This window comes from Pinus tabuliformis, chromosome 2_2 (assembly GCF_031772625.1).
Source record: "Pinus tabuliformis cultivar Carrire ecotype Pingquan chromosome 2_2, CPIR1, whole genome shotgun sequence".
Classification (NCBI taxonomy): domain Eukaryota; kingdom Viridiplantae; phylum Streptophyta; class Pinopsida; order Pinales; family Pinaceae; genus Pinus; species Pinus tabuliformis.
Window position 1 is genome coordinate 1212443182 of NC_142300.1, and position 493768 is coordinate 1212936949.

Sequence of the window (493768 nt, forward strand, 5' to 3'; positions counted from 1 at the left end):
GTTGTTTAGTATATTATTCTTTTGAATTTCTAGAACAGTAACCCATTTTTACACAAAGGTCTTTATTTCAGTTTCTTCTAGGAACTAATTCAATCTTACTTACGTGTTTATTACTTCTTTAAAAGATTATACCGACTATGCAGTTTTAGCAATAGACCTTCCTAAATGTTGACTATTTTTCTATTTATGGTTGTTATTTGTTTATGAAATTTCCTCAGTTAAGCTATTAGCATAATGCTCATGTACTTATAATGAAAGAAGTTAGGCCTTTACCAAGCTAACACATTTAATACCTTCGATCATAATATATGTCTCGCATACACTAGTACATTTAACCTCTTCAAGCAGAATACATGTCTTTTATTCAATAGAACGTTTAACTTTCAGGAAGAAGTGATTCTTATATGAATTTTGTAACAATTACTGTCGGTTGCTTAGTCCCGATTTGACTATAATTTGCCAATTTTTCTCCCAACCATGAGACTAGCTACTACATCCTGAGTCTCCCCTCGATTTGTTCCTCACATGCAGGATATTTTCTTTAAGACTATCAATCTTAACATGCCACAGCTATCTGGTCCTAACCAGACTTAGCTTCATGAACCTGTCTAATATATCAGCACGATATTCTCGTTCTCAGTTCATCCTTTATTATCTTGATCTCAGGTACGCATACCCTCTTGAATTCTTCCTTGAGAATAAATCTTCAAGGAAGTATTTAGGGATAGGTAACCGCCTACCTTAACTACCTGACATGTGAGAAATACATGATTGTCATCATTACAACATTCATTTCGTGTATAGCTTAATCAAAATAAATAAATGTATAACTTATAATATTATCCAGTTTGTCTAACTACAGTAATTAAATATTTACAATTACTCTCTTGACCTCTTCTTTGAGAATAAATCTTTAAGGAAGTAGTTAGGGATAGGTAACCGCCTACCCTAACTACCTGACATGTGAGAAATACATGATTGTCATCATTACGACATTCACTTCGTGTATATCTTAATCAAAATAAATAAATGTATAACTTATAATATTATTCAGTTTGTTTAACTGCAGTAATTAAATATTTACAATTACTCTCTTGATCTATTGAGAATAAATCTTCAACGAAGTAGTTAGGGATAGATAACCGCCGCATAGATAACCGCCTACCCTAACTACCTGAAATGTGAGAAATACATGATTGTCATCATTACGACATTCACTTCATGTATAGCATAATCAAACTAAATAAATGTATAACTTATAATATTATTGAGTTTGTTTAACTGCAATAATTAAATATTTACAACTACTCTCTTGACCTCTTCGTTGAGAATAAGTCTTCAAGGAAGTAGTTAGGGATAGGTAACCACCTACCCTAACTACCTAACATGTGAGAAATATTTACAATTACTCTCTTGATATCTTCCTTGATAATAAATCTTCAAGGAAGTAGTTAGGGATAGGTAACCGCCTACCCTAACTAACTGACATGTGAGAAATACATGATTGTCATCATTAGGAAATTGACTTCGTGTACAGCTTAATCAAAATAAATAAATGTATAACTTATAATATTATTCAGTTTGTTTAACTACAATAATTTAATATTTATAATTACTCTCTTGACCTCTTCCTTGATAATAAATCTTTAAGGAAGTAGTTAAAGATAGGTAACCGCCTACCCTAACTACTTGACATGTGCGAAATACATGATTGTCATCATTACGACATTCACTTTGTGTATAGCTTAATCAAAATAAATAAATGTATAACTTATAATATTAGTCACTTTGTTTAACTCCAGTAATTAAATATTTGCAATTACTCTCTTGACCTCTTCCTTGAGAATAAATCTCTAAGGAAGTAGTTAGGGATACATAAGGGCCTACCCTAACTCCCTGACATGTGAGAAATGCATGATTGTCATCATTACGACATTCACTTCATGTATAGCTTAATCAAAATAAATAAATTTATAACTTATAATATTATTCAGTTTGTTTAACTACACTAATTAAATATTTACAATTACTCTCTTGACCTCTTCCTTGAGAATAAATCTTCAAGGAAGTAGTTAGGGATAGGTAACAATCTATCCTAACTACTTGACATGTGAGAAATACATCAAAATAAATAAATGTATAACTTATAATATTATTCAGTTCGTTTAACTGTAGTAATTAAATATTTACAATTACTCTCTTGACCTCTTCCTTGATAATAAATCTTCAAGAAAGTAGTTAGGGATATTAGGACATTCACATAGCTTAATCGAAATAAATAAATGTATAACTTGACATGTGAGAAATACATGATTGTCATCATTAGGGCATTCACATAGCTTAATCAAAATAAACAAATGTATAACTTATAATATTTTTCAGTTTGTTTAACTGCAGTAATTAAATATTTACAATTACTCTTTTGACCTCTTGCTTGAGAATAAATCTTCAAGGAAGTAGTTAGGGATAGGTAACCGCCTACCCTAACTACATGACATGTGAGAAGTACATGATTGTCATCATTAAGACATTCACTTGTGTATAGCTTAATCAAAATAAATAAATGTATAACTTATGATATTATTCAGTTTGTTTAAAAAATGTAACTAAATATTTACAATTACTCTCTTGACCTCTTCCTTGAGAATAACTCTCCAAGGAAGTAGTTAGGATAGGTAATCACGTACCCTAAGTATCTAACATGTGAGAAGTACATGATTGTCATCATTAGGGCATTCACTTCGTGTATATTTTAATCAAAATAAATAAATGTATCTTAGTGTTAGGGTCCCACCCTAACCCCCTTATTTATGTCATGGGATCACGTCATAGTCAAGAGTCAATAAAGCCCATATTAATATTTGTAAGTGGTTAACCCGCAATTAATGACGGGACCACAGTTAGTTGCAAATGGGCGGTAGTATTAGATAGATGGTAAATGGGCGGTAGTATTAGATAGATGGTATTAATAAAACCCACGATATTGGCCCGTGGTATTGCATGTATGAGTCATATATAAAGGATAGAGACTCCCTGCGAGGAGCATTGTGTCTTGTTTTGTAATCGAGCTCTGCTCTATTGGAGGTTGCCCCCTCGAAGAGGCCTGTGAACATTTCTCTCTGAATAATAAAATCATTGCTATTCTGTGTTCTGGGTATATTTTCTTCACATATTCTGTGTTCTCGGTATCTTTTCTTCGCAAATTCTATGTTTGGGTATTGCTTTGCATGTTAAGAGCATAACACTTAGCATATTATTCAATTTGTTTAAATGCGTAATTAAATATTTAAAATTACTCTCTTGACTTCTTCCTTGAGAATAAGTCTTCAAGGAAGTAGTTAGGGATAGGTAACCACCTACCCTAATTACTTGACATGTGAGAAATACATGATTTTCATCATTACCACTTTGTGTATAGCTTAATCAAAATAAATAAATGTATAACTTATAATAATGTATAGCTTAATCAAAATAAATAAATATATAACTTATAATATTATTCAGTTTGTTTAAGTGCACTAATTAAATATTTACAATTACTTTTTTGACCTCTTCCTTGAGAATAATTATTTAAATTAATACATTTTAAAGATTTAAATTATATATTTAATAACATTAATTAAATCAAATATTTAATAATATTAGTACTAAATAATTGAGAGAATTTCTTAAAATTGATACATGGTATGATATCAAATTGAGTTATCCTAAATTCAAATCTATGTTGTGATTGCTGCAATGGGGAGGAAAACATATAGTAGCCCCCAAAAATTTATAGCAATTACATATGAGACTAGTTGTTGAGTTGTGGGTTACCAAAAAAAATATATCAAATTGAATTATAAAAATAAAATTTAAAATTATAATATCTCAAAAAAATAATATATGCAAATTTTATAAATATTTTTTAATATAATTTTAAAATAATATATTGTTTTAATTTTGTTTTAATTCATACATTGTATTAATATCAAATTGAATTGAATGATAAAATTTGATATTATAACATGATTTTCCTTTATATTTTTAAAATAATGTGTTATTTTAATTTTTTTTAAATAAGGTTTTTAATAGAAAGTATCATTATATTTAGTAATTTTTATTTTTATTTTTGTAATCTTGGTAGAACTACATCTTTATCATGTCCAACTTCTCATTATGATCTTTTCTTTTCTTTTTTCTTTTTTGTAATCTTGGTAGAACTACATCTTCATCATATCCAACTTCTCACCCTGATCGAGTGGATAGCACAAGATTTAAACCCAAGACTTTGGTTTGAGTGAGACTTCATTTTCACGGCCATTACCAATTGAACTACTCCAAACAGAAATATTTATTATAAAACAAATAAAACAAATAAAATAAAATGAAATATTTATAAATTATAATAAAAGTTACATATAATTTAATACAATATTATAAAAGATAATAATTCTTGGTTGAATTAATTTTTTTTTTTTTTTATTTGAGATGAAGACCGGATGAAAAACATTCACGTTCGAATATACACACGAGGGTTTTCGTGATACTCAGCACGAGGGTTTTCGATAACAGCTTCAAAGTAGTGTAGCAGTTACTTTTGGTGGCTCGGGACTACCTAATGGTAGCGCGGCAGGGGAGGGGAGAGATCCCCTCCTTCAGTAATATTACAGCTGGAACGTCTGGAACCAATAGTGGATCTGGGGTAGCGATGGAGCGGCCTCACGGTATTCCAGTTATGGGATCTCAATGGCAGGCTAGGCTGGTGAACAAGTGCCTCCCCAGAGCTCAGAAAAAACCCAGGTATGTCATCCCAAATAACACGTTAGAAGATTATCGGTGTTATATGAGGGATCACGCATTAATCTGTAAATTTATCGGTTACTGGCCCTCTGAAAGGGACTTAACGAGATGGATCCATCAGAAGTGGAATCCAATGGGACACATTGATCTGAAATTGGGAGCTAAGGGATTTTTTACTGTCATCTTCACAAACTTACAGGATAAAGAACGGGTCTTTGAAAATGGCCCCTACTTTCTGAACAATGCAGGTTTGTTCATACGATACTGGGAGGATCGCTATAACCCTAATGAGGAAAAAATCATGGCAGCCCCGCTGTGGGTGCGGCTATTTGGGCTCCCTGATGAATTCTGGAACCCTGGAATTCTGGAAGGAATTGGAAATTCTATAGGCACTTTTGTGAAGGTTGCGGAATCTACGAAACGGGGCAAATATAATTCTTATGCCCGAATTTGTGTATATATGAACATTTCGGCCCCCCTTCCAGAGTCTATTGAGCTTGAATATCAGGATGAAGTCTGGCAACAGCCCATTGATTACGAGCATATACCATTTCGTTGTAGGCGTTGTCATGTGTACGGTCATCTTGTAAGAGATTGTCCACAAGTAAATGCGGATACATTTGAACCGGAATTGAAGAAGGTTAGTCAAACACGTGAAGGTGAGGAAGGGGTCAAACAAGAATTCTAGGAGGTTCAGAGGAAACAGAAACAAACCCCGGGGGTTCCCGCCAAGAATACTAAGGTTGCGAATTCACCAATTGAGAGTATGAATCGCTTCAATATCCTCCACGAATCTAAGGAGCAGACCGCTGAGGAACCCCAGGACAACCAGGATACGGAAGTTCATGCATCCAACCCAATACAACCAGAACACTCGGTTAATGTGGCTGCTCTGATGGAAATTATAAAGGATGGTAAGAGGAAAAGCAGGAGTCCAAGCCGCGAACCAGACGGGGAGGTAGAAGTAAGAAATGACGTTGCTCTAGATAACTTGAAAAAAGGAAAAGAGGTTGTAAAGGAAGTCGGAACCGAGGAAGAACAAATATTGAAGAAATTACTTGCTGACTGGAAAAAACTCGATGAACGGTTTATCCCAGAACAAGAGAAGCAATTATACAAGGAGACTTTTCAGCGCTATAAAGAGAAGAGGATAGCTGCTGTCGATAATCCGGATTTACCGAATCTAGAAGGAGAAAGTCCAGGTAAGAGTGGTAGGAAAAAAGGTAGAAGAACTTTGAATGAATCAATTCAAGCCGTTGGAGAGACTCTTGTTAATTCAGGATGGGTGATACCTCTATCAGAGGTTTTTTTACCAACCTCCAAAAGTTATAAATGATTGTTCTTAGCTGGAATATAAGGGGGTTAAATAGTCGTGGGAAACAGAGATATTTGAAGGAACGAATCCAGACAGGTAAGCCGAGTATTATGGTACTACAGGAAACGAAAATGGAAAGTCAGACATTGATAGACATTATTCGGAAATTGAAAATAGGTTATGAGGTTATGGCCTTAGATGCTACTGCAACCGCTGGAGGCCTGGCTATTTTGTGGAACCCTGAGCAGGTAATTTTTGAACATTGGTATACTATGCCTAGGATACTCTCTGGTTTGTTTCGAATGGTAGGGATGAGGGAACGGATTTTGTTCACTGGAGTGTATGGGCCTAATATTTGTAGGGATCGCAAATATTTCCCGAGGAACCTCCACATGATGAGAAGTTTCAGTCCCCACTCCCCGTGGATAATAGGTGGGGATTTTAATATGATAAGGACTTTAGATGAAAAGAGAGGGGGGCTACGGAGAGAGGACGGGTCAATGGAGGAATTTAATGATATGATCAGAGATCTACGGTTAGTCGATATCCCCACAATTAATGGGACATATACCTGGAATAATCGACGGGGGGGTCAGAACCAAATTGCATCCAGATTGGATCGATTTTTGCTATCAGAACAAATTCTCAACAGTGATGTCTTTATTGAAGCGCAGATTCTACCTACCTTGGGGTCCGATCACTGGCCCATCCGGTTAGAGATCGATATGAAACAGGTCAAAGGGAGAAGACCTTTCCGTTTTGAATCTTTTTGGTTGCGGGATCCAAAGTTTATCACAAATTTGGAAGAATGGTGGAAACGAAGTAACATTATTGGCAGAGGTAAGATGCATACCATTCAGCTGAAGCTCAAGGCAATCAAACAGTAAATTAAGGACTGGAATCGTAAAGAATTTGGTAACATTTTTGAGGCAAAGCATAAACTAGAAGGTGAAATGGAGAACATCCAACAGAGGATAATCTTGGAGGGTCGAGATGAAGAAAAGAGTCGGGAGGAAGGTCGAATTCTCAGTTTGCAAGAGGAACGCAGAAAACAAGAGGAGATTTTGTGGAAACAGAAATCAAGAATCCGCTGGTTACGGGAAGGGGAGCGCAATACTAAATTTTTTCACCAAGCCACGATCCAACATCGGCAGAGGAATCGGATTTTTTCACTAAAGAATGAGGAAGGAGAACGAGTGTTAGAGCAGAAAGATATTGAAAACCTCTTACTTGATTATTTTAAAGGAATTTTAACGGAGGATCAACAGGACCGAAGGCAGGCTATTCATCAAATCTGTCGGGAGAGACCGAGATTAGTCACCCAGGATCAAAATAAGGCACTCATGCGGATAGTAACTATGGAAGAATTAGAAGAAGTGGTTATGAATATGAGTAAGAATAAGGCCCCAGGTCCGGATGGGTATACGGCGGAATTTTTTCAGGCTAGCTGGCACTTTATAGGAAACGAAGTATTGGAGGCGGTGGAAGAATCACGAATGAGACAGTCTATATGGCCAGGTATTAATTCAACCTTCTTGACTCTCATTCCTAAAAGTAACCCCTCAGATGAACCTAAGGGATTCAGACCCATTGCGTTATGTAATGTCATTTACAAGATTATCTCTACTGTGATTGTCAAACGACTGAAGCATATTTTACCAAATTTAATATCGCCGGAGCAAACTGGTTTTGTGGAAGGACGCCAAATACTAGACGGTATAGTGGTTTCGCAGGAGGTGATACATTCTTTAAAGGTGCGGAAAAAGCAGGGAATGCTTATGAAGCTGGATTTATCTAAGGCTTATGACCGATTAAATTGGAGGTATCTTCAAGACGTTTTGGGCGCTTTTGGGTTTGACAACAGATGGATACATTGGATTACCAGTATGATTTCTACTCCTCATTTCTCAATATTGGTCAATGGTATCCCATCAGCCTCCTTTAATGTAACCAGGGGTATTCGGCAGGGGGATCCGATCTCCCCTTTTTTATTCATATTAGCTATGGAAGGGTTTAGCCGTCTGATCAAGAGGGAGGTACGCGAACATAGAATCAAGGGTCTCAGATTGTGGGGACCTAATTTAGTTATCACACACCAACAATTTGTTGACGACTTGATGCTATTCGGAGAAGCGTCGCTCAGAGAGGTTAGAAATTTCAAATCTGTTTTAGCAGTTTTTATGATGGCTTCAGGTATGACGATTAATAATGACAAGTCTTGCACCTTTATTTTTAATACTCCTGCAATTGTCAAAGCGCATTTAACTAGAGTATTAGGTTTCAGAATGGGTGAATTACCAACTAAATATCTGGGTGTCCAACTGGATATCTACTCCCACCGTCTAAAAAAGTGGCAGAATTTGTTGGAAAGGGTTAGAAAACGCCTGGCTAATTGGTCATTTCGAACATTGAATTTGGCTAGTCGCATTGTTCTTTTAAAATCTGTTTTATTGTCTATTCCCATATATTCCTTATCTATTATGGCAGCGCCCAAAGGCGTTTTATCTAAAATGCGGGAAATATTTGGAAAATTTTTGTGGAGTGGTACGCAACAGCAACGGAAATGGGTCCTTGTTTCATGGATGAAGGTTATCCAAAGCAAAGCGGAGGGTGGGTTAGGAATTCGCGATCCTGAAATTATTAACCAGGTCTTCGGAGCAAAGTTGTGGTGGAGATGGGTACAGGGGGGTACTGATCTATGGAAAAGAATTTGGAATTTAAAATATAATATGCCAGGCACAGTTGAAGATCGCTTACGTTTAGTAGAAACTCCCCGAGGGTCACAAATATGGAACTTTGCAAGCAACAATAAAGATATCGTCGGGGATTTAGCTTTCTGGGAAATCTGTGAGGGTGGTACAGCAAATTTTTGGAATGAAGGGTGGCAGCAGCAGCATAAGTTAAATAAAGACCATACTCTTCAGGATGTTCAAGTGCTAGGATAGAGGGCAGGTATGACACATATCAAAGATTACTGGCGTCAAGGAGATGTACATGGTATTTGGCAAATATGGAAGCCGCCTAGGGAATGGGCAAATGGTATCAGTATGGAGACAGAACATCGGTATACCCGGGAAATGGATTCACGTAAAATTAAGATTAGAGGTGGTAAAGACATTCTAAGGTGGGGTAAAGCAACGAAAGGCATGTTCACTGTCAAAGAAGCATATCACTGGCAGTCGAGGGGGGTAAGGGCTGGCGATCAATTGGAATGGAACAAGATCTGGGAGGCTAAATGGTGGCCTAAAATAACGTTTTTTGTGTGGCTGGTTTGTAATGGTCGGATCTTAACATGGGAAAACATTCAAAAACGTGGTATGCATGGACCATCCCGATGTTATTTGTGCTTTCACGAGGAAGAAAATCTGGAGCATCTACTAAATCGATGCCTCTATGCTCAGAGTATATGGGAGGAAATCAGAGTATTATTTGGTCACACAAATAGGGATCCAACTAGTCTCAGGGTTACTTTATTTCATTGGGGTAAAGGGAATTTTCAGAGTAAAGTTGTTCGGCGATTGTGGACTCTGGTGATTGGCTTTGCAATATGGGAAGTCTAGAAGGAGCGCAATCGGCGAATTTTTAGAGGACAAGCTTCTCCACAAGTAACAGTTTGGGAAACAATCTGTAGATCAATAAAGGAGACAGTTTTATCTGAAGCATGGGATGAGAACGATTGGAAAGTGCCCCAGGAGGAGCAACGAATCCTCGTAAGGCTGTCTCTAGATTACACAATGATTTTCCCTAACCCGGATCGGGGAAATAGATATCAGCTACACAGTCCAAATCACTTCAGATTGCCAGGGGATAGGAGAATCAAACTGACATTTGATGGGCGTCAAAGGGTAATCCGGGAAACGCTGGATGGGGTGGCCTATTTAGAGATAATTCAGGGCGAACATGGTGGGTGTATGCGGAATGGGGTGGAGATATGACCAACAATGAAGCAGAACTATGGGGCCTCTATAACGGACTTCGAATTGTAGTTCGAAATGGCTACCGAAATCTTGAGGTGGAAGGGGATTCCAAAATTACAGTTGACATGCTATGCAAATTGCGGAATGGCAAACGGTGGGACCAAGTGGCGACGAGCTGGCGAACAGCTGCGATCATACAAGACATCGCAGAATTGCTCAATCGGATTGAGTATATGATGGTTACTCACGTCCTACGAAATGGTAATCAAGCTGCAGATTTCTTAGCCAATTGGAGTAGCGAGGCGTCGGGAAGAATAATGGATGCGAGCTGGGATGCATATCATGAGGATCCACGATGGAGCGCACTACGCAATATATTACAAACGGATTATGATGCGGCCATGGCACTACAAGAAAATCATTAATTGTTTCCCTATTCAGAAAGGGAGGCATCCTGACATGGTAGTTAATGATCGACAGGGGTTTATGCACCGCGTGGATAGCGATAAACATAGGGGCGGCGATCGTGATCACCAAACGAGCGGGATGATTTTCCCAATGCAGGCTTTGGGTACGTTGTCGAGGACACCAGCGCGATGTGATGAGCATATTGGGTACGATTCACATCATCGTAAAATTAATGGGGCAAGTGTTAAGGCAGGCGTCAGACGAGTTTTCGCTATCAAGTTGGAAGGGTGGTGGATGAGGGTCTTCAGACGCTCTGTCTGTAAATGCGAAGTGTATCGTCTGAAACTTACAGCAAATCCCTGTATCAAGAGAGAGCGCGAGTGTAGTATGCAGCCCATGACAGTGCCGAGTATGGATGGGCGAAGGGTGCAGGAAGACGGTCGTTGGACACGGAGTAAGGGTAAGCCTGAAGAACAGCCAGGAAAAGGCTTGTCTGAGGACGCAAAGGGCAAAGGTGTTTCAGCGGAGTTCTTACCTCGCGTCTATTTGGATATCACATCTGATGAGGATTTTGACATACATGAGTATTTGGTGGACGAGGATCAGCGACGGGTGACAGGAGGGAAGATTGGGAAGCGGATACGTCGGGGTGAAGACCTCGAGGAGCCAGAAGACCAGAGGGAGGTGAAGGAAGACTCCGAGGAGGCTAGGGGTGGCCGACGTGGAAGAGGAAGGCCACCGAAAGTTCGGGGGACTCAACGGGGCCGGGGAACGAGCAGTGAAGAAGGTGGTAGAGGGAGTAGGCAACCTCAGCGCAGGGTTAGAGGCAGGGCCAAGCGGGACATGAACAGGAAACTCAGTGAAGCAGAGGAAGCTTATAATCATGGAACTAGCCCACATATGCGGACAGTTATTGATCATTTGGAAGAGGAAGCTATGCAGGCAGCTTCAAACCCAGAGATGGAGGACTGGGTGAATTACATACCCGATCCTGGACACACTAGAGGAAGGTTGTCTTTATACAAACAATCTCTGCATGCTTACTGGGGCATGAAACGACTCCTGGCTAAGGCCATGGAGCAAATTGCAGTTGAAATGGTGGAATTAGTCCATGGATTCCCTACTTTTAAAAGGGAATTAAGGAATATACAGATGACTCTGAATGTCCAGAACCACAAGCTGGACAAAATTCTACAGTTGTTCAAGGAAAATGGTTTCGAGATCAAGGCAGAAGGTGGACCACAGCTGGATATCCCAACTCACTAAGGAATGGACAATGTTGTCAACAGGTTTTCGGAAACTTTTTTAGTTTGTCAATTTTTGTAATCCTCAATGGAAATGTTTCAAACAAGATACAGTTTGCTTGTGAAACTTATAGTATAAAATTTTGTATGGGTAGATAGTTTGGATATGTATTTCTTGTGGATGGCGGTTAAAAACTATCGAAGGTTCCCGGTTTCCCTTAAGGGCGGGCAATGACCTGTCTCTTTTTGTATATAGCTTGTTTGTATGTTTTACTATGTTGAAGTAATAGAATTTCTACCCCAGTTTACAGAAAAAAAAAAAATTCTTGGTTGAATTAATAAATAAAAAAATTCAGATGTATTTTTTCTTATATAAATATTAAATAATTAAAAAAAAGTTGGCTTTTAAAATCTTCTACACTCACATAAAATTTTATACATCTCCAAAAAAAATTTGACTTTATCAATAAACTTAAATAATTACTTTTAAAATGAAATGTTAATTAAAAAAAAAATCTGATTTTGCATTTTCCGATGGGATGGTACAATTAATTTCATTGTTAATTTGTGCACTTTTTAAAGAGATTTGATTGAGATGATATTATCAAAAGGGTTCAAACCAAACACCTTGTTTCTTTTATGGCTTTTATTTGCATTTGTATATATATTTAATATTTTTGGCTTCTAAAGTCATTTTCTGGTTCAAATTTTCAAAAAAAAATTGAAACAACAATTGGTTGTACATTCATATTTGATCATATTTAGCACATCTTTCTTTAGCATTTTTAGAATATTGTTTTTAAATACAGAGTGTTCTTGGTTGTCATATATCATAATATTTAAAGCATGCATAATATATTTAGACTATTGGTGTATACTTTAAAATATGCTTATATTTTTTGTTATTTTACTTAGCAAGTGATGAAATTTATAAAGCATTATTATTGCTTAACTATATTTAAAAGTGCGTTTTCTAATTATAAATATTTGTAAATTTGTATAACATATATATATTAATAGGAATTAGACAATAAATTTAAGCAACCAAGCTCAATTTTCATTATCTCACTTATCCCTATGAAATTCGAAGCGTGGTTAGCAAAACATTGTAACTTAGTTAGATTTTAAAATTTATTCTTCTCAATTAAAGTAAATTTAGTTACCTTAATTTTATTAAATTATTATAATAATAACTAACATACCTTCACTTAATACTATAACACACAAAATAAAAATAGATAATCAACTTAATGCAATATAACTTTCTCATAAAATCCTAACTTTCTCATAAAATCCTTATAAATCAATTGAAAGTTTTATTCAATTACCATTAATTTAGTCCTACAGAATATTGATTAAAGCTTCGAAATTACTTGGAATTCAAGATATAGTCCACATAAGTTCACACTGTTTTCATGGTTTTGCAGCTGCCACTCCATTGGTTCGTGATTACATAAGTTGTGTACAATTTTTTCGTAGCTGCTATTATAACATTGTGGGGTGGGGAATTTGTTTCTCGAGCATTCACTACAGGAGGTTAGAGTACTCAATGAGATTTGAACTACGATCTTCCAATTTTCGTCTAAATAAACTTATAGTAAACTACACATCACTATACAAGCAATTTACTATCCTACTAAACTGTAAATTTTGCATTTGGAGGGTAGTAAAGCTTGGTTTGAAAGCAAAGCAAAAGGCAATTAAGTCATGTGCAGAGACTTTGAAAATAAATTAGAAAATGGATTGATGAGTAAAATCATTTAAAATAATTTATTTATTTTAATTAAAATGAATGTGATGAAGATAAAAAAGATTTTATCGTTGAGTCGGACCCACCATAATAAGTCATCGAGTCGCCCTGAAATCCGATAGTCAGACTTCAAATATGCAAGTACACACACCCAAAAAGTACATTTGCAAAACGTCGGTCATGAGTCATGACTCACGAGGCATTTTGTTTCTCCAATAGCGTTAGAATGAGTATATTTGACTGCCAATTTTCTGATGGCTATGTAGGTAACAATATATGTAGTTATTGGGTTATTAGTGGGCCGGACAGTATATATTAGTGGTTTGATTCTATAATTTTGATTTTATAATTTTAATGGGTAATTTTTGTTTTATTAAAGTGGTTTAGGGTTTTTCTAGGGTGTTTATATATAATAAAAAAATTATATATAATAAAAAACTAATTTAAATAAGATAAATTAAAATTTCACTTCAAAATTTTCGTCAAAAACACTTAAAAAATTAAAAAATAAGTGGCATATATAACCCTATTCATTAATGACCTAATAATTACATATATATTGTTAGCCATTTTCTACCATACAACATTAATTATTATCTTTTAAGTTAATATTTTTTTATTAAAATTTTATGTAAGTTGATTTCAAAAACTCATTATTTTACTACAATTGTTTTGAAAATACAACTTTTGTTTAATGTTTTTAAATACACTCACAATTTTTTCACACTTAGTGTTTTCTAAAGCAATAACCCCTTCACCATTTGATCCAAAATTTTATAGATTATTTAATTCTAATTATTCAACCTATTTTTAACTTTATTTTTTCTTTTTAAATATAATATTATAACTTTAAAAATGGTAAATTTTAAAAACAAAATAATATTAACTTTTATATAAATAAATTTAAAAGTGATTTATATAATTATTTATGATCATTACTCTAGTCAAATCAAAATACATTTTATAAAAAATATATTGTGATTCATGTAATTGTCTCTCTCCTTAAACATGCTGGTAGCAATCCAAATATTTATTGTTTGTACCATTTAAACCTATTCTATTTTCTAATTATGAAGGCTGTAATTTTTCACCAATAATTAGTTTGAGGATTTGTAAGAGATTTTTTGGCGAAAATCACATGGAATACCATTTGTGGAGGTGTTTCGAACAAACTAGTGTGATTCATGGTGAGGACAAGTTGAAGAAACAGATCTAGCTTAGCATGTTAAATAGTCTGAGCAGAGCCTCCAACAGTCCTGACGATGAACCACACTAGTTGGTTCGCGTAGACAAATGGTATTTCATGTGATTTTTGTCGAAAAATCTCTCATAAACTTGATATGGATCACAAAAGCCTGAACTCTATAGTTTGATTTTTATTAAATTGTAAATTATCATTTTGATAAATTAATTCGTTCGAAGTTTTAAACTATATATTTGATCATGTTAATATTAATCTAGAACTCATTAAACTTATTTTTAATATAGAGTTAGATTAAGAAAATGAAATATAATATTTACTATTACTAACAACTTCCAATTGAAGTAACTCATTAAACTTATTTTTAATATGGAACTAGATTAAGGAAATGAAATATAAGGTAATTACATTTCTAAATATAACAATAGATGAATATTTTATAAAGACCTAGTCTAATTTATAGACAAAATGACATTTTTCATAACAATTTTTTTCTGGTTAATTTTAATCAAAATCTAATAAAGATTTTTAAAAATTTGAGTTTGAATTATTTAATCTGTATAATTTCAGTGCCCCAAGGGTTTTCAAGGTTGCTAAATCTATTTGCTCATTCAAAAATATATTTTAAATGACAATTTTTTTTTAAAGGTTTTTGAATCCATTTATGTATTCAAAAATATATTTTAAATAGAAAAAAATCTTGAAATTGTATTGCTGTATTTTGGTGAATTCTAGTGAATTTATTTTTTTATATATAAGTTAGACTACCCCATTTATGAATTAATCATTTTATAATTTACAATTTTAAAATTCAAAATATTATATCATTTTAGTTTTATAGAACAAAATGAGATTTTTCAAAAAAAATAGTATTATAATTATGATTAGATATTTAATATATTAAAAAAGAAAAATAATATAAATAATATATTTTTAATTATTTCAAATTTAAATAAAAATCATTTATATATATTTTATGTTAATTTAATTTTAGGGATTTGAACTCTGAATCTCATAATTTACATAATACTTCATAACACAATGATTGTCAATTAAATTACTTAACAAACTATAAATTATATATAATTTAAAAATATTACATAAAAATAATTAATTATTAATTAAATATTTAAAAAAAATAATTATTTTAAATCGTCTTTTAAAATATAATTAAAAAGTGATGATTTAAAAATATAATTAAAAAGTTATTTCATATTTGATATATTTTTTGAAATTCAACTAAGTTAAGTAACTCATTCATTTATAACCATTTCATATTCACATAATACTTTGTCACTTTCCAAAACCATTACCTTTATAAAAATAAAAATATTTAAAAAAATCACTATATTAAAATATCCTATGAAATATTTGGCACCTTCCCAATTTATTATCTTTATCATATTTAACAAAACTTATATAAGTATAATAACTAAATCTTTCACACCCATCTTCCCAATTTATTATCTTTATCATATTTAACAAAACTTATATAAGTATAATAACTAAATCTTTCACACCCACCTTCCCAATTTATTATCTTTATCATATTTAACAAAACTTATATAAGTATAATAACTAAATCTTTCACACTTACCTTCCCAATTTATTATCTTTATCATATTTAACAAAACTTATATAAGTATAATAACTAAATCATTCACACCCACCTTCCCAATTTATTATCTTTATCATATTTAACAAAACTTATATAAGTATAATAACTAAATCTTTCACACCCACCTTCCCAATTTATTATCTTTATCATATTTAACAAAACTTACATAAGTATAATAACTAAATCTTTCACACCCACCTTCTCAATTTATTATCTTTATCATATTTAACAAAACTTACATAAGTATAATAACTAAATCTTTCACACAGACCTTCCCAATTTATTATCTTTATCATATTTAACAAAACTTACATAAGTATAATAACTAAATCTTTCACACCCACCTTCCCAATTTATTATCTTTATCATCCTTCCCAATTTATTATCTTTATCATATTTAACAAAATTTATATAAGTATAATAACTAAATCTTTCACACCCACCTTCCCAATTTCTCTGCATCTCTATTTCACATGGAATTTATATATTAAAATTCTGGGATGTAGCAATCTGATCCTCTCCTCTGCATGTCGCCACGGCAACCTGGTCTTCATTGTGGCAGCGCTTTGTATATAAACTCGCACTCACCATCATATTCAACACAAGTACGAGAAGAAGAAGATGAATCCAATAATCCGTGTAGCGATGGGCCACAAATTACTTGCCCTACTTCTATTTCTCCTTGCTTTTCCATCATGCCTCCAGGCGTTGTGCCCCCCTCCTCCCTCAGTCGAATGCAAAAGCAATGGAGGAGGATGCCAGATCTTTAATTATCAAGGCATTTGGGAGGATCGCAGCATTTGCAGAGCTGCAGAGGCTGTCTCACCCAAGACAGAAGCCGAGATTCTGCATGCTGTTGCCCGGGCTGTCAAAAAGAAGCAGAAGATCAAAGTGGTTAGCACTCTGGCTCATAGCCTCTCAAAGCTAGTGTGTGTTGGAGACCATGGATTGATTATCTCAACCGAAAACTATGCATCCGTCATTGGGGTGAACAAGGGTGCCATGACCATTACAGTCCAAGGCGGCGCCATGATGAGAGACGTTATGGAGGAAGCAGCGAAGGAAGGCCTGGCTCTTCCCGCCATGATTTACTGGAACGGAGTCTCTGCGGCGGGCGTTGTTTCTACGGGAGCCCACGGCAGCGGTCTGGTGGGCAGAGGGAGCGGTGTTTATGAATATGTGGTGGGTATGAGATTGGTGGTGCCTGCATCTCCATCAGAGGGGTACAGCAAAGTCCTGAGCTTGAGTACCGAAACAGATGAAGATGAGCTCAACGCTGCGAGATTATCTCTGGGAACGCTGGGAGTGATCTCGCAAGTCACCTTCGCTCTGCAACCCATGTTCAAGCGTTCTTTAAGTAGGCCGAATCTAAGCGATGATAAGGAGCTTCAAAACGAAGCGGCCCATTTCCTGAGGGCTCATGATTTCGCAGATTTATTCTGGTTTCCCTTTCATCAAAAGGCGCTGTTTAGACCATTCGATCGAGTTTCTGTTGAAGTTCCCGGTGACGGCCTCAACGTTGCAATTGGCCATTTTCCATCTAGCGTAGCCAGCCTTGAATTTTCTGATCATCTGAGTAAGTATTTACAGGTTTCCCACTCGTTTGTTTTATAGTTTTATTTATTTTTGTACTATGCTTGGATTCTTGAAAGCGATCTCTATCTTCAATTCTTTCAAACCAATTTAGTTGGAGAATCTTTGAAATTAAACCTCGCTCAAATTAACTAAATTTACATCTGGTTGAGTTTGTTTAAGAATAATTAATTAACTAATTTACATCTCACGTGTTTATTTAAGAATAACGATGCGGATAAACATGTTTATTTTATTTTATTATAGGTTTTTTAAGATTTTAATTTAGTTATTAGTAATTAATTAATATTATTAAAAAAATTATAATTTTAATTTAGTTATCAATAATTATTAATTTACTTTTAATTAATTTATCTCATTTTAATTAATTAAATTATATGTTATATCACCATGTTATATTGGGTAATGTGATATTGACATTCAATTTATATTAGTTTTCTAACCATAAGAATTGCATACTCGCAGATGGCCTAATCCAATCTACAGAAGATTCTGCCCGATTGTGCTCTTCCATGGGAGAAGAAATTAAGCAACTGACGTTTAACGGCAGCGGGTTTTGGAACGACGAAATTAAAGGCTTCACAGGGTACCCGGTCATCGGATTCAATCACCGCATGCAGTCTTTCGGAGGATGCCAGGGCACCTACAACAACCACAATCAGACTGGTTGCACTCCCAACAAGATTTTAGATAAAAATCAGACCGTTTGTTCGTGGGACCGCCGGGTTCCGACTGCCTTCGGTTTCGACGTGGAACTGGGAGTGCCCATTTCACGCCTCCCAGAAACAATTAATGATATAAAGAAGCTCAGAGATCTGAATCCTCCAAGTATGTGTGAAATCTATGTAGTTTTTCGGTCTATTAAGAAATCTGATGCATATTTGGGACCAGCAGAGGACTTGGTGACACTGGAATTGTTGTATTATCGTCCGAGAGAAGCCAAGACGCCCAAATGGAACGAAGATGTGTACGAAGAGATTGAGCAGATGGTGATCGAGAAGCATGGCGGGAGCCTGCACTGGGGTAAGAATGGCGGTTACTTGTTCGGAGGGTTAGCGAAGCGGGCAGTGAATTTGGAGAAGTTTTTGCAAGTAAAGAATAGATATGATCCGGAAGGAGTGTTTTCTAATGAGTGGACAGATGGGCTGTTCGGGATTGGAGGGCAGGGAGTGGAGCAGTTGAGAGATGGGTGCGCATTAGATAAGATGTGCAAGTGCAGAGAGGATAAACACTGTGCTCCTGAGAAAGGGTATTTCTGCAGGGCAGGAAGAATTTGGAAAAACGCTCGGGTGTGCAGGCAACTGAATTGATAGTACTGCAAATGTGGTAAAATTACATATGTATTTAGGTTGGTGGTGAAATAAATAAAGATGAGTATCATTTGTGATGTGATACTTATTGTTGTACTGGGAAAGAAATATAGTCGACGTCAAAACGTGAGGAGTTGGCGCTGTTTCTAATATAAGTGTGTTTTAAATATGAGTTTTTTTCTTTCTATGTAACATTGGATGTCCATGGAATTGCATTTTTAGCCAACAGGAGATTGTGAGTATGTTGTCGAATTGCTGCAGGCATTATGATGGCGCGGTAGGCTGTGAAGTGGTATGGAATTCCCCACGTATAACTTAACTTGAGATCAAAACCATGATGAAATTAAAATAAATTTAAAGAATATTGTAACAAGATTGAAATATGATTTGAATGAAGAATTTTATTTACTTAATTTTTCAATAAAAATTATTTATTTTTTTGTCATAGTTATTATAATAATCGATTGTAATTTAATATATTTATTATTGACATTAATAATTCTAATGCTTGACAAGCGATCAGGAGATGCGATCTGAATCGCTCCTGATCACTAACCAGAAACCCTGCTTCCCTCGGCCTCCAGCCTTCAATCCGCGGCACCCTGGCTGAGGTTTCTTCAATGAATACGCTCCCAGGAGGGGCGGGATCCTCCCCCCCTCCATACTTTGGGTCATCCTCTGATAACTCTAGGAAAAAACAAAAAGATCCTCTGCACATACCAGAAAGCCTTCCAGAAACAGATCAAGGACCAGATCCGGCCACTAATGAAGAAGAAACTGCTGCTACATGTGATGATACGGGCAAAGACAATGGAGGGAATCAAAAAGCTCCTACGTCACAACCAAAGGCGACTTCAGCCACATGCATACCAAAAACTGCCAAAAGAATCAAAGTCGACCTCCCCAGCCAGCGAATCAACGGCGAAATCCAATTTATGAGGGACCATGCACTCATCGGCAAGTTCCTCAGATTCTGGCCAACTGAAAAGGCCTTGCATGGCTGGATCGCTTCAAAATGGAAGCCTAAGGGACAAGTTACTCTGCAGCTTGGCCCCAAAGGCTTCTTCACGGCAATCTTCAACTGCCTGGAGGACAAATCACGCATATTTGAAGGAGGCCCGTACTTCTTCAATTCTTCTGGATTGTACTTAAGAGAATGGAAAGAAAGATTCAACCCAGACAAGGAAGACTTCAGCTGGGCTCCCGTCTGGATTCGAATGTATTCCCTCCCTGCAGAATATTGGAAGGAGGAGACTCTAAGGGATATAGGCAACAGCCTGGGGACCTTCATCAAAGCTTCTGAGGAAACTAAAACTCGCAGATACACTTCTTACGCCCGGATCTGTGTCCAAATGCATCTTACCAAAGCTCTAGCAGACTCGGTAAGTCTTTTCCACGACGACTTTGAATGGATACAAACATTAGATTATGAGCACATTCCTTTTCGCTGTAGAAAGTGCCATGAGCATGGCCATCTCTTCAGGGACTGTCCCCTCAATCTCCAATCCAAACCCCCTGTAAATGATCTCAGCAAAGACTCAGAAGGTTTCACCAAAGTCCCTAATCGCCGCCGCCATGCAAAGAAATCCACTACAGCCCCTGACAGCTCCAAAAAGCTTGATTCCCCGAACAGATTTACGATTCTCACCCCCCACGATCCTTCAGAGAATCCTCCAGCTTCACCCCCGGCTAACCCTGCGCCTCCTTCTCCCTCCCGGATTTCCAAACTTTCTCTGCCATCATCTGACTCCGATCCTTCAAGCCTTCCCAACCCCCTCTCTCATGAGAAATCGGCACCAGAGATTGCCGCACAATCTTCTTCAATGGAACTGGATGCGGCTCTAGCCCTTAGCACTCATGACAATACTCTCAGGGAAGATCAAAACATGCCTTCAAAAATGGATGAAGATCCAGAGAGTATCAACTTGGAAGGTTTAGATATACTCAAGCTGGAAACGGCTTGTAAACAGAAAGAGTACAACACAATTCCTCCATGGGAAATCGAAAGGCTGGAAGGAGTTCTCAGCAAAGCTCAACACAATAAATGCTTAGGAATACAAGCAGGAAGCCCATGGGATGGAAAGAAGATCTTAAAAGAAACAAAAAAAAGAGGGCGCAAAACGGACCTGCAGAGGACTATCATCTTAGGAGAATTACTAATGGAATCTAGGAGATTCCCTAAGTTGACAAAGTTCTACAAATCTCAGCCCCATTGTTCCTCATGAAGCTTATTTCCTGGAATGTAAGAGGGCTGAACAGTGCTTCCAAACACAGAATGTTAAAAAATGTGATACAACAAGAAAAGCCCACTATAGTTTTTCTTCAAGAAACAAAAAGCAACAGTACCATCATAGAAAAGGTTCTGAGAAAGATCTGGTCAGGCTGCAGCTCAGTCACAGTGGATGCCTCAGGCGCCTCGGGAGGACTGGCGATCATTTGGAATCCACAACTACTCACTCTCCAAGACTTCCACGCATCTCATTTCTTCATCCAAGCCACCTTCCATCTCATAGGAACAAATATTCACGGTCATCTCTCAAATGTTTACTTTCTGCAACATTTAAATCAGAAACTGGCACTTCTGGACACTCTTACAGCTCTTAATTCAAACAGACAATTTCCGCTATGGATTGGAGGTGGCGATTTCAACATCATCAGAGTTCTGGAGGAAAAAAGTGGCGGTAGATCGAAATTGGAAGGGGACAGTATTGGCTTCCGTAATTACATTCAAAACAACCATCTTATGGACATTCATACTTCAAATGGAGTCTACACTTGGACCAATAAACGAAGCGGATCCCAGCACATTGCTTCAAGGCTGGATCGCTTTCTCATTTCGGATAATGCTATACACCTTGGAGGGGATTTTCACGCCTCTATCATGCCTCAAGGAGGATCCGATCACTGGCCCATTATGTTACAATGGACGCGCCCAGGCACAAAAAGCAACAGACCCTTTCGATTTGAGGCGTTTTGGTTCACCAATCCCAACTTCAAAACAGTGGTTAAGGAGGCCTGGAAAACCTTCAAACCCTCTGAAGGAGCCAAAATGTTCCAGTTCCAACAGAAATTAAAAAACCTCAAACAGGTTCTCAAAAACTGGAATCGTACCCAGTTCGGCAATATATTTGAGCAACAAAAAAAGCTGGAGCAGCAAATGTGCTCTTTACAACAGAAGATTATCATGGAGGGGCGAACAGAAGACAGGGCGCACCAGGAGCAGATCCTCTGGACTGAAATTGAGACACGCAGACAGCAAGAAGAAACCTTGTGGCGGCAGAAGTCTCGCATTCGATGGCTTAAGGAGGGGGAGAAAAACACGAAGTTTTTCCACAGATCCACAATCCAAAGAAGGATGCATAACAATATCGCATTCATCAATAATAAGCAAGGGGAAAAATTAGAAAAGCATGAAGAAATGGAAAAGGAATTCCAAGCATACTTTCAGGAAATCCTAAGGGAATGACCAGAAAGCAGAGATCAAGCCATTCAAAAAATTACACAGCTCATCCCTAAAATAATTACGGAGGACCACAACAAACAGTTGCTTCAACCCATCTCAATGAAAGAAGTGGAAGAAGCCATGGTTCAAATCAAGGATGGTAAGGCACCCGGTCCTGATGGGTTCACTGCTAACTTTTTTCATGAATTTTGGGAGCTTGTTAGCACAGAGGTTTGGGAATTAGTGGAGGAATCACGATCAATGCACTGGATTCTTCCTTCGCTAAACTCTACTTTTTTAGCGCTAATTCCCAAAGGGGATGAATCAAATACGCCCGACAAATACAGGCCTATTGCACTGTGTAACGTCATCTACAAACTTATATCCAAAGTTTTGGCCAATAGGCTTAAACCTCTCCTCCCACTTCTCATCTCGCCAGAGCAGACAGGTTATGTAGAAGGGAGACAAATAATGGACGGCATAATTCTCTCAAATGAAGTGATACACTCTCTGAAGCTTCTAAAAAAGCCAGGTATGATTCTGAAGCTTGATCTTTCAAAAGCATTTGATAAACTTAGCTAGAATTATATACATCAGATGTTATTGGCGTTCGGCTTTAATGCAACTTGGACAAGGTGGATCATGAATCTCATCTCTTCACCCAGTTTTTCAATCCTGCTCAATGGTTCTCCCTCTAAGCCCTTCTGTCCTTCCCGTGGAATCCGTCAGGGGGACCCCCTCTCCCCTTTTCTCTTTGTTTTAATGGCCGAAGGCCTCAGTCGTTTGCTTCACTCAGCTATCTCCTCTCATTCCCTGAAAGGCATTTCACTTCATGGTCTTCACCCATTATCTCACCAACAGTTTGTAGATGACACCATGCTCTTCGGCCATCCTTCTTCTCAAGAAGCCTCTGCCTTCAAAGTTCTGCTCTCTCTCTTTTCTGAAGCCTCTGGCACCTCAATCAACGCTGCCAAATCCCAGCTTTTCTTCTTTCATACTCCAGCCCCTACTCAAAGAAATATAGCAAGAATTTTGGGATATTCCATTGCAACGCTTCCCTCGAAATACTTGGGAGCTCCTCTCTTGGACTCAGCCATTAAACACGCCTCTTGGAGAACCCTCATAGACAAGCTGGAATCTAGGCTCTCCTCCTGGACTTTTCACTCGCTTAATATGGCTAGCAGACTTATCCTAATCAAATCCGTTCTCCAGGCAATGCCCCTTTATCTCTTTTCCATTTTAGCTGCTCCTAAATGGGTTCTCAAAAGCATCCGCAATCTGCAGAGAAACTTTCTGTGGGGCTCCTCTGGTCTCAACAGGAAATGGGCACTGGTCAATTGGAATGAGGTCTGTCAACCAAAAGCAGTCGGTGGGTTAGGACTGCGGGATCCCCTCCATAGCAACAACACAATGGGAGCCCGAATATGGTGGAATTGGCTCTCCAAACCACATACACCTTGGGCTCGTCTTTGGCAAGCAAAATATGTGCCAGGAAGTCAATGGAAGGACCTCATCAGAATTTGCCCCACAACTCCAGGCTCCCTGATCTGGAACGCTGCCAAGCTCCACAGCGCCTTCATACAAGAACACAGTTTCTGGGAAGTTCATTCGGGCACCTCAGCTAGATTTTGGGAGGATTCATGGCAACAACTCCCAAAACTAGCGTCTCTCTTTCACAAGCCAATGTGGTAGGCATATATGCATCATGCTGATCTTATCCACGTTCATCAATTCTGGCAACAACAAACATCTCATGACTTTCAGTGCTGGAAATCAGCAAGCACTTGGCAGGCCAACTGGCAAGGGGAATCCTACACAGAGATAGAGCAGGAGCTAAATCAAAGGAAAATCAAGCACTCTGATCAACAGGACAAGCTTCGCTGGGGTCACACGCCTAAAGGTATGTTTACCACTAAGGAAGCACACCATTTACGCTATTCACCCACGCAGGCAAACAAAGATAAGCTTTGGGACCAGGTTTGGCAACCATGAATATGGCCTAAGGTCTCCACATTCTTATGGCTTCTAGGCAAATAGCGAATTCTCACATGGGACAAGCTGTAAAAGAGAGGATTCATAGGACCTTCAATGTTGGAATTATGATACAAGTGATGTCCTTGATGGCAACTCACTCAGAGCTTGATACAGGTGATGGCAACTTAATCAGAGGACAGATCTTAGTACAACAGGTCAAGAAAGAGATATACGCAGGTTCATTGTGACAAATCAGCGTATACACACGGGTTGGATGTGCCAAAGACGTGTATGCGTATACACGCACTTTCACGCAAGGAAAAGCGCGTACAGGTGGGAAAACTTATGTCTTGGTCCGTGGTAGTTAGTCCTCGGTATTTGAACCTATGGTTTTGGACCATGGTATCTCGACAATTGTGTTGAACCCAAGTATTGGGCCCTTGGTATTGTTTATTATGGTTTTGGACCATGGTATTGAAAGAAGCCTAACCTATATAAGGAGAAGATCATTAGGCAAAGGTGTGGAAGGAATGGATGTCTAACGAAGTGGGAAGATCTAGTATTGTTGGTTATCTGTTTGTGATGCTTGGCTATGGTTGGATATGACAACGAAGGTATAAGTAATTATCTTTAGATCTGTACGCGGGTTGTCTCTAGTGAAAGCGCGTATACACGCGGTTTTGATATAGTCAAGTAGCGTATGCATTATGAGATTTGGTGTTTCAGGTTGCTGTTGATTCTAGTGATTGTTGCAGAGTTCTGGGCTCTGGTTTGTGTTCTGAGTTTTTGATGACAGGGTTTCAGTGATTCAGTATTGGGTGATTTAGAGATTTATGATGCAAGAATAAGTTGATGATTGTATTGCAGCAATGATTGTTTTGTACTCATGGATCCAGTCTGAAAATTTATGAAACGTGGTCCCTGAAGAAAAGAAGGTTGTAGCCTTCTGTAGGTCAGCACCTACGTACTAGTATATTAGCTAGTACAAGAGTCGAGGGGGTTGTAGCTCCCTTCCAGAAGTAGCTGGAAAACGAGAGAGGGTTGTAGCCCTCTGCAGGTTGAAGCCTGCGTGCTGGTAAAGGACTGCACCAGTACATTGTAAAAGAAGTTTCTTATTAAAGGAAGAAAGAGACGAATTGCAGCAGGTGGTTTTCACCCACATTGGGTTTCCACCTTATATCTTGGTGTTCATGTGTGCTTCTTATGTGTGATGATCTGTTCTGTTTTACTACACCTGATTACTGTTATTATGGTTAATAATGTTCTGATGAATTTACTGAAGATAAGCTAACTGAATCAGAAGATTACTGCATGTACGCTAGTTGCATTTAACACAGTCGCGTATATACGCTGACATACTGAATTGAAGCTGTGTATATGAATCTGAGTATGAAATTGAAAAAGTATCTGATTTGATAATACTGATTCACCCCCCCCCCCCCCTCAGTATTATTTCCAACAATTGGTATCGAAGCAGGTCCTTCAGAGGTAGCTTGATTGCTTGAAGGAAAAGATCCATCAGAATGACTAATCCAGAAAGAGAGGCACACATCAGGCCACCAATCTTTGACGGGAACAATTTTACCCACTGGAAGATAAGAACCACTGCATATCTACAATCACTTGGAGAAGAAGTTTGGGGAATCGTAGAAGGAGGATACAAATTCCCATCAGCAACTCCGACAGATGCAGCAGAGAGAAAGCAATATGAGCTCAATGCCAAAGCTGTTACTGTCTTATTGGGAAGTTTTACACAATCAGAATTTATGAAGGTTATGCATTTCAAATCAGCTAAGGAAATATGGGACAAAATCATTCTGAGCTACGAAGGAGATGATCAGGTAAAAAGAGCAAAGCTTCAAACTCTCAGAATCCGGTATGAAAATCTTAAGATGCATAGTAATGAAAGCATAGCTAATTATTTCCTACGTATGGATGAAATTGTAAATTGTATGAGGGATCTGGGTGAAGAATTTAAGGAAGTTGTCTTAGTTGAAAGGTTTTGAGATCTCTGTCTGCTAAATTTGATTCCAAAGTGTCTACCATAGAAGAAAAGGAGAATCTGCAGAAAATCACCATGTCACAGCTTCACGGAATCTTAACTGCTTTTGAAATGCGAAAAGAGGGACCATCAGAAGCTGCATTCGAAGCGTCAGGATACATGTCAGAGGAAGAAGATGAGGTAAATTTTGTCAAGAATCTTGAACGGGGAATTGGACGATTCAAAGGTAAGCTACCTTTCAAATGTTTTTCATGTGGTAGAGTTGGTCACTATGCTGCTAGATGCCCTCATAACAAAGGAAAGATGTCTGAAGAAGGTAATAGAAGCTATTATACCCATGTTAAAAGTAATGACTCATTCAATGGTAGTGAAGACATTAGAAGTCTCATGGTATATGAAAAGAAGAATGCAGAAACTGAGGAAGTTACCAAATTAAACGAACAATTGGAGACAGTAACCAGGGTAAGGGAGAAATTGCAGGATATAGTAAATGATCAGAGCATAACAATTCAGAGACTTGAATCAGAGATCCTCTCTCTAAAAGAAGATCTTGGAAAATCAAGAGAGCAGAACAGAGAAGCTCTTAAAGATCAAGAACATGAAGTGATCAAATTAAAGCAACAAGTGGAAGAAGGAAGAAAAGCTGAAGAAGACCTACGGAATCAGTATCTGGAAAAGGAAGAACAACATCAGGTTGAGGTAAATATCTTAAAAGGTAAATTAGAAGAAAAGGATAAATTGTTGCGATTTCAAGATAGTACTAAGATTTTGGATGACATTCTTGGTAGTCAAAGATTCCCTATTATCAAAACTGGTCTTGGTTTTTATGAATTCGTTGAAGGTGAATCTAGCTCACAAGGTGAGGCAAGAAACTCTAATGAGAAATCTGAAATGCTCAACAAGGAACAACCAAGGAAAGAAATTCCTCAAGGAAAATCATTTACTCCTAACTATGGAAGTGATAGACAATTATTTCCTCCACTGAATAATGTTGAATGTTATGTATGTCATAATCTTGGACATGTTGCAGCCAGATGCAAAAGTAGAATGGTTCAAGACCATCACAAAAGATCATCGCATCCCAGGTATTTCAGAGGATATTGCTTTGCCTACAATGCATATGGACACAAAGCAATTGATTGCAATAGAAGGAACATGAAATATGTAAGATGTTATACATGCCACAAACTTGGACATAAAGCAAGGGAATGCAGGAGCAAATTTCAAAATTCAAAACAAGAGGACCATACATCATCACAGACAGAAAGGTGTGACATAACTCAGTTAGCTGACATAACAGACACAGGGGAATCTGAAAGTGAAGAAATTCAGTATTCCATCTTGCATACACTGATATAATGAAGATAAGTCGCGTATATACGCGAGTTACAGGCTGTAGAGTCGCGTATATGGAGATAAGAAGAAAGGGCAGCAGAACAGACTCAGGAAATGGTTCGGTCATGGTTGGCTCAGGCTCAGGGGGAGCATATACTTCAAATAATGCATTGTTGGCATTATGGTTAGAAGTTGTTGTTAAAGCTAAATGATACAATTTGCTGTTTGATCAAAGGAATGGTATTGCAGGTTTGGATGCTGATGCTTATGGTGCAGATCATATGATGAATGATAGTCATGGTCTTCAATGAATTGTTGGTCTTAGAACTTGCATCTGCTCAGGGGGAGCATGGATGGATTGATACAACTTGGCATGTACAAAGGGGAGCTCAATCAGAAACTTCAACATGTACTCAGGGGGAGTATGGACAGCAAAAGGTATACCAAGGAAGAGAATATCTTGGTCCGCCCTTTGCCCTTGATGTCAAAGGGGGAGAGTGACTTGGTGTGGTGGTTGCCATCAAGTCCAAAGGGGGAGATTGTTGGCATTATGATACAAGTGTTGTCCTTGATGGCAACTCACTCAGAGGTTGATAAAGGTGATGGCAACTTAATCAGAGGACAGATCTTAGTACAACAGGTCAAGAAAGAGATATACGCAGGTTCATTGTGACAAATCAACGTATACACGCGGGTTGGACGAGCCGAAGACGCGTATGTGTATACATGCACTTTCACGCAAGGAAAAGCGCGTACAGGTGGGAAAACTTATGTCTTGGTCCGTGGTAGTTAGTCCTCGGTATTTGAACCTATGGTTTTGGACCATGGTATCTCGACAAGTGTGTTGAACCCAAGTATTGGGCCCTTGGTATTGTTTATTATGGTTTTGGACCATGGTATTGAAAGAAGCCCAACCTATATAAGGAGAAGATCAATAGGCAAAGGTGTGGAAGGAATGGATGTCTGATGAAGTGGGAAGATCTAGTATTGCTGGTTATCTGTTTGTGATGCTTGGCTATGGTTGGATATGACAGTGAAGGTATAAGTAATTATCTTTAGATCTGTACGCGGGTTGTCTCTGGTGAAAGCGCATATACACGCGGTTTTGATATAGTCAAGTAGCGTATGCATTATGAGATTTGGTGTTTCAAGTTGCTGTTGATTCTAGTGATTGTTGCATAGTTCTGGGCTCTGGTTTGTGTTCTGAGTTTTTGATGACAGGGTTTCAGTGATTCAGTATTGGGTGATTTAGAGATTTATGATGCAAGAATAAGTTGATGATTGTATTGCAGCAATGATTGTTTTGTACACATGGATCCAGTCTGAAAATTTATGAAACGTAGTCCCTGAAGAAAAGAAGGTTGTAGCCTTCTGTAGGTCAGCACCTACGTACTAGTATATTAGCTAGTACAAGAGCTGAGGGGGTTGTAGCTCCCTTCCAGAAGTAGCTGGAAAATGAGAGAGGGTTGTAGCCCTCTGCAGGTTGAAGCCTGCGTGCTGGTAAAGGACTGCACCAGTACATTGTAAAAGAAGTTTCTTATTAAAGGAAGAAAGAGACGAATTGCAGCAGGTGGTTTTCACCCACATTGGGTTTCCACCTTATATCTTGGTGTTCATGTGTGCTTCTTATGTGTGATGATCTGTTCTGTTTTACTGCACCTGATTACTGTTATTATGGTTAATAATGTTCTGATGAATTTACTGAAGATAAGCTAACTGAATCAGAAGATTACTGCATGTACGCTAGTTGCATTTAACACAGTCGCGTATATACGCTGATATACTGAATTGAAGCCATGTATATGAATCTGAGTATGAAATTGAAAAAGTATCTGATTTGATAATACTGATTCACCCCCCCCCTCTCAGTATTATTTCCAACATTCAAGATGTCCTAACTGCAACCTCAACGTAGAAATCACTTTGCATTTAATGGATACCTGTCCTCTTGCCACTCAACTTTGGGAGAAAATTGATCACTGCAACAGAAGATCTGGCAAACGACAAGGAGATATTGCAGATACCATCAAAAACTAGCCAAAGCAACCCTTCCAAAGCTCTCTGTTAAATTCGTTGTGGAACCTTATCCCAGGCTTCTTTTACTGGATATTATGGAAAGAGAGAAACAACAGAGTCTTCAACAACACCAGCAATCCCATCGACTCTCTATGGCTTCTCCTCAAGCAAAATCTCTGAGAGAATTTGGAAAAAAGACAATGGCAACCAACGGACCTGCCTGAACTCCCTCAGGAACGCCTCATCTTAAAGGCCTGGAACATGGAATTCACCTCTCTAGTCCAAATCAACTCCAGTTCCCCTTCCAGCTCTGCCTCTCCACTAAATTGGTCCCCCCTGCTCCCAATTCGTTCAAATTAAATTTTGATGGTGCAGCTAAAGGAAACCCCGGGCCAGCTGGCTACGGAGGTGTCTTCAGAGATGAAATGGGCACAATCAGACATATCTACCATGGAAATATTGGCAACGATACCAACAATGCAGCGGAATTGGAAGGAATTTGGAAAGGAATCTGCATAGCAGAGCAAGAAAACTTGTATCCTCTTGAGGTTGAAGGAGACTCCCTCATAATAATAGCAGTGGTCATCAGAATACAAGCAGGTTCCCCAGCATCTAAAATAGCCACAAGTTGGAGATTACTCAGTAGATTGGAGCAAATGGAGGAAAGGCTGTGGACACCTCGGAGCATCACATTCAGGCACATAAGGCGCACAGCCAACAAAGTGGCAGACAGAATGGCCAATCAGGGGGTCAACCAGCAGATTCTCTACTTCTCAGGCCCTCTCAGTGATTCAAATGATGAACAACTAAAAAATGAATGCACCGCTCTGGCGCAACAGGACTATTCACTCCAGGCAGAGAGGGGTTGATCAGAGAGCCAGCACGATAAGGATGGTGATGGTAGGCAAGGGGCCACCCACAGGTGCCATTGGTAACTGCCGCTGTCCAGCTCCTTTCATAATGACTCGAAAATGGCCTCGCAAGCCAATGAGGTCGGTCCTCTCGTGTTTATTCGTGTCTACGCTTTGGTTGGTAAATGCCCATAGCTGGAAAAGCAAATGTCGGTCTTGGAACTATGCATGGAACAGTTCTTCTTTATTGTATGGTCAATGTAAGCGTCAGTCTCATTTACTGTATGGCCGATGCAAGCGCAGGTTTGGGTCAGTTTTCAGCTGAACCACAAACAAGCAAGTCCTATTGCCAATTTGTCAACAGCGTTTTGCAAGAATGCCATGTTAATGGCTAGAACTTTCAAGGCTCCGGCCCTGCTGTACATTCTATTTGTATTAATATAAAAGTAGTCTAATTGAGAAAAAAATATATATATTTATTATTGAAAACATTATTATAATAATCAATTGTAAATTGTAATTTAATTAACTTATTATTGAAAATTTATATATTTTTTTTCTCTGCAAAGACTAAAATCTATTAACTTAAAGGAAAAATATTTTTACAAGTAATCGAGGCCTCAGAGAAGAATTCATGAGGGCTCTCTACACAGCAGGTTTGCCCCAGAATGGAAGGATTCTGGGCATATATGCTACAAAAAACTACATGACAAAAATACATCTCAGAGAAAGACCAGTAGATCAGAAGACTGTGCATGAGTACAAGAGAGCTAATATCCATAGCGAGTCTGACTGTAGAAACGTTGCCACTGCCCTGGAAATGACCAAAAGCGTCAAGATGATGGAAATGAATCATGACTATATTCAAAGAAACTTGGATGCGTTCATCTGCTTGATAGCAAAAAACAAAAAATGAGACAAAACAGACCCAGGTGGCCTTAAGCTTCCATATCCCCGCCAGGAGTCTTCTCTTCTGCTGGACACGCGCTACCCAAACACAGATCGTCATTGCCGGCCTTATCATCCTCTGGGATTAACATGGGGTGATTAGTGGCATTCAAAATTCCTTCCCCGGCAGCAGGGAGAATATCTACATGAGGCAGAATGATTCTTGGACTGTCAATTTGACCTGGTTGATCAACCAAATCTTTCTCCTGGCTTCCCACCGTGAAATGTTGCTCGTTACTCTGAGAGGGCTCTGGAGCTATGCAAGCCAGAGGATGGATCTGGTTTTCTTCTTCCGAGAGGATGATGGTGATATGGGCAGAAATCAAAGGCCTGTTGAGATTGCTTTGGAATTTAAAATGGGCGGTTTGGAAAGCACTATTCGGGATTGGCCTACGAGCAGGACTGGGAGAATGCACATTCGCCTGAGAGGGAGGGAGATTAACGGGAGATTGTTCAGGGTTCTCAGAACTGCTAGCTGTAGGGCGAGAGCCATTACCATGACGCCCTCTGGGTCGATTCCTGCCACTTTGGCGGACCATATTGAGGAGCGTAGGGAGGGCCACAGAATCAACAAAACAAGCAAAGAAGGCAATTGAAAGTCGGAAGGATTGAGCCAGAGAACAAGAAATACAAACTGAGAGGGTCTGAGAAGGAGGTGAGAACCGCTTACCACTGAAACAAGCTTGAGTCCTGCAGCATGGACTCTTAATTTTGAAACTCCACCTCCAGGAAGACCATGAACGGGAGCAGAGCTCGCCTCTGTAAACAGAGATCTTCTTACCACCCAAAACCTTCGTAAGCCAGAACTCAGAGCTAGAGGACTGAATACTAACCATGAGAGGGATGAGCCGGGATGCCATGAATATAACATTCCTTGCCATGCTTCGAACAGAGCACACCATAAATGCCCAGATATTGCCATATCCATCGTAATGCCGTCGTTCAGTTTTACGTGAGGTAAGGTTCTGGGGAGCCCCGCTGCTCTGCAGCTGGCGGTACCCGCATTTAACAATTGGCCTGTATATCATTTAAAACACCTGTGTCACCCGCATCCGGGGATTCAACTTCCTCCTGATGCTTGTCCTTCTGCACGAGATTGTCGAGCTCCAGGAGCTGAGAATCAGAGGCTAGGTCAAAAATTGGTCCAACATGTATATGCAGCCCGCATTCGACTCCTATATTAGCAAGTAAGTCCGCGACTTTATTCCCTTCCCTGCGAATGTGCTTCAAAGTGACCGCTCTATGGTTGGAGAGCCAGTGTTCGATAGAGTGAAGCCTGTTAGCCATTCTCCAACTGTTACAAACTTTGCATGAGGGGGATCCCTGAAGGATTCTTGAAACCATTTTGATAATAATTTGGGAATCACCCTCTATTATGAGTGGAAAAAGCCTTTGCCATGTGCAATAATTAACCCTTGCCAGAGACCCTCCAGTTCTGCTGAGTTATTGGTGTCCCACCCTCTTGAGCCTAGGAAGGTTAAGAGAGGAGCTCCTTTATGATCTCTGAAAATCCCTCCAAAACCGGAGTTCCCTGGGTTCCCTTTTGAAGCTCCGTCAAAATTTAGCTTGTACATATGCATGGGGGGAGGTTGCCATTTCTCAGGAGAGTGGCTTCTTGGTGACTTTGTTCCTTTGAGTAGCTGATCGTGCCTCCATTTGAAATTCCAATTAGCCCATATAGATTGTTCTTGGGGAGTAGATGGGAAATCCTCCTGGTACCAAGTCTTGAGAGAAATGGTTTCTTCAATATTTTGACAGATTATTTTCCATATGTCTTCCAGCAATCTAGAGTGGTCCTTGAATATTCTATTGTTTCTTTCCTTCCAAATGGCCCACATGATGAAGCCTTGAATGAGATTCCAAAGGAGATTTAAGATTTTACTTTGATAAGGATTATGGGCCCAGTTGCAGATAGTAGCAGTAATGTCTCCATTGGTTCTTCCTTCCTTTTGACAGCAGAAATTGACCTTTTCCCAGAGCTTTTGTGCCAGCAGACAGGAGTGCATGAGATGCTTTGTGGTTTCCTCCTTTTGTTTACAGATTGGACAAATAGAAGGTCCATGAAAGTTTCTTTTTCTTAGGTTGTCCCATGTGGGAATCTTGTTGTGACATAGGAGCCAAAGAAAGGTAGAGATTTTCGGCCATATTGAGGGGTCCCATATTTTGCTCCAGATTGGATCTATCAGCATGTGTTCTTTGATCATGATGTTGTAGGCCTCTCTTGTAGAAAAAGAGCCTCTTTCTTCATATCCCCACCTTAGAATATCCTTTTCCTCAGAGTATTGAATTCTTCTTTTCATTAATTATGTTTCTAGGGTTTGTTGAGCTTGCGCCGGTCCATGTTTTAAGATCTGAAATGCTTTAAGCCATTCCCTGTGTTCATGGTTCGATGAGTTTCTCCAGAAGTTTTCCACCGTATCATGAGATTGCATATTCTGCTCCATATGAGGATTAGGAGGGATTTGGTCCTTTAGTTTAGGCAACTGCTGCCAAGAATCTTCCCAGAACCTTGCAGTGCTGCCATTCTTCACCTCCCAGAAGCTGTGCTGTTGAATGAGAGTCTTATGCTGCTTGGCAGAGTTCCACATAATTGATCCCAGGCTGACCTCTGATAATCTTATTAGTTCCTCCGTTGGACAATTTCTAGCATATTTAGCTGTCCAAAGGGAGGCCCAAGGTGTGAAAGGCTCAATTAGCCATTTCCACCAAATTCGAGCTCCCATAACCTTATTACTATGAGAGGGGTCCCTCAAACCAATTCCTCCCCCTTTCTTTGGTAAACACGCAGTCTCCCATTTGACCAGAGCCCACTTTCGCTTATGGCCACTACTACCCCAAAGAAACGATCTTTGAAGAGAGATGAGTTCTTTGAGAACCCATTTGGGTGTAGCCAAGATGGAGAAGAGGTATAACGACATGGCTTGAAGAACTGCTTTTATGAGGACAAGCCGGCTGGCCATATTGAGAGATCTGTGATTCCAAGAGGATAACCGCGCTTCAAGGTTCTCTAGAAGGATTTTCCATGAAGAATGCTTAAGGGTCGAGGCTATCAAGGGAGCACCAAGATAAGTGGAAGGGAGTTTAGCAGAGGAGAAGCCCATAATATGGATAATAGCCGACTGAGTAAGAGAGGGGGTATGAAAAAAGAAAATTTGCGATTTCGATTTATTGATGGAGGCGCCAGAGGCATTTGAGAAGTCCGTTAAAAGAGTTTTGAGTTGACGTGCTTCTTGGACAGAAGGATGCCCATAAAGCATGTTATCATCAACAAACTACTGGTGGGTGAAAGCAGGGGAATTATGAAAGGAAAGGCCTCTGAGAAGCTGGGATTGCTGAGCAGACTTGATACTACGGCCTAAACCTTCGGCCATAATAACAAAGAGAAAAGGGGAGAGGGGGTCTCCTTGCCGAATTCCTCGAGAAGGATGAAAGGTAGAAGAGGGAATACCATTGATTAGAATAGAGAAGAAAGAGGAGGATATAAGGCTCATGACCCATCTAATCCAGGGGGCGGCAAAACTAAAAGCAGTTAAAACTTTTTCAATATACATCCAACTTAGGCTGTCAAAAGCTTTTAAGAGATCTAATTTGAGCAACATACCTGGCTTCTTAGAAGTCTTCAAAGAGTGAATTATTTCATGTGTCAAGATGATGCCGTCAGTGATCTGCCTTCCTTCCACATATCCGGATTGCTCGGGCGAGATAATGAGAGGGAGCAACAGTTTGAGTCGGGATGCTATGATTTTAGACACAATCTTGTAGATTATGTTGCATAGTGCTATAGGTCGATATTTGTCAGGTGTGCTTGGCAGATCCACCTTGGGAATCAAAGCTATGAATGTAGCATTCATCCCCGGAAACATCCATCTTAGAGATCGTGACTCCTCAACCACTTGCCAGATTTCCGTCTTGATCAGTTCCCAGAAGCTGTGGAAGAAATTGGAGGTAAATCCATCCGGGCCAGGAGCCTTACCAGCTTTCAGTTGTCGCACTGCAAGTTCCACCTCTTGTAGGTCAACGGGCTTGAGAAGCAGTTGGTTGTGTTCATCAGAGATAAGTTTAGGAATGTTCCTGGTAATTTTCTCTATAGCCTGTGATCTGTCCCCATTTGGCTCTCGGTGCATTTGCTTGAAGTAATTTAATAGAGCGCCTTCAATTTCTTCGTGCGTTTCCACCCTGATGCCCTGCTCATTTTGAATATGTGTTATATTGTTGTGCATTTTGCGCTGGATGGTGGTGTTATGAAAGAATTTTGTGTTTTTCTCTCCATCTCTAAGCCATCTGACTCTTGATTTTTGCCTCCACAACGTTTCTTCCTGCCTAGCCCTTTCTGCAAGTTGCAAATCAAGAGTTTTTTCCTGTTCTGACAGGTCCTCTGAACGTCCCTCAATAATAATCCTTTGCTGCAGTTTCTTCATTTCTAATTCGATGGCGCTTTTACCCTGGAAGATGTTGTCAAAGGATGTGTGATTCCAGTGCTTGATCTTACCTTTTAGATGCTTAAGCTTTTGCTGGAATTGGAACATTTTTGAGCCTGGAGGAGGGATAAAATTGTTCCATTCAGAGTTGATTAGTTTTTGGAAGTCTGGATGGGACATCCAAAAAGCCTCAAAACGAAAAGGCCTGCGAATCTGATTTCCTGGACGTGACCATTGAAGGGAAATGGGCCAGTGATCAGAGCCTGAGAGCGGCATTATGGAGGCTGTGAAATCTCCACCGATGTGGATAGCATTGTCCGATAGCAGAAACCGATCTAGCCTAGAGGCGATCTGCTGGTTCCCTGCTCTTCTATTATTCCAAGTAAACATTCCATTATTGAAAGGGAGGTCTATGAGCCAATTAGCCTGAATGAAATCCTTTAGAGGGAATCCTTCCTGACTACCTCTGCATCGTCCTCCTCTTTTTTCTTCCATTCTTGTGATCATGTTGAAATCTCCACTAGAGATCCATAAGGGGTGTGGTCTATTGTGATTAAGTTCAGAGAGGGAGTTAAGGATCCCAGCTTTGAGAGAGGCTTCCTGTGGAAAATATACATTAGTAAGGAGCCCGTGTATATTTGTCCCAATAATGTGAAAAAATGCTTGAAGGAAGTTCCTATGTGCATGAATATTGTTGAGATTGATATCTCTTGAGTCCCAAAGAATCGCCAGCCCTCCAGATGCCCCATCAGCATCCACAACAACATTAAGACTCCCTGGCCAAATTTTTGCAGCAAATCTGTCTAAAGCATTAGAGTTGCATTTGGTTTCTTGCAAGAACAAAACTTGAGGATTTTCTTGCTTTATCATTTTTTTAAGAATTGGTATCTTCCTTGGGCCATTGAGCCCTCTTATATTCCATGAGATTAACTTCATTGGGAAGGATTATTTTCAGATCTGTAGTACTTGGTTAGCTTGGAATAGCTGCCAGATTCCACTAATATATGTCCTATCCCGATTGTTCTCTATAAATCAGTTTTCCTTCCTCGCTTTTTGATGTCTTTGGCTATGAATCTTCCATCCCAGGGTCCTCCAGTTTGTATACCCAAAGATTTTTGCCATTGCGCCCTTGATAGAACTTCTTCCAGGTTCTCAAGTTGTCCCATTGGAATGTCATCAAAATTATTTGTTGTGCAAGCCTTTTCTAGACCTGGAATGTCTAGTTCCCCTATATCTATTGCTTCTGTTTCTTCCTCCATGAACTGTGGATAGTACGATTCTTCATTGAATTCCTCTTCTGGATTGGCATGTGGTTGAGGGATCTCCATCTGCATTGCTTGGGTTGTCCACAATGGTTCCTTCTGCTTGTCGGAGGTAGAAGCTCCCTTGATTTGAGAATCTGCATGAGGCTCAATGGGAACTACCTGTTTTAACTGGTTGTCTTTCATAACTTCTGGATCTGGAAGGGAGGGTGAATCCATGCTTGGATCTGTATGGTTAGCTAGAATTCCAAAGCTATTGCTTATTGAAGGCCCTAAGGGATTGGATTGCGGCATCTTGGGCTTTGAGGCTTGCTTCTTGTGAGATTTTCGCCGGTTTTCTACTTTGGTAAAGCCGTCTGCTTCAGAGGCATCCGATCCAGAGGAAGGAGAGGGTTTTTTTGTTAACGGACAGTCTCTAAATAAATGTCCCAAGGCATGACATCTGCGACATCTAAAAGGTACATGTTCATAATCAATCAGCTGAACCCATTCAATATCATCATGAAAGACACTTACCGCATCTGGGAGAGCCTGGTTGAGATTCATGTAGACACAGATACGAGCAAATGAGGTGTATCTATAGGTTTTTGTTTCCTCTGCAACCTTTACAAATTCGCCTAGAGCATTTCCGAGCGCTTGTAATGAGTCTTCCTCCCAATATTCCACAGGCAGCGAATAAAAGCGGATCCAGACTGGAGCCCAGCTGAGATCCTCCTTGTCCGGGTTGAAGCGCTCTACCCATCCTCTGAGAAATAGTCCAGCAGCATTGAAGAAATACGGGCCTCCATCCAGAACCCTGTTTCTGTCCTCCAGACAGTTGAATATAGCAGTGAAGAACCCTTTTGGTCCTAGCTGCAAAGTTATATGTCCCTTGGGATGCCATTTCGCATTTATCCTGCTCCTTAGCGCTTTCTCAGTTGGCCATAGTCCAATGAACTTCCCTATCAGAGCATGATCCTTCATGTACTGTATTTTCGCATTGATTCGGTGGCCTGGAAGTTCTACTTTTGGACGCTCAGATGCAACTGGTTTGCATGTTGTTGAGCGAACTTCTGGTGGTGTGATATCTTGCTTTGTTCGTTGAGAGTTCAGTTCTACATTGTTCTCTTTCTGGTTTACTGTTCCATTTCCTTCCGCATGCTGATGCTGCCCATTGTCGTTATGTGGGGGAGGCGCATTGCCCTCCCCCCGAGGGGGCTCCATTGAATAGAGTACCTTTTGGCTAGGGGTTGAAAGTTCCTGAGCCTGTCAAAAGTTGCAGGAAATCTTCTATCTAGCACAGTCTGCCGTTATAGCAAGAGTTCAAACCCTAGAACACACCGCGCAGAGCCATCCTGAAGTCCTCCTTGGTGATTGGGTGTTAACCCTGTTCGTGTGCCTCTTCATTGAAAATTAATATCAATATAAATTATATTTGATATTTATTATATAAGACGTGTTTTATAGTTTAATATGAAAAATTAATCTCTTAGAATTATGTTAAAAAATATAAAAATAGAATTATGTTAAAAATATATAATAATATTTAAAATTGCAAATTAATTTTTAATTTATATAAATTAAAATCTATATTAACATATATTTTTAATTTATATGAAAATAAATTTGATGAATTACTTGAAAAAAGAGAAAAAACAAGAATAGACTTTCCAACTATTTATACAGGCTTCACGTGGATATGTATTCCAAATTGTGATTTGGTATGTAGTTCAATATAGAAACTAGCATGTCTGTACATTGATCATAAAACAAATAATTAGCAAAATTTGCATGCTTGTACATTAATCATAAAACAAAGAATTAACAAAATTTGCGGGAATTTTTGTTTAACCTTGAATTGCATGTTATCGCTTAAAACTCCTGAGAAAAGGGATTAACCTTAGTTATGACACCCATCAAAGTTTGATGATTTGGAATCAATCTATGTGACTGTAACGAACCTCTGATATAGTTCTATGCACGTTTTCTTGATTAGCCTCCATGAAATGATTCATGAACTTCTTCTAGAATAGCCTCCATGAAATTAGCCATGAACTTCTACTGGAATAGGCTCCCTGAAATGAGCCATGGAGCGGCTATCAACGGCCTGGGCCCGAGGCTGAGAGGTCAAACACTGTTGCACCTTGAGATGGATTTGAGGGTTTTTTTCACGAGTCCTTTCGTCAAATACAAGTTGTTAGGTTGTCGGAGTTGCATATATAACGTGCTTTACCAGAGATCACGACAACTATTATTAAGATTGTTACATACTATTGTTATTGTTACATATTATGGGGGAGTTTGGACTATTAGAAAAGTTCACAGAGGTAATCCCAGTAGGGTTTTTTTAATGGGAGTGCTTACAAAGAAATGTGGATGTATATATTGTGATAGAATTTTGTAAGTTTTATCACTTTTGGTGGGAAGGAGAAAGTGGTACAAATAATCTGGCAGAAATCATAACATTATGGGGGACACTACTGTATGCAAAATGGTTGGGTATTGAGTACAGAAAGATATTAGGGGATTATGGGGGACACTACTGTATGCAAAATGGTTGGGTATTGAGTACAGAAAGATATTCGGGGATTTAATTGATGGCTACAGGGATTCACTCAATTCAATCCTATTAATCTTTTTGCATGGATGAGGCGTATCCAAAATCTAAAGCAGAACTTTCGACAGATTACATATAAGCATGTGTAAGGGGAACATAATGGGATTGCAGACATGCTATCAAAAAAGAGCATTGTAGCAGAAACAGGTTTGATTTACTTTCATGCTTTCCAGCAGGGGCACTAATAAATGAAAGTACTATTGTAATCTTGTAATGAGGACAGAGTCGCATTAGAGATATAAATCTGCTAATAAATTTATAAAGTAAAATCTTAGAAGATAATAGGGATATGATAGGTTAGAAGGATTTTGCACTAAGTTTTTATTAATATAAAGTGTTAATTAAATGACCAGTTTTTTTTTGTGAAAGATGTATATCTGAAACAATTGTAATCACTTTTTTTTTTTCAATGAAAGATGATGTTTTTTCCGACTTTAAAAAAGCAAAAGCTAGATCCCCATCTAATTTACATTTATTTTAGGTTTGCTCCAGGCAGTACACTGTAGACTTCAGTCCTCGCTCTTCAATTTGAATCTCAAGAGTTCCATATTTGTTTCTTAAAGTAAAATCTTGTTTCATTTTTCTCTGCGAATATAATCCTGTACAATAATATTAAAATCATATCTATACAACAGACAAGGGGAAAAAAATATGTGTTGTAAAGTCATAAACAGATTTGAACATGAGAGCATAGAAAACAGAAATACAAAGATATGCTCAGACCAATATTGCTTTATCGCTCACCTTTATTGGTTAAACAATGAGAATCAATAAAAGACCAAGGTAAAAAGATCTGCACATAAAAATATAACGTTGTTCTTTAATATCTATATCGGTTAACTCAGAACTACTTAAACACGTTGATACACAACTCTCCATATATGTTTCATCTATATTGACCCACACTGGAATCATTGTTTAATGCAACAAACTCGATAGCATGCCCCACGTATATAAACATCACTATTTTTTTCATCTATGCTACTCAATGACAGTTGCATAATGATCGAAATGATCGTTTAATGTATTGGTATTTTTTTAAATGTGGATTGCAGATTTTGGACATTCAACAAGTATGGAGCATTATCATTGCAGATTCCGACATCTGTATTTCTTATTTGGTTGCTCTAATGGATAATGGACTTGCTCATAGCACAAATATGAAGTTTCATCAAATGAGTTTGACCACAAATATTCTAACAGCTCATGCACCATACTTATATGGATTGCAGATTCCATCATGGGTCTTCGGTCTTCTTTATTTGGATGGAGATTAGATATAATCAAGATGAGTGATATCGTAATGCACCATACTCATGTGGATTGCAAATCCCATTATCCATTCCCTTTATTTGGATGTCCCGATCTACAATGAAGATAAATAAAGCACAAATCTACATTAAACAATTGCCTATACACCTATCTTTTTGTGGATCGCAAATTCCATCATGCATCATCATCCTTAAGTGGATTGCAGATTCTATCCTAAACCATCTTTATAATTTGAATGCCCTCATCTAGAGTTAACACAACCTTAGGATTCAAGATATAGTCAATATAAGTTCAGACTGTTTGAATGGTTTTGCAACTGCCACTCCATTGGTTCGTGACCATAAATTAGTTTCCCACTTGAACATTTCGGTAACATTATATCAAACGATCCACAGATAATTTCAAATAAAATAATGATTGAATAACTGTGAGAAAATTTCAGCCATGTAAAATAATTACATCTGGATAACATCACAATAAACGACGAACAATAATAAATATTATGTGCACTGAATCTCAGAAAAATTTAGAGATATCAAGTAATTTAAAAGATAACAAAAGCAAAGAGGCCAACGAGACGATCTTAGTGAACCTGTGGATTTTGAATTTTGGATGGTATGAAAGCATGGCTTCGAAACAAAGCAAAAGGCAATTAAGTCACGTGCACAGACTTTTTAAGTAAATTAGATAATGGATTGATAAGTTGTTCTTGTGAAATTTAAAAATACTTTTCAATGATTTCTTTTCTCTGAACTAAAACCAATGTGATCAAGATCAAGGAGATTTTCTGGTTGTGTGGACCCCATTATAAGAAGTCATGCATTCTGGTTTCAAATAATAATCCTAACCACTGCAATAAACTGCAATAAACAGCTTGATAGCAGCGATATTTGTCTTTGTTTGAAGATGGAAGGACTAAAGCTAAGCGGGAACCATTCTGAAAAGCAGCAAGGAATTTAAAGTAGTCAATGTACTTTGGTAAATAGATATGGGCAAGCATTTATTCAGCAAATATTGCCCACACTCCAAAACACCTGGGCGATTCTGATCACACTCAACAACAACATCATATTAATTTCGCTCTGTCATGAATTAACATCATATTAATTTCGCTCTGTCATGAATTAAATGTAAAATTGTATGTTGAGTTATATATGAATGTAAAAGTCATTGTGTAATAGGTTAGAGAGTAAGAGGTTAGCGAAAAAGAGAGCCCAAGTCTCTGGGGAGAAAATGGTGGAACAAATTTTGTGGGCGGGTGAAAACAACAATTACAGTATTTCACTGTGTGTTATTTCGCGTGACATTTTAGTTTTTACTTGGTGAATGAGCCACAGCCTCATGTGAATGTATTTTCATGTTTTAGAATTTAATACTAAATTTTTATTGTGTTGCTCCAAACCTACTTTGTTATTTTTGTCATGAATGAATATTATTCATTAAGTCTCTGAAATAACTCGCGGTGGTGGAAGGTAGTTGTCTTTGTGGTGCCCAAAGCTATTTGCCCGAAATTAGCTCCGTCGTAGGTGAAGGTAGCTACACGAAAATAGCTTCGTGCCAGAAAGTAGCTTGGCCAATCTCATAGCTCTCTAGCTCTCTACCCGTCCACAATGGGTTAAATATTGTTAGTGTAAAAACAAGTGGTTTTTACTAAGAGTAAGAATAGTTGCCAGAAAGTAGCTTGGCCAATGTCATAGCTCTCTAGCTCTCTGCCCGTCCACAGCGGGTTAAATATTGTTAGTGTAAAAACAAGTGTTTTTACTAAGAGTAAGAATTGTTTTGAGAGCATATTGTTTTTAGCATATTTACTAGCAGGTATAAAGTTTTTTTTACGCTCGCAAATGGCAAAATCAAGCACAAGCTTGTCTAATCCTCAAATACCTCAGTTTAATGGCAAAAATTATGATTATTGGGCTATTACAATGAAGGCCTTGTTTTTTTCTCAAGAAATTTGGGATTTGGTGGAGAATGGTTTTGAAGAACCAACAGATGCACCAGCATACAATGCCTTATCTCAACAAGAAAAAGATTTGTTAAGGGACAACATGAAGAAGGATTCAAAAGCCATGTTTTATATTTTCCAAGCAGTTCATGAAAGTATTTTCCCAAGGGTTGCAGCAGCAACGAAGTTCAAGCAAGCAAGGGACACAACCTACCAAGGCATGGAAAAAGTCAAGACAGCAAAGCTGCAAATGTTGAGGAGAAATTTTGAAACACTTTGTATGAAAGAGTCTAAGAATATAGACTCATTTTCTACACATGTAAGTGGGTTGATTACTCAAATCAGGTCTCATAGTGAGACACTTGAGGAAAGAAGAATAGTTGAGAAAGTTTTGAGAAGTTTGCCAGCAAGGTTTGAGGCCATTGTTGTGGCCATAGAAGAGACAAAGGATCTCTCACAGTTCCCAGTGGATGAGCTTAATGCATCACTGATTTCTCATGAACATAGACTAAATAGAGCAACAAACTCCTCATTGGAGCATGCCTTCAAGACACAAGTATCTTTTGGTCAAGGTCGAGGCAGAGGAAGATCAAATGCTAGAGGAAGAGGAAGAAGCCCACACAAAGCTGGAAGAAGCAGCCCTTCAAGCTCAAATGGAAGAGGCAGCAATCAAAATCCAAGTCAAGGCCCAAGCCAAAATCAAGCACAAGGTCAGAGGTACGATAAATCTCAAGTTCAATGTCATTATTGTAAGAAGTATGGTCATTATGCAAATGAATGTAGAAAGAAGCAATATGACATTAGTAACAAACCAAGTTTAAATTTCACAAGAGAAAATCAGAACCATGATAGCATGTTTTTAGTTTGTAATGTAGCACAAGAAAAACAGAGTGATATATGGTATCTAGATTCAGGGTGTAGCAACCACATGTCAGGAAACATAGAAATGTTTTCTAATCTAGATGAAAGTGTGAAATCTAAAGTGACATTAGGGACTGATAGCAAATCTCTGTCATGGGAAAAGGAAGAGTTAATATTCTAACAAAGAAGGGGGAGAAGAAATACATCTCAGATGTTTACTTTGTCCCTGGTTTGAAACATAATCTCATGAGCATTGGAAAGCTCATGCAGAAAGGCTACAATGTCTTCTTCAAAAATGATGTGTGCATAATTTTGGATAGCCCTCCAAGCAGACCACTGATTGCAAAGGTTCAGATAACAAACAATAGAATGTTTCCCCTAAAAGTAATATCAGATTTGCAGAAAGAAGGTGCACAAACAAAACTATCTATGAACTCACAAGAAGATGGAAGAAAAGAGGCAACTGTCACACAAGTAAACATTCAAGCAGAGGTAAAAGATGAAAACTGGTTATGGCACTTGAGATTTGGAAATCTCAACTTTGGAGGTTTGAATTTGCTGCATAGGAAAGACATGGTGAAGGGTTTACCACTCATAGAAAAACCAAACAGCATATGTGAAGGATGTCTCTTGGGAAAACAACATAGAGAGACATTTCCAGCAGGAAAGTCAGTGAGGGCAAAGGCACCTTTGGAGATTGTCCACTCAGATTTATGTGGACCAATGCAGACACCATCAATTGCTGGCAGTCACTATGTATTGACCATCATAGATGACTACACAAGGAAGACATAGGTCTTTCTCCTAAAACAGAAAAGTGAAGTGTTTGAGCGCTTTTGCCAATACAAGGCTCTTGTTGAAAAGCAAAGTGGACACTACATCAAAGTTCTTAGGACTGACAGAGGTGGAGAATATATCTCAAATGACTTCCTTCGATTTTGCAGGGAGCATAGAATTCACAAGCAATTTACAACAAGAAATACACCGTAGCAAAATGGTGTGGCGAAAAGGAAGAATAGGACCATTATGGAGATGGAAAGGAGTATGTTGAAGGCAAAGCATTTTCCAAATGACTATTGGGCTGAAGATGTCGCTTGTACAACATATATCTTGAATAGATGTCCAACCAAAAGCATCCAGAACATTGTTCCTGAAGAGACATGGAGTGGAAGAAAACAAAATGTCACTCACATGAAATCTTTTGGATGTGTGGCGTATGCACATGTCCTGGATGAGTTAAGGAAGAAGTTGGACACCAAGGGGAAGAAATGTATATTTTTTGGATACAATGATGAATCCAAGGCATACAAGCTCTACAATCCATCAACCAAGAAGGTCATAATCAGCAAAGATGTGCAGTTCATAGAAGAGGAAGCATGGGATGGAAGTTTAGAGAATACAGTCAATGTCAAAGCATGTATACCACATGAGGACAAAGATGAATTAACAACAGCAAGTAATTCCTCAACAGTGACTCCCTCTACACCTATTTAAGCGCAACAAAGCAGGCAACAAGCAACACCATCAACAAATAATAGGATAGTTTCGCGCAGCCAAGCAAGTGCTTCTCCAAGCACACCGTGAAGCGCAACACCAAGTGACATGTCACGCCCACCTTCAACAAGCACAAGAAGGCCAAAATTCAAAAATTTAAATGAAATTTATGAGCAAGATGAAGTTGATAGTAGCGCAGGTCTGGATTCCTTATTTGCGTTATTTTGTAATGTAGATGACCCAATATACTTTGAAGATGCAGTCAAAGAAGAAAAATGGGTTGCTACAATGGAGGAAGAAATAGAAGTAATAGAAAGGAATGACACATGGGAGTTAGTGAGCCTTCTGAAATGAAAACATGTTATTGGAGTGAAGTGGGTCTATAAGACCAAAAGCAACATTGAGGGAAATATTGAAAGGCACAAAGCAAGGCTAGTTTTCAAAGGATACAAGCAGTAGCATGGAAGAGATTACGCGGAGACGTTTGCGCCAGTCATGTAGATGGAGACAGTGCACGCAGTTGTGGCGATTGTCGCGCAGCACAAATGGAGAATGTATCAAATGGATGTAAAATCAACAATCTTGAATGGAGTGCTGAAAGAGGAAGTGTATGTCGCGCAACCGCCTAGTTATGAGATTGAAGGTCAAGAAGGCAAAGTATATCGGTTGAGGAAATCTCTTTATGAGTTGAAGCAAGCACCACGCGCATGGTACATCAGGATAGATGCTTACTTGTTTGACAATGGTTTCGAAAAATGTGATGGTGAGCCTACTCTCTACATCAAAGAGAGCGAAGGTAAGATTCTCATTGTGGTCTTATATGTAGAAGATTTGATTTTTTCAGGCAGTGATGATTTCCTCATCACTGATTTCAAACAAGTCATGAAGAGTGAATTTGAAATGACTGACTTGGGATTGTTAAGATATTTTTGGGCATAGAAGTGAAGCAAATAGAAAATGGCATTTTTATCTCTCAAGCAAAGTATGTGGCAGAAATTTTGGAGAGGTTTAAACTGCAGAACAACATGTCCGCACCAACTCCAATTGTCATAGGGTTGAAGTTGAGCAAATAAGATTGCAGCAGCAATGTCAATCCAACATTATACAAAAGCATGATAGGCAGCTTGATGTATTTGACCACCACTAGGCCAGATATAATGTATGCAGTAAGTTTGGTGTCAAGGTTCATGGAGACACCCAAGGAGACACATTGGCAAGCAGTGAAAAGGATTCTGAGGTATGTCAATTGGAAAAAACAGTATGGCATTTTGTACATAGCAACAAGTGATTTTAGGTTGGTTGGTTACACTGACAGTGATTGGGGAGGCAGTGTCGATGACAGAAAGAGCACGTCAGGATATGTTTTTCATTTGGGTTCCGGAGCCATTTCATGGACCTCCAAGAAGCAGCCAATAGTGTCACTGTCAACAACAGAAGCTAAATATGTCGCAGCAATAGCAGCAGCGTGTCAGGCAGTTTGGATGAGAAGGATGTTGAAAGATCTTCGTCATGACCAAGAGGGCATGACAACTATTTTTTGCGACAACATCTCAGTGATTGCATTATCAAAGAATTCTGTCTTCCACAAGAGGACCAAGCATATTGATGCTAAATATCATTTTATTAGAGAGTTGATTAATAATGATGAAATCATGTTGCAGCACTGCAGGTCACAAGAACAATTTGTTGACATCTTCACAAAGCCATTGGCATGTGAAAGTTTTATTTATCTCAGAAACTGTTTGGGAATTGTAAATGGCAGCAATTGTGATTAAGGGGGAGTGTTGGAAATAATAATCCCAACCACCGCAATAAACAGGCTGACAACATCGATACTTGTCAGACATATTTTTGTAGGTTGCGTCTCTATTTGAAGATGGAAGGACTAAAGCCAAGCAGGAACCATTCTGAAACACAGCAAGGAATTCAAAGCAGTCAATGTACTTTGGTAAATAGATATGGGCAAGCATTTATTCAACAAAAATTTCCCACTCTCCAGAAACACCTGAGCGATTCTAATCACACTCAACAACAACATCATATTAATTTCGCTCTAATAGGTTAGAGAGTAAGAGGTTAGAGAAAAAGAGAGCCCAAGTCTCTGGGGAGAAAATGGTGGAGCAAATTTTGGTGGGTGCGTGAAAACAACAATTACAATATTTTACTGTGTGTTATTCCGCGTGAAATTTTAGTTTTTACTTGGTGAATGAGCCGCAACCTCATGTGAATGTATTTTCATGTTTTAGAATTTAATACTAAGTTTTTATTGTGTTTCTCAAAACTTACTTTGTTATTTTTGTCGTGAGTGAATATTATTCATTAAGTCTCTGAAATAGCTTGCGGTGCGTGAAGATAGCTGCGCGAAATCAGCTCCGTGATGGGCAAAGGTAGCTGCATAAAAATAGCTTTGCGGTGCGTGAAGCTAGCTGCTCAAAAGTAGCTTCTTGAAAGTCAACTCTCTACCCCTCCGCAAAAATTAAATTTCCCAATTATTTCTAACACACTCGCCCTAAAAAGTAGATAGTCAAACGATCAAATATGCAAATACAAGCACGCAAAGTACATTTGCAAAATGTCGATCATGACTCACGAGGCCTTTGGCTTCCCAAATACCATTAAACAGAATTCAATGAGAGTCATCACAATGGGTAAGTTAATTTTCTAATGATTATCTTTGGCTACTGATTTACTAGGGGCTCATGATTTTGCAAATTTAATATGGTTTCCCTTTCATCAAAAGGTGTTGTTTAGACCATTTGATCGAGTTTCTATTGATGTTATAAGGGGTTTTATAGTTTAATATAATGATAAAATCTCTTAAAATTATATAATAATAAAAATAAAATTACTTATATTAAAAATGTTGACACTTAATCATTAGTATTGGGTGAATATATATAAATAATGTAAATAGTAAATAATGGAGAATAGGAATATGAATAGACACTGGGAGGTGAAGCTCAAGAGTCTTTCCCTGATTGTATATATCCATGAGCAATCTTAATGCAAAGACATAATTCTTTTTGAGGAGTTACCTCCTGGCTTGACATGGTATCAGAGCACAGGTCTCAGCCTCTATTTTTGGTTCTCTTCCTACCCTTGTGAATCCCTCTCTACCTTTGTCCTTCCTATATTCTACAGACTGACACCTATGTTCTCCCATTCAAATCTCTCTGCTCCCTTCTCCACTGTCGATTTTTAATAACAGCCAATTTTAAATGCCCCTCCATACAGCACTCCCCTCTCTCAGCTTTCTGCGCCACTGTGTTATTCTCGTAGCATAAGGAGAAGATTCATCTATGCCCTTACATGGTGTGGTTGGTACAGTGAATATGGTGCGTTGAAGCCAGAGCAGTGAGCTGGTGCGTCTGTCGAGAACATTGTGACCGTGAACTTGACATTGTTGTGACTGTGTTGTCAGGGTATGTATTGGTGATGGCATGAATGGTATGTACGTCATTGGTATCAAAGAACCATACATTGAATAATGTGACTGTGTTAATTTATTTTTTTAACACTGTGATTGTGAATACTGTGACTCTGTTCGATGAAACTGACATTGTGTTGACTGTCATATGGTTAACGCCATACCATTTATACTCTACTTGTCCCAGGTTGGTCATATTACTTGCAACAATATATACTAACCAATGTTCTCCATACACCGTTTCTTTGTCCCAGTTCCCATCATGGCCCCGTCATGCAATATTGTGTTGCGACATCGAACTAATAATCTCACGCTCATACATAGTTAACGTTGCCATCATTGCATACACAGTGAACGCTCTCATATGGTTAATATTGCCTCCTCCCATACCGCTTGGCACCATTGTGAGGTTTTTAACTACGCTTTCAATATATATAACTCCCATACCACGTTCCCATACTGCTTACTCCCATACCATTGTATATTACTGTGTTGAATAATATGGGTAATGTTACCCATTAACACAGGTCTGACAGTCATAACTTTGCCTTTTCATTTCATATAACTTCGATGGCCTCCATGTATAGCGTTGCCTCATTTATGATTTGTTGTGATTTAAAACGAATCATATGTTACTACCTCCTCTTCCATACTACCTTCCCCATATACGCCCTCCCCCAAATATACCTCTGTTTTAATATATCAAAGTGCATTTTTTTACAAATATTATCACCAGAAGTACAATTTCTTACAATATATTGGCAACAGGGTACATTTTTTTACACAGTACACACATTTAAAATTCATTCATTGATATCTATTTTTGGAGTAATTCTCTCAAGAAAAGAGAACTATGCTGAATGGTCGCAGAAGATAAAACACACTCTCATTTTCAATGAGTTTTGGAAAGGATTTTGTGTTGGAGAAGGAGATAATGAACTTGCAAAGCCCACCTCAGATAAGAAGATCACCATTTGGGAAAACAAGAACAGCAAGGCCTATGACCTGATTGCAATATCTATAAATTAAGAGGTGAGTCACCATATTTCACCATTTTCAAATCCTTTTGAAGCCTTACAGAGGTTGAAGGAACTCTATGGCTCACACTCTGAACTTGAAGTTGTCCAATTGATGATTAAATTGTTTAGCCTTGAATTGAAAAATGATGATTTTCTTGATTTAGCATCTGAAGTAAGATCTATTATGCATGATATCAAAACCACTGATGTTCAACTAGATATTCCTCTCATATTTTTTGTCAAGGCACTATATCCCACATATTCAAATTATCTTGAGTCATTGCAAGTAAGTGGAAACCTCAAGGAGATTACCTTTGACTCGCCTGTGAAGAAGTTTGCTGAGAGAGAATGATTTTGGGAAGAAGAAAACTCCTCAGTATTCTAAATAAGTTATGTGTCTTGCACATAGAGAGAATAATCATGCTCAAGATTCTTCTAGAAGAAGAGGTGGTTGAAGAGGAAGAGGAAGAAGAAATTTTAGAGGCAGGGGGGCAAACACTCTCAAGGAGAAAAGTTTGATCTTCATTGCATATGTTGCAATAGCGATGGACATGATGCAACTACATGTAATTTTCCTTGGGACAGAATTGAACAAGAAAGAAATCAAGCCAAAGGTAAAACCAATGACAAAGAGAAAGGTAAAGCACCTAAATCCGCTCACTATGTTGTGGCAAATTGTAATATTGGAGTAACTGAAGACTTGTTTAATGCTTCAGTTGCTTCTTGGAAAAATGATTGGTTGCTTGATTTAGGAGAAACTTTCCACATGACCTTTACAAGAGATTTGTTTAAAGAATTTACTCACAATGTTGATGGAGAAGTATACTTTGCAGACAAATCAAAACTCAAGCCATCAAGGCTTGGCACAATTAGGCTGAAACTGCCTAGTCTTCCAGACTTTCTTCTACATGATGTTTTATATCTCCCAGTGCTGAGGAGAAACTTGTTGCCCCTGGTCCACATCCGCCAGCAAGGACACTCCATTCATACGTTTGATGGCGAGGTTGAGGTCAGAAAAGCATCAGATCACTCACTTGTCGTGACAGGGATAGAAGAAGAAAGACTTTTGAAGTTGCAAGGTACCTATGTTCGTGCACAAAACTTCTCATACAGTTCTCATTATGATAAAGATACATTTCCATCAAGTCTTTTATAGCATGTAAGATTTGGACACTTGAACTATGACAACCTTTGCTTGTTGAAGAAAAATGGTGTTACTGGTTTGCCTACAATTCCTAGGAAACTTAAGAAATGTGATGCTTGTATTTTAGGAAAGCATAGAAAACAGTATTTTCATTATTCACATTCCAGAGCACATAGAAAACTTGAACTCATTCATTCAGATTTATGTGGTACAATGCATGTTCCTTCTACAAATGGAAATGAGGACATTTATTGATGACTACACCAATGTGTTGGGTTTATTTATTGAAGAACAAATCTGATGTTTTTCAAACATTTAAGAAATTTCATACATGGATTGAAAATGATGCAAAAACTCATATTGGCTCTATTCGAACTGATAATGGAAAAGAATACACTTCAAATGAATTTGAAAACTATCTTCACCAACATGGGATCAAACATCAAACTATTGTGCCTTATAATCCCCAATAGAATGGAGTAGTTAAAGAATGATCACGACAATCTTAAATATGGTACGTTCCATGATGTTTTTCAAGAATGTAAAATTGATGTTTTGGGTTGATGCAGTTATATGTGCTATGTATGTAAAGAATATATGTCCATATAATTCTATTAGAAACATGACTCCTTATGAAATGTGGTATGGCCACATTCCTTCAGTAAAGCATCTCAAGGTCTTTGGTTCCACCTTTTATGCCTTGATACCAAAGGAACAAACAAACAAACTTGGTGCAAGGAGTTGTAAGTGTATCTTCTTGGGGTATTCAAATACCTCCAAAGCATATTGTCTCTATGATGAAGTTAATAAGAAGTTTTTTGTATCTAGAGATGTAATCTTTCTTGAATCTTCCAAAGTTGACAATGTTGTTGAGCGTCATCTTGATCGTTTGGATAGATTCAGACATGAAAAATCGTTTCAAGAATTTGATAATCATATTCCACGTATTGAAGGGGGAATTCATATACTGGATCAATATGTGGAATGTTCTTCTGAAGCACTCTCTCCCCCACATGAAGCTCCAACCACTGATGATACTTTGAGTGTTGTGATTGACAGAATTGGGAGACTCAATCTTGATTCAGTCCCAACTCAGTCAACTGAGCATCCTGGGCCATCTCAAAAAGGTCCTCCAAAGTGGCTAACAAAGACAGTTGAAATTGTTCATCCTTATGAGGTTAGAAAGATATGAACAAGAAATTCAACCAGGCAAAATGGAGGTGATGTAGATGATTTTGATTCACCTGTTGATATGGATGTTTCTTATGATTGTGAACTGAATTTGTCTACAAATTTTCAACCAACTTCCTTCAAATAATTCACTTCTCATGATGAATGGAAAGAAGCGATGCAAAAGGAGTATGATGCCTTGATAAAGAATGGCGCTTGGAAGTTGGTTGATCCTCCATTAGGAACCAAACCAATTAGCTGCAAGTGGGTCTAGAAGAACAAGTATAAATTTGTTGGCTCACTTGACAAGCACAAAGCCATGCGTGTGGCAAAAGGTTTTGAACAGAAGGAAGGGGTTGATTATGAGGAGACTTTTTCTCCCACAAAAATATGGGTTACCATTTGGAAACTCTTTTCCTTGGCAACTCTTAATGGTTGGAAAGTCCATCAAATGGATGTAAAAACTACTTTCTTGAATGGAGATTTGAAAGAGAATGTTTTTATGTCCTAGCTAGAAGGATTTGTTATGAAGGACCAAGAACAAAAATAATGCAAGCTTGTGAAATCCTTTTATGGCCTCAAGCAAGAATCGCAAGCCTATTATGAAAAGTTAACTGAGCATCTTCTGAAACTCAACTTAAAACATTATGATCTTGATGATGCAACTTTGTTTGTCGAAAAATAGTTATATATCTTGTGGTGTATGTAGATAATCTTTTGATGAAAGGGAACAATGAGAGCTACATTGTATCCATAAAGGAGGAATTGAGGAAAGGTTTTGAAATGACTAACTTGGGCTATGTTCATTACTATCTTGGTATTGAAGTAACTCAACATCTGAAGTTTATGTTTCTCTCTCAAAAGAAGTATATTGGAGATATGTTGAATAGGTTTGGCATGGATGACTGCAATCCTATAACTACTCCAATGGAACAAAACTTGAAGCTCTCATCCATTGAAGGAAAAGAATTTTAGGATGCAGCAAATTATAGACAACTTGTAGGAAGACTCAACTACTTGACTATTACCAGACCAAATATTTCATTTTTTGTTGGAATCCTCTCCATGTTTATGCAAAAGCCTTGTGAGGGACATTGGTCTGCGACAAAAAGAGTTCTAAAGTACCTGAAGGGAACTCAAGACTTTGGACTCAAGTATACACAGGTGGGTGACTTCATCTTGATTAGATACTCTGATTCAAACTTCAATGGAGACAAAGAAACTTGGGTATCTACTTCAAGTTATGATATGAGTCTTGGATCAAGGTTTGTCTCCTGTATATCACGCAAACAATCAGTTCCAGTGCATGCCACAATAGAGGAAGAATATGTGGTAGAAAACGAGGCAACAAAGGAAATTGTGTGGCTCAGGAAAATTCTGGAAGATTTGCAGGGGAAACAAGTGCATTCAAATCCATTCATGATTGACAACACCTCCACAATAAACTTGGGCAAGAACTCAAAGTTCCATGATTGAACAAAGCACATCAATAAAAAAATCATTTGATTCAACATCATGTTGAGGTCAAGACAATCCATCTATGCCAATGAGTAGATTGCAGACATATTCACCAAAGTGCTTTGAAGAGAAAAGTTCGAAAGGTTCATAACGATGCTTAGACTCACCAACATCCCTTCGGATTAAGGGGGGGAATGTTGAAACCTAATCATTGGGATTGGGTTAATATATGTAAATAATGGAGAATAGGAATATGAAGAGACACTGAGACGTGAAGCCCAAGAGTCTCCCTGCTTGTATATATCCATGAGCAATCTTAATGCAAAGACATAATTTGTTTTGAGGAGTTACCTCCTAGCATGACAAAAAAAATTAAAATACATTTTTTTTTTTTAATTTAAATAAGTGTATTCCTTGGTCAGGTGTGATACAATGTAGAATCTTTCTCAGGATTTGAAAAATGATTGATACGACCCTTGGCAAGGCTAAAAGGTAGCCACCTCCTAGGCATCGTGTGTGCGAACGGGGTAGTGGGATGGAAGACAATGGTGGAATATTATTAAATGTTGAAATGAAGAGTTGCAACGCTCATAAATTACAATTGGAACAGGAAGCTCTCCTCATGTCTGAATTTTTCCTTTCCTGGTGTTGGGTTCTAAGGAAAAGTGGCAAACATTTGGGCCTCTCATTCATGCTAGTTCGATCGGGTTGGCGAAGCTACATTCAAACTAGGTCCAAGCCCTCTTGTTGTTGGCGTTCGTAGCCATGTATGTTTTCTTATCTTTTCCCTTTCCTCCGGGACTATGGCATGTTCGAAAAACTTTCCTTCGGGACTATGGCATGTTCGAAAAACTCTCCATTGCAATGACAATGACAAGATCTATAATTGGAATGTTGGAGGTAATGGAAATGGGTGTCTAGAAAGATGGATATTTTATGTAGTGTTATTCTCTATTGTGTGTGATGTTTCTATGTTGGTGTCAGTTTTCTTTGGCATTTTATTGTCTAGAATGGGCATGTATTTTCCATTATGGGTTAATTATTACATAGTGAAGGACTATATAGATGACAATAAAGGATATTCCCATGTTTTATTCATCCTGAGCATAGCAATGAAAGTACGCATTTTGTATTTGATTTACTATGTATATGAGGTGGCTCGTAAAGGTTTTTTGGCTCGAGAAGCCAGTTTATGATATATACTATCGGAATTGTCAACAACTACTTTGTATCTCTTTGTATTTCAACATTCTTGAGCACGAGGTGCTAGACAATGGTATAGAATGGTGGTGGAGGCCACTCTGGTCGATTTTCCACCTTTCTATTGCTTTTGCCTAACTTAATTCATTTACTTCTCCTCTTTAATGTTTCTACATCAAGTCCTTATAAGTTGTGTTTACATTGTGGGCGTGTGTTCAAATACTAGTATTGGTTCTCGGTCTACCCTATCTGTTGGAATGTCTATAGTTTGTGTAATTTGAAGGTAAACAAGATGGTTGCCCTTCCCCTGGTACTAGCTCGACTGGTAATGGGGGACTTAACAGATGTCATAAGAATGGAAATCACAGTAACAGGGGTTTCCCATCAGTTCGGCCACTGAAGAAAAGTAGGCGCAGGTCAGATGCTCAGATTATAGAAGAAGTGGTTTAGGCTTACAATATTGGAACTCTAGCTCAGGTGAAACAATTGATATCGTCATGGGAAGTTGATCTCAATCAACGAGCAGAATCTGAAGTGCAGGTGGAGGATTGGTGAGTTCTTTCTTCAGATCTTGGTCGTACTCATGGGCACACCATACCATCAAACAAACAATGCACCTCTATTGGCTTATGAAGAGTCTCGTGGCTAAAGCCATCATGTCATTGTCGGTTGACTCTAGAAAAACCAAACTAGACCTTCAGGAAATCTAGAAGGAATCGTAGCTTATTTAATTCCAAATCTAGCAGCATAATGTGTTGGTCAATAAAATTGCTCATTTTCACTTAATGTTATCCATTTCACCTTATCCATTCCATAGCTTTTTTGAGGTCGATTCATTTCTCAAAAAATCGTAGGTATATCCATTTGGCATGTCTTTTTGAAATATTGATCAATGAAATGTAGTCCTAGGGGAATGTTGCTTATACGACTTGTTGGCAAAAGTTCCTTTCCAGAATCAAGATAATGACAACCAATAGGATACGACTCAACGTAATTACTATTAGTGAGATGGTGGTGTTATTCCAGGACGGGGGTTGGAACGATGTTCAACTGATGAGGATCTGATAGATTGACATGATTACTATCTTTTTGCATTATGTTTATGTTCAAATGATTATTGTATATTTGTGAGCATATAGAGCTACCATAATTCTTGAGTTTGTTGAATACTAATTATGTAATGATACAATGTATAAGTAAGGGTTAACTGAGCATAAATGCAAGGGGTATCTGAGAGGTGTAATAGCAGACTTCTATTGTATTTTCTTCTTGATTAATGTAAAGTCCGATTTCTTGAACTTCATGTGATCTTCACTCTTTGCCATAGCCCTGATCAGAGAGTCAGGCCCACTCTCCTGATCATGTGTTGTTGGATTAATTGTGTGCATATATTTATGTTGGTTGTATTGTTATGATTGTTTTTCTATTGTTGTTAATGACTTATTGGATTTTCGAGTTGTTGTGAAATTAGACTATTGTTACTACAATTTGTTGTTTCTATAATTAGTTTGTTGTTACTCCATTTATTATGCTTGTTGGACCTTGTACTTTTTGAATGCTTAGTGTTGGGCAGGGAACCTATGGCCTGAATAGATTTTGCACGGTAGCCTTGAAGCAATTAACGAACCCCAAGTTGACAATAAATGTCAAGAAGGGTGAAATTCATAATTCATACCTGAACACCAAAATTTTGGCATCGTTGTTAGGGAGGCTATCCAAGACACAAAAGTACAACCAGTATTGACTATAGGAACACTCTCTCGTCCTGATTAGGTAATTCTTACCTCTTTCAGGACCCGAGCTTTAGATTTTGTGATTGTTTTATTTTTATTTTGTTTTCTTGATTTTAGGAACACTCTCTCTCCCTAGTTAGGTTAAGTCCGTACTAAACCTCTTCCAAGGCCTGAGTTTAAACAGTTGGATTTCTTATTTTTCTGTTAATTATAGGGGCCACCCTCTCGTCCTAGTCAGGTAATTTTTTTTTACCCTGTTCCAGGACCCAAGCCTTAGATTTGTTTGGATGTTTTTCCTTTTCTTTTAGATTGTATGAATAGAGAAACGAACAAAAAGGGCATAGGAAGACCCCCAAAAAGAGATCGAGGAAGGAAATATCTAGGTAGAATTACCTATATCCAAGAAATCATTTCAAGGGTTGAGTCAGGAGCATCATCATGAGTTGTTGTTAGGGTTATATCTCATACGAGATCTGGAGGCCATCCAGTTTCACAACCAGAGCCTCCCCCAATAACAGAGGAAGAACTCAGGGAAGAAGAAGTAGGAAGTAGAGGATTCGAGGAATTGAGCATTGCAAGTTCAGAAGAGGAAGGAGACTCAAGGAAACTAAATCCACCATTTGATCAAGGGAGTGTTGTCAAAAAAACTCAACCTTGCATTGTAGAACAACCAGAATTTGTTGAGATCCCAAGTGAATATTGGAAGATATTCATGGCTCACACAAATTCTACAATCGAATTCCCAATTGGAGATATTAGAGGTGATGCACCCATGAAACCTATTCCTTTAACAACATTACCTAATTTCCATGGTCTCTCTTCCAAAGATCCAAACACATTCCTCTTTGAATTCGATGTTGTCTGTCGAGGATATGATTATATTTCTGATGCTCAAAAATTGAAGATATTCCCTGCTACCTTAAAAGGAACAACTTTGCGATGGTTTATGGGTTTAGGGGGAAAATCTATTACAACATGGGATGACATGAAGCAAATTTTCCTTGAAAAATACTAAGACTACTGCAAGTCTCAAGACATTAAAGAGGAAATCTTCAAGATTACGTAGAAAGAGGATGAGAATATGGAGGAATTTGTTGAACTCTTTAAATACAACTTGTAAAGATCAGGCCATAGTAATTTGGATAAGGATATTTTAAAGATAATATTTCTTCGAGCACTAAGGGAAGAATCCCTGGGACTTCTTAATGTGGTAGGAAAAGGGGATATCTCAAAGGAATAATTCGACACCATCTATGAGTTGTGTATCAAATGTTCACGTGGAGATGCAAGGCACAAGCAAAGAATACGAGATCTCAAGACATCCAGTAGCGGGGTTATGAAAGCATAAATTGGGAAATTATTGGATAATTTGAGGACTCATAACCTAAGCACATTGTCCTCATAGTTGGATGTTCTGCAGGAAAAAAAAAAACAGATGGAAGCTGAGAACGTGATGGTTATCTTATGCCCTCAATGTAGGAAGAATCACTCACTGAAGGAATGTCCCCTCAACACCATCGAAACCTATGCAATATGTGAGAAAATCCATTCTATCAGCGTGTACCCATCTCTTCCTAGGCTTAAGGTAGTCTTTCAAGAAGCAAATGAGGAAGTAGATCAACTTTACTTTATGGGATCAAAGAATCCATGTCAATCACAATCATAGAATATGAATTAATGTATGACTCAAAATCCTTCTCAATATTTTAATAATTTGAATTTTGGGTCTCAATATATACCATTCCAACCTTCGTGGTCGTATTATTATCAATATCAAATTCCATGGTCTTCATGGTCCCCCCAACCTAGTCCAGTTCCTTCTTGGTCCTAGAGCTGGCATGGACCCCATCTTCTTACAAATCAATTTCCCTAGCCTATGCCACCACAACATCTACATCTTCCCTCTAACGCCTCCACCAGTAACCCTCCTCTTCGTCCGCAACTACTTTTTCAACCCAACCCGAATTCGAATAATATGGGAGCCCAACAAGTTGAGACATTCAACCTTCCTGCATATAATATTTCCACTTTGAAATGCAATGAATTGAATCTTTGATCCAAACAGGTGGTAAATACTAAGGCTTCATCGATAATTGTTGAACACACTGATGATGAAGCCTCGGAACCAGAAGCTAAAAACCCCTCTAGGGAAACTAGGGGTGATGCAATACAGAATACCGTGGAAAAATAGACCCCCTCCAAAACAATTCACTCGAGGGTGTCAAACAGACCCACCTTATCCTGAGAGGTTGTCCTTGAGAAAACAAATTCCTCAATCTGAATTTGACTTTTTGGGGGAATTACAGAACTTATTTGTCAAGATTCCATTACTTCAAGATATGAAGTATGTACCAATCTATGCTAAAACGATTAAGGAATTCTTTTCCAAAAATCCCGGAAGAAAATTGAAAGATCCAACCACTATTCATGTTATGGGAAAATTGTCAGACATAATGTTGGGAAAAACTACACCCATTAAGTATGGTGACCCAGGAAATATGATTCTTACAATGCACATTAATGGGTTTGATATCCCAAATTTGTTGGTAGATCTTGTAGTTGTAATTAAAGTTATAACATCAGCAATTGTACTTACCTTGGGCCTACTCGACCTTAAAAATACCCCTACAGTTCTAGAACTTGTAGACCGATCCACTGTAAAACTAGTAGGGAAGTTGGAATAAGTAACTATCTCCGTATACTCTTGGCAATACCCTATCGATATTTTGGTGCTACACACTCAATATCCAGTCGAGGGGCATCCCTTGATTCTAGGTAGGCCTTGGCTAACTACCATAGATGCTTATATTGGGTGTCGATCGGGAAACATGGTAACAACCAATGGAGAAATCACAAAGAACCTTGTTCCTTACCCGCTTGTAGAGCAAAGTTCGTCGGTCAAACCAGGATTTACCTTAGCACAAAATTCTTCACCCAAAGATGAGCTTGAGCCTGAAAATGAAGATGTTAGACCAATTCTCACCATTGGTGAAGCTCTTAGTTTTAAGGATGAAATGGAAGATGATACCATTAGTACATTTATTAGTAGTCCCAATTATGTTTTTGGTTCGACCTAGTAACTATTAGAGTCTGTTATGAACTGCACTACTTAGGAAACTATTGAACCATAAATAGAAATTGAAAATAATCCTATCACAACACCCCATAACAGTATTCTTGTAGAAATCGATCGAGGGAAAACGCTGAACATTAATCCTAATCTTTCGCCCTCTCAAACTGAACAATTATTAAAAATTATTCGGGATGAGAAGGAAGCCTTTTCTTGGGAGTATATGGATATGAAGGGAATTGTTGTTAATCTATGTACCCATCATATATATATAAGAGAGGAATGTTGACCTGTTCGACAACCACAAAGAAGGATGAACCCTGCTTTGAAAAACATTGTCAAAGAAGAATTGTAGAAGTTATTGGATGTCAGGTTTATTTATCCAATCTTGAACAGTCAATGGGTATACCCATTAGTCATTGTTCCAAAGAAAAATGGCAAGTGGAGGATCAAAGGATCTGTGTTGATTATAGGGAATTGAATAAAGCAATCGAGAAACATCACTTTCCCTTACCTTTTATTGTTCAGGCCCTCGACACACTAGCAAGGAAAAAGTTTGTTTCCTTTTTGGATGGATTTAGTTGATATAACCAGATCCAGATAGCTCCTTAAGATCGGGATAATACTAATTTTACTTGCTCTTGGGGAACTTTTGCGTACATAATCCTTCTGTTTGGCTTCTGTAATGCACTTGCTACCTTCCAACGGGCGATATTGGGAATATTTTCGGATCTAGTTAATGACAATGTTGAAATTTATATGGATGATTTTACTCCATATGGTGATTCTTTCGAAGAAGGTATGAAAATTTTAGAAAAAGTACTAAAACTATGTAAATAGACTCATGTCTCTCTTAGTACAGTAAAATGTCATATGATGATGGAAGAAGGGATAGTTCCGGGCCATTTACTTTCAGTGCAGGAATATAGGTTGATCCTGCTAAGGTCGAGGTAATTTTAAATTTTCCTACACCAAAGACACCAATGGCGGTACGTAGATTTATTGGTTATGTTGGGTATTATCGACGCTTTATAGAAAAATTTCTAAAATAACATTTCCACTTTTCCAATTATTGCATAAAGATGCAAAATTTGTGTGGACTAATGCATGTGAAGTAGCTTTTTCAGAAATCAATAAACTAGTTTGTGAAGCTCCAATATTGTGTGGCCCTGGCTAGAAACTTTCGTTCCATATCTCCATGGATGCTTCTCATGCAACAGTAGGAGAAGTTTTGGGGCAACAGGGGGATAAGAAACTGTATGTGATTTACTATGTCATCCAGAATTTAACTCCTACTGAACTCAATTATAAGGTAACTAAAAATAAAATTTGGTTGTTATTTATGTTATTAACAAATTTCAGTATTATATTACAGGGTACCCCACCTTCTTACACACATACCATTCAGCCATTAGGTATCTGATGAACAAACCTATAACTCCTGGTCGAATTACGAGATGGTTGTTATTGATACAAGACTTTGATATTACTATTGTAGATAAACTAGGAAAAGATAATTTGGTAGCATATTTCCTATCTAGGTTGAATATTAATGATGAAGATACACCTATAGAGGATAGTTCTCCTGATGAGCATGTTTTTATAATCTCTACTCGCACCCCTTAGTATGCAGATATTGCTAACTATCTTGTTATAGGTAAGGTGCCTCATCATTTTCCATACAAGGAACAATGAATAATTATCTAGCAAAGTTCCCTCTATACATGGATAGAAGGATATCTCTTCTATACCGGACCAGATCACCAAATCTGGCACTGTGTAAGGGAGGATGAGATCTATGATATTCTGAAGGCTACCCATGACGGCCCTTGTGGAGGGCATTTTGTAGATAAGAGAACTGGTCATAAGGTGTTGCAGATGGGATACTATTGGCCCTCTATTTTTCGTGATGCTAGAAAATGTGTCTAGGGATGTGACAGCTGCCAATGGATGGGTCAACTTGGTCGATCAAATGAAATGCCACTTCAGCCACAAGTATTCCTTGATCCCTTTGAAAAATAGGCTATCGATTTTTTCAGGTCGTTTAATCCTCCTTCTCATTAGAAAGTCCATATCCTCGTCTGCACATATTACATGACAAAATGGGTGGAAGCGAAAGTCATCGCAAAATCCATTGAACACGTTGTCTCAAAATTTTTATTTAAAGAAATTTTTTCTTAGTATGGGGCTCCTAGAGAAATAGTTTCAGATGGAAGGGCATAGTTTACATCACATTCAATAGCAGTGCTTATAGAAAAATATGGAATCAAGGATAGGGTGTGATCCGAGTTGACTCAACTCCTAGATTTAACCAAGATCTTTTTCTTTCGTGATGTGATGTGATTAGAATTGCATTTAAAAGAGCATAAAGTAACATTTATGCATGTTGTAAAGAAGAGGGAACATGACAAGAATCAACAACATAAAACACAAGATGTTGATAATGGAGTTCGTCCAGGAGGGACTATGTCTCCAGGCCCCGGTGTCAAGATGGTGTAGGTCGTTGCATTAAGTGTTGGAAAGAGTGATGATGTACATGCATGTGTTTTCTCTATCATGCAAGGAATATGCCCTTACAGGAGTGGTTCGACAATATGTTCCACTACAGAAACTCTCATTTACAAAAGGACTCCTATCAACATGACATAATTTTACGTATCATAATAATGAGCGTCTTGCCAACATGGCATCAAAGGGATCTCCATTCAAACATACATGGCGAGACATGAGTATCCCGTCAACATGGCGACAAAGGGATCTCAATCAAAACATGACAACAAGTACATCTCACATCAAGAACAAAACAAGATCCCACATCAAACATCAAACAAGGATCTATACAGCACAATGCATCTCAAGCAAAGAGACAAAGAAGTACATGATCACACTACATATACCTCACATCAAGGAGTTATCTAAAGAAGAGGATGATAAACTATTGGATTTGGTTGTACCATTAATCTCGTGGCGTTGAATATCATGGAAATGACTACTCACACATTGAATGCTGACACCTGCACTCCACTTTGAAAAGTGGTCGAAAAATAGAATGATCAAATGGAAAATATGATTACACCATCAGATTCGTGGCGTCGAATAGTGTAAAATTGACTGTCAAATTTCTGAATTCTGACAAAGTGAAAATATGGGGCAATAAGAATCTTTTAGATTCCCCATAGATTCCTTAAATATTCCCTCCTCCAGGTCATCTGAAGATCTTCTACTCAGATCAAAATTCTGTCTACGCCATTAGGTTTTTGTCACTGAGAGGTGTAGGATTGACATAAAGTTTGTCCAATTTGGACACTGGAAAATTTTTTCCCTCCTGAAAATTGGGCTCAATCATGGTTCTTCCTGCCTCTGCTCCACGCTCATGGTTCCATCTACAATTAATTAAAATATTGTCTCGAAAAGCATGTCAAGGTTTTGCCTCCTCTGTCTTGAAATCTGTGTCATGCTCTCCTACCCGAACGCACTGTGTAAATGAGTTTAAATATTATTTCGCCATGCAGTATTCAAAGCACCGAGCTCATGGCACAATTGTGGTAGAGTCAGCTTATCCAGGTGATGGTTTGTGTTCGAATCCCTCCACCTCCCAATATTAGTCCATGGTTGGTAAAATGCTGTAATATTTTGAGCGCTTATTTTTTTTTTTGGTATGTTGTTGATTAAATATTGGCGGTTTTTGGTTTGCTGTTTGTTTTGGCATGGTGCCACATGGGGCCCCTGGTGGGGGCCGGCTTATGTGGGCCAGGCAGGTTCAATCCCCACCGGCTCCACATTAAACGTGATGGAATATTAGCATGAGTGTATATAGTAAAGTGCTTGGTTGGTTGGGGTGTGGGTCGAGTCCACCGAAGGTGGCCCGCCCACCCCATACATAATATATAATATAGTTGGAGAGTTGGTTGGGGGCCATTGGCCATATTTAATTTAAAAATTTGTTTTATAATATATGCAATCAATGGGGAAGGCGGGGGTGGCGAGGGTGGTGGCCCACCACCCCTATTCATATATTTGTTTTCAATTTTTTTATAATATAGAGCTATTTTTCGATTTTGTCTAATATAAGGGTTATTAGACAAGTTAAAGAGGCAACAACTTCACCCGCTCTCGGGAGCTAGGTTCCCACGCCTGTTGATGGTGAATTTGTAGGACTCTTAAACCCGACCCACTGCCCAACTTTGACCAAAACTTTGACTGACTCTTTCTCCCTCATGCAAGCTCGGATTTGAGTGTCGTTCACACCATTGGAATCAGGGCGACAAGCACTTTGATCTGGTGTTGGTTTGGGAATGTTTTGACCACTTTGAATTTTGACCCTTTTTGAGTCCTCTGGGACTTCTGATTGTGTCTGGAGCCACCTAGATCAATCCTCCACACTGAGGATATTTTGGTCCTCCAAAAGCATGAAAAATAATCTGCAACTTCTCTGTAACTTGTCTGCACTTACAAGTGTCTGATAAGTCATCCTTCCTTCTCCTTCACCTTTGTCCTTCGGAGCCATAAGCGATAAGCCAACACCTGCAACCTCTACAAACCTATAGTACATTTCTGCAAATTACATGCTTGACTTACACGACCAACTAATGACACAAGCATCCCATACTTGCCACGAATTTATAACACATACTTGGTGGTCAAGTTTACATCAAAATGGAAACAATACCCTAGCTATGAAAACAAGGCCAACATATCATTGTTGCTTCAACAAGTGATGGAAAACACATCATCATTGCAACACATGATTTACAAAAATAAGGCCAAACATTATTGTTGCTTTGACAAGTGATGGAAACAGAACATCACTTTCACAGTTTAAAATGCAACACAAAGTAAGACCAAACATCATTGTTGCTTAACAAGTGATGGAAAACACATCATCACTTTTACATTTTAAAATGCAACAAATGATTTACAAAAGTAAAACCATGACAAGCTAACATATCTAGAAACCATCTTTTACTTAGCGATGTGAATGGGTCACCCACCTGTGGTGGTTTTTCTTGTCGAATGACTTTTCCAACTGGTTCACGCATGGATGCTTTGTCCTTGCGACGCTGCTCTGGATGGAGCCTCCAACACGTGGCTCTTTGATGGCCACTTCTGTTGCAATGATTGCAATACGTCTTCCTCCTCCATATTTTCTTAACATGTTTCTTTACCTGTTGTTGAGAGGGTCTTTCACGCCGCCTCCTTTTGTGTGCTGCTATTCTTTTCCAACACTCAACAAACGTATGGTTATGTAATCCAAAAAAGGTACATGTTTTTCGATGCCTTGATTTATGTCCATCATTAACAACACAATTATAATTGAAATGAACATTTGAATATTGAGACTAGTTATACCTTTCCTTGCTGCCTCTGGTGTCATTATGGCGATGAGAGTTGGCCTCAACTCATTCCCTGCAATGGGCATTGTCATGGGATGATGGTGATGTGTTCCCATCATTCTCTTTCCTCATGATTTTGATGATGTCTCGGAAGAATTTGACACCTTCAAGAATTCTCCTTCGGTGTATCCCAAGCCTGCAAATCGAGGTCTCTGCACAACCTCCAATGGTTGAGTTATGCCTTGGTTATTAACGCCAATTTCTTCTTCCTCCTTGTACCTCATCCTGGTATGGAGCCTCATGTTTGTCCTTGTAATTGGTATCTCCACATATCCAATATAAATCATACTATGTGAAGAAGAAACTGAAGGGAAATCAACATCTTTTACCTCCACTATCGAGTTGGAAAGAACCAATGAGGGCTTCTCATCATCTATTGTTGGTGGTTTGCTGGCTGTCATGGCACATTCCCCAACCTCTTTTTTGACATACCCAAGTCCTACTTAACGGGGTAATTCCTCTACTTTGATGGGGTTGACAATGCCTTAGCCATTAATGCCCAAGCCTTTTCCTTCATACCCTATTCTCTTCAACAATTTGGATCCAATTCTTGTGGTATGATTTTCAAAAATAGTGAAATCGTCATCAGGAAACATACATGAAGCAGCTTCTCCAAGGCCTCATCCTTAGCTTGCAGTTGTCATAGCAAACTATATTTCTCCTCTTTCTCTTCTTGTAGAAGCATCTTCAATTGAGCGTCATCTACTTGAAGACTCTGGTTGTTGTGCTTCAGTTCTTCCAGGGCCTCTTCTGTGGCTCGCAACTGAAGCTTCACTCACTGCTTTTCCTTTGTCTCTTTTTGTAGAGCTTCATACATTATTTCCACCTTTTGGGAAATTTTGAGCATGATCTCATACATCGCTTTGTCATCCTCCATCATTGCATTTTCCACTGTTTATGCTAGCAATTCACATCCACACAAAGACTGCTCTGATACCAAACTTGATCCGAGTTGACTCAAGTCCCAGATTTAACCAAGATGTTTTGCTTTCGTGATGTGATTAGAATTGCATTTAAAAGAGCATAGAGGAACATAAATGCATGATGTAAAGAAGACTGAACATGACAATAATCAGCAACATAAAACACAAGATGTTGATAACGGAGTTCGTCGAGGAGGGACTACGTCTCCAGGCCCCGGTGTCAAGATGGTGTAGGCCTCTGCATTAAGTGCTAGAAAGAGTGGTGATGTACATGCATGTGTTTTCTCTATCATGGAAGGAATATTCCCTCACGCAGGAGTGGCTCCATGAGATGTTCCGCTACAGGAACTCTCATTTACAAAAGGACTCCTATCAGCATGACATAATTTTACATATGATAATAATTAGCATCCCGCCAACATGGCATCAAAAGGATCTCCATTCAAACATACATGGAAAGACATGAGTATCCCGTCAACATGGCGACAAAGGGATCTCAATCAAAACATGACAGCAAGTACATCTCACATCAAGAACAACACAAGATCCCACATCAAACATCAAACAGGGATATATACAGCACAATGCATCTCAAGCAAAGAGACAAAGAAGTACATGATCACACTGCATATACCTCACATCAAGGAGTTATCTGAAGAAGAGGATAATAAACTATTGGATCTCACTGTACCATCAATCTTGTAGCGTCGAATATCATGGAAATGACTGCTTGCACATTGAATATTGACACCTACACTCCACTTTGAAAAGTGGCCGAAAAATAGAATGATCAAATGGAAAATCTGATTACGCTATCAGATTGTAGGAATTTATACAGTAAGTTCCTCAGATAGAACACCAGAGGACACCTATCACAAAAAAATAAAAAATCAATACACCATTATTCTTGACGTGGTTAAAACCCTCAAATAAGGAAACAGTCCACAGCCTGAGCCAATGCGGCCACTTCAGGAAATTTATTAATAAAAGAAAGAAAATTTACATAAGCTTCTCTCATGAATGGTCACCCTACAAATGACCATCCATGCTCTTTAAGTAGAGATCATGGACCAATCACGTGTTATGCCACGGATCAAGTGTTGGTAATACCGAGGAGAGAATGAACCGTCAGATCACTTCATGTCTAGAACATATCATGACCATCAGATTGTAAGTTACAAATGTACATAGTAAAGAAACACACTTTAGCTAACTCTACACTAGACCAAGTTATACTTAACTATTTCCTATGTGTCAGAATATCCTAACATCCCCCCTTAAGAACAACTTGGGATAGGATTGAAGAATGTACAAATATGACACAATAGGAGAAGGAAGGAGGCATTAGAGCCTATCCCCCCTTAGTGACAACTTCCTGAACTCCAACCATAAATCGAAGTTTAGTAAACTTCACCTCTATGAGAGCCTTTGTAAAGATGTCTGCAACTTGATCATTGGATGAACAATATTGCACGTCAAGAACATGGTCATGGATGAGTTTTATGATGAAGTGCATGTGTAGTTCAATGTGTTTGCTACGCTGATGTTGGACTGGATCTTTTCATAGTTGAATGGAACTTTGATTATCACACCAAAGTGTAGTCAGATGTTACTTCTGAAAACCAAACTTTGATAGGATCTGACGAAGCCACAAGGCTTCCTTAGTAGCTTCTACGGCGCCACGATACTCTGCTTCTGCTAAAGAAAGAGAAATGGCACTTTTTTTCTTGCAAGCCCATGTAATAGGTCCAAAGCCAAGAGTGAAGACATAACCTGCAGTAGACTTCCAATCATCAGGGTTACCAGCCCAATCAGAATCAGTGAAACCAATCAATATAGCAGATGCTTTTGCACTGTAATGAATCCAAAACTAGACTATACCTCAAACATAATGAAGTATTCTTTTAGCTTATTTCGAATGACTTTCATGTGGGTTTTGCATAAACCGAGAAATAAGGCCAACAACAAAGGAAAGGTCAGGATGGGTATGGGTCAGCTACAAAATTTTTCCTACAAGCTGATGGTATAAGGTAGCATCAACTTCAAGGAATTAAAAGTGACTGAAAGTTTGGCTCCAGAATGAAAGGGAGAAGGGGCTAGCTTACAGTCTTCCACATGAAAGTGGTGTAGAATATCAAGGCATACTTGGACTGGGAAAGTTTTTAAGGTTGGACTTCACATGTTTTATAAGGTTGGGATTACTACCAGTAAGGATAAGATCATCAACATAAATAACAAGAATGATAAGAGACTTACCAACTTTCTTTGTGTAGATAGTATTGTCAAAATGACACCTAGAAAAGCTAGTCTCTAAAAGAAAGCTATCCATTTTGGCATACCAAGCCCGAGGGACTTGCTTGAGACCATAAAGGGATTTCTTAAGCCAGCATATAAGGCTGGAGTCTGTGTGTATAAAGCCAATAGGTTGTTCCATATAGATTTCTTCATGCAAGTCCCCATGTAAGAAGGCAGATTTAACATCCATCTGATGGACTTCCCATTTGAAAGAGGCAAAAATGGAAAGAACAAGGCGAATAGAGTTCATTTTGGAAACAGGGGATAAGGTTTTAGTATAGTCAATGCCTTCAACTTGTGAAAAACCCTTAGCAACAAGTCGAGCTTTATTTTTATCAACTTTTCCATCTGGTCCATACTTGGTTCTTTAAAACCATTTGCATCTAACAAGTTTTCGTCCCTTAGGAGAGGAACAAGATCCCATGTATCATTTGCCAATAATGAATGATATTCTTCATTCATAGTTGTGTCCCAATCTGGATGGCCTGAAGCTTTTGCAAAGGTGTCAGGATCATAATTTGCTAAAGCTTGAGCCAGTAAAGAAGAGGCTCTATCGAACTGAGAACGTGTACGTCGCTGATATGTAGGATCACCTATAAGAGCACCTGCTGCATCCCTAGTAGCACAAACCCATTTTCTAAGCTGAGGAGCTGAAGGAGGATCCTAAGAAGGTGGGGGAGGATTGTCATCCTCGCTGTCATCATCTGAAGAAGAAATATTTTCAAAAGTAGAAGGGATAGAGAGACGTGGCACATCCACCGAACTAGGCTCGTAGGGTGATATATTTTCAGCAAACTTTACATCTCTTCTAATGACAATAGTTTTGGAGTTAAGTGGAATAAGTCTATATCCTTTGACATCTTCATAATATCCAACAAAAATACATTTTTCACTCTTAGGTTCTAAAGCTTTATGTTTTTCATCTTGGATATGGGCCCATGCTTCACTTCCAAAAACACAAAAGTGACTTACATCTTGTTTAATTGAGCTCCAAGCTTCTTCTGGAGTGATATTCTTTAAAACCTTATTAGGAGTGTAGTTTACTATGTAATTTGCATAGTTAATTGCTTCTGCCCAAAAATTAAGACTAATTCCTTTAGATTGAAGCATACAATTAGCCATTTATTTTAAGGTGTGATTCTTCCTTTCAGCCATACCATTTTGTTGTGGAGTATATGGAACAATATGTTGCATTTGAATTCCATTCTCAGTGCAAAAGTTGATGAATTTGTTGATAACATATTCTCTGCCATTATCAGATCTTAGCTTAAGAATTTGACGTCCAAATTGTTTTTCAACAAAGGCCTTAAAGGCCAATTGTTTTTCTCACTTGGTGCCCGTGAGAAAGAAGACCGGCGATATTCGCTTGTGTATAGACTTCAGAAATCTGAACAAGGTGTCACTAAAGGACAATTATCCACTGCCCAAAATGGATCATATATTGCAGCGGGTAGTTGGGGCATCGAGGATGTCGTTACTTGATGGTTATTCTGGGTATAATCAGATTTTGGTACATGAAGATGACCACGACAAGACTGCATTCACTACTCCATGGGGAACATTTCATTATGCCAAGATGCCATTTGGATTGAAAAATGCAGGTGCAACCTTTCAGCGGGCGATGGACATGGCCTTTGCTAATGAGAAAGATGTCTTTTTGGTCGTTTATCTTGATGATTTAACTGTGTTTTCTAAATCTGATGAAGAGCATTTGTTTCATTTGACTAAGGTGTTTGAAAAGTGCAGAAAGTATGGTATCTCGTTGAATCCGAAGAAGAGCCTTTTCGCTATGAGCGAAGGCAAGCTGCTGGGCCATATTATTTCTAAAGATGGCATTCGTATAGATCCTGCACGGGTGGAAGCAATTCAGCAATTAGAGCAGCCCCGAAGCAAGAAGGAGATTCAGTCTTTCAATGGCAAATTGAATTTTCTGCGTCGCTTTATTCCCAATCTTGCCGAACATCTTAGAGAAATAACCAACATGCTCAAAAAGGACAGCCAGCTTAAATGGACTGAAGAGGCGGTAAAGTCTTTCAATTTGGTAAAGTTAATTTTATCTTCAGCCCCAACTCTAATCAGCCCGGATTATACACAAGATTTTATTTTATTTTCATTTGCTTCGGAGCATACATTGGCAGCTGTGCTGATGCAAAAGAGAGATGGTGTTGAGAAGCCCATAGCTTTTTTCAGCCGTATTATAAGGGATGGAGCGCTGAAGTACAATATCATTGAAAAACAAGCATTGGCGCTGGTAAAAGCTTTGAAATATTTCCATGTGTACATATTAAATTCTCATATTTTAGCTTATGTTCCTAATGTGGCTGTTAAAGATGTTTTGGTACAAGCGGAACCGGAAGGAAAGAGGGGTAAGTGGATCGCTGCACTATTAGAGTATGATGTGGAAATTAAGCCTACTAAGTTGATCAAGGGTCAAGGTCTTGCTAAGTTGATGGCTGAAACAAATCTCCATGTCCTTGACATCAATTTGATTGCTGCCTTATCCGATGAAGATGAAGAAAATTCAGCTTTACAGGTATCCGATATCTTTGTTTCCTCTCCTTGGTATGCTGATATTGTATATGTGCTTCAAAATTTATCTTCACCCCCTGGGATGCCTCGAAACAAAGCTAGGACATTGAAATTAAAAGCTGCCAAATTTTGCATCATCAAATCTGCACTTTATTGGAAAGACCCCGGTGGTATATTGCTGAATTGTTTAGTCGAGGAAGAAGCTAAGAGAGTTGTTGAGGATTTTCACAAAGGTGACTGTGGGGGCCACTCGTTTTGGAAGACCACGGCTAATAAAATCCTAAGAGCAGGTTTCTATTGGCCTTCATTGTTTTCTGATGTCTATAAAGCAGTTAAGAGTTGTCATGAATGTCAAATTTTTCAAGGAAAGCAGAAATTACAGCCGTTACCACTCAAGCCCATTGAAATCAGTGCACCATTTCAGCAATGGGGCTTGGATTTTATTGGCGAAATCCAACCAGCATCTTCTGGGCAGCATCAATGGATATTGACCGCCACTGATTACTTCACGAAGTGGATTGAAGCCATTCCCACCCGGCAGGCCACGGACTCGGTAATTATTTCTTTCCTTGAGAATAACATATTGTCACGTTTCAGCTGTCCACATAAGTTGATTACAGATAATGCAGCAGCATTTAAATCAAAGAAGATGGTTGATTTTTGCTACAAATATAACATCAGTTTGGGGCATTCGACCGCCTACCATCCGCAAGGACATGGGCTGGTCGAATCTTCGAATAAATCTCTAGTCAACATCATAAAGAAATTGCTGGAAATCAATAAAAAGAGCTGGCACAAAAAGTTAGTAAATGCATTATGGGCTGATCGGGTAAGTCAAAAGAAGTCAATTGGTATGTCACCCTTTGAACTGGTTTACGGGACAGATGCAATGTTTCCTACTTCTCTTAGTATTCCGGTAGCAAAGTTGCTTCAAGAAGCTGATGATGAGGAGGATCCTATGTAACGGCGGATTAGTCAAATCATTCATTTACAGCAGACACGAGAGGAAGTTCTTCAAAATTCCCTTAAGTTGCAAGAGCGCATAAAGAAAATCTATGACAAAAAAGCCAAACCGGATGATTTTCAGATTCATGATGTTGTCTTGAGATGGGATGCCCGAAATGAAGATAAAGGGAAACATGGAAAATTCGACAACTTGTGGAAAGGTCCCTACAAAATTGCAGCATACCGTGGTCCAAATGCCTTTCTTCTCAAAGAAATGAATGGTGATGAATGTCTCGGTGGGTCGGTGAATGGCCGGCTGCTCAAAAGGTATCATGCTTGAGCAATTTCTGCTCTAATCACTCTCATTGTAATTACCATTTTACTTTTATTCTGCAGCAAGTGTGAACTGATCTTCCATCTTTAGTCTGGGGCTCGCGGTGAAGGCTATAATTCTGAAGATGGAGATTAGTTGGTGTGAGTTTTTCAACTTGTTTTAATCAGTCCATTTTCTGCACAAAGTGAGTCGGTTTGTGTCAAAGTTAGTTCAAATTTCAGTCAATTGTCAAAGTCAATAAAGTTGTCCAAATTTGGGTCACATGTGTAAATAATGACTCCATTGCCCAATGATGATAAAGCACTGGTCTGCTCTCCCAGAGGTCTAAGGTTCTTGGTACCTCCAAGGAGCTACCATCCCCATTGGAGCAAATGTTAGAGTCAGTCTAGTAGCCCTCCATCAGCGATCAAAGCTCTTTGCATTTGCATAAATAGGTGTCTCATCAGTGTCATTCTTTGCATTCCGTTAGGCATGCCATAACCATGATGGAGGAGCTGGTGTCTTTGTCCCCCTCTTGGCACTGCTGGATCAAGTTGTTTCAGTCATTGAACTGTTCAAGGTTACTTGTCTTTGTCTTTAGGTCAAAATTTTTAGGTCTAGGGTTGAGGTCAAATTTGTCTTCAAGGTCATGTCTCTGAAGGTCAATAAGTGCCCAGCAAGCCAGAGGGATGATTTTCAAAGTGTTTCTTCGAAAAATTTCATCTTGTACAATTAATTTTTACCTTGGATTTAAAAACCCCGTTTTTAAAGCCAAGGTCATTTCTCAAAATTTGCTAAGGTCATTTCTCAAAATTTTGTAAAAATTGTAAAAATTCAAAATGATTCAAAGGACAGCATGTAACCCTGGCTCCCTTGTCAAGATCCCTCGGATGCTATCCCTGCAAAAATTATCAAAGAAAAGCATCAAATCAATCAATTTCAGGACAAAAGGAAACCAAAAAAGTCAAGTTTATAAAGTGTCATGGAAAAACATTATAAAGTGGGTTATGACATGAAATTAATTCAAACAAGGCTATAAAAGCCCTAATCTCCCTCCATCAAGCCTCATTGTGCATTCAAGTGATAGAGCAATTGTTTCCAAGAGAGTTTGAGCGAATTGTGTGAGTTGGGAAGGCGCACGACCCGTTGAACCAGGCGCGTGACCCGTTGGAGGCGCGCGACCCGTCAGGCGCCCTGTGCCAGTGTTAAGTTATAACGCGCGCGACCCGTTGAAGGCGCGCGACCCATCAGCACTCTCTCTGCCAAAACCGCCAGCAAACTTGCCAAGGAACCACAAATTGCCAAATTTTGCAAGGTAGGCCCTCCATCATAAAAAATTATTGCTTGCTACAGTTCAAGAAGGTCATGATTGTATTTGTAAAAGTCTCCATTAGCAAGTGAAAGTCTCCATTGTGCTTTTGGTTTGAAGTTGTCAAATTGCTAGGGTTTTATATGCTGTTTTGAGGTATCCCATTGTTCTCATTTTTTTTCCATCTCCCATTTCATATTCCTTATCATTCTATGTAAATTTCCCTTCCAAATATGTGAAGAGCCCTAAACCCTACCCCTCTTCCCAAGAAATCAAAAAATTACACCCTAACCCTACCTCTCATAATATCCTTGTAAATCAAATTGTATAATGATGTATATGCAATAATTCTTCCCCTAAACTCCCTGTTTTATTATTATTCCCGTTTTCCCTTTAAAGTATCCCTCCCCTAACATTTCCCTCGTGCTCCTTGTCCCCTTGAAACAGCATTCTAATAAGCAATTTACAAAGCAGAAACAACAGTATATTTCAGTCACTTTGCTCCTAAAACAATGTCAGAAACCGAAACCAATTATGAGCAAAGTGATGACCATGCGTCAGCTTCAGAGTTTGAGGTACAGAGGAGGCCTCACAAGGGTGGAAAGGGCGGTCATCATAGGAGAGAGGAGCCCACCTCTTTGACCGATTTGCAGGCTTGTCCAATGGCAGTATCATGCTTCTGTTATATGTCTTGCTATGAGTTTTGCGAGAGGATCTCTCGGATTCAGCATCACAGGGAGTTGGCTCGCTTATTTGTTTTGCATTTGCATGATGGACATGTGAACCTTGCCGGGGTGGATTTTACATTGACACCCGAGATGATTGCTCAAGCCATAGGGATACCTAATGTCGGAGAGGTGTGGAATAAGCGCAAGATGTTGGACAGTGTTCAGTATGAGCCTTTCATTAGACCTGCATTCATGAGACACTTGACGGGTGTATTTCCCTTCAGATTTTTGAGGAGTGAGTATGCCCCCATGATGATGCTTATCATGCTCTATTTCACCTGTGAGGGCAGATTTTCACAGGTATATTTGTACCATATTCGCTTGTTGATGCATTTCACACGGGTACGGATGATGAACATCCATGTTTTCTTGTGCCGGAACATTGAGAGGATGGTGCCCTTGATGCAGAGGAAGAGCCCAGCACAGCAGTATAGGAGCCTCTATCATTATGGTTTGATTCAGCTTGTGGTCATACATCAGTTGGCTCAACAGGGCATCCCATGGGAGGAGTTTATCTCTCGTGAGCTTTTCACAGCACCACCACCACCACATCCTAAGGTTGTTCACGAGGAGGGAGGACCATCACAGCAGCATGACATCCCCGTGACTAGATATGTCAGCTCTTCTCCATTGGTCACTTATCAGAGAGGCCAAAGGGCCTTATTTGCAGCAGCTCGGTGAGTATTATCTCCACATCAGGTGGAAGGGGTCTCGCCTTCTTCATCAACTCAGCGAGTGCTATCTCCACATCAGGTGGAAGGGGCCTCGCCTTCTTCAACAGCACAGGCAGCACAGAGGGGCAAGCAGCCCATGATCAAGGAGGGAATGACCGGTGATCCCGACATTGATATCATTGATCTTGATACCCGCTCTCCTACCACGGAGCTTCATGAGGTCATTCAGCAAAAGGAGGCTGAGAACCGCTTGTTGCAGCAGAATTTAGAGATGGCACAGTGGACGATCACCTATTTAGAGCAGTGCAACAAGCAGTTGGAGGATGAGCAAACTCTTGATGAGTTGTGGAGGATTCGTAGTGACCGCAACTTGAATCGAAGAAGACCCGGTGATTTAGTACCCGTTGAGCGAGAGTCTATGCTTATCCGGCTCAATGCTCATTTGGAGAGGCTGTTGGCCAAGGCTAACCAAGATAAGAAATTGCTTAGAAACATGAAGAATCATTATTGGGCACGGATGCACGTGTGCAAGGCGAAGATGAAAGTGCTCCAAAGGCGGTTGGCCAAAGCACAAAAACGAAGAAAAAGGTCCGACCCCCTCCACATCTTGGCTGAGGCTTCCTTGAATGAGCATGGCACTAAATAGCTCAGCCCCAACACAAATTCCAAGAAATTTTGAGTATTTTGGGTCATTTTTGGTTTTTTCAGGCAAAAAACAGGTTTTGTCCCCTCAACGGGTCTCACCCCCCGCGCGACCCTTTCATTTGGCTACTCCGTTCCAGGAAAACTCAACATTTATAGATTTTTCATGAAAATTTACACATGCTCACCCATTGACAAGAGATTTTATGAAGTTTTGGGCCTCCAGAAAGTCAAAAAACAAGCAAAAAATGACTTTCTGCCACATTTTTGACACACAGAAAGCAGTCTTGGGAGATTGCAATTTTGGAGGGGTAAATGACCACCAAATTCAGAAATTCCACTTGGGTTGGAAAGTAGACATCCAGACCTTTCCAACAAGCCTACTCTTGCCCCATTTTGACACCTGGAAGTGCCCAAAAAGTTCTCTCAAAGGCGCACGACCCGTTCAGGAATGGCGCGCGACCCATCAGGCAAATTGCTCAGGATTTCAGCCTACAGCTCAGCAAAACGCAGTTTTGACTATGTTTGACTTTTTGGAGTTGATTTTTATCCTCCTTGTTGTAAATGATGTAATTTTATGACACTTTTACACTTATGTATCTCTTCTAGAAGATTCATTCATGAGATAGGTGAAAATTAAATGAATGAACTGGTTTCCTAGCTTATAGAGGCAAGTTGTTTTGACTGCCTAGTTTTCAGTGCTTAGTTTAGAATTGGTTGAAACAGCTCCTAGGATAGTGAGCTCGACCCCTAGAGGCAGGGAAAGATGTTAGATGATCTATATTATGTACTCTCTTGCTCATTTTCATGGTTGGACTCTTGAGGGAGAAGCTCTTATTGTATTACTCACTGTATCTCTGCAATTTTTGGCAAAGGAAGACCAAGGTTTTGCAGTCCTTTTTGGGATTCTTGTGGTCACATGTATTGATGGTGTGTTTCTCTTTGTACTTGTACGTGTGTTATGTGAATCATTTCCTTACTTCTCCTTCTACAAGTTAGGCAAATGAAGTGTTAAAGTAGAATTCATGACTCTCATGCTCTGCTTTTAAGTTTGCTTAATATCAATGTTTTCCACTGTTTAAGGGGAATTCAAGGTTATTGCTTGCTCTCCTTAACTCCTCACCAGTCATTCTCATCCATCCATCTCTATCAAAGGCATCAATACTGTCTCCTACCTCGCCCCAAAGAACCCCCTGCAAAAACTGTGTCCAATCCCCGCACCTGAAATTGTCATTCCCCAATTTTCCACAAAAAACATTAAAAATCCCAAATTAAACCGCTTGATCAGTTTACTAGCCTAAAATCAGTGTTTCCCTATTGGTCATCTCGCCCGTTGAAGATCCCTACCGAGAGAGACCGGAGAGAGCCCTCTCCTGCCCCGTAGGGCTAGCCACGAGGCTAAGTGGTTTGATGTTGCCTTGGAGTTTACCTTTTTCAGCCTGAGGTGAAATTTCAAGTGCTAACACACCGAACTAGGCTCGTAGGGCGATATATTTTCAGCAAACTTTGCATCTCTTCTAATGAAAATAGTTTTGGAGTTAAGTGGAATAAGTCTATATCCTTTGACATCTTCAGAATATCCAACAAAAATACATTTTTCACTCTTAGGTTCTAAAGCTTTATGTTTTTCATCTGGAATATGGGCCCATGCTTCACTTCCAAAAACACAAAAGTGACTTACATCTTGTTTAATTGAGCTCCAAGCTTCTTCTGGAGTGATATTCTTTAAAACCTTATTAGGAGTGTAGTTTACTATGTAATTTGCATAGTTAATTGCTTCTGCCCAAAAATTAAGACTAATTCCTTTAGATTGAAGCATACAATTAGCCATTTATTTTAAGGTGTGATTCTTCCTTTCAGCTACACCATTTTGTTGTGGAGTATATGGAACAATATGTTGCATTTGAATTCCATTCTCAGTGCAAAAGTTGATGAATTTGTTGATAACATATTCTCCGCCATTATCAGATCTTAGCTTAAGAATTTGACGTCCAAATTGTTTTTCAACAAAGGCCTTAAAGGCCAAGAACATGTTAAATACTTCACTCTTGAGTTTTAAGAAGTATACCCAAGTGCGTCTAGAGAAATCATCAATGAAAGTTAAGAAATACTTGTAGCCATAGAATGAAACAACTAGAAGTGGACCACATAAATCACTATGCACAAGCTGTAAAGGGACCAAGGCGTGCCAAGCGTCACATTTTTCAAAACTATCCCGATGATGTTTTCGAGGTACACATCCGGAAAAAACACCATCTTTGCAAGATACCATAGGAAGACCTGTCACCATATTTTATTTACATAGATTTTGAAGGGAGCGATAGTTTAAGTGACCAAATCGCTCATGCCAAAGTTTGCTCACTTCATCATTATGAGCAACAAATACCGAGGGATGAGTTGATGACCCAAAGTTGTTAAACGTATACAACCTTGTAGAATCATCAACAATGTCAGTAGCTAAAATCTGTTTAGTATCTCTTAGGTCCTTAATTACAACATCGTGAGGTGAAATGATGCAGGAGCATCCAACTAGGGGTGAACAAGAGGAAGTGTTTGTCTCACGGGTTGACAGGTTTACAGGTCACTGTACCTGAGTCTTATAAATTTTCTTAGTTACTAGCATTTAGAAGGGGATAGCAAGTTCTGTTTTATTTTATTATGATGTTTAAAAAAAAAAAATTTATGTTTTTAAATTAATTCTAGAATTTAAACAAACGGAAATTAACAGTTACTCATGGTAACTACATGTAACTGTTGACAGTATTTAAAAACTGTTCAACAAATCAAACAAGAGGAAGAAAATGAAACATTGTAAGTGTTGATTTTCATCACAGCAGAAGAAGAATAGAAACATACAACAGATTTTTGAAATCATCTGAGTCCATTTGCAGCAAGATTATATTTCCTTTCTATTTTTAAAATGAATTGACTGTATTTCTAAACAGTGACAAGAACTGGCAAATTAATCTTTTTTTAACAGGCATCTAGAATATCAGAGTCAGCGAAACAGAGATCTAGTGGAAGCATTATACCAGACACACAGAAGAAACGATTTTCGAAGAACCAATGATTATTCACAACAATTACCTACAATTCCTAAAGAACATCAAGCACGTGATAAAGAAAACTAACAGAGGGTTTCACAACAACCACAATCAAATTTACAATGAGAAGAAAACATCTATGACCAGGTACCATATAAATTAACACACATGACTTTTCCTTGCAAATATTGCTTGAAGAAAATCTATAGAAATATTTAAATTCATTTACAATCCAAAGTTAGGACAAGTTCATATTACAAAATCAACAAAGGAACCTGGGTTTGAAACCCTGAGGACGAAATAAATTTTCACAATCCCAAGTTAAAACCAAAAGACCTGTCTACCTATTACAATGACAGAAGTGTTGACATAAGCGACCGACAGAGAGGCCGAAGCCTGTAACCAAGACCCAGAACTATCAACAGATGCCAAACACAAGTTTCATGGAAAGACCCTACCCAGTCTAGCAAGTCGCAAGAGGAGCCGAAACCCATAGCTGTAGCGCCTGACATCCACCTGCAACCATAGTTCATAACAGTTAATAACGGGAAGAATAAAAACTCTAACTGAAGAATAGGAACAGAGCAGGAATTTTTAACCCACACTTACCAGAGGAGGAGCCGAAATCATAGGAGGAGAGGTCTCGACAGGCCACGAACCAACAAGGAATCCCTGCTCACAAGGAGCACAACTTGTTAGCTCTGATAGAAGATGAGAAGGGGGAACTGAATCAAAGAGGGAAAGCTTACCTGTGTCTAGCCAATGAGTAGAGGTCAAACACTGGGTCACCTTGTGGCCACAACCTGGAAACACAGCGACCAGTGGACAAACTAAACAGTGAAGTTATTGAACCAAAAACTAAAAACAACAATGATACAAATACACTCGAGAGGAAGCAACCATTAACCGCGCCCATAGAGCCTTCAGAACAGAGGAGGTCACTTGCAGAACACCGAGAAACGAGCACAAAAACCCTCAAATAGACCAGCGGACAGAAAGCCATAGACAACACCATTACACCAACAGAGCCCAACCAACAGAGCAGAGTCGTGGCCGAGGAATAGAAACAGAATGCTACAAATAAAAAACCCTTACGAAGTCACAGGTGGAAACCGGAGCAAGGAGTCTCTCCACGCAACCGAGTGAAGGTCGATAATAACAAAGTAAGTGAAGTGTTAGGGTTCCAAAGCATAACATAAGGTGAGAGGATAGAATCCAAGGTAGAGACAGATGTCTCCCTCACAGCCAAAACTCGTACCGAACAATTAAATACAACATAATATCAAACAACCATCGAATATCCCCAAAAATCATTCCATTAATAATTCATTTAATCAAACCTTACATCCAGACAAAAGGACAAGGGTTGGACCCATAAATTTTGGTATCAGAGCAAGTTCAATTAACTGATTTTCTTATAAAATGGAAGCTGGAAGAAGAGATCGTGGCAGAGCTTTTCAAAGAGTAGTAGATGAGGGATTGATGGAAGAGATTAGGACCCTGAATGCCCGTTTGGCGGCAGTAGAAGCAAGAAGGAGAAGGGATTTGGAAGTAGGAGATGACATTGAGGAAGAGGCTGTAGTTACAACAGATGGATCAGATGAAGAAGGCCCTGAGATCAAATTGTTAAGGTTAGTCTTGTTGGCTAGCAATAAGCCAAAGCCTGAAATTCCAAATTATGATGCTAGTTTGTCCACAGAAGTGCTGTTGGACTGGATTAGTGAGCTGGACAAGTATTTTGAATGTGAGGAGGTCAGCGAAGATAGGAGACTTAAATTCGCTGCTACTACGCTGAAAGGACACGTGGCCTTATGGTGGGATAGTGTCCAGGAAGAGAGGAGAAGATTGAATAAGTTACCAATTAAAAAGTGGACCAGAATGGTCGCCAAGATGAAGGACAGTTTTTTGCACAAAGATTACCAGATTGCTCTGCATCGACAGGTACAAAATTTGAAGTAGAGAGAAATGGAGATGAAAGAATATACTGAAGAATTCTATCGAGTGAATTTGAGAGCTGGTTATACTAAAGACACCCTAGAAAATATAGCAAGGTTTGTGAATGGCCTAAGGCTGGAGATATTGGGCGAGATAAGTATTCTTTCTCTGAAAACCATAGAGGAAGCATACCAGAGTGCCTTAATGGCAGAAGAAAATATCACAAGAAAGCAAAATGCCAGGAGAGGACAAGGAACTGGCAGAGGGAAAGGACAATCCTTTGGTAGAGGAAGAACTGCCAACAACAGTGAAGAGGGCAGTAGTTCAAAGACCTCAGGGACAGCAGAAAAGGAAGGCAGCACTAGGGGAGGAAGGCCATACCAGAGAGGAAGGGGAAATGGCAGAGGTAGAGGAGATGCCTATTAGTGCTACAAGTGCCACAAGTGGGGGCATAGATCCTTTGAGTGTCCTGAAGGAGAACAGGCTGGTCAAAGAGGAGCATATTTTGCTCAGACAGAAGAAGCAGAGGCACCGCCTCAGGAGGTATAAAATGTATCGGAGACAGGAGAGGCCTTAGTCTTGAACAAGGTACTACTGAATATGACGAAAGAAACAGCTGAACAAACCCAAAGAAAGGCATTATTTTGGACTGTGTGCAAGTCGCATGGCAAATGCTGCAAACAGCGAAAGCACTGATAATCTGGTTGCAACAGAGATGGTGGAGAAAATGGGTCTAAAATGACTGAACCATCCAACCCCCTATAAGGTGTCGTGGTTACAGAAGGGTCACCAAATGCTAGTTGATGAGAAGTGTGAGGTGGAATTCCATATTGGAAAATATAGGGACAAAGTTATTTGTGACGTCATGCCCATGGACGTGTGTCATATTCTGCTAGGTAAACCGTGGTAGTATGACCAGAAAGTTGTTCGTGATGGGAAAACAAACTGTTACAAGTTTTTTAAGGATGGGATTAAGCATACGCTAGTGCCCATCAAGGAGGAGGAAACAACAGAGACTAGTGGAACAAAATTATTACTGGTGGGTGGAAAAAAAATTTTGAAACAGATTGAAGATGACGAGGTGAAATATGTTGTTGTAAGGAGACCAAGAACAGTGTTGTTGCACACTGAAATTTCTTATTTACCTGAAGAAATCCAGGAAATGTTGCAGGAATTCAGCGACATTGTGGTGGACGATCTACTAGATAAATTGCCACCAAAGCGGAGTATCAGTCATTCAGCGACATTGTGGTGGACGATCTACCAGATAAATTGCCACCAAAGCGGAGTATCAGTCATCACATAGATTTCATCCCTAGAGCTAGTTTACCGAACAAAGCTGCTTACCGAATGAGCCCCAAAGACAATGAGGAGATTAGAAAACAGGTACAAGAGTTGCTGGATAAGGGACTGATTCGAGAAAGCTTAAGCCCATGTGCAGTTCCGACAGTTCTTGCTCCCAAGAAAGGAGGCGAGTGGTGGATGTGCATAGATTCACGAGCAATAAACAAAATTATGATCAGGTACAGGTTTCCATTGCCATGAATGGATGATATGATGGACTGTTTGAGCGGGGCAGCATATTTTTCGAAGATAGATTTGAAGAGTGGATACCACCAGATTAGAATCCGGGAAGGGGATGAATGGAAAACAGCTTTCAAAACTAATGAAGGGTTGTATGAATGGTTGGTGATGCCATTTGGGTTGAGTAACGCCCCTAGTACTTTTATGCACCTGATGAACGAGATGTTGAAGGAGTTCATTGGGAAATTTGTGATTGTGTATCTTGATGATATACTGATTTTCAGCAAGACCAAGGAGGAACATTTTTGACATGTTCGATATGTTCTAGAGAAGTTGCAGCAAAACAAGTTGCTGATAAATCTGAAAAAAAATGTACTTTTTTTCAAAAAGAGTTTGTCTATTTGGGTTTCGTGATTGCAGAAAATGAGCTAAAAATGGACCCAAAAAAAGTTGCAGCTATACTTAGCTGGCCATCCCCTAAGAGTCTATTCGAAGTTCAAAGTTTTCATGGGTTGGCAAGTTTCTATCGCAAGTTTATAAAGGATTTTAGTGGAATCTGTGCACCTATGTTGGATACAATCAAGAAGGCAAGTCAACCTTTTCAATGGACTAAAGTTGCAGAAAAGAGCTTCCAGATATTGAAGAAGGAGATCACTAAGAGGCCAATTTTGAGGCTAACTGACTTCAACAAACTTTTTCAATTTCGTTATGATGCTAGTGGTATAGCCATTGGGGCCGTACTCAGTCAGGAAGAAAAACCAGTAGTTGCTTCAGTGAAAAAATGAATGAAAGTAGACATAAATACTTGTCTTATGACAAGGAGTTCTATGCTGTCGTCCAAGCATTGAAGCATTGGAGACACTATTTGATAGGTAATGAGTTTGTTTTGTTTTCTGATAATTCTGCATTGTTGTATGTTATGCAACAGCATAAGCTGAACCATAAGCATGCAAAGTGGGTTGAGTACTTGTAGAGTTTCACGTTTGTGTTGAAGCATATTAGCGGATAGGCCAACAAGGTAGCAGATGCGTTGAGCAGGAGAGTTTTGCTCTTGCAGGAGAGCACAATACAAGTACTGGGTTTTGAACACCTGAAAGACTTGTATCAAATAGATGCAGATTTTAAGGAGGCTTATGAAGCCTGCCAAAACCCTTTGTTGAGAAATAATAGTCTGTGGCTGGACTATAACTTACAGGAGAAGCTGCTGTTTAAGGGAGGACAACTATGTATCCCCAACTGTTCAATGAGGGAGAACATCATTCGGGAGAAGCATAGTGGAGTTCTAGCCGGACATTTCAGCATTGACAAGACCTTCAATCAGCTTAGTCACTTTTATTATTGGCCGAATATGTGAAGGGATGTGCAGCGATTTGTAACCAAGTGTAAAGTGTGTTAGTTGGCGAAAGGACACAGTCAGAATACGGGGCTCTACACACCACTGCCTATTCCAAGTAGACCATGGGACTCAGTCAGCTTGGACTTTGTCTTGGGTCTGCCAAGAACACAGTGAGGTTATGATTCCGTTATGGTGGTAGTGGACCGGTTCTCAAAAATGGCACATTTCATTCCTTGTAGGAAAACCAGTGATGCCACTCACATAGCACACTTGTTTTTCACGGAGATTGTCAGGCTGCACAGCTTACCTAAGTCCATTGTCTCTGATAGGGATGTGAAATTCACAGGACATTTCTGGCACACCTTGTGGAAGAAGTTGGACACACAGTTGAACTTCAACTCCGCTTATCACCCACAGACTGATGGGCAAACGGAGGTGGTGAACAGAAGTTTAGGAAACCTGCTGCAGAGTCTAGTGGGAGAAAATTCACAAATGTGGGATCGTGTACTTGCTCAAGTGGAATTTTCCTACAACAATTCACCAAATCGAAGCACAAGAAGTAGTCCCTTTCAAATCTTGTATGGAATGCATACCCGAGGAGTGCATGAGCTGCGGGATTTGGGACAACTGGAGAAAAGAAGTGCTGGCGGGGAAGACTTTGCAAGAGCAATTAACAACCTACATGAGTAGGTGAAGATGAAGTTACAGGACAGCAGTCAAAGGTACAAACAGAAATTTGACTTGAAATGATGTGAGGTACAATTTAATGTAGGGGATCAGGTCCAAGTGCATCTGTGCAAGGAAAGATTTCCTAAGGGCGAATACAATAAGCTGAAATTAAAAAAAATGGACCTTGTAAAATTTTGAGTAAGTTTTCTGCCAATGCCTATGAACTGCAATTGCCTCCAGGTATAGGAATATCACCCATTTTTAATGTGGTAGATTTATTCCCATACACTACCAATCTGGAAGAGGACAGTTCGGCACAGCCAAAGCGGGACACCCAGGAAAAGAGTAGTTCATGGATGAGACAAATGCCTTCATCTCAGCCACTCGAAATCGAAGGAATCCTAAAAACACAAGTGGCCAGGCAGACTCAGAAGAAGGAGTACCCATAGTACCTCGTCAAGTGGAATAACCTCCCTATTGAGGACAGTTCATGGCTTGATGCAGGAGAGATACAACATGCAGGGTATTCTATCGAGGAGCTCATGGACCGGAGCCATGAATTTTTTGTTACCCCAGGAGCCTGATGCAGGAGCATCCAACTAGGGGTGAACAAGAGGAAGTGTTTGTCTCACAGGCTGACAGGTTTATAAGTCACTGTACCTGAGTCTTTTAAATTTTCTTAGTTACTAGAATTTAGGAGGGGATAGCAATTTATGTTTTATTTTATTATGATGTTTTTAAATTAATTCTAGAATTTAGACAAACGGAAATTAACAGTTACTCATGGTAACTACATGTAACTATTGACAGTTTTTAAAAACTGTTCAACAAATCATACAAAAGGAAGAAAATGAAACATTGTAAGGGTTGATTTTCATCACAGCAGAAGAAGAATAGAAACATACAAGAGATTTTCGAAATCATCTGAGTCCATTTGCAGCAAGATTATATTTCCTTTCTGTTTTTAAAATGAATTGAGTGTATTTCTAAACAGTGACAAGAACTTGCCGATTAATCTTTTTTTAATAGGCATCTAGAATATTATAGTCAGTGAAACAGAGATCTGGTGGAAGCATTATACCAGACACATGGAAGAAACGACTATCGAAGAACTAACGATTATTCACAACAACTACCTACAGTTCCTGAAGAACATCGAGCACGTGATAAAGAAAACTAACAGAGGGTTTCACAACAACCACAATCAAATTTCCAGCGAGAAGAAAACATCTATGACCAGGTACCATATAAATTAACACACATTACTTTTCCTTGCAAATATTGTTTGAAGCAAATCTACAGAAATATTTAAATTCATTTACAGTCCAAAGTTAGGACAAGTTCATATTACAAAATCAACAGATGAACCTGGGTTCGAAACCCTGAGGATGAAATAAATTTTCACAATCCCAAGTTAAAACCAAATGACCTGTCTACCTATTACAATGACAGAAGTGTTGACATAAGTGACGGACGAAGAGGTCGAAGCTTGTAACCAAGACCCAGAACTATCAATAGATGCCAAACACAAGTTTCATGGAAAGACCCTACCCGGTCTAGCAAGTTGCAAGAGGAGCCGAACCCATAACTGTAACGCTCGACATCCACCTGCAAGCACAATTCATAACATTTAATAACGGGAAGAATAAAAAATCTAACTGAAGAATAGGAACAAAGCAAGGGTTTGTAACCCACACTTACCAGAGGAGGAGTCAAAATCGCAGGAGGAGAGGTCTCGACAGGCCACAAACCAACAAGGAATCCCTGCTCACAAGGAGCACAACTTGTTAGCACCGACAGAAGATGAAAAGGGGGAACTGAATCAAAGAGGGAAAGCTTACCTGTGTCTAGCTGATGAGCAGAGGTCGAACACTGGGTCACCTTGTGGCCACGACCTGGAAACACAGCGACCAGTGGACAAATTAAACAGTGAATCCATTGAACCAAAAACTAAAAACAAAAATGATACAAATACACTCGAGAGGAAGCAACCATTAACCATGCCCATAGAGCCTTCAAAACATAGGAGGTCACTTGCAGAACACCGAGAAACGAGCTCAGAAACCCTCAAATAGACCAGCGGACAGAAAGCCACAGACAACGCCATTACACCAACAGAGCCCAGCCAACAGAGCAGAGCCGTGGCCGAGGAATACAAATAGAGTGCCACAAAAAAACCCTTACGAAGTCATAGGTGGAAACCAGAGCAAGGAGTCTCTCAGTGCAACCGAGTGAAGGTCGAAAATGACAGAGTAAGTGGAGTGTTAGGGTTCCAAAGCGCAGCATAAGGCAGGAGGACAGAATCTGAGGTAGAGACAGGTGTCTCCCTCACAGCCAAAACTCGTACCGAACAATTAAATACAACATAATATCAAACAACCATCGGATATCCCCAAAAATCATTCCATTAATAATTCATTTAATCAAACCTTACATCCGGACAAAAGGATGAGGGTTGGACCCATCATGAAAATTCAACGGTTTTACCTTCACCTGAATGAGTTATCTGATATACAGATATAAGGTTGCAGGAAAAGGTTGGAACACATAATACATCATTAAATTGACCATTTTCTAGATGAACAAGTCCAGTCCCTACAACACTAAGAGATCTATCATCATCAACATATATATTTTTGGTGTTACAATCATTTAAAGAAGAAAACATGGCTTTGTTTTTTGCCACGTGATAAGAATCTCCATAATCAATGAGCCACTCATGAGAATGAGAAGAAGAAGACACATTTAGTGCATAACCAGACCGAGATGCTTGACAACCACATGCAGAAAGTGTCATTCCTGAAGATGAAGATGAAGTTGAAGAGTGCTCCAAATGGATTTTATGCTTCTTCATTGTTGCTTCCAAGCCTTCCATCTTCTTAAAGCATTTGGATTCTAAGTGGCCATCTTAATTACAAAAGTGGCAATTTCTATCAGTTTTCTTCCCTTTGTTTTTGTTTGCCTTATCATTTTGTTGAAGTGATTTTTCATTTTGAGACTGAAATTTCTTAGGACCCTTGTTTTGTTTAGGACCATTCTTTTTAGGATATTGATTCTTAGGATTCTTTGAATTTTGTTGTTGTTGGGCGGCTAAGGATTTCTTAGAAGAGTTTTCAAGATTAAGAAGACCAAGATGTAAGAGTTTTTCTTGTTCTCTTATTAAAGAATCACAAAAGACGTCAAAAGAGGGGGATTTGTAGTCTTGTCCTTGAGAAATAAAGGCTTCTCTGATAGAATGGAAGGTGGAAACAAACACAGAGTAGGCTGGTCCCAACTTAGTAAGAATGGAATAGATAAGGCTACCATCTTCTTTCTTAACCTTAAAACCTTCCAAAAGAAGTCTAAGGGTCTTGAACTTGGACAAAAAATCTTCAATGGAAGAAAAATTATTAGGGTCCAACGTAAGCAACTCATTTTTGAGTTGATGGGCTCTAATTTCATTTTTAATTCCAAAAACTTTAGTAAGTTGTTTCATTACTTCATTAGGGGTATCAAGTTCTGCGATATGGAATCTAAGGTCTGGGGAAATAGGCATTCCTATCAACCCACATGCTTGATCTTGCCTATTTTTCCATTTGGTTGCCTTATCTTCATCTTCAGGTTTAGTTTCTTGGCCTGAGGCTATTCTGTAAAGACCTTTACTTATAAGTAAATCCACAATGTAGGACCACTATTGGAAGTAGTTGGTGTTGTCAAGAATAAATTGGCATGGACTTTCCACTTTAACAGAAACTAAAGCTTTAGATGCTGAAACTAATTGTTTCGATGGAAAGATCTCGAAAAAAAAGGCTGATTAAAAAAAAAGCTCTGAAAACGGCTTCTGGATAAAGAAGTTATATTTTTGTAAGAAAAGTTGTTGAAGATGCCGACGAAGTGCGTGAATGTGCGGAAGTGAATGATAATGTTATATTTAAAAAAAAAATCCCCTCCCCCCCCTCTTTCCAAACTTAATCTAATTAGCTCACCTAAAAAAAAAAATTATATGACCCACTTTTTTAAATAAGTGAAAGTCACTTTTACAATGGTACTTTATGAGCTACTCACTAAATTGTAACTTAAATAAAAGATAAAGAGACTTTAGAATTACAAGTGACTCACTTTTTATAATGGGTGAGAACACTTTTACATAAAATAACTTTAAAACATAAGTTACATGTGCTTTTTGAAAAAGTAATTCAACAAAAAAAAACACTGGAACCCAAGACCTCTATTCTCATAAAGTAACTTTGGACCAAGTGAGCTAGTTTAAAAGGTTAGTAATTTTTCGAAAAGAGGAAATTTATTTATTTTTTTTATTTTTTTCCAATCACTGAAGCTTTGGGGTGCGTGCTTACTTGAAAAAACTCTTTTTTCCTACAAAACAAAAAACCACACAACCCAACACGGACATGAAAAATAACCAAACCTTATGGCTTGAAGTTAGCTTTCGGCGGAAACTAAATATGTTCCTCAATGTTTCTGATTTTATAAGATCACACTAAGACGCGACGGAAAAGAGCATATGGATGAGAAAAATCTTTTCTTTCTGTTTCTGATTTCCCAAATCACACAGCGTCGCAGGGAAAAGAGCATACACATAAATGAAAGGTATAGATCTGGTAATAAAAAATAGAGAGCTAAATAAATTGAAATAAACAGAGAGATGAACAACTAAAACTACAAATAAAGACTATATACCTCTGGATCTTAAAAATGATGTAGCTAGGTCTACCGGAAACCTTTTCGCATGAAAAGAAAGGGGTTCCTCACTGGAACATATGCTCCTAACACAATAGAGCAATCATCTCGGCTCAAAAACAGTCCAAAACAGTAGATCTAGGAAACAACAGTCAGATGCAGTTGTACCGGCTTCGGATTTGGATCACCAATGGATGCGGCCCTCAAATAGCTCTGATACCATGTAAGGATTTATAGGGTAAGTTCCTCAGATAGAACACCAAAGGACACCGCTCACAAACAGAACACAGATCAATACACCAATATTCTTGACGTGGTTAAAACTCTCAAAGAGGGAAACAGTCCACGGCTTGAGCCAACGTGGCCACTTCAAGAAATTTATTAATAAAAGAAAGAAAATTTACATAAGATTCTCTCATGAACGGTCACCCTACAAATGACCCTTCGTGCTCTTTAAATAGAGATCATGGACCAATCAGGTGTTAAGCCACAGATCAAGTGTCAGTGATACCGAGGAGAGAATGAACTGTCGAATCACTTCATGTCTAAAACATATCGTGAGCATCGGATTGTAAGTTACAAATGTACATAGTAAAGAAACACCCTTTACCTAACTCTACACTAGACCAAGTTATACTTAACTATTTCCTATGTGTCAAAATATCTTAACACAGATTTGTGGCGTCGAATAGTGTAAAATCGACTGTTAAATTTCTGAATTATGACAAAGTGAAAATCTGGGGCTAAAGGAATCTTTTAGATTCCCCCTAGATTCCTTAAATATTCCCTCCTCCGAGTCATCTAAATATCTGCTGCTCATATCAAAATTATGTCTGCGCCATCAAGTTTGTGTCGCTGAGAGGTGTAGGATCGACATAAAGTTTGTCCAATTTGGACACTAGAAAAATTTCGCCCTCCTAAAAATTGGGCTCAATCATGGTTCTGCCTGACTCTACTCCACGCTCATGGTTCCACCTACAATTAATTAAAAAATTGTCTCGAAAAGCGTGTCAAAGTTCTTCCTCTATCTCGAAATTTGTGTTGCACTCTCCTACCCGGATGCACTGTGTAAATGAGTTTAAATATTATTTCGTTGGCAAAGTATTCAAAGCACCAGGATCATGGTGCAATGGTGGCGGAGTCAGCTTATCCGGGCGATGGTTGGGGTTCGAATCCCCCCACCTCCAATAATAGTCCATGGTTGGTAAAATGTTGTAACTGAATTTTTTTATTTTTTTTATGGTATGTTGTTGATTAAATATCAGCAGTGTTTGGTTTGTGGTTTGTTTTGGCATGGTGCCACATGGGGCCACCTGGTGGGGGTCAGCCCACGTGGGCTGAGGGGGTTCAATCCCCATCGGCTCCACATTAAACGCGATATCATATTAACATGAGTGTATATAGTAAAGTGGTTGGGTGGTTGGGGTGCGGGCCGGGTCCACTGAAGGTGGCCCGCCCACCCCATACATAATATACAATATAGTTGGAGTGTTGGTTTGGGGCCGACGGTGTTCATGGCCCTTTGGCCATATTTAATTTAAAAATTTGTTTTATAATATATGCAATCAACGGGGAAGGCGGGGGTGGCAGGGGTGGTGGCCCGCCACCCCTATTCATATTTTTTTTTCGACTTTTTTATAATATAGAGCTATTTTTCGATTTTGTCTAATATAAGGGTTATTAGACAAATTAAAGAGGCAACAAATTCGCCCACTCTCAGGAGCTAGGTTCCCATGTCGGTTGATGGTGAATTTGTAGGACACTTAAACCTGGCCCACTACCCAACTTTGACCAAAACTTTGACTAGTTATTTCTCCCTCATACGAGCTCAGATTTGAGTGTCGTTTGTACCATTGGAATCAGGGCGACAAGCACTTCGATCTGGTGTTGGTTTGGAAACATTCTAACCACTTTTAATTTTGACCCTTTTTGAGTCCTCTGAGACTTCTGCTTGTGTCTGGAGCCAGCTGGATCAGGGTGACATCTCCATATCATCCTCAGGCGAATGGTCAAGTCGAGAGCACAAATAAGGTACTGCAAAACATTCTCACAAAGACCGTAGCTAACCATTATCGAAATTCGGCTGAAAAACTTCTTGAAGTAATTTTGGCATATAGAACTACATGGTGGAATACAACAAGGTTTTCACCATATGAGCTTGTGTACGGAACGTCCCCTTTGTTTCCAATGGAATTCAAAATTAAGACGCTCAGGACAGCTTTTGAAGTAAGTTTGGATCTTACTTCAGCCCAAAAACAATGACTGGAACAACTCAATGAGTTAGATGAAATTCATTTGATAGTTGTACAGAATACCGCTACAATTCAGCAGCAGCGAACCAAGTGGCATGACAAATTCATTAATAAAAGGTGTTTCAAAAAGGTGATTGGGAATTACTCTATGATTCCCAATTCAAGGACTTCAAAGGAAAGATCTTATGTAGATGGATGGGCCCATATGAGGTTGACACAGTGTTTGACAATGGGACTGTTAAACTTACAACAATAGATGAGGCACATACCCCTTTATTTGTAAACGGACATCGCCTCAGATTATACCACCGCCCAACCTCTAGGGACTCCTTTATTAAGCATATTTCTAATGACTTTGGTTTTGAAATCATTTGTCCATAAAATACTTCCTCTACACCTAATATTCAATAAAGAAAAAAACAAAAAAAAAATTATGAAAAAAATAAAATAATAATAAATAAATAAATATATATATATAGATAGATAGATAGATAGATAAAAAAATAAAAATAAAAATAAAATAAAAAATAAAAAATAATTTTTTTTAATAAAGTTAACATTTTGTTGCTACTCCATTAGCAGCACTCCTTTCGCTTTCTTGCAGGTGTTGTTACTCCACCGATGTGGATACTCCACTGGTGTTTTTACTTCGCTGAAGTTGGTACTCCATTGGTGTTGTTACTTCCCTGATGTTGATACTCCATTAGCGTTGTTAGTTCACCGATGTTGACTCCACTGGTGTTGTTACTACAGTGATGTTGGCTCCACTAGTGTTGTTACTCCGCTAGTGTTGATACTCCGCTAAGGTAAGTCGCCAGGTACATCCCCAAATGACTCCATGGATTTGATTGATATTTCATTTATGACATGATCATCCATGACCGAAGACGGTGATACCTTAGTTGGTGGGAGATATCTTATTTAATAATAATGATGTCATCTCATCATTATTATTAAACCTCGCTTTAACCACTCATTATTATCATTATCTGTTCATATCTTCATTGTACCCTTCACATATCCATGCGCATTAGAAATTGTATCACGTACAAATATGCATGCTGGCATTAAAATAGGATATTTTCCACGGTGTTGGAATAATTACCATAATCATATTGTATTTACCATCGATTTCACCATAACCTTTGCCTGAATTTATAGTCATCCCTATTACTGTAAACTTTATCGGCTAACAACCCCCTTACCTACTTATTGCTACTCTGAGTGTTGCCACAGAACAACTAACAGAATGGGTGGCCAAGCCATTAGGCATGAACCAGAAAACACAGCGTAGGTTTGGCATCAACCGGAGGTATGGAATATTTTCCAGGATGCAATATGGCACATTTACTTTGAAAGGTTACAGGGGTTCGATGAAGGTGTGATAATTGAGTTTGCGCTAAATTTGGAAGGGAATCGCTCTAGGGTCTAGGGGCTGGAAATTCAGGTAACAAAAGAATTCATTTCGACTGTCAGTGAATTGCCACAAGGGGGGCAGAAGTGGTACCCATAAAACACCCATGCTAGAATTTCCAGAATTATTCATACACACAGGGGAGAATATGGTACAAAAAGGGAAAGGTTATGACCGGAGATAGCTGCCACAACCTTAGGTAGAGGTTACATACTTTATAATGCGATACATTACCTGTGAAGGTCATCTCTCTACCCTCTTTAAGTGTCATTTTAAGCTTTTAGCATATCTCCTATTTTTCCAAGTGCATCCCTTAGATATTTTGTTTTTCCTTTGGAACAATCTTCAATTAATGGCCCGATCTACGCGTTGATCATGCCAAGCATTGGAAGTCCTTACAAATCATGGATTCATTAGATTATTAGTGATAAATGCCATGTTACAAACCCCTGTGACTTAGCAGCAGCTGGTTGAGCTAGCATAAGAGGAAGTCGCAGCCATGATGCTAGTAAGGGTCGAAAAAGAATTGTTGGAGGAGGAAGTGATGGAAAAAGTACTGGAAGGAGTAGAGAAAGAGGGGTACGAAGAGATGACAAACCAGCAAGATGATGCAGGGGATAGAGGTGGACCTAAGGAAACTGAAGCAGAAGAAGTTAATAGAATGGAAATTGAGGATGTTACCCCTCGTTCTCCACTCCTGGCCTCCTTGTTAAGAGGGCTAACGAAATTCCGCTCTCCTACCCGCCCAGCGAAAGAAAATATATTTCCTCTAAAATTGAGGTTTGTCGGAGTAATTACAAAAGAAAGATCCACCCTTGACACTGCTCCACAAGAACTAGTGTCAATCGCTGAACATATGGAGGAAGAAACCACCCTCGACACTGATCCACAAGAACCAGTGTCGATTTTTGAGCAAATAGAAGGGGAAACTGTTGTTGACACTACTCCACAAGAACCAATGTCAACCGCTAAACAGATGGAGGAAGAGGCCACTCTCGACACTGCTCCACACAAACCAGTGTCGATTTTTTAGAACATAGAAGGGGAAATTGTTGTTGACATTGCTCCACAAGAACCAATGTCAACTGCTGAACGGATAGAAGAAAGAATCATTGTTGACACTATTCCAGAAGAATCAGTGTCAATTATCGAGCAAGTTGAAGAATAGATTATGACTTCAGAACAACTACAAGAAGGAGATATTGATGGTACTACTCCCTAGGAATTAGTATATGATCTTGAGAAATTAGAGAGAAATTTGATGGTACCAGAATCTACAGAAGGGGGTGTCGAAACCACCCCACGAGTACCAGTATTTGAACGAGTAGAGGAAGTGGTAGCAAAGTAGGAACTGGTCGGTGAATTTTCTAATGCTACTCCACCAAACACAATGCTGGTCGCGAGACAAATGGAGGAGGTTAATGTAAAATAAGAATTTTTCGAGGAGCTTGCGAAAAGGAAAGACCCCATCCAGAGCCAGTATCAATTATTGTTCAGAGAAAACATTTAGTTAAAAATGGAAATTGCTAAATTAAGAAAACAGGTAATACAGTCGCGGAAACGGGAAATAAAGTGAAAAAGTAATGCTAGTCAATCTATCGAATCCCCAAGAATCGACATAACAACTTTGGTGGCATTATAAACAAAGCATAAGGAGACGACCTCAACATCTATGCAAACTGAGACACTTCTCCATGTGGTAGAGGCTCGAGAGTTCCTATTGACAGTAGAGATTCAAAAATGGATGGCCACTGCTTCCAGTTTTTAGCATGGATCAATTCCCATAGAAGCTTACCAGAAAAGAGTAAAGTAAATCTGGGAGCAAACAGAAAGAGTGGTGGATGATCATATCACCCAGGCGAATAAGGCCAAGAAGCAACAGGAAAAACTATAGAAGAAGATTGAAGAGTTGTAGGGATGGGTATAGTTATTGAAGGCAAACAAGGATGATATGTTCACCCTGACACAGCAGATAATGGCATGTAGGCCCCCTACTAACTGTTATGCCCTTTTCCTCCATAAGAAATATCTATTTTTATGTCTGGAAAGTACCCACCAGGAGATAAGCCATGATATATAAGACTCCATGCAATTCCTAAGGATTTTGAGAACTCACAATCAAATAAATAAACATTTGTTCTATGAGTTATATATGCATAATTACATGATGGAAACTTACCAGTAGTTCAATCCAGTACCGTATGTGGGAGAAATTCAATTAAGAGCCTTCACGTCCTTCATGATTAATCAAGTTAAGTGGAAGAAGTCCTTCGACACATTCGAGGAAAACCAAGAAAATCACCCACTTATGATCAGAATGGAACACTTCCAGTCTGTGGATATTTATAATAGACATAAAGGGTTCCTTCAACTAGAAGGATGAAAAGGCCAGATGTTGAGGACACGACAGTGGTGTGTTAACATGTGTATGAGGCAAATCTGCACCTGTCAGGAAAATCCAAGGACGCTTGTCAAAAGCGTTGGATTCTCTCATCATTCGCAGTATGGGCACAAGAACCTTTTGGGGCCCCCAATTTTTCCAAAGCACTAAAAATAATTCCACATTATATCGCTTGTATATGACACTGTGGGGTTCGTTGGATAGGGTTGAGGTTCCAATTTCGCATTATTTGGCTACCTTCTGAGCAGTATGGACCGGCTTATGAGGCGAATGAAGACTAGTGGAGGGTATCATTTGCTTGGATGGATTTAAACCTCTCGGGATAGAAATGGCCAAACAGTATGATCTTAAATAGCTCCACGTGAGCCACATTGGATCTAACCCTGATCTTCGTAGGAAACGTTTTGCATGAGGACATGCAACCAATCCAATTGGGGGGAGATGTTGGTGGATAAAATTGCTCATTTTCACTTACTTTTATCCATTTTGTTATCACTTAGAAGTCTTCCCTAGAAGTTATAAAAGGAAGGAATAATCCAAGGTAACCACAAACCTAATCTTTTAGACTCAGGGTCTAGCCAACCTAAGTCCAGAGAGGGCTCTCTCTTTATAATTTAACTTTGTTTTGGGTGGGATTTTAGGCTAGTTCTTAGTGCTCATGATGTTTTGGTTTTGATTGGGTGGTGGGCTCAAGGGAACAAATGGGCAAAGCAAGTATTCAAACCATTGGGCTAAGGAGTCAATCAAAGAGTGGCTTAACTGTAGCAGACCAATTACTAAAGGAGGAGTTCACAGGGCAGGCTAACATAGCAAAAAGCAAATTTGCATGTTAAGATGGATGAGGTAGTCCTAACCAGGGTAAAAGGGAAATGAAAAATCCTTAAACCGGGATCAAGATGAAGAACAGAAGGAGATCAGTAGCAAAGGGCAGCTAAGAATCCTTTACTATGGACCAAAGGGGGGAAACTACGGAAGTAAGGGAGAAATTAAGAATTCCCAGACCAAGATAGTTTAGTAGAAAACAGTGAGAAAATAAACAGTCAAGACAGAGAGCATTAAAGCTAATTCTGAAATATCATTCTTTGTTTACTATTCAGATTTCATAGAGAAAACATGTGAATATTTATAAAATGATAAGAAAAAAGTAATGAACATGTAGAGATAATACTTATTTGGTTTCCACTGTGCACAAGAATCCTGTGAAATGTCTTTAGCTTTATTTCATGGCCTAGCAAGCCAGTCTAGTCTTGATTACAATAGCTCCTTAGCTTGATATGACATGTCTACATAAATGTCTATTAATCCACCCTAATTACTTCAAAATGTGAAGTATTTATACAAAAAATGTTACAAAATATCTCATAACAATATGAGAATTATTATAGGAAATCAAAAATATCTTCAAGCATGAAGATAGAGACAGATGGAAAACTGTCTTCTTGTTATCCCTTTTATTATGATTGTGCTGGTTGTTGTAATTCAAATTTGGCTCTTTCAATTGCTTGATATTTGTGTGCTGGAATCACTATACGTCTTCAACCTACTAATACTCTTTACCTACTACACTTTGACCCTGTTTTACCTGGCTACCATATAGATTTACTGCAGTAACTTTATAGTAAATCTATTAATTTCATCCACCATTCATCTTCAGGTAATTTCATCTTTAGCATCTTTCTATATGTCTCATCAGCTTCAGTGTACTTGGAAAAAATTGGCTTGTTGATAAACAGGTGCTTTACCTCATGCTCTAGGAAAAATAGATTTTCCAAATTATCGTACAATACCTTTCTTGTGGGCAGAGATTTTACCCCTGTAGTACTAGCTTGGTTGCAGGCCAACTTGTTTAGTCTTTCAACGTAGTCATCTTGGGTCATAAGCTTGTCATGGATGACCATAGGACTGGGGAGGCCTTTTTCCCTCAAAATACCAAACTTTGTCATGAATATGTCAATATCGGCTTGTATGCTTTGGCATTTCTTCTCAAGATTGAGCATAAGGTTCCTTTTGGTAAGAATCTTCTTGATTTCTATGATGGTCCCTGTCCTATCTTCTATGCCCAGTTCATCCAGCTGATACTTGTTCTTTCTGTTCAAGAGTGTTATCAATTGGTTGGCCTCTTTAGGCTTGTCTCTCAGTTCTTCTCTTGTCTTATGAATTTCTTCGGTGGCCACTTTCACCAGTTCAATCTGCTAAAAAATTACTTGGATTGATGGCCAAACATCATTGACAGAGTCAATGATGTTGGCCCAGAGCATTTCCTTTATATCTCCTAGTGGTTGTTGCAATATCAAGTCCTTTTCAAGGATTTTTATCCTTTCACCCATTCTTTGAATTTTTTGAGCTTCTTCTTTCTATTGTATTTGTGCAAGTTTGCAATCAATTTCCAAACTTGACACTTTTTCTCTAAGCTTTTTAAGCTCAGTAGCTTGGATGGTCATTTCCTCCATGGATTTTACTAATTTAGCTATTTTCTCTGTGGATGTACCTGCGCTTGTAGATGTACCTGTGACTGGCATAGCTGTAGCTGGTGGAACTGTTGGTGCTAAGGAAGCAACCAGTGTAGAGGGCACTGCTGTAGAGACTGTAGGAATGACAGTCTGTGGAGTGGTGGCCAATTCACTCTGTTTAGACTTAATCAATATGTCTAGCTCTTTCTTTGTTTCCTTTAGTTGATCATTCAGCTTAAGGACTAATTCCATAAGCTCCTCTTCTTTCCGAGTTTCTAATACTTCAGCTGTTTGTGGATGATGCAGAGGAGGGATTTTGAGCTGCTTTTTCAAGGCAGCTATGTCATCGTTTTTCTTTTTTATTGGCTTTTCATAAGCCTTTGCATCCTTGGGATCATGCCCCAACTCTATGATTAATTCCTCTAGGGACTTTATCCTGGTATCTTTGGCCTATGAAGAGGCCTTCTCTAGTTGGAATTGCGCTAATTTGAGCTGCTTTTTCAAGGCAGCTATGTCATCATTTTTCTTTTTTATTAGCTTTTCATCAGCCTTTACATCCTTGGGATCATGCCCCAACTCTATGATTAAGTCCTCTAGGGACTTTATCCTGGTATCTTTGGCCTCTGAAGAGGCCTTCTCTAGTTGGAATTGCACTGATATATTATTCAGCGAATTTTGTAGTTGATGTGCTGCAATAGCCTTGCTGGTCAATGTGGAATAGACCATTTCCCCAGTCTGTTTGTGCAACTCTATTTGGTCGAGAGGATGTATATCCTTCACCAGTACCTCAAAATCTGTCTTCAAGTAATCTGCTATAGACCTGGGCTGCTGTGTGGTAAGCTTCATGAAAGTCATTTGCATCTTACCTTCTTTTGCACCAAAGGTTGACATTAGCCTTATTTGATTAGTGGGAGCCATTTTGAGGTATTGTGTATAGCTCTGAGCCTTCAATCTTTCATTTCTGGCCTTTATTTCTTTGTATTTCTCTCTAATGTCCTGGTTTTGGCCAGCTGGAGCCTTGAATGAGGATACTTCCATGCTCTGTTGTCTCTCGAACATTTGAGCCTGTGTAGTGGAAGGTTCTTGTGTACCTCCAGAGGGAGTGGTCTTCCTGCTCTCTGCTCTTTCTATACCTATGGTTCCAGTTGTTTCCTCTGTGAACTCTTGTTTTGAAAAAGGATTTAACCTTTGCCTCTTGACATAATTCTGTGCAACAGGTCTGCTAGAAGGAGTGGCCTCCTTTCTATCTCTTTTGGGATTCTTCTCCTCATTTAGAGGAGTCTGTACAATAAGAGGATTACTCATGATGTGTTCTGGCTGAGCCAGCTCTTCTGATATGTCTAGTTGCTCTGATTCTTCTTGCTTTTGAGGTCCTTCTTCTGCTAGTTTCTCACTGTGTTCTTATGTTTCCCTTTGGGATTGGGATTCTCCTAGCACCTGTACAAAGGAATCTTCATCAAGTCTTCTTTCTATATCAATCAACACATTATTGATAGCAACTTCTATGCTATCTCTATCTACTAGAGTGTTCTCCAGCCATTCTAGTTGATTTGCATATTGTTCTATCTCAGGAATTCTATGGTGGATATAGGGAGATAATTTGTTCTTTTGTTTTCTATTGTAGATGAAATCAAAAGGGTCATATCTCCATATGAAGCTTTGTTTCAGTTTGAGCTTTTGAAGAATTTCTTCTGCTTCCCTTCCAGCTTCCCCACTGTTTCATATAAAGGGGCCAAGCTGGTCTTTTATTCTAAGTTGAGCTTTCTTCTTGGCCTTCACAAAATGTACCTCATCTGAATTAATCATTTTCCATAGCACTCCAGAGAAAACAATCTCATGGGGAGGTATCTTGGTAGTTTGTAGGGTGCTAACTCACAACCATATATTCTGATTTCAGTGTGATTTTGGTATAAGTACCAATCTCCCACTATGTATTGTTTAGAAAAATATAGGACCCTCCTGATATCTGCACTGATTCTTGGGGGAGGACTTCCTAACAACATAGTTGCCACTGGGTGCACAAAAAGATCTATGAAATCTGTACAAGTATATGGAGAGTCATATTGGTGGATTAATGAAGTCTAGAAGACCACTGATCTAGGGTTGCCTCTGGTATCAAGCTTTTGAAGTGGAAATGAGAATTTATCAGCTTGATAGTATAGGAAAAGATGATATAAAACCGATGAATATTTGAATACTCTTTCATTGTCCATTCTCATGAATTGGTCATGCATCTTATCTGCAATGAACTTAGCATAATCAAACATGATGGTAGGGGGTTGTCCAGGAGTGTAAATGGACATGAAGGCTATAATAATTTCATCAACAAACTCACTTGTAGTCTAGCCTAACACACTAGATATCATTGCTATGATGTCTCAGCCAAGTTCAAAGAATATGGTCCACATGTATGGAGGAGGTTCCTTTGGAATGTATTGCTCTTCCCTGATGAAGGTCTGGAATAACTGAGCAAGCTTGATGGAGGTGATTGTAGGGAATCTTTTAAGTAGGTCTCCAATAGAAAGGGGGGTCACGTTTTGGCCTGGTTGCAACTACAGTATTTCATTGATGGATTCAGCAGTGATGGTAAATAATACAGTATGGTCAGGAGTCATCACTGCTCTTTGGCTGGGACTGTAGTTCATATGGCAATAGTGGACAATTTCAAGGAAGATATGAACTCTAGGGAATTGGTACTTGGGAAAACTTGATTCCCAAAGACCTATTTTGTCTGCATGGTTTAAGTACTGGTCTCTATACCTGTAGTATAACTTTAGTGGGGATTCTTGGATAGAGGTGTCTTTGATTTGAAAGTCTTTGTCTGCCAAAGGGAGATGGTCTAAGTCCCTGTGGGGAGTAGAAATTGGTAGGACATTCAGTGCAACTGGAGCAGCCATCGTTGTTTCTTGTGGATTCAAGGACGGGGGCGAAAGGTTTTTTGTCAAATTGGGGGAAAATTGGTTCAATTCAGAGTAGTTGAGGATTGTTGGGAAATTTTTATACTTAATTACTTAATAACTTTAAAGCAATTGAATAACAGGTTTGGGAATTAACAGGGTTTCTCAGTGATTTTTGGTAAATTCCTGGTTTTGGCTCTGAACAGGTTGATGGGTGACTGTGCACGGTTTGCAGGAGGCGTACATGACTAAAGAGTGGTCTGGAAGTTCAACAGCTACATCAGGTTGGCAGTTGGACGTGGGTTGACGGTTGCACGTACTTTGGTGCTTGCATGGAGGTTTGAGCGGTCTTTTTCACGATAAAACTAAAAACAATGAGTTTTTTTAGTTTTATTTGCAAAGTCAACTATTTTGGTGGGTACACGTGGAAAGGTACGTTTGGCATTAAGCGAGGGATGAGACGTTTTGTCATCTTGCAGGAGGCAGTAAGTGGGTTTGGATCGCACTTCTTTTGGGCTGGAGTGGTTTCGGGGGGAGGCCGCCCAATGCCATTCATCGGTCGCCACGTAGCATCGGGGTCCAAATTGAAACCACCCATATCGAGTGGGTAAAGTTCGACCTTCGGAGGCCGCCCGATATGATCATCAACCGTCGGATCAAATGGGGCCTGATCGTATGGTGATCGAGGTGGGGTTTTGACATGAGTTTTAATGGAGGGGCCCGACGGAGGTTTAAGAGTGGCAGGATTAAGTTAATGAATGGATTATGGCAGATTAAGGGCGTTGGGGGTGATTTCATTGGTGGAGGTCAATTATTAATTAACCGTAGATTAGTTAATTAATTCGTTTTATCGGCAGAGGGTTTTGGTTATTAATTAATCGTTGATCGACTAATTAACCCATTAATCATTCATGATATTAATAAAGTTTATGTTTCAAACTTTAGGGGAGGGATATTAATATTAATGGGTTTTATAAATACATAGGGGAAAAGGGTTATTTTCTCGGGAGTTAATATGTAAATAAAGTTAAAAGTTAATATGAATGAAGGCGGAAAATGTTTTAGCGCTAAGTATAAAATGAGTTCTTTGCAATTTGTTTTTGCTTTTCACATAGAAAACATAAAAACTTAGGCTAAGTATGAATTTGTGGGTTTTTGTGAAAATGGGTTTTTATGGGGGTAATGGCTTTTCTAAGGTTTTATCCTTAGAGAAAGGGGTTTATTAGGGAAAGTGAGTTTATTTGGGAATATGAGTGAATTTGAAGGGGGTGAATGCTTATGAGGGGACTTTTAGTACTTAGGACCTATAAGTTATTGGGTCGAGGGTCCGGTCCCTCCAGAAGTCAAAGAAATTCTCTGAGCCCCTTTAAATTAAGATTTTAGGTACTTTAAGACTTTCCTTGGAAATTAGTTAATTGGAAAATGTAATGAATGAAGGAGGTTAATCAATTGACTTAGTGTACTTTGGTAGATGCTCAATTTTCATCCATACTTAGAACTTTGATGATGAAGGTGAATAATATGATCTTATCTAATCAATCATCATAATTATGCAACCATTCTTCTACTTACCCATCTACTCATCCTACCATTTTAACTTCTCTTTATTAGGGTGCACTTAAGCTGGCAAACCCTTTATCAAAACTTTTTCTTTTCTTTTACACAAGTAATCTATCTAAGTCTAACCTTATTACATCCAAGGTCTCAGATCAAACATTTGAGATCCTTTTATTTACTATACCTATCTACTTATCTACCAAGATTAAACAGTTTGGTCAGATTCTATTCTCTATCTCTAAGCATGAAATTCAAAACATGGAATAACCAAGATTAAACTGTTTGATTACGATGGATTGTGGCATGAATAACAAGTTGCACACAATCTTTTATTCTGCATCAAAAGTAAATAGTAGTGGCATTTTGACTTGCACACTTTCATGGTCTTTTTTCTTTCTTGGGGTTCATTTTTTCATCTTTTTTGACCTTTTTTATTCTTTTTATCCTTTGATTTTTCTTTTAGGACATACCCTCTTTACATTTTTTAATTTCTTTTTTTTGAATATGGAGAACATTTGCATAAAGCAAAGGTATGTACATATTACAGATTTGACCTCAGCGATTCAAAAATTATGACTCCTATTGGTATAGGAACATAACAGTGGCTCCACTTGGGGATGGCATTTCCTAGTGAAATGTCAAGAATTAGTAGATCAATGGCCTTATGAATTACTGTGATTTTACTCTGCAACTTTTCCCTTTTACTTTGCTGCATTATTGATATTTATGGTAGTGAAACTTTTGAAGCTTAGGGCCTTCTCTTCGGGCTTCAACTCCAAAATTACCATCCAATCCACACTAAACTTTTGAAGAATAAAATATATACAAGTAATTAGTGAAATCAGTGAATGGGATCTATATAGTGCTTAATCATTCGACCATTAACTGGTCCTCCTTCTACTTCTACACCATCCAATTCTTTAAGAAAAAATGCATTATTACCCTTGAAAGCATAAATGATGTAAGGGCCCTTCCATAGGAAGTCAAACTTCCCATGTTTACCTTTATCCTCCCTTCTTGAGTCCCATTTAAAAACTTTATCTCTTAGGTAGAAATCTTCTGCCTTAGTCCTTTTTTCAAAAGCTTTCTTGATTCTCTCCTGCACAACTTGGGATCTGATATACACTTCTTCCCTAGTCTGTTGTAAGTGAATTGTCTAGTTGATCCTCCTTTGAATATCATTTGGCTCAACCTATGCTTCTTGGAGCAACTTCATCACTGGTGTTCCCAAGGAAGATGGGAAAATAGCCTCCATTCCATAGACTGGCTGATAAGGACTGGTACCAATGGATTTCTTTGTGGTCAGTCTATCTGCCCACAAGGCATTTACTAGCTTCTTGTTCCAGGTTTTCTTGTTATCTTCCAATAGTTTTTTGATGATATTCACTAAGCTCTTGTTGGAAGACTCTACTAGTCCATTTCCTTGGGGATAGTAGGTTGTGGAGTGACCCAGGGTTATATGATATTTGTTGCAGAAATCAATCATCCTCTTTGATTTGAAATTTTTTGCATTGTTTGTGATGATTTTGGTTGGGCAACCAAATATGGACAGAATGTTGGCCTCAAGGAAACCTATTATGACAGTATCAGTAGCTTGTCTTGAGGGTATGGCTTCTATCCACTTTGCAAAATAATCAGTGGCAGTCAAGATCCATCTATGTTGGGCAAAGGAAGGGGGATGAATTTCACTAATGAAGTCAAGACCCCACTATTGAAATGGTGCTTCGGTGGATATTGGTTTCAAAGGTAATGGTAATAGTTTTCTTTTTCCTTCAAAAATCTGACATTTGTGACATGAGGTTACAAATTTCTTTACATCAGAAAATAGAGTGGGCCAGTAAAAACCAGCTCTTAAGATCTTGTCAACTGTGGTTTTCCAATAAAGATGTCCCCCACAGTCACCTGCATGAAACTCTTGTAATATTTTGTGAGATTCTTCCTTTAACAAACAATTAAGGAGGATGCCTTCATGAATTTTCCAAAATAAAGCATTGTCAATTATGCAAAACTTCAAAGATTTCATTTTTAAGAACCTACTTTTAGTCCTGGATAACTCAGGAGGAGCTTGAAGATTTTGTAGAACGTATATAATGTCAACATACCATGGTGAGTCGCCCACGGGGCTTTGGATTGACGGTGAATGGGTGCGCTGTTAAGGCACTCCTTGCAATAGGTCACCGGTTCAATTCCCCGTGGGTACTTAGTTTAGTCTTAACATAGAAAAAAAAAAAAACATACCATGGTGAGTCAGTAAAGGCCTGACTGATCTGTGGAGTCTCCATCTCCTCTTCGTTATCCAATTCTGCAATGAAATTTATGTCTAGGGCCTAACAGTTCGATTCAGCCATGAGCTTGGCTAAACCTTGGCCTTTGATCAATTTTGTAGGTTTAATTTCTAGTTCATATTCTAATATGGTAGCTATCCACTTCCCTCTCTTTCCATCTGGTCCATATTTTGTTAGGATGTCTTTGACTACAACATTGGGAACATAAGCTACTATATGAAAATACAGGATATAAATTCTGAAATCTTTAATGGCTTTTACTAGAGAAAAATCTTGCTTTTCCATTATATTATACTTTAAAGGTGCATCTCTCAGGGCTTTGCTAAAGAAGGCTATTGGTTGTTCAAAACCCTGATCATTTTTCTGCAGTATGACTGCAGCAATGGTATGTTCTGAGGCGAAAGGAAATATGATGAAATCCCTATCAAACATTGGACTGATGAGAACTGGTGTTTGTGTTAAGGCTAGCTTTATATCTTCAAAAGACCTTTTAGCCTCAAGTGTCCATTTAATAGTTGAATCTTTCTTTAACATGTTGTTTTGTAATCTAATTAGTTCGGCTAAGTAAGAGATAAATCTTCTCAAAAAGTTTATTTTACCTACAAAGGCTTGTAGTTCTCTGATGTTCCTGGGATGTGGTATCTATAAAATGGCTTCAATTCTTATTGGGTCGATCCGGATACCATATTTGGAGATTATGTGGCCTAGTAATTTTCCCTCTTTCCAACCCAAACAACGATATTTTAGGATCCAGGGAAATTCCATACTTCCTACACTTGTTGAAAACTTGCCTAAGGTGATCCAGGTGTTGTTGATCTGATTTAGAGAATACTATGATATCATCTAGGTATATTACCAGGAAGTCATGGATTTCCTTGGCAAAGGTTATGTCCATTGCTCTTTGAAAGGTGGCCCCTGCATTTTTTAACCCAAAAGGCATCGACACATACATGAAAGTGCCCCACGGAGTAGTGAATGCAGTTTTTGCCTGATCGTCTAGGTGGACTAAAATCTGGTTATAACCAGAAAACCCATCTAGCAGTGAGATTATAGTTGAACCTACTACCCTCTGGGTAATTATCCTTGAGTGAAAATTTATTTAGATTCCTAAGGTCAACACACAATCTAATTTTGCCAGTTTTCTTTCTTGTACGTACCAAATTAGAAACCCAATTTGAGAATCTAATTGGTGCAATGATCTTGGCTTCGGACATTGTTTTGATATCATTTTCAATAGAAGGCAATAGAATGGGGTTAATCCTTCTAAGCTTTTGTCTAAAAGGCTTCTAGTTTTCTTTTAAGGGAATGGTGTGTTGTATTATGCTGGTATCATAGGACTTAAGGTCCTCATAATTCCAAGCAAAAACATCTTGGAATTCCTTTAACAGTTCTATGTATTTCACTTTTTCATTGGGAGGTAAAGACTTTGAAAGTTTTATCATTTGGGATCTTCTTTAAAGCCTATGTTACACTCCGCTATGTTCGATTTTAAGGGTTCCATTTTCAGCTTTTTAGGGAAATCGTTTGAATCAAACAAGTCCTCCAAAGGAGTTAATCCTTTGGGCAAAAAATTGTCTTTAAGATTGATGACTTCAGATTCTTCGTCGATTGCCTCATCAATTTCAATTTGTTTTAGGTTTTGAATATCTGATTTTGTAAACTTTGTGGGATGGAATCTATCTATGCTTTCATCTTCTACTTTGTTAATTCCTACTTTATCAGTGTAATCAAAAGCTAGTGTTATGTCTGTATATATGTTGCTATTTACAAATTCATCATCTAAAGTTAGAAAATTTTTAATTTGTTGATCATTATCGAATACTTTTCAGTTCTTTAAGTTGTCACGAATAGCAGGTTTGTGCCTAACCTTAGTAGTGTATTGATGGTTAGGCTGAAATGACAACTTGCAAGTACTAGCAAACATAGCTAAACTATGAGCTTGCATATCGTGTTTTCTTGGAATAACAACAAGCTTGGTTTCTGAAAAAGTATTTAGTATTTCTACAACTATTCCTCTGTAAAATCCTAACCTAGGATCCCTAGCCATATAAACAGCATTGATTTGTTTTATTACCAACTCGGAATCTCCCATAATAGAGACTCTTATGGCTCCTAACCTTTTGACCAATTTGAGACCTAAAAGAAGTGCTTCGTACTCGACCATGTTGTTTGTACATTTAAAGTTCAATCTGTAGGCATGACCCTCTGAATGATCATTTTCTAAGTTGTAAATCCATACTCCTGCTCCTGCACCTAGTTTGTTTATTGACCCATCGAATTCAAGATGCCATAGAATTTCATGTTCATAATTCTTACTGTCTGGGGGAACAAAATCTTCTTTGACTAAGGTATCTAGGTCATCTTTATTATCTGAATTCTCTTGAATTTGGACACTTTGATTTTCTTTTACTACTGTAATTTCTTCTGTTTCTGCAATAATTTTATTTGAAGTGTCTTCTTGGTTTGATTCAACATTGTAAAGAATGAAAGAATCAATATCAGAATGCATTGAATATATAGGAAAGTTTTGAGGTCTCTCCTGGGTACTCACTACATACTTCATCAGAGTCTCTCTATACAACTTCTTAGGATGTCCAAAGACTAATATGGTAGCATACGACATGTCAAGTTGTAGAGATCCCTGGAGTTTGGCACCCCACGATCTAGACAGCAGCATGCCATATTTAGGTGGTATATCGGCAACAACTATGTCCATAAGAATGGTCTTGGCAGGGTATTGCACTAGGGAAACACAGATATTTTATAAGTCCTAGGCACTTAACTTGGCTTGAATCAAATGAAAACAGGTCCTTGTAAGGCCTAGTGATATCCAAGTTTAGCTTCTCCATAACAAATTTAGGCATAAGATTGTGTGAAGCCCCAGAGTCTAGCATGGAATTATGTAGGATTTTATCATGGATGTTAAGGCTAATGTAGAAGGGTGGTATCCCTCCTTCCACTGGTTTTCCATTAACATCAGAATCGAAAATTAACTCAGGTTGATCATCAAATAAGTTAACAGAGTCTTCATTTTCAACGAAGTTTAAAGATTTGCTTATTTGAGATCTGTAAGTTTCATGTTTAACCAATTCTGTTAAAGGAACTGAGATTTTAAGTTTGGCCACCTCCGCCCCCAAATTGAAAGGCAAAGGGGATTTGTCTATTTGAACATTTGAAACCTTAACAACAGGGTTAGGAGTAGTTTGTTCTTCTTTTTCAGTGTTTGGAGTCTTTTTAATTGGATTTTCTAATATAATTTCTGGAGACTATTCCACTGTTTCCTTGAGGGGAACTGAAGTGGAAGGTTGCTCATTAGAAGGTTGGTCATTGGTTACATCTTCAATGGTGGGACTGGGAGGGTTCTGATTTGATCTAGAAAGGATTTGTAGAGTTTTTGTGATTTGAGCTCCTTTAACTTTCTTAGGCTGATTAGGTATTGCTTTCTTGTTTTGGTTTGGAACATCAGTGTTCTTTTTGCTCCTCAAATTGTATTGTTTATGCACTTCGAAGATAGCAGAATCATACCCTTGCTTGTAGTCGAAAGATTCTCCAGTTTGGGTCTGTAACTGCTGAAGCATGTATAATTCCTGGTCATCTTGAGTCAGAAAGACAGTTTCCTCATCATCTAACCCCATTAAGTTAATTTGGATGTCTTTCTCAAGGTCTTCTTGATGGGAAGTTTCAGCATAGTTCTCTTGGAAAGGAGGTCTAATGTTCTGATCAGGCCCATTTTTACCAGTATTTTGGTTCTGGTTCTTCCTAAAGTTTGGATTCCTCACTGGAGGTGCCTGTTGGTTATCCCAATGAGGTTTCCTTTCAATGACTTCTATCCTATCCATCAATTTTTCCATTCCTTTAGCTAAAGCATCCATTTTTTCATCAAAAGGTGAAGTTTCATCTTTCAAGGGTGCTCTTCTTTCGTTTCTAACCCTAGCTCTCTTGGATAGCAGATTGGCTTCTACACTTACTGCTACACTTTGCATATCTTCTAGGGTTGGGGGATTCCTTTCTCTAAGTTGAAGTGCCATGTCAGTATCAAACCCGTATGGAAACTTTATCAGGGCTAAGCCAGGTGGAGGCCTAAGGTCAAGTGGTATTGCGTTATATACATTGTTAAATCTAGTACAGTAGTCCTAAATGGTTTCATTTGGTCCCCTCTTAAGGTTTTCATATTCAGAAAGAATTTGAAGAGGGTTATTTTTCTTCTCCCACCTATTTAAAACTTGCTGGTAAAAAACTTCTAAACTATCTATACTATTATTAGGCAAAGATCTAAACCATGTTCTCACTTCTCCAGCTAGAGTTTAGGCAAAAATTCTCATTTGGACATCTCCTATGTCAATTTCATGAAATTCAAAATAATCTGTCATTTTTCTTGTGTGCTTCTGTGCTATGTAAGATCCAGTGCCATCAAATAGGACAATTTTACTCTGGTAGTCTGGTGGCAAGACACCTTGAGGAGCAAGCATCACAAGAGGGGCATATCTGAGTGCCATAGCTCTGAGTTGGGCAGGATTGAGAACAGGAGTTGGGGTAACAGGGGGATTTGGGATAACAGGGGGATTTGGGGTAACAGGGGTAATGGGTGTTTTATGGGTAGTGATAGGTTGATGGGGAAGTGAAGGTATAAATGGAGATGAGGAACGAACTTCAGAAATGTGAGGAAATGATGGTGAACCAAAAGACATTGAAGTTGTTTTAGAAAGTTCAAGGATCCTATCAGTGGTAAGGGATGACTGAGGGGAATTCAGAAGGTACTGATCAATTGACAAGTTTTCCCTTTGAACTTCAAGTTCTGTTATAAATTCTGGATCTAGAACTATGTCCTCAAGTGCACTCTCAGACTTGGTTCTAAATAGGGAAAGGTCAAAATACTCGTCAAAAAGGAGGTGTTCTAAAAACAACCACTCATTAGGGCAGGAATTGGATCTGAATAAAGGTCTTGAACTTACTGAACTTTCGTTTCTTCTAGCTATTCTCGAAATAAGGTTGGGATTGTCAAATACAGGGGGAGGATTTGGATCAGGGTTGGCCCTTGTATAGTGAGTTCTCCTTGAAGCCATATTTTAAGCTTTTTCTAATTATTTTCTTTTTATGAATTTTTTAAATAACTTCTAATAAACCCTTTAAGAGGCTTGAAAATAAAAAATTGAATTTCTCAAAGGTTTATTAAGACTAAGGGTTTGAATCCCTAGTATGGTCGCCACTATGTTATCACTCAGGAGTCTTCCCTAGAAGTTATAAAAAGAAGGAATAATCTGAGGTAACCACAAACCTAATCTTTTAGACTCAGTTTCTAGCCAACCTAAGTCCAGAGAGGGCTCTCTCCTTATAATTTAACTTTGTTTTGGGTGGGATTTCAAGCTAGTTCTTAGTGCTCATGATGTTTTGGTTTTGATTGGGTGGTGGACTTAAGGGAAAAAATGGGCAGAGCAAGTATTCAAACCATTCGGCTATGGATTCAATCAAAGAGTGGCTTAACTAGATTAGAACAATTACTAAAGGAGGAGTTCATAGGGCAGGCTAGCACAACAAAAATAAAATCTACAGGTTCAGATGGATGAAGTAGTCCTAACCAGGGTAAAAGGGAAATGAAGAATCCTTAAACTGGGATCAAGATGAAGAACAGAAGGAGAGCAGTAGCAAAGGGAAACTAAGAATCCTTTACTATGGACAAAAGGGGGGAAACTACGAAAGTAAGGGAGCAATTAAGAATTCCTAGACCAAGATAGTTTAGTAGGAAACAGTGAGAAAGTAAACAGTCAAGACAGAGAGCATTAAAGCTAATTCTAAAATATCATTCCTTGTTTACTATTCAGATTTTATAGAGAAAACATGTGAATATTTATAACATGATGAGAAAACAGTAATAAACATGTAGAGATAATACTTATTTGGTTTCCACTGTGCACAAGAATCCTGTGAAATGTCTTTAGCTTTATTTCATGACCCAGCAAGCCAGTCCAGTCTTGATTACAATAGCTCCTTAGCTTGATATGAAATGTCTACAGAAATGTCTATTAATCCACCCTAATTACTTCAAAATGTGAAGTATTTATACAAAAAATGTTACAAAATATCTCATAACAATATGAGAATTATTCTAGGAAATCAAAAATATCTTCAAGCATGAAGATAGAGACAGATGGAAAACTGCCTTCTTGCTATCCCTTTTATTGTGATTGTGTTGGTTGTTGTAATTCGAATTTGGCTCTTTCAGTTGCTTGATATCTGTGTGTTGGAATCACTTTATGTCTTCAACCTACTGATATTCTTTACCTGCTACACTTTGACCCTGTTTCACCTGTTTTACCTGGATGCCATATAGATTTACTGCAATAACTTTATAGTAAATCTATTAATTTCATCCACCATTCATCTTCAGGTAATTTCATCTTTAGCATCTTTCTGTATGTCTCATCAGCTTCGGCGTACTTGGAAAAATTTGGCTTGTTGACAAACAGGTGCTTTACCTCATGCTCTATGAAAAAAAGGTTTTCCAAATTATCATACAGTATCTTTCCCGTGTGCAGAGATTTTATCCCTGAAGTACTAGCTTGGTTGCAGAACAACTTGTTTAGTATTTCAATGTAGTCATCTTGGGTCATAAGCTTGTCATGGATGACCATAGGACTCAGCAGGCCTTTTTCCCTCAAAATACCAAACTTTGTCATGAATCTGTCAATATCGGCTTGTATGCTTTGGCATTTCTTCTCAAGATTTAGCATAAGGTTCCTTTTGTTAAGAATCTTCTTGATTCCTATGATGGTCCCTGTCCTATCTTCTATGCCCAGTTCATCCAGCTGATACTTGTTCTCGCTGTTCAAGAGTGTTATCAATTGGTTGGCCTCTTCAGGCTTGTCTCTCAATTCTTCTCTTATCTTATAAATTGCTTCGGTGGCCACTTTCACCAGTTCAGTCTACCAAAAAATTACTTGGATTAATGGCCAAACATCATTGACAGAGTCAATGATGTTGGCCCAGAGCATTTCCTTTATATCTCCCAATGGTTGTTGCAATGTCAAGTCCTTTTCAAGGATTTTTATCCTTCCACCCATTCTTTGACTTTTTTGAGCTTCTTCTTTCTATTGTATTTGTGCAAGTTTGCAATCAGTTTCTAAACTTGACACTTTTTCTCCAAGCTTTTTAAGCTTAGTAGCCTGGATGGTCATTTCCTCCATGGCTTTTACTAATTCAGTTGTTTTCTATGTGGATGTACCTGCGCTTGTAGATGTAGCTATGATTGGCATAGTTGTAGCTAGTGGAACTGTTGGTGCTAAGGAAGCAACCAATGTAGAGGGCACTACTGTAGAGACTGTAGGAATGATAGTCTGTGGAGTGGTGGCCAATTCACTATGTTTAGACTGAATCAATCTGTCTAGCTCTTTCTCTGTTTTCTTTAGTTGATCATTCAGCTTAAGGACTAAGTCCATAAGCTCCTCTTCCTTCCAAGTTTCTAATACTTCAGTTGTTTGTGGATGATGCAGAGGAGGGATTTTGAGCTTCTTTTTCAAGGCAACTATGTCATCATTTTTCTTTTTGATTAGCTTTTCTTCAACATTTACATCCATGGGATCATGCCCCAACTCTATGATTAAATCCTCTAGGGACTTTATCCTGGTATCTTTGGCCTGTGAAGAGGCCTTCTCTAGTTGGAATTACGCTGATATATTATTCATCGAATTTTGTAGTTGATGTGTTGCAATGGCATTGCTAGTCAATGTGGAATAGACCATTTCCCCGATCCGCTTGTGCAACTCTATTTGGTCGATACGATGTATATCCTTCACCAGTACCTCAAAATCTGTCTTCAAGTAATCTACTATAGATCTGGGCTGTTGTGTGGTAGGCTTCATGAAAGTCATTTGCCTCCTACCTTCTTTTACATCAAAGGCTGACATTAGCCTTGTTTGATTAGTGGGAGCCATTTTGAGGTATTGTGCATAGCTTTGAGCCTTCAATCTTTCATTTTGGCCTTTATTTCTTTGTATATCTCTCTAATGTCTTGGTTCTGGCCAGTTGGAACCCTGAATGAGGATACTTCCATGCTCTGTTGTCTCTCCATCATTTGAGCCTGTGTAATGGAAGGTTCTTGTGTACCTCCAAAGGGAGTGGTCTGCCTGCTCTCTGCTTTTTCTGTACCTGTGGTTCTAGTTGTTTCCTCTGTGAACTCTTGTTCAGAAAAAGGATTTAACCTTTTCCTCTTGACATAAGTCTGTGCAACAGGTCTGCTAGAAGGAGTGGCCTCCTCTCTATCTCTTTTGCGATTCTTCTCCTCATTTAGAGGAGTCTGTACAATAGGAGGATTACTCATGATGTGTTCTAGCTGAGCCAACTCTTCTGATATGTCTGGTTTCTCTGATTCTTCTTTCTCTTGAGTTCCTTCTTTTACTAGTTGCTCACTGTGTTCCTGTGTTTCCCTTTGGGATTGGGATTCTCCTAGCACCTGTACAAAGGAATCTTCATCAAGTCTTCTTTCTAGATCAATCAACACATTATTGACAACAACTTTTGTGCTATCTCTGTCTACTTGAGTGTTCTCCACCCATTCTAGTTGATTTGCATATTGTTCTATCTTAGGAATTTTGTGGTGGATATAGGGAGATAATTTTTTCTTTTGTCTTCTATTGCAGATGAAATCAAAAGGGTCATATCTCCATATGAATATTTGTTTCAGTTTGAGCTTTTGAAGAATTTCTTCTGCTTCCCTTCCAGCTTTCCCATTGTTGCATATAAGGGGGCCAAGCTGGTCTTTTATTCTGAGTTGAGCTTTATTCTTGGCCTTCACAAAATGTACGTCATTTGAATTAATCATTTGCCTGTAGTACTCCAGAGCAAACACTCTCATGGGGAGGTATATTGGTAGTTTGTAGGGTGCTAACTCACAACCATATATTCTAATTTCAGTGTGATTTTGGTATAAGTACCAATCTCCCACTCTGTATTGTTTAGACAATTGTAGGACCCTCCTAATATCTGCACTAATTCTGGGGGGAGGAATTCCTAACAACATAGTTGCCACTGGGTGCACAAAAAGATCTATGAAATCTGTACAAGTATATGGAGAGTCATATTGGTGGATTAATGAAGTATAGAAGACTACTGATCTAGGGTTGCCTCTGGTATCAAGCTTTTGAAGTGGAAATGAGAATTTATCAGCTTGATAGTATAAGAAAAGATGATATAAAACTGATGAATATTTGAATACTCTTTCATTGTCCATTCTCATGAATTGATCATGCATCTTATCTGCAATGAACTTAGCATAATCAAACATGATGGTAGGGGGTTGTCCAGGAGTGTAAATGGACATGAAGGCTATAATAATTTCATCAACAAACTCACTTGTAGTCTGGCCTAACACACTAGATATCATTGCTATGATGTCTCAGCCAAGTTCAAAGAATATGGTCCACATGTATGGAGGAGGTTCCTTTGGAATGTATTGCTCTTCCCTGATGAAGGTCTGGAATAACTGAGCAAGCTTGATGGAGGTGATTGTAGGGAATCTTTTAAGTAGGTCTCCAACAGAAAGGGGGGTCACGTTTTGGCCTGGTTGCAACTGCAGTATTTCATTGATGGATTCAGCAGTGGTGGTAAATAATATAGTATGGTCAGGAGTCATCACTGCTCTTTGGCTGGGACTGTAGTTCATATGGTAATAGTGGACAATGTAAGGGAAGATATGAACTCTAAGGAATTGGTACTTGGGCAAATCTGATTCCCAAAGACCTATTTTGTCTGCATGGTTTAAGTACTGGTCTCTTTACCTGCAGTATAAATTCAGTGGGGATTCTTGGAAAGAGGTGTCTTTGATTTGAAAGTCTTTGTCTACCAAAGGGAGATGGTCTAAGTCCCAGTGTGGAGTAGAAATTGGTAGGACATTCAATGCAACTAGAACAACCATCCTTGGTTCTTGTGGATTCAAGGACGGGGGCAAAAGGTTTTCTGTTAAATTGGGGGAAAATTGTTTCAATTTAGAGTAGTTGAGGATTGCTGGGCAATTTTTCTACTTAATTACTTAATTACTTTAAATCAATTGAGTAACAGGTTTGGGAATTAATAGGGTTTCTCAATGATTTTGGGTAAATACCTGGTTTTGGATCTAAATAGGTTGATGGGCGACTATGCACGGTTTGTAGGAGGCGTACGTGACTGAAGAGTGGTCTGGAAGTTTAACAACTTCAGCAGGTTGGCAGTTGGACATGGGTTGACGGTTGCACGTACTCTGGTGCTTACATGGAGGTCTGAGCGGTCTTTTTCACGATAAAACTAAAAATAATGAGTTTTTTTAGTTTTATTTGCAAAGTCAATTGTTTTGGCGGGTACACGGGGAAAGGTACGTTTGGCATTAAGCGAGGGATGAGACGTTTTGTCATCTTGCGGGAGGCGGTAAGCGGGTTTGGATCGCACCGCTTTTGGGCTGGAGTGGTTTCGGGGGGAGGCTACCTGATGCCTAATGCCATTCATCGGGCACCACGTAGCATCGGGGTCGAAATTGAAACCACCCATATCGGGTGGGTAAATTTCGACCTTCGTAGGCCGCCCGATATGATCATCAACCGTCAGATCAAATTGGGCCTGATCGTACGGTGATCGGGGCGGGGTTTTGACATGAGGTTTAATGGAGGGGATCGACGGAGGTTTAAGAGTGGCGGGATTAAGTTAATGAATGGATTATGGTGGATTAAGGACGTCAAGGGTGATTTCATTGGCGGAGGTCGATTATTAATTAACCGCAGATCGGTTAATTAATTTGTTTTATCAGCAGAGTATTTTGGTTATTAATTAATCAATGATTGACTAATTAACCCATTAATCATTCATGATATTAATAAATTTTATGTTTCAAACTTTAGGGATAGGATATTAATATTAATGGGTTTTATAAATGCATAGCGGAAAAGGGTTATTTTCTTGGGAGTTAATATGTAAATAAAGTTAAAAGTTAATACGAATGAAAGCGGAAAATGTTTTAGTGCTAAGTATAAAATGAGTTCTTTGCAATTTGTTTTTGCTTTTCACATAGAAAACATAAAAACTTAGGCTACGTATGAATTTGTGGGTTTTTGTGAAAAGGGGTTTTTATGGGAGTAATGGCTTTTTTAAGTTTTTATCCTTAAAGAAAGGGGTTTATTAGGGAAAGTGAGTTTATTTGGAAATATGAGTGAATTTGAAGGGGGTGAATGCTTATGAGGGGACTTTTAATACTTAGGACCTATAAGTTATTGGGTCGAGGGTCCAGTCCCTCCAAAAGTTAGAGAAATGCTCTGAGTCCATTTAACTTAAGATTTTAGGTACTTTAAGACTTTCTTTGGAAATTAGTTAAGTGGAAACTGTAATGAAATGAAGGAGGTTAATCAATTGACTTAGTGTACTTTGGTAGATGCTCAATTTTCATCCATACTTAGAAATTTGATGATGAAGGTGAATAATATGATCTTATCTAATCAATCATCATAATTCTACAACCATTCTTCTACTTACCCATCTAATCATCCTACCATTTTTGCTTCTTTTTATTAGGGTGCACTTAAGCTGGCAAACCCTTTATCAAAACTTTTTCTTTTCTTTTACACAAGTAATCTATCTAAGTCTAACCTTATTACATCCAAGGGATCAGATTAAATAGTTGAGCTCCTTTTATTTACTCTACCTATCTACTTATCTGCTAATATTAAACAGTTTGGTTAGATTTTTATTCTCTATATTTAAGCATGAAATTCAAAACATGGAATAACCAAGATTAAATTGTTTGATTACCATGGATTGTGGCATGAATAACAAGTTGCACACAATATTTTATTCTGCATCAAAAGTAAATAGTAGAGGTGTTGGCATTATGATTCAAGTGTTGTCCTTGATGGAAACTCACTCAGTGGATGGTACAGGTGCTCAGAGGTTGGTACAGGTGATGGCAACTTAATCAGAAGACAGATCTCAGTACAGCATGCCAAGGAAGCTCATACACGCCGTTTCGTTAAGCCCAAGTCGCGTGTACACGCTAGTTCGATTCAGAAAAAGCGCGTGTATGTGGAAAGGTTCCTTTGGTTCATGGTGGTTAGTCCTTGGAAGTTGTGCCTATGATTTCGGACCATTATGTCTCGACGGGCGTGTCGATCCCTAGTTTTAAAGTTGATGGTATTGTGTTACTATGGTTTTGACTCTTGGTATTGAGAAAGGCCTAAGGCTATATAAGGAGAAGAAGATCATTAGGCAAATATCATCTTTCGACAAGGCTTGAACATCTAAGAGAGAAAGAGATCTGATATGCAGGTTCTGAGTTGCTTGATCTAAGTCAAGGAGAGATCACATCGGTTGATGGAAGACTAGATCTAAGGATAGATCGGGATCTAATGGTTTGAAATGCACTATCATGATATGGTTGATTATGCGTATTTCTAGATCTGCATATTGTCGCAATGTTACGTTCTGGGTCTAACTAATATCTGGTACAGCTGCAAATTGAGAAAGTTTATTTTTAGATCTGTACGCAGGTTGGCTTCGGTAAAAGAGCGTGTACACGCGGGTTCTGCTCATTAAAGTAGCGTATATATTTTGAAGCTTGATTTTGGGTTTACAGTGGGGTCTGACTGTTATTGCAGAGTTCTGTAGTCTGCTCTGTGTTCTGGTAACTGGTGATTGACAGGGTTCAGTGGTTCAGTGATTCAAAGTTTGGTTGTCTTATGCTTCAATGATCTGTTGTGGAAATTGAATGAATTGTGGTCTTCAGATTGTAATGTTGTGCTTCAGGAATATCCAAGTCTGAAAATGTATGAAAAGTGATACCTGGAAGAAGGAAGATTGTAGGTCAGCACCTACGTACTAGTATCTTGGCTAGTACAAGAGCAAAGGGGGTTGGAGCTCCCTTCCAAGGAAGTTTGGAGAACGAGAGAAGGTTGAAGCCTTCTGCAGGTTGTAGCCTGCGTACTGGTATAAGGCTGCACCAGTACAAAAGATTGTAAACTGAAGTTTCATATTAAAGAAAGATAGAGACAACTTGCAGCAGGTGGTTTTCACCCACATTGGGTTTCCACCTTATATCTTGGTGTTCATGTGTGTGGCTTTTTTATCTGTTCTGTTATACTGCACATGTTTACTGTTAATATGATGAATAATGTCCTGATGCACTTAATTGAAGAATAAGCTAACTAAATTGTGAGTTTTCTGCTTATACGCTGTTTTACTTCGTCACAGTAGCGTGTACACGCTGGTTCACTTAACTGAAGTAGCGTATATGTTTCTAGGCATAGAAAAAGTTTGATTACTCTGATAATACTGATTCACCCCCCCTCTCAGTATTATTTCCAACAATTGGTATCAGAGCAGGTCCTTCAGAGAAGCTTGATCGCTTGAAGGAAGATCATTCATTATGAGAAATTACGAGAAAGAAGCATCAATCAGGCCACCGGTTTTTGATGGAACAAATTTCAATTATTGGAAGGTAAGAGTTACTGCATATCTTCAATCTCTTGGTACAGAAGTTTGGGACATTGTAGAAACAGGCTATGCTTTTCCTTCAGCTACTCCTACAGATCCAGCTGAGAAAAAGGCATATGAAACAAATGCAAAAGCAGTCAGTACTCTATTAGGAAGTATATCTCAAACAGAATTCATGAAGGTCATGCACTTCAAATCAGCAAAAGAAATATGGGACAAAATGATCACTAGCTATGAAGGAGATGAACAGGTAAAGCAAGCTAAACTTCAAACACTCAGGATTCAATATGAGACTCTCAAGATGTATAATGATGAAAGTGTGGCTAATTATTTTCTTCGGGTAGATGAGATTGTTAATTGTATGAAAAATTTGGGTGAAGAAATAAGAGAAACTATAGTAGTTCAAAAGATTCTAAGATCTTTATCCCCCAAGTTTGAATCTAAAGTATCTGCAATAGAAGAAAAAGAAAATCTCCGTGTTCTCACTATGTCTCAGCTACATGGAATTCTAACCGCTTATGAAATGAGAAAGGGAGGTCCATCTGACAGAAGGGAAGCTGCTTTTAAGGCATCAGGAAAAGAAGATTACTATGAAGCAAGCCATGTTCCAGAAGAAGAGGAAGAAGAATCAAATTTTGTCAGAAATCTTCAAAGGGGTTCTGGAAGGTTCAGAGGTAAGCTACCTTTCAAATGCTTTGCTTGTGGGAAAGTAGGTCATTATGCTGCAAAATGTCCTTATAAGGATAAAGGAAAAGAACCTGCTAGATGGAACAAGAAACAAAGTGCAAATAAGAAAAGCTACTACACCCATGAAGATAGTGATGGCTTATCAAACAGTGATGAAGATGAACAAGGTAATAAATATAAGCTGTTAATGGCATTTGAAGATGATGATTATGAGGATGCTATAGATGTGGATAATCTCTATAATGAAATCACTAGACTCAAGAGAGGCATAGAAGAAAAGAATGTGATCATTGATACTTTGCAATTTCAGATTGATGAAAAGGAAAAACATCTTGAAAAACTAGAAGGTGAAATTGTTGGTCTCAGAAAAGAAATTGAGAAAACAAAAGCTATTAATCTTAAATTTGTCAAAGGATCTGAAACTTTGGATGAGATTATCAGTGTGCAGCGGTCTCCTCTAAACAAGACAGGTTTGGGCTATAATGGAGAAACCTCTCAAGCATCCACCTCAAAAAGTTATCTTGATGCAGCAAGAGGAAATGAGCGGAAGAACAATGAAGATAATCAGGTAAAGCAGGGACGAATCACAAACAGAAACTATCAGGGACAATCCTCCTTAAGGATGAACAAAAGCTACAACCAACCACAGGTAAAATCTTCTCAGTTTGGCTCAAGAATAGATGAAAATAGAAATTACAATCAGTTGGCTGGTAGATTCAATAACCGCAAAAGCTTCTTCAATGGACAATGCTTTTCTTGCCACAACTTTGGTCACAGAGTAGCTCAATGTGTTGCATATAAAACAATCATGACTAGGGAAGCTCAAAAACAAAGAAGTATGACAGGGATTACAAAAAGGACCTATAACAACTTTTCGGTGCTTGAAAATGAAGTTGAATGTTCTATTTGCAATAATTTTGGTCATAAAGACTCTGAATGCAGGAGCAGGTTTCAGGAGAAAAAGGAACAAGCCACAAGCACCAAAACATGGAGAATAAAGGAACCTCAAACAGAAAGATGTGGGATAGCATTTTATGCAGAAGGACAGGAAAATCTATGGTACATTGACAGTGGATGTTCGAAACATATGACAGGTGATAAAGAAAAACTTGAATCTTATTCTACTTTAGAAAAGGGAAAGAAAGTTTCTTTTGGAAATGATACTCCTGCAACTATAAAAGGAAAAGGTATTGCTCCTTTGAAAGAAAAGGTCAAGGCTGGAAATGTTTTGTATGTTGATGGATTGAAGCATAATCTTCTAAGTGTCAGCCAGATGTGTGATCAAAAAACAGAGGTTATTTTCAGATCGAATGGATGTCTTGTTCGTGATCTTGATACAGGTAAAACAGTTCTCAAAGGCAAAAGAACTCCAAATAATCTGTACATATTTGAAGAAGGACAACAACAATGCTATCTTAGCAAGGATGAAGAGCACTGGTTATGGCATCGAAGGTTGGGACATCTAAGCTTCTCACAAATAAGGAAAGCATGCAAATATCAGGCAGTTCGCGATCTTCCAGATATCAAAATTCCAGACAACACCATATGCAAATCTTGTCAGTTTGGAAAGCAAACCAGAACTAACTTTCCAGAGAAGGAAGGATCAGCTAGCTTACCTCTTGAGCTAGTCCATACAGATGTATGTGGTCCATTTAGGAAAAGGACACCTCGAGGAGAAGAATATCTGATATTATTCATTGATGATTTCTCAAGGTTTGTTTGGTTAGGGCTTATGAAGCACAAAGATGAAGCATTCGAAAAATTCAAATCCTTCAAAGCATTGGCTGAAAATGAATCAGGACACAAAATCAAGTGCCTCAGATCTGACAGAGGTGGGGAGTTCACATCAAATGAATTTTTCGATTTCTGCGATGAACATGGGATAAGAAGAGAATTCTCTACAGCTAGAACTCCTCAGCAAAATGGGGTTGTGGAAAGAATGAACAGAACTATCCAACAAATGGCTCGCGCTATGCTCGATGAATCAGGTACTCCTGCAACCTTCTGGGGTGAAGCTGCACATGCTGCTGTTATCATTCTTAACAAAACAAATGTCCGAGTAAACAGCACTCAAACACCTCATGAGCTTTGGAGTGGTAAAACTCCTTCCGTGAAGCATTTCAAAATCTTTGGGAGCAAATGTTATATTAAGAATACTGATGAGCAACTTGGCAAACTTGAACCTAGAGCAGATGAGGGCATTCTTCTTGGTTATTCTCCACATAGCAAAGCATACAAGTGCTACAATAAAAGACTTGGCAGAATTATTGACAGTATTGATATAGTGGTTGATGAGAAGGGATATATTCCTAGGCAAGTTCATCATGAAGAAGATGAAGGTTACTCTCAAAGGCGAAATGATGAAGAAGAAGAACCTCAAGAAGAAGAAGAATCTCAAGAAGAACCAGAGGAGCAGACAAGAATAGAAGAGAAGACTCCATCCAGATATGTCCAAAAGAATCATCCAGAATCTCAGATTGTGGGGCAGAAAGAAGCAGGAGTACAAACAAGAAGGACACTTGCAGAAGCTTCAAGCTACTTGGCTCTACTCTCCTCCATTGAACCACAAAATGTGAAAGAAGCATGCAAAGATGAATGTTGGGTCAAAGCAATGAATGAAGAACTTGAGCAAATCGAAAGGAACAACACTTGGGAATTAGTTCCTAGACCAAAAGATAAGAATGTAATAGGAACAAAATGGGTCTTCAAGAATAAGTTAAATGAAAATGGAGAAGTAATTAGAAACAAGGCCAGACTTGTTTGTAAAGGGTATGCACAACAAGAAGGAATAGATTTTGAAGAAACCTTTGCTCCTGTGGCAAGACTAGAGGCCATCCGAATGTTCCTTGCTCTCTCAAGCTTTCAAAACTTCAAGGTATTTCAAATGGACGTGAAATCAGCCTTCCTGAATGGAGACTTAGAAGAAGAAGTATATATTGAGCAGCCAGATGGGTTCATTCTTGGGAATGATCCAAACCTTGTATGCAGATTGAAAAAGGCTCTCTATGGACTCAAACAAGCTCCAAGGGCTTGGTACTATCGGTTGGACAAATATCTTCACCAACAAGGCTTTTCAAAAGGATCAGCAGATAGCAATCTCTATATAAAAGTTGAAAATAACAAATTGCTAATTCTTGTTGTTTATGTAGATGATATTATTTTTGGCAGCAATGAAGAGACTATGAGTCAAAACTTTGCCTTGGTTATGCAGAAAGAATTCGAAATGTCACTTCTTGGAGAATTGACATATTTTCTTGGATTGCAAATCCAACAAAATGAAGGAGGTATATTCTTGTCTCAAACCAAATACCTCAAGCAGATCTTGAAGAAGTATGGCATGGAAGAGTCAAAACCAGTATGTACACCCATGGTTACAGGATGCAGCCTCAATGCAAATGATGAATCAGCAGCAGTTCACCAACCCACTTATAGATCCATGATTGGGAGTTTGCTTTATTTGGCAGGTACTCGACCAGATATTACACATGCAGTAGGAATGGTTGGAAGATTTCAAGCCAACCCAAAGGAAACTCATCTTCAGGCAGTCAAAAGAATCTTCAAATATCTTCAAGGGACCCAAAACTATGGCTTATGGTATCCTAGAAATACAGATCTCACTCTTCATGCTTACACAGATGCAGATTGGGCTGGAAGTGTGGATGATAGGAAAAGCACAAGTGGAGGTGCTTTCTTCATGGGTTCCAGATTAGTATCTTGGTTCAGCAAGAAACAAAGTTCGATTGCCTTATCTACAGCTGAAGCAGAATATGTGGCTGCAGCATCTTGTTGCACACAACTTCTTTGGATGATGCAGACCTTGCAGGACTTTCAAATCACTTGCACTCCACCTGTCTCTATCTTATGTGATAATACAAGTGCAATCAGCATTTCAAAGAATCCAGTCATGCACTCAAAGACCAAGCACATACCAATCAAGTACCATTTTCTTCGGGAACAAGTGCTTGAGCAGAAGGTCAAGTTGGAGTATGTTCCTTCTAAGGAGCAAGTTGCTGATATTCTCACAAAACCACTGCCCAGGGAAACTTTTGAATATCTCAGACAAAAGCTGGGAGTAGTTGATGCTTCATCCTGTTGTTGAAATTTGTTTGTTTTACAGAAAAGTTGGTATACGCAGGTTACGGAAGGGGTATGCGCGTATACACGCGGATTCATGATGGGTAAGTCGCGTGTATTCTGGACGCTTGTTGCAGAAAGAATATCCGCGTACATACGCTGTTTTATACAGGATAAAACGCGTATATGAAGTTCTGAACAGCAAGGGAAAACTCTGAAGTTCTGAACAGCAATGGGAATGTCAGAATTATTCAGGCACAGTTTCAGGGAGTGCAACAGGCACAGGTTCAGGGGGAGCAGCTCAAAAGTCTCATAAAGCATTGTTGGCATTCAGATGTTTTGGTTGTTGGTTTCAGGAGAAGGAACTCAGAAAGAAATTCTAGTTGCTGATCTAACAAGATGTTTATCAGATGCTACTGGTGTCTTTCCTAAGTCTTGGTCTAGATCTGTTGTCTCTATGTCATGTATCTCTCTTGTCTCTTTTATGGTGTCAAGGTCATGTAACGGCCTTTGTTGGTTTCCCCACTATGCCTGGGATGAATGCTGTAATATAAAGTGGTTGTTTCTGATATGTTATGGTTGTATGTATTGAGTCCTTGATGATAGAAAGGTCCCTTATGGTGTATAAGTCTTGGTTCTTGTTGAAGATCATCTTTTGCAGATCTGGCCTACTGTCAGGGGGAGCACGAGTCAGCACAGCCAAGCAGAGGTATCAGCATGTCCTCAGGGGGAGCATAGCCCTTTGCCCTTGATGTCAAAGGGGGAGAGTGACTTGGTGTGGTGGTTGCCATCAAGTCCAAAGGGGGAGATTGTTGGCATTATGATTCAAGTGTTGTCCTTGATGGCAACTCACTCAGTGGATGGTACAGGTGCTCAGAGGTTGGTACAGGTGATGGCAACTTAATCAAAAGACAGATCTCAGTACAGCATGCCAAGGAAGCTCATACACGCCGTTTCGTTAAGCCCAAGTCGCGTGTACACGCTAGTTCGATTCAGAAAAAGCGCGTGTATGTGGAAAGGTTCCTTTGGTTCATGGTGGTTAGTCCTTGGAAGTTGTGCCTATGATTTCGGACCATTATGTCTCGACGGGCGTGTCGATCCCTAGTTTTAAAGTTGATGGTATTGTGTTACTATGGTTTTGACTCTTGGTATTGAGAAAGGCCTAAGGCTATATAAGGAGAAGAAGATCATTAGGCAAATATCATCTTTCGACAAGGCTTGAACATCTAAGAGAGAAAGAGATCTGATATGCAGGTTCTGAGTTGCTTGATCTAAGTCAAGGAGAGATCACATCGGTTGATGGAAGACTAGATCTAAGGATAGATCGGGATCTAATGGTTTGAAATGCACTATCATGATATGGTTGATTATGCGTATTTCTAGATCTGCATATTGTCGCAATGTTACGTTCTGGGTCTAACTAATATCTGGTACAGCTGCAAATTGAGAAAGTTTATTTTTAGATCTGTACGCAGGTTGGCTTCGGTAAAAGAGCGTGTACACGCGGGTTCTGCTCATTAAAGTAGCGTATATATTTTGAAGCTTGATTTTGGGTTTACAGTGGGGTCTGACTGTTATTGCAGAGTTCTGTAGTCTGCTCTGTGTTCTGGTAACTGGTGATTGACAGGGTTCAGTGGTTCAGTGATTCAAAGTTTGGTTGTCTTATGCTTCAATGATCTGTTGTGGAAATTGAATGAATTGTGGTCTTCAGATTGTAATGTTGTGCTTCAGGAATATCCAAGTCTGAAAATGTATGAAAAGTGATACCTGGAAGAAGGAAGATTGTAGGTCAGCACCTACGTACTAGTATCTTGGCTAGTACAAGAGCAAAGGGGGTTGGAGCTCCCTTCCAAGGAAGTTTGGAGAACGAGAGAAGGTTGAAGCCTTCTGCAGGTTGTAGCCTGCGTACTGGTATAAGGCTGCACCAGTACAAAAGATTGTAAACTGAAGTTTCATATTAAAGAAAGATAGAGACAACTTGCAGCAGGTGGTTTTCACCCACATTGGGTTTCCACCTTATATCTTGGTGTTCATGTGTGTGGCTTTTTTATCTGTTCTGTTATACTGCACATGTTTACTGTTAATATGATGAATAATGTCCTGATGCACTTAATTGAAGAATAAGCTAACTAAATTGTGAGTTTTCTGCTTATACGCTGTTTTACTTCGTCACAGTAGCGTGTACACGCTGGTTCACTTAACTGAAGTAGCGTATATGTTTCTGGGCATAGAAAAAGTTTGATTACTCTGATAATACTGATTCACCCCCCCTCTCAGTATTATTTCCAACAAGAGGCATTTTGACTTGCACACTTTCATGGTCTTTTTTCTTTCTTGGGGTTCATTTTTTCATATTTTTTTACCTTTTTTATTCTTTTTGTCCTTTGATTTTTCTTTCAGGACATACCCTCTTTAAATTTTTTAATTTTTTTGGTTTTTTGAATATGGAAAACATTAGCAGAAAGCAAAGGTATGTACATATTACATATTTGACCTCAACCATTAAAAAATTATGACTCCTATTGGTATAGGAACATAACACATTTCACCTTATCCATTCCATAGCTTTTGTGAGGTCAATTCATGTCTCAAAACAACGAAGGTATATCCATTTGGCATGTCTTTTTGAAATATTGATCAATGAAACGTAGTCCTAGGGTAACGTTGCTTATACGACTTGCTGACTAAAGTTCCTTTGTAGAATCAAGATAATTACGACCAGCAGGATACGAATCAACGTAATGACTTTTAGTGAGTTGGCAGTGCTATTCCAGGATAGGGGCTGTAATGATGTTCAACCGACGAGGAGCTGATAGATTGACATGATTATTATCTTTTGCATTATGTTTTTGTTCAAACGATTACTCTATATTTGTGAGCAATGTGGTTGCCATAATTCCTGAGTTTTTGTTGGGCCTTGAAATTGTCGCACTTCCATTACATTTTCAGTTATATTTTCATATTGTCATCTTCACTCCACCTCTATTTCATTACATTTACCTCCATTTCATTATATTTACCTTACCATTATCATTATTGAGTGACATTTATGTTTTTCCAAACTTTATTAATTATTAACATTTTTAAGTGAATTTATGGTTAAAAATTAGAAAATAATGTGCATATGCTTATACCTAACAAGTGGGATGAGATTGTTGACATGTGTAGGTCAAAAGGAAGCTTCTAAAAAACTCTTATGTGGCCTCCCAAAACCAAATTCGAATTTGAGTCGAGAAGATCTTATGATCATGAGGATATGTGTCTCATTTCCTATTTGTATTGAAACTCTAAGAAGACATGTGTCTTATCATTTCCTATTTTGATTGTAACTCTAGAGATATGGGGAGAGATTCATGGACTCTCATTAATGAAATAGCTTTTCATCTTTTTGTATAAATAGGGGAAGTTTTCTCCTACCATTTTCATGTGTAAAATTGGAGTTATGCTCAAGCTTTGAATACAGAATTAGATGTGGCACATTACTCATGAATGTTCTTTCATTTTGACTTTGTTTTGCTTACATATGGAGCATCTCGATTCACGATCTCTCACACTTTTAGATCAGCTACCTTAAATGTGTGAGATTTAATTGCTTTTATAAATTAAAGTTCATTTACTTTCTTAGTATTAGTTTTAGAATGACTATGTAATCTTTGCTTTTCCAAAAACATTTCAATAGGAAAGATTTATGTATTTTCCAATTGGATTAAGTTTGAGGCAAGAGCTCATAGTTATTTAGTTTCCTTTCATGTTCTGTTATTTACTTTCTTAGATCAAACTGTGAATTCATTGTATAATGGAATAAAATATCAGGACAAGAAGGTGACTTCAAATTGGGTGATTGAATGTTCAACCTATGCAATCATTGAGCTTTACTTTTTCGTGCTTTTATATCTGCTTTTAAAATCCTCATGTAATTGCATTAACTGATATTCCTAAAGATCATTCTAAGAAATTGATTTAATCATATTTCAAGATTTAATGGTTGAATATTTAATACATGCAATTACTGAATTATTTTCTGCACACTTTACTTGCTTTTCTAGGACATTAGAAGTTAAAGTATAAATAGTTGCTTACACATCATCCCAAGAAGGTAACACTTTGTAATTGAATGCTAGAGTAACTAAGTATACATTAGTTGTTTTTTATTTCACAGGTTAGTTGAATTTCATTTTCATTATTTGATTTCATAAATTAGATGAATTGGTTTTCTTTATTTTGTAGTTAGATTGATCTAAACTGAAAGACAATTTCTAGCACATACAGTGCACACATGCTTCACAAGTTTATAAAACCCCTGGGTTGACAAATTAAATGACAGGCAATCACTTTGCCCTAACATTTTGGCACCGCTGCCGGGGAAGTGTGCATAGGAACTAGCTTTCAGTTTAGAGTGTATTTTATTTGTTTTTGTTTTTACTAACCATTTATGGACAAAGGGTCTAAAATTCAACCTAAAGACTACATTGAGGAATGGTATCAAGAAGAGGTTACACCACAATATTCATCAATTCCTCAAGAGATCTTTGCGGAAAATCGAAAGGTCAAGTCGATTTCGCATATCCTTACAAACAATCAGGTACATTTTTCAAGTTGGGATATGAGCATTTCAAAAATTCTAATCCGTAAATGGCTTCATTGGAAGCATGAATATACTTTAAAAAAATAAAATTAAAATAGTTTTTAGATAGATAGGAAAAATAAAAATAAATTTTTATAGTTTTTAGGATAAATTTGATGTTTTATGGTGCAGTAAGAACCACCCATCTACTAACCCTTGGTAGGAAAAATTTGCAATAAAAAAAATGGTTGAGAACAAGGAGCGCAAGTGAAGATCACGAACGATAATTTAAGGTATGAGATCAAGCCTTTTTCATTTTATTTTTGCAAAATTTACAGAGGAATCAATTGATAAAATCTTGACTATGCTAAGAAAATAAATCTCTCAAGTATGCTCTCCTTCTGCACTTCGTGTGATCTAGAGGATAAAAAAAAAAAAAAATTGTTTTGTTATTATATCATAAAAATTATTTAGCTACTGCAAGACTTGCAAATCCATGTGCAAAAATCCTAACATCTGTGATGCAAGAGTTTTCTGCGGGATTACAAAAATGATGTGGTTAGATTTCTTCAAAGCGTTGTCCCATATTTTATCTCATTCCAAATTTTGAGTCCCCCAAAATTTTCTATAGGATGATTGATATAGTTAGATCTTCCCTTTTCCTTTGTTGGAAGACATCCACGCAGTCAGAAGCCCAATCTTCAAAACCTGCAAATAAAAAATCACCGGAACATTTCTAGAAAATGCAGCAACATAAACACATGATTTTAAAATGAAAATTCTGAGCAAACCGAGGCAAATTGGAAAAAACTGAGACATGGGTTTTCTCTAGAACGGGGGCAATTAGGTAACTCATGGATGATTTTCTAGATTTTTCAAACGTTTAGGACAAATCCGAAATTGATTTTTGTAGAAAATGTAATTGCCAGAAAGCGTAAACTATCTTGACACCTGATTTTAAAACTAATTTTCTTAGCAAACCGGGGTGAATCTAAAAAAATGGGACATGGGTTTTTTCTGGAACGGGATGAATTTAAAAACCCAAAAACTGTTTCCTCATATTTCTAACCGTTCGGGAGAAAATCGCGGTTCTTCGGGACCCTGTTTGGTGACTGCGTGAGGAAAACAGATTATTTTTTATGCACGAGGTTTTGCTGGCAATAACACATTTAATTCACTAAGACTTATAATCAAACAATGACTCTTGCTCCTCCTCAAAATTTCAATAGATTTACCCTCCTTACATCCTTGAACACTTGGAAGAAATTGCTAACTTAATGTTGCACCCATGTGTATACTCGTTTCGTCATGTGCTAGTGTAGTCAAGGAGTGATTCTGTTTTGAATGTTATGAAGCATGAATACACAATCAGTGAATTCATATTTGTGGCTGATACATTAATATGACTTGTTCCAGACATGCAGATAGCAACTGATGTGCTATGTGGATTTCCAAGCAAAACAAAGGAAGATAATTTTGAGACCATTATTAATCTGATCAAAGAATACAAGTTTTTGCATGTTCACATTTCACAGTTTTATCCAAGGCCAGGAATGCCAGCTGCTAGAATGAGAAAGGTCCCTACTTCTGAAGTAATGAAACGAACAACAATAATTTTCAAAAATTGAATGAAAAAAATCATTTTATTTGTGAAATAGATATATATATATATATATATATATATATATATATATATAGATAGAAATTTATGATGATTAATACATATGCAATCAATTTATTGAAGCAATTTATAAAGCGAAAAATACTTGCAAAATTTGATTGAAATAATTTTTTTTTACAAGTACTTTTTCATATTTTTTTCGCTTCAAATATTTTTGACAGCATGTTATTTTTGCAACACAAATAACAATTCAATAATGGCTTTTAAAACAATTGGAAAATTATTTAGATGATTTATGAATATTTGGCATTAATATTGTTGTTGTGTATTTTTTTATGAAGTTTTAAATTGCAGAGTACAACAAATCTTTGTGATGACAATTGTTTTATTGAGTACAGTGCATAAATTCATCTGACAACAAGGAGTTAATTTAATTTTCATGGTTATTTCTTAAAAATGGATTGTTATCGATATCATGAATTGGACTAAATATAACACTTTTGATTTTCCTTAGTCTGTTTTATTTGACATTTTGTGTAAAAATCAGAAAGAAACTGATCATTTCTTTTTTAACATACTTACGTTCTTTATGTCAAGTTTTTTTGTAGGTTTGGGAAGATCAAATGATCATTGAATAAAATTAATTGTGTGCACAATTGGTCTTTAAAGGACTGATTCCATGTGAAGCATAAGAACAAGTCCATCTCCATATCCATCAAAACCATTACCTTTACTCCCTTTTGAATTATAAATCCAACCAAGCAATTCAAAACAAGCCACAATCATTTTTCCCAACAAAAGTCAGTTGTTCATTTTCCTTTATTCACATACACTTTCTTCTTGACCCACAAATAAAAGCAAGAAGCTCACTTACATGCTTATTTCCCATTGTCATTATTATTTTCCATTGTCATATTCCATTTTCATTTTTCCTTTCCTATCTTTTTTCATTTCGCAAATAGACCCTTTCAATACAAATTATTGAGTCCATAGTCTTTTGAGTCTAAAATCCTTTCAAAAACACCTTGAGGCTTGCATGCCTTAATGACAAGTCCTCATGCCAATGAACAATGGGAATACATCAATGTCCCTTGTTCATCGGATTTTCTAGATACTCAACAACAACAAAATTATTCGTACTTAGCAAGATGTGTTTGGCATCTTGACTCTCATTGTCATCAATGATGAGAGTTATCGTGTTGACTAGTGGCATCCATTAATGGCCACTAAGTCAACAATTTCCTGCAATTCGACATCAGAACATTTATTCACATAGCAGGGATTGTGCCAATGAGTTTTGAAGACATGAAGACTATCATTTTCAGCATTTTGGAGCAAATGTAGAAGATATGCAACTACAGAACTAGATGGCAGTTGCGGAATCAAATGACAGCTGAAAAATCAAATAACAGTTGTGGAATCAGATGGCAGCAGCAGAATCAACACTATTCCACAACAGATTTGGCAAGTTTCAATAAAAGAAATAAAAAGTCATCTCGACTCTTTTCTCCATGAATTTTCCAGCCACTTGAAGAAGATTATGATCAGAATTTTGCAGCCACAACACATACAGCTCATCCATTTTCAAAAGGTAATTTAAGGCACGTCATTTTCTAACTTTTTACCATAGAATTCCTTGAAAAGCTAGAATGAAAATTTTTGAAAAAAAAAACATTTCTCTTTCTCATCTCATAAAATTGTCAATATAATCAGTTGGGGGGGATACATTCATATTCATATCACATTCAAAAGCCTACATAATTTCAAAAGATATTAACTATTACATTATTTTTATGAGCATACAAAGGCGTTTCAAAATTTTTGAAAAGATAATTGGATACAAACACAATCATGGTTGTCACATAAGAACCAACTATAATCCAATAAAGATATATTTTGCAACAATAATCAAATTATCATTATGCAAAGTTCAAAGATCAAAAATGAATGCAACAACAAGATATGGTTGTAACATAAGAACCAACCATGTTGCAATTCAGCTAAAAGATTTTGCAGAAGTATGAAGTTATTAAATGATATCATGCAAAGTTAAGCCAAAGCTCAAGGATAAAAAAGAATTAATGTAAAAGATTGCATGAAGACATGCAATAGCTTCAGTTGGGGGGTATGTTGGGCCTTGAAATTGTCGTTCACTTCCATTACATTTTCACTTATATTTCCATATTGTCATCTTCACTCCACCTCTATTTCATTACATTTACCTCCATTTCATTACATTTACCTTACCATTATCATTATTGGGTCACATTTATGTTTTTCCAAACTTTATTAATTCTTAACATTTTTAAGTGAATTTATGGTTAAAAAATAGAAAATAATGTGCATATGCTTATACATAACAAGTGGGATGAGATTGTTGACATGTGTAAGTCAAAAGTAAGCTTCTAAAAAACCCTTATGTGGCCTCCCAAAACCAAATTCGAATTTAAGTGGAGAAAATCATGGGATCATGGGGATATGTGTCTCATTTCCTATTTGTATTGAAACTCTAAGAAGACATGTGTCTTATCATTTCCTATTTTGATTGTAACTCTAGAGATATGGGGAGAGATTCATGGACTCTCATTAATGAGATAGCTTCTCATCTTTTTGTATAAATATAGGAAGTTTTCTCCTATCATTTTCATGTGTAAAATTGGAGTTATGCTCAAGCTTTGAATACAAAATTAGATTGTGGCACCTTACTCATGAATGTTCCTTCATTTTGACTTGGTTTTGCTTACATATGGAGCATCTCGATTTACCATCTCTCACACTTTTAGATCAGCTACCTAAAATGTGTGAGATTTAATTGCTTTTATATATTAAAGTTCATTTGCTTTCTTAGTATTATTTTTAGAATGACTCTGTAATATTTGTTTTCTAAAAACATTTCAATAGGATAGATTTATGTATTTTCCAATTGGATTAAGTTTGAGGCAAGAGCTCATAGTTATTTAATTTCCTTTCAAGTTCTATTATTTACTTTCTTAGATAAAACTATCAATTCATTGTATAATTGAATAAAATATCAGGTCAATAAGGTGACTTCAAATTGGGTCATTGAATGTTCAACCTATGCAATCATTGAGCTTTACTTTTTCGTGTTTTTATATTTGCTTTTAAGATCCTCATTTAATTGAATTGACTAATATTCCTAAAGATCATTCTAAGAAATTGATTTAATCATATTTCAAGGTTGAATGGTTGAATATTTAATACATGCAATTACTGAGTTATTTTCTGCACACTTTACTTGTTTTTCTAGGACATTAGAAGTTAAAGTATAAATAGCTGCTTACACATCATCTCAAGAAGGTAACACTTCATAATTGAATGCTAGAGTAACTAAGTATACATTAGTTGTTTTTTATTTCACAGGTTAGTTGAATTTCATTTTCATTATTTGATTTCATCGATTAGATGAATTGGTTTTCTTTATTTTCTAGTTAGATTGTTCTAAACTGAAAGACAATTTCTAGCACATACAGTGCATACATGCTTCACAAGTTTACGAAACCCTCGGGTTGACAAATTAAATGACAGGCAATCACTTTGCCCCAACAGTTTCTTGAATACTATTTATGTAATGATACAATGTTTAAGTAAGGGTTAACAGAGCAGAAATGTAGGGGGGATCTAAGAGGTGTAACAATAGACTTCTATTGTATTTTCTTCTTTATTAATGCAAAGTTTGATTTCCTGAACTTTGTGTGATCTTCGCTCTCTGCCACAGCCCTGATTGAAGAGTCAGATCCACTCTCCTGAATAGGTGTTATTGGATTAATTGTGTGCATGGATTTATGTTGGTTGTATTGTTATGATTGCTTTTTCTATTGTTGTTAATGATTTATTGAATTTTTGAGTTTTTGTGAATTTAGACTGTTGTTACTGCAATTTTTTGTTACTGTATTTAGTTTGTTGTTACTCCATTTATTATGCTTGTTGGTCCATGTACTTTGTGAATGCTCTATGTTGGGTAGGGAACATGTGGCCTGCATAAATTTTGCACAATAGTCTTAAAACAATTAACAAACCTCAAGTTGACAATAAATGTGAAGAAGGGTGAAATTCATAATTCATATTTGAACTCCAATAGAATGTTCACCTTGGCCGTATCGAAAAGCACATTCCATGCCTCCCCTAGTCAGAATTACCCGAATCTAGTGCTAAGGACCCTGCCCCTGTGGAGTCCTCTGATGATGATTAGTTTTTAGTTCTGTTATGGCTGTTTTTTTGTTGAACTTTTTGATGTATATGTCAAATAGTATCATATATTACAACTATGTAGATGAACACTGGTTTTTAGACATTCAGGGCTATAAGGCCTTGTTTGACAGATTATAGTTATTGAGATTTTGGATGGCTTATAATAAGTTTCGGTGGCCAACAAACCTAGTTTCCCAATGGACAGGTTAAGGCCACTGAACGTCTTTCATGGATGTAACCTCATTTTAAAAATGAATGAATGAAAAACACTTACCAAACTTCAAAATAATAGTAATAATAAATTTATATTTATATTAAAATAAGTTTAAATATATATTTTAAAATTCTATCAAAAGAAACATTACATTGAAAATTAAAATGATGTGCAAACATTTTGGGACATAAGAGACTTTGGGTAAAAGGAAATTCAAGCTAAGTAGAAACATTTTGAATTGACCTTTCAATTATTTGTACAAAACCACATGGATATGTCTTTAAAATTGTTGTTTGACTTATTCTTCGATATAGAAGCTAGCATGGTTGTCAAAGTGGAATATTGATTATAAAAAAAATAGTTACAATAATTAATAAAGATTGAAAAAATAATAATTTTATAATTTTTCTTCAATTTTAAATTGGATGTATTTGCATAAAGTTTTTATAAAATGAATTAAATTTAATTACAATATCTCAAAATAATTTAATTGATATTAAATATACTTATATAACAAATTTTAAAAATTACCAATTAATTAAAAAAAACTAATTTTAAATAAATTTATATTTATATATTAAAATTTTATGGTGACAAAATATTATATACAGAGATTCTAAACAATGGGCAAACATTCTTGGACATGGGCAACTTGTATAAAGGCAAAATCAAGGTATGAAGAAACAAAAACACTTTGAACACACTTTCCATTGTATAGGTTGCACATGTATTTGTTTTACAAAATTGTGGTTTGGACCATAGTTCAATACACATACTAGTATGTTGTGTAAGTGGAGCATTGATTATAGTATGTTGTGGAAGTGGAGCATTGATTATAGATTGTATTTGTCTTATAAAATTGTGGTTTGGACTATAGTTCAATACACATACTATTATGTTGTGGAAGTGAAGCATTGATTATAGATAAATAATTAGAAAAAATAATTTCATTGGTTGTAAGAAAGTAAAATAACTAATATTATTAATTTCCCTAGGTTTGAATTGAATGTTTTTTATAAAACTTATAAGAAAAGAGGTTAAATTTAATTGTAACATCCAAAACATTTCAATTGAAATTAAAATATTTATCTACAAATGATGTAGAGGTATTTGCAAAGGATACAAGATGTTAATGCACGATTGTTCTTGCTACAACTTGAATGTTTAATATTAGTAAGTTTTTTTTGTTTCTCAAGAGGTCTAAGTTCAACAAAGATTACATCAAGCTTAACCTATGGCTTGAGAAACCGTGACCCAAGGGCATTTAAGCCGTCAAAATCACCCAAGGATCGCACTTGACCTGGGCCACTCTAGCCCTTAACATGACTGGATTTTTGCCAATGGAGTTTCGAACCAGTGACCTTCACATCGCAGAGTGACTTAACAATGCACCTCATCACTGTCTATTCTATGCCATGTGGGATTAATATTAGAGAGTTGCCACAATGCATAAAATATTAAAAATATTCATGGCACAACACTCATTGTGTTCTTATAAGAGAGATAAGGTTAATAAATGAATATAAGGAAAAAAAAATCAGTAATAATATAAACAAAGATAATGATCTTAAAAATTATTCATAATTTTTTTTCAAAGTAAGGTACTTTATATTAATTTCAAAACAAAGTACATAGGATTTTTTCATGTGTTATTAGTTTTCCACTTAAGAAATCAAATCAATAGCAAAGATCCAAAATTTCTGTATTACATATCAACAAAGCTAATATTCTATCATTTAAACTGTAAAGAAAACTAACATAGATGCTTTGCCAAAATTGACAACCATCACTAGAACATTGCTACAATATAAAACCATAACAAAAAGCCTTTATCACCTAAGCATATCATCATAATGGACAGTCCAACTAGATTGATGGAGGAGGATCACTATCATCTTCAGATGGGGTGAATGCAAGGTCTACCAGTCTCTTGGACAGAACAAAACCCTTCTTGTCTAACTTCTCCACTTTTTCCATCATCTCTACAATGCACACAAAAATTTCTTGATGTGTGTCTATTCTTTCTATGATATCCCTTCCCATAAGAATTTTTATATTCCAATATAGATTGACAGTTTGTATATCAGAAATTTGGCAAGACTAGGTTGAAGTGTTGGTCACTAGAATCCAATTCCTTGTTTTCCCTATCAACATGATAATTTGGAATAAATTTGTGACTATAACGAACCTCCTCCTCAACCTCTGATATAGTTCTATGAACTTCTTCTGGAATAGCCTCCACGAAATAAGCCATGGAGTGGTAAGAAACAACAAGCGCCTGAGGCTGAGAGGTCAAAGGATGTTGTTCCTTGGGATGGATTTGAGGGGTGGATTTTGTAGAAATTAGGATGTATATTCAAAACTACTCATGAAATTTATTAAATCACAAGTCTCAAATCTACTCTACTGCTCTACGAAAGTTAATTCACAATCTAGAACAAAAATCATAGACATGCAAAAGGAAACATCACACATGCGTAGAGATTTATCTAAGGGAAATCAACTGCTCAAAACCCTTCCTATTTGTATTGCATTAATCAAAGAATAGAGATGAATACATATGCTTGCTCAAGCCTGACCGCAACTTGCAAGTGTATAGTCTATCTCTCTGCCTGACTGATTGACTCTGGTCAACACTTAGCCAATTTTCAAGCCCTCCTAGCTCCTATTTCTTTGTGTTGTTCCATGAGGAAATTAGCCCCTATTATTTAGGAAATTCCCTAAATTGGATTGCGTAATTCATCTAGGTTCTTCCTCTAACTGCATGCACCACCTGTACACTTCGAAATATTCTACAATTGATAGTACATTGCCTTGGAATATCCATCTCAACTGGGTAAATTGAATTCTCTGCATGTATTAGTTATTTTGGGATGATCGATTAGTTAATTGGTTGATCAATGAGTGTGGTTGAAGTTACACTTCCACAACTTGAACTCCACTAGTTCCTCCAACAGTTAGAACTAGTTTTTGTTGAAAATGCAACAAGAAATTCCTAATTTAATTTTTCCTTGATTAAATTAGGATAAATTTCAATTTCAGCAGAATACTTGGAGGTAGTTAACTGAGGTGACATGGCTCTTGTCAGTCATTTAACTCAGTAAATTCGAGTTGGATACACTTGAGTTCAGTTCTACATGATTGATTGTTAATTTGTAGTAATACATTTTAGTTAATTTGGGTTATTGTCAGTGTAACTAGTTCTCATTGTTAGTAGGACTATTGGAGGTTTAGTCAAGGTTGTGTAACTTTTTTCATGTTGATTGATCATCCAGTTAACTCATCAATTAGCCTAAACTAACTCATGCATGCAGAGAATTCGAGTTACCCAGTTGAGATTGGATTTCAAGGGTAGTCTACTATTAGTTGTAGAATTTTCCAAGTTGTACAGGTTGTGCATGCAGTCAAAGAAGGGCCTAAAGGAATTGTGCAATTCTCAATGAATAATTTCCCTAATTAATAGGGGGCTAATTTCTCATCAAATAGCGTAAGGAAATAGGATCTTAGCAGGCTGAGAAATTGGCTAAGCTTTTGCTTGAGTCAGTTGGTGAGGCAGTGAGATAGATTATACTAATGTAGCAGTTGCTCAGGCTTGAGAAAGCATTGTATTTCTTCTCTATTTTTTACTTAATGCAATACAGATAGTAAGGGGTTTTGAGAAATTGTTTTCCCCTAGATAAATTTGTGTATGTGTGTTGAATCTTGATGCATGTTAATGATTTGTGTTCTCGATCATGATTTTCTTTCCGCAGATGAGTAGAGTAGCTTCAATTCTTGTGATCTAGTAAATTTCATGAGAAGTTTTGAATCTACACATTAAATTTCTACATGGTATCAGAGCAGGAATCATAGTAGAGAAGAGAATTCAAAGTTGTCTTTGCAGGTGGATCGAATTTGCAGGATCAATTCTTCAGAGCTAGTATGATGGATTTGTATGGACTGAGACTCGATTGTGACCTTAAGGGTAGCTTGAATTATTTTTCTTGGAAGGAAAGGATGGAGGCAGTGTTGGAAGATAATGGGTTGAAGAAAGTCATAGATAATGATATCCTAAAGCCTCCAACATCTTATACTCAATATCTAGCAGAATGGAAGAAGTGTATAGAAAAGGCGAGGAGGATTATATTGAGGAAGTTCGAGACCATATTGTCTCGAATCTCCATGGGAAAGAGACTCCATATGCAATGTGGCAGGCATTGACAGATTTTTTCCAGAATAGTAGTGACCACAAGAAGCTGCTATAGAAACAAAAGCTTCGAATATCAATATGCAAACGAAGGACAGAATACCATAGTACCTCAGTAGATGTCATGATGAACTTGATCAAGTTGGTGTTACTATAGCAGAGGATGATCTGGTAAGCCTAGAACTTCTAGGCCTTCCCGAGAGCTGGCACAGCTACCAGAATTTGGTGAATGGGAGGGAAAATATACCAAATTGGGAACACATTTGGTTCGATTTGGTGCAGGAAGAAATAAGATGGAATACCAGAGATGGGATCTCTCCCAACGAAGAGGAAAAATACTTTGCATTAGACAGCGAGAGAAAGAATTCAAAAGGGAAGAAGTACCAAGGTGAGGTTCACTATAGCCAAGAGGAAAAGCAAAACTAATTTTCCAAAATCAAGTGCTTTCACTGTCATGAATTCGAGCACTATGCCATGAAATGTCCACAGAAAAAGGCAAGCAAGGAGCTTGCAGTAGCAGCAGCAGGTGACTCTTTGGCTTCACAATTCGAGCTTTATTTCACTCTCATCACATGCATGGAAGTCGCAGTGATGGGGAGCATGCAGTACCTGGATAGTGGTGCCTCTTTCCATATAACGGGGAATAGATATTTTTTCAGTGATTTGGAGGAGAAGGATCTTCAAATGAACATTGAGTTTGGAGATGACAGAAGGTACAGTGTGACTGACATTGGTACAATCACCTTTCAGAGGGAATCAAGCTCCCTTTTCAGACACAAGGATGTGATGTTTGTTTCGGGTCTAAAGAAGAATCTTGTCTTTGTCGTTGTGTTGGAAGACCGTGGCTACGATGTGATATTCAACAAAGGGAAGGCTTTCCTGATACATATCGCCACAGGACAGGTGAAGCGGATCGAGGTTCAAGTCAAGAACCTGTATGCACTTGAGATAGAAGATGCATGTGAAGCCTTGAGGAGAAAGGCAGAGAGTAGAGATTTTCTGGTTGAGAGGGATCATGTTATACCTCTCAACATGTAGCCTCAAAAGAAGCCCGAATAAGTTTTGGAACATCCACAAATGGAGAAGCAGACACAAGGAAGAGTGGAGACATCTACTCAACCAGAGACCTCCAACAAGGGGAGAGTTTGATCCAAGTGGGTAGAGGGAGCACATGCATCTATAACTCTAGGAGGGAGGTGGATCGATGTAGATCCTTAGTCGAAGAATGCATAAATTTGGGCAGGGTCCATTAAGGTGTGTTTGTCTCATGGATCATTACCCTTGCTACAGGGGCCTATAGTATTCAATAGAATGAGGATTAGTATTAGTCAGATACTAAGCAGTGAATAGGAGTGTTGACATCAAAGAAGGAAGCTCAGTAGCAGAGTCAATAGCAACACAATTTTCTTAGTAGATAGTTGCAGACACAGTTGATTCAGTTTGTGTTTTATTTTTTGATGCTTCTTAGTTGCAAATGTTGCAGTAGCAGTAGCAACAAAGGGAAGTGTTGTGCATTCCAAAGGTGATATATCGGGGTAGATTATAATCCCTTTATTGTTGAGAGGGAGTGTTGCAAATGCAATAAGGAATTCATATTCTAATTTTGCCTTGATTAATTTAGGAGAAATTTCAATTTCAATTTTAGCCGAATACTTAGACGTAGTTAACTGAGGTGGCACAGCTCTTGTCACTCAGTTAACTCATTAAATTTGAGTTGGAGACACTTGAGTTTAGTTCTACATGATTGATTGCTAATTTGTAGTAATCTATTTCCATTAATTTGAGTTATTGTCAGTGTAAGTAGTTCTCTCTGTTAGTAGAACTAGTGGAGGTTCAGTCAAGGTTGTGTAACTTTTTTCACATTGGGTGATCATCTAGTTAACTGATCAATTAGCATAAATTAACTCATGCATGAAAATAATTTAAGTTACCCAGTTGATATTGGAGGTCAAGGGAAGTTTACTATCAATTGTAGAATTTTCCAAGTTGTACAGGTGGTGCATGTAGTCAAAGAAGGGCTTAAAGGAATTGCACAATTCTCAATGAGTAATTTCCTTAACTAATATGGGGATAATTCCTCATCAAACAATGCAAGGAAATAGGATCTTGGAAAGTTGATAAATTGGCTAAGTATTGGCTTGATTCAATTTGTGAGGCAGTGAGATATATTATACTAATGGAGAGGTTCTCAGGCTTGAGAAAGCATTGTATTTCTTCTCTATTCTTTGCTTAACACAATACAGATAGTAAGGGGTTTTGAGAATTTTCTTTCCCCTAGATAGATATATTTGTATGTGTGTTGAATCTTTATGAATTTTAATAAAAAAAATTGTTGATCGTGATTTGTTTTCCATAGATGAGTAGAGTAGCTTCAAGTCTTGTGACCTAGTAAATTTCATGTGCAGTATTAAATCTAAACATTAAATTTCTACATTTTAACTGACTAAAACTCAATTTAACTTAAATAGATTGCTGCAAATTAGAAATAAATCATACTGAACTGAAATCAAGCTTCCCCAACTTGAATTAACTGAGTTAACTGAGTGACAAGTGCCATGTCACCTCAGCTAACTACCTTCAATATTTCTGCCGAAATGGAAATTTGAATTTTCTCTAATTTGATCAAGGCAAAGCCAAACTCAAATTTTATTGATGCATTTTCAACACTTCCTCTTAGCAAGAAAGGTATTATAAACCACCCCTATCCTGCACTATGGAAATCGAACTTCCCTCTTGACAAGGCCTTTATCAAAATACCAGCATCTTGTTCCTCTATTGGAGTGTATTGCAACAACATTATCCGCCTCTGCACACAATATCGTAAATGGTAATATCAGATATCTATATGCTTGGATCGATCGTGAAAAAAAGGATTTTCAGAGAGCTTGATGCAACTCTGATTATCACAGTAGATCACAATTGGACCATCATTTGATTAAACAATCCAACAAGCATCTTTCTCATCCAGATCGCCTCATATGTTGCTTGACTTGCAACCATGCATTCTGCTTCTACCGACCTGAGTGCCATAGATCTTTGCTTCCTGTTGCCAAGAAACCGTTACAGACTTAACACTAAAAATTCCGCCTAATGTACTATTTTGGTCTGATGGACTCCCCACCCAATATGCATCTGTGAAGCCACACATATTCACTCCCTCTATCCATCTATACCATAGTCCAAACTAGGTAGTGCCTCTGAGGTACCGTAGAACATGCTTAGTTACCCTCCAAAATAGTTTGGTTGGCCTAACCATAGCTTGACTCAGTTGGTTTATTGCATAGCACATATATGGTCGTGTGTTCACAAGATACATTGGTGAACCCACCAACTACTAGTAAGCAGTAGCATCCACTTCCTCACCTGAAGTGGAATCCTCCTTCCTCTAGTTGGTCGCTAGATGTGTCTCCATGGGTTTTCAACTCTCCATGTGGAACCTCTGAAGTATCTTGTTGGCATACTTTCCTCAAGATACAAACAGTTCACCATCACCTTGCCATGCTTCCAATCCAAGGAAGTAGTGGATGAGACCCATGTCCTTCATTTCAAACTCTCTTGCAAGGTCATCCTTGCACGATATGATCAGTTTCTCATCACTAGTGAAAATAAATTCATCAACATATAAGACAATAATCAACAATTTACCTTATACTAAAATATGATATAGGTTTTCATCTTCTTCACTTTTTGTGAAGCCCAAACTGGTGAGATAGCTATCAATCTCAGTGTACCAAGCACGAGGTTCTTTCTTGACACCATAGAATGCTTGCTTGAGTCTACACACCTGAGACTCCCGATCAAAAGTCTCAAAGCCTTCTTGTTACTTGATATACATCTCCTCCTCAATAACTCCATTGAGGAATGTTGTTTTCACATCCATCTGGTGAATCTTCCACCCCATCTATGTAACTAGAGCAAGGATTAATCTTATTGGTGAGTACCTTGCTACATGAGAAAAGGTCTCCTTATAGTCAATCCCTTCAAGCTCAAAGTACCCCTTGGCCACAAATTTGGACTTGTACCTTTCTATGCTTCCATCTATTGCATGCTTTACCTTGAAGATCCATATCAAACCCACAACTAATTTATCTATTGGTCTTGGGACCACTTCCCAAACACTATTATTTACAATGGATTCATACTCCTCCACCATTACATCAACCCATACAGGTTTCTCTACTACTTCCTTGAAAGAGGATGGCTCAATCTCTACAAGCTTAGTCATTAGAGCCATGTAGATAGTGTACCAATATGGTGACCTTCTCTTCCTGCGTTGATTTGAAGGAGTGCCCACACTCTCCCTCGCAACTTTCACAAGTCTCTCAGCTTCCTTTGTCCTTTTCCTGCCTTTTCTAGATGGTTTTGCTTGAGTGGTTGTCTCCACTCTCTTCTCCTCAATTTTTAGCTGCTTCACAACTTCCTAAGGTTCCCCCTTTGGAGGTCAAAGCTCCTATTCTCGTAGAATTTGAAACTCCCTCTCAAGAGAGCATTGCATGGCTTTGTCTTCATCAAATTTTACATCTCTTCGCACAACTATCATTATGATGGACAGCATGTACACAAGGTAGTTGTGGGGATTTTCTGTGTAACCCACAAATACCCCCAATTCTGTTGTCGGCTCTAGCTTCTTCCTTGATTCTTTAGAGACATGGTAGTAAACAAAGGCTCCAAAGATCCTGAAGTGCCACACATCTGACTTTCTCCCCGAGAAAACCTCCTCTGGTGTAATCATGACTAGAATCTGATGAGGACACTGGTTCTACAAATAGACTATTGTGTTGCATTCCTCAGCCCACAAATTCATAGGTAGGCCTTGATCATGCCACATCGCCCTTGTTGCTCCCATAATACTATGGTTATTCCTATCATCCACCCCATTTTGTTGCTGGTTGTGGGGTGTTGTCAACTCTCGTCGAATCCCTTCTTTTGCACATAAATTTTTAAATTCATTCAACACATACTCACCTCCATTATCACTCCTGATAGCCTTCACCTTCTTTCCCATTTCTTTCTTAACCAATGCCTTGAACTCTACAAACTTGGAGAATGTCTCATCATTCTTCTGCATGAAGAAGATCCAACACTTCCATGAGAAGTCATTAATAAAAATGACAAAATATTTGTGCTTGGTAGTGGAGGTTGTCGAGAAAGGTCCACAGATATCAGAGTGGATCCTTTCAAGGATTGCATGTGATTTGTTGTCCCAATCATGGAAAGTACCTTTTGTGTACTTTCCCAAGGTACACACTTTTCATGTATCTTGTTACTCTAGTGATCCTTTGGGGAGGCTTATGGTTATCTGTTGAATAATATTCAAAGCGCCATGATGAAAATGGCCAAGTCTTCTAGCGAAAGAGCACCGACATTGTGGCTCTGCACCTTCTCCACCTTTGTGCTCAATGTAGCAGAATCTTACACTTCTAGCTTGTACAAGTTCTTCACAAGAACCTCGATATGCTTCACCTATCTCATGGTTGTGTCTCAAGAATTCCTTTCCTTTGCTGAAGATCACATCATAACCACAGTCTTCCAAAACTACAACAAAGATAATATTTTTCTTTAGGCCTGGAACAAACATGACATCCTTGAGCCTGAGGGGGACCCTGACTCCCTCTGAAAGGTGAATGTACCAATCTCAATCGTGTTATACCTTCTATCATCCCCCATCTCAATGTGCGTCTACAATTCTTTTTCCTCCAAGTCACTGAAAAATTCTCGATTCCCCATCATATGGAATGAAGCACCTGAGTCCAAGTGCCACACACTCCCCATCACTATGTTGTCCATGCATGAAATGAGGGTAAATTCAAACTCAAACTATGAATCCAAAGCTTCACTAGCTACTCATCCTAAGGTATTCTTTCTTATCTTCTTGTGTGGACACTTCATGGCATAGTGCTTGAATTCATGAAAGTGAAAGCACTTGATTCTGGACAAGTCTTTCTTCTTCCCCCCTTGACTAGATTTTGGTTTGGATTGGGATTTATTACCTTTTCCCTTCTTTGCCTTTCCATCCAATGCACAATTTTCTTCATCGTCGCCCTTGGATGAAGTCCCATCTTTAGTATTCTTCATTATTTCCTCCTACACCAAGTTGGACCATAGGTGCTCCCAACTCGGCAGTTTCTCCCTCCCATTCATCAAATATTGATAATTGTGCCAGCTCTTGGGAAGGCCTAGAAGGGTGAGAGCTACCAAGTCTTCTTTAGAGGCATTAACACTAACCCCACCAAGTTCATCACGACATTGTGTAAACTTGCTTAGATATTATGGAATTGTGTCATTCTTCTGCATCTTGATACTTCGAAGTTCTTCCTTGAGTGTCATATTCATGTGGTCACTACTATTCTCGAACAATTCTATCAGTGCTTTCCACATCATGAATAGAGTTTCCTTTTAGTGGAGAGTCAAGACAATACGATCTCGTACTCCCTCCAAGATGATTCTCCTCACCTTGGCTACATATTTCTTCCACTGGGCAAGTTTTTGAGCATTAGATGCTTGAGGTTTTGCAACATCTGCCTTGATGTATTCTAGCAACCCATTGTCATCCAATATTGCCTCCAAACTTGATCCAGATCTCTTTAGCTACCGGAATTAACCAAGATCTTTCACTTCTGTGATGTTAGCATAATTGAATTCAAAATAGCATGAAAATCCACATGTGCATATTGTAAAGAAGATAAAACATAATGACGACCATCAAATCAAGGACACAAACTCATTGATAATGGAGTTCACCCAGTATGGGTTACATCTCTGGGCCCTGGTGTTAAGAGTGGGGAGGTCACTTCATAAATGTTGCAAATGATGATGATGAACATGGCATATTCTTTTTCATTACAAGGATGAATACCCTCAACTAGAGTGGCATTCCTTCAACATGAAAAACTAATAAAATCTCACATGATGTGGCATACAAGTATCCCTCAACATAATGGTAATCAGGGATCTCAACAATAAAAATATCATCTCAGCAAATCATAAGAAAATCATGAAATAATTGCATCATATACCTCCACTTTCGGAGATGACCGAAAAATGAAAAGCCCAGCTGTTGAAACAGAGATCACTGCTAAATTCATGGCACGGAATTGTGTCAAATGACTATAAACTTTGCCCCTTTTTGACATCGTCAAATTATAGACCCTAGGGAATCTTGAAGATTCCCCCAAAGATTCCTTCCTAAAGATGGTAGAAAATGATGTTGCTCGAATGAATATTTTTAGCACACCACTGCGCTCTCTGTGAAATTTTGTGAAAAATGACTATAAATTCGGCATCATTCCGACACTAGCAAGAATCAGCCTCCAAGAGAATCTTTTAGATTCCACAAGATTCTCCAAAGATTCCTTGCTTTTGGACACCTGTATTTATTCTATTCATATGGGGAAACATACTTCACGATTGGACTCCTAGCGAGAAAACGTGCAAAAATGACTATAAATTTGTCACATTCTGACACTGGCACCTCTGGCCCACTAAGGGAACCTTTTTGGCATCAAGAGATTCTCCTCACTCACGGTTCCACTTCTCCTCCTAGGCAAGGTTCCACCACTCCAATCCGTCGCCACTGCCTGGTTCACTGATTTGAAAGGTTTTTATATTCGTTTGGAGGGCGTCACTGGGCACGTTGGTTAAAGTCCTTAGTTTGGTGGGGGGGAGGTCAGAAGTTCCAACCCCAAACCCGACCATTTTTGAAGTACTGTTGGAGTTTATTTTAAACCATCGGCATATAACATTTATCGTTTGACTGGTTTTGGGTTGGCGGTTAACATAGCCATCGGCAGTACGGGGCTGACCCATGTGGGTCGGGTGGGTTCGAACCCTGCCCGCTCCACGTTACATTCAACATGTATGTGGCATATGATTCTGTTGGGGGTGGCAGGGGTTGCAACCTGCCACCCTGACCTTTGAACTTTATATTTATCAATATATGAAACCAGTGGGGTGGGCGGGTCTGGCATGCCCCCCTTTTAATTTTTATTTTTTTTACTTTTATAATAACCACATAGCCTTTTTAAAATTTTCCAAAATAAGGGGTCACTAGAAAAATTAACGATTCGACAAATTTTCCCATTCCGGTGGCAAGACTCCATGCGCCAGGACTCAGCCAAATTGTTGCATCCTTAAGCTTACCACTTGGCCAAGTTTGACCAAAAATTTGACCAGCTATAACTTGACCATACAAACTCGGATTTGAGTATCGTTCACATGTTGGAATTAGGATGACAAGCACTACGATTTGGTCCTAATTTCACTTCAATATGAGGACTTTGATTTTTGAGATTTTTCAAGGCCACTTCTAAATTTGAGTGTGTTTGGAGCCACCAGGATCATTCCTCCCCACATAAGATATTTCGGTCCTCCAAAAGCACGAACATAGTCTGCAATTGTTGTGTTACATTTTTTGCCCCATAAGTGTCTTGACAGGTCACACTTAGTGATGACCTAACACCTACATGACCCAAGCATCCCCATACTTGCCAAGAGTTTATAAGACACATCTTTGGTCAAGTTTAAATCAGAATAGAAATCAATACCCCAGTTATCATCAAAAGGCCAAAACATCATCGTTGCTTTAATAAGCGATTGAAAACACATCATCACTTTTACAAATCAAATCACTATATGTGATTTACAAAATGTGGCCATGACAAGCTACCATATCTAGAAAAACTATCTCTCACTCATGAAAGTGAATGGGTCATCTCCCTATGGCGGATTCACTTGTTAAACAAATTTGTCAATTGGTTCTTGCACAGGTGCTTTGTCCTTGGGACATTGCTCTGGATGGAGCCTCCAACATGTATCTCTTTTATGACAACCTTTGTTGCAATGACTATAAAAATTCTTCTTCCTCCATACCTGCTTAACTTGCTTATTTTCCTGATGTTGCATTAGATCAGAAAAATAGGGAAGAAATACAATGCATATTCAACCTGAACAATCTTTTCACAAGTATAATCTATCTCACTACTTCCTAGACAATCCTTGGCCAATACTTAACAATTTTTTTGCTTTACCAAGTCCCTATTTCCTTTTGTTGTTTCCTTGGAATTAGCCCCTATTAATTAGGGAAATTCCTCATCCATAACTGTACAATCCATCATAGGCATTCCTCTAACTGCATGCACCACCTGCACAATTTGGATGATTATACAATTGATAGTACACTACCCTTGAACTCCAATCTCAAATGGGTAACTCGTAGATCACACATGCATGTGTTATTTATGGTTGATTTATCAGTTAACTTGTTGAACACTGAAGCTACACCCCACTGCTAGACCTCCTACTAGTTCCTCCAACAATTGGAAATAGTTTAACTGACTTTAACTCAGTTAAACTGAATTAATTAATTACAACTCAAAATAAACTCAACCAGTTCTCCTATAAACAAGGAAACACTTTACATGACTCAATTTAGACCCTCAACTTGAATTAATTGAACCAACTGAGTCAAATTAACTTAGTTAACTCGTACAAGTTTTCCTGTGATGTGGAATTAAAATTTTCTCCTAATTTAATTCAAGGGAAAATTAATTTATGAATTTCTTGTTGATTTTCAGCACTCCCTCTCAGCAAGAAAGGGATTCACATTGATCCTGATCCATCACGTTTTGAATGTATTGCATGCAACACCTCCCACTGTTGCTATTGCTATTGCAACATTTGCAACTGAAAAAAAAAAAAAAAAAAAAATAAATAAATAAATAATAAAAAATAAAAATAAATAAATAAATAAATAATAAATAAAAATAAATAAATAAATAAAAATAAAATAAATAAATAAATAAAATAAAATAAAATCACTGAATCAATTTGCAAATGGGTACTGGGAAAACCATGTTGTTGTTGACTCTACTACTGAGCCTCATGCTCTGCTGTCAACTCTGCTCTACACTCCTCTATATCTAACTGAAATTCATCCTCCCGCTACTGAATATTATGGGCCCCCGTAGCAAGGTAATGATCCATGAGACAAAAACACCTCTATGGACCCTACCCACCCTAATTTCTGCAACTCTTGGGACTATTGCTTCACATTGCAACACCTCACACCTAGAGGTATAGCTACATATTATCCCTCTGCCCACTTGGCTCAGACTCTCCTCCTACTGGAGGTCTCTAATTGGTCCTCATCGTCATCATCATCCTGGTCAACCCAACTACCAACTAGCTCAGACTTCCTCTTGAGAGCTAAATCATGCTCCCTCACAACCACAACATCTCTAATCCATGCCTTTCTCCTCAAGGTTGTGCATGCATCTTCCTCTAATGTGTAGAGGCCCTAGATCATGACATCAAATTGCTTTATTTAACATAAAGAAATATGCTTGAGGTAGGCCTTCCCATCTCTGAATACTACCTCATGCCCTTTGTCTTCTGTTATCACCTAGAACTGCAGTCACATGTATATAAGTTTTGTCCAAAGTTTCATTGTCAAAAATGGGTGTCAAATGGTTGTTATCCTATGTTTACCACTTAGGGGTCATGTTTTTCAATGATATTAATGAGAATCATTTTCAAAACCGTTAGTCATCCTTCATCGTGATTGAATAAGACATCTCTTATCTCGTATATGTCATGTGTCCTTTTCGCATTTTCGCAGTGCAGTTTTATTGGTTGATTTTGCAGCGCAATGATGTTTTAGCCTTTTCGTAGCGTCAGCCATTTCGCAGCGCATGTCGCTAAATTATAACTGTCTGCGCTACGAAATCGCGGATTCGGGGATTTTCGCAGCACAGATTCGTAAAATGTCATGTCCAGGGATGAGTCATTTTGTTCGTTCGGTTGTTGTCAGTTGGTGTACCTTCCAAGCACTTACGAGCCATCATTCCACCAATAGGTTCATAGTCATGCACATTAAGTTCATTTAAACGGTTTTGTCATATATGGTTGTGTCATGATGTTTGTTAATATTGCATGGAGTGGCCAGCTTATATGTTAAGACATTTGAATTGAAAATGAACCCGAGTTTCTTCTTCAAGAGAGCCTGATTGCAAGCGAGCCTGCGTTCTAAAATTTGAATTTGCTTTTCGAGTTGAGGCTGGTGGTGTTTTGCTGTGCGAAATATTTCAAAGCATAATGGAAAAGAAGGAGCATCGGTCTGGAAGGTGTCAAAGGGCAGAACCTGAAGGATTGGACCTTGCATTGAGGGATGAAGGTGTTAAAAGGGCCTTCAAGGACACTGGTTGCTGGAGTTTCTATGAAAAGCTGAAGGGAGGACACACTCAGGTAACAAAAGAGTTTGCCTTGAATTTTACAGGCTTAAATTCCAAGGTATCTATGTTAGAATTCCCAGTATCTCCAGAGGCTATTGCTAGTGTGACTGAGATTCCCAGAGGGGGGCAGGAGTGGTTTAAAAATTTCAAATTTGATATGAGCCCCTGTAAAGAATTCTTGAAGGAAGCCTATGCGAATGAAGATTTAACCAAGGCTGTGCCTAGAAGTTATGTTAAAGAACACTATGCTATGCTTCTTACCTGTATTCAAAAGTATTTAACTTGTGAGGGCAGATATAACAAAGTTTATTCCTATCATTTTAAGTTGTTGCTGCATTTTACGGGTAAAACATCTATAGACATCCCATTTTACCTGTTTCGAAGCCTCAGCAAGATGTGTGACAAGGTTCAATTGAGAAAGGATGATTGTGAGACCTCACTATTTCATCATGGTCTAGTCAAACTGTTAGTGTTGGATGCTCTGCAAAAAATTGGTAGGGATTGGAATTCTTTCATCTATATGGCCGGTTTCCAGAATAAGACAGGTCTCACCCCACAGCCTGTTAGGGAAAGAGAAGAATCAATGGAAGAACCTACAATAGCTGATCTTAGGAAGGAGGCTAGGGAGAAAAAGAAAGTTAAATCTCAGTTGGACAAACCAGTCAAGCCCTTGGTTATTAAAGAGCCACCTCAGCCACCTCAGTAATCATCAAAGGAAAAGGTCAAGCACAAGAAAGATGTACATGGATCAGCTGTGTTCGAAAGAGCATCAAGAGTTAAAACAAGGGGTCAATTAAGCAAGGAGAAAGGTAAATCAGTAGCTGTTGAGGAAAGTCCAATTTCAAAAGCCAGCTTAAGTGATTTACTTGAGGCAATTGAATTTGAGCAGGAAGAACCAGTGCATCTTGAACCTATGCATATTGACTTGACTCAATCATCTCCTGAGAGCACTAAGAAATCAAAAGCTTCGAAGAGATTAAGGTTTGATGAGCCTAGTGAGGAGTTTATGTTCAAACCACGAAGGCCGGTTACAAGGAGGCAAGTTAAAGAAGCTGAGAAAGTGCATAAAGGAGAGAAAGCCATAAAGATGCCCAGAACAGAGGTAATTGAAGTGCTGACCAAAACAGTGGAGGCAGTCAAGCATAAAGATAAGAACAGAAAAGTTATCATTACCCAAGGAGGAAATGTCATAGCTATAAAGAATCAAGCAGGAACAGCAAAAGATGAAGTTGCCCCAGCAGAGAATGTTACTAAGGAACGTGCAGTTAGGTATGCCAACTATCGAAGAGCTGTGTTAAAGGGTAGCAAAAGCCTAGTGAGCCAGGTAGATTCAGTGGCTGATGTATATACATGGACGGTTCCAGCCCTCAAACAAGCTAAACATGTCAGAAAGATGAACATGACCCTGAGAGCTAAAAGCAAAGCTTTGAAGAAGGAGATTGCAAATTTGAAGACAAGGCTAGGTCAACTAGCTCATTGATTTGAGGAAAAGGTGATATTCTTAGTTTTGCTCAATTTTGTTTAAGCTCCCCTATTTTGAAGTCACCTAAGTCTTTGACACCTGTAGAAGAAGTTTGAAGAGTCACAAGTTCAAGCACAAGATGCTTTAGTTCAAATATACTCTGTTTTAGCAAAAACAGCAGTTTCGTAGCGCGCTACGAAACTGCTGTAGGTGCTGTTTTATAAGAAAAACAAAGAGTTTAATGATGAGGTCAGCAAATTTTTGAAGGAAATGCCTCAAGAACATGAGGGAGACCATACAAGACTATCCTAGCTATTCAGAGAATGACAGGTGTGCGTTTTGGAGAAAAGGTGAAATATTTTGTTTTTAGCTAAAGCTTTGTTAAAGGTACTTTATGACCGAATTGTTAGGGTTCTGGTAGGGTTACCGGAGTTTTTGGTTTGTACACCTGTTCAGACCACAAGGCTTCCAGCTCATGGGGAATATGGTGATATGCGTTGTTTTTGAAGAATTAAAGAGCTGGGAACATGTTCTTTAAGTAGTGAAGAATGATGGGAGACAAGGACCGTGGAAACAGGGCACTTATCTTAATTGATTAATGAGCCATCTACGCAGCCAGTATCCAAAGCCAGCTCGTTCAGTGTATTCTCCTCCAACATATCTCGGCCAAAACAGAAAATATACAGGTGTCAAGGATCAGAAAGTCATCATGCTACGAGGAGGACAGATTTGAGTTTTGAATTAATTAGGATCTTTTGTAATTACAGTTCAGCACTTATGTAATTAATGAATTAGTTAAACAGCAGATAGGAGTAGTTAATAGCAGCCTTCGAGCTCGCTCTAGGTGGTTAATAGTGTATTCCTATATATGGATCAGACTTGGATGTAATTGGGGTTGGAGATTTTGATAAAGAACAAGTCTATTTTGGTTTATGTAAAAAAGCAGATTTCAGTAATACAAACAGCTGTTGTTTCTTCTCAAGATTCTCAATAGACCTTATTGTTCAAATGTATGGTGGTTTATTCTCTTAGTGTTCTTTTACAGTCTTGTTACAGCATAATCACTCAGAATTCATGTTTCATGCTCTGACTTCCTGTATGCTTTGCAAGCTGTGTTTTATGTAAAGTATGTTTGAACATCTGATGTAAAGAGCCTTGATTTCCATGAAAAGATAGTGTTTTTGTTTGCTGAGATGTGTGAGACTCCATAAGCCCAATGGAGATTAATTTGATATTTATCCAGCCAGCTTATTTTTCATGTGTTTTTTAAGAGTTAGCCATCTTTCCTTGTCATTAGTCAATTTTCATAGTCTGTGAGAGAGCCCTCTCTGACTAAGGAGGCTAAGCCTTAGTCTAAAGCCTGGTTTGAAATAGTTACACAGAATCTTGCTGATTGGCAGCCTTCAGTACTTGATTTTGTGATAACATTTTGGTGCGTCTGCCGAGAGTCTGAAGATTACTCATTCCCGTAGTTATAAAATTGAATTTCTGAAGGTAGCAGGAGTTCAAAAAAGGTTTTCGAGGCTGCATTCTACCTTGGTGACTCCATGAATTCTTAAAGTTTAAAAGGTGGCTTCGAGAGGAAGGTATACGAGGGGTAATCCTGACCCAAACCCACCTAGTCCTGTGGAAAATCCTAATATCATCTCAAGGAATAAACAAAGATTCTCTGATATACCAGGTACTTCAAATATTTCCAAATCCTTGTTTCCTGAGTTTGCTAGAAGTCCTGAGGATAAAATTGTTGATGATAAAATCCATGAAGTGTTGTTGAGGTCTGAGAATGAAGAAGAGCTTATTGGTATCATATTAGATTTACAAAAGAAAGGCATTGATACTTCATCTTTAGTGTCACAAAAAGATAAAGAAGAGTTTTGGGAAATTGTTACTTCTGAATTGTTATTAGAGGAAGAGGATTTGAAACAGCTCAAGGAGCTTGACCCTTTTGAAGTTTTGCTTAAATCAAAAACTGGTTTACCTCTCCCAAATTGGAGTTCTTTTGTCAGTGGCTTACAAAGTCCCAATAGTCCTTTCCGTGCTCATACTTTATCTTCTACCTCTGCTAGTCCAAATACTCCTCAGTCAACATCTCATACTAGTTTTGGTCCTTCTAGTCACACAGTACCTGTTATCCCTGCTCCTCTTTTCATTATGGTTGTACCTGCTAGGTATGCTCCCCTAGCTCTCCCTGCTATTTTGCATGATCTCCCTAGTAAATATGCTGCTAGGATTCCAACATGGGGAGGAGATGAGTACATTACAGCTGAGGAACATGTGGATAGATTCAATGACTTTGTTGATAGGGAAGAAGTGGATGATGAAGATGTAAAGTTAAGACTGTTTGCTCAAACCTTTATTGGGGAAGTCCGGAAATGGTTTAAAGCCCTTGGAGCTGGTAGCATTCATAGTTGGCTTGAGTTTGAAGATCTTTTTCTGAGGAAATGGGGAAATAGGACCAATCCTGTTCAAGCCCTCACTGAATATAATAGTTTAAGGAGAGCTCCAGATGAAACGGTCCAAAATTTTTCTAAGAGGTTTAATAAAGTGTATAATTCCATTCCAGCACATTTGAAGCCTCCAGGAGCTTTAGCACAGTTAAGATATGCTGAGTCATTTGATTCAGATTTCTCTCTTTTACTCAGAGAAAGAGAGTCTGCTACTCTTGCTGATATGCAGAATGATGCAGTTAAGGTAGAGGTGAATATGCTAGCTGCCAAGAAGTCAAAGATGGCAAAGGCTAAGATAAAGGAAGAGGAGAAACCTTCTACATCTGCTCAAGAAGAAAAGTTCGAAACCATGATGAAAACCATGGAGAAATTGATGGATCAATTAGCACTTGGGAATACTGCTGCTCCCCAAGCACAACAAGAGCCTAGGTTCAGGAATCCTCAATTTAGAAGGCCTCAAAATCAGCAAAGACCAAGGGACAATAGAAACCAGCAAGCAGATCCTCCAGTGAGACCTCCTTTCCAGCAAAACATGGTAGATGAAGAGGAAGAACCTGAGGTACCTGAGGAGTCTATTCATTGCTTGGGTGAAGAAGACTCAGAAATTTTCTTAACAAAAGAAGAGCATGATGAGTCTAGTTTGGTAAAGGCAGGAGAGGAGCCTTCAGATTTCTTGAAGGGTTATCAGCATGCCATATTTGAAATTCAGAAACAGTACAACCTCAGAAACCGAGATGTCCCTATCACAGCAAATAAAGCACAGCCCAAGAAGAATGTTTCAAAGGCAGTTGAAGATAAGAAGGAAAAGACAAAGCAGACTGAGGGTAAAGGTGATTCCTCTGGTGAGAAGAAGGATATTCAAAACCCTGCACCTCCTAAGGAACTTGAAAAGTCTACTTCTGTTTTTAACATAGAAAATGAGATTGCCAAGATTAAAATATCAGTCCCATTTAATGAAATTCTGAAGGTTGACAAATATAGAAGCAAGATTGTGGAAATGCTTAATTCTCCACCAGGAGGGGCTGACATTTTAAGTGTGCAAGAGGATAATCCAATCATCTGTTTAGGACCAAGACTTGAAGATGAGCAAAGTGATGAGTTTCCTCCTTTTTATATAAGCATCAATATCCATGATATGACTCTGCATAATGCTATGCTGGATTCAGGGGCGTCACATAATCTCATGCCCAAGGTAATTATGGAAAGGATGGGATTAGAAGTAACTAGACCATACAAGGATTTATTTTCTTTTGATTCAAAAAGAGTTCATTGCATTGGGTTGATTAAAGATGTTGTTGTGGCTCTAACACAAATCCCAGCAAAAACAACTGTCATGGACATTGTTGTTGCAGACATTCTACCTAAGTTTGGGATGCTCCTTTCAAGGTCATGGGCTGCAAAGATCAAGGGTACCATGCAGATGGATTTGACATATGCTACTATCCCAGTGTTTGGCGAGCAAAGAAGGTTATATCTTGAAACAAGGATGGCATACATGGTAAGCAGCAAGGACAAGCCTCAAAATTTTCCTATTTACTCATGTGATACAGGTCTGGGTCAGCTATCTTGTTTCATGAGTCAGCTGGTAAAGAATCACAAAATGAGCAGGCAGAAAATCAGTGTCAGGAGGAGCAGCAAGGAAATGAAAGAAATATCAATGGTTGTTGGACCTTATATTTTGATGGAGCAGCAGGAAAAGATGGCGCAGGAGCTGGAATTTGGATTATTAGCCCAACAGAAGAAAGTACGTTTCTATCATATAAACTTAACTTTGATTGTACCAATAACATGGCTGAGTACGAGTCTCTGGTGTTAGGCTTAGAAACCTTGATAGAGTTGAAGGCAAAGAACATTCTTGTTTGTGGAGACTCTGAATTAATTGTTAAGCAAGTACAGGGTACATATCAAACAAAAGATGTCAGGATGAGAGCCTATAGAAACTTAGTGTTGGAGCTGTTGGAAAAGTTTCAATCCTATTCCTTCACCATAAAAAATAGAGATCAGAATTCTATTGCAGATTCTCTTGCTGTAGCAGCCAGTCTTTTTGTTATTCCCAAACATTCTTCTGATAGCTATGAAGTGAAAGTTCGCCATAGACCAGTCATCCCAGATAATATCATTAATTGGCAAGTATTTGAAGATGATCAGCAGGTAAGAAATTTTCTTGAGTTGAAAGAGGAGTTTGAGCATAATCAAATAGATCAGCAGAACATGTTAGCTGAGACAAAGGAAAAGTCTGAAGTGTTGCAGTTGCAGAATAACTTAATCCCTAAAGGCCTCATTCCTCTTGAAAAGTTATTTGATCAGAATGATGTGTTTAAAGCACCAAGGTTGCAAGCTAATGAAGAAGAAATAGAGAGCTGTAATTTAGGTGACTCAGTTATGCCTAAATTAGTTAAAATTTCAAAATTCTTATCAGCAGATATGAGGGTCAAATATGTTGAAATGATGAAGAAGTTTATTGATGTTTTTGCATGGAGCTATGCTGATTTGAAGTAGTATGATTCTTCAATCATACAACACACCATCCCAATTAAGCCAAATGAGAAGCCTTTTAAGCAGAAATTAAGGAGAATTAATCCCCTTCTGATGCCATTGATTGAAAAGGAGGTGAAAAAGCTTTTCGATGCAAAAATTATTGTTCCAATTAGATTCTCAAATTGGCTTGCTAATCTGGTACCAGTTAGGAAAAAGAATGGGGAGATTAGAATTTGCATAGATTTCAGGAACTTAAACAAGGCTTCACTGAAAGATAATTACCCTCTTCCTAAAATGGATCTTATTCTGCAAAATATTGTTGGTTCCCAAAGAATGTCTATGCTGGATGGTTTCTCAGGGTATAATCAGATCCTTGTTCATCCAGAGGATCAGGAGAAGACAGCTTTCACTACACCATGGGGCACATTTATGTATGCAAAGATGCCCTTTGGTCTCATGAATGCAGGGGCGACCTTCCAGAGGGCTATGGACATTGCTTTTGCGGAAGAAAAGGATAAATCAGTGGTGGTATATCTTGATGATATCACAGTGTTTTCAACAAGGGAAGAAGATCATCTAAAGCACTTAGAAAGGATATTGTTAAAATGTAGGAGATTTGGTATTTCCTTAAACCCAACCAAAAGTATCTTTGCTTTAACCTCTGGTAAGTTACTTGGGCATATTATTTCTGAAGAGGGTATTAGGATTGATCCTAATAGAGTTAGTGCCATTCAAAGGCTGGATTTGCCAAGGAGCAAGAAAGAAGTTCAATCTTTTCTTGGAAAGGTTAATTTTGTTAGAAGATTCATTCCTAATTTTGCTGAAGTGGTCAAACATATAACCAAGATGTTAAGGAAAGGATCAGATTTCAAGTGGACAGCTGAAGCAAAGAAGTCATTTGAAGAAATTAAAAAGGCCCTCACTCAAGCACCAGTTCTCATCAGCCCGGATTTTACCAAGGAGTTCATGATTTTCACGTTTGCTTCTGAAGATACAATTGCTGGAGTTTTACTGCAGAAAGGAAGTCAAGGTACTGAACAGCCCATTTCTTTCTTTAGCAAGACATTGGCTAATGTTGAGTTAAAATACAATATTTTAGAGAAGCAAGCATATGCATTGGTAAAGGAAATTAAGGATTTCAGAATTTATGTGTTGCATTCTCATATTGTTGCATACGTGCCAAGTGCTGTTATAAAAGATATTCTTACACAAGCAGACCCGGATGGAAAAAGAGGAAAATGGATAGCCAAGCTGTTAGAATATGACATAGAGATCAGGCCCACCAAGTTGGTGAAGGGCCAAGGCTTGGCAAAGTTGCTAACTCAGTCAAATCTGGACTGCATTGGTATCAATTTTAGCACAGAAATATCAGAAATTTCTGAGAATGAAGAGGAGTTGGTCCAAATCAATGAAAAAATTTTGACATCAGAATGGTATAAGGATGTGGCATTTGTATTGCAGCACAATAGAGCCCCGGATAACCTTTCCAAATCTAAAGCTCACTTCACCAAGCTAAAATCTCTTAGATATTTTGTGTATGAGCAGAATTTATTTTGGAAGGATGCAGGAGGGATCTTATTAAATTGTCTCATTGAAGAAGAGGATGATAAGGTAATTGATGAATTTCATAAGGGAGATTGTGGAGGCCATCATTATTGGAAAGCCACTGCAAATAAAGTTTTGAGAGCTGGATATTTTTGGCCAACTATGTTCAGAGACATTTACAAGAAGATAGCAGCATGTCATGAATGCCAAGTATTTGAAGGAAGGAGAAAGCTCATGCCATTACCGTTGGTTCCTATCTATGTTGAAGCACCCTTCCAACAGTGGGGATTAGATTTTATAGGGGAAATCCATCCTCCTTCATGAGGACAGCATCGCTGGATCCTCACAGCCACTGATTATTTTACAAAGTGGATAGAGGCGATACCTACCAGGCAGGCCAATGACTCAGTGATAATATCTTTCCTAGAAAATAATATTTTATCAAGGTTTGGTTGTCCAATCAAGATTATCACAGATAATGCTCAGGCTTTCAAGTCTAAAAGGCTGATAAATTTTTGTCATCAATATCACATTTCCCTTGGTCATTCCACTGCTTATTACCCACAGGGAAATGGCTTGGCTGAAAGTTCAAACAAGAGTCTTGTGAGGATTATTAAGAAGCTGCTGCAGGATAATAAGAAGGCTTGGCATTTGAAACTGAAGTATGCTTTGTGGGCCAACCGAATTTGCACAAAGAGGTCCATTGGAACATCACCATATGAACTTGTGTATGGAGCAGAAGCAATTTTCCCAACATCTCTTGGGGTACCAGTTATGAAGCTAATTCAGGGATTAGAAGAGGAGCCAAATGCCATACAGCGAAGAATTAATCAGTTGATAGCTTTGCAGGAGAAAAGGAATGAGGTGTTCGAAGATCATCAACAAATTCAGAATAGAGTCAAGAGAGCATTTGACAAAAAGATCAAAGAGGTCACATTTCAAATTAATGATAAAGTCCTAAAGTGGGAAGCCAGAATTGAAGAGAAAGGTAAACATGGCAAATTTGAAAATTTGTGGAAAGGGCCATATCAGATTTCTGCTTTCCATGGAAACAACACTTACATTCTGCAGGAAGTTGATGGAACACCATATGCTGGAGGACCTGTTAATGGCAGGTTCTTAAAGCATTACAATCAGTAAAAGTCAGCCAAGTATCTCATAAGCATTGTATATATCCGTTTTCTGGTTTTTCTTGTTGAAAATAAATGACAAGCTGAACAGAAAAGCTTTAGCCCGAGGAGAAGGCCCACAAAGCTTGAAAGGGATGCTTGCCAGTTGTGTGTATGTTTTTAAATGGACAAGGCACTGGTTCTACGAGTTCTTAGTGTACTACAGGAGCACACTATCCCAAGTGGAGCCACTGTTATCACCTAGAACTGCAGTCACATGTATATAAGTTTTGTCCAAAGTTTCATTGTCAAAAATGGGTGTCAAATGGTTGTTATCCTATGTTTACCACTTAGGGGTCATGTTTTTCAATGATATTAATGAGAATCATTTTCAAAACCGTTAGGCATCCTTCAACGTGATTGAATAAGACATCTCTTATCTCGTATATGTCATGTGTCCTTTTCGCATTTTCGCAGCGCAGTTTGATTGGTTGATTTTGCAGCGCAATGATGTTTTAGCCTTTTCGTAGCGTCAACCATTTCGCAGCGCATGTCGCTAAATTATAACTGTCTGCGCTACGAAATCGCGGATTCGGGGATTTTCGCAGCGCAGATTCGTAAAATGTCATGTCCAGGGATGAGTCATTGTGTCCGTTCAGTTGTTGTCAATTGGTGTACCTTCCAAGCACTTACGAGCCATCATTCCACCAATAGGTTCATAGTCATGCACATTAAGTTCATTTAAACGGTTTTGTCATATATGGTTGTGTCATGATGTTTGTTAATATTGCATGGAGTGGCCAGCTTATATGTTAAGACATTTGAATTGAAAATGAACCCGAGTTTCTTCTTCAAGAGAGCCTGATTGCAAGCGAGCCTGCGTTCTAAAATTTGAATTTGCTTTTCGAGTTGAGGCTGGTGGTGTTTTGCTGTGCGAAAGATTTCAAAGCATAATGGAAAAGAAGGAGCATCGGTCTGGAAGGTGTCAAAGGGCAGAACCTGAAGGATTGGACCTTGCATTGAGGGATGAAGGTGTTAAAAGGGCCTTCAAGGACGCTGGTTGCTGGAGTTTCTGTGAAAAGCTGAAGGGAGGACACACTCAGGTAACAAAAGAGTTTGCCTTGAATTTTACAGGCTTAAATTCCAAGGTATCTATGTTAGAATTCCCAGTATCTCCAGAGGCTATTGCTAGTGTGACTGAGATTCCCAGAGGGGGGCAGGAGTGGTTTAAAAATTTCAAATTTGATATGAGCCCCTGTAAAGAATTCTTGAAGGAAGCCTATGCGAATGAAGATTTAACCAAGGCTGTGCCTAGAAGTTATGTTAAAGAACACTATGCTATGCTTCTTACCTGTATTCAAAAGTATTTAACTTGTGAGGGCAGATATAACAAAGTTTATTCCTATCATTTTAAGTTGTTGCTGCATTTTACGGGTAAAACATCTATAGACATCCCATTTTACCTGTTTCGAAGCCTCAGCAAGATGTGTGACAAGGTTCAATTGAGAAAGGATGATTGTGAGACCTCACTATTTCATCATGGTCTAGTCAAACTGTTAGTGCTGGATGCTCTGCAAAAAATTGGTAGGGATTGGAATTCTTTCATCTATATGGCTAGTTTCCAGAATAAGACAGGCCTCACCCCACAGCCTGTTAGGGAAAGAGAAGAATCAATGGAAGAACCTACAATAGCTAATCTTAGGAAGGAGGCTAGGGAGAAAAAGAAAGTTAAATCTCAGTTGGACAAACCAGTCAAGCCCTTGGTTATTAAAGAGCCACCTCAGCCACCTCAGTCATCATCAAAGGGAAAGGTCAAGCACAAGAAAGATGTACATGGATCAGCTGTGTCCGAAAGAGCATCAAGAGTTAAAACAAGGGGTCAATTAAGCAAGGAGAAAGGTAAATTAGTAGCTGTTGAGGAAAGTCCAATTTCAAAAGCCAGCTTAAGTGATTTACTTGAGGCAATTGAATTTGAGCAGGAAGAACCAGTGCATCTTGAACCTATGCATATTGACTTGACTCAATCATCTCCTGAGAGCACTAAGAAATCAAAAGCTTCGAAGAGATTAAGGTTTGATGAGCCTAGTGAGGAGTTTATGTTCAAACCACGAAGGCCGGTTACAAGGAGGCAAGTTAAAGAAGCTGAGAAAGTGCATAAAGGAGAGAAAGCCATAAAGATGCCCAGAACAGAGGTAATTGAAGTGCTGACCAAAACAGTGGAGGCAGTCAAGCATAAAGATAAGAACAGAAAAGTTATCATTACCCAAGGAGGAAATGTCATAGCTATAAAGAATCAAGCAGGAACAGCAAAAGATGAAGTTGCCCCAGCAGAGAATGTTACTAAGGAACGTGCAGTTAGGTATGCCAACTATCGAAGAGCTGTGTTAAAGGGTAGCAAAAGCCTAGTGAGCCAGGTAGATTCAGTGGCTGATGTATATACATGGACGGTTCCAGCCCTCAAACAAGCTAAACATGTCAGAAAGATGAACATGACCCTGAGAGCTAAAAACAAAGCTTTGAAGAAGGAGATTGCAAATTTGAAGACAAGGCTAGGTCAACTAGCTCACTGATTTGAGGAAAAGGTGATATTCTTAGTTTTGCTCAATTTTGTTTAAGCTCCCCTATTTTGAAGTCACCTAAGTCTTTGACACCTGTAGAAGAAGTTTGAAGAGTCACAAGTTCAAGCACAAGATGCTTTAGTTCAAATATACTCTGTTTTAGCAAAAACAGCAGTTTCGTAGCGCGCTACGAAACTACTGTAGGTGTTGTTTTATAAGAAAAACAAAGAGTTTAATGATGAGGTCAGCAAATTTTTGAAGGAAATGCCTCAAGAACATGAGGGAGACCATACAAGACTATCCTAGCTATTCAGAGAATGACAGGTGTGCGTTTTGGAGAAAAGGTGAAATATTTTGTTTTTAGCTAAAGCTTTGTTAAAGGTACTTTATGACCGAATTGTTAGGGTTCTGGTAGGGTTACCGGAGTTTTTGGTTTGTACACCTGTTCAGACCACAAGGCTTCCAGCTCATGGGGAATATGGTGATATGCGTTGTTTTTGAAGAATTAAAGAGCTGGGAACATGTTCTTTAAGTAGTGAAGAATGATGGGAGACAAGGACCGTGGAAACAGGGAACTTATCTTAATTGATTAATGAGCCATCTACGCAGCCAATATCCAAAGCCAGCTCATTCAGTGTATTCTCCTCCAACATATCTCGGCCAAAACAGAAAATATATAGGTGTCAAGGATCAGAAAGTCATCATGCTACGAGGAGGACAGATTTGAGTTTTGAATTAATTAGGATCTTTTGTAATTACAGTTCAGCACTTATGTAATTAATGAATTAGTTAAACAGCAGATAGGAGTAGTTAATAGCAGCCTTCGAGCTCGCTCTAGGTGGTTAATAGTGTATTCCTATATATGGATCAGACTTGGATGTAATTGGGGTTGGAGATTTTGATAAAGAACAAGTCTATTTTGGTTTATGTAAAAAAGCAGATTTCAGTAATACAAACAGCTGTTGTTTCTTCTCAAGATTCTCAATAGACCTTATTGTTCAAATGTATGGTGGTTTATTCTCTTAGTGTATAATCACTTAGAATTCATGTTTCATGCTCTGACTTCCTGTATGCTTTGCAAGCTGTGTTTTATGTAAAGTATGTTTGAACATCTGATGTAAAGAGCCTTGATTTCCATGAAAAGATAGTGTTTTTGTTTGCTGAGATGTGTGAGACTCCATAAGCCCAATGGAGATTAATTTGATATTTATCCAGCCAGCTTATTTTTCATGTGTTTTTTAAGAGTTAGCCATCTTTCCTTGTCATTAGTCAATTTTCATAGTCTGTGAGAGAGCCCTCTCTGACTAAGGAGGCTAAGCCTTAGTCTAAAGCCTGGTTTGAAATAGTTACACAGAATCTTGCTGATTGGCAGCCTTCAGTACCTGATTTTGTGATAACATCTTCAATCCTCAATATCTTCATCAGTTCAAGTTTCTTGGCTTCATTTATATTTCCAAATAGTTCACTGAGACTCTTCCACATAGAAAAGGGAGTATCTTTTCCATGTAGTTTCAAGACTATGTGGTCTCTCACACCCTCCAAGATAATCCTCTTAGCACTAGCTACACGCTTCTTCCAATCTGCTAGATTCTGAGCATCAACTATTGTTGGTTTCTGGATATCATTAACAATGAATTCCTTCAACCTGTTATCTCCTTACACTGCCCCCATGCAGTCCTTCCATGCAACATAATTTGAGCTTCCCTCAAGGGCATACTCGAGTCTTAGTCCACAGAAATCCATCCTTCTAGCTCTGAATAAATGATCTTGCAAGTTCAATCCTCCTACAATAACAAGTTCGAAATCTCCTCTTCTATTGTGATTCCTGTTATGATACCATGTAGAAATTTCTACAAATCTAGCTATAATACCATGTAGAAATTTCTTGTAGATTCAAACTGCTTATGTAATATGCTAAAAACAAAAGACTTGAATCTACTCTACTCATCATTGGAAACAAGTAATCGATCGAGAAATCACAAAACATGAGACAAGATTCAATCATGTATGCTTAGATATTTATCTAAGGGGAAAGCTTGCTACTCAAAACCCCTTCCTATATTTATATTGCATTAGATCAGAAAAATAGAGAAGAAATACAATGCTTATCCAACCTGAACAATATTTGCACAAGTATAATCTATCTCATTGCTTCCTAGACAAGCCTTAGCCAATACTTAACCAATTTCTTGCTTGCTCAAGTCCCTATTTCCTTGTGTTGTTTCCTTGGGAATAAACCCGTATTAATTATGTAAATTCCTCTTCCATAATTGTGCAATCCATCATAGGCCTTCCTCTGACTACATGCACCACCTATACAATTTGGACAATTAGACAACTAATAGTACACTGCCCTTGAACTCCAATCTCAACTAGGTAAATCGTAGATCACACATGCATGAGTTATTTGTGGTTGATTTATCAGTTAATTGGTTGAACACTGAAGTTTCACCCCACTGCTAGACCTCCTAATAGTTCCTCCAACAATTAGAACTAGTTTAACTGATTTTAACTCAATTAAACTGAATTAATTAATTACAACTCAAAATAAAATCAACCAAGGCTCCTATAAAGTAGGAGACACTCTACATGACTCAAGTTAGACCCTCAACTCGAATTGATTGAACCCAACTAGGTCAAATTAACTTAGTTAACTCGTAAAAGTCGTCTTGTGATGTGGAATTACAATTTTTCTCCTAATTTAGTTCAAGGGAAAATTAATTTAGGAATTTCTTGCTGCATTTTCAATAGATATGAGGGTTTTCACAAAGATCTCACCCCTTATTTCGCCCACAAATTCACTTTTAAATTTCAATTCAAATTCATAATCAAGAATAATGGTACCTTGCAAATAGTCCTTTTCTAAGTGTACTAATTAAATTGTATTGTAAATAGGTGTATTTTTGACAAAATTTGACACCCTCATCTAGTTGACCACAGGGAGGATCATTTTTTTTAAATTCATCCTTGTGAGCATTATGGAAATCATACTCAACCTTCAAACATATCAATGATTGATAGTGATACTTCTAGTTTCGAAGCCCTATCAATAAAGCATGTATAAAGGAGCCTGGACCACATCTAGAATATAGACTTGAGCCAAAGTCAAAGCCATAAGCATGATTTTGTTTGTGTTATTCCTTAAACCACCATTTAGTAGAATACTTATAGCTTCTGCTAGACAGTAATTTGTTGTCATCTTCAAACCACCATTTGAGAGCACATTCTAATTAGCAAAGAGATGTTCATCAACTTCCAGCTAAATTAGGAAATGATATTGGAACCATTAAGCCTTGGATCCAAGTTTCCTTTTTTTTGATCATCTTCATCACCATTTTTGAATACTTCCAATCCGTGGAAGATAACAACTTCTAGCCAAATTAGGAAATATTCTAGGAATTGTTGAGCCATAAAGCCAAGCTCCAAAGTTTGTGGTTTTCCTTAAACCAACATTTAGCAGAAGACATCAGCTTCTTATGGCCATTGGGTTTTTGGTCATCCCTAAGACCACTATATTTAGAGATATATAATCAACCACATATTTCTTCATTATATGCCAAAAATATTGGCCACTTATAGTTGCAATATTTTTCTACTACCTTGGATGTCCAATATATGGAACATTGTGCATTTCCTTCAATACTAAATTTCTCAACTCCTAAAAAATAGGAACATAAATTTATTTCCTATATAAGAGGAATTCATCTTCCTTCAACCTATAATATTTATAATTTTGTTTATTTAGCTTTTTGTAAGCCTTATTTAACTCACATATAATGTTGTTTTTTTATTACAACCTCTAAGAATCAGCTCTCTAAATATGATCTATACATGTTGATGGTTATAGCATGCATCTCATGCACCCTCCTATTGAGTGCATCAACCTATTTATTTTCTTTTCCCGTGATATGCTTGACATCGAAGTCATTTTCGTTGATAAATTGCAACAATCTAGTTTTTTCTTGCATTTGGTTTTCATTGCTCAAACAAATATTCTAGACAACTATGGTTTGTCCTCATCTCAATTTTTCTATGCATGAGATAACACCTCCATATTCTTGACATGTAGAAACTAGCTTCAAGCTCCAAGTCATAGGTGGCATAGTTAATTTCATGCTCTTTAATCTTCCTTGATTAATGATGGTTAACATGGCACTCGTTATTCATAAATACTCCACTAAGTCCTTCCTTGCATGCACCTATGCACATAATTAAATCCTCATCTAAATCTATAATCTTTAAACTAGGTGCACTAGTTAGTAAATATTCTAAATGCTAAAAAATTATTTCACACACTACATTCCTTTAAAATTTTGTTCCTTTGTTTTGTAATAAGGTAATTGGATGTGTAATCTTGGAGAAAATTTCAATTAATCTCATATAGCACCTAGCTAGATCCATAAATTACCTTACTTATGAAATATTATTTAGTGTGTGTTGTCACAAAATCTAGCATTTTTGGGAGAGGGAAACACTACAAGGTATAATCTAGACCAAGAGACAATAATGGGGTAGTGGCCCACTATCACCATAGCCAAAACCCCAATAAGATGCAATTCACTTTTTATGTAGAGGCTTAGGGCTACAAGCACAAGACCTAGGGTTTGAGTAATTTGTTGAGTGTTAGAGTGTCCAGAGGTCAAGGCTAAGAGAAAAAGGTTTCCAACAAGGTAAATTAGCAAGGTCAAGGCTCATGAAACCTTCAAGAAGCCCCCTACTTGACGGAAGATAAAACTAGGGTTTACATCTTAGGAAAAACAACTATGGAAAGAGAATTTATGGATGAGATTGAACTAGATTCCAACCAAAAAGATAGATTTTGTGGTAAATACTATTCCTTTGATGTTTAGCCTCACCAATCCCCAAAAATCCTCTTGGCTAGGGATTCACACCAAGCCCTAGTTTTTCAACCGTAGCCTTAAAAGGGTTGAAATTTAGAAGAGAGGGAATATGGACAAAAAAAGTATGTGATCACCAACTAACTAGACCAGTCCCTTGTCCCTTGGGATAATGGAGTCTAGGATGAAAAATATTAGCTAATAAGTTTCCAAGGAGGATGAAATTTGAATCCCTAGCAACAAGATTTCAAGCATTTAGCTATGTAATGGAGAAATGGGTTTTTCGTGGGAGATATTCTAGGAGTTTTCCACTAGGACAATTCATTACATGTTATGTATGAGTAAACAAATATTCATCTAGATAGCGCTCAAATTATTTTCAACAAGTTAGGGTACAATTTAGCATAACCTAAAATCAATTACTCCATACATTAGAAATAGAGAAATAAATTTTCAACAATTATGTGCACCTACAAGGTAACATGCAAGATTTCCATCCATTTGACCATAGCTCCAAATATCAAAATGCATCCACAACATCTAAATCGTCCACAAAAGAACAAGTTTGAATTTAGCTAAAGAGGCCAAGAATTCAAATATGTGATGCTGAGAATTTATAATGAGGCCTCCCTTATTTATATGAGGAGGTCGAGTTCCCTATTTTCCTACATTCCCCTTTAAAACATAAGAAAAGTGTGCTAGGTCACAAGCTGACCTAGTAGCTTGTGAAATAAAACTAACATAATACACACGTGTGAGCCGATTTAGCCTTAAAAAGTTAATGGCATGATAGCATGAGCTCTCCTAGGGCATAAACTAAGGACAAATGGTGCCTTGACTTGTGTAGAAACCCTCTAAAATATGCTTCTAGGGTTTTTCTCCTAGATCTCTGTCATAATCATCCTATGGACCCCAATTTTGGGTTTGGGGCACAAAAATGAGTCTCATGTGTCTCCTGATGGTGTGAACATAATCTAGATTCTCTCAACTACCGGAATTAGCCAAGATATTTTACTTCTGCGATGTTAGCAGAATTGCATGTGAAAGAGTATGAAAAACCACATGTGCATACTTTAAAGGAAACATAAAGGCAACCATCCAATCAAAGAACACACACAAGTTGATAATGAATTTCACCCAGTGTGGGTTACATCTCTAGTCCCAGTGTCAAGAGTGGGGAGGTCGCTTCATTAATTGCTACAAGATGATGACGAATAAATGATGTGTTTTTTGTCAATACAAGGAAGAACTCCCTTAACTAGAGTTACATGTCTCTCCACGAGACTCTGTTCTATAAGAACTCTCACTCATAAAATCTCTCCTTTAGCATGAAAAAATAACAAACTCTCACATGAAGTGGCATACAAGAATCCTCCAACAAAATTTCAAACAAGGATCTCAACATCAAATCATCATCTCAGCAAAAATCAAAAGAAGGCATGACATCAATGTATCTTATACCTCCACTTCTAGGGATGGCCTAAAACTAACTACACATTTGAATTCCTAGTGAAATAATGTGAAATATGACTATAAACTTGACCCCCTTCTAGCTCGGTCAAATTTGGGCTCCCCGAGATCTCAATGATTCCTCAAAGATTCCCTTCTATGAACTGAATGAAATTCGGATGCTCAAATGAATAAATTGATCTCACTATCATGTTCCGTGAGAAAAACTAAGAAAAATGACCATAAATCTGGCCTGGTTTTGAACCTTTCATTTTCGGGCCTCTAGGGAATCTTTCAAATTCCATGTAGATTCTTGCATCAAGGTTCCACTTTCATGGTTCTACACTCAACATTCTTCTTCTGAAAAATCCGCATCTCATATCAAAAAACCAATCACGCCATCATACTCTTGGTGAAATTTTGGTTAATCCGATTATAAACTTGACATATTCCTAACACCTTCAAAAATTGGCTCCAAGGGAATCTGAAAGATTCCTCAAGATTCCCTGCGTGATGGTTCCACCTCCTAGAAATGTGCCATGGTTCCACACCTCATTCTTTTTGTTGGTTTCATTTCCTCTATCCATCCTGGTCAAATGGAAAAACTTTGGGTTTATATATATATATATATATATATATATATATATATATATATATATATATATATATATATATATATATATATATATGTTGGGTGGATTACCCATGTGCCCAGCTGGTACATTGGGAAAGAAAAATAATTAGATACAGGTGGCCCCGGTTCCAACCTACAACCTCCTTATTTCATTTAAAAATGGTGCATGGTTTTTTTTGGGCGTCATTTTATATTGGCTGGCATGTTATATTTGGGTGTTGGGGCTGCCTGATTAGTGAGCCGGCCAAACTGGCCGGGTAGTTTCGATCCCCATCGACCCCCACACGATAGTCAAACAAGTAGTACAGTCATTAGTCATTGAATGTATATATATATATATATATATATATATATATATATATATATATATATATATAGATATATATATATTAGTGGTTGGGGGTGGGTGGGTCCGTCGAGCTTGCCCCCCAATATTTTTTTAGTTTTTCTTGATTTTAAACAAATGATTCAAAAATCATCGACCGAAAATTTTGGGTCACTGAAAATTTTAAAGAGGTGACAATTTCGCCATTTCTGACCATTGGAAAATGTCATCGTTAAGTTCCATTTTTTTGCCTAGTTAACTTCTGCAAAATTTAGTAGTTCCACCAATTTTAGCTGGGCTCCAAATTTAGTTGGATTTCTATTGAATTTAGTCAGTGGGCCTAGTTGACTGAAACTTTGACTGGTCATAATGTTTGCATATGAACTCGGATTGAGGTGTCGTTTGTACCATTGGAAATCTTGTGACAATCTCTTCAATCTGATCCAAGTTTCATTGCAAGCCAAGAACTTTAATTTTTTATCTTTTCCAAAGCCACCTTTGATTTTTGGAGCCTTTCTGGAGCCAGCTCGATCATTCCTCCCCACTAAGGAGCTTTTGGTCCTCCAAAATCATGAACACCATATGAAATCTATTGTATTCCCTCATATGCACAACAGGTGCCCTAACAGGCCACACTTCCTTCTCCTTCTCCTTTGCTCTTCAGAGCCATAAGTGATGAACTGACACCTACATGCTATGCAAACCTGTAATACATCTTGCAAAATAGATGTTCAATGACATGACTCATCATGACCCAAGTTACCCCATACTTTACAAGATTTTATAACGTACTCTTTGTTCAAGTTTACATCAAAATCATAACAGAAACCAATACCCCAACTATCAACAAAAAGGCCAAAAATATCACCATGTTGCTTCCATAAGTGATGGAAAATACTTCATTACTTTTACAATCATTTAACAACATGCGATTTACAAAATGTGGCCATGATCAACTACCTAAAAATTATACCAATACCTTACCCAACCAGGGTGATGGGCTCTCTTCCTGTAGTTGGCTTTCTCATTGATTTTCTTCACTGACAGGTTCCTTTTCAAGTTATTTCAGGTCCTTCGATCCCTATTCTAGATGGAGCTCCCAACATGTGGGTCTCTTATGTCCACGCTTCTGCAATGATTTCAAAAATTATTCTTCCTCCAGACTTGCTTGACCTTATTCCTTCCTTGATATGGAGAAGGTTTTTCATGTCTTGTCTTCTTTCTTATTGCCATTCTCTTCACAAACTTAGCAACACCATGGTTATACAAGCCACAAAAACTACATGGTTTTCTATGTCATGATTTATGTTCATCATTAACAATCTTCTTGTAATCAAAAGGAACATTAGCATAACAAGACCTCTTATACCTTGTTTGGTTGTCCCGTGTACAATCCTGGCGATGAGAATTTTCCTTAGCTCTTCCTCTGCAATGTGCACTGTCATGGTAAGATAGAGATGTGTTTTCAGCATCATCTTTCCTTGATGGTTTCAACAATGGATTTGAAGCTCTTGTTGCCTTCAAACACTCTCCTTCAGTGTACCCCAATCCTACAAATTGAGGCATTTGTAAAACCTCCAATGTTTTAGTCATTCCTTGGCCATTAACATTAATTCCTCCTTTATACCCCATCTTGGGAAGGAGTCTCATGTTGGCTCCTAAAATGGGTACCTCGAGGCTTCCAATAAAGATAGCATCATGTGAAAATGAAACTGAAGAATTACCAACATTGTTTACCTCAGTTTTTTTATTTAGAAAAATGTGATGATGGCTTCGCTAAGCCTTCATTTTACTTCAACTTTTCCAAGGCCTCTTCCATGGCTTGTAATTGAAGTTGCAATCTATGCTTCTCCTCTTCTACTTCTTTTAAAAGTCTCCTCAGTGCAACATTTTCCACTTGAAGGATTTCATTGATCTCTTCATTTGAATGATGAAAAGAAGATGAAGAAGAAATATATTTACTCGAAGATGGATATGGAGCATCATCCTCTGTTCTCTCTTTCTCTCATTCCTCTTTTGCCATTTTCTCCTCAAAACTTTCATACATTATATCTACCATGATTTCCATGTTGTAGAAGGCCCCGCAGAGATCTTTTTGATCCTCCATTTTATTTCTTCTTTCATGTTCAATCTCTTATTATCATTCACACTCGCAATTCGCATCAACAAGAAGACCGCTCTGATACCAAAACTTGATCTGGATTCCCTCAACTACCGGAATTAACCAAGATATTTTTCTTTTGTGAAGTTAACAAAATTGCATGTGAAAGAGTATGAAAAACCACATGTGCATACTTTAAATAAAAGGAAACATAAATGCAACCATCAAATTAAATAAAATACACAAGTTGATAACGGAGTTCACCCAGTGTGGGTTACGTCTCTAGGCTCAATATCAAGAGTGGGGAGGTCGCTTCATTAATTGTTGCAAGATGATGATGAATACATTATGTGTTATTTATCAATGCAAAGAAGAACTCCCTTGACTAGAGTGGCATGTCTCTCCACGAGACGCTTTTCTATGAGAACTCTCACTCATAAAAGCTATCCTTCATTGTGACAAAATAACAAACTCTCACATCAAGTGGCATACAAGGATCCTACAACAAAATGGAAAACAAGGATCTCAACATCAAATCAACATCTTAGAAAAAATCAAAAGAAGGCATGGCATCAATGCATATTATACCTCCACTTCTGAGGATGGCCTAAAAATACACACCTCTGCTAAAGAAATGGACTGCACAGTTGAATTTCCGGGGAAAAATCATGAAATCTGACTGTAAACTTGACCCCCTTCTGACTCGGTCAAATTTGGGCTCCCCAGGAATCTCAAAGAGTCCTCAAAGATTCTCTTCTACGAGCTAACTAAAATTTGGATGCCCAGATAAAAAAATTGATCTCACCATCATGTTCCTTGCGAAAAATTGAGAAAAATGAGTGTAAATTTGGTCTGGTTCTAAAACTGTTAGTTTCGGGCCTCCAGGGAATCTTTCAGATTCCATGCAAATTCCTACATCAAGGTTCAACCTTCATGGTTCTGCCCTCAACATTCTTCTTCTGAAAAATCTATTGCTCAAATCAAAAAACTGATCACGCCATCAAACTACTAGCGAAATTCTGGTTAATCTGAGTATAAACTTGACATATTCCTAACACCTTCACAAATGAGCTCCAAAGGAATCTCAAAGATTCCTCAAGATTCCCTGCCTCAGGATTCTGCCTCCTAGAACTACGTCATGGTTCCGTGCCTCGTTCTTTATGCTAAGTTCCGCTGCCTCTATCTTTCCTGGTCGAATGGAAAAACTTTGGGTTTATATATACTTTTTGTTGGGCAAATTACCAAATGTGCCTTGCTGATTCACTGGTTAAAAAACATTTGGATACGAGTGGCCCGGGTTCCAACCCGCGGCCTACCCATTTCATTTTAAAATGGTGCATAGTTTTTTTTGGGTTTCATTTTATATTGGGTGAAGTGTTATGTTTTGGTGATGTTTAGTTATGGGGTCATTTGATTGGTGGGCTGGCTAAACTAGCCGGGTGGGTTCAATCCCCATCGGCCCCCACACGGTGGTCAAACAAGTAATATGGTCATTGGTCGTTGAATATATATATCTATATATATATATATATATATGGTGGTTGGGGGTGAGCTAGTCCACCGGGCTTGCCCCCCATATATATTTTTTTTATTTTTCTAGACTTTAAACAAATGATTCAAAAACCGTCGGCCGAAATTTTTGGGTCACCGGAAATTTTAAAGAGGCGACAATTCCGCCATTTCCGACCACTAGAAACCATCACCATTAAGTGTCATTTTTTCACCTAGTTAACTACCACCAAATTTAATATGTCCGCCAATTTTAGTTGGGCTCCAAATTTAGTTAACGTTCTATTGAATTTAGCCAACGAGCCTAGTTGACCAAAATTTTTACTAGCCATAACTTTTGCATACGAACTCAGATTGAAGTGTCGCTTGCACCGTTGAAACTATTGTCACTAGCTCTTGGATCTTATCCTGGTTTTATTGTAATCCACGAATTTTTATTTTTGAGATTTTCCAAAGCCACTTTTGAATTTTGAGCCTTTCTGGAGCCATCTAGATCAGAATGCCTAATTTGGCTCCGATGTTGAGGGCTCTAAAGATGATTTTAGCTCTCCCATGTCCCAATATATGAGACAAACCTCACTCTAGGCCATGGATCAACTTTCTGGCCATGTTATATTGCTAAGCCAGTTGGGGGAATCTTGGTTCAAGTGCATCATCATAAATGATATAGGGAAAAGTGTGGGAGCTTTATGGGTGTTGAACATGCCCATGGATACAAATGATTCTCTACAATTGTTTGGAGCCCCATGGCTTTCAACACATCACCTGTGGATGTAAATATTCTCCTCTAATGGACTTGGCTCCCAATAAATTTTCCCAGAGCATTATGAAACCACATGTCAATCACACACAATATCCAATGTTGCAAATAATCATTTTTGCATCTACGTGAAACAAGCTTGAAATTGATGGGAAAATTTACATTTCTTATAATGATTCCCTTCCAAATTTGGGGATTTAATCTTGTAATGGTGTTACCTGCATAAGTAGGAGTGGTTAATGAATGACCCTATTAAGTGCTTCCATCCCTTAAGGGGAAAGAGATGTCCTTGGTTCAGATGCCCACCTTCCAACCTGTTCTCTTGGAAAATGAGTGAGGATACATATGATTGATGCAGGCAACGAAGATATGAATGGCACCATATCGACTACTCGGTGGCTATCATGGGTTGTTGGATGTTGCCTGGAAGAGATGAATAAAAGAAACGTTTCTCCTAGGGGTCGCCCACTTTTGGTGGGTAATAGTGCTAACCATTCTTTGATTTCCTTAATCCTTTTTGGGTCCATTGATATTCCTTCCTCCATGGCATTATGGCTCGAAAAATGGATTTCACTTTGGATAGAAAGTGCATTTGTTTAACTTGGAATACAATTGGTCCTCTCTCAAAACTCACAACACCACCCTCAAATTTTTCTCATGTTCTTCTTATGTCTTTAAATAAGTAATAATATCATTCAAGAAGACAATAACATATTTTCCAGGTTGTCTTTGAACACTCCGTTCATCATTCATATAAAGTTAGTTGCCACATTTTTCAACCCAAATGACACTGCCATGTTATGGCCTAAATCTACCTCAGGCTGAGAAAGGCAAGATCTAGGGTAACATCAAACCATGTTTAACTTGGTAGCTAGCCTTACCATGTCGGGAGAGGGCTCTCTCCTTGTCAATCTCAGGAAAATATGATCAATGAGATTTGAGATGACTGATGTAAGGACTAATTTTAGGCTAGGTATATGCTCAGAGGAGTTTGATTGAATTTAATGACAGTTTGCTGGCTCAAATGTGAAAGGCAGATTTGGGTCCGGGGAATGGACTCAGTCTTGCAGAGGTTTCTGTGGGGCGAGGTAGGCAAATGGTTTAGTAATTTGAAGTAAGTGAAATGGAGAGCCTTAAGACCAGTGAGGAGTTGGATAGGGCATGAGAGTCTCAGGAATCCTCTTCAAACAGTTGAAAACATGAAAAACTAAACAAACCCTAAGTAGAGCACTGCGACATCAATGAATTCTACGTTTATCCTTGATTCATTTAGTTTAGCTGAACAGAAAGAGATGATGGCATACATAAACACATGTAAACTTGAATTACAGAAGGAAAAACAATACCAAATCAACTTGCCACAAGAATCCCACAAAATGCTACAAACCCTGGTCTATTCCTTTGCCAAACTGCAGAGATGAATGTACAATAATGCTCAAAGCATTCATAAGAGTCCAACCTTTACAAATGACTGAAAAACTACTAGATATAGGCAAAAAACAACTCATGCTAGGCTTTAGGGGTCGAATTCATGAGTTTAGGAGCTGTTTCAACAAGATCTAAACTAAGAACTGAAAAGTAGGCAGTGGAACAGCTTGCCTCTAAAACCTAGGAAACTGATTCATTCAGTTCAAAACTACCTTTTCATGATGTATCTACCTCCATGAGTGAATTTTCAACATTTTTACATCAAATTCCATCAAGTTACATCAATTTACATCAAGAGTTTGACCATGAGAGAGAGAAAAGTTAAACTAAGAAAAAACTAGGCGAAAACAGAGTTTTTTGGAAAAAATGACAATTTTCCATCCTGTGCGTCGTGCCACTATCCTTGTGCGTAGCGCCTTTTTGCAACTGATTTTGGAGGCCTTCCCGTGCACCAAATTTGCTCCAAGTGGGCTTGTTGGAAATTTCTATCTATCTACTTTCCAGAACAGGTGGAATTTATGAATTTGGTGTCCATTTTCCCCTCCAAAAGTGAGTTCTCCCAGAACTACTTCCTGTGTGGTCAAAAAGGGGCAGAAATGGCATTTTTTAGGTGTTTTTGACCCTTTTGGAAGCTCAAAACTTGACAAAACTTTCTGGGCATTCATAATTTTGCATGAGGAATCCAAAAATGTAGAGTTTTCCTCCATAGGAGGTCCCTAGCAAAAGCGAGCGCCGGGTGGCGCTACGCACCAGGCAGAAAAATCTGTGTTTTGCTTCAAAAATTCAAAATTGACAAAAAGTGTGCCAAATTTCTTGAAATTTGGGTTGAGTGACCTGCATCAAGTGCTATGTTGGGCTAAGGAAGCCTTAGCCAAAATATTGAGCTTTTCTTGCTCTTTCTTCCTCCTCAAAGTTATCCTCAACTTGGCCTTCAAGGTCCTTATTCTTGCTTTGAAAACTTTGTTTCTTGCCAAATAGTGATAGGCCATGTGCCTCAACATATTTTTCTCTTTGTTGACCTTTTCTAGCATCTTCTCCAAGTGCATGTTTGCCCTCTCAAGCCAAGATTCTTGATCAGCTTCAATCTCTTGCTCTAGTGGTGTCAACTTGATTTTCCTCCTCTTGGCTGCTTGCCGGTTTTCTCCTATGTTTTGCAGCTCCATGATAGTATGTTGGTCTTCCAACTGTTTGTTCATTTGCTCAAGATAGTTTATTACCCACTTGGCTCTTTCCAGATTGAGAGACAAGTGTAATGGAAATGAATGACAATTTCAAGACCCAACATACCCCCCAACTGAAGCTATTGCATGTCCTCATGCAATATATATTACATTAATTCTTTTGATCCTTGAGCTTTGGCTTAACTTTGCATGATATTTGATAACTTCATACTTCTGCAAAGTGTTTTACTTGAATTGCAACATGGTTGGTTCTTGTGTTACAACCATTTTTTTTTGCGTTCTATTTTGATCTTTGAACTTTGCATAATGATATTTTGATTATTGTTGCAAAGTATATCTTTATTGGATTGCATGATGGTTGTTTCTTGTGTGACAACCATGATTGTGTTTGTATCCAATTATCCTTTAAGTATTTTTGAAAAGCCATTGTATGCTCATAATAATAATGCAATGGTTAATATATTTTGGAAGTATGTGGGCTTCTGAATATGATATGAACATGGCAAGATATGAATATGAATGTATTCCTCCCCCCCCCGCCCAACTGATGGTATTGGCAATTTTATGAAATGAGGAAGAGAAATTTTTTTCCAACAATTATCATTCTAGCTTTTTATGGAATTCTATGGTTAAAAATTAAAAAATGACGTACCTTAACTTACCCTTTGAAATGGATGAGTTGCATGTGTGGTGGCTACAAAATTCTGATTATAATCTTCTTCAAGTGGCTAGACAAAAAGAGTCATGGATAAAAGAGTCAAGATGACTTTTTATTGCTTCTACTAAAACTTGTTGAATCTACTGCTAAATAGTGTTGATCTGTTTTATATCTGCTCTAAAAATGCTGAAAATAATAGTATTCATGTCTTCAAAACTCATTGGCACAATTCCTACTATGTGAAGAGATGTTCTGATGTCGAACATAGTAGGAAATTGTTGACTTAGTGGCCATTAATGGATGCCACTAATCAACACGAGAACTCTCACTATTGATGACAATGAGAGTCAAGATGCCCAAACACATCTTGCTAGGTACAAATAAATTTGCTGATGTCGAGTCACCTAGAAGATCCGATGAACAAGGGACATTAATGTATTCCCATTGTTCATTAGCATGAAGACTTGCTATTAAGTCATGCAAACCTCAAGGTGTTTTTGCAAGGAATTTAGACTCAAAGGACTATGGACTCAACAATTTGCATTGAAGCAGGGTTTATTTGCGAAATGAAAAGGACAGGACAGGGAAAATGAAAATGGAAGATGGCAATGGAAAGTACTAATGGAAATGGGCAATAAGCATGTGACTGAGCCTCTTGCTTTTATTTGTGGGTTAGGAGTGGACAAAAAGTAATGGAAAGTGTATGTGAATGTAAATGGAAAATATGAAGGGAAATGAGGTGAATGGTTTATTATGAAGTATGGATGTAATGGAGACAATAGTATCTGAAAGTTTTTTAAGTGTTTGGATCTGATTTTACATTAGCATGTTTATTCTTTGTTGCTGATTATCCTCTTATGAAACAAATTGGTCTCTTAAGAGAGGCACTATTCACTTGTAGTCATTTGTCCTTCCTCCTGGAACCTGCAAAAAAAACTAATACTTCTTCTGCAATGGAATATAAGATTATCAAAGGAGAGAGGTGATCAATCTCTCTAGTTATGATATTTACACACAAAACTAAGAATTCGTATTAATGAAACAAGTTCACAAAGGAAAACCAAAAGAATTTATACCTACTTCAGAATTAGTGCCTCAAGTTAACTGTTGTATCTTTTCAGCAATTTATTTCATTATTTACTATTTCAAACACTGATGATGGATTTCTCATTATGTATATCTCGTCGATATCTTTCCAACGACACTTGAATCATCGAAATCTGATTTCGTATGAGAAAGTTAGGTTGATTTGAACAGTGAGGTTTTTCAGTTGCAAAATTGATGTTTAGCTGTGGAATGGCTTTAGCTGCGGAACGACTTTAGCTACGGAATGTGCTTAGTTTCTGTAGCTAAAAATCTTGAACAAAAAGTTAGCCATTCATCATCAATGCAAAATTAATCAATACCTTTCAGAAAAATGAGCAAATAACCTACTTATTTTATTTATTTATTTATTTTTATTTTTTTTTTTAATATTGAACGAGAGTAGAATTTATTCAGAAAACGAAGTTACCCTTTATTAAGGGAAATGAAAATATAGCAAGCTCCATAAACAGCTGAATTACAGAGAAGCATATGCATATGGCTCCACTATAGTCATCATGATGCTCGCTAAGTTTCATTTCTCGTGTTAGTTCTCTAATCCTTTGCAGTTGGTGTTCCAGATGGTAACAAGCAAATGTCTGCATTTGCAAGAGAATAATGAACACAGAATACAACAAACCCAGAGCCAACATGCAGATCCGTCTCTGACGTAACAAGCCCTTCTGGTCAAAGTAAAGGAAAGTTTACAAATTAGGCAGAAGCTCAAATTAGCTCATTTGAATGTGGCACTCTCCTCTGTCCACAGAAAAACAAGGAGGAGAACAACAATATCCACCAGAAAACCACTTAGTTTATTGTTGGAAACTCTTCTCATCTCTAACTCGTGTAAGATGATTCCATCCCAATATTGTGCTCTCTCCTGCAATGTAAGCGTGTGACCATTATGTAGGCTAATGCATCTCAACTAGAGAGATTGGCTATGATAATCACAATAAAAGCACGAGCCACAACTATTCCCATGAATGCAGTAGGTGTCTGGAGGCATTTAATTACAAGTTAGCAAGTGTGGTAAGCAATGCCCTTTCAAGCGACTTAACCACACATCCAAATTACATAAAAATTTGTGTGATAGAATTCGGATCTCTGAGGGGGAAAGGTAGGCAATATCAAAACTGTCGATAGGTAGATCTGAACCGTGCAGCTAGCAGATGTGAAAAGCTTCAAGACCTGGTCGCTTATCAGTTTAGAAGAGTCATACTCAATTAGGATACGCCATGTAATCAATCGTTAATATGAAGTAACAGTGAAGTACGAGTTAAAGACGGGAGGCATTAAGTCGGAAGGCATGGCAGAGTAAGATTGAATGCCACAGCTTCAGCAGTCATAATTAGTCTTCAAACCAAATTTCCCTTTTTAAGCATGCCATGTTAAATCAACAGCCTGTTCATTAATTCAAATCTGTTTTTCTTCACGCGGCATGCAAAAAGAGTCTTCAGAGAACTGAGAAATTCTCCCAAACCGCCACGGATTTCTTAAAACCGTTTCTGGGTTATCTAATTGACCCCATCCATGAAAAAACTCATGTTTTATTTTTTTCTAATTCGTTTTCATTTGGCCGAATCGCACAGTTAAAGTTTGACATTTTTACTGTTATGCATTTTTGTGGATCACTGCAACTGGCTATAAAATAAATTTTGAATCAGAGGTAGGATGATACACCTTTATTTGCCAATGGTAGTATGCACAATGTTGAAACACGTAATTTGGTTTTAGCCTCAAGAATGTAAATGAAATTTGCGAAGTGGAACTCTCTGTAAATCCATTTATTTTATGCGCAGTAGATTGATAACACTCTAATACATAGTCACCCATTCTCCATTCTGTCTTTTCTTTCATGTAGCCTCGTTCTTTGATTTGTACATGAACCTTAGAGCTTACATGTTTGCATACAAATGCATTGTACTCTTAAGTGTTACAAAAGGATAACATTCAATCTCAAACGATTATTTATTGCCATCTAGCTTATGCACTCAAGAAAATACAATTTGCACTACATTGATATTTTTTTTAGATGCAATCATAGCATAGGAAATAGCGAATGAACCAGCCAGTCTCGGGAAATTCTTGCAGAGATTTTACACCTTTGATAACTTTCGCAAAGACCTTAGAGAGTCCTCTGGATGGTCGTTTGAAGCCCAGTTGAACGCATGTTTTGAAGTAGGCTTTGATATCAGTCGTGGTCACTGATAAGATATAGTGGATAAAACAGAGCCAGCAAACAAATCATGGCACTTGATATAAATTCTTTGTCAGTAAATGACACTTTGAAATTTGTTAAAATGCCACCGCACAAATGAAAACTTGTCTTGCTTACACAGAAAATTGGATTTGTCTCTCACCATTATTATTTACAAATCAATGTTTTTCCTATTGAACTAAAGCTCAGATGATTTGTACAATTAGATTTTTCATTGACAGGTTTTGATGAAGTCCTAATCACAGCAATGGATTGGAATCTAATGGCTCCAATTTCAAGCAGCAAAGGCTTCAAAGTAAATGTGCTAAAAACAGGACTTTGAATGAGGTCTTAAGCTGGTTTTTTATCGATCTAGGCTGGGTGACTAGGATAGGATCCATGTCGGGATAATTTCGGAGATACCCATGTGGTCGATTTCTTCATTGGATGCCTGTAACCTGCTAAACCTTGGAAATAGTTGCGGAACACACAGTTAGCTACGGAACATGGCTGCATTCCGCAGCTAATCTGCAAAATCTTATTAAAACAGGACACAGTGTTTTGAGGGTCACTACAAACCAGAACCAGTCAATCTTGGACAGCTGAACCTATCAAAGCAGTCAATTTTTTATTGTTTTATTTTTATTGAATAAAATGAAATGATTTTTTCTTTTTTAACATAACAGTTTTTTTCTGATCCTCCAGATCACACAAAGTGCAGGAGGAGAGCATACTCAAGAAATTATTAATTTTTATTAAAAAAAATTTAGATGTAAGAAATAAGGTCTCTTAATTACACTTCCCCGGAAATGGCGCCAAAATGTCTAGTCAATTTAGTGTCCTAAATTGCTCTACATAGATTATCAATCCGGGGATCGTAAACTGATGAAGTGTGGTGCACTATATGTGCTTAGTTAACATTTCTCTTACTTCGTTGTTTTATAGTTTATGTTGTTTTTGGGGGTTTTGTTTCTCATGCTTAAGAAAATTAATCTAAGAAAGAAAAGTTATGCTTCTAAATGAAATCTCCAAATGTTAATGGACAACTAAATCTGATGACCCTTAATGTTAAAATCTAATTTCTAAAGAAATGAGAAAAGGAAATGAACATTAGATAAAAACAAATCAAAACTTTGAACAGTTAGATTAATCTAAGCCGGCAAAATGTCTATGAAATGAAAGCAAAAATGATAATTCTATTTAACATGGAAAGCAAATACAAAGCATGTAACTAAATGAAGTGTTTTGTCACTCTGCTACATAATTTTGGGAGAACTACCTCCTTGTGATAGCATTTGTGAGGGACTCCATACTTCATTGTTCTAAAACTGAAAATGAAATGCAAGGAAAAACTCAGTCATTAGTAAAACATTTCACCACTTAGTCTTAGATTCAACTATCAACGAAGGGCTTTTGGAAATATCTATTTAAATCATGAGTTACTAAATTGATAAGAAAATAGCATTAAGCTATTTAACTCTAAACTAATGAATAGAAATAAATCTCATTCATAAACACAACATTTCGCCATTTAGTTTGAGGGTTAATCATCAACGAAAGGCTCTAGAAATATTTGTTTATATCATGAGTGACTACACTAAGAAGAAAAAGGCATTAAACAATAGGAAATCTCATCCATAAATTCAACATTTCATCATTTAGTTTGAGGATAAACCATCAACGAAAGGCTTTGGAAACATCTATTTATGTAACGAGTGACTACTCCAATAAGCAAATACAAAAACATGTAAAGGAAAACTAATCTACTATGTGCTCTAATGCTCCAAGCACCAATTGGAAAATACTTTCTTGGACTATTTTGATAAGCATAGATTACACAGTTAGATAACTCTACAATCAACCAGTTGAACACACTTGCATGAATGGAAAATCTAAACTATTAAACTTGAAAACAATCAAATGACATACTTGAATGAAATTAAAGCAAAACTACAAAATAAAATCTACTTTACCTTACATTCTAATATGCTCCATGACATCTACTTCACATCTCCTTCCATGTTGAGAACATCAAAGCTTTATTCAAATTCTTCAAAATTACAAAAGTTTACAAAGCTCTCCAAAACTACAAAAGCTCCAAAAGCTACAAGAGCTTACAAAAAACTCCAAAACTACCAAGCTCTAAGCTTCCAAGTGAAGGAGAGAGATCTCCTATTTATACAAAAAGATGAGAAGTCATCTCATTAATGAGAGTCCATGAATCTCTCCCTATACCTCTAGAGTTCTAATCAAAATAGGAAATGATAATACACATGTCTTCTTAGAGTTTCAATACAAATAGGAAATGTGACACATATCCTCATGATCTCATGATCCTCTCCACTCAAAATTAAATTTGGCCTTAGGGTGCCACATAAAGGTCTTTTAGAAGCCTCCTTTTGACCTACACATGTCAACAATCTCAACCCACTTGTTAGGTATAAGCATATGCACATTATTTTCTAACTTTTAACCACAAATTCACTTAAAAAGGCTAAGAATTAATAAAGTTTGGAAAAGCATAAATGTGACCCAATGATAATGAAAGTGAGATGAATGTAGTGACATGGTAGTGAAATGAAGGTGAAATGGAGGTGATATAATGGACATAATAGTGAAAGTGTAATGGAAATGAATGACGATTTCAAGACCCAACACCTTGTTTGAAAGATGGTCTTTTTATTATCAATTATTTTGTAATTTTAATTTGATGGTAACCTGAATTTAAGTCAATATTGGAAAATATCCATGTTGCCTTCAATTGAAAAAAGAGGTCATATGTTCGTGGAAGAGGATACGTGTTCTTTACATTGACATTGTTTAGTTTTCTAAGGTTGACCTTGTTCAATTTCCTAACCTTAATACATAACCTTATACTTCCATCCTTTATCTTCACAAAAAGCACTCAAGTATCCTAAGGGGAGACACTTTGGTGTACGAGCTGCTTCTTCAACAACTCTTCTAGCTACATCCATAATTATTTTAGCTCTAGTGTGCTCATTATATAGGGAGCCTTGGACGCCAGTGTAGCTCTAGGCATTGATTCAATGGAGTAATAAATGTCTCTCTTTGGTGTAAATCATAGAAATTTCTCAAAAGCATTCATATTCTTTCAATACTATATAGTCTTAAATCTTTGGCTTCCTCCCCTTGGTTGTCTCCTCTAAGCATGTTGCTTTTCTAGGGTTCATTGGGAAATCATTAACAAGATCATTGATTCTTCTCTTGTTTCTAATGGCTAGATAGACCAACCGAGACTTTTCAAGCTTACATATTTTCAATTTAAATGTTTCAAACATACGAGGATCTATGTAGCTATGACTAGCTCCACAACCAATCAAAATATATATGGGATTATTATAAATCTACCTTCGACTTTGATCATGTGGGATTGATAATATGTTTGTTAGTCGTCCAAAGATATGTAAATCCATGGTATGCCTCCACCCATATCCCCCAATATATCAACTTCCTTGATGTTGCATACAATCCTCATTTTATATCCCTTGTGATGACAATGTTTGTACATATGGTCTCCTTCACATCCCCAACACTTTATGAATTGTTGCCTATGTCATTTCCCCAATGAATTTTTCATCCTGGGTTCATTTTGTGATATATTTCCTTACTGGTAAGCCTAAGAGATGTTCCTGAAGAAGGATGGATTGAATCCTTTCTTACTCTAATCCATCCCATCATTCTTCTTACCATCCAAAGATTTTTTTTAAAATTGACTTGCCCTTCATTTTCTCATACAAATATTTTTCCTTCCTTATGGTATCCTCCAAAGTACTTGGATCATCAAATTGTATTTCATCCTTTTATAATGGTGGCAATCTACTATCTCCATTAAACTCTACTTTTGCATTACCTAGGCTAATGTTTAGTGCTTTAATTCCATCTTCATGGCTATAAGAACCTTGTGCACCCTCCATCTTTCTATTCTTCATTTTTGAACCAGAACCTTTCTTCATGTACCTGTAATTCTACAAAATGTGCATGCAACTATCACTGTTAGAATTATGCATATTATGAAATATCTCATCAGTTAGGATAAAGGTCATTATTCATCTCAATTAATGAAGATATGGATGCACTAGATTTTTTTATCCCCTTATAATTAATCTCTCACAGATAAGCTTTATGATGACTATACCCATGCCCCATTCCCAGTTTTGAGTTGAAAGTTACAACTTCCTAACATCAACAAATTTTCCCTTTTCTATGCTTGTCTAACTAATGCAATGAATCTTAGAGGCCAACTTCTACCACCTGTGGAAGAAAGTCTATGAGGAATTAGAAAATATTGAATATAGATAGTATTATTGATTTTGAATACACAACTTTTATATTCAAAATATGATGTTCCTTTCAAATTTTGTACAAATATGGAATTGTCCACTTTACTCTTTTCACACTTTCTCTAAGCTTGGAATTTTTAGCAAAACTAGCTCTCTCTCAAATGGAGCATTTCTCGAAAAAAATCATGAAGGAAAAGTTGTTTGAATTGGTGAGTAGGTAAAATGTTGAGTAAATAATTTTTTTTGGTTTTGATACTTGGGGTCACTGTTCCTACTCTAAAAATCTCAAACATGACTCAAAGTAATGAATTTTTCCATGTTTCAATGCCTCAACTTCAAACTCTTTGGAATTTCACCCAAATTGCAATTGGGTATCTTTATGCCTGCTTTTTAGACTATCCATAAAATTTTCATTCTCATATAGGCCTCTGCCACTAAGTACACTCGGCTCTTTAAAAACCATTAATTTGATTTTTTGGAAATTCTAAGCAAAATCAACCATTTCCACCCATTGGGACTTCTGTAGCTGACAACCCAATTCTTCCATTGACGATAAGCTCCTTTGTCTCTATTGACAAACTAAGAAACTCTTCCTTTTCAATTGATGCCCAAGAATCCTTCATTAGGGATTTGCAAAATCCTTCACATCAAGAGTTCAACTAAATGTAATGTCCTTATTTATCACCATAAACACACCCAATTTTTTTCAATATATATTTAATATATAATCAAAACTAATTACTGAATTATTAAAACCTTCACTTAAGTTTCATCCAATTGCAATAATTGTACAAGTTGCATGATAATAATCATTATGTGTTTGAGAGAGAGAGCCATGTCAATTGTAATGTATAACCCTTTTATCAGTGACTCTTTATATTATTTTTAAAGTTACATCTATCAATTGTTGATTTAGTAAGGATTAACAATCTAGTATTCAACTGTAAATTGGCATTTTACTTTAGTATGACACATATGGCATGTATAGATTATTGGGTGTGAAAAATATGGCATGCATAGATTATTTTAATAAAAGTCTTATTACATTCCTTAATAATAATTTGTTATAATGATATATATGACAATAACATATTTATTGTAGGGAACCATGTAAGTTTTACCTAACTTGCAATTTCTTATGGTGTGTCCTTTTAAAGACTAAACATAAGATTGTTGCTAGAACTTAGGGTTTGAATGACATTCAATGTTAAAGCATGTGATAGCATATAGAAACCTAAGAAAAACCCTCCAAGTGATCTTCAACAAGAAAGGAGAAAGGATTTCAAATAAAGACTAGTGTTGAACTAAATCAAATATATTTAGGGCCATTAGATATGCAAAAGTGGAAAGAAAAGAGGGGATGTTAGAACTTCTAGGGCATGTAAGGCAATCTATAATGCTACATTTTTCTTTTGTATGATGTATAGATATTTACCTCCAATTTAAGGCCTCCATTAATCAACAAAACAACACTTTTACACAAAACACACCTCCTAAACCGTAGCAGCTTCCTTAGTCATCTAGGAGAGAGAAAATTAGAGAGGTTTTCATTTGGTTTTAAGGTGATTAACACACTTTTAGACTAGCACCATATCCAAAAGGGGATAATGGAGTCTTAATGGCATAGAACACCAAGGAAAGACAATGAAGGAGTAAGGGGGGATGCTCTAGGGCATCCACTTATAAAATTGTAATTATTATTGTTGTGAGGGGAGAAATTGTTAGAAGGAAAATTGTTATTGATGTCAAAGGAGACACTAGCTCAGGGAAAAGATGACATAGGCTCGCAGAGGACATTATGCCCTTTCCAACGATCATTTACTTTCCTCCTAACTCCTCATAGTTTGAGAGAAAATGAATTTACAAGTTGAAACAATATATTTTTATATGTTAGCCAACATGATCCTACATGTGCAAGTCAGCGCCTTCTCCAAGGGATGTGTCTCTTCATTATAGGGCAAACGTGTATAAATAAGAGGAAGAACTCCTCATTCTAGTCAATTGATTTTGTGAGGACAAGAACAAGAGCAAAACAATAATCAAATTAGTTCACAACTCATGAACTAAGAGAGGCTAGGGAGGACGAAAGTTGAATATTTCTACTAGGCAATTCTTCTTTTAATTTTTTGTGGTGGGATTTTTAGATATACGTGTGTTTGAGAAAGAGCTACTCGTCGTCCTTGTGGAGTAAGAATTTTTCTCGTATTGTAGACCTTCCTCACCTCACAGTTCGGTTTGGTTAACCTCAAATTTGTGGATACAATGGCCTCCTTAAGCATAGCTCGAACCCACATATAACATTTGAAACAAACCTTGGATCTGGATAGAGAAATATTTTGGACCTATGGAGACTTTTTGACTTGTTGAGACCTTGGAACTGTGACTTTGAACCTCAGATTGGTGGAAAAAAGGCTCAGAACTATGGCATATAACCTTTGACCTGTGAACAGAAGTAGCTTGGACTTGTGGGATCTATTGTATTTCGAACCTGTGGCATAGGACTATGCACTGTGGCATCAATAGGCTAAGCTCGGACATGTGCATTCTCGACATGTGACATAGGATTGTGGATTGTGGCATCAATAAGTTCACACTTTCGGACCTATAACATTTGAAGCTTGGACCTATGGCACCTTGATACAATTCGGAGTTGTGATTGTGGCACTTGGTTGGTAGTTTTGGCATCTCTTGAGAGCAATCTTTTGGGAATCATTTTAAGTTTTGAGGAAAGTGTTTTGGAATCACTTGAAGACACCTTTGGAACAGAGTTTGTTAGAATAGAAGACTAGTTGGAGCAAACCTTGAAGAGTACCTTGGAGCACACTTGAAGAAACCTAGAAGACAATTTGGAGAGAATTTTTTGAAGCAGTTGTGTTCAAGCATTATTGATGGCATTCCTAAAGGATTTTAAGACATTATTGATCTCTTATAAAGTAAGTCTCTTGTAAAATTTGTTCTTTTGACCAAGTTGGAGCTTTGAGGGATTGGAGTCCTAGTTGTTGACCAAGTTGGAGCTTGGAAGGATTGGAGTCTCGGTTGTTGACCAAGTTGGAGCTTGGGTTTGAAGGAGGATTGGAGTCCTCACTCAAGGTTGGAGCCTTGAAAATAATTGAAGAATTTGTTGTATAGGTTGGATCCTAATTTATTGTAAAAGAGGATTGGAGTCCTCATCATCTTATTAATAAAATTAGTTTTGTTTTTTTTGTCCTATATTAATTGTGATAAAAATATTAACTGGCATAACTAAACAACTGAAAACAAATATTGATTGACCCCCTTCCCCCCCCCCCCCCCCCTCGGTATTTTCAACAAAAAATAATTATAAGATTTGCACATAAAGAGTTTCCTTATATGCTTTGAATAAGACAATTTTACATGCAAATATGAAGTAAAGTTTTAACAATGATAAGCATTTAGTTATGGAACAAGAGAAACCTTGAAAGCAAAGCAAACAAAATATCAATGATAAATAATAAACTTACAACAATATTCCACAAGAGCACTTCTTTCAGTCCCAAAATATATAATGTCTCCAAACAAAAGTCTCTTCCAATAGCAAGTCGCATCCACAAAAGATCACATTATGCTCAAGTATAAAAAAGAGACAAGGAACACAAGGTTTTCATTCCAATGCAAAGGAAAACCATAGTGATATGAGATGTCAAGTTTGAGGAGTGACGAGTCACATGAGGCCCTTCTAGTAGAGATAGAAGACAGGGAGTAACAACTCTGAAGATTGAGAAGAGTTCATCACCACCCATAGTCAAGACACAATATTTAGGTCAAGGAGAGGAGTTGAAGGCTCCTTCTAGTCCTGTTAGAAGGAGGCCTCGATGGCTAGAACAGAAATTGAGGGACGGTCAAGAGCATGTAGAGGCTCCTAGGAGCACATGTAGGGAGAGTAGACCACCAAGGTAGTTTCCCATTTGTATGGCTCTCATGAGTAGCATCATTTATTTTAAGCCTACCAGTATTGAGGAGGAAGGTTACTAACAAGTTTGGAGGGGTGCCAAGATGGAGGAGTATCACTCCATTATAAAGAATGATGTGTGGGACAGTTCCAAGACCGAAGAGAAAATAGATGGTGATCTTCGCGTGGGTCTTTAAGATCAAGCATGTTGCATATGATAACATAGAGAAGCATAAGGCAAGGTTTGTTGTGAGAGGGTTCTCCTATAAAAAGGGAGTGGAGTATGAAGAGACCTTCGGTTTGGTCACCAAGTATACTTCCATTCAGATAGTCATATCTATTTCCTCAGTTATGGGGTGGAAGATATATCAAATGGATGTGAAAACAACATTCCTCAATGGAGTCATTAAGGGGGAAGTTTAAATTGAGTAGACCGGCCTTGAGATTCATTGGAGGGATTATCATGTATGCATGCTTAGGAAAGCCATATATGGACTTAAGTAGGAACCGAGGGTGTAGTACTTGAGGATTGATGGTAACTTGTTAAGCATGGGCTTCACCAAGAGTGAGATGGATCCCAAGGTAGGTAAATAATAGTAATAAAATTCCCTGATGGGGGTGAATGAAGAGGTACATGTTCCATCTCAGGACTCCCACGCAACAGTTATGAATAATTGGGCAGGAAAGTGCAATTGGCCGAGAGGCCGAATGGGGAAGCTTTTCGACAGAACGGTAGTTTTTATTTTGCAATTGATGATGGTAGGAAGTGGTATAGCTAATTGGGAAATGAACAATAAGGTCTCGGAAGGTATCTCTCGCTCTATTAGCTAGGAGGGCTCCCCTGGTGAGCCAAACGGGGGTTGTGCAATAGAAGAAGGTGGGAAAACATAGGCAGTGGTGGGAACACAGTTAATTCAAGTGTTTATGTGGGATCCTGGGGCATGCTTGTGCCAAATATTTTGGTCCTTTACCAGTTCTGAAGTCATTGCTGACGCAACTAGACTACTCTACAAAAGGTGGGTTCTATCCTTGAGTGTTGCAGTCGATATAGAGGTATAACTATTCTCTTTGTTTTTGTTTACAGTCGGTGTCCTTTCTTTTGCTGTAAGGTGGTGGAGAAACACAAACAAGCAGTCATTGAGGCCCGATTGTGTGTATAGGAGAATTGGGTCTGGGTTTAGTTCTTGTGTTGTTGTGAGTAGACTGGGTGGTGAGATTTTCAATTCTTGTCTTACCTGGTTGGTGCCTCAATGTTTTTCTTGGGTCGAGATTGCATGGTGTTATAGTGAGCACCAAGGTGTTATGTGTATATTTAAGGCCTTTGTCTATCATAAAAGGTGGCAGAGAAAAACAAACAAGGGGCCCTTGAGGCCTAGGTGTGGATTTAGGAAGATTGGGTTTAGGCTTAGTCCTCTGGTGGACTGGCTTATACTGGGAGGAGAGATTTACATTTATCGTTGTAATTTGTTGGTGTTGCTACATTTTTCTTGGGTCATGTATGCCCGATTTTGTAGTGACTATCAGGGTTATATGTGAGTTGTTGGGACCCTCTGTAAGGAAGTAGTTTGGGCAAGGTACCCCTTAGTTGGTGGTGAGTTTCCTCACGGTGTTTATTCATCCCAATTTAGTCTGTTTTGGTTAGCAGGGGCTCACCATATTTATTTCTTCAAGCTTGGGTCAGCTCAAAGCCTAGGGCCCGGAAATTCTAGTGGGTTTGTTCAAATAATTCTCAATAGCCATTATCTTTGTGTCGGGGTACAGGCTTGGTGTAGTTTGTTTTATGCAGGGGTGCTTCGTTAACATGGCAGATAATGTAGAGGTTGAGGCCACAAGGGGCAACAGGGCACAAGGGCGGAAAGTTTTGGAGACCATAGTGATGATGAGCATGGTGGTATGGAGGTGGAGGGTGGAATTGCACATAACCCAGGTTGCTCCCCAGGCCATGTCTTTCAACCTCCTTCCTTGGACACGATTGTTGATTCATTACAAGGAATTCGGGCCAACCTGGACATCCTCCGTGAGTATAGATATGAGGAACAAAATGAACTAGTGGCATATATTAATGATGTACAGTATAACCAGAATGAGATACTGAAGCAATTGTCCTCGGTGCACTGCAGTTATCACCGGAAAAATGACAGATTGAACGAGATTGAGGCACTACTTGAGCATATTGACTTCAATGTCCATGAAGGCCATGACCCATTGGCTGCTCCGAATGGTCAACCTTTTCACCCTCCTCGGTGACATGAGATCTAATGGTTGCTTGTAGTTTTTTTTAGTTTTTTGGAATGTGTATATTTTTCCCCTTGGGAAGTGAGAAATGAATAGACAAATCTTTTTGCACTACTATCCAACTCTCCTTGCTAACAAATCCGGTCGGAGTGAAGCGAGGAGAATTGTAGACTAACACCATGTAATTTTCATCTTTTTTTATAATATAATGGGCGTTTGTTGACTGACAAAATAATAATAATATTAATAAAATATTTCACGACTTTGCAAATTAATAATAAAATATTTCACGGATACCCTAAATAAACAATTTAAAATTATTGAAGTCATGTATCGCTTTTTAAATTTAAAGGATTTTGATTGGCTTACATATTATGACATGGAAATTACGTGAAAATTTCATCGGCACTTTTAGGCTGAAATTTCCTCTAATATCTTCCTTGGACAAGGGAACTATGCAATTGATATTCTGAGGATGTTCATATTGGTGGACTATAGGCATATACCTACACCTATGATCACCAATCCGAAGACGTTGAGTACTTCGAATTCAAAGTTGGTGGCTTCCACATTATATAGGTGGTTGATTGGTTCCTTGATGTATCTGATCAACATTAGGTCAAATATATATTTTGTTGTAAATACCTTGAGCCCATTCATGGGAGAAGCGAGGGGGTGCATTGGATTGTACCAAAGCATATGCTCAAGTACTTGCATGGTAGAGTGGAGTATGGACTGAGATATATTAGAGTGATCAAGTAAAGATACAAGGGTATACATACTCAAATTGGTCAAGAATTGCAGTGGATAGGAAAAGCACTTTAGGGTGTTGACTCAGCTTGCGATTAGCGATGATTTTATGATTCAGCAAGAAGTAGGATTTTGTGGCACTAAGTTCAACAAAGGGAGAGTATATGGCAACAAGTTTGGTGAGTTGTTAGGATATTTGGATTTGCAAGTTGCTCACAAGTTTATTTGATCAGGAGTTGGAACCTATGGTGATATACTATGATAATCATAATTGCATCAAACTCTCAGAAAATCCAGTGTTCCATGACAAGTCCAAATACATTGAGATCAAATATCATTTCATCATAAATGGGGTCCAAAGAGGATTTGTAGTGAAGCTTTAGTATATCTCCACATATGAGCAAGTTGCAAATATTCTAACCAAGCCCTTGGTGAAGGGGAAGTTTTCCTTCTACAAAGATAAGTTGGGAGTGGTGCAAAATACCATCCTCGTTGAGTATTAATGTATGTAGCAATGAACAAGTATTTATACATTGTCAAGCATGCAAAATTGTCCAAATCCTCCTTAAGAAGCTTGCTAAATTTATTAACTAAGTTATTTTAATGATTTAGCCTAAGTCTAACTTAGGTAAAGCACATTAATTAAGTTAATTAATTAATGTTGGCTATTGAGCTAGGGAAACCAAGGAAATGTAATTTTAATTACACTAATGAATGTTTTAATCTCAACCATTGATATCAAGTGGGTTAAGATTTAATCCAACCATCCATCACTTTAAAGATTAGGGTTAGGGATATAGCTAAATGAGAAATTATAAAAACAAGCCTAAGGAGAGCATAAAGGAATAATTTGAGACAACGATTTTCTCAATGAATGTGATACTCAAGGCCAAGAGAGGAAAGTTGACAAGAGATATTTTTTCATCAAGGAAGTTAACCCAACGCAATTCATACATTTGATTTAGTAGGGTCGTTCCACTCATGAAAGGAGGAGCTTAATTTAGAGGAGTCGTAGCCTCACATGTTCTATAGACCAATCATACAACACGGATGAGTCAAATTTCAAGTCACACAAGGGGTTGTACAGGTTCGCGGAGCAAGGTTGCTAATCGGGGGTTTGATCCAAGATTTTTCTTCGGCATGTATAGGCCATACAAGTGCTTAGTTTATTTCAAAAAAATTGTTTCAGCTTGAAATTTTCTTAGTGGCTTATTTTCTTATTAGGGTGCCCTCAATGTTCTAATAAATAAAATTCAAAATAAGTTCAAGGATAATTTTGTGTCTGATTGATTTTTTGTATTTTGCTTCTATTGTCCAAATTTTCTAAGTTAAAAATTGTGGTGTATTTTATATTCAGTAGTTGGACAAATATTTTATGGGTTATAAAGATTACTAGGAATTAAAATAAGAATTGGAATTTAGAAGATTAACAGGCATTGTTTGACTTAAATAAATCTAGTAAAGAGATTAAAGTGTTGTTATGGTTCTTGGTTTCTGAGCTTTCTCACCCACTTTAACTAGTGATGCTTTTCATGTAGGTGTTGATCATCATTTCCATCTGCTCTATGATTGAACTCTGTGACAATCGTTAAACAAAGGGTTGATGTAAGTCTTTCATATCTCTTGGTTAATACACACTTTGAGTCTCACAACAATTGTGCCCGTGATAATGTGGATATCCATAAGTTCTATTGTAACTAAACAAATGTGCTTGGGTGTCCTTCAATTCCTTACTTTCAAGTGATTAATACTTAGCTTGTGCTTAGTCATATTGATGTGATAATGTCCCAACAAGAATTGAAATATTGTTAATTCATGGTGAACAAGTGTTATGCACTTGCAAATCCTTCACACTATATCTCTTAATGATCGATTCTCATAATAATGGATGGGCATTTCACTTGCGAGCATAACTTGTGTCATTAACAAAACATTCTTGGCCGTTTGAATTGTTTATTGAACAAACACACTTTTTTTTCCAAACATCACTTGGATAAGTTATTGTCATTGAATATTTCATTAGGGGAATTTTGAAGTCTAAAATGGGACTCCTAAGGAAATTATAAAATAATAGTAGAAATAATAAAATAAGACTACATTACATCATGGAATTTTAGAGGGAAAAAAGAAAAAAAGAAAAAAAATCAACTCGTATTTTCAACTTATCTCCTTATGGGTTTATTCAAATTTCGAGTGGCAACATTGGTTGGATACAAAATTTGATTTCCCATCCAAGGAGTACCCATGTTGCATACTTTCGATGGACCCTACTACAGGAAAAATGAGAAATACATGAAAAACGTGATTGCAATCACGTTTTTTCATTATTTCTCATTTTTCATGTAGCAGGATCTATTGAAAGTATGCAACATGGGTACTCCTTGGATGAGGAATTCAATTTTGCATCCAATGAGTGCTCCCACTCGAAATTTGAGTAAACCCTTAGGGAGATAAGTTGAAGATACGAGTTGAAAAAGTAGTTTTATTATTTTATTTTATTTTAATCTTTTTACTTTTTTACTCCAAAAATGGTGAATCATCCCCCATGGTTGACATCATCATCTTGAATCATATTGGTTCTTATATAGTTTATTTTGATTGTACATTTTTCTTAGGAGGCCCATTTTATACCTCAAAATTCCCCTAATGAAAGCTATGACATTGGTAATTTGATGTATTTCTTAGATTTACATAAGAAATTATTTTATTTTGAGAGTGGACATCATGTTGCCTTAGTTGAGCCAAACTGGAAGAGTTCCCCCGCCCTCTATTACATGGCTTAGCTTAGTTTGACCCTTGGGAAAACCCTCCTTAGTGTTGGAAATAATACTGAGAGGGGGGTGAATCAGTATTATTAGATCAATAATTTAATTTTCAAAACTGATTTGTATACGCTATTTCATCTTAGTGAAGTAGCGTATATACACAATTGTACTTAATGAAACCAGCGTATATGCAGAGATCTGTTGATTTACCCAAAGTATCATGCATTGAACTTTAACCAGTATATCAGGAATTCATTAGACAGTGCAATGAAAACATAATAAAGCATCACACATAAGCAACACACATGAACACCAAGATATAAGGTGGAAACCCAATGTGGGTGAAAACCACCTGTTGTAGTCGTCTCTATCTTCTTTTAATAATAAGAAAATTATGTTTACAATTTTTGTACTGGTCCAGTCTTATACCAGTACGCATGCTTCTACCTGCAGAAGGCTAGAACCTTCTCTCGTTCTCCAGATTCTACTGGAAGAGAGCTACACCCCCTAGCTCTTGTACTAGCTGATATGTTTACTAGTACGTAGGTGGCAGCCTACAGAAGGCTACAACCTTCTCTTTTCTTCCAGGGACCACGTTTCATAAATTTTCAAACTAGATCCATCAACAACATCATTCAATCATCAAATATATCTGCATCAACCAATCTCCTTTTGAACCAACCACAACCGAATCGATCAACCACTTTGACAACCCATTAATCTGATTATTCAAAATGCTGTCACCAAAACCCAAGCTAGAACCCAGAACACTGCAACAGCAAACAGAAGCAGCTAAAACATATTTTATGAGGTATACACTACTTCCATGTGTCGAACATGCGTGCATACGTGCTTTCCTCAAAGCGAACCAGTGTACAGATCTGCAAATCAAATTTATGATGTATACGTTGCTTAGATATGCAGAACCAGCGTATATACACTTCTTTTCTAAAGTGAACCTGCGTACAAATATGTAAATGATGATTTAAACATTACAACTATTTCTGACTTCAATCATACCCAAATCATCATATTTACAGACTACAACATGCGTCAGTTATTCAGATACATGATCAAACCACATAAAAATAATTCACTTCAGGCCTTAAGATCTTGATACATCATTAGATCTTATCCTTCATCAAACGCTAAGGTTCATCCTTGGTTCAAATCAAGCACAACACCATAAGCCAATATCCTGCATATTAGATTTCACACTTCATCAGATATTCGATACTTGCACACCTTGGCCTAACGATCTTCTCCTCCTTTTATAGTTTTATGCCTTTCTCAATACCATGGACCAAAACCACTTAGGACCAATACCTTGGACCGAATACCTAGGGTCAATACCTCGAACCAGATACCTTGGACCAATACCATGGATCAAAATACCATGGACCAAATACTTTGGACCAAAAATTTAGTTTTTCAAGGTATACACGCTTTTCCTTCTGCGAAATGTGTGTGTACGTATACGTGACTTGTATACAGTGAACCTGCATGTATACGCAGTTTGGTCAATGTTGAACTTGCGTATACCTCTCTTTCTTCATTTTGTGAAGACTAATCTGTAATTCTTTGATGTTTACCTACTATACTGTGATCTTTCATCTGAGTGAGTTCCCTTCTAAACTGATTCCTTGAAGATACCCTGCATTTCAACACGTGTAAACACTACTGTCATGCATTTTGTCACATCTGATATCTCTTTTGTAGATTCATCTAGTTACCATATACAAGTGAGTTGTTCTGCTACAAGTGGGTTGCCATCAAGTACAACACTTACATCATAATGCCAACAATCTCCCCCTTTGGACTTGATGGCAACAACCACACCAATTCGCTCTCCCCCTTTGACATCAATTGCAAAGGGTCATGCTCCTCCTGAGTGCATGCTGAATTCTCTGATATGTTGAAGTGTGTTGATTGAGCTCCCATGATTGAGTCCATGCTCCCCCTGAGCATAAGCAAAGTCTGCAAAAAGATGTTCTAAAAGAAGAACATGACTCTATACATATATCACAAATGACCTTCCTATCACCAATGACTTATACATACATCCATATCCAAACCAAGTGGGGATATACAAAATTTGACTCATCTACCCAACCAAGTGGGGATATATCAATTGTTTATACATGTCAAAAACAAGAAACATTACATCATCCATCCTATGCAGTGGGGTTACAAATTAGGTCTTTGCATGACCGTTACATTAAAAGATATACATGACATATATAACAGAGACCAAATATCTTAAACAAGACCATGATAGTCATCACCAACTATCATATGATTTGGATCATCAGCAGCATCTGTCAACAACATCCAGACCAGCAACCTGTATATGTCCATCATTAGTTCCCAAAATCTTATCAACCATGTTCTCCCCCTAAACCTGTTCCACATGTTCACTGTCAGGTATCAAAGCATCATCATCAATCAGATATACATCAAGTTATCAACAACTTTATGAGGAGAAATATATTTCCACATGTTATCAGCAGATTGAAACCATCATCAAACAGAGCAGATAATTGACAGAACAATAGCAGAACCCTTTTTTCTGAGTCTGGCCCACTTTTCTTTAAACAACATATACGCCACTGTGCCCACAGAACCCCGCGTATGTACGCGACTATGCTTTATGAAACTCACGTATAGCCACCTTTCTCTGAAGCAAATAGGTTTTAACAGCAGGATGATGCAGCAATTACTCCCATCTTTTGCCTGAGCTATTCAAATGTCTCTCTGGGCAGTGGTTTAGTGAATATATTAGCAACATGTTCTTTGGAGGGAACATACTCCAATTTGACCTTTTGTTCAAGCACTTGTTCACGTAGAAAATGATATTTGATGGGTATGTGCTTGGTCTTGGAGTGCATGACTGGATTCTTTGAAATACTAATGGCACTTGTATTATCACATAAAATGGAGATGGGTGGAGTACATGTGATCTAAAAGTCTTGCAAGGTTCGCATCATCCAAAGTAGTTGTGTGCAGCAAGATGCAGCAGCCATGTATTTTGCTTCAACTGTAGATAATGCAATTGAACTTTGTTTCTTGCTAAACCAAAACATTAACCTGGAACCCATATAGAATGCACCACCACTAGTGCTTTTTCTATCATCAACACTTCTTGCCCAATCTGCATCTGTATATACATGAAGTGTAAGATCTGTATCTCTAGGATACCATAAACCAAAATTCTGCGTTCCTTGAAGATATTTGAAAATCCTTTTGACTACCTGAAGGTGTGATTTCTTTGGATTTTCTTGGAATCTTCCAACTATTCCCACTGCATGCATGATGTCCGGTCGAATACCTGTTAGATAAAGCAAACTGCTAATCATGGATCTGTAAGTTGGTTGATGTACTGCTACTGATTCATCATTTGAGTTAAGACTGCATCCTGTTACCATTGGGGTACATACGGGTTTAGAATCTTCCATGTCGTACTTTTTTCAGGATCTGTTTGAGATATTTGGTTTGTGAGAGAAAATACCATCTTTATTTTGTTGAACTTGTAGACCAAGAAAGTAGGTAAGCTCACCAAGCAAGGACATTTCAAATTCTTGGTGCATTACTGAAGCAAAGTTCTGACTCATGGATTCTTCATTGCTACCAAAAATGATATCATCAACATACAAAACAATTATTAGCAATTTATCAGTGTCCATCATTGTATATAGATTGCTATCTGCTGACCCCTTTGAAAAACCTTGTTGGTGAAGATATTTGTCAAGACGGTAATAGTATGCCCTTGGAGCCTGTTTTAAACCATAGAGAGATTTTCTGAGTTTGCATACAAGTTTTGCATCATTTCCAAGAATGAATCCTTCTGGTTGTTCAATATAGACTTCTTCTTCTAAGTCTTCATTAAGAAAGGCATATTTTACGTCCATTTGGTATACTTTGAATTTCTGAAAACTAGAAAGAGCAAGAAACATTCTTATAGCTTTAAGTCTACCAACAGGTGCAAAAGTTTCTTTAAAATCTATACCTTCTTGTTGAGCATATCCTTTACAAACAAGTTTGGCCTTGTTTCTAATAACTTCTCCATTTTCGTTCAGCTTGTTTTTGAATATCCATTTAGTTCCTATGATATTCTTATCATGAGGTCTAGGAACTAATTCCCAAGTATTATTCTTTTCAATTTACTCAAGTTCTTCATTCATGGCCTTGACCCAACATTCATCTCTGCATGCTTCATTTTTATTTTGAAGTTCAATGGAAGATAGTAATGCTAAATAGCTTGAGGCTTCGGCAATGGTTCTTCTTGTCTGCACACCTGCCCCTTTTTCCCCCAAAAAATGAGTTTTTGGATGATTTTTCTGAACATACCTGGGTGAAGTTTTTTCTTCTATCATTATCTCTTCTTTTGGTGCTTCATTGGTTTCTTCTTCAAAATCAGTGTGATTTGATGTGGGAAAATGATCCTCATCTTCTTCATTGTCATAATCTTTGGTTTTTATCTGTTTTGGATTTTTGCATGCTTCATCAACCACAACATCAATACTTTCAATAATTTTCCCAAGTCTTTTATTATAACATTTATATCCTTTATTTCGGGAAGAGTAACCAAGAATAATACCTTCATTTTCTCTGGGTTCAAACTTACCAAGTTTTTCATCAGTCCTTTTGATGTAACATTTGCTTCCAAAAACTTTGAAGTATTTTACAGTAGGAGTATTACCATACCAAAGTTCATGTGGAGTTCGAGTGTTTTTTACTTGAACATTTGCTTGGTTGAGAATAGTGACGGCGGTGAATGCAGCTTCACCCCAGAAGGTTGCAGGAGTTCCAGGTTCATCTAGAATAGCACGAGCCATTTGTTGAACAGTTTTGTTCATCCTTTCTACCACTCCATTTTGCTGAGGAGTCCTTGCAGTGGAGAACTGCCTTTTTATTCCATGTTGTTCACAAAATTCAAAGAATTCATCCGAGGTAAATTCCCTTCCTCGATCAGATCTGAGCCATTTGATTTTGCGATCTAATTCATTTGCAACCAAATCTTTGAAGGCTTTGAACTTTTCAAATGCTTCATCTTTATGCTTTAGAAGACCTATCCAACACATTCTGGAAAAATCATCAATGAACACTATAAAGTATTCTTCTCCACAAGGTGACTTTTTCCTTGATGGTCCATGTTAGCGCTTGAAATTTCACCTCAGGCTGAGAAAGGTAAACCTCAAGGCAACATCAAACCATTTAGCCTCGTAGCTAGCCCTACGGGGCAGGAGAAGGCTCTCTCCGGTCTATCTCGTAAAATCTTCAAATGATGAGATGACCAATAGGGTAACACTGATTTTAGGCTAGTAAACTGATGAAAAGGTTGATTTGGGGTTTTTTGGGTTTTTGGTGGCAAATTGAGGAATTGCAATTTTGGGTGCGGGGATTTGACACAGTTTCTGCAGGGGGTTCTTTGGGGCGAGGTAGGAGACCGTATTGATGCCTTTGATTGAGGTGAGTGGATGGAAAAGACCGGTGAGGAGCTAAGGAGAGCAAATAATACTTTGAATTCTCCTTAAACAGTAGAAAACATAGAAATTAAACAAATTTAAAAGCAGAGCATGGCAAGCATGAATTCTTACTTTAACACTTCATTTGTTTAATATGCAGAAGGAAAGAAAGGAGATGAATCACATAACACACTTACAAGAACATTAAGAAGCACTCCATCAATACATGAAACCACAAGAATCCCAAAAAAGACTGCAAAACCCTGGTCTTCCTTAGCCAAAAATTGCAGAGATACAAGTGAAATAATACAATGATAGCTTCTCCCTCAAGAGTCCAACCATGAAAATGAGAAAAAAAGTACATAATATAGATGATCTAACCTCTTTCCCTGCCTCCATGGGTCGAGCTCACTATCCTAGGAGCTGTTTCAACCACTTCTAAACTAAGCACTACAAATTAGGCAGTCAAAACAACTTGCCTCTATAAACTTGGAAATCAATTCATTCACTAAATATTTACCCTTTTCATGAATGAATGTTCTAGAAGTGTTACATAAGAGTAAAAGTGTCTTAGAGTTACAATAATTACATCAAAGATAATCATCTTCCACCCCAAAAAGTCAAACTAGGTCAAAACTGCGTTTTCCGGGCTGTACAATGCAATCTGGCAAAAACTGCCTGACGGGTCGCGCGCCCCTGCCTGACGGGTCGCGCGCCTTTGGAGCGATGTTTGAGGCACTTGCAGGTGTCAAAATTGAGCAAAAGTGGGCTTGTTGGAAAGGTCTGTGAGTTTACTTTCCAACCCAACTAGAATTTTTGAATTTGGAGGTCATTTGCCCTATCAAAACTTAATTCTCCCAAGACTGGTTTCTGCAACTCAAAAAAGGGTCAGAAAGTCATTTTTTGGTAGTTTTTTGACCTTTTGGGGGACCAAAACTGCACAAAATCTCAAGTCCATCCATGGGCATATGTAACTTTGCATGAAAAATATAGAAATGCTGAGTTTTCGCCAAAAGGAGTTGCCATGATGAAGGGTCGCGCGCGGGGTGAGACCTGTTAATGGGAAAAACCTGTAAATTACCAAAAATTGCCAAAATTCACCCAAAATTCTCAAAAAATTTTGGGATTTGTGCTGTGGCTGAGCTAATTAGTGCCTTGATCCTTGAGGGATGCTTCAGCCAAGATACGGAGTGGATTGGTCTTCTTTTTCCGTCTAAGAGCCTCGGACAACCGCCTTTGAAACATTTTCATCTTGGCCTTGCACACATGCATTCTTGCCCAGTAATGATTCTTCATGTGTCTCAGCAATTTCTTCTCTTGGTTGGCCTTTTCCAACAGCCTCTCTAAGTGTGCATTCTCCTGGATGAGCATGGACTCTCGGTCAGCGGGCAAAGGATCACCGGGTCTTCTTCGGTTCAAGACTCGGTCACTACGAATCCTCCATAACTCATCAAGTGCCTGCTCATCTTCCAGCTGTTTGTTGCGCTGCTCAAGGTAGGTGATGGTCCATTGTGCTCCCTCTAATCTCCTCTGCAAGGCATCATTTTCAGCTCTGAGATGCTGAATGACCTCCTTTGCCTCTTGGCTAGGAGAACTGGCCTCAAGGTCAACAAACTCAATATCGGGAACTCCTGATGGACCCTCATCAATCATGGGCTGTTTGCCCCTCTCTAGTACCTGTACTGGTGAAGAAAGCGAGGCCCCTTCCACCTGATGTGGAAATAACACTCGCCTAGCTGCTGCAAATAAGGCCCTCGGGCCTTTCTGATAAGTGAGCTGAGGTGAGGAACTGATATGTCTAGTGGCAGGAATATCAGGCTGCTGAGATGGTCCTCCCTCCTCCTAAATGACCTCAGGATGTGGCTGGGGTGGTGCTGTGAAAAACTCACCGGAAATGAACTCCTCCCATGAGATGCCCTGCTGAGCCAACTGATGCAAGACTACGAGCTGAATCAAACCATAATGACATAGGCTCCTGTACTGCTGGGCCGGGCTCTTCCTCTGCATGATGGACACCATCTTCTTGATTAGCTGGTAGAAGAAAACAGGGATGTTCATCATCCTTACTCGGGTGAAGTGCATCAAGAGGCGAATGTGATATGAGTATACCTGGGAAAATCTGCCCTCACAGGTGAAATAAAGCATAATGAGTCTCATCATGGGGGCATAATGACTCCGGAGGAACCTGAAAGGAAACACACCAGCCAAATGTCTCATGAATGGTGGCCGGACAAAAGGCTCAAAATGAACTGTATCCAATACCTTACGCTTATTCCAAATTTCCCCGACATTTGGAATCCCTGTAGCCTGTGCAATGATCTCGAGTGTCAAAATGAAATCCACCCCAGCAAGGTTTACATGTCCCTCATGCAAGTGCAAGACAAAGAGGCGGGCCAACTCTCGGTGATGTTGAATCCGAGAGATCCTCTCACAAAACTCATAACAGGACATGTACTGAAAGCAAGAAACTGCCAAAGGACAAGCTTGTAGACCTGCCAAAGAAGTAGGCTCCTCTCTCCTGTGATGGCCACCTTTTCCACCTCTATGTGGCCTCCTTTGTACCTCAATCTCTGGAGATGATGAATGGTCATCACTCTGCTCATATGTTTCGGTTTCTGACATGTTAGAGGAGCAGAGCGGACAAAATGTACTGCTGTTTCTGCTTGTAAAAGTGTTGAACTCTATGTTGTTTCAAGGGGACAATGACATGAGGGAAATGTTAGGGGAGGGACCTCTTGCACAAGGAATTGGGAATATATGAATAACAGGGAATTTAGGGAATACATTGCAAACAAATATTTGCATATATACAGACATACATGTACATAACAAAGATATAGGGAATCATTTACAAAATCACTGCATATAGGAATACATGTATAAACAGTGAATCATAAGGGAATACATGTATGTAACAAGGGGACATTTGGAAACTTATTTACAAAACCTTTTACATATTCACCAAGAAATTTTTATGTTTATAGCATGCATATGGTGAAACAAGAGTAGGGTTTGGGTTTTTGATGTTTTGGGAGGGGGTAGGGTTTGTATTTTTGGTGATTAAGGAGAGGGGAGGGTTTGCAATTATTTACAACATAGCATGGGGAAAATGGATATGAATACAAATATGAGTAAAAAGGGAAGGAGGGAGACAATTTACAAAAGGGAAATACCTTGAAACAACACAAACCCTAGCACATTTACACATTACCATTACAATCATTTGAAATTTCATCCACTTGCACAATTTAACTTTTAAACACAAGCATGAGGGCTTACATTCATAACCAACCATCAAAATGATGTGTAGAGAGCCTACCTCGAACAAATTCGATGACTTGGAGGAAGATTGAGCAAATTTGAAAGGAGATTGCAGAGAACAGATTGACGGGTCGCGCGCACCTGACAGGTCGCGCGCACCTGACGGGTCGCGTGACCCGTCAACCTGTTCTCTGCAATCTCCTTTCAAATTTGCTCAATCTTCCTCCAAGTCATCGAATTTGTTCGAGGTAGGCTCTCTACACATCATTTTGATGGTTGGTTATGAATGTAAGCCCTCATGCTTGTGTTTAAAATTTAAATTGTGCAAGTGGATGAAATTTCAAATGACTGTAATGTTAATGTGTAAATGTGCTAGGGTTTGTGTTGTTTCAAGGTATTTCCCTTTTGTAAATTGTCTCCCTCCTTCCCTTTTTACTCATATTTGTATTCATATCCATTTTCCCCATGCTATGTTGTAAATAATTGCAAACCCTCCCCTCTCCTTAATCACCAAAAATACAAACCCTACCCCCTCCCAAAACATCAAAAACCCAAACCCTACTCTTGTTTCACCATATGCATGCTATAAACATAAAAATTTCTTGGTGAATATGTAAAAGGTTTTGTAAATAAGTTTCCAAATGTCCCCTTGTTACATACATGTATTCCCTTATGATTCACTCTTTATACATGTATTCCTATATGCAGTGATTTTGTAAATGATTCCCTATATCCTTGTTATGTACATGTATGTCTGTATATATGCAAATATTTGTTTGCAATGTATTCCCTAAATTCCCTGTTATTCATATATTCCCAATTCCTTGTGCAAGAGGTCCCTCCCCTAACATTTCCCTCATGTCATTGTCCCCTTGAAACAGCATAGAGTTCAGCACTTTTACAAGCAGAAACAACAGTACATTTTGTCCGCTCTGCTCCTCAAACATGTCAGAAACCAAAACATATGAGCAGAGTGATGACCATTCATCATCTCCAGAGATTGAGGTACAGAGGAGGCCACATAGAGGTGGAAAAGGTGGCCATCACAGGAGAGAGGAGCCTACTTCTTTGGCAGGTCTACAAGCTTGTCCTTTGGCAGTTTCTTGCTTTCAGTACATGTCCTGTTATGAGTTTTGTGAGAGGATCTCTCGGATTCAACATCACCGAGAGTTGGCCCGCCTCTTTGTCTTGCACTTGCATGAGGGACATGTAAACTTTGCTGGGGTGGATTTCATTTTGACACCCGAGATCATTGCACAGGCTACAGGGATTCCAAATGTTGGGGAAATTTGGAATAAGCGTAAGGTATTGGATACAGTTCATTTTGAGCCTTTTGTCCGGCCACCATTCATGAGACATTTGGCTGGTGTGTTTCCTTTCAGGTTCCTCCAGAGTCAGTATGCCCCCATGATGAGACTCATTATGCTTTATTTCACCTATGAGGGCAGATTTTCCCAGGTATACTCATATCACATTCGCCTCTTGATGCACTTCACCCGAGTAAGGATGATGAACATCCCTGTTTTCTTCTACCAGAACATTGAGAAGATGGTGTCCATCATGCAGAGGAAGAGCCCGGCCCAACAGTACAGGAGCCTATGTCATTATGGTTTGATTCAGCTCGTAGTCTTGCATCAGTTGGCTCAGCAGGGCATCTCATGGGAGGAGTTCATTTCCCGTGAGTTTTTCACAGCACCACCCCAGCCACATCCTGAGGTCATTCAGGAGGAGGGAGGACCATCTCAGCAGCCTGATATTCCTGCCACTAGACATATCAGTTCCTCACCTCAGCGCACTTATCAGAAAGGCCCGAGGGCCTTATTTGCAGCAGCTAGGCGACTGTTATCTCCACATCAGGTGGAAGGGGCCTCGCTTTCTTCACCAGTACAGGTACTAGAGAGGGGCAAACAGCCCATGATTGATGAGGGTCCATCAGGAGTTCCCGATATTGAGTTTGTTGACCTTGAGGCCAGTTCTCCTAGCCAAGAGGCAAAGGAGGTCATTCAGCATCTCAGAGCTGAAAATGATGCCTTGCAGAGGAGATTAGAGGGAGCACAATGGACCATCACCTACCTTGAGCAGCGCAACAAACAGCTGGAAGATGAGCAGGCACTTGATGAGTTATGGAGGATTCGTAGTGACCGAGTCTTGAACCGAAGAAGACCCGGTGATCCTTTGCCCGCTGACCGAGAGTCCATGCTCATCCAGGAGAATGCACACTTAGAGAGGTTGTTGGCAAAGGCCAACCAAGAGAAGAAATTGCTGAGACACATGAAGAATCATTACTGGGCAAGAATGCATGTGTGCAAGGCCAAGATGAAAATGTTTCAAAGGCGGTTGTCCGAGGCTCTTAGACGGAAAAAGAAGACCAATCCACTCCGTATCTTGGCCGAAGCATCCCTCAAGGATCAAGGCACTAATTAGCTCAGCCACAGCACAAATCCCAAAAAAATTTGAGAATTTTGGGTGAATTTTGGCAATTTTTGGCAATTTTTGGTAATTTACAGGTTTTTCCCATTAACGGGTCTCACCCCACGCGCGACCCTTCATCATGGCAACTCCTTTTGGCGAAAACTCAGCATTTCTAGATTTTTCATGCAAAGTTACATATGCCCATGGATGGACTTGAGATTTTGTGCAGTTTTGGTCCCCCAAAAGGTCAAAAAACTACCAAAAAATGACTTTCTGGCCCTTTTTTGAGTTGCAGAAACCAATCTTGGGAGAATTAAGTTTTGATAGGGCAAATGACCTCCAAATTCAAAAATTCCAGTTGGGTTGGAAAGTAGACTCACAGAACTTTCCAACAAGCCCACGTTTGCTCAATTTGGACACCTGCAAGTGCCTCAAACATCGCTCCAAAGGCGCGCGACCGGTGAGGCAGGGGCACGCGACCCGTCAGGCAGTTTTTGCCAGATTGCATTGTACAGCCCGGAAAACGCAGTTTTGACCCAGTTTGACTTTTTGGGGTGGAAGATGATTATCTTTGATGCAATTATTGTAACTCTAAGACACTTTTACTCTTATGTAACACTTCTAGAACATTCATTCATGAAAAGGGTAAATATTTAGTGAATGAATTGGTTTCCAAGTTTATAGAGGCAAGTTGTTTTGACTGCCTAATTTGTAGTGCTTAGTTTAGAAGTGGTTGAAACAACTCCTAGGATAGTGAGATCGACCCATGGAGGCAGGGAAAGAGGTTAGATCATCTATATTATGTACTTTTTTGCTCATTTTCATGGTTGGACTCTTAAGGGAGAAGCTATCATTGTATTATTTCACTTGTATCTCTGCAATTTTTGGCTAAGGAAGACCAGGGTTTTGCAGTCCTTTTTGGGATTCTTGTGGTTTCATGTATTGATGGAGTGCTTCTTAATGTTCTTGTAAGTGTGTTATGTGATTCATATCCTTTCTTTCCTTCTGCATATTAAACAAATGAAGTGTTAAAGTAAGAATTCATGCTTGCCATGCTCTGCTTTTAAATTTGTTTAATTTCTATATTTTCTACTGTTTAAGGAGAATTCAAAGTATTATTTGCTCTCCTTAGCTCCTCACCGGTCTTTTCCATCCACTCACCCCAATCAAAGGCATCAATACGGTCTCCTACCTCGCCCCAAAGAACCCCCTGCAGAAACTGTGTCAAATCCCTGCACCCAAAATTGCAATTCCTCAATTTGCCACCAAAAACCCAAAAAACCCCAAATCAACCTTTTCATCAGTTTACTAGCCTAAAATCAGTGTTACCTTATTGGTCATCTCATCCTTTGAAGATTTTACGAGATAGACCGGAGAGAGCCTTCTCCTGCCCCGTAGGGCTAGCTACGAGGCTAAATGGTTTGATGTTGCCTTGAGGTTTACCTTTCTCAGCCTGAGGTGAAATTTCAAGCGCTAACATACTGGCGACCATACTGGGGAGAACATTCAACTTGTTGATTGTCTTGTCCCAGTACATGCAATCAAGGTGCAGATCTGATGTTGATGGTGGACAGCAGTCAGACACTTATGCAGGCTGAATCATTCACCTGGCGACTCCAACTCGATCCAGACATTCTAACGCTTGTTGATCTATTCATGCAATGGAAGGGTATGTGGCAAACCCTACCCTGTGTGAAGCTGTAGAAGAAATAAGAAAGAAGTTAGCAGATACTGAATTTGATGAAGATGTTTTCAGTGCCTTGCTTCAATGCTTGAAATCTCTTAAGGTCTTCAAAACTAGTGGCTATGAGTTAGTTGTTGAAAGAATTGAAAAGGAGATTCGAGAATTAGATGAGCAAATTCAGTCATATGATTTCCAAGACCCTAAAAAGTTCTTGGAAATCCTTCCTCATTTGCAACAAGAAATAACAGACTTGCCTACAGAGGTTTACATTGACAATGTGCAGCTGGAAGTATGTGTTGCAGAGTTGGGGCAGCCAACAGAGTTTGGCTTCCGTGATCCTATTGCGGCATATATGGACATGTTTTTCAGTTTGATTGACAGATCAGACTGTCTTTTCCGTGACCAGGGTCATTACGTGCATGAAGGGCTGCCAGCAATTACCTCTGTGACCTCGTGGAAGCATTCTCGAGCTACATCATTCTCAGGTTTACTTGAATGGTTAATTTGGCATTTTATTATTACCTGATCTAGTGTTTGTACAGCAAAGTAGGGCTAGCTACGAGGCTGAATGGTTTGATGTTGCCTTGAGGTTTGCCTTTCTTAGCCTGAGGTGAAATTTCAAGCGCTAATAGTCCACATAAATCAGTGTGAACAAGTTCAGGAGGCTTACTAGCTGATCCTTCCTTTTCGATGAAGTGAGATCTGGTTTGCTTACTGAATTGACATGATTTGCATATAGTATTTTTAGGAATGTTGATATCTGGAAGATCATGAACAGCTTGGAATCTGCATGCTTTTCTTATTTGAGAAAAGCTTAGATGTGTCAATCTTCTGTACCATAGCCAGTTTTCATCATTTTTGCTTAGATAGAACTATTGTTGTCTTCCCTTGAGTATGTATAGGTTGTTTGGAGTTCTTGTACCTTTGATCACAGTTTCTCATGTATCAAGCTCACGAACAACACATCCATTTGATCGAAACATTACTTCATTTCCTTGATCACACATTTGACTAACACTCAACAGGTTATGCTTTAAGCCATCAACATACATAACATTCACAGCTTTAACTTTTTCTTTCAAGAAAACAAAGCCTTTACCTTTTATGACAGCAGGAGTGTCGTTTCTAAATGAGACACTCTTTTCCTTTTCTAAGGCATTATATGAGTGTAGTTTTTCTTTGTCACCTGTCATGTGTTTTGAGCATCCACTGTCGATGTACCACTGGTTTTCTTGTCCTTCTGCATACAAGTCTATACCACATCTTTCTGTTTCTGGTTCTTTCTTTCTCCATATTTTGGGATTTAATGGAGTTTGCTCCTTTTGAGATATTTGCTGAAATTTACTCCTGCATTTAGATTCTTCATGGCCAAAGTTGTTACAGATTGAGCATTCTATTTCATTTTCAAAAAGAGAAAAGTTATTATAGGAACTTTTCTTGATCCCTGTCACGTTCCTTTGATTCTGTGCTTCTCTAGTCATGATGGTTTTGTAAGCAACACATTGAGCAGCTTTGTGTCCAAAATTATGACACGAGAAACATTGACCATTAAAGAAGATCCTGCGATTATCGAATCTACTAACCTGGTGATTATAGTTTCTATTGATATTCATCTTTGAAGCAAATTGAGTTCGATTTACCTAAGGTTGGTTGTGGCTTCTGTTCATCCTTGAAGTAAATTGAGCCAGATTTACCTGGTGATCTACTTTATGCCTTCGCTGACGATTGTCAAACTGTCCACTGCTCTTTGTTGCATCAAGATAGCTTTTAGTGGAGGTTGACGGCATCTGTGATTGAGATGCTTCTTCAGTATATCCAAGTCCTGTCTTTATCAGAGGAGAATGTTGCACTTTGATAATTTCATTTAAGGTTTCTGATCCTTTAGCAAATCTAAGATTGAGAGCTTTTTTTTCTCAAGATCCTTTCTTAGACCCACAATTTCACATTCTAGTTTTTCATTGTGTTTTTCTCTTTCAACAAGTTGGTATGTCAAAGTATCTATAATCATATTCTTTTCTTCTAAACAGATTTTTAGTTTAGAGATTTCTTCATAAAAGTCATCTTCATCTAAAGCATCCAAGAAATCATCATCTTCATAAGCCATCAGAAGTCTCTAGTCATTACTATTTTCATCTTCCTCACTATTTGATAAACCATCGCTATCTTTGAGTATAGTAGCTCTTTTTACTTACACTTTGTTTTCTATTCCATTTTGCAGATTCCTTCCCTTTATCATTTTTATTTCTATGACATTTGGCAGCATAATGACCGACTCTACCACCAGCAAAACATTTGAAAGGTAGTTTACCTCTGAATTTTTCGGAACCCTGTTGAAGCTTCTTGACAAAGTTTACTTCCTCTTCTTTTTTTGAAATATGTCCTGATTCATTGAGTTCTTTTTTTCCTTTTGCTGAAGCTTTGAATGTGGCTTCTCTCATATCTAATGGACCTCCTTTTCTCATCTCAAAGGCAGTTAAGATCTGTGAAGCTATGTCATAGTAATAATCTGTAAACCCTGCTTTTCTTCTATGGCATATACTTTTGATTCAAATTTAGCAGACAAGGATCATAAAACTTTTTCAACTAAAGTAACTTCCTTTATCTCTTCACCCAGATTCTTCATGCAATTAACAACCTCATCTATACGCAAGAAGTAACTAGTTATACTTTCATCATTGTGCATCTTGAGAGTTTCATATTGAATTCTGAGAGTTTGCAGTTTAGCACGTTTTATCTAAGAGTCTCCTTCGTAGCTTAAAATGATTTTGTCCCATATTTCTTTGGCTGATTTGAGCTGCATAGCTTTGACAAACTCTAATAGTGACAGACTTCCCAATAATGTATTGACAGCGTTGGCATTGGTTTCATATTGCTTTTTACCTGCTGTATCTGTAGGAATTGCTTATGGAAATGTATACCCTCCTTCCACGATTTCCTAGACATTTGTTCCAAGTGATTGAAGATAGGTTTTGGTTCTTACCTTCCAATAAACAAAGTTGTTCCCATCAAAGATTGGTGGTCTAATGGATCCCCCGCTTTCTTAATTACTCATGATGTTAGGTCTTCCTTCAAGCGATCAAACTTCTTCTGAAGGACCTGCTATGATACCAATTGTTGGAAATAATACTGAGGGGGGGTGAATCAGTATTATCAGATCAATAATTTAATTTTCAAAACTGATTTGTATACGCTACTTTAGCTTAGTGAGCTAGCGTGTATACGCAACTGTACTTAATGCAACCAGCGTATATGCAAAGATTTTTTGATTTACCTAAATTATCATGCATTAAACTTTAACCAGTATATCATGAATTCATTAAACAGTGCAGTAAAAATAGAATAAAGCATCACAGATAAGCAACACACATGAACACCAAGATATAAGGTGGAAACCCAATGTGGGTGAAAACCACCTGTTGCAGTCGTCTCTATCTTCTTTTAATAATAAGAAAATTATGTTTACAATTTTTGTACTAGTACAGTGTTATACCAGTATGCATGCTTCTCCCTGCAGAAGGCTACAACCTTCTCTCGTTCTCCAGCTTCTACTGGAAGAGAGCTACAACCCCCTAGCTCTTATACTAGCTGATATGTTTACTAGTACGTAGGTGGCGGCCTACAGAAGGCTACAACCTTCTCTTTTCTTCCAGAGACCACGTTTCATAAATTTTCAGACTGAATCCATCAACAACATCATTCAATCATCAAAATATCTGCATCAACCAATCTCCTTTTGAACCAACCACAACCAAATCGATCAACCACTTTGACAACCCATTAATTTGATTATTCAGAATGCTGTCACCAAAACCCAAGCCAGAACCCAGAACACTGCAACAGCAAACAGAAGCAACTAAAACATATTTTATGAGGTATACGCTACTTCCATGTGTCGAACCAGCATGCATACACGCTTTCCTCAAAGTGAACCAGCGTACAGATCTGCAAATCAAATTTATGATGTATACGTTGCTTGGATATGTAGAACCAGTGTGTATACGCTTCTTTTCTAAAGTGAACCTACGTACAGATCTGTAAATGATGATTTAAACATTACAACTATTCCAGACTTCAATCATACCCGATCATCATATTTACAGACTACAACATGCGTCAGTTATTCAGATACATGATCAAACCACATAAAAATAATTCACTTCAAGCCTTAAGATCTTGATACATCAATAGATCTTATCCTTCATCAAACACTAAGGTTCATCCTTGGTTCAAATCAAGCACAACACCATAAGCCAATAACCTGCATATTAGATCTCACACTTCATCAGATATTCGATACTTGCACACCTTGGCCTAACGATCTTCTCCTCCTTTTATAGTTTTATGCCTTTCTCAATACCATGGACCAAAACCACTTAGGACCAATACCTTGGACCGAATACCTAGGGTCAATACCTCGGACCAAATACCTTGGACTAATACCATGGATCAAAATACCATGGACCAAATACTTTAGACCAAAAATTTAGTTTTTCAAGGTATACACACTTTTCCTTCTGTGAAAGTGTGTGTGTACGTATACGCGACTTGTATACAGTGAACCTGTGTATATACGCAGCTTGGTCAATGGTGAACCTGCGTATACCTCTCTTTCTTCATTCTGTGAAGACTGATCTGTAATTATTTGTTGTTTACCTACTATACTGTGATCTTTCATCTGATTGAGTTTCCTTCTGAACTGATTCCTTAAAGCTGCCCTGCATTTCAACACATCTGTAAACACTACTGTCATGCATTCTGTCACATCTGATATCTCTTTTGTAGATTCATCTAGTTACCATATACAAGTGAGTTGTTCTGCTACAAGTGGGTTGCCATCAAGTACAACACATACATCATAATGCCAACACTTAGGTTAGGAAACTCGTTAGCCTTCAAGCAAGAGGCGAGTCCACCAAGGTAACAGTGGGTAGCTTGCTTGATATTTGTCCTTGGCTCTCCAACAAGGGTTAGTGCTTTTGCGCTTAGGTGAGAGTTTAAGTCACAACAATACCCAAAATGATGACCATTTCGAATCAACTTGACTTACATAAGATACTCATGTTGGAAATACATAGTGATACTAAGAGTGGGATTGAATCAGTGTCACTTAGTTTTAAATCCTTTTCACTTAATAAGATCTCATCACATAATCAAGTATCAACACAATGCAGTGAACACGGAAATTAAAGTGAAGAACCAAACTTGAAGAAGAAACACTTAAATGTATTTCAAATAGTCCTTAATTTATTACAACCACTTCTGAGGACATCAATCCTCTGTAAGCACCAACTTACAAAAAATTGCAGGCTCCAACCGGTCATGAAGATGTGGACACCAATCCTAGATAAGCACCAACTTACAATTTTTTAAGCTCCAACCTATTTTATAGATGACAGCTTTCCTCTTTTGCAATTCAATTCAATCTAGCACTCTGGTTCATTGTTCAACTATCAATATTTAGGCTTCTAGTCTAGTCAAAAATAAATTTGCCTACGTGGCAGTTTATATCCAACACTGTACCTATTGTACCAACACTTAGTTGGCCTTTATAGTCCTTATAATTCTATTTTCACTTTTCTTTAAGTTGTCTTATACACCTGCGGCCTGGATAGACTAGGCTTGACCTTGAACAAAGATAAAAGCATAGAAAATATGCAAGAAAGTATACAAAAATCACCTCTTGTAACCCTTCCTTAACAGTGGCATTCAACAAAGCCTAGCCTTAGCTTTCAACACGACTTGACCTCCTTAGCTGAACTCGGCCTCCTCAATAGAATTCAACATTCCTTCAACAGACCTCAACTTTTCCTTCAAAGAACTCAGCGTTCCTTCAACATAACTTGACTTTCCCTCCAACAGAACTCGACATACCTTTCTTGGTTCACAAGGTGTGAACCCTTGTTATGTCCGTATCCTCCTTCGCTAAAGACTCCTAAAATAGATCTAAAATTGCTTAATTTGGTGGTTAGAAATGTTGCTTCTCGCGCCTATTATAGTGCATTTGAGGTCCATACTTAGTCGACTTGTCCACTAGTTGGCCCCACTGGCAGAATGTATATTGAATATTCAAAAAATCATTTATCCTCAGCCATGGAGACTTAGAATGTGTGTCATACATTGTTGGAAAGGTCTTGGAATAATATTTACAACCATATATCCTATGCTATTTGAGCTAGGTAATTGGAGTGAAAATTCCTTCAAAGATAGTGTATCCAAATGGGGATTGCTTGGATAGCCTTTGATATCAGTAACAACCATTTTCAACAATCTCCCCCTTTTTTATTGATGGCAATACTTTGATATATGCTTCTTCTGACAGTTGTTCCCACTATCTGGATTTCATCCATACTTCTTGTCAATTTCTACCCTTGTTCGCATTTTTCCCCATCGACATCCAATAGTAAAGGGTGCTCCCCCTAAGTTTGTTAATTTCTTCCAATTTCAATCACGCCATTAACAGATAAGCAATTATAGATAGAATAGTAAACAATAAATACACAATAGAAGATAGCTAAGCACAATGAGACACAGAGATTTGATCAAAGAACGGAGAAAAACCCCACGAGGGGGAAACCCTTAATCAATTCTTCTTCTTTTATTAGTTAACCAATGTTTAGCATGAGATATATTAGTCCAAATGTACATTCATAAACTAGTCAAAGTCAAACCTTGACTTTCCAAAACCAATCAATGATGAGAGAGAAAGTAAATTAGGTCAAAACATTAGTCTACAATTTTCAGCCTATGGAGGATCAGTCAACAACAATCAATCGTCTGCAACAAATCAGTGAAAGTCAATGGTCAAACTACCATGAAAAGTTCGGTCAACCCAGCATTCAATTCGACCATCCTTGCTCAGTCAAACTTGGTCAAAATAGTAGCAAAATTCTCATTCAAAGGAGGGATAAAATCACAAGTTTGACCTATGATAAAACCCTAGTCAACCCTATGGTCAACCTCAATCAAAGTGCCTAGAAAATCTCGGTCAGAGTCTTCCTCAATTCGTCCTATCAAAACAAAAAGAAATTCGGTCAAAACAGAGTCAATGTGCCCAACTTAACGTTGGTCAAAGTAGCCCAAAAACAGAAAGCCAATGTTAATTAAACATAACTCTCTCTCCTCCTTCGCACATATGAAGACTCCCTGCAATTTCTCATATCATATCGATTCATTTGATGTGATGTGTGATGTGATGGATGAGTCTCCAAGTGAGGTCAACAAATGCCTATTTATATGTGGTTGAAGAGGGATAATTTCCCTTAGTGGGACCAAATACCATCTTCATTGGGCTAACTTGTCAAACATAAAGAAGCAATTTTCCTTTGACCATTTTGAAAATTATTTTAAAGAAGAGTGGTTCCTCCTTGGGGTAGTTTGGCTTCTCCTTGGGGAAATTCATCCTCTAGCTATCAATTTTAACAATCCCTCTCAGCTAGGGATGAATTTCCCATTGCACCATAAGTCTCATCTTGGATGTACATGTATCAATATAAGAGAAGCTCATCTCGTCTCATCTCATCTCAGTTGAGAAATTGAAGACTCAATCCATAGAAGAAGAAGAATGATCCATGCAACAATAGGCGAGATTGATTTACCACAACCAAGTCCATGGAAATCATAAATGACCTTGGTAAAGATCACACACCCTATGTCCATTGAATGACCCTCACACAACTTGATCCTCAGTAATCAAGTGGTAGAACACTTCCATCCAATACTTAGGGGAGATCAATTTATCACAACCAATTCTATGGCAAGTGTGTTCACCCTTGGTAAAGATCGCACACACCTAAGTCTCATCTCCCACGTGGCCAAGATGGGAGGAAATCCCAACAAGCTTAACTGAGTCCTCGACCCCTTTATAAGGGTGACTTGTGGGTAGGATGCATACTGTGGTATGTACTTAGCCAATTCCATGGCTTTGAGTACCCTCACCCAAGAGTCTTGTTGCACAACCCCCTTCACCAAGTCCATGGCTAGTCATAAAGATAGGGGAAGGCATATGCCCAATATTCTCGATCAGCAGTGTTTTGGGGAGGGATACATTCTCCTGCGCTTCAAGTTTCTCTCTAAGGAATATGAGCTTCTCTTACGGCAACAACTTGGTGAGAATGTCAACAACCTGCTCATCAATCGAGATATGTTGGAGCCTGACTTTTCCTCGCAATACCATATCTCTAATAAAGTGGTACTTGATCTCGATGTGCTTCGACCTGTCATGGAATATTGGATTCTCTTAAAGTTAGATATCGCTTTGATTGTCACAATATATCATGGTTGTATCGAGCACCTACTCAAATAGCTCTACAAAGAGATTCTGCAACCACACTGCTTCACAGCTAGCCATACTAGTTGTAATGGTTGTGTTGAGAGCGACATATTTATGCTTCTCGCTCATCCAGGGAATCATGGAAGACCCCAAGCTAAAACAGTATTTCGATGTGCTCTTCCTATTAGTAATGCTCCTAGCTCAATCTGCATCAGCATATCCATGTAGTCTCAACTCATTGTCAAAATTATATCTCAGTCCATAGTTAATCGTCCCATTTAGATATCTCATCACATGTTTTGCGACCACCCAGTGAGCATGCAAAGGTTCCACCATGGACTAGCTCAAGATGTTAATAGAAAAACATATGCCTGGTCTTGTATTGACCAAAAACATCATAGCCCCAATCAGTGGTCAGTACATCGAAGGATCGGTTAGATCTGGTCCTACAACTTCACCACATAACTTCTTGAAGTTTGCCTCCATCAGTGTGGCCACGGATTTGCAATCCACCATCCCAAATATTTCCAAGATTTTAACAACATATTTTCCTTGGCTAAGGAAAATATCTCCAGGTCTTTGCCACACCTCTAAGCCCAGGAAATAGTGCATCAACCCAAGATCTTTCATCTCAAACTCGAAGGCAAGCTCCCTCTTACACTGGATGATCAAAGGCTCTTCTCCTGTCAAGAATAAGTCATCAACATATAAAACCAAAATCAAAGGCATACCTTGGACAAATTTGAAGTAAAGGTTTAGATTGGCACTGCTTCTAGTGAATCCCAACTTCATCAAGTATCCATCGATCCGAGCATACCAAGCCCTGGGGGCTTGCTTCAATCCATAGAGGGATTTCTTCAATATGCAAACATGGGTTTCCCTGTCATGTTCCTCAAAGCCCTACAATTGTTCCACGTACACCTCTTCCTTAAGTATGCCATGAAGAAAGGTTTTCTTCACATCCATCTAATGAAGACTCCAACCCAGGTTAGAAGCAAGAACAATGATGGACCGAGTGGTAGTGTATCGAGAAACATGTGCAAATATCTCATCATAATCTTTTCCCTCTTTCTGGGAGAATCCTCTAGCCACAAATCTTGCTTTAAACTTCTCAACGCTACCATCGATCGTATGCCTGATTTTATATAACCACTTGGAAGTCACAACATACTTCCGTTCAGGTCTCAAAACAACCTCCCACACATCATTTGTCATGATGGACTCATATTCCTTAGCCATGGCATCTCTCCAAACGTGTTCCTTCACTACTACTCAATAACTACAAGGTTCAAATTGTATGATTCCACTCATCAAAGCAACATATCCTTGATATCTCTGAGGTTGCTTGCTTTCTCTGGAAGTGCCTCTTGGGGCTAAGTGTCTCTCTGCATCCTGTAATGTATCACGAAGCCACAATGGTCTCTTCTTCGTGGGAGGATTACAAGGAAGAGGATCCAAAGGATCCATGGGTGCCATAGGTTCATCAGAAAAATCAACCTCAGGTATGGATGGCTCAGCATCTCCATCCATAGAATCATCTCTTCTCTTAGAGATGGCAAGATAGGAGAGTCCCTTGCTTTCCCAAGGGAAACATCTTCATCAAAAGTCACATCCTAGTTGAATTCAATGTTCCTTTGACCTGGCACATATATTTTGTAAGCTTTAGAATTTTCACAATAGCCAACAAATGTACATTTCTTTCGGGAAACCTCTACCTTTGACTTATTCTCCTTTAATACATGAAAGTAGATAGGGCATTCAAATATTCTCAAGTGCCCAACTTTCGGTTTCGCACCTGTAAATGCTTCTTCAAGAGTCATGTTTCCCAAGGCATGATGAGGACTCCTATTTTGGACATACATTGCATTATTTTGATCATGAATCATGGATTTGGATACTTCCAAGATGGACTTGTTCTTTCTCTCAGTAACTCCATTTTGTTGAGGGTTGTATTTCAATGACATAGGTCCACAAAGATCAGAATGAATTAGATTAAGGATCTCCTTAGATCTGTTGCTACTAGAAGGGAATGGTCCCTTGACATTATTCCCATTGGCACATCCTTGACATACACCTTCATGATCCACCTAAATCTTGGGTACCCCTATAACCATCCTACTCAAGTCAGGCAAAGCCTTGTGAAGGTGCAAATCTCCAGTGCCAAAGCTCACATTTCTTAGTGGTGTCATGGACCAATGCTTGAATTGGTCATCCACAAACTTTATAAAGGTATATGATTTCTAACACCTAGTGTGAAGGCTACACTCATGCTAGAACTCTTGGGCCAGACAAGGACTTTACCATCAATGCAACTCTAAACTCCTTGTCTTCCATGGTAGAGATGGAGACAAGATTCTTCTTCAGGTTAGCACATACAACACATCTTATAGAAATATGGTTTGACTAGTCTCCAAATGAAAAGAAATAGAACTAGACCCTTTTACAGGATGAGAAGAATTGTCCCCAAGTAAAATTTCCAAATTGGTCTCCCTCTCAACAAAATTTGGGAGGACTTCACGATACCTAGTCAAATGTCTAGATGCTCTATTAACCACCAGCCAGCTATCAATGTTATCTGAAGAAGAGATAGAAAGAGTAACAACAAGAATATATTCAGATTGAGAAATTGCAACATTATTAGCATACCTTGAATTTTTTGTCCTCTTTTGAGGGTGTTGGGGTTCTTCAACACTTGTATGGGCAGCAAGATCTTTTCCTCTCCTTCTATTGTTGTTGTTGTTGTCACCATTATAATTGTTGTGGGACCATTGAGCATTTCTTCTATCAAGACAATCTCGAGTAATGTGGCCAAATTTGTCACACCTATAGCATTGGACTTTTGAGAAGTCCCTTCTATTGTTGTTGAATGGTGGGGTTGGCTTCTTCGTCTTCCCTTTAAAAGGTTTCCCTTTTCCTTTTCCTTTTCCCTTCTTCACATTGGCTGCAAAGGTTGTTGGCTCTCATTCCTCCTGTCTCTAGATTCTTCCTCTAGAGATGAGACTAGATTCTTCTTGATTGCAATCACCCAAAAGCTCATCAAATGTAGGGAGCTCTTTCCTATAACTAATGCTTGTGATGAATGTTTCCCAAGGAATGGGGATCCCGCCAAGAGTCATATGCACAAGATATTTATCCAATATGATTTCTCCAATCGAAAGAAGATCTCTTATTTGAGAGATCCTCATGAAGTAATTTGTAATAGATTCAGACTTGTTTATCCCGATGTCACTGAGTTGACTCTTCAAAGAGATGATTTAACTTAGATTGTTGACCTCATACATCCCAATCAATTTTTCATATATCTCCTTTGACTTCTTCATCTTGGACACATAGATGATGAGTTGGTCTCGAAGAGAACCAATGATGATTTTATTGGCCTTGATCTCACCCTTCTTGTACTTGGACTTACCATTGGCATTGGCATTTTCCCGAGGTTCAGCTACTTGGCCCTGCACATATTCCATCACATCATTCTATTCAAGAGTAAGATCCAATCCAGCCCTCCATGCTACTAAGTTGGAGGCATCATTCAGCTTCTCTTCAATCTTGAGATAGACGGTAGTCATCTTCCCCAAGAAAATGATCACGAATCAGTAAAAAGAGTGTCTCCAAGGGGTGCTCTATGGTCTCCTTAGGCTAACCTTGACCTCAACTCTAATACCATGTTAATTTTTCCATAGTGTTCGATGATGTTATAATCACTTTAAACAATTTCTTCTAATTTCAATCACCCCAATAATATATAAGAAATTATAGATAGAACAGTAAACACTAAATGCACAATAGAAGATAGCTAAGGAAAATAAGACACAGAGATTTGGTCAAAGGCAGAGGAAAAACCCCACAAGGGGGGAAACCTTTAATCAATTCTTCTTCTATTATTCAATCAATGTTTAGCATGAGATACATCAGTCCAATTATACATCCATAAACTAGTCAAATTCAAACTTTGAATTTCCAAAACTAACCAATCCAAAACCAATCAATGATGAGAGAGAAAGTCAAGTTTGGTTAAAACATCAGTCTGCAATTTTCGGTCTGTGGAGGAACAATCAACAGTAGTCAATGGGCTGCAACAAATAAGTCAAATTCAACAGTCAAACTAACCAAAAATGTTTGGTCGACGCAACATTCAATTCAGCCTTCCTTGCTCAGTGAAACTTGGTCAAAACAACAGAAAATTCTTGGTCAAAGGAGAGAGAAAAACACAGGTTTGACTTGCAATAAAACCCTAGTCAACCTCAGTCAAAGTGCCCAGAAAATCGCAGTCAAAGTCTTCCTCAATTTGGCCTCTTAAAGCATAAAGAAATTCATTCAAAACAAATTCAATGTGCCCTCAAGTCAACGCTAGTCAAAGTAGCCCAAAAACATAAAGTCAACATTGGTTAAACATAACTCTTTCTCCTCCTTCGCACATGTGAATACTTCCTGAGGTTTCTCATATCAGATTGAATTATTTGATGTGATGTGTGATGTGATGGATTAGTCTCCAAGTGAGGTCAATGAATGCATATTTATATGTGGTTGAGGGGTGATTTCCCTTGGTGGGGCCAACTTGTCATCTTCACTGGGCTGACTTGTCAAACATAAAGAAGTGATTTTCCTTTGACCATTTTGAAAATTCTTGTGAAGAGTGGTTCCTCCTTGGAGTAGATGTGCTTCTCCTTGGGGAGATTCATCCTATAGCTACCAATTTTAATAAAGTTTGTGCTTTCTTTACTAAGATAAGGAGTGATCACTCCTAAGTTTTACCTGAGATATTCAAAGGTTTCTCTAGGAAGAGGTTTGTTAAAATTGTCAGCAATTTGTTCTTTAGTGCCAATATATTCCATCTTGACATTCTTCTCAATGACTTGTTCTCTTAAGGAAATGATACGTGATTGAGATGTGCTTTGATTGTTAGTGCATCAAAGGATTTCTTGAGATATTTATTGCACTTGTGTTGTCGCAAAAAATGACAATTGGTTGATCATATTCCACTTTGATGTCCTACAAAGTTTGTTTCATCCAAAGAACTTGAGTACAACATTCTGATACTACTATGTATTCAACTTCATTTGTAGAAATAGAAATTGATGATTTCTTACTGCTTGACCAACATACAAGGCAATCTCCTAAGAAAAATGCAGTCCCACTAGTGCTTTTTCTATCATCAATGCTCCTTGCCCAATTAGCATGTTAATGTGAAATGTGTACTCTTAGGATACCAAAGACCAAAATTGAGTGTGCCCTTCAAGTATCAAAGTATTCTCTTTACTAATTGCATATGGGATTCCTTTGGTGCTTATTGAAAACTTGCACCCATTCCTACTTCTTGCATAATATCTAGGCTTGAGGTTGTTAAGTATAGTAGACTTCCAATCATATACCTATAAAGAGTTAAATTGACTTTAAGAGATGCATCATCCTTAACTTGCATCCTGTAATCATGGGGGTACTAATTGGCGCACATTCTTCCATTCCAAAATACTTGAGCATCTCCTTGAGGTATTTGGTTTGGGCAATGAATACTCCATCAGTTTGAGAAACCCGAAGTCCAAGAAAGAAGGATAATTCTCCAATAATTGAGATTCAAATTCCTATGACATTTCCTGAGAAAATTCATGATTCATATCATCGTTATTGCTTCCAAAAATGAGATCATCCACATATACAAGAGTAATTAGTAAATTGTCCTTTTCCATCTTGATGTAGAGACTGTTGTCAGCAACCCCACTTTTGAACCCTTGTTGAAGATAGTGGTCCATGTTGGCATACCAAGCTCTTGGAGTTTGTTTTAACCCATAAAGAGTTTTCTTTAATTTGCACACAGTCTTTATTTTCGAACAATTCAAAACCTTATGGTTGTTCGGTGTATACTTCTTCCTTTAAATCTCCATTTAGAAAGGTTGATTTAACATCCATCTGATAAAATTTGAAGCCTTTCGAACATGTAAATGACAAAAAAAATTGTATTGCTTCTAATCTAGCAACTAGAACAAAAGTTTCTTTGAAGCCAATTCCTTCAATTTGTGCATAGCCCTTACAAACAAGTCTTGTCTTACCTCTAATAGTTTTCCCTTCTTCATTGATCTTGTTTTTGAATACCCACTTAGTCCCAATCACATTTTTATCTTTTGGTTGTGGCACAAGTTCATAGATTCCATTTTTCTCAATTTGATTCAATTCTTCTTCCATAACATTCACCCAATGTCAATCTTTACTGACTTGTGCAAAGTCCTTTGGCTCTATTTTGGATAGCAAGGAAAATTTGACTTTTCTTAGTGAATTATTCATACTTCTCTAGGTTTGCATACTTGCATCAACATATCCAATAATTTGATTATGTGGGTGATGTTTTTGCACAAAAATTTGTCTTAGATGGTTATTGTTCTTCTTTTTCTTGTTCTTCCTTTGTAGTAGCCTATTATTGGTCCACGTAGATGGTATCTTCTGAATTTTCATTTGTTTGTTCTACTTCTTTTTCTTGCCAAGCTTTGTCTATTATTACATCAATACATTCCACAACTTTGCGTAATCTTTTATTGTAGCATTTGTAAGCTTTGCTTCTTGTTGAGTATCCAAGGAAAATTCCCTCGTCTACTCTAAAATCAAATTTTCCCAAATTATCATCATTTATCTTCATGTAACATTTGCTTCCAAAAATTTTGAAATACTTAACTGAAGTTGGCATGCCTTTCCATAGCTCATATGGTGTCTTGTCACTATTAACTAGGAGTTATGCGATATTCATGATGTAGACTATTACAACCACTGTTTCTCCAAAACTTATCTAGTGATTTAGCCTCTAACAACATTGTCCTTGTTGTTTCTTGTACTGGCCTATTCTTTCTTTCTACGACTCCATTTTGTTGTGGAGTTCTTGCAATTGAAAGGTTTCTCACTGAATTCACTAAAATCATTTGAGGTAAATTCACCTCCTCTCCCTAATCTTATACATTTGATTCTTAGATCGATTTCATTTTCAACTAAGGATTTGAATTATTTGAAAATATCTAGAGCTTATGATTTTACTTTAAGAAATGAAACCCAAACCAATCTAGTATAATCATCAATAAATAGCATAAAGTACCTTTCATCTTGCATGGTGTGAAAAATCCGAAAACTGGAATCCTATTACAGCAACTGGTATTATTTCTTCTAACTAATAAATTAATTATTCGATTTATTGTTACGGCAACATCGAAATAAACACACGGCAACCTTCACAAATAAAAATTGCAGAAATAGATAGCGTTGGAACTGAGAAAATACTAGTAGACACATAAAAATTAACACCGTTATTTTTGGACAAAAGTCCACGGAAAAACCTAATGCGGGAAAACTAGTGCAGCAGATGAGGGTTTTATTTTATTCTTCAGTAGAAATTTTGAGTAAAATAACTTAGATGCTCTACTAGAAATCTAATCTGAGGAAAATACTGGCAAAATTATTGTGAGAATTTTATGTCACCCCACAGCTAATTTATATCACCAAAATTGCCTCCCTAGCCACACACAGAGCCTTCCTCTGGGGATTTCGGCCTTCCTCTCACTGCCTCTTTCCGGGACTAGAATATTTCCTCCTGGAATGCTGCTAACCTCCTTTACCACCTGCCACTCACCCTCTGGCTCTATCTTCTTTGTTGAATCTCTACCACTGAGAAAATCGAACTGCCTGGGCAAGTGAGTATCTAACCTAGTATGTTCTCCATCACCACATCGATCCCTTCTTGTATCTTCTCGTTGGAACTCCAACGGCGAAGATTAAATCTTAATCGATGGCTTAGATCATTCTTGGATCAATTTGTGTGAGTTTCTAGATGATTCTCACCTTATCTCAATTAATATTGATTAATTAACCATATTTCCTAAATTTAGACTTAGAAAATGTTTTTAAAACGGCTAATAATCTAATTGAGACACTTCTAGGTGGAATTTCTAGAAATGATTTTTGGGTTTTGGAGATCTCATGTATTTTATCCTCTCTGCCAAATTTCTTGGCTAGAACACATCCGATGCTACAAAAACTAACACTCCTTTTTAGAGAGGAATGTGTTCTAGTGTTGCTCACCCTACCACAACACATTGTCTCAATATAATCTCTTGTCACGTTGTTGATGTCTAGTTGTTGTTGCCCACCAACTACTGCACAACTTTGATGTTGCATATGTGTTGTTGCTGACACTGCATATTGCTGCCAACATTGCATCTACACTGCAACTCCCTCTCATCTGTTGTTGTTGCAACTGCAACATCTACAACTGAAAATTTGTCTCTGCCACTAAAACGGGTTCTCCACCATAGCCATTTGTTCTCTAAAATAGACGAACTTAGCTCTTCCTAGAGATTTTGTGAGTATATCAGAAACATGCTCTTCTGTGGGAACATATTGTAGCTGGACCACCCCACGTTGTACACAATCTCTGATTAAATGACACTGAATATCTATGTGTTTCAACCTGTCATGAAACACTGGATTCTCAAAGAGCTTGATGCAACTCTAATTATCACAGTAGACTCTAGTCACCTCCATCCTCTACCTGAACAAGCTTACTAGCAGCGTCCGAAGCCATATAGATTCACACGTAGATGTGCTTGTTGCCATGTACTCTGCTTCTGCAAATCTCAGAGCTACAAAATTCTACTTCCTGCTGCACCACGAAACCATCCATGATCCAATGTTGAAGCAGTACCCGGAGGTACGTTTCCTGTCTACTAAACTGCCTGGTCAATCTGCTTATGTGAACCCACATAGTCTGTCATCATCCCCTCGGGTATATCTCAACCCATACTCGACTGTGTCGCACACATAACTCAGAATATGCCTTGTTGTTGCCCAATGTACCCTCTTCAGCTCTACCTGAACTGACTGAGAGTATTGACTACAAAGCAAATATTTGGCCTAGTGTTGACCAGATACATGAGAGACCCAATAAGAAGTATATACAATGTGGGGTCGACATCCTTGTCATCTGATGCATCTATCTTCTTCCAGTTGGTGATCATGGGCGTAGACATGAGTCTACAATCCTGCATTCTGAACCTCTTCAAAATATTTGTAGCGTATCTTCCTTGCCCAAGGAAGATCTCCCCCATCTTTCTGTGATACTTCCAATCCTAGGAAATAGTGCATCAACCCCAACTCCTTCATATCAAACTTTGTTGCCATATTCCTCTTGCGGTGCTCTATGAGCCCTGATGATCCTGTCAAAAAAAGATCATCCACATACAAAACTAGGATGAGTGGCTCACCCTCTACCATCAAATAGTAAAGGTTGAGATCTGTGTCACTCTTGACAAATCCCATCTGTTGCAAATAGTTGTCAATCCAACCATACCATGTCCTCGGAGCCTGCTTAAGTCTGTATAGAGATTTCTTCACTCTGCACACATGAGTGTGCCTCTCATGAGTCTCAAAGCCCTCTGGTTGTTCTATGTACACCTCTTCCTCTATCTCCCAGTTCAAGAAAGTTGTCTTGATGTCCATCCGGTGAATTTGCCATCCCATCTGAGCTGTTAGGGATATAACTGGCCGGATAGAGGTGTATCTGGCAACTGGGGTGAAGGTCTCCTCATAATTTATCCCTTCTTTCTATGCATACCCCTTTGCCACGAGTCTAGCCTTGTACTTTTCCACATTGTCGTCTACAGCATACTTGATCTTGTAGATCCATCTAGAACCTACAACTGACTTGTCTTTAGGCCTTGGCACCACCTCCCAAACACCATTCGTCATGATAGAGCTATACTCTTCTACCATGGCGTCTGCCCACACCTGGTGTTGTGCGGCCTCCTGAAAGCTAGAAGGTTCTGCAACCTGAGCCACCAATGCTTGGTACCTATCAGGTTGTTTGTGTTGTCTTTTTTCGTCCTAGGAGTTCCAATAAACTTCTATGCATATCTCAATGTCTGACGAATCTCTCTGCTGGCATGACCACTAGTGGTGGGATTTTCAACCAGCTCCTCCTCATCCTGCCTCTACTTTATGTCTGTTGAGAACTCCTTGGATCTCCTGCGCCTGAGGAAATACTAGTACCGGTCATTGCACTCGATCCATGTGATTGTCCTCCTATTGGTCCCATTGGTTGCCCCTGTTGCTGGACAAAAGGACCTTCCGCTCATTGATTATGATCACCTAGAGGCATCTCACGAGATCTAAAAGCTCATTCCTCCATGAACCTCACGTCTCGTCTTACCACAATCTTCCTACTGCTGGGAATGTAGATCATGTATGCCTTTGAGGTTTCATTATACCCAACAAGAAACCTCTTCTCTACAGTATTATCCAATTTGGTACAATTTTCATCTAGCACGTGGAAATAAGCAATGTTGCCAAAGATCCTAAAGTGACCAACTTTTGGCCTCTTCCCTGTGAAGACCCCTTATGGCTTTTCCTTCCACAATGTTCTATGAGGAGTCTTGTTCTGAATATACATTGTTGTGTTACATGCTTCTACCCATAGAAACCTGGGAAAATCTTGGTCATATAACATAGCCTTTGTAGCCCCAACTATAGTTATGTTTTTCCGCTCCACTACCCCATTATGTCGTGGATTATACGGTGTTGTTCATTCTCTTCTGATGCCTTCCTTCGCACAAAAAATTGTGAAGTCCTTATCAATATATTCTCCACCATTATCTGAGCGAAGCACCTTGATATTTTTCCCTGTTGCATTTTCCACAAGAGCCTTAACTCTTTAAAACGATCAAAGACCTCACCTTTGATCTTCAAGAAATAGATCCAAGTTTTCCTGAAATGGTCATCAATAAAGGTGACAAAGTATTCGGCACTACTGAGAGCTATAGTGGACATCAAGCCACAAATATCTGAATGTATAAGTCCTAACACACCATCTTCTCTGTTGTCACTTCTTGGGAATGTTTCCTTAACATACTTCCCAAGTACGCATCCTCTGCACACATCATGGTGTTTTGTGCCAAGTTCTGAAACCCTTGTTATTGTTTCCTTGACAATCTTGAGTGCTCCATGGTGTATGTCCCATTCTCTTATGCCATAACTCATTCAAATCCTTCCCACCGCTATTGTCACTGCCTTTTAGTGTCATTGAAGAGTCAAGTTGCAACCTGTACAATCTGTTGCTTCGAACTCCAATATGTCTTACCTTTTTCCAGCTTCAGTGTTTAATAAACACTCTCTTCCCTATGTTAGCACTTTGTAATTTCCTCTGGTTGTAGGAAGCAAACCCAGAGGTAACAACAAACCACTTGAGGAATTGGAAAATAGTCCTTCCAACCCCAGAGAGGGCTCTCTCTTTCAACTCAGTCACTAAACACTAGTTTCAATGAAGAACAATGGCAGAGAAAAACTCATTGGTTATGGAGTTAAAAAAAAATGAGATCAATGACATGGTGGGTGCTTGGTGAATTGGGAAAAGTTGTTCAAAGGCAAGATAGAAACACACACTTATGCCAATTAATAGTTGCAGATGTGAGGAGAATAAAGAAAGCAGATAACCATCCCTGTTGATTTGGGGTAGCATCGGATGTGCTCTAGCCACAAAAATTGGTGGAGAGGCTAAAGCACATGAGATCTCCAATACCTAGAAATGGTTTGGGAAGAATCTAACCAGTTTGGGAGATATTAAAATAATTAATATTTTTAATGGAGTCCCTAAGTCTAAACTTAGGGAAAATAAAATATTAATGTGAATTAATATAAAACTGAGTTAGAATGGTCCAAAAGTCATGGATCAAGCCAGATATAATCTTAGTCATTGATTAGGGACTTAATCTCAGCCGTTGAATTGTCAACGAAAAAATTATAAGAAGAGGCTTGAAGGTCACTTAGAGAACACACTAAGTTGATCAAGAATTCGATTTTTTGGGGCAGGGCGTATGGAGGAAATCGAAGGAGTGATTAGAGTTGCAGCTGAGGGGCAGTGAATACAGAAGCAGAGAGGCAGAGAGGGTACGGGGAGCATCAACGCAGAAGCTAGGAGAGAGGGACGCAGAGCCAGCTAGAGGCCATAAAAAGGCAGCCAGGAGCTGCGCAGTGCCTGAGGAGAGCCAACGTGGGTGACGCAGAGGCTCCAGAGGCTGACGCAGAGCCTCTAGAGGCTAACGCAGGGCTAGTTCGGGCTAACGCTGGGCCAAAGAGGCTGACGTTGGGAGATTTTGTGGGGCAGATTGGGGCCGATATCTGTCTCCAACTGAGAGGTACTACTGCCGAGGGAATTCTCTGTTGGGTGAGCCATTTCTGGCACCCAAATTGTATTCTGAAACTGTTTAATAATAAAAACCCTCAGATAGTTGCACTGTTTTTCCCACATTGGGTTTTTTCAGGGACATTAGTCCAAAAATAACGGTGTCATTTGTGTGCTTGTTTTCCTTCAGTTGATGATCTGTATGTGTTGAGATTGTACTTGTATTTATTTTCAGTATTTACAAAGTAAATAACTTGTTAATTAACAAAACAAGTAGGAAGAAATAAATCAGAAAGTACAGGAAGGATTTCTAACTTGTTAGACTTAGAAATTCCAACAATCTCAGGGCATAAAACAATGGATGAATCTTAAAATGATTATGGCAGAAAAAACATATGGAATGTCTAAATGACTGCAACAAAGCACCATTAAATAGATGAATTCTTAAACAATATTTTCATTTAAACATCACAGGAAGAAATATAACACACACAAAATAGGAAACACACACATAAGAGAGTTGAATCACATGAATCTCTGAAGAGATTTAACCAAGTACTTGTGATCCACCAATTTCATTAAAACTCAGAAAAAATAAAAAATAAAAATAAAAATAAAAAAAATAAAAAAATAAAAAATAAAAAATTATAATATGCACAATGTTCTTCCCACTCCAATCTGACCAACTAACCCTATTTTCCATGTCTTTACATCACTATATACAATGAGGAATTTGAATTACCACTCTAGGTGGTCAAATTCACTTCACAAAAGTTGAATGGTCTAGATGCAATGCATCTTCACTTGCTATGTAGAAAAAAATAGAAACTGTTATTACAATTTAGAAACATCAACTCAAACTACATGATTTTAAACTTATCAACACTTATCCAACAACTAAAATGACTTCTAGAAGCTCCAAATTTTGAAATTTTCCAAAATAGAGTTGATTGATATGTTTGTGCAGCAGAGGGCACCGAATTTCTGGAAAAATAGGGTTCAAAGACGAGCTCATATATCCTTAATCCAGACATTTGTTGCAAAACTGAGAGAGGTTTTTGTAGATGAGAGTGTCCTTGAGATAAACCTCTCTCAGTTTCCAAAAATTCCTCTCCATCTCCTCACAATCTGCACCCAAACATCATAACTAAAACAGGAAATGCCAAAACCTGAAAAATAGATTGTAAAGATGCATTTGACTCTTCCAATATATGACACTTTACAAAAAACTGGAGGTTTTTGTTCTTTGGTCCATGCTTGACAAAAACCTCTTTTGGTTTTCCAAAATTCAGCTCCATTTGGTCGAAAACAACTTTTGAAAATGATGACAAAAACAATCAATTTCGCAGCAAATTCGTAGCAAGTCCAAGTAGCCCTCCATGCTTTGTATGTTTGCACACCTCCTTTGGCAAAATGGATCAAATGGGTAGGCTTGAAATGTCTGTGTGATGGTGTAGAACTCTTGAAGTAGTTTTTCCAATGCCTGCAGACCTCCTAGATGAATAGTAAGAGGCAAACACACTTTGATTCCTAGATTATAGGATCCTAACAACCTACAAAGTGGATATCATATCCCTTATCATGTAACTGGGATATTGAAAGCAAGTTCATACCCAATCTTGGCACATGTAGTACATCTGTGGCATTGGTGCTTACTCCTAACTCCCTTTGAAAATCAATGGTACCTCTCCCTACTAGAGTACACTTAGTTTTGTTTCCCATCGTAATCTAGAAGTCCATCTGCTCCTCCTTGTAGCTAGAGAAATATTCTCTAACCCTTGTCATATGAGTTGATGCTCCATTGTCTATATACCAGACACCCTGTGAAGCTAAGCTTGATAAGCAAGCAAATTCATCCTCCAATCTAGAAGACAACTCTAAAGCTCCCTAAATATCAAATCGATCCATGGCCATATTGTGTGTTATTCCTCTTCCCCTCCCGACGTTGATTTTGCTTCTGCAACCTGTAGCAAAACCCTCTGAGTCCAACCTGGAATCTGCTCAGCGAAAAAACTTATTTGTTGCAGCCCCCCTGGCTACAGAAATCATTGATCTCGGAGATTTGAATTACTGTGTTGAATTTCCACGACCTTGGGTCTAGGATAGAATCTTAAAATCTCTGACGCTACCAAACCAAGAATCTCAATGATACTACTTTGCACAACGGAATATAAACATCAGTAAATCACATATGCACAGAATATAGACAACTTTTTACAATTTTCAACCCAACTTTGTTATATTAAACAACATATAATACAACAATCTAAGGCTCCTATACCAGGTATAATGGCCCTCATACATCCACTAGTACAAGATACAAACTGAGGCTTGGTGTCAGTGCATCAATGAAAAATCTACCCTCAACAAGATACTTTGACCATCTGGCTGATGAATTCGACTCTCTCAGCTCCCCTCAGTCGTACATTGTACCTACCCGGTCCTTCGGCTCCCGATCTGTAGCTCCCGCCTCTATCAATGCTCCGCATCCATCTGGCCACTAAATCTCGACTATCAATCTGCTCTGTAGTTGTGCCTTAGTCCATCAAGGCTAGAACACATCGAGACTCTTGTCGAGTTGTTCACAGCTCCACTTGTGAACAACTCTCAACCTGCCTACTGCTGCTCCTTAGCTACTCAGGGACTTCGGCCCATTATGGTCTTCTTGTGTTGCTCCAATGAAGACCAACACGGAGGGTTGCCACCTATCACTGTAAGATATCCATCTGTTGGGTCCCTATAATACTAGTGATTACCCCATTACTATTGTAGTTATACCCCTTATTTATATTGTTGTGCCCCTATTACCCACATATTGTTATTTATGTGCCCCATAGAATCCCTCTATTATTATTTTTGTGGCTTTATATTATTATTGTTAGGTCGGTTGGATTATATTGTGACTCCTTAGACTCCTATATATAGAAATGAGGTTTTGTCATTTGTATCATCCAAGAATTGTTCATTTATGTAATGTAAAGGAGGTTGCCCCCTCGAAGAGGCTGAATTCTAAGGCGTTGATCTTTCTTTTCTATCTTTTCTTGAACTGGTTTCATAACATTTGGTATCAAAGCTTTGGATTCTAGGGTTTCGCTGCTCCAAACAGACTCCTGAATTACACTCAAAACAGGTGACCTGGGGAAAATCGTCATAACTTTCTTTCTGAGCATCGGATTGAAATTTCGTAAGAAGTTGCAAAAAGAGGACGAACTGTAGTTTTCTTTTATATATTTTTTAGAGTCAAAGGTTGAAACAGTGACACGTGGCACGTCGTACAAGTTCGCTCTACTGAACTAGTCTATACTCAAGTCACTGTGGGAGATTTCGCATAACTCTTCCATGGAGAATCCAATTTGGGTCAGACTTGTGGCATTGAAAAGAGGACACAGAGGGCTACTACAGGTCACAAATTCAGAACTAGATAATCAGAAAGTACAGAGATACATCAGAGGCAATATCGAGCTCCTACAAAGTGAAAAAAGGTGTGTAGATTTTCTTTAATTTTTGCTTAAGCTTGGTTTGAAAATTTATTTTGAAGGAATTCGAAGGGCATATTAGAGAATTATTATCGGTAACTGATGTCCCGAGGAAAGAAAATGCAAACACCTAGTAAGGAGCCTGAAAGCTCTAGCATGACTCATGAAGAAGAAGAAGAAATGCTATATGATATATCAAAATTACAAGAACAAGTGCAACGAGTGTCACTTGCACAAAAAGCAACAGAATCTAAAATGGATGGTTTAAGGAAAGATGTAGAAACTAAGATGGACGGTTTAAAGAAAGGTGTAGAAGCTAAGATGGATGGCATGGAAGCTAAGGTGAATGGCATGGACGCTAAAATTGATGGCATGGATGATAAGATGGATAAGTTGCTACAAGAAATGGTCACTAAGGGTGAAAGAGTACTAAAGGAAACTCATGATGAGAACAAAAGAAATGTTAATCATGATTCCATAGACTCTAATGTTGGATTGAAGACTCACCATGTTCCAAAAATCGATATGAGGAAGTTTGATGGCAAGGATCCCGCCACATGGATATTATAGATGGAGCAATTCTTCGATCTCAATAATGTGCAAAACACACAAAAGGTACGTATGGCAACTTTATATTTGGAACCAAATCAGTTTGTATGGTATCAATGGCTTTGTTCTCGTAAACAGTTTATCACTTGGGCAATTTTTACGGAAGAATTGATAGCACATTATGAGGATACAAAAAGCAACACTTTTTTTAGCCAATTGATAAGTCTCAAACAAAAGGGTTCAATAATGGAGCACATTGAGGAGTTCCAAAAATTGAACATAAGGGTAAAAGATATTCCAGAGCAGCATAGGATTGATGTGTTCATAGGGTCTTTAAAGGATAATATCCAACATGATGTGCGCCTTTGGGAACCTGATTCATTAGAGAAGGCATTTAGGTTAGCAAGAAAAATGGAAAGCAAAATTATGGCAACTAGGAAGCATACCATTCACAACTATAAAAACGGAAGTGTTGTTGCCCATAGCCTTCCACAACCTACAAGGTTGACACTGCAACAATTGGAAGAAAAAAGAGCAAAAGGGCTTTGTTACAATTGTGATAGCAAATACACAAAAGGTCATAAGTGTGCTGAGAAGAAATTATTCTACATAGATTGTGAAAAGGAAGAAGAAAAGGAGCAAGAAAGGTCAAAAGAAGAGGATATATTCCAGGAACAAAGCCTAGATGAAGAACAAATAAATCCGACCATATCTTGTAATGCATTGGCGGGAATTACCACTCCTCAAACCATCAAGATAGAAGGACAAATCAAGAAGAAAAAGGTAATAGTGTTGATTGATTCAGGAAGCACCCACAATTTTATTCATTGTAGGGTAGCAAAAGAATTGAATTGCTTCCTATATCCAGCACCAGAGTGTCAAGTGATGATTGCAAATGGAGGAACAATAAATTGTTCTGGAAAGTGCCATAATATCAAGCTATCCATGGGAGAATATGTATTGACTAGCCCAATGCTTTCCATTCCAATGGGAGGTGCTGATGTTGTACTAGGAGTCCAATGGCTACAATCCTTGGGTACAATAGCTTTTAATTTTCAAGAACTTTTCATGAAATTTTCTGTGGAAGGAAAGGAAGTTGAATTAAGGGGTATTGCAGGGAAACCAAGAAAGATAATCAGCTCTAATGGCATGACAAAGCTTCTAAAAAAGGAGCAAAGAGGTGTAATTGCACAATTATGTTCGCTAGATGTTTCCACATTGGAATCATCTATTTCTCCAAATCTCCAAAAAGTCCTGGACAATCATTCCAAGGTATTTGAGACTCCCAAAGGTCTCCCACCTATGCGTGATCATGATCATGCTATTCATCTGATTCCAGGAAGTGTTCCTCCAAACATCAGGCCGTACAGATATCCATATGTCCAAAAAAGTGAAATTGAACGTATGGTTGCAGAAATGCTAGAGGCTGGTATAATTCAACCGAGTCAAAGTTCTTTCTCAGCTCCAGTAGTATTGGTGCACAAGAAGGATGGATCATGGCGCATGTGTCCAGATTATAGGGAGCTCAACAAGCTCACTATTAAAGATAAGTTCCCCATTCCTGTCATTGATGAATTACTGGATGAATTGCATGGATCAATTTACTTCACCAAGTTGGATCTTCGTTCGGGATATCATCAAATCAGAATGAAGATTGAAGACATTCCAAAAACGGCATTTAGAACTCATGAGGGTCATTATGAATTTTTGGTCATGCCTTTTGGCCTTACCAATGCACCTTCAACATTTCAAGGTTTGATGAATTCAATTTTCAAACCATTCCTTAGAAAATTTGTGTTAGTATTTTTTGATGATATACTAATCTACAGCAAGTCTTGGAAGGATCATGTTGAACATGTTGACAAGGTGCTACAACTATTGGAGGAGAAACAATTATATGCAAAAAGATCCAAATGTTTCTTTGGAGTCCAGGAGGTGGAATATTTGGGTCATATTGTATCTCATGAAGGAGTTAAGGTAGACCCTAGCAAAATTAAAGCCATTAAGGAATGGAAAATCCCCACATCCATAAAGCATCTGCGAGGATTTCTTGGGTTGACAGGGTATTATCGCAAGTTTGTTAAGAATTATGGGAGAATAGCAGCACCTCTAACAACATTATTGAAGAAAGATTCATTTTCATGGACTCCGGAAGCAACAAAGGCCTTTAAACATCTTAAAGAGGCAATGTGCCAAGCACCAGTCTTAGCTACGCCGGACTTCACAAAATCCTTTATTGTGGAATGTGATGCTTCAGGAAATGGAATTGGTGTTGTTCTAATGCAAGATGAAAGACCCATTGCTTTTGAAAGTCGTCCAATCAAGGGAAAGTTTTTAAGCAAAGCTATTTATGAGAAGGAAATGTTGGCAATACTCCATGCACTTAAGAAATGGCGACCCTACCTAATGGGAAGACACTTCAAGGTAAAAACGGATCATGATAGCCTTAAATACTTTTTAGAACAAAGATTATCCTCTGAAGAGCAACAAAAGTGGGTCACAAAGATGTTGGGTTATGACTTTGAAATCATCTACAAAAAAGGGAAGCAAAATGTGGTGGCAGATGCACTCTCAAGAAAGGATGAGGATATGGAAGCATTGTTGTGTGCCATTTCTATTATCCAACCAGATTGGATAAATGAAGCAAAGGAGGAATGGAAGAATGTTGAAGTGTGGGCACTTATTCGAAAGCTACAACAAGATTCAAGTACTTCTGATACATTTAGCTGGAAAAATGATTCGTTATGGTACAAAGATCGCTTATACCTCTGTAAGAATTCCCAGCTAAAACAAAAGATTCTTATGGAATTGCACACTTCTCCCTTAGGAGGGCACTCAGGATTTTTAAAAACTTACCACAGGGTTAAGAAGGAATTTTTTTGGGATGGCCTTAAATCAGATATTCAAAAGTTTGTAGCGGAATGTTTGGTTTGCCAACAAAATAAAGTTGAAACAATTAAGACACCAGGTCTATTACAACCTTTATCCATTCCAAGCCAACGTTGGGAGGAGGTTTCAATGGATTTTATCACAGGTTTACCCAAGTCTGAGGGAAAGAGTGTCATCATGGTGGTAGTTGACAGACTTACCAAGTATGCACACTTTTGTGCATTATCACATCCATTTAAAGCCAGTACAGTTTCTACTGCATTTATGGAAACAGTTCAAAAGCTACATGGAAACCCAAAGATTATTGTAAGTGACAGAGATCCCATTTTCACTGGAAATTTTTGGACAGAATTATTTTCTTGTCTTGGTACTCAGTTAGCTCATAGCTCATCTTATCATCCTCAATCTGATGGGCAAACTGAGATAGTAAACAAATGTTTGGAAGGATATCTTCGTTGCTTTGTATCTGATAAACAGACACAATGGGTCAAATGGTTGCCTCTGGCTGAATGGTGGTATAACACTTCCTTCCATACAGCAACAAAAATGACCCCATTTATGGCACTTTATGGGTACCAACCACCATCAATCACATCATATTTAAGAGAAAATTCTAAGGTTCAAGCAGTGGAACATCACATCGAACATCAACAACAAGTCCTCCAACTCTTAAAGGATAACCTCGTGTTGGCACAAAATAGAATGAAACAACAGGCAGATCAACATCGCAGTGAAAGAAGTTTTGATGTAGGTGATTGGGTATTCCTACGGCTACAACCATATAAGCAAATGTCCCTAAAGCAAGCTAAGAAGGATAATAAATTATCACCAAAGTATTATGGTCCGTACAAGGTGTTGGAAAAGATTGGTACTATGGCATACAAATTGGAGCTTCCTGCAGCTTCTCGATTGCACCCAGTTTTCCATGTTTCATGTTTAAAGAAGGTTATAGGCGACAAGCTCCCAGTTCAAACAATATTGCCAGAACTTGACGAGGAAGGAAAAATTATATTGGAACAGGAAGCAGTCACAGAAACAAGAACTCGGCAGCTACGAAATCGATCAATTTCAGAGTATCTTATCAAGTGGAAGAACTTATCCGCTAAAGATTCCACATGGGAGGATGAAAATTTTATGCAGAAGTATCCAGAACTGCTCAATCGTTGAGGACAACACTTTTTTTGAAGGAGAGGGGCATGTTGGGTCCCTATAATACTAGTGATTACCCCATTACTATTGTAGTTATACCCCTTATTTATATTGTTGTGCCCCTATTACCCACATATTGTTATTTATGTGCCCCATAGAATCCCTCTATTATTATTTTTGTGGCTTTATATTATTATTGTTAGGTCGGCTGGATTATATTGTGACTCCTTAGACTCCTATATATAGAAAGGAGGTTTTGTCATTTGTATCATCCAAGAATTGTTCATTTATGTAATGTAAAGGAGGTTGCCCCCTCGAAGAGGCTGAATTCTAAGGCGTTGATCTTTCTTTTCTATCTTTTCTTGAACCGGTTTCATAACACCATCTCCCACAATGAACACGGGCTAGGAGGACTGCCCATCATCTGTTGTAGAATTCTTTCTCTACACACAAGTCTCGGGCTCCACAAACTGCTCCTGGTTGATCAGAACCTTGAGCTCAACAACTACCACTCTCGCAACTACCTTTGTCCATCAAGGTGTTGCTCACTGGACTTCAACTTGGACACTATCACATTGTCCTCCAGCAAACCATAAGTGCCTAATCATGTCCACACTTGGTCCACTCTCACGCTGCCCTCCAATAGTCCACGAGTGACCAAGTCCACGTTGTATCATTTGCACCTAGTTAAGGCATCCTCACACCTAGGAGACCCTTACACACGGCTGCCCATAGACTTCTCCACATATGCCCTTTTCCCTGCAATAGAGGAGCTATTGCACAAATCTAAGCTCCATCATGTCCTCACCTAGGACATCTATCTCATGAGTTGATGTGTTATTGTTTCTAAGTCTGCAATCTGGCTAGAGATAATATCAGTCCATATCAACCCTAGATCCTTGCCTCTAGTTGTGGCTTTCTTCTCACTGTAAGATGCTCCCTTTGTTGCCACCTTGGGACAAGTTTGAGGTGGTTTTGGCTCCTCCAACAACCACTACAACTTCTACCCTCTCTGCAATCATACCAAGGATCTGTTGCCTACAATACTGAGACAAATCCACACCAAAAATTGCACACATACCAGCCTAGAATTGTCCTACACTAGGACCTCATCAAATTGTCCTCTTCTAGGACTAATCCATCTAGCAAACAATCCAATCTTCACCCAACAATATCATCATGACTGATTGTACATGTTGTTGTAATTATACTTCTGGTTAGGGCTTCCTTCACAGTCACAAATATTGTTGTCACAACCCACCAAATTACTCCAACATACCTTCAAGAACTACGCCCTACTTTCCCACTCACTCATTGCCCCTTTAGGCCACCTGTGATGGATGCTCCAGGCTGGCAACCTTCACACAACAGACCTACAGGTATGTGGCCTTGTCTACAAGGAGGAATAGGGTTGCGGCCCTCCACACAGTGGTCAAAACAGTCCTTAACTGTTAAGTTATGGTATGTTCTATGCTTATAACAGTTTACTTCTTTTTCTTATTATATTCCACCGATTAGCAATCACATGTACATAAAGTAAAGTGCAAATAGAACATTAAACGATCGACAGAAAACAAGCCAAGACAAGAGACACAAGATGTGGCGGCTAGCCAAGGACAAACCCCACAATGTGTGGGGAAACCCTTTGATCAAATCTTCTTTTATCTTCAATAATTCAGCAGAGAGAAATAGTACAATAAATCTGATTCATATCAGCAGTAGCAAACCCTAGATCAATAGCATCAACATTAGCGGCTTCATTATCAAACTAGGGCAGACCATATCTCACAAACCGACAGTCGGATTGACTTCATTCCACCACCAAAAGTTTCGGCTTCCAGAGGAGGTTCAGATGAACCTACAACGCAGTTCAGATGAGGAGATCTTCTAGGCCACGCAAGTCAATCTTTACTTCTGCAGTTGCAGCTTCAGTTTCAGCACTTTCCGACTTCAAACTAGGGCAGTCGATATCTTACAAACCGTTCATCGGATTGACTTCATTCCTCCACCAAAAGTTGCGACTTTCAAAGGAGGTTCAGATGAACCTACAGCACAGTTCCAAAGAGGAGATCTTCTAGGCCACGCAAGTCAATCTTTACTTCTGCAGTTGCAGCTTCAAATTCAACAGCTTTCGGCTTCACATGTGTGAGAGAGAGAGACCCATTTCAGCGCAGTAGAGAAGAGACTCATATCTGCGCAGTAGAGAGAGAGATATGATGAGATGAGTAAGTCCAAATGAGGAAAAGTCCTCTTATATTTATACACAACGTTGGTGGGTGAATAGATGCGATTGTGGGCTTCTGAGCCTACATGAGTTGTAGGTCGGCTTGATAATAATTCCTTAATCAAAATAAATTCATATCTCCATGAATACTTATCGGAATTGGATAATCTTTATATCAATCCTACACCTCTCAACGAGAGGAATCTAATAAAAATATTATTAGCCATGAATAAGATGACCCACATGAAGTTTTGCCCTGGTTGCCAATTTTAACACTCCCTCTCAACCATGGAGAACTTCATCTGCAATCTGTCTATCGGTCGTTACTATTCATCCATCAAATGCACTGCCTTGTACAGCCTGACCCTTGCCCTGCTCTGCTCTATTTTGCGTGTTCTGCTTTGTCTTGTTCTGCCCTGCACTGATCTGTATTGTTTTGTTCTGTTCTGCTCTGCTCTTGCATTGTTATGTTCTACTCTGCTTTTGTCCGAATTATGAAGAAGAAGAAATGATCGAGGATGTATCATACTGACTCAAAGTCAGTCTCAGAGTATGTACCACTGGTCCCAGACCAGTCTCAACCAACCCAAAGTCAGCGTCATAGTGAGTACAACTCCAATGGTCCCAGACCAATATCATCCTCCACTGACTCAAAGTCAGTCTCAGAGTATGTACCACTGATCCCAGACCAGTTTCAACCGACCCGAAGTCAGCGTCATAGTATGGTACAATTCCTACCACTGGTCCCAGACCAGTATCATTGATCCTAGATCAATGGAGGTCATCCTAGCGTAGGGAGTACGGTAGTTACAACGATGCGTCCATCGGTACTACTATGGTCCCTAACTTCATTTCCCTGCTCATTGATCAGATGAGAGGTACTTCCCATGAGTCCCAGACTGCATGGGTAGGATGCCTCGACAGGAGAACTAATCAATCCTGTCCTCACAGGAGAACACATCAATCCTGCTACAATCACCATGGAGAACACATCAATCCAGGCCGCCATGGAGAACACATCAATCCAGGCCTCATAGGAGAACACATCAATCCTGCTACAATCGCCATGGAGAACACATCAATCCAGGCCTCACAGGAGAACTAATCATCCTGCTACACAGGAGAGCGAATCATCCTGTTCCACAAGAGAGCGAATCATCTTGTCCCACAAGAGAGCGAATCATCTTGTTCCACAAGAGAGCGAATCATCTTGTTCCAGTGCGCACCACCAGGGGAGGGTGAGTCACCTTGTGGTCGTATGTTGCTCCAGTAAGAACCACAAGCCCTTAGAGCTCCCAGAGCTCAATGTATGCAACATGCAAGACCCTTGTACAAGGGTTTCTTGATGACTCCAAGTCGTTTGGGAAAATCACAAGTTAGATCTTTCCTCAGGGCTTTGACAAGGTGTATCAACCTATACATCATCTTAATGCGATGGAGACTCCTTGCTCATCAACTTACCATATCCCAGATGATGTCTATCTGCTGGAGAAATCGACGAATACGGGATTCCTCAATAATCGAATCCCACCTCTGGTTGTTATAGAGAATCACAATGGTATCCAATGCAAATCCAAACAGCTCACTGAAGAGCTTTCGCAACCAAACAGCCTCACACGAGGTCATGCTAGCAACAGTATATCATGCTTCAGCGGTGCTCAAAGTCACCGACTTCTGCTTCCTGCTCATCCAGGATATCGAAGCAGATCCCAAAGTGAAACAGCACTCGGAAGTGCTCTTACAGTCCACCACACTGCCTGCCCAATCAGCATCAGTATATCCAAGTAGTCTCACATCTTCGACAGTGTATCTTAACCCATTGTGCCACGAGGATATCTCAGAAGATTCTTGGCATCAATCCATTGAGGCTCAACCAAATATGAGCTCACAATGCTAACTGCAAAACATATGTTCGGATGGAGGTTCACCAAGAACATCAATGAGAATGAGTTTATGAAACTCAGAGGCATTTCCCAAATCTGGTCCGACATCACTACCATATAACTTTTAAAAGTTAAGATCCTCGAGGTAGTCACAGGCTTGCAATCCATCATACCAAATCTTTCCAATATCTTTACCACATATTTTCCTTGAGATAGGAAAATTTCCCTTGGCTTCTGCCACACTTCAAGTCCTTGGTCCTTCATTTCAAATTCAGAAGCCATCTCCCTCTTACATTTGTGAATGAAAGGGTTTGCACCTGTAGAAAGAGGTCATCCACATGCAACACCAGTATGATAGGCTTTTCATCTTCAACCTTAAAGTAAAGGTTAGGATCGGCTTCACTCCTAGTGAATCCCAACTTCATCAAGTAGCTATTGATCCTCTCATACCATGCTCGGGGTGCTTGCTTCAGCCCATAGAGAGCCTTCTTCAACCTGCATACATGAGATTTTCAATCATAAATCTCAAATCCTTCAGGTTGCTCCACATAGACCTCTTCTTTGATAGAACCATGCAAGAACGCGATCTTAACATCCATCTGATGTAGGTTCCATCCTTGTGAGGCCACAAGGGCTATGATCAAGCGGATGGTCGTATATCTGGCAACAGGTGCAAATATCATAGTCTATACCTTCCTTCTGGGATAAACGACAAGCAACAAAATGAACCTTATACTTTTCCATACTTCCATTTGCTGCATGCTTTATCTTGTAAAGCCATTTTGAAGTAACAATTGTCTTGCCCAGGATCTAGGAACTACTTCTCAGACATCATTCTCCATAATAGACTCATATTCTATGGTCATAGCACCCTTCCATAGTTAATGCTTGACGACATCTGAGAATGATGAAGGCTCATTTTGTATGATCGTGCTCATGATGGTCAGGTATCCCTGATACTTGTTAAGTTTCTTACTTTGATGGAAGGTTCCTCAGGGTGTAACATGTCCTTTAGCATCATCAAGTATCCCCCTAAGCCATGAAGGCCTCTTCCTAGAAGAGGAAGGCTCATGTGGATGAGAATCAATCAGATCCATGGGTTCTTCTACATCAGGCATTGATTCATCATCCTTTTCTTTCAGTTCCCTGGTGTCGGCTTCTTGAGAGCTCCTCAAAGTCAGGAGATTGTTCACCTTGCGGTGAACTTTTCTTCAAGAGTCTTGGAACCCAATGCTTGATGAGGGCATTGATTTTGTACATATACGGCGGTGATCGTAGTTTCAGCCCATAGAAACATCAGAAGTCTTTGATCATGTAGCATGGCCCGGACAGCTTCCATCATCGTGCAGTTCTTCCTTCCCACCACACCATTCTGCTTAGGAGTATGTGGTGTAGTAGTCTCCCTCTTAATGCCAACCTCAGGTATGCCTAAGTGAACCAACTGTAATATATCGGAGGTCTTGCTTTGGCTTGAGGGGAATGGTCCCCTTTTGAGCTTTCCTTCGGCACATCCCGGACATACACCTTTTTTTTTCTACTTGGAATTCGGGCATCCCTGTTACCATCTGTCTTACATCGGGTAGAGCTTTGTAATGAAGGTGGGAAAACCTCCGATGTCAAAGTTCGGACTAAAGAGTTGTGTCACAAGACATGACACCTAGCGGACTTCCATCGACCTGATATAATGAATCAACACTAAATCCAAGAGTAAAGGAATCTTTATCATTATTTTTCCATATACATACCTTGCTATTGCTAAAGGTTACCTTGTAGCCTCTGTCTTCCATTGCCAAGATGGACATTAGGTTACTTTTGAGGTCAGGTGCATTTGATACATCCTGGACTTTCTAGCCTTCCTGAATGGTTGTCCTCTTCCTCGATCTCCAGCTCTCCTCTTACCTTTGCTGTTGAATTTGTCATTCCTTTGATTTGCCATCAAAGGGATTTTGATCATCGTCCCGGTGTGAGTCCTTTCTTCTCTTTGCATGAGAAGAAAAGGCAGCAGGAGGACCTTTAGGCATGGGCATTTCTTGCACTTCTACCCTTGTTTGTTCTTGAATGCATCTAGCCATTAATTCCTCGAAACTAGGAATTACATTATTGTTCAGAAGAGTAGTCCTGAACACATACCATTCAAATGGCAATCCTCCAAGAGTTGTGTGTGCCATTTCTCTATCAGTAATAGTTTCCCCAATAGATAGGAGATCGTTCTTGATCTCGGTGATTCTTAAGAAGTATGCTTACATACTTTCATCTTTACCCTTCTTGATTTCCCTCAACTTATTTCTAAGAAACAAAACTTGATTTGCATCATTAACTTTAAAGAAACTCACCAGTCTATTGTAGATTTCCTTGGAGGTGTCCAGTTCAGAGATGTAGGCCACCAAGTGCTTGTCGATAGAGTCCCGGATGATCTTCTATTGTTTTGACTTATCCATTTTTTCATTTGTTCCAAGCAGCAGCGGATGCATTTGATGGAGGCTCAACAATATTGCCTCTCACATGATCCAACACTCCTTGATTGTCAAGGGTTAGATCGATAGACATCTTCCATCCGTGATAGTCAGCTTTCTCACGGAGCTTGTCTTCAGCAGGAAAGAGTGTTGAGGACCCCATAGTTCTTTTAGGATAGCCTTGCCAATATTCTCTTCGATGATTGCTCTTGCTCCTGCTCGGGCTTTGTCTTCACCTCAGCTCTGATACCATGTTAAGTTATGGTATGTTCTATGCTTATAACAGTTTACTTCTTTTTCTTATTATATTCCACCGATTAACAATCACATGTACATAAAGTAAAGTGCAAATAGAACATTAAACGATCGACAGAAAACAAGCCAAGACAAGAGACACAAGATGTGGCGGCTAGCCAGGGACAAACCCCACAATGTGTGGGGAAACCCTTTGATCAAATCTTCTTTTATCTTCAATAATTCAGCAGAGAGAAATAGTACAATAAATCTGATTCATATCAGCAGTAGCAAACCCTAGATCAGTAGCATCAGCATTAGCGGCTTCATTATCAAACTAGGGCAGACCATATCTCACAAACCGACAGTCGGATTGACTTCATTCCACCACCAAAAGTTTCGGCTTCCAGAGGAGGTTCAAATGAACCTACAGCGTAGTTCAGATGAGGAGATCTTCTAGGCCACGCAAGTCAATCTTTACTTCTGCAGTTGCAGCTTCAGTTTCAGCAGTTTCCGGCTTCAAACTAGGGCAGTCGATATCTTGCAAACCGTTCGTCAGATTGACTTCATTCCACCACCAAAAGTTGCGGCTTTCAAAGGAGGTTCATATGAACCTACAGCACAGTTCCAAAGAGGAGATATTCTAGGCCACGCAAGTCAATCTTTACTTTTGCAGTTGCAGCTTCAAATTCAACAGCTTTCGGCTTCACATGTGTGAGAGAGAGAGACCCATTTCAGCACAGTAGAGAAGAGACTCATATCTGCGCAGTAGAGAGAGAGAGAGAGATGTGATGAGATGAGTGAGTCCAAATGAGGAAAAGTCCTCTTATATTTATACACAACGTTGGTGGGTGAATAGATGCGACTGTTGGGCTTCTGAGCCTACATGAGTTGTAGGTTGGCTTGATAATAATTCCTTAATCAAAATAAATTCATATCTCCATGAATACTTATCGAAATTGGATGATCTTTATATCAATCCTACACCTCTCGACGAGAGGAATCTAATAAAAGTATTATTAGCCATGAATAAGATGACCCACATGAAGTTTTGCCCTGGTTGCCAATTTTAACATTAACTCATGCACAGTCACCCAAAGACAGACCCTAAGGCCAACGGCCTTCTCTACTCCAACTCGGCCAGTGGAAAAGGAAAGAACAACCCTGAAACAATACCTTATTCCACCCTCGGTCTCTCTTCCTCAGTTGCGGCTATCTCGGAGTGAATAATGCTATGAATTGTGCTCTCATGGATGTCAAATGAATGCTACCTCACCTTGTATTTATACCAAATCCAAGGGCTCCACGAATTTGTTGAAGAGACATGTCTCTTGGACCAAGCCTACATGACTAGATTGTCCATAATCAATTGTCAACTTCAAAAATTTATAGCTCAAGTTCTAGAGCTCCGATTTGGGTGATTTTCGAAGTGTTGGAATCAGCACACCAATCTCTCTCACCTCAAATTTTCTCATGCTCAAATTCATCATGGTTTTGGCCCAAAACTTGAAGGGTACAAAACCCCATGCTTGGGTTCCAAGCCTACTTGTGGCGCTTTGCCCTCCAAACCCTGAACAATAGGGCTTGGAGTACCCCCCAAGCTACACAAAAATCAACAACAATGAAAAAATCGAACTTCCCCAAGCAACTCAGCATGCTTGGCTATGAACTGCGTTGCCTCAAGAATTTCGGTTTGCTACTCCTTTTGAGCAAGGAAATTATTTCCTTCACTTCTGAGCTTCTGACTGATCACTTACACTCTGATACCATTTGAAAATTCCAAAAATCAGAATCCTATTGCAGCAGCTGGTATTATTTCTTCTAATTGATAAATTAATTATTTAGTTTATTGCTACGGCAACATCAAAATAAACACACTGCCACCTTCACAAATAAAAATTACGGAAATAAATAGCGTCGGAACTGAGAAAATACTAGTACACACAAATTAACACCGTTATTTTTGGACAAAATTCCCCAAAAAAACCCATTGTGGGAAAACCAGTGCAACAAATGAGGGTTTTATTTTATTCTTCAGTAGCAATTGTGAGTACAATAATTTAGATGCTCTACTGGAAATCTAATCCGAGGAAAATACTAGCAAAATTATTGTGAGAATTTTCTCTCACCCCACAGCTAATTTATGCCACCGAAATTGCCTCCCTAGCCACATGTTGAGCCTTTTGCGTCATCCTCTGTGTAGTGCTTGCGCAAAACCTCTGGGGATTTCAGCCTTCCTCTCACTACCTCTTCCCGGGACTGGAATATTTCCTCTTGGAAAGTTGATAACCTCCTCTACCACCTACTACTCACCCTTTGGCTCTATCTTCTCTGTTGAATCTCTATCACTGAGAAGATCGAACTGCCTAGGCAACTGAGTATCTGCACTGGTGTGTTCTCATTCATTACATTGATCCCTTCTTATATCTTCTTGTTGGGACTCCAACAACCAAGATTAAATTTTAATCGATGGCTCAAATCATTCCTGGACCGATCTGTGTGAGTTTCTAGGTGATTCCCACCTTATCTCAATTAATATTGATTAATTAATCATATTCCCTAAGTTTAGACTTCAAAAATATTTAAAAAAACAGCTAATAATCTGATTGAGACACTTCTAGGTCGAATTTCCAGAAACGATTTCTGAGTTTTGGAGATCTCATGTATTCTAGCCTCTCCACCAAATTTCGTGGCTAGAACACATTCGATGCCACAAAAACTAACACAGGGTTGGTGTTCTTATCGGTCTGCATAGATCTGTGTCAACAAGCTCTAGTGGTCTTGATGTCAAACAGTCCTTTGACTTGAAGCTCATTGTTATTTGTTATCCATGTTGGAAAGATTTGCAGATGGCACTAGTTTGTTTCAAGATTTTAGGCATATCTCTCACTACTTGTGTTCTGTTGATTTTTACCAAACTGGCAAAGCTCAAGTGCCCTAGCCTTTTATGTCATAACCAACTCTCATATGTTTGTTCAATGTAGCATTTTTATCCTTGAATTTCATCAAGAATATATACATTGTTTAGAGTCCTTATCACTCTTCCCACTAATCTTCCTAAATTAATATTCGTTATTTCAATACCTTTAGCATGAAAAGTGACATCAATCTTGATCACACATCTGGCTGGCACTTAAGAGATTATGTATGTCCTTCAACATACAAAGAATTTTGTGCTTTAGCCCTACCTTTGTTAGGGCTTACGGTACCTCTTCCAACATTTTTTGCATATCCTTTGTCTCCAAAACTCGCATTTCCTCCTTTTTCTTCTTTTAGAGTAATAAATTTATTTTGATCTTTGATCATGCGTCTAGAGCACTAGCTATCAACGTACCACTAACTTTTATTGTTTTGTCCACATTTTTTGTTGGTGGTTCTTCCTACTTTTTTTCTTCCAAAACCCTTCTCTTGATTTTGTAGGACAGTGCTCTATGTCCAAAATTGTTGCATCTATAACACTCTATACTATATTTGGATAATGGAGCAAATGAATTATGATTTATGTTATTGAAGCCATTAATATATCTGATTATGTTGTCTACAAGTTTATTCCTAGAGGTTTGATGAAAACATTTTTAATAAATATTATAATCTTTACACTCTCTTACCTGTTGTGGAAATTTTTTGCATAGAAAAGGTGACCAAGAAAAATAGTTTGATTTTTGGCTATGTATGATTGCCTTAATGGAACAGTTCTTCTGGAGTTGATGTGCTTTAGAGAATATCATTTGTCCTTTCCCTAATCATATTGTTGCCTGCATTGTGAATGGACTTCTTGAGAGCATCATCGTAGCTTTTTGGTGTAGCAGTGTTTCCAGACCCCTGATTTATATCCTTTCTCTTGTTGAGATTGGAGCTTTCAAGATTTTCTTTAACTTCCTTTCCTGGTGACTTTGGATTTGCGTCTTCTTTTTATGAAATCTCACCCACATAACCAAGATTGATCTTATCATATCGTGGTCTTTGGCAGCTGAGAATAACATCCAAGGTTTGAGTGCTTTTCATGTTTTTGTTGAGCTTCTCTAGCTCTTTCCTTAATGAAATAATTTCCACTTCAAGCTTTCTTCCTTTTATTTCCAACAACTCCTTACTAATCTCCTCAATTTGTGGTGATTCACATGGAGTAATTTGGCCTCTAATACCTGTCAAGTGTTGTTTCAGCCTATGAATAACCCCAGGATCCTCCTTAATTTTTATATGGCAAAATTTTCAATGCATATGATTATCAACCATTTCATCATATGCCCAAGCAGCGTCTTTCACTCTAGGAGCCATTTCTTGACTTGGAAATGAAAGGAAAAAAATCTAAAAATGAAAACAAACAAAAAATAGCATTGCTTCAATGTTCATTTCTTTTAAAAAAAACACTCTTTTTAATTTCCAGATTTGCACAAAAAAATAAATAAGCAAAAACAGATTTTAGAAGTGAAAACGAAAATACCTCTAGGCACAAACTGCCTCTTCAATGCTACTCCAACAAACCAACTCCTCAATGTTGCTCTAATGGCTGCCCAAGAAGCTCCTCGCTGCTGCTCCAATGCTTGCCCAAGACTCCTCACTACTGCTCCAAAAACAAACTCCAGAACTCTTCACAAACTCCTCATAAATTCTCATACAAATGCAATGAGATAGTTGTGAGGAAATGAGAGGGGTTGGGTAGCTTTTATAGGGTTTGGGAGAGGTAAATGGACCTCAAAACAACCCTAAGCCAAATTAGAATTGGTTGTGGGGTCCTTTTTCTCCCCAAAAAAATCCGCAGGCCGCTTTTCACCGAGTCGGCCGAGTTAGCTCAGGGTCAGCCGAACCAACCGAGTTGTTACTGAGCCGGTCGAGTCGGTCACCGGCTTGGCCAGCTCAGTGACAACCCGGCCAATGGAACCGTTTCGGCCACTGAGCCGACCCAGTCAGGCACTGGCTCGGCCGTTTCAGTTTCGACTCCGCTGTTTTGTAAAACACTGAATCAGTATCAATTCTCTTCACTCAATAAAATCTCATCACATAATCAAGTGTCAACACAATGCATGAACACATAAATTAAAGTGAAGATCCAAACTTGAAGAAGAAACACTTAAATGATTTTCAAATAGCCCTTAATTTATTACAACTTGTGAGGACACCAATCCTCTGTAAGCACCAACTTACACAAAATTGCAGGCATCGGCCTGTCATGAAGATGAGGACACCAATCCTCAGTAAGTATAACTTACAATTGTTTAGACTCCAACTTGTTTTATATAAGACAACACTCCTCTTCTGAAATTCAATTCAATCTAGCACTATGTTGTTCACTATTCAATCGTCAATACTTAGGCTTCTAGTCTGGTCAAAAATAAATCTTCTCCCCTGGCAGTTTACATCCAACACTGTACTTGTTGTGCAAGCTTCATTGGCCTTTACAGTCCTTATAATTATGTTGTCACTTCTCTTTAAGTTGTCCTATAGGCCTATGGCCTAAATAGACCAAGCTTGGCCTTGAAAAAGGATAAAAACACACAAAAAATACAAGTAAATATACAGAAATCACCTCTTGCAACCTTCCTTAACAACTTGGCATTCAACAGAACTTAACCTTGGCTTTCAACAGGACACGGCCTCCTTAGCTAAACTCGGCCTCCTCAACAGAACTCAACGTGCCTTCCAAGAGACCTCTGCTTTCCCTTCAACAAACTTGGATTGCCTTCAACACAACTCGACTTGCCCTCCAACAGAACTCGGCTTGCCCCTTCTTATTTCACAAGGTCTGAACCCTTGTTTTTCTCCTCTCTTCCTTCACTAAAGACTCCTAGAACATATCCAAAATTGCTTAATTTGGTGGTTAGAAATGCTCCTTCTCATGCCTACTTACAATGCATTTGAGGTATATACTGGGCCAACTTGTCCACTAGTTGGACCGACTGGCAGAATGTATAATGAATATTCAAAAAATCATTTCTCCTCAATGTGAGGAGTTAGAAGGTGTGACATGTTGGAAAGGTCTCGGAATAAGTTTTCCAACCATATATCCTATTCTCCCATTTGAGCTAGGTAATTAGAGTAAAAATGCCTTCAAAGATAAGGTATCCAAATGAGGCCTGCTTGGACAGCCTTTGACATCAATAACCATCATTTTCAACAACTCATGTACAATTAATATAGGTAATTTACTAATAACCATGGCAATTTAGTAATGTCATTAACATGCCTAAGCCCATAAAAAATTGGGCAACTATATACCATTTTGATGTCACTAATTGGTGCCAAACATGATACCTTAACTCCTTCATTTATTTCACGAATATATGCCTTGCAGGTAAATAAGAGAACGGTTGAGACAGCGAAGTCCAACACTTCACAGTTTGCCTACAATATGTACTAGCCGAATACGCGAACAATAGTATTGTAGGTGTGTGTTGTGAATATATGCATTGCAGGCCAATAAGAGTATGGTTGGAACAATCACGTCCAACCCTTCCAAGTTTGCCTATAATTTGCACTGGTCTAATAGGTGAACAATAGAACTGTAGGTGTGCATTCTGCATCACTTACCTAAATCCAACACCTTCAGCATAGTAATTTCAAAGAATTATGTCCAGAACTAGTAGGTAATTTGCAAAATGAAAGAGTTGGCTTGATTGTTTCTGGAGAAAACTAGATTCTTACACTGTTCAAAGTAAATTCATGATACTTTGCCAGGCTTAGATGGAACAAAAAGGAACCAAGCTAGAAGGTTATTTAAAGAATTGTTAGTTAGCCAGGGTAAAATCTTAACCCTTTTTTGCCAAAATGAATAGATGTAAGAACTTTAAGAAATTCAGAGAAGAGACTGTAGAACAGTTCTTATCGAACCACTAACGTAAACAGAACTAAGAAATATTGCTTTGTAAAAGAGATATTCATGGTCGAATTAACAAGAAAGTGACCTTTTAGCATCGTTGCACTAGTGCTGCTATTACAATATTTGGCCCAAACAATAAACAGAATAACCCATTTTCAATTTAGTAGGAGCATGCTAGGCAAATAATCTCACAATAATACCCATCATTCAACATTCTGAGTCCTGACCCACTAAATCACTTTTACAGCCTTTTGAGGTCCTTCAACAAAGGACTTAAACTGATTGAACAAAGAAATATTTTTCAAGACATGCAAGACTTGCTTATTCGATTCTGCAAATTCGCTTTATAGTCCCCACCTCCCCTATATCTAAATAAACAAATGCCAATACAAACTAATTGGTTAGACAATCACCAACCAAATTAAATTAGTTGTGACAAGCAACCACGTACAATAAACCTATGCAAACAGGATTTTACACAAGTTCGAACCCCTTTTCTTTTGGAATCCTTACCAAACCCATGATTCACATGTCCATATTCACTTATTAGCACATAATTGATCATAAGATAGAGATCTTGCAACATCAAAAAAATGCCGAACTGCTTCCTCTGGGGTTCCAACAAGCACACCATGTCCTAAGTTTAGAATATGTCCCTGTCTCCCTGCACCTCTGACCACTCTGCAAATTACGTTTAAATCAATAGTAGTCTACTATGGAGGGTATCACTTGATTGAAAGAAAAAATTTATTAAAAAGAAGATCCAAAAACACAAGTAATCTAACCTTTGAATTTCCTCAGTTATTGCTGATAATGAGGAAAATAGTAAAGCTGGATCCACATTTCCTTGCACCCCAACTGAATGACCCAACCGTTGCCTACCATCTTTGATATCAACAGTCCAGTCAAGTCCAATAACATCAACTCCTGTTTCTCTCATGCGCTCTAGCAACCCACCATTTCCATTGATGTACAGCACCAAAGGTACACCAGGGCACCTGACCTTAACTGTGCTCACAATCTGTTCACAATTGTTTTCAAAGTTATATTTCTGGGTTTCTGAACTCATACAAAAGTACTAACACAACATTCATGAGACTGAGAAAATAAAGTCCAGCCCACTTTTGACCCAACAAAAGCCCCCTGGAATCTGGTTCCTTCTCTCTGAATTGCAATCAAACAAAGGTGGGTTGATTATTATACTTGATCCTTTGAAGAAGGCTTATGTAATGACCCCAAGGGGAGCCTATATTGGGTTAAATATATATGGTATGACCCAAGGGTGGGCATAGATGGGGTTAAATATACATGTAATATATAAATGTATATGTAATAGGGTCATCCTAATAATGAAGGGACCAAATGTGTAATGTGTGGATAGCTATATATAGAGATCACGCATTCATTATGGAGGACAGAGATGTGATTGGGATGTATGAATGCATTTGAGTATTTGGAGGTGTTTCTCCTAATATTACCTGTATTATCTCCATGCTCATATTGTTGTACATGGTGTGTACTTCTAATTATTTTTATGTATCTGGATCATAACAGCCTATGGGCATTGGAATAGATTAGCTAACTAGAGACAAAGCATTCAAAGAAAATATATGAACACATACGATTGGCTAATCAAGCCTTATCAACTACAGAAAAGGGACACCATAATTCTCTTAGACAATAAGACTAAAGACAAGCCCAACAAGATCAAATCCAAATGGCTCGGACTTTATATCTTAACTAATGTATATAACAATGGGTTAGTGGAACTCTCCAAGATTATAAGCGAACACATTTTTGGCTGTCAATCATTAGTTTGTTCAGCTCTTCCACACTAGAACCTATTTCAAGCCTATTGGATGTAGCATATAAATATTCACAAGGAATCGGGTAAAAATCATATTGCTAACAGTAAACATTGCAAAATAATAAGATAATTGAATACAAGTCGATGACACAAACATTGTGCATAATGGATAATATATTTCAAGGCAGAGTTCATTGTGAGGCATCCAGTTCTAGTCTGGACTGAGTCCCACTGGGTTACAAGCCGATATTGTGGCTGGTGATTTAGCCAATTGCCATCCAGATATTCCAGTCAAGGAGGGGGATCCTGCAAGGTTTCCCTTGGAATATATATATGGACAATAATTATTGATAAATTTTGGTATATTTATAAGTATATCACAGAACCGAAAAAGTTGAAAAGCAGCTGTAGGTAGCGCATGTGGACTGTGGCTTACATGCAACTGCATCCCATGGATTGGTGGGGCCAATGTCAGACAACTCAACAGAGCAAAAAGTCAGCAAATCCAAGATGGAGAGTCAACTTGGTGACTTGGCAAAACTTGGCATAAAACTCGAGAGTTGGCATCAACTCCAAACACTAACTAATATAATCAATATTGAAATTTTCATAAGAAAGAGTCAAAGATTTTACATTTCATGACAAATCCATAAAATTAGATTATAAATCACAGAAATAAGCTAATTTAAATACTAAATAACGTCAATTTTCATAATTGAAATAGAAATGGATCACGGAACAATGAACATCAAATAATCAAAATAGTTTTAAAGTCCAAAAATTATATAGAAAACAAATTAAAAGTAAAATCTACAAAGTCCAACGCCATGGATGATCAACCATGGCATATAAATGATGAAATTATTGATTATAGAGCCCCTGGAGAATATGTCCTGAATGTTTGTGGTATTTTAGGACAAAAAAATAAAAAAAAAGGTGAATATCCTTCAAAATGCCTGCAATGTTTTGTCCTAGGGTTCCTTTGATACTAGATTAATTTACTGCCATGCCTCCATTGCAAAACTGCTGCCCAAACAAAGCTGTGGTATGAAAATATAGCCTCTGATCTCCCCGGCAATTTTTTGGTCTCCAAAGAACAAGAGAGAAAACAGTGAAGAATGTAAATAGAAAAAGTTTGTTTTCACTCTTATAAAACCACCAGCCAAGTCAACAATATGGACTCATCAAGTTTGAGTTTTGATCAAATGCAATAAGTCTATTCAAATTCACTGAAATTTGCCAAGTTTGACCACAACTCAGTAAGTTTACTTAAAAGTTCAAACTTGGCTTGCCAAACCAACGACTCACATAAACTCATCCATTTCAGGTAAGTCCATTTTCATTGGCTGGGCCCTATGGTCCAGTTATTTACAAGCTCTCTCAATTCATTTGTCATTGTTTCATGGGCCTTATTACCCACCAAAATGGGCAAAACCCTATAGGAGAAAACTTCTCTCCCATTTTTCACATCCAGCTGACCAGCCATGCAGCCCCTGACAGCCACCACTAGCCGATGACGTTCCATTATATCTCTGTCACCTGCATCAATGATATGCCTCTCACCCATCTAGCAAGAGCAGGTGGACGAAGGTGGGTTTCCAATCAAAAGGTACTTTATTCATTTTGCAATCGGGCGCTTATGCTTGTTTGTATTTGGGCATTTAATATGGATTATGGGGTGACCTAGAAGAAAGAGGGGTGTTGACCATGATTTGTTCCCTCACCTTATATGGGGGGTTAATCTTCGATCCCAGTCTAGTAAGACATCCCCTAATAGCCCAATGGGTATAGGAGGGGCACTACTCAGAAAGCCCTGAATGAGATAGCATAGTTACATCTATCCCTATCCCATACTTACCACTTTCCATCATACATTACAAGCCCGTATCTCACATCTATTCTTCAGGTTCAACTGACCATTGGTTCTTTGGGATTTGGCACCCATACATCCTCATACCTGGGTACAGCTTGGAACTTTTCCCTAGGAGGTTGATGCAGCTAAAAGAAAAAGAAAGAGCATAGCATGGCCACAAAGACAAACAAAAGAAAGAATATCAAAATGCAAAATATGGTCGGGACATACAAATTAGCATGTGGGCAAAAGCCTAGCATGAGCTCTACCTCACTCCTTATGGCCATCACCGAGTTCCTGTGCACATGTTGCTCCATTACATCATAAAAGAACCCTTGCATGTCCCAACCCCAATGAGCAATGAAATAACTCAGCCTTAAGAGGTAATACAATTGCAATATCAATCAAGGCAAGCTCTAACCCTTTGAGCTACGAGCAGTAATACAAAGAAAAATAAAGCAAAAGTAGAAGGCGCAAAAGAGGGGTGGAAAAACAAAGGTTCAATTGGTAGCTCATGAATCCACGATTGCTCCCTCCTCACATCTATACACTCAAGATGTGGATCCCCATCCAGTTGGTCATGTTGACCACTGGAGTGGCACCCGAGGATTATCTGAAGACTCCATGCCCAAGGATGTATCAAAGGATGCTTGTACCATAAATCATCATCATATAACCAGATTTTTTAAACTCTACATCTTCTTATCATTTTTTGTTGTACCCAAATTCCACACCCCTATGGGGAATTGTAATAAGTGATGCTAGTATGATGAGTTTTGAATCATGTAACAAGCCTAGGTAGCTTGGGACCTTGTCATCAAGTGAGTATTACTCTGGCAGGTTTTTTTTACATGGTTAATTATCATCTCCCTACCAAGACTTAATAATTAATTGAATTTTTTCCTCCAAATATACCTCAAAGCCAGAGTACGGCTTGACGGTGAGCCTTGGGTGAGTCCTAGTGTCTAAGATCAATGTATATTACCATACTAAATCACACAAAATATTTCGTGGAATTTGTTTAGGTCTAGATGGTCATTTTGTATTTTTTTAGATTTTCCGCAGAGCGGAAATTGCAATAAAATTTGTATATGAAATGTAATAAGTGTTGTCTAGAAGTTGTATGGGATATGAGTAATAAAAATTGCACCTCTCACCTTCAACTTTCTACTATGGCACACTTTGAAGGATTAATAATGTGTTGTAGACCTTCAAAACCCACTTTGTGGGAAAAGTGGGAATAAATTAAGCTAGAAATAAATTAAATGGAGAGAAATAAATTGCTCCATGTGAGAAAATGACATGGAAATGACTTGAAAATTATCCCAAGTCAAAGTGTCGAGTCAAGGGGCATGTGGAAGATGACTGAGCACTTTACATCATAAATACACCACTCACTCAAGGAAATGGAATTTCTTAGAGTTAATGCAGGAGCAAATATCTTGGAAAATCAAATTTTTGGAAATTAATGCACATGAAAGATTTTGGAGAGATATTCATTGAGATATTCTTGGGAGTTTGTTTCCACTTATGTTCCCTCACCTTCACACTTGGCATTCATCATGGCACATTGAATTTCCTTGAGGAGGGACCACGCAGTTCATGAGGAGGATCTACACTCAACTCATTGGGATCATCATTTGAGGTGGCATCACATTGTTTGTTCTTGGAGTTTCACTGGAGTTAGCTCCTTGTTTTGGTTCACACTTGGATTCTCATGGTGCCACATAGAGAATTCAATTTTTCTTGAGGATCTCATGGTGCCACATATGGAATTCGATTTGCCTTGATGTCCTTCTCATCTCCACTTGGAACCCGACTTGCTGTCCTTGGGATTTGCTCCATAGTCATTTGTCATGGACTCATGTGGACTCTACATTGGGATTTACTCCATAATCATTTGTCATGTGGACTCTACATTGGCATTTGCTCCCAACTCTCTATATTATAGAGCCTTGAGCTCTCATATTAAGAATCTGAAATATGAGCTATTGTGCTTACGAATACTCTGCTGGATTGTACACTCTTTGCAAATTAATACAAAAGACTTTGGGGTTACATTTGAGGTGTTTTTCTCCTTGTGTATGGTAACTTCTTGATGTTCTTGCTCTTATATTTCTACTTGTTTCATTATGTTATTATTTCCATTATGTTTTTCAAGTTATGTTGATGTGTAGCTATCTCACATTAGCATAAGGATTATTTACTTGCTCTAGATAGAGAAATGTTTTAGTATATGTCAAATATATCTCTAGAATTTTCCCTTCATTGCATTTTATTAAGCCCATGTGGATCCAATCTGTTCATGTCAAGTTGTGTAGAAAAAATTTATTGGATCAAGCTTCAAGCGTGAGGGGAAGTTCTTGGGTGAACCAACCCACTCTTGAAAGTACTCAAGGAGAACTCACATTTGTCAATTGTCAAAGTCTTATCATTCGAATTTGTCTTGCAGGGATTTCTTTTGAGCTTTGGTCTCATATCTCTTGCTTCATAATTCAATATTTATTTCTCAAATATTGTACTTCATTTGCTAATATATTGCTATTGTAAAGCTAAATCATGGCTAAGCAAAGAGGAGAGTTTACTCATATTCTTTAGCTTAGCCTTTGTAGATTATATCGTACACATACATTTGTAATTATATTGATTATTTTCATAGCTAACACTTGATTTGTATTGCAGTCCTCTCTAACTTGTTTCTTGTGACAGCTTGTGGGATTTATCATTTGAAACTATTAACAAGTTGTGTTCAAGACCTTTGGCTCTCAATTCAATACTAACTTTCTCTCTTGGTCGTAGGCATTTGAGGCTCTCTTTGGCAAGACCGAGTTCCATTTTGGGGCTGCATTTTTATCTCTTGGTCGTGAGCTTAAGGAGGCCTAGCCCCTCTTGCTTTAGTGAAAATTCCTTCCTTTTCTTAAATTTAAAGTGGCCCCTTTGAAATTTCGGATTTCAAGGTCCTCCTTGGTCTTATTTGCAGCAGTAATTCATCAAGGAAAATTCTATGGTTTAAGGTTTCATTGTAAAAGACTTTTCCTTGAGTTTGGATGAGGCTTTCATGAGCCCTTGCCTCTTGTAATTTAATTAATAAAATTTCTGATTTTTGGGAGTGTGGGTTTTACCCATTGGCATCCCTGTCTCTCCACTTTGGGAGAGAACTTGTGGTTGGTTTGATTTGTTGATTCTAGCTTCTCTTCTCACTTTCATGCATGCTTTAATTTGCCAATTAACACAACCATAAATTTCATTTAGTTTGCTAAAGTTCACTACAATTTGCTTGCATCATTTACATTAATTGCTACAAATCACAAGTTACATTTCTATCTCATAGCAATTTATTTTTCATGCAAAGCATCTCTTTAACTTGATACATTTTAGCTTGGGTATTGTCTAAAGTTCATTTATGCTTCACTATTGTGCAACAATTTCACATCTTAAGTTTTGATGCATTGTGTATTTGGGCAATTTCACTTTCTAAAGCAATCATTTGTTTTATGTCAAGCTAATCTCTCAAGTTAAAATTTCTTTATTTTGCAAAGCTATTTTGAGTACAATCTTGAGTTTATTTTTCACAAGCATTGCTATTTATTTTACATGCAAACCAATTTCTCATAAGCTTCAAGTTTGATTTTGATGGATCATTAGTTTATCATAAGTCAAAGCAAATCCTTTCACTTCACAATTTTACATGTTATAAAGCTTATGCAATCTTGTGTTTAAAGCATCTCTATCTTTTACTTGGTATTTGCAAATTTACATGCATTTCATAGTAGGCATCTTAACTTAGTTGCATATCTAAAATTAACCTCCAAGCATAAGCTTGGTTGATATAAATCATAGGGAAAAAAAATCTTGGAAACTTCTTCCATTTGATACGAAATAAGGTAAAAGCATTGTGACCCTACAGTTATGAAGGTGGCTTGTCCCCTTGTAGGAACGAAGGCACACGCTGATTCATAAGACTTAGGGGATGGGTATCGTTGATGACACCTATGTACCCTCGCCCCTTCTTTCTTATAGTCACCCCAATTTTTACCCTTTGGTAAGAGCTCAAGACGAGGACTTCTCACCTAGATTAGGCATTTTAGATTAAAAATTAACCAAGATAATTTCATCCAAATCTAGTGTAGGTGCATTTCATTATTAACACATCGCATGGTTTTACTTGCAATTTGTCATTTTACTCGTCAATATTGAGTTGAATTTTATTTTTTTTGGCAAGCATTATTTCATCTATATTTTGCAAATAGAATATTAATTGTTTTCCTTTTGCCAAATATCCTTGTATGTTTCGATTTAGCTATTGATCATATATATTTGAAGGCATACTTATATCTTGTATTGATTATTTCATTGTGCTAACATTTTCTTGTTTCACTTTCAGGATTACTTGTGCTTTATTTGAAAGCATTTCATTTATATTAAGCAAATATCTTTCATTTTTTAGCAATACTTTAAAAGGCATTAGTCTTTCATATGCTTATGCTTATCTCATGTGTTGATGGTTGTTAATGGTTATTTCATTTCATATTGCTCACATCATATTTGCTTGTAATCTTAAGAAAGTAATCCACTTCACTTTAACATTCTCCTAGAAACCTCACATCTTTAACTTAGTTTTCCTTTAGGGACCACCCCCCATAGCTAGCCTAGGAAATAGCTTAAAAGGAGAGAGTTAGAAATAGGCGACAGCCCCTTCTCTTAGTTCCTTGCCACCAACCACACCTTGTGGGGTTAAAGGCTTTTCTCACTAAGTGTAGGTAGGTGTAGGTAGCAAGGTCAATAGGTCCCTTTGACCATGGCACTTGACCATGAAGTCTTCTCCCCTCTATACCATCATTACCATTTGCCAACACCTATCAATTGAAGGGTGGACTGAGGAAATGTTACTTCCCCTTAGGGGTTGGAAACACCTAATAGGGTTGTCCTTTAGCCACTCCTACCTAGGGAGGAAACACCATTGTGAGCTCAAAGCCCTGATTTTGGAAGGGAATCCCTATTTGAAATATTAAATAGCCCATTACATTCAAGCTTGGTTCACTTAGATGCAATAACGATTATTGTCCCTGATGACTGGTTACTTTCACTAGACTATATGTTGTGATTGTTAGGTGGTTCAACAGCCCATGTACTGGCCACATTACCCACAAGTACCCAGACCATTAGAGAAGTATATTGGCACCCACAGGTGAAGTGTTGAGAACCTTGTGTCTCCATGTCGCAGTAGCATATCACATATGACCTTGGGCACCTCCTGCGCCTAGGACGTTATGCCACTTTACACCACATTTGATGATTTTTCAAGATGATACACCTAGACCCAACGTGCCCCTAGGTCAACCTTAGCATCATATAAGGGAAGGCAGTGGATTTAACGCCCATATGAGGATGGTATCACCTTCAAAGACCTACGAGGGCTAGTAGCACCTGGAAAGCCCTCAACGTTGGAGTAGAGGTGGACAATTTTTCATAGTTGGAGACCCAGGAATCCCCTTTGTGGTGCCCCGACAGGATTTTTGGGACCACTTAGAGCCATTGATGGAAATTTGAGGTCAAACCTCAAATGATGAATTTTATATGCTACTACATCATACTTGGCACCTTATAGCATCAATGTTTGACATTTGGAGCTCATTTTATAAATGACATCAGCCTTAGAGGCCTCACAGCTCACATGTGTGGGCTATTATTAGCATCTATGTCAAAGCTAGTTGGGTTGGCTAGTAACCCAACGGTTTCATTGTTATATTACTTGTTAGTAGGGGCTTTTAGGCTAAAATTAGAACGCATCCTCCTCATATAAGTAGAGGAGAGGATCATTTCATTTGATCTTCATCTCTTGGACTATTTCGCCCTCCTTAGAGAAATTTCAGCCTTCTTGTTTCTTGGTGAAGATGTGATCTATGGAGTATTCTCGTTCATTGGAGCTACTTTCTTGACTTTGGAGAAGTTGTTTTGGATCAATAAATGAGTGTTCATGCATATTGTCTTGTAAGTGAGCTTATTTAATGAAAAAAAAATATTTTATATCTAATGTATGAAATAAATTGATGATCTACAGTTTTTCTTGTTGTGCCCTAATTGGTTGAAAATCAATTATAAAGAATCCAGGTCTCATTATTCTATGCATTACTCATGTATGATATGTGAATGGCAATCCCCTTGGTGAATCTTGATTATAGCTCTCCCAAGGTCCCTCACAAAGGCAATAGTTAGGGTTTCTGCTAGGGCATCAAACATCCTTACTCCTTTGCAAGTTATAGCTTATCTTAAGAATCCATAGACTCCATCCACCCAAGGACCAGGCACTGGCCTTGTCTAGTTGGTGATCAAGTAAACATTTATCCATAAATTGACATTGCTTTTCTCTTTATTCTCTAATACAACCCTCTTAAGGTCAAGAAACCCATTTAGGGCTTGTTGTCGCTCAAATTGTACAAGCACGGTGCAACAACAACTCAAGTTAGGGGTTGTCACTCTGATCCCCGATCTCCCCGTTCCAGTTGTCTCCCAACAACAGGCTATGGGGGGTAGTCCCTATGGAATATGAAAATGAAAGAACAGTTGGAAACCAACAAGTCCGGGAGACACGGTTGAATGGCCTAGCCACTTGGTTGATTTTAGCAAGTTAATAGATTTGATTAGATTATTGTGATGAGACCAATGCCATATGGAGTCAACTACTTGCTTTACATTGATTAAATACCAAATGATCGAATGAACAATCGCTGCTTAGATGCTTTGCTATCATATATGAAGTGCAAGTCCTACAATCTAGGTGTGATGCAAGAAATCTTGGTTAATTTTAATTATATGTCTAGCTAAATGTATCCCTTAATCCTCAGTTGTTTTGAGGCTAGTCTCTAAAGTAGGTTGTAGAGAGAAGTCAAGGCAAAGCAAGCAAAAGCTTGGTTAACAATACCTCCCCTTGAAATCTAACATACTTAGTGCCTCCGATGTTGTAGAGACTATGGCAATGACAATTGCAAGGTCACTATTTTAACCACTAGAGAGGGTCTATCCTTTGCAAGCTAAAAGATGAAGGGTGTTCCTATTTCTCTATCAACCAAGCTTATGCTTGGAGGTAAGTTAAATAGTGCACGCTAGACCTAGGATGCAAATGCAAATTGACTTGAGTGCTCTTGAGTTAAGATTGATTATGATCTTAAGTATTTATTTACAATTGATCCTTAGTTATCACACAAGAGTACTTAATGAATGAAAGACAATCTCAAACACAAGATTAAGTGCTCAATTTCAGTAGTGCTCAAAAGATATATCAATGTAATCAAAATATAATTGCTCAAAGTACCAAATGATAACAAGATAGATGCTCTTAGTAACAATTCGCCAATATATCAAAGATAAAATTATCATCCACAATAGATATTAACCATGAAACAATAATGACAATGATGGCAAGTAAAAGAGATTAGAGCACTTATCACCAAGATTAACCAAGGTTCTTTTTAGAGACAAACACAATAGTGAAAAGGATGTCAATGAAAGGTTGCTTAAGAGATAGACAATTCGATGAGCAATTCTCCAAAATTTTGTCAACCAATTATCACAATGCTAAATTAAATGTGTAACAATTAGATCTTCAAGAGATGCCAATATCCAATAAATCCTTGAATTACCAATTTAAGGAATATTACATCTTAGGATTATGTGTTTATGCGAGTGAGCTTATTAAGTGCAAAATTGTAACTTTGAAGATTATGAAACTCACAAGAAACAACAATGTGTTAGTGTTCTTATTAGCAATGAAATAACTTCACCAATTGCCAAATCACTTCAACAATTCAATGTAAACAACACCTTTCCACAATGAGCTATGATTATCAATAAGGCATGAACCAATGCTAGAAAACTTATGCAACTTAGGCTCAAGTGTTATGACAGTAGTAAGTTAATTTAATTTAGAGCACTTTAGGATGCAAAGATGAAGTGCATATGAGTGCAAAAATGCAAATGAGGTAGCCCAAATGCTAGACTACTTTTCCAACACAAAATTCTCAATGGATTAGGTTCTTTTAGATGCCAATGCCACTGTTATGATCAGACCTTATTATGCTTATGACAGTCATCAAATTTTCATGAAACAAACCAAATAATGAATGCCCAATTGATGCAAGTGACTTAGCAATATGTTAGGAAATTTTGTCAATTATTTTTATGTCACTTAGATGGGTATTTTACCACTTTTATCAAATGATTAGAGGCTGCTATCAAAACAGAGATGAAAGAGAGGGTTTGATAAAGCAAACCGATAGGCCTTTAGGCCTAGAAGATGAATGGAGAACTTGCCCAAAAATCCTCTAATGGAGTGACCACCTGCAACCACAAATATTAGCTTGAAATTCGCTGAAAAACACCAAGTGTTAGAGGCAAATCAAATGAGAACCCAATGCAATGACTGAAAGAGGCAAAGAGGGATAGCAACAAGGAAACGCTAGGCCTAAAAGGCTAGCGTTAGGGCTAGAGAGGGGACAGCAAGGCCAAATAGGCATGCGGCTAGGGCAGCGAAGGCCTATTAGGCATACGCTAGGGCAAAGAGAGGCCCTAAGGCCTACAACCTAGGGTAATAAGGCAACAACGGAGGGAAAGAGGTTGAATTAGGCATACGGAAAAGGTTGGCAGCCCTAAAGGGCTTGCGGCAGAGGCTAGAGGGCTCACGAATGGCAGCGAAGGAGGAAGAAAGGGAGCGGAGGAGAGAGGAGGCCGAGTGGGAGGGTTAGAGGCCTTAAGGCCTTTGGCAAAGAGGAATAAGGGCCACGTTGAGGGAGGAAGGCCAAGTAGGCCTACAGCAGGGTTGAGGCAGCCCTAAAGCGCCTACGGCAAAGCCTTAGAGGCCCAACCAGGGTTGTGTCCTACCCTTAAGGTTGACGGCAAGAGAAAATGGGGTTGCAGCTAGGATTTCTAGCTCAAAAAAGGGTAGTGGCTCACCAAGGGAAGAGAAAAAGGCCATGACTAGGGCAAAGAGGATAACGCTAGGTCTAGAAGGCCTAAAAAAATTGGAATCCCTACAAAATTTTCAAATTTCACTTCAAATCTTCAAAATTGCCACAAACTTGCCTCCAAGGGCTACCAGCTTCCTCTTTGGCTTGAGCGTTGAGCTTGAAGGAAAGCTAGAGGGTGGATCTTGCCTTCCTAGGCCTAGATCCACCTCTAAAAACCCCAACGAATTTTTCCAAAGGCTAGAAACCCTTGAAACCCTTCCAAAATTTCAGATTTGGCTTGAGAAATCACCTGCACAAATGAAATAATTTTTTTCCCAAAACCCCAATATATACAAAATTCAAAATAAACCCAAAAACCTCAACTGCTGCAAAACAAGGGTTAGAAATATATTTACAAAATTATTTTACAAAAAATATCTACAAAATATTTACAAATATACAAGGCTTGTTAAACAAATTTTTTTGAGAAAAATATTTTTTTGAATAATGACAATGGATCAATGTGTTTTTCGAAAGTTAGAATATTGGCCACACCCTTTAGCGAAGTAAGAAAACCAAATAAAAATTCCCAAAGCCCAAACAAGGTCAGCTTTTCTCCAAAGTCTGTGAACTTGGAGCCCAAGGGCCGGTGTACCTACAAATCTCTATATATTTTCTCAAGCAAACTTGTTAGATCATATGGTGAATCAGATCACCTAAGATAAAACCAAATTTTACCAATAGAATGTTCTTATCACCAACAAATAAAATAACAAGCTTATAAAAAATTTAGCACAATATAGGAAAGCACATAACCAGCGCGTACCACAGATCTTTGGACAAAGAACACCAATAACTAAACCCCAAAGTCTTTTTATTATGATATCAAATGTTCCAAGCAGAGCCATTGCTCAATGCCAGCGTTACAAATTTACATCATCCAAAATCATCGTGATTTGAGAAGCAAAATGGCTTATATTTATAGAAAAATCCCTCCAAGTGGAAAATAACGGCTAGTTGGCTTGATCGTCGTCAAAAAAATCTCGATTGTTGATAAAAATTTGATCATCTTTTAATCATTGTCGTTGAAAATTTTGAATTTCCCATCAAACCCATTTTTTATTAATCCAAAAAATAATTTTTTTGGATTATTTTCCTAAAAATTTTGACTTTGACTTAACCACCAAGGTCAAAGGGCTTAAATTTTCTTTAAAAAATCCATTTTTGCCTTGGTGGGGGACCTCCAAAAATTAACTTCTTTTTGACCCACGAATTTTTTGGTCATTTTCCACTTGGAGAAATTAATTTCTTTAAAATTATTTTTTGACTCTAAATTAATTAATTTTTTGGCTTAGGATTTAATTTTATTTCAACTAGAAAAATTAATTAATTGACACAAGAGGGGACTAATTATCTTTTTCACCCTCAAATATTTTAGCCATGGTGTCTAAGTATGAGGGACCATGCACTAAAAATATTTTTTACATCAAATATTACAAATTCAACCCTCAAAGGGGGAATACACCTTTACATATAGACCCTCAAATAATTACCCAATTCTGCAACACAATATGATCTAGTAGACCAAGTGATCTGTAATAAAATAATTTAGCCAAATAGCTTAAATTATTCCCAAACCACTTTTACAAAGACTCGATATAACACTAGGACTCACCTAAGACTTTGATTATGAACTCCACCCTAGCTTTGGGGTTTAAGCTAGAGGAAAAACTTTGTTGATTATCCGTGTTTAGAAACACACATAATTCGGGAGGTTAAAAAACCTCCTAGGATGAAATTCATCGCCAAATTCAAAGGCTTACCTAGGTTGTTACATAATTAAACGGTCATACTAGCATCATTTACATTACAACTTGCAGAAATTGGGTTTACAATGATACATCACGTAGTTGGATGATGATTTTGATCGTTGAAAAATTTTGTACACTGCTTCCTTGGACTTTGCGACAAAATGGGTGCAATAGCGCTTTTAGATCGAATCAACTAGGAAGGGGAATTTTCGGTCTTGGAAAGTTTCAACATCAAGGGTTGTAGTGGTTGCCTCAAAATCATTCCTCTTGGTGGCCATTCTTTCTATTTTCATCCATAATTTCTCTTGCCCTAGTTATTTGCCCTAGGATAAAACCCTAGTTTGGTTAAAGCTTCAACTTCAAGGCTTGTTGATGGTTTTATGTGTCTTTGCCTTGTTGATACTCATTATTGGAAACATTTTTTGTACACCTTGACCTTGGGACATTCCCTTTTCCATGCTATTACTCAAACCCTAGGTCTAGCGTGCCCTATTTTTGGCTTTTCTAAGGGAAGCGCATTGCTTCTTCTTCATCACTTGAGCCTTGTCCTTAAGTTGAGTCCTCCCTTACAAGCCTTTTAGTCACCTTATACCTTTAAGCATAGAACATCTCTTAGGTGACCTATCCATTGGGGCTCCTCCCATTGGTGAAAACCCATAAAGAGCAGGGGATAGTAGTTGTGGCGACAGTGGGCTACTACCTTATTGTTGTCACTTGGTCTAGTGATTGCCATGTAAGGTACCTCTCCACAAGGCCTACTAGATTTTGTAGCAACAGGCCCCAACACTCACATTGATATTTCATGGGCCCTAGCAGTCGCACAACAATTTCATGGCCCTGGTACTTGTGTTTCATGGGCTCTCTAGCATTCACACTCAAGGTTAGTGAGCCTTTGTGCTCACATAACTCCTCAAATAGTAAAGTGGGCCCTTCCACTCACCCTTTTAAACAAGTTGCACACTCCTATTCTTTGCACATGTTTTCTTACGATTTGGTCTTGTTGTCGCACAGATTGACACGACAACGCTCAGACCGGGGGCTGTCACTCTGATCCCCGATCTCTCCGTTTAAGCCTGTCTCCCGCGGCTAAGGGGGGTAGACCCGATGAGGTGATGAAGACCAACTGTCGACCAGCTGGGTTGGGAGACACGAAGAAACAAGCACTAAATTGATTTTGCTGAATTAATGGACCAGTACCTTAAGAGATTGATATTTAAACGATTACTTGTTAGATGATATAGAAATATAAACCATGAACAGCAATCATTTGTCATCAAGCAACTTAGAACAGTGCAAGATATCCTTTTAAAACCACAAAGTTCTTGTAATGACCGATATCCAGCAATCAATGCCTTAAACAACCACGCAATTGTAAATCATTAACCAGATATCATATGCAGCAAATCTTTAAGATGATCATTCATGCACAGACTTGTCTAAAATGATAAACATTTATTCCACATAAATTTAAATCTTAGCGTGAAAAATATGACGAGATAATTTCCCGAGAATAACTGAATCTGGCAAAAGAAACCTCCACAATATTTTTATGCTTTTTCAAATTATGGCAAAAAATAAAATCCAGTTCTACGCTTTAAAAAGAAATTTATTTATTTATTTTTATTTTTTTTTTATAACAAAATTTTTAAAAAAATAAAATATACTCTAAAAGCAAACTAAAACTACCAAAATTTCGAAACTTGAAAGGCTAATAAAATTAAACTAAAAATTAAAGTTTTAATCTAAATACTAAATTAAAATACTAAACTAAAATTTGAATCTAAAGATTAATAAACAAAACCCTAGAAAGGTCTAACGTAACCTGATGAAAGCAACGAACATTGAAACCTGGTGTCCACTGAAGAATTGATTCGCGTGAAGGTTAACCTGAGCAACTCTGCGGTGAATGATTTCTGTCTGCGGATCGGATACCCTCGACGGCGGTGCGTTTAACTGAAATCCACAGAGAATGCATACGATCCAGGACCACGAAGCAGAAATAGACTTATGAATATCAACTTGTTTATCGAAATACTGGAGCAGAATAGTTTCACGCCGGAAGGTTTTCAAGTAGTCTAGCTTCACACGCAGGCATACCCGCGAGTAGAAAACGACATTCGATGCCTCATTTTTTGGAGAGCCGCCAAAGAGAAAAATTTTACCCAGCCGACAACTGATTATCTGAAACGTTTTGCCCAGAATGACCTCAGGACGTGTATTTCGGCTTCAGACAGGAGTAATGAAGGGGATTTCGAGCTGCAAGCTACTACCTCCTTACGGCTTCGAAAATTTATATGCACGCAGTCAGACAAGCGATAGATCAAATAGAACCTGAGACAGGGTTTTGTTGGAGATAAATGCATATATCTTTTATTACATAATGGATGAAGGCTGGACGCATGGATCCAAGGAAGCTATGCCAATGTCTGAAACTCAATAACCTGACCTCAAAATCTCAATTTCTCCTGTTCCAGAAACCCTAAAAAAAAATTCTCAAAACCCTATACCTGCAAATACAAGAAAACCAAAACCCTAATGAAGACTGCGTATAAGGCAAAATTTGAAACCCAGATCAGCTAGTTAATTTACAAATTGTGGCCCCTGAAATGCCAGATTTAGCAATAACAGCAGTAATATTTTCAGAAAATTTATTTTAATGTAAAACGCTTCAGAAAACCCTGCATGTATTCATAAAAAATATTTCGAATGATAAGCCCGGGATCAAGAACTGGCTGGGCTCATTCAGAAAACACAACCCGGGAGTTGGCTGGTTCAGCCGAGAACTTCCCCTAACGCCCGGTAATCTGAAAAAAGGCTTTCCTGCACAGCTTAAAATCAACCATCAACATAGAAGGAGAAAACAATAGTGAAACCCCGATCAAATGGAGATACCTGCCAATATATTTCAGAATCTAAACTATCATTCAAACCTCAAAGATCAGACAAGATACCTGTGCCTAGATCAATCTTCTTTAAGCTATCATTAATGGCTGAAAATAAAATTATGCAGAAAAAATAGAACAATCTTACAGCATTTTCAGAAGAGTGACACCAGCAAGATTTTTAACCCCAAAGTCTTCTTTATTGCACAAGAAAAATGAACTACAAGAGAGCTTCTTCAGCACAAGACTCACAGATCTTATCTCATCTCAACTGACCCCTAGCACCCTATTTAAAGGAAATGATCCCAACGGCTAGTTCGAGTGATCCATGTCGAAATGATCTCGACTGTTGATGAGAATCAAGACATCTCTTAATCTCATCCGTCGATTTACTAAAAAAATGATATTTTACATGCATTCACTCAAAATATTATTATTTTATTATTTTAGGGTTTTTGCTTTATTTTATAATTTTTATATTTTTTAATTTTATATTTTATTTTTTATATTTTATTTTTTATTTTTTATTTATTATTATTATTTTTTAATTATTATTTTTTTTTTTTTTTTAATTCATTTTAAAATGGATCCTCGAACTTAGCCTTTGGAAAAATCTCCTAGGACCTAGGACTTAGGACTCATGAGGGGATTTAAAACATTTTCCAACCCTCAAGACACTTTACATCATGACTTTTACAATTTACATCTTAAAGGGGAAAACCCCTTTATCATAGACCCTCATAAACCACCCAGTTCTGCGACACAACTATAATCTAGCAGATTAACACACTAGGATTCTCCTAAAATTCTAATGACAAAATCCATCCCGGCTTTGGGGTCAGGCTGAAGGAAAACTCTGCCAATCATGGATCGGTGAGACGAAAAACCTTCCGGGACGTAGATTACCATTAGAAAGTGAGGTCCACCTAGGCAATTTACATACACGACTCATATCTGCTAAGATTATTTACAATTCATACATGCAGACTGGGTTTACAATTAAAATGACAAAGCTGCTAATGACTGTTGAATGGCACGGACATGTCGATCAAGCGCTGCCCCTTTTTGCAAAGAGAAGGGGGTGTACTGCATGGGTAGTTGACCGGTAGTGGTCAACAGGTCTTTCTTGTGGCTTTCACATATGCTGCATTGGTCTCCTAGATTTTCCACACCCTCTAATGCCCTAATTTTGTTATTTAACAATCTATACCAAATTCTATTGCCCTAATTTTGGAATTTAACCATACAATCTAAATTTAACAATTTATAGCAGATTCTAATGCCCTAATTTTGCAATTTAACCAAACAATCTAAATTTAGCAATTTATTTGCAAGTACTTACATGAAAATCTCGTTTGGAATGGATTCTGAATTTTCCTTGCTCCCGCTCTTGCTACCAAACCGACCCTTTTCCTCCCAACCTATCTAGGATCAACCTATCTCGTTCCCAAACCAGAAGACTTCGAAATTGAAGAATTCTAGCCCCTGTGCCCAAATTTCCAAGAATAGTTGCTCAGATTTCCCAAATATTCAGACTTGCTCCTCATTGGTGAATCATTCCTCCTATTTTCTTCCCCTTCATCTCCTTCGATCTCCTTTTATTCCCCAGTCCCCCCTAAGGCCCTTCTCCTCACTGCCTCTTCATCGAATCGTTTGCCCCTATCTCATCTAGTTGCCTGCCTGTCGGATAATCCTCCCTCAGTCTTGTGAGGAGGATGACGTATTTATGCTCATAAGCAGTGGCACATCCTAAAGGAGACAGGTTTATAATCTTTTTGAAACATGCTCGTATAGTATCAACCAATGTGGAAAAAGTAGACCTCAGGAATAAATCAACAAGGGTCGAGAAATTGAAAAAGTCGTTAAAGTCGAGAGGCTTTTGAAAAAATCGGCAAAAACTCGGCAAAATTAAAAAATACAAAAATATTAATTTTATTTTTTATTTTTTAGCATCTAAAGTATCCACAACATCAAATAAATGCATTTCCACATAAACATGAAAAGAAAGCTAATATATAATATGTATATGAAGTCTAGTGCTACATCACATATCAAAGTAGTGAATCAAGACCTGAATCTTGATTTTTGACTCAGTCTCAACTCTCAAGAGTCAAAATATCAACAAAAAATATAATAAATGCGTATCATGAGTCATCTACATGTCATAAAGTAATCAGTCACTGACATCCTCTGCCCCTTTTACGGGAATAGGGAATGGCTTTGCCTTTTCCTCTAGAGGAAGAAGGCCCTACCCTTGGGGCTACAAATGGACTCTGTCATCCTCTAGAAGCAAAAAAAAGAGGTGGTCTTTGTACTTTGTTGTTGCCCATCCTAGAGGGTGTCACCTCCTCCTCATCATCCTCCTCATCTGCCTCTTGACCCTGCTCATCCTCCTTCGCTACCTCTGGCTCTCCCTCCCCTGCAACTGCTACCTCCTCTGCCTCTGGTTCCACACTTAACCAATCAAGGATTGAGTCCCTAATAGGCCTCTTAGTTTTAACCCTCCATGCAGCACTGGTATCAATATTGTCCAATGAGATGGCTTCCACATCAGGAGTTTTTCTACGTTGTCTCACCCACAATCGGAGATTGTAGTAGACATAGACCATGTCATTGAGGCGTTGGGACTCCAATTTGTATTAGGGTCATAGATTGTAAATTAGTACTTAGAAAATTTAAATATTAAAAAAATAAAATGAATTCAAACAAATTTACCTGTTGCACTTTTTGTTGTGTATTTTGTCAAATACACTTTAGTTGCGCTCACACCTAGAGGAACTGCATGTTTCACTGAGCACTCAAATGGCAAGCTTTTGGAGATAGGGTACTTTGCCACCATAGCTTGTCCACCAAGCATCTACAAGTTAAAAGAAAAATGAGAAACATCAAAAAAAAAAAAAACGCTTAAAACATTGAAATCCTAAACTTGATGCAAATTATGAAGAGACAATGAATTGTGAAATTTGAAAGTTGAAACAAACTGAAGCTTACTTTCCATTTTTTTCATCCTATTCTTAACAGCCACGATAAAACCAAATGTGCCACCTGCCATCCTATATATCTATATTTTATTAGAAATTTCTTCATGTTCTTGCTCAGAAGCCACCATCCTCTCAACACAAGTGAGAAATCCATCCATCACCTCGGCATCGTTACCGCTCAAACTAGCAGGGATCCTTGAAGGGCTACTACTAGGCTAAGGGCAACAAATGCAGCAATAGCCCACTGTCACCTCAGCTAAGGCTCCCTACTCTACGGACTTTCACCGATGGGAGGAGACCCGTTGTGATGAGGATCACTAAATGGATAGACCAATGTGTTGACACAGCGAATGTTCGCTAAGCCAACAAGGGGAACTAACCCGATCGCAAACCCTAATTAGATCTGCTTTCGTTTGGAGTGGCTAGTTCCAACGGGTTTTAAAGGATCCCGTAAACTGTTATAGGTGTTGAAAGATTGCTTCTTGGAGGAAAACTTCAATTAAATCAACAAAAGAAACAGCTAACCTATATCTATCAAATCCTATCTACACTAATTTTAACTACTTATGCTAATCCTAACTATTCTAATCTATCCTGCAGAAGCATAACAAAAAGTGATTAAACATCATATATAGATTCCAAGTCCAAATGAATCAATTACTGATTCACAGATGAACAAGGTTGTATTAAATCTTTATTGCGATCTAATTACTTATACAGGAATACACGTTCCTTTCCATACAAATAAAACTTGCAACTGATGTTTAACAAGGTTCCGAATCAGCAACTGCTCATGAATTAACCACGGTAACAAATCATATTTGAATAACCAAGACTAGTCACGAACTGTCTGTTGTCAATATGCACAAAACAAAACACATTTATATTTATGCCAACAACAACACCCTGATTCTAAACACATGAAAGGAGGAAAATAAATATGAAAAAAGCCTCCTTCTTGACCCAAACAGTCTCCTTTATTAGCACAATAAATCAAAGTTGTTCTGCCCAAAAAAAAGTCCTCCACTCATCTCCGAAGGTAATACTTATGCAGAAAAGACTAACTCTCTGTATCCCCTGACCCTCTATCTTCCTAGCTTATTCAATATACAAATTAAATATATGGATGTAGAACGGTCCATCAAACTGCCGACACCTTGAGGCTACATTTGCTGGGGCGTTTTTATTTTCTGGGGAAAATGAAAGGATGTCGATTAAGAGAGCATGACTGCGTGTCATCTCTCTACACCTGTATGGAGCAGATGTTATTCCCTATCATTTCCTGAAGGAAACTGAAGACACTGCGCTCATCATCCCACATCTGGCATGCTTTAAGGTGTATCTGGAGGTAATGACATCTTGATGGATCAGCGTTGTCATGAGTGCTTCCACTAAACATAGAGCGTGCCTCCATTATGCACTATGGCGATTCGTATCCCCTTTTTGCAGAGTATGTCTTTGCAATATCGACATCGGCGGTGCAAAGGTGTTGTCTTGATATAAATCGCATTCATCCGTTACCGGTCTACTCGAACGCGCCTCTCTTCTCTTGGTCCTCGCCTGCCGAAATAGTTCATATTAGCTATGATTATGAGAAATATGACAAACATGCCTAAAAACACAAATCTTGCTCTCAATAACACTTTTATAAAATCAAAAGGAACAAGTGTGAAAGAATCGGCCCCTGGTTCAGCCAAGGTTGCGATGTGATCAAGTCGCAATCGCACATCGCAGCGGGCAGTCATATGCAACATCCCCCTCGTCCCGCCGATTGTGATTTGTGATTGGCCGGACCTGAAAATATATGTATTGCATTTAATAATCCCTGCGGGTTCGCCATATCACATCGCGCCTTATGTCTACATGTTGGGTTTCGCCGATTGCGATTTGCGATTAGGGGAAACGGACCCGAAAAATATATATATGGCATTTAATAATCCCGGCGGGTCCTCCATATCGCATCGCGCTGTGTATTAGAGGAATATCAATTTGCCTTTGAAATCTCTAAGTTTTAATAGATCTAGCATGTTTTAATAGATCTAGCGGGTCAGCCCTGGGATTTTAGTTCATGCATTGATTAAGTCCCGCAAGCATAAATCCGATTTACATTGAAAATCGGTGCATAACACAGAACCAGATCGGAAATCCGGACTTGAAATATTATAGACGGGAAACCATACCCTATCGGGCCCGCGAAACACTATCGCATCACATCATTTCAATGGAGAGGAATCGGGCTTATTGAATTGCCGAACTCCGATATTGCAATGGCGAAAGCGGACCCGAAATCATATTATGTTGCGCTTAATAATCTCGGCGGGTCCGTCAGGTCACAGAGCGCCTTATGTACAAACCTTGGGTTCCGCCGATTGTGATATGCAATAGGCCGGACCTGAAAATATATATATGCTGCGGTTAATGATCCCGGCGGGTCCGCCATATCGCGAAATGTTTGAAGCTTGGGCCTATATACTGGTTGAGAGCGCCGATTGCGAGATGTGATGTGATCGGAGACTTGATCACATCGCAGTTATTCATGGGAGATGGACCTTTAGCCTTTGCCAATGCGAAAAGCGATATGCGATGGAGGCATGGACAAGCGATTGCGATAAGCGATGAAGGCATGCATTGAGAGATGTGTAAAGACCGAGGAAGTGCGAAAAGGGTAAGTTATGCATATGCTTGCAAAGTATTTCTATCACACAAGTGTTATAATAGAAATAAAGGCGCGATGGAAGGTTTTGAGGGTTGAGTCCATATACACCCATAGTAAAGAGTGGGGGTTGGTCATATGTGTGGGCATAGAGCACCATGAAGGTTTATGAGGAGTGAAAAAGTCTCGATGAAGGATATGAATGAAGGGCTAGACTGGGTTATACATGAATCATGCCATAGAGATTTATTCAGGGGGGTCTTAACCAATAAGAATTGAAGATTTGACTCAACAGAGAGTTAAAACCCCTGGGATAAAAGTAGATCATTCAGAGAGTTATCATTTGGAGAAATGAAAGACCAAACTTGTAGGGGACCCATTCAAATTTGCTACCAGAGCAGGGTTTAATAGGGTGGTGGTTGCGGCCACAACAAATGGCGAACCGCTGGGCGAACCAGTTATCTCTGTTACCAAATAAACTCTGGATCAGTAAAACATCAAGGTGTTAAGATACACTTGAAATGCAAACTGTATAGATGGATAGGCATGGGTTCCACTTCAGCATTAATAGCTTTAGGCGGGATAAAGACAAATAGCTTCTAATCACTGATAGGGTTTTGACAAGCATTCTCCAATGGTCGTGTTATGGGATTTATTGACCTTCCTTTACCTATTTTCTACTTTCAAAATCCTTTCCGGGCCATCGACGGTCTGTCAATACCTGTTTAGGTGTGTACCTCAGCTCTTTATCGCTCATCAAACTTGATGTAGATGTGTTTATCTACACTTTATGTAAGAATTTTAGTGCTATACTTTCATGTGATTGAATGGGGCACAGTCATGGATCATGCCATATTTTTAAACCACTTAAGCAAGGTTGGGCTTGCTGTGTCAACCGGTACTCTGAGTCCAACAATAGTCCCTACTCTAACCAGCTTCCCAAACAACCTGTCCTTCCAGATTGGCACAAGGACTCAACATTTCATTTTCTTTTACATAAGTCCTTCCAGTTTCAGGCACAAGGACTAGAGCACAATTAAATTTGCCACAGGATATACGACAGCGAGCTTAGCCCATGAGAGGAGGTTTACTTGTAGATGACAAATATTGGAAATTTTAGTGTGGTGGACGGAACCAATGGAGAATGACTGTAAACCTTATAGACAAGTATAGGCTAGGTCTGGATGGGATTTTAAAAATGCAGCGTTCCGCCATGCCAGTCCAGCTGTGGTTACACATTTTTCATTTTATAAAGATGCCCCTACATGCTCTGGTATCCAGGTTATCAACAAATCCTACCTAGTTCCCAACAGATGCCAATGAGTGGCTTTGATTTGAATTTCACCATTGATTTTCCAGTTCTCATAGGCTCATTGAAAGTTTGCTTGATTTGCAAGGTAACAATGAATTTAGGATTGGCAGACTCATCAGCAAGTTACTGAGGGAGGCAAAAAGCTGAAGGTGGGGAATGAGGGAAATCTGAAGAGAGTTATAAAGGTGAAAACAAGACTGAAGGACCGAAATCAATTGGCTGAAAAGAATTGAAATTCAAAAGGAAAATAAACTTTGCGTAGAACAGTAAAGGACAGGATGAAACATAACTACGCTAACAGCAAAAATAAAATGAATCCTAACCTACTCAGGAGGTAACCACCATGTGGTGGCTACTGGAAGTATCTCTTAAGATGTTGGCCATTAACAGGGAGTTTTTCAGTTTCTCCCTGTAAATTTTTCAATCTGTAAGTTCCCTGACCAATTTTTTCCTCAACTTGGAACGGGCCCAGCCATAAGTGTTAGAATTTCGTGTGCTTACCTTTTGGAGTGACCCTATCAGCCCAGAGGGCATTTGTTAGAGTGTTGTGCCAATTCCTCTGGTTGTCGGCGACAGATTTACGGATTATGCAGATGAGGTTTTTATTTGAGGACTCTGTAACTCCATTTCCCTGGGGGTAATAGCTTGATGCATATCTTATGCGAATTGATTTATCGATAGCAAATTCAGTCAACTTTAGTGATGAAAAATAAGAAGCGTTATCAAATATGAGAGCGTCAGGGATGCCAAACCTGTTGACAATAAATTTCTCAATAAAAGATATTACCTCATCTTCACTCTCATTCATAAGCCTGTCATGCTCTTTTTCATCAATGAGTGCATTTTTGAATGTCTTCTCGCAATGCAGGAACTCAAGGATCTGCTCGTCACCTTCAAATACCTACCAATTTGAGATGTTATCAGGTACGGATGGTCTGAAAATCAATTCAACATAATATTTATTCTTGTTTAATCTAAGATCAGGCAAAAGTTTTGCAGCCATACCAGTCATCAGATCGACATCTTGGTTTTGCCATCGAGGTATGTGTATGATATTAAAAGAATCAAAACTGTCAATTAAGCTCCATACCTCATGTTGGTATCTTACTAGGTGTGGTGAATTGCAATGTATCCTTTTCCTTACCTAGTCCACAATTATCTGTGAGTCACCAAAAGCTTTAAGATTTCTCACCTTCATATCAATGGCTTTTTTCAAGCCTTGTAGCAAGCCTTTGTATTCTGCCGTGTTGTTGGTGCACGCGAACTCCAACCAGCTGGCCATCGAATGTTGGTTCCCTTGCGGGTTAATGAGAATGCTCCCAGCACCTGCAACTTCTAGGTAGTTAGAGCCATCAAAATAGTGTCCAAAACATAGAATTTGATGTTATATCAAATGAACTTCCCTTTACGAATTTGGCCCTATCATCTACCATATTACAGGGTAGCTCATCAGTCGGACTACGGGGGAGAGCTTCCAACCATGTGTTTATTGTAGTTTTTTCAACTGTCTCTGCATGGAATTCTCCAAAACAAGTTTTCGTGGCACAAACGTCGAAACTATAATTCCCAAGGATAGAGTTGGTAAACATTACAGGTTCATTGGGGTCGTTTAGTTCTGTCACTACATACTTCATGTATCTTTCTCGATCAACTCTCAGCATATCACCTTTTCCCTTCTGAGGCAACAGGAGATGGGACCAATCGGTTGAAAAAAACCCATTCAGATTTGCTAACCAGTCCCTACTAAGCAGCATTCCATACGCCTTGAATATGTCGATTACCACTATGTCAATGACTTGTGCGTACTGTGGTTTGGTAGCCATCCGAATCAGCACATCTTTCAATTCTCCAATTACTTTCACATTCGTTTTGTCCAGTTGCATAATTCGAGTTCCAGTTTTCTCGGGCATTGCATGAAGTCTTTTAGCAACAGCGTGAGGCATAACAGTGGACGAGGCACCGGAATCTACCAGGCAATTGTATATGTTCATGTTGAAGATTTCAAATGTGATAAGGAAAGGTGGAGTCATGGATTTGGATTTCCTTCTTATCATGGCTGCACTAACATCGTGAGGTGTTCGATTCATTTTTGACAGAGTGGCTTCCATGGCTGATGGCGTTTGGGTTGTACTGGGGGTACTAACAGGTCTGGATGCCGACTTCTTGGTTTGGCTACTCGGATTGGTGGGAGATTTGCAATTTCGTTCATTCATAGCTTTCAAAAGGAGATCTCTTTGCTGCGTTAACTTTAACAAATCGAAATATGTGATATTAGCTCGAGATTTCTCAAGATCATCCACAATGTTGTAATCAATGTTATAAACAGGGTAGGACATAGTAAACATACTTGTTTTGCCATTCTTAGGTGGGAGTTTACCATTTTGAGTCGCCTTCATTGCATTTGGTGATGTATTATCTTTCTGTGGACAGTTCACAACTGGAGTACTCTTGGAATCACCATTAGGTCTACCCTTCTCAACAAGAACTTTGGGAGCGGATGCCTTTAAAGGGCGAACATCTTTCTTTGCCTGGTCTACAGGCTTCATCACGCCCGCAAGTGGCCTTTTACTTCATGTGTGGATTTCATTAGTGTGGATTTCTACTGTACTAACTCCTTCATCGTCATCGTTCTCATTTGTATAGAAGTCCCATAGTACATTGATTTGAGATTCTTCATCCAAGGGCTCTTCTACTTGGTATTCTTCTTCATTTTCTTGTTCTACCTCCAGCTCCACTATAGGTTCCTCTTTGGTAAGGAGTGATCCAATAAGAGCCAACTCTTCCGTATTCAAAATCCCTTCATTGGGTGGAGCAGGCAGCGCAAGTTGTCCATGACCAACTTCTATCTTCTTATGATAGAAAGGTTTGAAGGATTTTCTGTTGTTATAATCTCCTCCATTCCCATTTGTACTTTCTCCAGAGTTCCTCTTCATATCGATGACTGTGTTCATCAATTTCTTAATGATCCGATGCAAACCTTCCACATCTGTGGTATCCTTTTCTTTGATCTCAGCCACTTTGTTATCACTCCCATTATTCTTCTTGGATGATTGAGAGGCTTTCTTTTCTTCGGTTGTATGATGACATGCTGTGAGACTGATCATTTCATTCTTGACTTTTATTGCTTCATCGATAGCACCCTGTAAGGTTTGTGCGTTACTCCTTTTAACCCACATCGCAGTAGGGATAGGGAGAGCAGTGATGTAGAATTCCATGAGCACCTCCTCAGTAGGTCTAGCGTTAGCTAGGATTCTGTTGAACAAAGTGTTGAACCGGATGTTAAAATCCTTGACCTTTTCTTTGGCTTCCATTTTCAAATGGGATAGTTCTAAAACTAAGGCCGCAGGTGTTTTGTCATCGCCAAACTTGTCTAAAAAGGCCTCTTGAAAGGCGACCCATGAGGTGATCGATCCTATTCTCAAGCTAAAGTACCATGTGGAGGCTACACCAATCAGAGTAAAAGGGAATAAGCGACATACTACATCTTCATCGGCTACCCCCAACATGCGCACGGCCAGGAAGAAAGAGTGAATATGGTTATCAGCAGTGTCTCCCCGCTCAGGGTCGAATTTAGGCAATACTCTTTTTGCATTCTTGGGTAAGGCATGCTACTGCCCAGGTACCGCTATGGCATCCTGAGCAAGCCAGGGAGGGAGTGCTCCTGGAGGAGGTGGGGGTTGATTCCCACCCGGTAGAAGTTGATTCCCACCTGGAGGAGGAACGTTAGCCATATTATGGATAGGGAGGTTCTGGTTGAAGGTTTCTTCGAGGTGTTCTTTATTAGGATTTCCCAAATCGGGCCAGGGATTACCTTCAGAGAGTGGATCCTCAGGAATTTCTTCCCAAGGAGTGTCGATACTTTGCAAGGACTCTAGCACAATATCTTCAAGAGAAGGGGCTGCAGATGTCTCTTCGTTTATGGGACAGATCCTTGGCTTTCTTTTAGTTGTCGGAGGTAAAGAGTGAAAGATGGGGAGCTGAGAGAGGGAACGAGCGTAAGCCCAAGTAAGTACTCTGACTGGTTGTTCCTGAGTGACAGGATACTCCCACAGTCTCTCTTCTTTGGGTGACCCAAACACGGGACTTAGAGGGATCTCTGCTTCTTCGAAATGAGGCTCTTCCAAATGAGCGGAATGATCTTTTCGACCTTTACGATCCATACATTAATCTTTTCGAATCCATGTGCGACATTTATAGATGAAATCATGAAAAGCTGTGGACGGCGGTTCAGGCCCTCCTTCTAGCGCCAATTTGTTGATGCGGCGAATGTTCGCTATGCCAACAAGGGGAACTAACCCAATCGCAAACCCCAATTAGATTCGCTTTCGTTTGGAGTGGCTAGTTCCAACGAGTTTTAAAGGATCCCATAAACTGTTATAGGTGTTGAAAGATTGCTTCTTGGAGGAAGACTTCAATTAAATCAACAAAAGAAACAGCTAACCTATATGTATCAAATCCTATCTACACTAATTTTAACTACTTATGCTAATCCTAACTATTCTAATCTATCCTGCAGGAGCATAACAAAAAGAGATTAAACATCATATATAGATTCCAAGTCCAAATGAATCAATTACTGATTCACAGATGAACAAGGTTGTATTAAATATTTATTGCAATCTAATTACTTATACAGGAATACACATTCGAATCAGCAACCGCTCATGAATTAACCATGGTAACAAATCATATTTGAATAACCAAGACTAGTCACGAACTGTCTGTTGTCAATATGCACAAAACAAAACACATTTATATTTATGCCAGCAACAACACCCTGATTCTAAACACATGAAAGAAGAGGAAAATAAATCTGAAAAAAGGCTCCTTCTTCACCCAAACAGTCTCCTTTATTAGCGCAATAAATCAAAGTTGTTCTGCCCAAAAAAAAGTCCACTCATCTCCGGAGGTAATACTTATGCAAAAAAGACTGACTCTCTGTATCCCCCTGACCCTCCATCTTCTCGGCTTATTCAATATACAAATTAAATATACGGATGTAGAACAGCCCGTCAAACTGCCGACACCTCGAGGCTACGTTTGCTGGGGCATTTTTATTTTCTAGGGAAAATGATAGGATGTCGATTAAGAGAGTGTGACTGCGTGTCATCTCTCTGCACCTGTATGGAGCGGACGTTATTCCCTATCATTTCCTGAAGGAAACTAAAGACACTGCACTCAGCATCCCACATCTGGCATGCTTTAAGGTGTATCTGGAGGTAATGACATCTTGATGGATTAGCGTTGTCATGAGTGCTTCCACTAAACATAGAGTGTGCCTCCATTATGCACTATGGTGGTTCATATCCCTTTCTTGCAGAGTATGTCTTTGCAATATCGACATCGGCGGTGCAGAGGTGTCGTCTTGATATAAATCACATTCATCCGTTACCGGTCCACTCGAACGCGCCTCTCTTCTCTTGGTCCTCGCCTGCCGAAATAGTTCATATTAGCTATGATTATGAGAAATATGACAAACATGCCTAAAAACACAAATCTTGCTCTCAATAACACTTTTATAAAATCAAAAGGAACAAGTGTGAAAGAATCGGCCCCTAGTTCAGCCAAGGTTGCGATGCAATCAAGTCGCAATCACACATCGCAACGGGCAGTCATATTCAACATCCCCCTCATCCTGCCAATTGCGATTTGCGATTGGCTGGACCCGAAAATATATGTATTTCATTTAATAATCCCTTCGGGTCCGCCATATCGCATCACGCCTTATGTCTGCAGCTTGGGTTTCGCCGATTGCGATTTGCGATTGGGGGAAGCGGACCTGAAAATTATATATGTGGCGTTTAATAATCCCTACAGGTCCACCATATCGCATCGCGCTGTGTATTAGAGGAATATCAATGTTCCTTTGAAATCTCTGAGTTTTAATAGATCTGGTGTGTTTCCTTTTATTTCTTAAGTTGTGTTAACAGCGGGTCAGCGCTGGGTTTTTAGTTCATGCATTCATTAAGTCCCGCAAGCATAAATCTGATTTACATTGAAAATCGGCGCATAACACAGAACCGGATCCGAAATCCGGACTTGAAATATTATTGACGGGAACCCATACTTTATCGGGTCCGCGAAACACTATCGCATCGAATCGTTTCAATGGAGAGGAACCGGGCTTATTGCACTGTCGAACTCTGATATTGCGATGGCGGAAGCGGACCCGAAATCATATTATGTTGCGCTTAATAATCTCGGCGGGTCCATCAGGTCGCAGAGCGCCTTATGTACAAACCTTAGGTTCCGCTGATTGCGATATGCGATAGGCCAGACCCGAAAATATATATGTTGCGGTTAATGATCCCGGCAGGTCCGCCATATCACGAAATGTTTGAAGCTTGGGTCTATGTACTGGTTGAGAGTGTCGATTGCGAGATGTGATGTGATTAGAGACTTGATCGCATCACAGTTATTCATGGGAGATGGACCTTTAGCCTTTGCCAACGCGAAAAGCGATATGCAATGGAGGCTTGTACAAGCGATTGCAATAAGCGATGAAGGCATGCATCAAGAGATGTGTAAAGACCGAGGAAGTGCGAAAAGGGTAAGTTGTGCATATGCTTGCAAAATATTTCTATCACACAAGTGTTATAATAGAAATAAAGGCACGATGGAAGGTTTTGAGAGTTGAGTCCATATACACCCATAGTAAAGAGTGGGGGTTGGTCATATGTGTGGGCATAGAGCACCATGAAGGTTTATGAGGAGTGCAAAAGTCCTGATGAAGGATATGAATGAAGGGCTAGATTGGGTTATACATGAATCATGCCGCAGAGATTTATTCAGGGGGGTCTTAACCAATAAGAATTGAAGATTTGACTCGGCAGAGAGTTAAAACCCCTAGGATAAAAGCAGATCATTCAGAGAGTTATCATTCGGAGAAATGAAAGACCAAACTTCTAGGGGACCCATACAAATTTGCCACCAGAGCAGGTTTTAATAGGGTGGTGGTTGTGGCCACAACACAATGATAGGGTGAGAGGTGATCTTAGAAGCCTATTCACAAGAGGCTCAAATATGTGGCTTGTTTGCTTTGGAGGCAAGGTTTAAAGCTCTCAAGAAAGGGCTTAAGGGGAATTTCAAGGTTTAGGGTTAGGGTATGTATCATATAATGAAGGTTCCTAGGCCTTGAAATTCTTGTGACAGCTTAGATTCCCAATGATCCTTGAAGAATTACCCTTAATAGTGTTTGGGACCACACAGGACCAAGTGGACCGAGGGTGGGTCAAGGGGGTAGGGTTTAGCAACCAATGATATGTTTGACCTATTCCGGAGGGGGAAAGGGACTAAAGAAAGAATTTTTAATGCAAGACAATGTGAGGGTCCCAATGAGGCTTCCAGCCTAAGGAAACCAAGGACAAGATTCAATCTTGATGCTAGGGCTTGAGATATCTCAAAATCCAACTGTCAAAATTTCTTCAAAATTGGAGGACACCTAGGAGAGACACCAGCGCAATAGGGGCCAAGAGATCGAACCTTTTTTTATTGGTGGTTTACAAGATAAATGATGCCCTAGGAGACCTAATTGGTTAGGCCTAGAAAAGGAGAGGGAGTTGGATGAGAAGGGTTTAAGATGATCACCTTTGGGTGGACCAGTGCCTAATCCTTTAGGGAGAAATGGAATCAAGTAGAATTATGACTATAGGCCTTTGAATTTTCTAGGTCAAGGAGGCCTCAAAGACAACTTGGCTTGGCACTAGGACAGCAGCAAAAGCAGCGTCAAAGACTTTATACTTCGTTTTGCAAGATAAATGGCTTATCAAGATGAGTTTCAATAATGAAACATCCCTAGGAACATTAATTCATTATACATGGCCCATACATGAAGCATTCACTATCTAGAAACAAAATTTCCACAACTTCGCATAAGAGATGTAGCAAATAAGCCCTAGTATAGCGAAATCCCAGCAACAATGTATGTGACAAAATTAGAAAGAAAAAATAGCATTAAAATGTATTTACATGTATAAGGATGTATGCAATTATCCAAAAACTTGCCATCAAGAAGCTTCAAGACATATGAAAATTATCCAAACATCAAAATTCATTCCAAGCTCCAAAATTTCGTCTTCCAAGAAGGATAGCAAAAATCTCTAAAGAGATACAAGTTCCAAATCCAAGTGATGATGCTAAAATGAATCATCACTTCTATTTATACACTTCTAATGAGTTCGATTTAGCTACTTGGGCCTACATTAGCCCCTAAAATAAAATAATGTGCAAATTAACTAACTTTTGGTGACAAGGCCACCAAACTAGCTCATAAACAAACTAATAAGCATCTCAAGAGGTCAAATGATCAACAATACATGTCATTGTGTCGTTGTGTCTTCTAAGAAGCCTGATGAAATCCATAAGTGCCATAATGATGAATAGGACTCCCAAAAGTAGTGAACAAGGGGTTGGCCCCTTGTTCTCCAAATAATAAACATGTGGTGCTCCCAATGGGTGTGAGGGCACACAAGTAAGCTCATGGGTATCCAAGTAGGTCAAAGATGCATGTAGACCATCTGTAAGGGCTCAAATGATGGTATAAGTGATACCACATCAGCATACAAGTCTTGGGTCATTTGCCAAGTGCATGGTACAACTGTGGGGTCAGTTGGGCATGGTGAGCCAGGTGTATCTTCCTCATCCAATAGGTAAATCTTGAGAAATCTCTAAACATCTCTAGGGATCCATGAAGTGTTGTCTACTGCTATGGAGGCCCATGGCTCTCAACACACACCCTACATATGCCAATGTAGCCCTCTGGAGGGTTAGGACCTGGTATAGGGAGACCAAACCCAAAATGGAGACCATCTACAATCTTGCATAAGATCCAATGTGTCCCCTAGCCTTTCAATACAATAAGACATCAAAGGAAATAGAGTAAGAGAGCTTACAAACCATGGACAACAGGTGGGAACTTCATGATGGCATGCCCTTCCATAGTGGGCTTTGGCATGTGCTAATGTCTACAAGCTCCAAATGGGGTTAACCAAGCATCCTATTGGGTGGTTTCTACTTTTAAAGGGGATAGTATTTCCAAGGTACATCCTTTAAAGGGTGGTGGCATGTGGTAAAGAGATGAATGGAGTAGGGAATAAAAGGAGCAACCCTGGGCCACATGTTGGGGTACAACGGTAGCTAATAAAAGGGAAGCCCATACTTAGGTATATAATGTATAGGAGGGAACAATCGTGGTACATGAGGTGCCCCGACCTTGATTTTTCCACCCTTCTTTATATGCCTTTTTTCTTTTATGATATTTATTTAATTAATTGCTCGGGGCCCAAGGGATAAGAGCATGATGTGTAATATATAGTAGTGGATATCCCCTTTAAGATAGGGTGGTTCATTGTCTACCAAGGCTTGGGACAATCATGGGTTCATGAATGATAAAGAAGACTCATATATGGCCTGTAGGAACCAAGGTGATGGCCATGATGATGGGGTAGAGCTCATGTATTAGCTTTTGCCCACATGCTAAATGTGTTTCTCCCGGCCATCTTTTGCATTTTGTGGTATATCTTCCTATTGAATGTGGCCAATTATGCTTTTACTTTTCTTTTCAACTGCATCAACCTTCAGGGCATCAATCTAAGCCTGACCCAAGGTGTGGGCAAAGGGAAGGCTAACCCTATGTGGACCCAATGGAGGAATGTGGACCCAGATGGGAGAGATGATGAATGGGGTTATAATGAGTGGAAGGGGAGTGATATATGTGGATGAGGGAGCGAGACCATGCAACCAAAATCAAGGTTTCCCATGTAGTACCATCGCTAAAGCCCAAAGGTCAGTAAAAGAAGTCCCACAGGACTAGGGTCCAAGGTTAACATCCAAAAGTGGTCTAGAGGACAAGAGCATAGACCTAGCCCGCTCTTTCCACCGAATCCCCCCATTAATCCATGCCCAGAAGTATCCATGATAAGCAAACTATAATACTCAATTACCAAATGACAAGGCATACCTTTAGGTTCGGGAGGTCCACCTTCAAACATATGATCATAACAAATGAGTGAGGGACCACATGGTTGGCTCAGGTGGCGGAAAAATGGGACAATGAACTAGTTGGTGGCAGCAATGGGTTGCTAGTTGCCAATTGAGAACCATCTTGGAGAAGAAATTTCTCCTAGGGATATCACCCACAAAATGGTGGGCAACATCTAGCTCCAACTGGGACGTGATCTCTCGAAAAATTGGACGAAGCTACTCCAACAAGAGGTCACGAGAACTCCAGCAATCTCTTGGTTACCGTAGACCTGTTACCTGCACATGTAATAGATGAAAAAAACACAGGGCAGCATGCTATTGCAACATCTCATGATCGCACATGCTTGGATTAGACCCATAAAATTGACTTATAAAAAATAAACTTTCAAACGCAGTTTTAAATCTAAATGCAGCTAATCCATCATGAGAAACACCGTATGACATTAATTCTAATGCAAAAATCAGCATGCAATGCATCCTACTCTAACATGCATGACGTAAAATGTCAAGTACTAGGTATAATCATAGACCCAATGCAACCAACATGTCAATTGATAAATACAAGAATGCATGCTTCCATGACTTTTTTCCAATGGACTCGACAATATAAATGGGAATAAAGATACGAGGGGTTACGAGGGCGGGAGGTGGGAAAACAAGAGACCCATATGCCATAGAAAGGAACCCTGAAAGAAGGAAAAGACACCAACCGAGAGGATTGAATTTGATCCTCTAACTAGGAGATGGAAATGTCAATGATCAAGTATATGAATCTTTGATGAAGAACTATCTCGGGCCTATCATCCTCAGGGTAAGGAGTAAATGACTCAGACATATTTAGGATGATATTATTTTGGTCATTGGGAAAACAAGAAGTGGACTCATCATTGTATTTGGGGAAAAACCATGATTCTTGTTTTTTCGTAGGGAAAACCAGCTCTTCATCAATACTAGAGGAGCAAACTTCACCACAAACATCCATTTCCGATGCAGGGACATAACAAGGGGAGGAATGCTCAAACATGAAAAAGAACCCTTTATCGGTGGCATGGCTAAAGGAAGCATCTTCCTCAATTTCTTTTACATTAGTCATTAGAATTTCCCATAATTTTGGAAGGTTCTTCTTTGATTGAGTCATCTTGGAACATAAAAAAAAAAGACCCTTCCAATCACTAGAAAGGACTTCATAAGGACCAACATTGTTATTCAGAAGGGGCAAGGCATTTCTTCTTTCTTGAGCTCATTCTTATGGATTTGAGAAACTATGGGGTCTTCATTTTTATAGTCACACACAATTCCCCAATCAACAGCCCAAAAGTCACTCATAGATTCTTCATTTATTTGGTTATCGTGATCTTCCTTGGAATCATCTCATTCTTCACTACATATTTGATGTTGGCTAAGTTGCAATTCATTTTCTTCTTTGGTAGATAGGGACGAATTTTCCTCCTTCATTCTTTCTCAAAGAATGCTTTCTAAGGTATTTACTATATGATTTTGATAAATTTCTTCAAGAAGAAGGTCATTGGTAGGACTCTTTGTATTCATACTTCATGTTACGAAGCCTTTCTGATTGCTCACAATAGTAGGAGAAAATATTTTCGGAGTTATATGTAGCCATCAGTTGCTTGCAAGATTCTTCATATACCATCATTGGTTCTTGCAATACCTGAAGACTCTTGGGATCAAGATCTTCCTGATTATCCTTAGAGGACATTTTTTCAATTCATGAGCCTCTCTTTCGGCGCAATCCTCAATTATTTGATTCTAATGATTTGGAGGACACTCTTCCTCAAGCATAAAACCATATTCAATAATTTCCTCCTCTCAAATGGCCATATCTAACATTTGGGATATGTCTTCATGAGATTGGAAACTCGACCCTTCATGCAACAAGAAGTGTGTAGTCAACATTGGAAGAGAAGGAATGCTTTTAGGTTTACATGACTCAATCCAATTGGTATTTGGGGCAATGGATAGGACAAACAATTCCATTTAGTCACAAGGTTGAGTTATATTTTGCTTTGAAAGATACCTCATGAACCTTACCATGTGGTTGGCTGTGGAATGTGGATCCCCATCGAACATTGGCATATTCTTCATGGATTTCGATGAAGGATATCTTGGGATCCTTGTCATATCTATGGCGGGAATATATGTGGTCAACATGTTGTTGGGTCCTTAATGACATGGGAGTCGCCAAGGTGAATGAAATTGCCTTAACAAATGCTTGCTTCACCCTACAAGCATTGACTTTGAAGTTCAATGAAGAACTAGGGCTTCGTTCTTCCAATGGAGTCGCCAATAATGATAATGTTAGTATGTCGTATGGGAACAAAACACACGTCTCGTGTACCCAGCAACGGCGCCAAGATGTTACCGCTCAAACTAGCAGGGGTCCTAAAAGGGGATCCTTGAAGGGCTACTACTAGGCTAAGGGCAACAAATGGAGCAATAGCCCATTGTCACCTCGACTAAGGCTCCCTACTCTTTACGGACTTTCACCGATGGGAGGAGACCTGTTATGATGAGGATCACTAAATGGATAGACCAATGATAGGGTGAGGGGTGATCCTAGAAACCTATTCACAAGAGAGGCTCAAATATGTGGCTTGCTTGCTTTGGAGGCAAGGTTTAAATCTCTCAAGGAAGGGCTTAAGGGGAATTTCAAGGTTTAGGTTTAGGGTATGTATCTTATAATGGAGGTTCCTAAGCCTTGAAATTCTTGTGAAAGCTTGGATTCCCAATGATCCTTTAAGAATTACCCTTAATAGTGTTTGGGACCACACAGGAACAAATGGACCCGGGGGTAGGTTAAGGGGGTAGGGCTTAGCAACCAATGATATGCTTGACCTATTACGAAGGGGGAAAGTGACCAAAGAGAATTTTTAATGCAAGACAATGTGAGGGTCCCAGTGAGGCTTCTAGCCTAAGGAAACCAAGGGCAAGATTCAATCTTGTTAATTTTAGGTATGTTCTATGCTTAGAGCAATTTACTTCAATTTTCACAGTTATCTCACTATATTTTCCAGATTAGCAATCACATCAACATTAAAGTAAACTGCAAATAGAACATAAACATAAATTGCAGAAGACAAGCCAAGACAAGAGGACACAAGATATGGCGCTAGCTAGGGACAAACCCCAATGTGGGGAAACCCTTGATCAATTCTTCTTATATGTTCTTCAATAGTTCAGCAGAGAGAGAGAGAGAGAGAGAGATAGTACATTTACAAAAGAAGTCAACACTTTGACTTATCTAGATAAAAGCATAGATCATCTCTAAAAAGATGATACATGAGATCAGTTGAAGACATGCTGCTTCAACTGATTCTCCAAGGTGACTCCTTCACCTATCATTGTGCTGCATTTCGTCATCATGTTGCACCTCACCGTGCTACACCATGTTGCACCCATCATCACTATGTTGCATCTCATCATGCTTCATTAATCATGACTGTACCCATCACTGTACTGCATTATGTGCCATTGTTGCACCATGTTGCCATACTGACCTATGTGTTGGCTGCATCTTGCTTGCTTGTTGTCCATAGCATGCTTGTTGTCCCTAGCATGCTTGTTGTTGTATGCTAGCTGTAACATTGCATGCTTCGTGTATTTGTTGCTAAGTACCATACAACTGTCCCAATGTTGGTTAGTTGTCCCTTGCATGCTACTCTCCTTCGGAGACAGATGCTCTGGCTGTTCCCGCAGTTTCGGCAATTTCGGCAGTTCCGACAGTTTCAGCAATTCTGGCAATTCCCGGCAGTTCCAGCTTTTCCCAACAGTTCCGGTAGTTCCTGGCAGTTCCGGCTTCTACCCTCTGCGTTAGCTTTCCCGGCTGTTCTGGCTGTTCCGGCAGTTCCAGCTGTTCCCGGCAGTTTCAGCTATTCCCCACAGTTCCAACAGTTCCGGCAATTCCAGCTATTCCCCACAGTTCCGGCTATTCCCCGCAGTTCCGACAGTTCCGGCAATTTCGGTTATTCCCGGCAGTTCCAACAATTCCGGCGATTCCCAGCAGTTCCGGCTTTTCCCGATAGTTCAAGCAATTCCCAGCAATTCTGGAAATTCCGGCTATTCCCGGCAGTTCCAACAGTTCCGGCAATTTCGGCTATTCTCGGCAGTTTTGGCAATTCCGGCAATTCTCGGCAGTTCCGACAGTTCCGGCTTTTCCTGGCAATTCCGGCAGTTCCGGCAATTCCAGCTATTCTCGGCAGTTCCGGCAATTAAGGCTATTCTCGGCAGTTCCGGCAATTCCGGCAATTCCCGACAATTCTAGCAGTTCCGGCAATTCCGGCTATTCCCAACAGTTCCGACAATTCCGGCTATTCCTGGCAGTTCCGGCAATTCTAGCAATTCCGGCTATTCCCGGTAGTTCCGGCAATTCCAGCAATTCCGACTATTCCGATAGTTCCGGCAATTCACAGCAGTTCCGACAGTTCCGGCTATTCCCAGCAGTTCCGACAGTTCCGACAATTCCGGCTATTCCTGGCAGTTCCGGCTTCTGCCCTCTGGATTAGGGTAGCGTTATCCCTAAGGATCTCTCCTCCCACTAAAACCCAAAGACAAGTAAAGAGGAAGAGATCCCAAGTGTGTTGAAATGATTTGAAGGCCACCTCTATTTATACTAAAACGTTGAGCACAAGTGGGGTTTATTTGGTTGCTGGCCGACCTTGACGAATTGTCCCACAACACAAATAAATTCATATCTCCATGAATACTTATCAAAATCGGATGATCTTTAGATCAATCCTACACCTCTCGATGAGAGGGATCCAAGAAAAATATCAGCTTCCATTAATAAGATGACCCACATGGAGTTTGGCCCTAGTTGCGACTTTTAACAAATCTCGACGCTAGGGCTTGAGATATCTCAAAATATGACCGTCAAAATTTCTTCAAAATTGGAGGGCACCTAGGAGACACACCAGCGTAGTAGGGGCCAAGAGATCGAACTTGTTTGATTGGTGTTTTACAAGATAAATGATGCCCTAGGAGACCTAATGGGTTAGGCCTAGAAAAGGAGAGGGAGTTGGATGAGAAGGGTTTAAGATGATCACCTTTGAGTGGACCAGTGCCTAATCCTTTCGGGAGAAATGGAGTCAACTAGAATTATGACTATGGACCTTCAAATTTTCTAGGTCAAGGAGGCCTCGAAGACAACTTTGCTTGGCACTAGGGCAGCAGCAAAAGCAGCTTCAGAGACTTTATACTTTGTTTTGCAAGATAAATGGTTTATCAAGATGACTTTCAATAATGAAACATCTCTGGGAACATTCATTCATTATACATGGCCCATACATGAAGCATTCACTATCCAGAAACAAAATTTCCACAACTTCGCATAAGAGATGCAGCAAATAAGCCCTAGTATAGCGAAATCCCATCAACAATATATGTGACAAAATTAGAAAGAAAAAATAGCATTAAAATGTATTTACATGTATAAGGATATATCCAACCATCCAAAAACTTGCCATCAAGAAGCTCCAAGACATGAAAATTATCCAAACATCAAAATTCATTCCATGCTCCGAAATTTGGTCCTCCAAGAAGGATAGTGAAAATCTCTAAAGAGATACAAGTTCCAAATCCAAGTGATGATGCTAAAATGAATCCTCGTCACTTCTATTTATACACTTCTAATGAGTTTGATTTAGCTACTTGGGCCTACTCAATGCCCCTCAGCTGCTCTCCCGATCACTGATTCTATCTCTCTTAGAAAACCCCGCTCTAGAGAATAGAATCACTGGTCATTTGGTGTGTTCTCCAAGTGACCCTCAAGCCTCCTCTTATACTTTTCCTATTGATGACTCAACGGCCGAGATTAAGTCCCTAATCAATGGCTAAGATTAGATCTGGCTTGATCCGTGTCTTTTGGACCACTCTAACATAGATTCATATTAATACACATTAATATTTTATTTTCCCTAAGTTTAAACTTAGGGACTCCGTTAAAAATATTAATTATTTTAATATCTCCTGATCTGTTTAGAATTTGCCCAAACCCTTTTTGGGTATTAGAGATCTCATGTGCTCCAACCTCTCCACCAAATTTCGTGGCTAGAGCATATCTGATGCTACCCCAAATCAACAACAAGCCCACCAAACTAGCTCATAAACAAAATAATAAGCTTCTCAAGATGTCGAATGATCAACAATACATGTTGTTGGGCCTTCTAAGAAACCTGATGAAGTCCATAAGTGCCACAATGATGAATAGGACTCCCAAAAGTAGTGGACAAGGGGTTGGCCCCTTGTTTTAAACCTGTGGTGCTCCCAATGAGTGTGACGGCACACAAGTAACCTCATGGGTCTCCAAATAGGTCGAAGATGCATGCAGACCATCTGTAAGGCCTTAGATGATGGTAAAAGTGATGCCACATCACCATACAAGTCCTAGGTCATCTACAAAGTGCATGGTACAACTGTGGGGCCAGCTAGGCATGGTGAACCAGATGCATCTTCCTTGTCCAATACGTAAATCTCAAGTAATCTTTCAACATCTCTGGGGATCCATGGAGTGTTTTCTACTATTGTGGAGGCCCATAGCTTTCAACACACACCCTACATGTCCCAATGTAGCCCTCTAGAGGGTTAAGACCCCGTATAGGGAGACCAAACCCAAAATGGAGACCATTTGCAATCCTACATAAGATTCAATGCATCCCCTAGCCTTCCAGTACAACAAGTCATCAAAGGAGATCAAGTAAAAGAGCTTACAAACCATGGACAACAGGTAGGCACTTCTTGAGGGCATGCCCTTCCATAGTGGGCTTTGGCATGTGCTAATGTCTCCAAGCTCCAAATGGGGTTAACCAAGCATCCTATTGGGTGGTTTCCACTTTTAAAGGGGATAGTATGTCCAAGGTATATCCTTTAAAGGGTGGTGGCATGTGGTAAAGAGAGGAATGGAGTAGGGAATGAAAGGGTCGGCCTCGGCCACATGTTGGGGTACAATGGTAGCTAATAAAAGGGAAGCCCACACTTAGGTATATAATGTATAGGAGGGAGCAATCGTGGTACATGAGGTGTCCCGGCATTGATTTTTTTACCCTTCTTTATATGCTTTTTGCTTTTTATGATTTTTATTTAATTAACTGTTCAAGGCTCAAAGGATAAGAGCATGATGTGTAAGATATAGTAGTGGATACCCCCTTTAAGATAGGGCGGTTCATTGCCTACCAGGGGTTGGGACAATCATGGGTTCTAAGGAGGTCATTGAGCTCCTGAATGCTAAAGGAGGTTCGTCTAGGGCCTGTAGGAACCAGGGTGATGGGCATGATGATGGGGTAGAGCTCATGTATTGACTTTTGCCCACATGCTAAATGTGTTTGTCCCGGCCATATTTTGCATTTTGTGGTACATCTCCTTGTTGAATATGCTTTTACTTTTCTTTTCAACTGCATCAACCTTTGGGGCATCAATCTCGACCCGACCCAAGGTGTGGGCAAGGGGAATGGGAAGGCTAACCCTAAGTGGACCCAGTGGAGGAATGTGGACCCAAGTGGGAGAGATGATGAATGGGGTTATAATGAGTGGAAGGGGAGTGATATATGTGGATAAGGTAGCGGGACCACACAACCAAAATCAGGGTTTCCCATGTAATACCATAGTACCATCCCTAAAGCCCAAAGGTCAGTAAAAGAGGTCCCACGGGACTAGGGACCAAGGTTAACATTCAAAAGAGGTCTCGAGGACAAGAGCACAGACCTAGCCCACTCTTTCCGCCGAATCCCCCCATTAATCCATGCCCAGAAGTATCCATGATAAGCAAACTACAATACTCAATTCCCAAATGACAAGGCATACCTTTAGGTTCGAGAGGTCCACCATCAAACATACGATCATAACAGATGGGTAAGGGACCACATGGTTGGCTCAAGTGACAGAGAAATGGCACAACGAGCTAGTTGGTGGCTGCTGACTGCCAGCTGAGGACTATCTTGGAGAAAAAATTTGTCCTAAAGATATCACCCTCAAAATGGTGCGTAACAAGCATCAAATTTGATACCACAAGAGTAAGAAAATGCGGGGTTGCGATATATACCTACATCATGAATGGGTCGATGGAGGGTATTGTTCCATCGCTCATCAATCATTCTCCATACCAATTGTTGTTTATGTAACCCCTCATCTCCCTTATCTTCATAATAGGCACGAATGGCTTCTTTGGCCCTACCCATCGCCTCATACAAGTAGCCGATTGCGGGCTTGTCTCCATCAACCAACCGAAGAACCCTTACCAAAGGTTCTGAAATGGCACACACCTCCTCTAATCCTACCCAAAAGCTCTGATCATATGAAAATATTATGCATATGCCCTCTCCCTTTGGTTTGCGGCTAATAGATAAAGCACGCCAATCTTGTGAAAGAAACATGCTCTTCACATCCCACAGAATTCAACAAAGACTGAAGAGATATGAGAGTAGTGGCAAATCATGTAATGGCAGGACACACCAACTCTTTGTTGTTGGTGAATCTTCTTGTTGTAGCTTGTTTTACTTTTATATGTGTGTAGGAGAAATGTATAAATATGTATCAGTTTCAAAATATATATATATATATAACAAAATGAAAAGAAAGCAAGACAGAAATTTTGTTTGATGGTGGATTACGCTGTTTTAATAAAGTTTTATGCAAGCATTAATGTAAACAAGTGGGCCCTAGTCGACAACACCGTGTCGGAGTTTAAAAGTCAGGGAAATTTTCGAGCGCAATGAGATAAGGTAGTGGGGCACATGGGATGGAGCAAACCCGACCGCACTACATGCATGACGGTTAGCTCTCCCAGTCCTCCCCCCTCGGGTATGACTTTTCAATGTTATTCCTGTCATCAAATCTATGGCTACAATCAGTTGTGGGGGGACTCCGTAGAGTTTGTCCTGTACTGGAGTCTGCCCCCGTATGACATCAGCAAGTGAGCGCATTCCGTCGACAAGAGAGCGGGTGTCTGTCTATTAGCCATTTACCGTTGCACTTTCACTGTTTTCCTTTTGCCACTTCATCCATCTTGTCGCCAGCTCATTTCTCGATTCTCTCAAAATTGTCATTAATTATGTTTCCCACCCGTTACTCCATTTTTTCTATAAATCACGTTTACTCTACATTTCCCTCATTGTTGTCCTTTGTTCCTGCTATTGAAAAATCAAATTGTACAGGTTGCAAGTCCAATCATTATCATCGACCACTATTTCGACATCCGCACAAAGTCTCAGCATTCGAAATTTGTAAAATGTCGAAGAAAGCCACTATTACAGGTTCTACTTTTCATATTCTGTTCATGGATACTAAGAGAGATATTTTTGACCAAGTTTGTTCAATGAATTGTATAGAAGTTGATCATCAAATTTTGTTAAACCAAGATGAATCCCCTGTCTGTGCTGCTGTTATTGGGTCTGGTGTCCTAGCTACCATGATTGTTTAGACTTACATCTTCCCTGAGTTTATAAATTGGCTTGTCTCTGCCCTTTACCCTCAAAAATGTTTTGTTATGAATAAATTATGGGAAAATGTTTTTCAAGTGTCAGCGTTGTTAATTCAGCAAGCTTTATGCTTTCCATCTGCAAGCTCTTACACTCCGTTTTCAAAAGAAGCTCTGATTTCAACTTTCCAAGATTTGTCTACACCTAATCATGCTCAACTCAGTTTCTTTTTAATGTCTACTGGAAAAAATTTGCTTGTGGAGCCTTCTCAATTTCCTCTAGATACTTTTGTTGAAGAAATTAGAGTTGATTTGAGGTAGAATCGAATGTGCTCTAGCCATGAAAATTGGTGGAGAGGCTAAAGCACATGAGATCTTCAAGACCCAGAGATGGTTTGGGCAGATTCTAAACAGTTTGGGAGATATTAAAATAATTAATATTTTTAATGGAGTTTCTAAGTTTAAACTTAGGAAAAATAAAATATTAAAGGGTATTAATATAAAACTGTGTTGGAAGGGTCCAAAAGTCATGGATCAAGCCAAATCTAATCTTAGCCGTTGATCAAAGATTTAATCTAAATCGTTGATGAACCAACAAGAAAAGTATAAGAGGAGGCTTGAGTGCCAGTTGGAGAACACACCAAGTTGATCAAGAATTCGATTTTCTAGGGCAAGGTTTGTTGAGGAAATCGAGTGAGTGATTTGAGTTGCAACTGAGGGGCAGTGAATACATAGCAGAGACGCAGAGTTAGTACCAAGAAGATCAGCATAGAGCCGAGAGAGGTTGACACAGAGCCAGCTAGAGGCCACGCAGAGCCAGCCAGGAGCTACGCAAAGCCAGAGAGGCCAGCATGTGAGACGCAGAGGGTCTAGGGGCTGACGCAGAGGCTCTAGAAGCTGACGCAGAGGCCAGAGAGGCTGATGCAGGGCCTAGAGGCAACGTTGGAGGATTTCGTGGGACAGACTGGGAGCTGGAGAGCCGGATAGGGTGACGCAGTCCCTATCAGAGTGACGTAGAGCAGCAGAAGCTGCATTGTTGTTGTGGGATCGTTCATCCAGTGATTTAGCCGGAATATCTGTCTCCGACTGAGAGGTACTACTGCCGAGGGCATTCTCTGTTGGGTGAGCCATTTCTGGCACCCAGGTTGTATTCTGAAACTGCATAATAATAAAACCCTCTGAATAGCTGCACCGGTTTTCCCGCATTGGGTTTTTCCGGGGACATTAGTCCAAAAACAACGATGTCACTTGTGTGCTTGTTTACTTTCAGTTGATGATCTGTATGTGTTGATACTATACTTGTATTTATTTTCAGTATTTACATGGTAAATAACTTGTTAAGTAATTGAACAAGTAGGAAGAAATAAATCAAATAGTACAGGAAGAATTTCTAACAGGTTAAACTTAGAAATTCCAACATGGTATCGGAGCATGGTTGCAGATCACAGGATAACTGAAGGCATCAGCCGAGCAGAGCAGTAGCAGCAAAAACAGTTGTCCCAAGTGACAGAAGTTGTTCCTAGCAGAAAGCAGCAAGGAAGGGGTGACACAGAGGGCCTGCGTCATCAGTTCGAGCCAGGAGGAGGATCAGCACAGAGGCAGAGAGGAGCAGAGGTCATCTTTCTCAGTCAGGAAGGATCGACGTTGTGGCCAGGAGGTGCATATTTTGCCGGTGCCAGGATTGCGCAGAGCCTAGAGGCTCAGTCCTTCAAGTTGTTGGGGTATAGAAGGCTGCGGATAATTTGCAAAGTGAAGATGGTGGAGTACTGTGGTCAGAACAGCACCTTACAGGGCAAGATCAAGGAGGAGGGATTTCCAGAAAGGAAATCGAGACTCAAAGGGAGTCAAACCGAGGACTTCCAAGAGGGAAGTAAAGAGACTCAGAGGAGTCGGAAGAAGAGCAGCATAATGGTCGTGAATGGACTGAGAGATCAGGATAGGTTGGATGGAGCATCCAACTTCGTGGTCTGGAAGGCCATGATCTTGTCCATTCTAAACAGATATCACATCAAGGACTTCGCCTTGAAAACAATAGTGATCCCAGTTGACCCAGCTGAAAATGAGAAGTACGAGGAGGCAATGGCCAAGGCGAAGTGCATCATCCTTGATGGGATCAAGGATCATGTGGTGTCGCATATTGCCGAAAAGGACACGGAAAATGAGATGTGGGATGCCCTAAATAAATTGTGCCAGCATACTTCTGTGCAGAGGAAGATGTTACTTGAAAATCAACTGCAGTCATACCAGATGCAGAAGGGAGAGCAGATAGATGTCTTCCTCGGCGGATTGAAGGAGATCCGTGATTAGCTAACTTCCATAGGGGCCACGTCGGATCAGGAACTGATGGTGAGGACTACATTGAACGTAGTCTCAAAGGATTGGGAGGTATTTGTCCAGAGCATACTAGGCAGGTCGAGCATTCTAGATTGGGAGGAACTGTGGGCGGCTCTTCGTCAAGAAGAGATCAGTGGGGTGACCAAGGCGACGAGTAGCAGAAAAGGGGTCAGAATCAAGAAGGAGGAAGAAGAAGATGCGACTCTTGCAACTGCGGAAAATCAGGAGAAGAGAAAGAAGAAGGACCTCTCCAAGATGAAGTGTTTCCATTGTGGGGAACTGGGTCACTATGCGAACCAATGTCCGAGGAAGAAGAGTAAGGGAGAGGCTTCTGACTCGAAGGCAACGCAAGCAAAGGCGGAGAAAGAAGTCGAGGAGGATGACGACTATTCCATGAGTGCTCATGCGCCACTTGAGAGGAAGTGGGATGACATCAAGTTGTAGTCAGACAGACTACAGGCGATGAGGGGCAAGATCATTGAGGTACCCAACCTCTTGGATTATACCTTGCTACGGGAGCCCCAAAGAGGACTAGCAGGACTGATGGATGTCGGTAGAGACGGATGTGGATGGAGTGAGAGAGAGTGCTACAGTGTAGGAGTCCTGGGACAGCGTGAGGCAACAGTGCAAGATGCAGTAGCGCAGAGGTCAGTAGAGGGAGCACTTGTCAGCGATAGAGGGAGCTTCAGCATTGGGAGTGTTTCTAGCCTGACAAAGATGTCAGAGTTGGGAGGATCAATTACTAACTTCTCAGTGACTGAGTTGCAGTGCAACAGTTAGCAGTGGCAGTGCTATGGGCAGCATGATGAGAGGGGATGGAGTGCAGATGCAGCAGTGGCAATGGCAGGGCCATGGGCAACAGCATGGATGCAGAGGGAGCTACCATACGGATGCAGCAATGGCAGTGGCAGGGCCATGGGCAGCAGTGCAGAGGATGTTGGGCAGAGAGGCCTAGCATCAGCACAAGGACCAATGTTGGATGATCAGGGTGATACTCAGTGAGGAGTATTACTAGAGCACAGTCCTCGCTAAGAGGGAGTGTTGATTTGGGGTAGCATCGGATGTGCTCTAGCCATGAAAATTAGTGGAGAGGCTAAATCACATGAGATCTCCAAGACCTAGAAATGGTTTGGGCAAATTCTAACCAGTTTGGGAGATATTAAAATAATTAATATTTTTAATGGAGTTCCTAAGTCTAAACTTAGTGAAAATAAAATATTAAAGGGTATTAATATAAATTTGTGTTAGAGGGGTCCAAAAGTCATGGATCAAGCCAAATCTAATCTTAGCCGTTGATTAGAGATTTAATCTAGGCCATTGATGAACCAACGAGAAAAGTATAAGAGGAGGCTTGAGGGTCATTTGGAGAACACACCAAGTTGATCAAGAATTCGATTTTCTAGGGCAAAGTTCGCTGAGGAAATCGAGTGAGTGATCTGAGTTGCAGCTGAGGGGTAGTGAATACATAGCAGAGAGGCAGAGTTAGTACCAGAAGGATTAGCGCAGATCCGGGAGAGGTTGACACAAAGCCAGCTAGAGGCCACGCAGAGGCAGCCAGGAGTTGCACAGAGCCAAAGAGGCTAGTGTGTGAGACGCAGAGGGTCTAGGGGTTGACGCAGAGGCTCCAAAAGTTGACGCAGAGGCCAGAGAGGCTGACACAGGGCCTAGAGGCAGCGCTGGAGGATTTCATGGGACAAACTCGGAGCTGAAGCGTCGGATAGGGTGACGCAGTCCCTATCAGAGTGACGCAGAGCAGCAGAAGCTGCATCATTGTTGTGGGATCGTTCATCCGGTGATTTAGCCGAAATATCTGTCTCCGACTGAGAGGTACTACTGTCGAGGGCATTCTCTGTTGGGTGAGCCATTTCTGGCACCCAGGTTGTATTCTGAAACTGCATAATAATAAAACCCTCTGAATAGCTGCACCAGTTTTCCTGCATTGGGTTTTTTCGGGGACAGTAGTCCAAAAACAACGGTGTCACCTATGTGCTTGTTTAATTTCAGTTGATGATCTGTATGTGTTGATACTGTACTTGTATTTATTTTCAGTATTTTCATGGTAAATAACTTGTTAAGTAATTGAACAAGTAGGAAGAAATAAATCAAATAGTACAGGAAGAATTTCTAACGGGTTAAACTTAGAAATTCCAACAGTTAGACTTGTGCTACAGATTTTCGCCAAAATCTTAGGAAAGGAGGATACAAACACTGTTGATAAAGTTTCTTTAGGAATGTTCAGTTTGACGATGAACCCAGAAACAGTGTTTGACATACCTGCCCTTTGGGAAAAAATGGTAAATTATCAATTAATAGATCGTCCCCTCATTGATTGCTTTAGATTTCCATCTCTTGTTACATATCTCTTTTTGTACACTCATGTGGAAAGATTCATGCATCTAGGGCTGAATATCATGGACCCTCATAAAAACAAGCAATCGGTGATATTTTGGACGGATGTGATAAGAAGCATTGTAAATGGCCAAGGATTGATGTATTTTGCTTCTTCTTTCCTATCAGTGGTTTATTCAATTTTGAACAATTCTCCTCCACCTTGTTTTCTACCAAAGGCCCGGTCTTTACTTTAGCTCAGTAAAGGTGTCAAAGTTGGTGATTGGTTTCAATTTGAGGATTATTCAGAGATCAGATTATATGTAGCAGAAATTGCCCCTTTCAAACTTCCAAGTTTTGTACCTATGAGATTATTTTCATTGGAGTTCATTAGACAGAGCTTGAATGTAGATCAAATACACTTTGTGCCAGCAAAGAAGGGGTACTTGTTTAAATTACCAAAGACAATGGGACCTTTCATTGTAAACAACAAGCAAACTGCAGGAGAATTGCATAAATTACTTGAAGAGGTGGATTTACAATTGGGTGAAAATGGGCGTATGACCCACATCACATTATTTCAAACAGGAGGGTTCCAAGTTCTGGACCTCAGAAGCAGAAAATACTTGTATCTTTTTATCTTCACATGGAATTGAATAAAGAAGTTTGAAGTGATTCCAGAGACCTATTGAGTACAAATTTTTTCCCTGTTGTTCCATTTTATGTTTTCTTCATAGTAAAGCGTAATGAAGTTGCTGGTCTTTAATATTACATTTTTGTAAATCAATTTCCTATGATTTAAAGTTAAAGATTCCTTAATGATGCGCTCCTCTTTCCTATACACCATATTCTGCTAATTGTATTTTTTCTTCTAAGGTTGAAAACAAAGATTCTGCATTAAGCAACCTATGTTGGAAATCTTCCACGATCATTATGTTTGTTCTTTCATTAAAATTGTAATCAACATCAGAGGGCCACTTTGAACAAATCGTTTCTTTCCATTGAAGATTAAGAAGCATGGTCTTTAAATAATAATCTCTACGGTTTGAATAATGGGGCAACCAATTCATCTTTTCATTATTTTGAATAAATGTTTTGGGCACTGCCCTCTCCCCAATCAGAGGTTGTCTTCCAAGGTACAACATTTTTTGGGGTCATTGCCGGGGAATGGAGACATGAAGCTATTTTTCCCTGGGTTTTATATTTTTAGTCATTTCTTTGTCTGGTGAGCAAAGAAAGTGCTTAGGCTGAGTTTCTCACCAATAAAACAGTCCTGGCTCCAACCCCATACAAGGTCTGATACCTCACAATCGAAAGCTCCAATCCTCTTTGACCCAGAGAAGTTAATTTCTCGAAGAGTTTGGAAGCCTAAATCTCTAGTAACTCCAAAACCTACTCTCTCTACACCTGGTTCAAGTTCTACTTCAGAATCCTTTAATACTTCACATTCAGAGCCAATTGTGAAAAATCTTGATTTTTCTCAAGAAAGTTTGTCTTCTTTTTAGAATATTTTTGCAGAACCTATATTAGAAGGAGAATCATTTGAGTCGGTATCTTTTTCTTTTCCAGAAATTGAAGAAATTAAAACAATTGATTTTTCAATTCCAAATCAAACTGTTTCAATTGTCAATCAACATGTTCCTATTTATGTTATCCCACCTCAATCATTTGTGTTCCAAGCAGGAAGTTCCTTTGTTCCTCTTTCTAATTTAAATATGGCTATCCCAGCTTTTCTTCTGAACAGATATGCACCTCTAAACCTACCTCAGCCAATGAATGTAATGCCCCAAGATTATTTAAAATTATTGCCTAGATTTACAGGGGAGGACGAAGTAACAGCAGAAAAGCATATTGCTTCATTTTATGCATTTGCTGAGAATTTGAATGTCGAATATCTGGATGTTGTAATGAGACTGTTTGTACAGTCGCTGGATGGGGAAGCAAGGAAGTGGTTCAAAACACTTCCTGTTAATTCTATAAATACTTGGGAAGAGTTAGAATATGTTTTTACACAGAGATGGGGTGAAAAGAAGGATCATGGTTATTTCTTAACTGAGTTCAATGCAATTAAAAGAAAACCAGAAGAAGAAGTAAATGAATTCATTAAGAGATTTAATAAGTTGTATAATAGTTTGCCACAAGAAATTAAGCCACCTCTTGTAGGAGCAAAAGTAGTATTTGCAGGGGCATTTGATTTTGATTTTAGTTTCACCCTAAGGGAGAGGAGCTCTCCTACTTTAGACCAAATACAGACTCATGCACTGGAGATCAAAGCTAATTTATCTACTACAGGGAAAATTAAGCCAAAAGAACAAGTTCAAGACAAAGGCAAGGGAAAAGAAGAAGTAAAGGTTGCTAGTCAGCCAAAAGATTCTCATGAGCAAAAGCTCGATGAAATGACTAAGGTCATTAAAAATTTGTCCAACAAGTTGGTGAAAATGGAATTGGAGAACAAAAACGCACCAAGACAGTTTCAGCAAGGTCAAAATAGAAATTTCAATCCTCAATTCAGGCGGCGGCCACTGCAAATTATGCAGAGAGAAAGAAAAGATCAGGATCAGATACAACGACCTTTGTACATCGAGGATGGAACAGAGGAAGCAATGGAAGAATCTCTTAAAGAACAAGAAAATCAAATTTCTACATTATATGATGAAGTAGAAGAAGGGGTTATAAAAGATGATTTTAATTCATATTTTCAGGTCTCTCTGGAGGATGAAGAAATTGAAGAGTATTATAAGAAGTTTGCAGATTTTATACAAGCAGAGTTGCATAGAAAATATGATCTTCGATCTAGAAAAAGATCAAGACTTCCAAACAGTGTAGAGGAGCCAACAGATCGTATAGTACAGCAGCAGTCTCCAAGACAAGTAGATAAAGGAAAGCAGCAAGTTGAGACAATTCCAAGAGTTACAGGTCAACAGGGAGAAAGTTCTAATAGCAAACAAGATTCAGGTATATTGCATAAATTTGTTCAACAACCTATTGTTAGTTCAGAGAAGATTCCCAGTCAGAACTTAAATGAGGAGGAGCAATTGAGAACAACAAAAATAAGCCATTCTTTTGATCTAATGAAAGAATTAGAGAAGCGTAAAGTTCCAATGTCTTTAACAAAGCTAGTAAAGATTCCTAGATATAAGAAGCAAGTTTCTGACTTTATAAACCTTTCTCAACATAAGCATTCAGCAGATGCAGTTAATTTGCAGGAGGAGAGACCAGTGGTGATGTTTGGTCCTCATGTAGAAGAACAAGATACCTCTACACCTCCTTTTTATATTTCTCTGCTTATGCATACCTTTGTACTTCATAATTGTATGTTAGATTCAGGAGCATCTCATAATTTAATGCCACTATCAATTATGAAGCAATTGAACCTGCAAATTACAAAGCCCTATAAAGACCTATATTCTTTTGATTCAAAGAAGGTCAAATGTATGGGATTGATTAAAGATTTTGTGGTATCATTGGCTCAAATTCCTGCTAGGAGCATTGTAATGGACATGGTTGTTGCAGATATTCCAGCTCATTTTCGAATGTTGCTCTCTAGATCTTGGGGAGCCAAATTGGGAGGAGTCCTTAAACTGGATTTTACTTATGTTATTATTCTAGTTTTTGGTGGAGAAGAAAGGAGATTGTATTGAGAGACCAAGTTTGTGAAAACTATCACGAAGGAGGGTTCAAGTAATTCTCTTGTTTATAGCAGGAAAAGGATGACTTTTCCAGTTTTATGTTGCATGAGTCCCCAGAAAGCTGAAGATATAGAAGTGCAGCTCCCTTCAGCAATTAAGAGCAAGGAGCTAGTAGTCAGTGGAGTCTGGAAGTTATATTTTGATGGTGCCTATTCAAAAGAAGGGAATGGAGCAGGAGTTCTTCTACTTTCTCCTAAAGGTCATATGATTCCCTTCTCTTATAAACTAGAATTTGACTCTACAAATAATGTTACTGAATATGAAGCTTTGATTCTTGGTTTACAAGCAGCAAAGAATCTAGGAATTCAATGCATTTCTGTTTTTGGAGATTCAGAATTGGTTATTAAGCAAATCAAGAATCAATGTCAAGCAAAACATCCAAGACTAAAGATGTATAGAAATGAAGTGTGGGATTTGGTAGATAACTTCTTTTATGCTTTTAATATATAGTTTGTACCTAGGGAAGGTAACAGATTAGCTGATTCATTAGCAACTGCAGCTAGTACTTTTAAACCTCCTTTGAATCTCAGACTTAGGTATGAAGTAGAAATAAGAAGCAGGCCTTCCATTACAGATAATGTGAAGTATTGCCAGGTGTTTGAAGATGAAGAACAAATCAAAAGAATTCTGGAAATGGTGGGTGAATTTTCAAATTTGGAAATTGATCAAGAGGATGAATCTGATGAGTTTCAAGAAGAGCAGTGAAACAAAAAATTGCCTATGAAAGATTCTATTGGAAATCAAAAGATTGTACATATGAAGAATAATGTGATTCCTAAAGGTTTGGTACCCTTGGAGAGATTATTTAATGCGAATGATGTTGTTGTCCATGCAAAGAAAACAGATTTAGAAGAGGATCTTGAAGATTACAACCTTGGAATCAAACAGCAACGTAAGACGGTGAGGTTAGCAAAGGATGTTCCAAAGGACTTCAAACAGAGGTATGTAGAGCTTTTCAAGAAATAATTTGATATATTTGCATGGTCCTATGAGGATTTGAATACTTATGATACTAGCATCATCCAACATAAAATTCCTTCGAAGTCGGGGATTAAACCATACAAGCAAAGATTGAGACAGATAAATCTTTTATTGTTGCCATCAATTGAGAAGGAAGTCAAGAAGTTGTTACAAGCTAAAATAATTGTTCCTCTGAGATATTCTGAGTGGGTGGATAATTTAGTGCCTGTGAGAAAGAAGAATGGGGAGATTGAACTATGTATTGATTTCCGAAATTTAAACAAGGCATCATTGAAGAACAATTATCCTCTTCCTAAAATGGATCATGTCTTACAAAAAGTAATAGGATCTTCAAGATTGTCAATGATCGATGGATTTTCGGGTTATAATCAGATTTCGATGCAGCTAGAAGATCAAATGAAGACAATGTTTACTACTCCATGGGGCACTTTTATGTATGCTAAAATGCCTTTTGGATTAATGAATGTTGGGGCTACTTTCCAGAGGGCTATGGATATAGCCTTTGTAGGTTAAAAAGAGAAATTTGTGGTAATTTATTTGCATGACATTACAGTTTCTCTAAGTCGGATGAAGAACACTTAAAGCATTTACAGCAGGCTTTCAAAAAATGTAGAAGTTATGGTTTATCCTTAAACCCAAAGAAATCTCATTTTTCTTTGAAAGAAGGAAAATTACTTGGTCATATTATTTCTGAAGAAGGGGTTAGGATAGATCCAAAAAGGGTTGAAGCAATAAAAAATATACCTTTGCCAAGGAGTAAAAAAGAGATTCAAAATTTTTTGGGAAGAATAAATTTTTTTAAGAAGATTTATCCCAAATTATGCAGAAATTGTTAAGGAAATTACTGATATGTTGAGAAAGAATGCAGAAGTGAAGTGGACTACAACAGCCAGGGAATCTTTTGCTCGGATCAAATAAGCATTTCAGGAAGCACCTGTGTTGGTAAGTCTTGATTATCAAAAGCCTTTTCAAATATTCTCATTTGCTTCCCCTTTTACTCTGGCAACAGTGCTTCTACAAAGAAATCAGGAAAACAGAGAGCAACCTGTAGCATTCTTCAGCAGAGTGTTAAGGGATGCAAAACTGAAATATAATATTCTGGAGAAGCAGGCCTATGATTTAGTAAAAGCACTAAAGGCTTTTAGAGTTTATATTCTGCAATCTCAAATTATTGCTTATGTTCCTAATGTTGTTGTTAAAGAGGTGTTGACTCAGAGTGACAATGATGGAAAAAGAGGAAAATGGATTGCAAAAATCCAGGAATATGATATGGATATTAAGCCAACTAAGCCGGTGAAAGGACAAGGTTTAGCAAAAAATTTAACAGAAGCTAATCATCAAGCTATGGGAATCAATTTGCTGGCCGAAGTTACTGAATCCAAGACAGAAGGAGAACAAGGTATGAGTAAAGAACCTGATAACAAAATTCAGTATAAATATCTTTGTTCTCAGTGGTATAAAGATATTGTCCATCATCCTTGTTTCCTCGGTTGTCCTTTTTCTTTGGACAGAAAAAAATATAAAGCTCTCCGAGTTAAGGCTCAAAAATATGTAATAACAGGTGGGAAGTTATATTGGAGAGATCCAGCTGGTATTTTGTTGCTCTATTTAACTGAAGGAGAGACTATAGAAATTCTAAATGAAAATCATGGATCTATCTACGGAGGTCACTACAGTTGGAAAGTCACAGCCCATAAAATCTTGAAGGTTGGTTTCTTTTGGCCCTCTCTATTTTCTGATGTTTACAGATTGGTAAGAAGTTGTGAGAAATGCCAGATATTTGTTGATAAGAAGAAATTAGCACCATTACCCTTGATCCCTGTATTTGTGGAAGAACCCTTTCGACAATGGGGTTTGGATTTTATAGGGGAGATAAATCCACCCTCTAGTGGACAGCATAAATGGATTTTGACAGGGACTGATTATTTTACTAAGTGGGTAGAAGTTGTTCCAACGAGGAGAGCTAATGATACAGTGGTAATAAAATTTTTAGAAGACAATATTTTCAGCAGGTTTGGTTGTCCTAAGAAGCTGGTAACAGACAATGCACAGGTTTTTAGATCTGCAAAGTTGATTGACTTTTGCCAAAAATATAATGTGATATTGGCTCATTCTACCACCTATCACCCACAAGGAAATGGGCTGGCAAAATCTTCCAATAAGGCCCTGGTGAAGATTCTTAAAAAGACTATTGCAGAAAATCAGAAAAACTGGGATTCAAAGTTGAAATTTGCCTTATGGGAAAATAGAGTTACTACTAGAAGGTCGACTAGGAAGTCACCTTTTGAGTTAGTATATGGAACAACTGCTTTATTTCCCAGCCAATTAGCAAAACCTATTGTGGCACTTATTCAAGATGTTCAGCAAGAATCAAATGCACTTAGAAGGAGGATCAATAAGTTGGTAGAATTGAATGAAAATAGAGAAAGGGTAATGCAAATTCTTATCAATTACTAGGAGAAAATGAATAACATTTGACAGGAAAGCCAGAGATATTACTTTTCAGCCTGGAGACTTGGTTCTATGTTGGGATGTGAGAAGAGAAGAGAAAGGCAAGCATGGAAAATTTCATCCTCTTTGGTACGGCTCTTTCAAGATTGCAGAAGTTTAGAACAAATAACACCTTCATTTTGGAAAACATGGATGGCGAACTTATATAGCTGCCAATCAATGGGCAGTGTTTGAAGCACTACTTCCAGCATTGACTTCATTTCTTTTCCTTCATTGTATATACTGATGTGATCATTGTGAATAATTGCGGAGCCCTTCATTGCAATGTTTCAAGCTATAATTTTGACTCCATGCCCAAGGTGAAGGCACTAATATGTGGTTCTTAGTGTTTTGACTTAAAACACTATCCCCAGGTGGAGCCAAATGTTGTAGCTCGTTTTACTTTTATATGTGTGTAGGAGAAATGTATAAATATGTATCAGTGTCAAAAATATATATATATATAAAAATATAACAAAAAGAAAAGAAAGCAAGAAAAAAATTTTGTTTGATGGTGGATTATGTTGTTTTAATAAAGTTTTATGCAAGCATTAATGTAAATAGGTGGGCCCTAGTCGAAAACACTGTGTCAAAGTTTAAAAGTCGGGCACATTTTCGAGTGCGATGAGATAAGGTAGTGGGGCCCGTGGGATGGAGCAAACCCGACAGCACTACATGCCTGACAGTTAGCTCTCCCAGAACCCCCGTATGAATTTTCAACGTTATTCCCGATCATCAGATTTACCGCTGCAATCAGTTGCAGGGGGACTTCGTTGGATTTGCCCCGTATTGGAGTCTGCCCCCGTATGACGTCGACAAGTGAGCACGTTTCGTCAGCAAGCGAGCGGGTGTCTGTCTGTTAGCCATTTACCGTTTCACTGTCATCGTTTTCCTTCCGCCACCTCATCCTCCACATCAGCCATCACTTCATCCATCTTGTCACCAGCTCATTTCTCGATTCTCTCAAAATTGTCATTAATTTTGTTTCCCACCCGTTACTCCATTTATTCTAAAAATCATGTTTACTCTACATTTCCCTCATTGTTGTTCGTTGTTCCCGTTGTCAAAAAATGAAACTGTACAGGTTGCAAGTCCAGTCATTATCACCAGCCACTATTCTGACATCTGCACAAAGTCTCAGCATTCGGAATTTGGAAAATGTCAAAGAAAGTCGTTATTACAGGTTTTACTTTTCATATTTCGTTGATGGATACTAAGAGAGATATTTTTGACCTAGTCTGTTCAATGAATTGTATAGAAGTTTATCATCAAATTTTGTTGAACCAAGTTGAATCCCTTGTCTATGTTGTTGTTATTAGGTCTGGTGTCCTAGCTACCATGATTCCTCATACTTACATGTACCCTGACTTTATAAATTGGCTTGTCTCTGCCCTTTACCCTCAAAAATGTTTTGTTATGAATAAATTATGGGAAAATGTTTTTCAAGTGTCGGCCTTGTTAATTCAGCAAGCTTTATGCTTTCCATCTGCAACCTCTTACACTCTGTTTTTAGAAGAAGCTCTGATTTCAACTTTCCAAGATTTGTCTACTCCTAATTATGCTCAACTTAGTTTCTTTTTAATGCCTACTGGAAAAAAATTGCTTGTGGAGCCTTCTCATTTTCCTCTAGATACTTTTGTTGAAGAAGTTAGACATGTGCTATGGATTTTGGCCAAAATATTAGGAAAGGAGGATACAAACATTGTTGATAAAGTTGTTTTAGGAATGTTCAATTTGATGATGAACCCAGAAACAGTCTTTGACATACCTGCCTTCTGGGAAAAAATGGTAAATTCTCAATTAACAGATCTTCCTTGCATAGGTTGCTTTAGATTTCCATCTCCTGTTACATATTTCTTTTTGTACACTCGTGTGGAAAGATTCATGCATCTAGGGCTGAATATCATGGACCCTCGTAAAAACAAGCAGTCAGTGATATTTTGGACTGATGTGATAAGAAGCACTGGAAATGGCCAAGGATTGATGTATTTTGCTTCTTCTTTCCTATCAGTTGTTTATTCAATTTTGAACAGTTCTCCTCCACCTTGTTTTCTACCAAAGGCTCAGTCTTTACTTCAGCTCAGTAAAGATGTCAAAGTTGGTGATTGGTTTCAATTTGAGGATTATTCAGAGATCAGATTATATGGAGCAGAAGTTGCCCCTTTCAGACTTCCAACTTTTGTACCTATGAGATTATTTTCGTTGGAGTTCATTAGACAGAGCTTGAATGTAGATCAAATACACTTTGTGACAGAAAAGAAGGGGTACTTGTTTAAATTGCCAAAGAGAGTGGGACCTTTCGTTGTGAACAACAGGAAAATTGCAGGAGAAGTGCAGAAATTACTTTAAGAGATGGATTTACAGCGGGGTGAAAAATGGGCATATGACCCACATCACATTATTTCAAACAGGAGGGTTCCAAGTTCTAGACCTCGGAAGCAGAAAATACTTGTATCTTTTTATCTTCAATGGAATTGAATAAAGAAGTTTGAAGTGATTCTAGACACCTGTTGAGTACAAATGTTTTTCCTTGTTGTTCCATTTTATGTTTTCTTCATAGTAAAGAGTAATGAAGTTGTTGGTCTTTAATATTACAGTTTTGTAAATCAATTTCCTGTGATTTAAAGTTAAAGATTCCTTAATGATGCGCTCCTCTTTCCTATACACCATATTCTGTTAATTACATTTTTCTTCAAAGGTTGAAAACAGAGATTATGCATTAAGCAACCTGTGTTGGAAATCTTCCACTATCATTCTATCTATTCTTTCATTAAAATTGTAATCAACATCAGAAGGCCACTTTGGACAAATTGTTTCTTTCCATTGAAGATTAAGAAGCATTGGCTTTAAATAATAATCTTTGGGGTTTGAACAATGGGACAACCAATTTATCTTTTCACTATTTTGAATAAATGTCTTGGGCACTGACCTCTCCTCAATCAGAGGTTGTCTTCCAAGGTACAACACTTCTCATCAAGCTTAAGCACATATGCATGAATATATAAAAAAATTGTTATGCTTTTGGATGATTCAACAATATCCCTCACAAGAGGAATCCTACCTATACCATCCAACATCAAGTCAATACAATGAGCAACACAAGGTGTCCAAAAGAAGTTAGGATACCTCTCCATAAGCAACCTGCCAACAGCAACATAATTTGCAACGTTGTCCGTTATGATTTAGACAACATTTTGTGGACCCACTTCTTGAATGAAGATGTCCAACAACTCACATAATAAGCGTGCATCTTTAAAGTGTGCATATGCATCAATAGATTTCATAAGCATTGTCCCCTTGGGACAACTAACCAAGAAGTTAAGAAGGGTCCTACCCTTCTGGTCAGTCCAACCATCTGACATGACTATGCACCTAGTGTGTTCCCATGATGCCCTAAACTCCTCCAATATAGCAATACAATCAATCTTTTCATCTTAAAGAAGAGGCCCTCTCAACTCTGCAGAGGTAGGGGCTTTGTACCCCGGGCCAACAATAGTGACAGCATCAAACATAGGTTGGTAGAATGGGTTGGTCTTGGCAATGTTGAAAGGAACATCACTCCATAGAAGACACTTACTGACCAACCTGTCAGCTTCTGCCTTTTCCTTTTTTTTTAAGTGTCGATTTGATGCCAGGTTGTTCACCAAATGCGGTTCTAGGAACAAAAAAAGATGAGAAAGTTGAGGCGTTGGGATATGTGGATGTGGAATGTGATGTTGAAGAACCACTCTCACTGTTGAGAAATCTAGGGCATAGCAATTCGGTGATTTCTCTTCTAAAGATAACTCCTTGTGAATGCTTTTTACTTCTTTAGATTAAGATATTCTCTTTACTTAGATTATTAGTGTGTTCTTATTCATCGAGTAGCTACCAATGCATAAACAATAAAGAGACAAGAGACACAAAATGTAGGCCATTAGCCAAACCCAAAACCCCTCCAACTTGAGGAGAAAACCCAAACGAATTCTTCTTCCTTATAGAGACTTCAATTGACGAATAGCAAGACCAAGACCCTTGACCTATTTGACCTCTCCAAGACCAAGTCACAAAGCTTCTTATTTTGACCTCTTCTTCTTCCTTGAGTCAATGATGGTCAAACTGCTTGCTTCTTCCTCTTTCTCGGCTACCCTTCAGATCTCGACTTCCTTCCTCGGCTCCTTGAATCACACCTGCAACTTTTCAGTCCTACTTCAGAAATCCTAGTTGCAGTACGTGACTCGGTTAGATATTCTGAACTCCTTCGCTCTAGATGGAGGCTTCTTCTATGGTAATGTGGCATGGGTATCACCCTAACTTTCTTTGTGTTCAGACCTTCAAGTGTTACTGCAATACCTTGGCTCCTTCTACAGCACCTATACAGATCAGAAATAAACTCGGTTATGTACTTCCTTCCTTTGCTTGGTTATAGGCTTCCTTCGCCATGAACTTCGCACTTCTTTCTGTCTCTTTTCCTTGACCGAAAATTTTGCCTTCAAGTGGAGGTCGAGTTGCCCTATTTATAGTGATCTTCCCATCAAATAAGTTGACTTCTCGTAGTGACAAGGTTGGCATGCCTTTCTAGAGATATCTTTAGGCCAACTTGAAGGAGGTGCTTGAGCTTGGTCTTGGAGGGTCTTTTAATGACTCATTTACATATGTAACATGCCCAATAAGGGTATTCAAACTTTGACAGTGACTCAATGAACTTTATGACTTGATGACTAACCCTAAAGGCTCACAATGGGATTCTTAACTATAAAATAAAATTCCTTGATCATGAAACCCATGAATCAAGCATTACAAAAATAATTTTATTTTCTTCTTTACATCAATTACATAAAATCATAATTACACATGTCATAATGAAGACCGAATCTAGTTACACTTTTCAACAGTCCCTCTTAACTAGGGAGGTATACATTATCCAAACAAGGTACTTGGACATTCTCAATCTGAAAAATTCTCATAAGAAGAGTCGGATTGGTAACCCATCTGTATAACATCATATCAACCAACATTGTCTCATAGCAAGGCCTTGACTAACAACTCTATCTCTCCACAAGGTCAAAGCTCAATGTTGGCGAGACCAACGATGTATAGACGCCTTCATCATTGTCTCTCTCAGAACATACCCCACCCAGGTTCTCTTAGAGTATGTTCCACCAGGACTATTCTTATCTTGGATTCCCAGTCCTCAAAGAATATCGGTACTCTACGACTACTCTTATCTTGGATGCCCTAACTCATCCTCAAAGAGCATCGGATACCAGATGTTTACCCAATCCTCCATTCTGTCTTCCCAAGTGAAGACAAGAATGATGTGTCTATCTCAGGGTTGCAGGAATCGCCCCCCCCCCCGCCGGATCCAAACCCGGAACCGCGGATCGAAGCGAAGCGTCCCGGAATCCAGGTCGGAAGCGCGGATCGGAGGAGGAGGTGGCGCGGATCCGAATTAAAATTTCGATTCCTGGAATTTTGGTTGCGGCCGCCCGGAACCGCGGATCGGAGGGCGGTTCGGGCACTTGGTTGCGCCACGATTCCGGCCCGGAACCGCACGCCACCCGAGCGCTTCCCGGGCGCTTCCGAACGCAACCCCGCGGCCGGATTTTGTTAACTTTGTTTTTTTTAAATTTGTTTTAACTTGTGACTAAACTAGCATGAGGGGGTGGGTTAGGTTAGTTTAGGGTGAGTCTAGGGTGACTTTAGAAAAGAATAAAGCCCCCATTCTCTTCTCATTTTCTCACTTTGAGTTTATGAGAGTTGGAGAAGAGAAGAGAGGAGAGGAGAAGAGAAGAGAGGAAAGGAGAGGAGAAGAGAGGAGAGCTTGGAGGAGTGAAGAAGGAGGAGCTAGGAGAAGGAGGAGGAGCTTGGAGCAAGAGCTTGGAGGACTTCATCTACAAGAGCTAAAGAGGTAAGTTCAAACCCCAAACTCCCTTGTTTTTTTGAAAAAAAAATTGTATTTTTCTCCTCCCTCTCCTACTCTTTCCCATTGTTTCTACTTGCTCCTTTATTTACAGGTTGTCCACCATATTCCAAGATGGTGTTCTTTTGGCTTCTATGTATCATTCCACTCTTGGTTTTAATGATGGCAAGGGTGAGGAATAGAGGGGAAGAGGAAGGGGATGAACTTGGTCCTAATAGTAGTGACCCAATGTATGATGAGGAGGAAGGGTTTGAAGAGGAAGGGGATGAACTTGAAGAGGACACTGAAGCACAAGATGGGAAAGGTACATCAAATCCCTTGTGGACCTTTGTGACCAAACTTGAAGGGGGAAAGGGTGGTGGATCTTACAAATGGATGTGCCCTCATGGTTGTCATGGAGGAAAACCATATACGGGTTCATATACCCGTCTGAGGAGGCATCTTTGTGGGGTGCTAGACAGTGATGAAAAAAAGGGTTCCGTGGGGGTAACCATTTGCCCAAACATTTCAAGTGAACAAAGACAAAAATACATCAAATTAGAGATGGCTGCACAAGGAAAAAACAAGAAACAAAAAACTCATTCTGAATCAAGTGCAACCTCTAAATTTGGTAGTTGCCCATCTCCTCATGGTACTTTTGCAACCTCTGGAGGTAGAAAAACAATAGGGGATTTCCTTAATGTTACTGGGAGGGATGATGTGGATGGAAAGATAGTCCGTTTTCTTTGTGCTTGCGGTGTACCATTCAATGTGCTTCGCTCTCCCTATTGGCATGACATGGTAAAGGCCATCAATGAAGCCCCAAAAGGATACAAGGCCCCCAACTATGAGAAAGCTAGAACAGTGTTATTAGAAAGAGAAAAAGCTAAGGTTCAAAGAGCTTTGACACGTTTTACACATGAGTGGGTGGATTCTGGGGTATCCATTGTATCAGATGGGTGGACAAATATTAGAAACCAACATTTGATAAATGTTCTTGGTGTTTCTTCTAGTGGTGCAGTATTTATTGCATCTCATGACTCCTCCGCCATCAGTGCAACTGCACAAAACATTGCAGATCTCCTATTGAAATCAATCAAAGATGTTGGTCCGAATAATGTGATTCAAGTGATCACAGATAATGCAGCAAATTGTAAGTTAGCAGGAAAAATTATTGAGCGTACTCATCCACACATCTTTTGGTCTGGGTGCCTGGTTCACACATTGAACCTTTTGATGCATGATATTGTGAAACACAAAGATTGTGGGTGGATTGCTGAGGTTTACAGGAAAGGGAAGCAGCTCATTAAATTCATCACAGGGCATACAAGGGTAAACTACTTCTATGGCACTTACTCCAAGTTGCAATTGCTTAAAATTGCAAAGACAAGATTTGCTAGTTATTACCTCACCTTTAGGCGGCTAGTGAGGGTGAGACAAGCTTTAACTAATCTGGTGTGTGCTGAAACATGGGATGAAATTAACAATGACACAGATGGTGCTAATGAAGTCAAGGACATTGTTCTTGACAGTTACTTTTGGTCACAGGTTAAATATGTTTTGCAATTCACCAAACCAATTTATTACTTGATCAAGTTTGCAGATTCAGATCGACCAGTAATTGGGGAGGTGTATGAGCAAATGGATAGCATGTTGGGGCAGATTAAAGACATTGTTGAGCCTAGAGATACCACCTTGTACAATTATATTCGTGAAGAGGTGGTAAAACGATGGGATAGCCTAAATGTTCCATTGCATGCATTAGCATATGTTTTGACACCTAAATACTATCATCCATCATGGCTTTCAAAACCAGCACCTGGGGGGGGAGTCAGGAGAAGACCACACCAAGATAAAGAGGTTCACGAAAAATATATGGCTGCATTGAGTAGATTAATCCCTGATGAGGAGGAGGCTGCATTGGTACGGAGACACGTGAGCAACTATACGAGCAACACTGGTCCATTTTCGAGCATGCATGCAATTCAAGATCGAGAGAATTTTTCTGCTCTTGAGTGGTGGAACATGCATGGAGGGCCTACTCCACTTCTACAGAGTTTGGCATTGCGGGTGCTATCACAGGTGGTAAACACTTCTTCTGCAGAGAGGTGTTGGAGCTCTTATTCTTTCATCCACAGTGTTAAAAGGAACAGGTTGAATTTAGACCGGGCAGAGAGCTTGGTTTATGTTCATTACAACTTGCGATTGTTGTCCCATTACTGTGAAGATGCAAAGTCTAATAAAGACTTGTTGACTTGGGACAAGAATCCAGAGGAGCCCAATTTGGAGGATGGAGTGTTGCGACTAGAGCAATTAGAGGATTCTCTTATCCAGGTATGTCCATTGTGGTATGAATTTTCCAATTTTCCCTTATAAAGAATTCATGTTTTTAATTTTTTTGTTAACTAGTGTTTTTTTTTTGCATGAATTTTTTGAGCGATTCTAGGATGATGACACGGGTGTTGATATGCCACCACCCCCACCCCCATCTGGTCCCTTGGTTTCTACTAGAGGAGGTTCTTCTTCATCAGTTCCAGTGCCACGACTTACACAGGGACCATCTTCTTCATTGCCACCACGTGGAGGCCCGCCATCACGTTCTATTCGTGGTGGAAGGAGGAGAGATTAGTAGATATATTCACAATCTACTTCTTTTTGTCATAGATTACTCATTAGACTTGTAGACTTGTGAATTTGAATTTTGAACCTTTTTGGCTTGGCGGTGACCAAGTGACATATTTTGTAAACATTATTATTTGAATTTTGGACATGACAAATGTTGACAGTTGCTCACTTGCTAGATAAATCATAATATGCTCTATGTTTTATGTTTTATAATATGCTTAAATGTTTTATGTTTTATAATATGCTTAAAAATTTGATGTATGTTTGTAATAGCTAGAATATAGATGATTGTTGTACATACTAGTAACTACAATGGAATCATGGATGCCATATCTATCTTGATTTATGCAAAAATATGCATGTTTTCATGTCTTCTACAATTAATTTGGTATTTGGGATGTTTGTTTTGAGTATAAATGCAAAAAAATATAAAAATATATATATATATAGCAGACGCTTCCGCGGACGCTTCGCTCCCTAGATTTTTGGAAAATGACGCTTCCGCGCTCCGCGCTTCCGCTTCGCGCTTCCGCTTCGCTCCCGCTTCGTGCAACATTGGTCTATCTCTCCCTCTTAATTAGGGAGGATATACCTATTCTGATGAAGGAATGTTCTCATTCCTACGGAAGGGATATACTTAAGCACCCTCATGGCTTAGGAATTCGCTTCCAAGTTTCTACCAAGATAGAAACATGTTTCCAGGCTCCCTCTTACTTAGGGACCTACAGCAGTTCTTTTGGTGGAGATGATGGGACAACCAGCTGCTTGAAGAACTCCTCCTCACAATGTCATGAACTTCTTCTCTTTATTCAGGAGTCTTCATGTTTTGGGACTTCTTCGTAGGGCACAAACCATCCATCACTTTCATCCATGAGTCAGCCATGTCATTATTCCTTTCAGCGGAAAGTGATCCATCAATTCATATATGGCCTTCCTTCATGCCACGTTTCCTTCTTCATGCCATGTTTCCTTAAGGATCTTTCATCCTACTACATGGAAATCAATGTTGGAAGATATCCATAGCTATTCCCTTGGCAGCCCTGCATAAGCCCATCCAGATATCATTCAAATTATTAAATCAAAATTACCTTTGTGATGGTCTTTCATCATGACATCTTCTAGTTTGTATCAGCATCCTGCATACACATTGACACATCTCCAAAAGATATATATTGTCAAGGGTCTCTTTAATTTTTAGACTTCATCAAAGTCTTCATATCTTTCATGGAGTTATCCTAGTCAAATCTCTCAGTCCTCAGATGTTGATTGCCTTTTTCATGGTTGCATATTCCACGATCTCTTTCCTTCTTTCTTCACACATTTTTCTTCCCAGGAACTTTTAATCAGAGTTCCTCCAATCACTATCAACCACCTCATATTTCATATGAGGACATATTATGTTGATTTCATCTAGTTAATGTGTGACCCATGCCTTGCTACATCCTTTAAGGAGGAGATCCTTTCTTTTGATCATGCTCTCGAGATAGAGCATTTATCCATGTTACCTGCAACCATATGACATGACTCTACAATATCGAATACAAGCATACATACCTCATTTTTTCTTTAGGTCATCTAGACTTCTTCAGCAGCTTCCTTGATTGAAAGAACTTCAATCCCTTGATCTGCTTCACCTCTTTTGTCATCATACCATCATCCCATGAATTCCCACAAGATGGAATTCTTGATGAAACCCTTGCTTCCTTTTGATTGGTGAACCTTCCAATGAAGATTCCAATAGAGGATCTTGAGTATCCTCATCCAACAAATGTTTCCTTTTGACTGATGTATGATGAGCTTTGTGCTAGATGACCTTTTTCTTCATAAGTGCCACTTATGCTTCTGATGAGGTTACCAAAAGCTATATACTTGCATAGGTCACTGCCATAGACTTCAGCTATCTTCCATGTTTTTCTATGATGATGTCACGAGTTCTTGCTTTTAATGTTTCTACGATGCCATGATGCATCCTATCATGCTTCTAATGATTCTTATCATGATAGTTATATTCCATAACAAAAAAACAGAAACTTGAGAAGAACTAGGTGAGGAAAACTTATCTCAATAATAGTAGAGATCTTTACTTCCTCCTTCTTGAATTTCTTCTTTTCAACTTCTTCCTCTTCTTTAGTGATATGGGCTTCTTCCCTTCTTCGTTTGTTGTTGTCCTTCTTGAGCTTAGGACAGTCTCTCTTGAAGTGCCCATATCCTTGACATCCATAGCATTGGATCTGAGACATATTGATCTTCTTCTTTTTTTGAGGACCAAACTTGCCAAATATCCCTTTGCTTCTTGACATGACAACAAATGTTTGACCCTACTCATTTGTATCACTTTTTGCCTTTAACTTGTTTTCTTCACTCTTGCATAGTGACCACAAATTATTGAATGGGATAGCTTTCTCCTCTTCATAGGCCTTTGATACAAGGTTTCCTTGTTCATCAGTTAGAGCATTTAGAACAATGGTAATCATTTCTTTATCGGATATCATCTCTCCTAGATCTTGAAGTTGATTCCTTATTAGAGATGCTTTTGTGAGACATGTAGATATCCCTTCATCCTTTGATGCTTTCAATTTGCATAGATCAGATCTCAGTGATATGATTTTTCTTGTTGTGCTTTTAGAGAATAATTCCACTAGCCTATCATATATCCCTTTTAATGTCTACAACTCTACTACATATGGGATGAGGGAATCCTTGAGGGATTCTATAAGGATCCTTTGAGCCCTTAAATATTTTTTTGTATATTTAGATAGTGCTTTCCCTTCAAATGGTTTGGAGACTTTGCCATTGACATGATCAATAACTTCATTTTCCATGAGGACTAAATCTATCCTCCTTTTCCATGCAAGGAAGTTCAATGACCCAACCAACTTGTTGATCTCCTTTTAAAATGAAGTCATTTTACTAACTTTAATTTATAGAAATAATGATACTTACTTGTCAAGTGAAGATGAACTCTTCAACTTGATTGATGACTTCTTGATGATATCTTGATGCTTCTTGGATGATCTTCTTCAAAGATAAGGATTTCCTTTTGAGATGAAATCCTTTACTTCAGAGAGAAGGAGATTGCCTTGATATCTTTGATGATGACAATGCCCTTGATCTATCTACCCTTGGATGAGCCAAGTTCTTCCTTTCTTGAGTGGAAATAGGGTCTTTGAGGTCCTTTTCTTTGATGATGTCTTGAGCGAGAATCCCAAAACTTCTTTTGGTGAAGACTTCTTCTTCGATCTAGGGTTTTGACACTTCTTTGTAGATCTTGACTTCAGGATGATCTTCTAGATTTGCTTTGATGCCTTCCTCGAGATTTGGTCCTTGAATGCTTGAGTGTCCCTTGATGAGATGCCCTTTCCGTGATTTTGTCACCTTAGCTCTGATACCATGTTGAGAAATCTAGGGCATAGCAATTAGGTGATTTCTCTTCTAAAGATAATTGCTTGTGAATGCTTTTTACTTCTTTAGATTAAGATCTTCTCTTTACTTAGATTATTATTGTGTTCTTCTTCATCAAACAACTACCAATGCATAAACAATAAAGAGACAAGAGACACAGAATGTAGGTGATCAACCAGGGCCAAAACCTCTCCAACTTGAGAGGAAAACCCAAACGAATTCTTCTTCCTTATAGAGACTTCAATTGATGAATACCAAGATCAAGACCCTTGACCTATTTGACTTCTCCAAGACCAAGTCACAAAGCTTCTTATTTTGACCTGTTCTTCTTCCTTGAGTCAACGATGGTCAAACTACTTGCTTCTTCCTCTTTCTCGACTACCCTTCAAATCTCAACTTGCTTTCTTGGCTCCTTGAATCAGACCTGCAACTTTTCCGTCCTACTTCAAAAACCCTCGTTGCAATACTTGACTCGGTTAGATATTATGAATTCCTTCGCTCTATATGGAGGCTTCTTCTATGGTAATGTGGCTTGGGTATCACCCTAACTTTCTTTGTGTTTTGACCTTCAAGTGTTACTGCAATACCTCAGCTCCTTCTGCAGCACCTATACCTCGCACATGTGAAGAGTATCAACCCAAAACAAATCAGAAATAAACTCGGTTATGTACTTCCTTCCTTCGCTTGGTTATAGGCTTCCTTCTTCATGAACTTCGCACTTCTTTCTGTCTCTTTTCCTTGACCGAAAATTTTGTCTTCAAGTGGAGGCCGAGCTGCCCTATTTATAGTGATCTGCCCATCAAATAAGCTGACTTCTCCTAGTGACAAGGCCGACATGCCTTTCTAGAGATATCTTTAGGCCGACTTGAAGGAGGTGCTTGAGCTTGGTCTTGGAGGGTCTTTTAATGACTCATTTACATATGTAACATGCCCAATAAGGGTCTTCAAACTTTGACATTGACTCAATGAACTTTATGACTTGATGACTAACCCTAAGGACTCATAATGGGAGTCTTAACTATAAAATAAAATTCCTTGATCATGAAACCCATGAATCAAGCATTACAAAAATAATTTTATTTTCTTTACATCAATTACATAAAAACATAATTACACATGTCATTATGAAGACCGAACCTAATTACACTTTTCAACACTCACTTCCCCCCACCCTTGAGGGCCCTACAAGTTGGATTTTTACCATTTCCCTGATGTCTTTGCCTCCTCTTTATCAATCAAAGATTTAATGGTCTGTCGAATGATTTTTGGAGTTGGATTTGGGCAAAGTTCTATATTTTGCCCCAAATGGAATTTTAATATGTTGACACCCCTTGACATATGCTTGCAACACAACTTGCAATTCAAATACATTCTATTAACCCCTCCCCCCCACCACATTCGGATATAGGATCAGGTTCACCATATTCCCACATAGGGTCTAAATTCCTCGGCATTTTGTTTGAAACTTTGAATTTGAATTTGAACCTAGGGCACAAAAAAATATGAAAAAAATTTAAAAATGCCCATCATGTAAGAAGCAAAAAATAATGTCTTAATGATGAGTCTTGTTTGTGACTGGAAACATAGACTCTTGAAAATGAAAACTGTGGATTTAATTCCGAAACATAATTCTTCTAATCTCAACCACAGAAATCTACAAACAACAAATGTAATTGTTGATTTTAAATTTTAAATGTCTGTTCTCACTCACTTGAACACACTCAGATTCACTAAACGAGTGTTTGAATATTTTATTCTTGAAAGTTGAAACATGTAAACAATCAAAACATTTTGAAGTTTTGATTCAACCTAGATTCTAAACAATGTTTTGATTCAATTTAGATTCTAAACAATGTTTTGATTCAAATTTCTAAGCAAAAATAAGCTAAAAACAAACTAATAGAAAGATTTAAGAAGCCATTTGTGTAACAAAGACAGAGAGAAATTAAAATACATACCTGGCAGCAGCAAATCAACACCTTGAGTCTCTCACATTGAGCAGTGGACAACTCTCCAAATCCACACCACAAAACTAGTAAATCTCCTCCTCTTGGGCAATGGCAAACACTTCCTCTCTCCACCGGGACGAATGGCAGAAAGAAGACTGAAAAATGAGTGTGATTTCTGGCCTTTTCCCTCACTTATCCGCGGCTTGGGCGGGCTTCACGATTTTTTGGTTCGACTCCCGATAAAATCCCGACTTTTTCAATAACATTGCGATTTCCGTTTTCAAAAAAACGCCAAAAAATAGGACTTTGTCAATTTTATTGTGATTTTTTCCACACTGTTTAAAATATCTACCAGCCACCCTCCTTAAATGTTTTTGGGGCAACATGCCTTAATTATTTTGCTTGATTTAGAAATGATATAACACAATACTTTTCATTTTGTTTTACCTCTTATACTTTATTTAATCTGAATCATATATATAACACTTTTTACTTTATTATATACCATACATAATATATTTTTTTGTTTCCTTTCTTTTTTGTTTTGAGTTATATATATTATAATTTCTTTTAATTTATATACAATTATTTTATTTTGTATAAATTGTATTTCCATTTTGATTTGAATAGTATATTGCATTAATCTTTTATTGTGTATAATAAACTATAGTTACCTATTATGATGATGGTACACACATAAATACCTTACTTAATATATTCAATATATTCTTGCAAGCTGGGTATTTATTTTAGTATTTTCAGTAATTAATTCTTTTATCCTATGCTTGGAAATTCTTCTTTATTTAATATGGATACTAGTGCAGTACATCTGACGCATGCATATGTAGCTATCATATGCATGCCTCGTATGCATGTTAATATTTCTATGCTACCCATAATTTGAGATGGGTCGTCACACACCCCCTCCCAACCACAAAAGCTACAACATGACATAATTTGATCCATAAATGTGGGACTTAAAGCCCACACGTTTCACCAACATGGGTCTCTGTGGACTCGTGGAGTAAACAATAATTCTTTGTTCTCAGGCGCAAGCTGCAAACAAAACAATCAGCTGCAAGGTAATAACAATCAGGAATCTGAGTTTATGTTTCTCTGTTATTAATCACTAACAGGCATACAAGAAATGGCTCTGCTTATTGGCTTCAAGGCTTTTGGTCTGCTTGCTGTGAAAAGACAAGACCAGTGCCAGCTGTCAATGCCAATGCCCTGTTATGCTGTATGCCAAGTACCTGAGAACTCTGTCTTCAGTTTGCCTCATTGCTTGGTTCATCAACTTTGGTGCCAAGACCAGTGCACATAAACAGATTTCAAGTGGACAGTGCTTTAATTGCCAGCAAGGTAAAATGTACTCTTTATTTGATAACAAAAGTCATATCCAACTCTAAACCAATAACAAGCCTGTTGATTCATATATAAGGTATATAACTGTAGATGGCAGTCAAATGCACAGCCCGGGAATGGATGTCTGTGCTGTGCATTGGCATTTTAGGCTCCAATAGGCCATGGAGCTGGCTGTAGGAAGCCACCTTCAATTACACAGTGTAAACAGAACACCAGCTACTTCACCAGAATGAGATGGCTGAAGTGTATGTCTCTGTATAATTGTGATCTGATATAGGTAACAGCCAATGCATGGCTATTGTTGCTGCTATTACACGGAACTCATATAGAGATATCAAAGGGAACAGCCGTAGGTGGAAACCAAACCAACGAATGTCATAATTAAACATTTAAATGTTACGAACAAAGTTTGTATACTACATGAACTTTGTACCACCTACTATACTGTTACGAACAAAGTTCGTATCAGAGCATTCATCTGAGTATATGAACTTTGTTCATTACATTGGTATCAGAGTGTAAATGAACTTTGTTCGTCACATCAAATTATTGAGACCAGTAACCAAGGCATGTGAGTTTTGATTCGATGCCAAGGTGAATAGATTGGGCAATTATACACATGATTTTCGAAAGAGAAAGTACAGCCTTGACGTGTGTTACAACAAAATCTAGCACCCACAGAAGTCTAAAGTCCCAAGCACAAAGGTGTTAGGTTTGTGTAACCCTGGAAGGCTGCCCACATTCACATCAGCATCTCTTCTCCACACGTTAGGTTGGCAACATGATTTTAACCATATATGGTGATATGTTATTTGTAATTTGTTGATGTGGATGCACAATTTCATGGTGTTACTCTCATTCAGATGAAGAAGGTAAAATCAATGCTGGAAAAAGCAAAGCATAGGACTAAAAATAAACACAAAACAAAAGGTGTGGAACTTGGAACCATGAGCATGGTGTTGAGAAATCTATGGGGCAGCTAGATTAAGTGATTTATCTTAAATTGATAATTGTTTGTGATATCTTTTTACTTATCTTGATTAGGTTCTTCTTCGACTTAATTATTATTGTGTTCTTATCATCAAATAGCTACCAAACCATAAAGAACAATGAGACAAGAGGACACAAGATATAGGCTATCAGCCAGGGCCAAAACCTCTCCTCTTCTCTTCTTATAGAATTTCAATTGACAAATTCCAAGACCCATGACCCTTGACCAAGAACCCTCCAAGACCAAGTCAAATCACTTCGTTCATCAGCTCTTCTTCCACGAAGTCAACGTTGGTAAAACTTGCTGCAACACTACAAATTTTGGATTCTCTTCAAATTTTTGGCCTCTATCACAGGTCTGCAACTTTCAGCCTGCCTGTAATCTTTGCAATTCCACACATGTGGACAGATTAGGGCAGATTAGCAAGTCTTGCCTTCTTTACTTGGGATAATCCTTCTTCCTTGTTAATTTGGCTACCCAAACTGATCCTTGACACCTTTTCAGCATCCTGTCACAGCTCTGCAACTTTCGGCCTCCCTGTAATCTCTGCAATTCCACACATGGACAGATTAGGGCAGATTAGCAAGTCTTGTCTTCTTCACTTGGGATAATCCTTCTTCCTTGTTAATTTGGCTATCCAAGCTGATCCTTGACACCTTTTCGGCCTCCTGAAGTGATTGTAATTCTCGATCTTTGATGCAACAGAAAGTAGCCCTAAATATCTCGCACATGTGAGATGTATGGCCCAAAAACAATCCTTCTAAACTTCGCTTTTCTCTTTCTTGGATACTCTCTATTTTGGTGGATATACTCGAGCTTCTTGCGCTTCAAAATGAACTTGACTGATGCCCTTACAAATGAGGTCAAGCTCTCTATATGTAGGCTTCCTATTACTGCTTGTGGGCCGACTTGTCACTGTCCCTAGGCTGACTTGTCAGTGTTTGAAAGGCCGACCTGTTACTTGCATCTTGGTCTTGGAGGGTCTTTGACTCTAATTTGGAGTCAGACAAATTTTCTTTACAATATGTAACATGCCCAAGAGGGTCTTCCAAAAATGACAATGACTCAATTGACTTGTAGACTCAATGACAAGCCCTAGAAACACTCAATGGGTGTTTGACCTAAAAATAAATTTCCCTTGAGTATGAAACCCATGCCTCAAGAATGACAATAATAAATTTACTTTTCTCTTTACATCAAATATATATAATCATGATTACATATGTCATTATGAAGACTGAACCTAGTTACATATTTCAACACATGGAACATGGAGCTTGGTGTTGATTTAGGGTAGCATCGGATGTGCTCTAGCCACGGAATTTGGTGGAGAGGTTGGAGCACATGAGTTCTCCAATACCCAGAAAGGGTTTGGGCAGATTCTAAACAGATCAGGAGATATTAAAATAATTAATATTTTTAATGGAGTCCCTAAGTCTAAACTTAGGGAAAATAAAATATTAATGTGTATTAATATGAATCTGTGTTAGAATGGTCCAAAAGACATGGATCAAGCCAGATCTAATCTTAGCCGTTGATTAGGGAATTAATCTCGGTCGTTGAGATGTCAACAGGAAAAGTGTAGGAGGAGGCCTGAGGGTCACTTGGAGAATACACCAGAGTGATCAGTCATTCTATTCTCTAGAGCGGGGTTTGCTAAGAGAGATAGAATCAGTGATTTGGAGAGCAGCTGAGGGGCATTGAGTACAGAGGAATAGAGAAGGCAGAGATTGTGTCGGGAGAGCAGCGCAGCAGCCAAGGAGAGTGACGTAGAGCCAACAAGGGCTCATGTAGGGCCACACAGAGGCAGCCAAGTGTTGCGCAGAGCACCAAAGAGGCCAGCGTGTCTAACGCAGGGGCCCAGAAAGCTGACGTTGGACCTCCTCAAGTTGATGCAAGCCAAGAAAGGTTGACGCATGGCCACCCGGCCAGCGTGAGATAGAGAGGGGTTGACGCAGTCCAGACTGGGCAGACGCTAGGGTTGCAGAGCAGTTTTGTGCTGAGGCGCTGTCAGAAGGATTTTTTGAGGTTTTAGCCAGGAGATTTCTCTCAAACTGTGAGGTATAGCTGCTAAGGAAATTCTCTGTTGGGTAGGCCAGTTTCGGCACCCAGATTGTACTCTGATATTACTTAATAAGAAAACCCTCAAATACCTGCACCGGTTTTCCCGCATTGGGTTTCTCCGAGGACATTGATCCAAAAATAATGGTGTTATGTGGCGTGTTTGTTCTTGTTTCTTTTAGTTGTTGATCTATAATATGTTGAGCATGCACTAGTGTTTATTTTCAATATTTACATGGTAAATAACTTGTTAAGGAAAATAACAAGTAGGTAGGAATAAATCAGATAAAGTGCATGGAGGGTTTCTAACTAAGTAAACTTAGAAACTTCAACATGGTATCAGAGCGTGATTGCAGATCACAAGAGGACTAAAAGACATCAGCCGAGAGGAGCAATAGCAGCAGAAAACAATTGTCCCAAGGTGATAGAAGTTGTTTCTAGAAGCGCAGAAGCCAAGGAAGTGTGACGCAGACCCAGCCAGAGCCACACAAAAGAATTCAGGAACTGTGGAGAGCCTCAGAGAGGCCAGCGTTGCTGATGCAGAGGGACAGAGGGTTGACGCAGGGCATCCCAGGGTTGACGCAGACCCATCCGGGGTGACGTAGGGCTAGTGTGAGGCAAAGAGGGGCTGACATAGTTCACAGAGAGGAAGTTGTTGGGGTCTAGAAGGCTGCAAGAATATTGCAGAGTGAAGCTAGTGAGGTACTCAGAACAGTACCTGACAGAGCAAGGCTAGAGGAGTTGTTACCGAGGGTTTCTAGCTGAGGAATCCAGATCAGTAGTGCAGTTGCACAAGACGATCAGAGTAGGGGGCATCTCGACAAGTGGCAGAAGGATTTCCAGGGGGAAAATCAGGACTCAGAGGGAGTCCAGAAGAGAACTTCCAGACGGGAAGTAGAGACTCAGAGGAGTCGAACAGAGAACTTCCGGGAGGGAAGTAGAGGAGCATCATGGCACTACACGGGGTAAGAGACTAGGATAGACTGGACGGAGCATCGAACTTCACAATCTGGAAGGCCAGAATCTTATCCGTACTTGACAGGAATCATGTCAAGAACTGCGCCTTAAAGGTAATAGATGTCCCAGTCGACCCCAATGATAATGACAAGTACGAGGAAGCGATGGCGAGGGCCAAGTGAATTATCCTTGACGGGTTCAAAGATCATGTGGTACCACATATAGCCGAGAAGGAAACGGCATTTGAGACGTGGGAGGCTCTTAAGAAGCTGTACCAGCATACTTCTGTGCAGAGAAGAATGCTGCTTGAGACTCAAGTGAGGTCGTATCAGATGAAGAAGGGACAAACGATTGACACCTTCCTCAGAGGACTGAATGAGATCCAAGACCAATTGACTGCTATAGGGGCGACACCAGATCAGGAGTTGATGGTGGGGACAGCCCTGAATGTTGTCTCAGAAGACTGAGAGGTATTTTTCCAGAGTATACTGGGCAGAGGGACTCTCCCACCTTGGGAGAAGATGTGGGCAGTTCTTCGCCAGGAAGAGATCAAATGGCAATCGAAGATGGGTAGCAATAGCAAGGGGATCAAAGTCAAGCAGGAGGAGGAAGATGTGGCCCTGGCATCTGAGGGAAAGCAGGAGAAGCGGAAGAAGAAAGATCTCTCCAAGATCAAGTACTTCCACTGTGGGGAGCTGGGTCATTATGCGACCTAGTGTCCAAGGAAGAGGAGTAAGGGAGAGTCTTCCGAGACTAAGGCAGTGCCAGCAAGGGCAGAGAAGGAAGTTTTGACAGATGATGATTGTGCCATGAGTGCACATGCACCACTTGAGAAGAAGTGGGGAGACATCAAGTTGTCGTCAGGCAGACTACAGGTGATGAGGGGCAGAATCCTCGAGGCACCCAGCCTCTTGGATTAGACCTTGCTACAGGAGCCCCGACGAGGAGTAGCAAGATTGGCTAGGTGGGCAAAGACAGATGCGGATGGAGCGACAGAGAGAGCTACAATGCAGGAGTCCCGAGACAACGCGAGGCTAGCAGGTTGCAGCAGTGCGAGAGGCACAGGAGTGTTGCACCAGTGCAGGTTGGCACAGAGAGGTACGCAACGGTGCGAGATGCAGGGAGTTGTTGCAGTAGCGCAGAGGTCGGAGAGGGAGCACTTGTCAGCGACAAAGGGAGCTTTAGCATCAATGGGTGTCTCTAGCCCCACAGAGAGGTTAGATGGAGGATCAATTACTTACTTCTCAGTAACTGAGTTGCAGTGCAGCAGTGGGCAGCACAATGCAACATGATGAGAGGAGGTGTAGTGTGGATGCAATGCTAGGAGAAAGGACCAGCAACAGCACGGATGCAGAGGGAGTTGTCTGTATAGACGCAGCAGTGGCAGTAGCAGAACCATGGGCAGCAGTATAGGATGCTGCAGTGCAGAGGATGATGGGCAAGAAGGCCTAGCATCAGCACAGGTACCGATGCCGGATGATCAGAGTTATACTCAGTGAGGATTATTGCTAGAGCACAGTCCTCGCTAAGAGGGAGTGTTGATTTGGGGTAGCATCGGATGTGCTCTAGCCATGAAATTTGGTGGAGAGGTTGGGGCACATGAGATCCCCAATACCCACAAAGGGTTTGGGCAGATTCTAAACAGATCAAGAAATATTAAAATAATTAATATTTTTAATGGAGTCCCTAAGTCTAAACTTAGGGAAAATAAAATATTAATGTGTATTAATATGAATCTGTGTTAGAATGGTCCAAAAGACATGGATCAAGCCAGATCTAATCTTAGTCATTGATTAGGGAATTAATCTCGACCGTTGAGATGTCAATAGGAAAAGTATAAGAGGAGGCTTGAGGGTCACTTGGAGAATACACCAGAGTGATCAGTCATTCTATTCTCTAAAGCGGGGTTTGCTAAGAGAGATAGAATCAGTGATCGGAAGAGCAGCTGAGGGGCATTGAGTACAAAGAAACAGAGAAGGCAGAGATTGTGTCGAGAGAGCAGTGCGGCAGCCAAGGAGAGTGACGCAGAGCCAGCAAGGACTCACGCAAGGCCACGCAGAGGCAGCCAAGTGTTGCGCAGAGCACCAGAGAGGCCAGTGTGTCTAACGCAGAGGCCAAAAAAGCTAACGCTGGACCTCCGGGGCTAACACAGGCCAAGAAAGGCTGATGCATGGCCAGCGTAAGACAGAGAGGGGCTGACGCAGTCCAGATTGGGCAGACGCTGGGGTTGCAAAGCAGTTTTGTGTTGAGAAGCTGCCGGAAGGATTTTCCGGGGTTTCAGCTAGGAGATTTCTTTCAAATTGTGAGGTATAGCTGCTAAGGAAATTCTCTGTTGGGTAGGCCAGTTTCGGCACCCAAATTGTACTCTGATATTGCTTAATAAGAAAACCCTCAGATAGCTGCACCGGTTTTCCCGCATTGGGTTTTTCCGGGGACATTGGTCCAAAAATAATGGTGTCATGTGGTGTGTTTGTCCTTGTTTCTTTTAGTTGCTTATCTGTAATATGTTGAGCATGCACTAGTGTTTATTTTCAGTATTTACATTGTAAATAACTTGTTAAGGAAAATAACAAGTAGGTAGGAATAAATCAGATAAAGTGCATGGAGGGTTTCTAACTAAGTAAACTTAGAAATTTCAACACTTGGGACATGGAACACGGAACATTGAGCATGTAGCACATGTAACTCCTTTTCATCTCAAGATGGACAAAAGATAGAAGAAGATTGACAATGTAAGTCTTAATGCCCAATTTGTTTTCTTGCCAAGCAAGATAAGAGAAAAGGACTTAAACCATTTGTCGCAACATAGCTCCCTCTTCATAGACCCAAGGAACGTAGCCCATATACTCTTTTCATTCCATTTCAACATGACTTGGGTTCATACCCGTTAATTTAATAGAGTGTACAATAATTTTACATAGATGAGCACATCCCTCACTCAATGGGACCTTGGAACTCAATCTCCCATTTCACAAAATTAGAGATCATCACAAAACATAAAGTAATACTTACATGCATCACATGTTAGCTTTTTGGAATCATCTAATCCTGTAGAAAACCTCCCTCCAGTTGCAAAAATCCATCGATACAGAAATTCAGAGCTCCCATTGATCTGGAACTCTCATTAAATTTTCATCAATCTAGGTCGATTTAGAATTGGGCAAAACCCATAGGGGCATTGTTCCACCATGCAGACAACTTGGATCATGGCAGAACCTTATCATCCCTAAAATTTCTACCGGCTTCTTATCAGATTTGTAGCTAGAAAGAAGGCCCATTTGCATATTATTTTACATCCTGACTGTATAGCAGATGCGATAATGTATAAAATGGGCATGTTACATTCATGCATTGTCTATTATCCGTGCAGAACGGTACAAGCACAAGAAGTACGCATCCATCAAGATCTGCAGGTTTGAAAACCTATATATCTGATGGATGGGAAGATGCATTCCTATGTTGGATGGGAGGATGCATTCCATGAGATGACCAAACAATAGTTAAGGTTTAATTTATTTCCACCTGCAAAAAGGAAAGTCCAGTTTGATTTAGAAAATGACATTGACCCAACAAAGAAAAGTAAGATAAAACAGAATTCATGGATGAAAAGTCCATGGCTACCCTGCAACAAGCACATCCACTATTTAAAGAATTTTTGTGCAGATGTCTTTTGCTCAGTATACAAGGATCTTGAAAGGAATTCCACATGACTCTGGTGAACTGCACATCCAATTACAACCAACTGTGCAAATGGTTTGGCAAGGACCTTAATGACTGCCAGTCCCTCCTAAACTTCCATCGCAAGCCAAGCCAAGATTGTCAAACTCTCAGCCACCAGTTTCACTACACCAACAGAGGACGTTGAGTTGACCAACTAATCTATTGTGGGCAAGAAAAAATCTAGAAACAGTAACATATGTATTTCACTTTCGACAGCTACATAGTGTTATTGTTTGCAACCCATTTCTCCTAGAACATACACTAAAGATGGTTTAGAGCATATTTTGGGACAAGAAGTCTCCTCTCTTATTAATGGATTTCTGGTTACAATCAAGTGAAGATTGCTGAAGAAAATGAGCATAAAGAGACCTCTGCGATGGAATAGGGATCATCCTGTTACAAGTCATGCCTTTCAGACTATTCAATTGCCCTGGAGTTTAATAATGGCCTCATAACATATATTTTCCAACATTTTATTCAGAAGCTCCTAGAGTCAACTGGGAAAATGGGGTTTGTATGGTGCTACTTCAGGATTAAACCCATCATATCTGACTAAGGCCCCAAAGTTGTCGAAACATTGAGATTTCCCTCAATCCCAACAAATGCACCATATTGTCCCTGCAAACAACTTGTTGGGTAATGGTAATCAGTAAAGGCGGATTGCAAGTCAACCATCATAACTTAAGTTAATTTGGACTTGCAGCTCATGGCAACCCCTCACAAATCAAAGGCATTTTTAAGATATGCAGGGTACCAGGACAAATTCACTTGTTATTAGGCACAAATTGTTTATCCCTTAGACTGCCTACTTACCAAGGACATCACATCAGATCCAGCAGGGTCGGTTGCTTTTAGGTAACTACAAATAATAAGGATGCAACAAAGGCAGCTAAAGGGGAAAGGTGTTACTGCTGCATCTAATGTTGAAAGCCGAAACACATATTTATATTTATCTTTACTCTCTTTTCTATGCAACCTTTTGTTGTGTCTCTGCTTTACCAGGGGGGCAATCTAGATTATACACACTGCAATAGAAAGATCTGCTGTCTCTGCTTCTAGGGTTAACAGGCCTGGTGTGTGTCTGTGACGTTTGTCTATCTATATGTAGATCATTCTCTTTGTGATGCTGTGATCGTTGCTGCAACGTCTGCTACCCCACAGCTGGGTAGTGTGTGTGCATGTGTAGGTAATAGAGATATATACAAGATGGATATCTTTTTTCTCTCTAAAATCCAAAAGAAACACCATGTTGTTGCATGTACAAAACTACAACAGGAATTGCAGAATCTAAGTGCAGCCTTGGAGCCTGCAAAGCAAAACTCTGAACAGACATGCAGGTCACATAATCTTCAGGATCTGATGCAAATTGGCATGTTCAAAATTCAAATTTGGTCAGAAGTGGCACAAACTTCTATCCATGCTCACAAACTTTACTTGCAAAGAGAAACAAAGGAGATCAATATTGGAAGTTGTATTAAAATTTAAAGAATGTATGTCCCATGTACATGAAATAGGAGGTCCTATATCTTCTTTTAATAAATCAGCCTTGTACATGACTGAAGATTCATTTATTAATCAACAAATTAAATAAAGCATTAATATCTACAAATAACTAATATTAAATGTTAATCGGACACTTTACATTTAATGTTGCCCCAGGACCACCATAGTCATTACAATGTTGTATCAATGTCTTCTTATCATATATTCCCCCAACTAAATAGCAATACAATAATAGTATGTAATTACTAAATACTAAACAGTCAATATACCAGTTACAGCAATATATAGAGATCAGTTGATTTGAGATCATTACCAATAAATTTATACCAGTGTTAAATAAGGATAAAAGCTTGTTCCACAAATAAATGAATTTGGATTGCATGAAAACTTTTAACACGCAACTCAACCAGAACTCTCTACAAAAAGTCCTATTAGTTACCTAAATAGTTGTTACTTCCATATATGGCACCTGTAATAGATCAAAATTACAAAACGTTGGTCTCCCAAAGGCAGAGGAGACCAAAATTTCCTTCAAAGGATGCTTTTACCCAGTGTTATGTCCTATAGGTTGCTTTTGATTTAAAAGCAACCATAATCATTGAATAAAAACACACACTAAACTCTAGATCAATCACACTGTCGTTGGCAATTACCATATCTCTTTTCACACTTTTTTCATATTGCTTTCATTTTTTATTAATTTTTTTCTTAGAGAGAGGGAGGAAAAACCTTTTTAATATACGGCTTGGACCAATGATCCCATTGATCTGGTGTTAGTTGTCCACCCCATGAATCAAAAATTTGTACACATTGTGCACCAGAACTGACTTGAAAAACAATGTACTCTGATATTGCTTCCGTAAGATGGGAAAGAAGAGCCCTTAATACAGCAGGTGATCTGTGGCACATTGTCTTAATTGTTGTGAATGTTCGAGTGGTTCCGCCTTCCACAATATATGTAGCAATGGTCCACGGTGCCCCCACAAAGCCCAACACTGCTGCTGTGCTGCCAACCTACAAGATGTAACTGTTATGACCAAGTAAGTTTCAACTTTGCAGATAAGTGCAAGAGTGACAATGTAAGCTAATTTGCAAACATCTAATCAAGAAAATCAAACATAGCAGTCAAAATTGCACGACAGTATTAATCTAAACTACAATAATACTCGTAGCTGTAGTAGTAGTACGGAGAAAGGCAGGAAATGGCATGCACGCTAGGAAAATGGGCTTCCAATACTTGCAAAAAAGGGCAGTGTGAATAGGAAATAAGCACCAATATATCATCAAGCTTTCAATGCTTTAGAATAAAGTCATTATATGGGAAAAATAAAATATGTATTATATTTTTTCCAATGTTCCACCAAGTCTCCGGGACGGGGAGACGCACAAAGGGGACGTGTGGGAGAACCCTGAAATTTTAGGGAAATTTAGGGGAGACGGGGAGACGTCGAGGTATATATAATATAATTTTTAATTATATATATTATAAATTTATATATATGTATATAATTTTGAAATTTTCATGTTCATATTCATTGTTCAATAATGCTAATTCATCAAGATTCAATACCATAAGATTCAATAATAAAATTCAATATGAAATCCAAATATTCAAATACAATGTACATTGATCCATTTCAATTATCATTCATCAATCATCATTCTATAATTTACATCATTCTATAATTTACATTGAAAACCAAAATAATAACTGAAACTAACATATATTCCAAATAGTTGTTTCTATATGATTAAATCAAAAAGTTATAAATAAATTAACTTCTAATATATCTGACCAACCTCCGCTATTTCGCTTTGGTTTTCACTAAAAGAATGACGATAGATGAACCACATACCTGTAATCTTACAATGCTCTTAATTTGTTCACGGTCTAGAGGTTGGAAAACAATATACTCATCAATGTGATTCATGAACTCAGGGCGGAATGTCGTTTGAGCCACTTCCATAACCCTGTTCTTCATTCTCTCATACAGTTCCTCTTTTGAGCCAGGTTCATCATCAAGCCTACTTAGAATGTATTGAGAACCAATGTTTGAAGTCATAATAATGACAGTGTTGGTGAAGCTTACAGTTCGACCCTGAGAATCAGTTACCCTTCCGTCATCTAAAATCTGAAGTAGAATATTGAAGGCATCTGTATGTGCCTTCTCAATTTCATCAAACAGAATAACTGCATAAGGCCTTCTACGTATAGACTCAGTCAACTGTCCCCCTTCTTCATAACCCACATACCCTGGTGGTGCTCCAATCAGCCTTGAAACTGCATGCTTCTCCATGTATTCACTCATGTCAATCCTCACTAGAGCTTCATCAGTATTAAATAAATAGGATGCAAGAGCCTTAGCTAATTCTGTTTTGCCAACACCTGTTGGGCAACGACTGCTAAGTGCTAACAGCAAGCCGCTGCGTGGAGAAGAGTGAGGATGTGCTGAAGCTCTCGTGGGCGCAGTGAGAGCAGATGGAAGAAAAAAATGCGTTGAGGTAAGAGCATAATGAATGGCGGCAGAATGAAAACTTGAAAAGTGGAGTTAACCCTAACTTGTTCATGTAATTTTTTATTTGTAATTGTTAATTTAGTTTATTTTTATTTTTTATGTTTTTTTCATAAATTAATTTTCATTTTTTTTTAATTTTTTTGGTTTATAAAGGGTAATTAGACAAAAATGAAGGGGGGACGCCCAGAAGAACCCCATTTTCGGGGGGACGCCCAGAAGAACCCCATTTTTGGGGGGGACGCCCAGAAGTACCCCTTTCGGGGAGTCGAGTCTCCCACATTGGGGAAACGCACCCCCTTGCGTCTCCCCGAGTCTCCCCAAAAGGGGGACGTGGGGAAACGCACCCCCGAGAGTCTCCCCGTCCCGGGTGCGTGGGGTGCGAGGGGTGCGCGCACCCCACCCTGGGGGACGCGTCCCCGTGGAACACTGATTTTTTCATTTTCAGTTATTGAATACAGCATATAAAAATGAGGATTAGTTCCTGTTACCTCCTGGGAGGTACCCTATATATTTTCAGGACAACACCGTTGTAAGACCAATGAGATGCAAGTCCCAAAGCCTTATATGCCATGTGATGATTATGTATACGGTATCCTAGGCATCTTATAGTCAGCCATACCTAGTCCCTTTAGTGTCCACTCTCAATTCTTTTCATCCTCAATAGAATTGGAGACCTTGCGATGGATCTATTGGGATACAAGGTTTGAGGAGCCATTGGTTTCATAGGGGCAATCATACTCTGTAGGGGCAATCATACTCTGTAGGGCTTATCCAGCCAATGTCTTGGACACACCTACGTGTCCCACACATGGTCTGTGTCATAACCTGTATGCATCTCCTTGGCTATGGTACAGTATAATTCAGTTCTCCAAATGGCAATGTCATAGTTCACAGTGAAATCCACATTCCTAAGGCACTTCATGGATCCCAATTCATAGGTCTCCCAGGTCCAAAATTCAACAAGGGCTCACTTCATTCAACATGATGCGCACTTGATATGCCATGTTGACTTTTTGACTGAAGGAGGACTTTTCATGTAAAATTCAGTGTTCAAAGGGGGATGTGGGTATAGTAATGCATGAGCAAAAGGTGGCAAAGCATATGTATGTTGCATGTGAGATATTTTACGTTTTGAGTTGCATGGAGCTTCCTAACATATGTGCAGATATCCTAGAGCCCAAAAGTACCAAAACATTGGAGATCTAACACCCATGCCTGCAAATAATGACAATTTGCAAAACATGTGGGAAGTAAAAAAGAGGCCCAATTGGTAATGCCCTTGGTCAAAATTGGTCAAGTAAGAGCTCGTTGGAATCTCCAAAATGTGGACTGTTGCCTCAAAATCTAACAGGTCTTGTGAGTGGCCTCACAAGACAAGAACTAGACCAGAGGGCAACAATGAGTTGCATGGAGCTTCCTAACATATGTGCAAATATCCTAGAGCCCAAAAGTACCAAAACATTGGAGATCTAACACCCATGCCTGCAAATAATATTTTACGTTTTGAGTTGCATGGAGCTTCCTAACATATGTGCAAATATCCTAGAGCCCAAAAGTACCAAAACATTGGAGATCTAACACCTATGCCTGCAAATAATGACAATTTGCAACACATGTGGGAAGTAAAAAAGAGGCCCAATTGGTAATGCCCTTGGTCAAAATTGGTCAAGTAAGAGCTCGTTGGAATCTCCAAAATGTGGACTGTTGCCTCAAAATTTAAAAGGTCTTGTGAGTGGCCTCACAAGACAAGAACTAGACCAGAGGGCAACAATGAGGTGGAGGCCCGCTATCACCACAGCAATCCACCTACTGCACTTTAGTGGAGTTTCACCACATGGGAGGCTTCCCAGCCTTGGTCACCTAGATATTCTAAGGTAGTTTCTCAAAGACGAAAGTTGGAATAAGCTCAAGGAAGGCACTTAGACTAAGGACAAGGCTCAATCCAATGAAACAAGGAATAATGTGCTCTCCAAGAAACCCATTGAGGGTACTTATAGCCTAGGGTTTGAAGACTATGAAACAAGAATGGCTCACATAGGCATATAAGACCAAGAAAAGGCTTGCGAAAAATAGGTATGATTGGCAAAAAGGAACCACAAACCTCCAACAAGCCCTAAGTTGAAGCATTAACGATAGACTAGGGTTTCCTAGGGAAAAAAATCCTAGGGTTAGTGATGTCAGCCTTAGGAAGGTTATTCCAATCATGGACAAGAGTAGATTTTGATGCTATAAGGTTCAATCCACTTGACTCTAGTTGAATTCGACCCTAGACCCTAGCCCTAGAAGCTTGCCTTGAAGGCCGAAATTGAGAGAAAGAGAAAAAATAACAAAGTTGTCATATAGTTTGATCATCTATGGGAAAAATTACTATTGAAATATCAAACCCTAGAAGGGAGTAAGGGGGGAAACCCCTAGTTTTCCACTTTCATAACCCTAGCTATCACTCAATACAGAGAAAAAATCAAGAGAAAAACTCTCTAGGAGGTTCTCAAGGGATGTTCAAGATTCTCCAATTAAAGCATACAATATTTCACCAAAATTTCATACAAAGATATGCAACTGAACAAGAACGTAGAAAACCCCAACAAATATATTGCATGCAATAACCATTAAAAGATCTTCAACAATAAAAATTCTCACAAGATATCCATGAACAATCATTCACTATCCCAAAGTCACGTCTCCACAAGGAGTAATCTCCAATAGCAAAAATATGCACAAAGATCACATCCCCACAGAGTAATAGGCTAAAAGAGCTAGGCTAAAATAGTCCAGAAGTGATGATGACATGAAATGTGAGATGATCTTTTATTTCTATGGGGTCTATCTTACCTAAGTTCAGCTAAGAAACCCCTTAAACAAGTTTGACAATGAGTAACCACAAATAAACCTAGGGTTACAAGCCAACCAACTAGCTTAACATGCAATTATGCCAAAATAAACCCACACGGGTGAGCCGTAAGCTTCAATTATGATGACATCATGCCCTTCTTGGGCTCCAAATGCCATGTCATGGAGAGATGAAGGTTGAAGGTGTCTTCATGCATCATGATCAGCCATCATTTGAGGAATATTTCTCAAATCCAACCTCAGAGCAGCATCAGGGGTCCCAACTCCAACTAGGTTGCCCCCACGTTGTTGAATGTAGCTATGGTTGGTCTTCATAATTATCATTTTTCCTCATTGATGCATTTGTAACAATATATGTTTCTATGTAGCATGTTCTTCATGCTCATTATTTTATCAAAAGAAAATATGAAAGGCATATTCTTCATGACCTTTGCAAAAGAAGAATTTTGAATTTTGAATTTGTGTTTTTCCCTCCACAAAAAGCCAAGTCAACTCCTCTAAAATTTAAATGCTCAAGTCAGCTAAGCCCCTTATGGCACCCATTCGATCTCATGATGACTATATAAACGAGATAATCGTCCTCCCTCTTGGGGGCACTTCTCATCACACACAACAAGCAATATATCTCTACAATCTATGAAGGAATACAAGGAGTCAAGTGTTGAGAAATCTAGGGCATTAGCATTAGTTGATTTCTCTTCCATTAGTGACTGCTTGTGAATGCTTTTTACTTCTTTAGATTAGGATATTCTTTACATTAGATTATTAGTGTTCTTCTTCATCAAACAGCAACCAATGCATGAACATAAATACACAAGAGACACATAATGTAGGCTATAAGCCAGGGACAAAACCTCACTCTTTGAGAGGAAAACCCACACAAATTCTTCTTATAGAGATTCCAATTGACAAATACCAAGACCGAGACCCTTGACCTATTAGTTGCTTCCAAGATCAAGACACTAGCCCTCTTGATTGTCTTCTCTTTCTTCCTTTCGGTTCCTCTCACAAACTGAGATCATCTTCTTTCATAACACACTTGAGATGACATTGTACTATATCATTGTTTTGTTACCAAACTGTCCTTACTACAGCTTTAGTAAGATGCTGTAATATTTTTCTTAATGGCAGCTCTTTCACATCATGGATTTTATACATCATGCTATCCGAGATAACATACATCATGGCTTCTATAGCTTCTATACATCATATTGTCCGAGATCTGAACTTCATACCTTCGTTGTCTCTTTGTACACTGTGATATAGCACCCGAAAACATCCCTTAACATAGAGATCCAAGTACTATACTTCTCCATCGAGATCATCTAAACTGTTTGACTCTAACTAGCACCAAAAAGCTCAAAGTTGTCCGAATTCTGAACTTCTGCTACCCAACCGAAATTACCTGAACTTTTCACTGTAATTGCTATGGGAAAATCTCAGAGATGCAAAGTTCTATTCACTGCAATTACCCACCGAAATTGCAGAGGTATCCGAGTTTAGTGTTCCCCTTATGTAAAGATCCTAGCAGGGTATATATAGTGGTTGGTCCTCCATAAATGAGCCCTCATCCGAATAGGTGTGTCCCTTTAACTGTGAGCCAACATGAGTTCTGTGATAATCTTGAAGCCGACATGAGGAAGAGAGTTAGTGCTTGTCGTTGGAGAGCTGCTAGACAGTCCTATTTACTCAAATATGTTTGTTACATCCCCAAGAAGGGTTCTCAATACATGACATAGACACTTTGACTCTAATGACAAATCCTAAGGCTCTTAATGGGAGCCATCTAAAATAAAATCTATTGCTCATGAAACCCATGAAGCAAGGCTTACAAAAATAATTTTATTTTCATTACAATTACATGTCATTATGAAAACCCAGCCTAGTTACACTTTTCAACACTTCCTCTTAACTAGGGAGGTATTCATAATGGTACTTGGTCATTCTCAATCTGAAGAATTTCTCATAAGAAGAATTCGGATTTGTAACTCATTTGTATAGCATCATACCAACCAACATTCATATAGAAAGGCCTTGACTAATAGCTCTATCTCTCCATAAGATCAGAGCAAAACGCTGACGAGACAAATGATTTATAGACATCCTCATCATTTTCTCTCTCAGAACATACCCCGCCCGAGTTCTCTCAGGCTATGCTCCATGAGGACTATTCTTTTCTTGGACTCCCCAGTCCCTAAAAGAATATTGGTCCCCCATAACTACTCTTCCATGGGATTCCCTAACTCATCCCACAAGAGCATTGGATGCCAAATGATTACACAATTCTCCATTTTGTCTTCTCAGGTGAAGCATAGAACAACATGTCTATCGCTCCTTCTTATACCAAGAGGTCCTATACTCATTCCTATCATAGAGGAATATACCTAAGCTTCCAACTTAGGAATTTCTGAGTTTCTTCCAAGTATGAAACTTCCTCTCAAGCTCCCTCTTAACCAGGGACCTATAGCAGCACTTCATGTGGAGATCCTAAAACAATCCGTTGCATGAAGAGCTCCTTTCTTAGATGTCATGAATTTCTTTTAAGGAGTCTTCAACTTTTGGGAACTTCTATATATAGGGCACATTTTGTCCATGAGTTAGTCATGTCCCTAACTCATCAAAAAGTGATCCATCAAATTTTCCATCTGGCTTTGCTTCATGTCATTTGGCTTTCATGCCATATTTCTTGGAAGGACATTACATCCTTCTATATAGTCCGCTTGGAAGTCATTCACAGATCTTCCCTTTGCCAATCCTACATAAGCCCAACCAGATGTTAGTTCAAAAATAATCACTTAATACTTCAAATCATATTTACCTTTGTGATGATCTTTCACCATGACATCTTCTTGTAAGAATCAGCATCCTGTATGTAGATTGACACATCTCCAACAGATGTTCAGTGTTAAGGGTCTCTATCTTTTTCTGACTTCTATCAGAGTCTTTACATCCTTCCGGGAGATCTTCTAGTCAAATCTTCTTGGACTTCGAATGTTGAATGCTTTCTACCTTCGTTACATATTATCACGATCTCTTCCTACCTTTTCACATACTTCATTCCCAGGGTCTTCCAATCAGAGTTCCTCAATCACAGTCAACCATCTCATACTTCATATGAGGATATATTATGTTGATTTCATCTAGTGTGACTCATGCCTTCCGACATTCTTTCATAGGAGGTGACACGTTTCATTTGATCATGCTTCTCAAAATAGAAGTAGCGATCCTTGTTACCTGTAACCATATGACATGACTTTATAATATTAAATACAAGCATACATACCTCATTTTACCTTTAGATCATCTAGGCTTCTTTCAACAGCTTCCTTGATTGAAAATATCTTCAACCTCTTGATTTGCTAATCTCTCATGTCATCATACCATCATCCCATGAACTCCACAAGTTGGAGTTCCTGATGAAACACTTGCTTCCTTTCTCGATCAATCAATCCTCCAATGAGAATTACATCTCACATATCCTTATTCAACAGATGTTTCCTTTTTAAACAGATGTATGATGAGACTTATCCTAGATGACTTCTTCCTTTGATCTTCTAATGAGGTCACCAAGAGCTATATCCTTCAAAGTTGACTACCATAGATTTTGTTCTAGTGGTCCTTCATATTTCTGTATGGTGATGTCACGAGCTCTTGCATCTAATGCTTCTCTTCCTTGGACTTCCTTCTTTCAGCTTCCTCCACTTTTTCGGTGAAATGGACTTCTTCTCTATCCTTCTTGTTATTGTCCTTCTTAAGCTAAGGACAATCTTTCCTGTAATGTTCATAGTCTTTGCATTATAGATCAATGATGATTATCTTCTTTCCTAGATCTTGTAGATGAGATCTTATGAAGATATCCTTCATCCTTTGATATCTTTACTTTTGTGCAAATCATATCTAATTCATGTGACCTTCTTTATCGTACCTTCAGAGAATGAGTTTATCATATGCATCCTTTTGATGTCTCCAATATTGTTATATTAGGGGATCTTTCATAAGTATCTCTTTCCATGAATTCAAAGGAGACCTTTTGATATGTTCAATGACTTCAACTTCTTAGAGGACTATATGTATCCTCCTTTTCCATGCAAGGAATTTTGATGACCCATTCAACTTATAGATCTCCTTGCATACACGAAGTCATTTTACCAAATTTGATTAAAGAATGAAAGATGCTTACTTGACAAGTGAAATTTTCACCTTGATCACTTTAACGATGGTTGAAGAAGATGTATTAAAGCTCCCTCTTGGATGATCTTATTCCAAATGAAAAAAGCCTTTCTTCAATAGGAAAAAGGTTGCTCCTTTTGATGAGGAAGATTTGTTGCTTCCTTGGATGAACTTCTTCTAGGGCAAGGAGAGGATCCTTGCTTGCTTTATAACTTTGAAAATGGTGACAATGCCTTCTCTCTTTCAATATACTTTGACTTCTCTTGTAGTGTAGATCAAAAATGCTTCTAGGGTTTCGACTTTCTCCAAGATGATGTGATCTTCTTCTTTAAAGTCCTTCGAGCTATCTTGCCTTGTAGACAACTTGATGAGGGTCTTTGTGGCCTTTTGATGATAACTATAGAAACAAAAGCTCTTGTTGTTGCAGACTGCTTCTTCGATCTAGGGTTTGATTCTTCAATGTAGATCTTGTTCTTTTGCTTTGATAGCCTTCAACTTGCTTTGATGCCTTTCCTTGAAACTTGAACCTTGAATGTCTCTTTGATTAGATGCCCTTCCTTTGACTTCAACACCTTAGCTCTAATACCATGTTGAGAAATCTAGGGCATTAGTGTTAGTTGATTTCTCTTCCATTAGTGATTGCTTGTGAATGTTTTTTACTTCTTTAGATTAGGATCTTCTTTACATTAGATTATTAGTGTTCTTCTTCATCAAACAGTAACCAATGCATGAACATAAATACACAAGAGACACATCATGTAGGCTATAAGCTAGGGCCAAAACCTCTCACTCTTTGACAGGAAAACCCATGCAAATTCTTCTTATAGAGATTCCAATTGACGAATACCAAGATTGGGACCCTTGACCTATTAGCTGCTTCCAAATCAAGACACTAGCCCTCTTGATTGTCTTCTCTTTCCTCCTTTCAGTTCCTCTCACAAACTGAGATCATCTTCTTTCATAACACACTTGAGATGACATTGCACAATATCATTACTTTGTTACCAAACTATCCTTACTACAGCTTTAGTAAGACATTGTAATATTTCTCTTAATGGCATCTCTTTCACATCATGGTTTCTATACATCATACTGTCCAAGATAACATACATCATGGTTTCCACAACTTCTACACATCACATTGTCCAAGATCTGAACTTCATACCTTCATTGTCTCTTTGTATGCTGTGATATAGCACCTGAAAACATCCCTTAACAGAGATCCGAGTACTGTACTTCTCCATCGAGATCATTCGAACTGTTTCACTGTAACTTGCACCGAAAAATCTCAGAGTTGTCTGAATTCTGAACTTCTGCTACCCAACCGAAATTACTTGAACTTTTCACTGTAATTGCTATGCAAAAATCTCTGAGATGCGAAGCTCTATTCATTGTAATTACCCACCGAAATTGCAGAGGTATCCGAGTTCTATGTTCCCCTTATGCGAAGATCTTAGCAGGGTATATATGGTGGTTGGTCCTCCATAAATGAGCCAACATGTTCATCCAATTAGGTGTGCCCCTTTAACTGTGAGCCTACATGAGTTCTGTGTCAATCTTGAAGCCGACATGAGGAAGAGAGCTAGTGCTTGTCATTAGAGAGCTGCTAGATAGTCCTATTTACTCAAAAACTTTTGTTACATCCCCAAGAAGGGTTCTTCATACATGACATAGACACTTTGACTCTAATGACAAATCCTAAGGCTCTCAATGGGAGCCATCTAAAATAAAATCACTTGCTTATGAAACCCATGAAGCAAGGCTTACAAAAATAATTTTATTTTCATCACATCATTACAATTACATGTCATTATGAAGACCGAACCTAGTTACACTTTTCAAAATCAAGGAGGTCGAAACCAGAAGTATATGAAGCTCTCTTTCTACGCTTGCTCAAGCAACTACAGGAGGTCGAGATTGGTGCGAGTTTCTGTGGTATCTTTTTAAGATAATGTTCGAAATTTCTTATGGTTCATCTATGATCAGGACCGAACTTATGTGGCTAAGGTAGAGGTCGAATTTCGGCCCTTTAGAGTAGACCTATTTCAGATCTTGGCCGAGTTATTCAAGGATACTTTGTGGACAATTTTGTGAGGACTGACTTGGTTTCTTAGTGAGAGGTTGAGCTTGTCATTCATGCTGGTCAATTGTCTTTCATCTTGACTTTGATGTCTCTCTTGTTGAATTAATTCTATAAGGAAAGGATTGTTGGGTTTTTCCCCTGTGTGGGTTTTCCCAGGGTAAGCTCTTGTGTTCTTGTGTGGTTGTCTCTTTATGATCTATTAATTTTAGGTATGTTCTATGTTGATAGCAAATTTACTTCAATTTTCCATATTAGCTCAATATCAATTCCAGATTAGCAATCACATTTGGCATGATAGTAAAATGCAGATAGAACATAAACATAAATCGCAGAAGACAAGCCAAGACAAGAGGACACAAGATGTGGCGCCAGCCAAGGACAAACCCCAATGTGGGGAAACCCTTGATCAATTCTTCTTATATGTTCTTCAATAGTTCAGTAGAGAGAGAAAAAGTACATATACATCAGAAGTCAACATTTTGACTTGTCATAATAAGAGTAGAGATCATCTCTAAGAAGATGATACATGAGGTCGCTGAACTCAATTGAAGACATGCTACTTCAACTGATTCTCCAAGGTGACTCCATCACCATGCTGCACCTATCATTGTGTTGCACCTCATCATCATGTTGCACCTCATTGTACTGCACCCATCACCACTATTATGCATCTCATCATGCTTCACTAATCATGACTGTACTCATCACTGTGCTCAATATATAGTACAATGTATCATCACTTCAATATGTTGCTCCAATACCTTTTGTTGTTGCACTATTCACATCATGCTCATCATCACCAAGCTGTACCAATGTGTTGCACTGTACTACATCCATGCTGCCTACAATACAATAGTCACTGCATCTATCATGCTTCTTTATGCACCTTACTACATCATTCTACCCATGCATTTTACTCCACTATCACTATGTCTTACTGCAGTTTCAGGTCTGCAATATAGCTATTGTGACTATGATTGGTTACGGCATACTGGCAGCCCCTAAACAATCACCCAAACAGCCCTCCTTGGCTACGGCCTATAGTAGGAGAGATGCTCACCTTACTTGATGTTGTTCTGGGCATGAACAGCCCTCAATATACCCTACGCTTCCCTTCAACAGTGAGGTAGGGCCTATGGCCTAACCACAGCAATCTACGCTGCCTCACCTAAGGCTTCTCCACCCAAGAACCACCTCAAACAACCCTGAAACTTATCCTCCCTGTCTCGGCCTTCAAGAACAGACCCTCGGCCCTCCAACCAGCACTTCGGACTTTGTTCAACCCATGAAATAGTCCTCCAACCCATGCTACCCTAGCCTCCCATGTCGTGGCCTCAAATTAGACCTGCGGCTAGGGCTAGGGCTTGAATGCACAACAGTTTAGGGCATATAGTAAACCCTTATAGGACAGTGAGGGAGCCTACTTCAATCTCCTTCATGACAGTGGTGAGGGTCTCCCTTTGGACAGCGTATTAGACAAGGGTTGTCTTCTATGACAGCGAAGAGGATTAGGGCATGTCTGCTTCTTAATATGACAGCGTCCTGGATCTATGCGTAGGGCTTTCATGAGCTAGGGCATCATCCTCTAGGACTGCGTTTTTCCCTTAGAGATTCTTCTTTCCACTAAAACCCAAAACAAGTGGAGAAGAAGAAATCTCAAGAGAGTTGTGTGTACAAATGACTTGCAAGGCACTTGTATTTATACTAAAATGTGGAGCACAAGTGGGGGCAGTTTGGTTGGTGGTCAACCTTGACGAATTGTCCCATAACACAAATAAATTCATATCTCCATGAATACTTATCGGAATCGGATGATCTTTAGATCAATCCTACACCTCTCGATGAGAGGAATCCAAGAAAAATATCAAATGCCATAAATAAGATGACCCACATGGAGTTTGGTGCTAGTTGCCAATTTTAACACTCCCTCTCAACTAAGGAGAACTCCATCCACTGATCCATCTGCTAGACTGTACTATCTCTGCCATCAATGCCCTGCACTGCTTTGTTCTGCTCTGCTGAACCATGAAGAAGAAGAATTGATCGAGAATGTCTCATACCATTCTCTATTGACCCGAAGTCAGTCCCATATGAAGAAAGTGTGTCATACTACTCTTACTGATCCCAGATCAGTTCCAAAAGAGAGTGAGTTATATCAATTTTACTGACCCGAAGTCAGTTTCATTGATCCCATATCAATATCACAAGAGAGTGTCTTAAACCACTCATACTGACCCAAAGTCAATTTCATTGATCCTAATCAATATCAAGAGAGTGTCTCAAACCACTCATACCGACCTGAAGTCAGTTTCATTGATCCTAGATCAATATCAAGAGAGTGTCTCAAACCACTCATACTGACTCGAAGTCAGTTTCATTGATCCCATATCAATATCAAGAGAGTGTCTCAAACCACTCATACTGACCCAAAGTCAGTTTCATTGATCCCAGATCAATATAATCCTAGCATAGGGAGTACGGTAGTAATACAATGCATCCATCGGTACTACTATGGTCCCTATCCTCATTTCCCTACTCATTGGCCAGATGAGAGGTACTTCCCATGAGTCTCAAACCGCATGGGTAGGATGTCTCAGCAGGAGAAGGATGAACCACTCATCCTGCCTACATGTCGCAAGGGGTATCCCAGGGGAAGGTTGAACCACTCACCCTGTACATAACAAATCACTAGGGGAAGCCTGAACCACTCACCCTATGATTGTGTCTCGGCAGGAGAAGGATGAACCACTCATCCTGCCTATATAGCAAACCACTAGGGGAAGGCTCGACCAATCACCCTGTGGTTGCTCATCACTCCACGATGTACCCCCAAGCCCCCCAGAGCTCCCAGAGCTCAATGTCCATATCATATAGGACCCTTAGGAGAGAGTCTCTCCACGACTCCTAGTCGTTCTCAAAAAGTCACAAATTTGACCTTTCCCAGGGGCTTCAACAGAATGTCGGCAACCTGCACATCAATCCCAATGCGATGGGGCCTTCTTGTTCATCGATGTACCATATCCCAGATAAAGTGGTACCTGATGTCTATATGCTTGGAGCAATCATAACACACAAGATTCCTCAACAATTGAATCCCCCTCTGGTTGTCACAGAATATCACGATGGTATCCATTATGTGTCAAACAACTCACTGAAGAGCTTCCTCAACCAAGAAGCTTCACACGAGGTCATACTCGTAGCTATGTATTTGGTCTCAACGGTGCTCAAAGCAATCGTCTTTTGCTTCCTGCCCATCCAGGATATCGTAGCAGAACCCAAAGAGAACCAACACTCAGAAGTGCTCTTGCGATTCTCCACACTACCTGCCCAATCAACATTCGAATAATCATGCAGCTTCACATTTCCAGTAGTTGGTGAGCACCAGTATTGCAACAATAATGCTGCAACTCATGGGGCTTCCAACTTTACTTTTATCAACCCGATAGTTCGTAACAAACTTGGAAGCGACGGTGTTGTATGCACAAGTACTAGCTCTTACTGCAAGCTGTCACTTGGTCAGCTGGCACAAGATCACTAGGAGCTCAAGCCAACTTCTATGAGTTTCCAGAAGAAGCTTTTAACTGTGATGAAAGAAAGCTAACTCTACAGAGGCTATTCTATTTGCAGAAAGAGAAAGAAGACTGGAATGTAAAAGCAAACCCTAGCAAACCCTAATTTACCCACTAACCCTACTTTTGCAGGAAAAGAGATGAAAATTGATGAAATGAGTGCCATTGACTACTGAAAAAGGTAAATTGCATTTATTCAAGCTACTTCTGAAAAGAAATGAGAAGAAAACATTTTTTGTGCTTTTGAGTGTTTTTATGTGAAATTATTATGCTTGTAATTTATCTGGTTGTGATTGTGCAGAGGTTTGGTGGCGAAGGAAGATGGAGTTGGCTTTTGCAGAGGTGGAGGAAGGTGTGGAGAGGTCCTAAGAAGCCCCTAGTACCCTTCTGAAGACTTCCATTGCAATCGGATTTCGAAAAACCACTTACAGGAAATTCTACAGGAGGTTGCAGGGGATCTACAGGAGGAGACCAAGAGCTATTTTTGGAGGTTCTGAAAGTGGAAAAAAGATGGGAAAGGGTAACTGAAGACTAGATGAAGGTGTTGAGGTGTCTGGAGCTTGTCAAGGAAGATTAAGAGGGAACATGATGGTTGGATTTTTTCAAATGGCAAGAGGGAAGCTATGGAGAAAAATGCAGAAATTAGGGCAGATTGGCGAAATGTTGCGAATGACTTGGGAAATCTGAGGGAAGTGAGCTGATGTTGGCTGCTTTATGGATGTATGGTGAGTTGAGGCCCTGCAAGAGATCTGCACATCTACTTACGAAAACTGATCAAAGAAAGGACTAACTATACCATGAAAACAGAACTTTCTCTAGCTTGACCTAATTTCTTACCTACAAACAGAAAATGCTGAACAGAAACCTTTGAACAGAAAAGCATGCAAAGAGATCTATTGTAAAAGAACAGGAAATGATTTAGGCAGCTGAATCTGAATCAATATATCAATCTTTCCAAATCAAGTCATCACACTAGAAATTGCATGGAAGAGCAAAACTGTGTTTTTGGTGGTAGCAATAGTGCCTTGACCTCAAATCATAGTCCCAGAAAGGGAGAAAGGAGATCAGGGCCTGTTGTTGGCCTTTTTGAATCTTATTCTGTCACTGCAGTAACCTACTTGAGCAACTGAAACAAAAACAGTTATGCAAACCATCAAAACCAACCTAATCTAAACAAAGCAAAATGAATCTATGTAGCAGAAATTAACTCATGAACTGAAGCAAAAACATATAAGTACAAAGCAAGAGGTGTTGGGCAGCTTGGGTTGGGCCCTAACCCAAGAGCTTCAACCCTCTGAAAAAGATCAGTGCTGGCTCAAAAACTATTTCATCTCCATTATCAAAAATAGAAGTCACATTACATCAATTGTTCTCAAAAAGGAAGCTCGAAAATGAGCTGAACAAGTGCTGCACAAAAGTGCGAAAATTCTACTAATGACTGGCTAACCTACTGAGGCTCTAAGCCCCCTTATTTATACAAATGGAGTCCTCCAACAGTCCTCCTAAAATCAAGGAGCTCGGCTTTCCAGAACTGGAGATAAACAGCAGTCCTTCTTTACTTGCTCGGCTGCCCCTTGGATGCATCAATGTGGACCTTTGTGCTCCGAGTTGCTGATGGAGGATTCGAGAAAAGGGTCATAAATGAAGGAGACACCCCCCTACAAATCCTCTTCCCTGTTTTCCTCGAGTATTTGCTGCCATTTGCTCATAAATCCCTTGACTTTGTCCAAAATTGACCAAAAAATCTGCATAAAGCACACATTAGACTACATGGCAAAATGACTAACCCAATTCACTCTATTAGCATAAATATATTCAAAAACATGCAATAAACTAATGAGAATGGTGGATTAAGTCGAATTAAGAGGCAAAATGAGCCCATATAATTACCCATTTCTGGGGCTCATCATCACCCCCCTACTGAATGGGTTGCTCATCCTCTGAGCAACTAGTCTAACTCTTCATCCTTGATGGCTCTGATAGATTCCCTGACATCCCATGCTTCTGATGTGATATCTTCCTCTTTATCATGGAATCCTACCTTCCTATCCACCTCTTCCCACTGTTTCTGTTCTTCCTCCTCTTTTACTCCTTCCAGCAGTCCTAGCAGCAATGGAGGACTGAATTTGAGGCCAATCCAATTGGCCTTCAAACTTTGCATAGAGTGCTTATACAATGGCACTCTCCTCATGGCTTCCCTCATCCTGTTTGGGGAGTGATACTCCCTGATCCGTAGGCTGTGTGGCAATGTGTTCCACCTTCTCATGCAAGCATGAATGCAGTCATCTCCAAACAATCTCTCCATGTCCTCGAAATGTGCAATAGCCTGGGCCTGCTTATCAACATAGTCGGGGACAACTTGAGGATTAGCTGCAAGGTGTTGGTGGGCATAGATGAGAGCCATGGGGTCTGCTGGTTCTGCTCTAACCATCAGGGGTTCATTCAACTCTTTTGCCATCATTTTCTGGATTTCTGCTGCCCTTTTCTCTTCATGGCTCATCCAAGATGCCATGGCCATCAGCTGCAAGTCTCCCAACACAGCATTGGGATCCCATAGGTTCATATCAGTAAGGGCCATGTTGTGCAAGTAAAACTCTGCCAGCTTCGCTTTGTCCTCAGCTGAACTGTGATCACATAGATTCATGAATTGGCCATAATCCTGAAAAGGTATTGTGCCCCTCTACGCCAGTGTCTTGATCTGAAATTGGAGCCACTGATCCTTGAGGTAAACTGCATATGATTTGGTTGGTTGCCTGCACTATAATGCCTCTATAGCCCAGCTAGCCATGCAGGCTAATTGGGCTTCCCTGTCCTGTAGCTACCTTCTTAAGATCAACACCTTGTTTTCTGCCTGGGATTCCCTTTCCTGTTGCTATCTTATTAACGTCTCACTGTCTGCCTAGGGTTCCTCTTCTTGTTGCTGTCTTTTTAAGATTGATAGCTCATTTCCTCCCTGGGGTTCTCTTTCTTGCAGCTACTTCTTTAAGCTTTCATTTTCTGCCTCCAATTGAGCTCTTCTGATGCTTTCTGTATGCCTGACCATGCTCAATTCTTTGCCCATTTCCCTCAATTTGTTTTCCATGTGCCCAATGTCTTCCACCCCTCTTGATTTTGCAATCTGCACCCATGTATGGGTCCTTACTCTTTCCTTTTCTAGCTCAAAGAAAAAAGAGACTGCAAACTTTTTTGGGATGATTCTCCCCCCTTCCAGAGGGTTGTAGTAAGAGCCTAAGTTAGGCTGAGGTCCAGGCTCTGGTATCTCTTTTGCCTGGTCTTCCTCCTTGGTCTGTTCTTCTGCCTTCTTTTCAAGTTTTTTAGTCTCTTAGAGCTTTGCCAATGTCTCCTGTAGAGAGGTCTGCGCCTCCTGTAGGACGGTTTTAGAGTCCATTAGTTTGATCCTTTCTTTCCAAGTAGAGGCCTTAGGACTTTCTCTTTCATAAGCGATAGGGGTTTTGGATGGAGATTCCTCCTTTGTTGCAGTAGAGACATCTTCAATGATGATGGGCTCCTTTGAAGGTGGCTAAGGCTTCCCCATCTTTATTCTGATGCTACTTCGAGCCTCGAAGTACATAGATGGTTGTCTCTTCCTTTTTCCTTTGGGCTTGGCTAGAGTACTAAGTGCAGCAAGAACAACTGCTGCCTCTCTTGCTAGTATCTCAAGAGACACTTCTTGCTTTGCTTCTTCTTCTTCATCTGTTGTTTTTCCCATTTCTGCTGGTTTTGCTTCTACTGTCTCTGATTTTGTTTGCTCCTCTGCTTGCTTAGTTTCTATTTTTCCTGTGGCAACCTTTTTCTGCACTGTCTTAGGCTTCTTCTTTTCAGTTCTTGGCCTCTTCTTTTTCGCCGCAGTGGTTTTACCCTTTTCTGCTCTTGATTCTTTCTTCTTCACTGCTTTAAGCTCATCTTTGGTGGTGTCATGTTTCTCCTCTCCTATCTGGTTTTCTTCTTTTTCTATGTGGGGTTCCTCTTCTTCCAATTGAGTGTCCTTTTCTTCTTCATGGATTTCCTTCTCAGCTTCCCCTTTTTGTTCCTCCTCTTCACTCTCAGATGGACTAAGGTCATCAGTGAGAGCTTTTATATCATCTTCTTTAGTCATGTTTCTGAAAATCTCCCAGGCTATGGGGATTGTGAAGGTGTGGAGGGCATCCTCCACCAGCGATTTAATTAGCCCATGGTGAGCCAATTGGTCTGGAACGTCTGCCTTCAATTTAGTGCTAGACTCTATCAAGGATTGGAGGAGAAAATATGGAACACTGAGTTTTCTGGATGCAGGAAGGTCCATGCCATATCTTAGTTCATGTAACAGTCTGAAATGGTACCCATAAACTATGTTGTATCTTCCTTCACAGGAGATGTATTTCATGATCTGATAACTGACCTCATCCCATGGATAAGGTATACTTGTTCTCCTGGTGCCATTCTTATCCTCCACAAGATGTTCATCAGGATGGAAAAAGGTCTTCCTGGCAACTTGACCCAGTGGTTTTTCTTCCTTGCTCCAGGGTAGTCCAAGTGGGAGACCAGTGACCCTACTGATGAATTCCGGTGTGAGTTCTATGGTTAGACCCCTGAAACTGATAGTGGCATGGGTTTTTGAGTGAGGTTTTAAAGACAGTGCAAATTCTTCTGTGACTTCCTCATCATACCCATGAAACTTCTCAAAGAAAGGCATCCAATTTGCCCTGGTAAAGAGGGCTACCACTTCTGGATGTTCATGCAACTTAGTTGAATTCAGAGGCTCCTTCCTCATAAAACCCCCTGTCATGATGTTCAAACATTGTTGGAATGTCTCAGGTGAAGAGGAAGGCAGCCAGTTTCAAACCCGAAAATAGAGGGACAGCTGAGGTTTTCTTTCTGGAACCAGAGAGAAAGTTTTCGTGTTCTTCCTTTTTAACAAAAACAAATTGCAACTTTCCTTCCTTTCAAACTCTGTTCTTAAACTTACATCACTTCTCGGTCTGTTTGAGGGAAACAATATCTTAAAAAACAGAGAGTATACAAGACAGTGTTTTTTCCCTTTCACAAAATAAGCAGACTACCCAATGCAAGTTCACTTTTTTACAGGCTTAATTCTCTAGAGTTGCATCATCTCTTTACAGAGGAGAATACCACGAAGGGGAAAGAGACAGTATTTCAGTGCGAAGAGCAAATGGAGAAACTGTATATATTTTTTAAAAAACACAGGCAGACTTTGTTCTCACTTTCCTTCCCTTTTCAACTCAATACCTCGCTTGGAATCACACCACCTTTTGTATATATATGGAAATGCAGAGTAGGTTTTACTAAGCCTACCTTTTTCAGCCCAAATTTGTCATGAAATCCTGAGTTTTCCTCTGCGATGCTGCTCATTGACCTTCCTGTAGAAAGGCTCCTATAGGACTGTGCTTTCGCTGCTGTAGAGTCCGATAATGCTCCGGTAGAGCCCGATAAACAGAAGGGTTCTGAAACTGGCAGAGAGCGACTGTTTCGAGGCTCTGGAGTTGGTAGGTAGCTCGTTGCAGTCGAAAGCACGATGATACAAATGAAAACAAAGGTGGTGAAGGCGGTCGACTGCAACGTACTTAAACTTACGGGAGAGAGTTGCAGTGATGAGATGAGGTGGCAGGAAGGGTACGTTACCCACATCTGGACCGTTGGTCCCTACTTCAGTGTCATTATGAAACTTCATGCCGCCTGCCCGCAATCATTTCCATCATTCACGTTTGGACGCCACCACTACCCATTTTGAGATTTTCTCCAGTGGACTGATCACACGTGCTGATTGCACCCACTGAGCATTGTTTGAACTGGACGAGGGTGGCCAGTTAGCTGGCCACCGATCTCATGTAATCGCAACCATCTCACTTGTCCATGCAGTTTTTAAATTATATTCATGCAACAGAGGAACGGGTTTAGTCACTTACCTATTAGTCGAGAATTGCGTGCTACCATGCTGTTGCATGCTCAGACTTTGGCGTTCTATCCATGGACTTTTGCTGCTGGCGCCCGTGGCTCTGAATTGGTGGCTCAGCTACCTTGTACTAGTGATCTTCAATCAGGACCAAGCTCCTTGCACGTTTTATACATCTGTGGCTGCATTGACCCTGGCTCTAGAGCTCGATTTTTAAGGGGATCAGCTGCTACAGGAATCCTACAGGATTTCCTATAACTGCTTCTCCCTCTAAAACTTTTGGCTGAGGCTTGAGCAAGGACTGGAGAGGTAGCTGAGGAAGGTTCTGTCAGTCGAAGAAAAACAGCTGGTATGCACTAGGTAAGAGTTAAGTTAAGGATGCTGCTTGTTTATTCTTCATTTTTTTTTTTAAACAAAAGAAACAGGATTTTTGTGCTTTCTGTGCAGGAAAGAAAGAAGCGAGTGGAAATGCAGTGGTGCAGATATGGAATGGAGTTAGGAGGATGAATGGTGGTAGGGGGGTCCATTGGTCTTCTGGAAAAGTTTCTAGCCCTTTGATCCTTTTCTTGACTTGATTTCGAGCTCTCGGTGATTTCTACAGGAGCCTCCTGTAGAATGCACAGAGCCTCCTGTAGGATGCATAGTTTTCCAAAACAAGTGAGACCAGGGACTGGGAAAAGACAATAGCGATGGAGAAATGGTCTATCAGAGGTGTATTCGGCTTGGCCATGTCCCTTTTTCTTCTGTGGCCCTCCTGCAATCTGCAATGCATTCAAAAGAAGTTAATTTTTCTATTCCTGTTTTTTCTCTTTTTTCTTTTTTCTTTTTTCAGAGACAGCTGGGGCGCCTCTAGGAGATTTTCACCCTCACTGCCTGCCCTGGTCACCCAGGGATCTTTTATTCTCCTCATTTATTTATTTTTAGGGTGTGGGTGGAGTGGAGGCAGAGACTTGCTCCACTACCAACACTGTTTTACTCAAATTCTCAATGAATTCTTGCTTGGAGAGGGGCTTCCTGTAGATTTTCAACCTATGCCCATTGACAAGCATGGGGATGGCTTCTTCATCGATGGTCCTGATCAGAATTGAACCATTGTCATTGCACCTTTCTACTATGTACGGTCCCAACCATCTTGTCCTCAGTTTGCCCTTGAAATCTTTATACCTTGAATCATACAGCAGCGCCCAATCTCCTTCCTGGAATTGTTTCTCTTTGAGGTGTCTGTCATGCCATATTTTCCTTTGAAGTTGGACTACCTCTGAGTGGAGAAGGGCCTACAATCTTTGTTCATCCAATCCATTTAGCTGAAGTAACCTTTCCTTTTGTACATGGCTGAGATCTAGGTCCAGCTGAGCTGCCATCCTTAGTGTGTTATATTCAAATTATATTGACAGCAAAGCCTTCTTCCCATAGACCAGCTCATAGGGTGTGAACACTGTGGTGGTCTTCCAGGTCTTGTTATAGGCCCAGGTGGCCTCAACCAATCGATCTACCCAATCTTTTCTGTTGTTGCTCACTACCTTGGTCAAAATCCCTTCCAAAGCTTTGTTAGTAACTTCCACCTGTCCATTTGCTTGCGGATGGTAAGGGGTGGAAGTTCTGTGCTTAATTTTGTGATGTGTGAGCAGGTCTTCAATCAGATTGGAGGTAAACTGACTCCCTTGATCTGTGACTAATTCTCTTTGATATCCAAACTTGTAGAATATATTCTCTCTCAAAAACTCAGCTACTTTTTCTTCTATTGCTGCCTTGATCGCCTTTGTTTCTGCCCATTTTGTCAGATAATCAGTGCACACGATGATGTAAGATTTCTGCTTTGAAGAAGGGTTGACGGGACCCACAAAGTCCATGCCCCACTTCTCAAATGGCTCGAAAGTCACTTGAGGTTGCAGGGGCATCTCATCCCTTGGAGAAGGTTTCCCCATCCTTTGACACCGGTCACATTCGCTAATATATCTCTTTACATCTTGATGAAAAGTGGACCAATAGTAGCCCACTTGTAGAATTTTGAAGGCAGTCCTCTTTGCTGCAAAATGGCCCCCACAGGGCTCATCATGGCAGGTTAGGAGAATGTCAAAAACTTCCTCCTCCCTGACACATCTCCTCAAAACCTGATCTGGGCCAAGTTTGAAGAGATTGCCCTCAATCCAGATGAATGGGGCACTTTTCCTCACGATCTTGCTCTTCTCATTTGAGGACAGATGTGGCAGGAACTGTGCGGAAACCAAGTAATTTGCTATATCAACAAACCATGGAGAGAGTACTAAGATAGCAAATAGGTGTTCATCTGGCATTTGATCATCCACCATCCCTTCTTCACCTGCAGGCAGATCTATTCTAAACAAAAAATCAGCAACAACATTTTCCTTACCCGGCTTATCAATAATGGTTAAATCAAATTGTTGCAATAAAAGCAACCATCTAATAATGCGAGCATTTACATCTGGTTTGTTCATTAAATACCTAATTGCAGCATGATCAGTGTGTACAAATGTTTGATAGCCGATGATATAGTGTCTGAACTTATTTAGGGAATGGATTACAGCCAGGAGCTCCTTTTCGGTTACAGTGTAGTTTAATTCTGCCTTCGACAAGTTTTTACTTACAAAATATATGGCATAAGGCAACTTCTCATCAACTTGCCCTAAGGCTGCTCCTATTGCTTTGTTCGAGGCATCTGTATGAATGTGGAAAGGTAGGGCCTAGTTTGGACCTCTCAAAATTGGGGCAGTCACCAATTTACTTTTCAAGGTATCCAAAGCTTCTTGACAATTGTCAGTCCATATGAACTCAGCATCTTTTCCCAAAAGACCAAACAATGGAGAGGCTAGCTTACTGAAATCCTTAATGAATCTTCTATAATACCCTGCTAAACCTAGGAAACTTCGAACATCTCTTACCTTTTGAGGAGGTGGGACCCTTTGGATGATGGCAATTTTGTTGGGGTCCACCTGTAATCCTTGCTGAGAGATTGCATGACCTAGCACGGTCCCTTTAGTCATCAGGAATTCACATTTTTCAAGACTGAGGGACAAGTTCATTTCAATACACTTGTCCAAAACTTTTCCCAGGTTAGACAAAGCTTCCTGGAAGTTAGAACCATAAGGGGTAAAGTCATCCATATAGATTTCCACTGCATCATGAACCAGTTCAGCAAATATACTCAATACTGCTCTCTGGAAAGTGGCGGGAGCATTGCACAATCCAAAAGGAAGGACCCGATATGCAAAGGTACCCCAAGGACAAGTGAAAGTGGTCTTATCTTGGTCTTCCAAGCTGATTTGGATCTGGTTGTACCCGCTAAACCCATCTAGGAAGGAGAAAAACTTGTTCCCTACCAAGCCATCTAACACTTGATCTATGAAAGGCAAAGGGAAATGGTCCTTCTTGGTGGCCTTGTTTAGTTCCTGATAATCGACACAGATTCTTCACTTCCCATTTTTCTTTGGCACTAGCACCAAAGGAGAGACCCATTCGCTGTTAGAGATAGGGTAGATGAATCCTGCATCCAGTAACTTTTGTAGTTCTTCTTTGACAATGTCCTTAAGGGTTGGATTCATCCTCCTTTGAGGTTGCCTGACTGGTTTGCAACCTTCCTTAATGTAAATGTGATGGGTACAGACTAAACGATGCACTCCCTTCATCTCCTTATAGCTCCAAGCAAAAGCATCCAAGTGGTTTCTTAATAAGCTACACAATTCTTCCTCCTGAGAGGTGGATAGGGATGAGTTGATTTTCAAGGTTCTTTCTAGGCCGAATTCCATATTCTTAACTCGGAGAGAGGTCGGGTCAGCCACACAGAGATCAACTAAAGGATTGGCTTGGGTTTCTTCCACCAGCTCTTCTAATGGCAAGAGACTGGGGGTTGGATTCTGAATCAAGTTTTCAATAAAATCATCCTCGGTTTATGGCCCCCCCCCATGGTAGCTTCCACTGCACACAGTGGTGCGGAATAGACTTCATCCTCATCTTCCTCCTCCAACCAGAGAGGTAAATCTTGTTCTAACAAAGGTTGGGCAGGAGGATATAGGACTAGTTGCTTGGACATATGCCCATTCTTGATTGTAATGTTCCCAGCTCAATAACTGATGTAGGCATCTGCAATAGCCAACCAGGGTCTTCCCAGGATGAGAGGATACCCAGTGAGCTTTGCCTTTGGTTGGAGAACCAGGAAATCAGCAGGGTACTCCCAAGAATCGATGGAGACCATTACATCTTCCACAATCCCTTCAGGGGTCACGGTGGAGCAGTCTGCTAACTGTAGTACTGTTGTGGTCTTTCTCAGGAAGCCCAGAAGTTTGAGTTTGAGCATAGTGTCCTCGGTCATCATATTAATGGCAACCTCTAGATCAATCAGGGTATGGGGGATTATGGTGCCATTGATGTGGACATCGACTACAGGGCTTCCAAGGTCTAGATATTTCAGACAGATTACCTGCCCCAACATCAAGTCGGACAGTTGTCCTATGACATTGATAGTTGGAGCATCTCTCCTGCGCCTACCTGGGTGCCTGAAGCACTTCTCCTTGATCATCTTGTTGTATATAGGCACATCCTTTATGGCTTGGAGAAGTGGTATCTTTACACATAATTGTTTCAATTCTCCCAGAAGTTCAGTTTCTTCTGGGGTAGGTTGTGTTGTTCCAAATAATCTCTTAGGAAAGGGTGGAGTGGCTTTTGGTTCACTTTCCTCTTTTTCTTCCTCGTCCTCCTTAGGGGGAGGTTGGTTATCTGGGAGAACCTTCCCAAATCGTAGGTTAATCTCCTGAATCTCCACAGCATAGGTCGGGCATGATGGTTCCCCACTATATACCTATTGGGCTTGTCTGTTATTCGGGTTCGGGTTCGGTTGAGCAGGTATTTGGGGTTGCCTTGGTGGAGCAGGAGGCAATGGTTGTGGTTGAGCAGGTGGTGGAGGCAAAAGAGTGGGAGGAGAGTTGTACTAGGGCCTCCACCCCTAATGAGGTGCATTCCACTGAGGTTGTGGCTGAGCATAAGAGTGAAATGAATGAGTAGCTGGTTGAGCATGGTATTGAGATGGATATGACCAAGGAGGGGGTGTGGACCAGGAAGGATGAGCAGGGGGACCCCAAGAAGGCATGGAAGTGGCTTGATTGGGGTTGTAATATGTCTGGGATGTCCCTTGCATTCCCTGTTGGTAAGGTCTGGGCCCATGTGGCCTCCTCTGGTTCATGAAATAGAGTGGTTCAGTGGCTCCTTCGGCCCCCTGGTATGCAGCTTTAAGTCCGGGCAAGGAAGGGCACTGATTCGTAGAATGGTCTTCTTCACAAACTGAACACACTTCTATAGAGTTCAATGGACATTCGTTCCTAGGATGCCTTCTGGTGCACCTAGGACAAAAAATGGCCAAGGCCCTTTTTGCTTCTTCTTGTTTCCTTTTGATATGCAAGGTATCCATTTGCATGGCAAGAGTCTGCATCATCTCACTCTTGAAATCTTCCAGCAGATTTCCAAATTCACCTCTAAGGGATGAACTGGATGAGGATGTACTGGCTAGGGGTTGACTTCCCCTACCTCTCTTTCTGGCTACCCTAGAATGGTTTCTAAACACAGTCTTTATGTCTTCATAAGGTAGTTGGTAGATGTCCCCCCCAGCCAGCAAATGGAGGGTATCTAGAAGGTCTTCCGGGACTCCTCTGAGCAGGACCAACTTTAGAGATTCGAGGTCAAGTGTGCACCTGGCCCTTTTATAACTGAGTTGAAACCTCTCTTCATAATCTTCCAAGGATTCATCACTTCCCATGGTCATTCGGAAGATTTCTTCCTTAGTATCCTTTGACCTACAGTAGTCCTGGTATTTGTTATTAAAGGCTTGCTGCATCTGAGCCCAAGTTGTGATGCTATTGCCAAGTAACCCCATGAACCAGCGCAATGCTGCATCCTTGAGGGTAGAAGGAAACAGTTTCAACTTCTGCTCATCTTTTGCATAGTCATAGATTCGACAGATAACAGCAAATTCAAACAAAAAGGTATCAGGATCTTCGGTAGTCAACCCATGGAAATGAGGTAAGGCTGAAGGGCTTATGTTCTTCATTTTAGTGTCCCCATTGGTCTCTCGGAAGGGAAAGGTACCCTCTACTCTTTCCCCATTCCCTCTAATGTTTATGTTTTCAGCCATGGTCTCAGGAATGATGGTTTCTTGCTCTTCTTCTGCTATAGGATCTTCGTATATCTCTAGTGGTTCACCTATAGGTTCTTCTGGATCACTGCCACTGAAGAAGAGAGAAGGGTGACTTTGTGATGTGGTGGGGGTGTTGGGTAGGAATTTCCCTAAATTATCTCTGTTCCTACGAGGCATGAAAGGAAATCTCTTTTTGGGTGATTTTTTTTTCAGCTTATACCTGCAAAACTGAAATTGATTGAACAAACAAATTGCAACTAACTGAAATGAACTCGCTGAAATGAAATTGCAGAATTGAAATAAAAGCAAAAAAATGACTAATCTACTTTGCTGGAATGGAAATTGCAGAATTGAAATGAAAGCGAGGAAATGACTAATCTACTTTTGCTGAAATAGAAATTGCAGAATTGAAAGAGCTAATCTACTTTTGTTGAAATGGAAATTGCAGAATTGAAAGAACTACTACTCTACTTTTGTTGAAATAAACTATTTAGCAAAATGTTGCAGTAGAAAATAAAAGAAAAGCAGTAATCACAAAATATTCTGACGCTTCCCCAGCGACGGTGCCAAAAAGTGGTGAGCACCAGTATTGCAGCAATAATGCTGCAACTCCTGGGGCTTCCTACTTTACTTTTATCAATCTGGTAGTTCGTAACAAACTTGGAAGTGGCAGTGCTGTATGCACAAGTACTAGCTCTTACTGCAGGCTGTCACTTGGTCAGCTGGCACAAGATCACTAGGAGCTCAAGCCAACTCTACAGAGGCTATTCTATTTGCAGAAAGAGAAAAAAGACTTGAATGTAAAAGCAAACCCTAATTTACCCACTAACCCTACTTTTGCAGGAAAAGAGATGGAAACTGATGAAATGAGTGCCATTGACTACTAAAAAGGTAAATTGCATTTATTCAAGCTACTTCTGAAAAGAAATGAGAAGAAAACATCTTTTTGTGCTTTTGAGTGTTTTTATGTGAAATTATTATGCTTGTAATTTATCTGGTTGTGATTGTGCAGAGGTTTGGTGGTGAAGGAAGATGGAGTTGGCTTTTCCGGAGCTGGAGGAAGGTGTGGAGAGATCCTAAGAAGCCCCTATTACCCTTCTGAAGACTTCCATTGCAATCAGATTTCGAAAAACCACTTACAGGGAATTCTACAGGGAGCTGCAAGGGATCTACAGGAGGAGGCCGAGAGCTATTTTTAGAGGTTTTGAAAGTGGAAAAATGATGGGAAAGGGTAACCGAAGGCTAGATGAAGGTGTTGAGGTGTGTGGAGCTTGTCAAGAATGATCAAGAGAGAACATGATGGTTGGATTTGTTCAAATGGCAAGAGGGAAGCTATGGAGAAAAATGTAGAAATTAGGGCAGATTGGCAAAATGTTGCGAATGACTTGGGAAATCTGAGGGAAGTGAGTTGATGATGGCTGCTTTATGGATGTAGGGTGCGCTGAGGCCCTGCAAGAGATCTGCACATCTACTTACGAAAACTAATCAAAGAAAGGACTAACTATACCATGAAAACAGAACTTTCTCTAGCTTGACCTAATTTCTGACCTACAAACAGAAAATGTTGAACAGTAACCTTTGAACAGAAAAGCATGCAGAGAGATCTATTGTAAAAGAACAGGAAATGATCTAGGCAACTGAATCTGAATCAATATATCAATCTTTCCAAATCAAGTCATCACACTAGAAATTGCATGGAAGAGCAAAACTGTGTTTTTGGTGGCAGCAGTAGTGCCTTGACCTCAAATCATAGTCCCAGAAAGGGAGAAAGGAGATCAGGGCCTGTTGTTGGCCTTTTTGAATCTTATTCTGTCACTACAGTAACCTACTTGAAAACCTGAAACAAAAACAGCTATGCAAACCATCAAAAGCAACCTAATCTAAACAAATCAAAATGAATCTATGTAGCAGAAACTAACTCATGAACTGAAACAAAAACATATAAGTACAAAGCAAGAGTTGCTGGGCAGCTTGGGTTGGGCCCTAACCCAAGAGCTTCAGCCCTCTGAAAAAGATCAGTGCTGGCTCAAAAACTATTTCATCTCCATTATCAAAAATAGAAATCACATTACATCAACTGTTCTCAAAAAGGAAGCTCGAAAATGCGCTGAACAAGTGCTGCACAAAAGTGCAAAAATTCTACTAATGACTGGCTAACCTACTGAGGCTCTAAGCCCCCTTATTTATACAAATGGAGTCCTCCATCAGTCGTCCTAAAATCAAGGAGATCGGCTTTCCAGAACTGGAGATAAACAACAATCCTTCTTTACTTGCTCGGATGCCTCTTAGATGCATCAATGTGGACCTTTGTGCTTCGAGTCGCTGATGGAGGATTCGAGGAAAGGGGTCATAAATGAAGGAGACGCCCCCCTACAAATCCTCTTCTCTGTTTTCTTCGAGTATTTGCTGCCATTTGCTCATAAATCCCTTGACTTTGTCCAAAATTGACCAAAAAATCTGCATAAAGCACACATTAGACTACATAGCAAAATGACTAACCCAATTCACTCTATTAGTATAAATATATTCAAAAACATGCAATAAACTAACGAGAATGGTGGATTAAGTCGAATTAAGAGGCAAAATGAGCCCATATAATTACCGATTTCTGGGGCTCATCAGTAATGTATCTCAATCCATAAGAGATTGTGACCTGAAGATATCTCAGAAGATTCTTGGCACCAATCCAGTGAGGCTCAACCATATATGAGCTCAACATGCTAACTACAAAACATATATCCGAACGGGAGTTCACCAAGAACATCAATGCTAGAATGAGTTTATGAAACTCAGAGGCATTTCCCAAATCAGGTTTGGCATCCCTACCACAGAACTTCTGAAAGTTAAGCTCCATCAAGGTAGTCACGGGCTTGCAGTTTACCATTCCAAATTTGGAATCCAACTCCCTCTTACTTTTGCAAATGAGAGGGTTTGCACCTCTCAAAAAGAGATCATCCTCAGAAGGTGCCAGTATGAGAGGTCTATCATCCACAACCTTCAAGCAATGGTTTGGATAGGCTTCACTCCCAGCTTCATCAGACAGCTATCAACCCTCTCATATCAAGCTCGGGGTATTTTGCTTCAAGCCATAGAGGGCTTTCTTCCACCTGCATACATGAGATTCCCGATCATGAATTTCAAACCCCTCGGGTTGTTCCAAACCTGTGGACCTGCTATATGAGGGGAATGGTCCCCTTGTAAGATTTTCCTTCGGTACATCTCGGATATGTACCTTCATGCTCTTCTTGAATTCAGGGATCCTTGTCACCATCTGACTCACATCAGGTAGGGCCCCATAATAAGCAGACCTCCAATGCTATAGATAAGATGTGTCAATTGACATGGTCCCCAATGGACTTCCTGCAACTTGATACAAATTGCCAATCCTGAACTCGAGGATAAAAACATCTTTGAAAATTCTATGTTCAAACACATACCTTTCCATCGATGAATGCAACCTTGAAACCTTTGACTTCCATCGCCAAAATGGACACCAGGTTCTTCTTGCAATCAGGTACACAAAGAGCTTCTTTTAAATGAATCGAGTTACCCTCATTCAATTGAGAGGTAACATTCCCTACACCCTTTCTGGGATAGGTGGCATTGACTCCAAGTATAATCCCATGATTGTTTCCATCTCTACCAAATTAGAGAGAGCACCCTTCTATCCGATGAAGTGCCTTGAAGCACTACAATCAATAAGCCAGATTCCCAAAGAGTCTAGAGGAGAGGGCCAACAACATTTGATTCTTCATACCTGGGGTTCCTTTCTTTCTCTGAAGAGTCGGCCATTTCCTTGATGACCTGCATTACCTGTCATTCCTCCAATCATTGAAGATGTCCCTGGAATGATTGTTATCATCATCAAGTGATGTGTCCCTACCATTCAAACACTCTTTCGCATAATGGCCGAACTTATTGCAAGCAAGGCATCTACCTTTCCTTCCACCCTTAGATTCGGACTTCTCATTGAAGTGATCTTTCGGTAGGCCATCAAAAGCTTCCGCTACGCCATTCGGATAATATTCTTTGCTTCGACTTCACCCTTGGTGAATTTGAAGAGGGATGAGGAATCCATTGAGCCTTTTGTCCTTTCCCAACTATTTTCAATGATTGCTCTTTCACTCTTGCTTGGGCTTTGTCTTCACTTGACCTCTGATACCATGTTAATTTTAGGTATGTTCTATGCTGATAGCAAATTTACTTCAATTTTCCATATTAACTCAATATCAATTCCAGATTAGCAATCACATTTGGCATGATAGTAAAATGCAGATAGAACATAAACATAAATCACAGAAGACAAGCCAAGACAAGAGGACACAAGATGTGGCGCCAGTCAGGGACAAACCCCAATGTGGGGAAACCCTTGATCATTTCTTCTTATATGTTCTTCAGTAGTTCAGCAGAGAGAGAGAAAGTACATATACATCAGAAATCAACATTTTGACTTGTCATAATAAGAGTAGAGATCATCTCTAAGAAGATGATACATGAGGTAGTTGAACTCAGTTGAAGACATGTTGCTTCAACTGATTCTCCAAGGTGACTCCATCACCATGTTGCACCTATCATTACGTTGCACCTCACATCATGTTGCACCTCACTCTGTTGCAACATGCTGCACCCGTCATCACTATGTTGCATCTCATCATGCTTCACTAATCATCACTGTACCCATCACTGTGCTCAATGTATACTGCAATGTATCATCACTTCAACATGTTGCTTCAATACCTTTTGTTGTTGCACTATTCACATCATGCTCATCATCACCAAGTTGTACCAATGTGTTGCACTATACTGCATCCATGCTGCCTACAACAGTCACTTCATTTATCATGTTTCTTTATGCACCTTACTGCATCATGTTGCCCATGCATCTTACTGCACTATCACTATGTCTTACTGTAGTTTCAGGTCTGCAATATAGTTGTTGTGACTATGACTAGTTAGGGCATATTGGCAGCCCCTAAAAATCACCCAAACAGCCCTCCTTGGCTGCGGCCTATACTAGAAGAGATGCTCACCTGACTTGATGTTGTTATGGGCATGAACAACCATCAATATACCCTACGTTGCCCTTCAATAGTGAGGTAGGACCTGCGGCCTAACCATAGCAATCTACGTTGCCTCTCCCAAGGCTTCTCCAACCAAGAACCACCTCAAACAGCCCTGAAACTTATCCTCCCTGTCTCGACCTTCAAGAACAGACCCTCGGCCCTCCAACCAGCACTTCAGACTTTGTTTAACCCATGAAAGAGTCCTCCAACCCATGCTGCCTAGCCTCCCATGTCGTGACTTCAAATTAGACCTGCGGCTAGGGCTAGCGCTTGAACGCACAACAGTTTAGGGCATATAGTAAACCCTTATAGGACAGTGAGGGAGCCTACTTCAATCTCCTTCATGACAGTAATGAGGGTCTCCCTTTGGACAGTGTATTAGACAAGGGTTGTCTTCTATGACAGCGAAGAGGATTAGGGCATGCCTACTTCTTAATATGACAGCGTCCTCGATCTACGCATAGGGCTTTCATGAGCTAGGGCGTCATCCTCTAGGACTACGTTTTTCCCTTAGAGATTATTTTTTCCACTAAAACCCAAAACAAGTGGAGAAGAAGAAATCTCAAGAGAGTTGCGTGTACAAATGACTTACAAGGCACTTGTATTTATACTAAAACGTGGAGCACAAGTCGGGGTAGTTTGGTTGCTGGCCGACCTTGACAAATTGTCCCATAACACAAATAAATTCATATCTCCATGAATACTTATTGAAATCGGATGATCTTTTGATCAATCCTATACCTCTCGATGAGAGGAATCCAAGAAAAATATCAGCTGCTATAAATAAGATGACTTACATGGATTTTGGCCCTAGTTGCCAATTTTAACATGATCCTTATGGCATTTTGTTTTTTACTGTTGAGCTCCTATGCAATGTTGTGAAAATCGCGATCGGGATTAAATCGACGCGGGGAACAAATCGGAAAAAATCGGAAAAATCGGGAAAAAATCGGAAAAAATTGGAAAAAAAATCGTTTGGTACAAAAATATTCATTTTTTTTTCATTTTTTTTCAATTTTTTTAATATCTAAACCATCTACAACATAAAATAAATACATTGACACATAAATATGATAAAAAAATCTAATATATAAGATGTTTAATATCATTTCTAGCGCTAAAATCACACATAACATTGAATCATGTCCTGAATAGTAAGTCCTGACTCCTGAGTCCCAACTCAGCCTCAAAATATCAACAAAAAATATGATAATGTATCTCATCATGTCATAATGTCATATACAATAAAATGAAAGTCTAATCCTATTGATTTCCTCTGCCCCTCTTGCGAGAAAATGCCATAGCGTTCCCTTTCCCTCTAGATGTAGATGCTGGTGCTTATGCTGGTGGAGATGGCAGTGGAGTCGGATGTGCTCTAGAAGCTGAAGAACTAGAAGTAGGAGCTATAGGAGGTAGACCACGTCCTCTACTGGTGGCAGGGGTAGCCCGGGCAGGTGGTGTCACCTGGAAACATTACAATCTCCCAATCCTGAAATCCTGAAAAACTAATAAGTCTGCTGGATTTTAAATGAAATCTAAAATTCTACTTTCTCCATATGAAATCCAATGAGGCTGGAACCACTCTCAAACATCCTGAATCATTTCATGGTAATGTTTAAAATTTTAAGTAAAAGGATGAAAATGAAGATTAAGGAGAATGTCACTTTTACTTTAAGAATTTAACATTACCATGAATAGCATATCCATACTAGGGCCTAGACTTGATCATTAAGCTGCTCCACTCAAAAATTATTTGTTTTTTTCAAAAAAAATTGCATGAAAAACCCCAAAAAAACGTTATAAAACTATGTTGTCGTGACCCACGGCGATTTTTTAAGTTCTTATCGCGATTTTTTCGTTTTTATCGCGATTTTTTCAGTAAAAATCGGCAAAAAAAAATACCGGCGATTTTTTCGTATAAAAATCGCGATTTGATTGGTAGAAGGAAAAAATCGCGATTTTTTCATTAAATCGCGATTTAATCGCGATTTTCACAACACTGCTCCTATGTGTAATTGCTTTACGATTGAAAAGATCACAAGAAAAAGATTAAACTAATGAAAATCATAAGAAGTAGTTATCAGTTTAGAAGACACCCTAAAAATCAACATGCGTCATCTCCATGGTTGTCCAATGGTCAACATAGTGCTCCTCCTCTCCAAGGTTGGGGCTCCATCAAGTGCAACAAACCCACCCAAGTCAGCTCATGGAAGACCATGCTCATATGGGCTCTAAATCATGGCATGTACATCAGGTAGTGTCAAGGACAACCTAGGGGCATGTTGGGTCCAATGGTGCAATAATTAAGAAGCCTCAGTGTTGGGCCAAAGAAGATCAACGTCCAGGGTCCTGGAGATACTCTGGAAGGTGCATCAACTGCTCAAGTAATCATATTTCCCAACGCTTTGATGTAAGTAGGCAATGCTACATCTGCTAAGTCATGAACCTCTTTGAAAGGCCTAGGTACCTATGGAGTGGGTGCCATCAAGGCCTAGGTTGTTGTGGACCACCTGACAAGACCAACATAAATTCAAGTGAAAACAACCATTCATTAGAGACTAAGATCATATAAGCATCTACATGGACCATACTTGTATGTTAGGGGCATATTAATACTTCAAACTAGGATCACCTTTCGATATCTAACTAGAACATGTCCCATAAAGGTGTTCCCTACCTTGGCAGGAGTTGCTAATAGTCAATCCTATTCGGTGCTTCCAACCCCCAAGGGAGGGTAGCATTTCCAAGGTTAAACCTTCAATCAATAGGTGCTAGTGGAAATGAGTGGCAATGGAGGGAAAAAAACTTCATGGCCAAGTGTCATCATCAAGGGGACTAGCTAATGGGAGTCCAAATCCTATATGTATAGATGTAATGGAGGGAGAAATTGTGGAGGCATGAGTTACCCTGCTCCATCTCGCTTTTCCACCCCTCTAGTATGTATTTTACTTCTTTTTAATAATGCTTTATCTTGGATGCATAGCTCAAGGGTTAGAGCTTGCGCTTTATGATATAACATTTAATTTCACCTCTTAAGATGAGACAATTTATCACCCATCAGGGTTGGGGCAAGCAAGGGTTCCTTTTGATGAGATAGAGCATCAAGTGCTCAGGAACTGAGTGATGGCTAATGAGGAGGGTAGAGCTCATGTTAAGCTTTTTCCCACGTGTTAACTTATGTCTCAGCCATCTTTTGCATTTTGACTTTCTTTTTCTTTCATTATGGCCATGTTATGTTTTTCCATTCTTTTAGCTACATCAACCTCCAGGACAATGTTTCCCGGCACTACTCAAGGATGTGGATAATGTTGAGAAATCGAGGGAAATGTTGTTTAGTTTGATTTCTCCATTTGCTGACAATTTCTTGTGATTAATTATTTTTCTTCTTCGTTGTTACATTAGTATCATCAAGATAATTGCCAAAAACACAAGAGAACACAAGATATAGACGCACAGTCAAGGCAAAACCCCTAGGTAGGGGAAAAACCAGTCAAGAACTCTTCCTTCATTAAATTCAAATCAAGTGAGACAAACAAGACCATTTGACCAAGACCAAGACTTTCCTCCAACCATCAAGTCAACCTCCCATATTGATCACTTGAATACTAGTCCATTCCTTCATACTTTTGCTTCTCAAAAATCAAGTCAACAAGGTCTCTATTCTATCATTTTGGAGTTCATTCTATACTTTTGGTACTGCAATATTAAGCCTGCAATCTATTCATATTGTTCCTTTGGCCCTGCAATAGTAAGTCTACAATCATTTCATCCCTGTAATTGTAGAGAACTTCGGCCCTGAACTGCAGAGAATTTCGGCCTTAAACTTTGATGTTTGTAGTCATACGAACTTGTTGACTTCTTCTCCATTAGGTCGACTTCATTGGGGTATATATAGTTGTTTCCTCCTGTATATTGAGCCAACATGACTAGTAGGATAAGCCGACTTGTAGAATATGAAATTGAAGCCAAATTTGAAGAGCTTGAGGCTGACTTGATGGTGGAGGAGTTAACATGACTCAAATAATTTTCTTTCTTTAATATAATGATCTCAAGAAGGGTTTCACTTTGACTCAACAAAATCCTAGAGCACTCAATGGGTGCTTTGACCTATTGACTATTGACCCAAGCATGAAACCCATGCTTTAATAAGTCAATTTATTTAACAATAAAATTTTCTTTTGACAAATATATTACATCATGACTCAAGTACAATTATGAAGACCGACACTAGTTACATTCTTCAACACTCCCTCTTAACTAGGGAGGTATTCATAATTACATACACATGAAGCTTCATGGAAGATCTCAAAATGAAATGAACTACGAAGAGTTCCAACACACTCAGTGCTATGGACTAGATACCTGACCAGGGTAATCTATTCGGGTGGGACTAAGATGGACTCAAGCTTTCAGCCAGTCTAGGTACCATCAAGCTTACTTGCTAACCATCAACCCAGGGATCTAAGTGTGTATCAAAGGTTGGAGCTCCATGACGAACGCCACCCTCCATCTTCGAGATCTAGACTATCTATTTCTTGAATGTCTAATGTATGGAAATATTGATTCTAGGTTATACTAAATTGTGCCCTAATTTGTTGAAGATCAATTTTGAATGTTATCTAGATGAATGTTGCATGCATTATTCATACATAACATGTGATGAATTATCCTAGTGGTGAACTCTTAGTAGCTCTCCCATAAAATTCCATTTTCCATTGAGTGGGTAAATGCTTGAAATTTGATTGCTAGGGCATCAAATTTTGGCCTCCTTAGGAACAATTTTGGCTAATCTTTGACATCCTTGACTCCATATTCCCAAGGGACAAGGCACTAGTCCAATCAATTGGTGATCATTCTCAAATTTTATCCATATTTTCTCTCTCTCAATTTGGCCCTTTCAAGGCTAAGTTAGGAAACTAGGGCTTGGTGTGAATCCCTAGGCAAGAGGAATTTTGGTGGTTGGAGAGCCTAAACATCAAGAGGATAGTATTTGCCACAAAATCTATCCTTTTGGTGGGCATCCACTTCAATTTCATCCATAAATTTCCTTGCCCTAGTTGTTTGCCTAAGAGGGAAACCCTAGTTCTCCTTCCTTCAACTTAAGGGCTTCCTTGAAGGTTTCATGAGCCTTGGCATAGCTGATATACATTGTAAGAAACCTTTTCTCCTAGCCTTGACCTTTGGTTACTCCAACACTCGTCAAATTTATCAAACCCTAGGTCTTGTGCCCTCTTTTCTAGGTCTCATCATAGAAAGCGAATTGCTTTCTTAGTGAAGCCTTGAACCTAAGTTGTGTCTTTCTTGAAGAGGAGCTCCTGGTGAGATCATTTCACACATTAACCATAAAATATCTATTATAAGTGATCTCTCTCCTACCGGTACTCCCATCAATGAAAATTCGTAAAGAGCAAGGGGTTTTGGTTGTGTGGTGACAATGGACCACTACCCCATTATTGCTTTTTTGTCTAGCTTATCCTTTGTAGGGTTTCCCTCTCCAAGGCCTGCTAGATTTTGCGTCAATAGGTACCATGACAGCATTGCCCCTCCATTGCCACCACTATCATGAACACCTATGAATTGAAAGGTTGACATTGGACATGTCACCTCCCCTTAGGAGTTGGAAGCACCTAATAGAGTTGACCATCTAACCATCCCTAAAAAGGTAGGGTACACTTTTATGGGACTTGGTGTAGTTAAATATTTGAAGGTGACCCCAATTTGAAGTCTTATTATGCCCTTAACAATTAAGTATGGTCCACAATGATGCATCTATGGTCATTGTCTCTAATGAATGGTAACCTTCCCTTGAGTTTGAGATGGTTTTGCCAAACGGTCTTTCACACAACAACAAAGGCCTTGAGGGCACACACTCCATGCCTACTTTATAAATGATACCCAGGCCTTACACCATTTCCAGAGAGCAGTGAGACCTTACAGATGTTGAAAAATGATAGCTATAGTTGGTATTTTCACTTGCAAATCAATGAAGAAATTATGAATTTTACATGTTGACCAAGTCGCCCTTGAATGCACAAGTCAGCCCCACATGATGAATGGGTTTGACCCCAAGGTCAAAACCCTCCTCCTAAGACACATAAATAAGAGCTTGTTGACCCTCATTTGGCATCACATCATATCAACTCATTCGATCTGAAATATCAAGAAGAAGTCCACACGTGCAAAGGAGTCAAAGGAGTATTTTTGTTCTGCATTGACCAGCTTTTATTCTTTTGTTTGACCAGCGTTGACTTGGTAGAGTTTGCTTCTGTTTGACCGAGTTCTTTGACTGTTTTGGAGGTCAAATACTTCAATGGTTCCTTGACTTGGTTTGAATGATATTTTGTCATGTTTCTGGGCCATTGACTGCAGGTCAACTCTGTCCTTTAACCGAGAATTTCAGAGGTTCGTTTGACTGGATTTTTCAGAGCTTCCATAGGAGGAAATTCAACTCTTCTGTTGCACACTGTGACATTGACCAGTGTTGACTATTTTCTCTCTCCTTCGACTGGTTTGACTTGGAAATTGAGATCAGAATTTGGAATCTTGTATTGGAATATTTTGATGTACTTTTGATGAATTGAATTCTCTCTCATAAGGAAAGATTGGTTGGGCTTTCCCCTTGTGGGTTTTTCCCTGGTTGCTAGCCTAAATATTGGTGTCTCTTGTCTCATGTTTTATTGTTCACAGTAATCTCTATTGCTCTATTGAAGAAAGTGAATAGTTGAAATTTTTCATGTATAACTGCTTAATGATTGGAATGTTATAAGAAGACTAATTGTATCATTGAAAGCAATTATCAATTTGAAAATTTGTACTAGTCTTGATTGCACTGGAAAAATCAACAATAAATGCAGTGTTGCCCCTCCATAACAGAGCACTGGGCACTTTGATGATCCCAGCAGTTGATTGACACCTCAGAGCACCCTTGGATGCTGAAACGTTGAGCTCACTTTGCTTAGTGATGAAAATTCATGATGATGTACCCAATGGACCCAGCATGCCCCCAAGTTGGCCTTAATATTGTTTGATGGGCATGGCTTGATCCAAAGTCATAATGATATTGGTCATCTCCCAAGATGACAAGGGAGGCCCTGTACTACCACTTGGAGCACCATTGCTTGAGAGAGTGTGCCACATCATCCTTCTAGCTTCGTTGGAGATGAAGTAGAGCACCAAGAGCAGGGTTTTGACATATAGAGGCATTTTGAGGCATAACTTGAGGGCTTCCCCTCAAGGATAGAGTTGATTATGGTGATTAGACATCCACCTTGCCCATTCCATGCATTTTCAGATCATTTATTTCCCAAAAAGGGCATGGCGTCATTCTAGAGGAGAGTTTTGACCCACACATGTGGGCCTTTCTGGCTTATATTTGTTATGTTGAGCTATTGGGTTGTCTTGTAAACCATTTTCTTCGTGTATAGTCAAAATCAAACTTGTCATAGGGCTTTTAGGCTATTTATTATGAGTGATAGACCTCATATATATTAAGGATCACCCATTTGTACTTTTCATCATCACTCTTGGATTTCGACCTCTTCTTGAGGGCTTGACTTAGCCTTCTGTAACTCGCTACTTGTGGATATGTGATCTTTATGGTGCTATTGGTATTGGAGATTGGTTTTTGTCTTAGAGATGTCTTTTTGAGATTAAAAGAAGGCTATTTCATGGAAGAATTCTATGTTTTATTGTAGTTTTTTTTTCATGTAATTAATTATTACTAGGGTTTTTCTTTGTTCCATGTCTAAATGCATATTATTTATGGAAAATCTTGGTTGATTATTGCATGTTAAATATCTCTTCCTTGAAATCCATAGGGGACCTCCTAGAGAGCTTCCCCTATTTAATTTCTCCCCTCACAAAAAAGATAGCTAGGGTTTGTACAAGTGAAAACAAGAGGTTTTCCCCCTTACTCCAAGCATTTATCCATTATCTCTTGAATTAGCCCTAAAGACTCCATCACCCAAGTAGGATTAGGCATTAGCATCCTTGGTGTTGGTCAAAAATCTTGAAAACATAAATATTTTTCCTCTCTTTTATTTTCTAAGCCTCTCAAGGCAAGCCGCTAGAGCATGTTAGTAGGGACAAATTCAATTAGATCCCTAGTAGATGAATGTTGGAGTTAATCAACCTTGAATATAACCTTGACAATCCTTTTAACTCAAAATATAGCCTTTTGCATGGTTAGATTTACCCTAGAATCATTGATGTCATCTTCCTCTAAGCAATTTGTGCCCTAGAAAACCCTAACCCTAGCTACGGCTTCAACTTAAGGCTTAATTTGAGAGTTTGCCTTACTCCTTTGTTGATTATATCTATTGTCAACCCTTTCTTTGTTGCATGTATGCCTAGGAAACCCCTTTGTTGCTAGATATCTTGAAACCCTAGGCTATACATGTCATCTCTAGGTTTGATGTATGATACACTACTCCTTTACAAGAAGAAATGTGCCTTTGTCCATTATAGAGTGTCTTCACCTAGCGTATATCTACATAACCTTGAGCCATATAATGTAGAACAACCTTTATGTGATCACTGGGATGCCTCCTTTGTGGTGAAATTCCACTAAAGAGCAAGAGGAAGATTGTTGAGGTGACATTGGAAATCCCCCTCATTGTTGCAACCGGATCTAGCTTTTGCCTTGTGAAGCCTTTCATAAGGCCTGCTAGATTTCGAGGCAACATTTTTGGCATCGTTGTCGGAGAGGAGTTGAGTCAAAATCCTCAAAATCTAAAGTCTAAGCTTCATTAAAATTTGGAGAGAATAGCTTATAAATGACAACATAGATTCTCTCCTAGAAACTCCAAAATCTGATCCATATATTTCCCCTAGTAGCTCATTTGATGATACTATAGCTCCAAGAAAGAAAATAATTACCCACAAGATGACTATTGACACTTCCACTTTTCCCATAGTGCCTAAGAGTCTTATTGTTAGGAGCTTCTTTGGAACTTCATCCACCCCTGACACCATGGCTAAACCATGGCTCATTGTTGAATTTAAGCCATTGGGTGTGAGTGGCTTCCCTGATGCCCCCCACAAATTGCCCGACAAATATAAATAATGGTTGCCTAAATTTAATGGCACTGATGTAGTCACAGCCGAAAAACACATGCATGAGTTTTATTGGGTTGTAGGTGGAAAGTTAATATAAGAGGGAGATGTTGTAAATTGTAATGATGTTGTTTGTCATGTCCTTCGAAGGGAGTGATGGGGATTGGTACCTAGATTTCCTTGAAGGTAGCCTTAAGAACTAGGACCTTTTTTACTAACCATTCAAAAAGAGATGGGCCACAGTCAAAGAAGGTATACAACTCTTACATAAGTTCCATGGAACCAAGAAAACTAAGAATGAGATTGTTAAAGAATTCACACAAGCTTTGATAACTTGCTCAAGGAAGTCCCTCCCCTATACAAGCCTACTGACTAAACTATCCTTGAAAGGTATATAGAAGCCTTCCCTAGACACTTGTCCTATGCTCTAAAGGACATGGGGCCTAAGTCTTTGGAAGAAGCCAAGGTCCTAGTTGTCAAAATTGAGCATAATCTAATTTCAACCAATTGATTTGCTTGCTTACCAAGGGCTAAAGTTGAAGTTAAAGCCAAGCCTAATGCCCAAATTGACCCCACCTTGCAGGCATTTGCCAAAAATTTGGCGAAGTCACTACCGACTTAATGCAAGGACAGAAGGCCATGATGAACAAGCTTTCAATTTTGGAAAGGGAGAGGGGAGTCCATCAAAATTTTCCTCCTAAACCACAATTTAATAAGGAAAGGCCTTCCCAAGAAGAACCCCTACAATGGAAACAATGTTTCACAATCAAAATGTTCCCAATACTAATGGGCCAAATTATGTGGTTGACCAAGAGGGACTCTCTTGGTGTCAAACATGTAATGAATTTCATAATCAAGAGGAGTACTCATATAGTCAAGTGGAAGAGGAGGAAAGCCCGAAGCATATTAACATGATAAATGACAATGCTCCATTTAATACCTTGGTTGGAGAACACTTCTCTCAAGAATAGCATGAAGAGACCCATGAAGAACCTCATATATATTAAGAATCACTCATTTGTATGTTTCATCATCACACTAGGATTTTGACCTCTTCTTGAGAGCTCAACTTAGCCTTGTGTAACTTGCTAATTGTGAAGATGTGATCTTTATGGTACTATTGCTACTGGAGATTGGTTTTTGTCTTGGAGATGTCTTTGGGATTAAAATAAGGCTATTCATGGAAGAATTGTAAGTTTTATTGTAGATTTTTTTTGTTTTTCTAATGTAATTAATTATTGCTAATGTTTTTCTTTGTTCCATGTCTAAAGGCATATTATTTATGGAAAATCTTGGTTGATTATTGCTTGTTAAATATCTCTTCCTTGAAATCCATAGGGGACCTTCTAGAGAGCTTCCCCTATTTAATTTCTACCCTCACAAAAAAGATAGCTAGGGTTTATACAAGTGAAAACAAGAGGCTTCCCCCATTACTCCAAGCATTTATCCATTATCTCTTTAATTATCCCTAGAGACTCCATCATCCAAGTAGGATTGGGCACAGGCATCCTTGGTGTTTGTCAAAACCCTTTTTTGCACAATCGGAGATAATGTTGGCCTCACACTCATTTTATGGAGTTGATTTGGAGGGACCACTCCTCTTTATGAAGGCTTTACTCATGTTTTGTAGGGTTGTTCTGCCTTAAAACCCCATACATCCACCTTTGGAGGAGACTCAAAATTTTTTGTGGAGTTTGTTGAGGATCTATACACTCTTGAAGGCTTTAAAGGCTAGATGTTGCACTTTGGAGCTGCTCTTTTCCATCATTAGTGGAGGCATCCCTCTTGTTTGGGTTGATTTCACTTGGACCCTTGTACATGTGGCTTGACCAATCTATTTTTCATTGTGCTTTAGATTAGATAATTGGAAGAAATTATATTTTACTTTTGTTAGTGGTGCCAAAATGCATCCATGTCTCCTTTGCTCAAGGTTGTGACCAAATTTATTTCAATCTAACTCTACTCTATATTGCAACCATACGAGATCTTTTAAAATCCTTGTGCAGTCATGACTATGGATTGATTTGAATCAACGCACAACACTTTCCATTAGCGCTTTACAAAACTCCCCACAATCTCCTTAATCATGACTAAGGATCGGTTTTTCATTCCACATCGCTCTCAAGCACTTTCCACAGTCCCTACAAGAGTCACGTACAATGACTCATCCTGCACACAATCCCCAAATTACCCATCCCCCAATGCTTGGGCTTAACTTAAAACCATCTTATGACCATGGTCAAAACCAAGGGCTTGACTTGAAGGCACTAAGGACTTTCGAGCCCCTGCTTGTCAACATATTCACGTTATAATCGAAAAATGTCAAACCTCAAGTATATTTGCCATATATGGAATCCAGGTGATCCAATTCCTTGGCAGTGCCTTACAACTTCGCACTCTTGGATGTGTTTACAACCGGATACCTTTTACACTTCAATAGATCCAGAGATCCTTGATCCGGATAGTTTCTACTCGCAACGATTCAATTTGAATGTCATTAACTGGATAACTTTCATGCACGATTTCTAAGTCCTCCCTCAATGTTCACCTCCAAGTCTTTGATCCGATCATCTAGGATCTGTATTGATCCAGGATACTCTATACTTGTCGTGGCCTGAATATGTTTCAAGACTAGATGTGATTCGAGGTCAAATGTGGATCAAGGATATGATGATCCGGGATTTGGAAGGTTACAAGTGCCAAAACCTTTTGAGAGCCAGATTTTCCCAAGCCCAGATTACCATGTGATGTCTCGCATGTATTTTACTCGAACAAAGATGTCTTTTACTCAACCTGAATGTCTTTCCTCTAACGTATTAATTCGGAAATTCGGAGATCTAACCCTCACTTCACACCACAACTATTCGAACTACTAGATGTTCCTTGAGCTAGACGCGGGGTCCATGCCTCCTCAAAGTTTGTGCAACTCTCTAATCATGGTTTTCATAGATTTAACATTCACACATATATCGATTTCAGAACACATAGATCAGACACATGTTAACTCAAAACTCAAAGATCAAGTAGACACACGATGGAGGACAGCCACACAATTACCATTAGCGCAAACTTTGCACAAATTGGCCCGATTCACACAGTTTTGGGGCTTTTCTCTACCATGGCCACCTTATTATGCTTGTAGGCTTACAATCCATTTATACAAATGGGTTTGATAGCAGAATTGGTTTCAAATACTAAACTATCTCCTAAGATCTCTTTAGATACTAAAATCCTCCTATGAATTGTTCTTCATATCTTTGAAGCCAGATTCATTATATTCCAGATAACTCAAATTTCCTACAAATCATCTAACTCCTCAACAATTCTCCTCAAATAATATATTACATGTTGATGAGGAAATAATCCCTCATTTCTCTAATCAATACTTATTTCAATAAGAAAATCAAATCACTATCTTTTAATTACATTAATTTTTACTTAAATTGAATTAAGGGAACCCACTCCCTTTAATAAATGTGGCAAAACCTCCTAGGTCTTGTTTGTTGAAGATTAGATACATGATAGAATTTCTTATCATGGCAATTACTCGTGACTGATATGCATTCTTTTCTTAGCATTTATATGTTTAGTTATGTCATCAAGCAATTACGCATTAGCAAAATATAGAGAACATAATGCACAAGAGACAAGAGACACCAGAAATTAGGCTCCAAGCCAAGGCAAAACCCCACAAGGGGGAAAACCCAAAAACAATCCTTCTCTCATAAAATCAAATCAAAATGAGATATCCAAGACCCGAGACCAAGACCAAAACTAATACAAAGATGCCAAGTCAACCCTCTTCCAAGTCTCTTCCAATCAAGTCAAAATCAATGTTGGTCAAACTGGTCAACTATTGAAATTTCGGGCCTATAGTAGCATAGAAATTGCCTCTGAAAATTCACACGTGTGAACAGAAATAGGGCAAAAAAACCCGTCTTCTCTCTCTATTTTGACTTCCTTCTCTCTCCCTTGACTTCGACGATAATTTCTTCTTGATTAGGCATAGAAAATGATGATGATGTGTTAACAAATGAATGAGCTTCCAAGAGGTCAAATTGTCTTGTATATATAGTTGTCCAAGAGGGTTGAATAGCTGCCTCTTAGGCCGACTTGTCCAAGGAGGACTGACTTGGTCTTGTGTTGACTCTTTGACTCAAAATAAAAATTCTTTTTCTTTTCTTTACAAAAAGTCCAAATGGGACTTGACTCAAATACATTTCTTTTGACTCATAATAAATTCTTTTTGACTCAATTAACTCTATAAGCATGAAGAACATGCTTTGACCAAAAATAATAATAATGAATATGTCAATGATAAAAATTACATTTTATTACATTATGAAGACCGACACTAGTTACATTTTTCAACACTCCCTCTTAACTAGGGAGGTATTCATAATGACACAACAGGATACTCTCAAGTTGAAATATTCATATAAGAAAGGATCTGGATTGATAAGCATCAATGATGATTTACATCATCATAGCCAACATTGTCAAAATAGCAAGGCCTTGACTAACAAGCTCTATCTCTCTACTAGATCATAGCATAATGCTGAAAGGCATAAATTTGGACACCACTACCTCTCTAGGCACATACCCCACCCAAGTGTTCACTAGGTATGTCCTCACAAGATTATTTCCACTGTCAGAATACTACACACCAGGAAATATCACTCCCCAGGACTATTTTTATCTTGGATTAATGTACTTGACTTACGACAGTTAGTCCTGGTCAAAGTACAAATCCTCAAAGAATATCGGTCCCAACTTATCCAATCCACCATTCTCCTTACCAGTGCTCTTTACTAGGTTTACGGTTCTTATCCTGGCCATAGTACATGACACATGGAGAATACGATGTCCATCCTCACTCCCTCTCAACCAGAGAGGAGATCCTCACTCCCTCTCAACCAAGGAGGACACATCCATAAGGCTAAGCTTGTCTCAAAATTCTATGAAAAGGAACTTCATCAATTTATCGGCCACTGGTTCTTTCATGGAATTTGTTGTAGCTTCCTAGCTCCTATTTGCATCATACTATTGAATCACAAAGCACCTCAACCTTCTTGGTTCTCTAACAATCTTCATGCATCTTTGTTATGCAACCAGCTCACAAAATAGAAGAAGAGATAGATCAACGACTTCAAAATAGGCATCTTTGAGGGGGAAACCTCCTTTACACTACACAAATGAACAATTCTTGGATGATACAAATGACAAGACCTCCTTTCTATATATAGGATTCTAAGGGGTCCCAATATAATCAAAGCCTACATAACAATAATATTGTAAGGGCACAACATTAACAATAGTGGGCTTCTATGGGGCACAATAATAACAACATGGGGACTACATAAGCACAACAATACAATAAGGTGGTTGCACTAATAACAATAAGGGGCTACACTAGTAGTATAGGGACCTAACATGCCCCTCTCCTCCAAAAAAGTGTTGTCCTCAACGCTTGAGTAGTTCTGAATGATTTTGTATAAAATTATCATCCTCCCATGTGCAGTCTTCAACGAGCAAGTTCTTCCACTTAATGAAATACTTTGAAATTGATCGATTTCGTAGCTGTCAGGTTCTTGTTTCTGTGATTTCTTAAGGTTCCAATATGATTTTTTCTTCCTTGTCAAGTTCCGACAATATTGTTTGAACTGGGAGCTTGTCGCCTATAACCTTCTTTATGCATGAAACATGGAGAACTAGGTGCACTCGTGAAGATGCAGGAAGGTCCAATTTGTATTCCATAGTATCAATATTTTGCAACACCTTATAAGGACCATAGTACTTTGATAATAATTTGTTATCCTTCTTCGCTTGCTTGAGGGACATTTGTTTGTATGGTTGTAGCCGCAAAAATACCCCGTCGCCTATATCAAAACTTTTTTCGCTGTGATGTTGATATGCCTGTTGTTTCATTCGATTTTGCGCCAAAGTGAGGTTATCCTTTAAGAGTTGGAGAACTTGTTGTTGATGCTCGATGTGATCTTCCACTGCTTGAACCTTAGAATGATTGTCCAATACTTTTTGGAGATCTATAGAAATAGATGATTTCGTTGTTTGAACCTCTAGTGAACATAATTGTGCAATTACACCCTATTGTTCTTTCTTTATAAGCTTTGTCATGCCATTAGAGTTGATTATCTTTCCTAGTTTCCCTGCAATTCCCCTTAATTCAACTTCCTTTCCTTCCCAGAAAGATTTCAAGAAAAGTTCATGAAAATTAAAAGCTATCGTACCCAAAGATTGTAACCATTGGACTCCTAGTACAACATCAACACCACCCATTGGTATGGAAAGCATTGGACTATTCAATACATATTCTCCCATGGATAGCTTGATATTATGGAACTTTCCAGAGCAAGTTATGATTCCTCCATTTGCAACCATTACTTGACACTCTGGTGCTGGATATAGGAAGAAATTCAATTCCTTGGCTATCTTACAATGAATAAAATTATGGGTACTACCCGAATCAATCAACACTATTACCTTTTTCTTCTTGATATGTCCTTTTATCTTGAGAGTTTGAGGAGTGGTAATTCATGTCAATGCATTATAAGATATGGTCAAATTCATTTCTTCTTTCTCTAGGGTTGGTTCCTTATGTATATCCTTATCTTTTGACGTTTGTTTTTCTTCCTCCTCTTCCCCATCTATGTAAAATTAATTTTTTCTCAGCACACTTATGACATTTAGTGTATTTTCTATCACAACTATAACAAAGCCTTTTCTCTCTTTTTTCTTCCAATTGTTGTGGTGTCAACCTTGTAGGTTGTGGAAGGCTAGGAGCAACAACACTTCCATCTTTATAGTTATCAGTGGTAGGCTTCCTTGTTGCCATAATTTTGCTTTCAATTTTTCTTGCCAACCTGTATGCCTTCTCCAATGAATCGGGTTCCCAAAGGTGAACCTCATGTTGTATGTTATCCTTTAAAGTCCCTATGAAGACTTCAATCCTATGCTTCTCCGGAATATCATTTACCCTTATATTCAATTTTTGGAAGTCCTCAATGTGCTCTGCCATTGAACCCTTTCGGTTGAGATTTATCAATTGGCTAAAGGAGGTGTTGTTCTTTGTATTCTCATAATGTGCTATCATTTCCTCCGTGGAAATTGACTAGGTGACAAGTGGTTTACAAGAACAAAGCCCTCTATACCATAAAAACTTATTCGATTCTAAACATAAAGATGCAATATGTACCTTTTGTGGCAGTTGCATATCATGTAGATCAAAATATTGCTCCATCTGTAGTATCCAAGTTACTGGATCCTTGCCATCAAACTTCCTCATATCTATCTTTGGAATATGGTGGGTCTTAAATCCAACGTTAGATTCTATGAAATTGTGATTAACACTTCTTTTGTTCTCATCATGAGTTTCCTTTTACTACCTTTTCATCATTAGGAAGCCTTTCTTGTAGTAGTTTTGTCCCACCTTCCTTCAAACCTTCCATGTCTTTCTTCAAATCCTCCATGTCTTTCTTCAATTTTGCTTCTATACCATCGATATTAGCTTCCATGGCATATATAAAACTATTTATCTTAACTTCGATCACATTCTTCAAATCATCCATCCAATTTTGCTTACTAGGTGTTTCTATTTTCTTGATTTGAATCATTCTTTTTCTTGCTTTTAGGAGCTTGATATTTAAACGAGCTTGATATTTAAACGACTATAACTCTGCAATTTCGGATCTCCAAGTTCTGAAATTTCAGCTTCTGATAGCCCTCTAAGTCCTCTTTCCAACCCCACAAGTCTTATTTAGATTGGATTTTGCAAGAAAGAGTTATGTCCAATCTCCCATGATGACCTGATTATAGACTGGTCCAGTAGCGCGAACTTGTACGACATACCACGTGTCACTTTTTTTACCTTCAGCCCTGAAAACAATACCCAACAGACTACAGCTCGTCCTCTTTCTATCACTTTTTACAAAATTTGAATTTGATGCTCAGAGAGAAAGTTATAACGATTTTCCCAAGGTCACATGTTTAAGATGGAATTCGAGAGCCTGCAAAAACCCTAACTTCCTCAGCTCATATCTCCGAAAATATAGCGAGACAAGATCTAAAATTCGGTCACGAGGTTCAGCACAACTTCAACTCAAATGGGGTTTTAATTTCAACTTCTAAAGCTTCGTAGAAAAAAGATAGCAAAAATGCCACAATGGCCTGTTTGAAGCAGCGAAACCCTAGAATCCAAAGCTCTTATACCAAATGTTATGCGACCAGCGCACAGAATAGAAGAAGAGATAGATCAACGACTTCAAAATAAGCCTCTTCGAGGGGGAAACCTCCTTTACATTACACAAATGAACAATTCTTGGATGATACAAATGACAAGACCTCCTTTCTATATAGAGAAATCTAAGGGTCCCAATATAATCAGAGCCTATATAACAATAATATTGTAGGGGCACAACAATAACAATTGAGGGCTTCTATGGGGCACAATAATAACAACATGGGGACTACATGGGCACAACAATACAATAAGGGGGTTGCACTAATAACAATAAGGAGCTACACTAGTAGTATAAGCAACTAACAAGCTTTGATCGATTGAATACAATATGCCATCAAATAGTTCATCAAACACCTAATGGAGCCAAACTTCTTCACAGTTGATTGCACAAGCCTTCACATCTTCTTTCTTCGTATTGCAATAGAATTTAGCTTAACGCTCTTTCAAGAAATCATATTCGCTTCCAATCATCAGTAGTATCTCTATCAGCATCAACCCAATCGGTATGTATATATGAACTCCCTCTTTCCAGCTGAGGTAAGTGAACTTTTTTTATGCTGCCATCTAATCAGCTTTTTTTATGCATACTTCAAACTGCTTTATTCTTGTCTTTATGCTTTGCTATATTCTTCCAATTCTTCCATCTGTTAGTCAAGCTTAGATAAATCTTGTCTTGACCTGCAACCTTTATTAGAAGATTATAAAAGAACAAAAGGCAAAGTGCATAGACAAACTAAATAATTAAAGGAGGTGTAGTATACTTATCTCTTTTGAAGAAGGTCAACTTAATCTTGGACTTGTTCATCAATCTTGTTCCCATATCAGCACGATGTTATTCCTGCGATTCTCAAGAGCTTTCTTTTGACAACAGAAATGATTAGTTAGGGTTTTTGTTCTTAGGGTTTTCTAACTCAAACCTTTGATAGGAATTACAAACCCTAGATGCTACAAGTTCCAAAGTCTTCAAGACTTGCCATTCTTTAAAAGTTGTAATTTCTACAAGTACACAACTTTGTTAGTTGCAAAACCTAGAAATGTTATTAACAAGCTCTCTATTTGTGAGATGGAATTCATTTCATTCCTTGACTTCAAAAACCTAGTCTTTGTAAGCAAGGAAAGACTATGAATGCTAAGTTATCAATATCTCTACACAGGCCCTTTTATGATGCACTGCTATCTTACAAGAGATCATTAGATCATTATTTTATATGTACTAAAAATGATCAAGGTTTATACGTACCTTTTTCAATCTTACCTTATCCATCCTTGCAGAGATTTTATCCATTAACTTTTTCTTCAGTGGACATATGTCAACTTCCTTCAACATAGGTGCTTCAGATCTATCAAACTTCAGCGTATCAGATAGGTCGGTTTTGTAGATGTAAATAGTCCTTCTTTTATGTATAGGAGGAGGTCTTGGTAGCATGGTTGCTTCATATTCTAGTGTCACAAAGATATGTTTCATTTAGCTTCAAATTCCTTGACAAAATTAGCATTGTTCTTTAAGAAGACTTAGTCACCAAAGGTCTAGTCCTCACGGTGTCACCATAGTGCAATAGAAGGCTCAGATGTCTTTAGCAATAGAATATTCGGATGCCTCCACAGAAGGTTTAGATAGTTTCAGACTCCAATTTCTTTTATGAGCATACTTCTTCGCATAGGGAAAAGTGTAACCACAGGGGGTTGCTTGGATGCCTCTGATATGTAGTACTTGGATCTTGGACAAGTGTTATTTGGTGTCATCATTGATGCCTTTAAGGAGATACTTTACAATTTTAGCCTAGTTACAAGTTCAAATTCCATTTCAATATATTATCATTGCAAGTTGAGATGCCATCACAAAAGTTTTGGATTTGTCACAAGTTCAGAGCCTTGCCTTCGTCCTAGTAAACACTTCGTTGTTCCTGAAAAATATTGCTATAGACTGTACATGGAAGAACTCTTCTAATGACACATTATACTTGTTGTTTATTTCATAGAAGCATAGTGTCTCCAGACTTTCATGCTTACCACATGAAAAAGGAGATGGACTTCTTCAAACTCATTATTTGTTCCAAAACATGTCTACTTCAAAAAATTTGGAAGCCTTGGACAGCTCAGACCTCGGTGTCATCATGAATGTAGTGGATTACAAAAGTATAATGCTACAGTAAGCTTGGTTGTTAGAGTCTCAAGTAACTAGTTGAAGAATGTAACTAGTTTCGGTCTTCATAATTGTCATTTGACTCTTGTCATGATGTAATCCTTATGTATCTATCAAAAGATGAAAGAAAATATGTAAAGAACAAATGAAAAATTATTTGTAAAGCATGGGTTTCATGCTCAAGTTATTTGTCACTAGGTCAAGCATACATTGAATGCTCTTAGGGTTTGTCATGACTCAAGAGTCCTTGTCATATTGTAAAAGACCCTTTTGGGCATTTGTATCCAAAAAAAAAAATTGTAAATAGAAATGTCTAAAAGGCTCCCAAGACCAAGTTGGCCAACCCAGCATAAGTCAGCCTAGAGAGGGTAATGGAGCCTCTTGGAAGGCTATATAAAGGAGGAACTTTGACCTCCTTAGAGACATATCACACTTGTTGATTTGGGGTAGCATCGAATGGGCTCTAGCCATAAAATTGGTGGAGAGGCTAAAGCACATGAGATCTCCAAGACCCAGAAATGGTTTGGACAGATTGTACCCGATTTGGGAGATATTAAAATAATTAATATTTTTAATGGAGTTCCTAAGTCAACTTAGGAAAAATAAATTATTAAAGGGTATTAATATAAAATTGGGTTAGAAGGTTTCAAAAGTCATGGATCAAGCCGAATCTAATCTTAGCCATTGATTAGAGATTTAATCTCGGTCATTGAAGGACCAATGAGAAAAGTATAAGAAGAGGCTTGAGGGTCAGTTGGAGAATACACCAGAGTGATCAGACATTCATTTTGCTAGAGCGGGGTTGCTAAGCAAAGATGAATCAGTGATCAGCAGCGAGGGGCAGTGAGTACGAGGCAGAGAAGCAAAGATAGTACTGAGAGACCAGCACAGAAGCAAAGAGAGTGAGAGCAGCAGCCAATCCAGGCTACGCAAAGCCCAGCAAAGACAGCGCGGAGGCCAGAGGGACTATGTCATCCACACAGAGGTTGTTGGAGTGATGTAGAGGGTCCCAGAGGCTATGCAATGCCTCAGAGAGCTGACACAGAGGGTCCTGGGGCTGACGCAAAGGCCAAAAGGGCCAGCACTGAGCTTCAGTTGTGCCAAAGAGGGTTTCGTGGGACAGGTTTTCTGAATACTTATTTCCAAATATAGAGGTATTGTTGTCATGTATTTTTCTCTGTCGGGTGAGCCGATTAAGCACCCAGTTGTACTCAGAAAAACTGCATAATAATATAACCCTCTGAATAGCTGCACCAGTTTTCCCACATTGGGTTTTTCCAGGGACATTTATCTAAAAATAACAGTGTCACTTCTGTGTTTTTTCTTTCCGCTAATGATCTGTAGATGTTGACATTGTACTTGTGTTTATTTTCAATATTTATATGGTTAAATAACATGTTAAGCAATTAAAAAGGTAGGTGAAATAAACCAGATAGTATAGGAAGAAATTCTAACGGGTTAGAATTAGAAATTCCAACATGGTATCAAAGCGTGGTTGTAGATCACAGGGGACCTGAAAGCATCCGCTGAGCAGAGCATTTGCAGCAGAATCAGCTGTCCCAAGTGATAGTAGCTGATCCTTGTAGAAGCGACACAGGAAGGGTTGACGCAGAGGGACTGCGTCATCAGTCTGGGCCAGAGAGGGGCCAGCGCAAAGGCTAAGGAGGGCAGAGAGAGGCTCACGCAAAGCCACATAGAGGCCAGGAGGGCTGACGCAGTTGGCTGAGGGCACTGTTTTGCCAGTGTTGGGATTGCATAGAGCCAAGAGGCTCAATCCTTCAGTTGTTGGGGCGAAGGAAGCTATGAGCAGTTTGCGGGAGCGAAGCTAGTGGGGTACCGTGGTTAGAACAGTACCTAACAGGGCAAAACCAAGGAAGAGGGAGTTGTTGCCGAGGCGGATTTCTAGCCAAGGAATCCGGACCAGTGTTGCAGTTGCACAAACGATTGGAGAAGGGAAACTTGACGGTTGGCAGAAGGATTTCTAGGAGGGAAATCGGGACTTAGACGGAGTCCAGAAGAGAACTTCCAGACGGAAAGTAGAGAGACTCGGAGGAGTCGAACCGAGAACTTCCAAACGGGAAGTAGAGAGACTCAGCAGGAGTCGAACCGAGAACTTCCAGATGGGAAGTAGAGAGACTCAGCAGGAGTCGAACCGAGAACTTCCAGGCAGGAAGTAGAGAGACTCAGAGGAGTCGTCAGAAAAGAGCAGAGAGATGGTCGTGAATGGGCTAAGAGATCAGGGCAGGCTGGACGGAGCGTCCAACTTTGTGGTTTGGAAGGCCAGGATCTTGTCCATTCTAAACAGACATCGTATCAACGGCTTCGCCTTGAGAGTAATGGCTATCCCAGTTGACTCAGTAGCTAATGAAAGGTACGAGGAGGCAATGGATAAGGCAGAGTGTATCATCCTTGATGGGGTCAAGGATCATGCGGTCCAACATATTGCCGAGAAGGAAAGAGCAAAGGAGATGTGGGACACTTTGAAGACATTGTACCAGCATACTTCCGTGCAGAGGAAGATGCTCCTAGAGAATTAGCTAAGGTCATACCAGATGCAGAAGGGAGAGCAGATAGATGTCTTCCTTGGTCGGTTGAAGGAGATCTGTGACCAGCTAACTTCCATAGGGGCCACACCGGATCAGCAGTTGATGGTAACGACCGCACTTAACGCAGTCTCCGAGGATTGGGAGACATTTGTCTAGAGCATACTAGGCAGGACGAGTCTTCCGGATTGGGAAGAACTGTGGGCGGCTCTTTGTCAAGAAGAGATCAGATGGCTGACCAACATGGGGAGTCACAGCAAAGGGGTCGGATCAAGAAGGGAGAGGAAGAGGATGCGGCTCTAGCATCTGCAAGAAAGCAAGAGTAGAGGAAGAAGAAGGACCTCTCCAAGGTCAAATGCTTCCATTGTGGGGAACTGCGTCACTATACAAACTAGTGTCCGAGGAAGAAGAGTAAGGGAGAGGCTTTTAACTCTAAGGCAACACCAGCGAAGGCGGAGAAAGAAGTCGAGGAGGATGACAATTGTGCCATGAGTGCTCATGTGCCACTTGAGAAGAAGTGGGGAGACATCGAGCTGTAGTTAGGAAGACTACAGGCAATGAGGGGTAGGATCCTTAAGGTACCCAACCTCTTGGATTATACCTTGCTACGGGAGCCCCGAGGAGAGAGTAACAGGACTAGCGGATGTGGGTAGAGACGGATGCGGATGAAGCGGCAGAGAGTGCTACAGTGCACGAGTCCCCTGGCAATGTGAGGCTAGCAGGCTGCAATAGTACGAGAGGCACGGGAGTATTACACCAGTGCAGGATGGCACAGAGAGGTGTGCAATGGTGCGAGATGCAGGGAGTTGTTGCAGCAGCGCAGAGGTCAGTAGAGGGAGCACTTGTTAGCAGCAGAGGGAGCTTCAGCATCGAGAGTGTTTCTTGCCTGACAAGAATGTCAGAGGTTGGGTGGATCAGTTACTTACTTCTCAGTAACTAAGTTGCAGTGCAGTAGCAGTATGCAGTAGCACGATGCAGCATGATGAGAGGGGATGCAGTGCAGATGCAGTGTTGGGAGGATGGACCAGCAGCAGCATGGATGCAGAGGGAGTTGTCGTACGGATGCAGCAATGGCAGTGGCAGGGCCATGGGCAGTAGTACAGGATGCAGCAGTGCAGAGGATGTTGGGCGGGGAGGCCTAGCATCAGCACAGGGACCGATGCTGGATAATCAAAGTGATGCTCAGTATGGAGTATTACTAGAGCACAGTCCTCGCTAAGAGGGAGTGTTGATTTGGGTTAGCATCAGATGTGCTCTAGCCATGAAAATTGGTGGAGAGGCTAAAGCACATGAGATCTCCAAGACGCGGAAATGGTTTGGACAGATTGTACATAGTTTGGGAGATATTAAAATAATTAATATTTTTAATGGAGTTTCTAAGTCTAAACTTAGGAAAAATAAAATATTAATGGGTATTAATATAAAGTTGGTTTAGAAGGTTCCAAAAGTCATGGATCAAGCCAAATCTAATCTTAGCCATTGATTAGAGATTTAATCTCGACCGTTGAAGGACCAATGAGAAAAGTATAAGAAAAGGCTTGAGGGTCAGTTGGAGAATACCCCAGAGTGATCAGTGATTCATTTTTGCTAGAGCGGGGTTGCTAAGCAAAGTTGAATCAGTGATCAGCAGCGAGGGGCAGTGAGTACGAGGCATAGAGGCAGAGACAATACTGAGAGACCAGCGCAGAAGCAGAGAGAGCGAGAGGAGCAGCCAATCCAGGCTATGCAGAGCCCAGCGGAGACAGCACAGAGGCCAGAGGGACTACGTCATCCATGCAGAGGTTGCTGGAGTGACGCAGAGGGTCCTAGAGGCTGCATAGTGCCTCAGAGGGTTGAAGCAAAGGGTCCTGGGCTGACGCAAGTCAGCAGAAGGCTGACGCAAAGGCCAAAAGGGCCAGCGCTGAGTTTCAGTTGTGCCGGGGAGGGTTTCGTGGGACAGGTTTTCTGAATACCTGTTTCCGAATATAGAGGTATTGCTGCCGTATATTTTTCTCTGTCGGGTGAGCCGATTAGGCACCCAGTTGTACTAAGAAAGTCTGCATAATAATATAACCCTCTGAATAGCTGCACCGGTTTTCCCGCATTGGGTTTTCCCGGGGACATTTGTCCAAAAATAACGGTGTCAATTCTGTGTTTGTTTTCTTTCAACTGATGATCTATAGATGTTGAGATTGTACTTGTGTTTATTTTTAGTATTTATATGGTTAAATAACTTGTAAAGTAATTAAACAAGTAGGTGAAATAAACCAGATAGTATAGGAAGAATTTCTAACGGGTTAGAATTAGAAATTCCAACAACACTCACACATCTTGGATTTGATTTGCGGTTAAGAGAAGGAATGCGAAGGTCTCAAGAGGCTAGAAGAGCCTAGCGAAGAAGAAGAAATATCCTTTGATGACTCGAAAGTCTGAAATTCTTCCTAAGTGGGTCACAGGTGCGAGTAGATTAGGGTTTCTAGGCGTGCAACAGGTCTGAACTTCAGGAAGGTTGTAACAAACTAAATTTATATAGAAATAAACACAAATAATGTAAAAAACAACAAATAAGATTAATGATTAATTAGTTAGCAATTAATGAAAAGGTATGTCCCTAAAGGATATAACTGTTCGTGAAAGGGTACTTACCTGGCTATATATACAGGACCCTCATTCTCATTGTATCATCATTCTTCATACATTTTAATATATAATATTTGTATCCTCAATGGATATCTTTATATTCCAAGCCGTCTGGAGTATTTACCGAGAAGTACAAACTTTGTTCGCTTCATTTCGCGCCTTAGAGATCACCAAGAAAAACTACTCGAACAAGTCAAGAAAGCTAAAGCATCAAAGAAGGAACTCAAGGAGCATATATTAGAAAAAGAAGAAGAAAATGTACATTTAAAGAGCCTTAACCAAACACTAGTAGAACAAATAAAGTGTTTAAAAGACGAGAAGCATGAAGGCCAAACTAAAGTTGACTTAGAGAATGAGGAATGCTTACATCTCAAAAATCATAATCAAAATCTGTTCAAACAGATTAGAAAACTTAACGATGAAAAGAAATCATTGACGAATAGGTTCAAAGAACTTGTCGTGAAGGAAGCATCAAAATCTCCAAATGTAGCAGTCCAAGCTGTAGAAACAAACATCAATACCACTAAACTCGCAGTTCAGGCAAATCTAAACCCTATAGTGTAAAAACGTACTCAGAGGTTGTCGTTCAAATAGAGGACACCCCAAATAAAGATTCAATAGTTAACTCAACAACAAGAATGCCTTATGGAAATCAGGAAACTGCCATAAAAACGTTTAAGGAAGTTCAAACAAGAAAAAATCATTATCTACATCTGAATCACAAGAGTAGACACCTTAATAAATCTACAAATCTATATCACGCAGAACATAAACAAACTTATGTTCCGAAGAATACTGAAATAAGCTTAATCCATTCATACGATAACTATTCACCACACATCTCCAAGGGTCAGAAGATTTCCCAGAAGATTAATCTAAGATGGTCTGATCTATTTTCAATACGACAATTCTGCCTATCGCTCAAAACGTCATATCATCTTGTATCAACAAAGATGAAAGCTCATAAATAAGACGATATTCTGATCAACAAGAAGAGAATCGATCCTTCATCAGTAAGCTTTGAGGACAAAGCTTTTTGAAGGGGAAGGCAATGTAACGAACTAAATTTATATAGAAATAAACACAACTAATGTAAAAAACAACAAATAAGATTAATGATTAATGATTAATTAATTAGCAATTAATGAAAAGCTTTGTCCCTAAAGGGCATAATTGTTCGTGAAAGGGTATTTACCTGGCTATATATATATAGGATCCTCATTCTCATTGTATCATCATTCTTCATACATTTTAATATATAATATTTGTATCCTCAATGGATATCTTTATATTCCAAGTCTTCCGGAGTATTTAACGAGAAGTACGAACTTTGTTCGCTTCAAAGTGTTGCAGATTTAGTATGGGAGATCAAAAAGGCTAGAAGAATCCTTGCTTAAAGAAATATTGCTTCGTGCTCTCTTGGAGATCTTGTCTTGCATTGGAGAAGGAAGGTTGGTTGGTTGACTTGGTTTTTGGTGGTAGCCATGGTCTAGGTTTTGTTCTTGGAAGTCTCCTTTGAATTAATTCTATAAGAAGAGAATTTCTTTCTGGGTTTTCCCCTTGGAGGGGTTTTGCCTTGGCTTGGAGCCTATATCTTGTGTTCATCTTTGTATGGTTGTGATCTTCATTGTTTTGGCATTTATTTGATGATGAGAACATAAGCATATAATGAAGAAGAACCTAATGTCACAAATAATTGTCAAAGAAGGAAAAGTTAAATTAATTGCTACTCTAATATATTTTCCAACATGGTATCAGAGCTAAGGTTAAAGGCACAAGCAACTGGAAGATCATTATTGTTGGGATTGTTTGTCCTTAAAGCAGATTTGATTAAGAAGAAGACTAGGCGTGAAGTCAAAAAGCAATTTTGGGCACACAATTCTAAAGAAGATACGTGATCAAGACCGAAAAATAAAATTAAAAAAAAAAACTTTAGAGGATCCTAGAACTGTTTGAAAACTCAATTTAAGGGCGAAATCAATTAAGAAATAAAGGCCACAATACTATTCAAAAGGATCGAGTGTTCCAAAGTACTGAAAAAGGGCCGAGAAGATATGATAAACGCAACCATCTCCTATTCAAAGAAGTCTGAAAAACATTCTAGGCCAAGGGTCCAATTCATTTTCATATGGGAGCCCAAGATCTATCCATGGTCTGAAATCAGTTCTTAAAACTTGCGAAGAGGTTACCTTAAAGGAGAAGAGAGGCTGCAGTAAATAAAGGCAGTTTAGGCCTAGTTTCAAGGCCTCCATATTGGCAAAGAAAAATCCCTAATCAGAAGGCCAAAGTCACCTTATAAAGCTTCAATACCGAAACTTCTAAAGGAATACAAAGGATAGAAGTAGTCCTACAGTCCAACAAAGTGTGGCATCTTGAAGAGGATACTAGTCCTTTGGAGAAATAAAAGGATTATTTTGTGTGTTCACAGGAAGCCTTAATTTGAGGAACGAAAGCACGGTGAAATCTTTTGTAGTCTCAAAAGAATTAATGGAGGTACTAGACCTCTTGCTCAAAAGATAAGCAAAGGAAGAAGTGTGGTATCTTATTCTAAGCTCGAAGTTGTAGTTTGAGGATACACCTACCAGAATTCAAGAAGAGCAATAGTTAGGAACAGCGTCTTAATCTCTAAGATCATGACAACAGTGGAAGTGACAAATACTTTTGTAATGCTTTGGATTGTGAGATTAAGATTTTGAAAAACATATCCTTGAAAGTTTGCTATCTTGTGGAAGGCTTTATAGCAGAGGAAGACAAAGCTACATAATGAAGGAAGCAAAATGAGAAGGATGGATAAGCAAAGCGGTCCTTTTGCTTGTTAATCAGATGAGCATGATGGAAGGAGGGAACAGTAATGACTCTGAAGAAATTGATGCTAACAAGGTCATTAAAGGAGTAAGCATGTATTATTGTGTTTTCTAGAAGAATCTTGTTTTGGCATGGCATCATAGATAAAAGCAGGTGATAGTAGCATATTGAGAGTCTACTTGATTAAACTGCTTTGTAAGAATCATCTGGTATTTCAAGAATGAGAAATTTGGGACCATTTTGCATAATGTTCATCCATAAATTGTCTAACATTATGTTAGAGGTAGCCATTTTTCCAAGGTGGATCCTCAAGATCCTGTGAGAACCATCATTTTGGAGGTTTTTGGAAAAGGCATTATGACAAGGATTAGTATATATTCCATATTGTTTGGAAATAATACTCTTAATAGGATGAAGGATTGCAATTGATCTAGTTACTAGCTCATTATGAAAAACATATAGTTAGGTGATTGTGTGAAAGATTAAGAATGCACGTTTGAAATAACTTTTGGGTAGGATTCATATAATCCTGTAAGAAACGTTGATCATAAATTATGCATGGTGAATCTTTAATTTGGTTATATGATGCCTACAAGGATGGATTTTACTTACTCTAGAATGAATGAATATTTACGACTCTCTCTCTAGATTATATAAAATAATGATCAACGTCCAGTATAGTCTCCAGAAAGAAATGTTATAACTTGGTAATCAAGTTCGATCCTTGGGCACACAGATGCAAGAAGGAAGAATTGTGTGGAGATGGACCATAAGGATGTTGATCTTTGTTGAGAAAGTTATCATGATAAGATAATGTTGTAGCGGCTACAACCACCCTCCAAAATTTTGCCGTAGCCGGTTTTGGAGCCTCCCTACCAACCTTACACAGCACTTTGTCGTACTTTGTCAAATACTCAAGCTTCAATGTTTTCCTTACACGAGCAAATTCCCCTTGAAAATTGCGCATTCCTAGAGGGCAACCAGCCTTTCCCTCCGAGAATTGCGCAATCCTCTCTGACAGCCTGTTGGTCTCCAGGATTGCGCAATCCTGCCAGCCAACCCTCCCAACAGGATTTGCGCAATTTTTCCCATCAACAGGTTGTTCAACCCAGGATTTGCGCAAATATGGGCAGCAGTCAGCTGCTAAGCCTAGAAATTGCGCAATCCTCTTATGCAATCAGCCCATCTTATAGTCAAGAATGCGCATTTTTCCCAAGCAGTTGAGCACTGGCATGCATGGACAGTTCGGTTGACCAGTTCCACCCGGGACCGAGGAAACTTGACTTGCATGCATGCATGACTTGATCTTCCCGGAATAGCAAGAGGCAACATGCAAAAGGTATCCCATGATTCAGGGAGCTATTTTTAGCAGTCAAGGGTTACATGCAAAGTTGTTTTAGAAGTTTCCCTCCAAGTGTCACTTTTTCCTAGATTTGTGGCATGCGCGTCTTGAGACCAAACTTATTTATTCGATACATCAGAGCTCATTCATCCTTATTGATCATGGAGCTCTGACATCCCACAACACATCCAGGACTCTTCAACACATCTGGCTCAGCTATTCACGGGTAAGTGGCCTCAACTTGTCTTTTTCAGCATTTCTATCGCTTTTTGTGTATTCGCTTGTGTGAGTGTTGTTTGCTTGATTTCTTTGAACGCCTGCTGTCGTTTACATATATTCTAGCTTTTCCTAGCTCTGTTTCAATTTTCATTGCTATCTCACTACTGTCGCATGCATGAAACTGTTTTGCACAGACGTTCACCCAACCGGCGAACGGCCTCACCCACATGCATGTTGATCTATTTGCTCAATCTTCCATTCATGTTTTGCATGCATTGTTTATCACTTAGCATCGCCATGCATTTCATCGACTTACTTGATTTCAGTTGCCCGTCGACGAGTCGGACCAACCTTGGCTCGGTCTCTGCATTCACCAAGGCTGCTTTGCGCAATCTGGAAAAGGAAGGCTCACCTTCCTCTCCAGATTTGCGCATTCTGGCCCAGCATTGGCCTCCTAGACTGAATTGCACATTTCTGGAGGTCAGTGGTTACTTGGACCAAAAATTTGTGCGAAATTGTCCCTGGGCCAGCAGTCTTTCCCAGCGGGAATCGCACATTGCGCAACCCAACAGCCAACTGCCCAACTGAATTGCGCATTTTGCAGATCCAACAGCCAGTCCAGCCTCCCAGTCAGCCCAGACTGCCTTTTGCGCAATTCTGGTAGCCAGTCACTCAGCCTCCCAGTGAAATTTGCGCAATCTTGCTCATCAGTTCCCCAAGTATATGTTGTGACCTTCCCCGGATTTGCTTTGTTTTCACTGACATATTTCTTGCCATGCATGCTGCTTGTTTCTAGATCTTTTAGGTGTTCATTTGTCTCAATGGCTTCCAAGAGAACAGGATCCCAGACACTGATGGTGTTGCAGTTGGAACAGCAGTTGAACAGGTGCCCTCCAGCATGTCGATCTATGAAGATACAAAGTTGTATCTAGACAAAGACATCAAACTAAAGTGGCAAGAGGTGAACGAAACATTTGTAGGTACTTTTGGGGAAGACCTTAAAGACCGTCAGGTGTATGTGAACATTCATAAGTCCGGCCTATACCGGATTGCATGCAAATACCCCGCGTTCCCATGTGCGGATATGATTCACTGGATCGTCTCTCACACTGACCCCAAGACGATGACCTTGAGCAGTGTCAGTGGGACGAAGCTTGCAACCTTCTGGGCACGAGATTATGATGAGATGTATCAGATGGACGAGCCCATGACTGTCATGACCCCTCCATTCAGCTTGCCCAACAGCAGAGGCCACTCCAGAGATATTCTAAAGGATTGGGTAAAGGAGCCAGCTCGTTTCAAGATGACCCCTAATCGGATCTATAAGATGAAGATATTGAGGAAGGCATACCAATACTTGGTCATATTCGCATGTCGACTGAGTGGCCAAGCAAGCACTGAGACCTTCCCTCAGAGTTGGGTGGTCGCGCTAGACCAACTGGCTAGAGAAGGAAGACCATGCAACTAGTCTGGCATACTGGCTCATTAGCTGAAGGAGCAAGTCACGAAGGCTCGACAGTCGCCCGAAGGCATGCATGTAGATATTTATATGTCCGCCTACATTCTAGATGCAGTCTGTGCCCGACATGAGTTCCCAGGCTTAGAGTGGGCATGGTCACCGGTAGAGATTGTTGTGAGCACATATTTCAAGCTATTCTCCGAGTGCAACTTCAGAGGAGTGATCAAACGGCTGTCCGACCATCTTGTCGCCCCAATGTACAGGTTGATATTCAAACAGGATCCACCCTGCATGTCAGAAGAAGCGATGAAGGCATTGTTAGGCATTGTTAGGCATTGCAGATTGTATGCCTCACCGGATGGCGCGTTCATCCAAGTGTTCAATGCGAAGAAGCCTCTGCATGTTCTACCAAAGTTTGCTTTGGACGTGCTTGTCATGCAGGAAGTAGCGTATCATATCTCAGCAAGATTAACAGCTAGGCTGCAGCGGAAGAAGAAGGCACCTTGGCCCACTCTTTTGTTGCGGATTGGGTTGTACGAGATCCGGAGCGTCAAGCAAGTGGATGTCGAAGCTGAACAAATGAGGAAGTACCCGTTCGACCTCCGAAGCTTCAACCCGTATGACCCACATTGCATTGTGAAGGATCACTGCATGAGAGTTCAATTCAATTAGATCCATGGGGCATTTCATTAGGTCGAGGAAAACTCATGGAGGTATTGTTACCATCATTCCAAACCCAATGAACAGGTTAGTTTCGCCACAGAATGGTTAGCACGGCAGCATGAAGCAGCACCACGAAGAACACCAGTAGTAGCAGCAATAGCAGAGGCAACAGAGCCAAGCATACCTGCGCGCGACAAAGGGAAGAGAAAGATTGTCAACCACATGGAGGAGGAACAAAGCTGCAAGTTTCAAGCAGATCCACTTGTAGAACAAGCAGCTATGGCTATTCAACAGAAGAGGCAGCAACGCAACAAGCGAATTGCGCGAAGGTAGAGGGATCAGAAGAGAATGGAAGAAGCAGAGAAGGAGTTGCATGAGCTGAGGGAGCAACTCCGGAAAGAACAAGAGTTGCGCCAACATGAGAAGGAAGCGCAGCAGCAGCAGATTCAGCAGGGGGCGCATCACGTGCAGACAGACGAAGCAGCGCCCATACAAGTAGTTGATTCTTCTGAACAACTGGCATCAAGCGAACAGGGTGAACCCTCGCAGGGGCAAGAATTTTCTCATGAGATAGAACAGGCTTTTGAACAGTTGGATGCAGACATGGAGCAGCAGGAGTTGGAACAAAGTAACAACCTCATGCCTCACCACAGAGAGGTCGGCTCGCCTGCTTCCATGCATCCAGATGATGAGCAAGTCTCGAATGACCAAGGATGCACTGAGACCCTTGATGGTCAACCAAAAGCAGAGATGCGCGACAGCTCCTTTGATGAATCTCAACATAGAGTTGTGCATCCTGACAGGGTACCAACTCCGGAGGACCGAATATCCCCCGCGCAAGTTGAAGAAAAAGAGATCGTGACTGATGTGCACAAGGACCCAGCTGCTTTGGCCGATGCAACTAGAGTGTATGTCGAAGCCACTAGCTCCAGCGTTCACATCCTCATAGCTGAGAATGAGTGAATGGCGAAGGAACTATAGGTGGCCAAGCAGGGAGGAGACTTAGTGACAATGTCCACCCGAGCTGAACTGAAGAAGGCAATACTAGAGGAAGTGTTGTCCTTGGACACAGTTATGCGAGCATTGTACTCCAAGTTCGGTACCATGCATCAAGCAGTCGTTCATCTTCACGGATGGCAACATCCATGTGTGAGAAGAGCTCGCATCTTGAAGAACATACATGTTGTCATTGATAGCATGTGAGCATGGACGATGAAGTATAAAGGAGCCCTGCTTCATTTGCCAAAGATGATGAAGGCCAATGCGGTCAAGCTGCAAGCACGTATCCGGAGTCAAATCCGGAACTATGAGGACCTACCGCAACTCATCACTGGCATACAGGCTTCCCATGCACGAGTATTCAAGAGCATGGAGGTTGTTGTGCACACATATGTGATTCCATCACTTGGGACTCTCACCCAAGCGAAGACCAAGAAGCAGGTCCAACAGGAGCTTGACTCATACTTCGACGAGTTGATGCGCGTCGCCACCAGTCCAGACTTGCCTATCAGTGCAGACATCATGCACAAGTATGTTGCTGGTCCAGCCACATTGAGGACAATGATGTGCATGCTTTCAGATGAGTTGGACAGAGGAGCCCAAGCAGTGTACCCGAATGCCATGGAGGCAAGGTTCAGGTTCCAGACGGATGTCACAACAAAACACACGGACACTATCAGAGACTACCAATCTTGGCACCAATATGTTACTATTGATCAACATGAGGATGTCGAGCAGTTGGACTTCTATAGTTGTCTAAGTCAGAGTGGTGTCTAGTTTGGCTTGTTCAAGCCATTGTTCACATGGGTACATGTGCATTGTAATGTTGAGTCATGTCAAGTGTAAGTCAAGTCTCAAGAGTGAATGTAACCATCATAGAGTAGGTGAAAAGTCATGAGGGTATTTGAATGGTCACAAAGGGGAATGTCAAGGGTCACCCCACCCTTTGCTATAAATAGTCCCTCATAACTCATTGTATAGGCTTTTGGTCAGCCAAGCTTCTACTAAGACTATCTTGAAGAAGGCTTGGACAGTATTGTAACGCGCCTTGGCTTCTCCATTGCACAGAGCTAGTACATCTCTTTCGAGGAGCAGGCGGATGTGGCTGTAACATTCCACTGTTGGGGCTAGCAGGTTACATGGTGTATTGTATGATTGTGACATACACTTCTTTAATAATAAGAGCCAGCACATTTTCATCCATATGTTGTTATTGTAGTTGGACTGTTCCAGTTGCCTTAATGATATATGTTGTTTAACTTACATACTTGCATATGAACTGATTTGTATGCAATTATATGAATCTTGTTGTTAATGTGTTGCATATGTTGTTAATGTTGTCACCGTCCATGTTGACTGCTCTGCCGGACATTAGACAGACCTTTCTCATGAACCTTGCTATATCAACCGTCACACTCGTCTCAGACTAATCCGTGAGTGTTGTTCGTGTTATCTTACCTTGTTGTGACTGCCGCATCTGAGTGGACTGCTCCACCGGAAGCTGTGCATGTCCTTTGTGTGGTGTGTTCCTAGCCGAGTTGGGACTGATCCCTTTCAACCTGGAACTCACCTTCACCTTCCTCTCCCTTCAAAGTGTTGGAACCTCTCATATTCATTCCTCGACTCACTACATCAGTCACACCCTTGCTACTGACAGAGTTATCTTACTTGCCTCTGTGCGACATCGCAATCAAGGCATTACCTTACAACCCACTACTGGGACTCCTACCCCAAATGGTCTGAGGTCTAATTGGGACTTCTTACCAGGGAGATCCCCTTGACATGTTGGCGGGTCCAGCACTGTCAACAAATAAGTATGACGTTAATATTTGTTACTGGTTATCTTGTTAACACATCGTTTTGCTACCTAGAAGGATGTTGCAGGAATACATGATGACAATCGAGGCAAGTTCAACTATTTAGATGGAATGTGAGAAGAATGTTGAGGAAAGCTCAATATCTAGTACCTGGCAACCGTGAATTCAAGATGTGCTCATCTTGGGATTGAAAGGTAGCAGTGCGAGAAGATAACTTGAAGGTAAAAAATGTACAGACAACAAAGAAGGAACACTTTCATGAGGTAGCTATGACTAGCTTGAAGTTTGGAGAGGCATAATATAATGCCTTCATTAATGATATCAAGATGAAAGTGTGGAGCAAGAGAGATGACCCGGATCCTATCACGAAATTGAAGAGTCAAGATGGCTCCATGACACCTCGAAAGGAAGCAGGTTCGATACATTGAGATGCGGAGAAAAGGGAGCCAAGCAACTATGGAGAACTGATAACTAATACTATGATGAAGACAAGCTAGAAAGCTTGTGGATATGACTTCCTGATTAAAAAGGAAGTCAGGAATCTCCTCTAGAATTGAGAGGGAGTAAAGGAGTCTCCTTGAATAGGAGTAAGGATCTATTCTCAAGATTAAAGGAGAATAGGGATATCCTCCCTAGTTGAGAGGGAGTGATGTTGGACATCACATGTGCATTTTTTTTCTTCTTGTATCATGCACTTGACCAGGACTAACAACCATAAGTCTAAGTGAAGGTCTTGAAGAGAGAATGGTGGAGGATTGGATAAACATCTGTGGTTTCCTTGAGGATAAAGCATCCAAGAAAGGAAAGGGACCGACACTCTTTGAGGATAGGATAATTGTCTAAGATAAGAGTGGTCGAAGAGGATCATATTCTTTGAGGATTCAGGATTGGAAATCCAAGATAAGAATAGTCCTAAAGGGACATACCTTGTAGACATTCGGATGGGGTATGTGCCTTGCAGAGGTAGTGCGATATCACATGTAAAGCCTCCTTGCATAATGCTCTTGAATGAAGTAGAGATTGTCAAATTAGGCCTCAAAGACAGTGTTGGTTGATCATAATGTTGATGCTTACAGTGTGCTTATCAATCCAACTCTTCCTATGAGAACTTTTCAAAGGGAGTATTGTCCTTGTGCAGGTTGGACAATTATGAATATCTCCCTAGTTAAGAGGGAGTGTTGAACAATGTAACTAGTTTCGCTCTTCATAATTGTCATTTGACTCTTGTCGTGATGTAATTCTTATGTATCTATCAAAAGAAGAAAGAAAATGATGTAAAGAACAAAAGAAAATTTATTTGTAAAGCATGGGTTTCATGCTCAAGTTATTTGTCACTAGGTCAAGCATCCATTGAATGCTCCTAGGGTTTGTCATGAGTCAAGAGTCCTTGTCATATTGTAAAATACCCTTTCAGGCATTTGTATCAAAAAAAATAAAACTTATTTTTGTAAATAGAAATGTCTAGAAGGCTCCCAAGACCAAGTCGGCCAGCCCACCATAAGTCGGCCTAGAGAGGGTAATGGAGCCTCTTGGAAGGCTATATAAAGGAGGAACTTAGACCTCCTTAGAGACATATCACACTCACACATCTTGGATTTGATCTGCGGTTAGGAGAAGGAATATGAAGGTCTCAAGGGGCTAGTAGAGCCTAGAGAAGAAGGAGAAATATCCTTTGAGGACTCGGAATTCTAAATTTTGCCTAAGAGGGTCACACGAGCGAGTTGCCAAGGGTTTCTAGGCATGCAACAGGTTTGAACTTCAGGAAGGTGTTGCAGACTTACTATGTGAGATCAAAAAGGCTAGAAAAACCCTTGCTTGAAGAAATATTGCTTCACTGCCTCTTGGAGATCTTGTCTTGCATTAGAGAAGGAAGGTTGGCTGGTTGACATGGTTTTTGGTGGTAGCCATGGTCTAGGTTTTGGTCTTGGAAGTCTCCTTTGAATTAATTTTATAAGAAGAGAAGTTCTTTATGGGTTTTCCCCTTGGAGGGGTTTTGCCCTGGCTTGGAGCCTATATCTTGTGTTCACCTTTGTATAGTTGTGATCTTCGTTGTTTTGGCATTTATTTGATGATGAGAACGTAAGCATAATAATGAAGAAGAGCCAAATGTCACAAATAACTATGAAAGAAGGAAAAGTTAAATTAATTGCTGCCCTAATCGATTTTCAAACACAAAATGGGTTGACTTCTTGACTTGGGCCGACTTGGTCTTGGAGGTCTTCTTGACTTTCTTAGACTCAATAAATTTTTTTACATGTTACAATTGTTAGTTTTTGGTAGCATCAGAAGTGCTCTAGACTTGAAAAATGGTGGAGAGGCTAAGGCACATGAGTCCTAAAGAACCTCGAAACCGTTTGGTGATATTCCACCCGGATTGCATTTTATTAAAATAATTAATATTTTTAATGGAGTTTCTAAGTCTAAACTTAGGGAAATTAAAATATTAATGGGTATTAATCAAAATATGGGCGAGAATGATCAAGAAAGCAGATCAAGTCATGTTTTAATCTTAGTCGTTGATTAGAGACTTAATCTCGGCCATTGAATACTCAATAGGAAAAGTATAAAATGGAGGCTTGGGGTTCATTTGGAAACACACACGGAGAGAACGAATTGATCAAGAATTCGATTCCTAGGGCAGGGTTTGCTAAGGATTTCGAATTAAGTGATCATTCTGCAGCAGAGGGGCAGTGAGAATCCGAGAGGAGGACTTTCCGGAGAATACTGACAGAGAGACGAAGAGAGCCAGCAGAAAGGTAGTGCAGTAACCGAGAGAGCTGACATTGGGCCAGTCTCGGCCCACGCAGCCTTGACACAGAGCCAAAAGGGCCAGCGTAGAGCAGAAAAGTTGCCAGTCACACAAAAGCCAAAACAACAGGGAAAGCTGACGCAAAGGGCAGAAGCCGGAACTGCCGGGAACATCCGGAACTGTCAGGAACAGTTGGGAAAGTTGACGCAGAGGGCAGAAGTCAGTACTGTCGGGAACAACTGGAACTGTGGGGAACAACTGGAACTGTCGGGAACTGCTGGAACTACCGGGAAAGCTGACTCAGAGGGCAGAAGCTAGAACTACCGAGAACAGCTGAAACTGCCGAGAACAACCGGAACAACCGAGAAAGTTGATGCAGAGGACAGAAGCCGAAACTGTTGGGAATGCTGATGCAGAGGTCGAAATAGGTGACGCAAAAATAGTCGGGGTTAGCCAATCTTGTGCCAGATCAGCCGGAATTTTGTCGAGTGAAGTGAGGTAAAACTCACTCAGATTTTCCGCCAGTATTTTCTCTATAAAGGATTGCTAGATGAGCATCCTAGAGTTGTATTCAGATATTTCTCCTATATAATAATAAACCCTCAGAACCGCTGCACCGGTTTTCCCACATTGGGTTTTTCCAGGGACTATTGTGTCCAAAAATAAGTGTGTCCTATGTATCTTGTTCTTTTCTCTGTTTTATGTTTCATGAGATCAAATATTTAATTAGTGTAGGTTGCAGAAGTAATTTGCTTCAATATTTAGAATAATAACTTGATGAATGTAATTTAAAAATCAAGTAGGTGAAGTAGATTCAGATTTGCTGCAGTAGAGGTTCCTTCGAGTGTGGGAATTTTCACATGGTATCAGAGCGTTGATTTTGAACCAGGAAGAGCAGATCCAGTGCTGAGCAGTGAGGTCAAACGCTGCACTTGGCAACGATTCGAATCCCCTTGAAGGGATTGTGCAGTCCTAGTCGAAAAGCAGATCCGAGAAAATATTTTTCTGAGTGAGATGACAGAGGTACGATTTCCAATTCGTGAGTTTGCAGAGGCAAAGGGAGTGACGCAGAGCCTCAGCGCAGTACTTGAAGGGTGCAGTTTCTGCCAAGGCAAAAATCCACTGGAAAAGAACGAAGACACGTAGAAGGGGGATTTTCTCCTCAAATAACTTTCCGCCAAAAAGTTCGAAATTCTCACTTGTTGAGCGGCTGAAGCAGTGCTGAGCAGTTACTAGAGGAGTCAATTCGACAGTTAGGTGAAATGGCATCGCATGGGCTCAGAGTTCAGGACAGGTTGGAAGGTGCTTCCAACTATGTCATATGGAAGACCAGAATCTTAGTTGTTCTGGAGGAATATGATCTCGAGGCCTACGTCAATAGTGTTGATGTTGAACCCGCTGACAACAATCAAAAGAAGAAGTACAAAGCCGAGCAGGGGAAGGCAAAGAGGCTCATTCTCGATGGAGTTCGAGATCATGTGGTCTCACACTTGCAGGGCAAGGATACAGCCCGAGAGATGTGGGAAGCCTTGTCTTCTCTGTATGAAGGCTCTTCCAAACAGCAGAAGATGTATTTGGAGCAGAAGTTGCAGCGGACTTTGATGCAGAAAGGAGAAGGGGTGAACCTCTATCTTCAGCGTCTTCAGGACACTAGAGACCAGCTTGCTGCAGTGGGGTCCACTCCTCAGCCAACCGCGATGGTGAGGATAGCCCTGAATGGAGTCTCGAATGAATGGCAAGTTTCGTCCAAAGCATATTTGGAAGAGAAAAACTACCTTCATGGGAGGAGATGTGGGCTGCTCTTCAATAGGAGGAATTAATGAGGGACCTAGTGAAGGTCAACCTCAGTGGCAGTAGTGGGAGTGGCACAAAGATAGGAGGAGGAGGTGAACACAGCTCTAGCATCGAAGGGACAGCAGAAGCCGAAGCGAAAGGAGGACATTTTGAAGGTGATATGTTTCAGTTGCGACGAGATGGGCCACTATGCATCCCAGTGTCCTTTGAAAAAAAAGGATAAGGATGAGAAACATGATCCTAAGGCTGCTTCAGCAAAGATTGACGAGGATGAGTTTGCCATGAGTGCCCATGCATCTCCAGGAGGGAGATGGGGCGATATTGAGCTATAGTCGGGAGGACTACATGTGGGCAGGATCCTTGAGGAGTCCACCTCTTAGATCAATTCCTTGCTACAAAAGCCCAAGATTCAACAGTAGCGAGATGGACTTAGTGTCAAATGATGCAGTGGATTGTTTGGAGGACAGATGCAATAGCTTGGGACCAGAGATTGATCAGCGCAGAGCAAGGTTGGCAGCAGTGCAGTTGGCACAGTGCAGAAGTCAGCAGTAGCGCAGAAGATTCAGAGGGTCAGAATCAGCAGCAGTCAAATTCCAACATTCATTGTATTATGTTGAACACAGTTAAGTTCAACTAATTTTGGATGTTTTTCAGTTGCTTCTCTCAGCAACTAAGTTGCAGTATGGATGCAGTGTTAGCAGTGGCAGTGCTAGCAGCATAGCAGATTGAAACATAAAAACTATGGTTGAAGCAAGAAAACTGATAACTTGAAGACTTAATATGTTAAAATACACGAGGTATTTAAAATAATAATTTATTAATATATAAAATTGTACAAGTGATGAATGTTACAACGAGGACCCGCATTTATATACCTAAGCAGGTGTCCTTTCGTGAATGGGCAAGTCTTTTAGACATGTCTTTTCACTTAACTTAATGACTATTTAACCTAATTAATATTTAATTATTTAATATTTATATTTATTTTATTAAATTACTTGTTATGAATTATATTCATAACACAGATGCAGTGTTTGAGAGGGAGTTGTAGTACAGATGCAGTAGTGGCAGTGGTAGTGTCATGGGCAGGAGTAGAACAGTGTTGGTGGCAACAGCAGTGCAGAAAGGAGGTGCTTCAGAAACAAAACAGCATGCAAGTGGACATTGTTGCTAGAGCATTTTCCCCGCTAAGAGGGAGTGTTAGTTTTTGGTAGCATCGGAAGTGCTCTAGACTTGAAAATTGGTGGAGGCTAAGGCACATGAGTTCTTATTAAATTATGGTATGTTCTATGCTTAGAGCAGTTTACTTCAAATCTTCTTATTAGCCACTATTTAGCAATCACATAAATATAAAGTAAAGTGCAGATAGAACATTAAAAGATCGACAGAAAACAAGCCAAGACAAGAGACACCAGATGTGGCAGCTAGCCAGGGACAAACCCCAATGCGGGGAAACCCTTTGACTAATTCTTCTTTAATCTTCAATAGTTCAGCAGAGAGAGAAATAGTGCAATATATCAGATCTATAATTTTTATGGCAGCAGTAAAAGATGCCCTAACCAGCAATTGCAAAGTGGATCAAATGATTCACAAATAATCTAGGATCAACCTTAGTCAACCCAGCATTCAACAAAGATGAAGGACAGCCCGAAACAGCTCAAGAAACATGGTCAAATCTGGTCAACGCTCAGGCAGCCCTGCAGTCAGCCCTAACTAGATTTACGCTGGTCACTTCGTGGTTAGTTCAGCCCTCCAAACAGCTGATCTGAATTGCAGCTTGCTTGAGGGAGATTCCCCACACAAGGTCGTAGTCAAAGAAGGCTTCACGCTGGTCTACACTGCCCTGGCTGCACCTTAAATAGACCTGCGTCCCTTCCTTTTGCTGCATCCTCCTCTTATGGTTGCGTCCTCCTCCTTTTTCCTAGCTGCTCTTTTGTTAACCCAAACAAGGAGAGTGAGAGAGAAGAGATGATGAGATGAGATGAGATAATGACTCAACCTCTCCTCTATTTATATGCAACGCTGGGCATGTGTGCCACACAGTTAACTGTTGGCCGACCTTGACAATTTGTCAAGTAATTAGAAATAAATTCATATCACCATAAATACTCGTTGAATTGGATGATCTTTAGATCAATCCTACACCTCTCGATGAGAGGAATCTAGGAAAAATATTAGCTGCCATAAATAAGGTGACCCACATGGAGTTTGGCCCTAGTTGCCAATTTTAACAGTTCTAAACAACCCAAAAACCGTTTGGTGGAATTCAACCGGGATTGTATTTTCTTAAAATAATTAATATTTTTAATGGACTTCCTAAATCTAAACTTATGGAAGTTAAAATATTAATGGGTATTAATCAAAATATGGGTGAGAATGATCTAGAAGGCGGATTAAGTCTTGTTTTAATCTTAGCCATTGATTAGAAACTTAATCTCGGCCGTTGAAGACTCAATAGGAAAAGTATAAAATGGAGACTTGGGGTTCATTTGGAAACACGCACGGAGAGAATGAATTGATCAAGAATTCGATTTCTAGCGCAGGGTTTGCTAAGGATTTCGAATTAAGTGATCATTCTACAGCAGAGGGGCAATAAGAATCAGGGAGGACTTTCCGGAGAATACTGACAGAGAGGCAGAGAGAGCCAGTAGAGAGGTAGTGCAATGGTCGGGAGAACTGATGTTGGGCTAGTCTCGGCCCATGCAGCCTTGATGCAGAGCCAAAAGGGCCAGCGCAGAGCAAAAAATCCACCTGTCACGCAGAATCCAGAACAGTCGGGAAAGCTGACACAAAGGGCAGAAGTCGGAACTGTCGGGAACTGTCGATATAGCCAAGAACGCTGACGCAGAGGGCAGAAGCCGAAACTACCGGGAACATCTGGAACTGCAGAGAACTGTCGGAACAGCTGGGAAAGTTGAGGCAGAGGGCAGAAGCCGAAACTACCAGGAACAACCGAAACTACCAGGAACTACTGGGAAAGCCGACGCAGAGGGCAGAAGTCGGAACTATTGGGAACTGTCGGAACAACCGAGAAAGCTGACGCAGAGGGCAGAAGAGGTAACGCAGAAATAGTCGGGGTTAGCCAGTCTTGGGTCGGGTCAACTGGAATTCTGTCGGGTGAAGTGAGGTAAAACTCACTCAGATTTTCAGCCAGTATTTTCTCTGTAAAGGATTGCTAGATGAGCATCCTAGAGTTGTATTCAGATATTTCTCCTGCATAATAGTAAACTCTCAGAACTGTTGCACCGGTTTTCCCGCATTAGGTTTTTCCAGGGACTATTGTGTCCAAAAATAAGTGTGTCCTATGTATCTTGTTCTTTTCTCTGTTTTCTATTTCATAAGACCAAATTTTTAATTAGTGTAGGCTGCAGAAGTAATTTACTTCAGTATTTAGAAGAATAACTTGATGAATGTAATTTAAAAATCAAGTAGGTGAAGTAGATTCAGATTTGCTGCAGTAGGGGTTCCTTCGAATGTAGGAATTTTCACAACAACTTGCCCAATAGGGTCTTTTACAAATTATAAAGACTCTCTTGACTCTAGAAAAATATTATTTTGACTTGACAAACCCTAGCAGCATGAAATGCATGCTTGACCTAGTTGACCTACAAAATGAAGCATGAAACCCATGCTTAAAAATAACACTTTTCTTTCTTCTTTTTCTTGTAACATAAGATGTACATAATGAAATGAGTACAATGACAATTACGAAGACCGAAACTAGTTACATTCCAACACAATTGACTCTATAAGCATGAAGAACATGCTTTGACCAAAAATAATAAGAATGACTATGTCAATGACACTAGTTACATTTTTCAACATTGTTGACTTGAAGAAATGCCCCTACATCACTTAGGCTAGATTTTAGGGTTTCCCATGAGACATTATTTTTTTTGTAAGGAAGATGAGCATCACTCTAGAAATAGAGATGCCCTTCCTCATTTGTACTGATGATTGGAATGGGGAACAAATCCCTTAGAACTTAATTGAAAACATGTTTAGTAGACCTTTTCGAGGAAACTCTTTTGTCTATTTCTTCGATGCTACGGATGCTAGCTAGAGCACTCCCTTGAGGAAATTGTCTTGTGGATTCTTGTCAATGGATGAATGGTTTTGTGTGTGATTTGATCAATAAGTGGTTCTCTTCATAGCCTTGTGGTTATTTATTTACTAAATGTGATTTAAGTGTGATGTTGCTTCTCTAGTGTTGGTGGTAAATCCTCTTCATCCTTTCTAGATATATCCCTTCTCAAAGTCATTGGAGTATTGCTAGTGGAGGATCTTCCCCTTGATCATTTTGAAACTTGTTGGGCCATTAGGATGATTTATTATTGTTTTAGTGGGAAACCCTAATTATCATTTTAGTTTCACTTGTAACTTCTAAAAGAGGATCCTTAGTTGACTCCATTGCCCAATGGAAAAGCACTAGTCTCTAGTCATTCCATCAACTTTATCTCTTAATCCTTTCAAAACATTGTTTAGTTGGATTTATTCTTTATATCATCTTGGAATTCATTGCCCTAAAATCCAAACAATCCTATCCTAGGGAAACCCCCTTGAGCTGGAGGAAAGTGAGCCTAAAGCATAGAAGAGGATTGGTGAGGTGACAATGGCCCCGTCTTAGTTACACTAATGCCTCACTTGAGCTTTAGGAATTTAACTCAAAATGTGCAAGTTTGCGTAGTAACATTTTGGCATCAACCAAGGCATAGCTCAATTGGTCGAGTTCTCATTGCTAAGTACCTTGCCAATTGGGAGGTCATGGGGTCAAATTTCCTCGACACCCTTGGGGTTAGGCCTGACCAAATAAGTCGACGGGTAGACCCCTTCGAGTGGATCTGCCCGGATTATTACCCGTGGATGTAGCGGCCACTTAGTGACCGTGAACCACAGTTGAAAAAAAAAACATTTTGGCATCATTATTGGGAAAGAAGTCTATTTCCCAAAACAGATTTGTACATCAGCAACAACTTTCGACGAGAGTTTCATCAAAAATCCATTTTCATCTTGGTGACTCCATTGAAAATACAAAGACCTTGTTCTTTTCATATTTTGTAAACTAAATTCTTGGAAGTTGAAAGGAGAATTATTGTGAAGGCATTAAAGATTCAACTTGGTGACTCCACAGTTCTCTATTTTGATAAGGTACAAAGTTGCATTTTTTATCAATGAAGGGCCTCCCATATAGTATATTTCTAACTGTTGGAAATACTGAGAGCGGGGGTGAATTAGTATTTCTTTTCAATTGCTACTTTTACCAGTTAGATCACTTATATTTAGAACACAAAATGAACAATAAGAATAAATGCTTTTATTAATTTCTTCTTTACAATAAATCAAGTACAATATATGTAGGGCTCCAATCCTAGATGAAGACACCGATCTTCAATCTCCCAGGCTCCAACCTGTATTTGCCAAGCACCGACTTGGACTTCCAAGGCTCCAACCTTGTCAATTTTGAGGCACCAACCTCAAGGGCTCCAACCCTATATCTGGTTCAAGCTTCGACCTGGTTTCTTGAGGACTCCGATCCTCTAGGGCTCCAACCCTATCCTCCAAGGCACCAACCTTGTCTTTTCGAAGCTCCAAGCTCTTGGGCTCTAAACCTTACTTTACTTCGTCAAGATGTATTTGGTTATACTTCACGGCTCCCAATGTCTTCTTCAACAAGCCTTATCAATCTTCAGCTATGCCTTCCCTTAGTCTCCATGTCACGTCATCAATGACAACCTTGTATTCTTAGAAGGTATCGCCACTGCTCTTCATGTCACCCAAACAAAATCTCCAAGGTTACCTCATGATGGATTCAATGCATCATGGTCTTCAATGATCTCCACAAATCTTCAATATGTTGCTTCACAAAGTTCTCCAACTCTGCCCTATTCTGTTCTCAAGAAAAGACTTCAACAAGCTATATTTGTCCAATCCCAATAAATCAACACTTTGACCATGACCATGACAACTACGACAACTTTGACCACGACAGCTTCAACCACGGCAACTATGACAGCTTCGACCACGGTAGCTTCAACCATGGCAGCTTCAACTACGACAGTTGCGACAACTTCGACCACGGAAACTACGGCAGCTGCAACAACTTCGACCACGGCAACTATGGCAACTTCGACCATGATAGCTTCAACAACGGCAACTATGGCAGTTGCGACCACGACAACTACGGCAGCTGCGACCACGACAACTACGACAGCTTCGACCACGACAACTTCAACCATGGTAGCTTTAACCACAGCAACTACAGCAGCTTCAACTACGGCAGTTGCGACCACAGCAACTACAACAGCTTCAACTATGGCAGCTGCGACCACAGCAGCTTCGACCACGGCAACTACGAAAGCTTCAACCACGGCAACTACGGCAACTTCTCTGCTCCTAGCTCAAACTTGTGGGAGACTATTTAACCCAAGAACAATTCCACAAACTTGTCTTCCTTGCTTTTCTACGCTGCAGCTTCTTCTCTACCTCTTGTCTTGCCTCCACCGAAAAATCTGAGCTTGAATGGACAAATTTAGGTTTATATGTATAGTGATTTCTTTTATAACTGAAGGGACACGTCTATTTGAAGTAAGGCCTACTTGTATAACTGAGTGTAGGTCGGCTCACTGCTAGGAATAATTTCCTTAACTTAAAAATTCAATATCTCACAAATTGTTGGGAGTTTCAGGGCAAATAAAGGCTCGTTAGAAAGAGGGAAAAATCCTCTTTAAGATGGTCTAGGATCCATTTTGAAAGGATGCCTCCAAGGAGTCCAAAATAATTTTTCTTTGTGACTGTCCTTAAATTTTATGCATAAAAAGTTTGGGACAGCATAAGGAATGTTTCGGACAACGTGACTTCTTCATTCTATGGCTTCTTCATTGTTATCAATGTCATCATAGGATCATAGAGTCATTATGTAGGAGTGCAGCATCCATGTAGTATGACGCATCAACGTCATCATATACTAGTGCAGTCATAATGCAACATCATTAGGAGAACTCCAAAATAGTCTTCCAACCATCAAATGACCTCCAACCATGTTATCAAGACCTCATCAAGTGTCATCATCAATTGTGTTCATTCATCAAGAGTATGACATCATCAAATGTAGTCCTCCATATGTCATCAAGGGCTTCTAAATACTTGGCACTTGGCACTTCTTAAGACTTCTTCATTAGTGACTTGACATATTAATTGATGACATTCTTATCAAACAAGAGTTATGACATCATCATCTAGAACCAGGCATCTATTGTCTTCAACCTTATCATCTCATTCTAGGGTTTCATGATATTCATTAGGCATCTCAAGAATATTTTCCATCTCGGCCAATGCCATATTGACATCAATGACAACATTTCTGAACACCAACCCAACAAATTCCCTTTTTCCTCTATGCTTAAAGCCCTAATGATTATAAAATGGTTAATTAACTAATAATAGGCTTGACAATTGTTATGAATTGTTCTTCAGATGCTTTCTTATTTATAATAGTGATCTTTGAGTATATTGATGTGTTAAATATATATATATATATATATTGGGTTTTCTAATGCTATGCTAAAGACCTAAATGACAATAGCATCTTTAATGAATTGGCATAAATGTAGCTCCTGCATTCTCAATGGCTTGGCATCGAATTAATGAACATCAGATAGACTTCAACATTTTAAACCACCTATAGGAATCTTTCAAGCTAATTTTGGATAGAACCCAACGTATTGGACCACATCCAAGCATCTCAAGCATACCATATTGTTCTCTATTTGTAGATCGATCCATGTGAAGTAACTTGTAACTCGAGTTTTGGCAAAACTGTTGAATTTTGTGGCTATGGTCAGTCTTCATAATTTATATTTTAGCCCTTGAAATATATAATGAAAATATAAGACATGTTTTTCATGCCAATTTTATTATTTAGCCTTTGAAATAATTAATATAAGACATGTTCTTCATGTCGATGACAAAAGAGTAAATTTCGAATTTTGAATTTTGAATTTTTGACTCCAAACTTGTCAAGTCGAGTCGGCCCCAGTGAAGAGACACCCATTCAGACAGATAGAACACTATATATAAAGCACTCAACCTCCTCCACAAGGCACCATTAATCTCACTCACGACAAGATATATTTTGGCCATCCAAGCAAACAAGAAGGACGAAGAAAGATGAATTCATCTCAAGTATCTCTCTCTCTTTGACTTCACACATGATTTTCTGGGCATATTCTGGACAGCAGATCGAACTTCTGGGCAGTAGTTTCTAGGCAGCAATGCCGAAATTCTGGGCAGATTATTTTTGAAGCAAGGCCGAGTTTTTGGGCAGATTCTGGCAGGCCGAAATTTGGCCTAGGCAGATCAGAAAGGGTCATGTTTGTTGGGCAGAAGTTTGACTTGAGAAGAGGGTTGTTTGACCAGGTTTGACCATAGCACTGTTGGTCAGTGTGACCACTATAGTTGACTAGCAGATTAGGTGCATCTCTTGTTGCACTGAAGAACTTCTCTAAGGAAAAGGTTGCTTGGTTTTTCCCCCTAATGGATCTTCTAAAGGAAAATATAGTGTTGTATTTGTGCACTGTGATCTCTACTGTCCTTATGCATTTATGATTGAATTTCAGAAGTGTAATTGCTTAAGGATAAACTGGAAGTGCTAAGAGAATATCTACATCATTAAAAGTAATTATCAGTTTTTCATAAATTAGTGCTTGTATCTATTGCACTTGAAAAATCAGCATGGTGTCAAAGCTTTGGTGAAGGAAAGGACATTGAGATCTCTCTTGAAGAAGGCTTTGATAAAGGAAAAAGCATTGAGATCACTCTTGAAGAGACCTACATTTTACATCCATGGGTTCCTCTATGAAGTCAGAGAACAAGTTTGAGGAGCTACAAATTCCAAGGCTTGGTGAACAAGGATTGATCTCATCCTTGCAAAGAATGATGTCTTGGATATTGTGAAGGGCAAGGTTACTAAACCATCAGATAATGAAGGGAAAGCTAAATATGAAAAGGAAGACATCACAACCAGAAGTATTATTGTAGATTCTATCAGAGATCATTTGATTCCATATGTGGCAAATCATGACACTTCAAAGAAGATGTAGGATGGCCTAGTTGGACTATATACCATCAACAACACTGGTCAAGCAATGAGTTTGAAGAATGAGCTTTGTGACGTCAAAATGTCAAGGAATGACACTAAAGCCTCATATTTCATGAGAATCTCTCAACTAAGAGATAAACTTCAAGCAATTGATGAAATCATTTCTGATAAAGAACTTGTGACTATAACAATTAATGGTTTTCCTGACTCATGGGATTTTTTTGACTCTAGTATCTGTGGCAGAAAGGAGATTCCAAGTTTTGAAGAACTAGGGATCTCATGTACTCAAGAAGAATATAGACTTATATCAAAAGGAAAGATTCAAAGATCTGAAGAAGGCGACTCTCACGCTTTTGCAACAAGTTCCAAGAAGGTTGGAGGAAGAAAGTTTGGTTTCCAAAGAAGAAATGAAGATAGAAGATGATCTGAATTGGACCATTATATTGTTTGTCATCCATCTCAATGCTTTTAGAGTGAAAAAAGTGGAGGAATCAACTCACAAGACCATTTTTACCGGCAACACGTAGTTTGACAAAACAGGGTTTGAAACCTTCTGGGAGTGTTTTGAGGCATTAAACAATGTTTTTTGGGGTAAACTTTGTCACTTTCACCCCACACCTTTTTTTTGTATTTGACACACACAGATCCTTCCAACAGTGCAAGAATCACGTCAATCGGTGTCTGTATGCGAAAGTTGTGCCACTCAAAAGTTGACCTTCCTGTTTTCACCGCCATAATTTGAAAGGATGCCACGTCAACCCCCATTATTCATGAAAAAGAGGCTAGCCACGTGATTGACGTAAAAGACTCTAGAAGAGTCTATATTGTAACTTTGGTTAAGAGTTGAGGTAGTCAAATCTAACAACTAGTAGGCTATCAGGTTGTATTATAAACTGGCCACTAGGAGGAAAAGGGGTTTCATTCTTTTGAGTGCATTTGTTTCATAGCTAAGCAAAAATAGCCAAGAGAGATAGGAGATAGAGCACACAAGGAAGATTTGTGCATTGTAGTAGCCCACGAGCCACAGGCCATACTTCTTTGTCCTCGCAACCATGTTTCCATTCAGAGAAAGAGAGCAGAGTAGCCTTACCTTCTGGCTAGGTTTTTCTCCTGGAAGGGTTTCCCAGGTCATATCTTGTGTTAGATGTGTGTGTGAGCTTTTATTTCATTGTTCTCTATTTTCTGCATAAATTTGATTCGCATGCATACACTATTAACAGTGATCAACAGATCCAGAAATCTAAAAGGAAATAAAACTGTAACAGTGTAGATTTTTGGATTTTTAAGTATATTTTATCAGTTTTGTTGTGACGAACTGTCCAGTGGAATATCCACAGAAGTTTACAAATCATATTGGTATCAGAGCGGGTTTCTTTGGGTATATTGTGGAGATTTGTGTTGAGAAAATGTAGCTTTGATCAATATTTTCATCAATAAAATCAAAGAAGAATAATTTGAATTTATATGTTTGGTTTATGATCCCACAAGTGTCCAAGTCGGCCCCTCGAAGATCAATTCGACCTACCCCAAGAGACACACCTCTTCACATGGACGAATAACTATATATATAGACTATTCACTCTCCTTCAAGGTAGAATTTGGATCTCTTATCTGTGGAAGTAGCTCACTGACCTGAGGTAGATCACTCGCATTTTCCGAGGCACTATTTCTATGTGGAACCTTCCAGACCTAAGGCAATATATTCTTTGTGGAACAGTGCGGGTCTGTGGCCTATATTTCTGTGGAACCATGCAAACCTGTGGCTCATTATCTTTGAAACATATGCGAGATTTTGTGGCACATATCTTTATGGATATGCAAAGGTTGTTAGAGGGCTAGCTTGGCACTTGTGGGAGGTCATCTTGCTGGTTAGTATTTGTCTATGTAATCTTGTCAAGGATATCTTATTTTGATGTACAAATTGGATGGAATTGGACATTCTCTCATAAGGAAAGGTTGTTGGGGTTTTCCCCTTGCAGTGGGGTTTTCCCAGGGTAATTTTTGGTGTTTCTTGTTCGTTGTCTTACTGTGATCTTTACTGCTCTATGGATCTTAATGTTAACGGTTGAAATTTTCATGTATAACTGCTTAATGATTGAGATGTTAAAAAAGAAGTCAAATTGTATCATTGGAAGTACTTATTAGTGTGAAAATTGCTCTAGTCCTATATGCTACTAGAAAATCAACATGGTATCAGAGTTATTGGCAGAAGAAAAGCTAGCTTACGGTTTGTTCCTTGCCCTAATCAATCTCTGATTAGAAATTCTCCTAAAAGATTTATGCCCTAAAAGATCCTAGGACAAAATCAAAGGATCTTTGTGATGGCTAAGGGCTAAAATCTGTAGCTTGCATTTTGCTAAAGCTTGTAAAAGATCCAAAAAAGTAGAAGCGAAATCTTCATCAGTCTCAAAATTCGTGACTGAAAAAGATCTCAGAAAGAATTTTGAAGGCTTCACAAATCATATCTTCTACAGGCATACCGAAGCTTAGCTTGAGTCTCATTTTTGTATCTTATTCCTAAGCCTGTGAATAGACCGGAATCCTTTAAATCGAAGTTCAAATTCTTGTGGGCCAAAAAAGCCTAAAGGTCTCTGAGCAGATTCATAAGGACGAACCCAGTGCCTCAGACCAAAGGTTTAGTAGTCCGAGAGCCTTAGCAATATTGAACAGACCTAATCAATTGCTTCAAAAATTCGAGATTGTGACGCTTTTAGAGCTTCAGATTAATGGTGGAAGAACTCTAAGAGTTATAGCATTTTCAAGAAGTCTTTATGCAAGCACTTGAAAGGAAAATAATTATTGTTAAATTGAGTTACTTCAAGAAAAAGTTCAAAGAATCTGAGCTTGTGTTTGGTGCCTACTGCATGCAAGGTATGTATCAAAGTTTTCCCTTAGATCATATATCAAAATGCTTATTCGTGCAAGAATATAGTTACTTCCTCGGTAAAGGATCGTGTCAATATTGGTTGGTTTATTGTATTCAATATCTTCATAAGCCTTTAAGGATCATCTAAAGGAATCGATCATTAAAATGTTTGATTAAAAGGTCTTGCTTTTGGGTTATGACTTATGATCCTTAAAGAATCCATCAAGGATATATTTAAAGAAGTCAGGAACTTATGTCCTGAAGACCACAATACCTTTGTCAAAATCTAAAATTCCTCAAAAAGGTTGCATTCCAATTATATCTTTGTTCAGATACCTCATGTAATGACCATCGAAATACAAAGATATTTGATGTTTGTACTAATCAGAGGAATAGAAAGTAAAAGTTACAAATTGTATATGGAACCATGACACGCAAAGTACGAATAAACGGTATTCCTGAATTCACTGGAAAAAGGGCATTCAAGTGTTGCCATTGTCTGATAGTCAGAAATTATGTTGCAATGATAGAGTACTTTTGGATTCAATACTCTGATCAACGTTTGAAACCTAAGTATAATATGCCTGATCCAAGGAGCTTAAAGACTCTATTTGAACACTTGGATTTCATGGATCATAGAGGCTCAAAGGGGATCACTGTGATTAGAATAAAGCACACCTTGATAGGTAAAGTACACATCAGTGGGAGAGTCACTCTTCAAGAATCAAAGTTCAAGACACTTGCAGATCTGTTGAAGAATGGATGCCATTTGTGCTACAATGAGGGACTCGTATGCATCTCATCTATAGTATTGCCAAAGGAAATTCATGATTGTATTACAAATTTGGAAGTTGATATATTATGTGATTAGAAGCAGGATGTTGTTAAAGTCATCGAGCCACCTTTCAAGGATAGTATCATACCATCTCTCGCAGACAAAGAATTTGTGACCGAGAAATCTCTGATCCCTAGATGTCTAGATCGCTGCGTGGGAGGGTATCTTGGTCTTGATGATATGGAGCTTTGTTTTAGTGTTGATATCTTGACCTAGATGATAACTAGATCCCTGTGAGGGTTGGTGTTTTTGCCATGGAGGCCTAGATGGTATCTATATCCAATTGGATTGATAACAGGATTGTAACCTGATGGTACCTACAGTGGCAGGTTGCCTTGATGACACCTTAGTCCCTGTTGAGTTGGTGTCTTGGCAGGTAGCCTTGATGACCCCTGGATTGATACCTTGGCAGTTTTTGGCCTTGACGGTATCTAGCATTGTATATGTTGTTGTACTCTTCTTGGAACACTTCAAATTGAGGTCATCCTTGTTTGGTTGAACAATTAGGAATACCTCCCTAGTTAAGAGGGAGTGTTGAAAAATGTAACTAATATCAGTCTTCATAATTGTTGTCTAGCAAATTATTGTAAAAGATCAGAGAAAATTATTTTAATAAGCATGGGTTTCATGCTCAATTTATTATGTTTATAAGTCAAAGCACCCATTGAGTGCTTCTAGGGTTGTGTCTTGAGTCATAGTCGTTGTCATCATATAATAGACCCTTATTGGGCTTTTTGGTATCAAGGAAGTAAAATTATTTTGATGAAAATTGGTCATGTAAAACTCCTTCACCAAGTCGGCTTGCCCTCTCTTCATGTCAGCCTCATTAGGGTGATCAACCACTATATATAAGCCGTGCATTCGACCCCCTATGGGAAAAATTCACTAAAGGATTCGATCTGCAATAAAAGAAAAGATGCGAAGGTGAAGAAGAAGGTGGAAAAGGGCTTAAAGAAGAAAAGAAAACCTAGCGAAGGAAGGAGGGACCCAAGCGAAGGAAAGGAGGATGATTTTTCTCTTATTTTGACTTACGCATGTGAGGTTCTAGACGGTTAGGGTTACTACAGATTCGAAGTGTTGTAGGTCGAATTTCAGACGCTGCAGAGAGGGCCAAGACCCTGTTTGACTCAAATTTTGGAAGGTTGACTTGTGTTGACTTTTGAGGATTTGACTAAAGTTTGACTAGTCTTCTTGGGAGGTTGACTTGGTGGATTAGAGGAGGTCTTGTTGTTGGTTCAAAGGTCTTGGTTGTCTCATTTGATTTGGTTCTTGAAGAAGAGGAGAAATTTTGGGTTTTCCCCTAGAAGAGGGGTTTTGCCCTAGCTGAGAGCCTACACTGTGTCCTTTGTTGTCTTGATCTTCATGCATTTATGTTTTGATAGTTTCTTGATGAAAAGAAGTTAAAGAAGACATAAATAAGATAATAAGAATACAAGTACATCATAAGTGATTATCAAAAATATGAAAATCTTTTTGACTTTCTAATTTTCTAACACCCTCCTTCCTCAACAACCTCTTCAAGCAAACTATCTACAGAGAGTTCTTTTCAGATTTATTAGAAGCCATTTTTTGCATCTTTCCTTGTGCGAGATGGGCTCCTAAGGAGCACTGGGCCTGGCAAGTGCTTCATACACCCTTCTTCTATCTTATTCCATCTTTCCTCACCTTCAGATCACCTTCTAAGCCCACAAAGTGCTCTGGGACCTGATCCTATAGCAAAATAGGACAATCCTGTAGCACTTTGTCCCAACCCTGTAGCATTGCGCAAAGACCCTCCAAACTTGACCAAAATTGTCGTCTAAGCTCGATTTTTGCATCTTGACCCCATATAATGACTCCTAGGCTCCGAACTACAATTTAGGAGGACTAGAGACTGCTTAGGATTCATCTTTTCACCATTGCAATACGTCTCTGCAATTAGGGTTAGTAAACAGGTTCATGAATTGAATGGTACAGGGATGGTTTACATGATTACTTTTTGAAATACTTAATGAACATTGTTACTAGCATATTGTCTCTTTGAATGTAGAGATGTAGAGTTGGTTCATGCTCTTTAATTTATGCAATTAGAATAGGTTTGTTTTCCTTGTCTTTTGTTTCTTGCAATAGGTTAAGGTTTCCATTTCAAGCATTTCTATTTCTGCAATTAGTTTAGACTTTACTTCATGATATTCACTTCATTGCATCATATCAACGAAGGAATGACACATTGCATACTGCACATATAGTGTTGACACCTCTTAAGTTTGTACGAACCCTCGGTTGATAATTAAAGTTGGTAGCGTTGCTAGTCACAACATTCTTGTTGCAGTACCAGGGCTCATCAATGGCCATAATGATAAAGGTAAAGCTCATATTTGGCTTTTTCCCACATGATATTTTTAATGTCCGACCATCTTTTGCATTTTATAATCATCTTTTCTTTTGTTTCTTGCTTGTGGCCATGATATGACTTAACTTTTTTTTAGTTGCATCAACCTCTGGGGCAATGTTTCCAGGCCTGACCCAAACATGTGGATAAGGGGAGGGGGTGTGCCAGTGCCTTATGGACCCAGTGGTCATGTGGTTGTTGAAATTTGGTACCGGAGGACAGGTGGTTCCCTAAGGCTTTGATCTTTGGCCTAGGGAAAGGTGTCCAAAAAGAATTTAATTTTTCTCCTAAAGTGACTTTATAATTTTTATAAAGTCAAATCTAATTTAAAAGTGATTTAAGTGATAAAGTTACTAAAGTCTAATTTTAAAGTGACTTTATTAAAGTCAATGTAAAATTAGAAAGGAAAAGTGACTTTGGAAATAAATGACTAAGTGGGTCTTTATTAAAGTGGGGTGAACTAAAAAATAGAAAGTGAGATTTAAATGAGCATTTAATCTCAACCCTAGATCTCAATCTATTTCAGCCATTGGATTTAGGGATTACCCAAAAGTCACGTAGGGTTAGATTAAGGGAGGAAAATGAGGAAAAGGTCATTCATTCTTTCATGAGCAGATTGAGAGAAGGAGAGCAAGAGAGCAAGAGAGATTTCTGGACAATGAGGAGAAGGAGGCAGCAGCTTGGCACACATTCCAAGGCAGAGTTTCTGCAAGTCCGTACAGCGGAGTTTCAGCAAGTCGGAGTTTCAGCAAGGCGGAGTTTCAGCAAGTCCGTACAGCTAAGTTTCAGCAAGTCCGTACAGCTGAGTTTCAGCAAGTCGAGAGCAGAAATCCGTACAGCTGTACTGCTATTTTTCGAGGAGGCCGTACAGCATTTATTGCTGTTCTGTTTTGCTGTTTGCAAGTTTTCCCAGTTGGCTCTAAGGCACGGAAAACGAGATAAGTTGTAAAAATTTGCTTACTGATTTTTTGCTAAATATTTCTCACCGTAAAAAACATTTTTCAGAAATAAGAAGGAGCTCTCGAACTGGTTTTCCCCAAGAGCTGTAGGGGGTTTTTCCAAGGTCACCTTGACCAAAAATCACTGTGTTTAAATGAGTTAAATGGCTGTTTGTATGTGCTGATTTTTATATTTCTGCATTTTCCAACATTCTGTAAAATTTCCAGAATTTGTGTTTTCAGCAAAATTTATTTTCCAGTTGTTGAATGTATGGATATGGGAAAGGGCATTTAACTATTTTGGAGAAATAAGGTAAAACTGAAAACCAGGGTGGGAAATGAGAAATTTTTACATGGTATCGAAGCTTGAGTGCTGAAGTGCAGTTTGGGACAGCAAGGAGGAAAATTACAGCCTGGTGATTTTTCACTCAGAAAATTCCAGCAAGCTAATTTTTCACAAACAGCAGTTTTATCTTTACTACAGCAGTGCTATTTTTCAGTTTTAGGATAGCAGGATGTCATTGGGATTGAAGGTGGAGGATAGGTTGGATGGGCATAGCAATTACAACGTTTGGAAGGAGAGAATGCAGAGTATCTTTGAGGAAGTAGAAGTCTAGGACATCATGGTGCATACCACACAGAACCCTGTTGTTGTGCCTACTGATGCTACTCAGTTGGCTGAGTATAATAAAAAGAACAACAAGGGTAAAAGACTAATTCTAGACGGAGTCAAAGACCATTGCATTCCTCATGTGAGAGGAAAGAGAAATGCCCATGAGATGTGGACAACATTGTCCAATCTCTACCAGAGTACCAATGAGAACCGGAAAATGGTCCTGAAAGAGAAGCTGAAGACCATTAAGATGGGTAATGACAGTGCAGCTGGATATCTCACAAAGATTACTAATGTGAGAGATGAGTTGGCAGCAGTTGGAGAGGTCATTCCACCCACTGAGTTGGTGCGGATTGCAGTGAATGGCCTCCCCCGTTCATGGATGAACTTTGTTGATGGGGTTTGTGCACGTGAGACCCTTCCCACATGGGAGAGGTTTTGGGATGATTGCATTCAGACAGAGATCAGGAAAGGTCAGCTTGGGGCAGCCAAGCCAGTTGAGCAGGATGAGGATGTAACACTGTTGGCAGGAGGCAAGAAAGGCAAAGGGAAGAAGCAGGCTTCCACAAGCAATGGTGGGGGCAAAGGCAAAGGTAAAGGTAAACAGGATAACACACAGAAGGACTATTCCAAGGTGAAGTGTTGGAATTGTCAAAAGATGGGACACTATGCAGTTGTGTGTCCGAAGAAGAAGAAGAAGAAGGGGAAGAACCAGAGCGTGGCAGCTTCAGCAGAGGTTGAGGACTTTGCAGTTCGTTTTGACCGGGAGTTTGGGTTCACTACGTATGAGTCCTCTAGTGCAGGATCACCTGCCACACAGGTTCAGAGGGAGCATGCTTTTCCCTCGATTAGCGGAGCATCTTCGGGTATCTGGTATGTGGACAGTGGGGCTTCACGTCACATGACAGGAGTCCGTGAGTACTTCTCAGAGCTTTCAGAGAGTGGCACTGATATAGAGGTAGTACTCGGTGATGACAGAGTTGTTAGAGCAGTCGGTGTGGGGACACTGACATTTCAGAGGGAGTCCAAACCTCCCTTGAAGGTGTCAGATGTTCTTTATGTGCCAGGGATGAGGAAGAACCTCATATCCGTCTCAGCTTTGGAGAACAGAGGATATGAGGTACTGTTCAGGGGAGGACAGGTGTTGATGTATCCCAGGGGCACTCCAGCTGATTCAGCTAGAGTGATAGGTGTACGCCATGCAAAGGTGTACAAGTTTGCATTCCAGCCCCTTTTGGCATTGAGCAGTAGTACCAACAGCAGAGCTAGCAGTTCTGAGCTGTGTGAGATTTGGCACCGCAAGATGGGGCATATGTATCATGGAGCCTTGAGGACCTTGCGGAAGATCACTACAGGTGTGCCAGATTTCAGTACTGATCACTTTGATACTTGCAGAGGATGTGCGATGGGCAAGTTTGCTAAATCCCCTTTTCCCAACAATGAAGCAGAGCGACTGGGATACTTGATTTGATTCATTTCGATGTGAGCGGTCGGATGTCTCATGTTTCCTTGAGTGGATATGAGTACTATGTTTTATTCATTGATGATCACTCCAGGAGGACCTGGATTTATTTCTTGAAAACCAAGAGTGAGGTCTTCAAGCGGTTTCAGGAGTTCAGAGCTCTTGTGGAGACAGAGACAGGTTGGAAGATCAAGTCCCTGAGGTCGAACAATGGGGGAGAGTACACCCTTGGAGAGTTTGTTGACTATTGTGCGGAGGCAGGCATTGGGAGGGAGTTCATTGTTCCTTACAACCCCCAGCACAACAGGGTTGCGGAGAGGAAGAACAGATCCATCGTAGGGGCTGCCAAAGCCATGTTACATGATCAGGGGTTGCCATTGTTCTTGTAGGCAGAGGCCTGCAACATAGCTGTTTATTTGCAGAACAGGAGTCAGCATCGTGCCTTGGGGCACATGACTCCGGAGGGCTTTTTCTGGGAAGAAGCCTGATATTGGTCATCTTCGTATCTTTGGGTGCATTACATACTCCTACATACCCAAGGAGAAGAGGACCAAACTAGAGCCCACCGCAGAGAAGGGTATCTTTGGGGGCTACAGTGAGACCTCAAAGGCCTTTCGGATTTACATTCCTGCACAGAGGAAAGTTGTTGTCAGGCGGGATGTGAAGTTCGAGGAGGACAGGGCCTTTAGGAGATCACGGGAGTTAGAGTATCTGGATCAGCCAGACCCTCAACAACAATTGAGTCAGTCGTAGGGATCCAGTGGGCAGGGATCGGGAGGATCCAGAGGTACATCTATGAGGATGTCAGGTCCGTCAGTGAGCAGTGGCTCACCGAGCCAGAGGGGTGGTGCTCCGAGCAGCATGCAGAGCAGTTCACTAGGGAGTCCACTGATGGACAGTTCACACGGTACCTCAGCTTCTACAGGTTCAGGTGCAGGTAGGAGGACAGCAGACAGACAGTCAGGAGTTCAGGCTCCTGATGATGATGAGGAGGAGGAGTTTCATTCTCCTATGGGAGAAGTGCGCTCAGGGAAGAGGAAGCCCAAGTGGCTTCAGGACACCTTGAGAGATGCCACATCTGTTGCTGAGCCTAAGAGGCCGGTCAGAGAGAGTAGACCACCTGAGAGGTTTTATAGCTATATGGCAATGACTACCAACATCCTTGACTCTGAGCCTTCTAGCTATGAGGAGGCAGCTAGCCAGCAGGTCTGGAGAGAGGCCATGCAGGAGGAGTATTCTTCTATCATGAAGAATGATGTTTGGGAGGTGGTGCCGAGGCCTGAGGGCAAATCCGTGGTTACTTCCAAATGGCTTTACAAGGTAAAGCTTGTTGCAGATGGCAGCAATGAGAAATTCAAAGCGAGGTTTGTGGCTAGAGGGTTCTCCCAGGTAGAGGGAGTTGATTATGAGGAGACCTTTGCTCCCGTGGCTCGATATACTTCGATCCGCTCCATTATATCGATAGCAGCAGAGATGGGTTGGAAGATCCACCAGATGGATGTGAAGACTGCATTTCTCAATGGCTTCATACAGGAGGAGGTGTACATTGAGCAGCCACAGGGCTTTGAGGTGCATGGGAAGGAGTCCCATGTGTGCAGACTGAAGAAGGCCCTTTATGGCCTGACGCAAGCTCCCAGAGCTTGGTACTCCAGGATAGATACATACTTGCAGGGGATGGGTTTCACAAAGAGTGAGGCAGATCCGAACCTTTACTATATTGTGATAGGTGAGGAGCCTCTCATTCTGGTGCTGTATGTTGATGTCTTGGTCATTACAAGTGCAGAGAGACTCATAGAGCACTGCAAGAGAGATCTTGCGGCGGAGTTTGAGATGAAGGACATCGGCTTGATGCATTACTTTTTGGGTTTGGAGGTGTGGCAGGAGGAGGGGCATTTCTTCCTGGGGCAGGGGAAGTATATTGTGGACATCCTTGGCAGATTCCACATGGAGGATTGTAAACCCATGTCAACACCGATGATCACCAACTGGAAGAAGCTTCATGCTTCGGATTCCGAGTTGGTGGATCCCACATTGTACAGGTAGTTGATTGGTTCCTTGATGTATTTGGTCAACACTAGACCAGATATTTGTTTTGCAGTCAACACGATGAGTCAGTTTATGTGTGAGCCTAGGAAGGTTCACTGGGTGGCTGCAAAACACATTTTGCGGTACTTGCAGGGGCAGTGGATTATGGTCTGGACTACAGGCAGGGGGATGGAGTGAGATTGGCAGGTTATACTGATTCTGATTGGGCAGGTTGTGCTTCTGATAGGAAGATCACTTCAGGGTGTTGTTTTGGGTTGGGGTCGGCAATAGTGTCATGGTTCAGCCAGAAGCAGCAGTCAGTAGCATTGAGTTCAGCGGAAGCAGAGTATATGGCAGCCAGTCTAGCTAGTTGTGAGGCCATCTGGCTTCGCAAGATGTTGTTTGGCTTATTTGGTCAGCCGTTGAGACCTTCAGTGATTTACTGTGATAATCAAAGTTGCATTAAACTCACGGAGAATCCAGTATTTCATGACAGGTCAAAGCATATCGGGATCAAATATCATTTCATCAGAGACTGTGTTCAGAAGGGCGCTGTGAAGCTTGAGTATATTCCCACTGATGAGCAGGTTGCAGATATTCTTACCAAAGCCTTACCACGGGGCAAGCATGACTACTTCAGAGACAAGATGGGTGTGGTGAGGAACACCTTCCTCGGTAAGAGGGAGTGTTGAAATTTGGTACCGGAGGACAGGTGGTTCCCTAAGGCTTTGATCTTTGGCCTAGGGAAAAGTATCCAAAAAGAATTTAATTTTTCTCCTAAAGTGACTTTATAATTTTTATAAAGTCAAATCTAATTTAAAAGTGACTTTAAGTGATAAAGTTACTAAAGTCTAATTTTAAAGTGACTTTATTAAAGTCAATGAAAAATTAGAAAGGAAAAGTGACTTTGGAAATAAATGACTAAGTGGGGTGAATTAAAAAATAGAAAGTGAGATTTAAATGAGCATTTAATCTCAGCCCTAGATCTCAATCTATTTCAGCCATTGGATTTAGGGATTACCCGAAAGTCACTTAGGGTTAGATTAAGGGAGGAAAAGGAAGAAAAGGTCATTCATTCTTTCATGAGCAGATTGAGAGAAGGAGAGCAAGAGAGCAAGGGAGATTTCTGGACAGTGAGGAGAAGGAGGCAGCAGCTTGGCACACATTCCAAGGCAGAGTTTCAGCAAGTCCGTACAGCGGAGTTTCAGCAAGGCGGAGTTTCAGCAAGTCGGAGTTTCAGCAAGTCCGTACTACGGAGTTTCAGCAAGGCGGAGTTTCAGCAAGTCGGAGTTTCAGCAAGTCCGTACTGCGGAGTTTCAGCAAGGCGGAGTTTCAGCAAGTCCGTACAGCGGAGTTTCAGCAAGTCCGTACAGCTGAGTTTCAGCAAGTCGAGGGCAGAAATCCGTACAGCTGTACTGCTATTTTTCGAGGAGGCCGTACAACATTTATTGCTGTTCTGTTTTGTTGTTTGCAAGTTTTCCCAGTTGGCTGTGAGGCACGGAAAATGAGATAAGTTGTAAAAATTTGCTTGCTGATTTTTTGCTGAATATTTCTCACTATAAAAAGCATTTTTCAGAAATAAGGAGCTCTTGAACTAGTTTTCCCCAAGAGTTGTAGGGGGTTTTTCCAAGGTCACCTTGACCAAAAATCACTGTGTTTAAATGAGTTAAATGGCTGTTTGTATGTGCTGATTTTTATATTTCTGCATTTTCTAGCATTCTGTAAAATTTCCAGAATTTGTGTTTTCAGCAAAATTTATTTTCCAGTTGTTGAATGTATGGATATGGGAAAGGGCATTTAACTATTTTGGAGAAATAAGGTGAAACTGAAAACCGGGGTGGGAAATGAGAAATTTTTACAGTGGTCCCAGAGAGGGAAGATGATGAAATAGGGCTTGTAATGTGCAGAGGGGAGTAAGAAATGTGGAACGGGAAAACGGGACCGCACTACCAAAATCGGGGTTTCCCAAGTAGTGCCCTTCCTAAATCTATAGGCCAATAGGGGAGATCCCACGAGACTAGGGTTGAGGATTAACCCCCCATTTAAGGTGAGGGAACAAGACCCCAATCAAAACCCTTCCTTCTTCCAGGTCACCCAATAATCCATGCCCAAAATGCCCAATGAAAAACAAGCATAAGCACCTAATTTCACAATGAAAAACATACCTTTCGAGTTGGAATTGATCCAGACTTATGCAAGAACGCAACAGAATATAGATATAGACATAGACACAGAGATGCAGCAGAAATAAAACTCCATTTCATTAATATCAAAGCACTGAAATATGCTTACATACAAACTGGAAATAAACTAGCTCGGGTGATGGTAGCTTTATCTCTAAGAAGAGATGTGGCAGCTAGCCGCTACATGCCTCTGAATTGTGTTGCGATGAGGCTAGGTGGCCTTTTTATCATTGAGAAACAATGAGAAACCGTAAACATCCAAAAACCTAACCTTAGGAGATGAAACACCAAAAGCTTGTGGGCCCCGTTGGGGTTGGAACGTCAACTTCTCAGGGTCGTAACTTTGGCATACGATCTTCGTTTGGCTATCATAATACCTCGTTTCAAAGATCTTGAAGAAATCGCCGAAAACAAACTTGTAAACTAGTCTGGCACTTTTCCGGTCTTTCCTTTTTCCCTAAAAACGTCTTTTAGTCCCTCAAAACGACTCCAGAAGCTTAGGACCCAAAAAACAGCCAAAAATAGTAAGTTGTCCTACAATTAAGGAAACTGAAAAGAAACAATGGTGGGGGTCCAAGTGGAATAGGTGGGTGGCCACCAATATCCACCTAGATCAGTCCTCCCCCCTTAGGAAGCAATGGTCCCCATTGCATTGAGTGCCTCCATGAGATGGGGAAACTTCTATTGAACTTGGTCCCTGGTGAGCCACTTGCCTTGGTGCAGGAGTTGGCCAGCTTTGACAACCCGATACAATTGGATCTTCTACTGGCAAGTGTTCTTGATCTGCGTGTCCATGATTCGATCAGTTGTGGCTTGTTCCATGCAGTTTGGGTTTAGCTCTGTTGGTGTGAGTTGTTCTGCAATGTCTAATGTGTCCAGTAATGGTGGAAAGTATGGCCGAAGGCGGTCCACATTGAAAACTAGGTGCAGCTCAAGGAATGAGGGAATGTTGAGCTCAAAAGCACTCTCTCCCACAGCGTTAATGATGGTGTAAGGCCCATATCGGAGTAAACGAAGCTTGCGGTGGGCCCTAGCGAGATGCTCCTTCTGCAAATGTCACCAACCTTTGTCGCCCACCTGGAACTTGTGTGGCACCCAATGCTAATCATGAAGTTGTTTGTACTTAGCATTTGCTTTCTCCAATATGTCATGGACCTGCTGTCGAATATGTTGAATGCGTTCAATGAAGTTGGTAGCTCTGTTAGCTTCGGACTGGACATGAGCCGAATCTACCGAAGTAGCCGCAAGTGGTATGGCAACAACAATGGGACATAGTGGTTGGAATCCCAACCCCACCTGAAAGGGGTTGTGGCCAATTGAGCTATGGAGAGCTCTATTGTAGTTGTGTTGGAGATATGGAAGGCTTTCATCCCATGTGCGTGAATGCTTCGAGTTGTACATGCGTAGAATGTGCACGATCATCCTGTTGACGACCTCTGTTTGGCCATCAGTTTGGGGGTGGAAGGTCGTGGACTTAGTGAGATTGGTATCCAGCATCGACCAGAGGCTTGACCAAAATGTACTCAGGAACTTGTTGTCCCAATCTGAGATAATGGACTGTGGGATCCCAAAGTGTACCCACACTCGTTCGAAGAAGAGCTTAGTTGTGGCTTCTATTGTGATACTCTTCTTATAGGCCGCCAGAATGCCCATCTTAGAGAATCTGTCGACGACCACGAAAACACAGTCATTGCCATGCTTAGTAGAAGGACGGCCCAACACGTAATCCATGGAGAAGGATTCCCAAAGCCAACTAGCAGTAGGCAGAGGAGTATATAGGCCTTGCTTCTTGATGGTCGATTTGACAATGGTGCAGGCAGTGCATGATCTGATGTACCTACCAACATCTTGTCGAATGTTCAGCCAATAAAAATACTTCTGCATCACAGCCATTGTTTTCTCTACTCCGAAATGTCCAGCGACCCGACTATAGTGTGCCTCCCAAATCATCTTGGCACGCTCGCTTGAAGGAACACAGAGGTGTCCCGGTACCATAACAATGCACCCTAGAGGTGAAACTCTGGAACTTGCTTGCCTTCCAGGAGCATCTGGTATGCGTTGTCGAATTTAGGATCGCTCTTGTAAAGATGCAGCCACCCCGAAGTCTAGTATCCACAAGAGTCTAGACAATCTGCAACATTATTGGTGTTGTCCTTCTTGTACTTAATGTTCAAATGGAACTGTTGCAAATATGTCGACCAATTTTTATGGCGATTGCTCTGCAACTTTCCTTGTGTCTTTATGAACTGTAGGGGTCGGTGGTCTGCGTGGATGACTGTTTCCTTCCTCAGAATGTAATGCTTCCATTGCCAGCAAGCCTGCACAATGGAATACATCTCTTTGTCATAAATGGGATACTTTCGGACTGTATCTGAAAGTGTCTCACTGTGATATGCCACCGAATGCCCCTGCTAGGTAAGAATTGCACCAATAGCATAGTCGGAGGCATCTGTCTCAATTTCAAATGGTTGTTGCAGGTCTGGTAATGTGAGCACTAGTGCAGAGCAAAGGCGATGCTTCAACTCGACAAACACCTTTTGTTGGGATTTAGACCAAAAGAACTTTGCTTTCACTCCGCCCTTGGTGACTTGACTCAAAGGCCAAGTGATATGAGAGAATCCCAACACGAACCTGCAATAGCAATTGGCAAGACCCCAAAAGCCAAAAGCTCTGTTAGAGTGGTTTGGGTTGGCCAATCTCGAATAACTTGTATCTTAGCTGGGTCCATATGCACACCCCACTCATCAATGATATACCCCAAATATTGAACCTCGGTCATCGGAAAAGTGCATTTCTCCAGATTGGCACACAATTTGTGTTGTTGCAGGGTTTGGAGGACCTGTCGGATATGGTGTATGTGCTCTTCTCAACTCCGACTGAAAATCAGGATGTCGTCCAGGTACACTACCACGAACGACTTGGTGAAGGGCTACAAGATGTCATCCATCATTCGCATGAAGGTTGCAGGGGCATTCGTCAACCCGAAAGGCATGACCAACCATTCGAAAAGGCCCTCCTTGGATTTGAAGGCAGTCTTCCACACATCAAAGGGTTCAATTATTACGTGGTGATAACCAGACTTTAAGTAATCTTGCTGAAATATTTGGCACCCTTGAGCTGGTCCAGAAGGTCATCGATCTGTGGGATTGGATACCTATTCCAAACAGTAATCTTATTCAATGCCCTATCGTCAATACTGAGCCTCTAGGTTCCATCCTTCTTTTGTACCAACATGATCAGGCTTCCACAGGGTGATGAACTTGGCCTGATGTGCCCTTTCTGCAACAACTCCTGAATCTGCCTCCTGATCTCATCGTTCTCCAAAACAGAGCATCGGTAAATTGGTCCATTGGGTAGTAGCGCACCTGGGGTCAAATCGATGGAGTGGTTGACTTGACAGTGTATGGGTACCCCTGTGGGTGAGGTGAAAATGTCCCTGTACTCCTCCATGACCATGTGCATTTGTTGTTGTCGTGCGGAGGAGCCATGTTTGGAGACCGTGGAGGTGGCCACAATCTTCTTCTTGCTTTGAGGGTGAATCATAAGGAAGACAAACTTCCTGGTCTGAGAAATGATCTTATTGCATTGCTTCACAGAGACCAAAGAGATAGTGGTAGGCGGTGCTAAGAGATAGTGGTAGGCGGTGCTACCTCCGGTATCCTATATAACTTATTGCCCAAAGTAATAATAACAATGTGATGCCTAGACTCATACACAGCTTGACGCTTCCACAAGTATGATTGGCCCAATAATACATCACAAACTTCAAGAGGAGCAACATCACATAGTACCTCATATATGAAGGGCTTGATGCTATAGGGAAGGCGACACTGTTGGCTGACATGGAGATCTCGCCCTTGGTGAAGCCACCCGATGGTGTACGGTTACGGGTGTGGTGTGGTCGGTAGGCCCAACTGCTTCATGACCTCTGTTGAAATGAGGTTCTTTTGGCTCCCGTTGTCGACAATGAACTGCAACAAAGAACCCTTCACCCACATATGTGAGTGGAAGAGGCGTTCCCCCTCCTCTGGATCTTCGGACTCAATCTTCTGGATCTTGGTGGTGGCAACAGTGGCACTGGGTTCCGCATCAATAATCTTCTTCCCTTTTTTATTCCCCTTGTCCGGTTCTGACTCAGAGTCGGAACATGCATCTAATTCGAAAGCCGGCCACTAATGACTCTTTGCTTGACACTCACTCGTGTTGTGAGTGGGGCTCTTATGGAACTCACACCATTTTCCCATGTCCTTCTTTGTCTTCATGGTGTTGTTCTTTGTTTGCGGCTTTGACTAGTTGTCCTGGATCGCCCTGCCTTGGCTTTGTCTTTTGTTATGCAGTTTGGGGACACCTTTCCCTCGCTTTGGATTCTCAAATCCAAAGTCTCGCTTCTTCTGTTTAAATTTTTGTTCAATCTTAGCAGTGTATCAGTCGACGGTGTTGAGCGAGATGTCCAAGAACTCCATCTCGTCCAAGATGTTCTTGTGTAGACAGACGCGGTACTTGAATACCAAATGCCTCTCAGAATCCTTGATACCCAACTTCGTGCAAAGGGTATGAAAAATATTTGTGAACTCTAGCACGTCTTGCTCCCTTCCCTGCCGCAGCGTGGTCCACTTTATGTATTTATCTTCATAGCTCCCGATAAGGTAACACTGCTCCTTGATGGCGTCTCGAAAAGAATTACAAGTGGGTGCGACTGAAAATAGTGAGGGTTCTCTCTCGTCCCTCTTCTCACAGTAGATCTCCCACCAGTCCTTCACTGGGAAGCGACTTTGAGGAGGGCAAAAGTAATATTTTCCCAATTGAAAAATCATGAATCCAAAAATATCCTTCTAACTGATTTAACCATTTATCTACGGCATCTGCATCTATCTGGCCTTCAAATATGGGGATGTCAAAGTTGATTTGTACCTTAAAGGGAGTGGCCCCTGTAGAGTGGCTGCTGGATGAAGATGCGTTGCCTATGGGTAGCCACTGAAGAATCTGATCAAAGTTGTCCATCATCGCATTCCTTTGTCGCTCGACAGCTTCTTCGAGCAATATTTTGAAGGGATCTCCTGCTCCCTTGTCTTTAGTTTCTTCTACCATGGGAAGTCGTTGGGGTTTGTGAGGTCGGTCTTGCAAAGGTTCAACCAGTTCGAGCCCTAACTCTTTATACCCTGACCTTGTTGGGGACATGCAAAGAAAAACAGAGAAAGAGCAAACCACTCTGATACCACTGATCTGGACTTATGCAAGAACGCAACATAATATAGATATAGACATAAACACGGAGATGCAGCAGAAATAAAACTTCATTTCATTAATATCAAAGAACTTAAATATGCTTACATACAAAATGGAAATAAACTAGCTCGGGCAATGGTAGCTTTATCTCTAAGAAGAGATGTGGCGGCTACATGCCTATGAACTGTGTTACAATGAGGCTCAGTGGCCTTTTTATCATTGAGAAACAATGAGAAACCCTAAACATCCAAAAACCTAACCCTAGGAGATGAAGCACCAAAAGCTTGTGGGCCCCATTGGGGTAAGTTGGAATGTCAACTTCCCGAGGTCATAACTTTGGCATACAATCTCTGTTTGGCTATCATAATACCTCGTTTCGAAGATCTTGAAGAAAAGGCCAAAAACAAATAAGTAAATTGGTGTGGCACTTTTCTTGTCTCTCTGTTTTCCCTAAAAACGTCTTTTAGTCCCTCAAAACGGCTCCGGAAGTTTAGGACCCGAAAAACTACCAAAAATAGTAAGTTGTGCTACAATTAAGGAAACTAAAAAGAAACAATGGTGGGGGTCCAAGTGGAATAGGCGGGTGGCCACCAATATCCACCCGGATCAGGGATGCCCACCTTCGAACATACGCTCTCAACAAATGGGCGAGGAGACATATGACTAATTTAGGGCGCAGAGATCAAATGGCACAATACATCGGCAACATTAGTCGCTGTCAGTGGTTGTTGGGTACCAGCTGAAGAGATGTCTAGGAGAAAAAATCTCCTATGGGGTCACCCATTTTTGGTGGGTAACAAGCCTCACTAAGAGCGAGGTGGATGCCAACCTATACTACATCATGGTTGGAGGGTTTCCGCTCATTCTAGTGCTCTATGTTGATGCCCTTATATTCACTAGACCAGACAGCTTGATCCAGGATTGCAAGGAGGACCTTGCAAGGAAGTCTAAGATGAAGGATATGGGGCTTATGCACTATTTCCGTGGATTGGAGGTTTGGCAAGGTGATGGTGAGATCTTCATGGGACAAGGGAAGTACACCACAAAGGTTCTTTGAAGATTTCATATACAGGATTGCAGGCCCATGGCCACGCCTCTAGTCACAAACTGGAGGAAGGTGGATGCTAGCAGAGCAAAGCGAGTATATGCTACAGTATACAAGCAGTTCATCAGGTCGTTGATGTATTTGGTTAAGACTCAACACATGACCTGATATTTGTTTTGCAGTGAACCAGCTGAGTCAGTTCATGATGGAACCAGCCAGAGTTCACTGGGTTACTACAAAACATGTTTTGAGGTATCTCAAAGGCACAGCAGATTATGGATTATGGTACAAACAGGACGATGGAGTGAGGCTTGGGGGCTTCACAGCGCAAATTGGGCATGGAGCTCCACAAATCGGAAGAGTACTTCAAATTGTATCTTCAGCATTGGGTCAACAATTATTTCCTAGTACAGCAAGAAGCAGAGATCAATTGCACTCAGTTCAGCAGAGGCCGAGTACATGGCTCCCAGTTTGGTAGCATGCGAAGCTATCTAGATGAGGAAGTTTCTTATGGGACTTTTTAGACAGGGGATGGAGCCTATTGTGGTACATTGTGACAATCAAAGTTGCATTAATCTCTCTTAGAATCCAGTTCTTCACGATAGCTCCAAGCAATCGAGATCAGGTATCATCATCTAAGAGATTGTGTGCAGAAAGGGATAGTGAAGCTATCATACATTCCAATAGAGGAGCAAGTAGCAGATATCTTGACCAAGGCATTGGCAAAAAGCAGTTTGTCTATTTTAGAGATAAATTGGGAGTTATACAGAATCCCTTCCTCACTAAGAGGGAGTGTTGAAAATGGTAGCGAAGGAAAGTCTTCTTTGGTTAGTGCCTAAGCCAAAAAGACCACAATTTGTCTTCCTTTAACCATGGAGCAATTCATGGAGATAGAAAGTTCATGCGTAGTGATGGAGCTTCAATCACATGGAGCCTTCCTCGACTAACTACAGGATTGAGTGGCAGTCCGAATTTAGAAGAGGATGAGTTGGGAGCTTTAGTTTTTATTGAGGCAAGGACGAGTTAGAGAAACAGTTAAACTCAGTTAACTAGTCAATCACAACTGTTGTTCTAAATTTGTATTTGCCAGATTTAGCGTGGATAGAATCAATAAAAGGAGGACGAAGGCACATGTATGTATCATTATTGTTTGCACGAGTTTGTGTGTGTGAGAGATCCTTGTTGTGGCAGTGTATCTTGGAGGAGCCAATACACAGATTGTAGAGAGCCTTTCTTGTGGCAATTTTTGTGCTAGGATTTAGGAGGTCCGTCCTAAAGAATAGGGGCCATATTGCACTAGAAAATAGGAGGAGATCAATGTAAGGAAATAGGTCCAGGCAGGCGACAAGCAAGTAGGAGCTAGATCAAGTGTATGCAGGGTGTATCAAGCTAGGTTAGCAGTGAGAACAAGTGTGTTCTCAAAGTGAAACAGATTGCCTTGTAAGAGATCTAATTGCTCAAACTCTATCAATAAATACTACAGCAAAGAAAGGGGTTTTCCTATTGATTTTGGGTAGCATCGGATGTGCTCTAGCCTTGAAAATTGATGGAAAGGCTAAGGCACATGAGATCTCCAAGACCCAGAAATCGTTTGGAGAAATTCCACTCGGTGAAGAGTTATTAAAATAATTAATATTTTTAATGGGTTCCTAAGCTAAAACTTAGGAAAATAAAAATATTAATGTGTATTAATAAATATGGGTGAGAAAGTTCTAAGTGATGAGGATCAAGCCAGTTCTAATCTTAATCGTTGATTAGCGACTTAATCTCGGTCGTTGAAGACTCAACAAGAAAAGTATAAGAGGAGGCTTGAGGGTCAATTGGAGATACACCAAGTGATCAAAGAAATTCGATTTTCTGGGGCGAGTTTCGCTGAGGAAATCGAGTTAGTGATCAGAGTTGCAGTGAGGGGCAGTTCAATAAGGGATTTTCATCCGAGACAGAAGAATACATAGCAAAGAGGCAGCGCAGTGCCGGGAGAGACTGCGCAGGCCCTGGAAGCGCTGATGCAAAGGCCGAAGGGCTGACGCAGAGGATGCAAAAGGCTGACGCAGGTGACGCAGAAGCCATAGAGGCTGACGATGGGCCTTAGAGGCAACACTGGGGAAATTTTGTGGGGAAGACTGGGAACAAATCAGCAAATTCTGAGCTTGGAGAGGATGACGCAGCTCCTAGAGGAGTGACGCAGTTCAAGAGCAGTGCTTGGAGCAGCTTTTGTTGTCCAGCATAGGGAACAGCCGAAGTCACTGTGGAGTTTGATCATCTAATTTCTGATTTGTCAGAATATCTATCTCCTCATAGAGGTACTACTGCCGAGAGGATATTCTTTGTTGGGTGAGCCATTTCTGGCACCCTAGTTGTATTCACGAAATCTTCTCAATAATACAAACCCTCTATATGCTGCACCAGTTTTCCCGAAATGGGTTTTTCCGGGGACGATTGTCCAAAAATAACGGTGTCCCTTGTGTTATTGTCTCAGTTTATTTCAGTGCATGACCTGTATATTTGTGAAGGTTGCAATAGTGTTTACTTCGATGTTTATGCAATTAAATAACTTGTTAATGTAAAGAACAAGTAGGAGACTGTAAACCATTAATTGCAGTTGGGGTTTCTGATGTTTTAGATTCAGGAATTTTCACATGGTATCAGAGCGATTGCAGATCATATGCGACTGAAGACACTAGCCGAGAAATCTGAGAATTTGCAGCAAAGAAGTATCTATCCCGAGAGACAGCGTTGTTCCAAAGCCAGAGGCAGAAGGAGGAGTGACGTAGTACAAAGAGTGTGACACAAAGGCTCACGCAGTGCCTGCGTCAGCTCTCTGAGCCAAGACAAACGCTAGCACAGAGGCAGAGGAGGGCAGATCAGGCTCACACAGAGCCACGTCATCTTTCTGAGCTAGGAAGGATTGACACAGTTGGCCAGGACGAGCAGATTCAACCCACGCAGAGATTGCTCAAAGCCTGAAGGGCTCAAATTCCTCGAGTTGTCGAGGCTAAGGGAGTTGTATAGATTTTGATTTGTGGAACTGGTGGGACGTTGTTTTTGTCGTTGTAGAACAGTGTCTAAGGAGACTGAACCAAGGTAGAGGGAAGCACTACCTCGACAGATTTATAGCCACTATAGATCCGGGTTGCAGCGGCAAAGGAGGATTGGAGAGGAGTGATTCGAAGGTTGGTCGAGGGATTTCTGAGAGGGAAATCAGGACTCAGAGGGAGTCTAGAGAAGAGGCGCAGAGATGGCAATGAATGGATTGAGCGATCGGGACAGATTGGACGGAGCATCTAATTTTGTCATCTGGAAGGCCAGGATCCTGGCAATCCTAGACAAACATCGCATCAAGGACTATGCCTTAAAGGTTGTTGTTGAACAAGTCGACGTTGATCCATTAAAGAAATACAAGGAGGCCCAGGCTAAGGCCAAGTGCATGATCCTAGACGGGGTCAAAGATCATGTAGTACCACACATTGCTGAGAAGAACACAGCAAGGGAGATGTGGGAGACCCTGACCACCTTGTATCAGGGCTCTTCCGTGCAACAAAAGATGTTATTAGAAAATCAGCTGAGACAGTATCAGGTGCAAAAAAGAGAGGAGATAGATCCCTTCCTTCTCGGGTTGCAAGGGATTCGCAACCAGCTTACTTTTGTGGGGTCTACATCGAATCCAGAGTTCATGGTCAAGACTGCCCTAAATGCAGTCTCCGAGGAGTGGGAGACGTTTGTCCAAATCATTTTGGGCAGAGAAACTCTCCCCAGCTAGGAGGAGATGTGGGCGGCTCTTCGATAAGAAGAGATCAGGAGATTGACCAAGGCGGGGAGTAGTGGTAAGGGAGTTCGAATCAAAAAGGAGGAGGAGGAGGATGCAGCTCTCACATCAGCGGGACAGCAGGGGCTACAGAAGAGGAAGAAGAAAGACATCTCCAAGGTCAAGTGCTTCAACTGTGGAGAGTTGGGACATTATGCCTCTCAGTGCCCCAGGAAGAAAGGCAAGGGAGAAGCTTCCGACTCAAAGGCTGCTCTAGCAAAGGTGGAGAAGGATGTCGAGACTGATGATGATTGTGCCATGAGTGCTCATGCACCTCTAGAGAAGAGGTGGGGAGACTTGGAGCTGTAGTCAAGAGGACTACAGAAGCGGGCAGGATCCTTGAGGTGCCCAAACTCTTGGATCACATACGGCTACGGGAACCCTTAAAGACAGTAGCATGATGACAGGTGTCGGGTGGAGCAAGGTGTGATGGAGCGGCAAGGCAGTGCTAGAGTGCAGAAGTCTGTAGCAGTGCAGTGGAGGTTGCAGCAGTGCGAGAGGCACAGAAAAGGTTGCAACAGTGCAGTGGCAGCAGAGGGAGCATAGGATAGCAGCAGAGGTAGTTTCAGCATCACGAGGCTTCCAGACTGACCAGGATGTCAGTGTTTGGGTGAAGTCAATTAGTTACTTCTCGGTAACTGAGTTGCAATGCAGCAGTTAGCAGTGATAGTGCTATGGGCAGCATGTTGAGAGAGAGTTGCAGTACAGATGTTGCAGTGGCAGTGGCAGTGTCATGGGCAGTAGTACAGGAAGCATTAGTGTAGTGGATGTGGGGCAACAGGCCAAGCATCAGCACAGATGACCGATGCAGAGGATCAGTGTGAGGCTTCTATGGTGAAGCATTGTTAGAGCACATTCCTCGCTAAGAGGGAGTGTTGATTTTGGGTAGCATCGGATATGCTCTAGCCTTGAAAATTGGTGGAGAGGCTAAGGCACATGAGATCTCCAAGACCCGGAAATCGTTTGGAGAAATTCCACTCGGATAAGGAGTTATTAAAATAATTAATATTTTTAATGGGTTCCTAAGTCTAAACTTAGGAAAATAAAAATATTAATGTGTATTAATAAAATATGGGTGAGAAAGTTCTAAGTGACGAGGATCTCGTTGATTAGGGACTTAATCTCGGCCGTTGAAGACTCAACAAGAAAAGTATAAGAGGAGGCTTGAGGGTCAGTTGGAGATACACCAAGTGATCAAAGAAATTCGATTTTATGGGACGAGGTTTGCTGAGGAAATCGAGTTAGTGATCAGAGTTGTAGTGAGGGGTTGTTCAGCAAGGGATTTTCATTCGAGGCTGAAGAATACATACCAGAGAGGCAGCGCAGTGTCGGGAGAGACAGCACAGGCCCTAGAAGGGCTGACGCAGAGGACGCGGAAGGCTGACGCAGGTGACGCAAAAGCCATAGAGGCTGACGCTGGGCCTCAGAGGCAGCGCTAGGGAGATTCTGTGGGGAAGACTGGAATAGATCAACAGATTCTGAGCTTGGAGAGGGTGACGCAGCTTCTAGAGGAGTGACGCAGTTCCAGCGCAGTGCTTGGAGCAGCTTTCGCTGTCCAACATAGGGAACAGTCGGAGTCACTGTGAGGTTTGATCATCCAATTGTTGATTTGTCGGAATATCTGTCACCAGATAGAGGTACTACTATCGAGGATATTCTCTGTTGGGTGAGCCATTTTTGGCACCCTAGTTGTATTCACGAAATCTGCTTAATAATACAAACCCTTTATATGCTGCACTGGTTTTCCCGAATTGGGTTTTTCCGAGGACGATTGTCCAAAAATAACGGTGTCCCTTGTGTTATTGTCTTTGTTTATTTCATTGCATGATCTGTATATTTATGTAAGGCTGCAATAATGTTTACTTCGATGTTTATGCAATTAAATAACTTGTTAATGTAAAGAACAAGTACGAGATTGTAAACCAGTAATTGCAATAGGAGTTTTTGATGTGTTAGATTCAAGGATTTTCACATTTCCCAATTGGGTTTCCCAAGAAAAATTATTGTGTCGATTTGTGTCACTGTGTTTTTATCTATGTGATTATTCCATTGCTTATAAGTGTTAAGAAATTTTGTGTCTTGGTGAAAGAAATTTTGGTTTCAGTTTACAGTTGTCTTAGTTTCAGATTGTTCATCCAAGCAGTTACAGAATTTCATGGAAAATTAACAAGTTTGACTCGTGTCCTACAACAAGACATGAATCAAACTTATGTCGAACACATGTACACGGTGGGTAAGGATGTGTCTGATTTCTTAGTTCAAGAAGTTGCTATGAACACCATCTGAAGCCAAAATTCGTTTGGAACAGACATATTCTACATCCTAGACTTAGCCATATCTATGATTGTGTGGTTTAAACTCTCTACCACTGCATTTTGTTTTGGAATGTAAGGTGTAGTGAAATGTCTTTTAATCCCATGTTTAACACAAAAGTTATTGAATTCTTTGGAATAGAATTCCCCACCATAATCAAACTTAAGAGTGGTAAGGTGACAGCCAAACTCTTTTTCTACTAAAGATTTCAACTTTTGAAACTCATTAAACACGTCAAATTTCATTTTCAAAATATAGAACCACATCTTCCTATTGTAGTCATCAATAAATACCTAGCACTAGTGATGGATGTTGTGTTCATTGGTCAAAAAAGCCAACATGAACCCAGAACCAGGTAAAGGACTATCTTCCCTCTTCAAGCTTATCCTTCATCAAATGGTGCCATGTGCTGCTTCCTTGCCTAGTAAGCTCCACTCACACACTGAATTTGCTACTAAAAATCAAGAATCACTAATGAATATCAGGGAGTCCATCTACCAAATTCCCTCAAGCTAATTGACATGGATAGGTCAAGTTAAGGTGCCCATGTTGTTGCCAAAGTGTGGTGATGTTTGATGCACTCTTGGCTATAAATGCATGCTCCTTGACCTATCCAATATCAACCAATCTAAACAGTTCATGATCTTCCATGCCAAGAGAAATAGTCTTCTCGATCACCTAGTGAACTATATATCATTTATGATTACTAAAATTGACATTTATCTGGGGGAAATGCCTCATGATCTCACTCATTGAAAGTAGATTAAGCTCCATACTTGGCATATAATTTACATTTAGAAAAATCAATGTTTTTTCTCCAAATGAAATATGCAACACTCTGCGCTACCACCAAAGATCACTATATTCTCCGAGGAACATGTAGTGTCCTTTGTGAACAAGTCTTGCCTATTGGCGAAGTGTTGTGTTGCGCCTAAATCAATGTACCAAGCAAATGACTTGAGCTAATTTGCTTGCTTCTTGGCAATGAGTGCAAAGAACACTAACTCCTCTATATGCTCTATGACACGAACCTTCTGTTGAGGGCCTTCCTAGTAGGTTTTATAATTAGCCAAACTATTTTTGCAATGCCTCTTCATATGGCCCACTTTGCAACAGAAGTGCCAAGTGATGGTCATCAGGCTCTTGGTCGTATCTTCATCATTGCCTTAACCTTTCATCTTTGTCATTGACATTGACTACAAAGGACTATTATAAACCCTCTATGTCACTATTGCTACCAAATTATTTCTTCAATCTATCCTATTGTAAGTGTATTGCATAGCTTATCACACTTCAGATCAATATTCGTAATGGTGACGTTTAGGGTCTCAATCAAGTGCTTGTAAGCACATGGTAAGCTTTTCAGTGTAATTATCACCATGTCCTCTTATTCCATCTTTCAACTAATCGTGACCCCTATTCTCTGATATCCATGATCTTGAATAAATGCTTCTATTATGATGCACCCTAATCCATTGTGATCAAAGACAGCATATTCTTCAAGAATAAGACTCTATCCTTATCCAAAATTCCATGCAACTCCTTCAAATGATTCCAAATCTCTGTTGAAGTCTTCCCTATCTGAATCCCAAGAAGCATTTCATGTATCCGAACAACTTAAGCAGCATTACTACTTCTCTGTCTCACTTATCGAACATGTTCTAGTCATTACCCACAACTTGTGGTCAGGTATTATTATCGAGGACTAGCAACCAAGCACTTGTGCTAAAAAATAGCCAACATACATTGCTTCCACATATCATACTTATTGCCTAAGAACCTCTAGATGCCTTTCTGCATGATGTTGCGTAAAGAGGCCATAAATACAAATTAAAAATGAAGAAAAATATATTGAAACAGAGAAAAATACATAAGATTCCCTCCCTCAATTTGCAATCTTGAGAACACCTGAATACTTGCTCTAAACTATTGTAGCAACCACATATCACCGGAAAACATGCAAATTTCTAATAAATCTACCAAAAATACACAATTTTTGCCAAATATGCTCAAAATCAACCCTATATAGTATAAACCACGGATTTACTCTCAAACCACTGAAAAACAGACAAATGTTGACAGATATTCTCCCAAACAGCTCTAAAACAGTCAGATATTTAAGCAACCAACACCAAATCAATTAATTTCTACTTGGATCAACTGAAAATCCACAAATCAGCGACCAATTCTTTCATATATGCAAATTTGGGTATCAATACAAGCAAAAACAGACTAAATCTACTCCAAAATCCTCTGGATTGATCCTGGCTTCGAATGACCCAAAACCCTTTTAGCTCTTTGATGTGCCAAGTGTTGATTTGGGGTAGCATCGGATGTGCTCTAGCCACGAAATTTGGTGGAGAGGTTGGGGCACATGAGATCTCCAATACGCAGAAAGGGTTTGGGCAGATTCTAAACAGTTCAGGAGATATTAAAATAATTAATATTTTTAATGGAGTCCCTAAGTCTAAACTTGGGGAAAATGAAATATTAATGTGTATTAATATGAAACTGTGTTAGAATGGTCCAAAATACATGGATCAATCCAGATCTAATCTTAGCCGTTGATTAGGGACTTAATCTCGGCCGTTGATATGTCAACAGGAAAAGTATAAGAGGAGGCTTGAGGGTCACTTGGAGAGAACACCAGAGTGATCAATCATTCTATTCTCTAGAGTGGGGTTTGCTAAGAGAGATAGAATTAGTGATCAAGAGTTGTAGCTAAGGGGCATTGAGTGCAGAGAGGCAGAGATAGTGTCGGGAGAGTAGTGCAGTAATCGGGGAGAGCGACGCAGAACTAGCCAGGGCTCATGCAGGGCCACACAGAGGCAGCCGAGAACTACGCAAAGCCTCAGAGAGGCCAGCGTTGCTGACACAGAGGGCCAGAGGGCTGACGCAGGGCCTCCTAAGGCTGATGTAGACCCATTCGGGGTGACGCAGGGCCAGCGCTGGGCAAAGAGGGGCTGACGCAGTCCAGAGAGAGGCTAACGCTGGGGTTTCTCGGGCAGATTGGTGCTGAGAAGCTGCGGGAAGGATTATCCGAGTTTCAGCCAAGAGATTTGTCAAAAACTGAGAGGTATTACTGCCAAGGAAATTCTCTGTTGGGTAGGCTAGTTTCGGCACCCACAATGTACTCTGATATTGCTTAATAAGAAAACCCTCAGATAGTTGCACCGGTTTTCCCATATTGAGTTTTTCCAGGGACATTAGTCCAAAAATAATGGTGTCATATGGTGTGATTGTTTCTGTTTCCTTTAGTTGTTGATCTCTTATATGTTGAGCATGCACTAGTGTTTATTTTCAGTATTTACATTGTAAATAACTTGTTAAGTAAAATAACAAGTAGGTAGGAATAAATCAGATAAAGTGCATGGAGAGTTTCTAACTAAGTAAACTTAGAAACTTCAACACCAAGCTAGTCATCTCTTGATCAGTCTTTGCCAATGGCAGTTCCTAGGTCTTCACACTCTCACAAACTCCATGGCACCCAAACTATTGAAGTGGCAAGAGTGGAAACCTTGTCCTTCAAGGCTTGAGACTTTGATATGGTGTCGAGAATATTGGGTTTTGATACCATATAATAATAACACAAACATGTAAAGAGAACCAAGATTGCATTCATAATGAGAAAGCAAAAACTTTATTATTAAGACTGTTAATTTATGGTATGTTCTATGCTTAGTACAATTTACTTCAATTTCTTCTTATTAGCCATTGATTAGCAATCACATTAACGTACAGTAAAATGCAGATAGAACATTAATAGATCGACAGAAAACAAGCCAAGACAAAAGACACCAGATGTGGCAACTAGCCAGGGACAAACCCCAATGCAGGGAAACCCTTTGATCAATTCTTTTATAATCTTCAATAGTTCAACAGAGAGAGAAATAGTACATTTGTACAGATCTGTAATTTTATGACAGCAGTAATAGAAACCCTAACCAACACTTGCAAAGTATATCAAATGGTCCACAAATGACCTTGAGTCAACCTTGGTCAACTCGGCCTTCAACAGCAATGAAGGTCAGCCCAAAAGAAATGGTCAAAACAGGTCAACGTATTGGTAACCCTGCGGTCAACCCTAACCAGTCAGCGCTGGTCACTTCGTGAGTCAAATCAGGTCCACGGATGGCAGATCAGAATTGCGGCTTGCTTGAGGGAGACTCCCCACACTAGGTCGTAGTCAAAATACCTCCCTCGCTGGTCAACGCAGTCATCCCTTGCTTGTTGCACCTAGGTCAACCACAGTCAATGCTGGAACAGACCTGCGTCCTCCTCGTTGCTGCGTTTATCTTCCCTGTTGCGTCCTTCTTCTCCCACGTGAGCGCTACTCCTTGTTAACCCAATCAAGTAAGGAGAGAGAGAGAGAGAGAAGAATATAAGATGAGATGAGATGATGGAATAATGCCTCCACCTATCTTGTATTTATATGAAACATTGTGCATGTGTGCCACACATTTAGCTACTGGCCATCCTTGACAATTTGTCAAGTAATTACAAATAAATTCATATCTCCATAAATACTTGTCGAAATCGGATGATCATTAGATCAATCCTACACCTCTCAACGAGAGGAATCCAAGAAAAATATCAATTACCATAAATAACAAGACCCACATGGAGTTTGGCCCTAGTTGCCAAATTTAACACTCCCTCTCAACTAGGGAGAACTCCATCTGCTAATCCATCTAACCGTCAATACTATCTCTGCCATCAAATGCACTGCCCTGCACAACTCGGCTCTGCTCTGCCCTGCTGAACTATGAAGAAGAAATGATTGAGGACGTATCATACCATCCTCCACTGACCCAAAGTCAGTCCTAGAGAGTGTGTCATACCACTCTTACTGATCCCAGATCAATGGAGGTCATCCTAGCATAGGGAGTACGATAGATACAACGATGCGTCCATCGATAGTACTACTATGGTCCCTAACCCCATTTCCCTGCTCATTGGCCAGATGAGAAGTACTTCCCATGAGTCCCAGACTGCATGGGTAGGATGCCTCGACAGGAGAACCAATCATCTTGTCCCTAAGTCGCCATGGGGTATCACAGGGGAAGGCTAAACCTTTCACCGTGTACATAGCGCACCACTAGGGGAGGGTGAGTCGCCCTGTGGTTGCATGTCGTTCCAAGAAGTACCCCGGAGCTCCCAGAGCTCAATGCATCCATCATGCAAGACCCTCATAAGAGGGTCTCTCAACGACTCCAAGTCGTTCTCAGAAAGTCAAGAATTTAACCTTTCCCAGGGGCTTCGTTAGAATGTCGGCGACCTACTCATCTGTACCGATATGTTGGAGCCTTATTGCTCCTCGTTGCACCATATCCCGGATATAGTGGTACCTAATATCGATATGCTTGGAGCGATCATGAAATACGGGATTCTCTAATAAACAAATCCTGCCTTGGTTGTCACACAAGATCACGGTAGTATCTAATGTAAATCCAAACAGCTCACTGAAGAGCTTCCGCAACCACACAGCCTCACAGGAGTCCATACTCGCAGCAATGTACTCTGCCTCAGTGGTGCTCAAAGCCACCGACTTCTGCTTCCTGCTCATCCAGGATATCGAGGCAGATCCCAAAGAGAAACAATACCCGGAAGTGCTCTTTCGGTCCACCACACTGCTTGCCCAATCAGCATCAGTATATCCATGTAGTCTCACATCTCCGATAGTGTATCTCAACCCATGAATGATTGTGCCATGAAGGTATCTCAACAGATTCTTGGCACCAATCCAATGTGTGTGTTAAGGCTCAACCATATGTTGACTCAACGTGTTGACTGCAAAACATATATCCAAACGGGAGTTCACCAAGAACATCAATGCTCCGATGAGTTAACAATACTCAGTAGCATTTTGCAAAACAAGTCCGGCAGCACTACCGCTTAACTTCTTGAAGTCATGCTCCATCGGCGTAGTCACGGGCTTGCGGTCCACCATACTGAATCTCTCCAATATCTTCACCACATATTTTCCTTGAGATAGGAAAATCTCCCCTGGCTTCTGCCAGACTTCCAGTCCTAGGAAATAGTGCATCAGTCCTAGGTCCATCTCAAACTCGGAAACCAACTCCCTCTTACATTTGTGAATGAGAGGGTCTGCACCTATCAGAAATAGGTCGTCAACGTACAGCACCAGTATGAGAGGTTTATCATCTTCAACCTTAAAGTAAAGGTTAGGGTCGGCTTCACTCCTAGTGAATCCCAGCTTCATCAAGTAGCTATCAATTCTCTCATACCAAGCTCAAGGTGCTTGCTTCAACCCATAGAGGGCTTTCTTCAACCTGCATACGTGAGATTCTCGATCATGAATCTCAAATCCTTCGGGTTGTTCCACATAGACTTCCTCTTTGATCGAACCATGCAAGAATGCGGTCTTGACATCCATCTGATGTAGGTTCCATCCTTGCGAAGCAGCAAGGGCTATGATCGAGCGGATGGTGGTATATCAGGCAACAGGTGCAAATATCTCGTCATAGTCTATACCTTCCTTTTGAGAGAAGCCACGAGCGACAAAACAAGCCTTATACTTTTCAGCACTTCCATCAGCTCCATGCTTTATCTTGTAAAGCCATTTCAAAGTGACAACAGTTTTGTCCTGGGGTCTGGGGACCACATCCCAGACATCGTTCTTCATGATGGACTCGTATTCCTCAGTCATAGCATCCTTCCATACTTGATGCTTCACAGCTTCAGCGAACGATGAGGGCTCATTTTGAATGATCGTGCTCATAATGGTCAAGTATCCATGATACCTGGTCGGCTTCTTGCTTTCCCAGAAAGTCCCTCTGGGTGCAATGTGTCCTTCAGCATCATCAAGTGTCCCCCTAAGCCATGAGGGCCTCTTCCTAGAAGAGGAAGGCTCTTGCGGAGGGGGATCAATAGGGTCTATGAATTCTTCCACTTCGGGCATTGGTTCATCTTGCTTTTCCTCCGGTTTGCTTGTGTCAGCTTCTCCAGATTTCCATAGTATAGGAATTTTGTCAACTTTTCTAAGAGCCATATCTTCGTCAAAGGTGACATCATGGCTAATCTCAACTTCCCTTTGACCAGCCACATAGATTCTATAGCCCTTAGTATTTTCGCTATAGCCCACGAAGATTCCCTTCTTTCCAGATGCACCCAATTTATTCCTTTTCTCTTTTGGCACATGAAAATAAACAGGACTTCCAAAAATTGTAAAATGAGATACATGAGGTTTCTTACCAGTGAACATCTCTTCGGGAGTCTTGGAATCCAATGCTTGATGAAGGCATCGGTTTTGAACATATACAGCAGTATTTGCAGCTTCAGCCCATAGAAACTTTGGAAGCCTTTGATCATGGAGCATGGAACGAACAGCGTCCATAATCGTACGATTCTTCCTTTCCACCACACCATTTTGCTCAGGAGTGTATGGTGTTGTTGTCGCCCTCTTAATGCCAGCTTCCTTAAAAAAGTCATGGAACTCATTGGATTCATACCCAATCCCATTATCAGTCCTTAAGATCTTGATCTTCTTCTCAGTTTGATTCTTGATCAACGCTTTGAAGTGACGGAACTAGGAGAACACTTCATCCTTCTTTTTCAAGAAGTATATCCAAGTCTTGTGAGAATAATCATCTGTCAAAGTGAGGTAATATAAATATCCTCCCAAGGAGTTCACAGGTATCATACCAGATATGTCGGAGTGAACCAATTGTAATATACGGAAGTCTTGCTATGGCTTGAGGGGAATGGTCCCCTTTTGAGATTTCCTTCGGCACATCCCGGACATACACCTTCTTGCTCTACTTTAAACTCGGGCATCCCTGTCACCATTTGTCTCACATCGAGTAGAGCTTCATAATGAAGGTGGGCAAACCTCCGGTGCCATAGTTCAGACTAAAGAGATGTGTCACAAGACATGACACCTAGCGGACTTCCTTCGACTTGATATAGAGAGTTAACCTGAAACCCAAGAGTGAAAGCATCTTTAAAATTCTGTTTCCATACACGAGCTTGCCATTGATGAAGGCCACCTTATAGCCTTTGTCTTCCATTGCCAAAATGGACACCAGGTTCTTTTTGAGATCAAGTACATACAAGACTTCTTGCAAATGAATTGTATTACTCTAATTCAATTGAAGAGAGACATTCCCTACGCCTTTCACGAGATATTTGGAGTTGTCCCCCAGAATAATTTCCAGGTTGGTCTCCTTCTCTATCAGATTAAAGAGAGCTTCTTTGTAACCAGTGAAGTGCCTTGAGGCACCACTATCAATAAGCCAATTGACTAACGTGTCCAGAGGAGAAGTAGTAGAGAGGGCCAATATCAAATAATATTCATCTTGCTTATTGTTAACAACGTTAGATTCATACCTGCAGTTTCTTGCCTTCTTGGAGGGTTGACCACTTCCTTGATTTCTGGCATTGCTCTTTCCTTTGCCATTGAACCTGCTCTTCCTTTGATTGTTGTTGGAATTGCCCTTGAGTGATTTTGATCATCGTCATGAGATGTGTCCTTTCTATCAGGACATTCCCTCGCATAGTGGCCAATTTTGTTGCAAATGAAATATCTTCCTTTCCTTCCACCTTTTGGTCCGGCCTTTCCCTTAGATTTTGCCCTGAAATTATTTCTCCTTTTAGCATGGGAGGAGAAAGCAGCGGGATTGCCTCTAAATGCAGGCATTTCCTGTTCTTCCATCCATGTCTCTTCTTGAATGCATCTCGCAATCAATTCTTCAAATCCTGGAATTACATTATTGTTGAGAAGAGTGGTTCTGAATACATACCATTTGGATGGGAGCCCTCCAAGAGTTGTGATGGTCAGTTCCCTATCAAGAATGACTTCCCCAATTGATAGGAGATCATTCTTGATCTCAGTGATCCTTAAGAAGTAGGCTTGCATACTCTCATCTTTGCCCTTCTTAATTTCCTTCAGCTTATTCTTAAGGAACAAAACTTGATTTTCATCACTAACTTTGAATAAGCTTACCAGTCTATCATAGATTTCCTTGGAGGTGGTCAGCTCGGAACCGTAGGCCACCAGGCACTTGTCAATAAAGTCTCGAATGATCTTCTTTGCTTTGACTTCACCCCTGGTCCACTTGTTCCTTGCAGCAACAAATGCATTTGATGGAGGCTCATTGATTCTGCCTTTCACATGGTCCAACACTTCTTGCTCTTCCAATGTCAGATCGAGAGACATCTTCCATCCGTGATAGTCAGACTTCTCAGGGAGCTTGTCTTCGGCAGGGAAGTGTGATGAGGACCCCATGAGGTTTTTAAGATTGCTTCAATAGCCTTCGGTGATTACTCTTGCTATTGCTCTTGCTTGGGCTTTGCCTTCACCTCACCTCTGATACCATGTTAATTTATGGTATGTTCTATGCTTAGTGCAGTTTACTTCAATTTCTTCTTATTAGCCACTGATTAGCAATCACATTAACATACAGTAAAATGTAGATAGAACATTAATAGATTGACAGAAAACAAGCCAAGACAAGAGACACCAGATGTGGCGGCTAGCCAGGGACAAACCCCAATGCGGGGAAACCCTTTGATCAATTCTTCTATAATCTTCAATAGTTCGGCAAAGAGAGAAATAGTACATTTTTACAGATCTATAATTTTATGACATCAGTAATAGAAACCCTAACCAGCGCTTGCAAAGTAGATCAAATGGTCCACAAATGACCTTGAGTCAACCTTGGTCAACTCGGTCTTCAACAACAATGAAGGTCAGCCCAAAACAGCCCAAAAGAAATGGTCAAAACAGGTCAACATATTGGCAGCCCAACAGTCAGCCCTAACCAGTCAGCGTTGGTCACTTTGTGAGTCAAATCAGGTCCACGGATGGCAAATCAGAATTGCGGCTTGCTTAAGGGAGACTCCCCACATTAGGTCGTAGTCAAAATACCTCTCGCTGGTCAACGCAGTCATCCCTTGCTTGCTGCACCTAGGTCAACCACAGTCAACGCTAGAACAAACCCGCGTCCTCCTCCTTGATGCGTCTATCTTCCTTGTTGTGTCCTTCTTCTCCCACGTGAGAGTTGCTCCTTGTTAACCCAATCAAGTAAGGAGAGAGAGAGAGAAGAATATAAGATGAGATGAGATGATGGAATAATGCCTCCACCTATCTTGTATTTATATGAAACGTTGTGCATGTGTGCCACACATTTAGCTGCTAGCCGACCTTGACAATTTGTCAAGTAATTACAAATAAATTCATATCTCCATAAATACTTGTCGGAATCAGATGATCGTTAGATCAATCCTACACCTCTCGACGAGAGGAATCTAAGAAAAATATCAGCTGCCATAAATAAGATGACACACATGGAGTTTGGCCCTAGTTTCCAAATTTAACAAAGAGTTACAAGTTAATTGAGGCAATCCACTTTATGAATGCGGGATAGACCAAAAAGCACACCAACGTAAAATAAAGCATAAAAGCATAAAATAATCTAAAGTCCAAATGACTTTATTAATGCCTATGTCTAATTTGCAATTGACCATTATAACCTGATATTTGCTTTAACAGATAAAGGATGTTTCTATTGTGGGAAAACTGAAATGATTAAATACAATTTTTCAAGAGTGTGTGTTTACAAGATAATGTCGGAAAACCATTTAAAGCAAGTTTGCCTTAGTCTGACAGGGAGCTATTCAGTAGCACTGGCACACTGCTTGCTTGGGGAATGCAAATCACTTGTTTCCAGTGACCTTCATGTTGAAGAATGTAAGTAGGTTCAGTCTTCATAAAATGTATTTTGAGTCACAATGAAATGTATTTACCAAAAGAATGAAAAAAATATTTTTATTATTATTATTATGACTTATTAAAGCATGGGTTTCATGCTTGGGTCATCATGTTTTAGGTCAAAGTCCCCATTGAGGACTTCTAGGATTTATTTTGAGTCATTATAGTCATTGTCCATGTAAAGAGACCCTTCTTGTGTTGAATTTTCTAAGTCTACCCGTTAGAAAATTAATCTATATTATGTTTCTTCTACTTGTTTAAATTCAAACAAGTTATTTAATACATTTAAATACCGAAATAAACACAATACAGTCACAACATCTACAGATCATCAACTGAAAGAAAACAAGCACACAAGTGACACCGTTATTTTTGGACAAATGTCCCCAGAAAAACCCAATGCGGGAAAACCGGTGCAGCTATTCAGAGGGTTATATTATTATGCAGTCTATCTGAGTACAACTGGGTGCCTAACCGACTCACCCGACAGAGAAAAATACATGGCAGCAATACCTCTATATTCAGAAACAGGTATTCAGAAAACTTGTCCCACGAAACCCTCTTCGACACAACTAAAGCTCAGCGCTAGCCCTTCTAGCGTCTGCATCAGCCTCCTTCTGACCTGCGTCAACCCCAGGACCCTTTGCGTCAGCCCTCTGAGGCACTGCGCAGCCTCTGGGACCCTCTGCGTCACTCCAGCAGCCTCTGCGTGGATGACGCAGTCCCTCTGGCCTCTGCGTTGTCTCTGCTGGGCTCTGCGTAGCCTGGATTGGTTGCTGCTCTCGCTCTCTCTGCTTCTACGTTGGTCTCTCAGTATTGTCTCTGCCTCTCTGCCTCGTACTCACTGCCCCTCGTTGCTGATCATTGATTCAACTTTGCTTAGCAACTCCGCTCTAGCAAAATGAATGACTGATCACTCTAGTGTATTCTCCAACTGACCGTCAAGCCTCCTCCTATACTTTTCCTGTTGGTCCATCAACGGCCAAGATTAAATCTCTAATCAACGGCTAAGATTAGATTTGGCTTGATCCATGACTTTTGGAACCTTCTAACCCAATTTTATATTAATACCCATTAATATTTTATTTTTCCTAAGTTTAGACTTAGGAACTCCATTAAAAATATCAATTATTTTAATATCTCCCAAACCAGGTACAATCTATCCAAACCATTTCTGGGTCTTGGAGATCTCATGTGCTTTAGCCTCTCCACCAATTTTCATGGCTAGAGCACATTTGATGCTACCCCAAATCAACACTCCCTCTTAGCAAGGATTGTGCTCTAGTAATACTCCTCAATGAGCATCACTCTGATTATCTAACACCAGTACTTGTGCTGATGCTAGGCCTCCCCGCCCAACATCCTCTGGACTGTTGCATCCTGTACTGCTGCCCATGGCTCTGCCACTGCTGCATTTGTACGGCAACTCCCTCTACATCTGTGCTGCTGCTGGTCCATCCTCCCAACACTACATCTGCACTACATCCCCCTCTCATCATGCTGCATCGTGCTATTGCATACTGCTACTGCACTGCAACTCAGTTATTGAGAAGTAAGTAATTGATCCACCCAACTTCTGACATCCCTATCAGGCTAGAAACACTCCTGATGTTGAAGCCCTCTCTATCGCTACCAAGTGCTCCCTCTACTGACCTCTGCGTTGTTGCAACAACTCCCTGCATCTCGCACCGTTGCACACCTCTCTGTGCCATCCTGCACTAGTGCAACACTTTCGTGCCTCTCGCACTGTTGCAGCCTGTTAGCCTCGCGCTGCCCGAGGACTCCTGCACTATAGCACGCTTTGTCGCTTCATCCGCATCCGGCTCTACCGACATTTGCCAGTGGTGCTACTCCTCTTTGAGGCTCCTGTAGCAAGGTATAATCCAAGAGGTTGGGTACCTCAAGGATCCTGCCCCTCATCGCCTGTAGTCCTCCTGACTACAGCTCGATGTCTCCCCACTTATTCTCAAGTGGCACATGAGCACTCATGGCACAATCGTCATCCTCCTCGACTTCTTTCTCCGTCCTCGCTGGCGCTACCTTTGAGTCAAAAGCCTCTCCCTTACTCTTCTTCCTCGGACACTAGTTCGCATAGTGATCCAATTCCCCACAATGGAAGCACTTGACCTTGGAGAGGTCCTTCTTCTTCCTCTTCTCCTACTTTCCTACAGATGCTAGAGCCACATCCTCTTCCTCTTCCTTCTTAATCCTAGCCCCTTTGCCGCTACTCCCCGCCTTGGTCAGTCATCTCATCTCTTCTTGACGAAGAGCCGCCCACAGTTCTTCCCAATCCGGAAGACTCGTTGTTAAAATTGGCAACCAGGGCAAAACTTCATGTGGGTCATCTTATTCATGGCTAATAATATCTTTATTAGATTCCTCTCGTCGAGAGGTGTAGGATTGATATAAAGATCATCCAATTCCGATAAGTATTCATGGAGATATGAATTTATTTTGATTATGGAATTATTATCAAGCCGACCTACAACTCATGTAGGCTCAGAAGCCCAACAGTCGCATCTATTCACCCACCAACATTGTGTGTAAATATAAGAGGACTTTTCCTCATTTAGACTCACTCATCTCATCACATCTCTCTCTCTCTACTGCACAGATATGAGTCTCTTCTCTACTGCGCTGAAATGGGTCTCTCTCTCTCACACATGTGAAGCCGGAAGCTGTTGAATTTGAAACTGCAACTGCAGAAGTAAAGATTGACTTGCGTGGCCTAGAAGATTTCCTCTTTGGAACTGCGCTGTAGGTTCATCTGAACCTCCTTTGAAAGCCGCAACTTTTGGTGGTGGAATGAAGTCAATCCGACGAACGGTTTGCAAGATATCGACAGCCCTAGTTTGAAGCCGGAAACTGTTGAAATTGAAGCTGCGACTGCATAAGTAAAGATTGACTTGCGTGGCCTAGAAGATCTCCTCTTTGGAACTGCGCTGTAGGTTCATCTGAACCTCCTTTGAAAGCCGCAACTTTTGGTGGTGGAATGAAGTCAATCCGACGAACGGTTTGCAAGATATCGACTGCCCTAGTTTGAAGCTGGAAACTGCTGAAACTGAAGCTGCAACTACAGAAGTAAAGATTGACTTGCGTGGCCTAGAAGATCTCCTCATCTGAACTGCGTTGTAGGTTCATCTGAACCTCCTCTGGAAGCCGAAACTTTTGGTGGTGGAATGAAGTCAATCTGACTGTTGGTTTGTGAGATATGGTCTGCCCTAGTTTGATAATGAAACCGCTAATGCTGATGCTACTGATCTAGGGTTTGCTACTGCTGATATGAATCAGATTTATTGTACTATTTCTCTCTGCTGAATTATTGAAGATAAAAGAAGATTTGATCAAAGGGTTTCCCCACACATTGTGGGGTTTGTCCCTGGCTAGCCGCCACATCTTGTGTCTCTTGTCTTGGCTTGTTTTCTGTCGATCGTTTAATGTTCTATCTGCACTTTACTTTATGTACATGTGATTGCTAATCGGTGGAATATAATAAGAAAAAGAAGTAAACTGTTATAAGCATAGAGCATACCATAAATTAACATGGTATCAGAGCTGAGGTGAAGACAAAGCCCGAGCAAGAGCTAGAGCAATCATTGAAGAGAAGATTGGCAAGGCTATCCTAAAAGAACTATGGGGTCCTCAACACTCTTTCCTGCCGAAGACAAGCTCTGTGAGAAAGCTGACTATCACGGATGAAAGATGTCTATCGATCTAACCCTTGAAGATCAAGGAGTGTTGGACCATATTGTTGAGCCTTCATCAAATGCATCTGCTGCTGCCTGGAACAAATGGAAAAATGGAGAAGTCAAAACAAAGAAGATCATCCGGGACTCTATCGACAAGCGCTTGGTGGCCTACATCTCTGATCTAGACACCTCCAAGGAAATCTACGACAGACTGGTGAGTTTATTTAAAGTTAATGATGCAAATCAAGTTTTGTTTCTTAGAAATAAGCTGAGGGAAATCAAGAAGGGTAAAGATGAAAGTATGCAAGCATACTTCTTAAGAATCACCGAGATCAAGAACGATCTCCTATCTATTGGGGAAACTATTACTGACAGAGAAATGGCACTCACAACTCTTGAAGGATTACCATCTGAATGGTATGTGTTCAGGACTTCTCTTCTGAACTATAATGTAATTCCTGGTTTCGAGGAATTAATGGCTAGATGCATTCAAGAAGAAACAAGGGAAGAAGTGTAAGAAATGCCCATGCCTACAGGTCCTCCTGCTGCCTTTTCTTTTCATGCAAAGAAAAGAAATAATTCCAGGACTAAATCAAAAGGAAAGGTTGGACCTAAGGCTAGAAGAAAATGACGATGTTACATTTGCGATAAAGCAAGTCACTATGCAAGGGAGTGCCCTGATAGAAAGGACTCACTCTAAAACGATGATCAAAATCCCTCTGATGACAATCAAAGGAATGACAAATTCAACAGCAAAGGTAAGAGGAGAGCTGGGAATCAAGGAAGAGGACAAGCATTCAAGAAGGCCAGAAATTCCAGGATGTATTAAATGCACCTGACCTCAAAAAGAACCTAGTGTCCATCTCGGGAACGGAAGACAAAGGCTACAAGGTAACCTTCAACGATGGCAAGGTATGTATATGGAAAAATAATGTTAAAGATGGTTTTACTCTTGGGTTTAGTGTTGATTCATTATATCAGGTCGATGGAAGTCTGCTAGGTGTCATGTCTTATGACACATCTCTTCAGTCCGAACTTTGGCATTAGAGGTTTTCCCCCCTTCATTATAAAGCTATACTCGGTGTAAGACAAATGGTGATAGGGATGCCCGAATTCTGAATAGAGAATGAAGGTGTATGTCCAGGATGTGGTGAAGGAAAGCTCAAAAGGGGACCATTCCCCTCAAGCCAAAGCAAGACCTCTGATATATTACAATTGGTTCACTCAGGCATACCTGAGGTTGGCATTAAGAGGGAGACTACTACACCACATACTCTTGAGCAGAATGGTGTGGTGGGAAGGAAGAACCACACGATGATGGAAGCTGTCTGGGCCATGCTACATGATCAAAGACTTCTGATGTTTCTATGGGCTGAAACTACAATCACCGTCGTATATGTACAAAATTGATGCCCTCATCAAGCATTGGGTTCCTAGACTCCTAAAGAAAAGTTCACCGCAAGGTGAACAATCTTTCGACTTTGAGGAGCTCTCAAGAAGCCAACACCAGGGAACCGAAAGAAAAGGATGATGAATCAATGCCTGATGTAGAAGAACCCATGGATCTGATAGATTCTCATCCACATGAGCCTTCCTCTTCTAGGAAGAGGCCTTCATGGCTTAGGGGGATACTTGATGATGCTAAAGGACATGCTGCACCCTGAGGAACCTTCCGTCAAAGTAAGAAACTTAATAAGTATCAAGGATACCTGACCATCATGAGCACGATCATACAAAATGAGCCTTCGTCATTCTCAGATGCCGTCAAGCATCAAGTATGGAAGGATGCTATGACCGAAGAATATGAGTCTATCATAAAGAATGATGTTTGGGAAGTAGTTCCCAGACCCCAGGACAAGACTGTTGTTACTTCCAAATGGCTTTACAAGATAAAGCATGCAGCAGATGGAAGCACGGAAAAGTATAAGGCTCGTTTTGTTGCTCGAGGTTTCTCCCAAAAGGAAGGTATAGACTATGATGAGATATTTGCACCTGTTGCTAGATATACGACCATCCGCTTGATCATAGCCCTTGCCGCTTCACAAGGATGGAACCTACATCAGATGGATGTCAAGATTGCGTTCTTGCATGGCTCGATCAAAGAAGAGGTCTACGTGGAGCAACCCGAAGGATTTGAGATTTATGATCGAAAATCTCATGTATGCAGGTTGAAGAAAGCTCTCTATGGGCTGAAGCAAGAACCCCGAGCATGGTATGAGAGGATCGATAGGTACTTGATGAAGCTGGGATTCACTAGGAGTGAAGCCGATCCTAACCTTTACTTTAAGGTTGAAGATGACAAGCCTGTCATACTGGTATTGTATGTGGATGACCTCTTTCTAACAGGTGCAGACCCTCTCATTCACAAATGTAAGAGGGAGCTGGCCTCTGAATTTGAAATGAAAGACCTAGGACTGATGCACTACTTCCTAGGACTTGAAGTATGGCAGAAGCCAAGGGAAATTTTCCTATCTCAAGGGAAATATGTGGTAAAGATATTGAAAAGATTTGGTATGATGGACTGCAAGCCTGTGACTACCTCGAGGATCTTAACTTTTAGAAGTTATATGGTAGTGATGTCGGACCAGATTTGGGAAATGCCTCTGAGTTTCATAAACTCATTCGCATTGATGTTCTTGGTGAACCTCCGTCCAGACATATTTTTTGCAGTTAGCATTGTGAGCTCATATTTGGTTGAGCCTCACTGGATTGATGCCAGGAATCTTCTGAGATGTCTTCAGGACACAATCTCTCATGGATTAAGATACACTGCCGGAGATGTGAGACTACTTGGATATACTGATGTTGATTGGGCAGGCAGTGTGGTGGACCGTAAGAGCACTTCCGGGTGCTGTTTCACCTTGGGATCTGCTTCGATATCCTGGATGAGCAGGAAGCAGAAGTCGGTGGCTTTGAGCACTGCCGAAGCAGGATATATTGTTGCTAGCATAACCTCGTGTGAGGTAGTCTGGTTGCAAAAGCTCTTCAGTGAGCTGTTTGGATTTACATTAGATACCATTGTGATTCTCTATAACAACCAGAGGTGGGATTCGATTATTGAGGAATCCCGTATTCGTCGATTGCTCCAGCAGATAGACATCATCTTGGATATGGTAAGTTGATGAGCAAGGAGGCTCCATCGCATTAAGATGATGTACAGGTTGATACACCTTGTCAAAGCCCCGAGGAAAGATCTAATCTGTGATTTTCCCAAACGACTTGGAGTCGGTAAGAAACCCTTGTACAAGGGTCCTGCATGTTGCATACATTGAGCTCTGGGAGCTCTGAGGGCTTGCGGTTATTACTGGAGCAACATACGACCACAGGGTGACTCACCCTCCCCTGGTGGTGCACACTGGAACAAGATGATTCGCTCTCTTGTGGGACAAGATGATTCGCTCTCTTGTGGAACAGGATGATTCGCTCTCCTGTGTAGCAGGATGATTAGTTCTCCTGTGAGGCCTGGATTGATGTGTTCTCCATGGCGATTGTAGCAGGATTGATGTGTTCTCCTGTGAGGTCTGGATTGATGTGTTCTCCATGGCAATTGTAGCAGGATTGATGTGTTCTCCTGTGAGGACAGGATTGATTAGTTCTCCTGTCGAGGCATCCTACCCATGCAGTCTGGGACTCATGGGAAGTACCTCTCATCTGATCAATGAGCAGGGAAATGAAGTTAGGGACCATAGTAGTACCGATGGACGCATCGTTGTAACTACCGTACTCCCTACGCTAGGATGACCTCCATTGATCTGGGATCAATGATACTGGTCTGGGACCAGTGGTAGGAGTTGTACTTACTATGACGCTGACTTCGGGTCGGTTGAGACTGGTCTGGGATCAGTGGTACATACTCTGAGACTGACTTTGAGTCAGTGGAGGATGATATTGGTCTGGGACCATTGGAGTTGTACTCATTATGACGCTGACTTTGGGTTGGTTGAGACTGGTCTGGGACCAGTGGTACATGCTCTGAGACTGACTTTGAGTCAGTATGATACATCCTCGATCATTTCTTCTTCTTCATAATTTGGATAAAAGCAGAGTAGAACAGAACAATGCAAGAGCAGAGCAGAACAGAACAAAACCGTACAGATCAGTGCAGGGCAGAACAAGACAAAGCAGAACAGGCAAAATAGAGCAGAGCAGGGCAAGGGTCAGGCTGTACAAGGCAATGCATTTGATGAATGAATAGTAACGACCGATAGACAGATTGCAGATGAAGTTCTCCATGGTTGAGAGGGAGTGTTAAAATTGGCAACCAGGGCAAAACTTCATGTGGGTCATCTTATTCATGGCTAATAATATTTTTATTAGATTCCTCTCGTCGAGAGGTGTAGGATTGATATAAAGATCATCCAATTCCGATAAGTATTCATGGAGATATGAATTTATTTTGATTATGGAATTATTATCAAGCCGACCTACAACTCATGTAGGCTCAGAAGCCCAACAGTCGCATCTATTCACCCACCAACGTTGTGTATAAATATAAGAGGACTTCTCCTCATTTAGACTCACTCATCTCATCACATCTCTCTCTCTACTGCACAGATATGAGTCTCTTCTCTACTGCGCTGAAATGGGTCTCTCTCTCTCACACATGTGAAGCCGGAAGCTGTTGAATTTGAAGCTGCAACTGCAGAAGTAAAGATTGACTTGCGTGGCCTAGAAGATCTCCTCTTTGGAACTGCATTGTAGGTTCATCTGAACCTCCTTTGAAAGCCGCAACTTTTGGTGGTGGAATGAAGTCAATCCGACGAACGGTTTGCAAGATATCGACTGCCCTAGTTTGAAGCCGGAAACTGCTGAAATTGAAGCTGCAACTGCATAAGTAAAGATTGACTTGCGTGGCCTAGAAGATCTCCTCTTTGGAACTGCGCTGTAGGTTCATCTGAACCTCCTTTGAAAGCCGCAACTTTTGGTGGTGGAATGAAGTCAATCCGACGAACGGTTTGCAAGATATCGACTGCCCTAGTTTGAAGCTGGAAACTGCTGAAACTGAAGCTGCAACTACAGAATTAAAGATTGACTTGCGTGGCCTAGAAGATCTCCTCATCTGAACTGCGTTGTAGGTTCATCTGAACCTCCTCTGGAAGCCGAAACTTTTGGTGGTGGAATGAAGTCAATCCGACTGTCGGTTTGTGAGATATGGTCTGCCCTAGTTTGATAATGAAACCGCTAATGCTGATGCTACTGATCTAGGGTTTGCTACTGCTGATATGAATCAGATTTATTGTACTATTTCTCTCTGCTGAATTATTGAAGATAAAAGAAGATTTGATCAAAGGGTTTCCCCACACATTGTGGGGTTTGTCCCTGGCTAGCCGCCACATCTTGTGTCTCTTGTCTTGGCTTGTTTTCTGTCGATCGTTTAATGTTCTATCTGCACTTTACTTTATGTACATGTGATTGCTAATCGGTGGAATATAATAAGAAAAAGAAGTAAACTGTTATAAGCATAGAACATACCATAAATTAACACTCGTCCTACCTAGTATGCTCTAGACAAATGTCTCCCAATCCTCGGAGACTGCGTTAAGTGCAGTCGTTACCATCAACTCCTGATCCGGCGTGGCCCCTATGGAAGTTAGCTGGTCACAGATCTCCTTCAACCAACCGAGGAAGTCATCTATCTGCTCTCCCTTCTGCATCTGGTATGACCTTAGCTAATTCTCCAGGAACATCTTCCTCTGCACGGAAGTATGCTGGTACAATGTCTTCAAAGTGTCCCACATCTCCTTTGTCGTTTCCTTCTCGGCAATATGTGGTACCACATGATCCTTGACCCCATCAAGGAAGATGCACTTTGCCTTAGCCATTGCCTCGTCATACCTTTCATTAGCTACTGGGTCAACTGGGATAGCCATCACTCTCAAGGCGAAGCCCTTGATACAATATCTGTCTAGAATGGACAAGATCCTGGCCTTCCAGACCACAAAGTTGGACGCTCCATCTAGCTTGTCCTGATCTCTCAGTTCATTCACGGCCATCTTGCTGCTCTTATGTCGACTCCTATGAGTCTCTCTACTTCCCGCCTGGAAGTTCTCGGTTCGACTCCTGCTGAGTCTCTCTACTTCCCACCTGGAAGTTCTCGGTTCCACTCCTCCAAGTCTCTCTACTTCCCGTCTGGAAGTTCTCTTCTGGACTCCCTCTAAGTCCCGATTTCCCTCCCAGAAATCCTTCTGCCAACTGTCAAGTTGCTCCTCTCTGATCGTCTATGCAACTGCAACACTGATCCGGATTCCTTGGCTTGAAATCCACCTCGGCAGTAACTCCCTCTACCTTGGTCTTGCCATGTTAGGTATTATTTTAACCACAGTTCCCCACCAGCTTCGCTTCCGCAAACTACCCACAGTTTCATTCGCCCCAGCAACTAAAGGATTAAGCCTCTAGGCTCTGCGCAATCCCGACACCGGCAAAACAGCTCCCTCATCCAACTGTGTCAACCCTCCTGGCCTCTGTGTGAGCCTCTCTCTGCCCTCCTCAGCCTTTGTCGCTTCTGCAAGGATCAACTATTGTCACTCGAGACAGTTGATTCTGCTGCAAATGCTCTGCTCAACTAATGCCTTCAGTTTTCATGTGATCTGCAACCATGCTCTGCTCAGCTGATGCCTTCAGTTTTCATGTGATCTGCAACCATGCTCTGATACCATGTTCAATTTTCTAAGTCTATCCGTTCGAAAATTAATCTGTATTCTGTTGGTTTATTTCTTCTACTTGTTTAAATTTGAACAAATTATTTAATACATATAAATACTGAAATAAACACAATACAGTCACAACATCTACAAATCATCAACTGAAAGAAAACAAGCACACAAGTGACACCATTATTTTTGGACAAATGTCCCCGGAAAAACCCAATGCAGGAAAACTGGTGCAGCTATTTAGAGGGTTATATTATTATGCAGTCTATCTGAGTACAACTGGGTGCCTAACCGGCTCACCCGACAGAGAAAAATACACGGCAGCAATACCTCTATATTCAGAAACAGGTATTCAGAAAACCTGTCCCACAAAACCCTCTCCGGCACAACTAAAGCTCAGCGTTGGCCCTTCTGGCCTCTGCGTCAACCTCCTGCTGACCTGCGTCAACCCCAGGACCCTCTGCATCAACCCTCTGAGGCACTGCGCAGCCTCTGGGACCCTCTACGTCACTCCAACAACCTCTGCGTGGATGACGCAGTCCCTCTAGCCTCTGCGCTATCTCTGTTGGGCTTTGCATAGCCTGGATTGGCTGCTGCTCTCGCTCTCTCTGCTTCTACGTTGGTCTCTCAGTATTATCTCTGCGTCTGTGCCTCGTACTCACTTCCTCTCGCTGCTGATCACTGATTCAACTTTGCTTAGCAACCCCGCTCTATAAAAATGAATGACTGATCACTCTGGTGTACTCTCCAATTGACCATCAAACCTCCTCTTATGCTTTTTCTGTTGGTCCATCAACGACCGAGATTAAATCTCTAATCAACGGCTAAGATTAGATTTGCCTTGATCCATGACTTTTGGAACCTTCTAACCCAGTTTTATATTAATACCCATTAATATTTTATTTTTCCTAAGTTTAGACTTAGGAACTCCATTAAAAATATTAATTATTTTAATATCTCCCAAACCAGGTACAATCTATCCAAACCATTTTTTGGTCTTGGAGATCTCATGTGCTTTAGCCTCTCCACCAATTTTCATGGCTAGAGCACATCCGATGCTACCCCAAATCAACATCTTGGGCTTTTGAATCATGTAAAAAGAATTAATATTGAATCAAATAAGTTATTTGTCACCTCCACACCAAGTCAGCCTCAACGAGATCAAGTCGGCCTCAAACTGGGTAATTCAACCTCACCAAAAGCCTATATATTGGAGCAGTTCGAATTCATTTGGAACACTCACTCACTCACTCAAGTTCGATATCCCAGAAGAAAGAGCTGGAAAAGTGCGAAGTTGGAAAAGGAGGCTAAAAGGAGTGCGAAGTTGGAGAAGAATGAAGAAAAGGTCAAGATCGAAATTTTGGGCTATCTATCTCTCTCTCGCGTGGATTCCTCTAGGAGATCGAAGTCTCTCTTGTCAAGTCGAAGTTGTTGTTACTGCTGCTGCCAATTGCTGGGTCGAAATTGTTGCTGCTAGGACGAAGTTGTTGCTGAAGGATTATCATTTGCAAGAAGGAAGAAAGGGTTGACTTAGTGTGGAGGAAGTCTGTGTCTAGGCCAAAAAGAAGAAAGGGTTGACTTGGTATGGAGGAAGTTTGTGTCTAAGTCAAAAGTCTTGGATTATCTCAAGAAGTTATTAAGGAATAGTTGTTGACTGGGTTTTCCCCTAGATAGGGGTTTTGCCCTGGCTGTCCGCCTATATCTGGTGTCTGTGATCTTTGTGCTATTTTTTTTGTAATTGCTTGATGAACTAAAAGATTAAATAAGAACATAAAGATAAAAAAGTCACAAGTAATTATCTATATATAAAAAATCTTTCTGCCTTTCTGATTTTTGCTAACATGGTTTCAGAGCTAAGGTGAAGAAGGAAAAAGGCAGTTTGAGTATCTATTGAAAGGAGTCTAAGAAACCTCAAAAAATTGAGCAAGGGATCATAAGAGGAGATCTTATAAGGAAAGAAGCTTACTACCTTCAAGGACAATGTCTAACACAATAAAAGGAGAGAACAAATTAGAAGGAGCATCAAATTACAGGTCATGGAAGAAAAGAATTGATCTCATTCTTGAAAAGAACAAAGTCTTGGATTTGGGGAGAGGAAAAGTGAAGAAACCTACCAAAAGATCTAAGTGAAGTTTAGAGAGTCAGAAATATTGGCTATAACACTAATGGTAGAAGGTATAAAGGACAATCTTGTCCCATACATTTCCAACATAGACTCTGCTCAAGAAATGTATGAAGCCTTATCAAAATTGTTCACTATCAAGAACATTGGTCAAGTAGCAAGTCTTAATAATGAACTAAGGACCACAAAAATGACAAAAGATGACATTGCGGTTTCCTTCTTTGTAAGGATAGCTAGAATCAGAGATGACCTTCAAGCCATAGATGAGATTGTATCGGAAAAAGAGCTAGTGATTACTACATTACTAAGATTGCCACCTAGTTGGAGTGCTTTTGCTTTAGGAATCATGTAAAACTTGGCAACTAGGGCCAAACATCACTTTGGACAACTCTTATGAGGTAGCTGATATTTTTCTTGGATTCCTCTTTCCGAGAGGTGTAGGATTGATCTAAAGATCATCCCATTCTGACATGTACAAATGAAGTAATGAATTTATTTTGATTATGGACACATTGTCAAGGTCGGACAGCCATCAAATTAGCCTCCTCTAGCCTTCAACGTTGCATATAAATAAAAGGTGCCTCCTCATTTTGGCATCTCATCTCATTCAACTTTCTCTCTCTCATCTTGATTAGGTACGGATTTCTAGGCCTCTCTCTCCACACGTGCAAAAGGAAGACTGTCTTTTCTCGCTACTGCATTGACTAGATTTGACCGAAATTTCAGGGGGCTGACTTTGACCAACGTTGACCCTGTTTGACTTTGGTTTTGTGAGGGAGACTTCTGTTTGGGCAGGCCGCTATTATGGGCACAAAAACCGAGGCAGTTTGACCCCTGCATTGACCAGCATTGATTGCCCTAATTCAAGTTGTTGCGTTAACTTTTGTTGACCAGAGTTGACTGGTTATTTTCAGACTATTTGGGCTACATTATCTTGTTGTTGGAGGCCGAGTTGACCAAGATTGACCGAGTTGTTTTGGAGGTCAATTTCAACCCTGTTGACCAACGTTGACTTTCTGGTTAGGGCTTTCTGTTTCTGTTGTTTTGACTGATCAATTTGGGCAAGTGAATATTGTAAATTGTACTCTCTCTCTATGCTAGACTTTGAAGAATTATAAGAAGAATTGATCAAGGGTTTCCCCACATTAGGGTTTGTCCCTCGCTGGTGCCATATCTTGTGTCCTCTTGTGTTGGTCTCTCTTCTATTGTTATTGTTTATGTTCTATCTGCATTTTACTATCATGTTGATGTGATTGCTATACTGGATATGATATTGGGCTAATAAAGAAAATTGAAGTAAAATTGCTCTAAGCATAGAACATACCATTGTTATCCTAAAATTAACATGGTTTCAGAGCTGAGGTGAAGGCAAAGCCCAAGCAAGAGTGGAGCAATCACTGATTAAGAACAAGTCTCAATGGCCTCCACATCCTACTTCAAGTCTGATGATAAGCTTCATCATAAGTCTGATTATCATGCATGGAAGATGTCTCTTGATTTGACTTTAGAAGAGCAAGATGTCATGGATTATGTGCAGGGAAAGATTCTGGAACCTCCTTCAAATGCATCGACTGCTACTAAGACAAAGTACAATAAGGGTGAAGTCAAAGCCAAGAAGATCGTCAGGGATTCTATTCATAAGAACTTAGTTGCTTACATCTCCGATTTGAATACATCAAAGGAGATATATGACAGGTTGGTTGGCATGTTCAAATCTAGTAATGCAAATCAAATTATTTTCCTCAAGAACAAGTTGAAGGATATAAAGGAGGGAAAAGGTGAGGATATCCAATCCTACTTCATGAGGATTATCGAGATCAAAAATTATTTCCTTTCGATTCGTGAAGTCATTGCTGACAGGGAGCTCACTCTCATTTCCCTTGGAGGTCTTCCTCCTGAATGGCATGTGTTCAACACTACTATTCTCAATAACGACAAAATCCTAGCTTTTGAAGAATTGCTGACTAGATGTTCTCAAGAAGAAACAAGGATGATGGAATTGGAGATACCTTCATGTTAAAATTGGCAACTAGGGCCAAACTCCATGTGGGTCATCTTATTTATGGCAGCTGATATTTTTCTTGGATCCCTCTCATCGAGAGGTGTAGGATTGATCTAAAGATCATCCGATTCCAATAAGTATTCATGGAGTTATGAATTTATTTGTGTTATAAGACAATTCGTCAAGGTCAGCCAGCAACTAAATAATACCCACATGTGCTCAACGTTTTAGTATAAAAGGAGATGACTTGAGAGTCATTTCACACACACTTCTATCTTGATTTCTCTCCACTTGTCTTAGGTTTTAGTGGAAGAGAAATCTAGGAGTGAAAGCCCTAGACGTTGGAGGAAAAGAGGTTGCTCTAGACGCAGATAGAAGGCAGCCCTATATGCAAATGGAAGGCAGCCCTAACCTACGCTATCTCAAGGGTAACCTAGCCACAGTTAAGATAAGGATGTGAAAGCCGCAGGCCTGTAAGTATTGTTTTAATGGTCAAAACAACCCTCTACATGGAGTTGTAGGTGTCTCGTCAACCAGCGAGCTCACCTACCTTGTAAATAAAGGGAGGCCGCATAATTCAAGGTGAGTTATGGGTTGATCATTGGACTGTTGTAGGTTATAGGAGGGTGCCTGAAGCATAAAAACTGATAGCTTGTAGACTTGAATGTAAAAATACACGAGGTATTTAATAATAATAATAATTTATTATATATATAAAAAATTAAAATGTATAAGTGATATGAAAGTTACAATGAAGCTCTGCTTTTATACCTAAGCAGGTGACCTTTCGTGAATGGGTATGTCTTTTAGACATGCCTTTTCACTTAACTTAATGACTATTTAACCTAGTTAATATTTGATTATTTAATATTTATATTTGTTTTATTTATTTACTTGTTATGAATTATATTCATAACATAGCCCCTTCCTTCAGAAGCTTTGTCCTCAAAGCTATATTGTTGGCAATTGTCTTTGTTGTTGTTGTTGTCTCGACATATGGAAGGTGGAAGGTCTCCGTCACTAGTGGCTCGCTAGTAACTCTATTTTGAGTCCAAGGTTGTCTTCCCTTTTTTTTTATTTTCCTTTTTTTATTTAAGAATTTTTTTTTTAAATAAGTTTTTTTTTTAATAATAATAATAATAATTTTAATTTTTTTTTTGCTTTTTATAACTCTAATTTTTTTTTTCTTTTTTATTAACTCAATTTTTTTATTTTTTTTTTGCTGATTTTTTTATTAAATTAATTAATTTATATATGTGTAAATAATTATATATCAAACTTTATAAAAAACATGGAGATTCAAAAGAGGACGAGTTATTCAACGGGCACGAGTTTCGGGTGTCTGGCCATTAAACAAAAAAGCTTATTGAGGGTCCATTTGCAAATCTTGTCTGGCTCGGAAAAGAAAAATCGATAGGCTCTCCGGCCCCAAGCTTCCGACCCTTACAAGTCGAAAACCCCATGACTTCAGCGCTGCCCAATAAGCACTAGTCTCCATCCACCTATCGAATATTCATTAACAACAACGACGATGGAAGGCAGAGCAAAATCACGCCTAGCGCTGCATTCTTTAATGTCATCCACCCCACCCTGGTTCGAATTCAAGATGTGAACATTTTCTGGACCCACCACTATGCCCGCATACTTTCCGCACCACACTATCGACCCACGGAGTACCCATCGCATAATATATATATATATATATATATATATATCGATCCCATTGAACCGAAGCACGGAGTACCCATCGCAAATATATATATCGAGCCCAGTGAACTGACGCAAGACACGCGGGATGACCCTTGATCGAAGAGACACCGCTTGACGGCGGGGGCAACATAAAACCGATGGGATACCGTCATTTGAAAGAGAAATCATCATTGACCTTGGAGATAACCATGGAGTGAAGGTCACTCGCCATGAACTGAACCCCGTCCACATAAAATCTGGCCGATACGCAGTGAAATTTAGCGCTGGCAGGGTTTCGAATCTTCTCACGACCAGGAACTCTAACAGTGAAAAACCTACCCCGATTTTCAACATAATCAGTGGAGTGTCTTTCATTCTTAAAATTGCTTCCCTCTTTCCACCTGACAGAGGCATTCACAGCAATTTCCTAAATATACCATCGATATCACCAAGAACAAATATCATGATTATGTTAAAAGTATTGATATTTACAATTGTCAAAATTGAAAAAGAGTTGTATCTTCCCCCATCCCCATAGTGACATACAGTTCTAAAAGCTTGCAGGAGGCAACGAAGAGCTCCTATGTTTCGTCACTCCTTTATTTCTTGACACAAAGCATCAACATGAGCAGCTATGAGGACCTTTTTTGATAAAGGCTTCAAACTTTTGTTGTCACTCTTTTCTAATTTACCAAGCTTCAGAACACCTTCCTTGAGATTCTCATTGTTTTTTTCAGAGTGAGTGTTATATTTATGATTGAACTGAAGAAGTTCCTTTTCATGTTCTTTTAAAAATTTCAAAAATTTAGGAGCCTTCTATTTAAGTATCTGAGAAGTCATCTTCCTCCAAGGGTAGACCATCGCTTAGTGAGACTGTGTTGTAAACGGGAGTATCATCTTCAGTGATTTGTTCTTCCATCTTGACCTTTGCCACAGCTGCAGTGTCTTTACCCACCAATGCCCGTTTTCTCGAAAGTATTTACATTCTCCACATCTTCAAGAAGAGCCACCGATGGCAGTTTTTTATTGTCAGCATCTTCTTCATTGTTATGATATTGTACATCTCTTTGTTTCTCAAGATAATCCTCATCTTCATTTATATCAGCTTCATCGAAATCATCATTTTAATCATTTTCTACAACGTCTTCATCTTCAGCATTATAATAATCTAATGCTTCATCTTCTTTTCTTGCTTCACCTTGTTTCGTCTCTTCACTATCGCTATCATCTCCCTTACTATCGATTTCCTTTCGACATGCACATGAGTTTTCTAATCGCTGAAATACTTCTTGAATTTTATTAAACTGCTCAACACAATTAGGACGTGAACATAATGGCACATTGTGCAGTGAACAATGTTCAAAATCCCGCATGATTATATTGTGTGCCATGGCTTTGATACCACTGAAGCAAAAAAACTGATAGCTTGTAGACTTGAATGTAAAAATGCACGAGGTATTTAATAATAATAATTTATTATATATATAAAAATGTTTAAGTGATCTGAAAGTTACCATGAAGCTCTGCTTTTATACCTAAGCAGGTGACCTTTCGTGAATGGGTATGTCTTTTAGACATGCATTTTCACTTAACTTAATGACTATTTAACCTAATTAATATTTGATTATTTAATATTTATATTTGTTTTATTTATTACTTGTTATGAATTATATTCATAATAGTGCCCTAACCAATGATCGAATTTTGTCCATGAACAGCAGTACAGAGATGTTGGATACTACCACATAGGAGCTGCAATGTCACTAACAAATAGGACAATGGGACAGCAGCGTGTTGGGACGACAACTTTGATGGGACAACCCAAATGCATAGGACAGCAAGGTACATATTGTTGTATAGATGCATGGGGCAGCAAGGTACATAGTGTTGTATAGATGCATGGGATAGCAAGGTACATAGTGCTGTATAGATGCATGGGACAGCAAGGTACATAGTGTCGTATAGATACATGGGATAGCAGCAAACATGGACAGCATGGCAATCATGGTGCTGCAAGCACATGAGACATGTTGTATGACAACATGGTTATGACACATGGGACAACAGTGCAGCATAAGGTGCAACAGTATGATGTGTACAGCATGGTCATGAGGTCCAGCATTGTGATGATGGGTGCAGCATGGTGGAGCACGGTGAGCTGCAGCATGATGACGGGATGCAGCAAAATGATAGGTGAAGGAGTCACCTTGGAGAATCAGTTGAAGCAGCATGTCTTCAACTGATCTCATGTATCATCTTCTTAGAGATGATCTATGCTCTTATCTAGATAAGTCAAAGTGTTGACTTTTGTTGTAAATGTATTATCTCTCTCTCTCTCTATGTTGAACTATTGAAGAACATAAAAGAAGAATTGATCAAGGGTTTCCCCACATTGGGGTTTGTCCCTGGCTAGCGCCACATCTTGTGTCCTCTTGTCTTGGCCTGTCTTCTGCGATTTATTTTTATGTTCCATCTGCAGTTTACTTTAACTCTGATGTGATTGCTAATTTGGAAAAGATATTGAGCTAACTGTGAAAATTGAAATAAATTGCTCTAAGCATAGAACATACCTAAAATTAACACTTCAAATAGGAATAATCCTGTCAGACCAGGAGGTAACTCCTCAAATCAATTCATGATATTCATTCAGGTTGGTCTTTATTATATACATGAGGGAGAGACAGTTCATTTCATCTCCCGATGACTCCTCATATTTTCTATTATTTATTTACATCAGTTACAGTTGTTCACCCAATCCTGATGATTAGGTGTCAACAATCCCCCCCTTAATTTGAGGGGATGTTGGTGAGTCCAAGCATCGTTCTGAATCTTTCAAGCTTTTCTCTTCCAAGCGCTTTGTTGAAGATGTCTGCAATTTGCTCATTAGTGGAACAATGGCAGAGATGGATTGTTTTGGCCTAATGTCAAATCAGATGATATTTAGTATTGATGTGCTTCATTCGATCATGGAACTTTGGGTTCTTGGCCAACTTTCTTGTTGAGGTATTGTCAATCATGAGTGGAGTCCAGTGTACTTGTTTTACCTGCAAATCTTCAAGAATTTTCGTGAGCCACACAATTTCTTTTGTTGCCTCAGCTACTGCCACATATTCTGCCTCTGTTGTGGAATCTGTTGGAACTGATTGTTTGCGTGATTTCCAGGAGACAGCTCTTGATCCAAGGATCATAGCATAACCTAAAGTAGATACCCCAGTTTCTTTGTCTCCATCGAAGTCTGAATTAGAGTATCCAATCAAGCTGAAGTCGTCCACCTGTGTATACTTGATTCCAAAGTCTTGAGTTCCCTTCAAATACCTTAGAACTCTTTTTGCAGCAGACCAATGTCCCTCATAAGGCTTTTGCATAAACCTGGAGAGGATTCCAACTGCAAACGAAATGTCTGGTCTAGTAGTAGTTAGGTAGTTGAGACTTCCTACAAGTTGTCTATACTTTGTTGCATTCTCAAATTCTTTTCCTTCAATGGATGTGAGCTTTAAGTTTTATTCCATTGGAGTAGTAAGAGGATTGCATTCTGTCATGCCAAACCTGTTCAACAGATCTCCAATGTACTTCTTTTGAGAAAGGAATATGGACTTCGGATGTTGAGTTACTTCAATACCAAGATAGTAATGAACATAGCCCAAATCAGTCATTTCAAAACCTTTCCTCAATTCCTTCTTTATGGATGCAATGTAGCTTTCATTGTTCCCTGTCATCAAAAGATCATCTACATATACCACAAGATATACAACTATTTTGCCAACTTTCTTGACAAACAAAGTTGCATCATCAAGATCATAATGTTTGAAATTGAGTTTTAGAAGATGCTCAGTTAGTTTTTCATACCAGGCTCGCGGTGCTTGTTTGAGACCATACAAGGATTTCACAAGTTTGCATACTTTATGTTCATGTCCTTTCACAACAAATCCTTTAGGCTGGAACATAAAAACATTCTCTTTTAGATCTCCATTCAAGAAAGCAGTTTTTACATCCATTTGATGGACTTTCCAACCGTTCTGAGCTGCTAAGGCAAAGAGTGTCCGGATAGTAGCCCATTTTGCTGTGGGAGCAAAAGTCTCCTCATAATCGACCCCTTCCTTCTGTGCAAAACCTTTTGCCACAAGCCTGGCTTTGTGCTTGTCAAGTGAGCCATCAGCTTTGTACTTGCTCTTGTAGACCCACTTGCAGCTAATTGGTTTGGTTCCTAATGGAGGATCAATCAGCTTCCAAGTGCCATTCTTTATCAGGGCATCATACTCCTTTTGCATCGCTTCTTTCCATTCATCATGAGAAGCAGCTTCTTTGAAGGAAGTTGGTTCAAAATCTATAGACAAATTCAATTCACAATCATAAGAAACATCCATACTAACAGGTGAATCAGAGTCATCTACATCACCTCCATTTTGCCAGTTTGAATTTCTAGTTCCTATCTTTCCGACCTCATCAGGATGAACACTTTCAAGTGTCTTTGTCAGCCACTTTGGGGGACCTTTCACAGATGGTCCAGACTGCTCCGTTGATTGAGTTGGGACTGAATCAAGATTGAGTCTCCCAATTCTATCAATCACATCACTTAAAGTATCATCCATTGTCGGAGTTTCATGCGGGGGAGAGAGTGCTTCAGAAGAAGATTGCACAGGTTGATCTAGTATAAGAATCCCCCATTCAAGATGTGGAATCTGATTATCAAATTCTTGAAATGATTTTGCATTTGCGAATCTATCCAAGCGATCAAGTTGTCGCTCAACAACATTGTCAGTTTTGGATGATTCAAGAAAGATTACATCTCTAAATACAACAAACTTTTTATTAACTTCATCATAGAGACGGTATGCTTTGGAGGTATTTGAATACCCTAGGAAGATACACTTACGACTTCTTGCACCAAGTTTGTTTCTATGTACCTCTAGTATCAAGGCATAACAGGTGGAACCAAAGACCCTGAGATGCTTTACCAAAAGAATGTGGCCATACCACATTTCATAGGGAGTCTTGTTTCTGATAGCATTAGATGGACATCTATTCTTTATATATACAGCACGTAGAACTGCATCAGCCCAAAACATCAATTTTACATTTTTGAAAAACATCATGGAGCGCACCATATTTAAGATTGTCCTATTCATTCTTCCAGCTACATTGTTCTGTTGGGGATTATAAGGCACAGTTGTTTGATGTTTGATCCCATGTTGGCGAAGATAGTTTTCAAATTCATTTGAATTGTATTCTTTTCCATTATCAGTGCGAATAGAGCCAATATGAGATTGTGCATCATTTTCAATCCATGTATGAAAGTTCTTGAATGTTTGAAAAGCATCAGATTTGTTCTTCAATAAATAAACCCAACATATTCTGGTGTAGTCATCAATAAATGTCATCATATATTTATTTCCATTTGCAGAAGGAACATGCATTGGACCACATAAATCTGAATGAATGAGTTCAAGTTTTCTATGTGCTCTTGAATGTGAATCATGAAAAGACTATTTGCTATGCTTTCCTAGAATGCAAGCATCACATTGCTTAAGTTTCCTAGGAATTGTAGGCAAACCAGTAACACCATTTTTCTTCAACAAGCGGAGGCTGTCATAATTCAAATGTCCAAATCTAACATGCCATAATAAACTTGATGGAAGTGTACCTTCTTCATAATGAGAATTGTATGAGAAATGTTGTGCACGAGCAGAGGTACCCTGCAGCTTGAGAAGCCTTTCTTCTTTTATCCCCCTCATGACAAGTGAGTGGTCAGATGCTTTTCTCACCTCAAGCTTGCCATCAAACATATGAATGGAGTGACCTTGCTGGCGGATGTGGACCAAGGACAACAAGTTTCTCTTCAGCTGTGGGAGATATAGAACATGATGCAAAAGAAAGTCTGGAAGACCAGGCAATTTAAGCCTGATTGTGCCAAGCCCTGATGGCTTGAGTTTTGATTGGTCTGCAAAGTATACTGCTCCATCAACATTGTTAGTAAATTCTTCAAAAAAATCTTTTCTATGAGTCATGTGGCAAGTTGCTCCTGAATCAAGCAACCAATCATTTTTCCAAGAAGCAAGTGAAGCATTAAATAAGTCTTCATTTACTCCAATATTACATTGTGCCACAACATAATGAGCGGATTCAGGTGCTTTACCTTTGTCTGTGTCATTAGTTTTACCTTTGGGTTGGTTTCTTTGCTGCTCAATTTTGTCCCAAGGTAACTTGCATGTGGAGGCATCATGTGATCCATTTCTTTTGCAGCGTATGCAGTGCAAATCTGACTTTTCTCCTTGAGAGTGTCTGCCCCCCTGCCTCTGAAATATCTTCCTCTTCCTCTTCAACCACCTCTTCCTCTGGAAGAATCTTGGGCAAGATTCTTTTCTTTATGAGCAAGGCACACAGCCTCTTCAGAAGATTCAGGGGTTGTCTTCTTTCCAAAAGCTTTCTCTCTTTCAGCAAATTTTTTCACAAGAGAGTCAAAGGTAATATCTTTGAGATTTCCATTTGCTTGCAATGACTCAAGATAATTGGAGTAAGTAGGATAAAGTGCCTTGAGAAAAGCGATCAGAAGAATATACAATTCAACCTTAGTGGCTTTGATATCATGCATTATAGATTTTACTTCGGATGCAAGAGCAAGAGGATCATTATTTTGTAATTCAAGAGTGAAGAGTTTAATCATGAGTTGAACAACTTCAAGTGCAGAGTGTGAGTCATAGAGTTCCTTCAGTTTTTGTAAGGCTTTGAAAGCATTTGAAAATGGCGAAATATGGCGACTCACCTCTTCACTTACTGATGCTGCAATCAATGCATAGGCCTTGCTGTTCTTATTTTCCCAAATGGCAAACTCCTTGTCTGAGGTAGGTTGTTCTGGCTCTTTGTCTCCGTCTCCAACACACACTCCTTTCCACAACTCATTGAAAATGAGGGTGTGTTTTATCTTCCGGGACCACTCAGGATAGTTCTCCTTGCCAGTGAGAACTACTCCCACAATAGATATGATTGAATGCATTCTTAAAAGAAAGACTATGTGCTTCAAAATAATGCAGCCTTATTCTTCCTTCTTGATTAGGTAAGAAATTGATTTAATATACAAAGAGCAAAGCTATATTCTATCCATATAGAATATCACCACTCGTATAATATTATTATATTACCACTCACCATTCATAATATATGACATACCATCACATACCATTGTATTTTCAACCTTCTTTCATATGATATATCAAGCATTCATGCCCTCGACATTAAAAAAGAACCGCTAATCGCACCATTTTTAATGCATAAATCTTATAGTACACTCACTGCACCATTTCGCACCTCTGTCATACAATATAGTCTTCAAAAAAAAATTGCACCTCTGTCATACAATATAGTCTTCAAAAAAAAAATTCACACCTCTGTCATACAATATAGTCTTCAAAAAAAAAAATTCGCACCTCTGTCATACAATATAGTCTTAAAAAAAACAAAGTATCGTGTGATATATATATTTCAACTCTTAGTTAACATGAACGCACATGCCACACAGTCTTCAAAAAAATCAACATACCATTCCAGATTCAACACTGTAGGCCCACTGGTTATACGACGTATGCGTTCACCTCCACGTCTGTTGTGAGATCTTTTATCAATATACCAATAGCGTTATACCAACAGCATTCAACGTAATATAACCTGGAGCGTTATATTGGAGCGGATTCATATGCCAAGGGCCGAGGTATCAGAGGACTGTGTATGGAGGAGGGTCGTGGATGGAGAGTCGTGGAGTCGTATGGTTGGAGCAGTTGGATGAATCAATATCTGCAACCTTTTCCCTTCCCAGTTCACAGAGATTTTCCTGTATTCGACGTTATGGGAGTAGCGTTCGTAACTGTTGATATATCACAGTTACGATACCATATATATCAGGTATGGCAACCGGTGGGGAGAGCGCAGAAAGGCTGAGCGTTTTGCAAGTATCGAGCAGCGACAGGAGCAGCGTAGCAGAGAAGGCAACACTGGTAGGCTTGATGGTTGTGGAGGGTGCCAGAATCAGCAGAATAATAGTGAGTCGCAGGGGATATGAGAGAGATGTCAGTCTGCAAAGGATTTAGAACATAGGCAGAATAGGAGTTACAAATTAAAGAGGGAAGCCAAAAATGGCGTTGGCTCTGATACCATGTCAGACCAGGAGGTAACTCCTCAAATCAATTCATGATATTCATTCAGGTTGGTCTTTATTATATACATGAGGGAGAGACTGTTCATTTCATCTCCCGATGACTCTTCATATTTTCTATTATTTATTTACATCAATTACAGTTGTTCACCCAATCCTGATGATTAGGTGTCAACAAATCCTACCACGTTCTCCACTCATGCCAAGAAGAAGAACATGCAGGTTCAAAGAAGCAAAGTCAAGGAAGACCGGGATTCAAAAATGGAAGGAAGGGAAGATGCTTCATTTGCAACAAGTTTGGTCACTATGCCAGGGAGTGTCCAAATAGAAGGGACACATCTCATGACGATGATCATAATCATTCCAGGGACAACAACAACAATCAAAGGAATGGCAGGTTCAACAACAAAGGGAAAATGAATGCTTCCACTACTCAACTTGGAAATGATCGAGCTTCTAAAAGAACAAGAAACTCCAGGTATGATGAGTCTAATGTTGTAAATTCTAAGCAAAAGGAATTTTATCTTATATTTGCCCTCTCTACTGCCTCTCCTCTGGATACCTTGGGAAATTGATTGATTGATAGTGGTGCCTCAAGGCAATTCACCAGGTACAAGGAAGCTCTTTCAAATTTGACAGAGAATGATACAAATTTGGAAATTATCCTTGGAGACAATGCCACCCCGTGAAGGGAGTTGGGAATGTTACCCTTCAATTGAATCAAGGTAACACCATTCATCTTCAAGAAGTACTATATGTACCTGATCTAAAGAAGAATCTAGTGTCTATCTCGGCAATGGAAGACACAGGATTCAAGGTGGCATTCATCGATGGAAAGGTACGTGTGTGGACAAGAAATTTCAAATAAGCATTTACTCTTGGATTCAGGGTTGACAGTTTATAGCAAGTTGGAGAAAGTCCACTGGGAGCCATGTCTTGTGACACATCTCTTCAATCTGAACAATGGCACCGGAGGTTTGTTCATCTTCACTATAAGGCTCTACCCGATGTAAGGAAGACGGTTACAAGTATGCCTGAATTCAAAATAGAGCATGAAGGTGTATGTCAGGGATGTGCCAAGGGAAAACATACACGGGGACCATTCCCCTCAAGTGATAGCAAGACCATAGACATTTTGCAATTGGTTCATTCTGATCTATCCGATATGTTGTATGTGACATCATTAGGAGGATATTAATATTATGTTGTCTTTGTGGATGACTTCTCTCGCAAAACTTGGATATATTTCTTGAAGAAGAAGGACGAAATATTCTCATGGTTTTGTGCCTTCAAAGCCTTGGTGGAAAATCAAACAGGGAAGAAGATCAAGATATTGAGGACCAATAATGCAACCGAGTATGAGTCAAATGAATTCAATGACTATTGCAGAGAACTTGGCATTAAGAGGGAGACTTCTACTGCATATACTCCTGAGCAAAATGGTATTGCTGAAAGGAAGAATTATTCCATTATAGAAGCCACTCATGCCATGCTTCATGATCAAGGAATTCCAATTCCTATGGGGATAAGCTGCCAACACTGTTGTGTACGTTCAAAATCGATGCCCTCATCAAGCATTGGACTCCAAAACTCCCAAAGAAGTTTTCACCGGTAAGAAACTTGATGTTTCTCATTTTAGAATTTTTGGTAGTCCCGTATACTTTCATGTGCCGAAAGAAAAGAGAAGTAAATTGGAGGCATCTGGGAAGAAAGGAACTTTTGTGGGCTACAGTGAAACTTCTAAGGCATATAGAATCTATGTGCCTAGTCAAAGAGAAGTGGAGTTGAGTCATGATGTCACCTTCGATGAGGATGCTGCCCTAAGGAATATTAGCAACCTTCCTATTCCAAGGAAGGACAAAGAAGCAGATGCAGGAAATCAGGGAGATTCGCAGGATGAGCTGATGCCCGATGTTGAAGAACCGATGGATCCCATTCATCCTCCTCCTCATGAGCCCTCCTCCTCCAAAAGGTGACCCTCATGGCTGAAGGAAACTCTCGAAGATGCCAAGAGAAATGTTGCACCGAGGGGGACATTTCGTGAAAGCAAGAAGCCTAATAGGTACCAAGGGTACTTAACTGCTATGAGCACCATTATTCAATCTGAACCTTGCTCATTCGAAGAAGCTATGAAGCAACAAGTATGGAAGGATGCTATGAACGAAGAGTATGAGTTGATTATGAAGAATGATGTCTGGGATGTGGTTCCTAGACCCCAGGACAAATTTGTTGTCACCTCTAAATGGCTCTACAAGGTCAAACATGGTGTTGATGGAAGTGCTGAGAAGTTCAAGGCCAGATTTGTTGCTCGAGGCTTCTCTCAAAAGGAAGGTGTAGATTACGATGAGATATTTGCACCCGTTGCTCGCTACACCACCATCCATTTGATTATAGCCCTTGTTGCCTCGCAAGGATGGAATCTACACTAGATGGATGTCAAGACTACCTTCTTGCATGGTTCACTTAAGGAGGAAGTCTATGTGGAACAACCTGAGGGGTTTGAAGTTCAAGATCGTCAGACACATGTATGCAGGTTGAAGAAAGCCCTCTATGGGTTGAAGCAAGCACCCCGGGCTTGGTATGAGAGGATCGATAGCTATCTGATGAAGCTGGGATTTACAAGAAGTGAAGTTGATCTGAACCTTTACTTTAAGGTTGAGAATGATAGACCTCTCATTTTGGTACTCTATGTGGACGATCTCTTTTTGACAGGTGCAAACCCTCTTATTCATCAATGTAAGAGAGTTGGCTTCCGAATTTGATATGAAGGACCTAGGACTGATGGATTACTTCCGAGGGTTGGAGGTCTGGCAAAAGCTAGGGGAGATTTTCCTTTCTCAAGGAAAATATGTTGTGAAGCTACTTGAAAGATTTGGGATGGTGGACTGCAAGTCTGTGACTACTCCGATGGAACTTAACTTCAAGAAGTTATGCGGAAGTGTTGTCGGGCCCGATTTGGGAAATCCTTTTGATTATCATCAACTCATAGGGGCCCTGATGTTCTTGGTGAAGTCCGGACATATGTTTTGTAGTGAACACATTGAGTTAGTTTATGGTTGAGCCTCATCATATACATTGGATTGTTGCCAAGAATCTCTTAAGATATCTCTGGGGTACAATCACTTATGGACTGAGATACATCGTCGGGAATGTGAGGCTCCATGGTTACTCTGATGCAGACTGGGCTGGCAGTGTGGTGGATTGCAAAAGCACATCAGGATGTTGCTTCTTTCTAGGTTCTGCTTCAATATCATGGATGAGCAGGAAGCAGAACTCGGTTGCTTTAAGCACTGCTGAGGCTAAATACATTGCTACTAGTTTGGCCTCCTGTGAAGCTGTCTGGTTGAGGAAGCTCTTTAGTGAGTTGTTTGGACATGTGTTGGATACCACCGTGATCTTCTGTGACAACCAGAGTGGGATTCGTCTTTCTGAGAATCTTGTGTTTCATGATCGCTCCAAGCATATTGATATCAGGTACCACTTTATCCGGGATATGGTATAGCAGGGAGCAATAAGGCTCCATCATATTGGGACCAATGAGCAGGTCGTCAATATTCTTACGAAGCCCCTCGGGAAGGTCAAATTCTTAACCTTCCGTGAAAGACTTGGAGTCAATGAGAGACCCTCTTATGAGAGTCTTGTATGAGATGGATAGTGAGCTCTGGGAGCTCCGAGGGGCTTGGGGTACTTCTTGGAGCGATGAGCGACCATAGGGTGACTCACCCTCCCCTAGTGGTGCGTTGTGTACAGGGTGAATGGTTCACCTTCCCCTGTGATACCCCATGGTGGCATATGCATAGGCTGAGTGATTCATCCTCCCCTATGGAATATGAGTAGGATGATTGGTTCACCTTTTCCTGCTTACACATCCTACCCATGCAGTCTGGGACTCATGGGAAGTACCTCTCATCTGGCCAATGAGTAGGGAAATGAGGATAGGGACCATAGTGCTATCGATGGACACATTGTGTACTACCGTAGTCCCTATGCTAGGATGTTGATATTGATCTGGGATCAATGGAAATTGACTTCGTGTCGGTTAAGAGTGATATGACACACTCTCTGATGTTGGAGACAAGGTTTGGGTCAGTGGAGAATGGTATGATACATTTTCGATCATTTCTTCTTTCTTCATGGTTCAACAGAGCAGAGTAGAGACAGGGATGGTACAGATTGTCAGACAGTTTCGCTGGTGATGTTCTCCCTAGTTGAGAGGGAGTGTTAAATTTGGCAACTAGGGCCAAACATCACTTTAGACAGCTCTTATGAGGCAGTTGATATTTTTCTTGGATTCCTCTTTTCGAGAGGTGTAGGATTGATCTAAAGATCATCCCATTTTGACATGTACAAATGAAGTTATGAATTTATTTTGATTATGGACAAATTGTCAAGGTCGGCCAGCCATCAAATTAGCCTCCTCCAGCCTTCAACGTTGCATATAAATACAAGGTGCCTCCTCCTCATTTTGGCATCTCATCTCATTCATCTTTCTCTCTCTCATCTTGATTGGGTACGGATTTCTGGGCCTCTCTCTCTCCCCACACATGCAAAAGGAAGACTGTCTTTTCTAGCTACTGCATTGACCAAATTTGACTGAAATTTCAAGAGGCTAAAATTTCAGGAGACTGAAATTTCAAGAGGCTGACTTTGACCAGCGTTGACCCTGTTTGACTTCGGTTTTGTGAGGGAGACTTCTGTTTGGGCAGGCAACTTGTTTTGGGCACAAAAACCGAGGCAATTTGACCCCTGCGTTGACCAGCATTGACTGCCCTAATTCAGGTTGTTGCGTTGACTTTTGTTGACCAAATTTGACTGGTTATTTTCAAACTGTTTTGGGCTGCATTATCTTGTTGTTGGAGGCCGAGTTGACCAAGGTTGACCGAGTTGTTTTGGAAGTCAATTTCAACCCTGTTGACCAGCATTAACTTTCTGGTTAGGCTTTTTGTTTCTGCTGTTTTGACTGATTAGTTTGGACAAGTGAATATTGTAAATTGTACTCTCTCTCTATGCTGAACTTTTGAAGATTTATAAGAAGAATTGATCAAGGTTTTCCCCACATTGGGGTTTGTCCCTAGTTGGTGCCATATCTTGTGTCCTCTTGTGTTGGCTTCTCTTCTACTGTTATTGTTTATGTTCTATCTGCATTTTACTATCATGTTGATGTGATTGCTATACTGGATATGATATTTGGGCTAATAAAGAAAATTGAAGTAAAATTGCTCTAAGCATAGAACATACCATTGTTATCCTAAAATTAACAAATCAACAGCTGGAAAGAAACTCCTTCATTGGAAGAATTATGGAATGCCTACAACCAAGAAGAGATGAGAATCTCATTAGTAACCAACAATGAAGAAGAGAAAGTTTCAAATGCCTACTTTGCTCGTCACAAGAATGGAAACTTCAAGAAGTCAAAAGGGCCAAGAAGGAAGGTAGACATGTCCAAAATAGAATGCTACCAATGGGTCACTATAAAAGTGATTGTCCTGACAATCCGAAGAATAAGAAAAGGAACAAGGACCAAGCTAATGTTGCTGAAGAAGGATCTCCAAAGAAGAATAAAGTCGAAGAATCAGATATAAGGGACTTACACTATGAAGTCCTTTGCTCTAAGCTTTAGTTGTTTCATTTTTTGATTTCTAGTATTTGTAGGTTTAACATATTTTGGAAAAACATTTTTGAATTGTTTTTATAAGGTTATAGGTATCCCTCAAGTTTGGAGGGAGCCCTCACCAACTTCCAAATATAAGTATCATACTCCTTGTATTACCTTTTCATTTTTGGTTTCCCTTACTTATCTAACTTTCTAAGTTTGTTTGTATTAAATACTAATCACATTTCTATTCATATTTTCCTCGTTTAGGAAAGGCTTGTTGAATACTCAAGGATTATGGAAGAAGGCCTCACAAGACAAAGCATTGGAATTACAAGGTTTGTTAAGAAACAAAAGGTATGCTTTATAAGTTTTGCTCTCTTCATGATAAAGGTATATTCATTCTTGATAAACTATTCTACATTACTAACAGTATTGTGTCTAACTCTCTTGAATCATAACGATTCTTTGATTGGGTGATTCATCATTAGATAAATCTACCCTCCTCATATCTTCGATTATTCTTGTGGAACCCTAAAAAGGTTCTTTATAAAACCCTAACTTAAGGGTATGTCGATGATAATGTGTAAAACCCTAGCCTACTTAGGGTTATTGATGAACTCTAAAGAAAATGTTTGATGCTTTGATGATGTCATGTTTGAGGTTTTGGTATGGTTATAAAAACCCTAATGTGTTAGGGTTGAATGATGATGTCTGAACTTCCAAATCTTTAAGTATTGATAAATTAGGGTTTGTTGTTGAAACCCTAGATCTTTAAGGTATGGTAGGGTTTATGAGCAAGACCCTTATTTTAGATAATGTCCTAGGAATGAAACCCTAGACATATGGTTGTCCATCTAATCAAATATGTTATATGTCTGAATGTGTTTGTGTCTGAGTTTGACCAACATATGTTGTTATGATATGCTTGTGCATGAGGATGGAATCCTAGATTTATGTGTTGACCTAATTGTTGATGGTCATAAGTCCTAGGGTTGGGAACTAAGCCCTAGTTGAAGTTTGATACTTTAGGATGATAGTGTTTGTGAATTCTAGGGTTTTGTAACTAAACCTTAGTAGAAGTTCAATTCTCTAATATATGATGACAGTGTGATAATCTGAGATTTATGAAAGATTGTTGAAATCTGAAATTGAGTTGTGATTGGTTTTGATTATTGAATTTTAACGGCTCATGTACGAAATCTAGGATCTTGCACTAAATCCTAGTAGAAATCTAACGTATGAATTTAGAAAGTTACATTGTTGAATTATACTTGTTTGAATTGTTTCTACAGTTTGCTATATGTTATATAAGGATTTTGTCAAATCGTTGAAAGAGATATTGCGGCCCTAGATATAATGAGATTGATATCTTGTCTAAGCTACTAATGTGATTTAGGGTTTGTAACAAAACCCGGGCGAGAAGTTGAAATATGTGTCTCTTGCTGATTATGGACCTAACTAAGGTTAGGTATCTAGTGTCTAAAGTCTAATGCTTCCATTATTATATGATTCTGATATGGTTAACTTCATGCTTCTATGGATTTGGTTGTATTTGTTATCTAAGTTGTGCAAGTACATAATCTTCAAGATAATGAAGATGTTTGTAAGTAAAGTTGATAAGCATGACGAAGAAAGTTATATGAACGATGTTGGTCATGATGACTGTGATAAAAGGATGGAAGCCATGAAAAATTCTCTGATGTCATAGAAAAGAAGTTGATCTCCCTAAGTTAAGAGGGAGCCTAGAAAAGAGTATATCTCCCGAGTTGAGAGGGAGGGCATATTATAGTCATGATGGATACCTTGAAGAAGAAATTGGAGAATGCATATTAAGGTGTTGTTGAAAGAAGGAAAGTTGGTTTTGGTTGTTGCATGTGAAGTAGGAAAGGAAGCTAAATGATTAAGGAAACCTTTGTCAAGTTTTGTTTGGGAAACCTCGAAGTCCTACTGTGATGAATTATGAGGCAGCATCAAGAAGTCAGAAGACCCCGAAGGTTTGTGTTTACTCATGAGTATTTGAAAGGTTGTTACTAATTAGGGTTGTGACTGTTCAAGTAAATCTCTCGAAGTTTTTAAAAAGCATGTTTGAGGATAAAGAGATTTGATGTGTTGAGGCTTTGTGTGTGAGACACATTGCCTGGGAGGACATCAGGTCGGCACTATGTGTTGATGTCTAGATCCCGAAGTAGGGAGGATGGCGTTGGTCATACAGCTCTGAGCTCGGATACGAACCTGGATCCCTAGGTTAATGGTTAGCAAGTAAGCCTGATGGTACTTAGAGAGGCTGTTAAATTTGGACAACTAGGTCCAAACTCCATGTTCTGATGCTCAGATTAAGAGGCTAATATTTTTGTTGGATTCCTCTTTCTGAGAGGTGTAAAATCCATATAAAAATAGTCTTAATCCGATGAGCAGAACTTATATTTTGAATTTATTATTCTTAATAAATTATATGTGCAAGGTCAGCCAGTTTTGTAATGTAGGCTCACATGCCCAACAGATGTGTCACACACCCTCATTGATGGATATATATACAGGAAAAGTTGGAGAGAATTTGAACACAACTCAACTCACATCTTCCTCTCTCATCTTAGAGAGTACATTACCTGGAGGACGAATTTCAGCCACACGTGGGAAGGACGAAGAGGACAGACCGTACGGATTTTCTGCTGCTAGGGTTTTGCAGAAAGTTGACCAGCGTTGACTTTGGTCAACGCTTGGTCCAATCAAGCTGAAAATTGGTGGAAAGTTCGATTTTTGAAGGCCGTACTATCTGGCACAAAAATCGAGGTCAAAGGGTTGACCGTTTTGCTGCTGCGTTGACTTTTAGCTTGCTGTCCCTGCGTTGACTTTTCAGGACAGCGTTGACTTTTGTAGAACTGACTTGGGTTGACTCATCTACTGGTTGGAGGGTTGTTGTGACACATGCTGGGCTGGCTGACCAAAGGAGACTTTGCTGGTTGAAGCATCCTGTTGACCGCCGAAACGAACACATACATTTTTCTTGTTTCTGATTTGTCTTCTGTAAGATCTGCTTATATGTTCTATCTGCATTTTGCTTATCTACTTGTATGATTGCTGTGAGAAAAGTGAAATTGCTCTTAGCATAGAACATCTACAGAATTTTACATGGTATCAGAGCTGAGGTGAAGACAAACTCTATCTATAGCAATCATCATCGAAGGAAATGGATTCCTCTAAGCTTGAATTCAGGAAGAATGACAAGCTGACTGGAAGTGATGACTTCCATGCCTGGATCATCGGAGATTGCCGTGACACTTGAGGATCATCAGAGGATCGATCTCTCTCTTGAGCATCCGAATTTAGTTCTGCACAACGGTGAAGGAGTACGCGTCTCTTGTACGTGGCTCCGAAGATGCAGACCTGAAGTAAGATGCCACAGAGGAAGTAGACTTGCGCAGGTTGACGTAAGTCACGTAGGCAGAAAGCTGGGTATGGAATAGCGTTGGTAATAACGCTGGAGATTACATGTTCGGGGTTCTGTCTCGATGGTAAATAAGGTTGAACAGCAGGCGCAAATCTGGTGAGCGTCGAGTATGTTCGGACAGCAGTGCGAAGGAGTTGTTCATGACATTGGACTGCTGCGCAGTTCATGAAGGGCCGCGTGGACGAGGATCCATGACATTCACAGGTTATTGAGGACGGACGCGTGGACCGAAATATATGTACAGGGTTATACATATATGCGGAGGTGCATTTAAACACGTAGAAGGATTGCGCAAGGCTGTACACACTGGTTTATATATATACACGGGTATATTGGTGTGAATAGCAAGGGAGTTGCGCCATCAACACGTGGACAGAGCATATGATACAACGCAGGTCGGGTTGCGCAGATTTGTCGGAAGTCTGACACGTAGCTGCGAAGTATCATGGTGCTGGTATTATGAGGACGCGGAACGTCTGAATAAACAGCACGTGGGTTATACAGTCGATTGTTGGAGAACGGCCACGCGGACAGAGGTCTGTAATATAAGGCAGAAGACTGTCGCGTGGATGGACTGTTACAACACAGCGCAGAGATAGTTGAAAGACTGGTGTGTTGGCAGTGATATACGAAGCAGCGGATTGGCGGCTTATCTTATTAGGTAAGCGGGTTGCAGAAGGACGCGTGGACAACAGCAAATGAAATATGCAGGACTGTAGATATATGGACGCGTGGACAGCAGCAGACGCATATCTATGTGTTTAGTCGAAGGCTGGTACGTGGCAGCAAGATCCGATAGTCGCGTGCGACTTATTAAGAATCTAACACGTGGACAGGTTTATAATATGACTGCGCAAGATCTGTAAAGTGCTGGAAGCACTTAGGCAATAGCGCAGAAGGTGCGTGTGCAGACTGGTTTGTGGGCCAAAGGATTCGGGCAGCCGTGTGAATATACGATAAGGTGCTGATCTGTAATAGCAGTGGACGCAGTACAGAAGTCTTATATTCGGCAGCAGCTGTTTCGGTTGAAGGCCGAGAATGACACATGGTTTGTTCAGCAGATGATATGTAAAGCAGAGTTCTGTTTGGTATTAAGCGTGGCCGATGGTATGCCGGCACGCTTGTTGGTATTGTAATTCTGATATAACATCAACTGGTCCATTCTGATCTTTCCGAGAAGCTGGCATTAAGAGGGAGACTACCACTGCATATACTCCTGAGCAGAATGGTGTTGCTGAACGCAAGAATAGGACTATTGTGGAAGCTGCCCGTGCCATGCTATGTGACCAGGGTCTTCCAAAGTTTCTGTGGGGAGAAGCTGCAAATACTGCTGTGTACATTCAAAACCGATGCCCTCATTCCGCTTTGGACTCCAAAACTCCCGAAGAGGTTTTCTCTGGTAAGAAACCTGATGTCTCACATTTTAGAATTTTTGGATGTCCTGTCTATTTTCATGTGCCGAAAGAAAAGAGAAGTAAGCTGGATGCCACTGGGAAGAAAGGAATGTTTGTGGGCTACAGTGAGACTTCTAAGGCATATAGAGTCTATGTACCTGGTCAAAGGGAAGTAGAGATAAGCCATGATGTCACTTTTGACGGAGATGCTTCCCTGAAGAAAGTAGTAGATCTTCCTAGATCTGAAGAAAACCATGAAGAAAGACCTGGAAATCTGGAAGAACCCCAGGATGAGACTATGCCTGATGTTGAAGGGCCAATGGACCCTATTGATCCTTCCCCTTCTCTAGGAAAGAGGCCATCATGGCTCAGGGACACCCTCGAAGACGCTGAGGGTCATGCTGCCCCAAGGGGAACATTCCGAGAAAGCAAGAAGCCGTGTAGATACCAAGGGTATCTAGCTGCCATGAGTACTATTATACAATCTGAACCTGGATCTTTTGAGGAAGCCATCAAGCATCAAGGCTGGAAGGATGCTATGCATGAAGAATATGAGGCTATTATGAAGAATGATGTCTGGGATGTGGTCCCGAGACCGAAGGACAAATCTGTTGTCACCGCTAAATGGCTCTACAAGATTAAACATGGATCTGATGGGAGTGCTGAAAAGTTTAAGGCAAGATTTGTTGCCCGTGGCTTCTCTCAAAAGGAAGGAATTGACTATGACGATATATTTGCACCTGTGGCTCGATATACCACCATCCAATCCATCATAGCCCTTGCTGCGACGCAAGGATGGAGTCTTCATCAGATGGATGTCAAGACCGCTTTTCTGCATAAAGGAAGAGGTGTATGTAGAACAACCTCTGGGATTTGAAGTTCAAGATCGAGACACTTATGTCTGCAGGTTGAAGAAAGCCCTCTATGGGTTAAAGCAAGCACCCAGAGCTTGGTATGAGAGGATGGATAGTTACTTGATGAAGCTGGGCTTCACTCGAAGCAATGTTGATCCAAACCTTTACTTTAAGGTTGTGGAAGAAAAGCCTCTCATTCTAGTGCTGTATGAGGACGACCTCTTCCTGACAGGTGATGACCCTCTCATTCATCAATGTAAGAGGGAGCTTGCTGCTGAGTTCGAGATGAAAGACCTAGGACTGATGCACTGTTTCCTAGGCCTAGAGGTCTGGCAGAGACCTGGAGAGATTTTCCTTTCTCAAGGAAAGTATATTGTGAAGCTTTTGGAAAGATTTGGGATGGTGGACTGTAAGTCCGTGTCGACACCAATGGAACTCAACTTTAAGAAGTTGAGTGGCAGCGTTGCAGGGCCTATCTTGGCCAATCCTACTGAGTATCGTCAACTCATAGGAGCTTTGATGTTCTTAGTGAACACCCGTCCGGACATATGTTTTGCAGTGAATACTTTGAGCCAACAGATGGTTGAGCCTCATCATTTTCACTGGGTTGGTGCCAAGAATCTTTTGATATCTTCGGGGCACGATAAACCATGGGCTGAGATACACTGCCGGGAGTGTGATACTCCGGGATATACTGATGTCGATTGGGCTGGCAGTGTGGTGGATCGTAAGAGCACATCTGGATGCTGTTTCAATCTTGGTTCTGCTTCGATCTCATAGATGAGCAGGAAGCAGAAGTCGGTGGCTTTGAGCACCGCAGAGGCCGAATACATTGCTGCTAGTATGGCCTGTTGTGAAGCAGTTTGGTTGAGGAAGCTCTTTAGTGAGCTGTTCCAACATGTGCTAGATTCCACTGTAATACTCTGTGATAATCAGAGTGGGATTCGTATGACTGAGAATCCTGTGTTCCACGACCGATCCAAGCATATTGATATCAGGTACCATTTTATCCGGGATATGGTACAGCGAGGCGCCGTAAGGCTCGATCATATAGGAACTGATGAGCAGGTCGCGGATATTCTCACTAAGCCCCTGGGGAAGGTCAAGTTCCTAACCTTCCGTGAGAATCTTGGTGTCGTGGAAAGACCCTATGATGTGGGTCCTGTTGGACGATGAGCTCTGGGAGCTCTGGGGGGCTTTGGGGATAGCTTCTCGAAGCTATAAGCACTCATAATGCTTCTGCCCCACCCTTGTGATTATTGAGCTGGTTCGCCACTCATTTTAATCTGTGCCCCGTATGCATCCTACCCATTGAGTTCAGGGCTCATGGGAAGTACCTCTCATTTGGCCAATGAGGTGTGGAAAGGCTAGAGACTATTAGCAAAAACTGATGGACGCATCAGAGATTGTCGTACTCTCTATCTAGGATGGCATGGTCCAACCACTTGATCTGGGATCAAGATTTGTGAGGTCTGGGACCTCTGGACTAATTATGTCAGTCGAGGAATGATGTCTTTGTGACTGACCCACTTCTGTTCTGAAATAAAGAAGCCAGCAAAGCAAGTTTCGGCGGGATGACTCACGATGTTAATTGCACTAATAGATGGAGTTCTCCCTAGTTGAGAGGGAGTGTTAAATTTGGACAACTAGGTCCAAACTCCATGTTCTGATGCTCAGATTAAGAGGCTAATATTTTTGTTGGATTCCTCTTTCTGAGAGGTGTAAAATCCATATAAAAATAGTCTTAATCCGATGAGCAGAACTTATATTTTGAATTTATTATTCTTAATAAATTATATGTGCAAGGTCAGCCAGTTTTGTAATGTAGGCTCACATGCCCAACAGATGTGTCACACACCCTCATTGATGGATATATATACAGGAAAAGTTGGAGAGAATTTGAACACAACTCAACTCACATCTTCCTCTCTCATCTTAGAGAGTACATTACCTGGAGGACGAATTTCAGCCACACGTGGGAAGGACGAAGAGGACAGACCGTACGGATTTTCTGCTGCTAGGGTTTCGCAGAAAGTTGACCAGCGTTGACTTTGGTCAACGCTTGGTCCAATCAAGCTGAAAATTGGTGGAAAGTTCGATTTTTGAAGGCCGTACTATCTGGCACAAAAATCAAGGTCAAAGGGTTGACCGTTTTGCTGCTGCGTTGACTTTTAGCTTGCTGTCCCTGCGTTGACTTTTCAGGACAGCGTTGACTTTTGTAGAACTGACTTGGGTTGACTCATCTACTGGTTGGAGGGTTGTTGTGACACATGCTGGGCTGGCTGACCAAAGGAGACTTTGCTGGTTGAAGCATCCTGTTGACCGCCGAAACGAACACATACATTTTTCTTGTTTCTGATTTGTCTTCTGTAAGATCTGCTTATATGTTCTATCTGCATTTTGCTTATCTACTTGTATGATTGCTGTGAGAAAAGTGAAATTGCTCTTAGCATAGAACATCTACAAAATTTTACAGAGGCTGAAAGCTTTAGTCCATCTTAGTCCCACTCGAATAGATTGCCCGGGTCAGGAATCTAGTCCATGGCATTGCAGTGCCTAAACTCTTCATAGTTCATATGTTTTGAGATCTTCCTTGTACTTGTTATTATGAATACGTCCCTAGTTAAGAGGGAGTGTTGAAGAATGTAACGAGGTTCGATCTTCATAAAATGTATTTTGAGTCACAATGAAATGTATTTATCAAAAGAATGAAAAAGATATTTTTATTATTATTATTATGGCTTATTAAAGCATGGGTTTCATGCTTGGGCCATCGTGTTTTAGGTCAAAGTCCCCATTGAGGACTTCTAGGATTTATTCTGAGTCATTAGAGTCATTGTCCATTTAAAGAGACCCTTTTTGGGCTTTTGAATCATGTAAAAAGAATTAATATTGAGTCAAATAAGTTATTTGTCACCTCCACACCAAGTCGGCCTCAAGGAGATCAAGTCGGCCTCAAACTGGGTAATTCGACCTCACCAGAAGCCTATATATTGGAGCAGTTTGAATTCATTTGGAGCACTCACTCACTCACTCAAGTTCGATATCCCAGAAGAAAGAGCTGGAAAAGTGTGAAGTTGGAAAAGGAGGCTAAAAGGAGTGCGAAGTTGGAGAAGAAGGAAGAAAAGGTCAAGATCGAAATTTTGGGCTATCTATCTCTCTCTCGTGTGGATTCCTCTAGGAGATCAAAGTCTCTCTTGTCAAGTCGAAGTTGTTGTTGTTGCTACCAATTGCTGGGTCGAAATTGCTACTGCAAGTTGTTGCTGCTAAGACAAAGTTGTTGTTGAAGGGTTATCATTTGCAAGAAGGAAGAAAGGGCTGACTTGGTGCGGAGGAAGTCTGTGTCTAAGTCAAAAGCCTTGGATTATCTCGGGAGGTTATTAAGGAAGAGTTGTTGACTGGGTTTTCCCCTAGATAGGGGTTTTGCCCTGGCTATCCGCCTATATCTAGTGTCTGTGATCTTTGTGCTATTGTTTTGGTAATTGCTTGATGAACTAAAAGATTAAAGAAGAACATAAAGATAAGAAAGTCACAAGTAATTATCTATATAAAGAAAATCTTTCTGCCTTTCTGATTTTCTAACACTTCATACTTCAGTATTGTTTACAACTTCGAAAAATAGTTGTAAGGGTGTTTGTGATGGGAAAATAGGTCCCCCATGGTGGGTGATGGTCCAGTACAATGCCACGTTGATTCTTGAACCTTCCTAAAGCAATCAACAAGTGGCAAGGGAAATCACTATGGCATGTGGAGCATATAGTCTATTAAATACTAGCATAGAGCGAGCCCAGGTCACAGTGATGGTTTGGTACCTTCAACGATGGTTAATGATAGCGCCTCTTGATTCCAGGATGACTTCACTCATGCGTGCAGAGAGTTTAATTCCACCGGCAATGGGTAATTTGAGCAGTATTTGCAGAGAGTGGAACGACCTAGCCCGCAGGAAAGGGAGTCTGAAGCTCTTGGTTGAGAGCATTGTTGTATAGCAGGGAAGCAGGGTGATGGTGCAGGAAGGCTATCATGACGGTGGTCATGGCAGTGCAGCTACACTCTCTTACCAGTCTAGTGTTTGGCCTTCTCTGGCTGCCAAGAATGTGGGCTGTGGGTATATCAATTCATGTCTCATGGAGCTCCTCCCCTCCGCCAGAGTTTCTATGGACAGCTCGAGATTTAACTTCCTCCACGCACCTCTCATTTCGGTTCCTGCTTGCTCAGAGGTTCAGTGGCATCATCACAATTTCCCAATTATCCTTGTGCTGAGTCCTCTATTAGTAGTCGGGTGCCCTCTCTTTTCCTCTGATCCAAAGCATTATGCCTGGGTGATACACCTCTCTGTCTCGTGTAGGGCTGGCGGAAAATGGCTTCTGGGTTTGGGTCTCTTTGTCAATGCACAGCAGGCTCGTTGGCTTCAGCACAGAGAAGAAGGGCGATCTTTGTGCTCTGGTCTCTTCGTCAACCAACAGTAGCAAAGTAGCAGACAAGGTGTCGCTCATTCCTACTCACTCATGGTCTATGCTCCAATTGCCATGCCTAGCATCATTGTGAATGTAATTTGTGGGTCAGTCCACAGTCATGTTTTAGTCTCTGGTTCAATATCTTTTCTCTCATGAATATCTGTATCAGCACTGTAACATGGTAGTAGTAGGCTTATCAGTGAAGGGTCGATGTTTCAATGACATCAAGTCAAACAGCAGTAGTCTGCAATTTTGTGATTTTCTCTTAGACAAAGAAGTTAAAAATAGCATGCATAACTTGAAGACACTAAACCTGTGCTATTGGACTGGCTTCCCAACAGGGCAGCCAATATCAGCAAGGACAAATGTATGTAATCTTTTGCAGCAGTAATACAAGCCGAACCATATACAAAAAAGATGGGCAAATAGGTACTGTTGACTCCTTTTAAAAGTTGGCTTCTGATGAATTAGCTTCTCAAGCTAGGTCCAAAGAGCATTTGTTAGTGGAAGATGCAAAATGCTTCTATGTTTTTGCTTATTCTGACCGCAATAAGGAAATTTGTATTATCCTTTGTACATATGTTTTTCTGTGCAATATAAGATGTACTATTTCAAAGGAAAAGAAAGATAATTCCTGGAAAACTGAGATATACAGCTTTAGTTTGTATTATCCTTTGTACATATGTTTTTCTGTGCAATATAAGATGTACTATTTCAAAGGAAAAGAAAGATAATTCCTGGAAAACTGAGATATACAGCTTTAGAAGCTAAGATTTTTTTACTTAATCAATTACAATGAGCTAAAACTTGATATTCCTTACCTTCGTTGATTCTTACCAGTAAAAAAAAACTAAATCTGTTCAAAGCAAAAGAGGGGAAGACAAAACTGCCATTTGTAGTTTAGATTTTAAAATGATCTAAATACTTCTTAGGCTTTATGTTTTAAAAAAACTGCTTATACTTTATGATTTATCTTTAGAAAAAAATTTAAAAACTGCTCAGACATGATGTTTTAGAAAAATAAATTGGTATGAATTGGACCTTTTCTCTCAAACGGGTTATACTAATGCCATATTGAAAGCTTCTACAAACAATAGACGCAGTCATGTCGATTTCAGCTGAATATTCTTACTGTACCAAGTCGAAAATGATAATGTTTTTGGTCTTCCAGTAATGTTTCAAACACGGAGTTTATAAATGAAAGAAAGCCCACTCTCATTTTTCTGCTGTTACTATTCTATAGGAAAAGAGGCTCCTTCTAGGTAATGCAGAGGATCATAAATCATTTGATAAACAACCCCAGCTTCCAAATCATAAACATTTTGAAGAAACCCTAGAAATCCCACATGCTCTACTTGTTGATTTGTTTTATCTCGAACTGTCTACACCAAGACTGCCAAAGTTCTCATGTAGCTTGGATAATGAACTCCCTAAATCCCCAAGATGTGGTGTTGAGGGGTGAAAGCAGACATCTTTTGCCACCTCTGTGATGATCAAATCATGTTCCTTGTCGAACTATTTGTTTGAATGGGAAGGGTAGCTGCCATGACAATATCAATATGTCCATATTACTAGAAAAAAAGCGAGTAGCCACATCACATGGGTTATAGCACTCTTCCCTTTTTAATCAAATGGAAATGCTTGCTGTTTGATCTAACAGAAGCAGAAGATGAATCAAAAGCAGGTTATTGATCTGAATAGAGAGTTATCAATTTCTTCTTTATCTTTATTTGGATTTTATCAAAATCCATCACTATTTATATGGCCAGATGATTTACCTCCTTACGCAAAATGTTCAGGGACTCCCCAACAAAATGAAGTTTTTCAAGCTCAATAGGATGCAATACTTTCAAACCCTCTTCTGAACGAATTGGAGTGTGAATTATAGGGCCCTTCACATCGTCAATCTCAAAGGATATTCCAAAAGCTGGCAATGGAGTGAGTATATCCGAAAAAATGATTACACCGTCAGGATGGAATGCTCTCCAAGGCTGCAAAGAGATTTCCACAATAAGATCAGTTGTCTCCGACCTTTCTCGGAAAGACGGGTGTTTCTCTGCAACCTTTTGGTAAGCAGCCATGTACCTTCCCGCTTGCCGCATCATCCATGCAGGTGGCCTTTCAACAACATGACCCTTTGCCGCCTGCACCAGCAATGGATCTGAAAAAATACAAAAGGGAAATCATAGTAAGCTCAGCCTCCCCAAGCCAACTGAGGACCCATGTGCCCATTTCCTGGTCCGCCAACATATTCAACTAGATATGTAATGTAAACAAGTAAAATGCCTGAATCAGTCTTGATGTTACGACCACCGGCTATGTTACCAGAAATGGAAAACAGAAGAGAAATGGGAACTGAACAAGAAATGAAGTTTAAGGGCTTCAGGGGATAAGAAATGTGAAACCATCCACCTCCGAGAATATTGTACGCATATAGGATAGATTAGTAATGCACTACTGCAGATGGGAATGGTAATTAGAACTGGGATGAAAAACTGATCTCCTGGTCATGTTTCTGGTAACATAGACCACCAGTTAGCAATCAATTCAGCAGAAACCATAAATGGGAAACAAAACGTGAAAATGGGAACAAAACAAGCAATGGAGCAAGAGGGCTTTAAGCGAGAAGAAATGTGAAGACACACCCCCTCCCAGAATATATTATGCATATAGAAATTAACTACCAATGTCCTAATGCAATGTCGATATGGGAATGGGAATGAGAATATGAAAGGAAATAGAACGGGAAATGGGTTTGTTGGTCAGGTTTCTGGTAACATAGTTAGTAATTGCCACTTATAAGAAAACACCCCACTTCCCCATCTCAATGGTTACAAATATTAATATAATAAACTTCATGCAATGTGAATGCCAGAAACAGAGCCCTGGACTATTTCATGACTACTATATTCCTCACAGTCAAAGAAACAGTGCACCCTAGTGATTGCCTGACTACTCCATTCCTCACAGAGAACATATTGCCAATGTAGTTCCTTTCCAGCGTATAACAACAAGTAATTCATGGGCTATGTTCAAAATAACAGCAATAGCATTGCAATGGGCAGCAAGATATTTAATTATATAAGGAAAAACCAGCAAACACACCTGTAGAAGCATTTGCTCTGCAACCCAATTTCTGAATATTTCTCTTACAGGTACTCGTCCTATAAAATGCTCCATCACAAACTGTTTGGCCGGCAAATAAAGTTCTAGACTTCCAACTGAAACAACAGATATGCTGCGCAATAAGAAACCAAAATGGAAGAGAGAAAAATGAATAGAAATAACAACAATGTTCCCCAGTCATATATAGATATTTATTGGGTGTTTGAAAATCCACCTGGATAATGCCAACGGTGGGTGCATCATCGCCTGGACCATGTCTACGACTGCCTTTACCTTGACATTAAGACTCAACGAACAGAAGAAAATACCAGTATGGTAATAATAATAAAAATAATTTTGAGAAGGAATGAATCCTTTCAGTTTTGTTTCCCTTATCTGTCAGAGAGCAGGTTTGATGTCTTGTATTTCTTCTGGTAAAACCCACTCATCTGATACGATATAGGTGAGCTCCGCTGGACAGCCAACTCAGCATCCTTCGCTCGCTCTTGGCTTTATATCATGCCGTGCTTAAATATTTGTGGGCAAAATAACTTTTTGGTTTTCATTAGCAAGCACCATATTATAACGCAGTCATGTTAACAAAAATATATATTTTAGTCATGAGAGACCTTGTTCAAAGGGTGGAGGTTAAATTTTGCTGTGGCCAGTGTTTTTCACTGTGTGAAGTGTGCTTGATTTATGACCTGCTTTATTTTTATTATTAAATATATTTTTAATATATGCTTTCTTTATTATTAAAATATATTTAATAATTTTGTTGTTCTTAGTGTTTCCATGTGTGTGAAACATGCTTGTTTTTTTACCTAAGTGTTTTTATTGGAGTTGTCTTTAGTGCGACTTTTTGGAAGCTTTTCTAGTGGATTCTCTGGTTTAATTTCTCTAAAACTCGGAATTCATTGAAATCACAAGATTGATGGGTAAATCCTACACAATAGAAGTGCCCTAGGAGTTTTTCATGTTGTTGAATCCATATATACACTCAAAAAACCATTTAAATAATACAAATTAAGATTTCACCTCAAATTTTTCCACCGGCCGCACCAGAAAAGCTTCCAAAAAGTCGCATTATAGACAACTCCGTTTTTATCATTAAGATATATTTAATGTTTTATTTTTATTATTAAAATATATTTAATATATAGGTTTTTCAAGGTGTTGAATCCATTTATGCATTCAAAAATGTATTTTAAACAACAAAAAATCACAATCTTGCTTGAGATTGTATTGTGGGATTTCGATGAAAAAGTTATTTAATCTATAAGTTAGACTGCGTCTTTAATATATATTTGATAATTTATATCTTTATCAAAATATATTTAATCAATTTTTGATAATTTATATATTTATATATTTATCATTATTTGAAATATGTTTATGAAAGAAAGAAAAAAATTTATTTTAACGTCCACGAGGCTAAAGATAGCCTATGGGACAGATTGTTTCTTCATCTGCTTGATGTATTAGGCCCTTTTTCTATGAAGCTTCAAAAAAAATGCTCCCAGCTTCTCGACAAACCCCTCGCTAAATAGATTATCCCAAGAGGTAGTTGCCAGCATATCTACATAACTTTCATTGTTGTCTTTGAAGGCCTCACATTCTAAAATGAAATGTTTTTCTGTTTCCACTTTTCCGGAATAACAAAAAATGCATACTCTTTCCTCCCACACTTCTTTTGGCCATTTCGAGCGCCCTGTTTGACAACAGAGTTGATAAGAATTATTCCTTAACTGAGCAATCAGAATTTTGGCTCTCCAAGAGATATTGGCATCTATGTATGTTTTTGGTTGATGACTATGAGTGGGATTAAACACTTCAATATAGTAATTTTTCTTTCTTCCTAGCTCCTTATCCCAAGTACGCTTGTGGAACTTTTCCATAACAAAAGATTTTATCTCTTTGTTGTTTATGGGAGACGCGTTCAAGCAAATACCCCATTTTTCTAAATCATTTGTTATTTTGTTGCATCCAAGTTTTTTTGCCCTTACACAATCTATCATTAAAGACAACCTTAGGCCATCTACCCTCTTCCATTTGCTCAATTTTTTTAAAATACCTTATGACTCACACCATAGCAATTGCTTCAATAGGAGCAGTGCTTGTTTCACTTAACAAGATAGCATAAGGAACTACACTTTTAATCTTAAATTTCTTTGTAATCAAACGCTTCTAAATTTTCTCAATTTTTCTCCACTGCATGTTAGATGTACTGCTGGCCCATAGTTCACAACCATAGAGAATCACCGGAATCATTAGAAGCCCAAAAAGAGTTTGAGTGGTTTTCCAATCCCATAACTTTGCCTCTCTACACCTATTTTGAAAAGCATAAAATGTTTTCCAACCCCCCAAAGTTCTTTTCTTTCTACAACCATTTCAGCGTAGATTTTTGTTGAAGTCAATTATGAGGTATTTGTAATCCGCAACTTCTTCCAGAATGTTGCCTTCAAAGTAGAACTTATGTTGGTTATGTTTTCTTTTCTTAGAGAAGACCACTACTTTTGTTTTACTGATATTGACTTGCATCCCCACACTTCTACAAAAATGCTCAAGGGATAGTAAGTGCTCTTGCAAACCAAGAGCCGATTTAGCAATCAAAATAAGGTCATATGCATACAAAAGAAGCCTTATAACAAACTTGCCCAAATAGATACCATCACCCCCTTGCGAATTTAACCACTCCTCAAGCTTGTCGATATATAAACGAAAAGGGTAGGAGATAGTGGGAAACCTCGCTTGACCTCGATATTGCTTCTAAAACTTTCAGAAATGTATGCTGAAGTTCTAATTTTGACTTTCACCTCTTCATACAGCCTATGCACAGCTGCTCTCAAATGTTTAGGAACCCCAAGTTCCTCCATTTTGCGCCAAAGCTTATCTCTAGGAATTGAGCAAATGCTTTTCTGAAATCAACAAAGCAACAAAAGGCTTCTTCCTTTTTCTCCCGAACTTTTTCAATGATGTGCCTTAAAGTTATATAATGATCAGTTGTGGAATGTTTAGGTCTAAAACTTGCTTGCCTTTTAGTACACTTATCTCTTTCTTTTGCCCACTTGTTAATTTTGTTTTCTAGCATGCTTCCAAATAGATTTGCAAACAAAGGGTTTATCATGATGATCCCATAATTGGAGGGATTATTGACATCACCGCTCTTGAAAAGAGGTATTGCCAGACTAGTTGTCCAATATGTGGGGAGCCCTTGTTGTATGATGTTATTGAAGATTTTTGTAATGTGAGTTGCAAGAACCTTTGAGCCCCACTTTAGATATTCTGCTTGGAGTTCAACTAAGTCTTTTGCTTTTCTAACACCCAACTTCTTGATACCCATCTCTACCTCTTGTACCGTGAAGAGTTCAGTATCAGTGTTGACCAAAGGGGGAGGGTCAACCTTGGGAACCTGCTCATAGAGTTGTCTTGCATATTCAAACCATTTAGAAGCTGTAATATTATTTCCAATTTGTATCTTTTTCAGTTGGAGCTCCTTCCAAAATAATTTGGGATTATTTTTCCCAAGGAAGATTAGTTCTTCCCTCTTTGAAACCATGAAATCGGCCTTTTTCTTGCTTAATAACTGCTTGTAAGCTTTGAGCTTTATGTTATCCTTGTTTGACTCTTTCCACATTCTCCTTGCCTTTTTGCATTCCTCGTCAAACCAAGCATTAACCGGAAAGCAATTTGTTTCAAACTTCTTAATTTTTTCTCTTTTGCACTTTGCAAGTGCGCATTGAATTAAATGTGTTAATTCATGACTATGAAGGTTATGAATTGTAATTTTCTCCTTCTCGAAGAGCCTCTCTAGCGTCATTTTGAAGGTATTACAATTTTCTGGGTCAAAATAATTCTGCCCTGTGGGAGATTTTGTTGGACATGCTAAATTTTTTACTCTAATTGTTTCTTTCCAATCCAAGAGAAACGTAAATAAATTGGTTTTTGATCTGATTTCAAGTCCCACAGCTGATCTCCAATCAAAACTTCCTCCATTTTCTCACACAAACCATGCGATCAAATTACATAATCTACCACACTTGCTCCATTGTAAGTATTGCAAGTGAAATTACCGGACTTTGCTCATCTAGTCAAGCGATTACAAATGACTAAATCAAAGGCCCCACATAGAGTAAGCAATTGTTCACCAAAGAGATTGCAGCCCTTGTCCTCTGAAATTCTTTCCCACTGATGATTACTTTCTTCCAGTAAGCCAAATAGGGTCACAATCATCTTTACAACAAAGAATGCTAGCTTGCTCACTTGCAGTCCTAGCATTGAAATCACCCACTATAAGGACTTCACCTAGTTGTGAATATGTTGCAATATCCGCTTTTAAGGTTGCAAATGGATCTTTGTGGTCAAGCCCTCTACCTTTGTAGATTGTTGAAACCTGTGGCGTAAAATAGCATGCTGAAATTCTGTTGTGGTTTTCATTTTTTGATATTTTAAACCAAATGAATTGCTTATTTGAGTCTTCTTTTTCTAACTAAATGAGACAACCTTCTTTCTCCCTTACTAAAACCATGATACCCCCGTGCCCTTTGCCATTCCCTGCTGCCTTGTTCCACATTGCCATCTTCCAGTATCCTTCAAACAGAGGTGTCTTGCACCCTTCATGCTCATGTGTTTCTATGAGGCAAATTATGTCTCTATCTTCCGCAATAGGCCCTAACCCAGGTCCCCGTCTCCATGGGTAACCTTTGCAGTTCCAACAAACTAATCTTAATGAAACTTGGGTATGACTTGATTGATATTTATTTTGACATGTAAGACTCGCATTTGAGTCTTTGTCCCTGCTTTCCCATACTGACCTTGCTTTCCGATTTCCTATTGAAGAGTTTGTTGCCTCTTCTTTATTACCATTTTGTTGCTCTGTTTTGGAAGGAGGTCCAAATTGTGCTATCACAACTTTGCCTTTATAAATCCATGCTCTCTTGCCTTCATCTCTTGCTGCCCTAACCTTTAAAATTTCCTCCCTTCTTTCCTCTTGTTGTTTTACAGTTAAATCTTCTTCTAGGAAAAAACAAGAACCCATAAAGAGATGTTTCTTGCTTAAAATGATATATTTATCACGCAAGCTAGGCATAATGACTTTTATGGGCCTAGCTCTCCCCATTAAACTTACCCACCCTCCATGTTTGGCATATTTGTCCTTGCCATAGCATTTATTCAAGTCAACAAGATTTAGGAGGTCTTGCCACCTTTACTAAAAGGAGTGGGTCTTAATTTAACTTAATTCAAATTATTGTAATTAAACATAGGAGATTGATTTTTGGTTTAAATAGAGATTTATTTAAGAAATGGCAAGTAATTTCCTTATCAACGTGCAATGCACTATTAGGAAAAATTTGTTAAGTTGTTAGATAAGATAAGATAATTATATTTATGTCCAACTAATGACTACAAAGTAGGTCAAAGGGATTGTTGAGTACAATGATGTCCATAAAATGCGAGAGAACCTAATGGTCTCCTATAAAAAATTCAATGCTTCAATTTGATATTTTCCTTGTATGGGAGATTAGATCCACCTTTAATGGATCTCAACCAAACCATTATATATAGATACTATGTATAGAAATAGAAGATATAAAACACTAAGAGATAGTCACGAGAAGTTAAGGGACCAAAAGAGGTCTGAGAGGAAGAGTGGAAATGGCCAAGGCAGAGAAAAGCCCATAAACTGTGTCAATCAAGCCATATTGTACAAATCATGTGCTAACGGGAAGTGTGTAAATTAACCTCCATCTATTTATGATCTTTGTGTTTTAATTAAGTTATGCCCTCTGGATGTGAAGTTTGTGTAAATCGTGAATTATATGTCGGTGTGAATTCGAGATTGTGAGTAGACAATCGAATCCTTACATGTGAGCTGATGTGTAGGGATAAATAGGCATGGACAAGCTTAATATGATGAAAGGATTCATCATTGTAGAGAGATGAGAGATCATTTGAGTGGTCCCTAATCAACAGTTGCAGTAGTCTTGTGTGAACAACTTGCAACGAAAGGGGTGTAAATCAAACATGTGAATGAAACGAGAGGTCGACCTTTGACAAAGTCGAGAATAGTCTAACATAAAGACTTCATTGAAAAGTGAAACCCCCTTGTAAAAGTCTCGTCACTTGTTGTTGAAATCGCAGTTAGAGTTATGTTCCATCACCCAAGGTTCTATCCTGAGCCACTAGTTTTGAAATGAATTTCTTGGTTTTTGGAAATATGGCTATTGGGGCCAAACTATAAGCACAACCATTAGACTCAATCTGATCCCCAGATAGGCGAATCGTAAGGCGTAGGACCCACATCTGGTGTTAAAAGTTCATTCGGCATCAATCCATGTCCGGCCTCCAAATGAGTTAATAATTCGAGCAACCCCGGGTTGGGTAAATCATTGAATCCTTAAATAACCATCTAGTCTTGATAGTTGATATTTAGTTAGACAGAAGGATATCTAGGCGGATCTATACACTAGAGTAAAAGAACATATGCCATATGGTGTATATCTAGTTCCATAAAGGAGCAAGATAGTCGGATCTTAGTAGCATCTAGATTGGAACAGTATCCGAGTTATGGAAGAGTACAGTGTATCTAGATCACTTGGATCCCAGATCACTATATCTTTAAACCATATATGGTCTCCATAACGCACTTGGTCACGAAGGTGTAAAAAGGGGAAGTGTCATCGAATAGGAGAGAAAGGCTTAGCACCTTTTCACTTAAGCACTCGGTTCCATGCCCGCAATCACCTATATGTGAGTTAAGCCCATGTACTAGGGCTATATAATTTTGACGAAAACATGGGATTATGCTTTGTGATTTTTTTATGTGGGAATTGTGTAGCACCCGAAAGTGTTGTGTTGTGGATGAAATTTGGGGAAGTTATGTGTTGAAATGAACCAATACACAGTCATGATTAATGGGGTTTCAAAGATCCCAGATTGGAAATATTAGAACCATGAGAGAGAGAGAGAGAGAGAGAGAGTTGGTCGAAGAATGATCTAAAAGAGTGAGGCCACCATGCTTAAATAGAGAAAGATGCCCTAGTTGACATAAAGTTTTGGTATAATATCATAATTTATTAACTGCTTACTGCTTACAAAGAACTATTGGCAGCATTAGAAGAAGAGTAGCAAAGGAGATCATAGTTGCAAAAGACATCAATAGAATGTCTGAAGAGTTAAGGGGAAATTGCAGGCATAGAAACATTGAAGGAGATACAAGGTAACAAATTTATTTTGTTTAATAATAAATATGAGTTTATGTGGTAGGTGAAAGCAAGAAGTTGTGGAGGTTTCATAAGGAGACAAAGCACAGAGGATTTGATACAAAGGAGAAGACAATTCTAGCCAAGGAGCAAAGCTAGGGAGAATTGTTGTAATGACCAAAAGTCATATACTCAGCGGAAATATTTAAAATAATTCGAAGACAAAGACATCCATTGTAGGATGGTAATTGTAAATTGTATATTGTATAGAGAATTGATGTAGGATGAATACAAATGAGAATGAGGGTTTGCTTATATACCCTAGGCAGGTGCCATTCCACGAACGGTCATGTCTCTAAGACATGCCTTTTCATTACTAACTAGCTAACCATTAGTTAAATACTTATTATTTATTATTATATTTA

At 39.5% G+C, this 493768-nt stretch overlaps 5 protein-coding genes and 1 pseudogene across 5 annotated transcripts; 5 read left to right on the forward strand and 1 right to left on the reverse strand.

The window, feature by feature from the left end:
* Positions 1-4690: 4690 nt before the first annotated feature.
* Positions 4691-5470, forward strand: LOC149197850 (uncharacterized). Its single transcript, XM_089408830.1, has one exon. The coding sequence runs from the start codon at positions 4691-4693 to the stop codon at positions 5468-5470; it is 780 nt and encodes a 259-aa protein (XP_089264956.1).
* A 1127-nt stretch (positions 5471-6597) lies between these two features.
* LOC149197851 (uncharacterized) lies at positions 6598-6984 on the forward strand. The gene has a single exon (XM_089408831.1). The coding sequence runs from the start codon at positions 6598-6600 to the stop codon at positions 6982-6984; it is 387 nt and encodes a 128-aa protein (XP_089264957.1).
* Positions 6985-10028: 3044 nt separating this feature from the next.
* Positions 10029-10439, forward strand: LOC149197852 (uncharacterized). The gene has a single exon (XM_089408832.1). It carries the CDS (start codon positions 10029-10031, stop codon positions 10437-10439), a length of 411 nt encoding a protein of 136 aa, XP_089264958.1.
* A 6441-nt stretch (positions 10440-16880) lies between these two features.
* LOC149197853 (L-gulonolactone oxidase 2 pseudogene) lies at positions 16881-19138 on the forward strand (annotated as a pseudogene).
* Positions 19139-21359: 2221 nt separating this feature from the next.
* On the forward strand, positions 21360-22604 carry LOC149197854 (uncharacterized). The gene has a single exon (XM_089408833.1). It carries the CDS (start codon positions 21360-21362, stop codon positions 22602-22604), a length of 1245 nt encoding a protein of 414 aa, XP_089264959.1.
* Positions 22605-246953: 224349 nt separating this feature from the next.
* Positions 246954-486716, reverse strand: HEME1 (Uroporphyrinogen decarboxylase). Its single transcript, XM_089405992.1, has 6 exons — positions 486377-486716; positions 486142-486257; positions 484815-485197; positions 327468-327752; positions 247603-247838; positions 246954-247498 (listed from the first exon to the last, which is right to left on the reverse strand). Exons 1-6 carry the CDS (start codon positions 486415-486417, stop codon positions 247357-247359), a joined length of 1203 nt encoding a protein of 400 aa, XP_089262118.1. The 5' UTR covers positions 486418-486716; the 3' UTR covers positions 246954-247356.
* Positions 486717-493768: the final 7052 nt, after the last annotated feature.

Coding starts and splice junctions, on each gene's coding strand:
- LOC149197850 (XM_089408830.1), top strand. CDS start 4,691: ATGGAGCGGCCTCACGGTATTCCAGTTATGGGATCTCAATGGCAGGCT.
- LOC149197851 (XM_089408831.1), top strand. CDS start 6,598: ATGGAGGAATTTAATGATATGATCAGAGATCTACGGTTAGTCGATATC.
- LOC149197852 (XM_089408832.1), top strand. CDS start 10,029: ATGACCAACAATGAAGCAGAACTATGGGGCCTCTATAACGGACTTCGA.
- LOC149197854 (XM_089408833.1), top strand. CDS start 21,360: ATGAAGCTTATTTCCTGGAATGTAAGAGGGCTGAACAGTGCTTCCAAA.
- HEME1 (XM_089405992.1), bottom strand. CDS start 486,417: ATGGTCCAGGCGATGATGCACCCACCGTTGGCATTATCCAG. Junction 485,198..486,141: donor CAGAGCAAATGCTTCTACAG/GTGTGTTTGCTG, acceptor GTATTTTTTCAG/ATCCATTGCTGGTGCAGGCG. Junction 247,839..327,467: donor CCAAGCCGTATATTAAAAAG/GTTTTTCCTCCC, acceptor AATTGTGAACAG/ATTGTGAGCACAGTTAAGGT.